The 576,716-nt window shown below is 35.2% G+C and overlaps 3 protein-coding genes and 2 long non-coding RNA genes across 7 annotated transcripts; 3 read left to right on the top strand and 2 right to left on the bottom strand.

Moving 5' to 3' along the window:
- Positions 1-30,669: 30,669 nt before the first annotated feature.
- LOC116421179 lies at positions 30,670-37,121 on the bottom strand. Its single transcript, XR_004231480.1, has 3 exons — positions 37,053-37,121; positions 36,567-36,683; positions 30,670-30,780 (listed from the first exon to the last, which is right to left on the bottom strand). It is a non-coding gene; the product is annotated as an uncharacterized LOC116421179 (long non-coding RNA).
- Positions 37,122-143,562: 106,441 nt separating this feature from the next.
- RASGRF1 (Ras protein specific guanine nucleotide releasing factor 1) lies at positions 143,563-352,088 on the top strand. Of its 3 annotated transcripts, XM_012542350.2 has the most exons (27): positions 143,566-144,263; positions 202,925-203,031; positions 224,299-224,446; positions 241,274-241,366; positions 244,149-244,402; positions 262,211-262,290; positions 266,339-266,532; positions 268,427-268,536; positions 277,683-277,801; positions 281,751-281,911; positions 285,718-285,781; positions 290,053-290,189; positions 297,134-297,216; positions 302,078-302,326; positions 307,508-307,878; positions 311,658-311,783; positions 313,811-313,981; positions 319,014-319,120; positions 319,772-319,884; positions 322,708-322,768; positions 328,752-328,855; positions 329,937-330,021; positions 333,382-333,579; positions 340,369-340,448; positions 345,911-346,028; positions 346,810-346,878; positions 350,700-352,088. In XM_012542350.2, exons 1-27 carry the CDS (start codon positions 143,988-143,990, stop codon positions 350,790-350,792), a joined length of 3,771 nt encoding a protein of 1,256 aa, XP_012397804.1. In that variant the 5' UTR covers positions 143,566-143,987; the 3' UTR covers positions 350,793-352,088. The 3 variants fall into 3 exon arrangements, 2 of the variants coding, with proteins under 2 accessions (XP_012397804.1, XP_031811495.1); XR_004232452.1 differs by lacking the exons at positions 340,369-340,448; positions 350,700-352,088 and having other exon boundaries at positions 143,563-144,263; positions 346,810-346,880; XM_031955635.1 differs by lacking the exons at positions 143,566-144,263; positions 202,925-203,031; positions 224,299-224,446; ... (8 more) ...; positions 290,053-290,189; positions 297,134-297,216 and adding an exon at positions 300,082-300,139.
- Positions 352,089-399,882: 47,794 nt separating this feature from the next.
- On the bottom strand, positions 399,883-431,209 carry LOC116421867. Its single transcript, XR_004232451.1, has 5 exons — positions 430,445-431,209; positions 427,301-427,352; positions 424,480-424,522; positions 416,949-417,030; positions 399,883-400,590 (listed from the first exon to the last, which is right to left on the bottom strand). It is a non-coding gene; the product is annotated as an uncharacterized LOC116421867 (long non-coding RNA).
- A 28,742-nt stretch (positions 431,210-459,951) lies between these two features.
- On the top strand, positions 459,952-505,007 carry CTSH (cathepsin H). The gene is made up of 12 exons (XM_003755532.4): positions 459,952-460,186; positions 462,276-462,307; positions 463,803-463,908; positions 467,997-468,067; positions 479,147-479,251; positions 486,210-486,296; positions 491,073-491,128; positions 497,806-497,887; positions 497,982-498,050; positions 501,131-501,237; positions 501,928-502,053; positions 504,007-505,007. The coding sequence occupies exons 1-12, from the start codon at positions 460,099-460,101 to the stop codon at positions 504,080-504,082; spliced, it is 1,005 nt and encodes a 334-aa protein (XP_003755580.1). The 5' UTR covers positions 459,952-460,098; the 3' UTR covers positions 504,083-505,007.
- Positions 505,008-513,788: 8,781 nt separating this feature from the next.
- On the top strand, positions 513,789-576,390 carry BLM (BLM RecQ like helicase). Its single transcript, XM_023496841.2, has 22 exons — positions 513,789-513,949; positions 526,714-526,815; positions 528,968-529,668; positions 533,475-533,628; positions 534,984-535,111; positions 537,454-537,586; positions 539,041-539,810; positions 544,749-544,940; positions 551,334-551,452; positions 552,666-552,779; positions 553,472-553,570; positions 553,762-553,910; positions 558,120-558,226; positions 558,953-559,113; positions 561,676-561,871; positions 563,161-563,351; positions 564,368-564,512; positions 565,537-565,736; positions 566,051-566,243; positions 566,976-567,098; positions 572,322-572,508; positions 575,942-576,390. The coding sequence occupies exons 2-22, from the start codon at positions 526,718-526,720 to the stop codon at positions 576,117-576,119; spliced, it is 4,338 nt and encodes a 1,445-aa protein (XP_023352609.1). The 5' UTR covers positions 513,789-513,949; positions 526,714-526,717; the 3' UTR covers positions 576,120-576,390.
- Positions 576,391-576,716: the final 326 nt, after the last annotated feature.

Here is a 576,716-nt window from a genome sequence, read left to right as displayed (position 1 = left end):
CATGCAAAGCCTCAAAGAAAAAATGTAAATTGGCCTCAGGCCTTAGAAGGGCTCAAAAATTATTTTTAAAATCAAATAAGATTGGTAGAGGAAAAATTAAAAAGGAAAATAAGAATGACACAAGAAAATCATGAAAAAAGGAATCAATAGCTTGGTAAAGAAGGCACAAAGCAAAATCTAAGTGGGAAAAAAAAACCTTAAAAAACAGAATAGATCAAATGATAAAAGAGGCACAAAAAATTGAATGCCTTGAAAAACAGAATTGACCAAATGGGAAAAGTTGTACAAAATTTCACTTAAGAGAAGAACTTCTTGAAAAATAGAACTGTGTAAATGGAAAAGGAGATACAAAAGTTTACTGAAGAAAATAATTCCTTAAAAACTATTACTGGGAGGCAGCAGTTGATAGATCAACAGCCCTGAATTCAGGAGGACCTGAGCTCAAATCTGGTCTCAGACACTTAACACTTCCTAGCTGTGTGAACCTTGGCACCCCAACTGCCTCAGCAAAAGAAAAAAGAAAAAGAAAAACTATTACTGGGTAACTGGAGACTAATGATTCTCTGAGATATCAAGAAATAATAAAAAAAAATTCAAAAGAATGAAAAAATAGAATAAAATGTGAAATCTCTCATTGGAAAAATTGAATTGGCAAAAAAAGATCAAAGAGATTTAATTTAAGAATTATTGGACAATTCTCCAATTGATAAATGGTCAAATTTTTATGAAAAAATTAAAACCATTTTAGTCATATGAAAAAATGTTCTAAATCACTATTGATCAGAGAAATGCTAATTAAGACAACTCTGAGGTACCACTGTACACTTCTCAGATTGGCTGAGATGACAGGAAAAGATAATGATAAATGTTGGAGGGGATATGGGAAAAAGGGACATTAATATATTGTCGATGGAGTTGTAGACTGATTCAATCATTCTGGAGAGCAATTTAGAACTATGCATAAAGAGCTATCAAATTGCGCATACCCTTTGATCCAGCACTATCTCTACTGGGTCTATCCCAAAGAGATCATAAAAAAGAGAAAAGGACCCACATGTGCAAAAACATTTGTAGCAGCCCTTTTTGTACTTGCAAGGAACTGAAAACTGAGTGGATGTCCATCATTTGGGGAATGACTGAATAAGTTATGGTATACGAACATTGTGGAATATTATTGTTCTATAACAAGCAAAAAGCAGGATAATTTCAGAAAGGTCTAGAGAGAGTTACATAAACTGATGCTAAGTGAAGTGAATAGAACCAAAAGAAGATTGTACACAGCAATAGCAAGATTATGTGATGATCAATTCTGATGGACTTGACTCTTCAAGTCCTTCAAGACTCTTCAAGAGTCAAGTCCAGGTGATTCAGGCCAGTTCCAATACATTTGTGATGGAGAGAGCCATCTGCTTCCAGAAAAAGAACTATTGGGACTGAATGTGGATCACAACCTAGTATTTTCACCTTTTTTGTTGTTGTTCACTTGCTTTTTTTTCTTTGTCATTTTTTGCCTTTTTTGATCTGATTTTTCTTATGCAGCATGATAAATGGGAAATATATATATATGTAGAATAATTGCACATATTTAATATATATTGGATTATTTGCTATCTAAGTGAGGGGTTGGGGGAAAGGTGAAGAGAAAAATTTGGAACACAAGGTTTTGCAAGAATGAACATTGAAAAGTATCTTTGTATATATTTTGAAAATAAAAAGCTATTTAAAAAATTATTGGACTACCTAAAAATCATAATAAAAAAGCCTAGATATCATATTCCAAGAAATTATCAAGAAAACCATCAATGCTATATTTCTTAAATGAGAAAAACAAGAAAAAAATACACTGAACAGAATTTGGAAAATGCAAGTAGTTCAGAAGTTTTAGATACACTTAGTCAGCAACAAATAGAAAAAGTCAAAAGGCTGAGGTGATACAAGGAGTAAAAGTTACACAAAGAACAAAATAAACAATTTAATATCAGTCAAAGCCTTTATTAAACAGCAAACAAGGATTCTTACCCTAGAATGCATAAATTTTTAAATAGTACTTTGACAACTGTATTTCTATATTACTGGTTTCCTTTATAATCCCATGAATGTAATTGTACACAATGAAAAACATTCTGAGAAGGGGGCCATAGCCTTCAGCAGACTGCCAGAGTGGTCCAATATGCAAAAATGGTTAAGAACTCCTGCTATACCTACTTGCAAAACAAAGAAATCAAAATTAAGAAGAAACCCTTATAGGGACAGCTAGGTGGCACAGTGGACAGAGCACCAGCCCTGAAGTCAGGAGGGCCTGAGTTCAAATTTGACTTCAGATACTTAACACTTCCTAACTGTGTGACCCTGGGTAGGTTATTTAACCCCAATTGCCTCAGCAAAAAGTACAAAAAGAAAAAAGAAACCCTTATAAAGGAAGATGTAGGAAATTATTTCTGGTCATCTATATAGTTATAAGAAATCAAACACAATGAAAACTTTTTGGATTAATTCACAACCAAACCACTTATACACTATTGTGAATGACAAAATAAAAGATTATGACACAGAAGAGACTGAAATACTAGCTTCTTTCAAAAAGTGAAATATAGCAAGCCTGGAAAAGATCCATAATTATTAGTTCAAATGTTTCTCACTGGTATATGAATTACTTGAAAAGCATTTTGTTAAATCCCTTTCAGATACAAGCTTGAATCCACCTTTTTTTTAAATACAGTGCATCATGTATCTACTACCAAAAGATGAGACCATCAATCAACCTTCCAAATATAGTCCAATTGCATCTTTACATGCTCTATGCAAACAATTTACATTTTATATCCTCCATTACTTTATAAACTCTTAGAAGAAAATGATATATTGACTGAGATACAAAAGAGAATAAATCAAAAAGTCCCCAAAGTCTGAAAGAACATCTAATTAATTCAATAAATATTGAACAAGCAACTTGAAAGTCTCTTGACATTTATAATGCCTTTATTAATTTGTTGTTGTTGTTTAGTCATTTTAGACATGTTTGACTCTTCATGACCCCATTTGGTATTTTCTTGGCAAAGATACAGGAGTAGTTTGCCATTTCCTTCTCCAGCTCATTTTACAGATGAGGAACTGAGGCAAACAGTTAAATGACTTGCCTGGGGTCACACAGCTAATAAGTGTTAGAGACTTAGTTTGAATTCATGGAGATGAGTTATAGCAATAAGTCAAAGGAAAGATGAAAATGGCTCTTCATAATTCCAAAGCCAGGGCTCTTTCCATTGCATCACATAGCTATCCCTTTATTGACTACTTCAAAACTTTTGGCTCAGTTCTGACCTCATGGCTTATTCATGTCTTATAAATATCTAAAATAGACCCAAATAAAATGAGAATATTTTCCTCATTCATTTCATATAAGCATAGAAAACTGTTTCAGTGGGGGGAAGAAAGAGTGAAAGTAAATCCTTATTAACTAAAAACAATTAAAAAGTGAAACATATCACTAACACAATGTCAAAAGTAATTTATATTAAACATGGTTTATTCAGGAAGACTATTACAATTCTTTCTAGCACTAAATTCATTATCATTACTCCTGAATAAAAATGAATATAAATATCTTCCAAGTCAAAGAAATTGACCTAAATAATGTCTTTATTGCTTATAATATATAGATGACCCCAAGTTCTATGACTCCACAAAGTAGAAAGACAGACAGATAGATAGATAGATAGATAGATAGATAGATAGATAGATATTAAAGAGTTCCTTCATTTCATGGAAATTTAAATTTTATTAATATGTCATTTAGGGGTAGCTAGGAGGATATTGCAGTACTCTAGGTGTGAGGTGATGAGAGCCTGTACTTGGTTTCTCTGATTCAAGTTTCTTTTTACTCTAATTTGTCTTCCTTCACTCGTCTGTCAAAATGATCGTCCTAAAATGCAGGTCATTCCTCCTATTCAATAAGTTTCAGTGATTCTCTATTTCTATTAGGTTTTCTATACAACCTTGCCTCTTGATTCTTCCTTCCCAGATATAGAATTTCCTCCTGCACTGATAGCTTTTCCCACTTTACACTTCATTTCTCTCTGTGTGTCTCTCCATCTCTGTCTCTCTGTCTCCCCACTTTTCTCCATCTATCTCAAAATCAAGAAGCAATCAAGATGCCCTTAAATGTGTAGATCTTTCTAATGAGTCTTTGGGGGACTGGGAAAAACTATACATAACCCTTTCTATTTACCTTTCATCTAACATTCACTGTCCCCACTCTGGTAAATAGTTTTAATCCATATAAATTAGCCTAAGTCTTTGAAAAGTCTCATGGAAGCACTAGAAAAATCAAAGAAGGCACATATATATAACAATCAGACTACTACCATAATATTACATGCATAAGCCTAAATAATGGATTGTCCCTATGGCTGCACTCATCATGAACTATGACCATTCAAATAGCCTTATGAATGCCAAAAAAAAAAAACACACAAAAAGGCCAGTTGCCACAATTTGAGAAATGCTTTTAACTAATCCTAATTTTCTTCTCAGCCTACACATAGTACATTGCTTGCCATTTCTAAATTACTTGTACTATACATTACAACAGGGTCCAATTACTGAGAACAAAATGTTTTGTGAAATAGTCACATTATTTGAATTTGTAACATATTTCTAGCTATTGTAGCTATTGTAGCATATTGGCTAGAACCAATTGCCATATTTTACATAATTATAATTTTGAATATTGTGAATTCAAATACACTTGACCACTTCACAAGATTAGTTACAATTGGGACCCAGATGAATAGTATTCTGTGTTTGTCATACCCTATGTGTTTAAAAACTTCTTTGAGGCTTATTTAAGCCTCAAAGTAATTTATTTGATTCAATGTTCTTCACTAGATTGGAGAAAAATAGGAATCGGAGAGGAGAATGGAAAGGGGCATGAGTATGTGTCTCAACCCCTAAAAGACAGAATGTAGACATCTAGACTTTGCATCTTCTTCTAGTACACAAGCAAATATTTCATCATTATTATCATCATTATCATCATAATCATCAACAACATTTATATTATGCCTTAAAATTGGCCAAATAATGTTTCTTATATAGGCCCATTGACATTGCCACTACCCTGCTACAAGCCCTTATCACCTAATGCCAGGACTGTCATATTCATCTGCTAGTTGATCTCCATGACTCAAATCTCTCCCCACTCCTATCCATCACCTGACAAATTATGATTCAGTTGCCAAATTTATCTTTTGAAAAAATGGTCTTACCATTTCACCCCTTTACTCAAAAAATCCCACTGGCTCCCTATCACTTCCAGGATCCAATCTAAGATTCCACTGGAATCCAAAGCCCTTCATAACCTCTTCCTTCCTCACCTTTCCAGTTTTTTTATACCTCACTCACAGCCATGGACTTGGAGATACAGTGACACTGTCCTGTATTCCTGTTCCTCATACAAAACACTCTTATTTAAATACTCCAGGGAGAAGTAGATGCTTCCCAGGCCAGAGTTGTTCCCCATTCTAATTCTGGCTCCTTGCCCCTTTCCCTAGCTTCTATCAAGTCCCAGCTACAATCCCATCTTGTACAGGAAGCCTTTCCATATTTCCTTCAATGCTTATGCTTTTCTTCTATAGATTATCTCAATTTATCCTATATCTATCTTGTTAGTACATAGTTCTTTATCTGTTGTCTCCCCTATTAGACTGTTTCTGCCATGAAAACAGGAATTATCATTTGTCTCTTTGTCTCCTGTAATACAGTAATTACAGTAATACTGTAATTATAGTGCCATAATACAGTAGGTGCTTAATAAATGCTTATTGACTGATTTACAAACATTATCTAATTTGAATTTTATTACTGTCCTATGTCACAGGTACTATAGACGTTATTATTCCCAATTTACAGATGGAAAAAATTAGGCAAAAAAAGCTAAGGTCAAATACTAATACTAGTCAGAGACATGATTCAAAACAATGTCTTTCAGACTTCAAATGCATCTCTGAATAAATTAAATTAAAAAGACTGAATTTTCATCTAATTTCACAAAGTGACACAACAGCCAGCAGACAACTATTTTCCATATTACAGTTCAAGTTTCTCAGGAACTGATTCCTATCCACTCCCCTCTTTTGAGTTCCCTCATAAGTATCTACCATATTGACCTGAGGACTTGAAGAGGTTTAATAAACATACATCAACTCATAGAACATTAGGGATCTTAGGGATGACCTAAAGCAACATGTTTCTTTTAAACATGAAGAAACTGAGGTCCTGGGAGGCAAAATGCCTTACCCAGATTCACATACCTCGTTGAGAAAAGAGACAGACTAGAACCTTGCCAAATCTAAGTGGTTTTTTTCCAACATTACTCTGTTTCTGTGCTTTCATCTTTGGCTCTCAAAATAACTCAAAATTACTCCATCAAGAGTGTACATTTGTGTGTGTGTGTGTGTGTGTGTGTGTGTGCCTATGTGTGTTCAATAGCTATTAATAGCTGACTAGAAAGATAAAAATTGTTAATGTTGTTATTGTTTTCAGGGGAGAGCAATACTTCCTGGAAAAGTTTTATACACACTTATCTATTTGAATGTCTTTTCTCTTGACTACACTGGACAGACACATGTATAAACATCTCATGAAATGTGGTGACGCCAGAAGGAGAGGGAAGAGGAGCTTGTCAAATTAGGCTGTGAGCTCCTCATGCTGTTTCCCCATTTTGTTGCTATGGTAGCTGAATCCAGCTGCAGGTGCACCTCAGGAAGTAGAGACTGATTCAGATGGGCCATCTGAATGTACCTGTCAGGAACACAAAGGCAAAGCTGAGCATGAAAAGACATATCTGTAGAGTAAAGAAATCATTGTCAGAAATTAGGAAACAGCAAATGGTTTCCAAATGTGTGATTTTCATTCACCTGTCATGGTGGTAACTGACTAGCTGCCCCAGTGACCAAAAGCTGCCTTTTTTTGGTAGAGATGGGGGGAGATTTGTTTTGATATAATGAGTTCTGGCACCCATCTCATTTGTATGTTGCCGTCAAATACAAGAATCGCAGGTTGAAGACGAAAACAAAGAAATTTCTAATGTGAATTTGCAAGTGTGTATCCTTATTAATATCATCCCTTAAAATTCAATCCCATTTTTAAGATACATACTTGACATTTTACTCCAAGAAGAAAAAAGTATTACACAGTAAGACAGAGCATTAGCTATTCACCTCAAAAATCTGCCAATTAAAGAGCAGGGTGTGGGACTCAGAAGCTATTGAGTTCTATTTTAGTTAATGCCCTGGCTTTCTGTGCCACTGTAGCTAAGTCACATGATCCCCTCTTTCACTCCTCACCCCAGTCTCACTTTCATATCTGTCTCCATGTGCAAGATGGAGATGTAATATAGTCTTACCTCACCGTTTTCAGAAAGGACTAGAATACTTCCATGGCAAAATATCAGGCTCAAGCTGCCAACTGTCACTGTCACCCTTTGTAGCTATCACCTAAGGACTTGGTGAACTCATTCCTGAGCTACCATAGAAAATTTAGGTTTCTCTTCTAAGCACTAAAATTGTCAACAGCTCACACCAGGAAAAGAGTGGAGTAAAATTAGTTCACTGCAGGAATGAGAATTCTCAGGATAATCCAATAGAAATTGATCAATAAGCATTTATTAAATATCAGTAGTTCTTCGTTCAATCATTTCAGTTGCATCTGATTCTTTGGGACCTCATTCTGAATTTTTTAACAAAGATACTGGAGAGGTTTGACATTTTCTTCTCCAAATTACCTTATAGATGAACCTTACAGAGAATTAAGTGACTTGCCCAGGTTCCCAGAGTTAGTAAATCTGAGGCTGGATTTGAACTCAAGACTTTCCTTTCTCCAGGCCCAGCACTCTATCCACTGTGTCACCTAGCTACAGTATTAATACAGTAATGCAGTATTAAGTAGCTACATCTACTATGTACTAGATGCTAGATATAAAGACAAAGAATGAAATAATCTTTACTCTCAAGGAACTTGCAAATGCAGGAAAAAAGGAAGGAGGATAACATGTACATATTGTATATAATATATATCTAAAGAGAAAATGAATATAGACATAGGGTAATTAAAGAGGGAGAGCATTGATTGTTGAGAGGCAATCAAAATAGATAGAAAATAAACTGGATATAATCAATAGCAGGAAGACACCACCAGCAGTAGGAGAATCAGGAAGGTTTCTTTGTAGAAGATGGGATTTTAGCTGGGACTTGAAGGATCCTCTGGAAGTCAGAAAGTAGAACTGATGAGGGAAAGTATTCCAAGGCTGGAAGACAACCAGTGAAAATGCCTGGAGTCTGGACATGGAGGGTATTGTTGTTGGGAGGGAGGATTGTAGGAAAAGCTTTATGTAGAGGGTGGTGTTTGAGCTGAATCTAAAAGAAAAGGTTTCAGAGTTCAAAAGAGGTCAAAGGTCATCTAATCCTTATTTTACAGATGAGAAAACTAAGGTCCAGAAGCATGGTTTGCCAACAGACACACCAGTAGAAAACAGAGGCTAAATTTGAAGTTAACTCTTTTTTTCTAGAAACTTGATACTCTTTGTACTATACCATATTCTATCCATATATAAGAGTACAAATAAAGTTACCGTATATAGAAATAAAATCATTGGGGCAGCTAGGTGATGTAGTGATAGAGCACCAGCCCTGAAGTCAGGAGGACCTGAGTCCAATTCTGGTCTCAGACACTTAACACTTTCTATCTCTGTGACCCTGGGCAAGTCACAACTCTGTCTCAGGAAAAAAAAAACTAAACTAAAATCATAGAAAATTGTGACTTTTTAAAAATTACAACAGATCTTTGAGATCATTGAGTCCAATTCATTTTTTATATGAGAAAACTTAAAGTTTATTCTTTTCTAGATTATTTTAAAAAAACAGTTCTAGCAAAGATTTCTCAATCCCAGATCCCTTTATTAAAATTATCAAATATATTCTTTTTGCCATATGAGGATTTTATCCTCAGCTCACCAAAATGATGTTATTCTCTTTAAAGAACTACCCTGTTTTAACTCTGGGCCTATCCCTTGGAAGCCATCCCTAAGTTAGTCAGTCAATTTGTAATCATTAAGCACCATGTAGCAGGCAATGTGCTAAGCACTGAGATTACAAAGAAAAGTAAAAGACAGCCTGTTTTCAAGAAGTTAATATTCTACTGTAGGAGACAACATATATAAAATTATATGCAATCAAAATAGATAGAAAATAAATTGGACATAATCAATAGCGGGAAGACACCACCAGTAGTAGGAGAATCAGGAAGGTTTCTTTGTAGAAGATGGGATTTTAGCTGGGACTTGAAGGATCCCCTGGAAGTCAGAAAGTAGAACTGATCAGGGAAAGTATTCCAAGGCTGGAAAATAACCAGTGAAAATGCCTGGAGTCTGGACATGGAGGGTATTGTTCAAGAAATAGAAAGGATCACTGAATTGAAGAGTATGTGGATGGAGTAGAGGAAGGAGAAGGAAGTAAAATGTAAGAGGACTGGAAAGTCAGTAAGATGGCATATCAAACATGATTTTGTATCTGATCCTGTAAGTGATAGCAAATCACTGGAGATTTTTGAGTGGAACATTGAGAACATAGTCATACTTATGCTTTCAGAAAATCATTTCAAAAGTCAAATGAAGAAGGATAAACTGGAATTTGGAGAGATTTGAAGCAGAGAGATCAATCAATAGACTATTACAGTAGTTTGGAAAGGACAAAATGAGGGGCTGCCTCAGCGTATTTGGGGCAGCTAGGTGACACAGTGGATTGAGCACCACACTTGGAATCAAGAAGACTTATTTTCTTGAGTTCAAAACTGACCTCAGACACTTATTAGCAGGGTGATCCTAGGCAAATTTGCTTCAGTTTCCTGATCTGCAAAATAAGTTGGAGTCAGAAGTAGTAAACTACTCCAATATCTTTACCAAGAAAACCCAAAATGGGATCACTGAAATGACCAAACAACAAATCAGCATGTTGGCAATGTCACAGGAGAAATGGGACGTATGTGGTAGATGTTAGGAACAGGACCAATCATCCAGAAGCCATTTCACTGTTATAAATGAACAGAATATGGATGGGAAGGGGAAGTTTCTCAAATGAAGTCAGATAGAAGAATTGGGGAGCAAAGGAGAAGAGATCAGATCCCCTGATTCAAATAATCACAGAATCCCAAGCACAATGTACTCAGAACATCTAATTCAATTCTTTTATGAAAAAGAAATTGTGGAATAGAATCCCCCTTAGAAATACACCAAACAAGTGGTCATTTACTGTCTAAAAGTTTCTGAAAAGAGAAAACCACTACCTCCTAAGTTGTCCTGTTTACCAAGAAACCTTTGAACAGTGATAAAAATCCTTCTTCCCTTAACTCTGTACAGGACATCATCTTCTGGCAAGTAGCTGCTTCCTTGTATTTTCCTTGACATTGATAGTCACAGGAATATTTAACCAAGGTATCACATTTAAACATGATATTACTTGCTATCACAAAAGACATCACTGTCTTTTGCCTCTTTTTGTATCCTCAGTGCTTAGCACAGTATCTGGCACAGCGTAGGCACTTAATAAATGTTTATTGATTGATCGGATTAATTTATTGGAATAGTAACTTAAGATATTTTGTGTGACATTAATAAAAATGATAAAATGGCTAAGATTTATAGATAACAGTTTATTAAGTTTATAAAACACTTAAAAATATACCTATATATTTCCAGGACAACTCTAAGAAGTAGGTGCCCATTTTACAAATGGGGAAACTAAAGCAGATAAAGATTAATTGATTTTTCCAGGTTCACACTAGTATGCAGCTGACACCAGATTTGACCTCAGATCTTCCTCATTCCACACAGGTCTAGCCACTACATCACCTAACTACCTACCTGCTTATTTTAACGTGTGATTGTTTGGTACCTTACTGGTAACTCCTTTAAAGGAGCATTTTGAAATAAATAAGCACAGTAGGATCTTATATTCTTTATACCTTTCACTTAATTGGGTCACTATAAAGCTATCACCTATTACAAAAAAGTATTTGCAAAAATGTGCCAAATCACATCTCATGTTTTCATCATGTATGCCATCAATGTATGTGTAAATTGTTCTCATAGATATTTTGTACATGTAAGAAAGATAAACATGTGGCTGGTAGTTATCTTTTATCTTTTTATTTATCTTTATATCTTTTTGTTACTTTTTTTGGTAGCAATAATTAACTTCATCATTTTGGTGATGTTATATATTGTCTTGAGTAGCCTACAAGCCTTTGCTCTCTTTCATGTCTTAATTCAGAACTATATTTCCCAATATATTGCTCACTTCTCCCTTCTTTTTGTATTTTCAAATTTAAATCAGCATTTGTCATTGGGGAAGCAACCTGGTACAGGGTGCCAGAATCCTAGGTTCTAACGTTGCATCAGTTACTTACTAGCTGCATGACCATCATAACTCAAAGAGATGACATGCTACTTAGAACAGAGGGTACCCTATTTCTAAACCCCTGGGCCTAGTCAAAACTCGGGTATCAATTTACACAGACTTCTGCCATTGCTTGAGGAATACCAAGAGCCTATTCCTATCTTTCCTTTCACTATCTTATCTCTAGGTTGCAATTGGCCATAGTTCCCCCTCAAGCCTCTCACAAGGCTCCACATCTGCCCTACTACTACCCACCTCACTACAAGTTTACCTAGCTTTATATTTTAGAAAAATTTTGCTCACCTCAAACTCTTCAAATTTTCAACTTGACATAGATTGTTATGGAGAAATAAAGGAATAAAAGGTGGATAAAGAGTGAAAAGACTACTTATGACTCTGATGAGTGTTGACTCACAGAATGTCTCAGTCTGAATTATCTCATCTGGAGGACATAGTGTGAGAAGGGATGCCCCAAAGTGTACACAGATGAGGAAACTGAGGCAGAAAGATTCCAAATGACCTAGCCAAGTCACACATTCAACAAGGACAGAAGTGAAACCCAAAAAGCATTGCCACTATGTGTGACATGTCTCATTGCTTCTTAACCTAATAGATAAACTATTGAACTTAGAATCAGGAAGAAAAATGTTTGATTCCTGTTTTAGAGATAGACCAGAAGTGGGGAACATCTGGCCAGGGGACCATATGAGGCCTATGAAATTATTTGCTAAGGCAACTGCAGGCAATCATGAGCTGAAAACAATATACAACAACCTCCCACTGTTTGAGTTTTATAAGCTGATAATTTTGTATGGTCTACAAATGATGTAACATCCAAATGGGCTTTGGCAGAAAAAAGGCTTCTCATCTCTGACATAAACTAACTGTGTGACATTGGTCAAATAACAGAATATCTCTGACCTTCAGTTCCCTTGACTTTTAAATGGGAATAATCATATCTTTCTCATGTTTTAGACTTAAAATAGCATATAATAAAGCATTTTCAAACTTTCCAAAAATATGTTGTTATCATTATTAACATTATTATTATTTTAACCTTTCTCATTCAAATCTTCTACCACCAGCAACAAGGACAGATTACTTCCTAAAACAAGTTGGGTAAATTTCCATGGAGCCAGAACATTTTGCCAAAGATAGTACTTTATGGCCACCCCTTTTCTTTTTTGTAAGGAAAGTGCAAAATATACTGGCTATCCCCTGAAAAAGCCATAACTATAAATTTTTGCTCCTGGGACATGTAAGATAAAGCATCCCTGGGGCAATTAGCATGAAATGCACCCTCAGATGGTGAAATGTGCCAAAAGTGTCTGCCAGGAGAGAATGTGTAGCCCAAAAGGGTCTGAGCTGGAGAAGATTCATCTGAAACATGCCATCTGGTAACTTCATGGATTAATTAACTATCATGCTAACTAGGTGCTAAACTTAATCGTTTCCATAGATGCTGAAGGTCTTTAAATGTTGGAAATAGCCTGAAAATTTTAGTCCATTGGAGAAAAGGCTTGATTGCCCTGGTCTTGTTGTAGCTATTATTCAGATTTTCTAAAAAACATCAATTTTTTGTTGGAATAATCTGAGCCTAAACTTAATCTTAGAGAATGGTGGGTTCCTCAACACCTTCCCTCTCCCTAAAAGCACACAGCAGCACATATTTATTATGATGTTCAACTATCATCTTTAAATTGCAAACATTAAGTCACAGTGGCCAATTATATACATAAGGCTAGTGTCCAAAAGTTGATTTGGACTAGGCATGTTAAGTTTTGTATTTTATATTTCTCTATTTGTTTACAAGTTATAATCACAGCATCTCCCAAAAAGATGTGAAATGATTTCTCAGTAAAACATAATACAAAATAAGATAACTAAGGAAGGTGAAAGTGTCACAGGGAACTATTTAAAGAAAAGACAAATACTATGGAACCAGATACCTGAGGTTTGTTAATGGCACTAGCTGGGTGCTAATTTGGCTCAACTACCTGGCAGTTAAGGCAAAAAGAGAAGCACATTATGACACATAGTTTTCATTGTCTGACAACAGAAAGCAGGCACATTTGTCTGTAGAGACAAATGTTTTCCTGGAATTAAGCACAAGTGGGAATTCACTGTGTGGGTCCTTGTATAAAAGATATTAAGTAACATGGGGAACAATACCTTCCACTATACTTTCATAAAAGCTACAGAAATGTTATTCAAATGGACTTATCAAGTACAGAATCCATTTTCAGAGCTCTATTAATAGCACATAATAATTAAACCCTTCACCACATTCATCCTCTTGACACAGCTTTTAAATACTAGTAGCATCAGTTGCTAGGAAGAAAATTCCTTTGCGACCCTCAAATGATAGGAATTCTATAATGTGGATCCTGACAAAAGAGAGAAGAGCACTTCATTCTTGCACTTAGAGGAGCAGAGGCCAGAGTTTTCAGCACTGAGCAAGGCTCCTAAAACTCAGGGTTCTGATTGATGAACAATGAAAGGAGCCATCTTTTCAAGACAAGATCTGACTCTCATTTCAACAATCTTTGACTCCAGAAAATTCATTCTCCCTGCCCGACCCCATATTTGCTTCATCCCTGGACCATCAAGCTATTGAACTAAACTTTGAATAAACAATCTATGTTGCTATGGGTCCACATTATCTTGAATCTATGCTGGCAGTAGGGATCTTGTGCCAGAAAAATAGGTCCCATGATTCTTGTGTATGTGTGTACAATATTTAGACATGATTAAATAACAATGTTCTTATGAATGTAGTGACTCACCTCACAGGTAAGGATTCCATTCATTTGTTCCTTTATATTCAGCATGATTCTTGTCTCTATTCTCTCATTAAATATTGCAGAGGATCTGTCTAATGTACTGAAAACTTTTGGCTGTTGTTTAGTTGTTTTTAGCTGTCTTCAATTCAGTGATCTATTTTGGGGTTTTCCTTGGCAAAGATCCTCGAGTTGTTTGCTATTTCCTTCTCAGATCATTTTACAGATGAAGAAACTGAGACAAATAGGTTTAAGTGACTTGCCCAGGATCACACAGCTAAAATGTATCTAAGGCCAGATTTGAAATATGGAAGATAAGTCTTTTTACTTCAGGGCCAGTATGCTATCCACTATACCACTTAGCTGTCCTATTGAAAACTTTCCTCTTCATCTTTCAATTTTTCATGGACTCAGTATAATATTCAAATTGTCTATGAGAGAGAATACTGAATTTGGGGGTAGAGACAATGGTTCAGATCTTGACTCTACTGCTTATAATTAATAAGTACTTATTTAATGCCTTCTATATGCTCAGCACAAGTCTAGGCAATAGGCAAGTCACTTAAACTCTCTCTACATCTCGGTTTCCTCTTCTGTTTTTACAGAGTGGGACTAAGTGGTCTCTTAAAGTACCTTCTAACTCTAAATCTATTATTCTGTCCAGAAGAGTCATGATGATGGGATGGTAGCAAGGAATATAGTAAGTTCTCTTCCATAAATTTCTTCAAACAAATCTAGAAAATGTATCAGACAGAATCCTTTGGAGAAATTCAGAAAAAGTCACAGTAATTCGTCTGCCCAGTCTATTTTGTCAAAGAGGCAGCAAGATAACATAGGACACCAGATTCTTCATGAGTTCTAAACTGGCCTCAGATATTTATTAGCTGTGTGACCCTGGGCAAATCACTTAACTCTGTTTGCCTCAGTCTTCTCATTTATAAAATATATTTGAGAAGGAAAAGTGGAACTACTGCAGTATCTTTGGCAATAAAACCCCAAATCGGGTCATGAGGAGTCAAAGAACTGAAAATGATTGGACAACAAAGTCTGTCATAAGGGGTCAGACATGGAAGTCTGTGGACACTAGGCATGGAGTCTGGTCAAGAGCACACGTGCTAGTATCCAGGGAAAGGCTGTACGTGAAAGCAAGGCATCTCAAATATACACCAGGGTACCATAAGACCCATATTGGGCCAAAGTGAGAATTATAAGCTCTCTACCTATTTCCATGTCACAGATCCAGTGTGGACCTATGGAAGTATTGGGCTAATATAAAGAAAAGAGGATTTTTAGAAGCCAATAGCAGCAGTGATGTGGCTCACACTCCAGGTACAGAATAGAGTCTAACTTCCAGAATCTAACTCAGCCAGTACAAAAACCAAATGGGAACCTACAATACTGCCACTCTGAACCATCAGAGTTTTCCACTTGGTTAATGAATGTTGAGAAAAACAGCAATCTACCCTTGTACAGAACCCAATCCAGGTTGGTAACTTGCAGAGTTAAGACAAGAAACACATCAATCAGACTTTGACCTAATTCAGACCACTTTGAGAGGACTGAAAGCCGGCACATCTATCAGGATTCTTCTAAGAACCTGGAATAATAAAACAATAATCCAAGAAAACATCTATATGCCCATTCTAAACCTTCCCTTCAGAAATGTGGCCAAGTCCAAATCTAATAGCAAGTCAGAAGTTAGGAAGTAAGCTGGAAGAATGGGCAAAAAAATAACCCCACTATAATGAGCTATCATGGTGACAGGGATACTTGACATAAATGCAGAAGAAGAGAATGACTCAAAAATATCTATAAACAATGCTTCATAGAAAAACACAACTTGGGCACAAATTCTATGATAATTTTTAGAAGACATGAAGCAAGTTTTTTTAAAGGGAGGTCAAATTGTTTTTATCCATGAAAAAAGAATACAAGGGGGGAATGGAAAAGAAATTATAGAAGAAAGAATTGGAAAGCAAATTAGTATTTTAGCACAAGAAGTATAAAGTCTTGCTCAAGGAACAAAACTCCCTGAAAATTATAATGGACTAAATATAAGCCAAGACTCAATGATTAAAACAAAGTCAAAATGCTGAAAATATAGGAGAAAATGTACAGTATCTTACTGCAAAACAAAACAAAAGTAGCCCAGAAAATAAATTGAGGAGAAATAGCTTTAAGAATAATTGTACTTTATAAATGCCATGCCCTTCCAAAAAGATATTAGACATCATATTTCAAAAAATCTTCAACAACAATAAAAAACTAACCACATCTCTTAGAACTGGAAAACTGAAATAGAAAAATCCACAAGTCACTTCCTGAAAGCAATCCCAAATGAAAAATCACAGGGGCATCATAGCCAAAATGCAGAATTTAAATGTCAAATATATAAGAATCCAGAAAGAAAAATTCAAGAACAAAGGACTGACAGTGAAGATCACCCAAAATTTAGTAGCCACTAGCCATTATAAAGTAGCATAAAACTTGGAATATGATATTCCAGAATGTAAATTATATGAGTTTACAGCCAAGAATAACTTTCCCAGCAAAACAAAGTATAATGATAAAATGGGGGAAAGGAGGAAGGATGGATTGAAATGAGGATTTCTAAGCATTTCTAATGAATAAACCAAAGTTGCAGAGAAACTTTTGAATTTCACATAGAGGAATGAAGAGAAACAGGAAAGATAAAACATGAATGAATAATGATAAAGGAATAACCAAGAATAGATTGCTTATATTCAGATATTGGGAGACAATACATATGTATCCTCTCAACTCTATCATCATCAATGTTCCTAGAGGGAATCCAATTAGATAAGGCCTGGGAATTTGTCTGTAATGTTTTAATGACTTGTAAAAGAATGTAAAGGAAGACAAAGAAATACATGGTGGAAATGGTGGGGGACTTAAAGGAGGAGGAAAGAGAGATTAAGGAAAATTATCTCTTATAACCAAGATGTACAAGTAAACATCTATACAAACAAGAAAGAAGGTGGGAAGAGCAGCTAACACTTGAACTTTTGTCTGAACTTCTCAAAAGAAGAATACACATACAAAGAGTTGAACACAGAAATATATTTTATTCAACAAGGGAAAAAGAGGAAAAAGGAAGAAGGGTAGGAGGGGAATTAGATCAGTCCTAAGTAAAAATTACTCCAAGGATATACAAAAATATTTATAGATCTTTTTGATGTCAGAAAAAAAATGGAAATTTTAATGGATCTCATAAACTATGGAATGAATGAGCAACTTATATATAAATGTGAAGTAACACATTTGTACTGAACTCTTATAGATGCAATAATCAAACAGGATTACAGAGGATTAAGGTCAAAACATATCCCCACCTGCTAGAGAAATGAAAGAGTTATGACCACCTACAATAGGAGATTCTCTCCTCTCTTGGTTTTGCTCTATTCTTTCTACATTCTTCCGTCTATATCTCATCTATTGTGATAGTTTCGATTCTTATCTATATATCTCTGATCTCTTTTCCATGTCTCAGTTCCATATTTAAAATCACCAACAAGACATTTCCAAATGGATGTTCTTGCATCAACCAAAACTCAAAGTTTTGTAGATCAACATGATATCCAAAAAAAAAAATTCATTGGAATCTATCAACTGGAGTAATAAGGGAGTATATTCTAGACAAAGGGGACAGGCTGTACAAAAAAACAGTTAGCAACTAGAGTATTCTATATAAAAATAATTAAATTAGTTTGGCTGGACATGGGAGTACTCTGAACCCTTTTTGAGAACGCTTTTGGATGCAGGTTTTGTCATCACTATAAGCCAAGAAAATAAGTGAGAATGGAATTGGAACTTAATGATGTGTGAATTCAGACTTTTTAGAAAGTGTTAAGGGATAGGAACAATTTTGCTCCTGACCTAAATAATTGTGATAGTGAAGAGGGTGGGAAGAACCTATCTTTCCAGGAAAAGCCCAGTTTCTTGCAGCATATTTAAGTGTACCATAGCCTAATTATGAAGAATAGCGTTTTACAAGGGAAATGACATTCTAAATACTCAGGACAGCTTTGCCAGGTGTCAGCAGTGGGGCTGTGCAAGCAGGGTTGAGACAAGGGATATCTAGAAACCTTAAAATATCTGGGATCTGGAATCTAGATGGGATAATGAAACAAGCTCTAGATCTGAACTCAGAAGACCTGAGAAAATCACATCACCTCTCTGGGCAGCCATTTCCTCACACTCAAAAAGAAGAGATTGCATAAGGTAATCACTAAGATCCTTTGCAACACTAAATCACATGATCCTACAACACACATGTCACTCAACTGCCAAATAGATCATGTTCTTCTTTGTAACATTTCTTCCATTGTGTTAAAATAATATTTAAGTTTTCAATCAACAACTATTTATTAAGTATTTACTATATGCCAGCAATTTTAAGGTGCTAGGAATAAAAATGAGAAAAGTAGAACTGTTCCGGTCCACAAGAAGCTTCTATTTTATTCCATTCTATCTGAAAAGAAATAGCATATGGATCAAAAAAAAAGCAAATACAAAATGTGTGCACATAAGGAGAGAGAGAGAGAGAGAGAGAGAGAGAGAGAGAGAGAGAGAGAGAGAGAGAGAGAGAGAAAGTCCTAAGGACTAATTAATGGAAACACAAAAAGGCAAAAAATTCTATTGAATTAGCGCATTAACAAAGGTGTAAAAAGATCCTAAGGATAGTGTCTTACACATTGTAAGCATTTAGTAAATACTTACTGTCTTTCTTTTTCACTCTTAGAGAGGAGTGAAGTGTTTTGATCTTTGAACAAAAGCACATGATACAACATAGGAAATATATTCTGATTGGTTGGAGATAATCAGCTCTGTAGAGCTATAGTTAAAACAGCAAACCAATTTGACTAATAGCTGCAGAAATTGCCCTTGGTGGGAGAATTAAACTGACTCTTCCCCTCCCTCCATTGACCAAGGTTTTATAACCTCCTGTACTTTTAAAGGTCAGAAGCTCCCAATTCCCACCAGTCTTGGTGTCTTCCTGGAACCAGTGATAGTATTCTCAGGAGAGAGAGAGAGAGAGAGAGAGAGAGAGAGAGAGAGAGAGATTTCTAGGAAATAGTACACTACCAATTTGGTGGGGGGGACAGAGCAAAAGGATATATTTTATGAGGCAGCACTAGAGCTGAACTTTGAAGGAAGCTAGGAATTTTATGAGACAGGTGAGTAGGAAAAATATTCCAGTCATGAAGGGCAGTCTCTGCAGTCATGAAAATGAGAGATCACCTGATGTATAAGGAAATAGCAAGAGAAAAGAGGAAGAAAGTACATGCAATAAGTTTAGGAAGAGGGATGAAGATAGATTATGAAGAGCCTTAAAAACTAGGATGTTTGTATTTTATCTTAGAGATAAGATTATGACATTGGAACTTCTTGCTGGGAAGGTCAGACAATATGATCACATCTGAACCCTTGGAATATCAATTTATTCACGTCTGTAAATTAGATTAGAAAGGGAAGGGCTTTAAGTCAGGGAAACTATTAAAAGGTTAGCAAAGTAGTCCAAGATAGAGATGATGGGAGGCTAGATCTTTAAGATGACTGCATTATTGTTTGACATCCTTCTTCTATATCTCTAATGTCTCTATTTCCTTAGGAACAAGAATTATGTCATATGTTTCTGTGACTCTCTCATAGTACCTTGTGCCTAGTAGGAGTTCAATATCAGAAGAAAAGTCATTACTTTACTCAAATTATAAACATGTTGTCAGAAATAACTGACTGTCACTGACTCTGAGGGAAACATACAAATAAAATAAAATGTGATGAAATTTTTAGCACATTTTCCAAGAAAATCAATATAATAATCTATAATAAAATTAGGCTAGGCAGCCAGAAGTGCTACTAAACTACCACTAATTCAAAATAAATTTGTTTTTTGAGCTGAAGAAGCATACATAGTGATGTGCTGATAAAAATTTAAGAACCAGTTCTATGGTGGGGATAAGGGTATATGCATGACACACTTTGAAAATTTAACTTACATCATTAACATGTTTCCATTACTTCTTTAAGTCTAGGCAATCAATAAAACAAAAATCAAGCTTTGTTCATTTCTAAAGTGTAAACGCTCATACTGAAAAGTTAGCAATTGGCTTCTGTGGACCATATCAAGCTGCCTCCAATACACTCCTAGCGCAACTAATGGTCAAATAGTTGGATAGAGATAATTTAACATCTCTTGGCTTGCCTTTTTTTCTTTCAACTAAGTAGTAATAATAATAGTTAGCTATTATGCATACAGTTATTTCAGGTCTGCTTACTTCATTCTGTATCAGTTCATGTAAATTTTCCCATGCTACTCTGTATTTATCACATTTATCACTTTATTCAGCACAATAATACTCTATTACATTTATATTCTCTGGTTTGTTTAGCCATTTTCCAATAAGTGGACATCTATTTTGTTTTCAATTCTTTGAACAAAAAGTACTGCTATAAATATTTTGATATATATAGGGATTATCTTCTTTTCATTTACTTTCTTAGAGTAGAAGCCCAGTAACAGAGTCTCAGGTTCAAAGAACATTTTAGTCATTTAATTTGTATTATTCCAAATTGCTTTCCAATATAATTATACCATTTCACAGTTTCATCAACAATATATTAATATACCTATTATTCCACAACCTCTTTAATATTGACTATTGTCATTTTTTTATCATCTTTACCAATTTATAGGGTATGAACTAAAACCTTAGAGTTGTTTTAGCTTGAATTCTCTTATTATTAGTGATTGGGAACATTATTGAATGTGATTGTGAATATTTTGCAATTCTGAGAACTGTTTGTCATGTCCTTTAACCATTTACCTACTGAGCAATGAGTGAATGGCTTACATATGCCACATATATATACATATATACACATATATATTATCAGATATATAGCATATTCACATAGATTCATATGCACACTTTTATAATGTTTGGGTTTCCTGTTTTATAGATGAGGAAACTGAATTAAGTGACTTACTGAGGGTTACATATTAGTAAATATAAGAAACCAGAGTTGAACTCAGTAAGATAAGTCTCTCAGACTCCAGGGCCAGCAAACTCTCCAATTCACCACTTAGTCACCCATTTAGAATTGGAAAATCAATCGTTTACTCAATTATAGAAAATTCCTAACTTAGAACAGAGTTCCTAAACTTTTTTTCATTTCATGGACCTCTTCTCAGAATCTTATTCTTAAATACATAAAACAAAACACAGAGGATTACAATTTTATTAATAAAGGACTGTCAAAATATTTTTTAAAAGACAAGTTCATGGATTCCAGTTAAGGAACTTTTGCTTTAGGATTTACTATGGATGCTAGAACACATATAATCCAAATCCTTCATTTTACAAACAAAGAAAATGAGAGACAGCAAGGGAAGTGACCTTGTTTCTTTGATTTTATCTTATTAAACAATTTTCTTAGGCTATGTTTCCCAATGACAATTTTGCTCTATAATGCATTCACATTTTTTTCTTTTTTACAAAAATTGCCATCTTTTGTTGTCATCTACACTTCCCAATATATCTTTCCTTCTCTTTCTCTCTCAAAGAGCTATTTCTTATTAGCAAAGTATATTTATAATAGCATATTAATAATAAGTGTTTAAGAAAACTAGTGAACATACCATCCAAGTCCAATTTTATATACAGTATTCCATACCCATAGCCCTCCAACTCTGAAAAGAAGGGTGAGAGATATAATCTCATATTTCTTCTCTGGGGCCAAGCTTCATCATTACAATTCATATTATTTTGTTCTGGTACTTTGATTATTGTTCATTGTATTTCCATTGTTATCATTGTGTGTATTGCTTTCCTGATTCTTCTTACTTAACTTTGCATCAGTTTAGAAATATTTTCATAATGAATTCACAACTTTTAAGATACATGAATATTTCCATAATTTTCTTTTTATTTCCTATCTAATTTTCCTCAGTAGAAATTGTCCTTCTTTACCTGCATTCCTTGAAATATACATTTTTATTGTTTAAAAAAAAATCTCTTCAATTTAGTAGAAGGTCAGTTTCAGAGAGTTTAAAAAGTCAAAATAAGGAATTTTTTTAATAAAAAGGGCAATTTTATTACTGATTATAATTACTTACAAGTCACTAATTCTTTGTCATCATTAAATGGATAAAACTAAGAAGGTAAAAATGGATCTGAAAAATTCTTAATAAATATATTTATAATTAAATTATAAATTATTCATATGTAAATTGAACTCCTAAGGAGACTAAGCTACCCTAAGTGGATAAGGTTAGAAAATGGTTTATATAATTGTATTTTCTAGCAAATTCTTTTAAAATGAGTAGTTAAAAAAATCTTTCCTGTCTAAATTATCATCAATTTGCCAATCAGTGGAGCTTTTTGTATTTTCATGTTTTTCTAAATTTTTTATTCTAATAATCATTTCCATTTTACAAACTTCTGAAACAGCAAGAGCACTGATTATTTTCCTCCAAAAGGCCATGGCACGGGTAATCAAGTGAATATACATTTGGTTCAGAGTAGTTCACTGACATTATTTTTAAACCACAAATCCTACAAGGAGGGAGAATTTTGAATTGCTTATGTAGCCTTTTTTCTGGAACCTAGCCTTCTGACAAGAGATTTCCTGTGTAATGCCTTCTGAACAGTCCCAAACTTGAGATTCCCAAATTCTGAGCTTTTAGCAATTGGATCTTCTAAAGGGAGAAGAGGATTTCCAGATGCAGCATGCTCTTTGGTAAAGAAAAGGGATCTTCACCATAGTCCTGCTTAGCATATTTGAAAAGCTAAGTCAATGAGCTGATCAGACAGTACAAGTCTTATGGGCGGATGATTGCTTGCTTACCAGTTCTCCTACCTGAATATTTCTTTTCTGAGAAAGTATAAGCCAAAAAGTGTTAATATGAATCTTGGTGGCAGTATATAGCATTTTGTAGGAAAAAAAGTGTTCATTAGATTGTCGAAGTTTCCTCAGTAATTCCAAACTCAATGCCCTTCTAGAGGAAGCTGATGAACTATTTGAGTGCTTTGTGTATTTGCACACAAGGCAAGCACTCATTTAGAGGGCAGAAGAAGTGATATAAGGGCACTCTCAGGATCTCTCTGAAGAACTTTGGAATCAGTTATGAGACATGAGAGACACTAGTACAGAACAGTTCAGCATGGCATACCAACTACAAAGAAAGAATATGTTCTATGAGTCAAGCAGAATTACAGTAACTCAAAAGAAATGTAAGATGCACAAATTTGGTGACATCACCATTCCAAATGTTCATATGGACTATTTGTTCCCAGTCTGTGATAGAACCTTTTGGGCTTATACTGGTCTGATCAGGCACAGGCAAACATAATGATGTCATTTTGATTCTCTACAACAATGAAGGAAAACTAACCAGCCATCCTTTGACTATCCTGTTGTGAATATGCTATATCTTTTGCATTTTCTCTGAGTTAAAAAAAAAAGAAAGAAAAGACTGTCCCATGCCCATTTTGCATTTGCTTATTTAAGAGCTTATAAAAGAGTTGGGGACATAAGGGGAATTGTAGACTTGAGCTATATCTTGAATAAAATTTTTTTGGGGAATGATTTCTGATGGCAGCATTGGGTCAAAGAGAGACCATTCATATCATGGAGAGACCATTCATATTCACATTGTATACCCTTTTGGGAGTCAGCTTCCAAGATCAGGCCAGATCTATGTGTGCACAGCTTCATAGGTGCAGTTATATTTATATGTGTATGTGTATATATATGTGTGTGTGTGTGTATATAAAAATACACACACACACACACACACACACACACACACACACATATATATTTCTTCTCACCCCCATTAGATACAAATCAAACTGAAGATACTATGTCATTTTTCATCATTGAATACACTGTGTGCTTCTTGAGATGGTGTTTAGACATTTTCACTCATATCTTACTCTTCATGACCACATCTGGGTGTTTCTTCTCAAAGATACAAAGTGGCTTACCATTTCCTTCTCCAGCTCATTTTCCAAATGAGGAAACTAAAGCAAAGAGGGTTAAGTGACTTTCTCAGATCTCATAGCTATTAAGTGTCTAAGGGCAGATTTGAACTCAGAAAAATGAGTCTTCCTGACTCTAGACCTGTTCCCTATCCATTGTGCCATCTAATCACCCAGGTGCTGGCAGTAGTCGTATGTAGTAGGTGCTTAATAAATGTTTACTAAATTGAATTAAATAATTTTCTCATAAGGAGTCATAGCAAACTACCAAACCCTAGAAGAGGAATATTTAGCATATTAAGATAGCAACTGTTAAGACCTTTTTATGCTAACTTTTTTCAGAGGTTACATAGAATTTAGAGCTATATAAGGAAATTTAGGGGGTGACCAAATCCAACTTACAATTCATCATTTTACAGATAAAACCCTTAGAAAAGGAGGTGAGATACCTAAGGTCATACAGTAAATAATTTGTTTTAATTTATGGAATAAAACAAGCATTTCTATAACAAATTATAATTTTTAAATGAATGCAGGTAAAACTAAAAATCTGTTATATACAACATGCTATTCCATTTACCATAAATATTTTATATGTAATAAAACTCTTTTATTCCTTTTTTTCTTCCCTCCTCTACCCTACAGATGGTACCGTTTATTAGACACAAATAGGTGTGTGTTTATATATATGTATGTATGCATGTATACATGCACATGTAAAATTATTCTAAATCTGTTATCAGTTCTTTCTCTCAGTATAATATTGTCTTTCTTCATATGTCCTTTATAGCTAATTTGGATATTTACAATATTCAAACTGCTTAATCACTCTAAATTTTTCTTAAAACAATATTGCTGTAACTATAAATAGTGTTCTCTTGGTTCTGTTCATTTTTCTCCATTACTTCAGGCAAGTCTTTCAAATCTTTCCAGTTTTCCTAAGATCATTCAGCAAATTATACCAAGTACCAATATATATTATGTCACTTCTTTCATAGGATACCTAAAAGAAAGAGCAAAGGGTATACACATGTAAGGAAATATGGATAATTTAGGGAAGCAATGTCTTTGCAAGAATCTATGGAAAGGAGAGTAAAGACATGCTTCTAAGAGAGCACCAGTGAGAGCCCTCCCCCATTAAGCCCCTATGAGCTTCAAATCTGTCTAAAGAATAATCTTTGTGGAATAGTGGCATGGGGGTAAATAAGGTATATAAATTGTCATTCCAGGCTTTTTATAATATGAATGGTGGTCTTTCCTGGCAATGTGGCCCCATTGCCTGGTAATATATGACCAGTGACCACTAAGACTTGTTTGCTCTTAGGAAACACAAATTACAAGACTTTGAAGCAAAGAAGCTCCAAGAAGGAATAGTTGCTTTTTATTTATTGAAAATATTTTTATTTCCCTGAAATTTGCTGCTGAGATCTGGCTTGACAATCCTTTCAGCCCACTTGGAAGGATGAGAATGAAGGAAATCAACTAGTTAAACTGTAATTAGTTGTGTGTTTCACTTGCCTTCTCCACCAATTCCCAGGTTCACAAACAAATGACTCATTTGTCTTTCAGGGAAATAAAAATTCATTCCAAGCCCAACATAGCAGTTTTTACACATAAAAATATAGTAATGATACATACGATTGGGCTTCTTCTTTTCTCCCTTCTCCTTTCTCTCTCTTTGTCTCCTGAAATTCAGCCTTTTACAATCTGATACCTTCCACCTTTTATCTGTATTGATATCCACTAGCTTCACCAAGCTGGTTTATTTGTGTCTAATGGTTATGCCATTGACTCTCTGGCCATCATTGCTTTGCTCACACTATTCCCTATGCCTGAAATGTGCCCCTAACTTTCTTCTTCTATTGAATTCCAGTCCTTCCTTTATATGGCAACTCAATTACTCCTTGAAGCTTTCCTAGAGGTGCTAATCAATAATGATCTTCCCTTTTAGATTCCTCGGTTGTATTTACCCTATAATGTTTTATATTATGCATTCTGTGTTTCCCTTTGACCAAACTACAGACTTCAAGAGGGTAGAATCCATGCTTTATATAAATGCTGTATATCCTCTCCCCTAGTATTTATTACGATGCTGGGTATTCTGCTACAACAGAGTCTATACAAAAGAAATACTGCACACCAGAGTTGGATTGGTATATTAGAGCTAGATTGGAGGGCCTTGAAATCCAGAATTTCACTTGAAATTCCAGGATAAAAAGTTTTCTTATCCTGGAAAAAAAAAACTAATGGGAGGAAAAGTAGTAAGGAAGGGGAGAAAAGATGCTAAAGTTTATTGAAGACAGTATTCATATTTTGATTTTGAAATTTCAATATATGTTTAAGTCTTGCCCTTGACGTGTCTTTTGGTGTTGACTATAAAGCCATGATTGAGAATTATTCTTGGCCCCTCAGTTTCTTCTTTGACTAAACTTCAAGCCCACTAAGAATTGCAGATTACAAATTTAGAATTGAACTCAGAAAAACTCTGAGGCTTTTGAGTCTCATTGCCTGTAGCAAAGACAAGTTCTGAGCTGCTCCCTATTTTAAATTTTATTCCTTCAGTTGTCTTCGAGTCATTTTAAGTAGGATTTTCTATTGTTTGCATGCCATAGGCTTCCCCTTCAAAAAGCATTTTCATGAGGCTGCCCCTAAAAATTATGGTGTGGAATGAAGAAAAGGTGGTTAAAAAAAACTCTGAAGATTTCTACCTTCAAATCCAGTCCTATGACATGATCCATAATCACCAACATATCTCTACATAATGGAAGATTTTTTCACCTCCATAGAACCATAGCCCGGTAGGTCTGGGGCTGTAAGGAAACTTCAAGGTCATTTAGATTAACATTTATTTTATAGATGAAGCAAATCAAAATCAGAGAGTGATAGGTCCTAGATCATGTAGGCAGCACAGCCCTGATTTGAATTGAGACTACATTTTACTCCAACTTTATAACCTCTCCTTCTGAAACTGAAAAATTCTGGTTCTTTTAGCCTCTCCTTACAGCTTATTCAATGAACATTCAATAAATACATAGAGAGCCTACTTTGTGCAACACACTACTGAGTTTTTTATTAAATTTTATCCATGTTTACTATCCTTTTTGACTTTCAGTACCAGAACTGGACATAGAGCTTTCATAAAGGTTACATTGGTGGGAGGAACAACTTCATTATAGCTTCTATCTACTTGACTTGAAGAGGCATAAATTCAAAATTTTGATGAGCTTTTCCAATTCTCCTTTCTATGTCTTCACCCTATAGGGCTGCAAAGTCCTTGAGGGCAAGGATTGAAAGCTTGTATTTGTATCTGAGTTCAAATGTGACTTCAGACACTACTAGCTATGTGAACCTGCACAAGTCACTTAACCTTAGTTGCCTCAATTTCCCCATCTGTAAAATGAGCTGGAGAAGGAAATGGCAGACCACTCTAGTACCTTTGTCAAGAAAACTCCAAATAAGGTCGTAAAGTTCAGACATGTTTGAAGCAACTGGATGAATTACTCCATTCCTTGGAAACAGTTTCCTTACCTCTAAATTAAAAGTATTGTATTGGATTCTCTTTACAATTCTATATCTATGATCCTCTAGAGTCAGAGACCTCTTACCTGCATGCTGCCACAGTATTGGAAGTGAAAATAAGATGTGTGATAAAACCTTCAACCAATTTCTTCATCTTCAAAATGGATACAATAATATCACTTCCAAATCATAGCTCTCTTGAGAAAGAAAAACACCATGAAAAGTCAAGATATTACAAGAACTAAACAAACTTTGCTGCCCTCTATAGGATCCAAGATCTATTTAATAAAATAGTGTCCTCTTGCTAATGTTTTCTTCATCCATTTCTGGTATATTGAGATCATTTTCCAAGTTTTTATTTACCTACATTTAACAATTTTCAGTTTTTTCTTTATTACACACAATTCTTCTCACTTTTTACTTCCTGGACCACAGATTTCCATCCAGTATTTAATGTGTACATTGGAATTATTGCATCTTCCCCATTGTAGATAATACAATCAAAAGAGTATATCCCACAATGAAGCAATGATTCTCAGTCACAAAGCTATTAAGTAGGAGTATAGATTATTAGGCAACTTGGTAGCTCAGTGGAAAGCACTGAGCCTGGAATCAGAAAAACCTAAATTCAACTCTGATAATGACTAGCTTTGTGACACTGAGCAAGTTACCCTCTGTTTGCCCTAATCTATCAAAGAAGGAAATAACAAACCACTCTAGGATCTTTGTAAGAAAAGTCCATCAACAGTATGGTGTATGAAGTCATAAAAAGTTAGACTTGACTCGACAACAACAGGTCAGGTAAAAGAGTAAAGGAAATCTCTTTATAATCTACTATATCATAAACTCCTTTGAGGCCCGGATTGTGTAATTTTTCATCTTAGTATGTACAGTGTCTTATACATAGTATTAACAAATGTTTATTGATTTAAATTTAATTCAAAAGCTTAATCAGCCAATCAATCAATGAGGATCATAAATTTAGAGCTAGAAGGAACCTCCAAGACCATTTAATTCAATCTCCTTTTTATGCAGATGAGGAAATTGAAGTTCATAAAGGGTAAAGGCCATACTTACACAGGTATAAATCTGTAAAGTCTGAATTTGTTTCCTTATATAGATTTTACATGGGTCTATGAGACTCATTCTATCCTAGAAGCATATATTGCTAGTAAAATTGCTTCTAATAACAAAGAAAAACCTGGACACATAGCTGAAAGAACACAAAGGAGAATAAAAAGATTTTTCCTCTCTGAACCAAGAAGGTTGAATTGATAAAAATGTCTTGACCTTGAAGGGAAGAATGGAATTTGATTACTTTAGTCTGGCATTTTCCTGTACCTTTGTTAAAAAAAAAAAAAAAAAAAAAAAAAAGACTCTCAGTCCACAAATATGAAAATTAAGACTGAATTGTTTATCAAAGACAACCTTTCCATTTCAGTGATAGAGGTATAATTTTAAAAGTTATTATCCTCTGCTAATCATTGGATTAATCATAAACAATATTTGATTAATGAAAAGAAATTAGGAAACTATTGCCACCTACTGTATCAACCAAGTATTGTTATTATCTCACCTAACCCTGCTTGACTTTTAAATATTTGTAATTAGATCAATAGATCAGACATAGAATCAATTGAATAGCTGCATGATGTAGCATGTAGCCATAAGGTCTCAAAATATGGCAGTAAATGAAATTTGATTGTAGACTTTGAAAATTTTAAAATAAATTTTTGTATTTCCACTTAATTAAATTTTCATGGAAATGTGTCTTTCAATGCACTCAGGTTAATATTATAAAATATTAAAATATAAGGAATCTTAAGAAATACTTAAATTTCACATGTCATGTATTTAAAGGCTTAGCAATATGTAAAGTTACCAAAAGAGGAAGAGAAGTCCTCATCTGGCCAGCCAGTTTTTCATCTTCATACAATAGCTCTAATTATAGATTATAAAAATTATACATACACAACTACACTGCATGACAGTCAGTGTGGAAAATGAGACAGACCCATGTTCCATTCTAGTCACTATCACAAACTATTTATGTAACCACAAGCAAATTAAGTCAACAGGCATCTATTAAACACCAGTTTTGTCATAGGCACTTTGCCAAGAACTGGAAATAATAATAGTAACAAAATATAACATTTATGTAGCAATTTAAGGTTTGTAAAACATCTTACAAATATGATCATAGTTCATCTGCACAATATTGGGAGATTGGCAAATTATTATCCCCATTTTACAGATGAATAAACTGAGATAGATTAAGCAACTTGCCCAGAGTCACATATCTAATAAATATCTGAGGCTGGATTTGAACTCAAATCTTCTTGATTCTTTGCACACCATTTAAATGCTATGATTCTATTTTCCTCTCTCCCTATCATCAATGTTAAAAAGTAACAAGGAGAATAAAAAAGGTTAGGTTCTTTAAACCTAACTAACCCCACCAAAAATCATATCTGGAATGATTTCAGCCCACTTGAATAACTTTAGTGGAAGAAATGAGAATTTCTTTTAAAGACCTCCATTTTAAGGATTGACACAACCCCTTAAATAATTCATTTCTAATCTTTAAAACAGAAATGTATCCATCTAAAATAAAAATAATGCATATCTTTTAAATATTCCAGAATTGTTAAATAGTAAATGCATTTCTGCTTTTTACTATCAAAGAATTTCATTTTAAAAATTATATTAGAAGCAGCCTCCTTACCAGTGATAATTTTATCTAAATGGATATGTTATTGAGACATAAGAAAGAGAAATGGCAGCATCCAAAGGCAAGAGATGAGGGCATCATTGACACTGATCATGGTTATTAAATCACATTTAAGACACAGGGTGTGTTTATACAAAGCTAGGATACCCAACACATTATTTTATTTAACTCAATATGTGGTTTATTGGAAAGAGACTTGTACATGAGTCAAGTGATTTGTGTTCTAGTTTAAGTTCTTCCATCTGTCCATGATGTGATATCAAAGTATTTTCTTTACTTCTCTGGGTCTCCATTACCTGTATATAAAAAGAACAGTTGCATTAGAAGATCTCTAATGACTCTCCCAGGTCCAAACTTTCTAACTCTGCACTGACCATGTACATATTTTATAATGAAATTGAATGAGATTATTTAAAGTTTATACAAGGAAGTAAAACAAACTTTAGTGATTCCTTAGGTAACCTTAGGCTTTAATCTATATGGGACTTGGTTTCCTCATTTATAAGAACATGGTTCAAAAATACATTTTGGATTTGGACAAGTATTTGAACTAGGAATAATAGCATAGCAGTTCTAAGATTTGAATATATAGCTCTAAAATTTGATTATAAAATAAAAGTTTTACTTAATAAAATCACTATTGAAATATTAATTATATTAAATAAATGGAAAGTTTATTCAATATAAACAAACCAGTGGACAGAACAAATATATCATCATTAAGCAAAGAAACTGGATCTGAATTTGTGCTATAGTTCCTGGAATGAGCTGGATGGTATTGATGAAAAGTTTCTCTCTCTTACATTTTCTCCATGATAAAGATTGCCATCTTCAACCTCTGTAGAAAAATTCTCATTACTTCATTCTTTTCTTTTATCCCTCAAAATCACCAGAAGGGCTTGAAAACAAGTCAAAATTGGTAGGAAAAGCAGAGATTTCTTCCAGCTAAAAGTCCCTGTTATTTCCTCCTTATAATAACTATATCTTACATGGCAAGTAGTAAATGCTATAAATTGGAACTCTCCTTCTTAAGGAGTAATATAATGGTTCAAAATGCTATTTTAGGCAATTTGGGTTCAAAACTCAGAGACACCTGATTTCTCTCTCCATAGGGTATCAACTTCATGTATCTATCTAAAGGTTTATTACAACCTAAGTAATCAGCATACAGAACTCCAGCTCATGTTTCTAATTTGACTCTCAATATCTTGGAATTTCAGAAATATAAGAGATATTGAAGATTGCTTGGTTCAATCTTCATATTTTACAAACTCTTTTTTGATCTAATCACCTAGATGTCTCATTGCCACCTCAAATTCAACATGTCAAAAGAAGCAGAATAATAAAGCTTTAATGGATAATATATAGAATATGCTTTTGATTTTACAAGGGATTTTAAACACATAGACTAACTAGAAAGCACAGAAAGATGGAGGAGTAATGAAAAAGCACTAGACTCAAAAGTGAAGCTTAATTTGAGTGACTGTACCTCTAAGAAGCTGTATGACCATGGGCAAGTCATTTAAAACCCTTTGAGCACCAATTCTTCATGTCTAAACTAATATCAGTAATATTTGTTCCATCTACCTCACATATGAAAGAAAGTTTCTTAGTTGTGATGAATGAACTATACAAATGTTCACTATCTTTTTCTCTCTTAACCAGTTTCCCTAGTTATGGCACAATTATCCTCCCAGACCTAAGATCAAAATTTTTAATTTATCTTTGAGCCACCCCTCTTTTCATCATTTTCAACATTCAGTAAGACACCAAGTTCTTGGAATGCCACTTATTATCTCTGTATCTGGATAAATTGCTTAACTCTAAGGGCCTCACTTTTTTAATCTGCAAAATGAAGAAATTGGACTAATTCTATTATCCTATTACATTAAAGAGACTTTAGATTAAAAACATAGTAGGGGTGTCTGTTAAGGAAAAGGAGAGAAGCCAAAGGGAACAGTCAGTGGATTTTCTATTAGCTTGATATTCTTTACTTCAGATAGCTAGGTGATGCAGTAGATAGAGAATTTGGCTTGGAGTCAAGAAGATACATCATTCTGAGTTCAAATATGACTTCAAACCTTATTAGCTATGTGACTCTGGATGAGTCATTTAACTTTGTTTACCTCAGTTTTCTTACCTATAAAATAACAGGAAATGGAAATGGTAAACCATTTCTGTCTCTTTGCCAAGAAATCCCAATGTGGTCACAAAAAGTCAGACATGATGGAAACATGACCAAACAACAAATTTTTTTCATATTGGCCAATTCTGTTCCTTTATGGCTGATTTCTTACAGACTGAAGTATTAGAGAATACTCTGGGCTTGGGGGGCTTTAGTCCTGATTCTCCTGAAGTGATTTCACAGTGTGACTTTGAATGAGTCATTCTACTTGTTATGAACTGATTTCTCATCTATAAAACTTGAAGAATAAATTAAATGATATTTAAAGGTCTTTTGAGGTTCAGCCTTCCACAAACACCCATTTTTTTAGTGATGTCACACAAATCTCAAAAACTTGTTCTCCAAATCTTGTTTAATTGAACTTTTAGATTCACTGGCTGTCAGCTGCATTTTGTCTTTGACACTTGTTCTCTTAATGTGAGTTAACTATGTCTCCACTGATTTTGTGTTAAGAATCATCCACCACCATCACTACCACATCATCAAACAGAATTTTTTTTCACTCTAATATTCCTAAATTAACAAATGCTAATTTAAATTAATCTAAAAACCAAAGGTCCAAGTCTAGCATGTTCTTTTAGTGATAACCCTCACTTAAGTTAATCAATAATAGCATTACCACATCTATAAGCTGCAACTTTTACTTAGCTGATTACTGGTCCCCTTCCACTAGATAAAGGAGAATTTCAGGGGTAGTCTTCAAATAAAACCATCAAGTCTTTACTATGGACAGGGAAAACAGGGCTCTTCTTTCAATCAGTGGCAAACACTATGGCTATATCTTCAACAAAGTCGCTTCAATTGACATTCATCTTATCCCATTCCTTTTGACCTCAGTCTTAGCTAAGACACTTAAGATATTTAGAACAGAGTAATAAAACCTCAGAACTGGAAGGGACCTCATTTGTACATGAGCAAGAATATCCGTTATTATAAATCCTAGATAAGGTACAATCCAAATTCTATTTGAAATTCTTGTGTTAGTTTACTTTATTAGTAGAATCAATTTAATATTAAATGTCTGGTGAAGATGAAGTTGTTATTCCAGTGATGGGATACTCACCATCATCTGAAGCAGCTCATTCTATTTGGGAATAGCAATAGCTCTCTACTGAATACAAACTTCTACAACTGCCACTTACTGTGTCTACTTCTGTCCTCTGCAGACAAGTGGGAAATATTTAACCCTTTTTTTCATATGACACCACTTCAAATATCTGAAGACAGTCACCATGTACTTCCCCTTTACTCTATTACCCTTCAACTAATAACAGTTCTTTCAGTAGGCAGACCCCTCCACTTTTGAGTACGTCTTGTTTGTAGGTTTTTTTCCCTAAAATCAAAATTAAATTTACAATTTATAACAGGTTCTACTAGTTCTACCTTCTGCAGTCGAACAGAATAATTAGTAAACCAACCAATCAATAAGTGGAGAGGGTAGATGGCACAGCAGATAGCATGCCAGGTACGGAGTCAGGAGGAATTGAGCTCAAATCCAGTCTCAGACATTTACTAGCTCTGTGATCCTGGGCATGTCACTTAATTCTTGTTGCCTCAGTTTTTTTCATCTGTAAAATGAACTGGAGAAGGAAATGTCAAACCACTGTAGTATCTTTGCTAAGAAAACCCAAATAGCATCATGAAGTCATGAAAAGTCCAACACTAATCTTACCCTAAATGAGCCTCCAACTCTAACCCTAATCCTAAATCAGACACAAGTGAAACAAGTGACCAACAAAAAGAAGCCAATGGCACTGGCCTCATACAAGATTCTACATCTCCCTACTCCATACATTTTCCCAGGTTTTTCTCCAGACCTGAAATGTTCTCCTTCCTCATCTTCATCTATTGGCTTTCCTGACTTCCTTCAATTTTCGGCTAAAATACCACCTCTTCCTCTAGTTCCTTTAATGCTATTGTCAGCCTTCTAAAATGATCTTCAATTCAATTTATTTTTATTTTTACTAGACTGTGAGCTTCCTGAGATCAGGAATGGTTTTTCATTTTTCTTTTTGTCCCCAGTGCTTAACACAGTACCTAGCACATAGTAAGTATAATGAATATTTGTTGATCTGAAATGATCAGTATTTATTAAGCACCTACTATGTATGCAATAGATAAAGCACTGGACCTGGAGTCAGGAAGATCTGACTTCAGATCTGGCACTAGATCTTTCCAAGTTATGTGATTCTAGACAAGTCGCTTAACCCTTATTTGCCTTAGTTCCTCATCTGTAAAATGAGGACACATTGGAGGAGGAAATGAAGTAAGCATACAAAAAAAAGAGACAGTGTAGTTGTTTCAGTCATACCCAACAACTTCATGACCCCTGTTAGGGTTTTCTTGGCAAAAATACTGGACTGGTTTTCCATTTCCTACTCCAACTCATTTTATAGGTGAAGAATTGAGGCAAACAGGATAAAGTGACTTGCCCAGGGTCATACAGCTAATAAACATCTGAGACTCAACTCATGAGTATGTCTTCCTGATTGCAAGCCCAATGTTCTATCCCTACACTGACAGTATGGGACAATATATGAGCCGTGTTCTGAAGTCAAAAAACCTGGGCTCCTATCCTGTCTTTGATGCTATCCAATGTGAGGTTAGGACATTTACTCTTCTAGGCCTCAACTTCCCCATCTGTAAAATAAGAGGTTGGACCTAGTGTCCTCTGAGTTCCTTCTAGATCTAAATCTATAATTGTATGATCCTAAGCAGAACAAAGAATGCAAAATACACAGTGACTATACCAACACCAGTCGTAAAAGCAACAAGCCCAAGAATGTTGCCTAATTATATGTACCAAGCTTAACTCCAAAGGAGGATTTTAAAATGTACTTTTCTTTTGGCTGAAGTAGGAGACTAGGAATGCCTCCCCTGCCAGATTTCATCAGTAGGTTAGATAGTCTTGCTTATTTCCTTCCCCTCTCCCTTCTCTTTTCTACTTTTTATTATAAGGGGTAGCTCTCTGGGTCAGAGAAATGAAGATGATAGAAAAATAATAAGTCATTTTTGATTGAGCAAGAAACATTTCTGGGGAAAGGACATAAATTTAATATGAAGGGCAGTTTTTTAACAATAGAATGGGGTAAGGTTCTGGAGGGCACCATAGAAAATTAGGTAATCAACATTATTTATGGAAGAGTTTTACATAACTTCACATGTGCCTTCTCAATGTGGGGAGAGGGAGGGAAGGAGAGAATCTAGAATTCGAAATTTTAAAAACAAATGTAAAAAAATGTTTTGCATATTATGGGAAAAATTTATATATATAAAACAAAATTAGGGTAATGATTCCCATTTCTATAGTGCTTTACATATTACAAAGCTTTTTATCTATAACCCACTATGAAGTAGATAACATAAGAATTATTATCCCCATTTTCCAGAGCAGGATACTGAGATTTAGGGAAGTTAAAGGATTTGGGAGGTCATAGATTTAATAAGTATCAGAACGCAGATCTGTACCCTTTATCTATCCCCTCCCGCTGTACCATATTATCTAAACAACAAAAAAAGGTACAAGATGCCACAAGATCAATAGGCTAGAAGGTATTAAAAACTAAAGACTACAGCTATAAATTAGCCTTCTCTCAACTATCCTGGAAATGTCAGGGGAAAAAGAGACCGCACCAGGGGCTTGCTAAGTGCTCAGTCTCCATCAATAATTAAAAAGTGAAAGATGCACTCTTATTTCCCTAGAAAATCTTCACTGAATTCCAAAACTTTATCTGTTAGCCTGAGCCAGAATCAGCTGTCATGATTCATTTGTTTTAAATTTATTTCTTTTTCTTCCACTGGTACCTTTTTCTCAAGGAATATAAACTAGACAAAGTTCTTTTACTCTGGAAACTTTCATGGTATCTCATTAATAAGTTGATTGCTAACTTTACCTACCTACAGTTTCATTTTCAGTGTATTCATCCATAGTTCCATGTATCTACTAAACATTTGGCAATCAGTGTGGCATCTGCCCTTGCAGTAGCTTTGTGAAATGAATCTGCCATGTTCCTCCTGTGTGAGAGACAAAAGGAATCCAGGAAATAGAATGACTTGCCCAGAGAAATAAGGGGAATAGGAAAGCTACATCTCTGACACTGAACCCTCCTGCCTTTGGCCAAATACATTCCTTCTTCATTCAACATTATGTTAAGCAAAAGAAACCATTTCAAAGACATGCTACAAGAAGATTCAAGCTATGAAATTCTCAAACCAACAGATGCTAACATGTTGGAGAGTTAAAGGAGGCATTGAAGATAAATCAAAAATAGATTGAAGTCTGAGAAATCACCATTTGAGGGAGTCACAACATAGCCTAGTGGAATGAACATCTGATTTTTGGAATCAGAGGGCATGGGTTCAAATCTCAGTTTTGCTACTTACAATTTATGATGTAAGATTCATGAAAGTCTCTTAGCTTCTCAAGGCCCCAGTTTCTTCATCTGTAAAACAAGTCAGTAAGACAAGATTGATCAATCATCAAGCATTTATTAAGCTCTTAGCATGTGCTAGGTACTGTGCGAAGCACTCATGGTTCAAAGGAAAGTAGAAACAGTTCCTTCCCACAAGAAACTTCAGTTCTAATAGGGGAACTTATATATGCATAAATCTGTGTTGTTGTTGCTTCAGTCATGTTCATGTTTTCATGATGCTATTTAGGGTGTTACTTGGCAAAGATACTGGAACAGTTTGCCATTTCCTTCTCTAGTCCATTTTACAGATGAGAAACTGAGACAAAGTGTTAAGTGACTTGCCAAAATCACATGGCTACTAAGTGTCTGAGGCCAGAAAATGAGTCTTCCTGGTTCTAAGCAACAGCTCTATCTTCTGTGTCACTTGGCTGCTCATGCATCAATCTATACATTCATCTTCTGGAAGATCTTGATGATACCTTCCAAGTCCAAATTTTATGAATTGTGATTTTCTTATTCCATTAGAAAGTCTCTAACACATCATCTTCAAAGAATCACATGACATAAAGCATGTAATACTTCAAACAAATATGGTTGTGGACTGCTGAAAAATGATCCCCCCCAAAAAAGTCAATTTAATATGACAAAAGCAAATCTCAGAAATGGGGAAGATTACCTGGAACAAAGGATGGTACAGGGGAAAGAGCACTGGGCTTGCAATCAGAAAGACTCTTCATCCTGAGTTCAAATTCAGCCTCAAACACTTCCTAGCTATGTAACCCTGGGCTAGCCATTAAACTCTGTTTGCTTCATGCATAAAATGAGCTGGAGAAGGAAATGACAAACCACTTCAGTATCTTTGTCAAGAAAACTTCAAATTGGAGTCACAAAAAGTTGGGTACAATATATCTTAACAACAGCAACAACCTGGAACAATCCCCATTGCCTCCTAAATTAAGTCTTATCTTTCAGCCTGGCATTCAGGGTCTTCTATGAAATAACACCAGCCTTCCATTCCAATCTTATCTCCCATTATCCTCCTGAATGTATTGCATAATTCCAGTCAAATTGCTCTATTTGCTATTGCCTGAATAAACCCCCTATTTTTTTATTTCTTGACCTTTCCCCGTGCAATTAAATGCCTGAGATTCATGCTTTGGAGTGCATTAAAGGACACAGGGAGGTAAATAAATGCTTTAGAATTCTAGAAAAGTACTTCCTAGGGAGCAGTGGGGGCACTGAAAAGTGGATGCTGACGTCTCAGAACTGACATCACTGTGCTTATGTCACTCCTATAATTATTCATCAAGCCTCCAGGACCCAAATAATTCTGTCACCACCCACCCTCTCCCAGTCCAAGGTTGGTTGCCCTGGGAGCTAAAAGTGGACAGTATGTCACTGGTGCCCAGCATGGAAAGGCACTGCTGCACACAGATAAGCAGACACACTATCAATTGAGTCATCCCCAAATACTACTGCAACCCTTGCTAATTAATAATGGGAAGATGAACTCTTGGGAAGGAATAATGTACTCCCTTTGTATACCAACTGGAATATGGCTAAACTGTGATCTACCTACTTAAGGCTTGAGAAAAAATATATATATATATATGTTGCAAAAACACATAATTTGGTTGTGTGTGCCAGTGAATAAAAGGGCATTCAAGAAAAAATAAGGAAATTTTCAAGCTTTGGGGGATTATTCTGTAAATAAGAGATGTGCTAAACTGCTAAAAAAAAAAAAAACCTAAAGTTAAGTGTATTATGACTGATGAAAGAGATCAAAGATAGTGACCTTTCTTCCCCATCCTTCTTTTCCCCATCATACACACAGGAATATATTCACAGGACATTAGGAGGAATTAATTCATCCAACATCTGAAAAAATATTTGTTGAGTACCAATTGTTATGTTTAATAGCATAGTATGGAGACTGCCATCTTGGTATTTCTGTTTCTTAAGCCACCTCCCCCATGAAGTCAGACCCCCCATACTCAGTAGTAATCTTCCTCCAAACTGTTATAAATCCTGGTTTAAACATTTAATGCAATTATAATGCACTACATTATGTTATAGTTATTTGTGTTCACTTAGTGGATATTTTGTCCAAATATCAGCCTTGCTAAGACATAGAGGCTCAAGGTCATTTGACTAGACAGCATATCAGACATTTTTGCATCCAGGTGACACACTAAGGCTGTCTATTAATATATGGAAGGGGTTATAAACTACATCAATGAAAACAAATCCTTTCAGTACTGAAGTTGAGGGTGGGGAGATGAGAAGAGGAAATAGGCATTTATATATGGTACCTTCTATGTGCTAGACTTGGTGCTATTTGTTTGTTTGTTTTTTTTACAAATCTTATCTAGTTTGATCTTCACAATAAACCTGAAAGGTAAGTGCTGTTATTTTCTTCATTTCGTATCTGAGATTACTAAGGCAAACAGAGGTCAAGTTACTTGTTTCAGAATAAATATCTGAGACCGACTTAGCACTCAGGTTGTTCTGAATCCACATGCAGCACTCTTGCCACTGTGCCAACTAGCTACATTTAGTCTATGTGCCTTATTCCAGACCCAGCACTCTGGTCCCTGTGCCAACAGCTGCCTCCAGAAGAATAGTTGTTTGGGTACTTATCATATTGCCTTGCTGGATTCCGAGTTCCATGAGGGTCAAGAAATGTGTCATAATCATTGTTGTATTCCCACCAGAACCTAAGACAGCATTCTTCTCATACACAGGAAGTACTTAATAAGTGTTTGTGAAAGTTGCCACTTTGGAGTTGCTGAAATAATTAGAAACATGGCCCCATTACCAAGCATAATGGCATTGTAACCAGGCAGGGGAGACTTAATGTGAGAATCTCCCTAGTCAGGCTGTGATATTTTGATGTATCAGAAAGGAAGCTACTGGGCCTTTCTTAAAATATTGCCAATATCCATCTCAAAACCTTTTGGGGCATCAGACAAAACTGGCATGTAAGGGTTAGCCTGGAAACTATGAACAGGTAGAGAATGTCAGTACCAGATCCCCCCAAGAATATAAAGTCTTCTTTTTGCTTAAGAGCCTCCTTTCTAGCACATTTTTAAGACTATGATTTTGAAATGAGGTATCTCCTTCTACTTTTCCTCTCTCTGATTTCTAGGTTTCTTTGCCTTGATCTAGCAAATATGGTTCTATTCTGTGTTCCTTAATTTAGCTTAGCATGCCAAGACTGAACTCAATTCCCACTTCTCCCCAAATCTGTATTTTGCTCCAGGCTAATAACCTGATACTGCTCTCTTCCATGCTCTCTTCAATGATTTGACTTGATGTTCTCCTTTTATAAATGTAAAATTTTATTGATGTCTTTTGCTTTTTACATCATCAAAATTTTCTTTATTATCTCTCTCCCCCATGCCTAAGAGATATTTCATGTTACAAATAATACATTTAAAGGAAAAGAAAAAGCAAGATGAAAAAGAAAAAGAAGACAATCAGTAAAATGGATCAATACATTCAAAAAAGCCTGAACATATGTAAAATGTTCCATATTTGAGAACTTTCCTTGGCATGGTAGTATTTTTTTGATCTTTCTTCTTTGGAGACAGGCCTTTCTTTTGTACTTTTGCAGCATTCATTTTCAGAGGATTTTGTGGTTTCTTTACAATTCTATTACTATAGTCATTTTGTACATTGTTCTCTTGACTCTGCTTACTTCTATTTATGTCAGTCCATGCAGATCTTTCCATATTTTGTGTATTCATTATATTTATTATTTCTTACATCACAGTAGTATTTCATTTTATCTATGTACCATAATTTGGTGGGTACCTACTTTCCCAATTGATGGGTATCTACTTTGTTTCCAATTCTTTGCTATCACAAAAAAAAAATGCTGTTCTAAATATTTTGATGTAGATGGGGACTTTGTATAAATGGCTTCCTTGGAGTATATGACTTGCCGTTCTTAACTCTGGCATTTGTCCTGATTTTTTCATAACCCTAGAAACATCTGTCCCTTTCCCTTTGGTACTAATAATCTTTTCAAAATCCAGTAGTTCCAGATTAATTTACTTTTTCATCTCATCCTATTATAGCCAATCCTCCAGTCATTTCCTAGAAGACACTTAGAGAAACTTTAGAAGGACCTTAATAATAAAAGTGCTAGTCCTGTAGTCAGACAATATAGATTGAGGTTCTGGATCTTATAGTAATGGCACCATAAGACAATTAATTAACCACATTGAGATTTGTTTGCCTCATCTTCAAAATGAACATAATAATGCTTATATATCTCTTTTATGGACTTATTCTGAGGGAAGCACTTGGTAAGCTATGAAGCACTTTATAAACATTATTATTTATTAATCCAGTCCATTCACACTAAGATGAAATGACTTGTTCAAGGTCATATAGCTAAACAGTGTTAGAGTGGAGACTACGATCTAGGTCTCTTGATTCTTAATCCAGTGTCTTTTCTTTTTTTACCACATTTTACATCTTCTTAGAGATTTCATAAGCATGGCCCAAATCAATCCTTTCACTTAACCGATTTGTCTGAACAACTGTGTTCTTCCTCCAACTTGCTTAACTTTACTTCTGATTCACACATCATGGTGATGCACACTGACTGCAATAACTAGGCCATGCCATTGGATCAGTAACTGTGATTGAAGGGCTTGGTGGAAATATAAGTGAACATGTTGATGTAAAGGTCATGTTGGGCATGTCTCTGATGAATCATACCAGCTTAATCACCAGAAAGGACAAAAATATAAAGGAACTGATTGTACCTCAGGAAAGGCTAGACCTCAGTAAATTCATAGAGAAAAACATTCGTGTTCAAAACCCATTGTTTTTAAATGCAACTGGGTCCCAAAAATTCCAATGAAGACCCTAGATCAATATGAAATAGGAAGAAAATAACATTTATTTACTATCTAGAATGAGAATGGGAAACATATAGAGACTTGGGAATGAATGATAACTCTCTCCCAGCACTGCTGATCACAATCAATTTGTAACTTATTGTTCTTGACAGGAGGCTACTCTGAACTTTGATTTTATGAGGCTCAGAGAAAAAGATCAAGTGACTTGGCCAGGAACACTCAGCTAGTAGATGTCAGGGTTGAGATTTGAACTCGGGTCTTCCTGATTCCAAATCTAGCGTGGCATTCACTGTCAAATTGTCTCTCATACAATATAAAATATATGATGAGCTAATAAAGTTTAGAGATACAAAATAAAGCAGCTGCAAACTAGTGAGAACCAAGACTAGGAAGGTCAAGAAAGAAATTTGCAGAGATCATATCCCATCTCAAGTTTAGAAGCCAGGAAACTTTCCACTGAGAAGTTCCCTTGAGTCACAGGTTCATAACCAGCCAATTACAAAAGATAAGACCATGATAGGGAACCTTAACAACTTTTATTTAGTAAGAAAGAGCAATTGAATTCCCACCAAGAAAAAGCAGTATGAACCTGGGACTATTCAAAAAGGTTTGCCCACTTCAGAAGCATTCTGTACTAGATGGCCTCCAAAATACCTTCCATCTCTTAATATTCTATGATTCAGTAATGAGTGTCTTCCTGAAATATCCCTGAACAATAATATGCTTACAGTTCCCTCTGCTGTCCAGTTCTGATATTAAATTACCACCCTACAGTTGCCATCATTTTCCTAAGCCACAAGGACCTGGGTTTCTAAGCCACAACTCAATATTGAATACAAGAGTAAGCAATCAACATTATTAGCAAGCTCTATAGTTACATTCAATTCACAATTGCTTTAGAATGGATATTATAAAATAATCACAAAAGGTGAGAATTTTCTCATTTTATCAATGGGAAACTGAGGCCCAAAGAAGTGACTTTCCCAAGTTCACAAAGCTAGTTCATATGGAGTAAAAAGGAGTGAAATAATATGTAAAATAAATCTCTGTATTCCCCTGCCATATTCTCATCAACTTTACAAATCCCTTTGTTCCATAGACACCAGCTCCTTAAACTGTGGTTCACGACCTCATATGGGGGTCTCATAATTGAATGTGGGGTTGCAAAATTATTGCTTATTATCAGCAAATTTTTTATTTGTATATTTATTTTACATACCCATATACCAGAGGTCACCATAAAAATTTCTCCAGTGAAAAGGGGTAGCAAGTGGAAAGGTTAAGGATCGCTGTCTAGTCCACAGACCACACTCTGCAAACTGTAACACTTCCTTCACTAGTACTTTCACCCTCAAGGCTAGATATCTGGAATGATGAACACTTCAACTGGATCATTACTGCAGATATACTCACTTCATTCTCTACTCATCCATCTTTTGAATGACCTCATCACCTGCTTAGATCAGTACACATACCTTCCCTCCCCAAATCTTTCCTACCTTACAGTTCTGGATTTATGGTCAACTCATCTCTGCCTTTGTTCCTGGGAGGGATGTATCACTGTAGTCATCATTTCTATACTAACCATCCCTGCAACTTTCCACATCAAGGTGCTCATCCTTGGACATTATTCCCCTACATATATTACCTTAGATTGTATATACTTTATTAGATTGTAAGCTGCTTAAAGGTTGCTTAATAAATGCTTTTTCATTATTTTGTGGAAATAATTTCACTACTTGGCTAGGCAAAAAGTTCTGGGTAAATCTTTAAACAGTAATCATTTTGTTTCATTCCATGCCAATGGATTCAAGTCCTGTGCAATTCAAATTGGAGTAAGGGGAAATGTCAACAGACTTCCCATTGTTGTGTTTTGTCATGGATCCTTTCTTTATTTCATCAATTCTACACTTTTTTATGTAAGAAAATATTAAAGGCTCAGTATGGGAGATGGGCTCCAAGAAGTTTCTCATTTTCAGAAATTTATGGTTCAAACTGCAGACCAAATTTTGCATATTCTTGTCTCTATTCTTCTATCGGCACCATTCGTTGTTTTCAGGAACTGTGTTCTTTCTGTAACCGAATGTGTCAGCTTCTCACTAGTGTATTCTCAGTTACCAGTGACACTTGAAATAATGCCCAAAATAACTCAAGCCAGCAGATAATATATAGCCAGTGAGGCTTAAAAAAAACTCTTAAAAAAAAAGTAAGCCAAAACACATGAATTTACAGAGATCTGTGAGCAGGCAAGTTTCAAAAGTATAATAACATATCTCTCTCATACCTTTCTCCAAGGATCTCAGGTTCCTCTCGCTTAAATGTATATTTGCATTTGTCCTCCTGGAATTACTATGAGGTGGGTACCTCAATTGCTACCCCCATTTTATAACTAGTGAAATTAGACATAGAAAAGCAATTTTCATACATTTGCCTTATCTTTAAAGGCTTTTCAAATAAGTGACTCAATCAATTTCCCTTATAAATAAAGCTGGCAGCAAAGGAGCTTTTCTGACCTCCAAAGGTGACTCAGCAAAGCTCCTTCAAGAAGGACAACAGATTTTACAGGGCTGGTTTAGAAAATGTGAAGTGGAAACACTCGCAGGCTCTCTCCTGCCTTGTCTCTTTACCATCTCTCCTTTGGGGCTTATACAGTCCAGTAAGTATCAAGGACCACAAAACCTTTGTGGGACTTAAGATGCAATAAAAGGAAAACATTCTGGACTTCCTCTCCCACTTCTCTAAAAGGGCAGAGCAAGGGCATTCTTCTGCAGAATGACTGCTGCTTTCTCCTTGTCCCTAACCATTTAATCCTCTCTTTTTTCCACATATACATATATACATGTATGCACAGTACAATATGCATGAGTACATTCTCAGACACATGAACCATACCATACCAGGAAAGTTAGAAAAAGAGTTCAGTTATGATCCTTTGCAGACTATTTTTTTTTTTTGCTGTTGTGTTCCCATCTATTTCAGGTGATGAAAGACATTGTGACTATTATAGAATGTCAAATAGCTCAGACAGGTACCATAAAGATCATCTGGTCCAAAATCCTTTGTTTTTCCTACTGAAGAAAGTGAAACACAGAGGAGTAAAGCAGTTTGCCCAAGGTCACAAAGAGGGATGAGTGATAGGCATTTTTTAAGTCATACATGAAACAGGACATTTGAAAGAAGGGATAAATTTGAAGTTTGGGGATTTGAATTCCAATTCTCCTTCTTATTGGACAGCTAAGTGGTGCAGAGGATAGAGCACTGGCCCTAGAGTCAAGAGGACCTGAGTTTAAATCTGACCTCAGATATTCACTGGCTCATTGGACAAGTCACTGTAACCCTGTTTACCTCAGTTTCCTTATCTGTCAAATGAACTAGAGAAGGAAATGACAAACGATTACAAAATCTTTGTCAAGAAAATCCCAAATGGGGTCATGAAGAGTCAGACAAAACTAAAATAACTAAACAACAAAATCAGCAGTAGAATCAACAATAAATTTTTAGAATGGAAGCTTCTTGAGGGCAGAGATAAATTGTTCATTAAATTGAATAGAATGTATTGAGTGCTTTAGAGCTCCTTGTCAGATGAAAAATGTGTAAAAAGCAGTCATTAAGACTGTCATTCTGAAGTGACCCCGTTTCTTAAACTTATTGACCATGATTGTGTGGAACCAATCTGCAGGAGAGAGGGGGCTCACTTGCTCATATACTAATCATATCTCTTTATCCTTGATTCCATCTCCTCATAATGAGCACAGTAGCAGTTACCTTCTGTGCATGCTCATTCACCCCTTCTTTTCACAAGAAACCTATCAAAATTCTTAAGGAGGTGCTAAGGCTGACAACGTGAACCCCATCTCTTCATTGAAATATGAACAAATTAGGATTTTGTTTTCCCTTATATGGGAATGATTTACTCCTATTAAAAGCAAGGATGCCCACCCAATCCTTTTCTGCCTTAGCCAGCTAAATAAAATTCTTTTAACTTTCTAAGTTTGGCTCTTCAATCAGGGCAAAGGCCCTATCAAGGATTTTTTTGGGAGGGAAGAAGGGAGACTAGGCAATTGGGGTTAGTCTCCCCCCAATTGCCTCCCCTCCCCTCCCCAATGCCCCCAAAGATTTCTTTTAACAGGAACATGCAAAGAAGGGACACTGCCCCTGCCCTTAAGGGGTTAATCACATAGCTAGGGCAATTTGATGGACACTTCATAACAAAAAGAAATAAACAGCAGTGGATAAATATAGAAAAAGTGATACAGAAAGTGAATGCCGACAGGAATTGAGGAAAGGAAGGGGTTTGTCCTAGATAAAGGATGTTTTACAACTCATCCTTCATTTGCTAAGGTATATATTCTTTTGTCACTTAAAGTATTTGCACTTTTGGATAATAGAGTACTGCATAGCGACAGATTCAGCAGGTTTCTATAACTTTCAAGAACATACTCCTCTCAATTCCCCCCCTACATAAAATTCCAAGTGAACTAATCTCTGGGTCTGCTTTTAAGACAGAGTGACATATGTGATCCAGGATAGATGGAGAAGGAATCTCTATTTTGGTTACAGACAATGTCAGATAAATATGTGAAACATTCTGTCAAACTCAAGTTGCACAGAAATGATAAGACAACCAATCTTACTAACCAAGGTTATACAACTTATAAGTAGGAATTATGTCCCTTCCTAAGGGATGGGGGGAAAAAACTGACATATATTGATTACTTCAGTGATTCCATAATCAGTGACTTAAGATATTGAAGAGTAGAGTAGAAAGAAGATTTCAAGTCAAAGAAATTCCTTCTCAGATATTTGCTAAATGATCAAGTCATTTTTTCATATATAAAATGAGGCTAATAATAGCACCCACTTTACAGACCTTTTAGGAGTAAGAAACAGCATTGTGATTGCATTGATATAGGAACTCAGAGATAAGGAAAATTCCTTTGACAATGCAGGTCAACACCTTCTCTCAAACGAACAGTCTTAGAGAGTCGTCTAGAACACTGAAAAAATGTCTAGTACATGATAGATGGGACATTGGTCAATAAGAACTAATTCTTGGGAGCAAGCATATGTGATGAATCTATCTCTAGAAGTTTGTGTTGATATGGATTGAAGGGAACCAGGGTTCTCACTACAAAGTTGTGTAGCTATCAAATTAGGTCGAGTTCACTCTCTCCAGGGACTGAGGCAGTAAAGGAGGAAATGCATCTGTAGTTTTGGGGAAAATGCTTTTTAACTTCTTTTCTTTCTGTATCTCCCTGACAAATAATCCCTTTGTACAGTCCAATTGATGCCAACTTTCAAAATCTATAGTAGGGTGCTATTTACACACACACACACACACATACATATATATACAGATACAGATACAGATAGATAGATATAGATGATTTAAAGTGCTTTTCAGCTTTTTACATTCTTTGATTTTTATACACACACACATATATAAACTATAGTAGAGTCAATACATGATATAGGAGAGAAATTAATTGGCACTGGCAAATGATATTGAGAACATAATTAAATGGAGGTTGGAGGTAGTATTAGAAAGATGTCCATGATACTTCATAAGCATCCATAGAATCCTGAGGAGAAGATACAGACTTACTGTAGGGATTTAACTTGCCAGAGTGATAATGTAGTTAAGAACTATTCATATTCTATAAAGGCTATATTTAGAGGTTATATTAAGCAGTGATGAGCTGAAAAATACTAACCCTCTCTACATACAGCAGAATTTTTCTGTTATTTTAAATTTTTTGATTAACAGAAACAAGAAAATCCTATTCCAGAGTTTAATTTGTACTTTTTGGCCTCGTTTTTCAATAAGAGGTAGAAAATATACCCACTGGAATTGATGCGTGTGGGAAAATTCATCCCCAGATCCTTACAGCACAGAATCACTGCAAACTTATTCCATCACTTCTATGGTTCCATAAAGGCAGAAAACAACAAAGAAAATAGCAAAGTGTAAAGACTGTTTGAAAACAAGATTAAACAACACTGATCAGTTTGTCTCAGTATAGAAAATCAGAGAATGTAAAAAGTTGAAAAGTACTTTAGATCATCAGTCCAATTTCTCCATTTCAGACATGAGGAAAATGAATTCCAGAGAGACAAAGCAATATGTCTGAGGACACACAGCTAATTAGTGTCAAGGACAGGATTTAAAACCCTGGCCTCTTTATTCCCAGTCAAAGAAACAATAACTAAAATTAAACTGAAGCTATGCCTCTTTTAAGCTGCTAACAATAAAGTACAAGTTTTGAGTTGGCTTGATTTTGGTTTGGTTTGGTCTAGTTTGGTTTTTCTAGGAGATGTATCTAGGAGATTAGTCACATATGTGACTAATGGCACATATTTACAAAATAAACATGATGGTCTGGGGCCATCCATACAATTGAAACTAACTGGACTATATAAAGATTGACTTGCAATTTGGATCCTATTAACATTGTGCCCTAAGCAACAGAAGCAACTGGCCATAGATGAATTGGAATTGACTTTCATTTGCAGTGATTAAAGTCTACTGAGAATCAAAGTTCTCAGTAAAATATTGATATCTCTGCAGTTACACAATGCCTTTTTCAATTCAATTAATTCAACAAGTATTAATTAAGTGCCTACTTAATAAATAATAAAAATAAATAAAGTTAGGTATTGAGCTAAGTGGGCTCAGAATACAGACTATATATATATATATACATATATATATGTATGTATGTATGTATGTATGTATATCAAAGTTATAAGGCACACACAAAAACCATTACCCAATTGATAAATGGTCAGGTCAAAGAATATGAATAGACAATTTTCAGATGAAAAATTAAAGCCATTACTAGTCATACTAATGAGGTGGAGCAAGGAATGAGTGAGGTTCCTTCTCTCAGAGATGCCAGTTCTAAGCTAAAGAATTTGCTAAACTCAGAGGCTATGGTAAAAAAGGCTTTATTGTTAAAGAAACGCCAAGAGGGATTCTCTTGATGGGTATATCATTCTCAAGGGAGAAATTGATCTGCAGAGAGTCATTTTTTTGAAGAACCATTTTATGTGTAAACCTAAGGAAGTTTGATAATTCTCAATTGAATGTGAAAGCTTTCCTGGAATTGTGATTTCCTGACAAAATCAATAGAACCTTGATTTGCTCTTGAATGATACAGCTTATCTCTGAGAAGACGTGAGACCATTTGGAGGTATAGATCAAAGGGGACATTTTTTTTGTGATTTTACATAATTTTATAGAACTCAAGTCATACAGAGTTCACTTGTGTCAATATGAAAAATGCTCTAAATAATTATTGATTAGAGAAATACAAATTAAGGCAACTCTGAGGTCCCACTTCATACCTCTCAGATTGGTGAAGATGACAGGAAAAAATAATGATGAATGTTGGTGGGAATGTGGGAAAACTGATATGCTAATGTATAATGTTGGTGGAGTTGTGAAATGTCTAACCATTCTGAAGAGCAATTTAAAACTATGCCTAAAGGGTTATAAAACTGTGCATACCTTTGATCTAGCACTATCTTTATTGGATCTGTATCTCAAAGAAATCATAAAAGAAAGGAAAGGACCTATATGTGCAAAAATGTTTATAGCAATCCTTTTTATAGTAGCATGTGGAAGTTGAGTGGATGCCCCTCAGTTGGGGAATGGCTAAATCTTATGGTATATAAATGTAACAGAACATTATTATTTTTTAAGAAATGATGAGCAGGTTGATTTCAGAAAAGTCTGGAAAGACTTACATGAACTGATACTAAGTGAAGTGAGCAGAACCAAGAGAACATTGCACATAGTAAGAACTAGATTATATGATGATCAATTGTAATGGACTTGACTATTTTCAAAAATGAGGTGATTCAAGGCACTTCCTATAGACTTGTGATGAAAATTCTATCTGCATCCAGAGAGAAAACTATGAAGACTGAATGTGGATCAAAACATAGTATTTTCATCTCTCTCTCTCTCTCTCTCTCTCTCTCTCTCTCTCTCATTTGTTTACTCTGGTTTTTTTCCTTTCTCATTTTTCCCTTTTGATCAGATTTTTTTCTCAGAATATAAATATGGAAATGTATTTACAAGAATTGCACATATTTAACCTATATCAGATTTCTTGAGGAGTCTTGGAGAGGGAAGAAAGGGAGGAGAGGGAAAAGGAGAAAAATCTGGAACACAATCAGCCCAGGGATTGTGACTAAGGTGTATTTATCCAATGAAGATTAATTGAGTTCTCCCCCCAAAAAAATTCTATTCCTTCCCAATATTGTTATACTTCATTGAACTAGAATGAGCCCCTTTCATGGGAACAATCAGAATATTTTTAACTAATTAATAAACATAAAAAATTAACCAACAACAGGAAAAAATAATATGTGGAATATGTTGAAATCTATCTTTGCATGTATATGGAAAAATAAAATACTTTACTTTTTACAAAAGACACAAAAATACATAAATATAAGAAGTATGTATGCACTTGGGAAGGAAAATTTATAAAAACAAGAACGTGGAACTTTAGGATATTAGTGATGTGGTAAAATAGGCATTAAGAGTTGTTTTGGACAATACTATATGATGATCAATTCTGATGGACATGGCTCTCTTCAACAATGAAAGAATCCAAATCAGTTCCAATTGATTTGTAATGAATAGAACCAGCTACACTCAAAGAAAGAACACTGGGAAGTGAGTATGGACAACAACATAACATTTCCACTCTTTCTGTTATTGTTTGCCTGCATTCTTGTTTTTTCTTCTCAGATTTTTTTTAACCCTCTTTCTAAATCCAAACTTTTTTTGTGCAACAAGTTAACTGTATAAATATGTATACATATATTGTATTTAGTATACACTTTAACATATTTAACATGAATGGGACTATCTGCCATTTAAGGGAAGGGGTGGAGGAAAGGAGGGGAAAAGTTGAAACAGAAGTTTTTGCAAGGGTTAGTGTTGAAAAATTACCCATGCATATGCTTTATTCATAAAAAGCTATAATAAATAAATAGATAGATAGATAGATAAAAATTTTTAAACAAGAGTTGTTTTGGGAGAGCAATAGATTTGGAAGAGCATAATTTTAAAAGAATATTATGTAAAAGTTCATGACATGAACCAACGCATAACAAGTTTACTAAGATTTTGCTGTTTTATTATGTGAATAGCACTCAGGAGTTTGCAAGGAAAGGGGTTTTAACATTTAACAAGAGGAAAGACAAGTTCCTTAGTGGAACTCACAATTAATCAGGAGAAAGAAGCTGTTAAGGGAAAGATGCCAAGAAGTGGGAGTATGCCATTGACTGATGGGCTAAATCCATAGAGAAGTTTAGCAGACTAATCCCAAAAGGGGTTTAGCAGGGGAAGGGGATTACACCATTGATTGGTGGGCTAACCCTAAAAGGAATTTAGCTATAACAAGGAAAAAGATGGCATGAAGCAGTAGTATTGTATAGCAGACTATTCTGCTCACAATTAGCCAGGAGGAAGGAAGCTTTTTTTTAAAGCTTTTTATTTAAAGATATATGCATGGGTAATTTTTCAGCACTGACAATTGCAAAACCTTTTGTTCTGATTCTTCCCCTCCTTCCCCCTACCCCTTCCCCCCTCCCCCAGCTGGCAGGTAGACCAATAGATGTTAAATATGTTAAATACAATATATGTATATATATCCATACAGTTATTTTGCTGCACAAGAAGAATTGGACTTTGAAATAATGTACAATTAATTTGTGAAGGAAATAAAAAATGCAAGCCGACAAAAACAGAGGGACTGGAAATGCTATGTAGTGGTTCACACTCATTTCCCATGGCTTTTTCGATGAGTATAGCTAGTTCTATTCATTCTTGAACAAATGGAACAGATTTGGTTCATCTCATTGTTGAAGAGGGCCAGGTTCATCAGAATTTATCATCATATAGTACTGTTGTTGAAGTATATAATAATCTCCTGGTCCTGCTCATTTCACTCAGCATCAGTTCATGTAAGTCTCTGCAGGCTTTTCTGAAATCATCCTGCTGGTCATTTCTTACAGAACAATAATATTCCATAACATTCATATACCACAATTTATTCAGCCATTCTCCAATTGATGGGCATCCACTCAGTTTCCAGTTTGGAAGGAACTTTTTAAAGGGAAGACAGAGGAGGGAGAGAGAGCCTCATAGCCATCTTAGTACTGGAACAGAATTTATGGAAGAGATCTACACCATAAGCAGTTCTTTTATTGTGGAAATATAACCTGAGGGTTGGGGAAAGAGGGTTAACATCATAACTTGGCTTTCTGATTGGATAAAGATGGAGTTTCTAGAGTTCACACACACACACACACACACACACACACACACACACACACACTTGGGTGGAACTGTAATCAAAAACCCACTTAAACCAAAGGCTCACTTAAAACTGAGGTGAACCTATTAGTGGCCTTTCCTGCTTGCTTCTGGGAGTTTTATAATCATGTCAGGACTTCAGGTTTTCTCTGCTAAAACCCACCTAGCTGCCCAGGACCTCGTCATTAGCTTTGAGAGGAGTTAGAGAATATACTGCTTATGTATCATGGGCCTTTCTATGTATGTCTTGGTCAGTTAATTCATAATAATGTAGCACAAAAAATGTTTGTGGCAGCCCTTTTCGTAGTGGCTAGAAACTGGAAATTGAATGGATGCCCATCAACTGGAGAATGGCTGAATAAGTTGTGGTATATGAATGTTATGGAATATTATTGTTCTATAAGAAATGACCAGCAGAATGAATACAGAGAGGGCTAGAGAGACTCACATGAATTAATGCTAAGTGAAATGAGCAGAACCAGGAGATCATTATACACTTCAACAACAATACTATATGAGGATCAATTCTGATGGAAGTGGCTCTCTTCAGCAATGAGAGGATCCCAATTCAGTTTCAATTGATCAGTGATGAACGAACCAGCTACACCCATTGAAAGAACACTGGGAAATGAGTGTGGACTGCTTGCATTTTTGTTTTTCTTCCCAGGTTATTTTTACCTTTCTAAATCTGATTTTTCTTGTGCAATAAGAGAACTGCATAAATATGTACACATATATTGTATTTAAGATATACTTTAACACGTTTAACTTATATGAGACTGCCTGCCATCTAGGGGAGGGGGTGGAGGGAAGGAGGGGAAAAGTTGGAACGGAAGTGTTTGCAAGGGTCAATGTTGAAAAATTACCCATGCATATGTTCTGTCAATAAAAAGTATAATAAAAATAATAATAATAATGTAGCACAATACTTTATAACACTGCAGTAAACAACAAGAATAGAGACTAACAGATAATGCTGTTACCCACAATCTTAGTCCTATGTAACAAGAAAGGTCAGACTCTTGAAAATCCTATATTCAAGAACTCTTTACATTGCTATAGATGATGTGGGTAGAGATGGGAGTTCTGAGGAAACACCAGCCTCTCTATACTCCCACCACTATCTTCTGAGTAATTTCACCATATCATCTAGTCCAGGGATTGAGGCTAATAGGGATATTTCCAATGAAGATTAAGGCCCTCTCCCCAAAAACATACTTCCTCTCTTCTTAATATTGCTATATTCATAATTAAGGTCCTCCCCCAAAAAACATACTTCCTCTCTTCCTAACTGCTATAATCACTGAACTGGAATGAGCCCTCTTCATGGGAAGACTCAGAATATGTTTAACTATAATGTTTTACTCTATATAAAATCAATAACAGGAGAAAAAAGCAATATGTGACTCCTCCACTAGGATTCTTAGCCAAGAATTCAGGACCTTTTTTAAAAAATATTTTATTAAATACATTTCAATATATTTCATTTTTTAAATGTATACATATGTACATAGGTACATGTATATATCAATATCAGCTTTTGTAATTGTATGTATTTTATTTTATGCATTTAAAATCATTATTATGAGAACTCCATAGGGATTGCCTAAGGGATCTAGAACACAAAATGTTTAAGAACCCTTGTCCCAGACCTAGTCTATTCCAACTAGTATGGAGAGTACTGCAAACCCTGAATGTCAGAGAAAGATAAAATTCAGATTATTTAACACTCCTGCAAGCTGGCAATGAGTGTCCGAAAGCATTCTGACACAGTGCCCAGCTAATGTTTAATTCATGAATCCAGTAGGACCACTAAATAAAGTTTCTGAAATACTAGATCCAGATCTTGGCTCCTTCTCATGGCACAGTGCACAGAGTAAAAATGACTTCTATGATGCCTAAAGATCTTATAAGCAGTGCTTTTTCATGCAGACAAGGACTTACGATTTTTTTAAAATAGTATTTTATTTTTCCAATGGCATGTAAAGATAGTTTTCAACATTCATTTTTAGAAGACTTTAAGTGCCAATTTTTTTCTCTCACCCTCCCTTAATTACCCCCTCCCTAAGAGAGCAAGCAATCTGATATAGATTATACATATACAATCATTTTAAACATATTTCTATGTTTGTCATGTTGTGAAAGAAAAGTCAGAACAAAAGGGGAAAAAAGACGAGAAAGAAAAAGCAAACAAAAAAAGATGAAAATAGTATCTTTCAAGCTGCATTCAATCTCCATAACTCTTCCTCTGGACATTTTCCATCCCAAGTCTGTTGGAATTGTCTTGCATCGCCATAATGCTGAGAAGAGCTAAGTCTATTGTAGTTGATCATCATCTGATCTTGCTGTTACTATGCACAGTGTCTTCCTGATTCTGCTCACTTCACAAGATTTTTCTGAAATATACCTCTTCATCATGTCTTATGGAATAGCGTTCCAGCACATTCATAGACCATAACTCATTCAGACATTTCCCAAATGGGGATCCATTTAACTGCCAATTCCAAAAAAAGCTGCTACAAACATTTTTGCACATACAGGTCCTTTCCCTCCCCCCTTTATGATCTCTTTGGGATACGGACCCTGTGGTGACATTGCTGGATCAAAAGCCAACCACTTTCCAATGTAGGCAGCTATTGCTCACAGAGCTAGGTAGGGTACTGCCAAGAGTAGCCACACATGGAGACATTTTTCTGAACATTGTTACAGTCTTTTTCTCACTATTCCTCTCTTATCTCTGGCCTTGGGACCTCCAGTTAAAGGTTCCAGTGGCCAAAAGATATTGTAAGTCACTCCTTCCCCTGTCCCTCATGACCATCCTCATCTTTTTAGCTTTATGGGAAAGGCTAATCCAAGGCACAGAATTACGGTCATTAGAGGGCCATAGACATGAAACATCCTTATGATGTGCATGATCCAGGAGTCATGTGTTTGGGAAATGGTGTTTTGCTAATTAGTCATGATAAAGTGTGCTCCTGCTTATAATCATATTTTTCAACAGGAATAACCAAAGCTTCTCCTATATTTCCCTCCCTGTGAAACCCAACAAACTGATTTTCTGAAATCAATATGCAGGTTTAAGAAAGATAATTTTGCCCCTTGCTGAAAGAGATCCCCTCCCATCATTGCCTGGTGGTTTCTCCTTACCAATTAGCGTTTTGTCAGGTTTCTCATGAATAAAATCTAAATAGCTATAATTGTAGCAAAATAATCTACTTGTATTTGTAGTATATATACTAAATAATGCTTTTTTCTACTATGTAAACCCAATAATTAATAGTGATTCCCAGGCAGCAAAGTGAATATAGGGCTGGATTTAGCACCAGGAAGACCTAAGTCTAACTCCTCCCTCAGTCACTTAGTAGCTAGGTGACTCTAGGGGAGTCACTTAAGTTTCTCTCAGCCCCAGGGTTCCTGCTTTAAAGACTGAAAATGTTTTAAAGAAAAAGGCACCTATTTTATAGAGTTACCATGAGTATTAAATGAAACAATATAATATGAACTGCTATAGAAATACTACAATAACAATAATTGAGATGCAAAGGCATGCAATTGTAGTGTTCTGGTTGGTTTTCTGGAGGTCTCTGGAGCAGCCTTCTTTTCAGTCAGAGTAATCATCAGGAGAATAGCAGAGATAAAGTGCAAATTCTTTATTGTTTCCTTGCCTAGAGCTCGGCTAGCTTTCTGGAGGCCCTTCAGACCAGCCTTGGTCTCAGTAGGGGAAGCAGGAGGACAGGCCAGCCACCACAGTGGTGTGAGATGGAATGAACATCTCTCCTTGACTCTGAGAGCTTGAGCTCCCACCTCCAGTCCTCTGTCTTCTCTGAGTCTGACCCTGGCTGAGTTTGTCCCAGCTTATATGCTCTATTATAATTAGATCATTTACAATATATTAAGTATAAACCATTGGGAAACCAGTATTTGTTGTAAGATTAAATCAATCATACTGAACTAGAGAACTATTAATCACCTTGTCAAACTAGATAACCATTGTCTCATCAATTCCACTGGCTTAACACCTTGTAAGAATCCTTGTTTCAAGCACAGAGTTCTGACCCATAACATGAAGTGGAAGGAGGACTCACCTTGAAATCAGAAAATCTAAATTTTGGTCCAGTTCTGACATTTACTGTCTAGATAATGACCAAATCATTGTACTTCTCAGCTTCATTTCTTCATCTGAACATCTGAAAATGAAGGCAGAAGGAGGGGGGAAATTAATTTCATGCTATCTTTTTCATAAGTTTATTATACGGAAAATATTTTATGAATGACAAATTCCTATATCAATGCTAATGTGAAATTCCAAAGCACTATGTAAATGTTGAATTCATAATAATAAGAAATGCCTATGACTCTCAAAACCCTTTCCCCCTATTTTCCACCACACTGCCAACATGATTGCAAAAATGGAAAGGTTGGCCAATGTGATCAAGAGTCAATTGTTATTTTTCTTTGTTTCATGATATGTCATGACTGAAGACTTCATTCTCTCAGGTTGTCAACCTGTATCTTTCCTTTCTTTCACAACAAAATCCTAGAACAGTATTTGTACTCACTGCCTCAATTTTCTCACCACTATTACTTCTCAGGCAGCTAGGTGGTGCCACAGTGCATGGAATGATGGACTTGAAATCAAGAAGATTCCTCTTCCTGAGTTCAAATCTGACCTCAGACACTTCCTAACTATCATCCTAATCAAGTCACTTAACCCTCTTTGCCTCAGTTTCCCAGTCTATAAAATGAGCTGGAGAAGAAAATGGCGAACCATTTCAATATCTTTGCCTAGAAAGCCCCAAATAAGATCATTAAGAGTCAGATACAACTGAAAAAATGACATAATAATAAAAGTTCACTTTGAAAGACCTTTTTACCTGGTTTCCAATGCCACAACTTTGTTGGAACTACTATCTCTTAACTTTTTGCATCTTTACACTATGAAGAACTACTTTCTCCTGAATTCTCCAACTCCTTTGCTACATCATCATCCATCTCACATTTACTAAGCATGGATATGCTCTAAGACTCTTACTGGCCCCCTTCTCCTTTCTTACATTTTCTCCTTTAGTGATTATATTTATTTCCATGGATTCTATTACCATTCTTATGCAGATCACTTCAAAATCTACATATAGAAAGACCAGATAAAGACCAGGCTGTGATTTATTGCCAATATATTTAATAAGTATAATTAAATAAATTAAATTATATATATGTATAATATATATTTTAAATATATATGTCTATTAATATTAATATTTCTATTATTAATATAATATTTGTCTTCTCCAATTATTCTAGTTCTTATAATTTAAATGGAATAGGGCAGCATTAAGGGAAATACTAAAAACAGTATCTTCACCACAATTTTGACCTGCTTTTACATGTGAGTAAATCAAGCTCTGAGAATGCTTGCTCCAACCAGGAATAATAATAAAAATTTAGAACAATGGATTTCTGACAATAAATCAGATTAGACTTCAGCTGAAGGAACCAAAGGAGACAGTGAGAAGAGAAAGCAGTTTAAAGAGCAGATGTGACTTTAGGTTAAGCTTCTGCATTCTGGACAGCCAACTGATGTAGTGGATAGAACATCCAGCTTGACATCAGGAAGATCTGAGTTCAAGTCCAGACTCAGACATTTGTTAGCTGTGTGACCCTGCATAAATCACCTAATCTCTTTTTAACTCAGTTCTTCATGTGGGGACACACTGAAGAAGGAAAAGGAAACCCATTTGAATATCTTTGCCAAGAAAACTCCATGGACAAAAAGTCTATGGGGTCATGTAGAATCAGAAAATCTTCTCAGTCAGTGAGAAAACTGACTGAAGAAAAATATGGTCCATAACTATCAACTGAAGGAGCTGACTGAAAATTATATCCTTCCCTTTATGCGCAGGAGTTTGCTAAACATAGCACCCCCTCAGTGGATGGTGGATAAAATCCATTCTTCCCACTGATTGTGTGTGTGTATTTGTGACAGAGTACATTCAAGTTTTATGCACAGAATGTTCCATTATTCTCTTATGTTATTTTTATATTGTGCTATTTCATTAAATGTCCTTGTTTTGAACTAAGTATTCTGGTTGCCAACAAATAAGAGTAAATGTACAGTGTCTCAGGGATTATGGTTTAGAGAGAACTCTAATCTAGAAAGTATGTAGAATCTTGGGTACCCTTTGAGGGTCCATAGGTGAGGAGGGCCCAGTTGTGGCATATATATCCACATCCTTAACTCTCTTTGTAACTCCCTTTTCACACCACCTATCTGTGGAACATTTCTATTTGATAATCATTGACATTAAAGCTCAACGTGAAGAAAATATAGCTCTTTTAAAAAAGCACTGAAACTGGAGTCCAAAGACCTAGGTTCAAATTCCAGTTCCTCTATTTATCCTATCCCTAATTCTGAATCTGCCATTCAGAAAAGACTAAATCAAAGGTAAGATGATGTTCAGTGTTCCCCTGCTTGAATCTTTGCTAGCTCCTTATTGGCCAAAATAGTCATTTCTCCTTGTCATCTTCCCTACTTCCCAACAGATGAATTTATTTAAAAGATAATGGAAGATTTCTTCAAATTCTCTGTTTTATAGCAGGAAAACCTAAAGAGTAGGCTTTTATAGTTTGTGGTATCCATCAGCAACTACTTTCTCCTAAACAGGAGGTCCATAAAGTAACCCTACCCTAATTTTACCACTATTTCTCTTTTCTTTATCTCACCAAATGCTTTCTACCATGCCTTCTTCCTCAGATTTATGGATTTTCACACAAGAATCTATTTTCTTGATACACATTACTACTTCACACATAAAATCCTGGTCAGCATGCAAAGAATTTCACCACCTGAACCTTTCCACCCTATCCTGTCTTCTTACCCTTAAAATTTCCCTTAACCCTTCATGTTCTACATTCCAGTGGCATTACCCTTCCTGCTATGCACCAAATATGCACACTCTCTCTAGACTTTAAGCATTTTCTTTGGCTGTCCCCATTCCTGAAATACTCTCTTCACATCCATCTTCTGGCTTCCCAGATAAAATCCCATCTTGTCTGAGAAGTCTTTCTTAATTCCTCCTTATTACTAGTGGTCATCTTTATTTATTTTCTCCAATTTACCCCATATGTTTTCATATTCTCTCTCCATTTAGACTGAGCTCATTTAGACTGAGACATAGCCATTTCTATGGTAAGTCCATTTAGACTGAGTCATAGGTCTGAGCTCATAAAAGTCACAAAAGAGGAAATAGAAAAAGAGAAGGAAAGAAAATAAGCAAGAAATAGAAAAGATCATGACCATGAAAATAAGGACTGTCTTGCCTTTTTTAATATCCCCAGAACTTAGCAAAGGGCCTGACCCATATTTAGTAGGTCCTTAATAAAGTATAATTGACTAAATGACTAGCTGCTTAAAGAACTTTGCTTTCACAGTCTCTGTGATTAGTGGCTCTGCCCAACTTTTGAAAGAAAACATCAATGAGGAAAATATCTAAGTTCCAGATAGTAAGTTCTAGGGTGTTTAGTTTTCCCTCCAGGCTTCTAGTCAATTCACAACTTATTTACTTTAACCTACTGTTCTTCAGCAGGAGAGAAAAGGTAAGTGCTTGAATCTTTGGGTATATCCTGCTTGTAGTAAGCATTTCTGACCAAAATATGTCACTGTCAGCAATATCATTCTTGATTATGAAGGATAGCTAAAACTATTACACCCTGACTTTTCAGGTGCTCTGCTAATTTTCCATGCCTCTAACAGTGTTCATATCCGAGTCAATTTAAATTCATTTTTCTTGTTTAAAAAAATTCATGAGTTGTTGTTTCTCAAGCTTTACTAGCATCCAGACACCTGCTCCAATTTTTTTTCTTTCTGCTAATTTTGATTTTCTATCATTTCAAGAAAAATAATGGAAATGATGAGCTGCAATTTGTGCCCTGCAAGTCAGTGCCTCTTACCCATTGATGAATTCAAGAATCACAATCAATTCTGTGACTATAGATATCATTCTTCCCTCAAGTAATTATTCTTTATGAAGTAAAGTGGAAACCCCTTTATATCAGAGCATACATATTTAAAATCAACCCCTCTACTTTTTTTTTTAATGTCAGCTTTCATTAGTGTCAAATCCCCTCTTGACTACCTTCTAAACTCTATGAACACAGGTTTGCCGGATAGGTACCTTGGGGACAAGACTGCTCCCTCATTCTCTGCTTTGGTACTACCTACAATTTGTCCTTTACACCCTTATTCAATTCCATTATCTCCAACCTTATCTCTTATGATCCAATCCTTATCTCTTATGATGAGGAACCATCAGCTTTTCAGAGGATCCCTTTGTCATAGTGCAGTAAACCCTTTCCTGAATCCAGATTAAACTCACCTATTGTCAGTGGATTCTATATATTACAAATACCTTAAACTACTTAATTTAATTGTCTAACTCCACCCTTTCCAATAAACATATATTCCAGCTTGGGCAAGACATTTTATCCCAAAATAATAAGGGTTTCATAGAAAAACATAAATAATCAAATAAATTAATTTTTTAAAACATTTTAAATGCACTGGAAGAGCTATTCTTCCATGCTACTGTAGGCCAGTGCTTTGTGATTCCCAGCTCATAAAAGTGATATTATTACTTCCTACACAGATTGGGGAAGCCTAGGTCAAGAGTCAGGCAAAGAGAAAACAAGCAAAGAGGATATTAAACTCAGAATCAGACAACTTAGGTTCTAGTTCTCGTGCATTCTTATTACTTTGTGACTGGGGAACTTCTTTCACCTCTCTGGACCAAAGTTCTTTCATGTGCAATAGGAAGACGTTAAAAGATTTCTACTGTTTATCTCATAGAGACCCTATGAGGATCAAATGAGATAAAGCACATTAAAAAATCTAATTTCGTAGGCAGAATACATGGCATTGTCATTCCATTCTTTTGACAGATTCAAAACAACTCTCATAAACACTAATTTCAGCACACTGCTTACCTAATAACAATAGCTACAAAGAATTGTAAAAACCATTGGGTTCAATCTCCTTCTTCATATATAAGGCCCAGTGAGGTTAAATTGCTTCCTTGAGATATATATATATACACACACAATTCTTTCTAGCTATTGTGATATATATACATAAGCTGTGATTAAAATATATTGACACACTAAATTAAAATTCATTATTAAGGAGGAGGGCATTTTTGCACAATGAGCCACACTATTCTTATATGCCTTTCTTTAGCAATAGAATTGAGTCCCTCTTTTCAGGTTTGAATCATATCTTTAACATTTGAGCTCATCAGAACTACCTATGTAGCCATGTTAGTTTATTAGCTAACTTTCTTTTGTTTCTACATTTGATTACCGCTGATTATATAATCAGAATTTGTCAGAACATCACATTCTCTACACAAGGCTTTGTGAATACAAAAACTATATTCCTCTTCAAGCTCTCTCAACATGACATTCCCATGTTCTTTCCATTAAAATGTGAACTCTTGGAGGACAGAAATTATTTCTTCTTTGGCATATCAATACTTCCATAGTGTCTGGTAAATAGTTTAATTAATAGATACTCTCTGATTGATTGGTTTTGGAGAAATCTAAAGTGTTTAGACCCATCTTCCCTGGATGTCATGAGTCTTGCTGTCAGCTTGTTAATACTATAGTTGTTCTTTCACATTATCCAAAAGAAAGTACTGCTAAGCTCACCATTGGTCCTCTGAAAAGCTGATGGTTCCTCATCATAAGAGAGAATTATGGAGACCAAATAAAGATTGAAGTATACTATTTTTACATTTTTTTGTTCATTTACTTTTGTTCTCATGGTTTTTCTCTTTTGTTCTGATTTTTCTTTCATAACAAGACAAACATGAAAATATATTTTAAATGATTGTACATGTTTAACTTATATTTGATTGCTTGCTATTTGGGGGAGAGGAGAGGTAAGATGAAGGAGGGAGAAAAAATATGCAACTCAAAATCTTACAAAAATGAATGTTGAAAACTATCTTCACACGTAATTAGAAAAATAAAATACTATTGAAAAAATTTTAAAAGGTGATGTTAGAGACACTACCAAGGGGAAAGGAGATGGTGAAAGAGTTAGGAGGCCAAGAATATTTTCACCTGCATTATCACACTTGTAGCAAATGAAATTACTAAAAGAAATTGTCAATAGAAGATGGTCAGAAGGACAATGTACTGCTAATCATGAAGCTGTGTTGCCCTGCCCTTGAATTCAGCTTTATTTTTCCAAGACAGTATGAAAAATTGACTTCAGAAATGAAAAAACTTTCCCTCTACTTTGAATGCCCTAATGTGAATTTCTTGCTTGTTAAGGATTAAAGAACTAATTTCCCTATTGAAGTACTCATTAAGAACAGTAACTCAGATGTCTATTGTGAAAATGTTAATTAAGTACAGAAGTAGTCAGTAGAAATGTTAGTTGAAATTAGGAAGTTTTTCCTACAGCACTTCACTCTGAACAGAGAAAGGAAAAAAATACTAGCAGGTGGGGGAGAAACAGATGCTACATGTCGGGAAGAAGCAACACTTGTGGATTCTTAAAGCTAAAAGACCTTAGATGCTATCTAATCCTGCTCTTTTATTTATCATGTGAAGTATCAAGGTACTGAGATAGAAAGTTGATTTGCCCAACCTTCCACAATTAATGGTGGAAGAAGCCAGTAGATGAGAAATCGAGTGTGAGACATTAGTCTGGAGAACTGAAATCTAACCCTGACAAACTGTGGGAAATCAAAATACTTGTCTGAGACACCATTTCCTCATCTGGAAATATGCAAGATTTCTGTGGTTCCTTCCTCCACTAAATGCTATATGCCAGACTGAGGTTATAAAAATAAATAAGACAGGCCCTTCAACTCAAGAAATTTACACTTTAAATCATTTCAGAGATCCCTTCTAGTTTGAAAATTCAGTGTCTGTGTACAAATTAGAGGGGAAAGTGATGACTGAAAAGTTGATTTTTTTTCCCTTTTTACTTAAACAGTGACAGATGCTACAACTCAGAAAGAATGAAGATGTTTATAGATTTTGCTATTTGTTGTTATTCAGTCCTTTCAGTCCTGTCTGACTCTTCATGACCCCATGTCTTTGCAGACTCAGAATAGTTTGCCATTTTCTTCTCTAGCTCATTTTACAGATGAGGAAACTGAGAAAAATGAGGTTTTTACTAATAAGTTAATTGAGGTCAGTCATGAAGATAAGTATTTCTGACTCCAGGTCCAGAGCCAAAAAGAACCTTAGATTATCCAGTGTAATTCTCCTGTTTTCCAAATTAGGAAACTAAAATGCAGAGAGATTAAGTGATTAATTAGTGTCAAAACCAGGAAAGTGACAGCCTACATTAGAGGGCAGATAGGCACAAAATCTTTAGTCTAGCAAATTCCCCATCCCTGACAATAAGAGCAACTCACGTGTTTATGGTGCCTCAAGATTTACAGAGCACTCTCCTCAAAATAACCCTGGGAGGTTTAGAGTTCAATGTTACTACTCCCATTTTATGGACGAAGAAATGGAACCAAAAGGTTAAACAATTTGGTCATGATCTCAGGGTTCATCAGTACCAGAGAAAAATTCAAAACTCAGTCTCCAGACTGGACATCGACTGCTCTTTCTACATGAAACATGTTATCACATATAAGAGAACCACAGAATGTTCAGAATAAGAAGAGCCCTTCGGGTCTTTTCATTAAACCCCCCTGATTTTAGATGTGAGGAAACTGAAGCAACCTGCAGTTTGTGAAAAAACCAGAAATGACACTCTATTGTCCTGTCTCCCAATCCAAACCATTTCTCATTTAAAATTTTATGAAAGTCTCTACTGAAACTCTTGCTAATGCTTGGGGGTACTTGTGGAAGACCCAAAGACTGAAAAAAAAATGAAACAGGTCTCCTCTTGCCTCCAGCTATCACCCAGTTCAATTTATTTCAAACATTGATTAAGCACCTATAGGCTCTGGGCAAGACTTTGGGATCTGAATATAAAAATGAAGAAATTTGAAATGAAGTTGGCAAACTGTATGAGTGTCTCCTTCTGGAGCTTGGGGGGTAAAGGGTGTACAGATAATGAAATATAAAATATGCATGTGTGTGTGTGTGTGTTCTGATCTTAAAGTCAAGTTTTAAATTCAAGTCCTGTCTTGGATACATTATCATAAAGGAGGGTACTGGAGTCAGATCAAACTAGCTCCAAAGTAGATTGTTAAATTTTCAGTGTCAGCATTTACACCTGAGAAAATAATAGAAACTACAAATCATGACTAGATGTGTTGTTTGTCAATTGTCTAAACTTAGGAAAGTGATGGAGAAAATGTTGGCCATGCAGATTTAATTTAAAAGTTAATCCAGTTATAACAACCCAGTATTTTTTTTCCTTTCAAGGAGCTTCTTGCTAAATATTTATCATCACACTACTATTACTGTATGGCCCTGAGTACATCATGTAACTTATTAGGGGTCTAAAGGACTCTCTTAGGCAATAAATTCCAGAGAAGAAACAGATCTTTACTGTTATAATGAGTTTGCTTACTTGGGAATCCCCTATGCCAAAGGAACCACAATCAAACTATAAGGTAAATATAAAATAATTTCATTAGAGGAGTAGAATATTAAGGGACTCATGAAAAGTTAATTGTAAGAGGCAGCACTTCCTGCTCTTTGAAAATCAGGAGTTCCTATGCCCAAAGGGCTATCACACTGTGCATACTCTTTGACCCAGCAGTGTTTCTACTGGGCTTATATCCCAAACAGATCTTAAAGAAGGAAAAGAAACCCACATGTGCAAAAATATTTGTGGCAACCCTTTTTGTAGTGACAAGAAACTGGAAACTGAGTGGAAGCCCATCAGTTGGAGAAGGGCTGGAATATTATATCGCTCTATAAAAAATGATCAGTAGGATGATTTTGGAGGACCCTAAAAAGACTTACATGAGCTGATGCTAAGTGAAATGAGCAAAACCAGGAGATCATTGTACATAGCAACAAGATTATATGATTATCAATTCTGATGGACATGGCTCTCTTCAACAATGAGATGATTCAGACCAGTTCCAATGATCTTGGGAGCCATCTATCCCTAGAGAGAAGACTGTAGGAACTGAGTGTGGATCACAACATAGCATTTTCACTCTTTTTGTTGCTGTTTGTTTGCGTTTTGTTTTATTTCTTTTTTTTTCTTTTTGATTTGATTTTTCTTGTGTAGCAAGATAATTGTACAAATATCTATACATATATTGGATTTAACATATTTTTACCATGTTTAACATATATTGGATTACTTGCTATCTAGAGCAGAGGTGGGCTGAAGCAGGGGTCATTGGAACACAAGGTTTTGCACAGGTTAATGTTGAAATTTTATCTATGCATATCTTTTGAAAATTAAAAAGTTTTAATAAAAAAATTAAAAACAAAAGAAAAGAAGGAGTTCCAAGAAGCAGATGAAAGGAGGGATGCAGCTGGTGGCACAGTGCATAGAGCTCCAGGCCTGGCATCTCAGGAAGAGCTGAGTTCAAAGGAAGTCTCAGAAACTATGTGACTCTGGGCAAGTAATTTAACCCTGTTTGCCTCAATTTCCTCATCTGTAAAATGAGCCAAGAAAACCCAAATGGTGTCATGAAAAGTCAGATCCAACTTAACAACAAAAATTTGTGTCTTCAGAGCTACCTGTAATTTCACTTTTGTGTGCCTGATCTTAATCTACCCAGCCTGCTTCTGGAGGACAAAAAACTCTATAAAGAACTATTTTATGGTCACATATCTTTCAGTAAAGTATATCTTTTCCTTCCTAATGAGTCCCAGATCCACTTATCTGTGATTTTCTTTGACAAAGTCAGAACAATCCAGCTATATTTCTTCTCTTCTTCATAGTTCAAACCACAGTAGTGTCAGGGAAGTAACAGGGAACAGCACCTTTTCACATTGTCTGAGGTTGTAAAGACTTATCTCTTTAAAAAGCAGTTTGAGAAGAGAGTGCTAGATGTCAGCAAGGAACTGCTAAACACCTACACGAAGTTTTCTAAAGCACAAAAGTCATTTTTGCCCACTTCTATTATTTTTCCTGTTTAACATTTGTGGGCCACATAAGTGATTAAAGGGCTGCTTTCCTAAATGTGACTTTTAAAGGGTGTTGGACTTTTATAAGCAGGCCTCAAGTGCTAGGATTTTGATATAGAATTATACAAATAGGATTAGAATGAATTGTAATATGACCAAAACTAATTATCACCTTTTCTTGTACATCACTTTTCCTTTTCCCTCCAAGCATCTCATCCTAGCTTTGCTTTTCCTTTTAATGCTCTTAAAACATAGGATCATATAATTATCATTATATTCTTTTGGTCAAAATTCTGCAATAGCTCCCCACTGCTTACAGAATGAAATATCACTTCTTTGGACCAGCATCCAAGGACCTCAATGATCTACGTTTAAAATACTGGCCTAGTTGTTTTTCAGAGGACCACGTCATGCTTTTGTCTTCATGCTTTATTATCTGTCCTTACTTCCACCTTATGTAAAAGAATTCTTTTTTGAGGTAATCAGGACTAAGTGATTTGCTGAGGGTCTCACAACTAGTAAGTGTCTGAGGTCACATTTGAACTCAGATCCTACTGACTCCAGGGCTAAGAACTCTATCCACTGTGTCACCTAGCTACCTCCAATCACCTTGGCCTTGCCAATGGCTCAAATGGCTCTGGAGGGGAAAGTGAGACAGGTGACTTTGTATACTCCTCCCTTACTTAAATCCAGTTTACTTGCATGTCATAGCATCACCTCCTTGATGTCATGGTTCTTTTTGAAAACAAAGGACAAACGAAAACTAGCTTAGAACTCCAAATACAATTCGAAGCAAAACATTTTTTCCCTTAATTTTTCTTTCCTTTTGGTATGTTTCTTCTTTCACAACTATAACTAATATAGATATATGTTTTATGTGATTTCACATATATAACATATGTCAAATTGCTTGCCATTTTAGAAAGAAGAGAAATGAGGGAGGTAGAAAAATTTGAAACTCAAAATCTTGTAAAAAAATGAATAATAAAAATTGGCTTTACATATAATTGGGGAAAATACTATTATATAAAAAATATTGGCCTAACATTGTTTCCAACTATTTCTTTTCACAAATTTATACATAATGTATAAAGTACATAGAAAGCACTTAATAAATGCTTCTTGATTTGATGACTTGATTTGGTCTGACAAATCCTGTGTTCCAACCAAACGACTACATGTTTTGGGTAGTGAACTACCAACTTCCAAAAAGAGTCAATGAGGTTTCAAGGTAATGTGTTATGCCCCTGGGAACTGAAGATTGATGGAAAACTAGTTGGCAAAAGGTCTAATTGATGGATCAAAAAGGTTTATCAGGTAACTTATACAAGTTTGTTTTTTATCAGGTATTGTCTGAACTACACAGATGCAAAAGATAATCCTATCTTTGGAGAGCTCTTGATATATTTGGGGAGGCAAGAAATATACATAAAAAGACAACTGAAAATACAAAACAATATTTGCCACATCAGTAGAATAAACCAGGACTTCTTAAACTTTTTCCCCTCATATGACCCCAGGTGTATTAGTATATGAAATCAGCATGCAAATCAAACATGTACTGATAACATATTGTAATTTCATGACTCTTATATTCAGTAGCAAGACTCCACATAGGGTTGTAACCTACAATTTAAGAAGCTGAAGAACCAGGGAAGCTAGGTGGTGCAGATAGAGCACCATCCCTGAAGTCAGGAGTATCTGAGTTCAAATCTAGCCTCAGACACTTAATACTTCCTAGCTGTGTGACTTAACCCCAATTGCCTCAGCAAAAAAAGAAGAATCTGAGGGACTGACCATAAGTACCACCAAAATTCAAGGAAGGGAAATAAAGTACATAGCATCAAAAGATAGATTTTGCATCTTGCTTGCCCAGATTTAGCTGCCTTTATTCTTCTCTTACCCTAAGGAGATTGAATTTAGAGTGAACCTGGCAAAAATGCAAATATCCAATTGAATGAATGAATGAATAGTTGGTAATGAATTTGGAGAATGGGAGCTCTCACTTCTCTGGTAATAACATTTCCTTGACTTTTAAGCCACAAACATGGGAAAAGTTCCAAAGCCACAACTAAGTGGCTTGAAGAAAAAGGCATTGCTGTGTTGTGAGGCTCAAATGAGATGAAATATGTAAAGAAATATAAGAATCTTCAATTATTAAGAAGGAAAAGGAAAAGAAAAAAAGACTCCACAGTAGACAAGTGGAAAGCTAAAAACAAGGACAATAAGCTAAAGCTACAGGCATCCTTATAGACCATTGAATAGTTCAGGAAGGCTTCTACCTTTTCAGGAGGAAAACAAATCTGTAATTTAAGTTTTACAACTGGAAAAACATAAAGAGGCATTATCATGAGGAAGATTTGATATAGGAAGCAGAACTTGAGGTAGGCCTTAAAATCTGGGGATAAAATTTAAGTAGACAAAGACATGGGAGCCTTTGTTCATTGGTGTGTGTATTGAACAGCAAGAGCAAGAGCTTGGAGACAAGAATGATTATATTGTGTCTACAAGATAATGAGCAGGAAGAGTTTAGGAGGTTGGGATACATAGAATGGAACCAGATTTTAGACACCTAAAGGGTGATGCCCATCTCTGACACAAGCACTTTTCTTCATATACAACCCTATTCTCCTATTTGTTTTATCCTTTTCATTCTAAGAATTAGGGCCTCAAACAATCTGGACATCCCCCTTTCTGATTAATTCACAGTTCATATACTCATATACATTTTGTTTGAAATTCATACACAATAAGTAAATTTCTAACACTCCCAAACTCATTCACTGTTCTTGCTCAACCCAGGTCAGGGTTAACCGCACCTACTTCCACCAGAGATATCAGAATAAGTTAAAGCTTGGTGGTATGGTAGATAGACCACTGGGGATGTAGAAAGGAAGGCCTTAGTTCATTGCTTCCTCAGGTACTGGTTAACTTTGAGACCCCAAGAAAGTTATTTATCTTTTCTAAAAGCTTCTCTCATCTACAAAAGACTAATCATTAAAGTCCTAATCTCACCAAGTTATCAAATAAGATATATAGCATATTAGATAAGTACTAGCTGTTAGTACTGTTATTATTTAATGTTGATGCTTCCTTATCTGAGGAAAGCCAGGTCTCAACCAGGGACATTTGTGGGACTATTTCATTTCTTTCCATAACTGATGATCCTTCAACTCTAACTATGTTTATCAGACCCATAACCATCCTTAAAGCCTTATTCAAATGTTACCTTCTCCATCAAGCCTTTTCTGGTTTCTCTGTCAGTAGTGGCTATTTTCTCATATTTCATATTATATTTTTGGATGCCTCACCAAAGCTTGTGTGTGTGTGTGTGTGTGTGTGTGTGCATACACAAAAAATACTTATATACACATAGATACATTTTTACATACATAGAGGGACTAGGTAGCATGGTAGATAGAAGGCTGGGCTGGGGTCTGGAAGACTCCTTCAGTTTAAATTCAAACTCAGGCCCTAAATTATAACCTTGGGAAAGTCACTTAATCCTGTTTGCCTCAGTTTTCTCATCTGTAAAATGGGCTAGAGAAGGAAATGGCAAAAGATCCAGTATCTTTACCAAGAAAACCCCAAATGGGGTCATGAAGAGTTGGACACAACTGAAATGACTGAACAACATTATACATCTGTATGTATGCATGTGTGTATGTATATGTATACATATATTCACACACATGTATGTGTATTTATATATAATTGTCTCATATTTGTACTATATATTTAGGTCTATCCACAACAGGCTTGTCACTAACAGAGACAACCCAGAATAATGGATAGAAGAGCGGATTAAAAGTCAAGCAAACCTAAATTCAAATCCCTTTCTTATGCATACACAGTCATTGCATTAATATTGACAAATCACTTAATCTCTCCCAGTTTTCACTGTTGTGAGGCTCAAATGAGATGAAATATGTAAAGAAATAATCTATATTTTTGGTAGAAATTTCATATCTTTCCTATACCACAAGTAATTGTGTGCTCGTTTCATTTTGGAAACTAGGGCACTGAGTTCAACCTGAAGAAGCAATATTTGGGATAATCATAGTTACATAAATATAGCACAAGGCCCCATTCAGTAAGTCTCAACCAACAGATCCATCAGTAACCATAAGTCAAACAGAAAAGCATTTCTTTCAAAAAATCAAATCAAAACACAAATGAACCAGTAGGCAACACATGAAGATGTACAGTTTCTCACAAATTTCAAGATCCGTGTAAGGAAACATTCTCTTTACAATTGTAATTATATTATGGCTAGAATCCCTTATAAGCTTCTCCCTAGACCTATAGTAATCTCAAATCTTCCCCCTCATTATTCCATTGTACTTCATAGCCTTCAATCCATTTGCCACTTCTCTAACAAGATCATGCTCCTCTGCTGAATTACCTTCTTCCTTGGGGGAAGATATGTAGAGAAGGTCATAACTCTTCAGGGATATTGCCCCAGGCCAACAAGTCTTAGAGCTAACCAACATAGTTCTAGTTCTTTTGCTAGAAAGGTGTCTCACACCCCAATGAGTTTCTCAGGCACTTTCCTTTTCGGTAAAGCTATTAAAACCTTTCTCTTGATTTTCCCTTCCCAAAATATGAAACATGAAACCTCCAAGTACTTACTTCCAAATGGGTTTTGGGTAAGTGAATTCCTTTCAACTCCTATCAAGTCTCTGTCAACCCCCTGTTCATTTGAAAAAGAAAAGAAATCTTGAAGTTTTTATAAGCCTTAGTGCTACAAAGGGAAAAGAAAAACTGGAGACCTGGACCCTACATTATTACATTACTACAGTTACAATTAATATCCCTGTTATTAATTGTAATAACAATTATACTTGCTAAATGTTTGTTGAATGAACAGCTAATGAATTAGCCAGAAATTTCAAACATAAGGAACACAGTACTTAATGCTGGCTGCAACATTAACAAAAGTAAGCTTTTTTGCAGAGTGGTAAAAAAAATCTGTCACATATGTGATCTAATCATGTTCTTTCAGTGGAGTGTTTAGTTGCCATATTAAAAGTAAATAGGGAACTGAAACTTGGAGAAACAAGCATACTTAAAATGCAAAATTCTAGATAAAAAAAATTTTGATGTACAAATACCAGAGAACAGAATAAGATGGGATACCTGAAGCCCATATAAATATTCAGCAACACAATGATCTACTGCAATTGCAGGAATAGAGGCAGGAAAAAGGTTACAGAGCAGCAAAAGATGGATCCTTCATCACATACCTGTTTACCCTGAATCAATTGCTTTTATATTCCTCTTAACCTGATAAGATCTAATTCAGAGTAAACTCGTCTTGAATGCTTGCTGGCAGTAATTACAAATAGATGGATGGCAACTAGATGGATGGATGAATGAATGAATGGGAAGTTGTCTGAAGGAGGGGAAGATAGCCAGGGTCTGAAAAAATCTCAGACCATATTGCTTTTAAATTTCTCTTTTAAAAATGGTGAACAAGAGAACTTTAGCAACTCCTACTTTCCATCTAAATACATTTTTTCCCCAGAATAATCTACCCAATAGCAGGGATAAATGTGACCAATTTTATTGTTAGAAATAAGTAATGCAACCCTCATAGTTAATAGAAATAAAGATCAATCCTTCAACATCCACAAAACTGTGTTATCTCCAACACTTTTATGGAGGCATTTCCTCCAGTGCCTTTTGTACTTCCTTACATAGCCTAAGATTTTAATATTTAAGTGCAAATATTAAGTGCAAATTAAAATTATAACAAAAAAATTTGTTATAAAAATGTTCACAGATATTTGTCACCTTATGTTTGCATGTTGTCCTCTATAGAGTTTTATTGTGAAATGCCCTAGGGAATGACTGTTTAGGGCTTTATTCCACTTCTCACTGCTTTATAATTAGGGAAGAATGAGAGAATAAAATAGTATTTAGAGACTGAACCTATGGTTTTATTAGCATTAGGAATACCAAGATGAGAATATTTCTTCTACTAGTGAAGGTCAGCACTTTCTCAGCAAATTTTAGCCCCAAAGAGCTAAAGGATAAGTAGTCTATCCAGGGTCATATAGGCAGTATGCATCAATGGTTATCTCTTTCATCCTACTTATGATTTCCTGCCATCCTTCACTGTTTTGATTACCCAAAAGTTTATCTTCTGAAACAACATTACAATTAATCATCATCTCTTCCCATTTGCCAAGGAAGTTTGTCTGCTAACGAAAGTGTTTTTTTAAGCTCATTTGGTCTCCTCATATTAGCAATTGATCAGTTAAACTATAATTATAATGTTATAATTAGTATGAATATCCTTTCCTCCATCCATTTGCTATTTTTAGCATAAATAACTTGGATAAATAAATCAAGTTGGGATAGTTTTCATCACATGCCATATTTTCTCAATCTTAAATCTTTTCTTTAATGTTATATTAATTTCATTTTTTGTTCTAGGAAGTTTGTGGTCTGTAAAGAGACAGTTGATTTAGGATTATTCCTCTATCAGTAATGTCATTTTCTATTTATTAAAATATAATTAATTTCTTTTTTGGTAATTTTGCTACTCACCGCACATATCTAATAACTTCTGATTCTTCTTTAGAAGAATATATTCATCATGAATAAGAATGAGATTTTTGTATAGTCTACATTCTTTAGTCTCTCTCATTCCTTACTACCTACTATATTTTCCATAGTTTTCATTATCTTCACCTTTACATTTAATTCACTGAACATCAAAGTAAATAGTGATTTCATTTAAAGGATCTTACTAAATTCTTCACATAATTTTTCTATCTATTCATCTTCTATAAGCAGTGTTAATTTGCAAGCAGCAATTGTTTTCATGATGATCTTTTTACAAATGTTTACCAGGAACACTGCAATATAAGATCACCAAATGTCCCATGAAATGATATTTTTTTTTTGCTGCCTTTGGATACATAATAAAGCCAACTCTATCAGCTCCTTTATTTGTCTCTCCAAGGAGAACTTATGAGTCATCATTCCATTTAGCTGCAACTTTCATTTATACTTAAAATGTCAAGATTGATGCAATTCAGTTTCTCCAGTAGCATAAACACTCACTGGTCATTGGACCAAGATCTCACATTTAAGGTACCCAAAAATAACATGATGTTTCTATATAGTTTATTTATTTAAACTTAAATACAAAATAGAAAGAGAAAAAATTGCAATGTACACAGTAAAACATGAGGGGATTCAAAATATGAGACAATAAATTTCCATTTCAAGAAAGCTGTATAACAAATCCTACATGTTATTTTCAGAGCTGTCCATCTTTTCTTTGCTTCCTTACCGGTTTTCTTTTGTTCTCTGCTGTGTACTTTTTACTTTACTTTCACTTTTTTCTCTCCCTACCCCCCAGAAGGTTACAATTAAGTGAAGATATATTTATAACACATATATATATACATAGATGTCTATAATTACATAAATATATAGACATATACATTCATATGCATCTATATAAGATGATTCTATGCTTGTTTGATGTTTGTTTTTTCTGAAGATGGATAACATCTTCTTTGGTAAGACCCAAGTCTTTCCATATTTTTCTAAATCCACCAATTCATCATTTTCTATAGCACAGCAACAGTCCAACCGTACACTGTCTAGTTATCTTAAATAGCTTAAAACAATATTGATTAATATGATGACATAGTATAATTTCTCTATTTTTCCTTTTAATTAAATTTATTTTACCTTTAACTTTATCTGAGATCAATTTTTACCGCCCTGGCTTTTCTTACCTAATAAATTCTCCTCCTCATCTTCATTATTATGCTTGTGTATTTCTCTTATTTCTTATTCCTCCTGAGTCCTTCGCTTTACTTCTACTCTACTACCTTATCCACTATTACCTAACCTAGCTCCTCTCCAAAGAACCCCTCTTAAACTCCTCCCCATCCTTTCTTTTTGACCTCTTATTTCTATCTGAATTTAGAAGATTTGTATTGCCTTTCAAATCTATATCTTTTAAAATATGTAACTATTCCTATTCCCCTTTTGTTTCTAGTATGCTCCTTTTATTACAGAACCAGAAAGAAGTTAAATAGCCCTGAAGATTATTCTAAATATTCATTACTTTTATAAGCTAAAAAAAAATTCATTGTAAAGTGGCCAATTCATTTGCTTAAATCAGGAGTTTATGAGCTTATCTGTACCTAGCTAAAGTGATTCTCAAAATAGTAAATTAAGGTTTTTTCACTGTTGTTATTCCTGTTTACCTCAGTTTCCTCATCTGCAAATTGATGTGGAGAATGACATGCAAAAAAAAGATACTTTTGTATCTTAGCCAAGAAAACCCCAAATGGAATCACAAAGTCAGACATGATTGAAACTGAAATAAGTGAACAATACACCAAGCATTTAGTGTTAAGTACTGGAATTATAAATACAGGCAAAAAGAAAGACAGTTCTTGCCCAAAAAGGAATTGAGAATGAGTGGGAAGAGGAAGAGAGGACCTCCTGGAGAACCAGGAGATAGAAAAAATTTCTGGAGAATCAAGAGCTGCACTAGAGTTTAAAGATGCTTAGTTGCTATGACAATACTTAAGGAATTTGGAGTAATGTAGAACTTTCAAGACTTACACACTTTTGGAATGGCTTTCAGAGAATCCAAGATTGTCTCCATGCCATGATAAACTATTGGAATAGAGTTTTTGGGGAAATAAAAACAATAAATTATAATAATTTTAGTAGGCATATTCTAATATACATTATAATAAATTATTATTATTATTTTATCTTCTACCTAAATTCCCAAAGTCAAGATACTGAATTATTCATTGTTATCTAATAGAAGTAATGCCATAAGTCATGTGTAATTATGCTAGAAGATTCTGTTTTGGCACAAGATTGGGATGGAAGACTCTTCCTTTAATAAGAGTAGATTAGAATCATTAATTAACTACACCTGGATTCCAGTTTTGGAAATTGTGATGCATTCTGAAGCAGATCACATTGCTCAGCGTTCCAAGAGCAGTTCTTAGCCTTTCCCTGTGAATTCCTGTAGTACCCTTATCACATGTAATTAAGTCACTTTTATAAAGCAACTTATGGGGATTTTGCTGTTCGCTTGATCATAAAACATTTATGCCATTCTTCAAATTATTAGTAAACATTTATCATGAAAAGGGATAGAAAATAGGAAGAAAGTTTATTGAGGTACAAATATCTTACCTAAAGCTATGAAACACTTTTGCAAGATATTAAATATTATAGCAATTCAGAAGGCAAAATGATAATTTCTGCAGTATTGCTATTTGTTATTTTGGCACAATGTGGAGATTGCTGGACTTCAATCAGAAAGATCTGAAATCAGATTTGTGTTGTGTAGTCATGTGACCCTGGGCAAAACACTTAACCTCTATCAGTCTCAATTTCCTTATCTTAAAATTGAAATAATAATAGCACTTCTGGGGTTACATGGAGAATTTAAAAGAGAAAAAATTATGAAGTACTTTGAAAACTTTAAAACAACATATAAATGGAAGCTATTATTATTCTCATTATTAATTCCTTTTTAAACTTCATAATCTCTGACAGATATGCCATTCCATGACAACCAAGCATACAATAAGCTTTCCCTCCTAGCAAGGGAAGTAAAATTAGTAAATACAGTGACCACTTAATAAAAACCATATGCAAAATTCTATACCCATAATCCACCTCTTTTCCAAGGAAAGGAGAGAGGTTCATTGACTAATCTCTCTTCTGGGCCAAGGTTATATATTATAATTGCACAGTATTTGGTGTTCTTTTCACATATATGTCATGGTATTATTCTATATATCTTATTTTCCCAATATTGCTCATTTCACTCAGCACCAATTCATACAAGTCTTCCTATACTTATTTAGAATTTGTATATTCATTGTTTCCTATGGTATGATAAAATCTTATTATATTTCCATGCCACAAAGTATTCAGTCACATTCTAATCAAGCTAGCAATTTGTTTCTATTTTCTTGCTGCCACAAAAAACTGCAGGATTCATTTAGTTGACAGTCACTGAAAAGACAGTGTGGTCAAATAAAAGCAACACTAAATTTGGCTTCAGAAGACTTGTATTCGAGTTCTACCTTTTCTTCTTGCTGACTGTGTGATCTTTGGTTAGACATCCTTTACATGTCTCAGTTTTCTCATTTATGAAATGTAGATTATCATTATCTCCCCTTTTATTTTCTTTATTCCATAGCTCAAAATGCATAGATTTTGCACATTTTCATTCTTATTAAATTTAATTTAATTCAATAAATATTGTCTGCTGTGTGCACTTTGCTAGTCAACACAAAATCAATCCCTATTTTCAAGGAACTTGTGTAATTCTTTCTTAAAGCAACTAAAACAATGTATCTAACAGAATAAACAACAGAAATGGTTTTCTATGTAAATAATGTATAAAAAGCTATATATGAACTCAATGGATATTAGTGGCATTTATCCAGTTTAAAAGACATAATATTTATGTACCTTAAGTTTTACACAAATATGCATATGAAATTGGAAATAAGGACTTTTAGATATAAAGGGGAAAATTATCAAAGGCGTTCTACCAAACTTAGGTGGCTATTTCTATGAATTCTTCCCTTTCACATCCATTAAAAGAACAATGTATAATTTAAAATTGATAAAAGTAGTTTTGTCAAATAGAAAACTAATAAATTCAATACAAAATGTCAATATTGTGTAAATCAAGTGTTAACTTTAAAAATAAAGACTAAGAAAGACCCTAGATTACATCAAAGTATTTAACTTTCTGAAAATCTCACTTCCTCTCTGTCTGTTCTCACCAGTTATATGTATAATATGTGTGTGAAATTAAAACCTCTTATTGATTGGGGTTTTTTTTTTTTTTTTGGTTTTTTGCAGTTTGCTCAGATTTTAGAAAAGGATATGCAATTGAATCAGAAATAGAAGAAACACTAAGAGTTTAGCTTATCTATTTATTTTTCATAAGGCATATGAATAAGTAAGTCAATTAGTTCAATTGTCTCTTCTCTCCCTGAATACATTTTTAAAAAACTTATGCCAGGCATGATTATATATGCCCATAATCTCTAAAACTGAGGAAGCTAAAGTTCATAGACCACAAGTTCTAGAGTTCTGAGCTAGAGTGTGCTGAGCCAAATGAAAATGTGACATTAATATGATTAGCCCCAGAAAATGAAGGGCCAGGAGGTTCTTTAAGAAGAACTAAACTGGCTCAAACTAAGAAAAATGAGGTCAAAATTTCTTCCAGCTAAATGAGACAAGGAGACCCAGTTGGAAAACAAAGATAATTATCATGTCTTTTTTGGGTTTTGTAGCATAGATATTTTTCAGATCTCCCTCCACAGAACCCTTCCTTATATCTCAAAAAAAAAAAAGTTAAGCATAAAATAACCAAACATACAGCTGCTATTTGTTATAATTTATGCAAAATTTTCCACTTACTGCCCCCTATCGTCAACTGTTCTCTAAAACTTATATTGGTCATTGATCTCAGATTTTAGAGTTATTTTCATTTACATTATTATACTTATATATTTTATTCTCTTGTTTCTACTTTTTTTAAACTTTCTACCAGGTCATACAAGTCTTCCCAAGATTTTCACAAATTTCTCATATTTGTTTATTGCTTACAGTTCAATCATATTCCACAAATTTATATGCCACAATATATTCCACCATTTTCCAATTGATGGGGTCACAATTCTTGTCTTAACTACCTCATTAGTTGTTGTGTTAAGGAATTATATCAGTCTTGTTTTTCTTGGTCTCATTGTCTTCCTCTTCAAAATGAAAAAGTTGAACTCAAAGTTTTCTTCCAATTATAATATCATGACATTACTATAGCATTATCTAGGCAACATGGTGTAGTAGATAGTCAGTCCCAGAGCAAAGAAGACCTATGGTTCATTGCCACAGCAAGACCTAAATTCAATAACTGACTGTTATCTTGTTAAATCACTTAACCTCTCAATGTTCTCAATTCAAGTCTGTAAGAATGTAAGTTCTAAGAAAACATTGATCTATATCATTAGAAAACAATTTCTAAGTTAGCAAAATGTACAAATAACATAAACTCCAATTCAATAATTTTTATTCATTCTTAATCCATTAAATTTATGTCTCATTCATCACTTTTATTTTTAATTCAATTCAAAAATAAGTGCTGTTTACGCACCAATTATATGCCAGGAACAGTGATGGCTGCTATTTATATAAAGAAAAAAGGGATTCTTCCTGTGCAACAAGAAAACTGTTTGGATCTGAACACATACATTGTATCTAGGATATACTAGGACATATTCAACATATATAGGACTGCTTGCCATCTAGGGGAGGGGGTGGAGGGTGGGAGGGGAAAATCGGAACAGAAGTGAGTGCAAGGGATAATGTTGTAAAAAAAAATTACCCAGGCATGGATTCTGTCAATAAAAAGTTACTATAATAAAAAAAAAAAGTGATATAGTCCCCTATCTTTAAAGAAATCATATTCTACTGAGATCAAAAATCATATTTATACAGATAAATAAGCACAAAATTAAAAATGAACTTATTTTGAAGAAAGGAGAAGTACTAACAACTTGAGAGGATCAGAAAAATTCCATTTGTTGGATATGGCACTGCTTCAACTGACCCTTATAAAGAAGTAGGGTTAGGTAAGGAAGAAAGATATTCCAAGAAGGATGCATGGCCTGTGCAAAAATCCAGAGAGAGAAAATAGGAGGAGGCAGGTGCATAGCATAGAAAAATGTGCTTTCAGCCTGCAAAGATGGGCCAAAAATCAGATTATAAATATCTTTAAATTTAAACATCTAAAAAACTAAAATTGGGCAAGAAAAAAGTAAACAGGAGAATTGTATTATAAAATTGGATCATAAAAAGAACACAGAGGAAACAGGTGGAACTAGAAGGCTTGTAATGTTGGGTTTTTATTCTCATTTGGATTGAACAGGAAATAACATATGCAACTAAAAGGTTGTAGAAGCCGAAAACATAGAGAGGTGAGAAAACAGAGGAACAACATGGGAAGGGACTTTTAGAGGGGCATGTAAATTTAAATTTGGGAGAAAATGGAGAGGGACTTCAAAAGGGTATGTGGATTGGGATTGATAGGATGAGCAAGAGGGTGGAGGAGGTCTCTTGGAGAAGTAAGTGAGATGGGGAATGGGATAGTAGAAGGAGAAGATAAGATAACAGAGATAAGGCAAAAAAGAAGATAAGAAAGTGGTGAATAAAAATAAAATGGAGAAAAATTAATACATTAATTATAACTTTGATTATGAATGGGATATTTATAGCACCTCTCTTTATGGTGGCAAAAAAACAGGGAATTGCAAGGATCCCCATCAATTGAGAAATGGTCACAGTGTATGGTTATAATGGAATATTACTGTATATAAGAAATGCTTGTTTTATTCCCTAAATTAAAAGAAAAAGAAAAAATATCAGTTAAATATTTGTAGTTCTAGGAATTGCCTTTCCTAACTGTAAATTAATAAGTGATTAGATCAGATGACCTTCCACAAATTCACAGAATATTAGATCCACACTTCCCAGATCTAGTCTGATCCACTTCATCATTAGAAAATATTGTATGCGCAAGATCCAGAAGATTCTACATTAAAGGAGAAGAGGTCTTTGAATATAATATTTTGAAAGGCAAGGGAGTTAAGATTACAGCCAAGAATCACCAACCCAGCAAAACGGAGTGTAATCCTTCAGGAGAAAAATTAGACTATTCAATGCAATAAAAAATTTTCAAACATTTTTCATGAAAAAGTCAGAACTAAATAAAAAAATCAACTTTCAAATAAAAGACAATAGGGAAGCATAAAAAACATAAACAAGAAAGGGACTTCCTTATTAAGGAACTTAACAAGGTTAAATTGTTCATATTCCTGCATGAGAAAATGATGCTTGTAATTCATTATTAGGGCAATTGGAAGGAGTATGTATAGACAGAGGGCACAGGTTTTAGTTGAATGTGAAGGGATGAGATCTAAAAAATAAAATTAAAGGATGAGAGAAGAATATACTGGGAGAAAGGAAAAGGGATGGGTAGAAAGGGGTAAATTGTTACACATAAAAAAGACAAGAACAAGCTTTTACAATGGAGGGGAAAAGGAAGGAAGTAAGGAAATAAGCAAACCTTGCTCTCATCATAATTGGCTCAAAAATGGAATAAAATACACAATCAATTTGGTGTAGAAATCTATCTTATCCTACAGAATAGCAGGAGGGAAAGGGGATAAAATGAGGTGGATGATAGAAGATTGAGAGAGGAGATAGTCAAAAGCAAAACACTTTTGAGGAGAGTCAGGGTGAAAGGAAAAAGAATATAACAAATAAGGAGGAAATACAGTTAGCAAGAGTAACTGTGAAAAAAAAAATTGAAACAAGTTTCTCTGATAAAGGCTTCATTTCTCAAATATGTAGAGAACTGAGTCAAATTTATTAAAATAAGTCATTTCCCAATTGTTAAATAATAAAAAGATATCAACAGTTTTTAGATGAAGTAATCCTAGCTATCTATAGCCATATTTAAAAAATACTCTAATTCACTTATTGTTTTTTGTTTGTTTGTTTTGTTTTGTTTTTTATTATAGTAACTTTTTATTGACAGAATCCATACCAGGGTAATTTTTTTTTTTACATTATCCCTTGCACTCACTTCTGTTCCGATTTTTCCCTCCCACCCTCCACTCCCTCCCCTAGATGGCAAGCAGTCTTATATATGTTGAATATGTCCTAGTATATCCTAGATACAATGTATGTGTGCAGATCCAAACAGTTTTCTTGTTGCACAGGGAGAATTGGATTCAGAAGGTAAAAATAACCCGGGAAGAAAGACAAAAATGCAAACAATTTACATTCATTTCCCAGTGTTTTGTCTTTGGGTGTAGCTGCTTCTGTCCATCATTGATCAATTGAAACTGAATTAGGTCTCTTTGTCAAAGAAATCCACTTCCATCAGATTACATCTTCATACAGTATTGTTGTTGACGTATATAATGATCTCTTGGTTCTGCTCATTTCACTTAGCATCAGTTCATGTAAGTCTCTCCAAGCCTCTCTGTATTCATCCTGCTGGTCGTTTCTTACAGAACAATAATATTCCATAACATTCATATACCACAATTTACCCAACCATTCTCCAATTGATGGGCATCCACTCAGTTTCCAGCTTCTAGCCACTACAAACAGGGCTGCCACAAACATTTTGGCACATACTGGTCCCTTTCCCTTCTTTAGTATCTCCTTGGGGTATAAGCCCAGTTGAAACACTGCTGGATCAAAGGGTATGAACAGTTTGATAACTTTTTGGGCATAATTCCAGATTGCTCTCCAAAATGGTTGGATTCATTCACAGCTCCACCAACAATGTATCAGTGTCTCAGTTTTCCCGCATCCCCTCCAACAATCATCATTATTTTTTCCTGTCATCTTAGCCAATCTGACAGGTGTGTAGTGGTATCTCAGAGTTGTCTTAATTTGCATTTCTCTGATTAATAATGATTTGGAACACTCTTTCATATGAGTGGTAATAATTTCAATTTCAACATCTGAAAATTGTCTGTTCATATCCTTTGACCATTTATCAATTGGAGAATGGCTTGGTTTCTTATAAATTAGAGTCAGTTCTCTATATATTTTGGAAATGAGGCCTTTATCAGAACCTTTAACTGTGAAGATGTTTTCCCAGTTTGTTGCTTCCCTTCTAATCTTGTTTACATTAGTTTTGTTTGTACAGAAGCTTTTTAATTTGATATAATCAAAATTTTCTATTTTGTGATCAATAATGGTCTCTAGTTCGTCTTTAGTCACAAATTTCTTCCTTGTCCACAAGTCTGAGAAATAAACTATCCTATGTTCCTCCAATTTGTTTATAATCTCGTTCTTTATGTCTAAATCATGGACCCATTTTGATCTTATCTTGGTATATGGTGTTAAGTGTGGGTCCATGCCTTAATTCACATTGTGTGAAGAAATGCAAATTAAAACAATTATGAAATACCACCACTCACCTAATAGAGTGGCTAATAAGACAGAAAAGGGAAATAACTAGTGTTAGAGGGGATGTGGAGAAAATGAGATATTAATTGGTGGAGTTGTGAATTGTTCAACCAAATTTTGAGGCCAAACATCTTCCTGTCTCCATGCCCTGAATTCTATCTACTGACCCACCTAACTGCCCTTGTATAATGGTAGGCAGGATTAGAAAAACCAAGATTCTAATAAATACTATCTCTGACACTAACTGTGTGCTCATGTACAAATTACTTTAGCTTGCTAAGGCTCAATAACTTTATTTGTAAAGTGATGATAATAACACTTGCACATCTAGTACACAGAGTTATTGTGATCATACATGTAATGTAATACATGTGAAAGATTTTGTAAACTTCAAATCACTATGTAAATGCCAGTTATTGTTGCTATTTATGTTTCAGCTAATTAATCTGAACTTTTTTTGGATCCACTTCAGATAGAATGTACTCTAGAATAAAATACTATTTTACTATTATTAATTTTAAACTTGATAACTTCAGACTATCAAGCAGGTAGATAAAATGACCATTTTTGGTAATTGAAAAAAGTACTGGTTTATAACCTTATTGTCTGTATGAATACTGCAAATGTCTCCCAGATAATTCTAGTAGCAGATAAGATGATAAGGATGATAATATCTCATCCTATTTTCACAGTTTGAATTTCTTTTACTGAGCCAGTATATGTTGAATTTTTTTTCATTCTATGTTCTATATAGTATAGAGTATGAATATTTAGCATGGTAATATTTATTAAAAACATCTTTCTTAAATTGTTAAAAATCAATGCACTCTCTGAGTGATTGTGGGCAAGAAATTATAGTGTAATAATTATCTGTTCCAGCACAATTTATTTTTTGAATTTTCAAGGAACTTTTTAATCTCTATTTGTATTACTGGGATTTGTGCTCTGTTGTTTATGAAAGATAGTGAATTTCTCAAATATAGTGCTGGTCTCCTGGTAACATGTTCCTAATTATTCAGTGGTTGCCAAATTTTTGGAATCCACAGTGATATGTTGCACTGTTTCTACAATTTCTTTGCAAAATTTACATTGATAAACAACTCTGAATTCCTTAAGGATAATCTTTTTGTAATGTCTGAAAACAATGACCTTGTCCTGAAATACCATCATGAGCTCTTTAATTTCTATTAATTTACATGACTCAGTAACATATTCTACAAATATTTATCAATATATCATTGGTTTATCTCATGTAGATGCTTTCTGTGGAACTTCATAGGCTCCACTTGTGATTACATTAAACAAATCCAGTAGTATATCCTAGTTATTAACCTTTATTATTGCCTTATGAAATGATGTCTCTATTCCAAAATTATTCTTACAAATTTCTAATGCATTTATTATGTGATTTAAGAACATCTATTAGTCTTCATTTTTTGAGAGGAAAATCTTCCTTTTATTTAACTGTCTTAAGATGATAGAACCTATGTTTATTAACATTGTAAGATTAATTTAGATATTTTCTCAGTCCTTTGCTATCCATTTTATCCTCCTTAAAGTATACATTGATTGATATTTTATAGGAATTAAATGTTTTAAGTATGTTCTTCTTATTGAGTTTTGACTTAAGGATGCCAGTGAGCCCCTTGACATAAAGAATCATAGCTTTCTCTTGAATATTTTTATATTTGATATATCTGTCCTAGAGAAAGGCAAAATATTTGTAAGTCATCTATTGGTTAAATTTGACCTCAATAAGAGCAGGGATTTTCTGAAACACAGACCATACTCTTACCACTGAATCTCACTGCTTAAATGAAGTAATATTACTAATAATTAATAAGAAAAATGAAAATTTTAAAGCTCATGGGGTTTTATCTATACCCATCAAGTTGTCAAATATAATAATAACAACTAACAACAACAACAATAATTTATATGGTTTTCAATATTACTAAGAGGTGAGATTTTGGGGGAAGTTTTACACAAAGTGAAAAAGCTTCTAATGTGGGGGTATGTTTTGTATAACCATGTAACTTGATATCATCCTTATATGCTGAGTGATTAATATGATATTTTCATAAGATATCATCTTTGATATAAAAGCCATACTCAATTCTATTCAGGAGTGTGATTAATGACTTTAAGGATAGATGTAACTTTTATGGACCTCAATTACTTCTCTTAAAGATACTGTGTTTTATACTAATTGATCTTTTTTGTGTTAGCATTATGTTTTAAATTAATTTTATGTGTGGATATCAAATTCTCTAGAATTTACATTCTACTTAGATTGATTTTCATATATTTGTAGTATATAAGTCCCAAGTTCTTAAGTGAATCCAAAGCACTATCATAATCAATGAAGACAGGATAAAAGTTATTGCTTTTGGAGAACTTTCTCAATAACCAAGAGATAAAAGTGTTGTTCTTTATACTATTAAGATTTGGGGATCAATTCTTTGTGTTCCTCAGTCAATATATTTTGTGTGCCAATCGACTTTTTGAATGATACAAGGATTAACAATTTTGTATGAAGATTATATGGCACCTGCACACAGATCAATTATCCATACTTGTAAAGCATTCCATACTTTAAATAATAATTTTTTCTTTCTATCTACACTGACATGCCCCAAGATAATGTGGGATTCAAGTTTTCAGAAGCAAGAAAATTCACAGATTTCATATATTTACATATTCTATTCCCCAGCTTCTTAAACTGACATTTGCAGCCCCTATATGGGATCTCATAAGTTAATGAGGGGTCACAAAATTATGATTCATTATCATTAAATATTTGATTTGTATACCTATTTTATATATCTATAAGCCCAAGATTACATAAAAATATCTCAGGTGAAAGGGAGTGGTGAGTGGGAAAAATATAAAAAGCCTTGCTCTATACTAGTAATTCACAAATTATACGTTGAAGAACCTACTCTGGACCTGAAAGTGAGGCCATTGACAATGAGTTACTACCTCTAGAGTGTCACTTCCATCATGTGAGTCTCTATATTGTTCCATAGTGGGGATGTTAGCACTGTTGTAAAAGTGATCAGCACTATAACTGGGGACATTCCTGTGGTCAGCACCACTGAAAGAGATAGAAACTCCTACTGTCAGCACCAAGGCTAGGGGAAAGCAAAAAAGCAAAAGGAAGTTTGTTACATTGTTCTGCCACTGAAGCAGTTATGGGTGCAACATTGCAAGGAATATTTAAGGTTGACTCAGGGTTGTTGTCAATTCTTCTGTATTAAAACAGAATGGCAATTTTTTTCAACTTTAGGAAACTTGGAGTTTTACTGTGATAAATTAAGATTCATTTGAGCCTATAGGCCATGATAAAGGCACTTTGAGTTTCCTGAGAAGAGAGAGTTCTTCCTGGTTATCTGGTCTGCTATAGCAACTCTTGAAACTTGCTCCATATGAGTTGGATGTTATAGTAAAAGTCAAGTCTATGGTAAAAAGTTATTTCAGAAAAATTCCAGCTTTCCATCCAGTGCTGCCCCATGTTCTCTCTCCATCCTGTTCAAAAAAGCCAGAGACTTAGATATTTCTCTCATGATACTGTTGCTCTTTTTCCTCTTCTAATGTTTTTGTCTGGGAGATAGAGACAAAACTTCAAAACAAAGCATGACTGGACACAAACTGATTTCTATATTGTAATTGTATCATTGCCAAAATAGTTTCTTGCTGATATCATTTAAAGAGCAATTAAATTCAAAGCCTTCAGAAAGGATCTTTGAATGAATAAACATTTTCAAAAAGAATATTTTGGGAATTTCACTTCGAGAAATTTTCCCTGGAAAAAACCAAATGTTTTGTTTTCTAATTCTGAAAGTTTCATGTTCAAATGGTAACAAAGCTTTGTCAGATTATGCTTTTGATTAACAAGTGACACTCTAGGTTTAACAAATGACATGGACCAAATAAGGAACTCTATTTCCAAATAGTCAGAATTATGACATTGAACTAAACTTCTTTTTTCTTCTTTTCGGGTAGACCATAATTTTTATTGTCAGAGTCCAATAGAAAGAATTTAATAGATTATTATTTTTGTGAACAAATCCAAACAATGTTTCCTCGTATTTTCCACCCTCATTTTGAAAACGTTTTTTGTTGTTGTTAGTATTGTCAAAATCTGCTGAATAAATCTTTAAACACAAAACTACAAATAATTAAAATATCTACATGGTAACATTAAAAATGAATATCTCCCACTAGTTGTTGACTGATTATAAACAGATGTGAGGATTGTAATAACTGCTCATACAAAACAAGCAATTCATTCCACCCAGGCATACCATAGCCCTGACATCCTACCCAAGAGATTTAAAGTTCACAATAACTACCTCAAAGGAGGATCATAAGACTTAGAAATGAAAAGAATCTTAGAGATCATGTTGCCCAATCTCCTTTTCTTACAGATGAAAAAAAATGAGGACCATAGAGATTTAAGTAATTGCCCAAGGTCACATAGGTAGTGTAATTCTCCTTTTCTATCAAGAATTGATGGACTGAGTATTCTGTTTGTTTCTTTATTTTTATTTTAGAGTAATGTTAATCAAAGTGGTAGTCCACATATTCCTGAGGGTCCCTCAGACCTTTTCAGGCCATTGAGAAGTCAAATCTGTTTTTCTAACAATACTAAGGAGTTGTATGCCAATTAAAATACCCTTCTCTTTTTCAACTGCATGTCTATGCGAGCCCAGATTTGCTTCTTTCAACCAAAATAACATATCACAACAGATTGAATGAAGAAGCATCTATAAGAATTTAGCTATCTTCTATGAGACCAAATATTAAGGAGATATGCAAGTATATAAAACAATGCCACTTTTCTCTTTAATTTTTTATTTTGTAAATTTTTTTTCATGAAAAATAAATTATTGGCATTTACATGGAATGGGATTATTCTGTTTAAGTGAATTAAAACTTTAAAATGAATTTGTTTTCATTTCTAACATAGTAAATATTAAAAGATAAAATGACCCACATGGAGCTTTCAAGATTTTTAAGACATAAAGGTATCCTAAGATCAAAAAAAGTCTTTACCACTATAGGTTTAGAGGTTTTAAAATTAGAACCTTTTGTTGTTGTTTTTGACTGGTAAAAATTAACAGAAATTGGCCCTGGTAGGTAATATTATATATGAATTTAGATCTAGAAGAGACCTTAGAACACATCTTGTCCAACCTCCTCATTTTAGAGATAAGAAAAGTGATTTCCAGAGAAATTAAGTGATTTATCCATAGTCATACATGTAACAAGAGAGGAAAAATTGGAACCACTAGTCCACTGATTCAAAATCCAGGGGTTTTTCCACTGTACAGTCACTTTGGTCCCTCTGTGGGTTGACCTATTTAATTCTCTTAAATATAACATTGTTTGAACAAAAAATTCAAAACATAGAATATTAAACTAAAAAAAAATAACAATCTTTTCACCCAGTTCCATCATAGTCATCCATTCTATTCTGAAGATGAAAAAGTTAATACTTGCAATACATGTCCACACAGCTAATTAACATCAGGATCAATATTCAAGTCCAGTTCTTCAATTTTCTAATTCATTCTTTTTCCCCTCATCTCATGCTGCCTCCTATTCATATGAAATAGAGAGGGGTTCTCTATTAGAAAAATAAGTGAATATATTTGGGGGAAAGAGGTTCCCACATACACAAAAAACCTCCTCTAATGTATTCTTTGGAAGTGGCCCTTAGATTTTCCAAAGCTATACCAGTGAAGGGCAAATCCTAATAGGTCTCAACAAATAGAAAAGGCCTGAATGTGGACTTTGGACAAGTCACTTAACTTTTGTTTGCTTCAGTTTCCTGGTCTGTAAAATGAGCTGGAAAAGGAAATGGAAAACCAGTCCAGTATCTTTGCCAAGAAAACCCCAAATGGGGCCATGAAAAGTTGGAAACAACTGAAATGACTGAACAAAAGATGGGCTCTGTGCTATATTGCTCTGGTGTATGAGCACACACATAGCTAAGTTTGATGAGGCTTATCAACAAATTTGTTGCAGCCCAATAAATGATTTGACCACAGGTATGAAGACCTGCTGCTAAAATAGTGTTGAGAATTGAACATACTTGAAGTTAAATCTATTATAAGGGTAGGAATAAGGAGCAGACTTCATTAGTATATAGAATTCCAGGTTCAGAAAATTCTTATACTATTAATGCAGGTTCTCTGCAAATTACATTTTTTGAATTGTCTAAGACACCAAGAGTTTAAGCCACTTGTCCTGGGTCATAAGATTTAAAGTCAGGTCTCCCTGATGTAAAGAACCAGCTCCTTATCCTCTTCCCTCATTGCCCCTCTGCAAATGAAGAATTGCTTTTTCTAATTCTCTCAAAAATGCTATTAAACCAGTTTTCATCCTTTCCTTGCTTCTCTAAAATGAGGGAAAGGGAAGGTGAGCAAGGAATTATGCCACAACTAAGCTTGTTTCTTTCTCTTTCAATACACATCTTAAATTCTAATCAAAATGCTCCCACAGAGACCCCAGGGGCTCTGATATGCAAATGAAGTCATTGGTCTCTTACAAACAATATAACTCTTTAATATGTAATCCTATCTCTGTAGGAGGCTTGAAAAAGGCTTCCGGTTACCAGTAGCAGTTTAATACACCCTTACAAGGATCAGAGAAAGGAAGACAGGTAAAAGATGATCAAAAACAATTTTTTTTCCCTTGTAAGATGCTTTTCCCTCTGATGTGCTGATGAGAAGAGTCCTAGTTCTGTGGTGTGTTCGGTTTTACTTTAAGCAAATTGAATCACCTCTTATTGCCCTACTCATCCCCACCCCCACTTAGAGAAAGTCCAGGCAGCTACACACCTGCTACTTCCCTCCACTTTGATATCATCTATCAATCCAGATACAATTTTAAGAAAAAATGGGGTAGCAAGTTATGGAGCTCATGGGATCAGAAAGAAGAAGTTCAACTCTAATTTTTGATGTTAAAAAGGGAAAAAATAAGCAATGAAAGTAATTATTGGCCAATGATACATTTTTTTACCAAATGAATCTCCTATTTAAGGTTACACCATTCTCATACCTAAAAACAAATATGGGTGATAGTGGTGACTATGAAGTTAATACTAAATACTAAAGATAAGAAAGGGTTAAGTTCAGAAAGGCTTGATCTTAGAAAATAATAAGAAAAAAAAAAAGAAAAGAAAGTAATAAGAAGTCACATAGGTTTAGTGAGTAGGTAAGGATAAGTTATTCAGACCTGTGGTTTAGAAAAGCATATTGACAGCTAAATGGAAGGTGTATTGGAGGAGAAAAAGACATGAGGCAAATAGTCCAAACAGAAGGCTATTAAAATAATCCAGAAATGAGGTGATGAAGGCCTGTATATGGGAAGTGTTATATCAGAGGAAAGAAAAATATATCATAGGGAGGTTGTGAAGATAGGAATAACAAGATTGTAAGTGAGGACTTAAAGATGATATCAAGGTTGCAAGCCTGGGTTAATGGGATAATGGTGTCCTTGACAGTAATGGGAAAGTTGAGAAGAAGACAGAGTTTGAGGGGGAAAGCAATATTTTGGACACATTGAATTTGAAGTGACTATAGGATATCCAATTCAATACATCCAAGAGTAAGATGGTAATGAGATAACAGAGTTCAAGAAAGAGATTAGTTATATAGATCTGGTAATCATCCACACAGTAATGACTCAGGAAAGCAGATGAGATCACTACAGGAAATAAAATATATGAAGAAGAAGGGGATTCAAGTTGCAACCTTCAGAGATACCCACAATTAGTGGTCATTACTTGCCTGGAAAAATAGCAAAGACATCAGCAGACAAGACTGGGGTTTATGAGGATGGGAATAAGGGATTAGGCAGTGGGAATTGGGGAATAGGATATATTTGTCAGTAGCAAGGGACTGGAAATGACTTAGATGGAGATAGAATGAAATGAAGGAGCATATTAACCATTGATGAATGAGTCCCAGCAGAATATCAATAGGTGGAGAGGTGTGCATTAGGAAGGCAGATGTTAAAAAATATATATAAGGCAATTATATTCCTTTGAGATGTAACCTTGGAAAAAGTAGTGACGTTGTATCCTCTGAGGTCAAGCAGGTTCTCATTGGATTGGAACAAGTGTAGGCACAATCTGAGTGAATCTGATCAGAAGTCAGGAGGCATCAATTTGATGTGGTAAAATGATCCCCATAGCACTAGAGAAGATCCTTCCCTGGGGCAAAGACAGATATTCAAAGGCAGGTGGTAGGGTCATTCAATAAGCATTTATTAAATACCTACCAAATGATAAGCACTGTGCTATGTGCTAGAGATCAAAAAAAAAAAAAAAAAAAGACAAAGACAGTTCCTATTCTCAATGGTCTCTCACATTGTAGTTGAAGAGACAATGTGCAAAAAACCTTCTACAACAAATTATATACAGAATAAAATAGGAATAATTATCAAAAGGAAGGCTTCCTGTAGACTGAAATTTTAGTTGAAACTTAGAGGGAGCCTTAAAATATGTGGAGCCAAGTAAAGTGGAAGAAAATTGGAAATATAGAGGGGAGCAGATTATGAAGAGCTTTGGAAGTGATAAAATTTTATATTTAATCTTGGAGTTGACAGGGAGCCACTAATTTACTAAGTAGGAAGTGACATGGTCAGATCTGCCCTGTAAGAAAATTATTTTGGTGCACAATACAGTGGAGTAGGGATAGACTTGAGGCAGGAAAACAATGCATAAGTTTTTATAACATTCCAGGAGTGAGGTGATGAGAACTTGTACTAGGATAGTCAGGGTATCAAAGGAGAGAAGGGAACACATTTGAGAGATGTTACAAAGGTGAAATCATCAAGTATTGGTTCCATATGGGGGAAGAAAATGATAAAAAAAGGATGACACTTAGGTTGTAAATCTGAGCCACCAGGTCTTAGACTGGGAAAATGGAAACACCCTTACAGCAATAGGAAGTTAGAAAGGATGATTTGAGAGAGAGAGAGAGAGAGAGAGAGAGGGAGGGAAGAAGGGAGGGAGGGAGAGGGAGGGAGGAAGAGATTACGTTTAATTTGAACATTTTGAGTTTTAGATCTCTAAGGGACATCCATTTTGCTATGTGTAAGAGGTAATTGGAGATTTGAGACTGGAGGTCAGCAAAGAGGTTAGAATTGGACAAGTAGATTTGAGAATAGCAGCATAGAGATGAAAATTGAATCCATGGGACCTGAGATCACTAAACTAAATAATATAGAGGGAGAAAAGAGAGAACCCAGGACAGAACCTTAACTTTAAGATACACATGATTAGTAGACATAACCTCGATGAAGCTCTAGGGAAGGAGACTGAAGAGTAGTCAATTAAGAGGAGAAACAGGAAAGAATAGTTTCACAAAATTCTAGTAAAAAGAGAAGATAAAGGAAAAGCAGGTGATCAACAGAGTCAGAGAATACAGAAAAATCAAGAATGATGAAAACTGATAAAAGATGAGTAGATTTGACTATTAAAATATTTTTAGTAACTTTGAAGAACAAAGTTTCAGTTGAATGATAAAGTCAGAAGTTAAATGTAGAGTTAAAAAAGAGAGTAAGAGAAAATGAATTGGAGATATCTCCTGGAGACAGTCTTCTCAAGGAGATTAGCTACAAATGAGAAGAGCTATGGAATGATAGCTAGAACGAATGGATAGATCAAGTGAGTTTATTGTTTTTTGGAGGGGTTAGGTTGGAGAATTCATATGTATGGTTCTAGGCAATAGAATAAATAGCCAGAACATAGGGAGAGACTGAAGATAAATGAGTGAGTGATAGAGAGGACAATCTGCTAGAGAAAATAAAATGGAACAGAATTACTTGTACATAAAGATGGTTTTACCTTGGCAAGGATATTTGCCACTTCATTATGTGAGGTAAGGGTGAAGAAGGAGATAGAACAGAAGGCATCTAGATGATAAGAGATGAGGAAATGGGAAGAAGGAGCTCTTGGTGAGTGGCCTCAATTTTTTTCAGGAAAATATGAAGCAAAATTTTCAATTGAGATAGTGAGGGGAAATATGGGCAATTTATATTTTTGTAAATATTCATCCATTTCATTTAGATTGTCAATTTACTGATATATAATTGTATAAAATAGCTCCTAATAACTGATTTAGTTTTCTTTTAATTTAATTTTCTTTCATTCTTTTCATTTATTTTTCATTTTAATAATAATAATTTGATTTCCTTTTTTATTCAAATAAACAAATGATTTATATATTCAAAAAAAAAGAGATAGTGAGGGAAGAAGAAACTATGAGACAGTTGAAGATTTGAAAACCCTGTTGTGGAGAATGGAACTTTAAGACAATTAATTATGGAAAAATAAAAGGACTACCTTAAAGCAGTGAGAGGATAGTTGAGGTCCACAGAGCTCAATAAATGTACATCATCCCTGCCCTTAAAGCACTTGAAATCTAATTGGAATGGCATCTTTTGCCTACATAATAAATCAAAGAAATAAACAGTATGTAGTTAACTGACAAAGATTGAAGGATTAAAAAAGGATTTTGCAACCCATAGATCAGAAACACTCCTGACATGAAGTCAGATAACCTTTCACCATGTCATATGTTTATGAATTTGAACTCCCTGACCCAGAAACTTGAGGAAATTCCTCCCTGTAAGAGACTACTTAACTAATATCAATTCTACTACTTAGTAATATGGTGGCCACCAGGGATTTTTAAAAAAAATTGTTTTAAAAGAAAATAAAACTACCAACAAGTTTTTGGGTTTTGTTGAATTGAATCAAATACTCGCAAAAACAACCCTTTATATTTGCAATTCCATTTGACAAATGAGGAAACTGAGGCACCAATACATTAAAGCAACTGTCTTGTGGTCACCCAGGAAGTGCTATATTCTTGACATTCAAGTACTGTTTTTTTAGAAGTCATATAATGTTAACTAAGTCACTTGGCTTCTCTGGGCTTCAGTTGCCTTTTCTGTAAAATAAAGAGTTTGGGTTATGGCTTCTGAGGTCTAGCTCTGACTTCATGATCTATGATACTACAAACTTAGGTCTAAAACGCCGCCCCATTTTGTTTCAACTACAATAAATTTAAACCAAAAGACTTACCTAAATTCATCCAATCAATCACATGTGTGTATATGCATACTCACACATAAATAATATTATACTGTACATATATTTATATATTGTACATATTATATATGTATGTGCATATATATATATATATATATATATATATTGTCTGTGTCTTAATAAGAAATGAATTCTAAATTAAATTACAGATAAGGTCTCTTTATCTAAGACTTCTCTGTGGCTTTTTAAGATTTTCACTGAAGGTAAAGGATTTTCCACATTTATTGAATTCACAGAGTTTCTCAGAAGTATGCTTTCACTATTATTCAATGATTGATTTTTAATGGAGACAAAGAAAAGCCAACAACTATTATGAAATATGTAGCACCTATCAGCCACTGCCTCCTAGTGGCCCAGTGAGAGCATTTCCAATGTCATGTCTGGATTCAGGATCTCTTCATACTAAATAAAGTTTCATATCTTACTGTAGTATCCTCCTTTAGCATGGTTGCTCTCGTGTTACTTCATGTTCTCTTCTTGCATAGGATTGATTTGCTCATTACTATAACCCTGATAGAAATGTAGTATGAGTATTATTATCTCCATTTAATGAATGAAAAAAACATAAGGAAGTTAGATAATTGGTTTAGATTAAATAGCTAGGAAACCTCTCTTCTAGTCTGTTCATTTCCCTTTATTGAAATGTCTTCTTCCTCAAAATTTGGCCATTGTCCCTTACTGGCCTGGTCATTACAATTTTTTTGATTGTCTTCTTCTCATAGAACTATTTGCCTTAGCAATATTCCTTCTCCAAGCTAACCAGATGTATTCATAGCTCTCTCCAAATGCTGTATAGGTTTTAAGACCTGGGAATTTCCTTACTGGTCTGACTAGATATTAAATGCTTTTGGAAGAGTGTCTAGCTAATACAAGATGCCAGACTGGTGATTTTCTTCTCTTGAGGTGGTCCCACATATCTCAGTCTTCCTCACTTTGGTATGCAATAAGGAATATTTACTGAATTTTAGGGAAATTGATGTAAGATTCACTCATATGGAATGATATCTTTCTCTTTCACACTTTGTTCCAATCTTGGAAACTTCTTTTAAAGAAGGAATGATACCCTTCCTTTTTACACAACAATCATCTGAAATATATAATGCAATATATATTCCCTCTGCTTTGTACATGAAGAGACAAGGATTCAGAATTGAATGACTTATTCTTTTTTGCACTTAATAGTATTTTCCCCAATTACATATAAAAATAGTTTTCAACATTAATTTTTGTAAGAGTTTTAGTTTCATATTTTTCTCCCTTTCTACCTTCCTCCCCTGTCCCCAAAACAGTAAGCAATTCAATATAGGCTATAAATATACAATCGTATTAAACATATTTCCATAGAGGTCATGTGTTGAAAGAAGAATCCAAACAAAAGTAAAAAAACACAAGAAAGAAAAAACTAATAAAGAAATTTAAAAAGCAAAAATAGTATGTGTCAATCTGTATTCAGACTTGATATTTCTCTGTATGTGAATAGCATTTTCCATCATGAATCTTTTAGAATTGTCTTAGATCATTGTGTTGCTGAGAAGAGAAAAGCCTGTCATAGTTGATCACTGGATAATGTTGCTGTTACTATGTACAATGTTTTCCTAATTCTATTTATTTCACTCGGCATCAGTTCATATAAGTTTTTCCAGTTTTTTTTCTGAAATTTGCCTGCTCATCATTTCTTATAGCACAATAGTATTCCATTACATTTATATATCACAACTTGTTCAGCCATTCCTCAATTGATGGTATTCCCTAGTTTCCAATTTTTTCCCACCATAAAAAGACCTGTTATAAATTTTTGTACATATAGGTTCTTTTCCCTTTTTGTGATGTCTTTGGGATACAGACCTAGTAGTAGTATTGCTGTATCAAAGCATATACTCAGTTTTATAGCCCTTTAGAGAAGTGACTTATTCTTGATCATATAGCTAATAAAGGAAATCAAATTGGCTGTATGATAACTTTAACAGAAGCAAAAAGTAAGTAGGTGATCTTAGCTGTATATTAAATTAGCCTGAGATTCACAGATAAGAAGGGAGAAATTAAGCAAACAATCAAGAAATGGGTTCAACTATGTTATAAAATTATTCAAACCCTTTGACCTAGCAGTACCACTATTGGGTCTGTATCCCAAGGAAATCATAAAGAAGGGAAAAGGATCCACATGTGCAAAAATGTTTGTAGCAGTTCTTTATGTGGTAGCAAAGAATTAGAAAGTAAGCAAATACTGGGCTTATATCCCAAAGAGATCATAAAGAAGGGAAAGGGACCTGTATGTGCACGAATGTTTGTGGCAGCCCTCTTTGTAGTGGCTAGAAACTGGAAACTGAGTGGATGCCCATCAGTTGGAGAATGGCTGAATAAATTGTGGTATTAGAATATTATGTAATATTATTGTTCTGTAAGAAATGACCAACAGGATGATTTCAGAAAGGCCTGGAGAGACTTACACGAACTGATGCTGAGTGAAATGAGCAGGACCAGGAGGAGATCATTATATACTTCAACAACAATACTATATGATGACCAGTTCTAATGGACCTGGCCATCCTCAGCAACGAGATCAACCAAATCATTTCCAATGGAGCAGTAATGAACTGAACCAGCTACACCCAGAGAAAGAACTCTGGGAGATGACTAAAAACCATTGCATTGAATTCCCAATCCCTATATTTATGCCCACCTGCATTTTTTATTTCCTTCACAAGCTAATTGTACAATATTTCAGAGTCTGATTCTATTTGTACAGCAAAATAACGGTTTGGCCATGTATACTTATTGTGCATCTAATTTATATTTTAATATATTTAACATCTACTGGTCATCCTGCCATCTGGGGGAGGGGGTGGGGGGGTAAGAGGTGAAAAATTGGAACAAGAGGTTTGGCAATTGTTAATGCTGTAAAGTTACCCATACATATAACCTGTAAATAAAAGGCTATTAAATAAAAAATAAAAAGAAAGTAAGCAAATGCCCATCAATTCGGGACTGACTGAATAAGTTGTAATAAATGAATGGAATATTATTGTTCTATAAAAGATGACCAAGCTGATTTTAGAAAGGCCTGGAAAAATTTACATGAACTGATGTTGAGCAAATCAAGTAGAACCAGCAATACATTGTACACAGTAACAGCAAGAATGTGCAATGATCATCTATGAAAGATTTGTTTCTTCCTGGTACTTCAGGAATCTAAAGCAATTCCAATAAACTTTGCATAGAAAACACCATCTTCATGCAGAAAGAGGACTATGGAGATTGAATGTAAATAGACACATGCTATGTTCACTTTTTTTCTGTATTTTTTCCCTGCCATGGCTTATTTTTTTGGTTATGATTTTTCTCTCCCAACATGATTGATAAAAAATATGTATTTAAAATTTTTTAAAGAAATGAGCTCAAATTCCATTCCTAACATCAATTACCTGAGTGACCATAGGCACAAAGCCTAAAATTTCTCTTTGAAATTTTGAACTCCAACCACAATTTCTCTTCCAATCCCTCTTAAACCTATCCTTCTTCCTTATGGTAACTTCAAAAGTTCTTCATGCCTCCGTGTTTTCCTTGTCAGCTATCCTGATCTGATTTCCTTATCCTCTTCTTTTAAATCATTATCAGTTTTTGAGAGGATGCCCATCAATTGGAAAATGGATAAATAAGTCATGGTATATGGATTCAATGGAATATTATTGTTCTATAAAAATGATAAGCTAAATGATTTCAGAAAAGCCTGGAAAGACTCCCAAGTCATACAGTTCCAATATTTGTCCTAAACTTAAGGCCCATATTACTGTCTGCTATAATTTATTTTCATCTGTGACTCATACAAATCTCAAATTTGACATGTAAAATGGAATTCATTATCTTTTCCAAAATAAAATTTCTATCCTTCCTTCCATTGCTGATATCACCATACTTCCAGTTATTTAGAACTAACCTGAGTCATCCTTGACTCTTCCATTTTCCCTCATCTTCCACCCCCTTGTTTTTCTTCTCTCTCTCTCTCTCTCTCTCTCTAGCTGTTCTTCTCCTTCTTTGTCTTCTCTTCTCTTTGTCTATCTCTCTATCTCTCTGTCTCTATTTCTCTCTCTTTTTCTCTATATGTATGTCTGTCTCTGCATCTTTGTCTCTTTGTCTCTGTCCCTTGTCTGTCTCTGCATCTCTGTCTCTACCTCTGTCTCTCTGTCTCTCTCTCTCTCTCTCTCTCTCTCTCTCTCTCCCCTTCTCTCTTTTTCTTTGTTTCTTCTCCCACCTTTGCCTCTCAATATCATTTTGTATGATGGCAGTGCAGTGGATAATGAACTGGCCTCAGAGGTATTAGGATCTGGTGGATTCCAATTCTACCTATGGCATACACTGGCAGCAAGATCCTAGGCAAATAAATCACTTAACTCCAGGCAATTCTCTGATATTTTTAAAGTTGTGATTGTTGGTCTGCATTGGCAAAGAGTGTTTCCTCTATAAGAATTCCTCACACCAATGAACCCACAGGTCCATTTCAAAAACTTTGCGTAGTCATTGTATTTACTTGTAAATGTTATATCTCCTTCATCCCCACATATCCCAAATTGTAAACTCTTAACACACATTTGTTGAAATGAATTAAATACTTCAAACTGAAGACAACAAAAACCATAAAATTTCTGGCATAGTTTTAAATATGTCTTTGGCATTAAAATATTATCATAAATCCATTTTTATAAGTACAATTGTGATAAAGAATGGGGGTGAGGAGCAGATAGGTGACATAGTGGATAGAGCACCAGCCTTGAATTCAGGAGAACCTGAGTTCAAATCTAACCTCCAACACATAACACTTCCTAGCTGTGTGACCATTGGCAAGTCACTTAACTCCAATTATCTAAAAAAAAAAATGGGGGTGAGAGTAGGGAAAAGTGTTCAGAAGGTTGGTCGTTATTTTAATTAATTTAAGCATTGCTATTTTGCATTATATAGTTAGACTTCATTTCTGAACCCACTTTGTTTACAGTTACGACTGAGGATTATTTTTCATCAAACTACAAGATAGTGTCTCCCATAATGAGATTTTGAAGCATAGCCACTCCCCAATCTTCAAAAGCAATTCTTCCTGCAAGGTAGTGGCACCCAGTGGGATATGAGGGCCAGAGAGCAATTGTAGTTTATTAACAAAACTATTGGATTCGAAGCGAAGGATTTACTTTAAAAAAAAATTTTAAAAGCTATATTTAAATCCTAGCTCTGCTCTTTCCTAACCATGGTACCTCCAGCGTTTTATTTTTCTTCCCTGACCCTCAGCTTTCTCTGTTAAAATAAAATGAGCAAACTTGATGATCTCTTGAGTCACTTCTACCTCTACATTTTGTCATTCTAGGGGATAACAATGGAATATCTTTCTGTCACAAACCATATGTCTACTGTCCAATAAACAGTCTAGTTAAATACAGAGAGACTCATTACTGGATAGGCCTTAGGTCATGTCATCTCCTAATGACTTTTTAATGAGTTGTATATAGATTGCCATTGGTACTGATGGCAAGAATAATCATATCAATGAAACCATGGATACTTGAAGCATTAAAAAAGCATTCTGTTATAGATGGAAGGAAATTGTACATGAAGTGACCAATGAAAAAATTTTGAAAATATCAAAAATTTAATTTATAAACATTCCATAAGTAGACAAGTCACACTAAGTGTAGGGCCATGGACAAATTGTTCTCAAGGAAAGACTTCTAGACTCATTTCATTCTTGCTCATCTAACTGAAACAGCAGGTCAACACAATAGGCAGCTGTGAGGTTGGCCATTTAGTAAGAGTTATGATGATTATGAGGCAGATAGCAGCAGAAGAAAGCAAAATTGGTTTGGACCATCAATAGGACTGAGACTTCAGTCATAGTTGGCACAGCAAAAGTCCAATCAGGGTGATATGTCAAGCATACACGGATTCAGGTGGCAAGCTTAGTCCTAATCAGGGTTGAGAAGTAAAACAGGGTCATGCAACAAAACAATTTGAAAGCCACTGTCTTAAGGTAAACAATAACTCTAAGAAAAGTTAATTGCTCTGATAAATAATAGAAGCGCACAATTCCTTTAAATGTAAGCTGAATAGGTTGGACCAGTTTTTTTTCCTGGAGGGTCTACTACCAGCCCAAACATGTTGAGATAGCTATGGTGGAGCAGAGTAGAGAAAGTACTGACTTTTGAATATATAGCTTATGCCTGAGTCCTTATTCCCTACCTCTGTCTCTCTGCCTACAAGTCTCTGTCTCTGCTTACCTTGAGCCTCAATTTTTTCACCTGTGAAATTGGGATAGTAATACTTTTAAGGGAAAACATAATGTAGATCTTAAAACACTCAATAATTATAATTTTTATTATGATGGATTTCAGCTTACCTAGTCAGCTCTGGTCCAGACATTGCCCCTTTTTGATTTTGTAAAGCCAAGGACCAATAAAAATAGGTCCAGTTATATTCCAGAGACAATGTCTTCATATATCCTGAACCCTTCAGAATATACATCTAGTTGATATCATATCTTCTGGTTCTCTCTTGAGGAAGTGGGTCCCTATAAACAGTTATATTTTCCTCCCTTGGAGGCAGCTCTAATATCTTGTATCCCCCTAACAATAGGATTGAGATGGTGGCAGGGAACTCTCTACCCCCTCAATACCTCCCTCAATACCCCCTACTCAGTTTGGCTTATATCTAAAAATTGATGAGAAATTAATCAGTTTCACCTCCCTCTCTGCTCTTATACTAACCTAAAAAGTAAGAAAAAATGATAAACCCGATATTTGGAGTCCTTGGGGTCAGAGCCTCTATCCACAAGTAGATCCCAGAAATTTTCTGGATCACAAAAGTCTTCTCTCAAAAGCCCCATTGGTATTATGAAACAGCCATGCTAGGAAAGCCTAGGTCTATTTTTATAAATATCCCGTAGCAATAAACCATATTTTTTTCCTGTTTACTCTTCCTGGAAAACTACAAAAATTTTTGGTTACTTCAGCATAGAAGCCAGCAATTCTAGAAAACAAGCAAACGGTCAGAAATAAGCCTAAGGAAAGTGGCAAGAAAGTACATTCCCATCAGCTTTTAAGACAAATTCAATGGGGAGAGGGAGAAGAAGAATCAGGAAGAGACCTGAGATCTTGGGGAAAAAAGAGGTAACCTTACCTCAGGATACTGTGACTTTTCTGGAGAGGAACATCTGGTAATTTCTGTTTTAATTACCTAATCTTAGTAACGAATTATTACATCCAGTTTTTCTATCCACTAAAAGAAAAAGGTCCTCCATCCCATGCCCAAATTACTTTATTTTATTTCTGTATATTTTTATGAATTTGTCTGTAAATTTGTTGTTCTGCCAGGTCAGTAGAAAGTAAGTGTCTGGAGGACAAGAATTATTTTTGTCTTTGTAATTAATCATGGTACTAAGGGCAATGTCTGATACATAGTGTTTGTTGAAAAACTGAAAAAATGAATGAATGATGAAAAGTTTTGTCAACACCCACTAAATTTTGCCCTTTGATGCAAAACTTCAATTACTCCACTCTATTTATAACTTTAGATTTCCTTATAGTCTAATATAATTGTACTCTGAAATGAGCTGTGCTGCCTTTCTGCCTATATGACTGCCTGCCTTCCTGCCTCAGTATTTACCTAGAGCATATAAAGAGAGAAAGAAGAAATGGATCTGTAAATAAGAATCCCTAAGGGACATCTGTGGTTCATAGGGCAAATTCCTATGTAGTATATTGATGGTCTTTTTAAACTTTATTTCTGTTCTCTCTTGGCTAGTTTATGGGCCATAAGAGAGGCCAAGTTTATAGATTGTATTCCAAATGTGCAAGATCACTTCATTTTCTAAATTTGATTGCACCCCTAGCTGTAGATATTTTACCATTGTGCATCATCAATTATAAAGAGTCTGGGAAAAGATATGAATAGTTCATCAAACATGCAACCCTCCTACAAGCAAAACAAGTCAAGGCATGAAGTTAAACAATAATACCTCTTACCAGTACAGAAGCCTCTATTTTTGTAATTACAAGCCACATAAGTATAACAAACCAAAAAACTTCGGAGCTGAAGAATTCTTAATAGTAAGAACAAAAAAATAATAAATAACAAGGAATTGATACACAAAGTAAAAAAAGAGATAGTAAGTCAGAATCTAGTACCTTGATGAATACAAGTCATCTACTACAGGTGGACTACATCCTTAGATACTGAAAGCAATTATAGAAGTGATTTCTGGGCCAATAACATAGATATTTGAAAGATCATGAAAAATGGGGGATAGACTGTAAAATTGAAGAGTAAATATCCCAAATTCCAAAAAAAAATCAAGTGAACAGATCTGAAAATTAAAGGTTAGTGAGCTAGACTTGATTCTGAAGAAAATTACAAAAATGGATCCTCAAAGATGAATTATATTGTTTTGATATGACCTATCCTTTATGAAGTCATTATGGTTCTTGGAAATCTCTTTCTAAATGTTTCCCAATCATCTCTTTCAAGATCACTAGACTTTAATTTGTAAACTGTCCTCTTCTACTTTTTGAAAATTCAGACATTTCACTTGTCTGATCTCACTCTTTTTTTCAGGTAGCCTGTTACATTGGGGTGTTCAGGAAGGACTAGCTTCTCTGACATGAGGTTTACTGAGCCCTTATGGAGTTGTTCATCCACTTTTGATGTCCACCTTCACCCAATTCTCAGTTGTGACTCCAAGAAGCTGTAGCATGGGCAGAGGGTACACCCCAGCAAATCATCTCATCAAATGGGTTAAACCAGGTACAAGGTACCTGATGAACTTCAAACTTCTCAGTGAGTTAAGGGGATGTCTACCGCAAGTATGTGAAGGCTTCTCCCAGTGACATGGGTAGAAATAATCAATTTGTTCCAAAGGACCATAAAGTTGGCTGAAACAAATACTCCAGAGTGCTTAGAACTTGGTCAGATATCAACGGTACCAAGGTTATGCACTGTCTCCTGGGCCATCCCCAGTTGTCCTGCTTTTTGTCCCACAACTGGACTTCAGTGACTCAGGAAAAAAGATGGCCCTAACAATTTTTTGGAACTCTGCCTCACTTCAATCCAATTCAGACACAAATCAAGAAATCAACAATAATGTAACTGTTCCTCTTCAAAATGAAGGACAAAAACAACAACAACAATAATAACACTGTTAAGCAGTTCTAATTGTAAGGAAGTTTCTCCTGACATCAAGCCTAAATTTGCCTCTTTATAATTTCAAGCCATTGTTCCTGATTCTGCCTTCTGGGAATAAACAGAAAAGTCTAGTCCCTCCTCCAAATGACAGACCTTCAAATACTTGAAGATAGCTATTATGTCTCCCCCTATTTCTTTGCTTTTCCAGGCTAAACATATCTAGTTTCTTCTACTGATCTACATATATTATAGACATAAAGCACTTCACCATCCTGGTTGTTCTCTTTTGGACACTTATTAACTTATTCTTGTCTTTACTAAACTGTGATGTTCAGAAATGAATATAATATTCTAGAAATGGTCTGGGGCTGCCATAACAATCTCCTGATTTATATTGCATTGGAAACCAGTAATGTCCACCAGATCTTTTTCTCAGACAATTACTATTTATCCATGCCTTTTCTGTCTTACACTTTTGAACTTGAACTTGATCTTTTTTGTATTCAAGTGTATAATGTTATTTGAATTAATTTCATCTTATTAGATTCAGCCCTACGTCCCACCTTGATAAGAATTTTTTTGTTTCACAGTGTTAGCTAACCCTTCTAGCTTTGGGTCATTTGCAAATATGATGAGCATACCATTTATGCTTTTATCCAAGTCACTAGTACAATTGCTAATCAGCATAAGGCAACATAGATCTCTGGGGTATAATTCCTGTCCCACTGACATTGAACCATTAGCAGCTACTCTTTGAGAATGACCATCTAGCCAATTGTGAAACCATCTGATTATATTACCAGCTCACTTACATCACTCCATCTTCTCCACAGCAATAGTATAGAATACTTTACCCTAAGTTTTGCTAAAATCTAGGTAAATATTCATAGCATTACTCCCCTCTTCTAGGTTAGTAATCCTGCAAAGAGGAATGATTGAAGTCTAGCATGATGACCAGTTCTTGATGAAAGCCTCCTGATTCTTTGTAATCACTGATGCCCTTTCTAGCCTGCCCTTCTGTTCTTTAATAGTGTATTCTAAAATTTTCCCAGGAATGAAAGTCAAGCTCATTGGTACAATGTTTACAGAGTCTGTTTTCTTCCTTTTTGTTTGAACATTTGGATATTTCCCTTTCTCCAATCTTGGAATATGTTTCTCATTTTCCAGGATCTTCTATATATTACTATCTATACCCCATTATTAGAGGTCTTCTAGCAGAAACAAGACAACAATTTGTTGGATATATTATAGTAAGTATTCCTTTTGTGTATGAATTGAACTAAATAGTTCTACTTTCCAACTCTAAAAAAAATGACTCTGTGATTCTGTGTTCACTTAATATTACATTATCATCTTACAGTTGAAGAAACTGATATCTCCCCAAATATTTATTTAATAGCATTGGATTAAAAAGTTTTAGTCAGTCAGCCAGAAGGCATTTATAAGCACCTACCATGTGTCAGGCACTGTGTTAAGTGCTGAAAATATAGAAATTGGAGGGAGTGTCTCTGCCACACAAGGTGCCTACAGTTTGGAGGAAACAATATGCAATGATTATGAAAAGACAGGGTATATACAAGATCAGTTGAAGTTAGTCAACAGAGGAAAGGTACTAACACTAAGAGGGATCAAGGAAGACTTCTATCAGAAAGTGGTTAGCTAAGCCAGAGAGGGCAGGAGTTGGAGATGAAAAGGATGGGAATTCTGGGCACAGAAGATAGTCAATGAAAATACCTAAAGCCCTCAGTATTATATTCATTTAAAAGTGCCATGTTTTAGGAAATATATTGTGGGGTAGAAAATAGAATTCCAGTCCTGGAGTCAGCTAAACCTGAATTCAAATGTGTCCTGAGACATTTGCTAGCACATGACATTGGGCAATTCACTTAATCCCTTTGTGGCTGTTTCCTTGGCTATAAAGTGGAGATAATTTGGTAATTTGTTGTTATATATTTTGAATCTTCCTTAATGTTCTGCTGGGCATATGATGATGTTCTCTTTTGTTTTGCTTTATTTTGTTTTATATTCTTTTGCTAACTTTTCCTTATTCTGTTTTTTCAAATAAAATAAGAAAAAATAAAAATGAAAATAGGATTTTGTTTTTTAAATGACAAAAAAATAACATTGCTGTTACTGTGCACAATGATCTCCTGGTTCTTCTCATTTAATTTTGTATTATTTCAAGCAGGCCTTCTGTTTTCTTCTGAAATCATTCCCTTCATTATTTCTTATAGTACACTAGTTCTCCATCAGAGTCATATACCACAACTTGTCCAGTTACTTCCCAATTTTGAATTATTTTCCATCACAAAAACAGTTGTCATGAATATCTTTGCACACATAAGTCCTTTTCCTTTTTCTTTAATTTCTTTGGGATACAGAACTAGTAGTGGCATTGGTGGTCAAAGAGTATGAATAGTTTTATAGACCATTTTAAGAGTTACAAATTATAACTGATTTGTTACTTGTCATCACCCAGGATGATTGGACTATGTTCACAACTTCAACAACTTTTTTTGTTGTTTTTACATTCCCTTTATTTTTTCTTTATCTTTCACCTCTCACTTTTTTTTATTTTTTTTTTACTATTTTATTTATTTATTTAATATTTGCTTGCCCTATACAAGAGCATTTAATATTTTTCCAATTGGTTAGATCAGACTTAACTTGTGTGGAAAGTATTTTGTAATTTTGCTCATAAAGTTTCTGATTTTCCCTTGGCAAATACATTCCTAAGTATTTTATATTATCAGTAGTTACTTTAAATGGAATTTCTCTTTGTAACTCTGACTGTTGGATTTTGTTAGTGATATATAAGAATGCTGATGACTTATGTGGGTTTATTTTGTATCCTGCAACTTTGCTAAAGGTGTGGATTATTTCTAATAACTTTTTAGTAGAATCTCTGGAGTTCTCTAAGTATATCATCATATCCTCAGCAAAGAGTGATAATTTGGTTTCCTCATTACTTACTATAATTCCTTTAATCTCTTTTTCAACTCTTATTGCTACAGCTAGCATTTCTAATACAATATTGAATAGTAACGGTGATAGTGGGCAACCTTGTTTCAATCCTGATCTTACTGGAAATGGTTGCAGTTTGTCCCCATTACATATGATGCTTACTAATAGTTTTAAATAGATGCTACTGATTATTTTAAGGAAAAGTCCATTTATTCCTATACTCTCAAGTGTTTTTAATAGGAATGGATGTTGGATTTTATCAAATGCTTTTTCTGCCTCTATTGAGATGATCATATGGTTTTTGTTAATTTGGTTATTAATATGGCCAATTATACCTATAGTTTTCCTAATATTGAACCAGCCCTGCATTCCTGGTATAAATCCAACTTGATCATGGTGTATTATCCTTACCCAGTCATTTCTTAAAGAATTTTTTGAAAAAGAAGAGAAAAGTAGCCAAAATAGTTTTAAAATCTCTCACACACAATAGTCATATGCATGCAGTTTTCATTGTTTCACTCTTCAAAGGGATAAAGAAGATATTATATCATATTTCTCCTTTAGGACAAACTTTGTTCTTGCTATATATAATTATTGAACATTCTTTTTTATTGCTATGTGTTTGTTATTTTTGCATTTTTATTTTTCTAGCCACTGTGTATATTTTTTGAATGCTAATTTGACATTCATTTGTATCATGTCTTTCCCATACTTCTATGCAGTCATCATTTTTTTAACTTTATAACACAAAGTAATACTCTATTATATCCATGAACTACAATTTGGTTTTTTTATTTCAATAGTATTTTATTTTTTCAATTATATGTAAATATAGTTTTCAACATTCACTTTTTGTATAATTTTTGAGTTCCATTTTTTTTACTCTCTCCTTGACCTTATTTCTTCCTAAGACAGCAAGCAATTTGATATAGGTTATACATTTACAATCATTTTAAACATATTTCCATATAAGTGGAATTGTGAAAGAAAATCAGAACAAAAGGGAGAACCACAAGAAAAAAAAAGCAAACAAAAAAAGATGAAAATAGTATGCCTTAATTCACATTCAGTTTCCATAGTTCTCTTTCTGGATGTAGATGGCATTTTCTATCCCATGTCTACTGGAATTGTCTTCAACCAACAATTTATTATTGAACCTATTTTTCCTCATCCCATTACCATTTGTCATTTTTGATAAGTGTGAGGTAGTACCTCAGAATTGTTTTAATGTGTACTTTTTTAATCAATAGTGATTGAGATAGCTTTGATTTCTTCTTTTGAAAACTGTTCACATTGTTTGACTATCAATTGGGAAATGGCTCTTTCTTTTACAAATTTGACTCAGTTCCTATATATTTGAGAAATAAGGCATTTTTCAGAGAAACCTGCTATAATTTTACTATTTATTAACATATTATTTCATTGTCTATGATATCTTTTTTAGCAAAATGTAGGTCCTGATTATCTCTTGTAATTATGTCAATTTTTGCTTTTTTGTTGTCTGAGATCATGATTACTATCCTTGCCTTTTTTATTTTAGCTGATGCATAATAAATTCTATTGCAGCCCTTTATTTTAACTCTCTGTGTCTTTCTGTTTGGATTTTGTTTTTTAATACATTTTGTTATCTGTCTTTTTTTTATGGGTGAGCTCATTCCATTTACATTCACAGTTATGATCATTAATTGTGCATTTCCCTCCATTATTGTATTTTCCTGTTTTCTTCTCTCTCTCTCTCTCTCTCTCTCTCTCTCTCTCTCTCTCTCTCTCAGAAAGTCCAAAAAGTAATATAGTTTTGAACATGAACAATTTGCATATTTGTTTTGCTTGACTATATTATTTGTTTTTAGGGAGGGCTTCTTGGGAGCAGGGAAGGAGAGAGTAGACAGATAGTGACAATGATACAAAAGAATTAGGGGAAAAATGTTTTAAGATTAAAATACACAGAAGAGAGTACAAGAAAGTTTGGAGGGGAAAACAAGCAAGGAAGATTTTTTATTATAATCCTGAATTTAATATGTACCCACAAAAACAAGCTACACATAGTAGAATTTTGCGACTTCATAAACAATCCACTTTTCTATATTTTGTATATTAAAATGTTCGTGCTTGTAGGAGCTTGACAATCAAAATGAAATAAAGAATAAAATGATGTAATACGTGAAAAAGAGGGTAACCAGGATGGCAAGAAGAATTTAAAATGATGTCTAATGGGAATCCTAAGGATTCTCCTAAGATTAATCCTAAGGATTAAGGAAGAAAATAAGTGTGTATCATCTAGATAAGAAAAATATTGAGGTAGAAAAAATATAATTGTCCTCAAATATTTTAGGGGTTATATCTAGAAGAGAAATTAAACTCCTCTTCATCCCTAAAAGGCTTAGGAGTAGAAGTTACCAAGGATCACTTTTCAATTCAATACAAGGAAGAAACCCCCTAACATTCAAAGTTATTCAGAAACATGATAAACTTCCAAAGGAGATAATGAGTTCTCCATAACTGGGAAGTTTCAAGAAAAGGAGAGATGGCCACTGTCCAGGAAAGCCGTAGCAGGGATCCCTTTCTAGATACAGATTGAATGAGATGGCCTCTGAGGTCCTTTCCATCTCTAAATCTCTAGAATTTTTATCTCACAAGGTTACAATCAATATCAGATGTGATAGCATATATCTCATGTAAGTGTTAGTGTTGTTACTTAGATGTGTTAGTAAGTTACATAAATGTAAGTGTTTTGCAGACTGTGCAAATATAGGAGATTTTAATTATAACATTCTACAAGTATTTTTTGAGGGCCTAGTATATCCAAGACTGTGTGCTAAGTAAAGTGACTATCCAAGATCCCATAACTATTTATAGAACAGGGACTAGAGCCAGGTCTCTTGATTCCCAGTTTATATTCATTTCCTTAATCCATCCTGCTTCGTAAAATCAGTCCAACATTACATTAAATCATTATTTTATATTAGTGGTTGGGAATAGAGGTGAGGAAGGAGCATCTGACTGAAATAGAACCTATAATACAGAATTAGAGCTTCCTGGCAAATCCATCGTCTAAATTAGATATATACCAGGGAAAGATATAAACCAGGGAAAGAATAGAAGTCCTTGCAAGCTTTAAACAGAAAAACTGACCTAGGATCATAATAAGGAATAAGAAATTGGAGCAAACCCATTATTTTTGCTGCAGTCATCCAAAACTGAATGAATGACATGAAAATTAGCATATTATGCCACAGAGTTCTACAATTCTGAGCAAGCAAGAGAACCAAGGGAAAGGGGGGCATTGCCACTTTTCCATTGTTCATACTATTGACAATCCTAAATCTTTTCACTTAACATGTCAACACAGATATGATTTTATCAAACCCAAAGATTCCCAGTGTCTACCCTCAGCCCCAGCAGATCCATTATTAAAGCTACCAAAGTGCCTTGTTACTTTAAGGGTAACATTAGTCAAAATCTTTTCCCTTTTCCTGCACCCTCTCTTCTCCCCATCCCTGTTCATTCAAGAACAACCCTTTCTCTCCTAGTGTTTCAGCACTACATTTTTTACTGTTCCATCTGCTCAGATGGAGAGCTGCCGGGGCTCATGGGTGGGAGAAGCCACCATGTTAAGCCAGGTCAGAATCATAGCAGACCCAAAAGGTGCTGGTGAAAATGGCCCGGTGAGCCATCACCACCACCACCTTAACGGTTCTCAGAATAGAGCCAGAGAATAAAAGCAACAGGAGCACCACATAACCTAGCACAAGCTGGGCAGGGGGAGTGCTGAGTAAACACCCACTGGGTGGCACAATTTCTTGTGAGCACTAGGTGGCAGGCGGTTTTAAATGCACTCTGCAGGCTGCTTACTGAATCTTTGCATAGATGCCATGAAATCTCAAGTGAAAATCAAAAAATGTCAGGGGTGAAAGGCATTTTAGATATCCTCTAACCCAACTCTCAAATTGTACAGCTGGGAGAGCTAAGCCCAGACAGGGACAGTCATTTCCCAATCACCTAGTTACTAAGGAAAAGAATTCAGGCTAGAGCTCTGGAATCCTCATTCTAATGCTTTTAATTCTATTCACTTTTTCCAATTTCTCTGTGGAAGGGAGTAGAGGGTAGTTTGGGTGCGATGTTGTTCCTGAGTGAAAAGGAAAGCAGGAAGTCTCAAAGAATAAAGGTAGAAATACAATGCAGGATGACTCTTGTAACCTGACAGAGTAGAGAGGGCAAATCCCAAGGATGGAGATACAACTAGGAATCCCTGTGCCCAGTCTATTTTTTCCCTTCACCCTTGCTCAGATTTATAGAATATAAGCTTGGGCTAAGGGCATCCTCTCTAAGTAGGAATTACAAATTTCGAGAGACCGAAAGCAAGGAGTTAGAGCCAGAGATGAAACAGACCTGATGTCCAGTTGCTCTCTAAAAAATGGACAGTGCCAACCATTCTGGAGAGTAATTTGAAACTGTGCCCAAAAGCCTATAAAACTGCATATATTTTTGATTCAACAGTGCCATTGCTGCATCTATATCCCAAAAAGGTCATAAAGGAGGTCATAAAAGTTTGTAGCAGCCCTTTTTGTAGTGGTAAGGAACTGGAAATTGAGCAGATATCCAATATTTGTGAAATGGCTGAAGAAGTTATGGTATATTAAAGTAACAATATTATTGTTCTATAAGAAATGATAATAAGCCAATTTTAGAAAAATCCATAAAGATTTACATGAACTGATCTGAATGAAGCAAGCAAGGAAAACATTGTAGAGAGCAACAACAAAATTTTGTGGTTAACTGTGATAGACTCTGTTCTCAGCAATTCTGTTATCCAAGACAATTCCAATAAACTTTGTATGAAAAGTGCCATCCATATCCAAGGAGAGGACTATGGAGACTGAATGCAGAGCAAAACATACTTTTTTCACCTTTTTTCTTGGTTTTTTTTCCTTTTTGCTTTGATTTTTCTCTCCCAATATGACTCATATAGAAATATGTAAAAAAAATGAATGTATATATATATATATATAAAATCTAAAAATAAATAAACAAGAAAAATAAAAATCAAACTTTAAACATATATATATTAATATATAAATAATTATATAATACATATAATTATAAATATTAAATAAATAAAAATACATTACATAAATATTATATAAATAAATAAAGTAAATAAATAAGTGAACTAAATGAATGAATGAATGAATAAACTTTAAATAAAATAGATAGTGAAAATAAATAAATAAGCTTTGACACATAATAAGGGGAGGAGGGAGACACTATCCACATCCCTTACTCCCATCCAAAGGTTCTTCCAGTTATATTTAACAGAGTGAGGTAACTATACTACTTAAATAATAGATTATGAAGACTGAGTAACTAAACTAGTTAAATGCAATTGGTCCTTCCTTTTTTTTTCAGAGAATGAAACTTTTCAACACTTACATAGTTCAATGTTTTATGAGAATATTGGGCTTATATTCAGGAAGACTTTCTTTCAAATCCTAGTTCAATCACCTATTATTTGTGAGGTTGTGATTAGCTCACTTCCCATCTTTGGGTCTCATTTTCCTCCTTTGTAAAATGAAGAGCTTGGACCTGGCAGTTAGAAAATTGAGGATAGATTGCTAAAAATATTGCCAATATGAACATTGAAATTACTGAAGATAATAGCAATTTGTTGGCTTGGAGAGGAAAATCATGAGTCAAAATATGAATTAATTGATTTCCTAGATTCTCACTCTTTTCCATCCCCCAAATCTAACCAGCTGCTTAGTTACTTTCATTAAAATCTCTCATTTACACCTCCTCCTCATTCCCCATCATTGTTATCACTCTAGTACAAATAATCATCACCTCGTTTATGAGCTAATGCCATAACCTTCTGGTTGGTCTTCCTGCCCTAAGTCTCTCTCCATTCTTGTCCATCTTCAACTCAGTTATCAAGTTGATCTTCCTAAAAAATAAAATTTCATCACGTCACCATCATTCAATAACTTTAAGTGGCTTTATATTATCTCCAGAATCAAATATAAAATCCTGTTTGATTTTTATAGTCCAGCATAACCTGATTCTTTCCAAACTTTCCAGTTTTCTTTTGCACTACACTTTTCCATTCACCCTGAAACCTAATGATACTGGCTTAGTTACTGTTTCTCACACAAGGCACTCCATCTCCCAAACTCTCTACATTTTCCCAGCTGTCTTCCATAGCCAGAATGTTCTCCCTTCTCAACTCTAGTCCTTTGCTTCCCTGGTTCCTTTAAGTCTAAGCTAAAATCCTATCTTTTACAAGAAACCTTTCATATTACTCCTAAATGCTAGAGCCTTCCTTTTCTTGATTATCTCTAATTTATTACATATATAGATATAGACAGATATATATAGACAGATATATGGATCCAGACATACGAAATAGCCCAGAGACAGGAAAGTCAAACCATAAATAGAAGTTTCATTCATTTCAGAATGAGAAATCCTACAGGCAGAAACCCATCTCCTAAGAGAAGAAGCTTAAGGTTGCTAAATCTGGGGCCACTTATATATGTGAAAGGGGTTGGCCCACAACACAATTGTACTTAGATCTCGAGATAGTTCTTCCAGCTAGTATTTTTGGGGACAATACCAGTGTTTTTCAGTCCCATGGGAAGTCATTTTTCAGGTTCTGGGGGGTCTGGTCACCCTGGGAGACACAGAACTAGAGCTCTGTGACAGGAACAGGAGTGCAATAACTGTCAATGACAAGGAACAGGGATTGTGAACATGTGATGGATGGCCTTGGGAAATAAGGGGAGCTAAATCCCTCGGTGAACAACTGGTACTGGTCCAAGCAATACACTTGCCAGAGAATAAGGTCATCCAGAGCACAAAGGATTATTATTATTATGCTAAGCTTAGAACACAGTCTACTTGCTAAGAATTAGCTCTGAGAAACAGGGTGTCTCCAAAATATTTTGACAAAATATATACATGAGCCAATAATGAGACTGGGTAAATAGGACTGGGAAGATAGTACACAAAAGATACATTAGAATATACCATGTTCCTCAGTAGAGCTTGAACATCATCACCCACAAACACAGAAACATACATTCATCAAAAGACAATAGGTACCCACATAAACCAAAATATTTATAGCAGTATCTTCGAACAAAAACTTGGAAACAAAGTAGATATCTATTGGCTGGAGAATGGCTAAAAAATTGTGGCACATGAATGTAATGAAATATTACTATGCCATAAGAAACTATGTGCATGATAAATACAGATAAAGCAGGGAAAAAATTTGCAGAGTGAAGTAAATATAAACAAGAAAACAATATACACGATGACTAAAATAATGTAAATAGAAAGAAAAACCACATGACAATAAATCCAAAGTGAAGGTAATAAAAGTAAAAAGATCAAGCAAGACTTGAATGAAGAGACATGAAAAAGCACCTTCAACCAACTCATTAATGGAGGTAGGAAGTTCATGAGGTAGTTTTCAGCCTTATTCAATGCACCAATCAGTAGTGCTAATTTTTCTCTTTAAAAAGTACTATTTGTTATATGGCTTGGCTCTCTCTAGGAAGAAAAAAGGTCAAGCTACTAGAGATAACTATGATAATGTAAGAAACAGAAGATATCAATAAAAATTTATTTTAAAACTAATAGTCAAACTTCCTTTTTCTAAGCATGATCAGAAGTAAGGTTCCCGTGCTTCTTCCAGCTCTCTCCTTTTCAATCTATTCTTTCCAAGTGGAATCCATGTATAGTATTCCAGATTTTCCTTTTGGGGGGAAAAACATTACATTCAATGTCTTCCTTTCTCCTCTTACTCTTTTAAATACTTTGTAGTATAGCTTCTGATCTCATTTCTCACCTAAAATTGCTCCAACCAAAATTGCCAAATATCTCTTAATTGTACATTTAATGGACTTTTCTCAGTCCTCATGCTTCTTGTCCTCTCTGCATCATTTGGCATTTTCAATTACCCTCTCCTTCCAGGTATTCTATGTTCTCTGGGGTTTTTTTTTCACACCACTGTCTTCTGGTTCTCCTGCCTAATTAACCACTCATTCTTAGTCTCAGTGATTCATCATCCATGTCATTCCCATTTATTCTGGGTTTACTCCAAGGTTTTGTCCTGATCCATCTTTTCTTTTCTCTCTGACCTCTCATTTGGTGTTCTCATCAGCATCCACAGATTCAATTATTATCTCTATAGAGATATTCTCAAATCTATACTTCTAGATCTAATCACTCTCCTTAACTCCAAGGCCACATCACAAACTATTTATTGAACATTCAAAATTAATGCCCTCTAGACATTTCAAATTTAATGTAACTAAAACAGAATTTCTTTCCTCTCAAATCCACCCTTCTTCCAAACTTCTCTATCACTTTCAAGGAACCATGCATCCAGCCATCATCCTACCAAAACTCCAAATTTATTCTTTCTATTTCATGCTCAAGTCCTCACTCTCATACCACATATCCAACCAGTTGTCATATCTTGTTATTTCTATCTCAAGAACATTCTCAAAGATATTCTCTTCTCTCTCATCACATCAGCCTAATTGAGTCCCTCATCCCCTGTTGTCTGGGCTATTTAAAAGCCTCCTATTCAACTTTCCTGCCAAAAGTCTCTCCACACTCCAGTCTACCTTACACATAGTTAGTTACCAAAGTGATTTTCCCAAAGTACAAGTCAAATCATATAATACTACCCACATGCATGCACACACACCACACACAACACTAGTGGATTCCTCCCATTCAGGATAAAAAAAATAAATAAATAACCTGTTTTGCATTTAAAGTTCTTCACCACCTGGTCACTTCCACTTTTTCAACAATCTTATAAATTCCTTCTCACAGAAACTAAAAGACTTAAGGTAAAGGCAGAAAAAGGGATTGGGAAAATAGAATAAATTTGTCAGATAAGAAAACATTTCCTCACCTGGAGAAGGCTCCCAATTGTAAAAGTGGAAAAGATTAATTAATTGATGTTTTACTAAATGCTTACCACATAATAACCCTCTGAAGTACAAATATCATTATCCCAATTTTATATATGAGGAAGCTGAGGCTCAGGGTAACACATACCTAATCAATGTGGTTAGGGATTCAAATCTGGATTTCTTAACTCCAGGTATAGTACTCTTCTTACTACTCATGACTGCTCTCCAAACATTCTATACTAGCTCCAATTATTTCCAGGAAAAGGACCCACCAGAGTACTAAGAAGTTCAGTTTTGGGTTTCAAATCAAATCTGTTCACATCAGGATGAAATCATGTAGGCAGAAATGAGACAGGGTTAGTTAAGCTGAGTCAAGACGATGAGTCCTGTTAAGCAGAAAGGCCCTGACAGTAACTCAAATGAGATAAGAAGGTCACATCCAAAATCGTCAATTAATAGAGGTAAGGTAGTAAGGTATAGAGGTAAGGTAATAAGGCTAACAATTGATATTCATGTAGAACTTTAAAGTTTGAAAAGGGCTTTAATAAAACATTTATTATCTTATTTGAGCCTCAAACCAACCCTACTTCACTGATAATAAAAGGGAGGCTCTGAGAGCCAGCTGGTACGTGTCATAGACAAAATTCAAAGGCAAAAAGGTATCTTGTTCAAGGTCACCTGGCAAATTAGTTACAAAGCTAAGACTGAAATACAGACTTTCCAGTTCTCAATTCAGAATTCTTTCCCCCCATAACATATTCATTCAATTATACCATAATGTTTCATGGGATAATTAACATGTCATGTCAGCTCCTGTGTCATTTGTATCATCTCTTTAATTAGTTCTACTTGACTGACTGATCTATCTCATCCTGGGACATGGCATCATGGATTTAGAGCTAGAAAGAACCTTAGAAAGCATATAGTACATACTCATGATTTGCAGATGAGGAAACTGAGGCACAAAGTTTGAGTGACAAAAGTAGTTAGTGACATAAGGGGATTTAAACCCTGTTTTTGACTCCAAATCTGTTCCACAGATAATAAATTGACATTCTGAGGGTATTTATTAATTCCTGAGCCTCTAATCTCTTCCCCAAAAATCCAGAAATTAGAATTCAGTGAGCTCTGAAACCCATAGAACCCTAAGACTAATCAGCATTTACTCCCACCTACAGTGGATTCTAGCAACACCCTCTGAATGAAACATGTCTGATCCCTCACACCTGGCATAAGCTTTCCGAGTCCTGCTGCTCATCCTGAATCCACCAGCTGCTGCTTCCCATATCTCAAAGAGACAGGTTAGATTCTGTTTTAGTAAGATTTAGTACCATAAAAATGTGTGGTCATTTTTACTGGCAAATTTATGGATCATTGGTCCAAAAACAAGATCCTTTTGAAAAGAAAATAATATATATTACACACCATACACATAATTATGCAGAGAGAATGAAAAGAGCAATAATAAGCTAACTCAAGTTTTATACTTTGAAAGCAGTTTTTGAAATGGGGGAAGGGATGGAATGAAGCCTATATTCAGACTGTTTTACTGACAGTCTTCTGGAATAATTCATTTTTTTACAGTCCTGGTTCCATACAATATGTCCTTGTTAGATACTTCTCTTCTGCCTTTTTTATCTGGTTATGATCATATTCAATGCAAATTTCAGCTGCTGCCTAGGATGGTTTTCCATTAACATTCTCATGTGAAGTAACAATAGCAGCTTATATTCACATAGTGCTGTATGGTTTCTAAGTTCTTTATGTATATTATATCATTTGATCTTCAAAATACCCATGAGAGATGGGCACTACTCAAATTACTATTTGTGTTTTGCAGATGAGGGAACTGAACCTCGGTTTAAGTGGCTTTCCAAGGTCAAAGCTGAGTCCCAAATCTTCTATCTCTGTTCCCTGATCCAGAGCATTTTCCATTGTACCAACATCCCTTACTTGGACCTTTTCTGTAAAACAAAAAGTTAGAACTGGTGGCAGAAATGTATTTATTGAAGTAAGTCCACTGACTGAATTGGAAAAAGTTCTTGGCATTTTCTTCAGAATTGAACTTAATGATTTTCTGTAATTACTGGATATTTAATCCTTCACACCTGTAGGAAGCTCATAGTTAGAAATTCTCACATTAGAACTTTAATAACTTGTTCTTCACTCTGGTTTATCTGTAACAGTAAGTTATACTTTCTTCATTCTGTCTTAAAATTCATAGAATGTCAGAGCTGAGGAAATTCAACTATCATCTAGTAAAATTTCTCCACACATTTACCACAGGATAAGCCTGGAGTCTGCATCAAAAACTAAGAAAAGGCTACATTATATATGCATGTTAACAAATGGAATACCAAGTTTCTGAAGAATTGAAGTTTATGATCATTGAACGGGCAACACAGAGACTGCAATACATTAAAAATGAAGAAATGTGAAATCATCAGAGAAATATGACCAGAAAAAAAAGGGTGGATCATGTAACAAAACAAAAGAATAACTAATGGATAACCCATGCACTACATTGGAATCCATACAATGTCTAGAAAAGTAGAAGATCCTGGAATTAGAGATTTAGAGTTAGAAGAGATCTCAGAAACAATAGACTCCAATCCCCTCATTTTACATGTGACAAATCTGAAGTTGGGAGATGCTAAGAAACTTTCAAAGGGCCACAGAAATCAGAAGTATTGAACTTAGATTTCTGTAATCCTAAATCCAGTATTCTCTCCACTGCATCATCTAGTCAATCCCAACAAAGAGAGTGAATTGCCTATTGCAGATTTACAGAAGGAGAATGGTCATGCAAGATGAGCTGGCATGGATAGGTTGTAATCTATGTTGTTGGTGGGAATAATCACATTATTGAAATCATAGGTCTGTTAAAATAATAGGATGACATTGGTGGCAGCACAGAAGGCATTAAGTAACCCATGTAGAACAATGGCTTTTAAATTTCCAAAGAACTTTAGATGCTGATCCAGATATTTTAACTTTGTGACCATGATTAGGGAGGTTATTTCATTTTCTGCTCTGTGGCTTAGTTACAAACTAAATTAAAGAGAATTTAGATTTCAAGAAATATTCCTCTTTTGATGCATTTGACCCTGTTTGACAAGCCACTCTCCCACTTAAAGCTATAAAGATACTCAGCATAGACCTCCAAAAATTAATAATTAAAGGGACTGTTTTATAAACACACAAAATCTCATAAATGGAAGTGGAAATTGAGCTTTTGGTCAGCATATTAATTTTGTTTTTTTTGTTTTTTTTGTTTTGTTTTGTTTTGTTTTTTTATTTAATAGCCTTTTATTTACAGGATATATACATGGGTAACTTTACAGCATTAACAATTGCCAAACCTCTTGTTCCAATTTTTCACCTCTTACCTCCCCACCCTCCCTAAATGGCAGGATGACCAGTAGATGTTAAATATATTAAAATATAACTTAGATACACAATAAGTATACACAGCATATTAATTTTGACTTGCATTTCCTTTTTTGATAGCTTGATTAACTGTCACCCAGTCTATAATTACTGAAGCCTTACAATGCTATGAGCATTTGGAACATCCTCTTCAGCCATAAGTAGCTTCTTCCCACAACATGTGCAAATCCCTTCCTTCAAAACGAATATCATTAAGCTGAAGGATTTGGGATATTGCTTTGTTATTGGGGAGCAGGAAATAAATCTATTTCCAGACATCAAAAAATCAGCTGCTTCTGTCTATTTCAACATTCTTAAGACATTTTGTGATTGATCTATATAGAGTATTAAGCTTGCTCTATTAGAAACTCTGCAGCAAGACAGTCACTGGGACTACGCAATTGGTTTCTTTTGAGACCAGTGGCTTAGTGGCAAAACCTCTGGGCTCCAGCTTAGAAATAGAAATTCCAATCCCAATTCTGTTACTGGATACTATATAACCTTTAGCATCATCTAATTCCTATAAAATAAGAGTTTGAACAAAATAATTTCAAAAGTTCCTTCTAATTTCTGCTTTAGGAAACTCCGTTCTGACCTCCAATATAAAAATGAGCAACTTTTACATAATTTATCTCATTGGAGTGCCCTTTCTGAACTCAGTCTCCTAATCCCAACTTGTATTAGGGGGCATAGTCTCCCAAGGGAGATTAATGACTACTTCCTTAGGAGTCCTAGGGTAACCTTAAAGTGTTGAAGATTTTTTTATAGTACTATAATGCATGAGTCCCAACTAGTGTGCTTCTTCATTGATTATCAATTAGCTAGACAAGCTTAATCAAATTTTGTTGAGGGTTGTTTACCAAACAAGAAAAAATAGGAAAAATTGGCATAAAATCAATCCTCCCAAGAAGCAGAGCCAAACTTTACAAAGGTCTGTACAAGAGTCTGACTTCCCAAAGTACTCCCAAAACTTAGTCCTGCACACAACCTGGTTGTATCCAACTCTTTCAACTATTCCCAATACATTTTCTTTGTATGTTTACCTGATTTTATCCAACTGTTCAAAGCACATCACTTCTCCCAAATTGGTTAAAGATTTATTTGTGTCAACACTTTTGACTGTTGACTGATTGATTTTGTCATGGAAAGATGGACTTTTACTTGATAAAGAAATCAGGTCTTGGGGTATCATATCAAGTGTAAAAAAATCTTGTTAATTACATTAATTATAGAATGGGAAGGGGAAACTCCTCTTTCATTTATAAATGTTGCTTTTGCAAAAAAAAAATTAAGATCCTACTATGAGTCAAAGGCAAAAAAAATTAATGTTCCATGTTCTTAAGCAGGTTACATTCGACTTGGGGCTTTCCTAAATGCTTTCCCAAGATTCTAACAACTTGGCCATTTACATGACATCCATCCTACCAAAAAATTAGCTATTTTTTGTTAGAGAAGAATTTCAGTGGCTTTTCTGAAAGCAGTAAATATTGCAGAAAGATTTAATGAAGAGGAGAAGAAAGAAGAAGAAGAGAAGGATAAATATTTGGCATTTGTTCATTACTTTTGATTTACAAAACAGTAAATTGTTGAGTTCACAACAACTTTAAGAGATAGGTAGTACAGTTGTTTTTACTATTATTTGACTGAGACAGATGAGAAAACTGAGACTCGGAAGGTGCTTGTGTTGACTGATATTTTTTTTCAGTGACAAATAAAGATGGCACATTGTCAAAATTGCACAAAAGGCACATTGACAAAAAGCAGAGAGGATAGCTGGCACACTCTATGACATAGTCAGAATCTCAAAAGATTTTGATAGTTTAGAATAATAGGACAAACTGAAAGAGAAAAAATTTAATAAATCAACTTCATTATTATAACATAGGAATTATATAGTTAGTCATTCATTTACAAGGCTATATGATTCAATTTGAATCCATAGTATAAAATGAAAGTTGAAAAAGTTAAATGCATCTTAAGTATATCAAGAAAAGTAGCATCCAGAAAAAAGGATTCTGGGAAGATGGTGGAGTAGAGAGAACTTCAAAAAGAATTTAAAAATCAAATGAGAGACATTGAGGAAAAACTAAAAAAATAAAAATAAAAATAAAAATCAACCAAGAAAAACAAGAAGAGTATAAAAAGAAAGTTAAGCAATTAGAAAAGGAGGTCCAGAGTCTTAAAGATGAAAATAAGTCTTTGAAAATTAGAATTGGGCAAGGGAAAGCCAGTGAAGCTACAAAACACCAAGAAATAGCAAAACAAAATATAGAGAATGAAAAAATAAAATAGACTGTGAAACTTCTTGTAAAAAAAACAACAAATCTGGAGAACAGATCAAGAAGAGAAAATATAAGAATAATTGGACAACCTGAAAGCTGTAACCCATCCAAAAAAACTTTGACACAATAATGCAAAAAATAATCCAAGAAAACTGTCCTAGAGTGATAGAATATGTGGGGAAAGTAGAAATAGAAAAAAAATACACATATATATGTATATATATATATATACATATTCTGATAATCACTTCAATGAGGTCCTTTGTGGAAACACATAGGAATATTATTGCCAAATTTTGAAACCCCCAAATCAAAGAAAACAATTAGCAAAGAACAAAAAAAAAATTCAAATACATTGGAGCCACAATTAGAATTGTACAGGACTTATCAGCACCACAATAAAAGACCACAGATCCTAGGAATAGGAACTAAGAATCAAAAGAACTAGGCCTGTGGCCAAAAATATCATATTCAGAAAAATTACCCACATTATTGAATGAAAGAAAAATAGGTATTCAACAAACCTGCAGATTTTCAGGACTTTCTTTCAACCAAAACTGAACTTAGCAGAAAATTTAACATATAAGAGCCAATATCAAAGATCAATTTTAAGGAACTTAACATGAACAAATTGTTTGGGTTTTTTACATAGAAATCTATACCATATGTTTAAGATTGACATCAGCAATTGGATAGCTCAAAAGAAAGATTGGAGAAGAGTTAAGATAAAAATAATAACTATGTTGTACAATAAGGTGCAGAGGAAGAATAGGCATAGAGGCATTAGAGGGAGGAAGACAGCTTGTAGAAAGGAAAACCTACTCACATCAGGAATGGGTTAAATAGGCAACAATACATCTATACCATGAAGAGTATGGCACCCTTCAAAATTTATAAAGAGTGTGTGTGTGTGTGTGTATATATATATATATGCATAATATATATATATGCATATATACTTAACTGTAATCTGCTTGAAGTAGGTAGGGAAATGAAAGGGAAAAAAAGAGAAAAGTAAAAAAGTGTCCAAGCAGAGAACAAAATGACAAGTAAAAAAATGGATACTCATGAATATGACTTCTTGTACTATTATATATCTTTTTTAAACCAGTAATTTATTAACATACTTTGAATGCTCCCTGATGTTCTGCTAGGCACATGACAATGTTCTGCTTTGTTTTCCTTTTCTGTTTTTTTAATAAAATAATTTTTTTAAAAAATTCAACCAGGATGGAAAAAGTTCTCAAAACAATACCATACTAAGATCAGTTGGAAAATTCAGGAATGATTATCCTAAAGAGAAAAGAAGTCTCAGGAAGGATATGATAGCTGTGTTAAAGTATCTGAAGAGCTGTCATGTACAAGAGACATTTGCATATGTTCTGCTTAGGATCACCAGATAAAACTAGGAGTCATGAGCAGAAGTTACAAAGATGGTTATTTAACTGTAATGTCAGGTAACTTTCCTAGCCATTAGAGCTATCCAAAAGTAAAGTAGACTGCTTTGTAGTTAATAAGGTAGTAAATTCTCTTAAGTAGCTTAAAACAAAGATTAATCAGGGTTGTAGAAGGAATTCTTATTAGGGAAAGTGGTGAACTAAATCACCTCAAAAAATCCCTTGCAATTCAAAGATCCTTTGATTATGTGATTTATTCAAAGTCAAATTACTAGCAAATGGCAAAACTAAAACTCAGACCAATATCTTCTACTGTTTTTCCACTGTTCTTCTTCCCTAAAGTTGATAACTCAAGTCAACTCTAAAATTGAGAGGCCTCTGTTCTATCAGCTGAGCTGTTATTGACACAGTGTTTCCTTTAACCCAAGCCCATTTCTGTAAAATATATACTTGATAAATGTAATGAATCTGATTCAGTAACCAATTGATTGAGAGTTCATTTTTAGTTCATTTAAGCCCTTAAAAAAACATCCTTTTCACATGTGTAAAAATGTTTGTAGCAGCCCTTTTTGTAATGATAAGGAACTGGAAATTGAGTGGATGCCCATCAGTTGGGGAATGGCTGAATAAGTGATGGTATATGAATGTAATGGAATATTATTGTTCTTAAGAAATGATGAGCAGGCTGATTTCAGCAATGGCTGGAAAGACTTACATGAACTGATGCTAAGTGAAATGAGTAGGACCAAGAGAATATTTTATTCAATAACAAGATTACATAAAGAACAAGTGTGATGGACTGAGCTGTTCTTAACAGTGTGATGATTCAACACAATTCCAATAGACTTGGGTGGGAAATGCCATACACATCCAGAAAGATAACTACAGACACTTTATATAGATGGAAGCATAGTATTTTCACCTTTTTGTTGTTATTGTTTGCTTATTTATTTGTTTTCTGTCTCATGATTTTTTCCCTTTTAGTCTGATTTTTCTTACACATATTTAACCTGTAACAGATTGCTTGCCATCTTGGGGAGGAGGGAGGTAAAGAGAGGGAAATGAAGGAGGTAGAGATATAGCAAGAAGAAATAAAATGAAGCTACCCCACCCCTCCCCAACTCCCCAAAAATCTCCAAACAGAATTGGGAAATTCAACAGACAAAATCCCAACCAAGAAATCCAAGAAAAAGCCGTAGTGAATCAATTTTTCAGCGCAAAAAAGCATAATGAGACAGGAAGTTCAATACATACTAGGGTCAGTCTAGTATGGAGAGGTTGTGCACTAGGATAAGAAATTCCAGATCTAGCTTCTAGCATTTAACAAAAGGGTCTAAACTTATATAGAATACACAATGACATGCCACCTGGTAGTTCTGCCATTCACTATGTAGTTCTGAAATATAGTCCCAAAGGCAAATTGAAGAAGGTGCATGCAAATAGGGGTTGCAATCTAGCCAAAGGCTTTGGCTAGGGAAACAAGGGATTGTGTAATTCTGACAGCAGGAGTGAACTAGGGACTTAGTTCCATTTCTTAACCCAGTCTCTAAACTAAATAACCAAGGCAGGAAAACAAAACCAAAAAGAAGTCTATAATAATTCTCTGCACCAAGAAAGCCTTACAGCTATCTGATACTGAGTCTTGCAGTATTCTAGTAAAGCTCTAAACAGGCAAACCCAAAAATGCATCGTTCATATATTAGGATATACAGGTAGAAGTCTTTGCAAACAAGGAGGAGGGAATAGAGACAGCAACGGACACTTGAACCTCAATCTCATCTGCACTGGTCAAAAAATAAAGAATATGGACAGATAGTTGGGCACAGAAATAGATTTCACTCAAAGGAAAAATAGAAAGCAAAGTAAAGAAAGAAGAAGGGAGAATAAAAGGGAGGCTTATTAAGGGAGGATGGAGCTCTAGATAAAATAAATTCTAACTAAAGATGTATATATAGATACATATACATATCTATCTATATTTAGATATCTAAGCAGATACTAAATTGAAGAACAGTTGAACAACTTATGATTATAAAGGTAATGGGATACTATTGTGTTGAAAGAAATGATAAAAAGATGGTTTCAGAGAAACATGGGAAGATTTGAATGAACTGTTGCAGAACAAAGTGAGTAGAACCAGGATAATAACTACAACAATATTTTAAAGATAAACAACTTTGTAAGATTTAGGAACTCTGATCAGCATAATGACTACCACAATTCCAGAAGACTAACCATAAAATATGCTAATCGTCTCCTGATAGGAAGGTGTAAAAGACACAGAGTACAGTACAAGACTAAATACATACATACATATGTTTTTATATATTCATATGTGTACAGATGAATATATGTATAGATTGTACATAATCATATGTGTACATATATAAACATACATTTGGCCTAATAGTGCGGAAATTTGTATTACTTAATTTTAAAAGTTGTTTAAAAAAGGTTTTCTTTTTGTTTCATTCACAATGCATGGGAGGAGGAGAAGGCAAAATTTTCTTGACTGAAAAAAAATAGAATTTAATCTTTTAAAAGCCTCAGCCTTGCTTCTTGCTAAGTGTATGACATCAGACAAGTCACTTGTTTCTTTGAACTTATTTTCTCATTTCTAAAAATTAATGTTTTGGGCTAAATGATCTCTAGGATCCATTCAACTCCAAATCCTATGATAAACCTGTGAAAAAAAAGTGGGGGAGGAGAAACCATATGCATGTGACATTTCAATTCTAAGAAGCAGCTCAACAAATCTTTTTATTTACAAAAGTAAAAAATAAAAGTAAGGAAAATAAATGTTCTGGGTTCATCAGTCTGTGTGAAGACCTTCTTATCAAAGAGAGGATTTAAGACATGAGATCCAAAGTTTAAGATACATGCTTGTACAATCAATCTGGGCCCAATTCTTAAACACCCAGTGACTAAATGAACTGAGCAGTATTATTTAGAACTTTTATCATACTTGAAATCATCTCCTAAATAGGTACTATTGTTTTTCCCCTATGTAATGGAAAGCATTTTCTTATATTGAACTCCAATATTCCTAGTTCTCCTACCTATATAAATGCTAATTACTATCATTCTCTTTTAGGATATTCATTTTGTCTTTATATAAATAGGGCCTAAAAGAGAAACCGTAAAGAAATCAGATGAGTGGTTCCTTTCTCTGAGAGAGTCCCTTGAAGTAGTACAGAAATGCTTAGTATATCATTTCCCAATTTCCAGGAGAAGTTGGACCCACAAAAATGGTTCCCACATAGAAACAACTAACTCTGCCCATTCTGTCACAACATTACTATTCCCTTCTTCACCAAGGCTTACTATGTTTCTGCATCTCATTAGCATTTCATGGGAAGAAAAGGCTTCTCTTCATGTCTTCCTAAGGCCCATAACCTGAGGCAGAATCACAAAGAGGTCACTGCTAATGAATTCAGAAAACAAATCTCAGCTGCACCAGATCACATGTGTACTCAGCAGAGACTGTGTAAAATCAATGTGTTTACAGCTCGAGCATATGTAATTAGAGACCTTGGGTTGTTTCTATCATCTCTATAAAAAGATGTTCTTGTCTCCAGATGACACTGTGCTAATTGTATCAAGGCCTGGAACACTGCAGGAAACGAATACTATCTCTCTGTGATATCAAAGGCCACTCAAAAGAGATCAACTTACATGTTCACACAGGAAAAACAAAGTGGATGAAGATTGGATGTTGCCAGGATTATGATGTGCACTTAGATGGTCAGCTCACTGAATTAAGTCCATCTATCTTGGATAAACAATGCAAATGGACAATGATCTGGGTCCAGAAATGAATAAGAGAAGGCAGTCTTAAGTGCATTTGGAAAATGGAATGCCATTTTCGATGATACAAAGCTGCTTCTTGCCTCCAAATACCATATTTAGTATTGTTTTAATAGCACAAATGCCTGTCATGTAGTAAGTGCTATATAATGCTGATTACTACCATTATTACTACTCATCTTCTTCCTACTACTACTACTATTATTGCTAGTGGCTATTGCTACCATTACTGCTACTGCTACTACTACTACTATGTTCATATGATGTAGCTTTTAATAATAGAACTCAAAGATTGTGGACAAATCACAATTACAACTAACCCAAGGGACAATGGAAAGATGCATGACAGATAAAAGTAGCATGAAGCATTTTATCAATGATAGCGTGTGCATGAGTAGTTGTTATGGGACAGAACTCTGAACTTGAAATAAAGGATTCATACAAGGTACTAAGTCAGTGGAATTGATGGAGACAATAGTTATCTGATAATTTAGCCTGGTTCAGTGTGATTGATTTAATCCTACAAGGAGATGTTATGGGCCAGAATTTGAAACAAGGTGCTAAGTGGAATTGAGGAGACAGTAGTTAAATCTAGTTTAGTATTGATTTCATCCTACAATAGAATGGTGTATACTCGGTGTGGAGCATATAAGCTAGAAGCTCTCAGGGCCAGAAAGGACAAGCCCACTAGAAGCTCTGGGAGGCTGAGACAGATTCATTCCATCTTCCACCTTTGTTATGCCTAGAGGCTGAAGCACAAACCCTTGGAATTCAGAGAGATTCAGAGGCCAGAGAAGAAGACAGGAGCTCAAGTTCTGGGAACAAAGACTACAGGAGGCCTTCAAGAAAGCTAACCGAAGCCCCAGGAAAAGAGGCAAGACTTTGAAAGAGATAATAAAGGATTTTAAAGGATTTGGACTTTAACTCCTGGCTACTAGTGTGGTGATTATTGAACTGAAACGAAGGCTGCCTCCAGAGACCCCAAGAAAACCTCAACAGAGAATATTACATTTTAGAGAGAATATTACAAGTAGTGACCTAAAATACATCACCAAGGACATGCACAGTTGCGAAAAGAAGCAGAGGTCATGTAACAAGAATGGAGAAGAACAGCAAGTTATGCCCTAGTATCAATAAAATATTGTTTTAAGATGAAGAAAATCTTCTATCTTGTGAGTTCATTTCTTTAAGAAGAATTTATACCAATATATGTACGAAAATTAAAATCTGAAAGAACAAGAAGGTTGCACAAGTAGTAAGCAAACAGTCCTGGAATACAAATCCAGATTTCATGACTCGGAACTTGATGCTCTTTTCATTGGATGGAAAATTGAATTAGATAACCTCCAGAGTGCTCTCTAATTCTAAGACATGGTCAATTCAGTTGGGTTTAAATTTCAAATATGCCACATATCTTCTATATGACCTTTAATAAGTCATTTCTATCTTTCTGTATCTCTACTATTCCTTTTAAAATGGATATAAATCTCCCAGGAGATCTGAGTACTCAAGAAAATTGATTAGAAGATAATTTCATCACCCTATTTCTTCCTAAATAGATGAGTTCAGTTTATATCAGTGAGTCAGAGAGGCATTGGGATCTAACTAGGTAAAAGAACTACATGACAAAAGTATTCTAATTCAGATCAGGTCAAGAAAAAAAATCACCATTCTCTTCTCATGACTGCTGAAAGTTGAACCGTAAGTACGGGGTGATCGATTGTTTGATCTTCACTTTGGATCTCTCTAAACCATCCTTTGCATCACTGACAGATTCATCTTCTTAAAGTAAAGTTCCAGTTATGTCTTTCCCCTACTCAAAAACCTTCAAAGTTCTGCATTACTTAATGGTATTCCTATCAGATTAAGCCCAAATATCTTTAACCAAATAAAATCCAATTTTCTTACCCTGGCATTTGAGTTCTCATTTGTCTCCAATTTAGTTTTACAGATGTCTCATACTACTCTTCATATGCTTTATATCCATGTATTACTCACTATTCCATACAGACATGCATTACTTTCATGCATCTGCATCCTTTTTAAACCATTTCTTTTGCCTAGTACCATGTCCCATACTTCAGTAATCTCAACTTACCAAAAGCTTACCTATTCTTCCTTCATATTGGGCTAAACTAATTCCTCATTTATGGCCCAGTTTCAGTGTTATTTCCTTCATAAAGCTTTCCCTGATCCACTAGCCTGAAATGATCTTTTCTTTTAAAATAACATAATACATTGTTCCACCTTTCATATATATAAATCACATACTACTTCGTAGAATATCACTCGATTCAACAAGTTTGTAATATATTCCTATAGTAAGTGGATGTGGTGTTTTGGCCCAAGTAAACTATGTATGTCCACATCGATATATCTACATATGACTTTTAGGGCGTATCTTTTCCTCTCTCCCCAAAACTTTCTCTATAAGAGACTTTTATTCCCACGGGAGGGAAAGCAGAAGGGTAGAACCAGAGAAAGGCCACTTTGCTCCCCAATGAATACATTTTGCCCATTAAGTCAAGGGTCAATCTTGAGTAAAATGAGATCAGGGATCATATATTTGTACTTATGGCCCAGAATTCCCTAGGTTCTAGACTTATACAGACCAAATCAAAACTTAGGGCCTGTTTCAAAAAAGTCATATTTTTTTTATCACATTATGCTCATCAACACAGTTTAATTTTTTTTAATTGGCTAACATGGGTTGTTTTGAGGTTTCCAAAAAAGATAAGATTCTTAGCACCAGATTTTGGACTAATGCTATAGAAGCAGATACCTAAAAGTTAGACAGCAAACTTCATTTTAACCCTTCATAAAATTCAGAAGATGAAAATGACTTATAGAAACCCATTAAACAGATAAAGTAGGCAAACTCTTCTCACTCCAAGAAGTGAGAATCACACTATTGAAAATTCTTCTTCTAAAAAGCCAAATCCCTGAACTCTTGAACTTGCAGTTACTCTCAAGATAATTCCTTAAAACTAATGCATGCAAATTTCCTTTCTATGGTTGTTAGATTCCAATATAATGCCTCCTAGAAAAAAAAATCAAAATTCCCCTTTGTCCACCAAGGAATTTAGGATTTTTAAAAGAATGACCATGAAATATGGACCACATGCAAGTACATATAGCTCCCATATGCAGGAAAGGGGGAAGGAGACTATGCATATGCATAGGTAATCCTTCCCTCCAGGATCCAAGTCCACTTTTAATTCAGATGATCCATTTGTATCTCAAAGACATTATTTTAAAAAAAGCAATGAGAACCAGCCACTGAGAATTAATAAAGCATTGTTTTCTATCCTCTTAATGTGTCTGTGATTATGCAAGAGATAAGATAATGCACAATTCCAAATAAATTTTCTTTTTCTTATAAATTCATTAAGTTGATTGGGAAACTTCCTTAATCCTTTTTTTTTTTTCATGGAATGACTATTCCATGAGATTTGGTATTGAAACAACTAGGCTTGAATCCCAGTTCTCCATTTATTAATCTATGTGATCTTGGGCAAATCATTTAAACTCTCTTGAGATATCTGTAAAATAGGGATCACAATGTTCATACTACCTACCTCACTATACTATTTTTAAGATCAAATGGGCTAATGCATAAAAAAGTTTAATGATAAAACATTATATAAATGTTAATTATTATTATTATTACTCTTTATATCTCCCACAATGCTAATCATAGTACCTTGGACATAGCAGTCATCCAATATTCTCTGAAAGAATGCCTAAATTCATGAATAGCATTGCATTCTCCAATTAGAAATGTCTTCCATTTTCCCATTCACCACCCCCAAAGAATTGACATAATTGCCTCCCACCTCAAGGAAGTATACAGCATCAATATTGTTCATGAAGGGATTTGAAAATGTTCTTTTTTAAAGATAAAATGAAGAGAAATTTCAATGATGATCTTCACTGCATCATTGTAAACAAAACTAGAGAAATGAAAAGGCAAAGTCCATTTTAAAGTGTTTTTGCTACCACTTGACTCTCTACACTAATGATTGGATCATTGCCAAAAAATAATCTACTCTGCACTCCAGTATCTTCTGTGTAAATTACAGTCAGAGTTTAAAAATAAAGTTTGATTTTATTCCCCAATCCCAATGCCTTGCATGTTTCTTGTCCTCAATACTGTGTAGTAATTAAATATTTGTATGGAAAAAATAGAAACTGTTGAAAAAATCAAAAGAACCCAATAGTGAAATAACTTATTGTCCCAGCAGTTGAGCAGGAAATGGACTCTTTCATCTCATTCTATTTCTTTCTTGAGCTCTTATTAATTAGCTAAAAAAATTTTTTAAAGAAAACCTATCTGTAATGAGTTAAAGCAGGGCAGGGGATTATCTTGATTTGCATTTCCTTTACCATTCCTTAGAGAAACAAAAATAATAAATTAGATAAATAACTGGATTTTTGGCTTGGCCAACTAGCAACAAATCATTTTGAAGGATAAAAATTACTAAGGAATCCAGCAATATATTGTTATTTAATATAGAAGACCCTTAAAATATTCTGCTCAATTCTCCCATGCATGTTGGGAAGCATCCATTTTTCCCAAAATAGAAGAAAAAGGAGACTTTCCTATTCTCCAGTTCACCATCCAATGCTATTCTCTCCTGGAGTGATATTTATCTTTGGCACTCTTCGTCTATTTAACAATTCATTCACTCAACAAACATTCATTTTTATCATCACTCTACTATGTATCTGCTAACCCGCCTGTTTTTTTTTTCAACTCCACAGAGCAGCATTCCCTTCCCAGGTTAAGCTCACCCCCTACCATCTCATTGTTATTTATTCATGTCAACTCTTCATGCCCAATGACCTTTCTGCCCATAGGATTTTCTTAGCAAAGACAGTGGAGTGATTTTCCATTTATTTCTTCAGTGGATCACCAATCTACAAGCAAACAACATTTCATTGCTAGGAAGTTTCTGAGGTTGAATTTTAACTCAAGTTTTTCCTACTCCAAGCCTAGTACTCTCCAAATTACTCTGACTATCATCAATTGGCCAATAATATCTTCCAGACCAAGCCCTAGTTGGTCATTATTTGGGCCTTGATTGATTCAGAGTGAATGTAAATAGCAATCATTTATGTTTTGGCTAGAAAACCACAGGGTTTTCTCCTCCCAGACTGGATTTTTTTTGACTAGGTAAAAGAAGCTGTTCTTTGCCTCAAATCCTATCTAGCCCTAATGACTGAATGGGCATTGCCTCAGTCAAACTGAAACCTATTAAAGAGTCTAGTTGTTCAAAAAAAAAAAAAAAAAAAAAAGGCCTCTCACTGCATCCAGGGCCATATCAAGTCATTCTGATCTTTATCTTGCCATTAGGCCAAGATGGCTCTGGAGGAAAGAGCAAGACTGATGACTAAGAGAGCCCACTCTCACATAAATCCCACTCATGTGAATGTCATGGTATCACCTCCCTTATTATTATTGTTATCACCATGGTCCTCTTCAAAAACCAAGAACAACAACAATCTACTGAGCCACATAGCTACTTCATTACCATATAGCTAACTCAAGCTTTGAATAACACCACCTCTCCCAGCCACTGCTTCCCTCTGAATGAAGGATAGAAGAGAGAGTATCAAACTTGTTCAGATGCCTCTCCTTATAGAAGTAAGAAATTGAACCCTGGAATTCACTCTACTCTGCATCTGTTGACCTGTCTGCTTTTTTCAATCCCACAGAAAAAGATGTCCCCATACTGGATAGCCCCTGATGTACCTTCATTTCCTGCCTCTTTTTCTGTGTTGTCTCTCCTTTTGCTTCCCCCCACTTAGACTGTTAGATTTTTGAGGGCAATGACTGTCTTTTTATTAATTATATCTCCAAAATTTATCACACTGCTGACACATAGCTGGTACTTAGTTATTGTTTATTGGATTAGATGGATAATCATTATCATCATAATTGATCATCATCTTCAACAACAAGAATTTTTTATTTTTTAAAAAATAGCTTTTTATTTTCAAAATATATGCAAGATAGTTTTTAACATTAAACCTTGCAAAATCTTGTTTCCAATTTTTTCTCCCTCCCTTCCCCCACCTCTCTTCTAGACAGAAAGTAATCCAATATATATTAAATATGTGAATCTTTCTATACGTAGTTCCACAATTATCATGTTTCACAAGAAAAATCATATCAAAAAAGGAAAAAATGAAAAAGAAAACAAAAAGTAAGAAAATAACAAAAAAAGTGAAAATATTATCATGATCCACATTCACTCCCCACAGTCCTCTTTCTAGATGCAAATGGCTCTCTTCATCACAAGTCTATTGGAATTGGCCTGAATCATCTCATTGTTGAAAAGAGCCACATCCATCAGAATTGATCAGTTGTTGTATACAATGTTCTCTTGGTTCTACTCACTTCACTCAGCACCAGTTCATGTAAATCTCTCCAGGTCTCTCTGAAATCATCCTGCTGATAATTTCTTATAGAACAATAAAATTCCATAACATACATATACCATAATTTATTCAGTCATTCTCCAACTCATGGGCATCCATTCAATTTCTACTTCTTTACCACTACAAAAAGGGCTACTAGAAACATTTTTGCACATGTGGGTCTTTTTTTCCTTTTTTATGATCTCTTTGGAATACAAACCCAGTAGAGACATTGCTAGATCAAAGGGTATGCACAGTTTGATAGCCCTTTAGGCATAGTTCTATATTGTTCTACAGATGGTTGGATCCATTTATAACTCCACCAACAATGTATTAGTGTCCCAATTTTCCCGTGTCCCCTCCAACATTATCTTTTCATGTTATCTTAGCCAATCTGAGAGGTGTGTGGTGATACCTCTAGAGTTGTCTTAATTTACATTTCTCTGATGTAGAGATTTAGATTAGATTAGTGATTCTCTCATAGTAATTTAGAGCATTTTTTCATATGAATAAAAATGATTTTAATCTCTTCATCTGAAAATTGTCTGTTCATATCCTTTGACCATTTATTGATTGGAGAGTGGCAACAACGAGCATTTTTAAGGGCTCACTGTGTATCTGGCACTGTGCTAAATGCTAATCATACAAGAAAAGGATAAAACAGTTTCTACCTTCAAGGAACTTACTTTCTAATAGAAGAGACAGCATGCAAACAATTATTTACATGTTTCTACATACAAGGCATTTTGTCAGGCCTTGTAGGGAAAAAAGAAACAAAGACATGGACCATGCCTTTGAGAAACTTAGAATTTATTTGAGAGGGATAAGACAAGTATACAGTTGACTCTAATATAGTGTGTGAGAATAGTAATATTTGAGGATTTTCATGAGAGTCACAAAGTAAATTGCATGGGAGTTCAGAAGAAATTACTTTTGGCAAGGGTAAAGGATAGATTCAAGAAAGGTTTTACATAAGAAATGTGATTTGAAGTGAGCTTTCTACAAAATGCCTAGTTGAATACCTAAGTGATTTCTATGCATACATACTTAAAGAATAAAAAAAATTTAATAGCCAAAGTTGAAGGGAAGAGTATTCCAGGTGAAGGGAGCAGCATGAACAGAAAAAAGAAAAAGAAAATGGAGGACACAGTTGTTAAAGATCCAAATGGTCCAGCTTGAAGGGGCACCATGAGAAATAAAGCTGGAGATGGTCTTGAAGAGCCTTAAGTGTTTAACCTTCACTTCATTGACAATGGGGAGGTTTTGGTAATTTTTCAGCATTTACAATCACCATCAGAGCTGAGTGTAAATGTGAATTTGATTATAATGTGAAAGATGATTTGAAACGGGAGAAAGTAGATGTGGGAATAACAGCAACAGCATAAGCAATATATAGTCTATGGTAGATGAAATTTTCAGAATAAAATAGCCAGAAGGGACAGCACTTAAAAATAACCCAACCCAACCCTTTTGTTTTACAAATGAAAAAAATTGGAGCTCAAAAATTATTTGTCTGAAGTTATATAGTGAGTAAGCAGCAGAACTAGACCTCAAATCTAGGTTTATTGATCCAAAGTTCAATGTTCTTTGCACAATACACAGCAATTTTCTCTTGATTTGATTTCTCACCTAAGGCTAAATTCAGACCCACCAGAGTGACAGCAAGGAATAAGTTTCTTGTTCTACCTGGTCTGGTAATAGACCAAATCCCAAGAATGAGAAATGAGAGAAATGAGTTCTGTCATTCCCAAAGCTTCCTTATCTGATTTAAATCAAAGACTGCTCACTTTATAAAAGTCTATCCATTATACACAATATTCTCTTGATGTTGCTATATGGTTACAAATCGTCAAATCCTAAGATCTCAGAACAACAACTCAAATTTTAAAGCTAACTCAAAATTTAAAGACATTGTAGTCATAAGTAAGCTGTAATATATCACTAAAGATCATTTTCAGGTGAGAAATGGCATAAAAGTCATCAAGAAACTCATGTGTCTAACAAAAGAGATGTTTAAATCATGTATTAAAAATAAGAGATGAGATAGAAAACCTGAGCATTGGGGCATAGAAAATATTAAAAGAACAAGGGGAAGGCCTCCAGTATATAAGTATAGATTCTCTATGAAGAACTCATGAAATGACATGAAAACAGTTACACAAGATGAGAAGACAAATAAGGGTTAAGATTTGCACCAATACATGTATACATATATTGTATTTAACTTATACTTTAACATATTTAACATGTATTGGTCAACCTGCTATCTGGGAGAAGGGGTAGGGGGAAGGAGGGAAAAAGTTGGAACAAAAGGATTTGAAATTGTCAATGCTGAAAAATTACTTATGCATATATCTTGTAAATAAAAAGCTATAATAAAAAAATTTTAAGAGGATAAGAAAAGAAATCAAAAATTCAAAAGGATATTTTTCATAATCACATGAACATGGCTGCATGTATTTGAAAGAATACTATATTAGTAGTTAGGATATCTTAATTTAGAAATTCAGTGACCACACAAAATCAAGAATAAAATAGTTCAGTCTACTAGCTTTAAATTATGGTTCAGCAACATTCTGTGTGGCATATACTAAATTACATTTCATTCTTAGCACTTTCTTACATATAAAGTGGGGGAAACTATTGTCAATATTTACCTCATAGTGATGTGAGGATGAAATGAAATGATCAATGTGAAGTACTTTGTGAACATTAATATTAAGTATAATGATTGTTGTTTTATAGAAAGCCTCAGTTTCTGAAAAAAAATCAGAAAGTAAATTGAAACATGATATTATGATTATATTTGCATTTCCAGTGGTTGGTATATAATAATTGCTTAATAAATGTTAAATTGTTCAAAAAAAAAAAAGATTTGCACCAATGAGGACAGTACACATATTGATGAGTTCCCAGATCCATCCAAATGAGTAATAATCTGCCTTTATTTCCTTTTTAGGCCTTCTATTATCTTTTCTGATTTACTTAGCTTTGGACCTTTTGACTATACTTGAAGTTCCTCATAGCTGGGTATGTTAAATCATAATTTGTAAAACTAAAAACATAATACATTTATCCTCTCCTCCTTTTTTAATCCATTTTCATAGATGATAACTATGGAAGAATCACGATTGGGGTAGAAATTGTTTGATCTATTTTTTTATACTCTTCCAAGTTTGATATCTTTGAATCCAAGAAGATTAAAAAACAGAAAAACTAGGTTTAATCAAAAAGATTAAAAATAAAATATCTAATATCCAAGAAAGAAGATATCTTATGAAAGAAACAAAGATATAAATTTAATACAGCCAAATAAATTATTTTGATCACATATGAATTCAGAAGAAAGAATATTAGTGATTCTTGATCTTCTCCAAAGAAAGAAGAAATTGGTGGAATTTGCTCCTGAGATAGTATGTGAATGAGAAATTTTCTTATAAAAGATAGAAATAAAAAGCATATAAGTGTTGCATTTTTGTGGATTTATTGTAAAAGTAATAAGAAATGCAGGTGATAGGATGCATCCCTGTGAATATAAATTTAAAATTAAAATTAAATTAAAATTAAGATCTTTGGTGGAGAATAGAGAAATTTCCATTATCAACCAACATTTATTGGACAGTTACTATTAATAAGAATATTTGAATAAGATAAGAAAGTTACTTGTGCTTCAGTGGTTGACATAGGTACTCTATCAATGTAGATCTCAACTCTTCCATGACTTCTCATCCTATAATATTTTTGATCATTTCTTTCTACAAACACTCCCTAAAGAATAAACTTAAAACAATGGAGGAAAGATAACTTGTAAGGCAGTGTATACTGTGAGTTTTGCCAAAATGAGAGAATATTTTGTTGCCTGTGTGTGGAACCCATCCATTGGCAAATATTCTGTTGAAATAACTCAATAGGCTGCCCATTTGCCTATGTGTCTTAACGTAGCATATAAATATGTTTTGTTCATCCACTGTGTTTCTCTAATATGAATAGTCAAACCAATCACTTTCAAAAGATCACAGCTATCACTGAGGGGAGTTCATATTGTTTCAGGGATTAATGAAATTAATGTAATATTTTTTAACAAAAGTATATGGAGAATTTCATTACTAATTAGGAATTATTCTATTTGAATATTATGCAGAATATTCCCCTGTTGTGGGTCAGAACTCTTGTACTTGAAACAAGGATTCTTACAAGGTACTAACTCAGTGGAATTGATAATACAATGGTTATCTAGTTTAGCATGGTGATTAATAGTTCTCTAGTTCAATACATGTACTTAGTACTTAATATAGTTCCACAAGATTCACACCTATGATAATGTAATTAAAATAGAGCATATAAGCTGGGACAAACTCAGCCAGACACATCCCATCTTCATCAGTCTTGTGGTGGCTTTCCTGGGGGACCAAGAGACTTGGAGACAAACTCGGAGAAGACGAGAGGACTGGAGGCAGAAGCTCAAGCTCTCAGAGCCATGGAGAGATATTCACTCCATCTCACACCACCACGGTGGCAAGCCTGTCCTCCTCCCCCCACTGAGACCAAGGCCCATCTAAATGGCCTCAAGAAAGCTAGCTGGGCCCCAGGCAAGGAGGCAATAAAGAATTTGGACTTTAACACCTGGCCATTCTTGTGGTGATTACTCTGCTGAAGCGAAGGCTGCTCCAGAGACCTCCAGAAAACCAACCGGAACACTATATCCCCCAATGGCATACATCTTAAGTAAACATATGTCTCCTTGTTTTATGCTTATTTGATATTGATATTCATTAAATCATTGAACAAAGTGGTTTCTGTGATGGCATCTGTCATAGAATCTTGTTTGATTTCAATATATGCTTAATAACTACCTTATTTGAGGAGATCTTTTAAGACTTAATTTTATTCTATCAAGTCAATTTTTTTTAAATAGACAGATAAGGATCTTATATTTACTTGTATGATATATTCTGCTGTAGAAAATAGTCATCAAAAGACCATCTATTCCTGTTAGTACTCAAACTGGTATTATATTTATGCGCTCTCTCTCTCTCTCTCTCTCTCTCTCTCTCTCTCTCTCTCTCTTTCTCTCTCTCTCTCTTTTCTCTCCATCTCTCTATTTCTATCCCTCTCTCTCCCTTTCTCTCTCCATCTCTCTTTCTCCCTCTCTCTCTCCCTCCTTTTCTTTCTCCATCTCTCTCTCTCCCTCTCTCTCTCTCTCTCTCTCTCTCTCCCTTTCTCTCTTCATCTCTCTCTCTTTCTCCATTTCTCTCTCCCTCTCTCTCCCTCTCTCTCTCCCTCTCTCTCTCTTTCTCTCTCCATCTTTCTCTCTCCATCTCTCTCTCTCTTTCTCTCTCTCTCTCTCTCTCTCTCTCTCTCTCTCTCTCTTTCTCTCTCTCTCTCTTCTGTCTCTCTCTTTCCAAATAGATAGGTAGATAAATAGATAGAAAGATAGAGATATACACATGTGTAATATATCAGAGTTAGGGTTGTATTTTAATTCAGAGACCAAAACTTAAATTGGATATCTCAGGAAGCTTCATTGTCTACGTTAGCTTGTCAAAGCTCAGGGAAGCAGGTTGCACTCAGAAAAACACTTCTCTAAACAAAGATTTAAGTCACATTTAAAATCATGCATGGTGTATGTGTTTTTTGTGAACTTGGTTTCTCCCATAGTGACCCAGTCTTTCCAGAAAGTTGTTCCTAATCCTATTCTCTAATAATCATTTGCACATGTGAACTATACTATAATTTCTTCAAAAAGGTATTACCCAGAGGATGCTCAGAGTGAATTTACACACTTCAATGCAACTTTGAGTTTTTGATAGCTAGTCCATATATATTTTATCTTGCGGTCAAGGTCATTTATCTCCCATCTTCCTGATTGAGACTAGTCTGGCACAAGAATAGATGCATGTCAGCAGTTTCACCACAATTCCTTCTCAATAAATACTAACATTAGCAGAACATAGCAACCCCCCTTAAGTCTTAAAACAAGCTATTCTATATCTAATGATTCTCTTCTCATGCTTTTGGCAAAGAAATTCTCAAGATAAAATAAAAATGCCTCTGTTGGATACAACCTACTTCAGATGACCTTTCCAGGCTTACTATAGGCCTTCTCCTTCTTGTACTCTATATTCTAGTTATAATGGTCTATTGCCTGTTTCTATGCATGCAATCCTCTATTTGATGTCTTTATTCTTTTACTCAGATAATTTTCCATGCCTAGAATCTAGAATGTCATCCTCTTCTTCTTCATCTGCAGTATCCCAATAGTTGGATCCAGTGCTGTCACTTACACAAGTCCAATAGATCCTAGCAGTTGCAAGTGCTCTCCCACAAAAAATCACCTGGTATTTGCTTTGTATATAATTATATATTCATTTATTTATGTTCATGTGTTTCCAAGCAATACAGTGCAAACTCCTTGAGCAGAGGGACTATTTCATTTCATTTCTTTGCATCCTCAGAACCTAGTGAAAAGTTGATATATTATAAGTATTTAACAAACATTTGTTGAATGAAATAAAAATGTAAATCCTCCATATAAAAATTTCATGGGAGAAAGAGTGGTATAGTGGATAAGAGAGCTGGCTTTTGAGGAAAGGTCTAAGTTCAAGTCCAGTCTCTTCCACAAACTGAGTGTCTAACCCTAGACAAGCCATTTAATCTTCAAGTGTTCACTTCCTCACATAGTACCATCTAATACAGTATTAAGGTAACAAGAGGACAAATATAGTCTTTTCACTAGAGCTAAGAAGATAGCAAGTCTGTTGTAATTTATGTCTATTTCTTATCCTCTTGTCCCTTCATCTTCAAATGTTCCTAGAATTATCTAGTTTAGGTAGTTCTCACAAGTTTTCTGCAGCATTATTTTGCCTTCAAATTACTTTTTTTGTTTTGACAGGCAATATCACTTATAATTTTCCATCATCCTTCTAAAAAATGTAGAAAATTGGCAAGTACTTCAAGCCAATGCTGTCCTTGTTTTTATGTCCATTCCCAGGGAGGAAATTTGGAACTAAAAATTTGTTTCCGTATGAATTTACATAGCCTTTGGCATTTTTTAAAATAAATTTTTCAGGATTGAGAGGTTAATACTCTGAATATCAATATTTTTATTTTAAAATTTTAAAATTACTTAGTCTAACTGGTTAACGGTTTGATTTCTCCTTGATTAATGATTTACTTTGTACCACTAAGATCTGGGAAGTCATAGAAAATATCTACCTTTGGATATTCTACCTCTCAAATCTTTGAATAAGGTAGGAATTTACAGCCAAAGAAGAACTAGAGAACATTGTGAAAAAACAAAATTGATAACTTTGATAACATTAAATTTAAAAGGTTTTACACAAACAAAACCAATGTAGCCAAGATTAGAAGAGAAGCAAACAGGAGGCAGGTGGGGGAGGGGAGGAAGGAAACACAGTCAATGTTTTTGATAAAGATCCCATTTCTAAAATATAGAGAATTGACTCCAATTTATAAGAATACAAGCCATTCCCCAGTTAATAAATGGCCAAAGGATATAAACAAACAATTTTCAGATGAAGAAATTAAAGCTATTTCTAATAATATGAAAAAATGCTCTAAATCATTATTGACTAGAGAAATGCAAATTAAGACAACTCTGAGGACCCATTTCACACTTCTCAGATTGGCTAAGATAATAGGAAAAGATAATGATAAGCATTGCAGGGGATGTGGAAAAACTGGGACCCAAACACATTTTTGGTGGACTTGTGAAATGATCCAACCATTTTGAAAAGCAGTTTGTAACTATGCTCAAAGGCCTATCAAACTATGCATACCCTTTGATTCAGCAGTGTCACTAATGATTCTGTATCCCAAAGAGTTTATAAAACAAGGAAAAGGGTTCATATGTGCAAAAATGTTTATAGCAGTTCTTTTTGTGGTGGCAAGGAATTGAAAATTGAGTGAATTCTCATCATTTGGGGAATGAATAAGTTATGGTATATGAACATAATGGAATATTATTGTTGTAGATCAGGAGATCATTGTACCAGATCATTGTACCCAGCAGTATCAATATTATAGGACAATCAGTTCTGATGAATGTGACTCTTTCCAACATTGAGATGATCCAGGCCAATTCCAATGATCTTGTGATTAAGAGAGCCATCTACACCCAGAGGGAGGACTGTGGGAACTGAATGTGGATCACAACATAACATTCTTACTCTTTTTGTTGTTGTTCACTTTCATTTTGTTTTTGTACTAATTTTCTTTCCTTTTTGATCTGATTTTTCTTGTGCAGCAAGAGAATTGTATAAATGTGTTTATACATATTGGATTTAACATCTATTTTAACATGTATAACATATATTGGGTTGCTTGCTATGTAGGGGAGGGAATTGGGGGGTGGGGAAGAAGGAGAAAAAAATCTGAAACACAAGGCTATGCAATGGTCAGTGTTGAAAAATTATCCAAGCATATGCTTTGAAAATAAAAAGCTTTAAAAATTAAAAAAAAGAAATTGATCAAAAATTCAAGCACTTGACTATTCTGTATAATACTAATGACAGCCATATTAGACTACTACTTAGCAATTCATATTTACTCAAATTAAAATATATCAAACCTGTATTTAACCAATACAGATGTTTGCAACAAGATTAAGGCAACTTGCAAAAACAATTTAATTCTATACCCTCTAGCTTTGAAAGGGACCAAATTAAAACAAAAAATTGTCATTACATTTTTCTGCAAATGGATTGTTTGAGATAAAATAATACATACTTTCTCCTACCTATAGATATTATAGAGACACCTATGAAAATTCAATGTTTTTGTCAAACCTTGCCCAAGATTAAACTGATAAGATTATTGTTTTCTTTTTTAAAAAAAATGTTAACCCTCTGGTTTATTGCAGGGGTCCTCAAACTACGGCTGCCGGCCAGATGCAGCAGCTGAGGATGATTATCCCCTTCACCCAGGGCTATGAAGTTTCTTTATTTAAAGGCCCACAAAACAAAGTTTTTGTTTTTACTATAGTCCAGCCCTCCAACAGTCTGAGGGACAGTGAACTGGCCTCCTATTTTAAAAGTTTGAGGATCCCTGAGGTCCTATTGCATTAGATTATTAACTGACTCTCCAGTTTGGGAAATGAATATTTTGGGAAAACATTCTGCACTTCATTTTCAAAAAAGAGAAAAACTCTAACTTTCTAGTCTAGAAAGCAGAATATTACATCTCATTTCAATTCTCCAAAGAATTTTTTAATGTCATGCTATTTACTCAAAGTTTTAAATTTTGTTTCTTACTGTTAATTTGAGTAGCATTGGATAAGTTGGTATACAGCCAAAAAGGAAATAGAAATGGATTTTAGATCTTATTTTGAAGCAGCACAAGGTTGGAAAATATGGATCAAATTTTGTCTGTCAACATTCCCATTCCAGCTGAAGAAAAGTACCTAATCCATAAAGAAAAAGAAATGTGAAGTAAGGTTCTCTGGCCTAATGCTTACTTAACCTAGGAAAAATGCATCATCTTGCTATCAACTTAATTGTGCCCCAAAATTATTATAGTTTCTGATCAGATTTTAGATCTTTCCTGAAATTTCCCTTCTACACCATATATACTCTGATAGAAAGACGGAAATATGATACAGTATTCTGAACATTAGATATGTAGTCAGGAGACCTCAGTCTAAACACTGACTCTGTCACTACTATAATTTGTGGAAGTTTTGGCAAGCCACATAACCTAGACCTCAGTTCATCTGAAAAATGAGAATTTCACAACATGCCTCACAGAGGTAGCATAAAAAAGTATCTTTTAAATATTAAAGTACTATAAATTTTATTTAAAGTCAAAAATCAGACTTCTAACTGGTCCTTCAGAATAAAAACATGAGAGGGGAAAAATCTGGTTCATAGTTAAAGGATAATTGCATTAAATTTAGAGTCAGAAAGAACATTAAGGATCAACTAGTCTAATCTCATTTTATAGATGAGGAAACTGAGTGCCAAAGAAGCTATTGCCTTGGCTGTGATCACACACAAAACAAGTAGAAAGATAGGATTTGAATTAGAGTCCTCTGTATTCAAAAATAATCTCCAAGAAACTATTGATTAAACTTTCTCCCCTATTCCCATCTTTTAACATCTACTTTAATAAAATATCTGAGGCATAGAATCAAGGGTTAGATCTGTGAATGGCCTTAGAAAGTATTATAGTAGTTATATTATAATGTGTTAAAATGGACAATGAACCAAAAAAATCATAAGTTATTTTATTACTTTTTCTTTTTAAAATTCCTTACGTCTCCTACCTTGAGGCTTTTTAGATCTGATTCTGGTATTACTTTACGAAGCAAAGCGATAGCCACAGCTAGTTGGTGCAGTGGATAGAACACCAGCCCTGAAGTCAGGAGGACCTGAGTTCAAATTTGGCCTCAGACACTAGCCAGCCATTTGACCCTGGAAAAGTCACAACGTCAATTGACTCAATAAAATAAAACACAAAGTAAAAGTGACTTCTATATCTCTTGTATATGCACCTTCATTAAAGATGTTAGATGAATTCTATGGATTCCTATAGATTCACCAATTATACCCCGGGGAGAATGAAGCTTCATCTCTTTGGGAGTGGAGGGGAGGAGGGAAAGGAAGGAGCAGGGAGGAGAGACAGGGCAGAGATCAATTTAATCCAGAAATACAATTTCCTTTGGATGGCAATGAGGCAGTCTCCCTTGACTGCAAATAAACCTTGGTCTTTTTGTAAACGATCTATGAAAATCTGCCTTTCTCGCCAAAGGGAGATCTGCTGCAGAACTACTGTCGCACGTTGTTATTTCTCTGTGTGTGCAGCATGCGGGAAATGTGACGTTCTCTGATAAATTCCTTGTAACTGTGTAGGCGAGGGGATCTAAAAATAAAGAGGGAATATCTATCATTAAGGTATCATTGCGCCATTCCTGCTATTTGAAGTCTAACATATTCCCTGAGCCTTCTGCTTTTTAAGCCTCCTTTCGGCATTTCGGGTGGGTATTTGCAGAAACTCACAGCAGTGGCTCCCAAGCCAGTCTTCAGTGTGATTGTAAGGATGAGCTAGCTAATTATGGCAACATTAAAAAAAGGAAAGCCAACCACTCTAGTGGGCTCCTTGCTTTTCTCAGGTCACCGATGGAGCTATGAATAGGAATTGTCTTTAATAACTGCTGTGACCACCGCCGCGCCACGCTGCTTCCCCCCCCCAGTAGATTAGGTGATAGATCTTTTCCTCACAAAATACTGAGGTCCAAAAGCTATTTGTCACACATACCCCTTCACCCTGAATTAGAAAAAAGTACTGGAGGAAAAATCTTTTGAAGGAGAGAATGAAAACCGAAACTTAAACCAAGTGCACTATGAGCATAGGTCAGGCACAAAAACATTAAAGTAAAAATTACTCCCAGGGCTAGTTATTGAATAAGATCCCATATAGTACAGTAGTTATGAATTTTAATTTCTTTTTAAATATGCTTTGTAAATTGGAGGTGGAGAATGGAGATTATAATACATATATTTGTATGTTGTACTTGTATATATACATTTATATGTACATATGCATATACATATAAAATATACATAGTTGCTTTAATGAACCTCGTTGCTGTACTTAGGGCTGCGTGCGTGTGTCTGTCCGTGGTGCTGAAACTGGCTCTTCGAGGGATCCGCATCACATGACTCTCCCCTTGGCTGGATCCAAAGCTCTAGAATCTATCAGATTTTCCAGCCGACTGGAAAGCCTAAGGCAAATTCTCCATTGAACGTGGCTCTGCGGAAGAAATGCTTTGGCTGGGAATATCACATCTGGATTCAGGAAACCGAGGCAACGCATTATAACGTGGATTGTAAATACTGGGTTAGGAAAGGAAAAGAAGAAAGAAAGGAGAGGAGAGGAGGAGGGAAAGAGAGAGAAAGAAGAGAAAGAGAGAGAGAGAGAGAGAGAGAGAGAGAGAGAGAGAGAGAGAGAGAGAGAGAGAGAGAGAGAGAGAGAGAGAAAGTGGATGGTTAGGCTCCTGCTTGTCAGGTAGTGAGTGTTTCCCTGGGTCTTAGTCTGAGAAAATGTAAGAATCCAGGATCTTGTTGGCTTCCAAACACAATGCAGAAAGGAATACGGTTGAATGATGGCCATGTAACCTACCTGGGGCTGTTGGCAAAGAAAGATGGCACAAGAAGAGGTTATCTGAGCAAGAGAAGCTCAGATAACACAAAATGGCAAACGAAGTGGTTCGCTTTGCTGCAAAACCTTCTTTTCTACTTTGAGAATGATTCCAGTTCCAGACCCTCGGGATTGTACCTGTTGGAGGGCTGCGTGTGTGACCGGGCACCGTCTCCCAAGCCGTCCCTCTCAGGAAAGGAACCGCTGGAGAAACAGGTATAGGAACTCAGGGGTGCAGAGGAGGGGGATGCGGAAAGAGTGGGGATGCGTACCTCTGTGAGGGACCTGAGGGGCTGGCAGGTCCCGAGCGCTTGAGCGATCCCATACCTGTACAAACACACGCGCGTCTAATATTTCAGGGGCAAGGGCTTCTTTTAGGCGGGGAGCAGCACCTAAAGCACTTTAACTTTAGCCCCTTCCCCAGTTTGTTGGCTGAAGAAGGCAAGAATCTTTTACTTTCACCCCACTCCTTCACTTCCTCCCCTCACCCTGCAGCGAGGGAGAAGACAGGTGTTGACTTCTCCACTGGTTGGAAAGGGAAAGAAGTGACACCAGGCAAGACTGCAGGGGACTTCCTCTCCTAGTCTCTGGGAGACAGGAAAACATTTCTATAACGACTTTTCTTCTCAACTCTCCCTTTTAAAATCGGTTTATTAGAGGTTAGAAATGATTTGAAGGATGAGAAAGGAGAAAAAGAAAAGAAAGATTAATTCTGGCCCCCCATCCCCCTTCCCATCTCCCGGAGCGCCGTAGAGCGGAAGCTGGAGACGCCGAATCTGGATTGTGCCTCTTGCGCAGAGGACTGAGCCTAGAATAGTGCTATTCCTCTCGCCTCCACTCTCCCACCCCCACCCCCTCACTGATACCGCAGCCCCGGTGCTGCCGGGTCAGCTGGGCTCCCTAGCCCTTCCAAGCACAATCCATGATGGAAGGAAGTGGGGGAGAAGGGAGAAGGAAGATGGGCTTGAAGACAGTTTTGTGTGTGTGTGTGTGAGACCCTTAATCAGTAGGACTGGGACAGTTGGCTTGGGAAGGTAGAGGTAGTGGGGGTGAAAATGGAGTGTTGGAGGAAAGAGAAGGCATTTGACCGCGATGAGGGACTCGGTGCATCCCGAATATTACCATGAAGGGAGCTTTCCCGCCCCGCAGTGAGCTAGTAGGAAATAAGACTGGGCTACAATTAGAGTCCAGTGCAAGGGGTTAGTCAGGAAGAGCCGTTGCCCAGAGGCCAGCTTCCAAAGCGCTAATACAGCTTACAAAGGCTTACGGGTTCCGCAAGGGGGTTGAGGCTTAGTTCTTTAGGTCCAAGGAAGTTGGGGTGGACAGTTGCTATACCCATTCCCCACCCCACCCCCACCTCTATTCTCTGTCTCTCTTCCTACTGAGATATCAGTGGGCTTTAATTAGTTAGCTCCTTGCTACCCGACAGTGCCCTCAGATGGACACCGCGCCAAAGAGGTTCTGCTGCAGCGGAGCCTGCCAGCCGCGGGCACCAACCCCTCCTCCTGCAATCGCTACCGCTGCCGCCGCTGCTACCCTCGCCTTCCCTGATCTGCATGGTTAATGGGCACAAGCAGGGCGGGGGCTAGGGCACGAGACCTCCAGAGGAGCGCGCCAGGCCAAGAGGAAAGAGTTGAATCCCACTCTCTCTCTCTGTGTCTGTGTGTGTCTCTGTCTGTCTCTCTGTGTCTCTGTACCTCTCGCTCGCTCTCTCGCTCTCTCTCTATGTGTGTGTGTGTGTGTGTGTGTGTGTGTGTGTGTGTGTGTGTGTGTGTCTGTCTGTCTCTCTATGTGTGTCTCTGTCTTTCCACCTATGTGTCTCTGTCTCTGTTTCTCTCGCGCTGTTTCTCTCTCTCTCTCTCTCCGTCTCTCTCTCTCTGTCTCTCTCTCTCTCTCTCTCTCTCTCTCTCTCTCTCTCTCTCTCTCTCTCCTTTCTCTGCTTCCCCTAGCTACCCTTACTTTTCCTCTGTCCTCAGCTATTTCTCTGCTAGTAACCCCGTCAAATTTCAGTTATAGGGGTCGATCCAGGTTCCATACAATTGATTGTAAATACACCTATCCTGAAAACCACATTTTACTTAATGGTAATTGCTCCTTTCATGGTCTCAGATTCACTGGATTTTACCTAAGTCTTCATCTTCGTTCTTTCCCTACTTCCATTTCTGGTATATTGACAGATTATAGGAGAATCAGTACTGAGTGTCTAGTTTCCTTGGGACCTCGAGTGTTATTTTTTTTCCCCTAAACCCTCTCACCTTTCATATACCATTAGTTGATATTTACTCCCAATTCTGACTTTGAGATAAGTTTGGAGGGAGAGTTGTGGGGTGGGGGAGAACTTGTTACTTTTATTTTGAGATGCTACATGGATCTCTAAAATCATTGGTGTTAGTATTAAATGGTGGGAGGGAAAATGCCAATGGATATTTTTACCCACTGAGTGTACTATAAGAATTCTCCCTCAAAATACACCAGTCCATGGTGTGAATTGATTTGCCTCAGAATTAGAAACTATAAAAACCCTTTAAAATGATGCTATCCTGCTCTTCTTCACAAGATGAGGCAATATTATGCCTTATTGGGAATAGTGAAGTTGCCCTCGTTCAGACCTAAACATGTCACCACATGTGTGGGTTTGGACAAGTCACTGAACTCTCTGAGCTGCATTTAGAAAGTGAATGTTGAATGAAAAGGCTTTTTCATTCTCTAAACTGAGTAAATCTTTTATTCTTCTGAATTTATAATCTGAGGTCCAGAAAAATGAAGTTACTTGGCCCATGTCATGAAATTAGAAACAGTAGTGGAATTAGTTCCTAACTGTTCTCTGTTGCAGCCCAGTGTTTTGTTTTGTTTTTCCCAGTAAACCCTACTGATTTGAACTTAGAAATGAGGTGATTCCAAAAAAAAGTCTCCTTCAAAAGCTTGGTGGTGTTTGTCTCATATAATGAATTATCAGGTGGTCTATAAGGATTTGCTCATTTGATAAAGCTATGGAAGAAACCAAAAATGAAAATCTTAAGAGATAACTTTAAAAGAGCACTACATTTGGAGCTAGTGGAACTGAGTTCAAATTCCTAATCTGCCATTGTGTGATAATGCTTTTGTACCTCAATTTCATCATCAGTAAAATGTTGTTGTATAATCTCTAAAATGTTTTCTTGTTCCGTACTCTATGATACTATATCCCAGCTATTGCATATATTTGGACTGTGGGTGTTAAGGTGTACCTGATTTTCCTCACTGAAACATTAGTAAGTGTTTCTGAAGACTTAGAAGGGCAAGGCTGGGATTAATCACAATTGGACACTGGAATCATTTGCTTGCAAGGGAGATTTATCAGACACCTGTTGATTGATCTAAATGTATGGATTCAGCCCAATAGCTTAGTCTTGCCCCAAAACTCCAGTCAGATGCAGATTTGGGGGTGGTAGTGGGGAATATATGCAGATTGCTTCAAGTTAACTAAAAACATGACGGTCAGATTCCAGAGAACTGAAAAGCTGAAATATATTTCCCACGTAGTTCTTTTCCCTAAAAACAAGCTTATTTTAGTCCTTGCCCCTCAACCTCTGTAGACTCTACTCCTTTGACTAACAGAATCTTAATTTGAATAACAATTATATAATCTACCTGGGGCTGTTAGCAAAGAAAGATGTTACAAGAAAAGGCCATCTGAACAAGAGAAGTGCAGACAACACAAAATAGAAAATAGAATGATTTGCTTTGCTACCCAAAAAAATGTATTCTCCTCTGGAAATGACCCTAACTATTTTAATCATATGCTTATGTTAATAACCAATTCAGATTGACTCTGAGAACCAATTCCATTCAGCAAGCATTTGTAAGCACTTACTATGTGTAAGACACTGTGTTAGAGACACAAAGACAAAGTTCCTGCCCTCAAGGATTTTATTACTGCAATCATCTCTTAAATGATAATTCATGAACACTTAATCAAGGTGATACTCAGTCCAGGATATTTAGACCTGGTTTTCCCCACAAAGATGGTCATCTTTGATAGTTTGAAATGTAAGACTACAAAAACCATGGCTTTTCAACAGATTATAAAATAATGTTAGTAGAAGAAAACTGTAAATCTGAATTGCCATAGGATTCTGAACAAAAAGAGATCAATCATAATGTGACAAAAATCAACTCAAATGAATACCAATGGAAGCTTTGAAAAAGAAAAAGTCACAATGGAAGGAAGTTCTACTCTTCTGCCTTGATGATTATTTATCATATGAGCCTCAGGTTTCTCAGTACCAATTAGCAATGCTTCTCTCCCCATTTCCCATCCCACTCCCACCAAATGTCTCTACCTTTATCATTGGGCCCTTGTCCCAAAGCATGGAACCCAAGGCAATCACTACATAGAGTCCCTAGGGATGGTTCAACTCTTTTTTAATATATTAAACAATAATTCTGAGATCCCAAAGGAAAAGTTAATTATTCAGTGAAATTAATAACTTGAGCCAGGCAGCTAGTATGAAATACTGATTTTATTGGTTTCATTCTTCATGTGGCTCTGAGGAGGGTGTGGACCAAAGTATAAGAAAATATGTGGCCTGGGAAATTTGAGAGAGTTATTTGTATGCCTATATTAGACCTGGTCATATCTTTGAAATAAAATTTTTGTGCAGTGCTTTATTTTTCTCACATGCAGCTACTTCATCTTGTTTCTATATTTCTTTCTTAAAAACATACATTTGCAGACTTTCCTCACCAGCCTACAGCATGAAGTGTCATAACCTGAAAAGTAAAGATACCAATTAAATATATTACAAATTGATCTTTAACACATAAGCTCCTGCTACATTGTGACTACCCACCATAGTATTTAAATAATTTATTTTAAGACAATATATAGAATTTGCTGTTTCTACCTTTAAAATATGAAAATAATAAAGAGGGAAAAACAATTAACATAGAGTCTTATGACTATTGAAGCAAAACAAATGCAGGTTGACCTCATTTTCATAAGAGATTCATGAAAAGTTACATGTAAATATTTTATAAATTTATTATTTTAAATACACATCAGGAACTTGCTATTGGAAGGAATCATATAATAAGAACTTTTGTAAAACAAAGAAGCCTTCTGTTAAGTGAATCACCACTGAAGGTAGTAGTGTTAGAGCTTAAACAACTATAACAACAAAAAATAGAGAATTTCACCTACTTTGTATTTTTCGTAGTATTTTGTTACTATCAAAGGGTGTGTGTGTGTGTGTGTGTGTGTGTGTGTGTGTGTGTGTTGGATGGAAAATGCCAAGCTATTTATCATCAAAGGAATTCAAGTTATGCTAAATATATTCTTATTATTCCGTCTTGTCTGACTCTTCATGACCACGTTTGGGGTTTTCTTGACAGAAATACTGGAGTGGTTTGTTTCCTTCTTTAGTTAATTTTACAAACAAGGAAACTGAGGCAAATAGGATTAAGTGACTTACTCAAGGTGACACAGTTAAGTGTCTGAGGCCATATTTGAACTCAAGAAAAGTCTTTCTGACTCCAGGCCCAACATACTTATTCACTATGCCATTTAGCTGCCTTTTGCTAAATATGTGTCTTCAAGTATGAATAAGGAGGTAATAAAGACCTTTGAAATATTAGTTCCAGCCAACAATATCAATCTAACTTTCTAAATAGTAAATACAAATACTACTAGATTTTTATCATTTTGGTAATAGCCTCCTAAGCATATATTCCTCCCTCCACTAACATCCTGATCTGAACCAGTCTTCACAATACTGCTGAAATAATCTTTTTCATGTATTGGTATGGTCACGTTAGTCCTCTGTTCAAAAACCTTCAATAGCTCTCCATTACTTACCAAATAATATTAAAATTTCACTACCTTTCTAGCTTCATTTCACAATAATGCTCTCCAAGGTATCAATACTTCATTTAAATTAAATTACTCTCTACCTTCTAACCATATGCTACACTCTCCCACTTCCATGCCTTTACTGATATTATTTCCCTTGAAGTTCCTGCCATCCATTCTTTGCCCACTTTATTCTTATTCATCTTTTAAAAACAAACTCAGATGCCACCTCCTCCATGAATCCTTCTATGATTGTCCTAATAAGCAATAAGCAATCCAAGTTTCCCTTGGATCTTGCATAGCAGCGTTTTTTTTGCAACTCTTGAGTGAACTTAATGCATAACATAGGATATTAAAATTATTTTGTGTTTGTGTTTTATTGCCTTCCCAGTCTGTAAGATTCACAAGGGCAGATATAACTCATATAAATTTTGAATCAATCCCAGAATCCAACACAGTGCTTTGCAGACAGTAGTACTTGTTTAAAAAAAAAAGAATGAATGCATATTATTTCTTCACTAGATGAAGAGGAACAGTAGATGAAATTATGGAGAAATTGTTCCTTTTAACCTTCATTTCTGGAAGTTCAGGAGCTTGTATATTTCAAATACTAAAAATCTTAGAAATAAGAGCACCCAATAGTGCATCCTACCTTCTATCTGATGCCACTTCTCCCCCTTCCCCCCTAGGTCTGTGGGAGTTTTGAGCTTCTGCCTAAACCAAGCTTCAGTCCTCTCTTTCATGCAAGTAGCCAAGAACAGAATCCAGCCCACTGATGTTTATTAAGTAACATTTGAAATACAGAGATGAAAGGCACTCTAAGTACATTGCCAATGTCAAAATGTTTTCTTGAAGGTTTCTGTCAGAATCAAGCAGTTACAATAGCAGAATTTTTAGAACTAAAAGAGTTATTAAAAATGACCAAGTCCCACTGCTGACTTTACAGATGAGGAAAATGAGAGCAGTAAGGTAAGGGTTATACATAGAGTGATAAATGTTAGTGCCAAAGCTGGGTCTAGAATTTGATTTTCTTGTCCAGAACCATTAAAAAGCTAGGAAAATCAAAACTTTCCCCTAGAGTCCTAAAAGCAGCTGAAGGCTTTTAGCAGTAGAAAAACAACAGAATTATCATGAAGAAAGCCAACAAGGCAGAACACCATGGTGAGCTAACCCCTTAAGAGGGATTGAGCAAAGATGGCATAGGTCATGGAAAAATTTTAGGGTAATTTAACTGAAGTTGGGGGATAAGGGGGTATTGACATTATAACTTGGCTTTCTGATTGGATACACTAAGGTGGGGTTTCCAAAGACCTCCAATAGGGGTGAAACTGTAAGTTTGAACTGATCCTATCAGTGTCCTTCCCCCCTTGCCTCAGAGAGTATTACACTTATATCTTCAGGATTTCCTATTTAGTTACCCAGGACCTCATCAATTAATACATAGGAAGCACATAGATTCTGTAAGCTTCTGTCCTTCCTCACCTTGATCCTATTCCTGCTGTAGAAAGAGTCTTGCACTAGTTTGTGAAGGTCTCTATTTCTCCTACCATGAAGTAGTTTCCACTCATCCACAAATGAGGGGACATTTTGTGCTATTTACTCCTAGTCTGAAAGATTTGGTATAAGTGGAAAAACTCGATATAGTCTGTTATCCTAAAAAAGACAGACATAGGAAAAGCATTGTATTAGCTCTGTGACCCTGGGCAAGTCACTTAACCCAGTTTGCCTCAGTCTCATTATCTATAAAATAAACTGGATAGAGAATTGGCAAATCATTCCAACCAGTATCTTTATCAAGAAAACTGTAAAAAATGGGGTCACAAAGAGTCAGTCACTACTGAAAAATGACTGAACAACAAAAATCAGTGAGAGACCCTGGTTAGAATCCTGGATCTGTCATTTATTTACTATGTGACTTTTAGTATGTGAGTCCTCTCCTCTAAACCTCATTTTCTATTTTTCTAAAATGGGAGGAGAAAGAATGAGGGGAAAAGATCTTGAACTATGTATTCTTGAGCTCTAAATAAGTTCAGTTTATGGAATCAATGTGAAACCAATAGCATTTTAAAGGTGTTTTCATAAACTTGATCCCTAGTTTTTTCAGCTCTTAGTATTATTTGGGGGACACTAGTGTACCACTGGTCAACAAAGATCACACAATTAGAGCCCTAGGTTGAAACTCAGTTTCAAAAATTCAGTTCCCAAAATCAGTAGAAATAAAAGTTGAAACAGATTTTAGGCAAGTTTCATATCACAACAGCTGGATATATTGGCTTTTGGCTGAATCATTTTTGTGCAACTTTATCAATTCATTTCTTCAGAACTGATTATATTACCATTCAATTGTTTAGAACTAGAAAACAACATCCTTCAATTCTGTTTGGTATACATTGATTGTGAGGACATTCCTAGATTACCAGTTTATATTAACATTATTGTCATCAACTTGATGATATTTTTCTCTAATAATTTTGTCTATGTTAAGGACTATGAGCATATCAAAATGGAATTAAGTTTTAAAAGTAAAAATTATTTCCAAGGCCAAATAGAACTTTAACACATTTTTAATATTCCAAGAGTATTTTAAAGAAAACAGAGAATCTACCAATTAGTTATCTAGGATCCAATATTCACAAGATTGTTAAATGAATGACTGAATTAACAAAAAAAAATTATTAAGGATTATTATGTTCTAGGCACTATGGTAAACACAAGGGTGCAAAATTAAAGACATCCTATACTAGTTGTTGGATATGCAGAAACAAAAAACATAATAGTCCCTATCCTCAAAGAGCTTACATTCAATGGGTATTCAGCTAAGTAGAAAGAAAGTTGAGGAAGAATAGCATTAATAGCTGAGGAAATCAGGGAAGGCTTTATAGAGGAGATGGCATCAGAGGGTCCTTGATGAACTTAAGGATTATGAGAATAATAAGTAAGCAGATTCTATATGTGGTAAGGTGACAAATGAATGAAGTAGAAGTTGGGAGGGATGAAATGTCAACATGGGGAATGGTTAGTCTAGTGTGGCTGAAATATATATAGAGGGGAGAAATGAGAAATGAAGCTGGAAAAAAGAGATTAGAATCAGACTGTAGCATCCTGATCTTAATTGTCAGTCTGAGTTGTTTGATTTTAGTTTAAACAGAGATTCTTAACCTGGAGTGTCTTATTTAAAAAAAAAAAAAAATATATATATATATATATATATATATATATATGTATGTGTATATATATAAAGAGAGAGACAAGAGGCAGAGACAGAGAGACCGAGAGAGTTGTATTTCAGTGTAATCATCATCATTAATAATCCTGTGTATTTTATTTTTAAAAGATTATTCTGAGCAAAGTTTCATAGGCTTCACCAAACTACCAAAGACATCCAGGACACACTTACAGAGAGAGAGAGAGAGAGAGATACAGAGACAGACAGAGACAGATGAGACAGAGACAAAGAGAAAGAATGAGAGGTAAGAACCCCTAGTCTTAAAGCAATTGGGAGTTACTGAAAAGTCGAGCAAGTGACATGGCATGGACCTCAGCAGGTGAGTGGAAGATGAATCAAAAAGGAAAAAAGAATAGAATCAAGAAAGAATGAAAAGATGCTGCAAAGTGTCATCAATGGACAGAAGATACAATAAAGAAAATGTAAAGTTGATGAAAAGAAAAACTTTCTGGTAATTGGTGTTATCTAAAAGTAGAATAGACTGCCAAAAGAGAGAGTGGGTTCCCATTACCGGAAGAATTCAAGCAAAAGTTGGGTAATTGCTAATTAGATGAATTGTGATTAAGATTCTTTATTTGGATATGGGTTGGACCAGGTCACTCCTAATATGTCTTCCAACTCTGAAATTCTGTGATTATTGACAAGGCTTAAAAACTTATTAGATGTGGAAAGGATTAAAGATTTGGGAAGAGACAAGGTGGAAGCTGAGGTTTTGAATCCCAGGAACTGATAGTGCCTTCAATAACTATTGTTGTTTATTAGTACTTGAAGGTTTGTAAAGTGCTTTACACATATTATCATTTAATCCTCCCAACAATCCTGTGATGCAGATGCACATTTTGCAGATGAGGAAACTAAGGTAGGCAATGATTAAGTGACTTGCTCAGGATCACACACAATCTGAGGCAGAATTTGAACTCAAAATTTCCTGACTTCAAGACCAGCATTCTAACCAATGTACCACCTAGCTTCCTATTTCCCAACAGAAGCAGAAACGTTTTAAGAGTTTGAAGGATGACCATCTTTTTTCGGACATGTTGAGTTTGATATGCCAACAAGACATCTAGATAATGATGTTCAGCAGATGGTTGGTGATGTGTGCCTAGAATTCAGAAGAGAAATTGGGGATATTTATAAATAAAATTTATTTTATTTATATTAAATAAAGAAAGAAAGCTTATAAATAAATAAAATTTGGTAACATTATGGACAGTTGCATGATTCAGTGGATAGAACACCAAGCTTTGAGTCAGAAAGTAGCTGCCCACTGGGGATCCAATTGGCCAGTTACAGTTGGGCAACACAACTCCTTCTTTTCTTCCTTCCTTCTTTCCCTCTGCTCCTTTGCTCCCTTCTCTCTCTCTGTCCACATAGGAAATATTCCCTCACCAGAGGCTTCTCAGCCCAAAAGAATATAAATTTTGGTCACTGAAACCTAGCAATCTATCTTGGATTTAGGGGCTAGGTTTCACCCAAATCACCCTGCATCTCTTTAGGAGCAGAGGCATTGCCTTAGACATACTGAGATCTGGGAAAGAATTTAGTTTAAAAAGACCAAGGTTTTCCCCTACATCTGGGACCATCTCCAGTTGTCCTGATCTTTATCTTGTCCTTGGACCCAAATGGCTCCTTAGAAAAGAGTGAGACTGATAACATATCCTTCCTGATATCATGGTACTCTTTGAGAAGAAAGACACACAATTGTCCTTAACAAATCCCCACCAATATTCTACCCCTTGATGATCATTCAGTAGCCTCAACTGATTTTTAGAAAAGTCAGGTATAGAAGAATAATTGCTCCAAAACATTCCCCTCCAACAGGGAGACAGAGCACTCTTTACACATATACAATCCCTCAGGAAATGGGTCGGAAACATAGTAAAATGATAATGAGACAACTGTTCAGAGAGATTCCATGTTGCAAAGGAATAGTTTATAGTTCCTGATTACTAGAAATCTTTTTCTTCCTTTGTTAAGTCCTAATGAGGTTCCATATCTCAGGATCCATAGTCAGGATTTCTCTTTATCACAAGTAGTCATGATTCCTAAAATTGTTATCATACTCAGTAATAACTTTCCATAATCGTATATAGGTACTGACAGCCTCTATCATTGTTTTTTACCCATTCAGAGCTACTTTTACCAGGTACAATGACTCCAGTAGCTGGTAGAACTTCTGACAAAATTTTAGGATTTCCTGACCTCACATGTTCATTTGGGAGCAGGGAAGATAGATAAACTTTTTTATCTCCCTGGGAAATTCCCTATCTTAGACTTAAAGCTTGAGAACATTTGCCACTAGACTGGTCTTTTGTTGGATTTTGTGCTTATAATTTTTTTTTTTGCTATTTTATATATAAGCTCAGGGTTATATATGATTCTTTCAACTAATAAAATATTTCTTTGTGGTCTCATCCATCTTTATTCAATGATGAGCATTTTCCCTCTCTCAAATAGATTAAGAACTTGTTCATACCTACCTTACACTTTTGACTGAACTATCTGGAACTTCTGTTGTTATTCAGTTGTTTTTCAGTTGTATTTGACTCTTGATGACCTCGTTTGGAGTTTTCTTGGCAAAGATACTGGAGTTGTTTACTATTTCCTTCTCTAGATCATTTTACTGATGAGAGAATTGAGATAAACAGGAGTAAGTGACTTCTTCAGGGTAACACAGTTAGTAAGCATCTGAAGCCAGATTTGAATTTAGGAAGAGGAGTCTTCCTGACTCCAGACCCAGTACTCTATTCACTGTGCCACCTACCTGCCCCATCTGGAACTTCTGGAGTTAGTTTAACTGGGATTGAAATCCTACACATATCCTTACAATGGTATGATCCTGTTCTGGAACCAGTTAAATTTTTAGTGCAAGCATTTTACCTCAGAATTTGATAAATACTACAAATCAAGGCTTGATTTATTATTATTTTGGTTGTCTAGACTGAGAGAGTGTCAGAATAAGTGTTAATGAAGCAGATTAACTAAAATTTGTCCACTAGAGAGCTGGTTGTCAATCATTTACCAGAACACTCATGGACATAAGCCAGACATAAAAGAAATCTTTTTAGTGACTCAGTTATGCTTCCATTCCCCACTCTTTCAAATTTTCGTTCATTTAGAGCTGAAAGGGACCCTCAGAGTTCATCTGGCTCAAATCATTCATTTTGTACCTAGGAAACCAAGACCCAGAGAAAGTAAATAATTTGCCCAAAGTTACACAAGTTATCACTTATCTATATATGCATATGTGTACATATGTATAAGCAGACAAAAGTCAATTCATTTACCCTATCTATCTAAATTCAAGCAGATCATTTAATCTTTCTGAAATTTCATTTCTTCAACTACAATGGAATCTGGATCCAGGTCTTCTTAGGTCATCTCTAGTGATCTTTCCACTAATACCCAGGCTACCTCTTTATAATAGTGAAATACATTGGTTCTATAGCATCACCATTATGACATTAAAATTATTCATCCAGAAAATTAAGGGAAAATAAACTTATTAAATTGGTAGCTAAATAATATGGTGACTCACATGACTACAATATGAGCACAGAAAAAATAAAAAAGCAGAAGCTTCTATTACACCTCCTTTTGCATAGTGATAAATTGTCAGGCAATCACATTGGCCTGGTTTTTTTTCCCAATTAGTTTCTGATTTGCATATGCCAAGTAAGTCTGCCCAATAGCACATGTATATAACTATAGCAGTAATAACTGCAGTAGCAAACTTCTTTCAGTGTTTGTATTATTTTTTAAAAAGAGTTGGTTTTCTGGTGATTAGATTTATCTGAATTTAGCTAATGGTGCAACCAAACCAAATTAAGGGGACTAATCATCCCTTAATATAACCTTTCAGGAGAATACTTCTGGGGCATTAATTAGGCTTTCTATCATGTCATCTGGAATACAGACAAACTAAGTAGAGAGTGAGTTATACTAGAGATAAAAAAGACCTCAGATTCGTTTTGGTTTTGAATCCCAGACTTCTTTAGACATCATCTTCTCCATTTGTAAAGAAAAGGGATTGATCTAAAGGATCGCTAAGAATCCCTTTAGATTTGACATTTAAGATTCTTTAACCTACTTCTAGTTTTGTCTCAAAATGTCTTGAGAAATTTGTATAACATTTCTTTTTCTGGATCTCCCCATTTGTCCAACAACTACACATTTCCTCTAGCTATTTCAAGGAATAATGTCAGGCTTAATGGCCTAACTTCTATAAAGTACTTGGAAATTATTAGGAAAAAAAAAAAAAGACATGAGGCTTTCTTGTACACTCATTTATCTCCCACACTCTCTGTTCCCAATTTACACATACACACATGAATCATAGAATTTCAGAGTTGTAATATAGAATCATAAAATATCTAAGCTGGAAGAGACACTTAAAGATCACAGAGTCCAATTCTGAGAGTTTCAAAGGATCGTCTACTTAGGTTTGGAAGGGAGCCTTGCTTTACAAATAAGGAAACAGACTCAGAGCGGGTAAAAGGTCCCCTCACAAAGTCACATGGCAAGCAGGCAGCAGAGCCAAGCCTAAAACCCAATTCTACTGACTCCTAATAAAGTGGCTATTGAACTGCAACAATCTTTCATTAAATTCACTTGATAAGCATTCATTAAATGCCTCCTTTAGGTCAGATGTTGTGCTAGGCATTGGAAGAGAATACAACAAAAATGAAATAGATTCTGCCCTCAAGAAGCTTACATTTCATTCGGGGAACAAAAATCATGAACACAAATAGGTACAGATAAGTCTCAATTAATGTGAATAATGAATTCTGCAAAGTGGTCACAAATATTTGAATTCTCCTTCTTTGAAGGTATAATTATGGAAAATATAATAATTGGTGCCAACCCAATGGGAATATGCAGTGCAAACTGGAAGTGCTTGGATATTATTTGGCCACTTGTTGGGATTTATTATTCACATTAATTGATACCTAGAAGTACTGTAAATGGATATACTTATAAATAGATATAGATATAACTAAATACAATTAACTCACAAAGTTACATATTTAAATGAAAAGAAGATCATTGAAAAGTATTTAAGATATCTGAGATAGAACAGAAATTTTTTTAACAGAAAAATGACAAAAATTTTAAGAAAAAATTTTAACAAAAAAAATCTTTTTTTGAGGAGTAATTTGGTACAGTAGAAGCAATGCCGGATTTGGAGTCAAAAGATTTGGATTCATATTCTGACCCTGCTATTTATTATCTATTTGATCTTGGCCTATCATTTGGCCTCCCTGGGCCTCAATTCTTTTATTCTGAAAAAATGAGGCCATTACCTTAGATGATAGTTCTAACTCTGTGACCATTTTTAAAGGAAATATAAAAACCAGTTCCCTACTTTCAAGGAATTTGAAATCTAGTTTGGGACATACAGTACTTATTGAATGATTTGAATTCTTACAAGGCTAAGTATAAATAAATATAAATAGTATAGGTTAAATAAAAATACCCAAGGGTCAGAAAGTGAAAAAGATGATTATAACGAAGAAAGATTTCTCAAGAAAGACAACTTGAAGGAAATGAGTATTGAATAAGGTTTTGAAGGAAGGAAATGGGCAGTGGTGACTTATTAAGTTTATCTCCAATTAGAGTTCAAGAACAATGAGGTCTTGGTATGTGTTTCCATCCCTTTTATTCTTCCTTCCTCTACTACCTTCTGCCATTAGTAAAAGTCATGACTACCTAGCTATAGACAATGTCAAAGTTGTAATACCAATCATGGCAGCCACAACTTTCTTCTCTGGCAGTAGCTGCTAAAAAAATAATAGCAAGCAGATTCAGTTCTGGATAAGACATGGTAGAGTGGAAAGAATATCTAGAGTCAGAGATTCAGTCTTTTTTTAGTTGCTTACAACTCTTTGTGACCCAAGCAAAGATACTGGAGTAGTTTGCCATTTCCTTCTCCTGCTCATTTTATAGATAAAGAAACTGAGGCAAACAATATTAGGTGACTTGCTTAGAGTCACACAGCTAGTAAGTATCTGAAACTGGATTTGAATTCAGAAAGAAGCATCTTTCTTACTGGGCCTGGCACTCTATCCAGGTCATCATCTAACCACCTGAGATTCAAAGTACTTGGATTCAAATCTTAGCTCTTTTTTTTTTGGTGAGACTTGGAAAAAATCACTTAAGTTCTTTAGACCTCAATTTCTTCACCTGTAAAATGAGTGGGTTGGAGTAGATAACCTCTGAGGTACATTCTAGCTCTAGATCTACTATTTTTTGAAGTTATTATAAATCAGTGATTAAATCCCAACAAAATATAAAGATAAATAACAATAAATGTTATTTATTTATATAACAGTTTCAAATTTGCAAAGCGTTTGACCTATCTTATTTGCTATGAGGCTTATAACTTTTCAAGAAATTATCTCTTTTTTTAATAAAGGAAGAAACTGAGGTTCAAGGAGGTTTAATGACTTGCCCATAGTCAGAATTATTAAGTAACAGAGTTAAGATTTGAATTTAGATTTTCCTAATGAAAAGTACAGCAACCTATAAACTAGTTATTCTATGCACAGACAATAAGTGTAAAGGATCAGCTACCTTTTCAGGCAGTCTGAGATGAAAAGGTGTCCAAATGCCAATAAAGCCATGAAAACTTTTCTGGCAAGGGGCTAAGAGCTGCTGGGTTTGAGTCTTTTATTTCAACCTGCAAAGTAAGTGAGGAGGAAGAGGAAGAAGACAATACAGGACAAGACAAAACGAGGAAAATCTGAAGGGCTTTCTATGAAAAAGTAGAAAGTAGCCTAGCAAAAGGCTACCCTTGGCTGAACTTGTTCTATTTACTTATTTGTTTCTCTACTTATTTTATTTATTTGTTTATATATAATTATATTTCATATTTAGAAAATATATTTAAACATATATATAATTATTAATGAATAATGGTATAGTTTATTATAAATGTATGTATATTAATTATGGTTATCTTTATGTATTGTAACTGTATTTCAATATAATTTGTTTCATTTGTAATTTTATATATTTTGTTTTATGCTTTTAAAACATTAATCTGTTCATTGGCTTTATTAGATTTCCAAAGGGGCCTATGACACAAACAAGGTTAAGAAAGCCTGACCTGACTCTCACCATCACACTTACTAACCATAGTTCTAAAGGGTTCATGATAGAACAGGGTACTCATCTTCAGATAGAGAAGTGTTGGTGAGTTCAGAATGAGTCATAATTTTTTTTTCTGGACCTGGTCAATGCTGGATTTTGTTTTGCTTAAATTTGGCTATACATGTTTGGAACAGGGATTTGGTTCTTATTGCTTTCTCAGTTGGTGGAGGAAGTAGGAGAAAAAGTGCATCTTTATTTGAAATTTTAAAAATTTAATTAAAATATTTATTTAAAATTTAATTTTAAAAATTTAAATCCTCTCTTCCAGAAGTTTATTAGGAGTAAGATAAATAGAATTTAGTAGTGAAAGAACTGGGAGAAAGGGTGAGGGGAAGGTAAGAAGAAGGAATACAATTGTGCCAAGGCCTCAAGAATCTTTAGTTCATCCTGCCTTAGTTCAGCCTATTACAACAATAAGGACCAGATGCTGAAAAAATATTGCAAGAGCCCCCTGGCTGTCCAGAGACTCAAGAAAAAGTTAAAACACTGCCTAAATCTGGAAAGTGCAACTTGTCCCTGGATTCTGAAATTTATCATGAGTAAAGGTTCCAAGACCACAAAATCCAAGAATGGCAGAACTTGAAAGGTTCTTAATGATGCTAGAATTTAGAGCTAAAAGAAAGATCATTTAGTCCAAGCCTACTTCATTTTACAAATGAGGGAACTGAGGCCCAGAAAAGTGAGTTGACTTCTTGCCCAAGGTCATATAGCTAGGAAGTAGTAAAGCCAGGATTCAAAATCAGAGGTTTTCTGACTTCCAGGGCAGGATTCTTTATACTACATTACATCATAAAACATCCTTTATGAGCATGAAAAGATTCTTGATCTCAAGAAGGCTCCCCAGGAAACAGCCTTGACCAGCTGAAGCAGATGTCTTTGCCCTAAAACAACTCACATTATTATACCTGAAAAAAAAAGAAAAGGGAAGGGGACTCTCAATTGGCACTGCTAGTAATGGTGCATGAAGCACCTATTGAGAGAGACTATATTTAGATTCAGTCCTTGTCAGGCTTCACCTCAGGCACTTCATACTTCAAAAGTGATATTTAGTAAATCGTCATTGAGAATGTGTAATGTGAAGCACCTGAGCCTCTGGAGTTTCCCTCAAATTAACAGGAAATATACTTCAAAGTCAAGAACACAATGGTAATGTGGAAGTGGAATCTGGTATGGCATACTATGTTCAGTAGTGTTCAGGTCCATTCAGATGCCATCATCATCACTAGGGTGAAGCGACAGGATCCTCTCCCTCCCACCAAGGAGTGCTCCAATCTCAATCTCCCCTCTTCTCTGACTCTGATTCATGACTCCTGTCCTTTTGTTCAATAGTCATTTATTAAGTAACATGACACATCAGATAGAGATCTAACTTTGGAACTAGGAAGATCTGAGTTCAAATCTCAATTCTGACACATTGTGCATAATCCAAAATTAAGTGATTACTCTATGAGATTATAAATTGCAGAGAAAGTACCTGTCTACATTAGTAAAGTGAGTTCCCTCATCCTGGAGTTCCCTATACCAATGAGACCATTGGTGCCCTCTATGTGCAAAACTGAAGAGGGTACACATCAAATGGAGAATGGCTGAATGTGCATTATAATACATCAAGATAATGGAATCTTACTGTGTTGTGTGAAATAATGAGGGAGATGGTTTCAGGAAAAACCTAGAAAAACTTATACAAACTGATGCAAAGTAAAGTGAGTAAAATCAAAAAAATAATTTATACAATTATAATAATATTCTTAAGACAAATAACTTTAAAAGACTTAAGAATTCTTATTAACACAATGATCTACCATAATTCCAAAGGACTCATTATGAAACATATTATCCATTTCTAGAGAAGCAATAGATTCAGAGTATAGAATGAAATATATTTTTTCTTCTTTATTTTTCTGTCTTTTGAGGGAATGGTGAGGAGAGAAATTTGGCTAATGCAGGAATTTTTTTTTCATAATTATACATATTTATGATGTACTTTGTTTTTCTTCTCTTCTTAATAAGCCAGGGAGGAAAGAGACAAAGGGAGAGAATTTGACACAGAAAATAAAATACTACTGATTTTTAAAAATAAACACTACAAAAGAATTCAAAAGAAAGACTCTCTTGGAAACAGAGTGGTATTGCAAACAAAACTATTGCCTGTAATTAATTGGTTAAAATAATGATCCACAGGAATTTCATAACATTTTTAATCGATGCCATACTACCAAATACTCATAATCTGTAAACTACATGTATTAAGCATTTTCAAAAAATAGAACTTAACAAAAGAAAACCTACTAGTAAGCAAAGAAAATCTGGATAACTCTGAATACAATGTGTAATATTTATTCTATATTTTTTTTGAAATGGAAATTTACTCTTTCATATTTTGAATCCTCTCATGTTCTGCTGTGAACATGGCAATTTTTTTTCTTTTTTTTCTGTTTAAGTTTTAATAATTCAATCAATCAAGAAAAAAGAAAGAAGGAAGGAAAAAAGAAAAAAATAGAGATTTAGCAGAAGTCAAAGTCATGCAGGAACAAGATGAGGCACATGTCATCCCCATTACAATGTCTCATATTGGAATTTTTCTGGAAAATGCTTTCAAGGACCCTTAAGCATATGAGCTTATATCCCAATATTTTTGTTCAATTACAAAACATGGTTATTTTTTCTATCTTTGCAATAATTGACAGAACATTAAATACTTTTAAAGGTGGTAGCAGCACTGCAATTTGCCCCAAGGCCATTTCTACCTGAATCCCATAGGGAAAAAAAAAAGATGAGAACAAAGTGACAATAAAAATAAGACATTTATACAGTGTTTTAAGTTCACAATTTCAGATCACAGATTTGAAGATGGAGGGCACATTGGAAGTTATCATATTTTAAAAACCACCTAACTCTATTTTACAAATAAGTAAATTGGGGCCCTAAAGATTTTGTGACATATCCATCCATAGTCACATAGAACCTTCAACTGCAAGCCTGTCACTTTTTCACTATCACACACTAAACTGGCTCACTTGCAGATATTCCTTAATTTGAGCCTCACAACAATTTTGTGCAATATATATTATTATTTTACAGATGAGGAAACTGAGATCCAGAGGTTAAGTTCTTTGCCCCTTGGTCATGCTTATCTTTAAGGAACATAAAATATAGTAGAGGGATAACAAGTTCATACAAATATGTATTTATAAGATAGGCTACAGTAAGGGAGAAAGAGAAAACACAAATCTTGCCCTCTAGGAAAATTTGAAAAGGGAGAAATCACTTTGTACTGGGAATACAAGGAAAGGACAATATTCTAGGAAAAGATGGAACCTGAGCCAGGCTTTGAAGGATGAGGAAAAAGTTCAGCAGGCAGAGATACAAAAAGAATGCTTTCCAGCATTTGGATGACCTCCATTAATTCATGGAAGCACAAAGGGGCAGGGACAACTAGGAGTTAAAGTCATAGGTCTGCAAAGGCCTCACAGATTTAGTCTACCTATCTGTATATGTATCTTCCCAAGAGCTATCTAGCCCCTACTTCAAGATCTCTAGTAGGGAAGTGACTTCATTCCCCCTCCCCACCCAAGCCCACTCTACTAAAGTTCTCATATGATAAACCAAAATCTCTCTCTTCAATGTTCTTAACTGGCTCCTCAGATGTCCCAACACACAGCCCCTAGTAATCCTTTTGCAAAAGCAACTTTCATCCATAAACCTCTAATTCATTTCAACTTGACTGTTTTAACTCTTAGGAAGCAGTTTGGTTCACTCTTTCTAGTACACTCTATCTGGTACAATCTCCATCCCATTCTTGCAGCACATAATCTGCCCCTTCCTGTTAATTATTGCAGCTTTTTCACCCTGCCAGGATGCTGTGGGCTGCCTTTATTTTGTTGCTACAATTAACCTCTTGAAACCCAGGTTCCTTGTAGATATTACAAAAACTAATTTGCTCCATTATGTATCCTTCTTTATACAACATTTCCTACTATATTTTCTCTCACAGGGTACAAATCTAAGCTCTAGTGATGTGTCATGAGTGCATTTATGCTGACTACTAAAAGTGAATGAGATTTCACAAGATTTTACCTCTACTGTCTTTCTCCTTCTTAAGCCTGGTGGACAAAGTGGAGAGGAACAGGAACATGAATAAAAAAGAACCAAACTGCCTTGGCCTGTTACCTTATAGGTCTTCTTCCTATGACAGCTCAGAGCTTCATTTTATACACTTTGCCATGAAATGAGGATTTTTGAAAACCAATCTGTCCATCTCTATTCTTGACCCATCTTTAAGGCAAATAGAAATTTGGGTAGTTGGATATAATTTTTGTTGCTTCATCAAGTAATTTTTAAGAACCTATTATTTACAGTGTACCATATTGATCTCTGGAGGAAATGTAAGGCTAAATGGCATGGTTTTGCCCCCATTCAAAGAGTTTACAAAATATCAGAATATAGAAGACATAAAAGATAGGTATAATACAAATTAAAATGTGACGCATAAGGAAAGGCTACAAATGTTGTCTCAAGGATAGAGGATCTGTCTTGAAACCTGAAAGATTGCAATTCTGTCCCTGACACATGATGGTTCTTGTGACAATAGGCTTCTTCTAAGCCCTGGCTTCTTTCCATCTTTGTTGAAGATATTTCTATCCTCCCAATCAACCAGCTTACAACCTTCTTATTCATGTACCACACTTCCAATGCATTGCTAAGTTTTGTTCTTCACATTTCTCCTATATATTCACTTCCCTCTATTTACACAGCCACTATCCTACTACAAACAAATACTCCCCACCTCTCTACCTACCTGCTGATTTCAATAACCTCCTAGTTGGTTTCCTTGACTTAAGTACATCCCCATCCTCTACTCATCCTCTACTCATCTGACAGTTTTCTAAAGCATTAAACTGACCAGGCCATTCTCTACTCAAGATATTTCAGTGGTTACCTAGTACATCCAGGATTAAATATGAAACCTTCTATTTGTTATTTAATCTAATTTAAAATTTGACTCATTCTCACCTTTTCAGTCTTTTTACATTTTACTCTCCTACATGCATTCAATGATCTCATTAAAATCCGAGTCATTGCAAGTAAGGAAAATTATATTCTTTGTACTTATATTCCTATCATTTAGCATGGGGTCTCTGGCACAAAGTAGGTGCTTAATAAATACTTGGTGATTGATTAATTGATCCATGTACACTGACCTATTTGCTGTTTTATACACACACACACACACACACACACACACACCATTCCATCTCTAGAATGTGCATTCACACACATGCAGACACACCACTACATCTCTAGACTGCATATTTCCACTGAATATCTCCTAAGCCTAGAATGCTAATTCTCTTTTCCTCAGCCTGTAAGCTTCCTTGACTTCTGTTGTTCACAAGAACAGATTCCAAAGTCTGACTTAGTTTCAGAAAGAATGTTGTTAGGTAATTTGGTAGAGGAGAGTGAGCCAGAAATGGAGTGACACTCTCACACATTCTCTGTCTTTCTCTCTGTCTCTCTGTCCCTTGTCTATCTGTCTCTGTCTCTGTCTCTGTCTCTGTCTCTCTCTCTCTCTCTCTCTCTCTCTCTCTCTCTCTCTCTCTCTCTTTCTCTATTCTAGAAGATTTATAGAATATAGGATTTTGACAAAGTTTTCCTATACAGTAATCCATCATATCCCATATATACAGTTAAATAATTTTCCAAAGAAGGCAGCCTGAAAGCAAGGTAGATTGAAATTGTTATGGGTGACTATAACTCAAAAAAGAAGCTTGAGGTTCACTCCTCAAGAGTTCCTGGGTGTGATAACCAAAAACAAGAATGCTTGTTCAAAAACAAGATGGCTAGAAAGTGCCATCTCTGGCTTTACTAGAGAGTTGCTGAGGTCAAGTGACATTCTAGGTGGAGAAAATCTTTAATCACAAAAAAGTTTAATTTAAACAGTATAACTGTTCCCAAATGGTATAATAAGTCATTTTTCCTATACTTCCTTCAACTGTCCAATAAAATCCCATTTTCTCCCATCCCTATCTCTCCCAGTCCTTTTCCTCTGAGATTGCTTTTGATTTATACTGTATACAACTTGTAAGAACAGTTACTTTCAGGTAGTCTCTCTCATTAAAATGTTAGCTCACTAAAGATGAAAATCTTGGTTTTTTCCTTTCTTTGTATTGCTAGTATTTAGCAGGGTACTTGGACTACTTTAAGAGTTTAATAAATACTTGTTTACGAATATTTGTTAATTGGCTCTTGGTGTCTTACGCAACTTTATAAAAAATACTTTACAAAGGTAATGTTACTCTACTGCAATGAAATCACAGGTCCAGAACCCCCAAATAAAAATACATGAAAAGAACATATAGATCATTTCACAGCCACATCTTATTATTCTTTCAAAACCAAATTTTTTGTTATTTTTTATTTTATATTTCCACCATATCCAAATGTTACTCATAAAAGGTAACCTTGTAACAAACAAAATGGTTGTAGAGAGACCAACTCTCTACAAGGAGAAGGTAATCTATTTTATCATTAGTCATCTGGAACCAAGACTGATAATTGAATTGACTTGAATTCTGATGTTTTTGTTTTTGTTTTTATGTTGTTAATCTAATATACTGGAACAACTTCTAGAATATTGGAAATATTTATAGAAATGTGAAATGACATTTTTCTGGTCATTTATTCACTATTTACTAAGTGTCTGTTTTATGCCTAAGTTTTTGAGATATCACACAAAATGAAACAATCTATGCCTTCAAAGAACTTACATTCCTTTTAAGGAAAATATATGTACATAGAAAAATAAATATAAAATACATGTAAAACAATTTCTGAGACAAAAAATACTAACAACTGTGGGAATTAGTAGAGCTTGTTGAATGCAACATCGCTTGACCTGAGTCTTAAAGTAATGTAGGGATTCCATGAGGTAGAAATGAAGAAAAAGTATATTTCAAGTATGAAGGCTATCACTTCCATAATGTCTTATAAAGAATAAAGCATAGCAAGTATAAAGAATAAAGAATAGCAAGTAGATCAATATGACTGGATCACAAAGTGTGAAAAGATTATACATTAAACTGGTAAATGGGCTAAAACCAAATCATAGGAGACTTTAAAAGCCAAAGTGAAATATTTGTATTTTATCCAAGTGGAGCCACTGGAGTTTATTGTGTTTATTGAGGAGGGAAGTGACACTCTCAGATCTGTGCTTTAGGAATATCACTTTGTGAAAGGAGAAATTGAATACTAATAGCACAGCAAAAGATTATAACACATGCCTGAGAAAGAGCAGTGACTGTGTGAATAGAAAGAAGGGTATAGATCTGAGTTGTATTGTGGAAATAGATCCAACTAGACTTGGAAACTAGTTACACTTTGATTTTCCAGTTAGAATAACTTAATTAATCTTCTTGATCCAAAGAAACAAAAGTTTTCATTCAGGAGAAAATTTTGGAGTATTTTTGGCCAGAAAAAAAAAAGTCTTCCCCCAAAGTCCTAGGGATCTGAGCCTGAAAAAAATAAGGTTTCACCCCTGCCTCGAAGGCTTTTTTGCATGGGACTCTAAATTGGAAATGCTCAACACCTGGTGAAGGATGAAATTGAAGGGAGCTTGGATTGTTCTTCTGGTTTTCAGCATCCATAAAGAGAACATGTTCTCCCTGACTCTTCTCAGGTCTCTGAAAAGAAAAAGAAACTCTACAAAGAAGCCAAAATCTAGAGAAGCTAGCACCTCATGTCTGATGGCTTCTTCCCAGCACCTTTCCCTTTCCTCAAGAATCTAAAAAGACTCAGAAAATTTGTGTTTTCTGTCTCTCTTGAAGTTGGAAGCTAGCAGAAAAAATTTCTCCTCTCCCAAGCTTATGCCAACTCTGTCCCTCATACATATATGGAGTATCAAATTTGGCTTACACAAGTGTGTACTGCTTATTTTGTATTTATGCATGATTATATGTAAATTTCTTTGGCTAAATAATGGGAAATAAAGCCGATGGCATAAATGCTAGTGCAAGAGCCAATTGAACATTCTGACTGTTGTAACATACACTTACTAGTTGTGTGACCCTGGGCAAATCATTTCACCCTATTTGCCTCAGTTCTTTCAGCTATGAAATGATCTGGAGAATGAAATGGCAAACCACTGCAGTTTCTTTGCCAGGAAAAATCTAAATGGAATCACAGAAAGTCAGACACAATGAAAAGACGACTGAACAGAACAGATTAAGTGAAAGAACTCTATACATTGCCAGATGGACCCTCCTCTCTTTCTATAATGGGGTTCTTAATATAGGCTCCCTGAACAAGTTTTTTTCAACATATATTTTGATAACGATTTCAATGTAATTATTTTCCTTTGTAGTTTTTAATGTGTTTTATTTTATTTTATATATTTAAAATTTTTCTTTTTATGGAATTAAAAAATAACTATAATATTTATTTTTAGATTATTTTTAAAGTGGAATGACCCTAAATGATTTCTAAAGTCTCTCTTGCTACTGAGAGAGACTTGTTTGGGGAAACAGCAGCTACTTTCCAGATCAATTTATCAAGGACAAAGAATTATTTCTTTTCTACAACCATCTCCCCCTACACACATCATGTCTAATTTTTCCTTAATAACATACCCTAGTTCAATCATCCCTGAATTTTTCTAATTGTTACTGTCTCACTAAATCTGTCAACCTTTTCCTTCCCAATTTAATCAGTCAGATGCCTGATGAGTGTTTCATGCCTAAGGGAGGGATTTAAGAGGAAATGCTTTAGTCCCTGATCTCCTCAAGCTCAGCAATTGAGACTGTTTGCTATAAGGTATCATAGCAACAACCAAAACAGCTGCAGCACAGGTGTGATGTTTTGCTGTCATTTCATAAATTTAATTTTACAGCTTCAACCTTTAAAAGGAAAGGTTTCATGTCTCCAAAGTAAAAAACAAATAAGACCACTAAACCTGTAATTTAGCAATATTGCCACCAGGTGGCAGGAAGATGCCATGATACAAACTACAAGGTCCTTGTTTTGCCTGATTTTTAAAGGATAGGTCTCTGTTTATAGCCATATTTATACCATAATCAGATTAACCCATAACCACATTTATAATCATAAATTTTCTACCCAATTGTCAAAATATAATTCTTTATTACAGTAGTTTGTCTTGAATGACATTAGGTAACTTAATATGCAGTGATTCCTTTTATATCACAACTTTCCTCATTGAGGTTTCAATGTATCCCATGTCAGGTAAAAAGGAATTTGAGGTGAGTGGGGGAGCCACAGATGATAGGTGAAGGCCAGCAGACAACACAGAGCCTATGACCAACTACTTAACTTGTATTTGCAATAAGGTATTGTAAATACCCCATAAATGAAAAAAATCAGACCTCTCATACATAGATTTTCTAGAGCTTGGGGGTACCATATGTCCCTAATCCCCATGATGTGAAAGAGATAACTATATTTTAAACTTTTTAAAGATATGAATGTTTACAAAGCAGGATGATGTATTGACAAGAGCACTGGGTTTAGGATGCAGACTTTTGCTCTCAACTTTCTCACAAACTCATTGTGTGACTAAATGCTTCTTCTCTCTGGGCTTCAGTTCTCTTCTCTAAATTCCTCGCTCATAATAAAATCTTAATTAGTGTTGACATGAACTGGAATCTGTAAAATGAGATCATTAGACCAGATCTTTGAGGCCCCTTCCAGCTCTGACATCCTATGATTTTTTCTTTCTTGTTAATATTCTTCTTTTTCTTTGGCAATTCAATCTAAATCTCGAGTTGTAATCTCCAGTTTCTCTCAAAGGTTTGATCTCACTAGCTGAGGTGCAAAGTCATCCTTCTATCAGTGTCACAGACTTGTCATCTATTCTTATTTTCTCTACCTAGATCATTTGTATTAGCCATAGGAAAGATCTTAATCTTCTCAATACTATTCTGCAGCTTTCAAGGTGAATCTTGGTTGATTTTACCCCCAGGGGTGTAGATTACTACTATCCCCATGTGGGAACTATAAATTCAAATATGAAAGATCTTTCTAAAGATAAAACACAAATGATAAATATAATAAAAATAAATTGTATAAATCAAATTGTGGTATAAAATATTTATTAAGTTACTGAGTAGTTTACAAAAAAAGAATGGCATAGACCTTGCCTTAAAAAAGCTTACATTTTATCAAATACTAGAAGACAACATCCATGGTAACAAACAAAAAGCAACAATCCAGAAGTTAAATAACAATATGAGACACCATTCTGTCTTGTGACCCAAGAAATATCAAAAGGCAATTCAAGATTAATTACCATGAGTGATACATATAATAAATACTATGCTATAAATTCAGAGAAGGCAAAAATTTCCATGTGGGTTGAAATGATCTAGGAGGGCTTTGTAGAAAAGAATACACTTGAACCAAACTGTAAAGAACAGGTAGGATTTCAGATTTTTCTCATATGGCAATTTCCAAACTTCAATTTTCCACCTCACTGGCTACCAAGCTAAAATCCATATCCTTCCAATTTGGGACACCTGAATGTTTGCCAAACCCTGAATTCTATAAGGTTTTACTATGACCTTGCCTCTATTCAAAATTCAAAGTAACTCTTTACTTGGATTATATTTCTACACCAAAATCACTTCTATTCTAGAACTCTTTTTTTGTAACATTCTTTTTTGTATTAGCTTTCCTGACCCATATATTATATTACTTTAAATAAGAGGAAATAGTCAACTTTGTCAAAAGAAGCAGAAAACTGAGTGAGGATGAGGACTTTTAATAGGCATTTGATTAGATAATTAAAAAGTAATAAAGAACTTTTGAGAGAGTAGATTGAATAGAGCTGTGGAAGAAAAAGCAAAGGATTAAGCAGAGAATGAATAGTCCAGAAGTAAAGCCATCAGTTGAGCTTTTTTTTTTTTTTTTTTTTTTTTTTTTTTTTTAACATGTTTAGCAGTTGGAGTATAGGATTATGGGGAGTTTGGATGAATGGGCCAGAAAGATCAAAGAAAAGCTAGGATGGGAGCAGCAGAGATTAGGGCAACATAAATATGTTCATAGACAAATGGGAAAGTAACAAAAGGGAGGAAAGTAGATGGCATATATATATATATATATATATATATATATACATAATTTACATATATTTATATATACATATATATATAATGGAAAAGGGGCAACTGTGAGAATTCATATTAGATGGTATCAGTCTATTAGTATAAGCTCCTTGAGGACAGTGATATCTCATTTTTAAATCTCTGTATCCCCAGCATCTAGCACAGTGCTTTCCACAAAGTGGGAGTTTAATAAATGCTGAGTTAAATTGAATTTCCTCGATGAAATGGGAGATTACATAAATGCTATTGTATCAGAAGGGGTTGAGAACCAGAATAGCAATTGAATAAGATTAAGGATGGGGGTGGGGATGGAGGAGAGAAGAAAACAGATTTGGAACATGCTATAGTAAATGAGTTAGGAAATCAATTAAGAATTGGGTAGCAGTTTTGTGCATTTTCAGAAAGGGCCCAATTGAGATTATACAACATAAATTTATGGGTGAAATCATCCCAGTTTCATTATTTTCTGCATCAACTCAACAGCACTGAAGCAGCAATAGAAACTGAATGGGTAGAGAAGGGGGGAGGGGATATTCAAAGATAAGGATGGAGGAAATAGTAGATAAGTTGGAAATAGTAGAAATTCAGAGGGTCAAAAAATTTTAGAAGAGTCCTCCTGAATGACACATTAAAGAAGTAAACCATGGGGACCAAGGCTGAATTCTGAGGCAAGTGAATCCAGAGTGGAGAAAGACCTGTGGATCAGAAGAACAGAGGTAATAAGGATTAGAAATTTTTTGTTTCTTTTATTAGTTTATAAGCCCCACAGCGGAAGAGTTGATATATTCTGCTTTCTTGTACTTGGTATACAATGAGCACTCAATAAACACTCATCAGTTTAATTACCAGAAATAATCCATATGGAAATGCTTAATAAATCACTTTTACTCTAATGATGATGACATTGATGTTAATGACATGATTGTCCTGTTCTTCTCAATGTACCCGAACATACCTTTTTTTTTCTCATTAAGCTGAGAGGGGAAGTGGAAGGGACAGAGTCAATGAATCCTAAACATGTGTCTAACATTAGGAGATTGTGCTCTCTACAAATCTAATAGGCAAGGTCATTAAATGAGTAAATAAACCAGTGAGGAATAAGGCAGAGAAATCCAGGCTTTCAAGTAATGCTAAACCCTGACCTGTGCCAAAATGAAAAGTTAGGAAGAATAAATAGGACCACATGGTAAATACAGGAGAAGTAAAGAGAAACTGTTAGAAATCACAAGACATGAGTCAAAAATCTAGAATAGGAATAAAAAGAACCCAGGATGTCTCTCAGAGGACAACTGCAAGCAGTATCCTTGCATGTTTAAAACCAATGCATGCTAGTTGGTCGCACCTTCCAATCTCCCTTCTGTCCCTAGAGCCTCAACTCAAAATATTATGTCAAGATCATCTCTGCATGGTATAGTGGAAAGAACCTCAGGATGTGAAGTCCATGCAAATCCTACTTCTACGTCTTATCCATTTTTTCAACTATAAAATGAAGGTGACAGCAAGGCAGATGCTCTCTGAATCTCCTTGAGTTTTAATTTCTCTAATCTGTATTTCTCTCGGACCCACCATACCCACAATCCCATAGTCCCTAAACCTTTGAAATTATTCATCAAGGCCAGTAATACCCACTTCCCTCATTCCTGCTTATAGTCAATCAGAAATAAGCTTGTGGAATTAGCCACTTTCATCTAGCCTTATAGATTGGCACAGGCCTACAGGCCCAAGACTCCAGAGAAAATAGGTCAAGGCTAAAAATGATTAAGCTCTGAGAAAGCAATAAGTATTCATAGGAATTCTACCTATGATACCCATAGCCTTCTAATTTTTTTAATTCTTTAAAAATTCATCTAATTCTTTAAGGCTGAAAATCAACATTGGGACATCAGTACATGTGAGAAGGCCAAGGGAACATTTTGTGCTTTGTTGACTCCAGCTGCTGCCTGAAAAAATATATTTAGAGACTTATTTCAAGGGTGGTTAGTCCCAAATCTTCCCTTTGAGTCTGGAAGAATTAGTGCATTTGTTTTTTTTGGACACTTGCTTATTGTGATGTATCTTCAAAAGTATCAAGTCTTCCTATAAAGGTCAATCAAATATAGTCTACCTCAGATGTCTACATGGATATTGACTATTATTAGGATCAGGGAGGAGGAGAGAAGAGAAAACCCTCTACTTTCAATCTGAGATTAGTACAAAGTGGTAGAAACAGTACTGCCTAACAGAGAACTGGAAACTGAGTGGATGCCCATCAGTTGGAGAGTAACTCAATAAGTTATGGTATATGAATGCTATGGAATATTATTGTTCTATAAGAAACAATCAGCAGGATGATTTTAGAGGACCCTAGAGAGACTTACATTAACTGATATTAAATGAAGTGAGTAGAACCAGGAGATCATTGTATATGGCAACAGCAAGATTATGCAATGATCAATTCTGATGGACATGGCTCTTTTCAACAATGAGATGATTCAAGACAGTTCCAATGGTTTTGTGATAAAGAGTCATCTGCATCCAGAGAGAGTACTGTGGGGACTGAGTGTGGATCATAGCATAGCATTTTTACTTTTTTTGTTGTTGTTTGCTTGCATTTTGTTTTTTTTTCTCATTTTTTTTGATTTGATTTTTCTTGTGCAACATGATAATTGTGGAAATATGTATAGAAAAACTGCACATGTTAAATATATATTGGATGATTTGATGTCTAGGGGAAAAGGTGGGAAGGAAGGGAGAAAAAGTTTGGAACACAAGGTTTTGCAAGGATGAGTGTTGAAAATTAAGCATATGTTTTGAAAATTAAAAAATTAATACAAAAAGATAAAAGAAAAAAATAGTATTGCTTAAAACATAGGAGATCTAAGGTTGAAGCCCAGCTCTGACACTTATAGACATGATTTGGTGCGGATCACATGGGAACTCTCTGGGTCATTCTCTGAAGTTTCTCACTTTAAAAAAAATGGCAACAGTAATGCTTAACTCTCTTACAAGATTGTTATGGCAAGAGTGAGTGTAAGAAAAGAAAGCTGTCCATAATCAATGGCTGAAGTTTCATGTACAATCTTCATTTTCTGTTCTAGATGGCAGATTACAAAATCCATTTGGGGGTATTTGTTATGTTCTGGATATAACTACATTGTTAAAAAGGAAAGTTAAGCTTCAAAGAGAACTGTTATCTTTACTTCCAGTCTCCACATCTTATATCCTTGATATAGCAAACAATACAACAATAATATTGATGATGATGGTGATATTGGTCAGCCCCTTCCCCTTTTCTACCACTCCAGCCTTTAATATGTTCCACAGTAAGAATTAACAGTCCCCCTACTTACTTTAGCTGGGATTTGGCAGAATACCACATTCCAAATCTATATTATTTCATAAATAATGCTATTAAAATAATAATATTTTCTGTGGCACATTATAGTTTACAAAAGCTTCTTGGAGTAGGTGACAAGAGTTGATCCATGAAAGCATTTTAAGAAGCAAAGGTAACATGGTACAAATTAAAATATGATATATACATGAGCAGATTATAAAATGCTATGAAATTAAGTGAGGGAAAGATCACTGTGGTTATTAGAGCTGGCTTTATGGATGAAGGTAGCCTTTGAGCCTGTACTTTGCAGCTTACCTCCTCAGATAAAAATATAGTGTACTTTTTTTTTTGAATAAAACATAGCCTTCCAGAACTATGATCCAGTCATGTGTTTCATTCTCCTAATTTGTAGAGATATTTTGACGTAAAAACCTGTCTCCTTCTGTTACAATTCTAGCTCTCCTTGTTGCCTATACTGTGGGCATTTTTATATATGCTCAAGGTTTAGGCATTTTAATATAGGTTGTTGTTGTTGTTTTTTTACTCTCCTATGAACTTCTGGGAATCTTAATTGCTATTCTTCCTTTTTTAAAGTTACTCTCTTTTGTATCTAATTTGTATCTAATTTGGGAGATATCCATGTTCTTTTATCTCTTCCTTTTTAGTTTAAAATCTTTTCAATTAGATTTTCATGATATCTACAACCATATTGGTTAGATATACCATCTCTAGCCAGGAATCCATTATCCCTATATTTTCAGCGACAGTCCAGAAATCCAAATCTCTATCTCAGTCATCACCTTCTTAGCTAGATTGTTCATTTCCAAATTAATTTTTGTCTTCTGCAACCCTTGACTCAATAAGCAACAATGAAGAAAATACAAATTATGTCTCTGTGCTCTTTAATTTCTTGCCAAGGCTTCGTGATCTTTAACAATAATTCAGATTCCTTCTAGCAGTGTCATTTGTTGTCATGTGTATCACCTGAAATTGGTAGTTATTTTCCACTGTATTGATAATTCTTTTCAGTTTCCCTACAAACTTTGTAATATAAGTAGTAAAAGTGTGTTTTGGTTACATGCTCCAGGAAGATAACAAAATTCTCTATGATTCTTATCAGGTAACTGGACAGCTACTTCATTCAGTGCTGATAAATATCTAACTGGTTCTCTGGGGGTAAAAATACATATTTGTGCTTTCCCCTTAAATCTTCATTATTAACTTTTTCTCTATCACTTTCTGAAACCTAGACAAGCAATAAAACAATAAATCAATCCCTGAATTGTAACACTTGCTGATTTCTAAGGCCTAAATGCTCACACTAAAAATTTAATAATCAGCTCTTTATAAAAATTCATTCTAACATCCCCTTGGTCTTAGTGTACTGTACTTAACTATTACACTACACTTTTCTTCTCCCTCTGATATTTACTCAAAAATCTATTACCTGATAAAGAATGTGTTCTGCAATATAATTTTTTCAAGGATAAGAATAATTTTCCTCCTTAGAGAATCCATGTCTCTTCAAAAAGAACTTCAAATCTGTTTTAAAGCCTTAATTGTGCAGCTGTTCTTTTCTTTCCCCTTCTCCTCTGTGTGATACTTTTTCAGTCTCCAATATTCTGACAAGACTCAGATCTCCCTTTCTCCACCTCAGATCCCATTTTTTCTGCTTAAAACCTCACTTCTGTTTCCTTAAGGAACACTGTATTTGTCCCTAATAACATGGAATATGAATAAACATTCTTCAAGTCCCTTTGTTTTCTCTTTCCAGGAGGGAGATGCTTACACAACTATGTAAGAAATAGAAATATCACACAGGATAGAAGTTACTGTATAATTTCCCCTACTCTCTATAATAGTCAAAATTTTCAGCATTGTTGACATGTTTTTTTTAACTTCTTTAGGTATTTATAACTCAGTTGGTATTTACAAAATTTGATTTTTATAATCAATTATCATTCCTTTTCATAGACTCAACAATTTTACAGCCATTTCCCTTCCCACTTCAGCCTTGCATCAACCTCCTTTTTTTTTAACCACTCCATCTATTAATTTACTTTCTAATGACTTCACTTACCTTTTCTCACTTAACTCTATTTTATCTTGCCAACTACCTTCTTCTTCTGGCTCTATTCCCTAGTCCTCCTTGATTCTCATTAATCTTTTTAAATGCTCCTTAATTATCCTTGATCCTGCTCTTCCTTCAATCTAGAAGTAAAATTTGAACTAGTATCTAGGCCTGAAAATTGTTCTCCTTTGAAATTTTCTCTATTATTTCCAATCTTTGCCAAATTCCCACCTCTCAACTTTAAGCTATGATCTACTTTATAGATCCAAACCTCTTCAAGCCATCTATGTGCTTTCCTCTGTATTTTATCCAAGTCTTTTCTATTCTACTCCTCCCATCTCCAAAAGCAAATAGAATTAGAATTTAAAAGATAGGGAATTTAAAAGGAGGCAGCCTCAGAATATCTCCTCCTTACTGAGTGATGGCTCATATAAGTAATCTTTGCATAAACAATCTGCCTAAGGGAGCAATGTAATAGAGAAGGAAAAGTGTTAACTCCAGAAGTAGAGGACTTGGGTACAAATCCTGCCTCTGATATTGTGCTGTGGCCTTAAACAAATCACTTGCTCTCCCAAGAATTCAATTTCCTCATCTGTAAAATGAGGAGAATAGAATTCTGGTCCTAGAATCAGAAAGACCTGAGTTCAAATATGTCTCAGACACTTGCTAACTGTATGACCTTGGTCAAGTCACTTAATCCCATTTGCCTCAGTTCTTCATTTGTAAAATGAGCTGGATAAGGAAATGGAAAACCATTCTAGTATCTTTGCCAAGAAAACTTCAAATGGGATCATGAAGACTCTAATATGACTAATCTACTAAACAACAAAAGAAATTATATTAGTTGAGGCACCATCGTAGGGGGTATATCAGCAATTTTAACAAGCTAGTGCTCAAGAAAAGGATAATTAGGAATGCAATTTCTCACCCCAATGAAGTCATAATATGTCTTTCAAAAACATCTAGAAATTATTTGCAGATTACCTTCTATTTTGAATTCTCTGCACCACTGCTCTATTCTTTTCTTGGGAATAATCAAGAAACATACATTAAGTAAACCAAGTATAGACGAATGCAATAAAATGCCCCCAGTGGTTTCCTCTCAGACTATCGACAGATCTCAAAAAACTCACTTTGCTTGCAATATCAAAATCCATTAAGCATCCAATGATCCAAAATTCAGAAGAGACTCTTAAAAATGCTGGAACAAAAGATAGGAAACCCAACAGTTTAGCTAATAAGAAAGACTTACTAAGAAAAATGTCCATGACTATATTTCAGAAAGATGAAGGCATATCTCCACATATGTGTCTGAGCTATACAATGTCTAACAGATATTTTACTCTATTTATAAAGAAAATAAGAGTTATATGTAACCATATAAGTGGAGGAATTGTCATCTTATTTTTCATACAATTCTAGAAAGCACAATGGAAGAAGGTTAAGCTGAAATTTGTTTCTGACTTCACAATAAATCAATTCTTCCTGACCTGATCTTATGCTTACAGTTGGCAGGCAGAGAAGAGATATGTGGAAGCTGTAGTTTCCACAAATGATTCTTAATTGAAGGAAGAAAAAAAAGAAGGAAAAGTAGTCTTTTTGCCCTTCTATGACTAGAAGAGCATCTTGAAATTCTCCAATCCCTATCCCAAGTGAAAAATTGAAGTATTTCCCTTTAAGACTTTGGAAAAGAACCACAGCATCTCAATTCTTCATCACTGAGAAAATCTCTCCTGTCCCCATCATTCTGAGTCTCAGAGTAAAGTTATACTATTGCCTTTCCAACTCATTTCATTATCATTATCAATGATTCTCAGATGGGAGAGCAAGACTCCTGATTGCAATGTTGTGAATAAAAGCTTTACTGCTAAAGATAAATATTTGTTGAGTAGAGAAGGAAGGAGATGTGAGTCTTCAGAAGATCACAGTGAATAGTCATCAAGTCTTATCATTTTGGTTTGGTGACAAAAACATTGAACTATGAGCTGTGTGAATGGAATGAGCTAATCTTAACTTTCCTAAAACCCTCCTCCGATAAGTCCTCCTTCCCAAACCTGAGTCTTTAAGATCTACTGATTAAATCAAAACCAAAGACTAAATTCTCAGATTATATTGTGAACTCTGTTGACTAGGCAATCTGGTCCTCAAAAACTCAATCTATAAGTGACATCCAAAAACAAAGAACAAGGACATAGGTAGAATATTTTCTTTTTACATTATAACTTTTGGTATTAAACCTTAGTTTTTGGTCTGGACCTATAACTTAATAAGTAAAAGAGATTTCTTCTACCAATACAGATCCACAATTGATAATCTCATAAAACTGCCTGGAAATACTGGAAAAGTTCACAATTTATCTGAGATCATACAACTAGTATGTGCTAGAGGCAAGATTTGAATAAACATATGCCTGATTCTTAAGGCCAGCTTTTCACCCACACCATCAAACCACTTCCATAAAGCAATAGGAATTATTTTTCAATTATTTTTGCCATCACTGAATATGAAGCTGATTTTTGTTGAAACTCTTTTAACAACAAATCTGATATAGTAGTTAAAAAGTATCAACTAACATTGAAAATAGGTGAAAATTAATTAAAAATTATATACTCTCAATATTTGGAGATTGATATTTTTTATTTTGCTTTATTAGATACTAATAAAAATAAATATCATGTTATTCACAATCTATCAGCATTCAAAATCAACAAGAAATATAATTTCATGGAACAATTAGTCATCTTGCCTTTCAGTGTTTAAAATGAGCTTAAGCAAAAAAGACCACATGAAGACATTTGCAGCTTATGCACGACTGTTATAGAGAAATTCTATAAAGATCTCAGTAAAACCCTCAAAATTAAATAAACATGTCCTTTAATAATTAGTGAGTCTACAGTAAAAGTAGGCATAAGATAGCCAAATAAAAAGTATGTTGGAAGATAACATAATGTTGGATTTTGTTTTTTAATCCATTTGCTATCTGCCTTTGTTTTATGGGTGAGCTCATTCCATTTACATTCACAGTTATGATCATTAATTGTGTATTTCCCTCTATCCCATTTTCCTATTTTCTTCTGTTTATCCTACTCTCCCTCTCTCTCTCTCCTTGTCCCTCTCTTTACCTTCATCTCTCTCCCTCTCTTTTCCCTCTTCCCCTTTCCTCCCTCTTTTCTCTCCCTCACATACACAATAAACTGATTCATTCATCTTACTATTTTTCTCCTCCTCACACTTACAATCCCATTCTCCATTGTTAATTCAGTTTCTCAGTAAAACCTGTTTTCACATACACCTTTCGGTAATTCACACACCCAAGGGTTTATGTCTACCACTCCTGCCTTTTCTAACATCAGTTTCAAATATATGTCTTGATAGTTCCAAAAGGAAGAAAGGAAGGAAAGAAGGAAGGGAGAGAGGGAGGGAGGAAAGGAGGGAGGGAGGAAGGAAAGGAAGGAAGGAAGGAAGGAAGGAAGGAAGGAAGGAAGGAAAGAAGGAAGGAAGGAAAGGAAGGAGAGAGGGAGGGAGGGAGAGAAGGAAGTTGAAAGAGAGGGAGGGAGGGAGAGAAGGAAGTTGAAAGAGAGGGAAGGAGGGATGGAGGGAGAGAGAGAAAAAAAAAACTGTTGGAAGAGGAAGGGAATTGGCTGTTGAGGCATCTGTGTACCTTTTTAGCCTGTTGAGGCATCTTTTAGCCTTGAGCCCACAACTGATCTACCCATCAAATTTTATCAGATATGAATAGGAAAACCAGGTAAAGGAAAAGAGATTCCAAGTAGGAGGGTGGAACCTAATCAGGAGATTAAATGTAACAGAGGTATAATTAACCACTTCTCTGTCTTTACTTGTCATGATAATGTAACAGCATGGTGAGAAACAGGGTCTGTCATGCCCCTTCCTGGCTCAACAGTACTACTCAGACTGTAGGCTACATAATTTCTCAAACCAGGATGTTCCTCCATGGCAACAGCAGGAAACAATCCATTTCTATTCAGGGATGAAGTATAAGAAAGTTTTTTTTTTTTTTTTTAATGATATAGGTGTATATAGGCATCATGGTATTCTTTGACAGACTAGTGATCATAATAGCTAATATTTATAAAACTGTGCCATATAAATTGCACTTAAAGTTTTACAAAGCACTTTATAAATATTATCTCATTTATTTTTCGTGATAACTCCAGGAGAGTAGATATTATTATCCCCATTTTATTGATAAAGAAATTGAAACAGAAGTGAAGAAATTTGCCTAGTATCACATAGCTAGTAAGTGTCTGAAGTCAAAGTTGAACTGATGATGATGATGATGATGATGATGATGATGATGATAAGTAGGAAGGTGAAGGATGGTAAAGTATAAAGGTATCCCTGCTTCTAGGTCTAGTGCTTTATCCACTGTGCTACTTAGCTACAGTTATATAGGAATAAATAAATGTCTACATTTGTTTTCTAATTAGAATATTTCACTAGAGGTAGCCAGAGAAACTCCAACTACTCTCTCCAGTTTGCAGAAACAAATGGTGGGGCAGAGAAGAGAATAATCTATGCATCTATAGCAGTTGGGAGGTACAGGGAACAAGTAGTTCTTGACAAGTTCTTTCTTGACAAGTAGTCAAGAAAGGCTTTATGCAAAAGATCAATCCTATATGTTTTGTGTGCCCTGCCTATGAATTGACACAATGGACAGGAAACTTGTAATGCATCTATGTCCCTCCATTCTTCCCTACTCCTAGACGGGCTCAGGTATTATAGCTGTGCTTGGTACCCACCCTGGAGAAGACAATGCTACTCTAAATAAGCCCAACTATTTTGGAATGAATAGGGAAGAACAAAAAAAAAGAAACTAACTTCTCTTCAAGACATATATGACCTATGGATAGAATAGAAATGGAGGACCATTTAAGGGCAGAATTCCTCTCTTATGTTTTCAGTCACCTGTTAATTGGTTTATGGACCTCACCATTGGCATGTCTTATTTCTTTAATTATTTTTAGGCAGGGCCACATATGATCAAGAAATTGATGATAATGATGATGATGATGATGATGATGATGATAATGATGATGATGATGATGATGGATGAGAAGGAGAAGAGGGAAGATGATAAATGTCCCCCTTCCATCCTTTTCTAATTTGTCCCCCATTACTACAGGTAGTTAGTTTACACAACAGATAAAGTGCTGGAATCAAGATCTGAATCCAAATCTAAAATCAAATAGCAAGTCACTTAACTCTGTTTGCCTCAATTTCTTCATCTATAAAATGGGGATAATAATACTACTTATCTCCCAGGGTTGTTTCAAGAATCAAATGAGAGAATATTTGTAAAGCACTTTGCAAACCTTGAAGTGCTACATAAATGCAAACTGCTATAATTATTATTATTATCTTGATCATTATTATTACCACACAGACTTATCCTGCCTGACTAAGCTTGTTGATTTCAGAAAGAGATGCACTAACATTAAGGCAGATGTTATATTAAACCAAAAAGCAGCTGCAAAGTATAAAGGCTGATAACAAAGAGCAAGGAACTATTACAAATAGAACCTTTTTCTCTATTTTTTTTTCAAATATATTGTTTAAGCAATTTCATATCACCAGACTTCTTTTTTTCCTCATCATATTTCCACAGTATAGAAGAATTACAATGTGATATTCTAAAGAGAAAAAATTTATCTTTTAACTTCCCCCCCCAAAAAAAAGCCCATGAATTTTGACATGCAATTTTTAAATGAGCATCAACTTCAATATTTGTTAGGTACCTAAATGCCCAAGATACTTTACTATATCCAAGAAACACAAAGACAAAAATAATAGATCCTGCTCTGAAAGATGTTATTCCTCTATTAAAGGTACATTTTAAGGGGCACTTTATTGGCTTTTAAAAGGCACTTGAATGACTTTCTCAATTCTCTTGAATCTTAGTCCTTCCCTCTAAAATTACTCCCTTATTTACTCAGTCTATATCTTCCATATAGGTGTTGGAATGTTGTCTCTCCCATTAGACCTAGGTCCTGGAGAGCAGGGGCTATTCCTTACCTCACACATAGAGGGTGCTTAATAAATTCTAGTTGACAATTTGAGTGACAATGAATGCTCTAAGAGAGAATTTGTTAAGTGTCAAATAAGAAGTTCAATATTAAATTATCCTGGAGGTGGGGATAATATCCAATAACAGACCTGGAAAAGAATTTCATTTGGTCCAACTCACTCATGATGAAATTAGAACACTAAGAGGCAAAATTATTTCTCAGATCACAGTGATTCAAGGGACAGAGCAGAGTTTCGGATTCAGGTCTACCAAATTCAAGTCCAGGCTCTTTCCATCACATTAGTACTTTTGTCCACTTCTCTTTATATTAGGCCCATTTTGCATTTGCATCCCTCTTCCATAGCGTTGCTCCTGGCACTTTTATTTTCACCTCCCCAAACTCCTCAACCATTTTGCACTTGTCAAGCTGTGTCAAGAAGCAACTCAATATAGTGTAGGACTTTTTAATTTTTGTGTAATGGAAGCTTTTGAGGTCTGATGAAGCTTATAAACCCCCTCCTCAGAAAAAAAATGTTTTTAAATGATTGAAGGAAATGTTAAATTTCAGTTAAATATCAATGAAGATAAAGATTTAATTTTTCCCATTCAAACTCATAAACCCCATGAAATCTATCCATCCTGTGATCCCAAAAGGTTAAGATTCCCTTTCTACTCCATTTCTTGATTCTGGATATTTTCTCTGGCAGTCCCATATATCTGAAGTACCCCTCTTTCTTATCTTTGCTTCCTGACTTCCAGGTACAAATCAAAAGCCCATCTTCTATATAAAGCTTTCCCAAATCCTTCTTAATTCTAGTGCTTTCCCTATGTTAATTATTTCCTATTTATCCTATTTATATATTTTATTATATATTTATTTTTGTTTATTATATATTATTATTTTATTACATATTATATTGCTATTTTAGTTATTATTATTATTATTACATAAATTCTGTTTCTATATATTTGTGGGCTTATTGTCTTCACGTTAATAGGGTACTAACTATCTTTTGCCTTTCTTTGTATCCTGTGCTTAGTACAAGTGCCTAGCACATAGTAGTGGGTGCTAAATAAATGTTTATTAACTGAACTTTACAGACAGATTGGCCATGGATGCCATTGCTTTAAAATGACTGAACTGATTTCAGGAATTATTATTTCTTACAGATGAGGAACTATGATGATATTAATAAAGGAAGTGGGCAAATAATGGCTTACATTATATTATATGGTTTTTTACCTATCTCATTGGAGTATCACAAGTTTAAGATATAAGTAGCCTCAATATTCCCATGTTACAGAGAAGGAAACAGACTTAGAAAGGTAAAATAAACAGCAGAGTCAAAAATCAAACTGAAGTTTTACTCCAATAAATAATAATAATGGCATACATAGAATACCTTAAAACTTACAAAGCCTTATTTGCAAATGTCTCGTTGATCTTTCTAACAACCCAAGGAAGGACGTGTTATTATTTATATTTTACAAATGAAAAAACTTAGACATATGGATTTAGTGACTTGCCTACCATTACACTAGTATCAAAGGCTGAATTTGAACTGAGGTTTTCCCTGACTTCAAAATTGAATATTCTGCCCATTATTCTGCTTTTTCATGTCACCTCTCAGTAGGGCTGAAAAGCCTCCTTAGTAATCTCATAACCAATTACTGCTTCTATTCTCCTCTCTTCAGAGCTTGCTGAAACTTCATTAAAGTAGACATCAAATTCATATAAATGGATCATTCCTTACTCCACTCAGTGACATTTTATTTCCTTTAAGACTGGGTCTAGGCTGAAAGGGCAGTGACTGTTAGTGAAGTGAACCCCATTGCTGATCAGTAGGGAATCTTTGATTACTCTGTTTCCATTCTGAGTTAGTTTGTCCCTCCATGGACTATCTTCATGAAGATCCCCAGTTTCTAAGGGCTTTCACCTTTTTGGTGCTGGACCAAATGCAGATAACTGACCTATTTCAGCTCTATTGTAACTCAGAAATGTCAAATTCGAGTGACTCTAATCTTGTCATTGTTCATAGTTTGTAGTTTCATGGTTTATAGCAGGGATCCTCAAACTATAGCCCGTGGGCCAGATGCCACAGCTGAGGACATTTATCCCCCTCACCCAGAGCTATGAAGTTTCTTTATTTAAAGGCCCACAAAACAAAGTTTTTGTTTCTACTATAGTCCGGCCCTCCAACAGACTGAGGGACAGTGAACTGGCCCCCTATTTAAAAAGTTTGAGGACCCCTGGTTTATAGTATCAAAATATCAGCTTGGATTTGTATGTCCTTTTGATATTACAAAATGGTGTGTGTGTGTGTGTGTGTGTGTGTGTGTGTGTGTGTGTATAAATAAAGAGACAGAGGGAGGCAGGATAGAGATAAGGACATATGCATATATATATGAAACAATAACTATACTACCTGCCACTGTCTGGCAGCCAGGTTTGTCATACTTCACCCCTCTTCCACGGTTCTCCAGTAGCTTTATAGAGGGTATCTAATAAAGGATATCTAGTTTCTGCCATTGGGTTATCTTCGCTAATTATGTTTCCCTAAATTTAGGGATTCCGGTTCCATTTAACCACTTAACAGTCAAATTAACATTTACAAAGGAATATTTAAAGATATAGCAAGAAGAAAGAAACAATCCCCTTCCAATACCTTGGGGGCCTAATACCTACCATATTCCTTCAATCTCTGAGGAAGGGAAGGAGTTTAGGTTCTCAGTTAACTTTACTCTTTTCAGGATAGTCTCACCAAGTTCCTAGTCCAAGGCCCCAATCACGATAGTTTCCCAACCTGACTTCTCAGGGTTTTCATAAGGGGTTGGCAGCAACATCTGCCCTTAAATCCTTTCTCCAAAGTCCCCACTAACTCAAGGTCACAGATCCAGGGTTTCCACTTCCCGAACCTAGAACTGAAAATGAAAATGAAATACATGAAAATACCAAACCTATTTCTTGGAAACATAAGGCTTAAAGTGGTGAGGTGGAGGAAAAGATGGACATTCTACTCACATCCAGTTTATTGCATAGTATCTGTGCTTTGGATGAACAAGTCTCCACTCCTAGAACCTTTGGAAAAGAGAGAGACTATTCTAGGTTGGTAATTTTAAAGACATAATTTGTTGCAACCAATACAAATAGGCTGTTCTCATTCATGTGGTAGAGAAATATAGAACATCTTCTCCCAAAAGTAGATCCCTATCATCTCCTAGATGAATGCCTGTATTTTAGGTGATCTGGACAGGAATAAATCCCAAAGTAGATAGTTAGATGGATAGAGAGATAATAAATAGAAAGATAAACTAAAGATGAATATATATATATGTGTGTGTGTGTGTGTGTGTTAGTTATTATTATTGACATAGATCAATAGATAGATGAAAAAGTTGATAATATTTATATAGCACTTATGTGATAGGGTACCACGCTAAGCATTTTACAATTATTATCTCATTTGATCCTCACAACAACCTTGGGAGATAGGTGCTGTTATTGTCCCCACTTTTCATTTGGGGAAACTGAGGCAAACAGAGTTAAGTGAATTGCCCAGGGTGACACAGCTAGGAAATGTTTGAGGCTGAATTTGAATTCAGGTCTGCCTGACTTCAGACTTAGCCCTCTATCCACTGTACTTGGCAGCATTGGGTTGCCAAGAGGCATAGGTCCAGGGAACTCAGTTGAGTGATGTGCCCAGCATAAACACTGAACCCAGTGGCATAAGCAGGAGTTTACTACCAAGGAAAAAGGAAAAGGACATTGGGTACAGCAATACCAGAAATGAAGAGGTTTATATTTTCTATATTTTTTACATCTACTTTCCCTATTAGTGTACATTTATGTGTATACTCATTTCTCATTGATATTCTATGTAATTGTGGGAGAGTGCACCCCAAGTTTATGGGCAGCGTCCTTATAATATCATCTCAGGAAATGTCTTTGCTTTGAGCTACTTGTATGTATTGGCTGGCAATTAAAGATAACCACATTGGAGAAGGCTGATAAACTATAGTTTTCTGAGTATAGACTCAGGGAGTATCTTAAATGTGAGGTAGCTATCAACTGGGGAACCTTACATAAGAGTACAAATTGGGTCAAGTTGTCCTGGGGGAAGATGCTGCACATTACTATGTATATGTTGGCTCACTTAATCAAATCTAAGTTTTTTGAGAGCAGAGACTGTTTTTGTCTATTAATAAAATGTCTGGCATACAGTAGGTGTTTTGTAAATTCTTGTTGACTGATTGATTATGTCACAGACCTTTAGGGAATTCTATTGAAAGGAGTTTTGGGGGGCAGTTAGGTGGCATAGTAGATAGAGCATCCCTGAAGCTGGGAGGATCTTAATTCAAATCTGATCTCAGACACTTAACGCTTCCTAGCTGTGTGACCCTGGATAAGTCACAACCCCAATTGCCTCAAAAAAAAAAAAAAGAAAAGAGTCTTTGAATCCATATAAGTGCCAAGTATATTATAATAATAATCCTTAATTCTAACAAAATAAGCAACATGAATTCACTGGTGGACCTTCATAGAGAGAGGGAAAGAGAAACAATTTTTGAATTTTTTTTCCTTAAAATGAGGTCCTTACCCTCAAAGACTGGGAAATGCAGCATTATCATTACTCTCATTCCAAAAAGACCTATGACAATGTATGTGTTTCCTTTGCAAAAACAGTCTAAAATCTCTGTGTGGCTTGGTATAGTTTTATGAGAATTTTATATAGTGTCATAAGTCTTTCTCTAGCAGCCAGGTTTCTGGCTTTAAGCATACCCTAACTCAGTTAGGTTGCTCCTCTGACATTCTAATGCCAGATCTATGGTCTAAACCAGTGGAGTCAAACTCAAGGAATTAGGAGTCACCAAATGGCAAAGGATCTTTACAAGCCATTCATGACTTGGGAAACCACACATTTTTATGCATTTCTTTTTTATTAATAAATCAACATGTTAAAGATCAGATAGGGACTACATTTTCATCTTGCTTGGACATCTCTCTGGAGTATTGTGGGTCACATATTTGGCACTTCTGCTCTAATCTTTTCCAGCCTGGTAGGATTTGCCCAAGCTGACATTCCTCTGGGCAGCTCTGGATCATCTCAGTATCTTCATTAGGCATCAGAGAAAGACTTAACTGGAGAGGACATGCCATTCTTTCAAGGAATAGGGTTATGAAGCAGAACTGTTGATTTAGTGAGTATATGAAAATTATAGGTAAGGAAATTCCCTCTACCAATGCAGAATATTTTCTCTGCTAATTAGAATCCTAGAGAAAGTCATTGAAAAGTTAAGTGACTTACCCAGCATCAAGTTTCCAATATGCATTAGAGTTGGGACTTGAACTCAAGTCTTCCTAGCACTAAGATGGGCTTCTGGTCCCCTTGCCATGCTGTCTCTCCTATGTGTCTCAAAATCACTAAAATGTGTGTTGTGATTGAGACTTTAGAGAATAGAATGTCATTTACATTTGCTTATCTGCATTTTAACTAATCCTAAGCAAACATTTTAAAGATATTCTTTCCCATTCTTTCCTGGAGCCATTTCTCCATCATTTTCCCTACTCAGGCACTTTGCTTGCTTTGTTTAGCATATCTCTCTTTTCTCCTGGCCCTTTAACAGATGAGGAATGGTTTCTGTTGCCCCCATTACATCTGCCAAATTCTCCAACTCCCCCTCCTGTGTTCCTTTGGCTAGAAGAGTTTCTATGGTTTCCACCCGGAATGGGTGGATTTTAGAATTGAGAGGGACCTCAGCCATCAACTAGCCTAAATCCCACATTTCCAAATGATGAAATTGTCAATCAAAGAAAAAAAGGGAAGTAGCCCAAAATTATGTAGTTTATGAGCAGAACTATGATTATAACCTAGGACTCTACTGAATCCTACACTTGTGTTCATTAAAATTATTGTTGCTTCCTCTCTCCAAACAAATTATATATCACTTTCTTGACAAAGTCCAATCCAAATTTGTTGAGCTAAAATTCAAAGTCTACAATCTGACTCTGATCTTCTTTCCAAGCTTCACTTGTCCCATTATTTTTTCACTATATTCTACACTCCAGCCATCTAGGACCATCACACCCTGATAGTGCCTCCTTCTTCAATACAGTATTTTCACAGAGAACGACTTCTTTCATACTCTGAAGAAACTGTAATATCATAAATGTGTGTATTTTTTCTAGAGATGCAGGTCACACTTCATACATGAATCCACGGTGAAAAGGGTCTTTCTCTAACTTTCAAGACATGATAAGATACCTTGGTTTTCGTGATTGTCGAATGAATGAATGGAAGTGAAAGTCATCTTTAGGGTCCCTTTGAACTTTCCATTTCTGATTCTATAATCACAAAACCTGGTGTTAAAGTTATAATGTAGTGAAAGGACTGCCCAAGAAAGATTGACAGTTACAAAGCTAGAGGTAATTTTTTTTTTAATGTTCAAGTGCAATCAGCAGTCCTACTAGGCTCAAAGTAGTATTCCCAATATTCTGGCTGGCTAGTCCATACCTTTGCTTTCTCTTTTATGAAGTATGTACAGAGCTCATAAATATCAACCATTTCTCAGGATTCTGTCCCAGGCAACCTGGTTCTTATAATTGACAACCCCTCTCATAGCCCAAACTCTCTTTGAGCTGTACAAAGGTTCCTAATCAGAAATAGGTTGGACTAGATACCCTCAGAAGTACCCCTTTCTAACTCTGGGATTCTGGAAAGTGGAAAAATGCCTTTAAACATTCAGGATAGTTATGGTCCTGAAGTAATTTCTTATTCCTTTCACACCGTTCCACAATATTTTCTTCTTTTTCCCTCTTTCTTGCCTTGATTTCCTATCTGTGGTTGTGATAAAGCCAGTTAATTTGCTTGTTCTTTTATAAAGAATATGGTTAATTTAAACTCTGTATCTAAAGCAATTTCTAAAGAAGCCAGTTGCTAAGTGGTTGCTAGGGCAAACTGGCAGGGGCTATTCATTCATTCAATCCTATATAGATTAAGGGAAACAGAGGAGGAAGAAAGTTGTTTATTTCACTTCTAGAGAGATGAAATAAGATTTTATAGAGGACAAGCCATATATGGTTGGGGAACCCTAGTCCAAGAATTTGTAATGCTAACCTATACCAGCTGGATTTAGGCAGTGTTTATCAGAATACCTCAGAAGAGTCATAGTAGAAGTGGAAAAGGGCAAACCCACAACATAGGTAAAGGAAAAGTGAGGAAAGGGAGAGGCAGAGAGAAGAAGCAGAGATATTTTACTGACTCAGAAAGAAGGAAAGAAAGCTCCTTTCTCATCATTAGCTTGGGTAACTTGTAAAACTGTTGCATTCCACTAGGAACTAACATAGTGATCAGAAGGGTTTTGACCACAAAGTAAGAAAAGGATAAATATGCAAGGAATCACAAGACCATTGAATGTCTGAGATGAAACCCAAAGAATACCAAAGTTCTTTGCCCAAAGTCCCATAGTAACTAAAGAGCAAGACCTAAAGTCAAACCCAGTTTCTCTAATTCTGAATGTCACATTTAAAAGGACATATTTCAGGGTCTTCATAAAAAGGTCCTCTTTTTGTTCAAAGGCAAGATATAAGAAAACATGGTAACTTGCTAACCTTCCCATGGACTCAAACTGCCAGGTATTTGAAAAATACCTGGTGAGAGCATACCTAAGTTTCAGGAAAAGTGCCTAAATAACCCCACACATCTATGGATTTATCATATAATATCCTGTTTTATTTCTGTATGTAGCATAGCCAGGGATATGCTGATAAATGTTTAATACCAACCTCTCTCAGTAGGGGGAGGGGGGGAAACTGCATTAAAGTCAAACTTTTTAAATTTAATCTGAATTATTAACATTTTTCCATCACTTTCTTAAGTCTAGACATTCAACAACAAAATCAAACAATGACATGTAAAATATGCTAATTTCTAAGATATAAATACTTGAAATGAAAATTTTATAATCAACTAGCTCTTCTGGCTCCAGCAGAGTCCTAAAAATGACCTTCTTAGGCTATAAGCTTCATGAGGACAGTTATTTAAACTTTAACTATTACCCAGAAATCAGTATGGTTTTCTGCATTAAAAAGATAATTATAACTAGCTTTTGATAGTGCTTTAGGGTTTACAAAGTGCTATAGAACTTGCAAATTATCTCGGCAAAAATAATTAGTTTAATTGAATTGAATTTAATAGATAATACTTTTCCTTGCTCTTCCAAAATGCGAATGATCTCTTTTAATTTTTTCCTAAAAACCTATTTACTTGTTAAAGTTATATCCCTATTTGCATTCATATGTTTTAAAATACAAATAATCATTAAATTTAAATTACATAAAGGAAAAGGAACAGCATTTATTAAGTACCTACTATATTCTAGGCATTGTCCTAAATAGTTATAAATATTCTCTCATTTGATCTTCACAGCAATCCTGGAAGGTAGGTGCTATACAGTTAACTAAACTGAAACAAAGGTTAAGTGACTTGCCCAGAGCCATATAGCCAGTAATTATTTGAAGCCAGATTTCACCCTGGGACTTCCTGATCTCAGGTTTGGTGTTCTGTCTATTATATCACTAATCTTTTTCTAAGACAGAGGATTTGAAGGGGGAAGACATTTTGTTTCCTTCATATCAAATTGAATTTTTGTAGTCATAGGAAAATCTATCTAGAAACCATATGAAGTGATTATCTAACAGTGTGGTGACTGAGTCACTTCAGTTGTGATCAACACTTCATGACCCCACTTAGAGTTTTCTTGGCAAAGTTACTGAAGTGGTCTGCCATTTCCTGTTTCAGCTCATTTTACAGATGAGACTACTAAGGCAGTAAGTGGCTTACCTAAGGCCAGATGGAGAGATGATATAATATCTATAGGAATAGCACACTGGAGTTGAAATCAAGAAGACCTAGGTTCAACTGTCATACAAATACTAGCCATGTTAACCTAAGCAAATCACTAACTTTAAGCCTCAATTTTGTCATCTGTACAATTATGCAGCCCCTACCTCCCAGGATTGTTGCTAAGATAAAATGAAATAATGTATGCAAAACATTTTGCAAATTATAAAGGGCAGCATAAATGTATGTTATTATCCTTATTATAAGTAGCATTAATCAGTTATAGAGAGTTCTAGGAAACACATACCATCATGTATTTCTAAAAGAAAATAATCTATGTCTTTTTAATTTTCTTTTGGTAATTGGTTTCTTATCAGGATGAAAACCCAAGCCTTTTATATCCATAGATGTCTAGGGGAAGGGAAATCATAAAGACTTCCTTTCCTTCTTCCCATCGGTCCTTACCCTCAAGCTCGATGTACTGTTGTGACCTCAGAGAGCTGTTTGCCAAATATTGCTATCTTGCTGAGTCATGTCTCTAACTGAACCTCCTCCTCCTCCTCTCTGTGTATCTTCAAAGGAATTTTTTTTCTCCCTCTGCTAAATCTGTTCTATATCTTTCTTTTGAATCTCATTTGTTAATGAGCAATCTGGACCCCACACACGCATACACTTTCTCTCTCCTCCGGCACTCTTGCTCTCTCTTGTTTTCTCTCACTCTCTTTCTCCTCACTCCCCCATATCAATCAGTACCACCCTTCCCTTTCCTCTTTTCCAGTACTTTCTTCTTGGATTTTACCCTCATTTCTAATTGTCACTGGGAAGGTAGGTGCAGTAGACAGAGTACCAGGTCTGAAGACAGGAAAACCTAAATTCAAATCCAATCCTGATAGTTCCTAGCTGTGTGATCCTGGACAAGTCACTTAACCCTGTTTGCCTCAGTTTTCTTTCCTGTAAAATGAGCTGGAGAAGGAAATGACAAACCATTCCAGTATCTTTGCCAAGAAAACCCCAAAGAGGGTCATGAAGAGTTGGACATGACTGAAATGACTGAACAACAACAATTACTAGTTGTCACTATCGGTGTAATTATGCTCATTGGCCTTAGGGGGGAAATACAGTAATTGATCTGGAGTCCTCAGATAATATCTCTGGTACCTACTGCCATTATAACCTTGAAGAAATTATTACATTTTCTTTGGGCTAAGTTTCTTCAGCAGTAAAATGAGGGGGGTTGTATTAGATGACCTCAGAAGTTTCCTTCTAATTCCAGAGCTTTGGTCCCACCAAGTGATAAGAGTTCTTAAAAAGAGGTCAATAATAACTCTACTTAAGGGTTTAGAGAACCTTCCATGGATGATGTAGTAGCATCTAGGCAAAGGTGAGTCCAGGTTTCAAATTTATGCTACTGGTTTTTGTAACTTGAAGAATATAAAAACTTCACACAGATACCATTAGGCTTTATCAGCTTTGTTTCATTTAAATATACTTATAACAAAGATGGTGAGACTAAAAGCAGAGACAGAGACACACATAAAGACAGAAAAGACAAAGAAGAAAGAAGAGTGAAAGAAAGAATAAGAAGGAGAAAGAATAGAAAATAAAGAGAGAAGAAAGGAGTTGGGAGAAGAGAGAGAAGAGAAAAGAAAGGAACAAAGAAGGAAGAGAGAGGAGAAAAGGAAAACACAATAGAAGTAGAGAGAAGAGATAGAGCACACCTCATAGATGAAGAAAGGAAAGATACAGAATATTCAGTGACTTTCAAAGGGCCAAAGAATCGATAAAGTAGGGTTTAATCTAATTTTTCAATCTATAACTAAATTCAATCATCGTCTGCTCCCAAAACTTTGGAGTTAGTGGGAAATGGAGAGTGCTTTCCCCATCCTCAGAACTCCTGAATATTATTGCTCAACAGCTGATGGCTTCAGATCAGAACAGATTTGTTCCGCCACTTCATAGTTGGCATCCTCTCCAAAAGGGTGGGTGAAATGATGTATGTAATTCTCAGAGAACTTAGGGTCTTTTTGTTTTTCAGGACAGAAACATTCAGTGTCTTTTGGAGCTGATAAAAATATCTTTCACCTCTAACAAAGCTGTGCTCTTCTCACTATTCCTTGGATTTGTCTGAGACCTGGGTCTTAATGAATTATTAATAAATAGAGATACCATCTGAAAAGTAAGAAAGGAGTGGTAAGGAGAAAGTCATAGTATAGTGGAAAGAAAACTAACCTGAATGTCAGGAAACCCAAATTATAGTCCTAGCTGTACTTTGTGACCATAGGCAATTTTCAACTATAAAAAACAAGGATGTTGGATTGGATAACATCTTTATTTAGGCCAGATTTTTTATTTATTTATTATTTTTTTTTTTTTTTGGTATCAAGAGCTCCCTGTAAAGAAATTCTTCCCAATGGAGACAAATACCTACTCTGTCATTTATAGGACTGCCTAGGGCATAGAGAGGGTAGAGCATCTATCTTCAGTCACACAACATATGATACTGACTTAAAATAACTGAACCCAGGTCTTCCCGATACCAAGGTCAATTCTCTATTGACTATGCCATCCTGACTCATAGATAAAATAAAAGTCCTTTTAACTTCAAAATTTTCCAGAGATTTTAATATTTAAAGTTTAAATTCTTCTTATAGTATTTTTGAGTGAACTATTTTAAGAACGCAAATTAGGAAATCTCATGAAAAGCCAATTTGGACCTAATTAAAAGCTCATTGATTTGGAACTAGAGAGGACCTTAAAAATCAATTTGTCTAACCCCTTTATTTTACAAGTGAGGAAAGTAAATCTAGAGTAGAGCCTAAATGACTTACCTAAATTCACATACTATGACAGTCAAAACTCAAAGCCAGCATACCATATTTAGTGCCCTTTATTCTACAACATGCTGCCTCTCTAAAGTGAAGAATGCCAAAATATCACCATCCATAGCATGGAAGGCTCCTCTGTCCTCCACTATCTCTTGAAGTCTGTCCAAGTTCATGATTATTGTTTCCATGATTCTATCTATCCATCTCATCTTCTTCCATCCTATTTTCCCTTTGCCTTCTATTCTCCCTGTTGTGATATGGAAACCACCTGCCAGTGGCTGCTGGAGGTCTAACTTAGACCTGTAGAATGGATCTCTTCATGTGAGAGGATTGATGATGATGATTGATGACGATGATGATGATACAAGGAGACTGAGAGGCAGTTGCTGTTCTCTGACCTTTCCACTGAGGGCCCATTGTGTTGTCTGCTCTTTCTCCTCCTCCTTCTGCCTCCAATTTATTTCATTCCCAGTCCACAAGCAACACCTGTGTCAGCAAAGGCTGCTTTGCAACTCCTTCAGACATTATAATCCATAACTGTGGAGGCTCTCAGAGAATTGACCTGCCCATTCACCTAGACATGGTCCATAAAATTTCCCCAACATTAAGGTCTTTTCCAATGAGTCCCATCTTCTCATTATGGAACCAAAGTATTTAAGCTTAAGCTTCAGTATTTGCCCTTCCAATAAATATCATGAAGTAATTTCTTTAGCTCTTGACTGATTTAATCTCCTTGCTTTCTTCTCCATCACAATTTGAAAGCATTGATTCTGTAGTATTCAGTCTTCCTAATACTCCAATTCTCACAGCCATAAACTATTACTGAAAAAAACATAGCCTGGACTACATGGATCTTTATTGGCAAGGTGATGTATCTGTTTTTTAGTGTACTGCCCAGATTTTCAACAGTCTTCCTTCCAAGGAGCAAGTCTTCTAGTTTCTTGGCTACAATTGCAGTGTGCAATGATCTTTGAGCCCAAGAATATAAAATCTGACACTGCTTCCATTCTTTCCCTCTCTATTTGCCAGGAAGTGATGAGAGCAATGCCAAAATCTTAGGGTTTTTGATGTTAAGCTTCAAGATTTTGTTGTTTCATGTTAAGCTTCAAGCCAGCTCCTCCCCTCCTTTACTTCATCAAAAAGGTTCTTTACTTTTTGCCATCAAAGTGATATCATCTGCATATCTGAGTTAACCTGACACTCTTAATTCCAACTTGTGATTCTTCCAACCTGCAGGATACACACTCTGCATATAAATTAAACAAATAAATAATATTTACATATCATATATGTTATATATGATATGTATAATATATAATAAATAAATGACAACTAAGATGGTCTCTTATTCTCATATCTCTGAGGACTTACTACATTTTGTTGTGATCCACACAGTCAAAAGCTTTGGTATATTCAATGAAGCAGAAGTAGCTATTTTTTCTGAAACTCCCTTGCTTTCTCCATAACCCAGTGAATGTGGCAATTTGGTCTCTAGTTCTTCTGTCTCTTTGAAAACCAGCCTGTTCTCCTGGTAGTTCTCAATCCATATATTGCTGAAGTATAACTTGAAGGACCTTAAGCATAATCTTGCTAGCATGTGAAATGAGCTCAGTTGTTTAGTAATTTGAACATTCTTTGATGTTGCTCTTCTTTAGGAATGGAATGTAAACTTATCTTTTCCAATCTATATTTCCAAGATTCCTTCCAGCTCTAAATCCTAAGAGTAAGTAGATCTAAAAAGCAGGACTTAAAGGAGAAGGAAATAGGGTTCTGAATTGACAAGAACAAAGGAGCACAACTCTGGGAAAATGGAAAACAGCCTAAATTTAGCAGTTACCTAGTTTAGAATGCCTATTGATATGACTAGAAGAATGGAGGAAACTAAATACAACTTCTGACTCATAGGTTTTGTCTAGGGGAAGTCTAAATTGCAGAATCTTACTAACTTACTTCTCTGATATGTATAATAAGCTCCTAAGAGAAAAATTTGGAGATGCACATATTTGTCAGTTTACCACTTCTCCCCATCCTTGCCATTTTCTTTTCTTTGTTCCCCAGGATAATATGAGGGCAATGCGGTGGGAGCTGGATTCATGATGAAGTTGATGTATAGTGAAATTTCTCAGGAAATGGAAAATATTGACATTTTTCTCCCTATTCCAAAGATTATGCAGAGGGTATGGTTTTTACCCTGGACTTTGCAGTTTTTGGAAGTCTCCTTTCAAATTAGGGAACATAATCAATTTAACAGCCATGATGAGGATCTGGAAAGTGAGGAAGGTTGAAGACGAGAATGTCATGTGATGGATATGTTTAGATTTCATGGAATTCCCCTATTTCTTCACTTTGTTCTGCTTAATGAGGGAATATCTCCTAGAGAGAGTATGCATGAATGAAAGTGTTTCAGCAAATAGAAGGAGGTCTTTCTTCAAAGAGAGAACATGCAAGAGAAAAAGTCATAAAGTCACAAAAATTATCACAGTCTTATAGATCATCTAGTCTATCTCATTTTGAACATTAGCACAATGAGGATTCAAGATCATATGACTAAGAAGTGACAAAGAACAGAATGAATTGAAATAAGAATATCAATAACTAGCATTTACATAATGATTTAAAGTTGAGAAAGTTTTTTTATAAATGTTATATCATCAAAACAGCCTTGGAAAGTAAGTTCAATTATTATGCCCATTTTATAGAGGGGAGGAAACTGAGATACAGCTGTTCAGTAATTTCCTCAAGTGTTACCCAGCTAATGTCTGAGGTTAAATTTGAACTCTGATGTTCCTAATTGCAAGTCTAGTACTCTATCCACTATACCACACATTTTGCTAGATACTAGGGGGCAACCCTGCATTTTCCTAATGACTTTTGGGAGAATCAGTACTTTTTAGGCATTGCGGGAAGGGGGGCAACTGTTGCCATAGAAACTGACTAGTGGTCAAACCACAAGAGAATTTATCCAGTCTGCATCAGAGTTCATCCAACTTCATTTGTAGTGAAATTTTGGTTTGCATGGGGGCATAGTAACTAACCATAGCCTAGATACACAAACAGCACCCAATTAAATACCAGCAGCCATTCTATTACCTTGAGGCCTTTCAAAGATGAGGACAAGCAGAAATTAGCCAGACACCTGTAAACTGTTGGAGTTTGCAAAGACAGGGGTTTTTTTTATGTTGCTTCTTTGTCAAGCAGAGGAGCTAATAGTCAACTTGAATGCTCCTATTGTTTCCTTATTAGTTCAGTTATTCTGTGTTGTATTTGACATTTCATTACACAGTCCCAGTTATCTGTTTCCTAGGAAACGAATGGTAGAAAAACAACCTGAACTCACACACTGGCTTCCACTGTGACTGACAATTAACATGAATACAGTAAATGTCAACGAGAGCTAAATATAGTTTACACACAGAGTCCTGGGTTGCTATTTATTGGTGCCTGGTGCTGAGCCATCATGATACAGGGAAAAATTTCTCTGGGCCTTACAATGTAACTCCAAGCTCAAGATTCATTGCATTTTGATAAGAATGCATTTTACTAGATCAGAAGTTCCCTAAGGGCAGGAACCAGTGTCTTAATTGAACTTTTCATCTTACCTAGCATCTAGACCATTGCTCTGCACACAAGCATTTCAGACATGCTTATTAAGTGGCAAAATGAAAGAAAAAAAAAAGTCACCAAATGGATAAGTTTATAGAACTAAATCATGCGCCTGCTTCTTGTTTTCCTCTCTCAGCTTCACTCATCATAAGCCCCCTGCCTTCATTGACTACAAAAGTGAAGAAAATTACATCATTGATCCATGGATCTATCATTGAAGCACCATTCAAATCCATAATAAACCAAAGAATCACAGGAGATAAGAACTGGGAGGAACCTTACAAATCATTTATTTCAAACTCCATTTTACAGGTTAAAACAAAAACCCTTAAGTCCAGAAAGAAGTTTCAAGTTCATTAGAATTTTTAAGTGCTTTTACAATGTGTTAAGCGCTGCATTAGTAACTGGGGATATAAAGGCAAAATGCATAATAATTATGCTTACATTATGGATGGAGAAAGGAAGAGATAGGATACTTATAAAAATTGGTCCACAAAGGATGACTTGATGGGGAAAAGTAAACAAAAAAAATGAGTATCTAGGAAAAAATGTTTTCTCATAAGAGTTGATATCTGAATTGAGTCTAAAGGAATCTAAAGAGAAGAGGTGAGAAGGCTTCTAGATATCCAGTATAGCCTGTCCAGAGCAAAGAATTTGGAGATGGAATGATAAATTTAGGGGACTGCAAGCAAGCCAGTAGGAAACAACAAGGGTAAATTGGCTGGAATATAGGCTGCATGAAAGGAAGCAATTGGTAACAATGCTGAGCAGGGTGGAATCAGATTGTGAAGTGTCTAAAGCCAGGTTGAAGAGGTTGTATTTTGTCCTGGAAGCAAAGGAGAGTCATTGAAGATTCTAGAGCAAGGGTGTGACATGATTAGACCTAAGAAAAAAATTAAGAAAACTTTAAGAAAAAAATTTTGGCAGCTATGTGGAGACTAGATCCAATAGAAAAGAGACCAGAAGTAGAAAAGCCAATTAGAATTCTATTGCAATAATTCAAGCAAAAAGTGATGGGGACTGAATTATGGTGGGTGCTATTTTAATTAGGTTCAATTCAATAAATATTTATTAAAGACCAACTATATACCAAGCATTGTGCTAAGTGCAGTGGAAAGGAATGAGATACAAATGGCATTGTAGAAGTAGATTGGACAAAGCTTGCCAATTGCCCAAGTTTACACAAACAGTTCATTGGATTTGAGGGGAGAAGGAAAGATGAGGTAAGTCCATATCTATGATCACATCTGGTGTGGTGAACTCCTGGTGTGGAAGTTCCCTCTATCAAAACAGATCAATACAATGCCTTTGTAACTAACCCATCATTTTAGAGATTTGCCTGAGACATTGAGAGCTTAAGTGACTTGCCTAGTCACAAAACTAGTATGTATCAGAAACAGGACTTGTACTCAGTTCTTCCTGACTCCTCTATTCACTATATTCACTATTCAGTCTATTCATTATACCAAGCTAGGTTACTTCCCTCCATAAACTCATAGGAATATAGATTTCAATGTGGAAAGATCAGAATCTAAATCTCCCAACTCCCACTGCTCCACACTGTTTCCATGGACATTAAATATCCCAATAATTAAAAGCAGCAAGTTACATATGAAACATTTTCCTTTTTACATGGTATACCTATAAAATAAAGACATTAACTGCTAATAACTGCAAATTCTAAAGCTTTGCTCTAGCTACAGGCATAGTATAATTAAAGGGGGGAAGCATTTAACCAGAAATGAAGTCTCAGGTTCTAGTCCAATGTAACTTAATTTCCATAATAATGTTTGCTTCTCCCTACTTTACTGAGAAGAGGTAACATTATTGAATATGCTTCTTCAAACTCCTTTTCAATTCATGGTAATATAATGAAATCTCAGTTAACTGGCACTCAATTAACAGGAGCCCTCTGCTAACTGGATATTTTGCTCTGCATCAGAATTTTAGGAGAATAATAATAATGGTAACAACTGAGATTTATGAAGCATACTGAAAGCCTCACAACAATCCTCTGAGGTAGATAGTATAAGGATTGTCATTTCCATCCTATAGATGAGGACACTGACTCTGAGATATGTTAAGTGACTTCTCCATAGTCACAGAATTAGAAAGATTTGAACCTAGGAGTTCCTAATTCCAGGCCTGATCTCAAGCACCCATTCTGTCTCAAGGCAAAAGATAAGAAATCAAGTTTATTCCAAAAATTAGTTTAGAAAAACAGCCAGGATATAGCAGGATCTTTTCTACCAAATCTCTTCTACTTTCTACAGCATTTGGAAACTTCCAAGTAATGTAGATTTCTATCTTGCTTATTTTAACCCTTCTATTGTCATTCATTTCCAAGCATTACAACTTCAGCCATAAGCAAACTATGAAGAAGATTTATAGGTGTTGACTGCGGATGATTAAGACTGGACATTTACTCCTAAATCTCAGGGATGGAAGCACAAGATTGGCCCATGAGTCAAAAGTGGGTGACTAAAAAACAGTCACCATCACTGGAGCAACAGATTAACCAAAAGGGTTGGCAAGGCAACATGGAGGAATGGAAGGAATACCCCACAGGCCCTAATTAGTAAGTGACCTTGAACAAGTCACTAGAACAGGTAGATATGGTAATTTCAAATTGCTACCTTGTCTTAATACCTCACTTGCTATCCTGCCTTGATCACTAAATGGGTGTCAACTAATTCAAACTGAGACCTGTTGAAGGCCTTAGTTTAAAAAGGCCAAGATCTCTCACTGTATCCAGGGCCATCTCCACCATCCTGATCTATATCCAGCCATTGGACCCAAATGGCTCTGGAGGAGAAAGTGAGGCAGGTGACTTTGCTCAGCCTTCTCTCACTTAAATCCAGTTCACTTGTATCACCTCCCTAATGTCAGGATCCTCTTCAAAAAAAACAAACAGCAACATTATCTTGGGGAAAAGGAGAAAGGAGCTGACAAATTATTTTTAATGTCCTTCCAGTGTTGACATTCTATTATTGTCATCTCAGTATTGTTCTTTTTCCAATTCGATCCAACAAATATTTATTAAATGCCTGGTATAGGCAAGGTGCTGGACTTACAAAGACAAAATGAAAAACATTCCATTTCCTTCTCCAGCTCATTTTACAGATAAGGAAGCTGAGCCAAACAAGTGATTTGTCCAAGGTCATATAGCTAGTAAGTGTCAGAAGTCAGGTTCAAACTCATGAAGATTTCTTCCTGACTCCAGGCTTAGCATTCTATCAGTGCACCACCTAATTACCCTATTTTGTGTTTATATATATATGTGTGTGTGTGTGTTTAATATGTACGTGTGGATACCTGCATGATAATTTGAGGAGAAGGGAAAGAAAATTGAGGAAGGAAGAATAAAGAAATATACATATATCAAGTGCATACTTGGTACAAGGCAATGTGTCAAGCACTTTAGGAATACTATGTCCTTTAGTTCGCACAATTAAAAGAAAGGTAGTTGTTTTTATAATCTGCCCTTTGCAACTGAAGAAATTGAGGCAGACAGAGGTGAAGTAACTTACCCAGGGACAACTAGTATAGCGTATGAGTTCATGTTTGAACTCAGAATTTTCTAACTATAGGCCCAATGTTCCATCTACTTCATCTCTTACCCATAAACCACTAAGGATATCAGAAGTGATACAAAAGTTGAGCCTTTAAGAAACTTAGAGATTCTAACAGATTTAGATGAGGAGGGAATCTATCCCAATTCAATCAATATTTTAAATGCCTACTATGTATCAATTGTTGTGCTAAATTCTGGGCATAAAGTTAAAAAGAAAGAAGTTCTTGCCTTCAAAGTGCTTACAATCTACAGGGGAATATAACACATAAAAAGAGAGAAGAAAGCATTGGGGAATGGAGGAAATGGGGATACTTGGGGCAGGGCATCTTGTTCCATGGAGTTTAAACCAGGAATAGCAGCAGATGAAAACTGGGGTGAACTAAGAGTCCAATTTCTGCCTTCTATAAAGGAAGACATTTGGTACTTCTCCCTCCAATCAAAAAAGTAGGGAAACTGAGAATGTGATGTCAATCAAGGCTTGGGTAGTGAGTTCAGAAGTAATGAGTTTACCCTGGAATAGATAACTTGTTCCTTAAGGTTGAAAAAAAATTAGAGCAGCATATGCAAAATGAGTGCCTTCCAAACATGCAGAGGGCTTTCCAGGCATGTGAAATGCCACTGTAGCATTGCTACCTGTGCAAAAGCATGGAGGTAGTAAATGAATGCCAAGCTTGGTGAATGCTATGTAAGCCATTATGGCAGGAAAGCAGAATCCACAAAGCTTGTGTGGAGCCAGACTGTGGAGAGTCTTAAATGCCAGGTGGAGGAGGATGGATTTTAACTTACAGACAAGAGAACTCCTGGGATGGAGGAGTAATGGCCTTTCTGTTCCTCTGCAAAGTGCCTAGCACAGCAAGGCAAGGGAATGAACAAACACTCTCTGATGAAGATGCAGACAATGAGAAGCAGCTAGTTTATAATTAACTCAAATTTCCAAAATGAAACCCTCCCCACTCTAGCTCCCTCCTTTGTTTCCACCATTATGCTCCTTTTGAAACATTTGACAGCATTCCCAACCTGCTTGTTTGCAATTTGTTGGTAAGTGTGGCTTTCTGGGTTCTGTTTCCCTCTCACAATGTGTCCTAAGCATCAGTTCCATTACGTTTTACAAAACAAGCCCCAAGCAAGAGCTTTAAACTGATAAATAAAACAGAATTCAGATGATCATACATAATGGATGGGGCTTAGCTAATGTGGCAGTGAGCTCTTTAGAAATAGCTAAATTGATAAATAAATAGAAATGCTACTCGTGAGAGTAACCAGGTAATCATAAGATTTTTTTTATTTCATTTTAACAGCATTATTTCACGGTTAACTTCAATCATGAGAATCAGAAAACCCTAGAATTGAGAACAGAAGATGCTAAAGATTGTGACGAATGGGTGGCCGCAATAACTCACGCAAGGTAAGCTAAGGAGAATGGAACACTTTTTCCTTTCTAGGGATACTCAAACTGTCACTGTTCTTCAATATGCAACTGATTTCTTATTTTATTGCACTCTTTGAAGTAGGAGTTTGGTATAGTGGGCAGCAGGTATGCTTGTAGTTAGAAAAAAATTAGGGTCAAGCTCTATCTCTGACCACATTCTAGCATATAACCACAGACAAATTAGAACTTCAGTGACTCAGAATAATTATCAAAGACTCAGAAATTAAAGAGGAGCTCTGCATCAGAGAGAAGTTTCCATATTGAGAATTTCTCAGAAGAATATTTAGACATACCCATCCTATACCCCACCCCCCAAAAAATGAGTTGTTCAGTGAAGGCTACCTTGACAATGAGTTTGGGATCTCTAAGACATGGAGAGAAGTAAAGTGAGATGACTGCTTATTAAGATGGTGTCAAGGAAAGGTCTTGCTCTAGAATTTCGGGAGACTTAAGTTACAGTCCCAGATCTTCCATTAACAACTGTATTTGCTCTGGGTCTCACTTAATTCATCTCTAAACAAAGTGGTTGGCCAAGATCATGGGTTCTTAATCTATTTTTGTTTGTGGTACAACTCTAGAGCAAATTAATGAAGCTTTTGACCCCTTACATGTTTTTAAATTAAATTCATGTTTTTAAATGAATAAAATAAAATAAAACAAAAACTCCACAGGATGAAACACAGAAACAGTATGTTGAAGTACAATTGGGGGGGGGGGATTTTTTTAATTTGTCAATGGCAATTTAAGAACCCCTGGCCTAGATAGCCACCAAAATGGCTTCCAATGATTCTAAGTAAAAAAGGGATATGTTGGATCCTTAGGAGATGGGAATGACTGTGAGATCCCAAAGCCTACAAACCATCTACACATGAAGATGCATTGAATTCTTTTTGGAACAGTAAACGAATTTGCCAACAATTATTCCACAAAGTTTTGAAATGACTGACCATCTTTGGATACATTTCTTTTTTAGAATATTAGATGATCTAAAAGGTTTCTTTTAGTGCTAGCCTATTCTAGAACTTCCCCTTAGTTTCCAGCATATACTCAGGCTCCATAATTTTAGAGCCACAGCTATCATCAGGGGTAGACAAGGAAGTAATCTACCTTTGGGATTTCACTATAACATTTCTGAATTATCTCAAGATAAATACCTGCTTAACCTGGGAAGTGAGATTAACGATGTTAAAAAACCATATGCACTTACAAATAAAACTTAAAATATCCTCTGTTGCATCCTTCCTTCCCTCCCTATCCTAATCCTACTCTTTATACATAATAAAATGAATATCAGGAAGATTGAGTTTCAAACTAAATAAAGGTACTTATAAGACTTAGCAGTTATGTGACACTGGGCAAGTCAATTAGCATTCAATTTCCTCACTGTAGAATGGGAATCTTTAATAGCACTTACCTTACAGGTTAGCTGCAAGGATTAAATGAGATAACATATGTTTGCTGTCTCTGAAGAAAAATTCCAATGCATTCTAACTTTTTTGCATTTGCTAATGGTTTCCTAATGACTTTCTGGGTAAATGAGCTTTCTGGGTATTTTATGTAAATGAGTCCTTTGATATGTAAACTAGAAAGGATATACAAGGATTCACTTACATAACAGATGAAGGGAAAGAAATAGTTGGTCAATCAATAAACATTTATTAAGCATCTACTATGTACCAGCTTCCAATGCTAAATCCTAAGGATACAAAGAAAGGCCAAAAACAATGTCTGCTCTCAAAGAACTCAGTCTAATTTTGAAGGGTGGGAGGAGGGGGAGAGATAACATAAAAACAATTATATTTAAACAAGATATATACAATATAAATTGAAATAATCAACAGTGTAAATACACCAGAATTAAGAGGGATTAAGAAAGACTACTGATGGAAGGAGGAATTTTAGCTGGGATTTGAAGGAAGCCAGAGAAGTGAAGAGGAAGAGACAAGGATAAAGTATTCCGAGCATGGGGGACAGAAAATGAAATAATCTAGAGGGAACAGCAAAGAAATTAGTGTCGTTGAATGGCTGAGGTATGAAAAAAGCAAATCAAGTAGAAAAGAACCAGTTTGTGAAAGATTTTGGATACCCAAAAGAGGAGTTTTATATTTGATCCTAGAAATAATAGAGAGCCCCTGGAAGTATTAAATAGGGGAGTGACATTATATAGAACTGTACTTTAGGAAGACTAATTTGACAGCTGAATGGAGAATGGACTGGAATGGGAACAGATTTAAGGGAAAAAAGACCAACAAATGGGCTATTGCAATAATCCAGGCTTAAGGTTATGAAGCCTTTGAAATTTTGGATCTGAAATCAGAAGATCTGGGTTCAAATCTTAGTTCTGAAACATGGTACTTATGTTACATTGGGTCTGACCTATGGAATCAGAGAAGATAAGTTGCAACCCCACTCCTGAAAAAGACCACAAGAACTGATAAGTCACCATTGGACTTCAATTTTTCCATTTTAAAATGTCAATTTAGATTAGATAATTTCTAAGATATCTTCCAAATGAGAGTTTACTGAAAAATAGGTTGTTTAAAAGTAAAAACTAACATTTAGATAATTCTTTTTATGGCTTACAGAGACTTCTATAACATTATTCTCATTTGACCCTTGTGGCAAAGTGGTTGGCACATTGTAGGTGTTTAATGAGTATGGATTGATTGTTTTATTGATTGATTATAAGGATTTTATCCCCATTTTATTGATTAAGAAAGACTCAAAGACTCTAAGTGACTTGTCCAAGGTAATAAATGCAACCAGTTAAATAGTGGAAGAATGGAAATACAGGTCTTCTAGAATTCCAGTGAATTGATCAGGCTGAAGACCCCACCAGAAATTTCAGGGGAACACTACTGTGCTACAAGAAATGCTGAGCTCAGTGATCTTAGAAAAACATAGACAGAGTTGCACAAAATACTGAACAGTAAAATGAACAAAACTAAGAGAACATGATATAGAGTAATAGCAATATTGTTTTAAGAACAAAGTCATTTTAACGATTATAAATACCCAAATTACCTACAAAAGACACATGAAGGAAGACATCTGCATCCAGATCATAACTAATAAGTAGACTTATGTATAGAATGATTTTACATATATACGTACCTATATACATATTTATGTCTAATGGTAGCCATTTATAGGGTTGGGGAGATGGGAAAAAGAACTTATAAAGCAATTATATATTTAAAAGAAATAGCATGTTACACATAGTAAATCTGCAATTTCATGTGTAATCATATCTTTATTATACTGTGTTATGGAAATGCTTGTTTTATTCTATAAATTAAAAATAAAATAATTAAAATAAATTTAAAATAATGTTTTTTCAAAAATATAAAACTCATGGGAATAAGATTTTGGTGATTTTTGCTCAGATGATGGTAAGGCTTGAAGAAACTAGAAATAAGGAGCCTCATTTTTCAATGGCTTATATTGCTTATAGAAAATCTAGGGAAAAAAGTCACAAAGAGGGGTAATGAGAGAAGAGACTAGAGCCTTCTTAGAAAGTCAGAAAGAAAGGACCTAGCTAGAGAACATGAGTGTTCAATACTGAGGGATCCTAAGTGAGACAACTCCTGAGTAGAACAAAATTTTCTGTGTCTGTGATTAATTGCCTGCCCACAGAATCTTTTCCTTCATAAATACTCATACATTTAGCAAAGGATTGTGTGACACTCAAGACTGATGATCTAATGAGTATGCTATAAATGGTGACTTACTACTGAGGAGGATGGAACAAAAAGTTCAAATTTAATATTTAGAATAATAATTCTCAGCCTTTGGGGAGTAGAATATTTTGTGATCTCCTTGCTCTATTGTCCTTAAAGATGTCATAAATCAGTAAAAATTTTATTATGATTCCATTATAAAGAAATCATGCTCTTCTTTTCTGATTGTAACTAATTCTCTAACATAAAGAATCTTGAAAAATAAATGCTTTCTTTGATGCTTTGCCTTGAAAGACCTTACTTTAAAGTGGGGAAAAGGTACATTTTTAAAAATTAAATAGTAAGGAAAATTAGAGTTCTTTTGTCCTGCTGCCAAATGCCATTAACCCTTCAATTCCCTTCCTTACCTCAAACATACCAACCACCTAACAAGACTTATTTGAATTCCTGAGCTCTCTACCAAATTGCCCCCTTAAAAGATCAAGGAACTAGGAATTAGAATTGACTGGGAGGATTGTCAGAAGGTAAAAGAAGTACTAAAGCTTTCTCTCCTAGATTCAGAATTCTTCTTTTCACTTGCCAGTTTTCTAGGGAAATTTTCAATGAATCAGTCACCAAAGAGTTATTAAGCACCCAGTTTATGCCAGGCACTGGTCTGGGCACAATGAGACACAAATATGATTAGTGTCCCGGAAGAATTTACATTCTTCTAGAGGAATAGAAAGGGCTGGGAGAGTGATGACCAAGGAAGGCAATTTTGGCTTAAGCAGTCCTAGAAATTTTAAGTAGATCAAGACAGATCAACAGATTGTCCTGGCCTTTCTATGTTGGTGATGATGATGATGATGATGACAACGACTGTGACTGCAATGATGACTAGTATTTACATAGGACTCTAAAATTTGTAAAATTATTATGTTATCTAATCTTCACAACAACCTTGGAAGGTAGATTCCATTATTCTTCCCATTTTACAGAGGAAGAAATTTAGGCATTTGGAGGTTGTAACTTGCCCTAGATCACATAGCTAATAAAATCCTGAGGTAGAATTGATTTCTAATCTGTGTTAACTCCATGTGCAATGCTCTTTCTACTTCACCATATAGTTGCTTCTAGTGGTTTTATTGATTTGATTATTAAGAAGAAGAAAAAAGGGTGTAAGGAGGAGGAATGGTTTCTGTGCAGGTGATGATAGAGCCCAGCACCAACCAGATAGACCCTGGAGTATTGCTAGTTGGTTAAATGATCTGGAGGAGTTGCACCAGACAAATGTAAAGGGTAAAGTTTGGCTCATCTCTCAAATTCCATGCAGGGAATTCTTTCCAAAGGGGAAAAAAAAACAAACTGAATGGATTAATTGGTGAGGAGGAAGAAGGATAGGAAGCAAAGTCTCTAGAGTTCTAGATGAGGGGGCAAGACATCACTGATCATGATGAGGGAGGTAGACAAGATTGATGACAATCTGTGCTGGCTAAGCTGTGGCATTCTAGTAGATGCCCTAGAAGCCCACCTCTGCTTTTCTGGTCAGTATCTGCCATCTGGGAATTTGGATGAAAATTGTTTGGATGTCCCATGGAGTTTATGACATAGTCTCTGGACCTTTTTGCCTGAAAAAAGAATAAAAATTAATTCTGTTTGCTAAGTGATAAAATTGTCAGTATTTTTATATCTCCTTGAAGATCACTGAAGATGGGAATGGGTTAGAATCATTTACCAAAAGACTAGAAGAGTAAATTATTTCACACACACACTTAAATGTTAGCTAGATAAGGAAACAATCCCTATCCTTTAGGACTTTACATTCAAATAGGGAAGCTCCCACATATAGTTATATACAAAACATATTCAAAGCAGGTTTAAGAGATCTGGAGAGAAGAGAAAGGGAATGGCAAATAGCTGAGGATACTATGCAAAAGTTTGTGCTTAAACTGAATCTCAAAGAATATAAAGTATTTCAATAGAAGAGAGAGGAGGGAAAGAATTATAGGTAAAGATAGGAGATGAAGTTTTATATGTGATTATTGAATAAACAAATGAATAATATATGATGTCTTGTATCATAGAGCAAGTTAGTCCCCCTCCTCATTGCCTTCCCCCATCTCCCACCCCCCACCCTGGTCCTCAGTTTCTTCATCTCTAAAGTGAGGGATTTTCAGTTCTATGATTCTTTGTTACAACCATAAAGAACCTTATTGTAAGGGTTAAAAAGCTTCTAGAAGCAAGGAATGCAGTTCAAGGCATGTGGGAGGACCTGAAGGATGAGAGGTTTCAAGGCGCAGGCAAGTCCTACGTGGACGTGGGGCATAGCTCCAGGAGGCGGTGTCTGACCCCGGGTGCCACATCTCCCTCCTTAGTGCTCTCAAAGCTTAGCACGCCTCCCTCCTCCTTCTTGGGCCAATCCCATTATGCCAAGTTCCTAGAGGACCTCCCCTTCCCCCAGACCCTCAAGGGGGTATAAATATGTGCTATCTAAGAATAAAGTTCTCTTTCGCTTCACCCCTACCTCCTGGTGGTCTGTCTCTATGGGATCCGGGTTGGTGCCCGAAGGCAGGTAAGCATGGCCTAGCCGTGCCGTTGATGAACGGGCATTAAGAGTAGTTCAAAGAGGAGCTACCGGGTTAGAGTAATCCATAGGGGCATAACAAGTGGCGCCCAACGGGGACAATTTTTGGCTAGGACCTCACCTTGTAGTAGGCCTACAGGTGGGAAGAAAGACAGAACTCTGCTCTAGAAAGAGTAGAAAGTTAGGAAAATGGGACCGTTTGTTGTGAGGGTCCCAGACCAGGAGGTACCAGGGAAAGAAGCTTATAGAATAGTAAAGCAAGCAGAATTGGAAATGACTTTAAAAATGTGGGAGGTAGTAGGTAGTCAGTGGCTTCCTATGATAAGGAAACTCCGGGAGCCATCCTGGAATGACATCAAGTGATTGGGGGTACTTTAAGAGGTGCAAGCCTCAATCCATTAAAAGTAGATAATGAAGTGCAAACCGAGAGTCATAAAACAAATGAGGGTCGTAAACCGGCACTCGTGCCCATAAAATGGAGCCGGCGGAAGTTAGCTGTGGGAAAGAACCAGGAAATAAACAGGAAAATGAAGGAGGTGGATATGACGTGAAAGAAGGAAGAAGTAGTGAGGAAGAAGCAGGAAGTGGATATAATGGAACAGGAGGGGGCAGGGATAAGATGAGTAATGAGAAAGTAAAGAGAGAGACACATGACCTTGAAGTAAAGGAAGGTGATAAGACGAGGGAGGAGAAAGTGAACAGAGGGAAGGTCGCCTCTGTCTCCGAGGCATGGCCTTCTCCCTTCTCCCCCGCCCACCCTGAGGAGATATGTCTCCCATCCGCTCCCTCTGTGCCCACTTGTGAAGGCTTTGGAGATTCCCAGACAAGTTTAGGACAAATAATACAGAAAGCTGGAAAATACAAAAGAAATGAGGCTCAAATGCAATATGATGCAGCAGTATATGCAGCTGTGTCCCAGTATGTCCAAAGAGCATTTAGCAAAATTCAAGCTTCTGGAAAGCAGAGGCCCTCAATGACTAGAATTAAACAGGACCCATATGAATCTTTTTCTGATTTTGTGGCTAGCCTACAGGTGGCTGTTGAGAGGTCAGTGCGCAGAGGAGAAGCCTCCAGCCTCCTTGTACAGAAATTAGCAGGGGAGAATGTTAATAGTAACTACCAGAAAGCCATGCTTTCTTTAGATGGGGAGCCTGGCCTGGAAGAGATGATAAAGAGATGTGAGAATATCGGCTCCAGTGCCTTTCAAATGGATGCCGTTGTGGCTGCTATATCTATAGGGATTGAAGCAGAAGACCTGCCCTGGCAGTTTGCAGACAAACAGGGGATATTCCAACCCCTGGTGGTTGCAGGTCTCAGGTACAATCTATGGGGCAGGGATGTATTGAAGGCCTGTGGGGTCTCAGTTTATATACCCTCTCCACAGGATTTTTAATTGGGGTCATTGGGAGTTTGGGCACCACCTTTCATATCAAGCCCAAACCATTAACATCCCGGTTTGGGTGCCCCAATGGCCTTTCTCAGTTTATAAAGCCCAAACCTTACATGGAATTATGCAACAACAGTTGAAGGCCAGACATATAGAACCAATGTCCAGGCCATGGAATAACTTTGTATTTATCATAAAGAAAAAATCTGGAAAATTCAGAATGCGAGTGGACCTTAGGGCCATTGATGCTACTATTGAACCTATAGGAGCCCTACAGTCTGGCATGCCAGCTCCTAACCTAGTACCCACCAGCTGGCCAGTTACAGTAATAGACATACAAGATAGTTTCTTCTCTATCCCTCTGGCCCCAGAAGATAAGAAAAGGTTTGGTTTTACCATTCCCTCTGTAAACAATGCAGGGCCTGATCTGCGCTACCAATGGAAAGTTCTCCCCCAAGGCATGTGTTGTAGTCCCACTTTGTGTCAGGTGTATATAGCACCAGTACTAGAACCAATTAGGAAGGCGTGGCTTCATGCTATGATACTGCATTATATGAATGATATACTGTTATCAAGGAGCAGTGGGAAAAATCTCTCTGCCCTGCTCAAAGAGACCATGAGCGTTCTTGTTCCACATGACTGGTGGTAGTCCCCAAAAAGATCCAATATAACTATCCCATCATTTACCTGGGAATCTGCATGGGGATTTCTACAGTGACTAATCAGATACCTAACTTACACTTAGACAAGGTGAATACTCTGAACCTATTTCAGAAACTGGTTGGACAAATTCAGTGGTTAAGGGTTCATGCCCTTATTCCTATTTCTTTGATGCAACCTTTATATGACATCTTAAAGGATATAAGAGATACCCAGAGCCCATTAACATCATATCAGATGGCTTACATGCTGTCCAAGTGCTCAGAGGCATTGAGGATGCTGTCCTACAGCCTCAGAATCCTTCAATTGCTGACCTTCTTGCTGATTTGCAGCTGATTTTACAGACTAGAAAACATCCTATTTACATCTTGCATGTATACTCTTACCAGTGCTGTGCAAGAGACATATTTGGGGGCAATGAGGTGGTGGATCATGCTTTACAATGCTCCCTTCTCATAGGCACCACACCCCCTGAATGTGTCCATGATTTTCTCCACTTACCCAGTAATTCTCTACATCGCCTTTATGGCCTCACCTGGGAACAAGCCCAACAGATAGGGAAGCAGTGTGTTCAGTTTCTCCTTCCTCCAACCAGTAAAGGAGTTAATCCCCAGAGTTTATTCTCCAATGATTTGTGGCAAATGGATGTGACACATGTGGGCCATGTGGCCATCCACATCTGTATTGAAACCTTTTCTAGATTCCTTTTGGCCACAGTGACCTCCCATGAGAACATTCCTTCAGTCATTAAACATTTGTATAGTTACTTCTTTCATGGAGTTCCTAATATTATAAAGACCAACAATGGGCCAGCTTATACCTCTAAGCAGATGGCCACCTTCTTCACCGCATTTACCATTAAACATGTCACAAGGATTCTCTATAATCCGCAGGGTCAGGCCCTAGTGGAATGGGCCCATCATACTCTGAAGGCCACCCCTCTTAAACAGAAAGGGGGAGAAAGTAGACAGAATCCCCAAAGGCCCACACAGGTAGATATGGATAAGACTTTATATATTTACAGTGTTTTGTGCCTGGATAGGGATACCAGCCTCTCTCCAGGAATGATATATTTGGCACAATTTATAGACAAGACAGAAAACTAAGCTCCATGGAAACTGCGCTTCAAGCGCTAGAGAACATTCAAAAGGCCTTTGGAAGGATGAGGAAGGACATTGGCAAGGTCCATCCTTAGTACTTTGGGGAGGGTCGGGATATTCATGTCTTGCAGATCCTGATAGGGAAGGCTGCTGGATTCCAGAAAGAAGGACAAGGAAAGTTGCCCCTATTAAAACAAGGGCTGAAGAAGAAGAGAAGGAAATGACCCAAGAAACGCCCGAAACAGTGCCATAGCAGAGAGATGACTACCCTTGCTGGACTGGCTTGTGATTGGATCCAACATACATCCTTTCCCAACCCCTTCTACTGTATCCCATGGGCTCTATGTAGCCATTTTGTATTGTTGCTTCTTTTGCTTTTGCCTACTTTGCTAGGATGCTTTAGATGTATTCTTAAAAAATTCTTTAGAGGTGCTTAAGGAAGAGCTTCTCATTCATCAACATGAGAACATTTGGTCTTATTAATAAAAGAGGGGGAGATGTAAGGGTTAAAAAGCCTCTAGAAGCAAGGAATGCAGTTCAAGGCATGTGGGAGGACCTGAGGGATGAGAGGTTCCGAGGCACAGGAGAGTCCTACTTGGACGTGGGGCATAGCTCCAGGAGGCAGTGTCTGACCCCAGGTGCCACATCTCCCTCCTTAGTGCTCTCAAAGCCTAGCACGCCTCCCTCCTCCTTCTTGGGCCAATCCCATTATGCCAAGTTCCTAGAGGACCTCCCCTTCCCCCAGATCCTCAAGGGGGTATAAATATGTGCTATCTAAGAATAAAGAATAAGAGTAGTTCAAAGAGGAGCTACCGGGTTAGAGTAGTCCATAGGGGCGTAACACTTATAAGTAATATAGGACTTCAGGATTTAGAGCTGGAATTCAATTATAAGTTTATTAAACACCTACTATGTATAAAACCCTAAAAAAGGACATTAAAATTTGGTAAAGTTTGACATCTCCTTTTATACAGGAAGAAATAAAGGCCCAGTTATTTTGCTTAAGTAATTAAGTTGGGGCTAGAATCCAGGCCTCCTAGTTCCTGGTCAAATGTAACATTCACTAGGTCAAAGGCCAGCCCCTGTGACTGTAGGAGAAGTGCTAGAAGGAAGAGAAATGGAAGACACCCCACACACAAACCCCATAGGACAGTCTGGAGCAAAGACAATCATTATGGCATGTAAAAGGACAGAAAGTAGGAGTTGTTTGTACTGTAAAAGCAGCTCCCAAGTGTAATGAAAAACTCAAATCCCAAATCAATACAGAAGCCATAAAACCACTGTCTGTAGCTCATGTGTCCTGGAGCCATGAGCGACACATTTGCAAACTGACTCTCTTGGGTCCCCTTAATTTATGGCTATGAATACATGCCCAGGAATAGCTCTCTACACATTATTCAGCTTTAGAATTCCTTGTTTTTAAATTTTACTGATGCTTCTTTTTCTACCACATAGTCATTTCCCAATAAAATTGCTCATTTAGAACTTACTCCTGAAACAAAACAAAAGAAGATTAAAGACAATTAATTGCACCTGATTGTCTATGCCATATTCCATAACTTTAGACCCCTACTTCTTTACTTAAAGGAAATACAGTCTTAGAGTTCAAATGTTTTTCCCTTTGAATTCCCAGGGACCAAAAAAACAAAACAAAACCATAATTAAGTTATATTGATAAATAATATCTTATCCAAATAAAACAAGTATATAGAATTAATAAGTTCTGATTGATGCCTTCAAACTAATAACAGTAGGCTTAAATGCAAAATGAAGTGCAAAATTCATTAGCAACCTACTCTGTCTTGCTGAGCCTTCAGCAGCTAAGTGGTCTCTCAAGCACCACAGTAGGTAACAAGGGAAGGCTATAGCATTTCTAAGTGCCAAAGTTATAGAAAAATAAATGATTGGTGCTGGAAGGGCCTCAGAAATAATTCATTTGATCCAGCTCCATCATTTTACAGGCAAGGAAATTGAACCCCAGAGAAGTACTATAAGTGACCTTGCTCAAGCTAGTCATTAGTAGAACCTGGACTTGAATCCACTTCTTCAGACCCCACTTTCCTCATTCCATATTTTCTCCCTTCTACTCACTTCAGGATGTAACCCCAATGAACCCACGCAGATCACATTTACTTTTTCAAGAGCCCACAAGATGAGGAACAATAAAGAGGATCTTGCTTAATTACAACTGGGCTAGAAAAGTATGAGAAACAGCCAAGAACAATTAACCAATCATTAAATGGTAGGGATAGCATGTGTAAGTCTATTTCTGTGACAATAGTAAAAGTAGTAACAATAGTAAAGACAGAGCACTCAGGGTTTGCCTGGACACTGAAAAGAATACAAAAATCTGGTACCAGAGTGGATGGATGGTTCTTCAACAAGCATTTCAGTACTTATTGGGAAGACTAATCTCTACATGAAAATGCCTCTAAGGTCAACTATGAGATTCACAACATTATTCATGTGTGGGCAGCGCATTTTAAGAAGAGCATTAACAAGTAGCACTTTCAAAGGAAGAAGATTAAGACAATAAGAGTGCCTGAAACCTTGTTATAGAAGAAATGGTTAAAGAAACTGGGTATATTTAGCTTTGAGAAGAAAATGTTTGGAGATTTTGTAAGTGTCTTTCCAGCATTTAATATGAAAGAATGATTACATTCATTCTGTGTAGCCTAAAAGAAAAGAAAGAAGCAGAGCCATTATGTGGAAATCATAAGGAAAAATATATTACACACACACACACACACACACAAGGAATGGCTTCTTAAAAACTGGAGCTGAAAATGCAATCGATCAACAAGTATTTTTTAAGTACCTAGAGAAGAAGTTGAAGAAATACCAGGTGAGAACCAGGTGATGGAAGAGTAGTTTGGAATTCACACAAATATTTGTCACAGTCACAAAAGTTATCTTTTATTGACATGAAAGGGATTCATAGGCTAAATCAAAAAAATGATTAAGCAGCATATTTTAAGTGAAATGGCTTTTAAAGGTTTAAGAGGGAAGAGAGGTAGGGAATAAGGGCAGGTTCTAAGGAGTAGGGAGGAGAAAGTGAGGAGTTAGGATAGTTCCTAGTCAAGGACCAGCTTTCCCTCCATTTACAGACCAGCTACACAATGAGTGAGCAGTTGCTGCGAGATGGTTGAGTCTGTTTTAGATATGCTAATCAATATAATCTGAGGAGTTGGACTACTTTTGGGTATGACAACGAGAACTGGATGAATGATTAAAGTTCCTGCTCCACATCATCTAAGATCTTAGCTCCAGGGCCAGAAGGAATTTCAGAGGCCATCTCAATCCAAAACCTCATTTTACAGATGAAGAAACTGAGTCCCAAGAAAGCTAAGTGTTTTGCCTACAGGTTACATAAGGAGATAATATCAATTGATATGAACCCTAGTCCTCTGACTCCATAGCTAAAGTTCTTTCTATTACATTTTCCTGTGCGCTCCTCACTAAAAGTAAAACAAACCCTGAGCTGATGCAGTTTACATTGTATCGAGAGTTACAGTTTCCTATAACTGGGGCTATGTAAGCAGAGGTTAGGTGGTTTCTATGTCACTAAATGTTGTTAGTTAGTTGCTGTTTTTCTTTTCCAAAGACAACCAAAAGGATATTATAGGATATTATAGAAAATCCTTAAATGTTTTAATAAGCTTTTATAAAACTAGATAGGTATACCATCTTTCAAACCAAAATCTTGGTTCATCTATTTTATAAGTTTTGAAAAAAAAACTAAAAAAAAATGCAAAACTTTTAATACTGGCATAGTATACAAACTCGAATTTTATCAAAAATTTATTTATTGTTTGCGTTGCTTAACCCAAAGCAAAGCATTGAAAATGCTTAGATGGGCTTTAGTCAGTCCCACAAGCACAAAGGTTTGGTCCTAGCCTTACTGTTAATTTTTATTAGACCTACACATGCAAGTTTCTGCAACCTATGTTAGAATCTAAATATGATGAGGTGAAGTCTAGTTTTGGGGGTTTCCTTTCAGGGAACCAAAAATATGATGAGGTTTAGATTTTGGAGTTCCCTTTCATAGGGAACCAAATGCTAAGGTCTAGATTTAGGGAGCCAAAATGAGATTAGGGTTTCTAGTGGTCAGGCAGTTAAATGGTAAGGTTTAGTGGCAGGTTTGGGGTTCAGGGGACCAGATGGAGAGGTTTGGCTCCCCTGCACCCCCCTTGGTTTTTGGCGCAAGGATAGGGAGGGGAACTCCTTCTGGCGGCACAGAGATTCTCAATAAAGGAATTTACAAACCTGAAAACCTAGATTGATAAAAGAGGTTTATTATAGGGATTGGGAAGTAAGGTTAGAAATCCCAACAGAGAGGCATAGTTAGGGAAATAGATGAGGGGAAAGAGAGGGTAGCACTGGAAAAGAATATTATTCCAGAGGGCAGAGGTCTCCTTGGCATAGCATGGCATGTTTAGAACCTCTGCAAAGAGAGGATTTTAGGTTGGCTCTTTTATAATAGGAGTTTGGCTACTAGCTGGATTTCAGCTTGAGCTGAATTTGAATAGAATTGAATGAGTTTCTTTAATTGAATAGGGCTGGAATTCTTTTGCTCAGGACTGAACCAAGCCCATCTAGATAACAGAATGACGCTGTTTATCTTCTTTCCCTCTGCTGGGGTCCCTCACTGAGGCAGAGTCCAAGAAGAATTTCTCCTTCGAGGAGTTTTAGTGTTTTAGGGTCCCTTTTTCAGTTACAGTGTGTCTGACTATGGCTGATCAGACCAATATGAACACAGAATGCTCTGCCACAGGTCAGACATAAATAGTCCATATGAATATTTGGGGCAAATTCTCTAATTCTGTGTATTTCACATTTCCTTTGGGCTAATTTCCTTTGGACTTTGCTCATGGAGCACAGCATCTTCTCTGATGAGGGCACGCCATGCTGGGATGTCCTATGCCAGTGTCTCCCATGCCACATGTTGTAGAAGGCATCTATGCTTTGGGCAGGGATTGTTCTCAATGATCTTAAGGTGATTTATCACTCTAGGATTTTGTGACCAAAAAAACAGAATTTGGTGATTGTTTTTCTTTCGTAGTGACAGCTCTTTAGTAGTGAAATACACTTCTGTCTGAATAGCAAAAAAGAACAATGATCAAGTTAATTCAGGTTACAATTCAAGTTAATTGTTTATTTGTTTAGCTAATAGGCTGTGCCTTCATTATACCCCATTAGTAGTCATTAATAACTGAAATAAAACTACATTTAAATCTCACACTAGGAAGCCAAGCCCAGACTGTAGTTTCTCATATATTACACCTTTGGTCAAAACTTAAAACATTATTTAAAGCAATTAACTGTTAACAATGGAAATTAAGAATAGATAGAAAGAAAAGACATGAATTTCCCAATTGTTATTTCCTGTTCTGAGCAGATGCTGTTTGCCTTTTAAAGTCTATTTGCAGCAGGAAATAATTTATCCACATATATACGTAGTCAAACAGAATTTTTTCACTAGGAAAAAATATATATGCTTTTAGAAAAAATAGTCATTTTAAAATTTTCAAACAATTGCCATATGTGCCATTAGGTTAATAAAACTTCAGAGCTGGAAAGGGCCTTAGAGATGAGTTAATCCAGTTCTCTGATGAGGAAAGTGACATCCAAAGTATTTAGATCACATTCTTAAAGTTACAAAAATTAGTTAATGGAGGAGCTGGGCTGGTGAGCTTTCCCCTATATTGTTATTCCTTTACAAGTAAAAATGTATAATCTAAATATCCCAGCATCTCAAGTTTAGGTGTACATGAGCTGAGCCCAAATTTGGTGACAGCCTCCCAAAACAACTCTTTCCTCATATTATTCCCACCCATAATTGCCATTGAGGAAGGCAAAAAAAAAAAAAAAAGCTTTGACTATTATCTTTTTATTATTATTATTATTATAGCTTTTTATTTACAAGATATATGCATGGGTAATTTTTCAGCATTGACAATTGCAAAACCTTTTGTTCCAATTTTTCCTCTCCTTCCCCCCACCCCCTCCCTCAGATGGCAGGTAGACCAATACATGTTAAATATGTTAAAGTATATGTTAAATACAATATATGTATACATGTCCATACAGTTATTTTGCTGTACAAAAAGAATCGGATTTTGTAATAATGTACAATTAACCTGTGAAGGAAATCAAAAATGCAGGCAGACAAAAATAAGCTTTGACTATTGTTAATCCACAGCTGTGGCTAAAATGATCCCTAGCTCCTGTGAAACATTTAAGGTAATAATATATTGATTGAACAGATAATAAACTTTAGTTCTCAGCACAGAAAAAGTAAAAATCACAAAAAGGACTCATAGTCACCAAAGAACAATTAATACAGTTTTCCTCCTTTTCTAGGGAAGGGAATAAACATTAAAGTAGCACTTGCTGTGTGTCGTGCACTATACTAAGCACTCTTACAAATATGATCTCATTTGATCCTAATAGGATCATTGCCCAATGGCTACCCCAGGAGAATTCCTTCTTTCTCCAGATTTCTAGAATACCCCAGATTCATACGCTACCCTGTGATTGAAAATTTCCTGAGAGGGGAAATGAACCTGCGGTTGCTTTAATATTCCAATGATATTCCACTTTCATCTCTAGATAACCATAAAAGCATCCAGCTTTGGTTCTATCTTAAAAGATTTGGACTCTCCTATTCCCAACTGGAAGGAAAATGATTTGGGAACTGCTACAAAATAAATCCCTTCCCTATCAGATCTACAACATCTAATTAACTCCTAGAAATAATGAAATGCAAAGTTGAGATATTTTACTCCTCTATGTAAAGGTTTTAGTCCCTTGCTGTTCTTTCCAGGTCTAGAGGACAAATGCATGATAACCTTTTTTCAACTGTCCAAGAATTCCCCTTTGCTTTCAAGAAGCCTGTATTCTAGAACCCTTGAACTCTACAGGAGTTGTTATCAAAGAATTCTCAAGGTTATATACTTACCTGGGAATTCCTCTTTCTCTTGTTAGAAGGTTAGATTCTGGATTAATATATATGTATAATACACACACACACACACACACACACACATCTTATATAATATATATTACTCTTGCCCACTTTAGCCCAAGAAGAGAGTTCTTGAATTTAAAATTTCCTGAGAGATATTCCTGAACTACAACTTTCTGGAGAGAAGGGAATAGTCTTTTTTTTCAGAAATGTTAATCATTTTAAGTGGCCCCAAGATTCAGTTCTACTTCTACTTAGATCTGCTACTTGTTCAGGATATCTCCAGAGAAAAGAGGAAAAAAGAAAAAGGGGGAAAGAGGGGAATTCAAGTGGACAAAAAAGCAAAAGATACAGCAAATCTGTTGATTTCTTTTTATAGGCCCCAACAAAGAAGCTCTTCTTAGAACAGTTTATACAATAAATCACTATCAAAACATGAGGAACTTCATGGGAAGCCAAGTAGTATGTCCACATACTCCATAGGAAGATGCCATCAGAATCCTTGAGGAAACTCATTATCTGATAATCTATTTCATCATGTTAACATGAACTTCCCTGATCAATCACCAATATTTGGCATAGTCATCACAAATCTGCATGGATGGGAGTTGGAGTGAAATGATGGGTTTATCTCGAAAGTAAAGTTTGTCTTACATTCAGCAGCATTTCTCTTGCAAATAAAGAAAAGGAACTTTGGTAGAAAACTGAGGAAGGACTGAGGGAAAGGACTCTTAGTTAGCTTAATTTTCAGTAACACAGTTAAAGGTTTCTTATTAATCAAATAATATTTTATAATAAGAATACTAGTATTTGTTGAACTACTTTTTAAAAAAAAACATATCAAACTTTGGATTTTCTTTCTGGATCAAGTTTTGTTGTTGTTTTAATCAGTGTCATGCTCAGTCTTACTTCAACCTTTACTCATGCTGTTGCCTTACAGAATAAACTCTCCTGTTCTCTCTGCTTTACTCATTCTTTATGGTTCAGTTTATTATGCCTCCTCCAAGAAGCCTTCCCTGTCAACCATATTTCATTCTTGAGGCCCATCTCTCTAACAGATTTTGGATTTATTGCCTTATTTTCATAAATCTGTAAATCAGAGTTTTATTATCTAGCTGTTCATACTGAACAATGTAATGCTTTATTCTATCTTATTATTATAATTATTAATTATAATATTTTATATTATATTTATATATAATATTATAATATTATTAATTATTGTTATAATTATTTAATAAAAGATAAAATGTATTTTATTAAATGCATTAATTCTCCAGTTAATGCATAAGGTCCTTGTAATTAGGGTCTGTGTATTAAATTTCTTCTAGTTTCACACTTCAACTTAACACAGTGCTGCAAGGACAAGTTGAATTCAGTAAATACTGCCACATTAATTGACAATATATTCTCCTGATAAAATCAAATTGGTTAACTCCTCTAGATCAGAAGTTCTTCATTATTTTTGTGTGCCCCCTTGTCAGCCTTGTATGGGCCCCTTCTCAGAACAATATTTTTAAATGCAAAACACAAAATACATAGAATTAAAAAGGAAACTAACTGCATTTATCAAAATATTTTATATATAAATTGGTAGATCTTAGGATAATAATCTCTAATTGAGATGGTCTAATTATAAACTCTTTGAAGCCAAGAATAGTGTTTTATTCATCGTTTTATGCCTGTCAGTACCAAGTAGAAGGTTTCATAGCAGATACTCTAAAAATGGTTGTTTAATTGAATTTTATATTTATTATAAAATGGGATGTGGGTATGTTTAGCTTGTAGTTCCAACAGGACATCAACTTATTTACTGAGTTCAGTCTGTATTCAGCAGTATATTAGAAATGTAACATTATAAAAAATTCAAGACACAGAAATCAGATGGAGAGACACATGCCTCAAGGAACAGTAGACTGCCTCTGAGAGTAAAGTATTCCCTATCTTTGCTGGTTTTCAAATTCAAGCTAAATGATCATTTTTTCAGGGATATGATAGAGTAAAAGTGTCAATACTCCTGGGTACAGCCCAAATCAGAAATTAATGTAATTGGGAAATAATTAACAAATTAAATAAAAATGCAATAAGATATAGATCATATCACATTTAAAGCAAAGTCAACTGATGGCCTTCATGGAACTTTATACATAGTTTATAGAGCATGTTTCTATGTGAATTTAACATCACTGTTGTAAAGAAGAATGAGAATAAATGATTAATAAAGAAGAATTTGAAAAAATAAGAATTCAGTTACAGGTTAAACTAGATAATGTCTGAATTCCTCTTGAATTATAGAAGTCCTTGATATGTTATCTTTGACCCAAATGGTCATCAGATCTGTAGATTCTCCCTTCAAAATCTTTGTTTTCCACCTCATTCCCATTATCATCACCCTAGTCCCATTAACATCACCCCAGTCCAAACCTTGTCACTTCACACTGAAATCAGATTACTCTAGCAACCTTCTAGCTATCCTCCTTTATTATAATCTCTCTCTATCTAGTCTGTCCTCTACATGGCTATTAAACTAAGCTTCCTTAAATGCCATTTTCACCATGTCACTCCTCTGCTCACAAATCTTCAATGTTTATTTCAACCAGCATTATTTAACGTAATGGAAAGAGTGCTTAGATTGGGAGTCAAGAGATCTGGATTCTAGTCCTGAATCTACCAATAACTAGCAGTATGATCTTTTAGACAAGTCATTTTACTTTTTTAGTCTTCAATTTCCTCAAATGCAAAGAGAAGAATTTCAATCTAGTCCCAACCAATTTCATGAATTCTAGTTGCCAACTGTCTTCTGGACATCCCACCTTAGATGTCCATTGGCATCTCAACCTTAACATGTCCAAAATGAAGTTCATCATCTTTTCCCCTGATCTCACCCTCCTCCAAATTTCCTTTTACTGTCTTGGCCCTCACCAGCATCCTAGTTGCTCAGGTTCATAATTTGATATTAACATTTGACTCTTCTCTCTCCATCATCAACCTGCTCCCCCAACCAAAAAATTACCAAGTCTTGTTAATTCTGCCTCCATGATATCTCTCAAAGCTGTCCCTTCCAGTCCATTTACAAAGCACCACCTTAGTTCAGGTCCTCATCACTTCTCTGAATCTATTGCAATACTCTCCTTATTTCACAAGAAGCAGGATTTTGTGCAGAATCTGGGTTCAGATCCCAGCTTTGCTATTTATTGTCCATGTGACCTTGAATGTGACTCTTAATTTACTGAGCCCCAGTCTCATCATATGTTAGAAGAAAGGGCTTAATTAAAATGACTTCTAAGGATTCCTCCAGCCCTACTTCTAGTTCTTTTCCTCTACCATCTATCCTCCAAAATAATCTTTTTTTCTCCTTTAGAAAGGGGAAACAATATGAGCAAAGATGTGTAGAAGGGAATGTATGATCATGGTTTAGTACAAAATCTAGTAATGAGACTATCCTGAATGAAAGATCCATATTAGGAGGCAATTGTGAATAAGATTAGGCAGGCAAAAAGGAACTAGATTGTTGAAAGTCTTGAATACCTGACTGATGAATTTAGACATAAAATAATTAGAAAAAGAATGGATCTTTGAATTAATTTAGTTTGAATGTCTCACCAATTAAACAAACATTTGTTAAGATCATATTGTATGCAAGGCACTGTACTTGGTACAAGGCCTAAACTTGTCCCTCAAAACTCTTCAGTAGATCCTTACCACCTCTAGAATGAAATATAAACTTCTTAGTCTTATATCACAAACCTTCTACAATATAACTGTAACCAATCTTTCCAGCCTTATTTCACATTGCCCCCCCTTCATACATAGTATGTACCAATCAAAATGAACTACTAACTACTTTCTGAATTCAACATTCTATCTCCCACCTAGGTGCATTTGCCCAAGTCATCCTCCATGATTAGAATATGTTTCTTCCTCATCTCTAACTCTCAGATTTCTCTTTTCTTTTAAAGCTCAACTCAAAGGCCTTCTCCTCCCGTGATTCTACAATTGTTAATGCTATATTTTTCCTTCAATTACCTTTTATTAGTATGTTTGTATATATATTATCTATTGCACTCACACCCGATTCCAGGAGAATGTAACTCCTTACAGGTAAGAATTGTTCCATTTTTTTAAATCTTCATACCTCAGTATCAGATAATAGTGCCTTATACTCAGGACAAGCTTAACAAATGTGTATTTAATTAAAATGAGATATTTAACTAGATTATCTCAAAGGTCTATTCTTTCTCTAATAATTTTATGTCTAATTTCATCTGTCACACATTCAACAATCTCAAGAATCTAGCTCCTTCTTACCTATCCAACTTTATCCAACTTTATTCACAACTTCTCCCCAACTTGGATCCTTCATTTCCTTTCATATTGGAATTTCATATTTATCCTTTCATATTGGATTTTGAACATACCATTTTCATACATCTCCTCTTACATATCATTTCTTATACTTTTTCCCTTGCCTAAAATATCCTATCTCTTAATCACTTGAACAACTTCTACCCATCTATCATGGTGCAGCCAAAGTTCTACTTCTTCTGTGAAGCCTTCCTTGACTACTTCAGTTCTCATCTCCTACCTCCCAGATCTCCTAAATTTGTAGTTTATACCACAAAATTTGCTTTTAATTATATGCTGTCTTGATCTCTTAATTTTGTGTGGGAGTGGGTATGTTACTCTAATCTCTTCAATTTGTTTGTCTACTACTGTGCATAAAACAGTGCTGGACATAAAAGAAAGTGTTCAAAAAGTCTTGGCTGCTGATTGATTGGTTGTTCTGTTAAGGAAAAAGATAGAGGATTATGGGAAGTGGAGGCAGGTTTGTTTTATGGAGGTTTTTTGAGTGGATACATATTTAAAATGCTCCTGTTTCTGCACAGTTACAGGAACTTGGCCACAGAACATGAAGCTTTAATGCAGAAGTATCTCCATTTGCTTCAAATTGTGGAAACAGAGAAAACAGTTGCCAAACAGCTGCGACAACAGATCGAAGATGGGGAGATTGAGATTGAACGGCTGAAATCAGAGGTAACTACATTCAGCATGCCATGCTAATCATGAGCAGATCAAAGAATGATCTGACTTTATTTCATCCTTAACTTCTTTATTTTCATGGTCATACAAATCATTGAACTGTATAAGTAATCTCCAATTCATCTTTTCCAGCCTCTTTCTAGCAAAACCTTCACCAGAGTTTCTGATAATCTAATAAATTTTGGTTTGGAATTTCAGATCCTTTTATTCCCATTCTTTTCCTGAACTAAATTTCTGGTGAACATGAGAAGGAAAAGCTAAATGCCTAGAACACAAGAAGCAGGAAAAGGGAAGGAAAACCAAGAGCCCTATATAAGCCTCAAACTGGATGGTTAAGTAATAAATAATATTAAAAGGACTCTTTGGGCAGGGATGGGTAGGGGTAACAAGTCTAACTATAAAAAGTAAAAGAGAGTTATCCAAAATTCTCAACAACAATAAAAGAAAGAAAACTGATAAAGCTACCAAATATTAATGATACCTGCTAGGAATGAGAGACAGAGAGAGAGAGAAAAAGAGAGAGAGAGGGAGGGATGGAGAGAGAGAGAGAGAGAGAGAGAGAGAGAGAGAGAGAGAGAGAGAGAGAGAGAGAGAGAGAAACAGAGAGACAGAGAGAGAGACAGAGAGAGGAAGAGTTGGATTGAGAGTAGAGTGAACTTAAAGAAACGAAGTGTATGACCCGCTAGGAGAATAAACATATGGAAAATCAATATGCCAGATGACCAATCACAAAAAGATATGGTTAGCTGAATATATTTGATATTGTTGTTGTTGCTGATCAGTCATTTTTATCATGTCTGACTCTTTGTAACCCCATTTGGGATTTTCTTGGCAAAGATATTAGAGTGATTTGCCATTTTCTACTCCAGTTCATTTTACAGATGAGGAAACATTTTATGTTATCAAGCCTTTATGAGGAATAATATTTGCTTATAATTGCACAGTACTCTATGGTTGCAAAGCACTTTACATACTTTTTCGTCATATCAAACCTCAACAAAATGTTTAATGTTATAGCTGAAAGGCAGTGAAATAGAGTAGATAAAGAATCTGCCTCGGAAAAAGGAAAATCTGGGCTCAATTCCTACTTATACCACATATTGACTATATGATCCTGGGCAAGTCACATAATTCTCCTTATCCTATAAATTGCAAGAAGGTATATTGGCAAAAAAAAAAAAAGTCTCTTCATTGGTGAACCTTTTTCCTATTTCCTAATGAAATCACAATATTTCACAAATGAAATCCAATATTATAATACTCAATTTTACAACCAGATAATTTCATATAATATGGTGGAAAGAGAAAATTGGACTTCATTTCAAATCCTGCCTCAAAAACTTGACCTTGGGAAAATCTTTCAACCTTTTTCCATTCCTCAGTTTTCCCATATATGAAATGATTCAATGGCTTCTAAGTTCATTTATAGCTCAAAATCTTATGATTTATAATCCTATGAAGGCCTGGGTTTGGCTACTGGCTACCCTCGGACTTGGTGAGTATTTTTACCTCACAGTTTCCTGATAACAGAGATTGTATTTGTACCTCCCAGACTTAGTATAGTTCTTAATACATAATATTAATGCTTTTTGATTCATTAATTCACTGTAAAATGATTTTAGTGCCTAATTCTTGGCTTTCTTTTGAAGATAAATAAAAGGTATGCTAAAGTTCCTCGTACTTGTAAAGTACTATAAGTTGTGAGCTACTGTTTGCCCATGGAATTTTAATTTTTTTCTTGGTTTCTAAAGACTGTTTTTTTTTCCTTTAATGATTTGACCATTCATTTCCCACCATTATAATCCTTGTTTCAATACTCAAAGCCTTGTTTTCTCAAACACAAGAAGAACAAATTGGAGAAAATGTCCAAAGGAGTATCTTCTCCTAATTGATAGACTTCTTTTTTATCTCCAGAAATGTGATCTACCCAAGGTCACACACAAATGTGGCAGAATCAAGCCTTACATATTAGGTTTTCTAACTCCATATCCAGTGTTGTTCCCCCACAATGCATTGATTCTGGTGATAGACTTAAGCAATGCTTTAAATGGCTAATTACATCCTCAAGCATGAAGAAGAAAATCTTGAGATCAGTTTCTCACTAGGATATTTATCTCCAGCCAGTGTAGCTAAGCTTCAAGCAACACAGGAGAGTGGGGGCAACTGCTTACTTCCATCAGTCTTCAGAGTGGCGCTACTGGAAGCTGAAAATTGCTAAACCAAATGGAAAGAGACAAATGAGCAGATGCCATTCAGAATCCATACACTTTGTGTAGTATTCAGGGTTGAATATAGCCTGCTTAAAAATAGGAGATTGTTTAATAAAGAGCAGTCTTCCAGCTGTGTGGGCTCAGCATGCTATACATAGCTCCCTTTATTTTAAGGATCTTCTCAGCAGCCTGTATCTCCAATAGCTTAGCCCTTCCTCTTTTAAGAAAAAAAAAAAAAAACCAGACCAAATTTGGTAGATGTGGGAAATGGCATTAGATTCAATGATATGGAGATCAGTTTGATCAGGAAAATAACAAGGGCAGAAGATTAACACTAATCAAGCTTTTAAAATGAAAAAAAATGTAGAAATACATGGAACTATGGAAGGAATTGTAAAAGGGATCACTGAGAAAAATGAGGCCCACCCAGAGCCAAAAGCATATGCTCATTATCCAAATAATGGTAGAGTTAAGATTAGAACCCATTTTCCCATCTCTGCATTCAATCATCTTTGCCCTATGTGTACCTTAGTTTCAGTTTTATAATCGATGTCTCTGCCTCTAAAAAGAGAAAGCATATACCCCTGAGTCCTAATTGGTTTAGCCATTTGTGCTATATACCTTCATCTCAAAGTATTCCTTCTCAAAAATGACCACATTATAATAAATAATATTTATATCATGCTTTAATGTTTACAAAGAACTTTATATATCTAACCTAATTTGATTCCCCACAACCTCATTGTGAAGTAGAGACTATTATTATCCCCATTTCACAGAGAAGGAAACTTAAGATGTAGAGAATTAAATGAATTACCCGGGCCACATAGCTAATGTCTGAGATAGGCTATGAATTCAGAGCTCCTTCCAATTCTAACTCTAATACTCTACTAAGTTAAAAGGATGCCTCATCAGTGGTCATTGTTCTCCCTCTGTTCTTCTTACTGCTAACTGAGTTAAAGATTGCTAAATAGCATCGAGATTGGTTAGGAATAGGACCAAAATAAACACAGTTCAACTGAACAAGTTAAATTTGATTTGGCAAACAAGTATTAAGTGCCTACGATGTGCAATTCATTACACTGGTCACTGAGGGTGCAAAAATAGAGATGAAGTCATACCTAAAAGAGTTTACAACAATTTTGTGGTAATGATAAACTCATGGATCATATGACCATAGATTGAGAGCTGGAAAGAACTTTAAAGAACATCTCACTTCACTTTTATCAATATGGAAACTGAGACCTAATGGTGTTAAATGACTTTCCTAAGGTCCTACAAGCAATAAAAGCATGGTAAAGTAAAGAAGATACAGACAAAGATAACAATACAAGTTAATGGTCAAATAAAGCGGTCTGACAAATTCAAATAAAGGATAATTTCTAATTGGGGACAGGAAGGAAAGACCAGGGAAAGCTGAATGGAGAAAGCAGACCCTGATCCAAACTTTGAAAGGATAAGTGTAGATAGGTAAATATTTAGGGGAATAAGAATTATTTCTACACTCATGGGATTATATGGGCAAAAATATGGGGTTAAAAAGGTAAGATGATATCAAATAATGCTTGTCTAGTTGTCTAGTTTAGCTGTAGTTCAAAGAGAAATTGTTTTCCAGGAGAAAAGAAAATTTTAAAACATAAATGACCAACACTATGGAAAAATTTAGAAAATATGGGAACAAGAGCAGCTAGTTGACATAATGGATAGAGCACCAGCCCTGAAGTCAGGAGGGTTTAAGTTCAAATCCAGACCTCATACACTTAGTACTTTCTAACTGTATGATCCTGAACGAGTCATTTAACCCCAATTGCCTCAGGAAAAAAGAAAAAGAAAGAAAGTATGGGAGCAAGAATACTTATGATGCCATTTGAGATTTCTAATGACTTACTATTATAAATGGCAGAATTAAAAGTCATCTTGGAAAGAACTAGGTAAGAGGATGCAGTGGAGAAAACAAAGAAAGAAGTCTATGTGCCATACTCCAAAACTGAGAAAGACAAAGGTTAAATGACCTCTCAGTGACACACAACTATTAAGTATATTATGTAGAATTATGAGCAGTAGTGTGTGATGTTTAACAACCAGCTTTGGGAGGGAGAGGGGAAAGGAAGATATATGCATGACATACTTTTAAGTTAATCTGCATTTTTTAGGTTTTCTCCTTCACTACCTTAAGTCTCAACAGTCAACAAAACAGTAAATCAAGTCCACATACATAGTATTTGCCAGTTTTTGAGTTATAAAGGCTCACAATGACAATTTAAAAATCAGCTCCCACAAGCCAGTTAGAACTGACTTCAGCACACACCTGATTATAAACTCAACTCTTCCTGATTCCAACTCTAATGTTCTATTCCAGGGCTTCTTAAATTTTTTTCTACTTGCAACTCCTTTTCACTCAAAAAATTCTTACATGACCCCGGATATGTAGGTATATAAAACAGGTATACAAATCAAACGTTTACTGATAATACATCATAATTTCATGACCCCCCATATTCAGTTACAAGACCCCATATTGGGTCACATAGCACAGTTTAAGAAGCTGAATATTCAGTACATCACCTAGCTACAAGCCTAATAAAGGTTCTTTTTATGGTTGGAGGAATTCTCTGTCCATACATTCATACCAGGTTTCTCAAATCATTCCTTGTTATGTTAGAAGTCAATGAGTTCTTTGACCCTCTCATATATATCTTCATTTCCAAGTCAGCAAAGAACATTCTGAGCTCCATTTCCATATCAAGATCTCAGGATCAACTTCTAGTTCAAAACCAGAGAGGGAGGATTATAGCATGGTGCCATATATCCTTCTGATAATCCTTTTTAGTATTGCAAGGCAGAAATAACAACTGAATACAGGCACTATCCTTTTTAGGGAAGCTGGAGTCTAAAACAGATATTTATGGTTGGATTAAATTCAGATAGGATTGAAAGAAAATGATGAGAGAGGATTTTAAAGTGAAGAATAGTATTAACCACATGATAGATGAAAGGATCAAGAAGGTAAATGAGAAACTGGCAATATGGTTGGCTCAAATAATGAAAGAAAAGATAACAGGAAGTTAAATGCTTTCTCATGGAATAGATTGTCTGCAGAAACAAAGTGAAATGGGGTGCTAACTTTTTAAGCAAGAGAATTTCAGAGAATCCAGGTAAAAAACAAACTCTCTAAAGGTTATTCAGAGTCTCTAGGGTAGACTTAATTCATAGCCTAACATTTTCTCAAGACAAAGTATCCTCCAATGTACCTATCCTAATGGGGAAACACTTTCATATTAATCACTTGCATTAAGAAATCCATATTAATTTGGAAGATGCACTTCTAGCAAAAAGCAATTCTACAACTCATTTTCAAAGGCTTATGAAACTTTCAAGACTGACTTTAAATTAGATCTGACAGAATATAACAAGTGGCAAGGGATGAATCAAAGATGACCAGAAACTGGGAAGCAGAAAATAAGAAGCTAAATTAAATCAGACACTGGCAACCTGTGATTGCCTTGGGTGAAGGTGCTGACTTTCCATGAAATATTGAAGTAACTCCTCTCTGTCTCTCTGTCTCTCTGTCTCTATCTCTCTGTCTCTGTCTCTCTCTCTCTCTCTCTCTCTCTCTCTCTCTCTCTCTCTCTCTCTGTCTGTCTCTCTCTCTCTCTGTCTCTCTCTCTCTACACACACACACACACTTTTTCCTATCTGATATTCACTGCTAACCACCACTGTCTCTTTGTAAAAGTCAGCAGCCTTGTAGAAAACAATTAGAAAAAGTAGTCAGGAAGGGAAAGAAGAATAGGGAAAGATAAAGAATCTTTAAAGAAGTTGTACCTGGTGAGAAAATGATAGAGAAGGAAGCGATGGCTGAAAAAGTTCAATGGGTAAAGGATAACTTTGATCTGTAGCTATTTAAGAGCTCAATGAATAAAGAATTACATGGAGAATTGTGCTATTACCACAAATGTCTTTTTTGTGCTCCACTGTAACAGCAGTGTATATAGCTATCCACATTATCTAGGGAGCTCAACATATCTCACCTGGGTGTGTAGGTACACTCTTGGTTGGTTCATTCATTCCAATCTGCTTCAGGTCTAAATTCCCAGAGAAAGACCACCACCAAATAACTACACTAAAATTCTCTCAGGGTCCTGGGACTAATCCTATTGAAAAGAAATATACTCACCTATTTATTATTCTAGCCCTTGAATTCCTACTGATGCATTTTTATTTATACAACTAGCCAGTCATAATACAATACAGTCACACTGTGTGTGAAATTTACACAGCTATCCATTCACAATTACAATTTTAGAGCTTAAAAATAGCAATTTACTTAGCAATAAAGCAAGAAATACTAATAACATTATGTGTTGTCATTCACTAAAATGAATAGATAAATAATAACATTCATCACAATCAGTAATCATAAATCATTTAATCATAAAAGTTAAATACAAATGAGTGAAAAACTGTAACACCTGCACCTTTAAAGTCTTATACATGGTCCTACCACCTAATTTTGTGCTTCTATGTTTCTTTGATTTATATTGGGGGTTTTTTTATTTTTTAATAAATAAAAAAGGTTTTTTTTTTCTTTTTCCTCTATAGACCATCAGATTATTCACATACAAGCAGGGCATCATTCTATACTATTCGCAAGATTATTTGTCTTGATATTTAGACTTTGGTTGATTTTCCATCAAACTCCATCTGAAAGCTATGTTTCTTCAAATATCTTTTAATAGGTTCTATTAAAATGCTTTTTTTATTCCTTTTAGGTATTGAAATGTTCATCTGTAACAATAATAATATCCCAAATTCATTAATAATTGATATAATTCTTTTCATTTACATAAAAATACTTTTCTCCCTAAACTTAACTGCTCTGTTTGAATGGAGTAATAGCTAAATGCTATAGTAAATTGCATCATGTTCAAGTTCAAGTTATTTGAGGTTATTACCACCTCCTATAATAATAATTTTAAAATAATGCTGGACTAGATTTCAGGTGAATTGTAATCTTATTGTGATTGTTTCACTTACTTGCTTTCTGAATCTGGATCAGAAAAATGGGCATCCAGGTAGGTAGCACATTAGATAGAGTGTGAACCTGGAATCAAGAGGACCTCAGACAACTTACTAGCTATTTGACCTTGGAAAAGCTACTTAACCCTATCTGCTTCAGTTTCTCATCTGTAAAATGAGCTGGAGAAGGAAATGGAAAACCTCCCATGTTTCTTTGCCAAGAAAACCTCAATAGGATCACATATAATCAGGCATGACTAAACAACAATTCAAATAATCTCAACAAGCATTTATTAAGCAGTGTCTTTTCCCCAGTTGTTAAATTAAGAGGTCAAACTATGGGTTCTGAGGTCCTTTTTAGCTCTTACATTTTACTACATTTTTATTCAATTTAATAAGCATTTATAACATTCCTTCTGTATGCTAGGCACTGTGGTAAAACCTAATATAAAGGCAAAAATGAAGCAATCTTTGTCTTCAAGGAGCTAGCCATCTACGGAGAGAAAAAACATGGATAAAAATAAGTAAATATAAAAGATATACCATGTAATGAGAGGTGAAAAGAGAATATTCCAGGCATGGGATACAGCTTGTACAAAATCACAGAGTCAGAAAACAGATTGCCATGCAAGTAGGTCAGTTTGGCTAGAACATTGTAATGTGAAATCTGTATAAAAATATATGTTGGAATCAGGTTGCAAAGGGCTATAAATGCCAAACAACCAAACAAAGAAGTTAGCATTTTATCCAAGGAACAAGTTGAAGTTTTTGGCAAGGGGCATGACATGAGCAAATCCATGCTATAGGAATGCAATTGGATACCTAGGGGGAAAACGGACTGGAGAAAGCTGAGAACAAAGAAGACAGAATAGAGAAGACTATTTAGGAGACTAATACAATATATACCATGTTGGAAGTGATAAGGAACAATAAGATGGAGACCTAGTATCTTTTCCAATTCTCTCAAACTCACAAAACTCCTAAAAATAAGAATTATTCAGGAAAGAAAGCAAATGTTGTTGTCTCCATAAGACTAAGATGTCAATAAATTGACCAAGATGACAACCTGATCAATTAACAACAGAGAACAGTAATCCCTTATCCCCAACATGCTCCCACAGAATTTATTTCCCCCAAGCCCCTATTTTCTAAAAGGGCAGCACAACCCAAACCCTATCTGCTGTTTGTTCAGCAGATTTCTGCTCTGGGATCCACTCACACTACTACTGCAGTTTCTGTCAACAAATACTGACCCTACCCTCATTCAACTGTTCTATAGCAGGGCTTCTTAAACTTTTCCCATTCTTGACCCTTTTTCATGTGAGAAATTTTTAAGTGACCCCAGGTATATAGGTCTATAAAATAAGTATACAAATTAAATATTTACTGATAATAAATCATAATTTTGCAACCCTCTACATTGTTACATGACCCCATATGGGATCAGGAACCACTGTTTAAGAAACTTTGTCCTATAGCAACAAGTAGCAAAATTCAACTAAGTCCATTTACTTCTTCAGCACTCTTATTGAGGCAGGTAGTATAGGAAAGCAGGAAGTGTGATCTATCTGGGACAGCAGCACCTTCAATAGTTTTTAGCCAAACTACTGGGCTTATAACCCAAGGAGATACTAAAAAAGGGAAAGGGACCTGTATGTGCCAAAATGTTTGTGGCAGCCCTGTTTGTAGTGGCCAGAAGCTGGAAAATGAATGGATGCCCATCAATTGGAGAATGGTTGGGTAAATTGTGGTATATGAATGTTGTGGAATATTATTGTTCTGTAAGAAATGACCAGCAGGATGAATACAAAGAGGCTTGGAGAGATTTACATGAACTGATGCTAAGTGAAATGAGCAGAACCAAGAGATCATTATATACGTCAACAACGATACTGTATGAAGATGTATTCTGATGGAAGTGGATTTCTTTGACAAAGAGACCTAATTCAGTTTCAATTGATCAATGATAGACAGAAGCAGCTACACCCAAAGAAAAAACACTGGGAAATGAATGTAAACTGTTTGCATTTTTGTTTTTCTTCCCAGGTTATTTTTACCTTCTGAATCCAATTCTCCCTGTGCAACAAGAGAACTGTTTGGTTCTGCACACATATCTAGGATATACTGCGACATATTCAACATATATAGGACTGCTTGCCATCTAGGGGAGGGGGTGAGGGAGGGAGGGGAAAAATCGGAACAGAAGTGAGTGCAAGGGATAATGTTGTAAAAAAATTACCCTGGCATGGGTTCTGTCAATAAAAAGTTATTATAATAAAAGAAAATTGGGAAAAAATCATTTTTAGCCAAAAGCCTAATAATTAGAAACAACTAGAAGGATGCCAAAGGATGCAAGCTACACCATGCCTGAAGTAAAAGAGATTGACATCTGACCAGACTCATTTCTATCCTCTTAAAAAGTTCCTTGGGCAGAGACTGAGTCCAGTCAAAAGTTAATTCCAAGAATGAGTTAGCTTTTAGGTATAGCTTTTGGGGACCTGTCATCAAAGAAGGAGTCAGAAAATGAGAAATAGGGGATTGTAAGAAAATAAAGACTGAAATTACCAAAGTTCTCAAAAGGAATAAAACAACCTGAAAGCCTCAAGCATGAAGAGCAAGTCAACAAAAAGATACTAGTCTTGACCTACAACCCTTGGTCATATTCATAACAATTTACATTTATAGAATACTTTTCAAATAAATTTCTATATGTTGAGGGATAAGGCACCCCAACAACATTTGGGGGAACCCAGGTCGATGTCACAGGTATAGTGAAAGAATTTGCTGACCCAATCTCCAAGTTAAATGGGCAAAGAGTTTATAACACCGACAACAGTGGGCTAGATTCCATAAGGGATTTTAGCAAGGGATCAAGGGATAGGAGATAGATTTATATAAAATTGATCAGAGCTTCATGTTACTTATTTTCTAACTTTATGGCTTGCAAGTAGGTTTAAGGGGTGATCTATTCACTATTATCTCAGGAACTTGATCATTACTGACCAACAAATTATTTATCTAACAGTCAGTAATGTTTGTAGGACTATTCTAAGGCCACAAATCATTAACAGACAGGTTGTTAGAACAGGAGCGCTCTTAAATCAAAGGGCTTCAGGATTACTAATATATCTAAGAGAAGAAATATTATTACATTTCTAGGCCAGAGGACTTTTACAATTACTGGCAAACAGATTGTTAGAGCAAGAGCACTCTTGGGTCAGAGGGCTTCAGAGTCTCTGCTGTCTCCCCTACATCATATACACATCTCATTTAAACCTCAAAAACAACGTTGTGGAACACAGGGTAGATATTATCACCCCCATTTTACAGACAAAGAAGAGTTCAAATAATTTGCCCAAAGCCACTAATAAAGGGCAACATTAGAACTCAGGTCTTCCAACATCAGGTCTAGAGCTCTTTCCATTACATCACACTGGCTCATACCAATGGGGTTTAACAGTACCTGTTATGCACTAACATATATTCCTGTATATTATGCACTAACATACAATCTAATCTTTAAACAAATAATATGATTCTAACTGCTTTGCTTGTCCTGTAATGCCAGAGAAATTGAGGCAAAATAGAGATTGGTTTATAATTTTTTAATGTGAAGAGTTTTAGGCTAGCCTACTGAATGGAACTTGGCCCCGAGGAATTGAGGTAGGGAACTTTTATAGGGTTTTAGCTAAACAGGATACATAACGTGAATATACAATCTTATAGGGGAAAAGAAGGCAGATTGGGGGGAGTAAGGACACTGGGTGGGCAGACAAGCCATAATTCCAGGAAAGTATCATAACTTAATCCTGACAGAATAAGGGACAAGATAAGAAGGTTAAGGGCAGGAGACAGTGAGGCAAGGGGCAATACTCAAATAGAGGGGGAATTATACTAGCAAGGATGGCGATAATGCACCTGGATTTTATGATACAATAGTACGTAAAGTGACCAGAGCTTCAAGGTCTTTCTTGATTCAATTCTCCCAGTCTTAATGGCAAGGAAGGGGGGTGGCCATAATAATTTTATTCAGGGCATAACAATTCCAGGCATAACAGTTCATTTATCAAAAAAAAAAAAAAAAAAAAAAAAAAAAAAAAAAAAAAAAAAAAAAACTCTCCTCATTACATTTTTTGCCACTAGTCCCAACTGAGTACATATCCTAACATGCCAATCTCCAAGGAGAGAGACTAGTGTTAAATAAATCATGTGCTTCTTTCTCCTTTTCCTCCCTTCTCTATCATCCCAACCCTTCCTTTTGAACAAAAGTGAAAATGAAGCAGCCTGGAGTTTTCAAAAATTGTTAAGAAAAAGGAGAAAAGCAGGAGTTACAACCAACAATTATCAAGTAAAAGGTAGAAGAATGAGTTTGGGAAATTAACATAGGACTAGAGCCAAGTGATATTTCCAATCTATAGAATTGTAGAGTTGGAAAATATATCAAAGATCATTTAGTTCAATCTCATTTTGATTGGTGGTTCCCTACAAATGATCATCCAACCTCAATGATGAGAAACTCATTTACTCCTTTTGGGGCCCCAAAGTTCTTCCTTTATATTGACCCATTATCTGCCTCACTGTAAATCTCACCCATTGCACTTAATCCCATCTCACCCATTGCACTTAATCCCATCTCACCCATTGCACTTAATCCCATCTTCTGGAGTAAGCAGAATAAACCTACCTCTTCTTACTAACACTCTTTCATACTATTAAAAATAGCTATCAAGTGCCTCGAACTACCACCACATCCTCAAGTCTTTTCTTCTTCAACTAATGCTCAGATGGCGTGTTTTCAAGTCCACACCATCCTGGTTGTTCTCGAATTATTGTCATTCTCCTCTTTGTTGTTGTTGCTGTTTTCATTTTTTTTCAGTCATGACTGACTCCTCATGACCCCATTAGGGGTTTCCTAGAAAGATACTGGGAGTTGGTCATTTCCTTCTCCAACTTATTTTTTAGATGAGAACACTAAGGCAAACAGGTTAAGTGACTTCCCAAAGGTCACACAGCTATTAAGTATCTGAGGCCATATTTGAATTCAGGTTTTCCTAACTCCAAGCTGGCACTTTATCCACTGTGCCACTAGCCATTTCTCTCTTCTTTATAGTAGAGATCAAATATTTCATTTCAATGTTTAAATTTCTCAGGGCATTAAAAAAACAAGCACTTCCCCTACAGTTAATATTTCTCAGTTTGATCCATTTTACCTTCTACTCAGAACTGAGGAGTCATTTTAGATCATTAGTTGAGGGTGCCAGGAAACAGAGTCAGTTTAGCTTTTAAAGTGCTCCATTTGATCAACTAAGGTATTCATTCATATGCCATTTTGTGAGTGGACTTAAAGAAACAGAACTGGGATTTCCTAAGGGAGAGGTCTCCTGGTTTCATGGGTCATGTCTTCAGATACCAATTAACTGTCTAAATTTAGAAACAAAGAACCCTGTATTGCAGTAGTATCAGCAGGCATTTCATTGGATTTTTCCCCCTCCTGGTCCCTAACTTGAAGACAGATCTACCCAATGAGCCTCTATGAAAGTGACACATCTAGAATCCAGCATGAATCATGCAGCCCAGAACAGAGACAGGGTTTTGTGGCTGCTGTTCCTGACAGGAAGAAATTGCTGAGATATCAGAGGAAGAGCATGGTAGTATAGGTCAGTTTACTGGTGGGTGCCACCTAACCTTGTTATTGAAAGTCTGGTGGTTTTGGAAACAAAGAACCCAGGTTCTCATGCCTCCTGTTTTTTAGTAATGTGACCTTGGCCACATCTATTCAATTCATTGCCCAATCTCAGTTTTCTTATGTGTAAAATGGGGATAATGATATCTGCAAGACCTATGTCACAGAGTTATCATTAATTTCAGATGAGTTAACAGTGTTGAAGTGTTTCATATAAATAAAAGCTATTATTATTGAGTGACCGTATAGTGTAATTGATTAAGAACTAGTCTTGAAGTCTAAGGGGGGGGGGGGGGAAACTGGGTTCAAATTCTACCTCTGCCATTGAGCCTGACCCCCAAGCAACTCTCTAAAACTTTCTAAGTTGCAAAGGAATGCTCACCTGCATTGACAGTTTCCTCACTGGCAATTTTATTTGAAAAATGAAGCTCAGGGTCTGAATTTTTTTAATCAATATTATTATTGAGGGGAAAATGGCATGCTACCACATCTCTTCATATTTCATAACTTTCCTATCTCTTTTCCGCTCTTCTCCTTGATTATTTCTTTCATTCCTTTATCATCTCCTGTAGCTAAGATACCAGCAGTGCATTCAATGGCATCTTCAAATATTCAAAACTGGCCAAAAATGACCAAGAATACACTATTTGCCCAATGAAAAAAATATATATATGCACTTCCTTCTTCCACCCCAGAATTAATGTGTTTAAGGCAAGAGTCCTTAGGGTTTGTAACACTGGCACTATTCTGGCACTTGGTTAAGACTAGAACTTTTATTTTTAACTATTTCGTATATTTTTCCTTGTCTTCCTAACAAGATTATAACTTGAGCTCCATGAAAGCAAGTACTTATGATTATCTTGCATTCTGCGTACTATGAGGTACTCTTTCTGTTCCCATACTGTTGGCTTTAAAATGAAGACTATAAGTTTTTTGAGGGTAGGAATATAAAAGTTATTTTTAAAATTTTGTTCATTTGAATTGAATTATTCATATCTTTCCTTAAATCTACGCAGTCCTCCTTCTACTTTTGTCTCCATTTTTGCCTATTAAAATCTTAAATACTACTTCTACCATGAAGACTTCTTTGATTCTACCACATTTCCAGTTGTGGTTCTATATTCCTATAGAAGTTATTTTTTAAATTTTGTTCATTTGAATAAAATTATTCATATCTTTCCTTAAATGTATGCAGTCCTCCTTCTACTTTTTGTCTCCATTTTTGCCTATTAAAATCTTAAATACTACTTTCACCATGAAGACTTCTTTGATTCTACCACAACTGGAAATGATACCTCCCTTCTCAAAATTCTCATCTTATCTTCTTTGGTTGGTATAATGAACTTATCATTTTCTGTTTCACATAATAATAGTGACTACCATGGCATAAAGAGAGAAGATAGAGGATTAATATTGAAATAGTGATGGGCTGATGAATGTTTACTAACAGATTTAGGGAGGTGGGGGGATATTATTATCTCCACTATTTTCCTAAGTGTGGCCTTAAAAATAAACAAAACATTAATTCAATCCTGGATTTGTAGTGTTTCTTGATTTCCAAAGTTAAATCTGTATGAACTAAGTCCAGCTCAAGCTTTCTTTGAAGCTAGAAACAGCTAGCTTCAAACATCATAGCCGACATACAGACTGTGAGAAGTTGGCCAAGTCACTTCTCAGTATTCTAGAATTATTCTCAAAGACTCTAAATTGCAGAAAAGATATCAAGCTGCATCAATAGAAGTCCCTAATCTATAAATCTCCTGTGTCAATGAAACCCTGTCTAGTCCCTATTCCTATTATGTGATATAGTTATTCATACACAGTTCTTTTGTCCCCTACAGATATTTGAAAGTTCCTTGAGGACAAGACCAGAGTTTACTTATCTTTGTATCGCCTACCACCTAGCACACATACTTTTAATATGTTTCTTGAATTGAATGAAGTGTATCAGCACTAACTACTTATTGAATTGAATTTCCCTAAAGTGTTTGAATAGAGAGAAGTGCCTCAGTCCTCCTTGATTTAATATAGCATATCAATCACCAAATTGGAGAGAGCTCCTCCCCAAAAATCCTTCACCTGAATGCAAAACTAATGGATTTGCTCTCTGGCATTTGTGTTCTTTGAATACTCTTTACCCAGAATTCTGAAAATCCAAAAATAGCTATGGTTCTCAGTTTGACATAAACCTGGATGTGGTTGCTTTATTTTGTCTTCCAGATGTTTACTTGACTGGCTGTGGTAAGCCAATTGACTCAGGGCCAAAGAAAATTCAGGGAATTAAACACTTTATTAATGGTTCAAACTCTGGTTCCCTGTGCTTGCACTGTTTTTTTTAGAATTATGATATCATGGGCAAAGCAGCACAATAAATTCCTAATGAAGTACTTTCCTTCTAGTCCTGAATATGTTACTTGGCTTTATGACCTTGGTCAAGATTAAAGCATTAGTTTCCTAAAATGAAAGGAGTTAGGAATAGTTAGGTGAAGCAGTAGATGGTGTAATGCTGGAGAAACTAAGCCAAGATGGAGGTTAGAGAGTCATAATAATTAAATTTATTGGAGAGTAAATCAATTGACTGGATTGGATTCTCCTCTCCAAGGAACCAGTATCGAATGTGGGATATAGAGATTCTTTATAGGGTGACAGAATAATGGGGAATGGATACGGAAGACATAATGGGGAGGCACCGGAGATGGGAAAGTCATCTGATATTTTAATGGAGTAAAAGTATCTGATATTCTAATAGATTGGGATGGGGAACAGCATCTGATATTCTAAAATATAAAATCTTTTATCTTTATCAATTATTCTGATGATCAAGAGGGAAGGGTGGTATGATAACCTGAAGTTTGGGGCAGATGAACTGAGGTAGGGCAATTTAAGGAGACTGTGGCATTACAATGGAATACTAGCCAGGAGGACCTGAGTTCAAGTGTGACCACTTACTAATTGTGTAACTTTGATGGGAGGGAGGGAGTAAAATAAAATGAAGGAATTTAGGCTTCATCAGGTTCTTTACCTTTTGTGTATAGTGGACCTGGACCCCTTCTCACAACAACATTTTTAAATGTTTAAAATAAAACACACAGGATTATAAAGAAAACAAAATGCTAATGAAAAGATAAAACTTTTTTCCCCATCCAGTTCATGGACTCCCAAAAATATATTCACAAATCCTTAGGGAGTTTATGAACCCCAGGTTAAATTCCTCTTTGGAAGAAATGGTCACGAAGATCCTTTCCACTCCTAAATCCATAATCCTAAAAGTAAATTTATCTATATCCAACATGCACATTTTAAAAGATTTGGAAATTAAGAGATAATATTATTAGTAGTAATAATAAATAATATCTACCATCTATATAATTCTTTAAGGATTGTAAAGCACTTTATATATGTTATCTCATTGAGAATCATAACTCTTTGAAGTAGGTACTTTTATTATCCCCATTTTACAGATAAAGAAACTGAGCTAGACAGAGGCTGATTTGCCCAGGGGCATCCAGTTTATGGTTTCTAAGACCAAATTAGAAGTCAAGTCTTCCAAACTACATGCCTAGCTCTTTTATCAGCTGCCCCATGTGCCTGCCTCTGTGTGCCTTAAATGACTTATGAAAATTCATCTTCTGAGGCTTCTTACCATCCCATGATCAATTACACCTTTCCATCACATCATTATATAATTGTGGACTTTCTTGGACCACTAACAAACAACATTATCAGATATGTCATTACAGTGACACATAGAAAATGCTAGGAAGAGCAGCTAAAAATGTAGGAGACTGGAAATAAAATTTTTACAAGCCAGAAAATCTGGGGTATTGATCCAGGCAGCTTTTCTGAATACTATACTTATACCTTTATTCATCACTGATTGTTTTGTTTTGTTTTGTTTTGTTTTTGTAGATTGCCTCCTTGCTCAAGGACAATGACCGAATTCAATCAATCCAAACTGTCACACCCAATGATGAAGACAGTGACATCAAGAAAATTAAGAAGGTTTGTGCAGTTTTTCTTTATTTTTAACATGTTTTGACATCTTTCTGTCCCTAAATAAACCAGCTACTATTTCTAGTAATCTCTAGAATCCTCTCATCCATACATTTCCAAAGACCCATCTCTCCCCACCAAAAAAAAAAAAAAAAACAGAAAAAAGAAAAAAATCCATTTACTCTCTACTCTTTCAATGCTCTCTTTTAACCCCAACAGTTGAATAAGTTTTCAAAAACTATAAAATCACAGAAATCCAGTCATGTCTTATATTTCTTTTTTTAATTAATCCAATTATTTTTTTATACTCCTATTCACCTCCATCCTTAAAAAAAAAATACAACTTTCATGGCAAATAAGTACCTCAAATAAAATAAATGGTTTTCCTCATAAGTAAGTAGTACAAATATTAATGGCCTCATTTTACAGATCAAGAACCCCATTTAACTGATTTATCCAGGATCCAACAACTAGCTTCTTAAATACAAAGACATTTCTTTTGGATTAAGTTAGAGCAACACTGATATATGATAAATTCAGAAAAGAATAGTCCAGAAATCCTCAAAATAATAGTGTATTTATTTACCCAATGATTGATGGAATTTTTCCAACTGTCTTCTGGCATTTTTTCTGCTTTATAATGGGTGTAGTAAAGAAGAACACCAATGAAGAGCCCATAACTATTTAGAATAAAGACAATGACATAGAACTGTGGAAAGAACCATAGATCTAGAATCAGAGAAACTTTGTTCAGATCTCAACTCTGACAATTATACCACTGTCTTATGGTAAACAAATCATTAAACTTCTCTGGGCCTCAAGTTTCCTTACCTATAAAATGAAAGGGTTAGACTATGGTCTCTGAACCCATTTCTGGCTCTAAATTTGTGATCTTAAGATTCTAGGAATTTTCCTGAACTGCTTTATGTATGTCCTTCCCATACTGAGAAAAATATACTCCTTTGGGAAAGAGTCATAGTGATGCTATGTGGGAAGGGGGAGAGATCCCCTCTGCTCTGATACACAGGTCCAAATGTGAAAGAATTCATGAATCCCAAAGTCTGTGGCAAAAAGGAAGTTTTATTTTTCACTAAGAAGCTCTCTCTTAGTGGACAAATCTCTTAATGAGGAAATTTGCAAAGAATGAATTAACAGAAACTTATTTTATGAGCAGATCTTGCTGGGCTGGGGGCAGTTTGAGCTGATTGTCAGACCAAGATCTTCCAATTGAATGAAAATCACTTCGTAGGCTTTTTTCAGACTTTAGAGTTTCCTGAGTGGGGATCCGGCTATCCAAAAGATCAGTTGGGGGGTGGGGGTGGGGGGTTGATTTGCCTGAGATTTCCAATTGAATGATGCTATTTATCTTAGGGAAAGGTTTGTCTGGAAAATATGCCTTCTCCCAGACTCTCTGGAGTTTGGGAGAACCCAATTTCCCTTCTTTTATAGATCAAAGGGGGCACAATTTCAGAGTGATTATTTTACAGATTAAAGGGGACACAATTTCAGAGTCCACCCAAGTCAATAGTACATATTAGTCTATATAACAGAACTAAGAAGAACCCTAGTAACATCTTTACAATGCTTTTATTTTACGATGAGAGAAATTTAAATCCAGAGAAAGGTGAAGCATCTCCCCTGAGGTTGCTCAATGACTTGTCATTTTTCAGTCATTCTGATTTTTTATGATCCCATTTGGGGTTTTCTAGGCAGAGATGCTACAATGGTTTGCCATTTTCTTCACCAACTCATTTTACAGATGAGGAAACTGAAGCAAACAGGGCAAAATGACTTGCCCAGGATCACACAGCTAGTAAGTATCTGAGGCCAGATTTGAACTCAGGAAGAGGAGTCTTCCTGACTCTGGGCCTAGAGCTGAGCAGCAAAGCTAAGGCTAAAATCAAGTCTCTTAGTTTAGGTATCTTTCTGCTATATCACTGAAATATATGAAAACAAGAGCTGGTGAGTGGCAGGGAGAAACATTCTTCAAATGTTCCTGTATATGAATTAATTTTTCCCTGGTTCTTGCTAAAATTAGCCAGCAAGAAGGAATCAGACGACAGACATCAGAGTTAAATATTCCTGCTCATTTCCCTGTAGAATCAGTAGGCAGAAGTTCAAGATATGCATGTACTCAATTTCATCTGAGGAGTCCCAAGGATGAGATTAAGGCAATCTGCCTTATCTATTCTAATTGGATAACTTCTCATCATCATGATGAATATTAATTACAACCTTCTGGGTCTTTGAGACTCTCACCCTATTTTTCATTACTCCCCTTCAAACACTTCTTGTTGCAGCCAGAATAAGCTATCCCCAACTACATTCTGTATTTCCATGTCTAGTGCATATTCCCTTCTCAACTTTGTCTATTGAAACCCTTTCTTATTAAGGAAGGCTTACCCCTGGTGTCCTCTTCCCCAAAAACATCTCTGATTTCCTTGTCTGAAAGTGGTGTCTTTTACCTCAAATATTTCCCAGCCTAGATCTTTCTTTTACTATAGCACAATCTATCATATTTATCATACTTGTCACAATTTATCATATTCATCTGTATGTATATATATATATATATATATATATATATATATATATATATATAATATCTCCATTATTAAATTGTAAGTTCCTTAAGAGAAGAAACTATCATTTTTTCCATCCTTTCTTTTTAAATTCTCAGCACCTAGCAGCATGTATTTGGCACTGAGTGTTTGTTGAGTGAACAAAATATGGTGCCATCTTTCCATATACATAATGGAGGAGGAAAAAAATAAAATTCTTTTTTTCACAGGTGCAAAGCTTTTTGCGGGGCTGGCTCTGCCGGAGAAAATGGAAGACAATTATTCAGGACTATATCCGGTCACCTCATGCTGACAGCATGCGGAAAAGAAACCAAGTGGTATTTAGCATGCTTGAGGCAGAAGCTGAATATGTCCAGCAACTGCACATCTTAGTCAATAACTTCCTCCGTCCCTTGAGGATGGCTGCCAGCTCAAAAAAGCCTCCTATTACACATGATGATGTCAGCAGCATCTTCCTAAATAGGTGAGTGTTCTTTTTGGAGGGAGAAGCTTTCAGCAAGGAGCTCCTGGGTTTTTTCCAATCAGCAACTGCAGTAAAATAGTGGGCATTCAGAGGACCTTGCTGAAATTTGATTTTCCACTACAGAGATAAAAAAAAGCAGACTGATCATATAAACAGTTACCCATAAGAGGGAGGAGTGTTTAAATTAATTAGAAAAATAAATTATTTTAACATTCCTTCAATTAGCTAACAAATTATTGAATATAAGCAATTCATGTTGAATATAAACAATTAGAGATGATTTCTATCTATTCATGAAAGCATAACACTATACTCTATGTGTATTTAGAAATAATAAATTCAAGCTTTTCAATTCAAACTTGCCCTTTCCAAAGTTGTTACAAATTATTGTTCTATAATACTACATACTCAGAGTTCTCTTGTACATTTATGTTTCCTCTCTGTGTCCTTCCATCACTGCTGTGCTTTCTCTCACTTAATATGAGAGCACTTCAAGATCTACCCTCAATCCTCTTCTCTTCTCTCTCCACTCTCTCTCAATTGGTGATTCCAACCACTCTGATGGCTTCAATTATTACCTCTATATAGATCACTTTAAAATTTTTATCCCCAGCCTAACCTTCAGTGCCACATTTCAACTGTTTTGTTATATATCTCTACCTGAACAGTACAATCTAAAACTAACCAACTCATCTCCTTCCCTTTACTTAATACATCTATTTTATTTCTATTTAATGGCACTTGTCATCTACTGACTTGTATTATACATATTCTGTGCATGGCTTATGTTTCATACTAAATGATAATAAGCCCTCTGAGGACAGAGAGTGTCTTGTATTTCTATACATGTCACAGTACTTTTTATATATAACAGTCAGTGAATGTGTTGGGGAATGAATGAACAAATCTATCCTAAGACTATAGATAGAATTTCAATACTGTGGGATCTTAGAAAGTTCTCATCTAGTGTTTTTGGTGTTGGCACAAAGCAAGGGAAAATAGGAGAAAGAAGAAAAATATTTCATTCTTCCATGAGTACGGCTATGTAGAATAATGCCTTGGAAAGATGTAATTCTTTTCTTCCAACACAATGTCATAAAGTTCCATGAGTGATGACACAAACTCTGAAAGGTATTGGCAAAATCATATTTGGTGGAACGCCTTACCAATGGCAAAACATTCAAGTGATCACCACAAGGTTTAACCCATGGGAAAGACGCAGAAGGCACAATATAGGGTATTGGACCCAGTCAATATCAGAGCACAGGCCAAGGTGATTAGCGATTGTTATCCAAGTAACTAGAATGTCCCCACCAGTTATGAGGCACTCCTGTCCTTGGTAAAGGGAGATACTTTAGCACCAGGAAAATCTGAGATATGAACATATTATTTATATCTCTACTAACCTGGCTCTTTTCTGTCCTGTCTCCATCAGCATGAGCCTGAATGTGCTTCAGTTAATCAACGTAATTCATATATCAGTCTGTAGGATAAATTGATGAGGAAATTAAGGAAATGAGTGCTCTTTATAATACAATAATGGAATTTAATGCTACAAATATTAATTGTGTATACTGTGGGCAGAAGCAGAGGATAGTACTAAATTTGGATAAGATGTAGTTCCAAGGAGGTTGCTATCAAATGGGGGAAGAAGGGAAGGAAGAATATGACATCAGCATAGATAACTAAAATAAACATTACAAGATACATATTTCAGAGCATTACAAAATAAAATGATATGTGCAATCCAAAAGGGAAGACCATGACTAAACAGGGCAATAGGATAAAGAATTCTGGAGAATTGTTTGAGTTGAACTTTATAGGATGGATAGGAATGCCAACAAATTAAAGAAGGTGGAAAAGGATATCCCATGTATAAGAAGACAGACCAAAATTTTGCTGGAAGACAGGAGAGACTTGGGCCCATTCAAGAGAGAATTATCTAGTTTGTTTGGGAAATTAAATGCATAGAGAGAAATCATATGAGATAGGACTGGAAAGGTATAGTGGTACCAGATTAGGAGAAACTATGAATGTCAGGCTGAGTTGAAGTTTTAGTTGGTAGTTTGCTCTTTAGAGTTCCATCTTCATGTGATTATTTTGCCCAAACCTGAGTTGAGTGAATAAGATTTTAAAATATCTGGTTGCTGAAGGAGAAACTGCAAAAGGCAGATAAATAGAAGGTAAGAAAGAAAAGGACTATGAAATTGGAAACCCCTTAGTATTTTTTTCCTTTAGATTATTGCTCTGCCTGCCCAAAAATGAAATTCCTCTGCTGCTCAGGAAGAACAAAGGGTAAACTAATTTAAGTGAACATATGGTAAATGGTTTTAACCTTTACTCAGAGAACACTTCTTTTAGGAAATCCAGATGGACTTAACAAGCAATATACATATATATATTTATATATACACATATATGTATATCTGTATGTAGAGATTAATATATATATATATATATACATATACATACATACCTATATACACATGGATGTGCACATATATACACACATACACATGCATGTGTGTATGTGGTTTTGTGTGTGTGTGTTTGTGTGTGTGTGTGTGTGTATATATATATATATATATATATATATATATATATATATTCCATCCTAAAGATAAATAAAAATACCCTTGGCTCTGTCAAGGATGATTATCTTCTTTAGTGTTTGCTCCAATCCTAAGACATATTCTCTGTCTTTGTAAGCCTAAAGAAATTAAGAGAGTGATATGGATTGTGTCTAGCTGACCTCATAGACAGGTTCACAGTGTGTTCAGAATGGAATTTCCCATGGAAATCAAGGATTTTCCCAATATGGTATTATTCCTGAAAGCTTCCTCTACTATAATCAAAATTCTCAATCTGGATAAGATCTGATAAGCCTTTATTAAGCATCCATTATATGCCAGACACACAGAATGAATGAATATCTATTAAGTATAGTAATATACTTATATAATAATATAATATATATTATATAATATAATAAGAATAAAAACATTATAAGCAAAGCATTCTGATGTGAGAGTCAACCCATATGGTAAGCTTTAGCTGCAAATCATATGGAAAAGTCTCATGGTCAATGAGAAAAGCAATTGTTAATGCCTCTTGTTCACTATTATTTTGACTGATAAAATGACTTTTTTTGTTTTTCAACCTACTAACAATGCCAAAGATTTTTGTGGCAAGAACTTTTTTTTCCTGAGTCACCAATAAATATGACTGTAGCACCTGTAGGAGCAATTGCCAGGTTTTCTCTCCCCAGGATGTCTGAGAATACTGAGTTGGAAGCTCTGAGATTCTGAAGCTTCTTGGGTACAGAGTTATATCCATCAGGACCTGAGGGGAGATGGTAATCATGCTGGCCGTAGTGGTGGTTTATCTTGTCTGGCACATGCAGCCCCTTGACTCTCTTTCAGACGGCCTTGCTGCCTCCGCGAGGCTGGCTTACCTGTCCTATGAGGAAACTGGTTGGTAGTTGGTGAGAAGGGTTGGTCCTTTTTTCACAGGAGTCATTTCCCCATTTGGCGGCTGTTAGGGCTGAGCTACAAGCAGGACTCTGGTCACTCCCAGGGGCTCCTATGACTCTCTACCTATTGATGGCACCACCACGGGTGAAGATATAAAGCCAAAAAGGAAACAGCCTCTGCCCTCAAGCAGCTTGCACATGGGGACAGCAGGAGACAAGAGGGGGAAAAAAAAAAAAAAAAAAAAAAAAAAAACATGAACATAGGGAAGTATAAGCGAAGTACAAAACAAATGCAAAATAACTTTGGAGTGCGAAGTCAGAGAGCTCTTCCAACTATCATGATAAAAAAAAAAAACCTTGTATAAGAAGCAACATATGAACTGAGCCTCTCAGGATTCCAGGAATTCTAAGAAGTGGAGGTGATAAAGGAGAGCATTCTAGGCAGGAGGAAGTCAAGTCAAAGCCAAGGAGGGAAAAAAGAAAATGCCATATACAGGGATCAGCATTGGCTAGTATGGCTGGAGCATGAGTATAATATGAGTAGGAAGTAATATAAAATCAACCTAGAAAGCTAGGTTGGAGCCAGGTTGTGAAGGATTTAAAATATCAAACAAAGGAGCATATATTTTATTCTAAAATAGAGAGTCATGGAAGCTTCTTGAGGAAAAGAATGACACTTTTAATTGTTAAGAAGTTTTTCTTAACTACCTCAAGACAAAATTTAACTCTTTACAACTACTCACCTTTAAGCACTGGCCCTTCCAAAATCATAGCCTCACAGACAACCAGTCCTGCAAAAGGCCCCCAAACTGCAAGGGATTGTTCCCCCCCTTGCCATGATAAGGGTCACCCCACCCCTGCACCCTCCCCCCCCCCGCCCCCCGCCCAGCATGGGATCCGATGCAGACCACAAAATCTAAGGAGACTGCTAAATCTCCTGCTCCTGGCTGCTTTCCTTTAGTTACTTCTCCTTTCATCCAGAGAGTGCTGTTTCTGTTGCTATGGTTACAGATCTCTTCTCTAATACTGAAGTTGCCAGGCCTGGCTTTAATTTATGGACAAACAGACTTCCTACAGGGCATTGCAGGCTAATAGAGAGAACCCTGGACTAGGAATTAGCAGACATGATTTCTATTTCTAGTCCTACTGCCTATTTGCTATGTGACCTTCCTTGGTTAAAAGAGTTCAGCTTTCTGGGTCTGTTTCCCCATCTCTAGAATGGGAATAAGAATTCCAATTCCTGTGCCTGCATGGTATGTTGAAAGATGAATGTTATAATATCTATGATCTCTTTGATCTCTGTAGGAAAAGATATTAACCTAATTTAATGCTATTGGTCTCAGTGAATATAAGCTGGCTTTCACAATCCCTACCCAAACCTTCTAGATTGGTTAGCCCAACTTACAAAGATGTAAACGGTAAGCCAAAGAAAATTATAAGGGAAGTTCAAAAACTAATGAAAACGCAAAATTACCTTTTAATCTCCTTTTCTTGATACCATCGCTTGTAGCTAAGACTATAAAATTGCACCCCAATTCATGGGTAGAAATGTTTTGTTTCTCTCAATGTGTGATACCCGAAGTATGTTTATCGCTTTAGTAATTGGGCCCTGGACCAAATTACAAATATTGATCACACCTCCTATTCCTCAAGAAAACAAATTCATAAGGAGCCCCGGTGGCATCTACAGAATGGATCTGTGACTAAATCAAAGAAAAAGGAGTGTGCCATAAAGCTTATAGGAGTAGTTAGGATGTTCTCCTAGTAATCAATGAAATGGGTTTGCTTAGGAAACCAATCCCTGAGATCTTTGTGATGGTTTGTGTTGAGGGCAGAGTTTGAGGGTGGAATGGTAGTGTTTTTGTCTATGAGAGAGAATATGGTCTATTATGTGTGAGTATTATTATGTTCAGGGGGGATTCCTGGACAATTGAAAGGGGTATAAGGGTATAATCTCTAAGAATTTTCTGAGTGACACTAGATGAAAAGTACTAGATGGAATCATTTTGAAAAGAGCCCATGATTTGTGGGAATATGGAGACACTGGTGAATGAGGGCAGTTTGTGAAGGCAGAGACCCCTAGTTTTTTGCATCCAGTCAACAAGAGGGAACACACACTGAATCCTTACCCCTTCCCACAAAGCAATAGCAAGTGTCTTGGGACAATGATAAAAGAGTTCAGACAGATGGTACATCTAATCCCCTAATAGTCTTCACATAGAAAAATAGATCCCCGGGTAGATCAGTATTAGAGGGAAGGGTGCTAGTGAACCTAGAGCCAGAGCATTAAGTGAATAGGAACTTCAAATTGCTCAAGTCAGAGTTGCATTGATCCTTACCAGAAGGCTAACCGCCAATATATATGTGGACCCACGTGGGAATAAACTTCCTGGGGTGGGAGTTTTTGCATCTGGGATAATCTATGGGGGAAGCAAATTTATAGGGAAATGAAGGCAAAACATAGTGATTAGTACTGCTCTTTCCTTCCCTTTTTTTGTCTTTGAAAAATATGAACAGACACACAGGCCCATGGCAATTCTCTGATTACCCCCAAAACCAGCCTATACTCATATCGAAAGTTATCAGGGATATTGTCCTCATGGCTTTTTGGAGGATGCCTTCATGGGAGACTGTACTATACCACAGATGTCTGTCAGGTATCCTCTATACAGGAGGATAGACTGCTGGGATTATACTTCAGAAGCTAATATTTAACTGACTTCTGCTATTGGAGGTATAAAATGGTTTACAACCCACTTTCATATTTTCACTCCAAGTTCACTCTCAATTAACCATGTTCAGAAACCTTTACCTCTCCTTTCTAGCAGAGTTATTTCATACAGATACATAAATGATGTTCAGAGGGGAAGAGAACCTCAAAAGCCACCTAGTGCAACTCATGTTAGAGCAAGAATTCTCTCTATAATATACCTGGAAGGCAGCTATTGAACTTCTGCTTGAAGAAATCGAGTGAGAGAGAGCCTTTTCTCAAAGCAGTTTATTCCAATTTTTGGAGAGTTCTCATCATTAGGAAATTCTGTCCATGTTGACTATTATTCAGACATTTTCAGTCATGTTCCATTGGGAGTTTTCTTGGCAGAGATACCAGAATTATTTGTCATTGTCTTCTGTGACTCATTTTACTAATGAAGAAACTGAGGCACATAGGGTTAAGGGATTTGGCCAAGATCACAGGGCTAAGTGTCTGAGATCAGATTTGAACTCAGAAATCTTCCTAACTCCACACCTGTTACTATGCCATCTAGTAGTTTATTTTGTCCTTACACAGAATTTAGACCCACCTTTCTGTAACTTTTTCCCCATTGTTCTCCATTCTTTCTTGGGTTCAAATCTAATCCTTTGTCTAAGTGACAGGCTTTCAGATATTTAAAGACATTTATCATGTAAGCCCAAAGTCTATCATGTAGACAGTGCCAGGCCTGGAATCAGGAAGACTTATTTTCCTAAGTTTAAATCTGGCCTCAGACACTTAATATTAGTATGACCCTAGACAGGTTACTTAATCCTGTTTGCCTCAGTGGCAACTGAGAAAGTGGGATGGAAAAGAATATGGCAAACCACTCCAATATCTTTGTCAAGAAAACTCCAAATGGAGGCATGAAGACTCGGACAAGGCTGAACAATGAGAAGCTATTCAACATTCTGGTTGGAGCCCATCAGTTTATTTGTGTCTTCTCTAAAATGTGGTACCCAGAACTAAAGAAAATATTTCTCAAGTAGTCTCAATTCTCAAGATTAGGGCAGATTACAGTGTAATTATTATCTCCTTCTTTCAAAGTATTACAGCTAAATCCCAATTAGTATGAATAACAATGCCCTGAAGTAGAAATACTATTTAAATTGCATTCTATATTTCCACTGAACTAAAGCCAGTTGTCATCTTTTACATTTATATTTATTATAACTTGACATAGTGAAAATTTGAATACATTGGCCATTTCAGGAAATTCATTATCTGTACTAATGGAGATCTAATTGTATTCTTCTCTTAATTCAGCATAAGATTGCATTGACTTTTCCAATTGCTATATTGCCCTATTCACTCAACTTTGCAGTTCATTAAAGCCTACCAGATATTTTTTCAGATAATCTGAAGTCTGATGAACTGGCCATGCCTTCTTTCCTTTGCTATTTTGTGCTTATGAAGTTGACTCTTTACCCTAAGTATAATTAATATACAGTTTCCATATTTATTCTTATTATGCTTTATCCTATTAAAGACGGGTTAGGTCTTCTATCCTGGCTCTTTAAATCAGCACATTTATTAGCTTTCTTCTCCCTTTCAGCCTTCTGTCCCCCTACAAATTTAATAGAGATTTTCATCTATGCCTTCCTTAAAATCTTTGATATAAAGTATTAAATAATTTAGGACCAAGAACCCACCTAGAGCATACTATTAGTAACCTCCTAATTTTGACATGGAGCCATTTGTATTATCTTCTAGTCTATACTTCTCCATCTTATTCATAAACACAACATGAGAGATCACGTCAAAAGACAGTTAAAATCTAAACAGACTATATTTAAGCATTTCCTTGATCTAACAATCTAGTGACTGTATCTTGAAAAAGTCATACTGACACTAAAGCATCTTTGTGTCCTTTTTCATCCTTCACTGTTCATTAACCTTCTTTTAGGTAATATAGTCTAGAATTGACAACAAATTGTAGTTAAGCTTACTGAGATATAATTTGCAAACTCTGCTCTCTTTCCAAGATGGAATGCTGGACCTAGAGTTAAGAAAACCAACATGTAAATATGACTTCAGATATTTAGTAGCTGTGTGACATTAGGCAAGTCAGTTAAATCCTGTCTGCCTTAGTCTTCTCATCTGTTCTACATGATTACATATGTATAACCTATATCAAATTAGGATAATAACACCTACTTCCCAAAGTTGTTGTGAAGATTAAAAAAAATAAAGTGCTTTGCAAATCTTTTTTTTTCTCTTGAGGCAATTGAGGTTAAGTGACCTGTCCAGTACTTATTAAGTGTCTGAGCCTAGATTTGAACTCAGGTCCTCCTGACTTAAGGGTAGTGCTCTATCCACTACATCACCTAGCTGCCCCGTGCTTTGCAAATCTTAAATAAATGTAAAGTCTCTCTATCATTTTCATTTTTCAAATTGGTACTTTTGCCCTTCCTCAGTCCTAAAGCATTCCATTCCCTAAGATCTATCAATCAACAAGCATTTATAAGGGATTTTACCATGTGACCAGATACTGTACTAAGATTTGAAAATATGAAAAGAACAGTCCCTGTCCTGAAGGAGCATATGTTCTAACTGGGAGACAATAAACATCTATATTCACAGAATGTAATAATATAATATAATACAATATGCATATGCATAATATAATACATATATACACAATATACATGTTTTCCCATTAGACTGTCTCTCCATATGTATGTATATGTGTATACATATATATGTATGTATACGTGTATATAAAATTTTTATTGATATGTATATATACGTATATACATTATATACATATATGTATACACACATATGCAATATGAATTCAAGACAGATGGACTAGCCTTAGCAAGAAAGAAATTACAATTAGGGAGATGAGGGATGGCCTCAAGCATGAGGGAGTATAATCCAAGTCTTAAGGAAGGCAAGAATCCTTTCAAATATCACTGAAAGTGGTTCAGTCCAATATATCTGGCAGTTCTTTCAAATTCCCAAGATAGAGTTTATCAGGACCTAGAAATCTAAAATCATCCAGGTGCCCTCTTACCAACTCCCTATGTACTTGGTATTTCAATTTCTTATTAGCCGTTTTTGTCCTATTCTTTTAAATTCACAAATGTTTCTACTTGATAGGAAAAAAAAGCACAAATTTGTACAATCAAAACTCAGCTAAGTTCTAGCCAATTGTATTCTAGATCACAAATAATTCACATTAGCTATGTAAATTTAATCACCTTGAAATCTAAAAAGCAAGTTGTGGTCAATCTCTAATTATAGTGATAGTTAATACTTTGGACAGTAGAATTAGAACAGCCTAGAAAGCAGTTTAACAGTGATGAATTCCTACACTTAGGTTTAAAAATTCAATTATACAAATGAAGAATCGAAGAAATTTGACTTAGCATTTGTATTTTTTTTTTAAAGATCTAGGTAATAAACACAATACATAGTACATTAGTACTATGTGGCTGCCCCTAAATACTGCATAGTAGTAGATTTAAGCTTTATTTACAAGAAACAAAGTTTCCAGAAAATGTGAGGTGATAACTTACTTCACACTGGACAGCCCTCATCTGGAGAATTGTGTTCTGTTCTACATATCATATTTTGAAAGGAATATTGACAAACTAGATCATAATCAAGAAGGTTAGGAAACTGAGAACCATGTTTTTTTTTTTCTTGGAAACTCCTGAGGATAGATGCAGGATCAATGAGTGAAATTTATGAGAATTGATATTGCAATTAGAACTTTCTAACAACCTAAGCTGCCCCAAATGAAATAAACTATAAAGTGAGGTTATGAAGGCCCCATCATTGGAAAGGTTAAGTAAAAGATATATAATGTTGAATTAACTATATTATTTAAACATGGAAAAGCTTAAACAAATTGATGCAAAGTGAAGTTAGCAGAACCAAGAGAACATTACATACAATATAAGCAATACTGTGTGATGATCAACTATGAACAACTTAGATCTCAGAAATACAATAAACTAAGACAGTTTCAAAGGACTCATAATGAAAAGTACTATCCAATGAAAGAACTGATGGAGTCTAAATGCAGATCAAAGCATATTATTTTCATTTTCTTTATTTTTTTTTTCATGGTTCTTTTCTTTTGGCCTGTTCTTCTTTTACCATATGACTAGTTTGAATGTTCTCTATGATTACATATGCATAACCTCTATCAAATTGCTTATTATCTTAGGGATGCAGTGGTGAGAAGAAGAGAGATGATTTGAAACTCAAATATTTTTTTAATGAATGTTAAAAATGGTCTTTATATGTAATTGAAAGAGATCCCTGTATGTAGTAACAGATTAAACTTGAAAACTTAAAAGTTCCATCCAACTTTACAATTCAAATTTTCTTATCTGAGTCACCAGTAAAAAAAAAAAAATTCAATTCCATAACTTGAATCCAAACAAATATAGCATAATATAGAGATAGAGAGCCAATCTCTAAGTATGACCTAGGTTCAAGTCTCTGATGGCAGTGTGACCTTGCACAAAACACATTTCCAAGAATCAGGACTAAGCTGCATTGATAGTTTCCTCAGAGAATTCCTTCTTTTGATGAAATCAGAGGTCTGGTTTCAAAATGAAAAGTACAAGGAACTGGAGATCCAAAAATAAAACTAAAAAATAGTCTCTGCCCTCAAGTAACTTATCAACCTATTGGAGATAAATCCATTTTACTCAGCCAGACTGGTTCTTCTACAGCACACAATGTCTGTGGACAGCACTATAACTCAAAGTCTTTTGAGATTTGTAGAACTTGCCAGAGTTTGTATCCTACTGCTATCTCCTTTGAAATTCAGGGTAATTTCCAAGCTCCAATGTACTATCAGAGTAAGACCTTCAGGAAGCTTTAGCCTTGGTGAAATTATAGCTATCTCTATCTTCATAAGTTCATAGCATCATAATATTTAGCCCCAGAAGGGGCTTTAAAGATCATATAACCCAGAGATGTCAAACACATAGCCCAGAACATGCCTGAGGCCTCTCTGAACCTGATTAAAATTTAATTGGGAAATATTTTTAAATGAATAAAATTAAAATGGAATACAAATACCATTAATATATGATTTTTCTAAGTCAATATACAGCCAGCAATGATCTTTACATGCAATTTAGTGACTACCATTTTTATTTCAGTTTGACATCACTAATCTAATTCAATCCCATTTTACAGATGAAAAAACTGAGTTTTATAGAGATAACCTATATGCACACAGTCATAGGCTCCTAATTTTTTTCTAAATATATTTTCAAAATGTATTTTACCACAAATAGAAGTTAAGGTAAATTCTCCGAATTTGGTAACTTTTAAAATGTTTAAATTTTTTAATTAAATATATTAATTTCCTTTTCTTTCTCTCCTTCCTTCCTCTCCCTCTCCCCCTAAAATACTTTTTATTTCCTCATCCTTGAAGATTACCAAAGAAATTGGATGCCTAGCAGAGGTGTGGTCAGCCTAGACTTTTTTGGAGAAGCAGGGCAAATCACTCATGACTAAAACTAGCATGAAAATGCACAGGCTTTAGAAGTCCTTGGTAGTGACCCATGGTTGTACATGCTGGACTGCATCAGCTATCGATAGAATCAACTTAATAACCTGTTTGACCTTAGACAAGCAGCTTAACCTCTCTATGCCTCACTATTCCCATCTGCCAAATAGAAATAAAAATATCTGTCCTACCTATCTCATAACAATAAGATGAGGAGATGGAACTCAATGTTCTTTGAAAGAAAAAATGCTATGTAAATAAAAGAGGGGAAAGGGAAGAAAGTCAGGAAACCTGGGAGAAAAGAGTATTAAGAAGGAGGAGGTGATCAGTGGTATCATATTTTGGAAAGACTTCTCTCCCTGTTTCCCTTAGTAATTAATTATTGGTTCTGACACTTACTAGTTCTGTGATCTTATGCAAGTCATATCATTTCTCTAGACCTCAGCTAGCTTATCTGTGAAATGCAGGGATGGGGACTGAGGGACCTTTCATAAAAGTCCCTTCTAGCATTGATATACTTACTGTAAAGTGTTATCACTAATAATGTGACCGGGAATAACTTTCCAAAGTGAGCTCACATAGAATGGACTCTAGTGATCCTAGGAGAACAAATGCAGCTTCTTCCCTACAAATGATAATTATTAAAGAGGGGAATTAGAGACTCTGATGATGTCTCTAAGGCCAACAGCAAAAAGTAGTAAAGACACAATCACCTGTTCTCAGCAGAGGATGCAAAAGAGTAGTTCTTGTGTTCTAGGCATTTCTATAACAAGGGTGAATTCAAAACCCCAGAGGCCTACATCTCTTAATAAAAATAACAGCATGCTATTAAGTAAAAATGTGTTAGCTAATTACTAGTACCCTGACACAAGCCACAGTAGTCATATGGGCATTTAGAATTAAGTAGGCTGACAAGTCTTATTAAAAACAAATTGCTAAGATGGTCTATAAGCGAAGGCCAAGCAAAATAATTAAATACCAAATTGTTTCTTTTTCTTGCTATAAATAGAAGAACATTTTGAATTTTTGTTTCATTTTGCCCGAAGTGTGAAAGAAGTAGATTAGCTTTCTGCCAGCAATCCTTATTTCCAATATTTGTAACTACAACAGGTAAAGAATCAACAGACCAAGGTTCAAATCTTTAATAACCATGACCTTGAAAAAGAATTCATTTCTCTGAGGCTCACTTTTGACATCTGGGCATCCTGGGCTATTGCCAGTGGTCTTGGTTTTTGTCTTGCCACTGAACTTCTATGACTCTGGAAGAGCAAGTGAGGCTAACAACTTTATGTAACTTTCTGCCTCACTTAAATCCAATTCACAGGCAAATCAAGACATCATTGATGATGTCATTGGCCCTCCTCAAAAATGAAGGATGAACAATAACAATAAGATGAGAATAACACATATTATCTAATTCATAGGAGCATTATAAAGAAAATGTGTAATACTTTGCAAAGCATTTTATAAGCATAATTATTATGAGATAGATGTGAATTAGTAACCAAAATATTAATAACTTTAAGAACCAATAGTATAGTAGATAGAGCACCAGACCTAGAATCCAAAAGATCTAGGTTTGAATCCTGTTGAAGATACTTACAAGCTGTATAATTTTAGGTGAGTCATTAAGTGTCTCCCGGCCTGTTTCTTTATCTGTGAAATTAAAGAGCTAGACCTGTCAAGTCTCTTGAGTTCTATACTTATGATCCTATCACAAAAGGCTAAATCAGGCAATTAGGCAATAAGCATTTAGTAAGTTCCTAAGTCCAGGAAAATCAAATACAAGCAAAAATATAGTTCCTATCCTCAAGGAGTTTATATTCTAATGGGAGAAGACAACACTTTAAAAGAGAACTGAAATATGGGGGGAAAAGTTAACCTTTATAGAAAATCTCATGGTTAAGTTTGAATTGTCAAAGAAGACTAGTTTAAAACCCTTCTCCAGACTGAAAGTTCCAGGAAGGAGAAGGAGGCCACAGGAGCAGTCAGGAGACAGCTGAGGTATCATGGCCAAATGGGGACAGCTGATATAGGGCTTTTCTCTAAAACAAAGATTCTTAGAATTCACCAATAGGAAGAGTCACTATGTACAGAGTCAGGAGGCAGTGGAATTGTAGTAGATAAATCCAAATAAAATGTAACATTATTAACAGCTAACCCCTATATAAAAATAATGCTGATCCATTTTTATGAAAAGCTTACTGTTTAGTACTTAATAAATGCTTGTGGATTGATCAACTCTGTGCCAGGATAGTTCATGTACTATCACTACTGTGTAATTGTATTGTATTAATAATGTGTGTTTTAATGTTTTTTACCTGAACTTGTGATTTCATTAGAGAAATTCTGATATGAAAAGTCCCCCCTCCAACAAAAATTAGCAGCTCATGTACATCATCTTAGTTACATGAAAAAGGTTGTCATTTACCCAACACATTTTGGGTAATAGGTAGGAATTAAAGCCAGTCTTTCCTAACTCCAAAACCATCTCTCTATCTACTATGCCATACTATTTCTCAATAATATAAATAATTTATATCTGTAATGGTTCTCAATAATATCAATATCATTATGTACCAATAATACTGATTCACATTTATATGAGTAGTTGACCATATGAACAGCAAAGATTTTGCTTCTTCCCTCACAGGATACCAATCTTCTCTCATCTACCAAACTCAAAAGAATTGAGTCTTGGCTTATAATAATAGTAATAATAATAATAATAATAATAATTCCTAAAATATATATAGCAAAGCAGAATCAGATCTGGTCAAGAATTCATTTTGACAGTCTACTTGAGAAGACTAAATAAAATGCATCTATGTAACTTATAGGTCCTAGGGTCAAAGATCAGTCTAAAGTACTTCAATAACAATGCATTGGAATAAGGTCCTAATTGGCCAGTCTCTTGGCATCTTTTTCTAGTCTTAACCAGCTACCGGATTGATATACTAAAACACAGGTTTTTAGTTTATCAGGAGAAGAGGAATATCACTCCCCCATTCAAGAAGCTTCTATGACTCCCTATTACTTCTTCTTCTTGAAAACCTTAATGTTAGTTTTTATTAGACAAATCAATTAAATTCATTGGACCTCACATCTCTCAATGGATTAAATGAAGAAAATGAAGGAAATGGAGTAATTGATCATTTTTAGCCATTAACAGGTAGTCATATGACCTTTGCTTGGAAATCTCCACTGATAGGAAACTCACTATTTCCATTTACTTTTTTTATTAAAGCTTTTTATTTACAAAACATATGTATGGGTAATTTTTCAACATTGACCCTTGAAAAACTTTCTGTTCCAAATTTTTCCCTCCTTCCCCCCCCTTCCCTAGATGACAGGTAATCCAATACATGTTAAATATGTTAAAATATATGTTAAATCTAATATATGTATGTATATTTATAAAGTTATCTTGCTGCACAAGAAAAATCAGATCTAGAAAGAAAAAAAACCTGAGAAGGAAAAGAAAGTGCAAGCAAACATCAATAGAAAGTGTGAAAATGCTATGTTGTGGTCCACACTCAGTTCTCTGTGGGTATAGATGGCTTTCTTCATCACTGAACAATCGGAACTGGTTTCAGTCATCTCATTGTTGAAAAGAGCCATGTCCATCAGAATTGATCATCATATAGTCTTGTTGTTGCTGTGTGTAATGAACTCCTGGTCCTGCTCATTTCACTTAGATCAGTTCATGTAAGTCTCTCCAAGCCTCTCTGAAATCATCCTGTTGGTCGTTTCTTACAGAACAATAATATTATTTAACATTCATATATCACAATTTATTCAGCCATTCTCCAACTGATGGGCATCCACTCAGTTTCCAGTTTCTAGCTACTACCAAAAGGGCTGCCAGGAATATTTTTGCACATGTGGGTCCCTTTCCTTCCTTTAAGATCCCTTTGGGATATAAACTCAGTAGAGACACTGCTGGACTCCCTATTACTTCTATGAAAAAATTCAAATGCCTCTCTGGCATTTAAAGTTGTTTATAATTTAACTGCTCTCTTGGCTACTTTGTTTCACACACTCTACACTTCAGCCAATCTGACCTACCTGCTCATCCCAGAATGTGACAAGCTATCTATATAGACTGTCCTGTTTTCTGTTGCTGAGAATATTCTCCCTCTTTTACCTCTGTCATTTGGAATCCCTAAATCGCTTCAATAGTCACTCAAAAGTTATCTCCTTTAAAAGGTCTTTTCTGGCTGATTCATTAATTCATTGATTGGAAAAACAGCTTTATATGAATAAACAGATGATTCAATCCTCAGCTAGTCAGTAGGTTAGAGTAACAATTGCCACAGAAATAGCCATCATAATCTTCAGCAGCCATATCCAAAAGCAGCCTAAAATACAACTAAAATAATGCCTTCTTCTTTATACCTTCTCTTTTGAGGTTGTGTCCTCAAATGATCATGTGGTCAAAACCCTAAGTACTCTGACATTAGAAACACACTGTGGCTTCACTATCATCATCATCAACAAACAATGAAAAAGCACCCACTATGTGCAAGATGCTGCACTAAGAACTTGAAGGGATATATCGACATTACCAGCACTATTATCATCACTAGCATCATCATCAATCATTATCATCAGAGCTTCCATTAACATTGAACTTTGAGGTTTGCAAAATGCTTTACATATGCTACCTGCCCAGGAAATAGGTACTTTATTATCCCCATCTTACACTTGAAAAAACTAAAAGCCAAAGATGTTGTCACTTGCCCATTGGATCTAAACTCAGGATTTCCCGATTCAAAGTCCAAATTCTATCGTCTATGTCACCTGGAAATATTAAATACAACTCTTTCTCTCAAATTGCTTACAGCTTCACAAATAGATGGTCTTTGAGGGTTTTGTGATTAGTCATGCATGTGACTGTGATGTAATGGGGTGAGACCCCATGATTACTCATTCCAAAGGTGAATGTCTGTAGGTGTGGTGTCTGTAGTTTGTTTTTCAGGACTTTTGTACCCTCAAAATGTTTTTTTTTTTAAGAGGGGAAGTCCAAATTCACCTAAATTCTATGCTATAAAAAAAGACACTAATCATGAGGTTCTAGAGACTTCTTAGTGTCTCATTCACCTTAAGTATCACTTTAAGTATCAGAAGATCTCTGGGGTCAGTGAGGTATGATAAAAAAAAAAAATTGGGAGGGAGAATTGAGTTTAAATCCCCATTGTGACACCATTCCTCTGTTTAAAACCAGCCAGATCTCTCTTAGCTTCAGTTTTGTCATCTATAAATTGGGGGAGGGAAGTACTTGCCCTGCCTGTCTCAGGGTTGTTGTGAAGAAGGTGCTTTGTAAGCCATCAAATTCTAGAATGTGAATGACTGATAGTCTTCTCCCTTTTTATAGATGAGATTGAGCAAATACTGGTTCTGAGCATGTATAAATCATTCATATAAATTAAGACATTCTCAGATTTAAAGAAATTAGATGAGATCCAAAAGATATTAGGCAGCAGCCTCCCAAAAAGGCCAATAAACTCTAGTGTCCCTTTCTAATTCCTTCCTGTTTTTTTTTTCAAAGCGGCTTGTGTTTAGGGAAGGCACACTAGGTGCATGTACAGCAAGCAGAGGTTTATGTTCTCACTACCAGCTGATAATGCATGGGGCATAGAAAAATAGAGTGGGAGTACAAAGAAAGAGTGGGGGAGTTTCCAAGGAGGAGGAAGGGCAGTACAAATAGGGGCATCTGGTGACCATGTTCTCCAGTTCAGAGATTTATGAACATCCCCCAATAAGCACTGTAGTATCAAGCATTTGGGTAACTGAAAATGAAAATATCTGTTCCACTAGAGGAGTTTAGGAGAGAAGAAATAAGTTGGTTTAGACATGAGAATAATCACAGAGTGTGTTTACCATTCTGTCTCTGCTTCTCAGAAGAAAAAAAAATCCATTATCAGAAAGAGCCCTTCCCCAACTAACTTTTCCCTAGAGATTCCCTTGAAAGACAGGGGGAAATTTATTATTATTTTTTTTTTTTTGCTACGCTCCAGGGATCACATCAAAAAAACAGAAAATATTTTTTTGCTGTGCTCTACTTCAAGTGGAAATCTAACTATGTGCTTTATTTTTCAGTGAAACAATCATGTTTTTGCATCAGATTTTTTACCAAGGCCTCAAAGCCCGGATATCCAGCTGGCCAACATTAGTGCTTGGTAAGTAATGATGAACACTTGGAAATTAGATATTTGACTAATTTAACAGCATTTTTCATTAAAGACCACATTTCAGAGGACCTATTGACCTATCTTTGAGGAGCAGACTGGCTGTTACCTCACATGATTACACCACCACCAAGAAGAAATCCCTCTACTAACTGTTCTGAAGTGTCATCTGGACTCATGACTGAGATGAATTAATTTTTAATTCCAGGCAAATTATCCCAGTGAGGTTTGGGAGGTTTTATCATTGTTCTTAATTCAAAGACTACTTTGAAGTGATTCAATTTTTTTATATATGAAAACTACTTCAAACCTAAAACCCTTTTTCCAGTTAAATACTTGGTGTTTCTTTAAAAAGAAAATAAAATTCCAAAATTGGGAACGAATAGATGAGTGGTCACAATGTACATAATATCCCTCTGCTGGGAGGTCGGAGTATATGTTAAAGAACAGATGTTTGTACCTTCACGAATTCACAAGCAGATTTAACCAGGACTGGATGGGATCACAAAACCTAAAGAAATTTCAGAAATTATCCCAGACCACCTCTCTCTCGCTCATTTTTTAGATAAGAAAACTGAAAACAGGTAAAATAAAGCAACTTTTAAGGTCATGCAGATAATAAGCAAATAGCAAAACTGGGATTTTTAAACCGAGTTCTATTTATTCTAAATCCAATATTCTTTTCACAAAACCATACTTCCCTCCTGTACAGTAATATATATACTGGGTTCAGTAAGCTAGAACCTTTTTGACTTCCCCAAAGAGGCAGACTTATCAGTACATGCAGCCAAAACAGCTGGATGTGAATCAAAGTCCATAGATGTTCGGATGGAAAAGTGTCATAGAACAATGAGCTCAATCACAAGGCAGCAAGCATCTGCGAAGTCATATATTCTCCCAAATTGATTATGCAGAATCTAGGAACAAAGACTAGGACTGCTGAGTGTCAGCAGTCATGGAAATCTTTTCAATTCATTTTGGTAACATGCTGCTATCATTTTCAGCAAGAAAACATATCACTAAGCCACACTACCCCCATACATTTAATTAGCCACATTAGTGCTATGGAGGGAGGAAGGGTGTAGGAGTGTTGGCAGGCAAATAGTTCTGGAATATCAGGCCATTTTCAGACTAAACTCCCTTGTATCTTCTCAAAGCTGTAGAATTCTTGGGAATCTGACTACTTTGGACCCTCTTATTCAACTTGTATTTTCTTAGTATTCTAGCTACTTAACTTTCCAGTCTTTCCCTCTCTCAATTTGCTTGAAGGAGAGCAGATTAGTGATAGGAAAAAGAGAAGTAGAAAGATGATACAGGGATAAGCTTTGGTGCAGTGGTTAGAGCACCATTCCTGGAGTCAGGAGTACCTGAGTTTAAATCCAGTCTCAGACACTTATTAGCTGCATGTCTGAGGAAGTCATTAATCCTATTGAGCTCAGTTTCCTCATCTGTTAAATGGGGAGAAAATGGCAAATCACTCCAGCATCTTTGCAAAGAAAACCCTAAATGGGGCCAATGAGATTTGGATAACTGAACAAAAACAAAACAGGGGAAAGAGCATTTGCTGTGAAGCCAGAGGAACTAAGTTCAAATTCTATTTTTGTCACCTACTATCTGTTGGTTATTAGTTGATTCATCTTACCTGTCTAGGTCTTAGTTTCCTAATCCGTAAAATGAGAAGGATGGAACTGATCAGCCTCTAAGACCCTTGTCAGTTCTAAATTTATAACGTTACCTTGTTGTGTCAGACTATTTTCTTTCCTCCTTTCCACCAACAAGGAAGACTATAAAACTTTATACTAGGAAAACTTGGAAATACAGAGATTTTTTTTTACCCAAACAGGATAATCTTTCTAAAAGAAAAAAAACTTCTCCAGAAGAACCAGAGGCTAGGTGCTAGCCAGATGTTGCTAGAATATTACAGACGATAGCACTTCTTTGAGAAGTTGAAGTTGTCCTTGGCAACCACTACTTTGACAACCTCCAATATAAGTTGCCTTCTTTGTCGGAGCTTCAAGTTGCAGGTTCAAACTCATGCTAGAATAAAACTGCCCCATCCCACCTCCCTAACAAAACTTTTGAAAAAGAACTATTAGAATTTAAGGCAGAGATTCAAATCAGCTTCACAAAAATCTTAGAATGGCAGATGATATAGCATTTCAGGCCCACTAAAGCTACAAAAAGATGAGGTGAAGACAAGGCATGGTTGTCTTAGTTAAACTTGTTTGCCTAAAAAGATCTGGGGGATTTAGTGGATTGCAAGGTCAATAAGAATTAATAATGTGATGTGGCAGTCAAAACAGCTAATGTGACTTGGGGCTGCATTAGAAGGTATAAGTGCCAGATGACAATGTCTCTGTATAATGCCCTTGTCAGACTTCATTTGAAGTATTGTTTTGTATTCTGGAACCATATGTTAAGAAGGTTAGTGATAAAATGGACTACTTTCAAAGAAGAAAAACCAGGATGCTAAAGGGCCTTAATAAGAATTGATTGAAGAAACTGAGAATTTTTGGCCTGGAGAAGAAAAGACTCAGGGGCTCATGAAAGCTGTCTTCTGTTTATATAAAAGGAGGGTCATGAGGAAGAATGATTAGACATGATCTGTTTGGTTCCAGCAGGAACAACCAGGATCAACTGTTGTAAGGAGGGACAATTTAGGCTTGATGTCAAGAAAACTTCCTAACAACTAGAGATATCCAACTATTGGACAGACTGCCTTGAGAATCAGTGAGCTCCTCATTCTTTGCAATAGTCAGACAGTGGCAGAAGAGCCTGATTGTCAGGTATATGGGAGCAGAGATTCCTGTTGGAGATGGATTTAATACAATGTTCCCCAAGGCCTCTTCTGACTTCAATTCCTCAGTTCTGTGAGATTGCAATAGGGGATCAGATCTCTCAGATTGTTTTGGGGAGAGGGAAGGTCAGTAAGATTTGAAGTGGAATCAGAATAAAAGATGTTACTTTCAAGAGAAATTGAGAGATATGTACTATGAGATCATCTCAAACACAGAATAAAAACCAACAGTGTAAATGCTATTTGCATCTAGAAAAAGAACCGATAAATAGAAGTATTTATAGAATAATTTTACATAGATAGATACACCTATTTGTATCTAATAGTAGCCATATCAGAAGTGGGTTGAGGGGACAAAAGAAAAAATAAAGAAAAAAAAGGAAATTTCCATGATAACTGTGGTATAGTTAAAAGGAAAAGCAGTTTCATGTGATATCATCTTTTATATTGGTTATGGAAATGCTTGATTTATTCCATAAACTAAAAAACAAATAAATAGATTTTTTAAATGTAGGTACATACCTAAATGAAATAGGTCAAAAGATGTTTAGCTTGATTGTCTACATATAAAATTTTCAAAATGTATAAACTGAGGTAGATGTATAAAAGGCAGCATCACACAGTAGACAGAGTCCTGCAGTAGAAATAAGAAATCTGAACCTTAATCTTGGCCCTTTCACCAACTATCTAAGTGGTCATGGACAAATCATTTTATCTCTCTGGACCTGTAAAATATGGAGATTCTACTAGATCAGTATTTTTCAAATTTTTTAGTCTTAGCACCTTTTTATACTGTTAAAAATTATTGAGGATCCCAAAAGTTTTTGTTTGTGTGGGTTATATCTATTGATATTTACCATATTAGAAATTAAAACATCTTAGTATTTTATGAAAATAGTTCTGATCTCACAGATTCTCCCCTCCTTGAAAGGGTTTCAAGGATCCCTGGATCATACATTGAGAACTACACCACTAGCTGATGAACAAGGTCCCTTCTTACTTTTAAATACTGTGATTATAACATGCTTTTTAACTTGAAGATCATGAGGAAGGATGTGATTTATTTGGAAGAGAAAAATTGTTTTAGAACTAATGTTTAAAGTTTTAGTCCCACAAGGAGCCCCAATACAAAATAAATGGGTAATGCTGACAAGTCCCAGAATCAGAAAAGGATAAATACTTGGAATTGAAAAGAGAACAACTGAACCAAATCCTGAGTTTCATTCTACCTATTTCTTCCAGCTGACCTATTTGACATACTGCTGCCTATGCTGAATATTTACCAGGAGTTTGTGAGAAACCATCAATACAGTTTGCAGATCCTAGCTCACTGCAAACAGAACAGGGATTTTGACAAACTCCTGAAGCATTATGAAGCAAAGCCTGACTGTGAAGAGAGAACTCTGGAGACCTTTCTCACTTATCCTATGTTTCAGGTAATATGGTCTTTTAGGATGCATAATAAGGGATTGTATTTAAAGGGGGAAAAGTTTCAGTAGAGATCTCATTCTTAAGTAATATAGGGCTGGTTTATCTTTGTATCCCTTCTGCCCAGAATTTAAAGAGTATTGAATGAATGAATGTTTATAGAGAAGAGATCAGTAACAAACCTAATTAAATATTAATAAATCTAATTATGATACAATAGGAACTCCCTGAATTATGAACACAAGACCTATCCTTGAAACATCCATACAAACAGCTAGCTGCATGCTATCCCCTGCTCCAGTTACCCATCCTAAGGCTTATCTTACCCAAATTCACTCCAGATAGAAACCAGGCAGTCTTGCTGCAATTGTACCGTCTGATAGTGCTTTTTCCATTGCATGTCAATTCTGTCGGTCTATCTGTCTGTCTGTGTGTCTGTCTGCCTCTCTCTTTTTCTCTCTGTCTCTGTCTCTCTGTTTCTCTCTATATATATTTATGCATATATATGTGTGTGTGTGCGTGTATATATATGTATATACACGCACACACACACATATATATACATATATATATATATATATATATATATTTCTCTCTTTCTCTCTTCTCTCTTCCCTCCCTCTCCCCTCTCTCTCATGTTCTCTGTCTCCCCTTCTCTCTTATATTCTCTGTTTCTCTCACTTTCTCTCCTCTCCTTTTTCTTCCCTTCTTTTGTTTTCTCTCACTCCCAAAAGGAAATCCACAGATTTTCAAGTCACATTAGACACAATGCCAAGCAGATACCATGAATCTCTTTTTAAAAAACCATTGAAAGCACCTGGAAGCTTGCTACAGATCAATGTTTCTCAAAGGATATGCCTCAGTATATTAATACGTCATGAATGTGCTGCAAAATTTTGAATGTTATGTTATTGCAGATTGTTTACATTGTCATTGCCTTTAAAATACATTTTATTTAACCAGCAACAAATTTTGTTTAAATAAACTTTACTTACTCAGCATATACAGTATGGTGTTATAGTATTCACAAAACAAACAAAACTTGACTGTTACATATATGTGCAAATCTCAAAACACAACACAGAACTTGAACTGGCAAACAACTCAACAAAAACAGCTGCACTTATTGAATAGAAATGCCACAAATCTCCCGACTCTTCCATAGAATTGCCACATTAAACATTCAGTGTGCTGTGATCTCTCACAGCAGAGAATACTTTGCCATGAACAAAAATAATTTTGAAAACCTTTGCTCAAGAGACTTCAAAAAGGTCTTCATCTACCTACTCCTCTTCTTCTATTTAAATCTGCTTTTCCTCATGTCCTATTCAGTTTTTATCATTTTCCTGCTTTAATTACCAGAATTGTTTTCTGCTCATTTTCATTACAAAAGTATAATATTTACACAAATGATAATATTGTTTCTATGGGTAAATATTCCCTGAGTTCCAAATAAAGAAAACAACTTGAGTAACACAAACCATTTGTAAACTGGGGACTGCTGATAGAACAGTCTCTGTTTTCCAGTCCCTTCTCTTGGTAGCATGTTTTATTTTGGTTTTAAAACAGTACCCCAAACAGAGAATTGCTCTTGGGAGAAAACTTGGTGCCAATTTCATACTAACAGTTAGAACCGTGTAACAATGAGACAATCTGACTTGATAGACAGTGAATTTCCAGGTCACTTTAAGTATCCAAGATAGACAACTGCCTCTCAAGGATGCTGTAGAAGAGATTGCTGCAATTGGTGGGAAGTTATGCTTCAATCCCTTTTCTGGCTCTAAAAAATCTTTATGGTTACTCCCTATAATATTCCCTTCCAAATCCTTTCAGAGCCTCAGCTAACATGTCCATGATTATCCTCTGACCAGCTGCCCTTCTTTGATTGTCTATTCTCTGTAGATTCCCAGATATATTCTAACATTACATGAACTCCTGGCACACACTCCCCATGAGCACGTGGAGCGCAACAGTTTGGATTATGCAAAATCAAAACTAGAGGAATTGTCCAGGTAAGAAGCCTTTCCCCCTGTTTTACCATATTCCCAAATAGTAGTAGGCCTATGGATTTATTTGGTTTAATATTTTGACCACTGCATTTTTTTTATCATCCTGTATTTTTATTTTATGCATTTAAAAAACATTCTGATAAGAGAGAATTTGCCAGGTTGCCAAAAGGGTCCAGAACACATACAAAAAAAGATTAAGAATCTCTGGTCTAAAGGATACTGATTCTATGACTCAATCTTTATTTGTTGAATGCTTTTAGATATATAACCTTATATTCTGTACACAGAAGAAATTGAGCAACCAACTGGAGTTGCTATGATCTATGCTCACAAAATTCAGAAAATCACTTCTGGCAATTTGCTGAAAAATTGACCAGAATCATTTATATAACAGTTTCAATTAATTAAATAATAGTAGTGGATTCCATTCAATTCAATAAATATCCATTAAGCTCCTACTATGTACCAGGAGTGGTACTGTGTATCACTACACAAAGCAAAGAGAATATAGAAACAAACAAAAAAATGAAAATGGTCCCCACTGTCAAAGAACTTATATTGCACCGAAAGATAACAACTGATACCAGTAAATACAAATCAGTAAATAAAATACAAAATAAACACAACATTTTGATGAGGGATGGCTATGGAGAATGCTCATAACCGGGGTGATCAAGAAAGATCTCATGTAGAAATTGGCACATAAACTTAATCTTGAAGGGGATTAAGTATTCTACAAATTGGAGATGAGGGGGAACACTTTAAGCAAGGAGAATTGCAGGTATAAAGGTCCAGAGATGGGAAATGGAATATCCTAACTGGGGGAGACGAGGAAGAAAGAAAAACAGATCAGCTTGGCTAGAAATAAAAGAAAATAACCAGGCTACTAGATGGTACCATGGATAGAGCACCAGGCATGGAGTCAGAAAGGCTCCTCTTGAGTTCAAATCTGGCTTCACACTATGTGATGCTAGGAAGTCACTTAACCCTATTGCCCTCAGTTTCCTCAACTGTAAAATGAGGTGGAGGAAGATTGGCAAATCACTTCAATATCTTTGTCATAACAAGTCCAAGTGGATCACAAAAAGTCAGACATAACTGAAAAACAACTGAACAGTAACAAAAAGGTATATAACAGGGCACAGTGTGATGATGTGTGAGGGAAAAATTCCTTTTCTATCATCAAAATATTTGGGTCTGCTATTAAGGATACCCCCTTTATTAAATTAATTTACAAGGGAAACTGAATTGGGAATAGAAAATTGTTTGGTGAATGTTGACTCGAAGCAAGGGAGCTGGATAGTTGAGAAGGAAATTTCATCTGGTCTTGTGGAAGCTCAAGAATTACCCATGTTTCATTATGGAGAGCTCTTCCCCAATGACAAGATATCCTTCTACATGAAGAGCCAGTAAAAAATTATTATTTCTTGGCTTTCTTTTTGTCAGTGCTCATGCAGATTGCCAGCTTACTGGTGTGACAAAATTCCTTCAGCAATAATAAAATTACTATTAGATTGCAGAGCTCCCAACCATAGTCTCTAACCCTGACTCATTTTAGACAAGTAATATAAATTTATACAGTGTCTGTTCAGGTTGAGGGACTTTAAACAGAGACAAGTGAATTGATCCAACCAAGAATCAAATTGTCTACATTGACCTCGTTGGATACAGCTCTTTGATGAAGTCACAGTTTTTTCATTATTTTAACTTCATGACCTTGGTACCTCACTACTTAGAAGTACAAGATAAGAATATTAGAACTGGGAAGAACCTTAGAGGTGATCTCACTCAACCTCTTATTTCAAAGATGTGAAAATTGAAGCCCATGGAGTAAAGTTAGCTTACCCAAAGTGACAACTAGACTGGTGAGTTGGCTAGTGACAAAGCCTAGAATAGTAAACAGGTCTCCTGATTGTCAGTCCACAGCTATGTTAATTTCCTATATTACTGTCAGAGGAAGGTAGTAATAACTATTACATCCATTCCTCCCTCCTTCTCAGTAATAATATAAGGCATGAGGAGCCATTAGGTAAGTGGAAAAAAAAAAAAAACAACTATCCAAATTATTGTTTTGTTGCTATTTCTTCAAACCTTTGGAAGAGTTGTGATTTCATCCATGCGAATACTTTCCTCCTTTACTGTAGATCACAACTCCTCTATGTCACAGAAGACAATCTTTGGTCTTTGGGAAGGGACTGTGGCTAAAATAGCTAATCATTTGATAACCCACCTTCTGATGCTGAGCCTCTCTTAATTTGACTGGACTGGTTTTAGGCAATAGGCTCATAACCTTTCACAAGGTCCTTCGAACTTGGAGGACCCATCTTAAGATTATGTTCAACCAACATAGTATTCCAGGATTATGCTACAAAACCTTTAGATTACAAAGAAGCACCAAAGGAGGAATTTGGTAAAGGATTATCATTATCATCATCATTATACAACAATAATAATAAATTAATATATAGGCTTTCAAAGTATGTTTTATGCATGTTTATAAATCATGTTTATAAAGCATTTAGCTAAGTTCCTGGCATATAACAGATTCTTAACAAATGCTTGTTAAAAAACTATCTCATTTTATATTATTAATAACCCAAGAGAAACTAGATGCCATAGTGGATAGAGTCTTGAAGTCAGAGGACCTGAGTTCAAATCCAACCTCAGACACTTAATACTTACTAGCTTAGGGTCATAGTCATTTAACCCCAATTGTCTTGCAAAAATAATAATAATAATAATAATAATAATAATAATAATAATAACCCAGTAAAGCAAGCAAGCCCATTTTATAGATGGAAGAATAAAGTTAAACTTAGTAGAGAAAATGACTTGAACAGAATCACATAACACAGAAGGACCTGAGGAGGGAAATGAATTTCAAAATAGTTTCAGTTCTTTAAAAGAAAGGGGTAAATCCAAACAAAACTCATTTTTTTTCTGAAAACAATCTTACCATTAAGGTCTCAGTCTGATAGAGGAAAAGGTGGGTTTGAGCTATGTGGTGTTGTTCAGTTGTTTCCTTCACGACTAACTATGACCCCGTTTGTGATCTTGGCAAAGATACTGGAGTGGTTTGCCATTTCCTTCTCCAGCTCATTTTACAGATGAAGAAACTGAGGCAAACTGGATTAAGTGACTTACCTAGAGTCACACAATTTACTAAATGTCTGAGGATAGATTTTAACTCAAGATCAATCATATTGACTCCAGATCTGGCTTTCTATCCACTGTACAACTACCCTGCCCCTCCCCATAACTGCCTGATGAAGTTTTATACAGATAACACAGACTTCATGAATATCCCTAGCATTGGGATGTTTATTGAAAGAGCGTGGGATCAAATTGAGCAGTGAAAAGAGGAGACTGGAATAACAGTTGTTACCAAAAAAAGTAGAAAACAAATAGACCTCTACCTATGGTATTATTCCCAAATTACCATTTATCTTCCCTTTTGGCATGGAGAGAATAAGGTATATATATTATTTTGTCATGCAACTTGGAGAATTTTTCAGGGAATAGCAATAACTTGCATTTATATCATTCTTTTGAGTTTGCAAAGCATTCTTTTCACAATTCTGTAAGCTAAATAGCATATTATTGGCAGCACTTTACAGATAAGGAAACTAAGGCTCAGGAATATTGGTGTTTTAGGTGCGATTTTAACCAGTCTCCTAACTCCATATCTAACACCTCATTTTTCCATTTTATTACACACATATCAATAACACACTTGATACATACCAATAAGCCACTAAAATCATTATATCACTGAGAAAGTAGGACAAATTACTTCATTTCTCCTGACCTCCATTTCTTCAGTTTGAAAATCTTACACATCCAAATGAATGTTGTCCTCCAAAAATTGTTTCTGTGGGAGTCCAGATACTCATTCCAATAGTGACACTGTTATTTTAATCATTTCCAGAACTCTTATTTGGAAAATGTCTTCAGAGCTACTTTTGATAGAACATTTAAAAAAAAAAAAGATTTTTATTAGGAAGGAATTTTAGAAAGGAGCATCGGAATTATATAAACTAATCCCATTTTACAGATAAGGACGTTAAGGCCCACAAAAAAGGACAATATGACCTCATGGAAAGAACAAAGAATTTAAGGCATCTATATGGTTTAGTATATAGAGCACTAGCCCAAAAGTCAGGAAGACTTGAGTTCAAATTCTACTTCAGACAATTAACACTTTCTAGCTGGTATGACCCCGAGCAAGTCATTTAACCCCAATCAACTTGCCAAAAGAAAAAAAAAAAAAGTAACTTGTAAATTATGGCTAAGCCATGGACTATTTCTTTTTTTCCCCTGAGGCAATCGGGGTTAAGTGACTTGCCCATCACATAGCTAGGAAGTGTTAAGTGTCTGAGGTCACATTTGAACTCAGGTCCTCATGGATTATTTCTGTAAGCATGGACCAGTCATTTCACTTCTGTGGGCCCTAATCTCATCTATAAAGTGATAGAATTGCATACAAGATGACTTCTTAGGTTCCTCCCAGCACTAGATCCTATCAAATGCCTTGTTCAAGGTCTACAAGTTAATAGCAAGAATGTTTGCAAGTGAATGAGAAAACTGGTAATGAAATCCATATTCTGAGTCTTGGATTCTTTCCATTATCCAGAAGTTCATTATCTTATAAGTACTCATCATTAGGGATAGGAACAAAGACAGAGTTTAGCATTCTAACTACTACACCACACAGCCATAATTATTGATTCAAAATGACATTTCCCAACTTTTATCAGTGGTTTCAAAATCAAATAGAAACTCATAGGTAAGCCCAAGGCCTGCAGATTGACTTAGTTTTAAAATGTAGCATTATCTATGTTTTATTTTTATTTATTTTGTAAAATGTTATCCAATTGCATTTTATTCTGGTTGGGGCCACACTGATGAGTGATGCCAGCTGGCCCGCAGGTACATGTTTGAACAATCCAACTTAAGTCATTCATCAGATGTAACACAAAATGACTTTTAGCTATTTGCAAAAATCAAATCCACCCTCAAAAAATAAGTGTGCTGTGGAACCAGAATACCATGTTTTGTTCTTACCATGTTAAGAAAGACCTTGACAAACTAAAGCATATATGGAGCAATGCAAGCAGGATAGAGAAAAGATTCTAGATTGCCACTTTAGGACCAATTTCAAAGAATGGGGGTGTTTACCCCGCAGAAGAGTAGATATAGCTTCGAGTATTTGAAGTCCTGCCATGTGGACAAGATATTAGATGTGCTCTGCTTAGCCCAAGCAGGCAAAGCCAGAACAAATTGGTGGGAGTTACAGAAAAGCAGATTTAGGTTTGTTGAAAGGCAGCATTTCCTAATAATTAGAGCTGACCGAAAACAAAGCAGGCTGCCTGTGGAGGTAATAGGTTTCTCTTCCCTGGAGGTTTTCACACAGAGTTTGGAGGATCAATTGTCAGAATAGCTATAGGAAGATTTTCTATACAGGCACCCTTCCCTTCCTGAGATTCTATGATGCTATCCTCAAGATTTGCCCCTATTAAAGATAATCAATGAAATATAGTGCCAGCTCAGAAGAAGTTTCCAAAAGCAAAAATGTTTTGGATATTGTCAGTATCTTTGGAATAAAGATATAACTTCTCAAAATGGTTATTTTGATTAGTTCTTCACACACTTTGAATAAAAAAGCATTCTGGCAGGTTTAAAAATTACACAAATCATATGATTGTGCACAAATCAAAATGAATTTATAATTATATATATGGATGTTTCTGCATGGTGAAATGTGTAAGTTGACTAACAATTTTTCACTGTTAGTCACCATGCCCAACCTCAAATATTATAGCAGCCTAAGATGGTCATGTGGGCTAAAAATTCAAGAAAAACAATAAATTGAAGAGCTCCTCAAGCTATATGCTTTTAGCTATCTGTCAAAAAGATACTCCTTCTTAAGCTCAGTGGCAAAAATTCAGAACTTTCTTGCTGGACTTGTCATGGAATCTGAGTTCAAATCCCAATTTGTTACTTCCTTCCTGAGTAACTTTGATCAAGTAATTTAATCTCTCTAGTCTTGTTTGGTCATCTGAAAAAAAAGATGGAGCTGGATTAGATAATCTCTGAGATTTCTTCTAACTCAAGAGCTATGATACTATATTATGGGAGATGTCATTTTGGGGAAAGTTACTAGAGAAAAGGGGTTGCAGTTTTTCATGCAAACAAAAAACAATGACATATTGCATATATAGTTTATGTCAAGCATAGTACAATAACTTACAGAGTTGGCCCAAGGTCAAATCATAAAGTGAACACGATCTTCCAGAGCCTTGAGATTCCCCCATGGCAATATTCTTCCTATTTCCATGGTAAATCCCACCGTTGTCAGATGGCCTCCCCTATCAAAACCTATAATCAAGAAAGGATTTGTTAGCTCTGTGACCTTCTCCTGGGTCTCATTTTCCTCATATATCAAATGAGAGGGTTGAATTAATTGGTCTCTAAGGTATTTCCAACTCTAAAGATTCCATGCAAAACTCATTTACACTTAAGTGTAAGTGGTTGATAAGGTTTAATGTACATTTCCAAGCATCATTAAGCAGGTGGGAGAGGCTTGGGGACTTGGAGAGGGTGAATATTCTCATACCCTGAAACCACCCATTTCCCAAGATTCTGCAGGCCACCTAGAATAACAAGCATGGGGCTCTTGAAAGTATGTTACTTGTCTTTATTGTTGCCCCTAGCAGCTGTAAAAAGCAGCTGGAGGAAGCCACCTCATGGAGCAAAGGAGAAATTGCAGCTGTCAATGGAGGGGTGCTAATGCACCTATTTTCAGCTGCAGCATCTGTCTCTGTGACTGGCGTTTGTGACTAGCTCCCCAGGCTGTGCAGCTGTCAGCTCCAGGAAATCTAAATCAGTCTGCTCCAGAGCCGGCTGCCTTGTCAGGAGCTCCAGAAAGAAATGGGGTCGAAAGTGAGACTCTTGCCACAGGATTTCTGATGCAATCGCTCTGTCTCTCTGCAGCAGAGACTGCACCAAATTATCTGCCTCCCCTTAGGGAATCCTTTAGACTTCTGAATCCATAATTTGTCACCACAGTCCATTAAATTTGGCAGATAAACTAACCCAAATGTCTACCAGATCGAGGGGGATTTTTGCTTCTGAAAATGGATCTCTCATCATGCATCTCCTTTGACAAGATCTTGTATAGAGCTAACTATAACATCCCAGAATAGACCTACCCTCTGAGAGCAATCAAGCATTTTTCCCACTAACTGTAGGAGCAACTGGGGCCTTTTGCTAATTTAACTTGAATCCTTTCAATATTCTGGATTTGGGGGAGGGAGGGAGAAGTAGTTGAAGAAGGAATAAGCTTTTAGAGGCAAGAAAAGAAGAAATGATCCATGCAAAATTGTGAAGCAGACCAAGTTGTGGGAGAAATAGTGGTGGTGACCTTTGGACAAAATATTTCACCACAGTTTCCCCATGTGTGAAATGGGAACTGGATTAGATTTTTTTTTAATTACTTATTTGTTTCTTTATTTAATTAATTATTTATTTGCTGAGGCAGTTGGGATTAAGTGACTTGCCAGAGTCATATAACTAGGTAGTGTTGAGTGTCTAAGGCCAAATTTGAACTCAGGTCTTCCTGATTTCAGGACTAGTGCTCTATCCACTGCACCACATATCTGTCCCAATTAGAAAATTTTAAAAGTCCTTTCTAGCTTTCACATTCTCTGACTTCTATTGCCTTTAATTAAGTACCTCATTCCTCCCTTCTTATTGCCCCCTCCCACCTCAAATATTAGATGTATCCCTGCTGCCCTGACCATCTTTTTCTAGAACAAAATTGCCTTAACAAAAGCAAAAATATGTTCACATTATTTGGGACTTAATACAATACCCTTTCCAAAAACAATTGCATTTCTTTAAAAGGATATACAGGAAAGACATGGTAGAATGTCTAGCATTGTAGTATCATGGATTCAGAAGATGGACTTTAAAGGTCATCTAACCCAACTCCCATATCAGTGAGGGAAAGAATATCAGCCAAAAGTAAAGATCATATTCCACAAGAAAATATGAGCAATTGAAAACTTTTGATTGACGGGTAATACAGTTTTTAAAAACATCTCTGAACAATTCAACTGACAGTCTTGTTTAGGGTTTAAGATTAAGAAAAGGATTGTATAGGGAAGAAAGTGGTGATGGAGAAATCAAGTAAATTATTACAGTAGATAATGAAAATCTAAACTAGGTAGTTACAGTGGGAATCGAGATAAAATTGATTGGATATATAGTATTTGCAAAGCAGTACAAGATTAATTCCTTTTTTTAAAAAAAATCATTTATTTATTTAAAATTTAGATACAGAATTGAAAAAAAAAATACCAGCTGAGAGGATTCAAACTATTAAGTAATAAATTTACATATCAAAAAGCCCATACAATGAATACTACACATTGGTTCAGAACTGCCCATCTTTTCTTTGATTCCTTGTAAATTTTCTTTTTTCTCTTCTATGTACTTCTTACTTTGTTCTTTCCCCCCATTCCTCTCACTCAGAAGGCTACAATTAAACACATATATATTTACATATACATACACATATATAGATAGATATCTCTAATCATACACATATACATTCATTCACATCTATGTAATATCATTCAAAGTTAGTTCTTAACATCTCTTTGATGTTTATGTCTCTTTGTCTCAAACTTCCCTTTGAAGGTTATTGCAACATCTTCAGGGAAGAGGATCAGCTTAGCATCCCACCACTAGTACCACAAAGACAGTCCTGAAATATAATACCAACTTTGACAAAAACCACTCGCACACTTAAAAACTATGTATTTCTCTCCCTATCACTATATATTATTTCTTATTCCCAAGATTTCTTTAGGATCATGGCTTTAAAAGTTTAAAGCAATATGAGAGATCATCTAGCCCAACTACCCATTTTAAAGATGAAGAAACTGAATTCCAAGGTAATAGCTACCAAGTGGTAGAGCTATAATTTGAACCCAGGTCTGCTACATTCTTTCTACCACATTAGGATGCCTCTTTCAACATTCATGGTTGATTGCATTTTTCATCTGGTCAAACACATAATGTTATGTTCTCCTAAGAAAATGAGGACACCCTTTGGTTAACTGCTCTCTCTTCTTTTTCTAAAGAATAATGCACGACGAAGTGAGTGAAACTGAGAACATTCGGAAAAATCTGGCAATTGAAAGAATGATCATAGAAGGGTGCGAAATTCTCCTGGACACCAGCCAAACTTTTGTGAGACAAGGTATAGCACACACACACATACACACACAAATATATATGACATGGTCCTATCACATGGATAAACTGCCAGTTTGTTTTGCCATAAAACGTCAAAACCTCTTCTCATGTTTTTCTATCATTATGGGATGCTATAAGGCATAAAATTGTAGATATATATATATATATAGATATAGATATATACCATTTCACAGTTTTCTTTTCTCCAGATGTAAACTTAATTATATACAGATGGCCTCAGTTACTCTATTGTGTACTATAGTTAACACTGGTGCTTTCATATTTGTTTGATTTTTTTTAACATAAAGGATATCAATTTCATGTAATATCCTAGATACTGGAGACAGAAAATAGCTATTAGACCATTTCTTCTGACATTTGCTTTAAAAATATCTCCTAATGACCACACCAATGTTAGTCCACACACTTTATTCTCATTGGGGGAGAAGCTTTTCTAACCACTCAAATCTTCAAGATCTCTTGAAGAGAAAAAGAAGAGACAAAGGAGGGCAGTGTCAAAGATGTGTCTCTAGAAAGCAGACAGACAGAGATCATTTTCCCCTATATCTGAGATGACTGAAGATCACACTGAAGAAGTGTAACATATTTAAATATCAGAACTATACATAGAATCCCACCATCCATAAACAGCAAGTTGATGACCTGGCCAAAATAGTTTTAATTCATGACCATGTCCCAAAAAGATTACGTGTGGAAACAATTATTTTACAAGTGGTCAAGAATCCGTGTCTTTTAAGGCATGTGCCAAGAGATTACAACAATTTTTTTATAACAATTTCAGGCAGCAGATCTTTTTATGGACTGCCCTCTATTATACCTGCTGCTACTATTTCTCACTTAAATTTTTCTGCCCATTGTTTTCTCAGTCAAATAGGAAATAATCTATGCAAAGATATAGCCAGCCTGCCCTTTTTCCCTAGGGAAACTGGCCCCCAGTGGCTTATCTCTGAAGTGATAGCATGGGGTGGATATTTGTGGGGGTGGGAAAGCACTCCCACCACATGCTCTAGAATATTGTGTGTAGGCACAGCAGGGACTTCCCAGGGAGAGGCACCTGCCAACCTGGAGAGCTTGCTCCATGACAGCAGGCACTCTCTAGCGTCAGAAGCTGAATTTATCAATGTTTCCTCATCCCTAGCCACTCATTTGGTTCTATCCAAAGATAGATGATACATGCATGGATGCATAAATATGAATGTATGTACATAAATAGATGGTACATATATATGTATATACATTGATATTATATATACATAGATACAAGGTACATAAACAAATATGATAGCTACATATATATACCCATAGTTATGTAATGCCACAATTATGATAAACATGATAAAAATGATAAATATATGTGTTGAGGTGTCAACCAAATGTTGAGGTCTAGATTTGGGGGACCTAAATGAAATTAGGATTTAGTTAAGGTCTAGTGGCAGGTTTGGGGTACAGGGAGTCAAACAGAGTTCCCCTGCAATCCCTTGGATTCGGCGCAAGGATACAGCGGTATACAAGGTCTAGTAGCGGCGTGAATTCCCAATAAAAGCATTTATTGGCCCAGAGAGCTAGATTAATAAAAGAGGTTTATTTTTGAGTTTAGAAGTAGGAGATAGGTGAAGGTAGAGATAAGGAGGGCACTGGACAGAGGGTCCAATGGACAGAGAGTCCTCACGTGGCGACCATGTTTGGAATCTCTGCAAAGAGGGGTTCCCAGCATGGCCCTTTTGTAATAGGAGACTAAGCTCGAGGGGCTTTTGGGTATAGCCCCAGAGTTGGCTCAGATCCGGGTGGGGCTGGGACAGATCCGGATCTTCTATTGGAATTCAAAGGGACCAGGATTTGTGAGTCAAAGGGTAATTTACATTAACTAGGGGGGGGTTAGGAATCAAAGATTGGAATCTTTCCCACATCACATGGATACATGATACATTGAAGGATACATTAACAGATAAAAAGATAGAACATTAATAAATGCTTACTATGTATCACACTGTAGGTAAGTGCTACAGTGAGGCCCAAGTATCCTACATTAGGCTCAGTTTTCTAGATGGCATTGAAGTCCAAAGACCCCTGCTCTACACTGGAGAAACCCAGATCTCCAGAGCATCCATACAACTGCTAGGGGTCCAAGTTGGGGGAACGAGTTAGGAGTCTCTGATGAGAATGTTTTAGACTTGTTTGGGAATCCATTCCCTGTCTTTATCTCAGAATCAAGTCAGATCTAATGTTAAGGGGATAAAATGTCCAACACCTGAGAGCCTAATTTCCTTGAGCTGTCTTCACATAGGACAATTCTCTTTGATGATTAATGCATGGAATGGGAAGAGAGGAAGTCTCTGTTGCTATACCCAGTTGACATTTTCCTATTAAAGAAGTGTTTCTACCATCCTCGTCCTGCCATATACATGACTTCAAATTTGTGCATAACTCCCAATTGCATATAGTTCAATTCACCAAACATTTTTCAAGTACATATTATAAGTGGGTCAACATGATAGGCACTAAGGAAGCAAAGATATCTGGGGGCCAAGAGAACTACAATATATAGCAGAACATAAAAAGCACACAGAAGACGTGCAAAATGCTATAGAAATTATAGAAGGGAGAAAGTGCTTTCCACTAGAGTGATCAAAGAAGATCTCGTGGAAAAGATAGCATCTCAGAGGAGCCTGAAGGTTAGATAGGAAAAAAGAAGGGAAGGGAATAAGCATTAATACAATGCCTACTATGTACCAGACACTGTGCTAAGTGCTTTTAATAAAATTATTTCATTCAGGTAGATGTTGAGTGGGGACAGGGGAAAGCCATTTCAGGCAAAAGAAGCATCACATGTAGGGGATCAAAAGCAAAAAAGCACAGAACATCATCTGAGAATAGCAAATAATCTCAGTTGATTCTATCAGTCAGAAAATACGCATTTATTAAGTGCTTATTATATACCAGAAACTACTATGCTAAGTACTACTATATACAAAGAAAGGGAAAAATAGTACCTACCTTCAAGGAGTTTCCATCCTAATGGGAGAAGCAATATGTAAATAACTAGGTACATCAAGAGAGCTACAGAATTTAATCTGAGAGGAGAAAGTATTGGCAGCTAGGGAAATCAGAAAAAAAGCCTTCAGCAGAAGGCAGAAAATACTTTGAGTTTTGAAGGGAATCAGGCAAACCAAGAGGCAGTGATAAGGGAAGAGAGACTATTCCAGGCCTGGGGAACAGCAGCACAAAGTTAGAGACAGGAGTATTTGAGGAGCTGCAAAATCAGCATAGGTAAATCAGAGAGTGTGTGGAGGGGTGCCAAATATAAGACTGGAAAGGTAGGAAAGGTCCAAGTTTAAAAGAGCATTAAATGCCAAACAGAGGAATTTAGATTTGAGCCTAGAGGGTAATAGAGAGCCCGAATATTTCGGTGACCAGGTATCACATGGTCAGATCCACACTTCTCCCTTGTACATGATTAGCCTATACCTCAGAGTAAGGTGTTACATCCAAGCTATGTCCTTTCAGAAGGGATGAGAAGCTTTCTTGGAATCAAAAGTTTCCAAGGTTTCTCTGTGTGTAAGAGGACCATTCCAACAATTCTTCTGCCTTTGGGGTTTTATGCTCATCCTTTTTCCTTCTTACACTTTCTTTAAAGGTTATAAATTGATCAGTTAAGAAACTGGTAACCCCCTTCTAATAGTCAGAACTTTGGGATTAAAAGGCATTCTAAATATACAATACTCTCCTGGGGAGATCTGTAGGAAGAATAGGGAGATTCTCAGCTTTCTGCAGGAGATATTATAAGAGTGGAATTTCTTCTGCTCAAAGACAGAACTATTTTTCCCATGGCCACTCTTTCAGAACCTAATCCCATATGTTTGCTGTAAAAAATAGTCTCAGAGTAGGCAGGATGATACTGAAGGAATCAAAATGTATTTCTCTTCTCTTAATAGGTTCCCTCATCCAGGTGCCTATGTCTGAAAAAGGAAAAATAACAAGAGGACGCCTGGGGTCATTGTCCTTAAAGAAAGAGGGAGAGAGACAATGCTTTCTGTTTTCTAAACATTTAATTATCTGCACTAGAGGCTCTGGTGGAAAGCTACACTTGACAAAGGTAACACTAAATAAAATGGGAGCTGGAAAGGAGGAACTGGGATCTATCTGGCCTGAAAGAGTCAACATCAAAGATAATTCAAGCAGGGATATCCCTGATAACAGTGATACCATAACATCACAGAGATTAGATAAAATGAGTCCCACACAGGAAGCCTACCCTGTTCTCATCTTCCTGAATAGCTGGCCTTCTGACTTGAGTTTCTATTAAGGAGGATAAGAGAAATGATGGGAACAATCATTTGGCAAACTGTTGTAGCTAGCTTTAGAATAAGGACACAGGCTGTGTGTCATGAATCATTGTTGTGTGCATACAGAGCCAGAATAAGTTAGTGATGGAACCTGAATCTATCTACATATTATGAAGAAATAGAACCCTCTTCTGGATTATTTTTTCATGCCTTAAAATCCCAAACACTGATATACTATTAGAATAGACCCATATTACCCATATCTTACTTCCAAGAGATCCCTAAACTGTTTAATCCCTGCTCACTGAAGGAATTTTACTCTAATGGGACTCCAGAGAAAAGGTGGGATTTAATGGTGCTGCCCACCCTTCCTTCTCATATGTTGGGCCACCCGTTTCCACAACCACTCTCTCTTTCTACCAATGTAGCTGGATATCTGAACTTTCCATCAGCCTCAGGCTATCCAATAATGATTTTGGCTGGTCCAATGCTTTTGTTGGCTAGTTTGGGGCTGAATGACAACTCCAACAGCCAGTGAAGTATGCAAAAGATGCATACCTACTAGAGGACAAGCATGGGGGATGGAGCAGGAGTCTAACTAGACCAGGGTGTCAGGAATGAAGAACAAGAATAAATAGGAGGTGTCAGGAGAGGCCTGTATTGTGACTCTACACACTATTGTGCTCCATTTAATTTAAACTGTTCTTTTTTCTACTTTTACAAGCCTGGGTTTTACTGGTGAATAAATAGCTATACAAAAAAAATATGTTTTGGCTTGAAAGAAAATTCTCTCATCTCTCTTTCTTTCTCTCTTGCTCTCTCTCTGTCTCTCTATCTTTCTCTGTGTGTGTGTGTGTGTGTGTCTGTCTGTGTCTGTGTCTGTTTCTGTATGTGTGTCTCTGTGTATGCCTCTGTCTTTCTGCCTTTCTGTGTAAATGTGTATATTGTCTGTGTGTCTCTCTCTTTCTCTGTGTGTATGTCTCTGTATGTGTCTTTCTGTCTTTCTTTCTCTCTGTGTCGCTCTCTTTCTCTGCTTATGTGTGTGCCTCTGTTTCTATCGCTGTCTCTCTGCCAGTCTCTCTGTCTCTCTACCTCTGTGTGTGTGTCTCTGTGTTTCTGTCTTTGCCTCTCTGTTTCTGTCTCTCTGTCTTTTTCTGTCTCTCTCTCTCTCTCTCTCTCTCTCTCTCTCTCTCTCTCTCTGTCTCTCTCATTTGACAGTGAAATGACAAATTTTCACTGACACACACACCTTGGTCAAAGGTATTATTAGAAGCACAGAAAGCTGTTTAATTGGATTTCATTTTTAAGCACAACACATTCTCTAGCCTCTTCCTAGGACTTCCACTTGGGGAAAGAAGGTTGCCTTAATTGAGCCAGAATCTCAGTGGAGCAGCTCATTACTGTCACTAAATTACTGGTCTGAAATATCATGCATTATATGGCAGAGAGCCGTTGATTTGAGCAATTGACTACAGGGATTTTGCTGCTTATATTAATTCATCAACAAATTAGCTTATTAGTTGCATGAGGGAAATTAACAATTTCCAAATATCAAATTATCCATTTTCAACAAATCTGAGCATGAAATGCACATCAAGGAAATCTTTCATGGTTTATTGGTTTTGGAATTTTAATTACTAAAAGGTCTGTCATGGATGTTACACATAAGTTTCCTCCATTGGATAGAAGGTTGTATTAGGTGAACTTTAAGGTTCCTCACTACTTGAAGTCTATAATTCTGTAATTTTTCTTGATTATTTCTTAAAATACAATAGAACCTCTATTGTATATTATAAGACTCATTATTACTTGACTTTCTACCTAATAAGAGTCAGTTTCCAGCTTCCTAAATTTAATAGCTTATTAACATAAGCTTTTTCCAAAGTGGGAATAAAAACTTTAAAATGTGCAAAGATGAAAACATAATAATAATATATAATCATAATAGCTGACATTCATATGGCACTTTAAGGTTTAAAAAGCACTTCACATACATTAAACCATTTGAGCCTTGCAACACACCTGTGAAATAAATATTACTGGCATAATCTACATTTTACAAATAGAAGACAAAAGAATGAAATGGAAAAGGATCCATTAAGTGCTTATTATGGTCCAAAGATTGTGCCAAGTGCTAGGAATACAAAATTAAAAATGTCAGGCCCTAGTCTCAAAGAATTCATATTTTAATTAGAGAAAACAACACATATGAGAGTTCAGTTATATGATTGATAGAAATGCTTGGTGGACCTTAGGAAATTGGACTAGGGATGTCATGGGAAGGATTCTGTCTTCTTTGATCTGGTTTCAGGTGAGAAAACTGCGATTCAGAGAGTTTGTGACTTATCCAAGATCATACAACTAATAAGTGTCTGAGGTAGGATTTAAACTCAGGTCTTCTCATTTTACAAGCAGAGTGCTATTCATAATAGCACCTTCTGTCTCTCTCCATATATGTGCACACATATATGTACAAACACATGTATATATGTATGTGTTATTACATGTACTCTGTTATTACATGGAAAGCCTGTGATACAAGTGCTAGTGAGATGTTTTTTACATATGAATTAATAAGGAGTTGTTAGCTGCAAAAATTTTGCTCTATGACATGAAGAGGTAATGATACTGGTTCTTCAAAGGTTGTACCAGCAGAATCTACTCTCTGCCAGATATTAACAAGCTAAAAAAGCTTAATGTTCAGGACTAGCAACAGATTGACCACAATTTGATTCTGATTATTGTGAATAATCCCCTGAGCTAGTCATATATATTTGAATTCACACTATTTGATTAACTACATAAACTATGAACATTGCTTTCAAGCCAATACAAACATACAATTCAAAATCAAATTATAAAGCCACTTAAGAGGAATTCACTATTTAGACTAACTAGAACATAGCTGTACCTGCCATTCAACAATCAACTTAGCTAAATTCAGAGAGGCTCATGACCAAAAGATTGACCATCAAGTAGTTATTCTGGAAAAAGAAAACACAGGAACTCATGAACTGGTTTAGTAGCTACAGCATGGCAGTGTTTCCATTGAAATACATATAAGGCATATTCACATTGATGAAAACATGGGTGTTCTGAAGCATAAGGAGGAGTTTAGCCATACAAAGAGTTATAAGGGACTTAAAAACCTATAATCAGCAGGCTCAACTTCTAAATGTAAACACAACATGGGACTTTCTTAACTTGTTTTCAGGGTAGATCACGTTTCTATTTTAGTTATGTGTAGAAATTAATTCTATTTGTTCAAATCTATTAAATAGTAAATCTATAAAGATATGTCACTAGGATAATATCATAAGATAAAGAACTAAAAGTAAACTGGGAGATTATCAAGTTCAACAACTTATTTCAGGCATAAGAAAACCAACTTTCATGAGAATTAAAGTGATTTTCCTAACATCACAAAACTAATTTGGGTATATTCGTGGTTTGAACCCAGATCTCTAGAATCCTCATTCAGCATTAGTTTTATATCATACTACTCCTAATACAGGAAATAAAAGACATTTCTCCAGATATTCAAAAAAATTGAAAACTAGAAAATAACATTTTGAAACTCAAGATTCAAATTGATCCACATGCTGCTATTTTTCAGAATGGAGTGATCTCACTCATTGACTGTACCTTGATGGAAGAGCAAGAAAGTACAGATGAAGAAAGTAAGTATTTCACTTTTTTTCAAAAATAATTAATCCCAGAGTTCAAAGTCCTAGGTAAGAGGTTTCTCAGTTTGAAGCAGGTAGTGATTTTAGTGGCTATAGAGAAAAAATAGTAGAAAAGCCCATCTCTCCCTTGCAAGAGAAGTCTAGATTTAGAGCTGGAAATGAGGTGAGGGACCATCCATTTAAACCTCCTCATTTTACAGGTGTAGAAAATGAACCTTAAAGAGATTGAATGACTTGCCAAAGTTCACAAAGGTCATAAAGTGCCAGAGTTAAGATTGTAACTCAGATTCTGATTCCTTTGTGCACAGTGACAGCATATAGAGACAAGCATCTAATTTGTTTAAAAAGTGATCTACGTTGTAAAAAATTACCCTGGCATGGGTTCTGTCAATAAAAAGTTATTTAAAAACAATAAATAAATAAACAAACCATTTCTCATTAAAAAAAAAAAAGTGATCTACGCGTTCTATCATAGGGATCAAAGGATTTGACACTATTATCTATTCTAGCTAAAAAGTAATAGGCATAAACTCTTTTTTTCATTGCCTAAAATATAGGAGATATCTAATAAATGCTTGTGAAATTGAATTGAATTAGAAGGGACAGAAAGAATAAATAATCTTACCTCTCCTCCCCTCCTTTTTACAGATTAGGTAATGGAGGTATAGTATCTGAGTCCCAAGTTTGGCTCTCTACATCCTAAATTAGTTTTAGAGGATATAGAGAAGGGAGTGAATGTTGGACCTGATAGCTATGGTGAAGAGCTTTCCAGGAAACTTCTATTCTCCCTTTTCCATCTGATAAAGCCCTACCTAAAAAACTCCATCAAAAGGAAACAAAGCTAATACAGGACCTCCCCTAGATAGGAACAGTGCAGCTGGAGAAATAGAGCTAAGGCAAGAGAATTGGGACTTAAAAGACTGTACCTTATATCTATCAAGTGCCTTCATCTTATTACTAGTATGTTCACATGGCACTTTAATTTCTGTGGCTCCTTCCTCAAAGTGAGTCCTATTGGAATTCACTCTATCCTTTCATTTATTTTAATAGCCAAGATGTTCACAGAGATTTCTAGATTCATAAACCTGCAACAGATTTTAAATTACCTAGCTTCTGTGTCTATCACTTCATATGAGCCAGGTATCTTTCTAGACAGCTAGACACCTTTTAATGAAGAGTGTGGATGTATCAAAGAGAATGCATTTAAAATTTGTAGAAATTGTGGCATCAAAATGGGGCCTTTAGTTTTCCTAAATGTTCTGATCTTTTAGAGAAAATGGAATAAAATGGCAATGAAAGAAAGTTTATACTTCTTGTAAAACCAAAGGATCCTGAGTACCAACCATTGTCATCTTGCCGGGGCATGTGACCACAGATTATTACACAGTTTATTACCATATTTTAGACTTCTTGTTTTTGGACTCAAAGGATGGAACTAAGAACCATGGAAAGAAGTTACAAATACGTTTGATGTCAACAAAAAAATTCCTAATAAGTAAAGCTATTCAAAAATGGAATAAGCTACCTTGACAAGTAGTGAGTCCACTGTCACTGGAGGTCTTCAAGAAGAGAGTGGATAACTGTTTTTAAAGATTATTATAGTAAAGACTTTCAGAGGCAGCTAGGTGGTGCAGTGGATGAAGCACTGGCTCTGAAGTCAGGAGTTCAAATGTAGCCTCAAACACTTAAAACTTCCTAGCTATGTGACCCTGAGCAGGTTTCACTTAACCCCAATTGCCTCAGAAGAAAAAAAAAACAAAAAAACCTTTCAGATAGGGGTTAAACTAGATGATGATTGAGGCTAATTCCCATTGTCAATCCTGTAATTCTGTGACTTCATTAAATGAAGTGTTTGTGTTTTAGAGACAAAAGTTAGGCCTGTAATTTAAGGAAGTATAGATAGTAAGGCATAGGAAGTATAGTATAGGTATAGGAAGTAAGGTAAGGATACTCCTTCTATCAAGACAAATTAGGTGTTCTCTAAAACTGACAATCATACATAGTTGGCTAAAACACTGAGAGATTAGCACAGAGTTCTGTGCCCAGGGTCACAAAGCCAGGAAATGTCGAGGGCCATATTTGAATCCAGGTTTTTCTGGCTTTGAGATCAGTTCTCTATGCAGTACACCACTCTGCCTCCTGTTTGTGGTATGAACACTGTTTCTCTTTGCTCTGGGACATAGTTATTATATTTATGTACTTCTATAAAAAATAGTCTCTCGATCCATAGCCTCTCCGCAATCTTTAACCTTCCTGCCAATTTGATGTGGAACAAGTCACTTTATTTCTCAAATGGTTGGGAGAAGACATGTTGCACTAGAATGGCAGCTAGGGAATGCAGAGGACAGAACCCTGAGTCTAGAATCAGAAAAACTTAATTTCAAATCCAATCTCAGATACTTACTAGCTGGGTGATCCTGAGCAGATCATTTAACACTGTTTGTCTCAGTTTCCTCATTTGTAAAATGAATTGGAGAAGGATATGGCAAACCACTCTAGCATCTTTGCCAAGAAAATCCAAATGACAAAAGGTCAAACATGATTGAAAAATGAGTAAGCAATATTGTTGTGTATTGGTGACAGGAGTTCCCAAACTAGGAGTTCCATGTACTGATGGAATCTTGGGGTCCAAATGAAAACAAAAACCTAGAAAAGTTCCCCCTTTTTAAATGCAAGAATTGAAAGGGATTTACATGAAATCTTCTGCTCTGACCTCTGCATTTCATAAAGAAGGAAATTGAAGCCTAGAGAGATAAAATGGCTGACCCAGGTCACCAGCTAATGAATGATGGAGCCATTACTAGAACCCAGGTCTCATGCCTCCATTATCTACTAGGCAAAATGATAATTTTGTGATGCTCTGATCTCATGAAACTAGGTATTCAAGAATGTAAGAATAGTCTCAGGTATTTATAATAAGATAAAAATGCTATGGATTTAGTATTCCTTCAAAGACTTTAAAATTTTACAGTATTCCAGACAAAACCACAAAAAAGCAGACATTCCAACATCCATCAAACTTTCCTTTGGTTTGAGAGAAAGCATTTAGGAGTAGAGGAGGGAGGGACAGATAAGGCAAAGGGAGAAGTGAGTGTTTGTGTGTGTGTGTGTGTGAGAGAGAGAGAGAGAGAGAGAGAGAGAGAGAGAGAGACAGAGACAGAGAGAGAGACAGAGAGAGAGAGAGAGAGAGACAGAGAGAGACAGAGAGACAGAGAGAGAGAGAGAGAGAGAGAGAGAGAGAGAGAGAGAGAGAGAGAGAGAGAGAGAGAGAGAGAGAGAGAGAGAGAGAGAAGCAGAGATGGATATGAAAAGAGAGATGAAGGAGGGAAAGGTAAGACCAGAGAGGAGAGAAGGGAGAAAGAAAATATACAGAACTGAGAGAAGAGAAGGGGAAGGATGAAAGAGAGAAAGAAGACAAGAAAAGGAGGAGGGAGAGAGAAAGGGAGAGAAAAGGGAAAGAGAAAAAATGAAGGAGAAAGATAAAAGACAGAAAAAGATAGAAAGAGAAGGGAAAAGAAATGGAGGACAAAGAAAGACAAAGAAAGAGGGAAATAGAAGGAAAGAGAAAGAAACAGAGGGTCAGAAATAGAACCATACATAAAATGAACAAATAGAAAATGAATCTTTCTGGTTAGCTTTTACATAAACATACAGGCTAAGATATTCAGCCTGGCCTACTAAACCTTTTCAGGATACAGTTCACTTTCTCAGATTACATGCCTTTTCAGAGGTGGACCCTCTTGCCCAGAATGTACTTTACCTCTGCCTCACAGACATCTTGCCTTCCTTCAAAGCCCAATTCAGGCATCTTCCACCCCATAGTGGTTCTTTTCCAGTCTCTCCCAATTGTTAGCTCTACCTCCCTTTTGAAATTGCATTATATGTATTACTTTGTTTATATCTTCTATTTACTTACATATATATTGTATGTGTCGATAAAATATAAACTATAAGGTAGGTTTTCCCTTTGTATCTTAGCACTTAATATAATGACTTCCACAGAACAGATATCTAATACATGTTGAGCTAAGTAGATTTTATTTTATTGATTTTATTTGCCCCTTTCTCATCTGCAAAATAAATGATTCCCCAACTTAGAGATGACTCAAGAAAGTGGTCAAACTTTCTATTAAAATGTTATTCACAATGTTTAAGCTAATGTATCTAAAATTGCAGTGGCTATGTTATCATTAAAAAGCATTCTAGCAAAGAGGGGAGAAAAAGAAAACTTGGTCTGTGAACATGATTTCTTTTGAATTCTAAAGATAAAACCTCTGGACAAGATATAGATCACTTGGATTTTAAGATTGTGGTGGAGCCAAAAGACTGTCCGTCTTTCACTGTCATCCTTGTGGCCTCCTCCAGACAAGAGAAAGCTGCCTGGACAAGTGACATTAGTCAGGTAAGAAGAAATCTGCACAGAAAGTGAAACTCCCTCTGTAGAACTGAAGAGTTTGATTTTCTGAATGTAGATAATGTGGGTGTTTTCCATTTCACTCTTTAGCTAATTGCAAAAAGTCAGGGAGCAAACATTGTATAACAGAACAGATACTGATGGAAATATTGACCAACTTTGTGGATCCTGATGATTAGATAAGTTCTACCCCTTATGTATACATGAAATATTAAACATGGAAATGCATCCTAAGAGAGACACAATAAAGCAAAATAACTAAAAAAATATAAATGTATCCAATAATGAAGGAAAATTAGTCTGAACAAATTACTATGAAAACTCAAAAAGTCTGTACTGAAACTCAAGCAACCCATAATGTCAATTGCTTAAACCTGTGATTTAGCCTAGGTGGCAGGTAGGTGGCTCAGTGGATAGAGCACTGAGCCTGGAGTCAAGAAAATCTGAGTATAAATCAGGTCTCAGAGACTTGCTAGCTGTGTGATCCTAAGCAAGTTAGTTAACCTCCATTTGCCATAATTCAGTGGAGAAGAAAATAGCAAATCACTCGTATCTTTGGAAGAAAAATCCATGAACAACATTGGTTATACTTTAGTCCACAGGACCATCAAGAATCAGATATGACTACTGGATAATAAAAAGGATTAGCCTTGGATTTAAGAATTTACCAGATTAAAGTTCAATTTACAAGAATTAAGACTTCTAAATCATACAAATTTCCTGATAAAAGAGTACATCATTCATTAATCAGAATGAATTAACATTTCCAAATAGACTCTAAGCCAACTAGAGCTATGTGGAACAGGTGTAACAACTACCTGAGAAGCTTTTCCAAATTTGGTTCACAAAAGGACCAATTAACTTTGCTTATAGTTCAATGCCACAGAAGGCTCCTTCTAATCCTTAACAAATTCATGCTTTCAACAGAGACCAGGTGGGGAAGGATGGATTGATGGATCTCATCATTACTACTCTTAAAAACAACCCAAAGCATATGCCTTTTGGGTCAGTATCACTAAGCAATTGAGAAACAGTAAGCCCTGACAGCACATTGTCAGATTTGCCTCAGAAGATAAAGAGTTAATTACTGGCAGAATCACATGTTCCTGAAAGACTAGAGAAAAAAATGAATGACCATGTTAAGCAAGGTAGGCTATTATTAAAGCATCCTATTCAAATTTGTACCTGGCTGCCTGCCTGGCTGCCTATCTGCCATTAAGTGTTACAGACATCTGATGGAGTTTATCCAGTTAGTGTTAATATAGATGATGACACACTTGTAGCTTCATAGCAACATATTTAAAAGAAGCCAAATTCCCACCGAGAAAAAACAGAGTTCAAAAAAAAAAGTCTATGTGATTGCCAGTCCTATACTTATAACATATTGTATTTAGTAATTGCTTAAGCAAATAAATGTTTGTTAAACTCAATTATCAATTTCCTCTTTATGGACTTATCTTAGAAGTTGGGAACAGATTAAGGAATATGGAAAGGTATATTTGAAAGAGAGAGAATCATTTGAAGTATTTGACTGGCTTGACTATAGTTATAGTATTCCTTTATAAAGTGCTATATATCTATATCTGTATAGAGACTTATACAGACAAATTTATACATATATTATGTATATTATGGCACATATATATTTTTATAGATAATATATTCACACTCTTTATGTAAATTGTAAGCTCTTTGAGGATGGAGAGAAGGTTTTTGTCTTTCTGTCCCCTAGTACAGTATTATACACATAGTAATGCTTAATAAATGTTTATTGAATTCAAATTTTCATTACTGTGAACTTTGCTGGAAATTCTATAGACTGTCAGCCTCACAAGTATTCAAGCCTTTAGCAGTAATAGTTGACTTTGCAGTGATCCTCACAGAATAACCAAAAACTATCTTTTCCATTTTGACACCTGATTTTAGAGACCTAAATTCTAGTAACTTTTTTCCTCAATCATATGTAACTGAGAACCAAGGATTCAAAGTTCTACATTATAGTCACTGTAAAAACGGAGCTTAGAAATGCAATCAATATTAATATTTGTCCAAATTTTTTTGTTCCCATTTTATAAAGAAGCATTCCTGGCCATTATTATTGAACCACTTCCTCCTAGTATCTAAGCATGACTCTCTACCTGTGGTTATATTTCCCCAGGAAGCTATAGATTCAGTCTTTCAAGCCTGCATAGTAATTTTGTTAGACCTTTTAATTTAGATCATTAGATATTAATGAGTCAGAAGTCAAAGAATCAATCCCCATAAAAGGAAAAATCTTTCCTTCAGGACAGGAATATAAATACTATTCAAAAAAAAAGGTTATTTTTCCTTAGGATTTATTTTAATCTTATCATTGTTATTGATTTTAAATACTGATACTTTGATGAATCCTTTATCATATTCTTTAAGTATACTTCCCCTACCAACACAGATGAGAATTCATTTACACCTCTACCATGTTCATATTACTCCTAGAAACGAGTCTATAGAACTATAAAATTCTTAATGACCTGCTAAATGCCATCTAGAGTGTCAATCCCATTAGCATAGTTCTTATATAACACTATGGTACATAGAGTAGTACATTAAAACCTGGAGCACTTAACAGGATGATTGAATAGGCACATCCCCTTCACCTAAGTTCTACATTTTCCAAACAACTCCTCAAGGTCCATGTTTTGTGGCAAGTTAGTCCAGGCCTTGAGTTCATCCTCCTATAAGAGTTCATCTTCTCTAGGTCTTTCTGACTCCAGGGTCACTACTCTACCCACTATACCACTTAGCTGCCTAATATCATTATACTAATAATAAAATTAACATCATTAATGTAATGCTTTAAGATTTGTAAAAAGTTCTATGTATGCTAATCCATTTAAGTATTCTCTTTACCAAAGCCCAGTATCCATGGGATATATATATATACATATATATATATACATACATATATATATATATATATATATATATATATATATATATATATATAAAAGAGCAATGGATATGGAATCAAAAGTCCTGAATTTGCATCTTGGTTCTTAATTCCTACATATATTTGGGCAACTCATTTAATCTTTCTAAGCCTCAGTTCCTCATTGGTAAAATGAAGAAGCTGATCCTGATGCTGTCTAAGGTCTCTTCCCTCTCTAAATCCTAAACATTTAGGGAATGTCCAGATAAGCTATCAGTCTGGATTGTCTAGCATCACTTATCTCTTCTCAGCCTTAGATTGTTCTGTATACAAATAGTATCCAGAATGTTACTACAACACGTTACCTTTCCCAAATTAGCAAGCACATTGAGTTATAGCCTAGCTGACCAATATACTTTTCCTGACTAGTTTATTAATCATTTCAAATCATTGTTCCACCAATTCAACTGTCATGCACCCAAATAGATCAAAGTGATGGCCAATAAAGGTGATTGACCATATTGACCAAATATATACTATTATATTTAATATCAATGTATTCTAAATCTTCTAGTACTGCTGCAATAGAAATATATATGTATATGTATGTATATATGTAGGTATGGCCTAGAGTCTTCCATCTACACAGGGAATTTGCCATTTCCTGCTGCTGCTTCATAGTCAACCTCCTCAGGAAGACCTGCTATCCTTAGTGTATCCAGGATAGTCCATCTTCTAATTATAAAAGCATGTTTCCTGAGGAAAGTCTACTTGGGGCAAAGTCAGACATCTTTCATCTGTCCCACAGTAACCACTCTCATCTGTACCAACACAAAACATTTTTCATCTCCTGCTGTCAGTCCATTATCTCAACCAACATGGGACAAATCTCTATTGCAAAGAACAGCCCTCCCTCCCTTCAACTTAAAACCTTCTATCTTTCAATAGGCCTATCTTTGGGGGGTAGGACACCTTCTGCTCAGTAATGAACATTCTCACACCTAATCAAACTCTTCATTCATATCACAGTGACTCTGAACATCGAAACCCGCCTCTAGGCACCCTCCTATCTGATTCCTCATTCCAATCCTCCCAGACCTCCCACCCCAAAATTTCATTCTAACTTCACTCAGGTCATCCACTGTGCCCTCTAGAATGCCTGTTCCATAGGCAACAAACTTTCCTTCATCTTAAACTTTTCCTCTCCCTATTCCTTCCATCTATCAATTTTTACTGAAACACAGCTTTCCCTTAATAACACAATTTCCCTGGCTACTCTTTCCAGTGTTCATTCTCCCTCAACTCATTCTCTTCTCTGCCACCATTCTAAGGCAGGTTCTCATCACCTCATTCATATTGATTACTTCAATCTGCCTGCCTCAAGTCTCTCCTCACTCCAATCCATTTTCCATTGAGCCACTAAAATAATTTTCCTAAAACAAATATCTGATCATGTCACCCTCCTACTCAACAAACTCCAGTGGCTTCCTCCTGCCCCAGGATCAAATAATAAATTCTGTTTGCATCTAAGACCTTCATAACCTACCCCATTCTACCTTTCCAGTCTTTTTATATCTTACTCCCCTATACTAACTCTTCAATCCGGTGACAGAGGCCTCCTTACTGTTCCATGAGAAAAGCACTCCATCTTTTGTTTCTGGATATTTTCCCTGTCTGTTTCCCATCCCTTCTCCACTCCAACTACCGACTTCCTTTTACTGATCCAACTACTGACTTTCCTTTAAGTTCCAACTAAAATCCTATCTTCTATACAAAGTCTTAATTACTATTCTTTCCTTCTCATTTTGTTCTTTCTTTTAATTATTTCCTATTTATTCTGTGTATAGTTTTAAATTGATATGACTATTATTAGCCTTATATATATTTACACATACACACACACATAAAAATATATATATATATATGTATATATATATATATATATATATACATATATATATATAAAATTTGTTTGTGTCTTGTATTCCCATGAGATTATAAGCTCCTTGAGAGCAAAAACTGGATTTTTTGCCTTTTTATAGCCCTGGCACTTAGCACAGTGTCTGGCACATAGAAGAGCTTAATAATATTTATTGAAAAATTGTTAGCTCTCAAAGAGACTCTTTTACATCTGGTGAAAGGTTAGAGGTGAGAGAGATTCTCAAATATGGTTCAGTTTCCCAAAGTAATTTAGATGACTGAGGGGATGAAGAATCTAAGGACCAAAAAAGTGGAGGTAGTAGCAGAGAAACAGGAACATACAATTTCCATTTTGTTCTATTGATTTTAAGCACTGAGCCTTTAAAACCTAGCTAATTAGATTCTGTTTTTCATTTACTCATGAGCAAGTAAGCACCAAGGTAAGTCAAGTACAGAGCTGGGGAGAGCCTAAGATACTGAATTCCCAGTTCAGGGTTCTTTCTGCTATCCTGAGCTGATTCCATGTTGATTATTCTTGTCACTGCTGATTCAAGCTTTGGAGCTAGCTAAGGAAACTTATTTGGTCTCATTCTTTTGTCTTTTAACTTTGTAAGACCATAACATCTTTTTTAACCATGAGAGAACCTGAAAAGTCTTGATTCTGTAGTTGTCTAGATTTTGTAGTCAATTCTTGATTTTCAAAAATTGTTTAAAATAAGTAAATCAACAGATAAGGCTTGCAAGTCTTCCATCTAAAGACCTTCTTTGCCATGTATCTGATTGTTATCTTTTGTCTATATCCATTGAATTATGACAAATATGAATAAAGTTTAACTTGGCTCATTCCAATAACTATAATCTTCAATTAATTAAATTAAATTTAAATTTAAATTTTTTTAATATTACAAGAATTTCTTCTCATTGCCTTTTCTTTCACAATTTAAAAATAACCTGCATCTGTATAATTTGCAATCTTTTCCATCTTTTTCAGTCTTTTCAATCCTTTTACTTTTCTCTGGTTGATTCGCTTTCACATTTCCCACCTTTTCTTTTCTCCAAACCTTTTCTTTTGTCCTCAAATTGCTTCTCCTTATCCCACTAATTCAGAGTTTCTTAACCTTTTTTACATGGATTCCTTTGTCAATATAGTGAAATATATAGGTTCCTACATCTTATTGTTAACATTCATAATTGAAGTAAATATTAAATTTAAGCTAAAGACCAATGAAAATGAAGATAAAATTTCTCAAACATTTTTAGAAGAGAATTCATTATGTTGGCCCCTAAACATACCTCTCTTTCTCCCTTCTCTATATCTGTCAATAATATCGCAATTCTTCTAGTTATTACCCAGATTTGCAGATTTGGAGTCATTCTTCACTCTTCACTCTTACTTATTATCCTCTGTATTCAGTTAATTGTAAAGTCTTATAAATTCTATCTCCATGATATCTCTCACATCAGTCCCTTTCTCTCCATTCTCACAGCCATAGTTCTAGTTTTGGTTCTCATCATCTCTTGAATGGATAATACAAAAGCCCCCTGATTTGCATGATTCCATTCTGTCCTTTTCTAATCCAAATAGCTAGCAAATTGATATTCCTGATCATGCCATTCCCTTGACCAAGATATTTCAATATTTCCCTTTCAGCTCTAGGATAAAATACAAACTCCTCTTTTTGGCATTTAAAGGTCTTTGATTTGGCTTCTTACTTCCTAAACAGACTAATTTCACATTAGTCCCCTAATTTCTCTGTGTTCCAATCAAACTAATCTATTTGCTTTTCCCTATATACAGAATTTTACCACGCAAGATGCCTGCTGGGCACTATAATGCAGTCATTCTTCACTTTTTCTTCTCAGAATTCTTCCACCCTTTCAATACTCCCTACTCATCTACTACACAAAATTCTTCCTGATACATCCAATGGTTTGCATTCTTCCCTCCTTCCCCTGAAATTTTCTTCATTCATTCAATAAGTAGTTGTGTTCATGTTGTATCTCCTTAGTACTCCTTAAAAGCAGGATATAATGTTTAATAAATACTTGTTGAATTTACCTGATCATTTAGTTAGATATGTGATATTTTATTCTCTGTTTCTAGTGTGTAGATAATATTAGATGCAATGGCCTCATGATGAATGCTTTTGAAGAAAACTCCAAAGTCACCGTTCCTCAAATGATCAAGTAAGTAATTTTTGAATTACCATAATTTTCTAAGACAGCATTTAAAAAAGTGGTTGAGAATCTAACCACATACACAAAAAACCAAGCTATTTCTTAGTAAGGGTGAATCTTATGGAACTCAGAAATTCTATTGGATTTCAACATCTATACTTTGCTTCAGTTCATCATAAGTAAACATAAGAACTTTAATTAGAAAATTTTCTATTTTTCAGTTTCTGAGGACATGATAATTTCTGAAGGTATACCATTTGAAATACAGGCTATATTTTCCTGACCCCATGAAAACCTATAGAAAGTTCAAGAATAAATAAATAAATAACAGTGTCTATTCAGTACCAAATATCCATAGGAAAAGTTGAAAAACGTGAAATGTGCCACTCTTCCCAAAAACTCTGAAATTTTTTTGTCATGGTGAAAACAAAACTGCAAGAACTTCCCTATGATCCTAATTTTTGCTATCATGTCTCAGGAAAAATGTGGACTTCCTTACATAATTCTCATTTTCTGTAATCACTTTCTATACCCACAAGTGGTCTTAAGCCACCCATGACAAGCAAAAATTATAAAAGAGGCACCAGGGATTCACAAAAGGAAAAAAAGTCCCTGGACTGGTGCTTTTGTCTTGAATTAACTAATGTGGATTCTTGACCTATGTTTTTCTTGACTTTTTAATGATTTTTGTTCTGCCTTGACAATCTTCTGACTCCCAGAATTTCCATTTTCTCCTCACCAAATTAGCTAGCAATTTATTGATTAGGCTAGTTCCCAGATTCAAGATTTGCTTTATATCCCCAGCCCATTAACCTTAGATCCTGTTACTTGTCCAGGTCATTTTCAGGGTTGTCACCCATATGAATAACTATAACCTGCAATTTTCCATATTAAACAACTAGTTCTTTTGCTTTTTTTCACATGGATCATCTGACATCATATGAACACAAACTTAGTTGAAACAAATATGGATAAAAATGAACCTGTCCCCCTCCCCACCTTCCAATCTGAGGAAAAATCAAGATCAAATGCCATCTGAAGACTCAAATCAATTTATATTTTTAATCAATTAAGTCCTTCCTTGTATGGAACTTCTTTCTAGCCAAGATACATTATGTTATGGTTATTTTTTTAATTCATTTTAATGGTATGTTATTTTTCCAAATTCAAGTAAAGATGATTTTCAACATTCATTTTTGTAAGATTTTGAGTTCCAATTTTTTTCCTTCTTTTCCCCCTTTCCCAAAACAGCATGTACAAGCTATGCATGTATAATCAATTTTTAACATATTTCCATATGAGTCATGTCGGTAAAGAAAAATTAGAACAAAAGGGAAAAACCATGAAAAAACAACAACTACTACTACAACAAAGATGAAAAAAGTATGTTTTGATCCACAACCAGTCTCCATAATTTTTTTCTCTGGAAGCAGATAGCATTTTCCATTCAAAATCCATTGGAATTGTCTTAGTCCATTGTATTGCTGAGAAGATCTAAGTTTATTATAGTTGATCATGACACAACTTTGTTGTTACTATGTACAATGTTTTCCCAATTCTGCTCACTTCACTCAGCATCAATTCATGCAAGTCTTTCCAGACTTTTCTGAAACTAGTCTGCTCATTATTTCTTATAGAAAAAGAATATTCTGTTAATTCCATATATCATAACTCAATTAACCATTTCCCAATTGATGAGTATCCTCTCAATTTCCAATTTCTTGTCACCACAAAAAGAGCTCCTACAAATAGTTTGCACATATGGGTCTTTTTCCCTCTTTTAAATCTCTTTGGGAGACAGACTCAGTAAAGACACTGCTGAATCAAAAGGTATGCATAGTTTTATAGCCCTTTGAGCATAGTTCCAAATTGCTCTCCAAAATGGTTGGATCATTTCACAACTCTACCAACAAAGCATTAGTATCCCAGTTTTCCCACATCTCCTCCAACACATTTCATTATCTTTTCCTGTCATCTTAGCCAAACTAATAACTGTGAGGTAGTATCTCAGATTGGCTTTAATTTGTTCTGTAATCAATAATGATTTAGAGCATTTTTCAGATAGATGGCTTTAATTTCTTCATCTGAAAAGTGTCTATTCATAATATGGTTCTTCTATTGTCTTATACAGTTCAATACAACATAAACCTGAGGAGAGATCCATAAGTTTCATCAGACTGCCACAGGATTGCATGACTCCCAAAAAAAGTTTAAGAACTTCTGATCTAGTCAAACTCTATTACATTACAGAGGAGTAAACTCAAGTCTAGAAAAATGAAGCAATCTGTCTAAGGTCACAGAACCCAAACTAGAACCCTTGTCTTCTGACTCCCACTCTAGCACATAGAAGTTTAGGAAAGGTGAATCTTCCTCTGAACTTCAATGTTTTAAGTACTTCTCATAACGTTTCTAAAGCAAAAGTAAATCCCCTTTCTTGAATAGCAAGCACTTGTAAAGAAGCCCACAGAGTCTGCAGCACTGAATTATAAAATATGTAATGGGACAAAGATGAGAAATACAAATGCTCATTTGTAATTATGAATTTCTTGCATAATCATCATCTAACCTCCCAAATTTCCAAACTCCACATTAAGAGCAACATTAAATAATGTAATAAAATCTTTGGGCCTGATTACAGAATTTGGGAAGAGTCCTTCTTATCCAATTCTGCTCTCCCAAATGACTGTGTAATCCCAATAGTTCTACAAATTCCCTAAGCTGTAGTTTATTCCTTAGGAATTAAAAAAAAAAAAAAAAAAAAAACAGGGGAGAGGAAGGGGAAGAGGAAGGGAGAAAGGGCAGATTCAGTGTACTAAGTATTCTGTAAAGTTCTTTCCAGCTTCAACATTCTATGTGCTGAGCACTAATGTGATGTAATACTCAGCTTCTAAAACTATGGATCATGACCCTATCTGGAATGTCATAACTGAATGTGAGTCACAAAATAGTGATTTGTTATCAGTAAATGTTTTATTTGTACATCTGTTTTATATACCTATCTAACCAGAATCATGTAAAAATTTCTCTGATAAAAAGGGGTGGGGAGTGGAAAACTTTTAAGAAGTCCTAGTCTAATGAATAGAGAGCCAAAGTTCTGAGTTAGAAAAAGCTGACTTAACTCTTGTCTCTTTACCACATACTAACTATATGACTGCAGACATTTAAATCTCTCAAGGTCCCTATGATTGCCTAAAATTATAATCTGCCTAGAAGATACTAATCTGAAATGGTAAAGAAAGCTCTTCGCCACAAGCTTCTAAACCCTCAAAAAAATTATAAATCTAATTTCTTTAAAAAGATAATTGCTGTATTTGACCTCAGGGAAATTTGAAACTCTTCCAACCTATTCCTCTCACACTCTAACCAAAATATCAGCCTGATTCAAACAAGAAATACATAAGAAAGGATTTTCTTGTTAATTCTTTTGCTACTCTTGTCCATTCATGGGCATAATTATGTTTCCTAATTTGTGAGACCTCAAGGTAATCCCAACTTCTGCACACAGAGTCCCTTACTCCTTTCTCTTCTTCCCAAACCCTGTTTTGGGAATGGAAGGGAACAAAGGAATGGGAAACCAATCCTGTATTTTGCTAATGAGAGTATAATGTCCATTCAGGCTGCAATCTACCTTAGTCAAACCTACAACATCCAGACCATATTGTTCTCTTGTAAGCACTAAAATTTAAGAAAGGTGTTGCCGCAAATTACAGTGTTAGCAATGGTAGAAAAAACAGGATGATAAGATGGGCAAAGAGGAAATGTATATCTAGGGCACAAACACACACATATTTAATTACCCCTCAGAACAGCCATTTTAGATTAAAGGTATTCATTGTCTCTTTATACTTTGAGAGAACATGATCACTCTCTTATTAGTATTCTATTTGGTCAGCAACCATTTTCTTTTATTGGCCAAACTCTGTACTAGATGCTGGGAATAAAAAGACAAAGTGAAACTGTTTCCACTCTCAATTTGAACAAAAATAAGTAAATATAAAATATAGGAATGAGGTAGAGATTATATATGTTGATATGTATATATACATATTTATACACATAAATGTGAATGAGTATGTATATATATGAATACATATATCTTGGGCAGCCAAATGGCCTGGTAAATAGAGCTCTGAGCCTAGAGTCAAGAAGACCTAAGTTCAAAGCCAGCTTCAGCCACTATGTGATATTGGGCTATGTGATCTTGGGCAAGTTACTTGACCTTTGTTTATCTTAAATGACTGGAAAAGGAAATGATAAATTATTCCAGTATCTTTGCCAAGAAATCCCATTAAACAGTATGGTCCAAGTGGTCACAAAGAATCAGCTATGACTAAACAACTGAACAACAATACATATACACATATTTACAAATGTATTTAGAGATATGTATAGATTATCTTTTCATTTTCCTCAGCTAAAGTAAGGGCAAAGTCTAGGTCTTATGTTTCTCTGTATCCTCATAGCACCCAGTATATCCTTGGTATTCAATATTTTTGATGAAAATCAAAGTAAATAACAAAACCAACTTGACCATTAGCAGCTCTCCAAAAGAATGAGGTGGTTCCCCATAGCTTCCTTTAAGTGAACCACTCACCTACTTTAACTGAATGAATTCTTCAAATGAGGAAAAATAAATTCTAATATATTTCCTTTTACTACCTGTACCACTTAAGGGAGGAATAGTTAGGATGAAAGAAAAAGTGGGCGGGCTACTTTGTGTTTAGTGTTTTGCTCTTTTATAAGATTATTTATAATTCACAAGAAATCTTGACTCATAAGACTCTTCCTTTTAGTACTTCATCTTTCTAAAACTGTCCGTGTTGTCTAAGTGATGCTTGAAGTCATATTTTCATTCTGTCTTTCCCTACAGGTCAGATGCCTCCCTATACTGTGATGACGTTGACATACGATTCAGCAAAACCATGAACTCCTGTAAAGTCCTGCAGATTCGTTATGCCAGTGTAGGGCGACTTCTAGAAAGACTCACAGACCTACGGTTCCTGAGCATAGATTTTCTGAACACATTCTTGCATTCCTATAGGGTGTTCACAACAGCTGTGGTGGTCCTGGACAAACTCATCACGATTTATAAGAAACCTATCAGTGCAATACCTGCAAGGTAAAGTTAGAGAGGTCAATGTTTGCATCATTGGAACCATGGCCATTGTTACCACCTACACGGATCCAAACATATGCCATACTTCTGAACTTGGGTGATGAGGATAAACTAATATCTTTCATTGGTGGCTTAATTTATGTTTTGATTCATGGGTCATCCTGTCAATTTAAATGCCAGTATATTTGAGCTATATATTAAGTATTAAAAAAAATCAAGAGATTCTATTAACATTTGCTACACAGATTTCAAAATCAGGCACCACTAAAAGATGAATAATACCCATTTTTCTCTTTGTGATTATAAGATTGTAGGTTTGGGTAGAAAATTCACTTAAAAACCATCTAGTCTAAACCCTTCATTCTACAAGTAATATGTAAGAGAGAAGGATTTAAATCCAATTCTTCTGAATCCAAATCCATTGGATCTACTTTTTAGATCTAAATTAGTAATTTTGTGGGAATCAGAATCCTTTCTTCTCATAAATCATAGACTTAAAGTTAGAAGGAATCACTGATTTAGAGCAAGAACAGACTTCAAAAGTCATATGGTCAAAACTCCTCTTTTTACACATGAGAAATTTGAGGTCCAGGAAAGTTAAATGACTTATAGAAGCTAACATAGAGAATAAGTAGAAGAAGGATTTGAACCCCAGTCCAAGAACCTTGGTTTTCCTTCAATGTACTATATTTCTCACAGAGGTCATTATTCCCAAAAATTGGTCCTTTTAGGACCAATAAGAAAATCAATAATCTAGCTTTTCAGATTTTTCTTTACTCATTAGTCTGAAAAATTTTTCTTTATGGGTTTCAGCAGTATCAATCAATAAATAAACATTTATTAAGTACCTACTTAATTAGTACCTACCTATGCCAGGCTCTGTGGCCCACTGAACATGCAGCTTGCCCATAGTCAGAAAGCCAAGATCATAGTGAAGTCAGACTCTATACTGGAACCCTGATTACTCCAAGTCCAGTGTTCTTGGACCCAAACCAATGTGTAAAAAGCAAGATGGATTTAATCATGTGTTGATTTTTCTGACATTCAACAATTGAAGCCAAGTAAGTGGAAACATCACTAAAAGAAAGTTTAAACTTAAAGAAATTAAAAACTAGTAAAATTCCAGAAGACAGATAATGAAACAAACCTCCTCATCCATGAGAGAAAGGCTGGGGCCTAGTATTTCAGAATATTGTATGCACTGTCAGAAACTGTCACTGTATCTGATTTTTTTTTTTTTTACCTAATTGGTTTTCTTTTGTCACAAGGAAGGGTTCTGGAAGGGCGGGGTAGAGTGAAATACCAATAGGGACTGGACCTGTGATTTCACAGGGAACTTTCAGGTAAGGAAACTCCTTCTATCAATTCAGATCATCACATTCTCTGAAATTTATCATCTTAGAGAGTTTCCTAAAGCCCCAAGAGGTTAAATGATTTGCCTGGAGTCATCAGACATTACTTGAATTAGTCTTCCTGGCTTTCAGGCTGGTTCTTTTTCCCCTATGCCATGCTGCCTTTCACAGAGTAAAATAACTATGACATAAAGATAAAAGAAATCAACAAAAAAAATTTTTAATTCCTATAGCCAGATTGCTTTTAGCCTTGTATTCTTTGGACTGGGTTTATCAACAGAGCTATTCTAAACAAACAAACAAATACACACACACACACACACACACACACACACACACACTAAGGTCTTGCTAGAATACAAATGAATAGAGTATGAAATTTAGTATGAGTCCTACATAAGGACCTACTGGAAGGACCATGTTAAAATTTAATCTTAACCGTAACATCTGCTACTTTAAATCCATTGCTACTTAGGATGGCTGAGGTTGGGAAGATTTCTTGAAATTGGGAATTATAAGCTTCAGTGAGCTATGGCTAAGTTTATCAAGTGTCCAACCAGGTTCAATATTAATATAGTGAGCCTCTTGGAGTAGGAGTATTAGAGTTACTACATTTCATCAGAAGGGAGAAATCTGCCAAGGTCAGAAACAGAGCAGGTCAAAGCTCCCCAGATTACTATACTCTCAGGCCAGTGAGAAGCAACTATACTACTAACTTGGATAAAGCAGGGAGACCTACCCTAGTCTTATTTTTTTTTCCATTAAAAAAATTAAAGAATGGAGCTTACAGCTTCATAGCACAGACTGACTCCAAAAATTGTTGCCCTATTACAATTGGGATGTCCAGGAAATTAGCCTGCAGTCAGATTTCTAGCTATATGTTATCTTCTTAGCTAACCTAGTACTTAACCATATAACGGTAAAGAATGTGCTTACCCATTAGAAGTAAAAAAAAAAAAATAGTGAAAAAGAGGAAGAAAGATAGAAATTTCTATCTGCCTCTTTTTACCTCCATGATCATGCCCACTATATTCATACCTCTCACTATCACCACTTTATGAACTACATAGTTAGTCCCCAGCTCCCTCTTCTATTTCCCTATCAAATGAACTGTACTCAATATAAAAATACTGACCTCAATACTTTTATTGCATCTCTGACCGAATGTCTGGAAAATAATCATTTCTCAGGTAAAGCATATTTTCAACTTGAGATTTCACTTGGCAGAAGTTGGGTCAGACAAGGAAGAAAAGACTCAAGTGCTTTCTTTTAATGCTAGATTGCACCTCCATAGGGCAGCTAATACATTATCTTGTGGAGCTCCACTCCATCTGACAAATGTCATGAATTGAAATTCCAGCCACCCAAGCAAAACTTGACAAAAAAAAGCATTCCTTCCACCTCAGCAACCTCTAGAAACACCCTTATTGTTTACTCTAAAAGGAAGGGAAGGGCTTCTTCCCTCAAGCTTCAAAAAAGCAGAAGCTGTTGGAATGACAACCACTAAGTCCAAAGTGGTCATGAATCCCTCTTCTGCTATAGATTTACATTGTGTGACTCTGGAAGTATGGGCCATTTAGAGAACAAAGATGAGACTTTTTAACCTCTTCTTTTTCTCTTTCTTATCCTTAAATACTGCCCTCTCCACAAAACCTCTTGGTGAAAGGCCCAAGATCCAAAAGAGGACATGGGAAAGATATTAAGGGGACACATGATAAGGTTTGGAAGATATAATAAACAGAGACTAATGGGTACATGGTCCACTTTCAATGATTAAAGAGAGCAATTAGTTACAGCAATGTTCAAGATGACATCTTGCAAAAAGATAGCAACATTATTTGGAAGATGCTAGAGAACTGCTTTCAGGTGAAATGTGATATTCTGTAAGGAAAGTGAAGAGTCTAGAGGAGGCATGGACATTCTATAAGTGTTTCTAGTTTGCTAAACACATTTTGAAGTGGAGCCTTTTTGATTGGCTGCAGAAGCTTTCAAAAAGGCTTATATGGTGCATTTGCAGATTTCCATTATATAGATAAATTTCACCAAACAGTTCCATCCAAGCCTCATTGCTGTACTATGGCTCCAAAACCTGATTTCTCAATCCTTCAGTGTCAATTTATCCAAAGATAATCAGGGTCTGATAAAATAGACGACTCACACTAACAATACTAACACAATATCAGACTAGCTGAACTGGAAAGCTGTTTTAATAATTTGTATTAAGTAGAGTGACAATATTTTATAATGAAAATTATAGCACTGATTGATCAATATTTGTATTGGTCAGTCACTGCTTTCTATTTCTGCTAAGTAAACTACTTTTGAACTCAAAATTAGATCAAAAGATTGCTGACTAAATAATGTAATTTTCTCAACTGTAAAATGAAGACATTTGGATAAATATCATTCAACAAATACTTATTTATGAAATATCCATTATGTGCCAGGCAGAGATGCTGGAAATATAATTACAAAAATTAAATAATCCCAACTCTCAAGAAGCTTCCATTCTGTCAAGGAAGCAACAAGTACATATATGAGCATAAGCAGAAAAAAGGCAAAGCAGTTAAACATAAGAAAATTAGGGAGAAAGAAGAAAGGCGATAGGGAAAATCTATGTGTAGAAAGTAAGGGGATTTACAAAGTAGAGGTAAGCAGAAAGGCATGTGGGCAAACCAATGTTAAGGTACAGAGATAAATTAAAAAAAACGTTAAATGTGAGGAACACAGTGAAAGCCAGTATAACTAGACTATAGAATATTGAAGAGGAGATGAGAAAGATAGTTTGGGATCAGGTTTTAAAGGGTTTAAATACCAGACATAGGAGTTTACATTTTATACTAGAGGCAATTGGATACCACTGGAACTTACTGAGAGAACTATGTTTGTAAAAAAAATAATAATAATAATTTTAACAGCTATGGAGGATGGACTGGAATGGGAAAAGATAAGGCAAGGAGACCAATTAGCAGACAATCACAACAGGCCTGAATTAAGACGGTGGCTATGTGAATAGAGAGAAGGAACATGTATGAGAAATACTGTGACAATAGAAACATGATATAATAACAGATTATTATATGTGATGAGTGTGAGAGAAGAATTGAGAATGACACTGATGTTGTGAGTCTGTCTTAAAGGCTGGTAATAACCCTGATAATAATTTTAAATAAAGGAAAATTTGAGGGGAAAGATAAGGAATTCTGTTTCAGACATGCTGAGTTTGTGATGCATGTGGACACCCAGTTTGTGATATCCAAATGCAATTGGTGATGTGAGATTCAAGCACCTGAGAGAATAAGATGGGATACATAGATCTGGGAATCATCTGAACAAAGGTGATAATTAAATCTGCTGGAGTTGAGGAGATCACTGAAAGGTAGTTGACATAGAAATGGGGCCAAGGGTGATACAGAGAGTGAAGAAGTGCCTTTGGGGTCCATTCACAGTGAAGGAGTATGATATGGATCATAAGTCAGCACAAAAGACTTAATAAGGAGGGAGGTATCAGGTAGGCACAAGGAGAACCAGGAAAGAGTAATGTTATGATCAGAGAAGAAAGAATATTCTGGAGAAGAGGGTGATCAACAATGTCATGGGTCGCAATCTCTGAACTTCTCAGTTTCAATTTCTTCATCTTTAAAGTTATTATATTAGTGCTCACCCTAACTGCCTTGCTGAGGCATATGCTTTGTAAACTATAATGGAACATATGGATAAGAGCTATTGGAGAGGAACATGAGGTTCCTGGGATTTGACCAACACAAAAAATATAAAAATAGAATCTGACATTCTTTATGGCAAAAAGAGAATAAATTTTGTTTCCCAACAGATCACTGGAGCTCTTATTTGCCAGCGGCCAAAACAACAAACTTCTGTATGGAGAACCTCCCAAGTCCCCAAGAGCTAATCGCAAGTTCTCCTCCCCACCACCTTTGTCCATCACCAAGTCATCTTCACCAAGTAGAAGACGAAAGCTTTCCTTAAACATCCCTATCATCACTGGAGGGAAGGCTTTGGATCTAGCTGCTTTAAGCTGCTCTTCAAATGGCTATGCAAGCATGTATTCTTCTATGTCACCCTTTAGTAAGACCACGCTGGATATCAGCAAATCATATGTTTTCAGTAACTTTCCTAATAAGATACCTGATGAGGGTGAAAATACAACTGAAAAAATCGAAGACTCAAGTCCCAACAAACTAAGTAAGTTGATTTTTTTAAGAGACTGGGTCTTACTTTCCCATCCAGGTTATAAATGCAGAAGCTATTGAAAGCCCCAATCCCACCACTGTTTAACTTGTCTATTTCCTACCTAGGAAAGTTCACCCATCCTTGAGAACCCATCTTATTAATTCTAAACATAGTGTAGACACACTTGTCATAGCCCAAGTTCAGGAGTCTAGGAGAACCACCAGCCTCCCTAGTAGCAAGGATTTCAGGCACATACTGCCATAATCAACTGTAAGTTGATATTCTTACAAAGAGAGTCTCATAACCTGAATGAATCATATACAAAACCATGATCTGAGCAGAGACCAAGAACAAATAGAGTTGTGAGTCTCAGAAGAACTATGTAAAATTCCTCTTAACACTAGAAAAGTACAAAATATTCAATCAGTTCAGTTTACAATAGCCAAGTCACAAGTAGGAAAGACTTAAATTTGGAAGAATTCTGCCATTCTCAGGGCAGTTTTCATGAGTCAAATCTGATCTAAGCACAGACAAATCTTTTGGTTCCAATCCAATTTTCCCTCATTCTTGTAGATTTAGTGTCATTTCACTTCAGCAATCTATTAATTTCAACCACATTGGACTTCCCAAGCAGAATCCTAAAGCCAGCAAACAAAAAACAATTTGTGGGTGAAGAAGAAAGATGTAGGTGAGAGGCGTGGGTAAGGCAAAGCGCATGTATTATGTAAAGAATCAGGGGGAAGCCACCAACAGCAGTGGCACTGAGAACCATGAGTGACGAGGGAAAGCAGATGAATCACAGTACAGAGTTTTGCGGAGGCCAGAAGGCAGAGCTACACCCACAGGATTGGGATTATACAACATGACCAAATAAGGAATTGAAGGAAATTGACCACAAATAGGTATCTGGAAAATAGAAAGCCAAACATCACTATCTATATGAAGTGAACCCTAGTTTTCCCCACTATGGCTAAATGGGTACATGATTTTAAATCAAAGTAAAAATAAATATATATATATATATACATACGGTTCATTGTCAGAAATTTGCTTAGGTACTGAGAGATTCCTACAAACCAACCTAGAATCCATTTAGTGGCATCTAAGTTCTATATTCTTAGAACCTCTTTTGCTTGTCCATATGACTTGGTATTCAAATTCAAAGACCACTACCCAGTTCAAGCAAAAATAACTGTTACTTTATTATTCTACACCCTCATCCTCCCAAACTGAGTCATAGCATAAATCATGATACTGGAAATAATTAGTTTTTTTAATACATTTCTTATTTAGGGATCTAATAGACATTCCCTTTTGTTTCTGATATCTGAGTGTATGATTCTGAGATAGATAAAGATTTTGAAGTGTGGTACCAGTTATCTGTTTTATATGATATTTCTCTTAAGATAATGTCATTTAGAGAAATTATCTTCTAGATCAGTCCTATAAATCAAAAAAAGAAAAGCCATTAGAAATGTTGTAGGAAAGGAGTCATATGGGGTTAAGGTCATCTTGAAAAATTATTTTAATTTAATTTAACAAATATTTATTATTTGTTATGCATAACCATGCAAAACCATGGTCTGAGCATAAGTCATTACACTAGACTTCATAGATATAAGGACAAAAAATGAATAATAGTCCCTGTTCTCAAGGAGCTTACATTCTACTGAGGAATAAAACAGGTTAATTAACACTAGTCAATTTGCCTATGGACTTGAAAAAAGTCTAATAAAAGTCAAAAAAATTCTTTAAAAGATTAAAACATTATGAATCTCTTCTCTCTATTATCTTTGTTCTCTTTATGGATAGTCTTTCATTCATTCATTCAATATCCTATTAATATCAAAAAATTCTTGAATATACAAATAGCTCTATAGAGCTTACTGAGTTAAGAATGTCAGTGATTAACATGAAAAAAAATTAGAGAGATAAATTTGTCTTTCCCTTTTAAAAATGATTTATAATGATTTAGGAAATTCTAACAATTATATGTAGTAGCATTCAATTCAGTATAAATGCAGTGTAAGTAAGGCACTGTTCTAGATCCTGGGGAATACAGTGACACAAACTAAACAATTCCTGCCATCAAGGAGCTGGAATTCTACTAGGGGGATACTGCATATGCCAGGCAAATATGGTATAAGGGAGGCATGACAAGAGTAAATGAAAAGGCCAGATTTGCAGTGTTCTAGAAATATTTATAGCAAAGAACACTTTCAGTTGGAGGAATATGAGAGGGCTACACATAGGAGATAGCACCTAAGCTAAGACAAGGATTCTGAAAGATTGAGATGAGGAACAGATGAATTCCAGACATGGAAAAAAGACCATACTATGCAAATTCACAGAGAAAGTGATGGTCTGTTGAACTCAGGAAACATCTGGTGATCTAGTTCTGAGAAGACAGGGAAAATTTTGATAGCAATGGAAAATCTGAATATGGATTCCAAGAAAACCATTTGTTTTAATGACAAGTCACAACAGAAGTTTAATAATAATGTAAATTCTAAGAGCAGCATATTGTTTGCACTTTTTTGCAGGGTTCTTATCTGGATCTGCCTGGATTGTTTTCTAGCACCATAACTGATCTGCTTCATGTTTCTCAAGAAAGAGTGTTCCTGTTCCATAGGATAGATAGATAGATAGATGATATTTCAGTTATTAAGTATTTACTATGCAAAGCACTATGTTAAATTCTGAAGATATAAATATAAGAAAAGAAGCAAGTCAGTCCCTGCCTTCAAGATACTCTCTAATAAGGGAAGGAAACATGTAAAAGAGCTAGAGTATAGAAGGGAGGTGAGGCAACTGGTAAAGAGGACAAAAAGAAATCCAGAGAGTGGAGTTAAAGGTGAGAGACTAAAGTCAGATGAATTATGAGTTAACCATTCAAAACATTTTTAGACCAATAACCAATTAATGGCCATTTGATCTAGATTGTCTAAGTTTTGCCTGGTCTTTGTATATAGGAAATCATTTCTTATAAATAGCTATTGAAATTATATTTTAAAAAGGAAAAGAGGTTCTCAGGATATTTTGCTCAGGAGAACAAGGGATTAAAATTTGTCATTGTTTAACACAATTCAGTCATTTAACAACCAAAACAACCATACCCTGATAATGCTAACTAAAGGAATCAATTCCACAATCAGTGACACTAAATCAGAGTGCCTAGATTAAGTAGTTCCTAAAAAGACTTTTGGACAAATAGTATAAATAATTATAATTTTATAATAGCTATTAAAGTAGCCCATAAATTAGACCAGATATTTTTTAAAAAATCAATGTAGCAAGAAAATTGTTTTAATTCTTGGTATACTTTCAGCTACATATCTTCAGGACACTGATATCCTTTTATAATACCACATGATTCTAGGCTTTTTCTAATACATCTTAGTTCACCAGATCAAAGATTCCCCTACTTTCTTGGATCATACTATCCTATTCTGAATTCCACATCCTGGTTGAAAACCCTAGTCAGTCACCTCACCCTAATTTTGGTTCTTACACCTACTATAATGAATGAACCACAAATTTATTAGATGATGTGTGGTGGGTTTTTCTTAAAAGTCAGTAACCACAGTAACTATCCACAAAATTATGCCTACTGATTTCCAGATACAATATACAGAATCACTAAAGGGGAGCCCAGAATTTCATTTGATAATATTCTCTTTTAATGATTATCAGTTACAGAAATTTAAATTGTTCAACTTTTCAAGCTAGAAAAATGAATTTCCATCTCTAAATGGAACAGGAAAATTAAACCATTTCTTGTTTTCTTCTAGGCACAGAAGTTTCTGTAAGAGAAGAGTCAGATAATGATCAAAATCAAAGTGATGATGCAGACACAGAAACTTCACCAACTAAGTCTCCAACTACTCCAAAATCAATCAAAAGCAAAAATGCTTCAGGTATTATTATTTATTACAAGTCAAAAATGCAAATACATTCAAAAGGTTCAATTAAATTAATAAATGATGAAATTTTATTAGCAATAAAGTTAGGACTATTTTATTCACTGTTTATCTGAAAATGAAGTTAAATTAGTTTGTCTCTTTCACACCTTTCACTCCAAATATATAATCCTATGTTCATTGATGTTTTAAGACTGTACTTATATCAGGCCAGCTAGATGGCACAGTGGATATACCACTGACCCAGAAGTCAGAAGGACCTGAGTTCAAATGTGGCCTCAACTAACTTACTGACTGTATGACCCTGGGCAAGTCATTTAACCCTGATTGCCTCAAAAAAATAAAAAGACTGAATTCACAAAGGCAATTGCCATCCCGTAGTACCACTTTGAAAGACAATCTTTGGTCAGCCTACCATGATATTTCTTGAATTTTTATATCGTAAGTATGAAATCATAAATCTAATTTATCCCAAGCAAATGAACAAGTTTGCCCAATGTTAAAGATCCCCAATAATATTAGTCAATGTTATAGACTGAAAAGAATTTTGAGAAGTCCTTTAGTCTATTAAAAAAAGTCATAATATTTTGTGAGCCATGCAGATGACCTGAGTACATTGCAAAAGACTGAATTTTTTGATCCTGCAAACTATGTACCTGTCACATTCCTGGCTATCACAATCTGGGTATCCAGTTTCTAGTCTGTACCCTGAAGGTCAAAATCATCATATCACATGTACTTTTGAAAAAAGTAAAAATGAACAGAAGCATTAAGATTAGAAGGGGCAGGGTAGAGATTAAAAAAAAAAAAAAAACAGTTGCAAGTTGCAGTATGAATTTCCTAAATACAAAATCATTCTCAAGAGAAAAAAAAGATAGTATAAATGGAAATTCATAAATAAACCATATAAAATTCATGTTAAAGTTGCTGGTATTTTGGACAAAATGAGTTGATTTACAGAGTCTAGGGCTGTTTATTTTCCAAGTGTAACAGTGAAGGGGTTACATTTTAAAATGTGCTAGGGTTAGCCTACAGCTTCCCAAAGTAAGATTTAGAACTAGATTCCAGATTTAGAACTAAAAGAGATTGTTTTACAGATCTTATCTAGTTTAACTCCTTCACTTTATATATGAAGAAACTAAAGTCAAGTTTCCTTTCTAGGCCAAGAGAGGCTATCACTTGAATAAGTTCATATAATCAGTAACTGACAAAAATAGGATTCAAAGCCCTGTGAGGGACTTCAAAACCTCCCTTCTTTCCACTAAACCACTTTGAACAATCAAATCACCACAAAATGTTTCTGGAAAACTGATTCTGCAATAATTCTAGCTCTCTGAGGTCTTTCCACGCCCTGCCTCTACCCCTTCTGCATCCCCTAAATATTGCCATACATTTAAAGGTATAGCACTCAACAGAAAATTTTGAAAAACAGTATTATATCTTCTCCTGCCTTCAAATAAGGTTCTATCAGAACCACACCTGAGACATATTAAGCCTAAAACAAAGGAAAGACAGATAAATGATTTAAAAGTTATCTTCATAACTATGTCTTTCTGTTGCATGAGAATGACAACACAGTCATTTTACATCTCTTCTAGTATAAGAACAAAAGTGGATAAATTTATTTTGCTATGGTAGCAACTGAATCTATACCTTTAAAATTCCCAATTAAAGACTATTATTCCCTGTAAAGACTGTATTAGGAAAATTTTAATGCCTTTCCCAATTGTAAGTCTTTAAGCTTAAGAGAAGCACCCAGATAACCATAATGACTTGAAACACATACTACACTAGATTGATTTTTGAAGCTGTTCCCAGGCTTACATAGTTTTCTCAAGGCTGAAGAGGAAGGGGGCCTACTTTTGGTCCTTTTCAGTGGAATGGCCAGATCACAGAATGTTAAAGCTGGTGGGGACCTTAAAGATGATATATCCAACCCATTCATTTTACAGATGTGGAAACTAAACCAAAGTGTCAAAGGGTGAAGTGAATTAATGGTTTACTTTATTCTTTCTCACCACCAGAATTTTCACTATTTTCTTATAATAATGGAGTTGTGATGACTTCTTGTCGAGAACTGGACAATAACCGGAGTGCCCTTTCAGCCGCCTCAGCTTTTGCCATAGCAACTGCTGGAGCCAATGAGGGCACACCTAACAAAGAGAAGTACAGAAGGATGTCATTAGCAAGTGCAGGTATGTAGGATAATTTTTAGAATTCTCTGGTATATCAATCTCTCCATGATCAACTGACCAAAGATCCCCAAACCATGTGATGATCCTGTGATAGAGGTTTGGTCCCTTTTTTAGCATCATCTTCAAGTCCTACCAAAGACTGAGTCTCAAAGGCAAGAAAGTCTCTAAGAAGATAGGGTCAAAGGGTGGCCAATGGGGAAGAGTCCATTTGGGAGCATTACCTTAAAAGTTCTTAGAGAGCAGCCTTATCAGGCCATCATCTTCAACAAAAGTTAGCTCATCAAGAAAAGGGAAGTTTCCTTCCTTTCATAGGCAGAAACTATATTCAGATCTCAGAACAGTTTACCCATTGTATGATCCTTAAATCTGGAAACCCATTGTCTTTTTTCTGTCAACTGGGAGTTTCCTTTAAAAAGGTGGGGTAAGGGTCTCAGCATGTATCAGAAGCTCATGAGCCCTAGCTCATGTATAATAGGTACTTAAAATTGCCTGTTGAGTTGACTCAAAACTAACTTTCTAAAAAGGCCGGCATTATAGGAAGTCTTTCAGCAAAAGGCCCAGCATAAACCTAAAGCAACTTTACCCACAACCCAAGCCATTGTGTGGCTGACAGGCTTGTCTAACAGAAATAGTTTGCACTTCCAAGTTCAAACCACAATGTGGCAATCATGGCACAGCTGGGTTGGATTTGGAGACCATATTCTATTACACCAGCTCTTATCTCAGCATTATAGGGAGCACTGATTTCATCAGAATAATTACCGTCTACACTAATGTATCATACTGGATTGGTTTTTGAAGCTGTTCCCAGGTCTTACATAGTTTTCTCAAAGATGAAAACTTAAGTGACAAATAGTCTTTGTGAGCTGCTGTGTCTGGGGGGGAGGGAAAAAGCATTCTATAGTGGCCAATTTTCTTGTAATGATTTTCTCCAAACTTAGGTTCTTGGTCCTCTGATGATAGATGTCACTGTCTTGAACTCAAACTAGCAAGGATCTGTCAGAGTTTGCCCTCTTTCTGGCATGGCCTTCGAAACCTGAAGTCATCTCTTGACCTAAATGGAGATGAATCTCCATAGCAGAGTGAGGTATCAGATTAGTATTTTAGTGGGAAAAGGCACAGAAATAACTAATTAAAATTTTGTGAAATAATATTAATCAGTTTTCTTTATTTTGTTGAGTAGTTGTTTTCAGTCATGTCTGACTCTTAGTGACCTTTTGGGGGTGGATTTTGGAAAAGATACTGGAATGGTTTACCATTTCCTTCTCCAGTTCATTTTAAAGTGAGGAAACAGAGGCAAAGAGGGTTAAGTGATTTACCCAGGTCACACAGCTAGTGAGTGTCTGAGCCTGGATTTGAATTTAGGTTTTCCTGACTCCAGGCCTGGCACTCTATTCACTGGGCCACCTAGCTGCCACCATGTCAGATAAACTATTTGAATAGCCAAGTGTTTGTTTGAAATAACTGATAAGTGCTAGGGTTTTCTTTGGAGTATGGGTGGGAAAGAAGTAGCAAGAGGAAGAATGAAGCTGGGTAGAAAGCCCAGGTGGTTTCCATGGAGAAAATCTTCACAATACATTTATGCATGGAGAAGATGGAAGAAATGCAAGAGTTCAGAGAGAAAAAAGTGAAAGCTCTATCTCTGTGTTAGGTTTCACAAAATGAACTTGTTTTTCTACTGTTTCCATGCCTCAGCTGTTTCTCTCTCCAGACCATTTCATTTCTTCCTTCTGCCTCAGTTGCATAATAGAAAGTGAAATCGTAAAGTGCAGCTGGAGTGCAGCAATATGAATAGAACCAGAGGGAAAAAGGAGAAGAATATGTAGTTTATGGTCTAGGAGATGATTGCTCATGTAGTAAGAAGAAGATGAAATAAAAGATTAAAATCCAGGCAAGTTTTACACTAGTATCTACAAACTATTAAAAGATCCAAAGTATATTCTTCCTAATACATTAGAAATGCATTGGGCAGAATATGGAAGATTTGGATAAGAATCATACAGAACTGAGAAGGTATGCCTCAAGCCATTCCTGTCTGCATTAACATATTAAAATGTATGCATACAACACTGTATATCTGTTGGAAATTTAAGCGTTTTAGAAAACATTCCAACTAGAGCTGTAGCAGAGAGAAGCTATCCATCCTGAGAGGATGTCTATGTATAGGAAGATGCTATTTATGGATCTTTTTGAGGATGCTTTTGGTTTTCCCAGTACCTTTACCCTCTGTTACAGTTAATACTTTGATCTCATTTGTAAACGTACGGGTAATAAATACAATTGAATTTACAGCCAAGTCTTTTACCTCCAAATCCAGTGTTCTTCTCAAAACACCATGCTGCTCCTTCATTTCCTTTACTTTTCCTATTAGAATTATTAAGTCCATTTCTTTTGTCATTGATCTCATTGAAAGATAATTATATTTCAGCCCCTGAACCAGTCAGAACAATGTTATCCACAAACAAGAACATATGGAAAAATTCATCATGTAGGGAATATGTGTTCATTTGGAAAATGCATCAGGCATTCCCAAAAGCAGAGGTAGACAACTTTGTCTATAAATATCCATATTTTATAACTACATTATAGCAGTGAATAATCTTTGAAGAGGATTTTTTCCTCTATGTTTTATATTTAAATAAGATTCTTTGATAGATACCATAGAGATAACACTATTCCACTGACCTCTAGAGGTCTTAAAGGACTTAATGGCAGGCATCTTGTTGGAGAAAAGTCACTGTTAGCATTTTGTTTTACAAATGGTGTTTTGTTTCTATTTTGTTTTAGTCATCAAAAAACAAGAAGCACAGCAGCATTTTGCATTTTCCACACCTCTCAGTAAATTGTGTCACTGTGAAGAGAAACTGTGCTGTTATCTAAGAAATCATCTAGGAAAATCTTTCATTCTTTTCTCATGTTGTCATCAAGGAAAATTTTGATATGTATGTTATAGAGATGAAGAGATAATACTGATGTCTACTTTGTCACACTTTTTAGTACTCATAGGGTCTAAGATTTTTCCATTGTTTTCCATTCTTCCACATCCCTTCTATATGCCATGTACCTAATCATTATTTGTTGAGTTATGAGTTTGAAATAAGGATTTTTTTAGTTATTTTGAAAATTGATCTGTCATTTTCAAATTGTGCCTCATTTTTATATATTTAGTGGGTTAATCCACTTTTCCCCACTTCATTTTTTTGAATTCAACTTCTGCTTTATAGTATAATATAGAGGTACAATGGTGGTTAAGAGTACAAATCAGGACATTCCATTCTCATTGGTAAGATTAGATCACCATAACAGTGCCAGCATATTTCCTTCATTTTTCCTTCATTTATTATATTTCCAATTTTGCCTAGAAATGCTGAGAGAATGAGCTAATTTGGTTTTTGATTAGCTGACCTCTAAGAAATGATGATTATCAGAGTAAATTCTTTACTTTCATTCATTTTCTATTTTTCATAGTTAGCCCCTTATTTTAAATAGGTCAAGTTGAAATTGTCATATTTGAAGGCAATATTGTCTCATCCTTAGCTCTTTCACTAATTTTGTATTAATTTTGCCTTTACTTTGACAAGCTGATGATTTGATTACAGTCAGCTGATTCTGAAGTGCTCTCAAGTCAGTCATCTATCATTGATGGCTATTAAGATATAATTAATTTTAATTTTTTTCTATGATTTTGTTCAGTGATCACTATGTCCACTAGCAATCTTTTAGACTGTATCTAAAGATACAGAGAGTATTCATGACATACAGTCGTGCAAAATCTGAATAATGTGTCATCTTTTGGCCTCCTTCATATTTTTCCATCTTTCCCTGTGTCTGCCTTCTCACTGAAGTCATCAAGTGTCTAGATATGTGTTGACCTTATTTGGAGAATTTTATCAAGTTCTTTGTAAATTTTCTCTATTCTTCATTCTCTGTGACAGCTACTGGCACATAAATTGCAATTGTCGTCATGGGTCTCCTTGCTTTCATGAGTGCAAGGTGAGAAGAACAGATGTTCCATGAAATAATGTTACTTCTTTACCCTTCTATGCACAAAATAAAACCAATTCTATAAATTTCTTTGTTCCTGTCTCCAAGAAGAAACTTGGAACTATCCTTCCATTTAAAAGCAATTCTTTATGTGTTTTGATTGCATTTATAAGAAAAGGTAGTTTAGCATATTTAGGAATACACCATCTCAATGGTCATTAGATAAGGTTCTTTCAAAGTTCTAATACTTTTTTGTGAGAATACCAATAAAATAAATATTTGTAAGTAACCTAAAAACTATGATTCTTAGAACTCTTTGCCTAGTTTTCTGCATAAGTTAAAGGATTCTACAAAACATTAAGAATTATTTTTTTATGTTTTATGTTGTTGTGGCCAGATAGTTACAGTCAATCCTATGATAACAGGTGTAGTCTTTTGTCATTATGCTCAAGGATTTGCTAGTTTCACAGGACCTATCAAAGTTTTCGTTCCATTGACACGTATTTTAAGAGAAGAGGTTTATCTCGAAATCATAATGAGGTGCTGAAGTAGTACCTTGTTGAGGAGGAAAATATTTTTTACCTTAACACCAGAACCTGAGTCCAGTAGAGCATGTTGACTACTCCTCGGCTTCTTAAACTGTGGGTTATAACACTATATGTCTCATAACTAAATGTGGGTTCCAAAATTATGATTTATCATCAGGAAATGTTTGATTTGATTCCCTATTTTATATAACTATATATCCAGGGTCATGTAAAATTTTCTCAGGCAAAAAGGGCTCACAAGTGAAAAAGTTTAAGGAGCCTTTGACCACTCTAATTGTTCAGAGCTCTCAAAACACCAATTTGATCTTTAAAAAAAACCAAATAGGATATACTTAGAAAGCCAGCAGAAGTGATAGGAACAGACATAAAGTATCATCTAAATCTAAGCACCAGGATATGATGGTAGATTCAACTTGTGGACTAAGTTGTTTTTCTAGACTATATTTTTGCTGCCTCCATCCCCCAACCTTTCTCTGCTCTATTGATCACCAACATTTTAGGCTTCCCCCCTGACCAAAGGAATGGAGATAAAGAATTTGTGATAAGGAGAGCTGCAACCAACCGAGTATTGAATGTCCTTCGACACTGGGTCTCAAAGCATTCTCAGGTAAGCTTTTTTCTTCCATAAAGCCAAAATGTTTGATGATGTGTTAAGGCCAGGTTGGAGCTGAGAAGAATTAGGAATCACCCTCAAGTAATCAGACATTATTTGAAATATTTGTCAACAGATGTACATGAAACAACCTACTACTATTTGTATGAAAGAAAGGAAAATGAGAATTTTATGTTTTTATTTTTGTTTATGAAAATAGTGTATAACTAAAAAAAAATAAGCAATTACAATTACAGAAAATAACAAGGCCAGGTCTTGTTTCTACTACCCCACACCTGCAGCAGTGGTAAAGAGAGGGTTTTCTCCCAGAGAGTGGCGCTAAAAGGCAAGTGATATATAAAGCAGGAATTATTTGGTATTTATGGGACATCTTTCACCCAGATATCTTTAAGTAATTAATAATTCATTTATCCTGTGCACCTCTTATGTGGCATTGGAAAATAATATCTATGTGTTATTCACCATTAATCCAGTGGCATCAGTGATAGTTCTACAGAGAGAAGTCGGGAGTCTTCCATTCCTGTCCTGTGCCAGAGTCATTAGATGACATTCCCATTTTTCATTCATGCTATACTTTTTTTAATATCAAATAAGGCCATTTAAAATAAACAGTTTTAAATTTTTCACTATAAATATTCTTGGCAGGATTTTGAAACCAACGATGAGCTAAAATTTAAAGTTATTAGTTTTCTGGAAGAAGTCATTCATGACCCTGAACTTTTGACCCAAGAAAGAAAAGCAGCTGCCAATATTATAAGGTAACATTTTATAAACCCACTTTAACAGGTCCCAGAACACTTTTGTGTTCAAGATTCTGAATTCCCGTTTTGGGTAAAATAGGTGAAAGGCTCTTTTTCTGGAACTAAGAATGTTTCTGTGATTGTTATACATACTGTGGCTAGCATGGAAATGGATGTACATTGGATTGAAGTTGGTGGAAGTGGGATGTGAATTGTACTTGGGTGAGTAGCCATCAATTAGCATCTTCCTATCCTTATGAGAGAAGACACACTGCACTTCTGCCCTAAGAGGGTTACTGTACCTTTTCTTTATTCCTTTACATTTATCAATTCTCACTTGTAATCACAGAATCTCAAGGTTGGAATGCACATCCGAGGCTATCTAGTCCAACCCACACCTGAACAAGAATCCTTCTTTAAAATGCCCAACAAGCTATCATCAATTCTTTTTGCCTTCAGATCTCTAATGAACCTCCTAATTGAACAACTCCAATTGTTCCTTAAAATGAAGTGAGATTTTCTCTAGAAAGAAATGTTTGTTTAAACAGAGTCTTTGAAGCCAATATCTGGGTGACTTACTAGGAGATATCAGTCTAATTTCATCATTGTTTACGTGTCTCTATACTTATAATTAAAAGAAATACTAAGGATTACTTAAACTGTCACAAGTGCAAGTTTCAAAATTACAATGAAAGAAAATCACTTAAATTTTCTTAAAGAAAGAGCTTTCTGAAACCTTGGTTAGAGCAGACCTTTAAGAGACAAAAGTAAAGTCATAATTAACTGTGTGAGTGGAGTGTTCATTTTCTTTTCCTTTCCTTTCTCCTATATTCAACCTTGAATCAGTTTCATGTAGTAGTAGCTCATGAGACTCTTTCCCCAGGTACAAACATCATCCATATCTTTCCAATAAATAATTTTTAACCTACCAAAGAAACTATTGCAGCTCAAATTGTCAACTGAAGCTAAAGAAACAGCTGCATTTCCTCAGTATTGGTTTAAAAGACATAAATGTTGAGAAACAGATGGAGGGAAAGAGGGAGAAAGAAAAAAAAGAAAAGAAAGCAGGTGAAGAGGAAGGGAGGGAAAGAAGAGGAAAAGAGGAAAACAAAGGAAGAAAAGAGGATGCAAGGGCTCCTTAAGTACTATTACTTTTTTTCATGGCTACTTTTCTTAAATAACTGGTCTTTGTCAACAGAGACCATTTCCTCACCACTTATTCTCTATGGCCTTTGTCTACAAGATTGTATTGAAACTACTCTTTCCAAAGTCACTAAGAGTCTTCTAAACTCCTGATCCAAAAGTCACTTTTCAGTACCCATGCTCTGTGACTGCTCCACAGTTTTATAGTATTAAATGCCTCCTTTTTCCCAAACCTTTAAACTCTCTTAGTTTCCATTACACGCAATAATTCTGGTTCTTCTCCTACCTCTCTGACCCATCTCCTCTCTCTTACTATTCCACTTTCTCCTCTTTATCCCTAACTGTGAGTTTAGTTATATGTTTAATCTTTAGCTCTCTATTCTTATCTACCCACTTCACAGTATCATTGTGAGGTAATTACTTCAACAACTAAGTCACTATATGAATATGAGCTACTATAATTAACATACCTGCTTACCTCCTCTATGCTGATAATTCCTAAACCTATAGTTACACTTTTTCAATCATGTTAAACTTATTGTGTTTGAAACCTAATTCATCATTATCCCTGCCCCTGTACATTCATTCTCAAGTTCTCCAATTCTATCAATAGTCACATAATTCTTCAAAACCAGAAACCTTCATAACCCCAGCCAATCATTTAATTCTGTACTAAGTGTAGACAAGAAACCCTGAGATAAAAAACAGTGTCAGATACTAGCTGTGTGGCCCTGGGCAAGCCATTTAACTTTTCTGTGCCTCACTTTCCTCATTTGTAAAACAGAGATGATCAGTATCACCTGCTTCACAGGGTTGTTTCAAAAATCAAATAAAACAATATTTATAAAGTGTTTAGCACAATACCTGACACAAAACAAGTTTATTCTCTTCTCCCCTTCTCTTTTAATTCTCTCACTGTCTTTTGAATGTTTCTCTGCCTCTTCATTTCCACTGTAAATATCCTAGTCCAAATTTTCATCACCTTATACCTAAATTATTATGCCCATCTCCTAACCATGTTCCTTACCTCCAGTCTCCCTTTCTTCCTCCTCCAACACATGTATATTGCACATTTCTACCTGGCTAAACTTGATAAAACACCATTTTAATCATGTCACTATCCTACTCTAAAGCATATATATATTGACTCCTTTTGGCCAGCTATATGAAATTTCAAGTCTTCTTCCTAAATTTTCCAAGTCTCTCTCTAATTTGATGTCATCGTTATCTTATGAGTTTTCACTTTTCACACACTTTTCACACACACATAATCCAGCCCCCAATTTGTCTTTAATAATGATTTTTTCCTCTGTCTGAAATATTCTCCTAAGTCTTCTCAGCCTATTCTAATCTTAACCATTCTTTAAAACCCACCTCTTCCATAAAAATTCCAGCAATCATAGACATTCCCTTTTTCTAATTCACTTGTGCCATCTTTATAGCACAATTTCTTGCTTTTTGAAGACTATATTACTTCATTAATTCTTTTAAATATATTTGTTTATTCTGTTTATGTATATTATAAACTCTGTAGACAGAAGTTATATTTTAGACTTATTTTGTACCTGGTACAATACTAAACTCATCGTTAAGTACTTAATAAATATTTCTTTGTTTGATTGATTGATTAGAAGCAAATATCTTTTTTAACAGTACCTCATAATCATCTGGTTTAATTTTTACTTTTTCATACCATAGGACTTTGACACAGGAAGACCCAGGAGACAACCAGATCACACTGGAAGAGATTGTACAGATGGTAAATCCTGTTTTCATAATAAATTAATAATTAATACTGCTCAGAAATTTCTCTTCACTTACTCTACTGCTTCATTTGCTCACCCCACGTTCCCTAAAATAATTTTGGAGTTGGACCTTAGACAGACCCAAGCATATGCAGGATTACAAAATAAAAAAATTTGTCCTCCATGAACTTACCTTCACCACCTCCCCTTTCAGCAACCCTTTCCTACTAGGAAAACTAGTGCTCTCAATGTTGTTCCAGTCTGATCTATCAAGAAGAAAGGAAATGGAGCTGGACTAGGGAAAGGGTAATACTTAACCAAGAGGAATGTATTACTAAAGAAAGGATTTTACATCTCAATAGGAGAGATTATTCTGAGAAAATTCTGTTTTCTGCCTCCTCTATGATCTACTCCTGCCCCAGATTATATGCCTAAACCTAATTATTATATGCCTAACCTAATTCAATCATGTCCAATTCTTCATGTCCCTATTTGGAATTTTCTTGGCAAAAATACTGGAGTCATTTGCCACTTCTCCAGCTCATTTTACAGATGAGGAAACTGAAGCAAACAAGATTAAGTGACTTTCCCAGTGTCATACTACAAGTATCTGAGTTCAGTTTTGAACTCAAAAAGAGAAATGGTCTTGACTCTAAGTTCAGCATCCCATCTACTGCACTGTTCCTTAGACAACCTAGTGACCTTCCTTTTCCCCAGGACTTGCAATGCCCAATAATTCTTCTTATTGTAGCAAGAAAACTTTGATATATCTAGGGTCAAGGTTGAGAAAATCAAAACATTCTGTTCTCTCTGAGCTTAGGAAGAGCTGCAAAGTTTGCTCCCCATCTTGTAGCCAAAAGGCCAATTTTTAGGACATTACCACATGAGAATTTGATCTGAGACTCTGCTTTCAACTCTGAGATGAAATATTCATTGATTTTGCAGCCAAGCATCCTTATAACAAAAGACTCACCCTGAATGCATTACCCCTTGAGTTTTAAAAAGCCTCTTATTCCTGTTGATCTGATAGAATGGAATGTTTGCCATGGGTCATGCTTCCTCCTCCTTTATGCTTCAATAGTCACTAAAGCAGGGTTCACTCAAGAAAGTAACATAAAAATGTTCCATAATTTCAGTCTATAAACAATGTGTTTGGATAGAATCTAATTTTGAGATGACCTTTTAAATTCTATTTTTTCCTCACTGATTTGCAGAAATTAACTCTCAATGAGGCTTAAAATCATCTCTCTTTATAACTATCATAAATACATTAGAAATTTTCATTGTAGGCAATAGAATTATTTAAAGAGAGCACATATTCTTCCTAATTGAGGAAGAGAAGTTTCTTGCCTCTTTTCAAAGATCATCTCCTTCCATCAGCACACTTACAAATAAGATTTCCTTTATTTGTGAGTTACAAGACCCCTGTTTATACTCTTGTTCACATCTCAGTGCCCTAAAGGCAGAGCAGAGTCAACTCTTTCACAATGTTTACAACTGAACAGAGCATTTGTTTTGCATCTCTGCTTCTCCTCCCTTCTTCCCTACCTGGTGACCGACTCCAGATGACTTAAAGGTACAAAGGACCCTGTGAAGTCTATGTATCTCTCTCCTATGTATCTCCTCTCCTTTTATGGCTTCTTTTGCCTCAATCTTAAATATTCTTTTCTTTTGAATAGGGTCATTACCTCTTCAGTTTTGTCTTTTGGTAATTTCCAAGGCCGCCTGTCTGAGGAGGTGGGTTTTAGTATGTAGCATGTGAGGAATACAATGAGCTGTTTCTTCTTCAGCAGCTCTGGTGTTAAGCCAAAGATGCAGCTTGAGTAATGACAGAAGAGGGTTCCAATAATCCAGACTTGACATTTGAGTTGTTACTCCATACACACAGTCATCAATCATTACATTACTAACTAATTTTACACGACTTTTAGAAAAATTGGACAGAACTGAATGATAATCATGGATGACAGTGTACTTGGGACACTCAAAAGAATGTTAAGTACAAGAAATAGCAATCTGATTTCAACGCTATTATTAACTGGCCTTTTCAAAATATGACATCACATATCCTGAACACATTACCTCTTTGTAACCCAGTAATCCCATGTTAAGGGACATTCATTGTCCATTTGTATGATTGTTACTATCTGTCTATAAATAAATATAAAGGCAGTAGCTATAATGAGTGGATAGATAGGGAACTGAATTTACAGTCAAACTAGTTTGAGTTCAAGTCTCCTCCTCTATAAATGATGTGGGTGGAGGGGAGAGGCAATGAACACTGTAACTGTGTTCATAAACTAAATATCTTTAATCTTGAAAAAGCTTCTTATTCCTGTTGATCTGATAAAATGGAATGTTTTCTATACCTGTGTTGACTGTGATGAATGAAAAGCCCAAGAGACAGTTTCTGGGTAATTAATAATCAATTTATTAATCTAGTTAATCAATAAATTAATGATCACTGGTTTCTCTCCATAATAAAAGATACCTAGTTAAGACACTGAATGTATTAAATATTTTTTTTGAAAAACGGTGCCCCTGACAGGAGAAGTCAGCCCTGATTGGTGGACATTAAATGAGATAGTGGGTTAAAAGTCTTCAGCTCCTCTTGCTGATAATGTGGTTTGATCATGGGCTTCAGCCATCTCTAGCAATCTGGACAGAAAGTCCATCTACATCCAAAACACTCTGGTTGATTTTTTCCTTCATGAATTGGGTCACCTTAAACCTCAATGGAGGGGTGTAATGACATGGGCTTATTTTCTAAGGTAAATTCGCCTAGATTAGATTCTATTTACACTCGAAGTAAGAAGCAAGTTCTCCTAATTTGTGGGGTTCTGCCCAAGATCCAAGAGCATATACTCCAAAAATTAGGGCAATCTCCTTTGCCAGTATGTTCTTCAGAGACTGGCTGATTGACCTATAGGGGATAACCCCCGGAATGAGGAAAAAGAGGAAATAAAATTTTCCATTCTAATTTAATATTGGTTGTTAATAATAATAATAAAAATAATAAATTTAAAATAACAATTTGTCTAACTACCCAATGATAACAATTTTTTTAGCATAAACAAGCACAGTCACACTAGTTGCTGTCAACTAGATCAAAAAGCAGTTTGACTACATTTTTCATTCTTAATAAGTATAGGTATAATGTGATGTTAAAATAATGAATACAAAATAAAAGTACCATATAATGCCTGTGTCTTAAAGCAAATCAAATAGTCAATACCAAACAGAAAGTATCAATAGCTGTGAAACTTCTCAGTTTATGAATAAACAAGTTTTTCCCCCAAGTCGGGTGGAATTAACAATATGTTCCTTCACAACTATTGTGTAGGAGAGTAAGGAGCACTGGACTGGGATGTCAGAAGACATGTTCTAATCCTGATTCTACCATGATTTCATTATCAAGTCATCTCATTATTGTGACTCCCAGTTTTCTCCTCTGTAAAATAATAGATGGAACTTGGTAATGTCTAAGGCCTCTCTCTTACAGTTCAAATTTGTTGATGATGCATCCAGATAGTGGTATAAATTGAGAGAGAATGCAGAAGAATACAATAAAGTTCTTGGGTCCTTCATCATGCATATAATTTTAGATAATTTATTTAATAACAACATAATTTGAAATCATAGGTTAGTTTTCATTCCTAAAACTATTTCTGTGTTGTTTAGACATCTGAAAGGAATTGCTGAAACAAGGTTCACTTTTCTATGGAAGAGTATGCCCTCTGAGGGCACGAGAGAGGCATATGATGAAAGAAAGCTGATTGCAATGTATAATCAATGAGAAATTGAAGAAGAATCAGAGAAAGGGTGTCATTAGAGAATCATGTTAGGAAGAGAAAACAGATTAGTCACATGGCAAGAGTCACAAGAGATGACAGGTAAACAGCCAGAGTCTTCCACTGATTTCTTCACCCTGTTGGCAGAAAGTGAAGAAGGCTTTTAGGATGTTGGATGGACCCTATGTAGCAAACCTTCAGGAAATTATCATCAATAAGATTCCCACAGAATAAATGGACAGTCATAGTTGGATTGCAATATTCATTCTTGGATAGAAATTTCAAAAAGATAAGATCATAGATCCATTTGAGTATAGGTTTTATTGCAGACATACCTAAAATAATATTGCTTTACTAATGTGATTTCATAATTAGATAGCATTATAGCTAAATTCCATCAATCTCACTATTTGACCATAAGTCCGTTCATAACAGTTATAACGTGTTTTCTGTGATTTTAACTGTCTCTCATAACATCATTTTTCCTAATTTATTTTCAAATAACTAATTAACAACATGATTTATATATATGTATATACATATATAATCAAAATTATAAAAAACCACATATTACATGGGGTTATTTTAAAGGAACTAACAAAATTTTACAGACATTATCTCATTTTATTAATTTACAAAGTGATCTATTGTACAAAGTTAGAAATATTATCATTGTCTTCTAATTGCTATTTTTCTTTTAAAATACATTTTCCCCCATACAATATATAGTCAAATCAATCTTTTAATTTCAGCTTCTAGGAAGCAAAATACAATTCCTATTATGAAATCTGTCAGGCATAGTGGCAATGCTTATAATCCCAGTTACTAAGAAATGAGGTTAATGAATCCCTCAAGCTTAGAATTTCTAAATTTTAATGGGCTAAATTGATCAACTGTCCATACTAAGTCCTGCACCAATTCAATGAGCCTTCAGGAATGACGAATCATTAGGTCAACTTAGCAGAGGTGATATAGCCAGCAAAGAAAGGCCAGATCAAAACTCTCCCGCCTACGAAGAGTAGTATCAGACTTATGAATAACCCTTTAACTTCTAGCCAGGAAAAATTAGGGAAATCTAATCACCCAAATCCTTTCCCCATTCACCCAACAAAGAAAAGTAATGTGCCTAAAATCCTGTGGTTCCATCTGACTTAATGTCCTCACTTATCTTAGAAAATAGAAAATTAAGATTGGAAAAAAAAAAGGACTGTTGCTAAACTCAAGATCATAATAATCACTAATAGCAAACTTTATATGCACTTTAAAGTTTGCAAATTACATGTGTCATCTCATTTGATCTTTCCAACAACTCTGTGAGATAGGTATTATTTTCATCCCCATTTTATAGAAAAGAAAACTGAGACACAGCTTGTCTCCTTTCCTCAAATGATTACTCCCCTTCTCAGAATTATACATTTTTTTCTAGAACTCCTAGACTCTAGGTGTTGAATGGAATTATTTGAGAGTATTCCTACCCCCACAATTTTCCATTAGCAGGAAATGGAAGATAATAGCAAGTGGTCAGCCCAGAAATAGTACTTGTTCAAAGTTTGTAGTTAATAAGTATCGTAGGCTAGATTTGAACAAAGGTCTGCCTGACTTCAAGTCCAATGTTTATACCTCATTGCCTTATCTATAGTATTCAGAGTTCGGGAATTGAAAGGGACCTCAGAAGCTATCTAGTCCAGCCAGAAAAGAATAAGATCCCCTCTAAAACATACTCTTCAAGCAGCCACCCAAACTCTTTGGGACTATAGTATAATCAGCTATGAAGGCAGCCTCTTCTGCTTTTGAGCAACTCCAATTGTTAGGAAGTTTTTCCTGATGTAAAGCTTAAATTTGCTCTTTCTGATACTTCTACTCATTCCTCTTAGTTTTGTCTTCTAAAGGCAGACAAAACAAATTAAATCCTCCTTCTTTATTTGAATCCTGCAAATGCTCAAGGACAGCTATAATTCTTCCTTTAAGTCTCTTCTTCAGGCTGAATGTTCTCAGTTACTTCAGCCAAATTCTCATAGGGCATGAATTTCAGGCTCTTAATCACTGGGTTTACCTCCTCAAGATACTCTCTAGCTATCAATGAATGGTTTTTGTTTAAAAAAAAGAAAAAGAAAAAAACAGCATCCGAACTGAACACAATATGCCCTATGTGTCAAAATGCCTTAATGTCATTGCATTAAATTGGCTGTTGACCCTTTTCATTTAGGCTGAAGGAGTGAAAGCAGAACCTTTTGAAAACCACTCTGCTTTGGAAATAGCTGAACAGCTGACTCTACTGGACCACCTGGTCTTTAAGAAGATTCCATATGAGTAAGTAGCTATAATTTTGCCTTGGGGTTTTCACATGCTGGTTCTGGAAGTTTGCCAGTGAATAAGAAGAAATACAAGATAAATTTTCTAAAGCAGTATAAAGAAATTCCATTGTTATACAAAATTATACTCCCTATAACTTAGAAATAGTGGGAGGCTCTGACTTTTTTTTTTTTACCAATTCAACTAAAGTTCACACACACACACACACACACACACATACACACACACACACACACACACACATTTACTGCTTATCTTCTTTCCCCAAATGATTACTCCCCCTTCTCACATTTATACAGTTTTTTAAGACTCCTAGGCTCTAGATGTTGAGTAGAACAATTTGAAGGTATTCCTAACCCCACAATTTGAAGTAGTTTTCCACTAGTAAAAAATAAAAGGTAATAGCAAGTGGCCAGTCCAAAAACAATCCAGAGTCATCCTCCATGATCCAAGTATTTGATGCCAATTGTTACAAAAAGTATTTTTCTCAACACCTCCACTTTTCAGTGTTTTCTTAGGGGCTAAAACTCTAAATCTGAGCCAGATTCCACTGCTACAATAACTGCTAAGGTCAGAAAAGTAGAGAAAAGTTTAACTGTTGTCAGATATAGGCTTCACATCTCTCAGGTGACAGATAAACCTCATATTACAATCCAAGAATCAAAGAAAGTTTCTACTTTACACCAGGGATGTCAAATTCAAATAGAAATGGGGCCACTAAACCACTAAACCCTGAGGACAGCATAATGAGTATCAACTTGTCCTCTTTATAAAGAAAAAATACTTTTCGTCCAACTCTCATTTGTGATGGTCTTTCCTACATTATCTATGTCAAATGTATACTTTGAAAATGTATACAAAAAAACACCAAATAGGGGGTCTGAAATAGAACAGGCATTTCTGCACAGTAAAACAAGGATTTCAAGGAAGTCCCAAGGAGCCACATTTAATTGCAAGCAGTTTTATTATGAGCACTTATATTTCCCTCTACATGTGTCTAGGTCATCTATGTGTACATCATCAAATTCACTTAAAAGCAAATGTCATTTATCCTTACCTTTATCTTTGTCATTCCCAGAGAGTTTTTTGGACAAGGCTGGATGAAGGTTGAAAAGAATGAAAGAACTCCTTACATCATGAAAACTACCAAGCATTTTAATGATGTAAGTATAAGATTAGTGGCAGCTTTCTACTCTGTGCTCCCCTTTGTTATCAACCTATGTTTTTGTTAGAAATTTGATTTTGAAATTCCTCCCAGATCCTTATAAGTTTTATAAGAGGAGCAGAAACATATCTTCTTTGCCTATTTACATTGACTGCAGAGAGAGAGTATGGACCTATTAGCTTTATTACATCATTTAAAATGGTTAGCTGAACATGAAGAAATGGAAGTCTCATAATCTATTGTATCATTAAACCTATTTGTTATAAACCTATTATGTCATTTAAAAGGTCATATTCTTTTCTTCCTATATATATGCTTTTAAGAAGTCAGATCTCTAGGTAAACATTTTAAAACATCAATAAATTTCTTTAACAATTTGGAAGGAAGAAAACAAATATTTCTTAAGCATCTACGATCCAGATACAGTGCTAAACACTTTACAAAATTTTCTCATTTAATCTTCACAACAACTCTGGGAAGTAGATGCTATTAATATCTCTGTTTTAGAGTTAAGGAAACTGAGGCAAACAGAGGTTAAATGATTTGCCCAGGGTAATATTTGAACTCAAATCTCCTGATTCTGGGTCTGGTGTTTTATCTACTAAGTGACCTAGTAAGCTAGATCAAGTCATTTCACTGGATAACATCAGGAAAGCCTAGGGTCAATTCCTTGACAGTTAGGTGGTAAAAATGGATACTTCTTTGACGTGACAAAGAGTTAAAAATGTTAATTCTAGTCAGAATTGCTAGTTTAAGTCCTGGAAGGATGCCATGTTCCCCTGGGATCTCAGTTAATCCAGTTTCTCTCTGTAGGCTTCAATTTCTTTCTATGCCAAAGCAGACAGTGAGAAAGAGTGAATTTTAAAAAAAAAAAAGGATATTGAATTTAGAGGCCCAGGACCTGGGTTTCAGTCCTGGTTCTGACATTTTTCTTGATAATAAAATAAGAGGGTTGATCTAAGATTCCTTCCAACTCTATCTTTTTGTTATTAAATCCTTTCCATCTTTTACTAATTCATTCAACAAAGCTTCCAGAACTTAATATATACAGAGTTTAGTGCTGGAAGGAAAAAAAAAGAAGAAAAGAATTGTATATAAAAGTATTCTACATTTTTCCCACTCTGCTTGCTTGACATTGCTTAAATGAATAATTGAATAGTTGGATGAATCAGATATTTATTAAGTGCTTGTTATGTACAAAGCACTGTGCTAAGTGCTGGAGATGGCAGAAATAATACAATCTTTGCTCTCCAAGAGATCACATTCTAATCTCAGAGACAACACATTTGGAAAGATTCAGTGCAAGTCACATGGGAAAATATCTTAGTCCTTAAGATGCAGCAGCAAAGTAGATATTAGCACCTTCCTCTTTAATGTCACTAAGCCCAGAATCCTTGAGTTCATCATCCTGGGCTAAATCCAACAGAGTCTGAGGGAGATGGCAATTGAGGTTGTAGTGATTGTTTGACTTGCCTAGCAGATGCTGCCTCCTCTCTTTCACTCAGGATATCCTGCTGCTTCAGCTAACTTCCTTGCCTATCCTGTGTATGACACCTGGCTGCCATTTAGTAGGGATGGCTGGCCCTTTCTCCATAAGAGTTGCTTTCCCCTACATCATGTCTATGACAATTAATCCAGAAGCAGGTTGGTCTGAGGGTACTGCTACTCCAGGACTCCTTTGTCTTTCTATCTACTTGTTGTTATTACTTGATCAATAATTGTTACTGATGGTGATTAGAAAAATGGGCCCACTCTCCACAATGACTTGTCTCCTCAATGATGGTTATAAGGGCTGGGCTACTACCAGAGGATCTGGTGACTTAAGAGGTGCTACAATTCCAAAAGCTATTGAATTCAGGGTCTTGGGCTGAATCAAACAAGGTTTGAAGAAAGATATTGTCAAGGTGGTGATGATAGTTTGACTTGACATTTTTCCTCAGGGTTCCTTGCTGTTTCAACCCGATTGATTCTTCTGTGCATAAAGCAAATAAGGACTTATTATAAAGACTTTTCAACCCTTCATACCTGTCCATAATTCAATTTTTTTTAATGTCTATGAAACCAAAAGCAGAGAATGGGTGTGACTTACTTGATAGCAATGCACTATAAAAATCTCTTCTCCAGAAACACAAAATATGCAAAAACTTGAATTCAGAGATGCCAGATTTCAGAAGTCACAGTGATTCTATTGTCTTGTGTTTTTATTTTACAGGGGAAAAAAAGAATACCTCCAAAAAAGAAGTTTTAGGAATAAATGTCAGTGATAATGAGAACCAAGAGCTAATATCAACACTATTCTTGTTATATAGATATATAAATATCAGTAATAGAAAGACACTGATTATTGGAGTGACCATTCCTTGACCTCTGAGATAAAAGATGATTTCTTTTTTAACCCTTCCCCAATGAGCTATGTTTAATTATAAGCAATGTTGTACTTTCCCTTTACTTTGTGTATATTTGTGTATGTTTTTAGGTTATGTATGCAACCCCCAAATTCGAGTAGTACCAGTATTGTCACCAGCCACAACATAGAATCTCATATTTAGAAGAGGAAATTGTCTAGTCTAATTCATGCCTGAAAATGAATCCCTTTTATAAATAATCTAATCATTGCTCAGTCACTTCTTTTTGAAGTCCTCTAGTGAGAGGTGGGCTCAGATTCTTAAAGCAGCCCATTCCACTTTGAGACAGTTATAATTGTTTGGAATTTTTTCCTTATCAAATCAAAATCTGCTTCTCTGTAATTTCCACCTAGTGTTTCACTTTTGAAGCCAAGCAGAAAAGTCTATTACTGGTCCCATACATCTGCTTTTCACATAGCCGTCACATTCCCACATTTTACCATGTGTTTTTTTTAAGGATAAATTATGATGATTATCTGCATCCCAAAACAATGGCTCATTTTTTCAAATTTTCTTTTTTAGGAACTACCTTGGTATTTTTAAGTACTTGTTTACAAACTAACTAAAAGTAGGAAAATTTAAAGCAAAAATGTTGAAAGCCAAATTAAAACACTGGAAAGACATTTTGACATATCATTGACATAATTTTAAAAATTTAAATTATAGACAACTGCTACAGTGGAAAGAATATTGGACTGAATAAGTCAAAAGACGTGGAATCCAATCTCAGGTCTGCCATTCATTAGCTGGGGAAATTCAGGGAAGTCACCTAACTTTTCTAGGCCACAGTTTTTTCAACTGTCAAGAGAGGGAAATGGACTAGATAACTTTTAAAAGTTCCTTCCACTTCCCAAATATTACAATTATAAGAAATTTTTGCTTATTAAAACAAGTTTCCAATCTCTTTTACTTTATTGAAATGTTTGCAATCTTGTTTTGTTTTTTCCCCAAAGATCAGTAACCTGATAGCTTCAGAAATCCTCCGAAGTGAGGATGTTAATGCCCGAGTTAGTGCCATTGAAAAGTGGGTGGCTGTGGCTGACATCTGCCGATGCTTACACAATTACAATGCTGTGCTAGAAATCACCTCCTCCATGAACCGTAGTGCCATCTTCAGATTGAAGAAAACATGGCTGAAAGTCTCCAAACAGGTATGATGAGGTTGTTCCATTATCTTTTCAGTGTTGGATTTAGTGGTGATGACAGAAGACTGAAGCTCTGTATATTATTTACTGTGTAATTTTGATATATACCTACTCTCAAAATAAGCTACAGACCAAAAATTAGATCTACATTAAAGGAAAAATAGCATACAAGTTTACACTGAAAAATATCATAGGCTGTCATAGACTATCCCCAGGTCAGATTTGGACAATATTGGAAGACAAATGATAGCTATGGAAAAGGAATAACATTAGCTCCATATAAACTAAGATGAAAGAGGCAATTTTGAAGCAGAAAACAATTCATTCATATGAAATGAAATATCTTTTCCCAGATATCAGGTGATAACTCCCTGGAGTAGGTGCTATCTAGGATAAATAATACAGCTCATACAGATGAGCACTTGACTTCCCCTGATATTTTATTTCCCTCTGATTGATTATAGGTCTATCCATTCTAATAAGTAGTACTACAATATTTACATAGTGCCACTAAATAATTATTTTCCCAACATACTTTTGAAGTTATAGTATGACAGTTTTTACACTGCATAAGATGATGCATCTCAATGCATTCATTGAGAATGGAAGAAATTTCTGGGGAGTAACACATGATCAGCAAGAGCTAGAGCTAGATTCTAGATATCATTTATTCTAGGTCTTTTGTTTCCCTTAAGTCATCCTTGCAACTAAGAACATTGCCCTAGACCTGGAGCGAACTTTTCTAGGAGTTACAATGGAGACCAATTCCAGGGTCCCTTTCAGATTCCAAACTTTCATAAAACATTAACCAATTCCCATCAATGGTAAGATTTCTTTGATGACTTAAATTCAGGGAAGATTTTTATTCATTCAGGGAATAGATGTTAAATCTATTTCAATATAAAGAATTTGAACCAAAATTTCCTATGGAAAAAAGGGATTGAAAAAGAACTATTCTTAGGGTCTGGAAGACTCTAACCCTGCCTCTGTTACACAAGTTAGGTTTTTAGTGTCCCCAGGCAACTTTAAAGCTCTAAGTTGCTAGTCTGTATCAGTAGGATATGTCTTAGTAGGTTCTCCCTTACACCATTGAAATCACAAATCTGGTCTTTAAAAAATGTGTCTGTCTATATACATGTATTACATAGATAAGATATAGATATATCCATACACATATACATACATATGTAATCTATATGCATATCTATGTATATATAAGAAAGGAATACCTGAGACCCTACTAAGAAAGAAAACTGCATAATATAAAGGTGTTATTTGGATCTTTGAGCTCATTCATATCCTTTAATAAATGATTACTTTCAGCACATGGAAGTGACTTGTATGACCAAATGTGTATTTCCAAAATGAGAAGTTTAATACCATACATATGGGAAGATCAGTCCCATTAACAACTACAATTCTATTATATATTTGTCTATATTGTTTCTTTGGTCAGAAGGACGAACAATGCATTTTCCCTACAGGATGCTGTATTAAGGTCATTTGGTTAAAAAAAAAAAAAACTACATCATTTCTAAGACTTTTTCTTTATGTCTACCAGGTATGAAAGGTTGGTAGTGTTCCTCATCACTGTACAGGTGAGGATGCTGAAAAACATAAAGCAAGTTGCATTCTATAAGTGGCAAAACTTAAAGTAGAACTCATAGTCCCTTAGTTTCTGACCTATTGTTCTATTTTCACAATATACACTGTGCCATACATTACTAAAACATTATAACAGTCACAATAACTCACCTTAACAAAGTATTTTAATGTGAACAGAAGCACTTTCTTCAAAACAATGAGTTAGGTAGTACAAAAATCACTCTCTTCATTTTATAAATAAGGAAACCGAGGTTCTTACAGAAGTAACTTGCCCATAATCACACAGTCAGTAAGTGTCAAGTGGAATTTGAACCCAGGTCTCCTAACTACTATCTTACTAACCTAACCCAGGTCCCCTTTGTCAAACTCATGGTGTTATAATTCCATTACCTACCATATATTAACATTTGACTTTGCATCACAGTAAGACAAATGTTATTATTGCCTTTAGAAAAAAATGGGAAATTATGGTGTAGAAATATTGTATTTGAAGATGTTGGTTGAGTATCTCTAAAAAATATGGCTAGATCAAGTATTATAAAGCTTGATACTTCTCCCAAAGTTCTGATTCCTTTTAATCAATGACAGAAAGTTTTATCTATAGGATCGGTCATTGTTCTCAGCTTGACTCTTAACCCATGCCATCGGAATATTATTCTTAAAATTAGCCACATTGACTCAGTTGATGATATGGATTGGTCAAATGATGTCATTTCTAGCACTACTTGAAGTGGAGTTTCAAGGACCTTTCAAGGAATTTCTTTAGACTTTGTTACAAAGAACTAAAAACCTCATCAACTCAACATTTTACTTATTCTAGTAGCTTGATGTCTTCAATTCTCCTTGAATATTGCAATTCTATGGAAATTAAACAAATTTTAGTGATCATAGCTGCTACATTTGTGGAGGAAGAATACTCTGGGGCTTCATTACTAGAAACTTTCTTGGACTTAGGGCCTCTATCTTACAACCCAGTCTACGACTTAAAGGTAGAATTGATCAGTTTATGACCTTAAAGTCCTTTAGTTTAACTTGCTACTTGTGCTTCCAGAACATCAGATATCAGTATATCTTCATTCTGGGTCTCTAGATATAACAACATGCTGCCCAAGTAGCAGAATAGCCTGCTACCCCATCACTAAGGTTTGCCTAAAACTTTTGCTTGTGTATAGGATCTTGTCTCTTTCTAGCTAAGTCTTCTTCAAATATAACATAATTCATAGATATTTGCTAAATCTGAAAAAAAAAAAAAAACAATCATCTGTAATTGGCTTCATATCTTTTGGGGAATCCTCTTTCGAAGACAAACCAATTATATGTAATTTTTCTAAATTGTTCTCTCTGGAATTTTACAGGGGTAAATTTGATGGCAACCTATCAAAATAAATAAATTCCATAGAAGATCAGAAAAGTGAATACTAATAATAGCATATCTATATTTCATTCTTTAGCATATAGGTGCATAAAAAAGATAAAGCCTAGATCTGTACTAGGCTAGATCCTAGGCAAATTGGAGGTAAGTCAAATTTATCTTAGGAAGAACATTCTCCTTTTCTCCTATTTCTTCCCCCAAATCCCCCTTGGTGTCTCTTATAGTTTACTCTTTCTCCTAAAAAACCTGATCTGAAGAAGGCACTATAAAATTCATTAATACTAAGGAATTAACACAGGTTAAATATCTTATGTGTCCTTAAAAGGGAAGGAGAGAAGTTACCCCTTCTAATAGTGAACAAATCTGAATAAACCAAAACCAAAACCAAATGAAGAAATTCTAATTGTGGAGTTTCAGATATCAGATAAGTAGAGCAGATGGGGAGAAGAAAGTATTGAGGAAGATTAAGTCTTTTATTTCCTGAAATCATGCCATGAAGCTGGTTGGTTCCATCTTACTTACTCTTGATTCCCCACATTTCCTGAATCCTTCCCTATATACTCTGATGCCTACAAGCTAGCATGATGACTAAGAGATTAATGGATAAAACTCTATTGGATTAGCTAAAAGGGATAAAGATTGAAGCACTTCTGCCATGTGTCTTCAAGTCCTTCAGGTTACCTTGAAGAAGCTAAGTGCAATCAATACCCTTCATTTACAAAAATAGGTCCATTTGTTAGGTGCTATATAAATGCACATGAATGTTAGGATAAAAATTTGTGGGTCATTTGCAGAATTGTATCAACATGTCTATGTCTAACTAGACCAATTATGGATTAAGAATAATAATAATAATAACTAGCATTTATGTAGCATCTACTATGTATCAGGCACTATGTTAAGTACTTTTTTATTTTTTACAAATATTTTCTCATTTGATACTCCAAACAACCCTTGGAGGGAGGTGCTATTGATAGCCCTATTGACATTTGAAGAAATTGAGGCAGAGGTTAAACTTAAAGTCACACAGCTATTAAGTATCTGAGGCCATACTTGAACTTAGGTCTTCCTGATTCCAGGCCTACTATTCTAACCACTAATCCAGCAGTAGTTGCCTGCTGCTTAGTTTCTTCACCTGACTAGAAGAAATGAAGAAAGCAAAATGATACCAGTACCAATTAATATAACTAACTGCTCTAGTTTTTAATAATAACTAGCATATATATATATATATATATAAAACAAAAATCTGCAAAGCACTTTGCAATTATTAGCCATTTTAATCTCTCAACAACCCTTCAAAGTAGATGCTATTATTATCTCTATTTTACAGATGAGAAAACTGAAGCAAATAGAGATTAAGTGATTTATCCAGTTCATAAATGGCTAAGGCTAGATTTGTACTGAAGACTTCCTGATTCCAAGTGTGGCACTCTATCTATCACACCACCTAACTAATCTCTGGGAAGCAGATATGTGAAATTATTGTGAATCCAGAGAATACTGCCAGGGTCTCCCCCAATGCAAATTGTGGTAATGATATTGTCCCTATCCGATTAGTAGAGTGGCTGGGGAAGAGAAAGTGTTAAGGAAGATTAAGTCTCTTATTTCCTGAAATCTTGTCATGAAGCTGGTTCTACAAACAAGAGATTAAATTGAGTCTAAGAAAGCAGATCCCTATCTAGATTCCAGCCATAGGAGATAGCTAACTACCCTAAAATTACCACAATTCTTGTGAAATCCTAAATTTGTATCTTATCCAGGTCAAAGAAGACAGAACTAGACAGACAATAAATATTCAGGAAAAAAAAAAGTTTTGGTTTATTCATTGACCACTTTTCCTGGAAGGAACTAGAATATTGATTTTTATTAAAACATAAATTGACATCCACATTAGAAGTCTTCCTCCAAAACATGAAAAAAATAAGACCAATGATATAGCTAGAAATCAAAAATTCAGAGTAAACATTCACAGCCCTTCTTTTCATTCCTTTTAATACAAAGGGGGGGGAAGGACAGCAGCAAGCAGGAAGCATTTCCATTGTGCTGATTTTAGTTTATTTTCCATTGCTTTCTTCACTTTCTCTGTGCAGGCCAGAACCATAGCAGTAATAATATATTTTTTCAGAAAGGCACATAATGGATCTTTATACTCCATCTATATCTCCAACTAAATTACACTATTGACATTCCTTACTGGATTAGGACTATGCCTTATCATAGGATATTAAAGTTGGAAGGGAAAATAAATCTGTTCAGGTTTGAGTCCTAATGTGCTTAAAAATTTTCCCTCATCTTTGGGAAACAGCTAAATGATATGATCTCCTAATTCCTTTACCACTGAAGAACTATCATGAAACCGCATTGATTTCTACTTCAATTAAATCTTGAAATTATATTGCAATTTCCTATGGGAAGATTTTTCCAATAAAGACTTGGGTTAAATCTCAGTGTGCCGCCAACTGGAGCCAATGTCCTTGTGAAACACATAAGACCACACTGAAATTTCCTAAGCTGAAGAATGTTGCTGAATTATTATTTTTGTCATCACTTAACATACAACTTTACTGTCCTGGGGACTGGAAGGGATCTTAGACATTATCTTGGAGTTGCACCCCTCATTTTTCAGGTGAGGCGGTGAGGTTCCAAAAAGTTCAGTGATTTTTTAAAGCTGGCCAGCTAGAAGGGAAGCTTAAGATCCATGTACTTCAATTCCCTTATTTAAGGAAATGGGAAATTGATAAGGAAATGAAGATCCAGAGAGATTAATTTACCAGCCAAACTTACATAGCTAGCATAACTGCGATCCAAAACCCATACTCTCTAAACACCAAATCCAGTCCTCCTTCTACCATAATATGCTAAAATCACAGAGATAGTAGCAGTAAAGAAAGAACTATATTGAATGTTTCCTTTTCATTGAACTACATACATTTGAAAGAATGACAGAATCATGGAATGTGAAAAGATTAAAGGTTCTCAAGAGAATATTAAACCAAATCTCTCATTTTATAGCTGAGAAAACTTTATTCCAAAAAGGAAAGTGATTTGTCTACTATGACAAAACTGAGACATGGTAGAATTGGGACTCAAGTCCAGGTCTTCTAATTCTCATCAGGCCTTCTGGTTTCTGTTTGAAGAGCCAGACACTTGTCATTTCTTTATACCCTAATCTGTGAGGTTGATCAGATTTTACTATTTGGCATATCACAGAAAGCATTGAATTAAAATTTAGTTTTCTTTTAAAATCTCCTTCAAAAATTTTTATTCTTAGGTAAATATATTCAAATATAACCCTGTTCTTAAAGTAACAATATTTGTATATTTAAAGAATTTAAAAGATAGAACTGTGTGTAAATTTTATCTTTTAGGAGTAGTTGAGGGAAAGACTATATGAAGAGAAAAGCAATATGTGGTGATAGAATGTAGAAACATGAACATCAGTAGTTCTCTACACATCTATTTAACTTAACCTCCAATTTAAAAAATCAAGTTTATCAAAAAATCATCTGAACCGTAGTATTATACAGTCTATTATTAAGAGCCAAATTTCAACCCCATTCATATATATTCAATGCAAAATTTTTAGGGAGATATATATATGTGTGTGCACATGTAAAAGAAGATAGAGTTTGACAAGTTCTAAATATCTAAAAAATTCAAAGACAAGGTCATAGTCTACCATGCAAATACACACAACAAAATGTTTTTTTTTTCTCTACTTTAGCAAGGACATGAAATTGGAGGAAATGCAAAGCAACTTGTTTCCGACATTTTAAATGTGTTGTTTGCTAGTAAATGCTTCTAATTCCTTCTAGACAAAAGCTTTGATTGATAAACTCCAAAAACTTGTGTCATCAGAGGGCAGATTTAAGAATCTGAGAGAAGCTCTGAAAAAGTAAGTGTGTCATTTTGTGATTCTTACTTTTCTTAAAAAAAAAAAAAAAAAAGGCCATTGCAGACTAAACTTTTCCAAAAATTAAAAAAAAAGAAAGAAAAGAAGTCTGCTTGCCATTATTTATGTTACAAGTATATTAAAAGCAAATTAATAACATTTGATTAAGAACACAACATCAAATCACAATAATTTTGGCCTAGGAGTTGCTAAGGCATATTTTTATTGTTCATTAAGGACACAATGGTCAGTTTGCAATTATCATCACTTCTTTCCAGAAGAGAAGAAGGGGAACAAAAAAGGAAAGAATTTACATGAAGTTGCACAATAAGCAAATGTAAGAGCTAGGACTAGAGCTCAGAAACACTGATATATTAAATTCACTAAGCAACTTGTCTTAATTTGGTAACTCAATTGACTAAAAGGGAAAATAAGTTAAGTCTGTTATGTTTCTAAAATTGGGTTTCTAGGTATCTAAGTTGGTGCAAATGACTTTGGCTTCACCTTAACTATCATTATGCCAAATGACAGACAGCGGGCAATCTACAGGTAGCATTTTGTATATTTGCCATGTTTGGTGGTTTACAATAAAACCAAGAAAGCACAGCCAATGGTCACTGTGAAGAGGAGAAACAGAAACTTTCCATCAAATTCTTTTAGAACTCCTAAAAAGACAGTCTGGTCATTGACTGTGCATTCTTATTGTGATTACATTAAACTATACCCCAAATCAATAATGTGTTATTTCCAATAAATGTTGCCTCCTCCACTCATCAATCAAGTGTTTTCTTTGGGTAATCCATTTGGTCTCTGTACTGACTTCCATTTTCCATACAGTCATACTGTGTTACATAATCACCTGTTGATTTAGAACTGTGAATTAGAACGTAGACATCTTTGAGGGAATCCTGTACTCGCTGTCCCATCAAAGCACATTTGTGCTGCCTATCCTGCCCTTCTATCTGACAGCTTATTGCCCAAACATTTGTTACATTGTCCCCAGAAACATTTTTGTTTGCTCACCCTCAAGACCAAGCATGGAGACCAGTCAATGCCTTTGGCCCTTAGGGTAGGGAAGTCAAATGGAAGAAGCGCTATTGAATTTCTTTTCCTGACTCCAAGAGCCTCCTCCTGTTCTTCTTGTGTCTTCCTGCTGTCCTTCAGTCCATCTTTCACCAGCTCAATGTATCATTGGCTTGATCATCCCCACTTTATGTCCTTTAGCAGATGTTCTATCCATCTGTACTGTTAAATCTTCTCTTCAGTCATGGTCCCTGAGAGACATCACAATATTTTTTTTTTCTTCTCCATGGGTCAGTGCTTTGTCTTAGACTCTCACATTATTCATTCACAAACTTGTCTGTCTTGCAGAGAAGCCTCTTCACTGCAGCTTCATCAACCTTTTATCTCCTTTCTTTTTTTACTATCCTTCCCTATTTGCCTCCTTGGTTTCTCCTTTTGTACCACAGTGCCTATCCTATCCTTGCTGGTTTTCCCCTTTCTGGTTAAATTAGCAAGTATCTCTTTCCTGTTTTCTTCACCTCATTAAGGCATAGATTATGACTTTTTTTTCCTCTTCAGGAAAAGAATATTTGGTTCTGGGCTTTTAATTTTCTGAAAAATGAAATTCCAGAAGTCAAGTTTATTATAAAATCATAGTCTTAACCTCATGATATGGGTCTAATTATGAAAAATGAAAATAAAATAATAACAAAGGAACATTATATTAACAGTACTTTTCCCTCAAGAATTTGTGTTTTAATACATATTTTATCCTCTGCATGCATAAATAGAAGGTAGACCTGGGGAAAGGGGTAGAGGATATGAAGCACAGAGAGATTAACTGACTTCACTAATATTATTCTATAATTGAAGACTAGAATCCAGGCCTCCTCAATTTTAATAGACGATTCTATCTAAACTGTGCAGCCTAAACTTCTGTTATGATTTTTTTCTGTCTACAGTGGAAAAGCACTATTTTTATAAGCAAAATAATAAAAAATCTGCCATTAATGGAATGACTGAGAATGAAATTTTTATAACAAGAAGAATAAATTCCCAGACCCATATTAAAACCTAAAATTCAGTGAGGATTTTTTTCCCAAATTTCTCCTTATTTTTACCTATCCTAGAATATTTAATATGCCAGACAAATTTACTTTCTTTTAAATTCTTATGTTCTTTCAGAGTATAAATTCTAAGAGTCTATTTTAGAGCTTATACAGATTTTTTTTAATTTATAATTTCCAAGAAATTCACCCTTTGCCTGATAGAAGGAGCTTTTCATGATCATTCTCTTCAGTGACTAAATTCTTTCTAGAATATATCATAATTGTTCATTTAATTCAATATCAATTCATGTATTTCATAGCATATTTTCAAGACACCAATTTTGTTACTGATTTATTTACCTCCAATTACTCCCAAGCACTTTAGCAACCCCTCAGCACTCACCTATGTGTTTCGGCATTTTTAATTGATTATGTATCTATTTTGTATGTTATTTATAATTATGTGTGTCCTTGTATATGTTTTTTCCTGTTTCCCTAGTTATAATGTAACCTGCTAAAGACTGTTCTTCATTGTTTTATAATACCTCACAGTCTCCAGCAGAGGGTTTGGCATACAACTGGACCTCAAAATAGGTTGATGGTGTAAGAGACCTGGCAAATTCCTATATCCATCTTAATATCTCATCTGGATATTATCCCCAAAATAGAACAAACTGGCTCTCCCAAACATAACCCCAGCTGTTATCTTGCTCCTGGTATACATGACCACATCATGCCCTTGGTTCTGTTTCATGATTTTCAAACACTTAAGTGGATACAGGACCCCCGTGTGACCTTCAGAGAGATTCTACAATTTCCAATCATTCATATTCAGTCTGGACTCGTTTTACCTTCTGATCTTTCTTCTGTCTGAAAGTTGTGGGCAGCAAAAGAAAAGAAAGACTCTACTGAAATTTCAGAATTTATTATGACTGAAAAATGGGAGGTAGGGGTTGGCAGTATAACATCTTCTAGATAGCACTTACAAACATATCTTTCGTGCTACTCTTCAAAACCTCCCAGTAAGTATTATTGGGACAAAATTCTTCTCCGAGCACTTTTGAGTTTTGTTTATTTCTGTTTTGGAGACACAAGCAGAGATAGAGTGCTAATAAAATAAGTGAGAGCACCTTATGTTTATTTAGCACTTGGTTTAGATTGTGATTTATCTATAATGATTATAGAATTTTAGAGCTAAGAAAGATCTTAGAAATCATTTAGTCAGCCCTTGTTTTTAACTGCATGATGTAGTGGAAAGAGCACTGATGTGAAATCGGAGAATCTAGGTTAAAATCCTACTACTTACAAACATGTGTGATTTTGGGCAAATCACTTAATTTTGGGGGGTCTCAGTTTCCTTATCTGTAAGATGGGAAGAATCAAATTAAATTATTTCCAAAGTCCTATCCAGTTGGAAATTCTATAATTTTCCTACCAAATAAAGAAACTGAGAACTAAAGAAATGAAAGAACTTGCCCAAGATTATACAGACAGAACTGGGACTGGAAGCCAAATCTCTTGGCTTCTCATCCAGTGAGCTTTCCACTCAATTACTACCTCCACTATGCCTGCCTCTCTCTCATGATGAGCCAGGAAATTTAGTTCTGAGTGGCCTTTAGCAAGCTACACAATTGACAGGAAAATGGTTTTAATGAAAGGGTAAAGTTAGCAGGGGTAAGCTGGTAACGAGTCTAGACTGTATTATATGTAATTGTATGTGTGATGTTTCCATTGTACTTTGCTTCTTTTCAGTTTCTTTCCACAAGTGCTCCACACTGTGCTGAATGAATAGGATTCAAATCACTTTTTAAAACTGGAAAAGTGCCTCCTTCTTCCCATTAGCCTGTGTGTTTGCCTCGTTACTATCCCCCGGGGATCTTATTGTACATCCTAATTATTATTTTCTCTCCAATTGTCTGTGTCATGTTGTGCTTTGGCTGCCATTATGCTAAGCCTTGGTTTGTACGCTAAGTTGACAAGAAGGATGCAGGGTGCTTGCAGGAGTTCTATTGAATAAACATTTAATGATATACTGAAAATCTAAAAATAAACAAAGTTTCCATCATCATAATTCACCCAAGATGAACAGATATATATACAGATGATAAACAGATGATACAGAAACTACTGGTTAATAGTTAGATATAGATGATTAATAAATATTTGATACATAGATTATTGATAGATATAGATGATAAATAGAAGATACAGTGATAGAGTATTTGTTATAGCCTACAATGTGTTGTGACCATCAAAAAAACTCAAAAGTATTTGGTAGTCCTCCAAACACTTCCTCTTACTAAAAGAAACAAAAATAGTACCCATTTTACAAAGGAAAGGGACAAAGAAGATAAAAAATACTATGTGACATGCATTTTAGTAATCTGGCAAATGCATGCATTAAACCCTAATCAATTAGCTTTTTGGCCAAGTGATAACAAGAGGATCCCAAAGAGCAAGCAGTTCCTAGTATGAATTCTCTGAAGAGTTCAAAAGACAGCAAAAAAAAAAAAAAAGTATTATACACATCCTTAGGTGAAAAGCATGGAGCTCTTTGGGTATGGAGAGATACAAAAGACACCATTCTTACCACCAGTGATGGAGTAGACACAAAATAAAAATATGTATTCTATCAATATAAGTAACAAAACTGCACATGACAGTTACTTAATCACATGTAAATAAATAGGAATGGAAGATTCCAAAGGGATGTGGGGAATGAAGAACAGTTAATCAAGTGAGACTGGTCCAGAAAGATTTGGTTGAGTTTTGTTTTTTTTTTTTAAATAAGCTTTTGGTGGAGTTTTGATGGAGGAAAGGAAATCTGAAAAAGTGAGCTAGTTAATGATTAAGAAGCAAGAGGCAAAGAAGAAAAAGGTAAAGAGGAAACAGAGAAGTTTTGCTTATTAGACTAATAAAAGCAGGTCTAGATAAAGTGGGAAACAATTTGATATAAAAGAAATTTCTAGAATGGTTTATAGGTAATTGAAATTGACAAATCCTAAAAAGGACCTTACTAACATCATCTTATTCTTATCATGACTAAAGCAAATTATACAAGGAAGTTTATTCCTATTTTATTGGTGGGAAAACTGAGATCTCTATGATGAAAGAGATTTGTCTGAGGTTACTTATCAGGCAAAAAAAAGATGGCAAACCCTAAATTTGAAGCCTGTGAATACTTCCTTCTATATACCAGAGTTAATATACAAATTATCTTTGATTCCTAAAAAAAAAAAAAAAAAAAAAAAAAACATACAGAAGACTAAACCTAATGATATTATTTTAAAAGAGAGGACACAAAAGTGCATGCAAAGTAGACAGAGCCCTGAGAGGGTTGTGTTTGTTTGCTTGTGTGTGTCTGTGTGTGTGTGTGTTAATAGAAAAACCTTTTTTATATCATTTGCTTTGAAGTTGTGACCCACCTTGTGTTCCATATCTTGGAATGTACCTCACTGATTTGGCATTCATAGAAGAAGGAACACCCAATTATACAGAGGATGGCTTGGTAAACTTCTCCAAAATGAGGATGGTGAGTTTTCAATGCTTATCTCTAAGGGAAGTAAAAAGTTGGGGCAGGGTTGGCGGTTTGTTGTATAATTACTATTTTTTAAACTTAAAAAAATATTCTAGTCAATTCAACAAATATTTATTCAACAATTTACTATGTGCAAAGCACTATAGCCTTGGCATAAGTCAAAGACAAAATAAAAGTTTCTGCCCTCAAAGAGTTTACTTTCTATTTGGAGAAAACAATATATGAGCAGCCAAGTATATGTAAACATAAACAAAATAAATACAAAGCAATTTGGACCAAGGGAGAAATACTTCTAAAATAGGGAAGATCAGGAAATTCTTTTTCACACCCTATCACATCCCTAACTGTTATTTGAAAATGTAATATACTATTAATGTTCTATGAATATATACTTTATGCAAATAAATTTTTAAATGAATAGCTGACACCTAGTATCTCCAAAATACATTGTAGCCATAGGATTTCATTTCAGTAATACCTGAATATATATATTAGTTTAATATAATGTTCTATCAAGCTCATTAAATAAAAGATTTTGCCTCTACATAGAATATTAGCACACATATAGATTTAACAAATAACACATTTCACTCAAGAGCAAACGTCAAATCTAAATAACACCATGACCTGATATAATTTTCAAAGAAGAAATGAATTTCAAATACTTGGATTTACATAGACTGGCATTCAACTCAGCTGTTGTATTCCATTTTAATTTTTCTACAATAACATAACAAAGTGTCTTTTTCAAAAATTATTTTTTATTGTTATACAGATATCCCATATTATCAGAGAGATCCGTCAATTTCAACAAACAGCCTACAAAATAGAACACCAAGCAAAGGTATGTTTTAGTGACTTGCAATTGGGAGTGAGGGGGAAATGAGAGTTTGGTAACATGACATGATAACTAGAAGGACATTCTGAGAATCAAAAGAATTTGAATTCAAATCTTTCCTCTGACAAGTACAAAATCATGAACCCCTCGGTATCCCAAACAACTAAGACTGGAAATTACAAGTGAGAATCTCATCTAGATCATCCCTATACTACATTGCTGTCGCTATACTGATGAAATCACAGGTGGGTCACACACACACACACACACACACACACACACACACACACACACCTTATTCAACAACTTCAAAGATCAGTTGCCAAAAAGAATATTAAACTGTAACTTCAATAAAAATAAGCTATGAAAGTAAGCCTGGCTCAAGTTCAAACAGTTTCAGCCTAAAAGAAATGAAAACCTTACCTAATAGGAAACTAATATCTTCTATTATTATGACAAATGAACAGTGACACAAAAAACATCTAGTAGGTTTTACTAAAAAGTACAATTTCTGTGATCAATGCTCACTTAACTCTTTCCCACAGAATGATATCCTAAAAATTCCATTTAATTCACTTCCACAAGCAAGTATTAACGACCTATTGTGTACCAGGCACACCCTACTATAACTGGAAATACAAATATGAAAAGAAATGGGTCCTAACTTTGATTTATATTGTGGTAAGAGGATGCAACCTGCATGGATATATAAATTAACTACAAAATAATCTTGGGCCAAGGGAGGGATGAGTGGTGATTCATATGTAAGGCAGTGAGGAAAGGCTTCTTATTAGAAGTGGCATTTGAGCATAGTCTTGCCTCAAAAGTCCTACAAGATGCTTAATTACCTAAAATTAAATTAACCTCCATATACTTTCTTTATTAACTAGAAAATGCATTAAGAAATATTTGAAAGGTTTTGAATAAGAATTGAAACAAAAAAGATTTTTCAATTCAGTCTTAGTTCAAAAGTTCAATGAACAAATGATTCCAACTTATTCAAGTTATACCATATCTTTTTTTTTTTTTGTTGTTTGGCTTTCCTATTCATCTGGCTTTTTCATATGAATCTGTGTTCATGGGTGAATTCTGAGTATAGTTTTTGCTCTGGGTGGGTGTCTATGCAATTAGAGCATTGTCTACTTTATGACTAATGTCTCCATTAGGGAAGAATGATTAACAAATTCATTCATTAAGTTCATATTTATACTTTAAAATAAATCATGAACATTTATTAGCTTAAATAATCAGATCAAATTAAAAATCAACAAATCATTTTTGAGTTATATGTAAAGCAGTATGCTAAACACTAAGAACTTGTATTAGATGAGTAGATATTCGTGCACAACAGCATGAGCTGACCCTAAGCCCTTGCTTAGGGAATTTCAACATATTTGTGGAATTTCAACACATTGTCCTCTATTCATGGCCAATAATGGATTTAATAAAAATAGAAAAGGCTAATAAAGCCAATGCTTAAATCTGATCATTGCAATCACTAAATGCTTCTAATCTGGTTATATAGCTCTCTAATTTCTGAAGTGTTTGAGATTTCAATAATTTATTCAGTAGAAAATAAGCATAATTCTGATCTAACATCCCATAATAAAAAGGGTTATTTTCTCAGTGCTAATAAAAGGTTCACCTGTATTTCTGTGAGATTTTGATTCTCTTAAGAACTTTTTGTATAAATACTTTAATTGCATAAATGTTTTGATGTAGTAAATAATTGGATGAATTTAAATTGTCATGGTTTGATGACATCTCAGCATGTCTAAAATGTAGCAAATGCCCTGAGGTTATTCTCCCAAATCCCTATTTCCAGGTATGCATTGGAAGGATGAGCCTGTCAAAGTGTTTCCTCTGAAGGATTATTAGTCAATATAAATCACTCAACATGTTTAATTAGCCTTTAGAAAAAGATATTTACTAAAGTGTTATAGTAATAACGTTGGTACAAAACATCTACCTAAAGTCTATACCACACTCAACAACTAGGAAATAGAGTTCCAGGGTGAAGTGAGCACGACACATGTGGCAAAGGGGTTACCCACAACTGGAAGTCCATTTCTTCCATTGGTAGGATATTCATGAATTTTCTCTTAATCACGCTGTAGCTCTGTCCAAAACTTGCAAAGTTTTGAAGCTACCCTTCTTCAATGTGTCTAGTTTGTCCTTGGTTCCTGATAGTTTGTCTTTGGATTATTGCCACCAGTCACTGCCATCTCTGAAATACTCCCAGGATGACAATGAGAATTTTAGATCTTACCACCCTGTGAAATCAAAAAAGTTATCTCCTAGTCAAGTACTTCTCTCTCAAGGTGTTGACTGGACTGTTCTTTATTCTAGCCTGACAGATGCTTAAATACATATGAAGTGACTCACTATTTTAAAAAAAATTCACAGAATATAACCAAATTTCCTTAACATTACCCCATTTTGTACAATGGACTTCTTTAACTTAGTCTGATGCCTTTGATTATTTGATTTATTGATTGAATCAAGAAAGTGATTATCATCTGTTTCAAGTGACTACTTTTGGAAGTGTTTGACAATTAATTGATTTAATCAAGAAATTTGGGTGATCCCACACTTACATTAGAAATTGGTTTTAAAAAATTCTTGCTCTCACTAGCTAATGTTTCTAAGAATCCATGGACAGTAAAAGTCCCTGCAAACTGAAAAGAGGCAAATATAAAACCAATCTTTTTAAAAGATAAAAATGGAAAAGACTAATGACCATACACCTAGCTATTATTTTACTTGAATTAATGGAAAATTTTTGTCTCCAAAACAGTAATGACTAAAAAATTTGGTGGGTCCCATTTTTTATTCCTTCTTGTCTTTACTTTGCCTATATTCCATCCACTCAAGGACTGGTACTTCAAAATTTCCTATCTCCCAAAGCTCTGTGAACAGCAAGTCACATCCTAAACCTTTCATCACATCATAACATTTTAGAACTATAAGAGACCTTAGGAATCATTTTGTCAAAAAGCCCTCATTTTAGAGGTAAGGGCAAGATAAGGTGGGGGGGTTTTTTAAGTCGAAAAGTTGTGCACAATCTTACAATCAGTTAAAGGCAGAACTAGGACTAAAACCAAGGAGGGAATGAGGGAGGGAGGGAAAGAGGAAAAGGAAGGAGGGAGGGAGGGAGGGAGAGAAGAGAAGGAAGGAGGGGAGAAGGGAGGGAAGGAACAAAGAAAATATGAGGCCTATAAGATGACTGAAGAGCTCTTGGAATTGTTTCTGGATCAAGAGCTCCATTCCTATCTCTAGAGCTAATCCATTGTGTCACAGAGAAATTTATTTCAAGAAAAGTCAACTTTTCAGACTACTCTAGAAACATTTTTTTAAGAAAAATGACATGAAGAAACTAAGACCTTCTTCCCCTTCTAAATTAAAATAGATTTTAGGGGCAGCTAGGTGGCTCAATGGCTAGAGCACTGGATCTGAATCCAAATTCAACCTCCGATTCTTGACACTCATTATCTGTGTGACCCTAGGCAAACCACCTAACCCCAATTTCCTTGCAAAAATAAATAAATGAAGCATACAATTTCAAAAGTGCCAACAAAATGTCCCTTTATATCTTCATTCTCCTATAATTAAGTTTACTTTTCCCAAAGATCAGCATTTAAACTCTAAATTGTAAGATCTTTATAGATAGTTTTTTCAAAATCTGTATCTTAAGTATTGCCTTCTACTGAGATTTTTCATAGAAAATATGTAGTATTTCTGTCATATTGCGGGTTTTAATAGATTTTTGTGGGCTGGCTTGTGATCCTAACCACCCATTTAGAGGATTGCCATTTCATTTTTTTCAGGTAACACAATATTTACTGGACCAATCTTTTGTAATGGATGAAGAAAGCCTTTATGAATCCTCTCTACGAATAGAACCCAAATTACCAACCTGAAGAGCAAACCAGGGAACAGCAGCTAAAGTGTATACATTCTATATGATAATGTACATACTTGTTTTGTTTCTCTTGGACACCCTAGATTTTCTTCTCAGTATGTGCTTCTCTAATGAAATAAAATCATCATTGTTCTTAGATTATTACAGTAGGACTGAAATACAAATGTCAGCATTGTTTAAAATTTCACAACTCAACACTGTTTCCTGCAGTGCCTATTTCTTTTGAACACCTGTATTATTCTATTCTTTTGTTCTCATGCTTCCTCCTCAACAGAGGAAAAATGAACAAAAATATAAGAAGCCCTACACACCAATAATTGCTTCCTTTTTTCCCCAGCCCAGATCCCTGTGGCTCTGATGGGTTAGCAATTCAGGCGCTTACCAGCATATTTTACATTGTTGTTATAAATGGGGAAAACACACATGTACACACACACATATATATATATATATGCCTTTTGAAGTCAAGCCACTTTAAAAAATATGTTCCTGCTGGCAGTGATGTAATTTCAAAGGCAAACTTCTTCAGAAAGAAAGAAAAGAAAAGGAAAAAAAAAAGAAAAAACCCACTGTTTTTAAATTCCCATAACTAAATAATCCTGATGGAATGGAATAGTATAAGCTAGAATTCGTCACACTTTAAGAAGACCGCTATCTCATCTGATGTCATATCACTCATTGTTCTATTAATATAAGATAGCATGAATTACAGTTTAAATAAACTGAATGAGGTTCTATACCTTTGTGAGGAAAACTACCATTGGTGTAACTTATACAATCCATGACTTTTGTAGATTGCTGCCCAGAGTTCATTAATAGTAGGGAACACACACCACAAAAAGTAACTTTTAATATTTCAGCTACATAACAATCATTACAGGCTTATGTTGAGATGCTATAAATCTGTATACCTTGTGATAATCAGTATCATAATGTAGAATTAGAGAAACAATTACCAAGTGTTTTTATTACATATACTGTAATCCTGTCTAAATATCTTCTAGCAGGAATATAGTAATGTAGTGCTTATTCTGTGAATACTACCATGTATTTTTTACATTGTACAGTATATAATACACAATTTAACTTCAAAGTGGCAGGCATGTTCCACTAAAATAAACAGAAGACTTTTGCTGTAAGCAATACCTAGTGGTATGAGAATTCTATTTCAAGTCCTAAAATATTTCAACTTACAGCTTGTTTGGAAAAAAAAAAAAAGCAAAATTTTCATTTTTGTAAAAATATATGTTTCCTGATTACCTCTTGCTAATAAATCTATTCTATCTCAGGGTGAGCAATGAGTTTAGATGTGTTTATCCTGGACTTTTTCTTTCCCATTCAGTTAAAATCAATCTTTCTTTAACACCTTCGATGAACCTGGAGATGTGCAAGGTATTGTGAGGTATGCCAAGGATAGGACATGGACCTTTCCTTGAAAGACTTCTCTGTCTTGCTGGGGAAATGAGACATACACCAATAATAAATAAAAACAAAAGGTGACAGTAGAGATGTGTGCCTGCTGTGAGCAGAGTAGTTGACAGCTTATTTTGCTAAGTGTTAGCTGCCCTCCTAACAAAATGAGCAGATACTAGCAGAGAAGAGGGATCAGGTCACTTTATAAGTCTTCATCCTTAGTACTCAGACAAATGAAAACAAAAAACAAATAATCTGGTAACCAAATTGGGATCCCAAAGTACTATTAGTCTACCAAGAGCCCAGGAAATATGGACACCAAGAGAACTGTTGCAATGACCTGTTAAGTTATTTTCTTCATTCATTCAACAAAGATTTGTTGAAAGCATACTACGAGCAAGGTGCTGCCCCAGGTGCCCAAGGGGTCAAAAGAGATACAAAGAACACATTCCATATCCTCATTGAACCCCCAAAACATCAGAAGATAGGACATTTATACAAATTTAATAAAAGGAAGTCTGTTATAAGATCCAGCTATATGATAGTCATCAACAAACATTTTTAGGTGCTTACTATGTAGCAGCTACTGTGCTGAGCACTGGTAATATGAAGACACACACACGAAAGGAAAAGAAAAATCAGTCCCTGCCTTCAGGAAGTATATATTCTATTGGAAGGGACAATATGTAAATAATTAGTATATAGAAGATATATACACAGTAGACAAAGGCATACCAAGCTTTTCTGACTAAGATGATAAGCAATTATATCTGATACAAGCTGATCTTTCTGCTAAAGAAGATAAAAGGACTTTTTTTTCAATTCTCTTTGCTATAGCTTCTTAGAGAGTATTAATGGCCTTGAAATGAATTAGAAGGAATCATACAGGAAGGAAGCCAGAAAGGGATTCAAAGGTAGTAAAAGGAAATTAGTGTCAAGAACAAAAATAATGTATTCAGGCCAAAGGATGAGATAATTTAGCAGTATTCTTCCCTGGTCAGAGCACATCTAAAGTATTGTGCCTAATTCTGACTACTATACTTTAAAAGAAACATTGACTGACCAGTGGATATCCAGAAAGCAGTAACCAAAATAATGTGGGCTCTAGAAACCAGAAAATAAAAGGAATAATTGAAGAAAATGGCTTAGACTACAAAAGAGAAATGCAAGGAAAGACATGATGCTATCTTCAAATAATAAAAGAGATATCCACATGGAAGATGTGCTCTCTTCTATGTTGCCCCAAATATATAGTAATAATGGCAGGAAATTATATAAAGGCAGATTTCACTTCACTATAAATATCCTTTGATTAAGAGCCAATCCCTCATAGATAAGTGTTCAAATGATATGAACTAAGAGTTTTCAAAAGAATTGCAAATATCAATAACCATATAAAATTGCTCTAAAATTAATAAGAGAAATGAAAACTAAAACAATTCTAATGTTTCACCTGTACCCATCAAATTGGCATTTGGTTAAAAAGAAAGAAAGAAAGAAAAATAGTCAATGAAGGAGGGGAAATGGAAAGAGGCACACAACCTACCTGTTGGTGGAGTTGTAAAATGGTACAACAGGTCTGGAAAACAATTTGGAATACTGCAAGAAAAGTTACTAAACTGTTCATACCTTTTTGATCCAGCAGTACCACTCAAGAAGTCATTGAAAAAATGGTTCCATCAATATATTTTTGTTTTGTATTAGCAAAAAAATAAATAAATAAAACTAGAAACAATGTGGATAACCATCGCTCTGAGAATGGTTGAAGAAATTGTACTATTCTAATATATATGGGAATGTGGGGATATAATGTAAAATATTGTTGTGTCACAAGAAATGACAAATATAAAGGAATTCAGAAAAATATGAAATTTGTTAGAAGTGATACAAAGCAAAAAAAAATTGGAAGTAGGAGAACAATTTACCCAATAATGTAAATGAAAACAATAGATGGCTGGACTCAGATTGAATTCAGTTACCATTATTGGATCCAGAGAACAGATAATGTAACATGCCTTCCTCCTTTTGGTAGAGTATGAGGAGACTATGAATGTCTTATGTTGCAAACCCTGATGGAGTGGTCACTATGTCAGTGTTTTTTCTTAACATTTTCTTTGTTACAAGGGATCATTTCATTGTGTGTATATGTGAAGGGAGGGTTGTACTGGAAAATGATTGTGTTGTAAAAAAAAGATATCAATAAAACTTTTAAAAAAAAAAAAAGAATGTTCTACTAATTAGAGCTGACAACATAAATCAAGTTACCTCATGAGTGAGCCCTCTAGTCACTAAGAAAAAGCAGAGGTTAGTTGGCCATCTGTCAGAGGTCCTATACAAGGAATTCCTACACTAAATAATTAAACTAGATAATTTTTTGGGTCCCTAAAAAAATGTTCAGCAGAATAATTTTTTTTGTTAAATAAATCATATCTAAACATATTTTACATGCTAAACATGTTTTAATCATTACAATGTTTTACCATTAGAATGTTCACCTGTACACAAATCTAGGGTGGGCTAAGAGGTCCAGGATACCAGTGTTGTATTAGAGTTTTGGAGGGGAAATATCTAAAGCACCTATTCTGGGAATGTGGGAGCAATCTTTTGTCAACGAAACCCAGAAGTAAGAGAATACCAAAAATCTTTCTCTCCAAGTATACAGTAATAGTAAGGTAGTACAAGATTTCTCCTCTATCTCTGTATTTCAGAAAATAATCTTTGGTAATTTGAATAATCCTGCACTACTACCCTTGGTAGTTGTAAACTGAGAGTGACAGAGATGCCAGAATGCATTTCCAAACTCTGATGTTATAAGAATCACTAATATAAACAAGAGATGTACCATCCAAGTGAAAGGATGAGAACATCAGACTGAAAAATTATTAAATCAATATGAGATTAGAGAGAGATCTACTTATAAGATATAAGGAGATATGTTCCTGACTCCTGAAAAGTTCTTATTGTGAGGTTTAGGACTATAAGAACCATATTACAAAAAAAAAGACTTTTTAAAAAAGAAATAAGTTCAAAACTGTATTTTTAAGCTGTGATACAAATGGGCAGGGATTTTGGAGTTTGAAAACTAACTCCCTGGGGAAAGGAATAATTCCTGGGAGCTAAGAAAAACTTCAAGAAGTATAAATTGCAAGCTTAATGAAGCAGGATGATGGAAAATACCACAGATCTGAAATTATAACAAAGAATAGCAATCAGAAATATATGCTAAGAAATAACCTGATGTATGAGGTTCATGGAAAGCAACATTATACAACCAAAGAACATCAATGCAGATAAGAAATTTTTGACTTCCTGCTAGAACTATACCAGGACATTATTGTTCATACAATGTTGTTCATACTTTGAGCCTTGTGAACCTCTTCGCTTATAAGGAGTAATAATGAATATACCTCCAGGAAAAAGAGGAATGGGGCAAAAGAAACATGAGATACTGAAGTTCTCAAATTATCTGGAAGAGCACAAAGAATTGGTAATATAAGAAGGCCTCTCAGGTATAATTGAATTTTTTGAATCAGGAGGAAGCCTATGAGATAAGGATTACAGACATGCTCAAAGAATACCTACCCTTGGATGACACTTGAGACTCAAAATCACTAAACCCAAATTTATATCTTTTCCCAAAAACTGCTTCCTTTTTTATTTCTTTATTTTAATAAGTAGTATAGCCCAGTGTTTGAAAACTGTTTCATCTATGTTTGAAACCTGGCTATTATCTATCTATATTTTTATTTTAAAAATATAGCTTTCCCCATGTTCATTTTATTTCTATCTCATTAATATATCTCATCCCTATCTACATCTTTCAATTTTCACTTCCATGATCCTGTTCCAGATGCTTATTATAATTCAGCTTTCAGGCTATTGCAAAAGTCTATAGCTGGGATACTCAGCTTTACTCTCACTCCAATCTTTCACTAATGCTACAGATTAATATTTTTAAAATATATTTTATTTGCAGATCTATATTCTCTACCTCACTAAACACAACCCTCTTAGTGATAAAGCAAGAAAAACTAAGACCTATTAACATGTGTATAATCACAATAAAGCAAATACACATACTGACTATGTTCAAAAAATATTATATCTTAGTCTATATTCAGAGTATATCACATCTTAAGCAGGAGATAGGTGATCTAGTTCATCGAAGCCTCTAGAATTACGATGGGTCATTGTGTTGATCAGTTCCCAACTCTTTCAAAGCTATCTGTTTCTATAATATTATTGTTATTATATAATTTGTTCTCCTGGTTTTGCTCACATTACTCTGCATCAGTTCATTCAAGTCTTTCAAGGTCTCTCTGAAATTACTTCATAAACTCTATTACCACAATAGTGTTCCATCATGTTCATGAATCATAACTTATTCATCCATTCCCTAATTGGAGAGTACCCCCTAAGTTTCCAATTCTTCTGCAGATTGCTCTTTCTTATGTGGGATTTCTATGAAAATTGCAGAGTGATATTGAAAAGGAGCCAGGCTTTTCATGAACCACACCCAAAATGACAAAAGTGACATTTAAAAATTGATTTAAAATGTTATTAAAAAATTTGAAGTCACCAAAAATCCCATAAAATAACTGATATTTCAACATATCTATGATATCATCAATATAGACCATTGTTCTAATAGTGCAGACAAGTAGTATCAAACTCAAATAAAAACAGGGACCACAAAATCATACAGAAGGATCTCTGGATGTCAATACTGATTTACTTTAAAATGTAATCTTATCTATATTATATTTTTATTTATTTTGTTAAATATCCCCCAATTCCATTGTAATGTGATTTACTTGGGAGAGAAGTCAGTGAACTGTATGTTTCTACATCTCTGGGGTAAATCTAATCCCATATGACTCTTGTTCATGTTCTCCCATAAACTTTCCACTAGGAATTCATTAAACACACTGAGAAACTTATATGAGTATCAGTGCATCACATAAGTTATACCCCCTATTATCCCTGCTTCTTATTATTCTACACAACATGTCCACCTCATTTTCTGGTCATATATCTCTTTGAGAACAACTTTTGTGCTGAATCTTATGTGCAGTTCTTTGTTGGTAATCTGATATAGCACATACATATTCATGATGTAACTTTTCATTGCCCTTTTAATAAGTCATAATTTGATTCTTTTGGTACAGTTTTTTAAGTAACAGTCTAAGAGAAACATTAGCAAGGTGCCAGAAAATATATATACCAAATATGAGCAGAAATATATCTAAAGCCACAATTTACGATTTTTCCACCTGATAAAATAATATCAAATAGTCCCTTAACTCAGTTTTATAAGAAAATTTGAGTGGACACAGGATATCTTGTAACAACATGAAGATGCTTCTGGGAAAACTGTAGCAGAAAGGGTGAAGGAAACAGGGAAGTGATGTCACCCAGGAATAGGATAAAATGGAAAGGAACATGCCACCTGTTTTTACTTTGTGCTAAGTTCAGTTTTAACTATAATACCTGAAGGACTGCAAGTACTATGTCACCCTTTATATTTCAGCATTCTAGGGCAAAGTCCTTTTTGTCTTATCCTGCATACAATTATGATTGTATCAGAAACAATGCAAGAGTCCTGATCTATGGTCTCAAATGGATAATAATAACACTCAAAGAATTAAAAAATGAATTTCTGCAGAGATTTTTTTTTAATGACAAAAGATATTAAACTAAGAGCTGAATGCACCTGCAAAATTCCAGAAAGAATTAAAGGAAGAAATTAAATCCAGGAAGGAGACAATGGGGAAAATACATAGAAAAATACAATAGGCACAACCAAAAATAGGATAATGCAATGCAGGAGAGAATGGCAGTTAATGTTCAGATAATAAGTCAACTTGAAAAAGACTTGTAAGCAATGAAGATGACTGTAACAGATTTGGAGGTCAAATCAAAGAGAGAAAACATTAGAAATATTAAACTTCCAAAAAAATTTAAAGAATAAGAATTTTTTAATTTCAAGAAGATTTCCAATAATTTTGAAGGAAAAAAAAAGACAGTATGCAAACAAAAATATTCTGCCACACTCCAACAATAAGGAAGTTAAAGTCAAGTACTTTGCCAGCGTACTTTAAACCCACCATTTCCTCCAAGAAAATTGCCTCCTTTCTTTTCAATTACTAATGATCCTTATCCCCATAGGCCTCAGTTAGCACATGATGTATATCTTTCTTAAGCTCTTCTCATGTATTTGTAGCAAATGCTAGGATATTTGCCCCTTTCAGTACATTTATGCTCTATATAATTGGCAAAAATATAGCCTGTTTTAGAAACTGGAAAATGAATGGATGCCCATCAATTGGAGAATGGTTGGGTAAATTGTGGTATATGAATGTTATGGAATATTATTGTTCTGTAAAAAATGGCCAGCAGGATGAATACAGAGAGGTTTGGAGAGACTTACATGAACTTATGCTGAGTGAAATGAGCAGAACCAGGAGATCATTATACACTTCAACAACAATACTGCATGAGGATGTATTCAGATGGAAATGGATGTCTTCGACAAAAAGATCTAATTCAGTTCCAATTGATCAATGATGGACAGAATCAGCTTCACCCAGAGAAGAACCACTGGGAAATGAGTGTAAACTGTTTGCATTTTTGTTTTTCTTCCCAGGTTATTTTTACCTTCTGAATCCAATTCTTCTTGTGCAACAAGAGAACTCTTCGGTTCTGCACACATATATTGTATATAGGATATACTATAATATATTTAATATGTATAAGCCTGCTTGCCATCTAGGGGAGGGAGTGGAGGGAGGGAAGAGAAAAATCAGAACAGAAGTAAGTGCAAGGGATAATGTTGTAAAAAAAAATTGCCCGCCCTTTTTGTAGTGGCTAAAAACTGGAAACTGAATGGATGTCCATCAGTTGGAGAATGGCTGAATAAATTGTGGTATATGAATATTATGGAATATTATTGTTCTGTAAGAAATGACCAACAGGATGATTTCAGAAAGGCCTGGAGAGACTTACACGAACTGATGCTGAGTGAAATGAGCAGGACCAGGAGATCATTATATACTTCAACAACAATACTATATGATGACCAGTTCTGATGGACCTGGCCATCCTCAGCAACGAGATCAACCAAATCATTTCTAATGGAGCAGTAATGAACTGAACTAGCTATGCCCAGAAAAAGAACTCTGGGAGATGACTAAAAACCATTACATTGAATTCCCAATCCCTATAGTTATGCACACCTGCATTTTTTATTTCCTTCACAAGCTAATTGTACAATATTTCAGAGTCTGATTCTTTTTGTACAGCAAAATAACGTTTTGGTCAGGTATACTTATTGTGTATCTAATTTATATTTTAATATATTTAACATCTACTGGTCATCCTGCCATCTAGGGGAGGAGGTGGGGGGGTAAGAGGCAAAAAATTGGAACAAGAGGTTTGGCAATTGTTAATGCTGTAAAGTTACCCATGTATATATCCTGTAAATAAAAGCTATTAAATTAAAAAAAAAATAAAGAAAAAAAAATTGCCCATGCATATGTACTGTCAATAAAAAGTTATAATTTTTAAAAAAAGAAAAGAGAGCATAGCCTGTTGGAAAGAGGAAAAGGAGATGAGGAAAGAATGAGAAGAGAAGGAGAAAGGAAGATAGAGCAGAAAAGACAGAGAGAGTGAAAGAGAAAAAGACATTCTAAACTCAAAAGACAGAAATGGAATTAGAGAAAATGAGATTGAAAAATATAAGAGAAGAAAGATTCCTTCCACTGTTTCCCACACTCAACATTTAAGCAACAAAAAAAAATAGAGTACTGAATAAGACAGGACTTATCTGTATATCTGTTCTATAACAATCTTCAAACTCAGAACTCTATTTCTGGAGATTTAGAGAATCAAACAACAAGAGAGTTTGAAGGAACCTTAGAAATCATCCAATTTAATCCATACCTGAATTCCTTCTCTATTGCTTACACACACACACACACACACACACACACACACACAAATGGTCATCCATCCTGAGATTGAATATTTTTCCATTGAGAGGGAGCCCATACCCTCACAAGGTATCCCAAAAAGTTAATCTTTGGATAATTCAGATTGTTAGGAAGTTTGGATATATCTTTGGGACTAATGGTTGCTCATTCAATCTTGTTTTCTTCCTTTTAATAAAAGTTTCTCTGTAAAGTTGTGAACTGCATGTTTGCAAGAAAGGAGTTGGTCTCAGTATACTAAGGACAAAATGTGTACATGTTCCCAGGTTTCCTGGGTATTATAGGTTATGAATCAAGAAACTGGGAAAAGCCCCCAAAGTGTACCTGGGTCTTTTATGTCATATTTTTATATGTTAGTTATTTGTGGGTGTTATATTCCATATTAGATTGTAAACTCCATAAGAACTGACACTATGCCTTAGTTAATCTTTGTATATCCTCCAGAATTTAACGCACTATTCTGAACATAATAGATGATAATAAATGTTTGTTCGAGTTGGTTCTTGAGTTTATTGTTCCTTTTCAAATTTCCACACTTCCATGCTAGTTATTAATTGAATCAACACATGAAGAGTGGCTTTAAATATAATATAAAATATAGTCAGTATTAACTTCTATTATAGTACTTAAAAAAAACTTCAAAATTAGAAGTAATGGACTTTTATGCTTATGATGCAAAACTTTCCTACTCAATTCTACAAAACTACATTCACTTAAGGTTGTTCCTTTTGGATTCATGACAGTATCATAATTGAGAAATGGACTAGGATTTTGCCAGAAATCAATATAAAATAATTTGCATTGTACATGGTATCAATTACATTAAGATATGTAATGGGTACAGTTTTTATATAAAATAAATGCATTTAACAAGAGAAAAAAAAAGATATAGTCACACCAAAAAAACAAGGGTAGTCCATTAGCACTATAAGTATTAGAGACCTAGAAATTCTAATCCTATTCCTGCTCTCATGAAACCATCTTAGTAAAGCACTACTAAATCAGAACCAACATAAGTAACAGAACTAAGATTAGCTGCTTCATATTTTGAAAAGAATATAGGTTCTAATTCATAGGGTTGCTCAATGTAAAGTGCCATAGACAACATACTATGATATTTGAAACAAACGTGTATTAACTTGAACTTGGATGAGAAAATTGAGTTAAACATTTTATTGACACAACAAATCTAAAGTCCAAGTAATGAGTTGTGAGTAAAAATAAAAAAACGTAGATGCCAGAACAAAATTGCTCAATTATTTATAATTTAAAGTGCAATAAAAACCTGATTTCTTCCCTCTAATTTCTATAACTTAACTTATATATCATTTAAATATGTCAGGAAATATTATTTAAAATAATTTTGAATACATTATGCTTAATGTATCTTTTTCTTGCACTTTTAAAATAATGAGGTGCTTCCATTTTGTACTGTGTAACTTAAAGGAGTGAATTTTATCCTTGGTTTATTGTAATATCTAAGTATAATTTTCAAAATTATGATAGATTTCATTATAAAAAATAAGTAAATTACATACAAATAAAAGGAACTTCGCCAAAGTATGGCTTCATTACCTTCACGCAGATCAATCATTTTACCACAACCCAAAACTTAAAGAGTTAGATATCCTCTTTACTTTCTAGTCTTAAAACTCACAATCCCTCTTTTTTTCTGTATCTTTTCTTCAATCATTTATAAAGGTAGTGCTTTAGAGTAGGAAAAGCATTGGAATTAAGGCAGGAAAATTTAGATTTATCTCTTATCTATAACATTCATTAGCTTTATGACCAGGGACAATTTACCTCTCTGAAACTCAGTTTCTTAATCCGTGAAAAAAGAATAATAATATGTAAACTGGTTAAAGAGAGGACAATTGGAGGTTCAAATTACAGACTCCACAAGTATGACTTCCCCAGTTCCCCTAATTATAGAGCAGAATATAAAGCAAGATGTAGAAGAGATCATAGAGTTAGAACTGAGAGGAATCTGATGGCCATTAAGTTCAATCTCTATATTTTACAGATAAAAAAACCAACGCACAGATTCTTGGAACTGACAGATTTCTCTCTTTATAAAGACAAAGCAGATAAGGGTCTTTCCCAGATCTGACAAAGAGAGTGTGACATTCCTGTCTCATGAAAAAGGATAAAGCTTAAGATTCTGAGTCTTAAGCCAAAACAGACAGAAGAGAGACTACTTCTCCTCTTATTGAGGAGAAGCATCAAACAAGCTGAGAATTCCAACTAATGCCAAAAACTGGAAGCAGAAAACTCCATGAGAAACTCCATAACATGTGCCCCATGGAGCAACACCTGCAGAGACAGTAAAACCAATGGAGCAATTCCTAGAATAACAACATGTGCACCAAAGAATGAATTATATATGATACCAGTAGGGAGCAGGCCCAGCAGAAGCAGAATGACAAACCAGAAGGCACCAGCAGCTTTGAAGTAATGTAGGACTCCAAGAAAATCTTCATTAGATTTAAAGTTTTCTGTGAGTCATTCAAAACCATACCTAATAAGTCTTCACTGATATGTTTGCTTTTAGTAGCCAGATAAAGACTCAATTAGACCAAAATTCTATACAGACATTAATCAAAATATCACAATAAGAAAAATAGCAATATAACATCTCCTTCACAATCCAGATCATGAATATACTCGCTATCATTGAGAAGAGTTAATGTACCTAGGAAATAAATGGCGAGCACACACCTGTGGGTAACGTATATGACCCAGGGCATACATATCAAGGGAAAGTCATGTCCCTACTACTCCACCACTACTAGTATCTCCAATGATATCATTGTGCTGCTGAGCTTGCTCCCCACCGGTCCTTTGTTGCCTACCATCTCTTCCAGTTTTGTGGTCTCACATCTGGTCCTTTTCCAGGTGTCTCATAGTTGGTTACTAGACCTTACACCAGTAGCTACATGATCATCCAAAAAATGTTTATCAAGCAGTACCTGCTCTTTCCAAGGCATTATGTTAGTCAGTGGGGGTACAAAGGCAAAAACAGAATAGCCTTTGTGCTCAAGAAGCTTATCATTCTTCTGTAAAGAATATAACAGATAATCAAAAGAGGAAAATACAAAGAAAAATTGAAGAGGCAGAGAGCAATCACCAGCAAAGGGATCAGGGAAGAATTCACAGATGAATCTGAAAGACAGAAAACAGAAGGAAATTTTTTTAGGCATGGCCAATAAATGTACAATAACAAGGACCATTTGTTGGATTTTTTTTTTAAATAAACTATCTGTAATGGAGTTTGGTTGGAAAGGAGAGCTCATGAAAGTGGGTAAAATTAAATAAGAATGGAAGGATATGTGGAAGTTGGAAAAGCAAGAGTCTTCAGTGCCTAACTAGGGAGTGAATATTTCATCGTTTAGGTCAATGGTGCCAAACTCAAATAGATTTGGGGGCCACTAAACAATATATACAGATCCCTGCAGGTCACATATTGATTTAGAAAATCATATATTGATATAATATGTTTTGTTGCATTTTTATTCACTTTCATATTTCTCAATTTCATTTTAATTTGATTCAGGTCCCTCTTGAGAGTATTGTGGGCCATATGTAACCTACAAGGGCTACATATTTGACAACTCTGCTTTAAGTAATGGGAAGTCACTGAAGGTTTTTGAAGAGGGGAGTAATATAATAAGATCTTTACTTTAGGAAGTTGAAGCTGTGAGAATAATATATATTGGAGAGGTAAAAAGGTGAAAGCAGGAAGAAACCAACTAAGAAGTTATCATTCTTTAAATTTTTAAAGTAATGTAAGCCTGAGAAAGTGAAGTGAAGTGAGTGAAAAAAAGTTAATATATAAAAAACAATGAAGGCAGGATTGATAACATTTGGCAATTGATTAAATATGGGAGTTGAGAGAGAGAAATTTCATGGATGTCTCTGAGATTACCAAGTTTAGATGAGTGAAAGTAAAGTGATATCCTCCACATAAAATGAAAAGTTTGGAGGAGGAGAAAGCTTTTGGGGAATCAACAAATTACATTACCTACATGAGTGTGAGGTGCTTATGGAACTAATCCAGGAGATTACAATAGTCAGTTAATGATTCATTACTGGATAAAAGAAAAAATGAAATGATATTTACTAAACACCAGGTACCAGACAATGTGCTAAATTCTGGTATATAAATTTTTAAAATTAAGACAATTTTTGCTCTCAAGGGCTTTATATTCTAAGCTGACTACAATTCAACTTTGTACCTCTGTCTACTACCCACTTCCAACCCAAAGTAATAATGCACACATTAGTTACTTAATAAAAACTTGAGATATATTGAATCTTGTTGCATATTTTAAGGAATGCTTTGTTACCTTATGATTTCTTAAGTTACTTTTAATAAAAATGTTGTTTCCTTGAATAGGAGAAGCAATGATTTGCAACCGTAGGAATGTTCAGTTCAATCTTGCCCCTAGTTGAGAAGAAAGAGGGGCTGGCGAGAAGAGAAGAGTAAAAGAATCTTAAGAAGTACAAAAGACAGTTTGACCTGAGAGACTATCTTTGGGCTGCCTGATTAAGTTCCTCACAATGGAACTAAAAGTCCCTGAGACTTAGAACTCTCCTAAGAGTTGTTATCAACCGCTCTGAAAAGAAATTGAATAGCAGCTGCAATTCAGCAAAAACCCCAGAAGATGGCAGTACAGTAAAAAAGCAATCCAAGCGATGACTTCATCAGTTGTGTGGTTGAAGCAGGAGAAGGCAGCTCCAAAAGCATACAGATGTTCCTTCCAGTGGGGATAGAGCCCTAGGACTGTAGATTGTCTGGGCTACACATGTTCATTCTCTCATCAATGGAGTGAGAATAATGTGTGCTATGTACATAGAGAGATCTTCCTTATTATTTAATAATAATTCTGTTTAAATGGCTTTGATCTTGAGTTAATGTGTTCTCTGGTTTATTCTAATTTTTTTTTTGAGCACCAGAGTGAGTGGTGCTGTTTTATCCTTGGTTTGTTTAGTTTTGGCGTGTTTTTTTTAAATAGATGCTGAGCATGGCTTAAAACTGGATTTAGCTTTCATATTTGAGGGGTACCAAGATTATATGTCAAAGAAAAGAAGGAAATAAAAAGGCATTGAAAAACAATTAAACTTATTTTTCCAACCTTGTCTTTGAATGAAGTTTAGTTAAAACATGAATTTATTATTTGCAAGAATGAAATCTCTATCTGATATTCACTCACTCCTTCATTTGCTCCTATCTTCTTTAATTTCCTAACTTTTCATCTTTTCCTGTTCTCACCTATTCTTTTTATTCCTTTTTTCTTTATTCACCTGTTTTTCTAACTCCTACTACATATTGCTTCCTTTTCTTTGAAGTCATATACATGCACATATATTAAAGCTTTGTTCTGAAACAATGTTTTTGTTTAGTTTTAACTTGCCCATCTCAATATAAATTAATAATCCACTTGGCTTAAAAATGAGCAATGTCTTATAAGTGCTGAGTATTAAATCTTTGGAAAGCTAAGTCCAGCAATGCAATAGGACCACTAAGTTTCCGGGAAAAGAAAGGAAATTTTTCCCTGAACAAGGTTTCAGAGCAACTTCCAGGGTTCAATTGCTACCTACATGCTGATAATGCCTAAATCTACATATCTGTTCCTAATATAAGTCCTAAATTTTGGTCTAGCCTTTTTTGAAATATCCACATAAATAACCCACAGACATCTCAAATTTACTTTGTTCAAAATAAAATTCATCATATTTCCTCTAAATCCATCTCTTTCCCAAACTTCCTCATTTTAGTCAATCATTCAACACTTATAAAGTAACTAAGTGGACAGAGGGAGGGAAGAAGAGAAACAAGGAGAGAGGGAGAGAGAGAGGAAGGGGAGAAGGGAAAAAGGAAAGGGAAGTTGCTCTCAAAAAGTTTTCTTTTTCTCTTTTGCACCTCTGAACCCTCCCAAGATATATTGGAGTGTACTAGCTAGATTTGTTTCTTAAGGACTAGGCCTTAAACCAAAACCAATCTGATTTTCATTGGCCATCAATAGGTCCTAGGCCACTCCCCATTTGGTCATTTTTTTGGGTCCTGATTGACTCAGATTGAATATAAATAACAATTGTTTCTGCTTTGGCCAGAAACCCTGATGATCTTCACCTCTCAGATTAATTCATGAATTTATTTATTTAGATTTTTTTTTTTTTGGAGAAGGTGAAAGAGGAGATTCTTTGCCTCAATTCCCACCTAGCCTTAGCTTAAAAGGCATAGGTCTCCCATTTCACCCAAGGCCATCTCCAGTCATCCTGATCTGTACCTGACCACTGGAACCAGGTGGCTCTGGAAGAGAAAGTGACTTTGCCCAGCCCTCCCTCCCTCAAATCTAATTTACTTGCATATCATGGCATCACTTCCCTGATGTTATGGTCCTCTTCCAGAATGAAGAACAAACAGCAATAAAGTAACCATTATATGCCACACACAAGGCAGCTAAGCACCATAAGACTGTACAGAGCGCCAGGTCTGGAGTCGGGAAGCCTCATCTTCCTGAGCTCAAATCTAGCTTCACTTACTAGTTGTACAATTTTGTGCAAGTCACTTGCCCCTGTTTGCCTCAGTTTCCTTATCTGTAAAAATGAATTGGAGAAAATGTTAAACTATTGCAACACTTTGCCAAGAAAACCTCAGATGGGATCATGAAGAATCAAACATTTGACTGAAACAAATAACAAATAACATGTACCAAGTTGACCTGTGCTAAATACTACAGATTAAAAAAAAAAAAAAAAAAAGGTAAAAGACAATCCTTACCCTAAATTAGCTTCCATTTCTATAATGGGGAAACATAATACAAAAGAAAGCTGAAAAGCAAGTGGTATGGGAGTGTCCCATTGAGACAAACACATAGAGAGGTTCAGAAGAGTATAGCCAGATGAGAAATGAATGACTGTTCAAGAAGTCCCCTCTCAAATGAAGGTTCTGGGAGGGACTCTCACTCTCCACCCTCCAATCAGAGGGAAGGAAGGGAAGGGAAAAGGGAATAAGAAGGAGTATTTATACAGGACCTCCTATGTGCCAGGACTAGGTTAAGCAGGGCTCTATGGTAGAGGGAACTAATGAGATATATGTGACTTCTAGGGCTTGAATGATCTTCCAAGATGAAGAGTTTCCTGGGATATGACAAAAGAATCCAGAGGACCACAACCAGCTGATAAATGACTATTAACAATATCACCATCCTTCTAATCAAACAGGTTTTTAGAATTGGGTATAGAATTGGGTTTTTAGAATTGGCATAAAGATTTTTGGGAATCCTGTCTAATAACATGATAGAAGAAGAAAAAAAACTTTGAAAGACTTTAGAACTTTCAAAATAGTGACAAACTTCAAGTCCAAAAGAATGAAGATGAAACCTACTACTCACCTCATAACAGAGAGTTGATAAATTTAACATTCAAAGGCATTTTCAGATATACATGGCTAATTTGTAGGACTTTATTCTGCTACACTATATAGCTATGTTCTGAGAGCTTTTTTAAAACTGTGCAGTGGGAGAAGTAGGACAGACAGATTAATTTTTAATGCATGTTAATTGAAAAATGGAATGGAAATTTGCAATCTTGTATGTATTATAATTTTCTCTTCTTTGTATATAGAAGTGTTTGTGGTTTTGAGAGTTTATCAAGTTCAGAATCCAAAAGAAAAAGTATTATTTTTTTAAGAATATAAATTCCAAGAGAGCAGGGATTAGCTTTCTTTTTATATTTGTATACTCAGCATCTAGCACAGTGCCCACTATATAAGTATTTTATGAAAACTTTTTCATTCATTGAGCAAGATACCATCAGGTAAACATAAGAATGAGGAAAGAATTCATTTGTCATTTCTTGAGGGAGGAGTTGTAGGTGGGACAATCCCAGGGCTCCACCGACATCCTCATCATGTCAAAGAATTCCAGAAGACCACCAACATATAGGTTGGATCCTTTACAGAGAACTTATGGGAAAACATGGACAAGAGTCAAACAGAATGGGCAGACATGAATATGTTGTGGCCTGCATGCTTGGAAAGAACAACCAAATCATCGCCATCACAGATTCATTGGGGTATATGAGTGTCTGGGCTATACAAAGGCAAAAGGAAGAAAGGAAGAAAACAAGCATGTATTAGGAACCTATTATATGCCAAGCACTGTACAAAATGCTTTATAAATTTTATCTTGTTTGATTCTCACAAAAGTCGTAGGAGATAAATGCTATTGTCATCTCCATTTTACAGTTGAAGAAACTGAAGCAAATTGAGATTAAGTGATTTGCTCAGGTTCACATAGCTAATAAGTATCTAAGACTGGATTTGAACTTTGGTCTTTCCTGACTCCAGGCCCAGGTTCTATTCACTATGCAATACAAATACAAAAACTAATTATTCTGTTCCTATAATCACATAGCAATTTTAATTTGTAATAAATTATATTGTTCTCCGATTTTCAGCAAGGATTCCTGGTGGATAGTCAAGTGATCTCATTGCTCAGGGAAAAGAGGCAGAAAAAATCTAGAAGCATCCCTGCTGTCTCATTGAGACACCTAAAAAATATATTAATGAGGAGGGAGCAATGAACTAGAGACCTAAAGGAAATACAAACTCTGAAGGAGCATCTGTGTCACTCAAAAAGAAACTTAGGGAATGTGAAAATGAACAAAAAAATTTTAATAAGCTTTTGAAAACTATTTTACTATCCTAACAATCTTTAGGTAATTCTAAGTCTTTGTAGCAGCCATCTAAATTCACAGAAACAAAAGAGCTCTAATGTTATTTTTCTTCTCCTTTTTGCAATTTCCTACATGGTTAATCAATCAATTGAATAATGTTTTTCCTCACAGAAGTTTCCCATACATTTTGTTTTGTAGTACTAATCATTTAAAATGTTCCAATAAAAAACCACAGAGAAATATTGGTCTCAGAAACAACTACTTTATAGATATGTATGTAAAATAAATAATAAGAAGGTTATTTTGCATTTACATAATCTGTGAAGTTGTAGTTCATTAAAAACAAGTGAGAGTGGGAGAAAAGAAGAAGAATAGCCAGAAATGACTGTCATTTAAAAACAAAAGTTGTCAATAAAACTTTGAAAAGAAAAAAGAGAGGAGGAAAAAAAATATATGTAAGGATAATGAAAAAGGTTTAATTTTCTCAAGGTTTACTAAGAAAAGAAAATTATCCCATTCCTGAAATTCTAAAGCAATCTTAGTTATTTGTGTAACCCTAGGAAGAAAAAAAGAATTTATTAATACCCTGATTCTTGACAGAAAAAATATGTCATTTTTTTCTATCAGGAAAAGGTTCAAGAAAAGTTCAAAATTGGTCCCTCCTGGACATCTTACTTTCAAGCAGCTTATTTTTTTTAAAAAGGCATTGAGATTCATGACCAAGATATATTCTGCTTCTCAGGACAACAGAGGTTATAAAGAAAGGAGCTAAAGTATCAAAGAAACTAAGAAAAATTAGTAATATGAAGACTTAATAGTAATAACTGACATTTATAAAACGCATTAAAGTTTACAATGAAATATTTATTATTAAAACCCATGAAGAACACCCTCAACAATGCAGCTCAGCACCTTCTCTACAAGTTCAAGTTTTAGAGAGTTGACGGAGTCATTGAAAGATTAATTGACTTGTCCAATATGCATTAAAGATCCCACATGAATCCAGATAGTCCTGATTCAAAAAAAAAAAACAAAAACATGTCAATCAATCAGTGCTTAATATTTATTAAGCATTTACTATATGCCAAGTGCTGTGCTAAGTATCTCTTTCAATACACAACTCTTTAAAAATACATTATTTCTGTAACCTATTCCCACACATTGACCCCTTACCTATTTGAATTATTATTTTCCCTGCCTCAAAGAGAGAAGAGCTGACAGAACATTTATGATGGTCCTTCTCTTTCTTCTCTTCTTTCTGTCCCTTCCCCTTTCCTATAACTCTTGGGGAAATTCACACTTTAAACAGGCAAACATCATTTGAAAGGTCAGATAAGTTACAAAACTTAGATGCAGAGGCAGAGGTCTAGAATTCATCTTTCGGTCCATTTCTCTTTGTGCCAGTCACTTAATATCAATTTATTAAATGTTTCCGAAACAGTCCAAAGAAACTTTGGATAGAAAATGCCACCTGCATCCAGAAAAAGAATTATGGAGATTGAATATAAATCAACACATCCTGTGTTCAGTTCTTTTTTTCTGGGGGGTTTTTCCCTCTCCCATAATTTTTCCCTTTTGTTCTGATTTTTCTCATAAAGTAATATGTATTAAAATTAAGTTAAATTTTTTAAAAACATATTAAGTGCTAACTATATGTGAGGTTGGGATGGGGTAGAGTCAAAATAGTGGAGCAAAAGGTCACAACTGCCAAACTTACACCAAAACTTCTCCTATAAAATGACCAAACAAAATGCCAAATCAAATTCTGAGAGGTAAAGCCAACAATGTCACATGAGTTATTTTTCTAGCCTAGAGCAGCTTAGGAAGACCAAAAAAAAAAAAAAAAAAAAAAAAAAAAGAGTTGTGGACACTGAAGTGGAAACTAAACAGACCAGAATGCAACAACAACTATGGGCCTTAGGAACAGCAGTTGCAGTAGTAGATGTACAAGAATGAGGAGGAGATTAAAACCTACTCAGAAAAAAATTCCAGGAGACTGCTGTTCTTCTATTAGATATAGTAGTAGGTGCCATTTGGTAGTCCTGTAGCCTTTTACTCAGTTCTAGGTCATAGTTTCAGAACAGAAAGGAGAAATTGCAGCTTTCAGGGAATAGGGGCCCTAGTTGACTTAGGACCAGAATACAGATCAAGAGAGCAATAACCAGACCTTTCCCTGGATCACACCATTTTAAAAACACTGAAAACTTATAGGCCTCAGATCAAGCTACAGAAGCTCACACAAGTTATCCTTTACCCCAAATCCCAAATGTGAGCAGAGTCTAACTCTAACATAAAGTTAAAATCAAGAAATAGGCTGGACCAATAGTCAATGACTATAGTAATCTAGTGTTTAATAAACCCAAAGACTCCAGCTTCTGGGATAAGAACTCATTATTTGGCAAAAATTGCTGAGAAAACTGGAAAATAGTATGGGAGAAACAACGCATTAACCAACACCTAACACTCTATACCAAGATAAGGTCAAAATAGGTTCATGATTTAGATATAAAGTGTGATACTATAAGCAAATTAAGAGAACGAGGAATAGTCTGCCTCTCAGATCTGTGGAGAAGGAAGGAATTTATGACCAAAGAAGAACTAGAGAAAATTATGAAATGCAAAGTGGATAATTTTGTTAAGTGAAGTGAGTAGAACCAGAAGAACATTGTACACAGCAACAAGATTATGTAACGATCAACTGTAATGAGCTTGGTTGTTTTCAACAATAAGGTGATTCAAGACAATTCTAATAGATAGATTAGATTGTGATAGAAAGTGCCAACCACATCCAGAGAGAGAACTATGGAGACTGAGCATGGATCAAAGTATATAGTATTTTCACCTTTTTTTGTTGTTGTTGCTCATTTGTTTGCTTGGGGTTTTTTTTTCTTTCTAATTTTTCCCTTTTGATCTGATTTTTCTTGTGCAACATTATAAATATAGAAATATATTTAGAAGAATTGTGTGTTTAACCTATATTGGATTACAAGCTGTCTAGAGGAGGGGGGAAGAAGGGAGGGAGAGGGAAAAACTTGGAACACAAGATTTTGCAAGGACAAATGTTGAAAACTATCTTTTATTTTGAAAATAAAAAGCTACTATTATTTTTTTAAAAAAGAAAGAAATAGGCTGAAAAACAGACAAAAAAAAGACCTTGACTATAAAAAGCTTCTATGGTGATGGGAAAACTCAAAACACAAACTCAAAAGAAAACAATGACTTCAAAACATTTACAAGCAAAACCTCAAAGAAAATGTAGGTTGAACCCAATAAGCCCAATAAGAAATGCTAGAAGAAATGTATATGCTAAATGCTAAAGAAAGAGATTTTTTTTTAGCAAGCCAAAATATAGCTTAAAGAACAAATAAAAGTGATAGAAGAAAAACTGAGAAAAAAATAAGTGAGAGCTATGAAAGAAAATTATGGAAAAGGAAATAATAGGTTGGTAAAGAGGCACAAAAATTACTGAAGAAAATAATTGCTGAAAAATCAAAATTGGCTAAAATGTTAAAAGAGGTACAAAATCTCACTTAGAAAAATCTTAAAAATTAGAATTGACCAAATGGAAATTAATGATTCCATAAGGCATCATGAAAGAATAAAACACTGAAAAATATAAGGTTAAGGTATAAAAAGTATAAGATATAAAAAAGAGGCAAAGGTATGGTCCTGCTGTCAAGGAACTCACATTCTAATCCAAACATTTATGTACATACAAGATTGTGTATGTACAGTGTAAATTGGAAATAATCTCACAGGAAAAGCTTCTTAGTTGCTAAGAACATGTTGGGAACAGGGATGAATAGCTGGCTTTAGGATTAAAGACTTGTGTAGTGGTAACCACACCTTGGCTAGAGCCAAAGCTCTATCTGTGTTGACTAAACCAAAGGAGACTGAGTTGAAGCTATCATTGCTCCTCTCCTCACCTACTTGCTTGTTATGACAAAGAGTCAAGTTTTCTGGGTACCTGTCCCTCATTTCTTACTGGGTAACTAAGAATTTCCCTTATTTAAGTCATCTAGACTAATCCTAATGTCTTGCCACATATGGCAGGATAGCCTCCTAATGCCACATCAGTTCATCGTCTAAAATTCTATATGTTTGAGACCTGAGTGTCTTTGGAACTTGTATTAGAGTGTAAGGTTTTTGCTCATCAAAGCCATTAACCACTAGCTGGGCTCAGTGGTAGAGAGCACTCTGCCACCCTCCAATGGGCTGCCACACTTGTTTAGCAATGCCATTTTTCAGCAAAAGTTCCTTTTTCTTTCACCCTGCATAAAGATAAAAGACAAGAGCTCTGTCAATAAGGACAACAGGGAATGAATCCCAGTAAGCCTAGAAATGATAACTTTGAAAGTGAGATAAGCCAACAAGGACATTTTTAGGTCAAAAGTTAACCTGGTTTATTCTCAGTGGGAGTATGTGAAACTATTGGAATACAGTCAGTTCTATGATTGATGAAACACACAGTTTATGCACACAAACTGACACAATTTAGCACAGCATAGTGGCATTTTTTTAAATTTTAGAAGGAGAGGGAGGGAACTAGGGATATAATTCTTGTCTGTGAGGAGTAAAAAAGAGAAACTCTAGAACTTAATCTGACATGATATTTCATGAAAGCCTCCTGAGGAGATTCAATATGGTATTACCACGAATAATAAAAGGAAAAGAAACCCCGGAGAGAGACTTGAGAAATCTAAGGAGAAAAACACATACAGATGGAAGATGAAGATGAAAAATTGGCAACCGCCTAGCAATAAAAAATAAGTACCTGAAGTTCCATTTATCATTAGAAGAGATTGTGCAGCTTTGCTGAACTAACAACTCATATTTTTAAATCTATTTTGAGCAGTTTATTCTGTATTCTGACCCAGAAATATCTTCCTTTGTTTTATACCAAGGAGAAAAAGCCTATTTTTCTCATTAGAGTTTCTCTAAATCCATATTCCCTAGAAGAGACTATAAAGCAATGATCACAGAAGTATAAAGGAAAACAATATCAAAAGAAAACAGGACCCTGAGCAGTAGCATTGACCAAGTGAGACTTCAGAGGACTTATGATGAATTATATTTTTATTCTCTCAGCAGATAAGTGCACCATACATGTAGAATGAGGCATATGTTGTCAAAATGACTAATGTGTCATTTGGTTGATTTAATTAGACATCTAGATGGCAGCTAATTCAATCAAGCTCAAAGTCTTCCTTCTAATTACTTCAATTGATCTTTGCCATCTATAATGGCACAAGTGAGGAACCAATTAGAAGCATTAAGTGAAAACCCACCCCTATCTACCAAACACAGTATTTCACATAGTACTACTGGCCATTATAGTGTGGGGCTAACTTATGACCTCTACTGATGAATGAGAATGAATGAGAAGGTGATTTTGAAGAACTTGGTGGTCTAAGATCAAGTCAATATGGCAGTTTTTTCACCTGGATCATCAATCCCATTCTTCCTCTTGCTAAACTCATAGATTATTATATTTAAATCCAAGATGCCATGTAAGCCACAACTTTGTGTTGTTCTCTCCAGATGACCATGATTCTAGATGTAACCCTAATCATCTTTTCCTTTTATTCCTACTCTTCTCCTATCCTATTATGTCTCAATTTAAAGCACAAGGCCTTCCCCACCATGTGAATTTTATGGCTAAGTAAGAGGATTGTAGCTTTTAGCATTATTGGTCATATCCAAATTTCCACCAAAATAATGATAACAAACTAGAATCTTAAAGTCTTATCCCTGATAATTTACATAAAGGGGAACAGAGAGCTTTTTTAAAGACATGAACCAGATTCCATTGTTCTCAGGAAAATCCTGAATAGGGGTAAAGTGAGTCACAAAGGTTAGTGTTTAAGAGAGGTACCCAAGATTGAACTCAATCTATCAGATGTCAAACTTTGGTAAATATGCAGCATAATGATAAAATACTTGGGCAATTACTTAATAAATTAGTTCTGTAGGCCAGCAAACCACTAGGGAAAGGCAACTAGTGGTTTGGAATACAAATAAGTCAGGTTTCTCATCACTGTGAAGTAGTTATATTAGTAAATCTATGAATTCGATACCTTATAGTTATAATTTACATTTAAAACACATTCCTAGCAAAAGGAATTTCATAAATGTTTTATGGCCATATATTGTTGCCCTCCTGAAAGCATGATAAAATGATTGTGTACATAGATTATTTAAGTCCATAATTTCATGATGTCAGTATCTCATCATCTACACAGCCAAGTGCTTTCTGAGTCTTCATCTCTTGGTTTAAGGTGCTAGATCATAAGTTTAAAAAAGAAAGGATCTTAGAGGTCTTCTAATTGAAACCCCTCAAAGGGCAAATGAGGATAAAAGTTTTCTGGGTACTTGTCCCTCATTTCTTACCAGGTAACTAAGAATTTCCTTTATTTAAGTCATCTAGAGTAATCCTACTGTCTTGCCACATATGACAGGATAGCCTCTTACTGCCACATCAATTCATTGTCTAAAATTCTATGTTTGAGACATTATTCTTTCCACTTCACATACTGCTTCCCCGGTGTCTCCAGATGAGAATGTCTGAGTCTTTTATTAAAATAGTCAAGGACAAGTTGTACAAACATAGTCAGAGTCTAATCAATGGTTTTTAAACTGAACCAGTGAGAGAGAAGACAGCAAGAACTCTAGGTCAAGACAGGTAATGGAGCAGAAGCTGGGAAATTGAGAAGAAAAGAAACTGAGGAATAGAGGAAGTTTTTATGAATATTGACACTAAAAAAAACACATTTTTATAGCTATGTATTTTCTAAATTAAAGTTATTTATGTTGTTTTAAGCATCAGGGTCTTTTGTTGTGGTTGCTTTTCTTTTTCTTTTTCTTTTTTTCTTTTTTTTTTTTTTTTTTTTTGGTTTTGTTTTTTGATAAGGCATTTGGGGTTAAGTAACTTATCTAATATCACACAACTAGTAAATATCAAGTGTCTGAAGCCATATTTGAACTCACATCCTCTTGACTAAAGGACTGTTCCTTTATCCATTGTACCACCCAGTTGCCCTTCAACAGAGCCTTTTAAATGTACACTTGGGATGCCTAGTGTGAAATTTAAATGTATTGGTCACTCTCCAAACCTTACTTTGCAAATCACTGAAGTCACTGGCAGAAGTTAAAATCATCTCTTTCAGTATGATCAGGGAATTGCAACCTTCTTCATGTGTAAGCAAAGAAGAGATTGAGAAAACATCTCCTCATCCTTCTATTCCCTATTCTTTTCCTTCCTGAGTTTGAACTTCGATGCAAGTGCTTAACAGTGTGACTCTGGACAAGTCACTTAGGTTTTTGAATTTCAGTTTCCTCAACTAGATATTGGGGGATTTGGGTTATATGACCACTAAGGTCCTTTCTTGGGCTTTTTGCCACCAGCCCTCACCCCATTTTCCCATCTCCTCATCCTTTTTGTTCTAAGGAGGTCCCTGAATCATTCCAATTTCCTGCCAGTTATATTATATATTATTCTTATACCCATCTGGCATTTCATAGTCCCTTTTCCAGCTGCCCTTAATCCCCAGTAAAATCATATACAAATAACTCTAGTCCCTATAAACAGTTAAAAGATACTCCTCCCAGGAAGGTAACCAGTACTTATAGAGCTGAGTGTTCATGTCTATACTGCATCCTCTTCTATCTTTTACTGTTACCACATCTCAAAGGATATTTGAGTATGTCTACTTCAATAGGGAAGGATTGGTCATAGAGTAATAAAAACTCAAAGAGAAGTCTAAAGAGATGTAAGCATGAAAATAATCATGATCAGGAAGAATAAAAGAAATAATATCTTTGTGCCTATTTAATAATAACAAATAAATATAATACTTTTTGGGTGTTCATAATACATTTACCATCTTGTAAGATAGTTCAAGTATTATTATCCTTATTTTAGATATGAGGAAATAAAAGATAAAAAAAAGCACCAAATATGTCACAGCTGATAAACATGAGCTAGAAATGAAATCTAGGTTTTCTAACTTCAAATCCATTGCTCTTTCCACCAACTCAAGATGTGAATAAATTTGACCATCTTAATCTTTTATACTTTGATGCATGTTCTTTCTGTCTTTACTATGTAAAAGCACCTTTCAGGAGTATGACAAGATGATCTAATTCCTATTGCATTCAGGCACCAGAGAGTACTTTTTGGCTCATTTTGCCCCCTACCCTGGACAGCTCTTTATTCTTATTTTAAAACATATCTGTTGCTAACAAATCAATTAGACCTCTCATGCCTGAAAAAGCTAAGTCATTAGACTCATCTTTCCTTGGGATTGTTGGGGTACAGTGGTGCAGTCAGATTCTCCCTATACCAGGCCGCCAAAATGTTGGGATTTTACCAATAAATGTTGGGGAGAGAGAGTTTTACTCCAAAAGTATATTAGGATCATGGGGTAGTGTCCTAGGTTGTCTCAAAAGAATTTATTGGCTTAGACCTTAGGGGCAAAGATCTTATAACCCTATTAACAGTGGATTAAATCCATAAGAGTTTTTAGCAAAGAAAAGGGGTTTTAGCAAAGACAAGTTTTCTAGTTGAAATCACAATTAACCAAGGGGAAGATGTCATTAAGGAGGAAGAAGCCATTAAGGCAGGGCAAGTTCCTAATGAACCCTCAGCTCTATAAGATGGGGTAACCCTAAAAAGAATTTATGGAGTTAGCCTTTGTGATGCTTAGCAAGTGGACAACACTAAAAATGAATTAGCTATAATATGGAGAAAGATATCATAAAATGAGATTTCACCAATGGCAGTGTTATGCCACAGTTCTCTTTTATTGTCCTGACTTAGTTTCCCTAATTATCCTGACCCAGTCCTGACTCAGTTTCTCTATAAGTTTCTGCCTCAGTTTATAATTGTTCTGCAATACTTTCCCTCCCTCTTTATCAGAATATTTGATAAGAATGAAAGATCTTATGTTTTAGAATATTAGAATGCCTCTCCCCATTTCCAGGGTGCCTCCCCCCATTATGTCATCCCTCTCTCCAGAGGCTCACCCCACCCTATCAGAACTGGATTGATAGTCCCATTCCCGCTCTCAGCACCCTGACTCGGCCCCTGCCTCAGTCTACCCCCTGAGTCTGAGCTATGTGTATATATGTCATTGAGAACTCACATTGCTTGCTGGATTCTTGGAAACTAGTCTCATTCAGCCCTGGAGCTAACAACTTCCCTCAGGGCTATTATAAAATTTCCAGATAGCCCCTGGTCTGTGTGTTACATGTTTTTGACTGCACAGTCTTTTGTCTGTGTTTTCTGTGTGACTTGTTTGTCTGTATCACTTGTTTGTGACTTGTTTGATTCAGAGCTCTGCTAAATTAAGAAATTTGGGAATTAGTATAAAATTTGCTTGTGATTTTAAACTTTTAAAAACTGACACTCCAGTAATTTAAATTCAGGCATGGCTTGGGTTGACCTAGCCTAGACAAGGCCTCTGAAGAACAAAAGGAGTTTATGCTAATTGCTTTGAACTCTGGCTAGAGAAACATCTGATTCAGAATTTTAGGATGGTTTTAAATTTGTGGGAAATAATTTTACTGTTGCCTTTGCATGCCAGATTTGTTCTGAGTATTCTTTTGGGCAGTTTTAAATTGTGGGAAATAATTTTGCTGTTGCCCTATGCAGGCTAGATTTGGTTATCTTTGAATGTAAGATCTTAATAACTTGTTGGAGTGAAGTTCTGTTAACTTGCCTGAAAGGACTCATGTGCCTCTAATTAGATAAAGAAAGATCTGACTTTTCTAATGACTCCAACTCTGGCCAAAGTTGGAACTTAGGAAAAGTCCATTGGGAATAATGGCTACATGGAATCCTCCCCATCCCCACCCCACTACTTTCTGCTACTTTAAAGGTTGGGATTCTGGAGAGTAGTTTGGAACTATGCTCAAAAAGTTATCAAACTGTGCATACCCTTTGATCCAGCAGTGTTACTACTGGGCTTATACCCCAAGGAGATACTAAAGAAGGGAAAGGGACCTGTATGTGCACCAATGTTTGTGGCAGCCCTCTTTGTAGTGGCTAGAAACTGGAAACTGAATGGATGCCCATCAGTTGGAGAATGGCTGAATAAATTGTGGTATATGAATATTATGGAATATTATTGTTCTGTAAGAAATGAAACAGGATGATTTAGAAAGGCCTGGAGAGACTTACGAACGATGCTGGGAGGAAATAGGGACAGGAATCATTATATACTTGAACAACAATACTATATGAGCCAGTTCTGTGGACCTGGCCATCCTCAGCAAGGATCAACCAAATCATTTCTAATGGGAAGTAATGAACGAAACACTACCCCAGGAAAGAACTCTGGGGAGATGACTAAAACCATTACATTGAATTCCCAATCCCTATATTTATGCCCACCTGCATTTTTGTTTCCTTCAAAGCTAATTGTACAATATTTCAGTGTCTGATTCTTTTTTGTACAACAAAATAACATTTGGTCACTTACTTTTGTGTATCTAATTTATATTTTAATGTATTTAACATCTACTGGTCATCCTGCCATCAGGGAGGGAAGGGTGAAAAAAATTGGAACAAGAGGTTTGGCAATTGTTTCTGTAAAATTATCATCTATAACCTGTAAATAAAGGCTATTAAATAAAAAAAAAATAGAAAAAAAAAAAAAAAAGGAGGGAAAAGGACCTCTATGTCACGAATTTTGGGGTTTTTGTGGGCAAAGGGCCCTTTTGTAAAGTGGGGGGCCTTAAGAAAACCCTGGAAACCTGGAATTGGATTTGGGTTCCCAAATCAAAAAAAAAGTTGGAGAATTTGGCCCCTAAAAAATAAAAATTTTTTGGGAATAATGAAAATACATGAAAAAAACTCTGGGAGATGACAAAAATTCAGAACCCAACCCATATTTATGCAACCGATTTTATTTCCTTCACAACAATTTACAATAATTTAAGTCTGATTTTTTGAAAGCAAAATAATTTTTGTCAATATTTATTAATTTTACAATTATATTTTAAAAAACTCAGGTAAAAAAAAACGCTTTGTCAATATTTAAAGTCGTTCTTTTTTCAAAAATAAAATTTGTCATGTTATTATTTTTATCAATTTATAATTTAATGTATTTAACATCTCGTCATCCTATTGGGGGAGGGGGGAAAGATGGTGGAACAAGGGTTTGGAATTTTAATTGAAAATTCTTATAACCTGTAAATAAAAGGCTATTAAATAAAATAAAATAAAAATAAAGGTTGGGTAGGATAGGGATCTTTTGTCTTCAAAGAGCACCTAGTTAGCCTGGGGTGAAGTTGGGGGTCAGGAAGCATGGTGGAATGGGGGAAGAGCGACCATGTGGAAAAGGGACAATCTAATCCCCCCACCCCCATTGAGATAGTGTTTTGGTTTTTTTTTTAAACAAACTGCAGTTCCTTGCTGATTCAAATATTAATTACTTCTACTGTTTAATTGATATTTTTAAGACTCTTTCAGATTCTTTTATGTGGAATTGGTATTCTGTATTAGTTTAATTGATTGTATCCTGAGGTTATGCCCATCATTTAAAGAGCTTCTGAAAATAATAGTTTTTCCTTGTCTTTTTGAAAATATTTCTGTTAAATATGAAAGATAATTTTGAACACTGAAACAAATTTATTACTTTATCAATATAAGGTTTTGTTTTCTAAAAAGTTTAATAGTTTTAAGAACCTCTTGGTTCTTTTAAATTTCAGGATATTCGTATGGGGATATCTGATTGTTGGTCAGCCTGAGGTCATTTAAAGAGCCTCTGAAAATAATATTTTTTGTCCTTTTGAAAATGTTTCTGTTATGTACAATATGTAATTTGGAATGTTTGTCTATATATTAGGTATTTTTAAAAGCAAACTGATTTGTATGTATAATGTTCACTTATGGAAACATCTACTTAGATATGAAAGAAGTGAACATACTGAGACAAATTCTTACTGTCATAAATATAAGGTTATGGTAAATATCTGTTTAGGATTTGTCTAAAACTTGGTTAATAGAATTTGTTATTAGAAATAAAATTCAACAGGCAATTAAACAACTCCCTAAGAAAAAATCCCCAGGACCAGATGGATTTACATGTGAATTTTACCAAACATTTAAAGAACAATTGGCCCCAATGCTATATAAATTATTTGATAAAATAGGGAATGAAGGAGTCCTACCAAATTCCTTCTATGGCTAGACATGGTACTGATACCTAAACCAGGTAGGCTGAAAACAGAGAAAGAAAAATTATAGACCAATCTCCCTAATGAATATTGATGCTAAAATCTTAAATAAGATATTAGCAAAAAGACTACAGAAAATCATCTCCAAGATAATACACTATGATCAAGTAGGATTTATACCAGGAATGCAGGGCTGGTTCAATATTAGGAAAACTATCAATATAATTGGCCATGTTAATAACCAAATTAACAAAAACCATATGATCATCTCAATAGATGCAGAAAAAGCATTTGATAAAATCCAACATCCATTCCTATTAAAAACACTTGAGAGTATAGGAATAAATGGACTTTTCCTTAAAATAATCAGCAATCTATTTAAAACCATCAGTAAGCATCATATGTAATGGAGACAAACTGCAACCATTCCCAATAAGATCTGGAGGAAACAAAGGTTGCCCACTATCACCAGTACTATTTAATATTGTATTAGAAACGCTAGCTATAGAATAAGAGCTGAGAAAGAGATTAAAGGAATAAGAATAGGCAACGAGGAAAGCCAAATTATCACTCTTTGCCGATGACATGATGGTATACTTAGAGAACCCCAGAGATTCTGCTAAAAAGTTATTAGAAATAATCCACAACTTTAGCAAAGTTGCTGGTTATAAAATAAACCCACATAAGTCATCAGCATTCTTATATATCACTAACAAAATCCAACAGTCAGAGTTACAAAGAGAAATTCCATTTAAAGTAACTACTGATAATATAAAATATTTAGGAATCTATCTGCCAAGGGAAAATCAGAAACTTTATGAGCAAAATTACAGACCACTTTTCACACAAATTAAGTCTGATCTAACCAATTGGAAAAATATTAAATGCTCTTGGATAGGGCGAGTAAATATAATAAAGATGACAATATTACCTAAACTAATCTATTTATTTAGTGCTATACCAACCAGAGTCCCAAAAAACCATTTTAATGACCTAGAAAAAATAACAACAAAGTTCATATGGAAAAACAAAAGGTCAAGAATTTCAAGGGAATTAATGAAAAAAAAATCAAATGAAGGTGGCTTAGCTGTACCAGATCTAAAATTATATTATAGAGCAGCAGTTACCAAAACTATTTGGTATTGGCTAAGGAATAGATTAGTTGATCAGTGGAATAGATTAGGTTCAAGGGATAAAACTTAGTCAACAAATATAGCAACCTAATCTTTGACAAACCCAAAGATCCCAGCTTTTGGGATAAGAACTTACTGTTTGATAAAATTGCTGGGAAAATTGGAAACTAATATGGCAGAAACTAGGCATTGATCCATACTTAACGCCGTACACCAAGATAAGGTCAAAATGGGTTCATGACCTAGGCATAAAGAATGAAATTATTAATAAATTAGAGGAACATAGGATAGTTTACCTCTCAGACCTGTGGAAGGGGAAGGTCTTTATGACCAAAGCAGAACTAGAGATCATTACTGATCACAAAATAGAAAATTTCAATTATACCAAACTGAAAAGGTTTTGTACAAACAAAACTAATGCAGACAAGATTAGAAGGGAAGCAATAAATTGGGAAAATATTTTTACAGTCAAAGGTTCTGATAAAGGCCTCATTTCCAAAATATATAGAGAATTAACTCTAATTTATAAAAAATCAAGCCATTCTCCAATTGAAAAATGGTCAAAGGATATGAACAGACAATTCTCAGATGAAGAAATTGAAACTATTTCTAGTCATATGAAAAGATGCTCCAAGTCATTATTAATCAGAGAAATGCAAATTAAGACAACTCTAAGATACTACTACACACCTGTCAGATTGGCTAAGATGACAGGAAAAAATAATGATGATTGTTGGAGGGGATGGGGAAAACTGGGACATTGATGCATTGTTGGTGGAGTTGTGAACGAATCCAACCATTTTGGAGAGTAGTTTGGAACTATGCTCAAAAAGTTATCAAACTGTGTATACCCTTTGATCCAGCAGTGTTACTACTGGGCTTATATCCCAAAGAGATTATAAAGAAGGAAAGGGACCTGTATTGACGAATAGTTTGTGGCAGCCCTTTTGTAGTGGCTAAAACTGGAAACTGAATGGATATCCATCAGTTGGAGAATGGTTGAATAAATTGTGGTATATGAAAATTATGGAATATTACTGTTCTGTAAGAAATGACCAACAGGATGATTTCAGAAAGGCCTGGAGAGACTTACACGAACTGATGCTGAGTGAAATGAGCAGGACCAGGAGATCATTATATACTTCAACAACAATACTAGATGATGACCAGTTCTGATGGATCAGGCCATCCTCAGCAACGGAGATCAACCAAATCATTTCTAATGGAGCAGTAATGAACTGAACTAGCTATGCCCAGAAAAAGAACTCTGGGAGATGACTAAAAACCATTACATTGAATTCCCAATCCCTATATTTATGCACACCTGCATTTTTTATTTCCTTCACAAGCTAATTGTACAATATTTCAGAATCTGATTCTTTTTCTACAGCAAAATAACGTTTTGGTCAGGTATACTTATTGTGTATCTAATTTATATTTTAATATATTTAACATCTACTGGTCATCCTGCCATTTAGGGGAGGGGGTGGGGGGGGGGTAAGAGGTGAAAAATTGGAACAAGAGGTTTGGCAATTGTTAATGCTGTAAAGTTACCCATGTATATATCCTGTAAATAAAAGGCTATTAAATTAAAAAAAAATTAAAAAAAAAGAAATAAAATTCTTTGGGCTAATAGTTAATACTATTTAGGAGTTTTAAAGCTCCACAGTTAGTGGGACAATAAACTGGAGTAAAAATGAATTAAAGCTTGCTGAAAGTTAAGTTTTAAATGTTTATGTTATGGTTGTTTCCCCACATTTTTTCCTCCTATAACTAATTTCTATGATCAGAGCAATGGTCACTAAGACCATCTTCAGCACGAAGCAGTTTTTCAGAGACTACTGCTTCTGATGTAATTTAAACTAATATTGGGGAGTGGGAAAGTGGTTGAATTATTGTTAAAAATTTAACTGTATTACTGTATTTAAAATTTGGGATGGATTTGTTAAAACTGTGTAACTATTACTGTATGTTTGAAGGATTTTTAGGAAACTTACTGTACTAGTCTGTTATATATAGGAATTATGATTCACTCTTGGGATTTATATATGGAATGGTCATTTAATAATTCCTTTCCATGAGAAAAAAAGGGAAGAGGAAACTGGTTGAAACTGGTTAAGAAATTGGGGGAAACTGATGTATTTTTCTTAGGCACTTCCACCTTGTCCCCTATCTCATTCGTTCAGATTGAGTTGGAAATTATTTAAACAGTCCTTTAAGTTTTTATGTTTTAACTTTGAAATCCCTTATTCTGCTAAAATTGTCCTGGCAGACTCAGTTTTGTGGATTATTTTTTAGAAACAATTAGAAATCAGATACCTGTCTGGGGACTGGCAGTCTCTCTGATCTGTTTCTCTATTCCTGTTACCGCAGTTCCTTAATTACTATTTCAGCATTTTGATATCAGACCTCTAATAGTTCAGGGTTGCCTGCTTTGGTCTAACTGCATAATCTGCTCAGAAATCTGTTTCCTAGTAGCAGCTCCTGTTCTACCAGAGAGGACAGGTGGAGCTACTCCAGGCCCCACTTTTCCGCCCCCTTTGGAGATTCTGATAGACTTGGGGTGCCCTCTTAGGGCAGCAGGACTGTCCTGAGCAGTGCTACTCTCTGTATAAGCAGAGGTTGAGTTAAATGCACAAATGACCATAGATTTAACTCACAGTGAACTGTCCATCTCAAACTGGATTCTCTGGCTGAGATGCTCCCCAACTGCAGAGGACCTGCTATTTCTACAACAGGGAGACCTGTGTGTCTCCTAAATGAGGAATGCAGTTTTTATGCTAATAACTCTGGGGTCATCAGGGAGAGACTTGTCCTTGCCATAAGTTCTTGCATTTTTCTAGTTTTATTTTAGTTTATTTGCTTTACATAGGGTTGGTCAAAATTATTGTGCTAAGACCTTCTAGAGGAAGGTAATTCAATGATTTGCATAGTCAGAAGAGAGAGTGTGGAATGTTATGCCACAGTTCTCTTTTATTGTCCTGACTCAGTTTCCCCAATTATCCTGACCCAGTCCTGACTCAGCTTCTCTAAGTGTTCTGCCTCAGTTTATAATTGTCCTGCAAAACCTCCCCTTCCTCTTTATCAGAATATTGGATAAGGATAAAAGATCTTATGTTTTAGAATATCAGAATGTCTCTCCCCATCCCAAGCTATCATATCAGATACTGTCTTATCAAGATGCCTCTCCCCATCTCTGAGGTGCCTCTCCCTTTTATATCATCTCCCTCTCCAGAGGCTCACCCCATCCTGTCAGAGTCCCATTGACCCACTCTCAGCACCCTGCCTCCACCCCTGCCTCCATCTCTCCCCTGTGTTTGAACCACATGTATATATGTCATTGAGAACTCTCAATGATTCTTGGAGATGATAGACAAATTCAGCCCTGGGATTTGGTCCCAGTAAATCTCTCCCTTTTAAATAAATTATTAAATATTCTCTAATCTCTATTTTGCCTCAATTTCTCCAGCATTACAGCAAGATAATACTAAAAAAGATTTAAGATTCTAATAGGCATTAGCAAGATAGGTACACATAGGTTCTTTTATAGGGGAAATATAACCTCAGAGGATTGATATCATAACTTGGCCTTCTGATTTGATACAGTAAACTGAAGTTATAATGATTTTGTTACTGCAAGGAACAAAAGGCCAACTTCAGAAGAAAAGGTCTATGTAAGGCCCAAATGATCCTATCAGTTTTCCTCCCTGCTTGCCTCATAAAGTAGCTAGACTTCAGATTGTTTACAGTAACTCAGGCTCTCTTTTTCCTATCAAAAATCTGAAATTCCAGCCTCATCAGGACCAAGCCTCCTTTTCCTTGCCCAGATCATTTTGAATCCTCTCCACTGCCCCTGTTTTCCATCTGAGAACAAGAATCAAATCTTGAAAGAGCATGTTAATTGACTAATTGATGTCAAAGATAATGATCTTTGTGACTTTGCAAATCATAACTCCCTCCCCCAGTGACCAGTCCCCTGTATCTATTCAAAATTATGTTCCATGAGGTAGTGATAAGGAATGGGGGTACAGATGAAGAGGTTAGGCAGGAATAAGTGGGGTTCCTTCTTTCCAAAGCATGAGTACTGAGCAAAAGTTCTGAGCCTCATACCAGAGGCTACGGTAAAAAAGCTTTATTGTTAAAGAAACACCAAGAGGGATTCTCTTGGCCATCATTCTCAAAGAAGAAGTAATCTGCAAAAAGTCATTTTTTGAAGACCCATTTTATGTATGAGTCTAAGGGAAGTCTTAAGTAAATGTGAAATCTTGCCTGTGGTTGTGACTTTCCCCAAGAAAGCTTATCTTGCTCTTAGAGGATATAAGAACATTTGGGTTTGTAGATCAAAGGAGACAGTTTTTTGTGATTTTACATAATTTTACAGGGCTCACTCAGGTCATGTAGAGTTCACTCTCATCAGTAGGAACTGTCTTGCTTGCTTGTATTGGCATCCTCAGCACTTAGCAGAGTGCTTTGCAAAAAAGTAATCACTTAATAAATGTTCTCATTCATTCATAACACAATCAAAATGAAAAGTTTAATTAAAAAAGAAATGATTAAGCAATTATCCACTGTCTGTAGAACAGGAGGAAAATACTACAAAATTAGTGCAAATGAAAGAAATTGTATTAAAAGTATTTATTAAGTGCTTACTATGTAGTGAGGTGATTTAAGTGTTGGATATCAATACAAGTTAGCAAAATAGTCCCTATCCTCAAAGAGTTTATATTCTAATGAGAGAAGTCCACATTTAAAAGGAATTCTTATTGTTCACCCTTCATTATTTTTTTCATCTTTTTAAATAATAATAGCTTTTTATTTTTCAAAATACATGCAAAGATAGTTTTCAACACTCCCCCTTGCACATTCTTGTGTTCCACATTTTTCTCCTGCCCTCTCCCTGTAATGCCAGAGAAACTGAGGCAAGATAGAGATTAGAGAGTTTTTTAATATTTTATTAATTGGAGAGTTTGATTGACTGGACAGGACTCTCATCTCAAAGTATCCAGTGGTGAATGTGAGAATCCCAGGTTTTATAGGACTCTTGAAACAAAGGAAGAAAAGAGCAGGAAGTTTCTGGACCATAAATTTGGTTCTAGAAAGCTAGAGTCAGTATGTCTGAATAAACAGAAGTAAAGATGTCAAAGAGGTATCCAAGATAGTCTTATCTTTTGGAATATTTAGAGGGGGTAGTGCCATAAATTCTTTAGGACAGAAGGAGTTAGGAGCCAGGAAGTCTGAACTCCCCCTTATCTTGAGTTTTACATTAACAATTTATAACCTTAGAGCAGTGGCTCTCAGTCTTAATGAACCAGAGAGGGGTTTTGCAACCAAGGGGACTGAGGCAGAACAGTTAAGGAAACTGAGGCAGAACAATTTAGGGAAACTCAGTCAGGACAATTAGGGGAAACTAATACAAGGAAACTGAGGTAGAACAGTTCAAGGAGACTGTGGCATAACATCCCTTGACAACACATAATCCAATATAGGTTAAACATGTGCAGTTTTACTAAATATATTTCCACATTTGTCATGCTATGCAAGAAAAATCAGATCAAATCACTTTTAGTTTTTGAAGAAGACCAAAGATATCAGGACAATGATATCTTGACTTGCATATGAATTAGATTTAAGTGAGGCAGAGCTACCAAAGTCATCAGCCTCAGTCTCTTCTCCAAAGTCTTCAAAATCCAGTGACAAGAAAAATGTCAGGATGATTGGTGATGGCCCAGGATGCAATGAGTGACACTGGCCTTTCAAATTAAGGTCTTTCCCAGGCTTCAATTTGTCTAAAGGCTAGGTAACAAAAGAGATTTTTTTAAATGGCCTACTTTACCATCACAAAGATATCTATTTAGGAAGGGAACATTGTCAGAGTTTCTGGCCAGAACAGAAAACAATTGCTATTTACTCTCATTCTCAGTCATCAAAAACCTAAACAATAAGTCACAGCCTTGGAATGGGGGCTATTATTGGTCATAAATGAAAGGCAGAGTGATTTAGATTTAAAAGCATAGTTAAGTAGTTATACTTGAAATACAATGGACTTTTTTAAAGCTATTTTTTCAGAGATACATTGCAAGAATTCATAAATGAAAACTATACAGGGTAAAAAGTAAATTGTTCCAGCTTTTTAAAAATATTGATTAATTAATTAATTGTAAATATAACCCTCAAACTATAAAATATCTTACAAAAATACATGCAACCAAAAATTATATTCCTATCAACAGAGCACTCAAATGTATATGGCACTCCAAGGACAAAGCAGGACTGCATGTAATGATGAAAGAGGAAAGGAGGAAGAAGAGGAGAGGGGAGCAGAAGGACAGGAGGAGGGAGGGAGAAGGAGAAAGAAGAAAAAGCAGGAAGAAGAAGAGAGGGACAAAAAGGAAGATGAAGAGAAAGAGTAGAAGAAAAAAGAGAAGGAGGAGAAGGAAGAGAACATGGTAAAGATGTAGTTCTCCTAAAAGCCTGGTCCCACAAATACACACAGCATCCATGGGAGATATAAGCTTAAACTTAAACCATAATAGTAGTGAGGCACACAGGCAAATATGTATGACAAAAGTTTAATTCATAACAACTACTCTGGAAGCACTTCTTGCTGTGTAAAGATCTTATGCAGAACTTGTTGTTGCTATTGATCCACTTAAAAAGATATTGGAAACAGAGAGGAGTGGTAAATGTGTCTCAGCATGACTTGGAAATAGGAAATGGCACAGTAGCAGGTTTCCAGGCAAGATAAAGCAAATGCTCATTCATAAAAGTCCAGGGTCCCAGAGAATAAGATTTAGAAAAAAAGGGTATTATGAAAATGAACACAGCACTAGAAGCCTAGTGAGAAAATAGGAAGAACAATAGGTATTTTGGCAAATATCTCTAGAATGGGTTCTTTTTGCCTATGAAATAATCATTGTCCTTTATGCTCAAAGAGGTCCAAAATGTTCATCAGTATAATACACCAGTTTCATGATAGTTCTCACAGATTCTGGATAATAGACAGTGCTCTCACACTTTCCTGGTCACCAATGGAGTGAAGCAGGGCATTCTAGTCATGGGGAATGAGCAGGGAAAAGATTTGGAGTTGGAAAATTAAGTGTGCAGTATGAGGAGCAACGGTGTGAGTCATCCTTATTAAGTGGCAGAGTTTGTGAAAGAAAGCAAAGTATTAGACTGGAAAAGAAGGATTATAGAGGGCTCTGATAGATACAGATATATATGGTATGAATATCAATTTGAATGAAAGATTATAATAGTCCAAGTGTGAAATGATAAGGAACCATGACAGAGTGTTGATAGCATTAGAAAGAGAAAAGAGAGTTTATATAAAAGATATTACAAAAGTAACCTTTCTGGGAATCTAAGGGAAAAAATTTATGTCACCCAAACCAAACTGTTTTTCCTTAACAGTTTTTATAAGACAACGTGGGTAATTTCTCTTGATTCAACCACTAGTCAACTTTTATACCACATACACACCTACATACATACACACACATAGAGTCAAGAGGAGCAATATAGCACTTCTACACTAATTCAACAAGAAGCATGTCTTTAAAAAGGGGATATATCCCACAAAAAGAGGTCAGAGGAGATGTCTAGTTTTAGGAAAGCTAGTGTTGTACCACAGTTCCCTTTCATTGTCCTGACTCTAATTTCCCTAATTGTCCTGCCTCATTTTCACTAAATTGTTCCACTCAGTTTTCCCCAATTGTTCTGCCTGTTTCCCTGATTTGTTCTGCCTCAGTCCTCTTAGTTGCACACTTCCTCCTCCGATTCATTAAGACTGATATAACTCAGAGTTATTTACTCTAAAGTTATAAATTGTCAATGTGTAAACTCAAGATAAGGGAGAGTACAGACTTTTTGGCCCTAAGCTAGACACCTCCTTAACTCCCAGTTTGTTAGAATTTATGGTCCTACCCTCCCAAACTGTCAGAACTGAATTAATGGTTCTAGCATCTATCTAGCATCTATGAAAAGTCATAAATAAATTTGTTAAATGAATGCATAAGTGAATAAATACTCTCCTATCATGGAAATTCACCCTTGAAATACATAACAGAAAACCTTGATGAGATTTAGATTTAGGGAACCAAAATGAAATTAGGGTTTCTGGTGGTCAGGGAGTTAAATAAGGTCTAATGGCAGGTTCAGGGTTCAGGTAATCAAATGGAGAGGTTTGGCTCCCCTGCAATCCCTTGGGGTTCAGCGCAAAGGTAGGGAGTTTTGGGGAACCCCCTTCTGGCAGCGCAGAGATTCTCAGTAAAGGAATTTACAGACTCAAAAACCTAGATTGATAAGAGGTTTATTATAGGAATTGGAAGTAAGGTCCTGGTTAGGGAAATAAGTGAGGATAAGGAGAGGATAACACTGGAAAACATGGGCAGATCTATGGAAAATGGAGTTTTGCACTAAGAATGCAGTTCTCAGTGGGCAGAAAGTCCTGGTAGTTGACTAAACCACCAAGGTCCATCTGCAAAGACCTTAGTTGATGGAAGCTCATTATATTGCTTGTTTTGGTGGGGGTTGGGAAACCCAAGCAAATCAGAACCAGTGGGGGAAGGGAGACTGGGCAATCCAAGCAAGTCAGAATGGGGGCTGGGACAACTGGAGCAGATAAGAACCAATGGGGGCTGGGAGAGCCCAAGTTGGCTCAGATCCAATGGGGGCTGGGACAAGTCCGGATCTCCTATTGGAATTCAAAGGGATGCTTTTGACAAGGATTTGTGAATCAAAGACCCTGGCATCCTGGACTGATATGCCTTAGCCAGGAGGAGCTGGGAATCTGAAAAGAATCACAAATCAATAGGAAATACAGTTTCTTAAAGGGCCCACAACCTGCTTCAACCTGGGCTAACGGAACAAAGCACATAGGTGATTGAAAAAAGCAGATTGAGAAAAGCAGACTATACACTGAACTTGTGGGACCTGAAGCCTCCATCTTCTCATATGGGAAATGGAAGAACTAAAGTTGCTAATATTTCATGTAGGTTATGAGTATCAATTCAGCTAGTGAAGACAGGAGAATGGAAAGTTGCTGAATGCCTAGGCAAATGTGGAACTAGTGAGCCCAAGATTTGTATTGATTCCTGGTCAAAGAAACTATATTCAGGAATCAGGAGGTAACGTAGGTTCTATTCTCCTCCACCTTCCTAAGTAGTATACCATTCCTTATATTTAAACATATTAGAAAAAAAAAGTATTGATGAGTCTATGATCCAATTTTGTCTTATATATCTGATGGGTATTTTCTAAAATCCCCCTAGTTAATGACCAACATCAGCATTAATTACCATCACTTCTCTCTTCTCCTGCCTCTCTGAAAGGAGTGGTAAAAAACTTAAGAGGAAAACTTTGAGGAGCTCTGAGTACTTGTTACCACTGAGCTCAGAGCAACAGAGCTGTCCAGTGCAGAAATCAAAGATATTTTCCTCCCCTATTTTACAAAAAAATCTGGAAGAGATTTGAATATCTAAAATATAATGTCAATTTGTATATATGAGGTATAGCTATGTCTGCTTGTCACCAAAACATGCTCAATAGCTTAAGTGATAATCAAGTTGAGTCAATTATTGGTCAGACTTTCAAAGAGTATATAACCATTGCTTGGGATTTAGCAATGTTTTCAAGAATTATATGAGAAAATAGGATCATAAATATAGATAAGGAAAATAAAGTCCAGAAAGGTTAAGTGACTAATTCACAGGTACTAAGTAGCAGAATTAGGATTTGAATCCAGATCAAGTGACTCAAAGTCTAGTGCTTGATGTTTGAATATACTCACAAGATAGCTTCAGTATAAAACATTCAAGGGGAAGGGGAGGTCCTACTTCAGTCCATGGCTTATTTAGTCATTTAATGGTAATGGGAGGCAGGGGGGATTATGGATAATAAAGGTAATTCTTGGTAGAGATTTTTAAATATAAACTCTAGAAAAAAAACTTTGAAAAAATGAATATATGATCCAAAGTGGGGGGAAGGATAGATAATCAAACCAGTATTGGTAATAAAGAACAATAGGGCAAAGCCATGGCTTTTCATCCAATTTAATAGTGCTTCAGATCCTGGACTCAAGATGGGAAAGAAGGTCCTGTAGGAAAGCATCAGAATAAACAGCCACAAGGCATATGACAGAAGTGGAAAGTCTTAGGACAGCCATTCTGAAATAGCCTAGAATCATAATTTTATAACGGCACCTAGGGAACAAGAGCAATGGATGGAGATAGTACAATCCCTAAGGTGAAAGAAGATCTGAGCAATGTCCTTTTCCCAGTCAAGATTCAAAGTACACTCTATTATTATGCCTCTGTCATAACATGAGCCAGAATCCAAGGTTACTAGGGAGAAGAGGCTGTTAGTAGACAAAATGAAATGTGGGAATGGACAAGAGAAAGATACCACCTGTCCCAAGGAGGAGTTTTCATATCTTGGAGTAAAGAGGACTTACCAATAAATAAATAAACATTTAGTGAGCACCTCCTATGTGCTGGACACTGTGCTAAACACTAGGAATACCAAAAAAAAAAAAAAAAAAAAAGAGGCAAAAGATAGTCCTTGCCCTCAGTGATCTTATAATCTAATAAATCTAAATAGACCATGATAAAAAGAGAAGACCACAAAGAAGAACTAGAGAACATTATGTAAGGCAAAATGAACAACTTTTGAATGATTAAATTAAAAAGGTTTTGCACCAACAAAACCAACAGAAACAAAATTAAAAGAGAAGTACAAAGCTGGGGGAGGGGGGAATTACAGTCACTGTTTCTTATAAAAGTCTCATTTCTAAAAAATATAAAGACTATGTCAAATTTTTAAGAATACAAGCCATTCCCCAATTGATAAATGGCTAAAGGATATGAACAGACAAATTCAGATGACAAAATTAAAGTCATCTATAGTCATATGAAAAAATTCTCAAATCACTATTGATTAGAGAAATGCAAATTAAAATTACTCTGAGGTACCACCTCACACCTCTTAGAGTGGCTAAGATGACAGGAAAAGATAATGGTAAGTGTTGAAGAGGATGTGAGAAAACTGGGACATGAATGCATTGTGGGTGGAGTTGTGAAATGATCCAACCATTCTGGAGAGCAATTTGGAACTATACCCAAAAGGCTATAAAGCTATGCATATCCTTTGATCCAGCAGTGCCATTACTGGGTCAGTATCCCAAGGAAACATAAAGAAGGGAAAAGGATCCACATGTGAAAAAATGTTTGTAGCAGTTCTTTTTGTGATAGCAAAGAATTGGAAAATGAATAGATATGGCTAAACAAGTCGTGGTGTATGAAGGTAATAGAATACTATTGTTCTATAAAAAATAATGAATAAGCTGATTTTAGAAAGGCCCGGAAAGATTTTCACAAACTGATGCTGAGCTAAACAAGCAGAACCAAGGATACATTGTACAATAACAGCAAGAATGTGCAATGAAAAATTATAAAAAAAACTTGGTTCTTTTCAGCAGTTCAGTTATCCAAGGCAATCCCAATAGACTTTGGATAGAAAATGCCATCTGCATCCAGAAAAATAACTAGGGAGATTGAATGTAAATCAACACATGCTATGTTCATTTCTTTTTTCTGTTTTGTTTTTCTCTCCTATGGTTTTTCCCTTTTTTCTCCCAACATGATTCATAAAGCAATATATATTAAATGTGTATTAAAATTAATATTTTTTAAAAGAGAAGACCAAGAGTAAGAACATAAGTGGTTCTTCATGGAAAATAGCCCTCTGTGAGAGAGTCAAATAAAAGTGCAAAATGTGGAGAAGGCTACCTCAAGAAGCTTTTTAAAATGCTGTGGTATCTTTCCTACTCAGCCCAACAGTAATTGGACAGTTCTCTCTCTGAGACCATGAAGGCAAATTTGCTATATTCGAAAAAGAATAATAGTAGAAGTTAGTGCTGTGGTGCTGAGGAATAGGGGAGGGTGATGGGAGAATTCTGGAGAGAAATAACTATGTACAAGGATGTGGGGAGGAAAGTAGGTATTTCCTATTCTTTGGACCTATTTTAGAGTATCAGAACATCGTTTTAAGGCTGCTGTTTGTTCATAGAATGGAGTAAGACTGACCTTGAAATGGTGAAAAGAACATGAGTAGAGAGTTTTTGTACTCAGAGTGACAGAGCCAGTATATGGAGAAAGAATAATAATGGGAGTAGAAAGTTGTTTTGGCATGAGAACAATGCAGAGTATTTACAGGACAGAATGATGGAGCAGCAATTCAAGGAAAGTGGAAAGAGAATAAATAAGGCCAGTATGAGAGTATATCCTGTGAGTATGTATAGGAGAAAGTGTATATATATAAAATGAAGTGAAGTGTCCTAATCTCCCCTTTCTCCTCTCATCAGTGATATATATTAAAAAGATAGAAATAATGATAACGTTGAAGAATCAGACTTAATTGCATATAATATAACTGAATTACATAGAACAGAACAAACAGAAAACTGAAGGTTTTCTGAAATGGGGTAGGAAGTTATCAGAGAGCTCACATGTGCATGACATTGACAACTGAATAGCAAGGAAGAAAAGGGAAGGAAATGTCATCATATCAGAAGTGATGTCCTTGATTTACATGATGAAGCAATACTTAATAACCATATTTCTCTAACTTCTCTTGGCAATTGCCCTAGGCACAAATAGACAACAGTGAACTCAAAAAAGAAAGAGGGAAAGATGAGGATGGTTAATGTAGTTGTGTCTACAGTTTGTACCAAATATGATGAACTTGCTCTGTAAAGATAGCCTTACTTTTATGCATATTTCTTCAAATATATCATATATTGCTATAAATAGATAAATAGATAAATGGATGGATGGATATATATACACACACATACTTATGTGTGTATGTGTTTATATCATAATTATGATATCATAAATATCATATTTAATAAATATCATTTTTTTAACAAATAAAACGTTTATATCATAGTTTTCTGATTAAATATATTCTTAATCCTTCTCACTAGATTGCAATCTCCTCGTGGGTATGGACAATGATATTTTGATTCCAAATCTCCCTCTAACATCCATTTCAACACAGTATATCCAAATAGTATGTATTCATAAAATACAAATCATTGAGCAAACAGTAGGAACAAAAATCCAGAAAAGGCAATATTATAGAAGGCCACTCAGGTTAACAATTACATTAGTTTTCTGCATTGTAAATGGTGAAAACAAAAATACAGTCTAGTTATTCTTCATATATGGGTGATTGTCTATTTCTTCCTCAGAACTCATTTTACTCAAAAATTCACTTCTACAATGACAACAGAAATTGTTTCTAGCTATATTTGAATGGAAAAAGACAAGTTCTTCCAATACCACTGTTACTGCCTCATATCTTCATGGAAAATTTTATAGCTATCCTATCCTATTCTACAAGCATCTGCCCAACCCTTCCAAGATTCTCCTTTGATCATAAAATCAGAGTTAGAGGTGAAATGGATCTCAGAGTCTACTTGTCCAACCTTTTCATTTTATATTTTCCTCTTTTAAAAATTTTTCAATTAACAAGTATTTATTGTCTTTCCCCACCTCTTCCCACCACTGGAAAAAAAAGAAAATTCTTGTAAAAAATATGCATAGTTGAGCAAAACAAATTCCTGGTTTGGCTATGTAAAAATGTATATTTCATTTTGAATTGATTATATCATCTCTCTGTCAGGAGATGGGTAGCATTCTTCATTTTATCAGTACTCTATAATCCTAATTTACCATTTCATGGATGAATTAAGCTTTTCATAATTGTTTTTTTTAATATTTCAATTATTGTATAAATTGTTCTCCTAGGGGAAGCTAGGTGGCGCAAAGGATAGAGCACCAGCCCTGAAGTCAGGAGGACCCGAGTTCAAATTTGATCTCAGATACTTAACACTTCCTAGCTGTGTGATCCTGGGCAAGTCACTTAATCCCAATTGCCTCAGTAATAAATAAATAAATGAATAAGTAAATGAGTGAATGAATGAATAGATAAATAGATAAATAAATAAATAAATTGCTCTCCTGGTTCTACTCATTTCACTGTTATCAGTTCATACAAGTCTCAGATTTCTCCAGAACCATGTCTTTCATCATTTCTTATGGCCCAAAGATATTTCTTTAGATTTATAGATGGTATTTGCTTTGCAGAATGTTTATACTAATTCATAGCTGTATCGTAATGTTACTGTTTTCCCATATTCCTTCCAATATTTTTGGTTTTCTTTTTCTGTCACCTTTTCCAATATAAGGGGTCTGAAGTAGAACTTCAGAATTGCTCTAATTTGCATTTCTTTAATTATTGATGATTTGAAGTATTTTTAATTTAATTTAATAATTTAATTTTTTAAATTTAATTTTAATTGTTAGTTTGAATTTCTTCCTTTGAACACTGTCTTTTTATATATTTTAATCACTTAGCAACTGGGAAAACTAGCATTATACATTTGAATCAGTTCTTTACCTATCTTGAAAATGAGATTTAGAAAAACTTGATACAAACATTTGTTCAATTAACTATTTTCCTTCTGATACTATGTTCAAACTTTACCTTTTTTAAGTATTAATTTTATATTTTTCAGGTGATGAAATTTACCTTTTCTCCCTTCCTCTCCACTTTAACTGAAAAAAAATGGGGGAGGGAAGAAAGCTCTTACAATAAATATGTATATCTGAATCCAGGAAAAGAATTAAGGAGACTGAATGTAAAACAACACATGCTATGTTCACTTCTTTTTTCTGTTTTTTTTTTTTTTGTGTGTGTGTCCCATAGTTTTTCCCTTTTGCTCTAATTTTTCTCTTCCAACATGCTTCATAAAGTAATGTGTATTAAAAATAAATAAACTTACTGGAGAAAAACAATAAATATGTATACTCATCAACCAAAACAAATTCTCACATTGGCCACGTGTCTATATATATATGAGTATATATGCTTGCATGTATATATGTGTATATGTGCATATATACACATATATGAAAACATATATGCAAATTCTCTGCCAGGAGGTAAGTAGCCTGTTTGATATAATCTACTTTTGCCAATCTATTCATCTTTTTGCTTTCCCTAGAGCCCAAGAACAGGTTTCTCTCCTTTCTTTCTTTCCTTTTAAACCCGTCTTGGAGATCTATTCTCTAACGTTAGAATTTAATTTGTTTTTCTTAGGGTGAATCCTTTCCTTAATCTGTCTTTTCTCTCATTTCCCCAATTCCTTCCTCCTCTTTCCTTCCTGTTTTCCTGATATGTGAATTATATTTCTATGACTAACTCTGTATGTGTCCATTCTTTTCTCCTTTGACCAGTTCACATGAAAATGAAGTTCATGTGTTGTCTGCTCCTCCTTTTTTGTATAAATTTCTCCTTATACAACAAAATTATATAAAATAATTCTCCCACCTTTCTCTCTCTTCCGGACGTCCCCCAACCCATTCCTTTCCTTTCTTCTTTTAAGATCATCAAAACATTTTTTTTAAGTCCCCCAGCCTCTCTATTTTATTGGACTCATGCTATGACCCCTGATAATAAGGTACTCAGGGACAGTGAGAGAATACATATCATGTCCATTTGAATTTTCCCTTGCCATGTGGAGGGTGGTAAGAAGATCTGTCCTTGATTTGGAAAATCTGAGTAAAGCTGTTTGGTCCTCCCTTTGTATAAGAGAAGTATGAATTTTTTTCTTCTATAGGGTGTCCACAGTACCTTATTGTAAAATGTGGATATATTTATGGTATTAAAAGATACAATATTTTGATATTATGATATTTGATATGTGTACCATATTTTATATATTTCTGGGTTTCTAAATATTTCTATGTTATTTATTGGACTTCATGTGTCATCAGCAGCTTTTGCAAACTAAATTTTGCAAATTATTTTTTGCAAAATTTGCAAAAATTCCAATTTAAATTTTTATACCAACCCACACTAAATTGAAACTGCTATGAGGAAAATCACAGTGTGGAATAATTCTATTTTTTCAAGTTTCTTTTGCTTCCTATGTTTATATATCAAACTTTTTTATGAAACTCTGGATTTTTTATCAGGAAAGTTTGGAAGTCTTCTGTGTTGTTAAAGATTCCTTTTTTTTTTTCTTTCTAGGATTATACTCAATTGTGATGGATAAATTATTCTCGGTTGCAAGCCTATATATTTTACTTTGTGGAATAGCATATGCCAAGCTCTCTATCACTTCATGATAGCAGTTGCTAAATTTTGTGTGGTCCTAAACAGAATTCCTTAATAGTTTAATAATTCTTTCTTTCTGGATGCTTGAAATACTTTTTATTTGACCTGAAAGCTCTAACTTTGACTATAATGTTTCTAGGAGATTTTGATTTGAGATTTTTTTTCAGATGACTAGTGGATTCTTCCTATTTTCACTTTGCTCATTTTACATATGAGAAACTGAGGCTCAGAACAATAATAATAATAATAATATTTATGTACTACTATGTTCCAAGCACTGCGCTAATTCCTTTACAATTATTATTTTACTTAATCTTTACAGCAATTATGAGATGTGGGTGCTATTATTATAATGGATATTATTATCCATTTTACAAATGAGGAAACTGAGGCAAATAGAAGTTAAGGGATATGTTCAATGTCATATAGCTAGTAAGTATTTGAGACTATATTTGAACTCAGGTCTCCCCATCTCCAGGCTCCTATCCTCTTTACCATTAGCTTCCTTAAAAGAATTCATCTTCTTCAGAATCCTAGTTAATTATTTGAGAACAACCACAATCCCTAAAACCCAATCAGGAATTGTCCCCTATTATACCAACAGGGCATAAATGACATGTTGATGTCATTCCTTCTTGTTTACATAATCTTCTACTTGTTCACTCAGATTATATAAAAAATTTTTTGCACCTTTCCTCTCTTTTTCCCACCCAAAGATGCCTTGAAGGCTCACTATCCATTTCTTGACAGCTCTTAGCTGACACATACCTTCTGCAAGCAAAACAAAAATTCTCCCATACCAAACTTGAAATACCAATGTTAAAAAGTGATTTGTTCTTTTCCACCCTCACCCCCCCCCAACCATTCTTTCCCTTAAAAATTTCTGCAACCTTTATATACACTATTACTGCTCCTCAAAGATGTCTTACTTACTTTTATTTTGATACATTTGTGGAAGGCAAAATATTAATACTTTATCTTTGTTTTAGATAGAAGTCTGTCAGAAGCAATTATTTATCATTATTCTAATTCAAACAGTTTTTCCTAGTTTAAGGAGAAAAATGTCCAAATTGGCAGAGTTCCTTCATGCCTTCGGATATCTCTTTAAATAAGACATTTTAAAGTAGCATTTATAGAATTCTCAAAAAAGAAATTTCACAGTATGATAAAACATTGTTACATAATTCAGGGAAAGGTAAAATTTAACACTTTCCTTCATCAATCCAAAATAAGTCATTTAGTCTTAGGGAATCATTTTCCTAAAACCAGTTAATTCTTCTATTTACTACTAATTCAAGGGCTCTTCCTCTGCCTTTAGCTGGTTACTCTTGATCCTTACAGAGATTGGCATAAATAAAGGCATTTATTACTTTCTTAAGTATTCTTGGTCAAGTTGATAGTTAGGAATCTGCAGTAGAGAACTGGAAACAAGTAAAATGAATGAATAAGAGAAGATAGAAAAGCAAACCCTGGAATCATTGTATGGTTAGATCTGATCCACAAAATTTTCTTTAATTGTTTTTCTATGTGAAGAGGAATTGGTTCTATGGAGTGGAGCATGTCAGGAAGGGGTGGTGAGGTGATAAACAAAAGGTATCAACAAAACTTTATTCTAAGGTAGCAAACTCCTCAGGTGTCCCCTCCCAACTGTGTTTCTGACACTCCAGACTTCACCACACATCAGAAGCTTCTGACTCTGTAATGTCCCTCCACCATGCCAGATCTTTGCAAGCCCATAAGTTCTTTCAATCCCCATTTTCAATAAATTGTGAAGTCCTATTGTTTCCATCTTTACAACATCTTTCACATACTTCTCCCTTCTCCTCTCTAACACTGATACCACTTAATCCAGACCGTTATTGTTAAAAGTTTGTTGCAAAGATAAAAAAGACTCAGAAATATATGAAGTAAATTTTTTTTTTACAATTCTTGCAATATGCACCTAATTGCAGTCCCTGGATAGATGCACACTATTAGATGCTGGACTAAGCCTTTTATTTCCTATCCTGAAGCAGAAGGTCCTTCCCTCATCCTCCTAATTGGCTGGGGATGATGAAATTAACAGCAGCTTTCTTGGTCCTCCCATTGCATGCTCCTGCTTCCACTTCCCTCTTCATACTGATGAGGTATGGAACGTGGCAGGAATATGGGTTGGTCTCCTAGTTCTCCAAAACACCAAGTTAGGGCGGGTTCGCATCGAGAAACGCTACACAAAAGGCTGTGTGATAAGAAAAGGCACTTTATTAAAGAGAGAAAGACACTAAGATATTCTCTTAGTGGGCAATGTCAAAGAATTGCAAAGAGACATTTTCTCAGGGCTTACTTATATACAGAAACAAAACAATTTGGGCTTTGCATCCGAAAGGAACATACTTGAGATAGGGTATGGGAAAAGAGTCTTTCCCAGGGAATGTAGATTTAGCATCCAAAAGGTGCATAATGTGTGGGAAGAGAGTCTTTCCCAGGGAAGGTGTATATGGGAAGAGAGTCTTTCCCAGGGAATGCAGATGCTCTTCTGGATGAGGCTGTATTGTCCTCATCAATACAACCCATGTTCAAAAATGATAAAAACGTCTCCTTTGGTGAGAAGTTAATATTAATCAACTCATGAAGCATGCACACAGTGCTTGCAGTTATTTTTAACTCACTTCTTGTTTGCAAGTAATTTTTATCAGTTTATCAGTCCAGTGACTCAATATCTTATTTTGTACAACTAACTCAATCAGCTGACATGAACTTTTTCTAAGTTCTTGTCCCTATGTGGAAATACAACTCCATAGGTTGCTCACATTATTATTCCAACTAGTTCAAAGGCCTTAAATCTTTCCCTAAAGCAGTACATCTTTCCACTCAGCTGTCAAAATGTTCTTCCTAAAAAGCAATTTTGACCAAATCACTTCCTCTTGTCAGTCAACTCCAATGTCTCCCTTGTCTCCAAGATTAAATATAAAATCTTTTGTTTGACTTGTAAAGCCCTCTATAACATGCTTCTTTTTTGCCTTTCCAATCTTTTTACCCTCTTTATACATATACATATATACACAAACACCTACACACACATACACACACAGAACCACCATACATAAAATAATCCTGTCTCTGGCTTCCTTGCTGTTCTTTGAAGTAGGATCCCAATTACAGGCACTTTCACTTCTTATATCCAAATCCTTGAACTCTCTCCTCCTCACCTCTGATTCCTAACTTCTTTTAATTTCCTCAAGTCTCAGCTAAAACCTCATTTTCTGCAAGAAATCTTTCCTAATCTCTTTTAATTCTAGTGCCTTCTCTTTGTTAATTTTCTACAATTTTTTTTTTTACATCTCTGTAATTGTTTGCATGTTGTCCCTCCATTAGACTGCAAACTTCTTGAAAGCAAGATTTTTTTCATTTCTTTGTACTTTCAGCATTTAGCACCGCACTTGGCACAAAATAAACAAATGGGTGTGAAATATGTATTGGGAAATTTCCTCAATTTCTAGGTCCTAAGATTCTCCTGAAGGATAATTCTTCCCATCTTGGTTCATTTAACTAGAGGCCAAAAAATCAGGAAGCAAGGCTAGGAACTTAAAAGTTTACTTGGCATTAGCTGACAAAGTAACACTGAAGCAAAGGAAGATACCCATATACAGGGTTTTACACAGTCTTGAGTTACATGTGGCAAAAAGGAGCCTGTCAAGTGAAGCTGCTCAGTTACTTTTCTTATCTGGGAGATAATTGAATAATAAGGTGAGATGTTAAGTGTTTTAGGGGATAATGTGTTAACTTTGGATCTCAGAATTTCAATGAACAGATTTATTCTAGTGGTGTGATGACCCGCGTTTAGCACCCAGGGTATTTTAAAATCATCCAGAGTCAGGATAAGCAAAAGTCCTTGATCTTTATTTTTTGTGGAGGTGAACAGGAATGGCAATACGAAGTGAGAGCAATCCCAACAGGAATACGCCAGGAGTACCTCTGGCTTTCTCACTCCACCCACCAAATCCCCTACCCAATCTCCTATGCAATAAATCAAACTTGCACAGAGAGTGGGCGGGGCCATTCTTTCTCCTAGCATATACTAATAGAGTATTGTCCAAATGGTAATTAGCCACAAGTGCTCCGACCTCAGTGCATCTGCTCAGCTTCAGCCCATTACATAGTGGAATATCTTTTCTGTAGTTAATCTTATCAGATTGTCCTGGTCATACTGAAAATTTCTAAGAAAGTAGAATCAATCAGGTTTATCGCTTTGTTGCCAATATGGAAAAAAAATTGAATGCAGTCTGATGGTCTGTCTCTATTTACAGGACACTGTAGTTCTGTTTCCTTGGTCTCAAAAATGATTTCTGGTTAATAGATGTTTTTATCCCAAACTAATAATACACAGTTTATCCACCTCTATAATTATATTTTTCTTAACAACCTATTATAACAAATGATATATTATTTTCATACTTGGCATTTTCACTTATTTTTAAGACATCTTTTTTTTGTTTTATTGGATCTCTGATTTCATAGGTATAATTAGTTCCAGGTAAGAAACTTTTGCTCCCAAGGCAAATTCATACCTGCTGTATAACTTATAGTTTTAGAGAGTTACTTGGAGTGCTGGGAGTTAAATATCTTGCCCAGAATCATAAAGCTAATATGTGACAAAAAGTGTGTGGTTCAGACAGCATTTAATAAAAAAGCTGGAGAAATATCTAGAAGCAAAGCAAAGTTTATTATACGTTCTCGAGAATCGGGCGTCCCACCCATCGAGCAGACAATCGAAGGGAGGAGGCGCCGTAGGGGGCAGGGTCAACACTTTTTATCCTTAACGCAAATACCCCCTCCCACTACTGACCCTCATCCTTATCGGCTGAGGATCCTACATTCTAAACGCGGGAACTACCCAAGAAATTGAACTTGACCAATAAGTACATAGTTACCCATATTTGACATAAACAGAAAGACACTGATGTCATAGGAGGATAACAAGAGGACATACTTAAGTATGCCCTTAGGGGATAGCAGAGAAGGAACTTAAGTATACCCTTGACTTGATGCTTAAAGTCCTTCAGGCCTACTCAAACTTTGAAATAGATGAAGCCTTACTCAATTTTCACAACTGTCTTGAAAGATCTCACCTCATCTCATTCAAAAGTGATACTTAAATCCAGGTTTTCCTGACTCTAAGGCCAGTTCTCTGTCCATTATGCCACACTGCCTCCTACTTAAACTAGTTGAAATTAATTTATTTCAATGCAATCTAATTTCTATTTTAATAAGCTCTTACTAAGGAAACTCTTCAACTGAGAAAAAAGTGTGGAAAAAATCCAAAATAAGGAATCAGGAGAGCTAGCTTTAGTCCTGACTCCATTGCTTACTGGTGTTTTAATAAGAGATAATATGTAATCTAACAGTTGGAAATTAACTGTAGAAAAATACAAAAACAAACCACAGATTCAATGAAAAACAGTTTTTTCACAAGAGAAAAAAATGATTGAAATAATAGGGGAAACAAAAACAAGTCTGCAAAATTATACAACTAAATTGGAATTTATGCAAATAAAGGCAACAGATCTGGAACTGTACAAGGAGAAAATGATGTATTAAGATTTCCCAGAAATTGTCAAAAAGAAAAAAATTGTGATACAATATTTCAGAAAATCATACAAGGAAATTTACCAGAAATACTGAAATCAACAGAGTTCAAATGAAAATGAAATGAAGATGAACCATGAATTCAACTCAGCTAAGGTACTTCCTTGTCAAGCTTCAAGCCCAAAATGACAAGGAAATGATTTTACAACCATGTCAAAAAGAAAAACATGATATATCAAAAGACATGAATTCAAATGGTTGAAAATGTTTCTTTCAAAATGAGAAACGCCAAAAAGAACTGCATTATAATATAAAAAATTAACCATTTCAAGGCCTCCAAATCAATTTCCCCACAAACATAAGCATTCCTTTTGAACACAAAAGTTGTTCATTTAAAAAGCTAAATAAATTTCATGGATTCATGGAAGAAAAAGCCAAGTTTAAAGCAGCTTTTGATATGCCTTTTTTTTAAAAATATACCAACAAAAACAAAAAGATGCATCATCAAGATAATTGTAAAAAGGAATAGCAAATTTACAACTATGATTAAGTACTCACTATCCCAATGTAATCACTACCAAGGGATAGCAAAATAAAAGTTGTTTTGATTAACTGCTGACACAAATGGGTTTGGAGGAGGGAAATAAAAGAGAAGAATAAGTTTATTCTGAGTGTCACAGATAAAAAGAATATAGCACAGAAGATAGAATTGGGGGGGGGGTGGCAATCTTGGACAAAAAGAGAAAGGTGAGCAAAATTCTGGCTTAATTTTATAGGACCTAGAATGTAATATTTTGTGTATGTTAAAATGTTGAGATAAAATTAATACTAACTAAATAAGAAAAATTGTATTCTTTTCTGATAAAATGAGTAATTAACAACATATGATAAATGACAATTCACTTTCAAGTTCCTCTAAAAGAACACATTAGTTTGCACCCAACATATTGCAAGGATAAGGGAAAGAAGAAAAGCAGTGGGATGGTCAGGAAACTCCTCTTTTTTTTTTTCATGGAATGCCATTTTCTTGAGGCTCAGAGTGGGAGAAAGAATCAAAGGACTACCTGAGTTTGCTCAGGTTTGAGTTTGCTCTCAAAATACCCAGGTCATTAAACCCCTGAAGAATGCCACATATTGTCAATCAAAAGCAGGCAGTACAATTCAGTAAATGCTCTGGTGAATGGCTCCCATAGGCCCAACCACATGGATACTCCAAGGAGTTTATTTCAATCCAACCCCTGCTGCAATTAGAGAATCATGTTTCTTCTACCAACTGTGGATATGCCCCCGAAGCTCTGCCCTAAGTTCTCTCATCTTTTCTTTTTACACTCTACCATTTGGTAAACTCAATTATCATCTCCAAATGAATCTCAAATCCATGTCTTCAGCTCTTATTTCTCTACTGAGCTCCAGTCTTGTATCACTACCTATTGGACATTGCAAATCTGTCCTGAAGAATTTCTAAATTCAGCATGTCCAAAACAATTCATTATCTTTCCCTAAAAGCCTTCTCTCAATCTTCCCTATTACTTTTGAGAATAACACCATCCTTTCAATGTCCATGTTCATTAATTGAGTTTTAAACATTACTTTTTACTCCCTCTCATTTTACAGTCATTTCTTTCTCCATAATACCTCTCAGACAGATCCCCTTCTTTTCCCGCATGTCCACCACCCTAGTTCAAGCCTTTATCTCTCACCTAGACTATTAAATTAGCCTACTAATTAATCTCCCTGTCTCATCTCTCTCTCCCTTGACCCTTCAATCCATCCTCCACAGAGATGTTAAGACACATGTCCCTCTCCTATTCTTTCTATCAAATAAATCCCATTGACTTCCTTATTGCCTCTAGGATGATATATACACTCCTTTTTGAGGTATTTAAATCTCTTCACAACCCAGGCCACTTTCTATCTTTCCAGTTTTCTTACACATTACTCCCCTCCATATATTTTTACATATTATTCTCTTCCAAGTGGTCAGATATTTGGAAGGCCCCTCCTATAGTTTTGGCCCACATTCTAGTCTATTTGTTCTTCCTTATACGTGGTGAACTAACTCTCTGGATCTTTACACTGACTTTTCCTCATGACTGGAACTCTTTCTCTTCTCATAGGTGGATACCTTTTAGAATTTCTGACTTTCTCCAAAGCTCAGTTCTAACAACACCTTCTGCAAGGGACCTTTTCTATCTTGCTACCCTCCTCTCCCCACATCCCCAGATGCTAATGCCTCCTCTCTAAAGGTTCTTTCTATCTACTCTTTATGTATCTTCTGTCCACCAATTTATATATTGTCTCCATTATTAGACTGTTAAAGACAAGGACTGCATTGGGTTTTTTTTTCTTTGTATCCTCAGCACCTAGCACAGTGTCTGACACATATTATGTATTTAATAAATGCTTGTTGATTGATGAAAATACCTCTGCCCAGTCTAGCTTAAAAAGTTACAAATGTTGAAGAACCAAAAACTATAAGTATCTTTTCATCCTAGTAGGAGCACAGACTTACAAAAACAGTTCATTATAGATTTATTCAGTTCCTGGAAGATAACCAATCGAACAAACTAATATCATTTTGTCTTTATTAGTCAGAAATGGCATCTACTCCAAAACCTTCTGAGAGCTGCCATCTAAAGTGCAACATCGATATTATACATTCTTTAATCTAGCATGTGATTAGAAGTAGGTAGATAATAAAGAACTCAAGATTCATGGGGATAAGCCATGTTGTGCAAATTTCATGCTTGCTCAGACACATTAATCATTGATATAAACCAGTAAGATTTTTGTTTTTGTTTTTTTACTGGTTTATATTTTCTTTTGTTTTTCAAATTACCTCTCCAGTATTTGACTTAATATAGGATACAGTTAGAATCTTCTTACAATGAACAGTTCTAAAACTAATACAAACAAAATTAGAAGGGAAGCAATAAAGTGGGAAAAACTTTTTACAGTTAAAGGTTCTGATGAAAAGGGAGAACTTTCCACCAATGAAGAGGAAATTAGAGAAATAATAAGGAGTTATTTTGCTCAACTTTATGCCAATAAATTTGTTAACCTAAGTGAAATGGATGACTACCTCCAAAAATACAGACTTCCCAGACTAACAGAGGAGGAAGTAAATTGCTGGAATAGTCCCATTTCAGAAAAAGAAATAGAACAGGCAATTAAACAACTCCCTAAGAAAAAATCCCCAGGACCAGATGGATTTACATGTGAATTTTACCAAACATTTAAAGAACAATTGGCCCCAATGCTATATAAATTATTTGATAAAATAGGGAATGAAGGAGTCCTACCAAATTCCTTCTATGACACAGACATGGTACTGATACCTAAACCAGGTAGGCTGAAAACAGAGAAAGAAAATTATAGACCAATCTCCCTAATGAATATTGATGCTAAAATCTTAAATAAGATATTAGCAAAAAGACTACAGAGAATCATCTCCAAGATAATACACTATGATCAAGTAGGATTTATACCAGGAATGCAGGGCTGGTTCAATATTAGGAAAACTATCAATATAATTGGCCATGTTAATAACCAAATTAACAAAAACCATATGATCATCTCAATAGATGCAGAAAAAGCATTTGATAAAATCCAACATCCATTCCTATTAAAAACACTTGAGAGTATAGGAATAAATGGACTTTTCCTTAAAATAATCAGCAGCATCTATTTAAAACCATCAGTAAGCATCATATGTAATGGAGACAAACTGCAACCATTCCCAATAAGATCTGGAGTGAAACAAGGTTGCCCACTATCACCGTTACTATTTAATATTGTATTAGAAACGCTAGCTATAGCAATAAGAGCTGAGAAAGAGATTAAAGGAATAAGAATAGGCAACGAGGAAGCCAAATTATCACTCTTTGCCGATGACATGATGGTATACTTAGAGAACCCCAGAGATTCTGCTAAAAAGTTATTAGAAATAATCCACAACTTTAGCAAAGTTGCTGGTTATAAAATAAACCCACATAAGTCATCAGCATTCTTATATATCACTAACAAAATCCAACAGTCAGAGTTACAAAGAAAATTCCATTTAAAGTAACTACTGATAATATAAAATATTTAGGAATCTATCTGCCAAGGAAAATCAGAAACTTTATAGCAAAATTACAGACCACTTTTCACACAAATTAAGTCTCATCTAACCAATTGGAAAAATATTAAATGCTCTTGGATAGAGCGAGCAAATATAATAAAGATGACAATATTACCTAAACTAATCTATTTATTTAGCTATAACAATCAGAGTCCCAAAAACTATTTTAATGACCTAGAAAAAATAACAACAAAGTTCATATGGAAAAACAAAAGGTCAAGAATTTCAAGGAATTAATGAAAAAAAATCAAATGATGGTGGCTTAGCTGTACCAGATCTAAAATTATATTATAGAGCAGCAGTTACCAAAACTATTTGGTATTGGCTAAGGAATAGATTAGTTGATCAGTGGAATAGATTAGGTTCAAGGGATAAAACAGTCAACAAATATAGCAACCTAGTCATTGACAAACCCAAAGATCCCAGCTTTTGGGATAAGAACTTACTGTTTGATAAAAATTGCTGGGAAAATTGGAAACTAATATGGCAGAAACTAGGCATTGATCCATACTTAACGCCGTACACCAAGATAAGGTCAAAATGGGTTCATGACCTAGGCATAAAGAATAAAGTTATTAATAAATTAGAGGAACACAGGATAGTTTACCTCTCAGACCTGTGGAAAGGAAGGTCTTTATGACCAAAGCAGAACTAGAGATCATTACTTATCACAAAATAGAAAATTTCGATTATACCAAACTGAAAAGTTTTGTACAAACAAAACTAATGCAGACAAGATTAGAAGGAAGCAATAAACTGGGAAAATATTTTTACAGTCAAAGGTCCTGATAAAGGCCTCATTTCCAAAATATATAGAAATTAACTCTAATTTATAAAAATCAAGCCATTCTCCAATTGAAAAATGGTCAAAGGATATGAACAGACAATTCTCAGATGAAGAAATTGAAACTATTTCTAGTCATATGAAAAGATGCTCCAAGTCATTATTAATCAGAAATGCAAATTAAGACAACTCTAAGATACCACTACACACCTGTCAGATTGGCTAAGATGACAGGAAAAATAATGATGATTGTTGGAGGGATGCGGAAAACTGGGACATTGATGCATTGTTGGTGGAGTTGTGAACGAATCCAACCATTTTGGAGAAGTAGTTTGGAACTATGCTCAAAAAGTTATCAAACTGTGCATACCCTTTGATCCAGCAGTGTTACTACTGGGCTTATATCCCAAAGAGATTATAAAGAAGGAAAGGACCTGTATGTGCACGAATGTTTGTGGCAGCCCTTTTTGTAGTGGCTAAAAACTGGAAACTGAATGGATGTCCATCAGTTGGAGAATGGTTGAATAAATTGTGGTATATGAAAATTATGGAATATTACTGTTCTGTAAGAAATGAGCAACAGGATAATTTCAGAAAGGCTTGGAGAGACTTACATGAACTGATGCTGAGTGAAATGAGCAGGACCAGGAGATCATTATATACTTCAACAACAATACTATATGATGACCAGTTCTGATGGATCAGGCCCTTCTCAGCAACAAGATCAACCAAATCATTTCTAATGGAGCAGTAATGAACTGAACTAGCTATGCCCAGAAAAAGAACTCTGGGAGATGACTAAAAACCATTACATTGAATTCCCAATCCCTATATTTATGCACACCTGCATTTTGATTTCCTTCACAAGCTAATTGTACAATATTTCAGAGTCTGATTCTTTTTCTACAGCAAAATAACGTTTTGGTCAGGTATACTTATTGTGTATCTAATTTATATTTTAATATATTTAACATCTACTGGTCATCCTGCCATCTAGGGAGGGTAAGAGGTGAAAAATTGGAACAAGAGGTTTGGCAATTGTTAATGCTGTAAAGTTACCCATGTATATATCCTGTAAATAAAAGGCTATTTAAAAAAAAAAAAAAAAAAAAAAAAAAAGCAATTTAGACAATAAAATAAAATAAAATAAAATATTCAAAATAAAAAAAAAATAAAAAAAATAAAGGTTCTGATAAAGGCCTCATTTCCAAAATATATAGAGAATTGACTCTAATTTATAAGAAATCAAGCCATTCTCCAATTGATAAATGGTCAAAGGATATGAACAGATAATTTTCAGATGATGAAATTGAAACTATTTCTACCCATATGAAAAAGTGCTCTAAATCACTATTGATCAGAGAAATGAAAATTAAGACAACTCTGAGATACCACTACACACCTGTCAGATTGGCTAAGATGACAGGAAAAGATAATGACGAATGTTGGAAGGGATGTGGGGAAACTGGGACACTGATACATTGTTAGTGGAGTTGTGAATGGATCCAGCAATTCTGGAGAGCAATTTGGAACTATGCTCAAAAAGCTATCAAACTATACATACCCTTTGATCCAGCAGTGTTACTACAGGGCTTATATCCCAAAGAGATCTTAAAGAAGGGAAAGGGACCCACATGTGCAAAAATGTTTGTGGCAGCCCTCTTTGTAGTGGCTAGAAACTGGAAATTCAATGGATGTCCATCAATTGGAGAATGGCTGAGTAAATTGTGGTATATGAATGTTATGGAATATTATTGTTCTGTAAGAAACAACCAGCAGGATGAATACAGAGAAGCTTGAAGAGACTTATATGAACTGATGCTAAGTAAAATGAGCAGAACCAGGAGATCATTATACACTGCAACAAGAAGATTATATGATGATCAATTCTGATGGAAGTGGCTCTGGTCAACAATGAGAGTATCCAAATCAGTTCCAATTGATCAGTTATAAACAGAACCATCTACACACAGTGAAAGAACACTAGGAAATGAGTGTGGACCATAACATAGCATTTCCACTCTTTCTGTTATTGTTTGCTTTCATTTTTGTTTTTCTTCCCAGATTATTTTTACCTTCTTTCTAAATGTGATTTTTCTCATACAGCAAGATAACTATATAAACATATACATATATTGTATTTAACATATACTTTAACATATTTAACATTATGAGACTTTGTGCCATCTAGGGGAGGGGGTGGAGGGAAGGTGGGGGTAGAGGAAAGGAAGGGAAAAACAGAAGTTTTTGCGAGGGTCAATGTTGAAAAATTACCCATGCATATGTTTTGTCAATAAAATGTTATAAATAATTTTTTTAAAAAAATGAACAGTTCTACATTCCAAAAACTTACAAATGATTAATGGTCCATTTGTCATTGATCATAAAAGAATTTTAGTAAATACAAGAATGTGGGTACTTCTTTAAGTTATGGTAACATTAACTGACCTACAATTTAAATTATCAAAGATAATTAATTGAAATTCTAATACAAAAAAGATTAAGTGCTCTTAGAAATTTTTAGACTGATTTTATGACTTCATGAAAGTTTATTTCAAAGATGTCGAGCTTCAATTTGTTTCCTCTTTCTTCTTTTGGCTTCAATAGTCACCAAAACCAAACTGTACTGATTTTCTGAAGCTAATTGGCATTTTTGTTGCTTTCTTTTCCTCCATATTACATTCAGTTTTACTGTACTAACTTTTCTAAAATGCATTCCACAAAGTTCCATATGCTGAAACTTAGGCTATTATCAGTTCACCAAAAACATACTCCTCCCTGGAAATAATAGAGCATTCAAAGTAAAATCAATTATGATAAAAGTGCCTGCACTATCCAATTACTACATCAGCAAATATTAAGTTCCTACTGTGTACTGGCATAGTGCTAGACACTAGGAATACAAAAACAAAGAATTAAACAATCTCTAATGTAAAATGTCCTCAGTGTATGACCTATATAGCATGGCTTCACCTACTAGCACACAAAAGTACTCTTCATTCTAAGAAAAACAGCACAGTTGTGAAAGTATATGTAAAGATTCACTGTGAATGAATTTCCTGTTTATTTTAACAGGAGTGATGGAGCTAAGCACATCCGTTAACTTCTTGCTGAATGGCATACTTATATGTTATTTCATTTGATCTTCACAACAACCTTATGAAGTCGGTTTTCCTGGTGTAATTACCCCTATTTTGCAGATGGGAGCTCAGAGAGTTATATAGCTTATTCATGATTGTGAAACTAGTAAAGATCAAAGACGGGATCTACTCCCAGGTCTTTCCTATCTCCAAGGCCAGCACTTGCCCTCTTCAGCCATGATATTTTTCTCAATTATGCAAGAGTCAACAATGCATGTTATTAACCATGTTCTGTAAGTGAATGTAATTTCATTAACATTTCATATGGTATGAATGCATGAATATTAAAGGTATTTATTAAATGCTTACTATGTACTACACACTGGGGAAAACATGGGGATTACAATTGCCAATCTGCAAGAAAAATCACTAAAACATCTCTGAACAAAAGGCACTTTATTAAAGAATCCATGATCCCCTCTAATAAAGTAGACTTCAGATCTTCTTCATAATCTGAAATGCCCTTGCTCCCCAAGATCTTGTCTTTTTAGGGTTTTATACTCAAATATGCAAAAGAGGCATGATAAAATACAGAATCTTATTGGCTGATAGACCTTGCTCTTAAAAACTAAAATGACATATCAGTAAGGTAGGGGTGGAAGATGGGGAGTTATGTGTGTATTAAAGTTTGGGTGAAGTATGAGGCATGTCCACTAAGTAATCATAAGATGTTCAACTGCTCATGTTGGACAAGGGAATGGTCTAGAGGTACAAAATAAGTTGGGGGACTTTCCAAAGAATCAAGGCATTTTACCTATGCTGGGTTTTGAAATGGAATCTGAGTGAAACAGGATGGAGATATCTTTGTCATCATTCTTGTGGTTGCTAGTGGGTTTCGGAACTGCTAAATAAGTAGTAAATATTATATTAAAGTTTGGGGCCCATTATAAAGACCTACTGTAACATCCTATTTTATCTAATTATCCCTATATGATTTAAGTAAAGTATCAAACTGATTAATACTAATTAGAATAGAGTAAGGGTTCAAATTAATCATTTATCACAATATAAATATAAAGAAAAAAGCAATAATTCCCCTCAAGGAGCTTATATTCCAATGAGATAAACACAGAGGAAAATAGAGAAGCAAATTGACACACTCCTTTCAGAAAAAAAAAAAAAAATGATGTTAAGAAGTTTTAAGTTCAAATCCTTCCTCAGTTGAGTGTCAGTCAATAAGCATATATAAAGTGCCTACTATGTGTTGGGTACACATTTAGAATACAAATAAAAACAGGAAAGAGTTCCTGTCCTCATAGAAGGACAAAACATGTGGCAAAATAACATATAAAGGGGAGTTGAAAAAGAGAGGGAGGGGAAATGAGGTATGGGGAGGAAGGTAAAGACTTTCCCAGCCTTATTGAGATGAGTTAGCAAAGAAGCCTAGAGAGAGATGAAAACTTTGGCCTGAGCCTAATCCTTAAATGGATGTTCTGGGAGGAATCAACCAATCAGAAGGTAAGCCCACAAGATTGGAGGATATTTTTCCTATGGGGTGGAGTGAGCTTCCAGGATAAAGAGGCATGGTAGAGAAAGTTCTATGGAAATGAATCAGCAGTGTAGTCTAGAGAGAGATGAAAATCATTTCTTTATGAGTCTGGGCAAATCACTTAATCCCTCTTAATTTGCTGGTGGATCTGCCTGCCTCAAGTCTTTCCCTACTTTAATCCACTTTCCATTTAGCCACTAAAGGGACCACAGGTCTAATCATGTCACACATACACTCTCAATAAACTCCAATGGCTTCCTAGAACCTCCAGGAGCAATTATAAATTGATCTATTGGCATTCAAAATACTTTATAATCTAGCCCCCCACCTACTTCTTCAGTCTTCTTACACCCCATTCCCCAACTCATATTCTTTTATCCAGCCACATTGATCTCCTGGCTGTTCCTCAAACACAATACTCCATTTTGCAGTTCTGGACACTTTTGCTGGCTGTCTCCCATGTCTAGAATACTCTCCTTCCTCAGCTCCCATTACTGATCTCTCTGGTTCCTTTAAGTCCCAACTCCTAAAATTCCACTTTATTAATTCAGGCCAGTTCCAATGGACTTGTGATGAAAACAGCTTATGAAAACCCAGAGAGAGAACTGTGAAGACTGAGAGTAACATAGAATTTCCACCTTTTTTGTTGTTGTTTGCTTGCTTTTTGTTTTCTTTCTTTTTTTTTTTCTTTTTGCATTTTTCTCATACAGCATGGTAATAGTGAAAATATGTATAGAAGAATTGCACATGTTTAACATACATTGGATTACTTCTGTCTAAGAAGAGGGAAGGGAAAAAAATAATTTGGAACACAAGATTTTACAAGGGTTAATGTTGAAAACTATGCATATGTTTTGAAAATAAAAAGCTTTACAAATATAAAAATAAATAAATAAAATTCCACATTATATAGATAGCCTTCCTTAGCCCATTTAGTTTCAATGCTTTCCCTCTTAATTATTTCCTATTTACAATGTAAATAGCTTGTTTATATATATTTGGCTATACCTTGTCTCCCCTATTGGATTTAAAGCTTCTTGAAGGCAAAGATTGTCTTTTGACTCTTTTTTTTTTTTTTAAATAATCCTAGCACTTAACACAGTGCCTGACACATAATTGGAACTTAAAAACTGTTTGCTGAATTGAGTAGAATTCATCTGTAAAACTAGGGTAATAATAACACCAACCTCATGTATAACATATGTAAAGTGCTTTGCAAACCTGAAAGCACCATAGCTACATAGAGAAAGGAAGAAGAAACAGGAAGGATGGCTGGGACTTTCCTGAAATCAGATTCCAAGAAAGGCAGGCACCAATCAGAAAGGGGAAAGGGCCAAAAAGGAAGTTCTTCAGTGAGGTTTGATCTCTGATGTACTCAGTTATTAAGAAACTTTGCTCTTTGCGGTCAGAGAAAAGAAAGTAGAATGAAGAATGACTGGGAGTTTCCTAAAATATTATTTCAGTAGAAACATAAATTTCAGATTAAGAAATGCTTTCTTTGCTTGGATAGAAAATTAGCTGCAGGCAAAAAAATATTTGATGTTAATATGCCTACTTCCAAGATTACAGTGCCTTGAGATCTAGTTACAGTTTTCCTACCCTCACCCACCTCCTTATCTTACTTGTGGTTTCCAATAGCCTTTCAGTGATTTTAATCATTACAGAGGCCTCTGCCTCCTTAGGACTTGAGAGGTAACTAGGGAGAAATCAGAATGCTTTGTTATGCTCTGGACTGGGAATTTTGTTGTGTTACTCTCCTTAATCCCATTTAGGGTTTTTTTTTAGCAAAGATACTGGTTTGCTATTTCCTTCTTAAGCTCATTTTATAAATGTGAGAAATGCTGAAAAGTTGGGTTTCCACAGAGTGTTGTAAGCTTTGAGATAGTGTGGGATAGTAGGTATCACTGACCAAGAGGTTTTCAGAATGTAAGAAGTTAAGGAAGGTTAAGATTCCATAGAACAATTAAGTGATCAATAGAAACCTTGAGCAAATAAGGAATTGGGGAACTAGGAAAGCACAGGTGGATTTGGCCAATCAGAAAAAGTTTTATGGTTTTGAGAAAACCACAAACTTAAGATAATAGCTGATCTAGCCCAAACTAGTCGGGCATCTGTTTTGACCAAATCACTCCTGCACCTACTTAATAGGCTAATTGAATATTAAACAACACACCCCATAGGAGTTTTCTGCCATTTTTGGACATGGAATGTATGAAGAAGGAAGAGGAACATGTTTATATATATTTAGGGGAAAACAGAGTGGCCGTATCAGAAAGATTGTAACCCGGAAGGAACAGACCAATCTGTTCTCTGAAGGGAGGGGCTGCACCACACTAACAAGTATAAAGTTTCTCCTTCTTCTATACTCAGTGCTCCCTCTCCCCAAAGAGACGTGGGACCGGCTTCTGGACAGATTCCTTAAGCTTCTTCTTTAATGAATTTTCCTCAATATCTGATTTTCAGTGTCAAGAATGTATTTCTAACATAGATGAGAAAACTGATGGCAAACAGGACTAAATAATTTACAATTAGTAAGTGTCTGAGGCCAAATTAGAACTCAGCAAAATAGATTCCTTCCTTCAGGCCAGGCACTCTATCCATTTTGCCACCTCGCTACCCCAACTAAGAAGAGTCTAGACCATTCTCTAGGTCGGGGCAGTGGAGGAAAGAACATCAAGAACATAACCCAATCTGGTGTTGGTAACCTGCATAAGCTTTTGTAAGGCTAGAGATCAGCAAAAATGGTAGCAAAAGGGAACTTCTCGGGAAAGAAGGTCCTTATCTTCCATCTTCCTTAAGAATGAACTATATGTCTCTTCTCAGACATGAGTATACTGAAAGTCTTCCCTTCTGCCATGGAGGAAAGGGAAAAGGGAAGAAGCGGGGTAAATAGAGACTAATAAGATGACTGGCCAAGCAGAACAGAGATCTGTGAACAACATTCATAGATTTGATCAAGACTTTTGATACTATCAGTCACAAGGGCTTATGAGAAATTATATCAAAAGTTAGTTGCCTGAAATTCATCAGTGGTAAGTTTGCCCAGGTTCTGGATAATAAATGATGTTCTCCTACTTTCCCAGTAAACAATGGAGTGAAACAATGCTGTGGTCCTGTGCGTGCTTCCATGCTTTTTAACATGATGTTTCCAACTACCTTGTCAGATACCTTCAATGAGGATGATTGGTATCAAGGTCAGGTATCACACTGATGATAAATCATTTAACTTTAAAAGTTTACAAGCTAAGATTAAAGTGGAAAGAGAGTTGATGCATTATGTTTGGTCACAGATGACTGCACTCAATGCAACTTCTGAGGCAGAGACGCAATAAAGTATGGATCTATTTTTTGTTTCTTTTGGTCTAAGTAATAAGAAAACGAGATTCACCACCATCCACACCAGAGCATCCATACATGGAACCCACTGGTTACAGCAAATGGAAAAGTTTTGAATATTGTGAATAAGTTCACTGACCTTGGTAGTATATTTTCCACAGATGTACATATATATGACGAAGTTGATATGTTGTCAGAGCTAGTTCAGTGTCTGAAAGGCTCTAAAGGAAAGTATGGAAAAGAAAAGATATTAGACTGCCTACCAAACTGGAGGTAAAGAGTCATTGTGCTAACTTTATTATTAGTATGCCTATGAAATCTAGACAGAATCAGCACCATGCCAGGAAAATGAATTGCTCCCATTTGAACTATCTGAGAAAGATTCTAATGATCACCAGTCAGAATAAGGTACTAGACACTGCGGTCTTTTGTGAAACTAAACTGCCAAGGATTCAAACTTTACTTCAGTGAGTGCAATTCCAATATGCAACCTGTGTTGTTTAACTGCCAAAAAGATTTTTTTAAATGGAGAACTCATGCAAACAGGTCAGAAGTTATACAAGAATACTTTGGGATCCATTATGAGACAAGGGAGAGTCTGGCAAAGGACCACCCAGCATGGCATGCCCACAGCAAAGAAGGCTCTGTGCTTTAATAAATAAAATAATTTAATAAATTTTAATAAATAAAATTTTTATTTTAAAATATATTTTAAAAAATATTTTAAAAATAAAATTTTAATAAATAAAATCTTTAATAAATAAAACAGAACTTGAGTAGTTCAAAAGAAAGAAGAGATGCACAAATTGAGAGACACCTCTATTCCAAATGTTCTTAGTGGATTATTTTATGCTCCACCTGTGGTAGACTTATCCAAGTTCATATTGGTCTGATCATGCAATCAGACATATTGTACTTTGACCTCAATATAGTGATGTCATTTTAGTCTGCTTCAAAAGTGAAGGACAACTACTAACCATGCATTGTCTTCCTCTGTATTCTAATTAGAATGTAAGATCCCTGAGAACAAGTACCCTCTCATGAGATATATTCATTCACTTTTCCCTTTATATATTGTAATGTTTTCCTATCTTTCTGCTTATACTTATATTTCCAGTATTTATCAAAGCATATGCCACATACTAAATACTTCATAAATGTTTTCTTGTTATTGTTATTTTTATTATCATTGTTATTAGTTATATAAATGTCATATGTTGTAGATACATAGCTGGTATAGTAGATTAAAAAAAACTGCATGGAGTTCAAGAATTAGAGTGGTAAGTACAAAAAAATGATAGTTCCCCTCACTGGGGCCACTGCTAGCAACCTGAGAAAGCTTGAACGTAACTGTACAAATTGAAGTAAGAATGTTGATCCACTCCTTATGTGAAGGATGAAGTGTATGCATGTGTGTGTTGTGTATATGGGAGAAAAAAGAAAAAAGAGAAAGAGGAGAAAGATATAAAGCCAACGAAGTCTTTACTGTCTCCAAAGCTAATTTTAGTTCTATTTAACTATGCTATTTTTCTCAAAATTGCATATTATTTACCAATATATTTTCATTAACATTTTGTATGATGTGAGTATATGAATATAATAAACATTTATTAAGTGCTTACAATGTGTTACATACTGGGGATAAAAATATAAATGTGAGTAAATTAACTGCCTTCATAAGCTTACATACTAATGTGAAAAATAACCCCCAGGACAACGGTATCTAAGGAGGAGCACTTTGGACTTCAAGATACAGGGATAATAAAAGGCAACAGAAAGGAGCAAATTGACATACATACTACCCATTCAGGAGACAGTGTTATCAAAAAAACCCGAGTTTAAATTCTGCCTCAGATACTGATTGATTATATGTCAGCCAACAAATTCTTATCAAGCTCTTATTATGTACTAGGCACTGAACTAAATACTGGGAATGTAACTACAAATAAAAAGAAAGAAAATAACTAAACTATAGAAGGGAAAAATAAAGTAGATTGCCAGGCTCTTAATCAGGACTTAATACAGACTTGGGAAGGTTCAGAAAACCAAAATTTTAGTACAAGGAAATGTAGAATTCATAATAAGACACTAAATAAAGCAGCTTTATTGAGAGGAAAATACAAATATGGAAGGGTTGTCAAGGAAGGTGGATAAAGGGAAATACACTGGGATTCTAGACAGTATGGCTATCATGGCTCCCATAGGAGCCATGTAGGGAATAAGTACCTTATTATACTTAAAGATAAGGAAGAAAAGGGACAGAGAAACAGAATCTTTTATCCAACTCTAGCAGGACCCAGACACTGGAAAAAGAACAAAAAGTCTGACCCTTCGAGACTGGTGCTGAAGGAATAGGAGATGGCTTAGAAATTGCAGCTAACTGATATTCTAATTCCCAAGTAATGGTAAAAGGAGATTTAGGTCATTACTATGGGTCTTACTCTGGGTGGCTCAAAGATTTTGAGAATTTTGAGAATTCCATGTTCTCAAAATGAGCAGGCTCCTAGTATCATTACAGAGAAAAAATAATTTAAAATTCATTAAGATATTTTATACAGTGAAATAAATTAATTAAATGTAAGTGCTTACTAAAGCAAATTTAATTAGGTGTAATGGTTTTCATTAATTTTTAACAAATAATATTATTTTTTAGAAATAGAAGATATGTGTTAAATTAATTATTCATCTTGAATGCTCATTTTTCTTCTCTCTTTATGGTCTTGCAATGAACACTTTAATAATATAAAAAATGAAAGTTTCTTTATCGTAACCGACAGGAAATAACTGGTCACTGATATACAGATAATTTTGCTTTAACCTGTTAGAACAAAGATCAAACAAATCAAATGAGAAACTCTAACATGCAATAAAAACAGTTCTAATTTGACTTCCTAAAACAAGCTATTGATGCAGAAAAATGAGAAATGGATAAAGAAATACATATCAACATAGATTATCACCATGTCTAAAAGAAGCAAAATTTATGTATAAAACAGTTGCCACAACCAGTCCAGAAAAGGCCAGAAACTTTGTCTCAGCCAACAAAAATCTCTCCAGATTGCATTCCAGAAAACTTTTCATTCCAAAAGCTCATTCCAGTTCTGAATTTGCACATTGGAAATACCCACTTCCCCCTTTGCCCTGTCACTGAATGAATGATTCCTCCCAGAACCTCCATTTAAAGGTGTCCAGGCTAGCTATATCTCATTTCTCTCTCAGCTACACTTGAGACTTTCTTTACCATGTCACCACATCCATTAGAATACGTGCTCCTCGAGGTGTAGCAATTTGCTTTCTTTCTATTTGTACTTGTATCCCTAGTGCTTAGCAGAGGGTCTGGCATATAATAAGTGCTTAATAAATATTTGTTGACTGATTGACTTGATACTCTTGCCAAGTACAGTGATGTGGCAGCCAAAAACAATAAAAATTTAAAATAAAAATTCATTTGCAAAATCTTATAGAAGAGGATAATGAAAGATTATGAGCAAGCCTTTTCATAAGCAGAAATAAAGGATGAAGAAAATAGGAGTTTATAGAAAGCTTAGTGAGAGATTCAGCTGAGCAAGATCATCCTGAGAGCATTTAAGGATAAAACTAAGAGAAAAACAAACAGATTAAAAATGCAAAAAAAAAAAAAAAAAACCTGTAAAGATTTATATAACAAAACATTTTCTCTGGCAATGACAACATAACCATAACATCTGTAATTTACATTATAGTCAACAATACTTTCTATATGTCAGGCATTGTGATAAGCACTGAAAATATAAAGAAAGGCAGACAGTGCCTGTCTTCAAGGTCTTATAATCTAATGGAGGTAGACAACATGCAGCAAATGAACAAATACAAACAAAATAAATTAGATAATAGATATATACACATATGTGTATATGTGATATAGATGGATACGTGTATATATGTACATATAAATATATGTGTATGTGTTCATGTAAACATATATATGTGTATGAAAGAAGTAATTAGCACTAAAGGTAATCTTGAAAAAGATGAAATTTACCTGAGACCTAAAAGATGAAAGGGAAAATAACAGGCAGAGATGGGGAGGTAGAAAAATTTAAGCATAAGGGATAGCCAATGAAATGCAGTCTGGAGATGAAAGGTCAAATGCAAGGAACAGCAAGATCAACTGTCACCAGATCATAAAGTTCATGGAAGAGAATAAAGTGTACAAAGATTGTAAAAGTAGGAGGTTTTAAGTAATGAAGGGCTTTAGAAGCCAACAAAAGCATTTTGCATTTTGTCCTGAAGATATTTTATTGAATTAGAAGGTGACTAGGTAAGATCTCTGCTTTAGAACAATGACTTTGACAGGGGCATATAATTTCACCAATATGTACATGTCCTTGAATAACACAGTGAAGTGGATTAGGGAGAAACAAAGTAAGGCAAGCAATCAAATTCATTTGCGATTCAGTCATTTTTCACTAGTGTCTAACTCTCCATGAGCCCATTTGGGGTTTCTTGGCAAAGACACGAAAGTGACTTGCCATTTCCATCTCCAGCTCATTTTTACACATGAGGAAACTGAGCCAAACAGTGTTAAGTGACTTACCCAAGTTCAAACAGCTATTAAGTGTATAAAGAAGTACATAACTCCTGAGTTCTATCCACTGTGCCAACTAGCTAGGTTGAGTGATAAATTTTGTCTATCTTATCCTTGAAGCATCTCCAAATTGGTAAGACTTAACAGAATTCATATTCTACCTAGCTTTTGAAATCACAGGGTTACTTTCACATCACATCATAGTAGGATTTTCTGGATGCATATATTGTAATTCTATCTATATATTGTCTAAGAGGCATATAGCAGTGCAGTGCCTAATGCTCTCCTCAGATTCCCACTAAAACAACCTTGGTGGCTTCCACATAAACTCTACAATGACACTTGAGGCTCACTATAATCTGGCTCCAGCCTATTTTTGCAGCCTTGTCTTATATCTCTTCATGAATAAGTGTTCCATCTAAATTAATTTGTTCCAAATCCCTCTCTCATAGGCTGTTCTTTCCAGTCATCATGCTCATCTCATCCCCCACTCCTGGAATGGACTTTCTTTCCTTTTGTCACCTGTATATAACCATGCCCTGTTATAATCATTCCTCTCCTTTAAGTCCAAATTCAGGTGTCACTTCCCCCACGAAACTTCCTTTCCAACAAACTGGAAGTGATTTCTCTACCATACTATTCATGCAGCGTTTTCTCTGTAATCTCTTATACACTTGTTTCCCAATTTATATTACAGTGACATGTATACATATCATTCTACCAACTTTTAAGCTCCTTAGGGATTGTGGTTATGTTTTACTTCATCTTTGACTCCCCAGCCCATACCCCAGCATAGTGTCTTGCACAAAGGTGTGTTGAATTGAATTGAATCCAAATTGATTCCATAAAATAAGAGAATCTAAGAGTTAGATGATTTTGGAGTCTAACTCCTATATGTAGGAATTCTTGGGATTGTTTATTCTGTGAAAAAAAATGTAATTCACATTATATACATAACATAATTTTAGTTTAAAATGTCAAATGTATTTTACAAGATAGACAATTTTTCCTATATAGAATAATTAATAATAATCAGTATTGTGCCTGATATTTAAACCCTTAGCTCCTTTGGGAAGAAGCATTTTTTTCATTTTCAGGGTCAAAGTTTTAGGAATCAATTATATAGAGGTGATGGTTAAAGTTCATGAAGAGGAACAAACATTCCAAGAAAGAAAATGTAGAGAGAAAAGAAAAGAAAATCTTAGCAAAAATCCTTATGGAGAATGCTATCTATATGACTCTGGACAAGTCACTTAACCTCTGTCTGCTTCAGTTTCCTCATCTTTAAAAATAGGGATGATAATAATAGCACCTAGTACCCAGGGAAGTTGTAAGGATTAAACACTGATAAAGAGCTTTACAAATTGTACCTATACAATTTGGCTTGCACAAAAGACTCAGTGAAATTTCTACAGTCTCACAAGAGCCTCTAGATTAATTTTTATCTCAATATCTTCAGGATGCAAAGTGATCTATGTTTCCTAACAAGTTAGATCTTAGAGCCTGAGTTTTTTTTTTTTTTCTTTTCTTTTCTTTTTTTTTTTTTTTTATTATAGCTTTTTATTTACAAGTTATATGCCTGGGTAATTTTACAGCATTGACAATTGCCAAACCTTTTGTTCCAATTTTCCCCCTCCTTCCGCTCACCCCCTCCCCCAGATGGCAGGTTGACATGTTAAATATGTTAAAGTATAAGTTAAATACAATATATGTATACATGTCCAAACAGTTATTTTGCTGTAAAAAGAATCAGACTTTGAAATAGTGTACAATTAGCCTGTGAAGGAAATCAAAAATGCAGGTGGACAAAAATACAGGGATTGGTTCTATGTAGTGGTTCATAGTCATCTCCCAGAGTTCTTTCACTGGCTGTAGCTGATTCAGTTCATTACTGCTCTATTGGAACTGATTTGGTTCATCTCATTGCTGAAGAGGGCCACATCCATCAGAATTGATCATCATATAGTATTGTTATTGAAGTATATAATGATCTCTTCATTTCACTCGGCATCAATTCATGTAAGTCTCTCCAGGCCTTTCTGAAATCATCCTGTTGGTCATTTCTTAGAGAACAATAATATTCCATAATATTCATATACCACAATTTACTCAGTCATTCTCCAATTGATGGGCATCCACTCAGTTTCCAGTTTCTGGCCACTAAAAAGAGACCTGCCACAAACATGGGTCCCTTTCCCTTCTTTAAGATCTCTTTGGGATATAAGCTCAGTAGTAACACTGCTGGATCAAAGGATATGCACAGTTTGATAACTTTTTGAACATAGTTCCAAATTGCTCTTCAGAATGGCTGGATGTATTCACAATTCCACCAAAAATGTATTAGTGTCCCTGTTTTCCCATATCCTCTCCCACATTGCGCATTATCTTTCCCTGTTATTCTAGCCAATCTGACAGGTGTGTAGTGGTATCTCAGAGTTGTCTTAATTTGCATTTCTCTGATTAATAATGACTTGGAGCATCTTTTCATATGGCTAGAAATGGTTTCAATTTCTTCGTCTGAGAATTTTCTATTCATATCCTTTGACCATTTATCAACTGGAGAATGGTAGAGCCTGAGTTTTTAAAACAAATGTCTATGCACAAAGCTTGAGGTAGGTCTGGTAAATTGTCTCAAATCTTATTCTATGTGCCAGTCATTAAGCATTTGCTATGTACCTACTGTGTACTGTTCCTACAAATACTTATAATCTACCTCTTTCATGCTACTTCTGCTCATTTGAAAATCAATGTTAGGACACTGGTTACATGACAGTCATGATTATTTAGACTTGATGATGTTGTGGGGATGACCAAAGAAATGGTAAGTATGGTTCCAACCTTTCAGAGACTTTCAGGGACATGTGATTTCACCACTGTGTATATGCCCTTGAATAATACAAATTGTAGCCCATCCTATACATCTCTTGTTCACATGCTCCCATAAATCCTTGACAATACATGATTATCAATGAAGCACATGGACTGCCCAGTCTTTGTCCCTGGTTTATCTACTTTTCTGATCATACATTATTCTGTTAACATACTTTATGAAACTTCTAGAAAATTCTTTATTTGTAATGTGTATTAACCTGTTCATACTCACAATGTGTCTCTTTAACCAATGCTGGGCTTCAATTCTTTGGAGACTGTGGTATTCCATGATTCACCAGAAAAAGAACATTCATGTTAAAAATAAATAAAACAAACAGAGGTGAGCTTGGAATCATTAAATAGATTGACAACTTTCTCAAATTGTAATCCAGGCTATATATCTTGCTCAATTCTAGACTCAGCTCATAATCCATTTGCAGGTTTTTTTCCAGATATATGAACTGAAAGAAAAGAGCTCTATAGATTGTCCAAGTGCATATTATATTCTAGACAATAGCTATTCTTTTTAATCATTTGGCTTTTCTTGTATGGATAGTGGAAGGATAGGTCAAATTTTTAAATGGGATTATGCTTATAATTCATGAGGCTCTGCTATGTTCCAAGGCTTGCTATAATCAGCACAATACTATTGAAAACAAGAATACTTCACTATTTAAATTTCTCTTTCTAGGACTCAGTGCTAGACATACTCCATGTTAGTAGCAAATGCCCTTTTTGTGAGCTTGTGTTTTTCTGTTGCTTTCCTTGTTTGATATTCATATCAGAGTGCCACTAAACAATGTTATCTCTGGTTTTTGTTGTTGCTATTTTGCTGAGGCAACTGGAGTTAAGTGAGTTGCCCAGGGTAACACAGCTAGAAAGTGTTAAGTGTCTGAAGTCAAATTTGAGCTCAGTTCTTCCTGACTTTAGGGCTGTTGCTCTATCCACTGCATCACCTAGCAGCCCTCTGTTGTTATTTTTCAAGAATCTTAACTGATTATAACTTTTGATTCGGACACCTTGCTGAGTAAGAGCTTTAAATGAGCATTTCCCTCTGCTGAATCAAATGTTTTAGAATTTTATTGTGTTTCTGAATCTAACAAATATAACAAAAAGAGATATTTCTACAAGAAAATTGTGGGGGGAGGGGAAAGGATTATATGTGAGACTATTTTGTGCAATTTTTCTTTTAAAAGTTAAATTCAATGTTATTTTCAAAGTTGTCCTGCTTCTGTTTTCTTCTCTTTTATACATTTTAAAATATGTCAATGACCATCTTTTATTTTTTTCACTTTTATAATGCTTTTTAAATAGTCAGGAAATAAGCACAATGGGATTTTTGTAATCCCTACATTTTCCAGCTAATTGTCTGATTTTTTGTCTAAAAGACATAAAAATATCTGTTAGAATATGATATTTGTGAAAGCTTTATATTTCCACGATCAAGGATACTCTTGATGTGTATGTAGACTACCCTCATAAAATTGGAAAAAGTTAGGAAATTTTTATTACAAGTCAATAGTTAATTGATAGTCTCATACAAAACAGACAATTTAAAGAACTACCTCCTTTTTAAATCTTATTGGACATTTTATGGAAGTCCCCTTTTTTTACAAAAAAATAAAATATAAAACTAGACTTTGAAAATCTTATATGGGTGTATCTGGGAAATCAGGGACAGAGCGGATGAGCAAATAACAGCTATTAAGAAAAAGAATCACAAAGGATAATGATTTAATTCATGTTTTTTTTGTTGTTTAGTTGTTCAGATTCCTTGTGATCCCATTTGAGATTTTCTTGGCAAAGATGCTGGAGTTGGTTTGCCATGTTCTTTTTTGAGGCTAAATTTGAACTCAGGATAATGAGTCTTCCTGGCTTGATTCTGTCACTCTATCCACTTTTCCCAACTGACAGGAGTAATAAGCAAGCAATGAGGATAATAATCTGTCCTTTCTGAATTCTAAGGAATGATAGGCTTTGCTATCTATCCACTCTGCAACAGCTAGACATTTCTATTCACCCTACAGTGGAACTCTGTTCTAAGTGTTGTTTTCTCTAATTACAATATGAAGTCTTTGAAAGAAAGAACTGTTTTTTATTTTCTATTTTTATTCCCAGCACTTAGCTTAGCACAAAGGAAGCACTCAATACAGGGTTTTCCATTCTAAGGCTGCCAGGTTACAAGCCTGGGTGATTAGGAAGACGGGGGTATCACCAACAGAAATATAAAAGTTTGAGGAGGGACAGATTTGGAAAAGTTAATAAATTTAATTTGTGTGATTAAGAAATTCACCCCAAATTGATATATGGTGAGAGTTCAAAAATTGAGCAAGAATTAGAAATGCTTTTTAAAAATTATAAAAATCAATTTAAAAAAAAGATCTTGAAGAAAAATGAAATGAGGATTATTAGAATCAGCGAGGGGCCTGTGCCATGCCTGGTGTCAGGAAGACCTAAATGTAAATCTGGCCTCAGAAATTTCCTAGCATATCACCCTGAGCAAGTCACTTCCAGTCTCTCTTGAGTTTCCTCAATTGTAAAATGGAGATGATAATATCATCTTGACAGGATTGTTGTGATCTTCACAACATAAGAAAGCACTTAGAACACTTAGCCTGGTAAATGGTGGGTGCTTAATAAATGCTTCTTTTCTTGATGAAGCAAAGTCAACAAGAGAGATTGTGGAAGAAGTGAGAGGATTGAAAATATAGCTGGAGGGTTTACTTTAGCAGTGAAAACCACTTCAGACTGGAGGGAGGAATAGAACATGAATACCAGCATTAACAGAGTAAGAAAAGTAAAAGAAGTTAAGTTCTTTTAGATGACCATAATTTCACTAGTAAAGGAGAGTAGTCATCTATGGGAGACAGGAACAGAGAGAATGGATTCGGAGTTCCAAGGAGAATATAGCTTGAAGCAGACATCACTTAAACAGAAGTCCATTTGAAGAGAGAAAAAAGTGGAATGTAGATGAGAAGAGACAGACCACATTGTAAAATAATTCAAATGGTTTGCATTTTTAACATCCCAATTCAGTTAGAATGAACACTTACTTGAGGTATTCTCATAAGTATTTCTGAATTCATCTAAGGTCATATCTGAAAACTGGTTCCATCCAACAGAAAGAAAATTTTTAAAAAAGGTCAGTAAACAAATAGTAGAAAACAACAATAAAACCCTTTATTCACATGACCTTTATATATTCTTCTCACAATTTTTAGTCTTTTCCTAAATTTTTGGACCTTTTCAATTTTCTGTGTTACTCACATACTGAATTCCTTTAATTTAAATAAGAGTAAACTGGATTTACATCCCCCTTATATATTTGGCATCTCTTCTCCTGGTTCCAAGCCATAGAGATTCAGGTATAAAGCCTCTGGAACACTTTGGGGCTTGCAGTTAAAACAGTTTAGGCCTCAAGAGAATCTAGGCCTTTACTCTACAGAATTCATTCCAATAATCTGGACAAGAACAAGTTGATGTCCTCTCACTAGACTACTAACTCCCATGATCTATACTTTCTTCCTTCTCAGTCACACATGGTTATGATGATATATACACTTGATTTTACCATCATCCATTTAGATGTTCATTCTTCATTACCCAGAATTCTGAATTTCCTTTCCCTGACCACAAGGTCTTTCTTTCCCTCTACTGCATTCCTCCTACACCTGTTTTTATTATTCCTGATCTTTAGCCTTTCAAGCACTTTGTCATGTGCTTCTTTCTGGAGATTAGTAGAAGTCATACAACTTTATTAAGTGAACCAACTGCAAATATATGTTATCTAAATTAAGGTCCTCACTGCTCTTGGGTAAACCTTATTCTTCTCTCATTCACTCCATAACATTCCCCACAGATATTCTGCAAATCTTCTCCTCTTAACTCTCCTATCCCACATGTTCCAGTCCCTTTCATCACAGGACCTCTTGTTCACATTTTACTGACACAATAAATGCCTTTGATCAGGAATTCCTTCTCCTTCCTTATGCTACATCTCAAAAAATCTGGATCACCCACCATTCTTCCTTTGCTCTAGTCTCAGGTCTTTTTACTGAAATCAAACCTTCTCATTGTGCCCCTGATTACATCTCTCTCTTCTTCAGTCCCTCCTTAGCTACTGGCTCTTTCCCTGCAGCTGAGAGGCATGCTAAGGTTTCTCCAGAGGTACATAGTCTCAAATCAATCTGTCATTTTATAGCCAAATTCCCCCTAAGAGCTGCCCATATCTGCTGCCTCCACTTCTTTTAAGTTTCCTTTAGGAGACACCACTGGGAAACTCTTCTGTGCAGGGCTATCCATGGTCTCAGTGATTCAATTGAATTGCATTTTCCCATTCCTCAACATTCTAAATCTCTTTTTTTGTTTGTTTGTTTTTAATTTTGTTGACTCCTCACTTAGCTTTGCTGATATTATTCTCCCTTGATTCTCCTTTTCAGTCTCCTTTGATGGATTCACCACTTATGCCCTGTTTCCATAACTGGGGCTTTCTCACAAGACTTTGTATGTATTATCATCAGTTTCTCTTGGCTCTATTATCATTTCTATATGGATTATTCTCTTATCTATATGTTCAGTACTAGTCTCTCTTGAACTCTATGTCTCTATCATTAACTCTCTGATGGACATTTTTCTTCACCTGAATGTCCCACTATAACTGAAAATGTCTGAAATGGAATTCATTATCTGCCCCACATAAACATGATTTTCCTCCAAATTACTCTTTCTAGACAACCAAGTTTTCTGTTCTTAGAATCACTCTTGACTCTTCACTCTCCCTTCTATCCCATCAGTCATCAAGTTCTGTCAACTAATAATAATAATGGCTAACATTTATATAGTGCTTACTATGTGCCAGGCACTGTCCTAAGTACTTTTTTGATTATTAAGCAATTATTGACATCCCATTTGATCCTCACAACAACCCTGGGAGATTGGTGTGATTATTATCCCCATCTTTAAAAATGAGGGTAAGGGACTTGCTCAGGATCACCCTGCTAGTAAATCCCTGACAACAGATTTGAATTCAGCTCTTCTTGCCTACAAGGCCCAGTGCTCTATCCACTATACCAACTAGCTACACACTCTATACCATTTCTCACATTTGTTTCCTTTCCACATACAAAGTCCTCACCACCTCTTTCCTAGGCTTTTAAAATAGCCTCCTATGTACATTTATGGCTTCTGATTTTTCCTTCTCAGTTCAGCCTCCACAATAACAAAATTATCTTCCTAAAGCATAGGTCTGATCCTGTCCTGATCACTTGCTCAGGACTTTTCACTGGCATCCTGTTGTCCCTAGAATGAAATACAAAATTCTCACTTTGGCAGCTCAGGCCCCTCAGCTTACTTTTACAACTTGGGTCCCTTTCACTTAATCAACATATCAGTTTTCCCTATTACCACCAAATTGTCCCATTTCCTGTTTTCTGAAGTCAGCATTCCATCTCCTCCTTTTATACCTTTTTAAAGGTTATTACTCATGCCTGAAATGTACCCAATCCTTTCTCAGAATCTTTAGATTGCTATAAAACTCAAATCAAATTAGCTCCTCCAAAAGTATTTGTTGTTCCCCCTGGTTGCTAGTAAATATGTTATATTATCTCCACTAAAATATATGCTTCCTGAAGGCAAGGATTGTGTTTCCATTTGTCTTTGTACCACTGGCATTGTGCAAAAGAAGCATTTACTACATCTGCTGACCCCTTATCCTACTTCACCTCCCACACTATGGCCTATTGGGCTACTGCCCACAAAACAACATTCCTCTTGCCCCCAAGGGACTTAACTTCCTCCCATTCATACTTTCTAGGGGAAGGGCCAGTCCCTATCTTGGAAGCATCAATCCACTTTAACTGGTTCAGCTAACTCTGCAAACCTCTGAAAGAGAATTTGCTTCATGCATAAAAATTTCTAGTTATATCTCATTTCATATCATGGTAACACACTATCATTTTACACACACACACACACACACACACACATATACATTTTATTTTATTACCTATATCTGGCACATAGTAAGTATTTAATAAAATACTTGTTGACTCACTAGTTGAAGATTCATATGAAAGCACAAGAAACATTTCCTGGTTATTGATTAACATCCTTCACCTTATACTCTTTTGCTACTTTTTTTTTTTATTTTACCACTCCCAGTTCCCAGAGAGGTATTGAGAATAATTTTACTGCAGTACCTGTGAATAAGTGGTTCCCAGCATTGTGTCTATCTATAAATCTCTTATTTTCAAGAAAAATGTGTAGTCTATGATGATATCCTGAGAAATCATATTTCTTCTTGTACTAAAAAAAGAAAAGAAAGATGAAAAACGCAGCATAAGAAATCTAAAATAAGAAAACAGCAATAGGTTAACAAAATAAAGACCTTTTTGGAGGAAAAAGAAAAAACCTTTCTTAACTTAGCCGAACAAACTTAGGCCATCTCAATACTAGGGTTGCGGGGAATATTTTTAAATGAATGTGTCCAATGCCAGTCTTTCCTACTCCCAAAATCTTTTTTGTTTGATATCTGGCTTTGCTGATCTTTGTACCACAAACTAGCCTAAACTGCCTTTTCTGTCAATTTTTCCTGCAAAATATCTTGCTTCTGTACCCCAGCTGTTCATGGGAAAGACTGTCCATTTTTAAATCTAATTCTTCCCTGAATTTTCTTTTTGTAATTTTCAAGTATAAATTGCCACTGCCTCTCCAAAGCTCTGGGTCCCTTTGTACTTTGTACTAGGTTGCCTCAGCATTAATGTCAATTTCCCTTCAAATAAAACTTTTAAAATTTCAACTCAGCTTGGACTCCACTGAATTTTGAGTGGTGGGCTTCCCTGGGTTGACACTCTTAAAGAGAAAGGATGGTGAAGTTTTGTCATCAACATAATAGAGGGATGATAGAGTGAATATTAAGTGCATCAGATTCTATGCCCATAATAACTACTATAAGTAATTATAATTAAGATATATATCATGTATTATAATTATGATTATTTACATAATTTACACTAACACAGTTATTTGAAAATTATTACTGTAGAAAGACTTTGGTGATGAGTTGGAAAAACTTCTTTTCTTTACATCTATAATCAATTTTGACTTCATTTCTTAATAGGAAATTTGATTTTGAAAATTCAAAAAAGAAGTTATCACGGAGGCAGCTGAGTGGAGGGAACATCAGTCCTGTTTTCAGAAGGTCTTGCTTGAATCATATCCCACCTCAAACACTTGACATTTACTGGCTATGTGACCTTGGGCTAATCACTTAACCCCAATTTCCTGGCCAAAAAAAGAAGAAAAAAAAAAAGGATGGATTACTCATCTGTTTCATCCATGACTGAAATAGAAGTTCATCTGTCAAGGGAAAAGCACATTTTAGAATCTGGTATAAACAAGACATGTTGGGTCTACATTCATGTAAACAAGCTAATAAATTCATTTTTATTTTTAAAGGCCAATCACTGCTTTAGTTACCTAGCAAAATAAAAACTTTAATCTATCTGTAAGCAAACGATAGAGTTGTATTTTGATGTAGGGACAAGGACTTGGAATTGGTAAATTGATTTAAAATACCCAAAAATAAGAAATAGGTGAAAGGTAATTACAAGTATTGAGTGTACATTCTTAATGAGTTAATTAATATTAACTTTTCCCCAAAGGAGAAATTTCTGATATGCTCTGATGGAAATTTCTAGGTTAACTCCAAATGTAGGAATAGTTAAATTAAGTGCTATGACTTGCAATTAGATCAGTGGGAAGCTGTAATCTATACATTAATTAAGCAGCTAGAAGGCTTTCTGTCCACAGTGTCCCTTTTGGGACACAAAGGTAAAATTTTAAGAAACTAAGTAGCTTAAAATGCACTAAAATTTTTGGGACACAAAAATTTGAGGGTCTTAGAATTGTACTAAGACTTTTGGGATAGCTTATATACAACCTTTTCTCTCCTCTTGTGTACTAGAATGAGAATCAGACCTTTCTCTGAATTTTTCTTCACAAAATGAATCATCACTTTGTATTGGTTCCACTGTAAAATTGTTTCTAGAATGTTTCTAGATTTTATGTGACTTAAAGGTAACCAGGAGACAGCTCATCAAGGAGAGCTGATCATTACATTTTCAGCATCATTGTTTCCACCTCCAAAATTGTCAAACATTAAAAATCAGGTTTTGGGTGGGAAGAAAAGGATATTTAGAGGGAGACAATTCTGATTTGTGCTTCAAGCTTATAACCCAATCTTTGGCTATGTAAATGTAGACAGATTAAAAATTTCTGAATTCCCTTTTTCTAACCTATAAAATGGCAAATATTAAAATCTGTCCTTGTGAGAAAAGTAGATTATAGAGTTTTCAAAGCTTTGTATTCTCAAATCTATTCACTCCTCTTATCCTCATTTCACCAGATGGAATGGAGTTGTCCAGCCCTCAAATCTGTGTTAGCAGCAAGATATTCTAGTACTTTTTTTTTTTTTTTTTTGCTGAGTTAATTGGGGTTAAGTGATTTGCCTAGAGTCACACAGCTAGGAAGTGTTAAGTATCTGAGGTCTGATTTGAACTCAGGTCCTCTTGACTTTGGAGCTGGTGCTCTAATCACTGCATCACCTGTAGCTACCCCTTTTTGAACTTTTTTACATTATTTAACATTTTTTTAATTAAAGAATTTTCCTTTAGTCTATTTCAGGGAGAGGAAAAAAATCAAAAGAAATATTCCTTTATCTGAAAGTAAGGAGATTTTTTTCTTTCTATGTCTAACTTCTACAATTTAAGGATTTTCCCAAATCATATCTCTTGGAGCTTATTAACTGTGGGGTCATGAACATTACATATATATATATATATATATATATATATATATATCTGCACAAATATATACATATACACATACTATATTTATATACATACATATATATGTGTAAAGATATAGATATATTACAATATATCTATATCTTTGTTTTAAGGGGTGTGTATATCTATCTATAGATATACACACCCCTTAAAACAATCTCTCTGTGCCTCCGTTTCCTTATCTGGCAAAATGGGGATAATAATACCTCCTGAATCTACCTCACAGGGTTGTTGCAAAGGTCAAAGAAAGGGATGTATATTAAGTGCTAAATAAATCCCAAGTATTATTAAAGACTCATTTCCAAAAACAAGTAAGACTTCTACAATTGACTTGCTGCTGTCATCCCCATCCCTCAACAGGGGAATAAGACAGAGAAACAGCCTTCAGTGTTTTACAGGGCCAAAGAACACCAGACTTCCCCCATGCACAAAATAAAAGGAAAAGTGTGAGGTGACTAGAGAGATATAAATTTGGATTAATGGAGAAAGAAAAGGAATCCAAAATTTAAAGTATTAGGCTAACTATAGAAGTTAAGCTTCTTGCAGATAGGAAGTGTTTTGTTTTTGTGTTTTTTATTAGGATTTTGGAAAATATTTAATGGTTTGGATTAGCAAGTGGAAATAGTTTGGAAAATCATTGTATTTGGAGATGAAGAGAACTTTTGAAATCATCTGGTCAATTTATAAGTTTACAGGTAAAGGATATAACTAAGCAAACCTGATTAACTGTCTCCCCTTGATAAGATAGTCTCAGAGACTTACTACCCTATAAGCTCACCAAGTTGATCAGAAAATAAACCATTATCCCTTACTTCTCTTCCTCTGTCCCCTATTAACCTTCCATATAAAGTAGGCATGTAGAAACAGAGGAAAGACCACTGATGCTGGAATCAAAGGATATGTTGAAATCTTCTCTCTGACAGTTTAATCAAGTTGCTTAAAAGCCATTGGCCTCAGTTTCCTCAGCTGTAGAGTGAGAACCAGACAATTGTAGATTATTAGAACTTCTTAAACTTTTTTTTAATATTCTGGACTCCTTTGGCAATCAGGTGAAGTCTATAAACCCTTGTCAGAATAGTGTTTTTAAAAACATGAAATAAAATACATATTATTACAAAGGAAACCAATTACATTAAAATATATTTCTTCAAAATATTTTTTAAAAACAAGTTGGGAGAGTGAAGTTCTATTTTTTCCTTTCACAACAAGACTTTTATGGAAATGTTTTGCATAACTTCACATGTGCCTTCTCAGTGGGGAGAGTATGATGAAAAGGAGAAAATCTGGAACTCAAAGATTTAAAAACAAATGTAAAAATGTTTTACATAAAACAGGGGAAGATAAAAATATTAAAACATGAAAAAAGTGTAGAGAAAAAAGGAGAAGAAAACAAAACCGTAGGAAATATCCACCTTAAAGAATGTAGGAGAGAAATGGGAGCTTTCAAAGGAAAGAACTATCAAAGACATAGGAAGAAAATCAGGAGTATATGATGTAATGGATGCTAAGGAAGGACAGGATACTAAAAAGGAGAGGGTATTCAACAATGTCAAAGGTTGCAAAGGGGACCCACCTCTTTCTAACAATAGGTATCTCCAAATGCCAATCATTATTAGTAGATAGATTTGAATGTTCACAGAAAAAAATTCAGAATCAAGAAGAGCTAAATTAGCCAATTATAAATAAAATTGAGAGTGAGAAACAGCAGTGTCACTAGACTAACAATATCATTCACCCAAAAGTATGAAATGGATATATCAGGTCAGGGTCAACAAGCACAGTCAAGGTCTAGTACTTCTGTTTGGAAATCCTAGAGCCTGAGCTGGAAAGCATAATAAATAATATTTGGATGAAGATCAATAGAGGGAAAACAGGAGCAATATTGTAGTTATCACAGTTTTCCAGGACAAATGGAAAAAATGACTTTTTGATACAGTTTACCAATCAAGCATGGAAGCAAGATATAATTATGATAGGAATATCATTTATCTAGACATCTGCTAGAGTAGTGGTTCTTGTCTTGACCTAGGTTCCATAGATCTTGAATATGTTCATGAATAGATTTCAGGGGATCTGTGAACCTGAATGAGGGGAAAAAATAAATCTTTATTTTCACTAATTTCAGACTAAAATTTAACCTTTCTTTCAATTATAAATGTAGTCAAGAAGCCATAGAATTATTAGCAAAACCTGTCAATCACATATGGAAATATTTTTATATCATGTTACAGTTGTGGTAAATATTATTTATGCTCATAATGCCTTCAAAATGATTGCAGTTATTAACTAGACTAATAGATTATAGATGATAACAATTGCCCTGTTAATGGATACTCTGTATTGTATGTGGCCTACCATGAGGCAATTCATTCAGCCAAATGGAGAAGTCATGTATTCCTACATTGGTTAATATCAATATCTAAGGGGCAGCTAGGTGGTGCAGTAGATAGAATGCTGACCCTGAAGTCAGGAGGATGTGAGTTCAAATCCAACCTCAGATACTTTATACTTCCTAGCTGTGTGACCCTGGGCAAGTCACTTAATCCCAATTACCTCAGCAAAAAAAAAAAAAAAATTACCTCAGGAAAAATAAATATAAAAAAATATATATAAATAGGGATAGATTCCCTATTTACAATCATTTGGTGTTGGGAGGAAGGGTTTTGTCAGCGTGCGAGAATAAAGTGAGTTATTTTCATTATTTTGTTAAAATTTTGCAAAACTGGACCATTTATATAAAATTATATAAATTATATAATTATATAAATTATAAAATGGTGTAGCCTTTTGTAACATGGATAAGATTATACGCTACAAGAATGTCTTTGAAAAATAAAATTGAACTTTAACCTGCCTATATTTTAAATGTATTATCTTATCACAATGTTATTTTTTTAAACTGCATCACAAATTTCTGAAAAGATTGTCATAGCTGTATTTCAATCAATTGGCTTTCTTTGTAAACCTATGTAATTTATGTATTTAAAATATAATTCTTAGAAGAGGTTTATAGGTTTCATATCAAAGGATTTCATGGTACAAAAAGATTAAGATTCTCTGTATTAAGGGGGGATTGTGAATAGATCCAAACATTCTGGAGACTAATTTGGAACTATGCCCAAAGAGTTATCAAACTGTGCATATCCTTTGACCCAGCAATGTTACTACTGGACTTATACCCCAAAGAGATCTTAAAGGAGGGAAAGGGATCCACATGTGCAAAAATGTTTGTAGCAGCCCTTTTCATAGTGGCAAGAAACTGGAAACTGAGTAGATGCCCATCAGTTGGAGAATGGCTGAATAAATTGTGGTATGTGAATGTAATGGAATATTATTGTTCTGTGAGAAATGACCAGCAGGATGATTTCAGAGGCCTGGAGAGACTTACATGAACTGATGCTAAGTAAAATGAGCAGAATTAGGAAATCATTGTACATGACAACAAGATTATACGATGATCACTTCTGATGGTCATGTCTCTTTAACAATTAAATGGTTCAGACCAGTTCCAATGATCATGTCATGAAAAGAGTCATCTACACCCAGAAAAAGGAGTGTGGTAACTGAATGTGGTTCACAACATAGCATTTTCACTCTTTTTGTTGCTGTTTGCTTGCATTTTGTTTTCTTTTTCATTTTTTCTTGTTTGATTTGATTTGATTTTTTTGTGCAGCAAGACAATTGTATAAATATGTATATATTGGATTTAACATATATTTCTACCATGTTTAACAAATATTGGATTTTTGCCCAGAAAACCCTCAATGGGGTCACAAAGAATCAGACACAACTGAAATGTAAATAACAATCTGGCTAATATGACATCAAAACTAGTTGTTGGAAGCAATGGTGGAAATCTAGCGGTCAATGACAATTCTAACTTGAGATAAATGAAGAAGGAAGAGATTGCTGAGCATAATTTGATGTATACTTACTACATCAGATCCAAAAATAGGATCAGTAGGATTTCATGGGCTGAGACTATAAAGGAAGTTGTCTTAGAATAGTTAGGAACTCATAAGAAAAATAAAACAAAACTGGTGACAAGGTCATAGTTGATTTAGATGGAGAAGAAAAAGGTGTGGTATCTAAAAGACGTTTCTAGCTATTTAAGGAGCTCATCAATGAGCTCATTTTTTTTTTTTTATTAAAGCTTTTTACTTACAAGTTATATGCATGGGTAATTTTACAGCACTGACAATTGCCAAATCTTTTGTTCCAATTTTTCCCCTTCTTCCCCTCACTCCCTCCCCCAGATGGCAGGTTGACCAATACATGTTAAATATGTTAAAGTATAAATTAAATACAAAATAAGTGTACATGTCCAAACAGTTATTTTGCTGTACAAAAAGAATAGGACTTTGAAATAGTGTACAATTAGCCGGTGAAGGAAATCAAAAATGCAGGCGGACAAAAATATAGGGATTGGAAATTCTATGTAATGGTTCTTAGTCATCTCCTAGTTCTTTCGCTGGGTGTAGCTGGTTCAGTTCATTACTGAATGAGCTCATATTTTAAAAGGACATGTATAAATAATGGAAATGTTCTCATACAGAAAACAATCATGGCTCTTTAAGACTTGGATCTGGAAGGTTAAGGTTTGACATGTGTCAGAAAGCAGCTCTTGTGAAAACTATCTAGAAGTTACAGCAAAGAGAAAGTTCAATATAAGTCCACAAATCAGAAACTAAAGTGAAGTAATTGAACCTTTGCTCAGGGTAGAAAATTTTGAGACCATGGACAGTATCCTCTTAAGGTATATTTCCTCTCTTGCTTGTTTCACTTTATCCTTGAGTATGTTTCTTTTCTCTTAATAATTTAGAAATACTGTGCCAGTATTTCTTCTCATGAGTAGCTGCAACCTAAATGAGCCTATGTTCTCTGTTCTGTTCTCCTTAATTTGTCACAGACACAAAAAATGATTAATGATAACTATGTGAGTCAGTGATGTGTTATAGAAGTCAAGATTTAATGAGATCTTAGAGTCTAAAATGAGGAAAATGTTATTTCTTCTGTCTTCTACTCTGTGTTCAATTCTGGGCACCACATTTTATTTATTTTTATAGTATTTTATTTTCTAAAATACATGCAAAGATAGTTTTCAACATTCACCTTTGTAAAACCTTGTGTTCCAAATTTTTCTCCCTCTTTCCTCTCTCCTCCCCTTTTGCCCCTCCCCAAGACAGCAATCAACCCAAAACAGGTTAAACATGTGCAATTCTTCTAACCATATTTCTATATTTGTCATGCTGTACAAGAAAAATCAGATCAAAAGAGAACAAAGCATAAGAAAGAAAAAACAAGCAAACACCAACAACAAAAGTGAAAATAGTTTGCTTTTTATTCAGTCTCCATAGTTCTCTAGATATGGATGGCTCTTTCCATCACAAGTATATCGGAATTACTTTGAGTCACCTAATTGTTGAAAAGAGCCAAGTCCATCGTAGTTGATCATCATATAATTTTGTTGTTACTGTGTACAATGTTCTCTTGGTTCTGCTCACTTCACTTAGCATCAGTTCATATAAGTTTTTTCAGGCTTTTCTAAATAAGCCTGCTCATAATTTCTTATAAAACAGTACTATTCCCTTATAGTATATACAATAACTTATTCAGCCATTCCCCAGCTGATAGCCTCAATTTCCAGTTCCTTGACACTATAAAAGAGCTGCTACAAACATTTGCACATGTGGGTTCTTTTCCCTCCTTTATGATCTCTTTGGGATACAGACCCAGAAGAGACAGTGCTGTATTAAAGGATATGCACAGTTTTATATGGACACCACATTTTAGAAAGGGCATTTTGAAAATTATATTTAGAGGAAGGCAATAGGATAATGAAAGAATTTGAAACCATCTCATTTGAGAATTGGCTCAATGAATTGGGGATGGTGAATCTAGAGAAGGGAAGACTTTGTGGGGTAAGGATGGGGAATGGTTTTCTTCAAATATCTGAAGACATGGTCTTGGGAAGAGTTAAGAAAATGGATTAAGAGGAAAGAGCAAGGAAGAATCAATGGCATTCAGTTCAATATGTGTTAAGTGTCTACTTTGTACATAATACTATACTAGGATTTGGCGATTAAAAAAAAAAAAAAAAACCCAAGATCTACATTTTAAGGAACTTGGAAAATTATTTGAAATAATTATAATGAGGATTGCAAAGAATGATTCTATAATCCAATTAATGTTGAAAAAACTTTAGAAAAAAATGTATGCTATTTTGTGTACGGCAAAGAGCTGGCAAAAAAAATAGATGCCCCTCGACTGAATGAATAAACAAATTGTGTTACATGAATACAATGGAGAATTATTGGGTTATGAGACACAGTGAATATGAAGAATTCAGAGATGCATGGGAAAGTAAAGTTAATAGGAATAGGAAAACAATTCACAAAAGCAGCATAAAAAAAGCAAATAGAAAGAACAAAAAAAAGAGTAATTATATAATTACCAAACTTGATCCTAGTATAATACCAAAAAAACTGAGGCAGACCGAGATTGGTTTTTAATCTTTAATGTGGAGAGTTTAGGCTAGCCAACGAAAATGGAACTCTTGTCCAAAGCATTTGGCCCAGATAAACCGAGGCAGGGTGTTATGGGCCAGAACTCTGAACTTGGGAAAAAAAGGATTCTTACAAGGTACTAAGTCAGTGGAATTGATGGAGACAATAGTTATCTAATTTAGCATGGTTCAGTGTGATTGATTTAATCCTACAAGGAGATGTTAGGGGCCAGAACTTGAAACAAGGTACTAAGTGGAACTGGGGAGACAATGGTTAAATCTAGTTTAGCATTGATTTCATCCTACAACAAATAATAGTTTCCAAGTGATATAATGACTAGTTTGTACTCAGTGTACATATAAGCAAGAAGCTCTCAGAGCCAGAAAAGACAAGCACACTAGAAGCTCTTGGAGGCTGAGACAGATTCATTCCATCTTCCACCTTTGTGGTAGCTGGAGGCTGAAGCTAAAACCCTTGGATTCGGAGAGAAGCTGACAGAGGCAGAGAAAGCAAAGGACTGGCGGGAGGAATTCAAGCTTAAGGAACCAAGGAGAGAGATAAGCCTCTAAGAAAACTAACCGAGCCCCAAGTGAAGGAGATAAGACTTTGAAAGAGACAATAAAGGATTTGGACTTTGGACTTTAACCCCTGGCTACTCCTGTAGTATTACTGAAGTGAAACAAAGGCTGCCTCCAGAGACCCCAAGAAAACCTCAACAGAGAATATTATACTTTAGAGAGAACATAATAGCAGGGAACTTATATAGGGTTTTAGCTTACTAGGGTTTGCAAGCAGGATACAGAAGCTGAGAATGCAATTAAGTCTAACATTTTGCAGCTGTTGTTATCTTTACTTCAGAGAGAAAGCAGGGAGAGAGGAGTTAACTTGGTATTTACAATTTTGGGGATTGTGTAATTGGGGATTACAATTTTCAGACCCTGTCAGACAAGGGAGGAGGACCATTCTTGAATAGATAGGGGCTATAACAAGGACATAACTTAGATTTGAGACAAGATAACATAATTCTATTCCCAGGGTAGTCTTAGACAAGGATGGAGTCAAGAGTGGTGGGCACCTAGATATTGTTTTTCTTTTCTATCTTTCAATGTGTCACAATGGTATGTAAAACTTGCCTAATGGCAAGGAAGGAGGGGCTATGACTCCAACATACCCAGTGCACGAGGGAAGTTAAGAAAATGGACATCCCTCACCTTTTATTCCATGCTTCTCTACACAAGCAAAACATTGCATACACTGGTGAACTCAGTTAATGTCTTTTCTTTTGCCTTTATCAAAGATTCTCTCAATATATGTGTAAAATTTTTCCATAATTATTTTATAGAGATGAGAATGTAAGTATATAGCTTAGTAGTTGATATCTTGTAATGAGGGCTATGATTTTTCTTAATTAGTCATTTTGTATTTCTCTCCTCTTTTCAGTAGCTTAGGAATTGATCCTTTTTTGTTCTCAAGACTGTGTTACCACCAGCATGGGCCTTCTTTGTGTATAATTGGTATGGGTCAGCTGCTCTTCATTTGTTTCAATAAGTGCCATTTCTAGTTGTGACTGATCATTTCTCTTGATATGTACAAGTATACTCAACCAGGAGCCAAAAGCTTTTAAGAATTGGTGTGTTATTGAGGAAGTTGCATTTCTCTGTGCTTCTCTTCCAGGATCTATTATGACTAAGGTAACATATTTGAATGTAAACCCCTTAAGGAAGTGTTGGCTTCAGAGTAAATAGAAAAGTTTGGAACTACACTTTAAAACCATTAAAGAAATGGACAGCCTGAACATTTTAACAACATATCATCAAACACTCCAAGGTCTCTGAATCAAAAGATTAGCAGAACCCACATGTGGCAATACTAATGCATGTACATAATGCTTCCAAAAATAATGGCACAGACCGATTCAATTTGCTGGAGCAACATTTAGTATTGTTAGGTAGTTAGGTAAGTTAGTGCTTTGGCACTATGCCTGGTGCTAGATTTGCAAAATCAAAGATAACCAGTCCTTGTCCTCAAGGAGTATTCTCCTGTATGTTCAATAGATCATCCTACTGAGAGAAATCAAGCCATGTATGCAAAATGCAGGATTTTCCAAAAGTCTTAGTGTGGATTTCTGCCTTTAAAAGCTTAAAACTTTCTAAGACTTTTGGGGACACAGTGTGTACAGGAAATAAAAACAAAGTAATCTCTGCAGGATAGGAAGCAAGTAGGAAAATTTGGCAAGGACTCTTATTAAAAAAAATGTTACTTACCTGAGCTTTAAGAGGAGATAAGGCTTCTGAGAGTCAGAGGTAAAAAGAGAAAGCATTTCAGGAAGGGGACAGACGTGCAAAGACAAGGAGATGAGAGATAAAATCTTCATACATGGCATGAAGAGGCCTTTTTAGCTGGAATATAAAGTGCATGAAAGAGAGCAAAGTGTCAACCACTTGGGAAGATAAGATTAAGTTATACTGAGAAGCACTTTAAATGCCTCACAGAGAAGCTTGAGGCATTTAGGTTTTCTGAGCAAAGATAATGAAGTGATTGCCTTTTTCTTGTCCAAATCTTTTTACAGATAAGGAAACTGAAGCAAACAGTTATACAGGAAATAAGTGTCTGAGGCCCAATTTAAACTTAGGGAGATATGTCTTCTTGACCCCAGCTGAACCCTCAATCCACTAAATTATCTCCCTGCCCCATCTGGCATATAATAAGCATTTAATTAGTGCTTGATTTATTAGACATAATTAATTGCAAGCAGAAAAATTGGGCATTATTTTTCAAAACAGAATTGTGTACACAATGAACTTTTTTACAAAAGTATAAGCAACCAAATGATATATACTTTTTAATAAGTTTTCTAAGTTACTTAAACCCATTGTGATAACAGAAGTTTTTTAGAGTTTAATGATCAAAGCTCTTATCTAAAAAGAATGTAAAACATTTACTATCAAGCAAAACTTTTTAAATGTTGGAAACAAGTTGCTTTGCTCTCCCTCCAACATATTATATTTTTCGGTCCTTGTTATGCTAGGAAAAAAAAATTTGTTGACTTATATGTTTACATGGAGAAGTATGGTTGATGCTCAGAACTTAAGAATCCTGTCCCACCTGATCCAATCAGAGACACATCTAGGAGCAGAGATGGCAGAGTTTACTCTGGTGTTTGAAGTTTAAAATGGAGAGCAGTCTCAGGGTAGTACTCCTGAGTTTTTACTCCAGGTTCCAACATGGAGGGGGGAGGAGGCATACTTTGTTCAGGCACTCTACCCCTCAGAATTATGAAGACCAGTGTCTACATGCCTTGAACATCATGGTTCTTTAATGGCTATATCCTTTTATATTAGGAAGCCACACCTTGGAAGAAAACAGTCACAGATCGACAGAGGGAAAATTAAAGTGGGGGAGGCTTCCCCCTCTCCTAGTACAACTGCCTAGTACAACAGAAGCAAGTGACGACACAGTTGCCTGAGATTCTATTCCTCCTGGTCAGTTGAAGTTTCCCTGGCTTCTCAGGATCAATGAGTACCTCATTCCCTGGAGTTCTCAGGTACCTAAAAAAATAGTATCCTTGGTCAAAAAGAGAAGTAATTCCTCCTTCCTGGGGAAGTATGACTTCTGATGCTAAAATTGTCTGGTAATCTTTTCAGGAACTTCTTAGTAAGGATAATGTCAACAAAAGCATACTCAATCCCAAAGAATCCCAGGAGAATCCCTATTCCCTGAAGGCCTGAACCTGAAAGTATAGTCCCTCTGAGGGAAGCTTTGGAAGCACTACAGCTTACTTTCAATGGGCCTACTCCCAATAGCAGGCCCTTTCCTTCTCCAGCTCAGTAGTGGGTACAGTACACACAGACTGTCTAGGTCTATGAAATTACTTCCACCTCATCTGCTGCTACCATCTTCCCCACCTCAACTATTCTCTCTGGCTCCACCTGGGATGGGGATTGAGATGAAATTGAAGATACTTTCTCCTATTTTTGCTCCAGATGAAAACATTCCTGACATGCTGGTAAAGCCTAATTATGTGGATCCTTTAGCCTCATGCTGCTCATGTATAAGCCAAGGTTTTGCCTCAGCCAGAGACATAGAAGCTTTGAAGTTAATGATAGCATTCTAGAATTTCCTGTGAGCTTTACCTTGACTTGAACAGATTTCATGGGGGTCCATACTAAGCTGAAGGAGCATTAGAGCTAAAGATGAAGAACAATTGATAGAGAACATGACAGACACTAGCTCTCTTACCCTCCTTTTGTGCCTCCAGAAAGGTGACAAGTTTCCTGTTTCAAGCAATCTCTTCACTTTCAGTTTTGCCGTTTTCTTTTCCTTGATTCTGTAGTCAGTTCTGAAAATTTTGATTTCCCTGTTTAATTAAATGCTTCTTCTATTTAATCAGTCATTGTTTAAAAAAAAATACCACACACACATATTGGCCCACTGAACTACTTGAACTGGTTGTTGAATTGAGATGAAAAGGACTCCTGTTTGTTTAAAGAATGGAGGAGGAGGTTTTCCCTCATTGCAAATGGGGGGCTATAACAAATCAAAAAGACAGTGAATCTGATATTTACATAATCTATAGATTGGACAAATCCTAATTTGGAGTCTAACATTATTTTTTTATCTTTTTGTAAAAAAAAAAAAAAAAAAAAAAAAAAATTCTACAAAAGAGAAAATTGCTGTTGCAGAGCCCAGCAAGCTTCCAATGTGGCTACTTTAAAGAAAATAACACTTCTACTAAGGCTACTTCCCCAGCTTCCACTAGCTTGGTCAGATAGCACTTGATTACCTATCCTCTTAGAATTCTAGGGATAACCCTGAAAAGATCAGATATTGTGAATCTATGCTCCCTGATATAAATTGATGAATTAGCATCAATTAGCTTTTACAACAAGGTATTTAAACAATTGCATTGTAAAGACAACTTTGAAAATCTTAAGAATTCTATTAAATATAATAATCAACCAAGATTTCAAAGAACTCAATAAAATAAGTTACCCACTTCCTACCTGACAGCTGATGGTCTCAGAATAGATAATGAAAGATAACTTTTTCTGATACAATCAATGCAGAAATAGATTTTGCTTGCTTATGCATATTTCTTGTCAAAAATTCTGTTTGGAGGCAGCTAGATGGTGCAGTGGCTTGAGCAATGATCCTAAAGTCAGTAGGACCTGAGTTCAAATTCTACCTCAGTCACCTAAAACTTACTAGTTGGGTGACTTTGGGCTAGTCACAACCTCAATTACCTCCCAAGAAAGAAGAAAAGATTCTGTGTTACTTTCTTTTTTAATGAGAAGAAGAAGGTAGGAGGAACAGAGAAACAAATTTTAATCTTAATAGAGTACATCTTAATAGAGTATTGAATAGTTAACAATAGAAGTTATAAAACTATCCCCTCAAAGCTGGTAGGGGAAAAAGGGGAAATGCACTTCTCATTATACACATAAAGTCCCTGGGAAGTGTAAATTCAAACTTAGCTTACAAAGGTAGTGAGGTACACATTTGGGGCTGAGAGGTATATTGAGAATCTTCATCTTAGGTATCCTTCTTCCTTTCATAGAGTTCCACCCACCCAAAGATGCTTCTACTGTTTGGCCAGTTTACTTCTTTGGAGATCATTTGGCTGCTATACTTTTTCTTTACAGGATTTGACTGTGCTGTCACCCAGTTCTAACTGTTGGTAAGACTTCTCTAAGGACTTTGATTGATCTTCCTGTCTCCCTAGTCCTTTGAATATTCACTGCCACATACTTTTCTTTTCAAGTGACAGTCACCCCTTGCTGTTCCTCAAACAAGATACTCCATCTCTAAAATATAAGCCCTTACTTGAGCTGTCCTCCCATGCCTGGAATTTTATCCTTTCTCACTTCTACCTTGTCCAAAAGTGTAAATCACAGTCTGCCTCAGAAATGTGGAATGGGGTTTTCTAGGTCCCAGATCTTATCAATTTAAATATATCCTTGTAATGACGGTTCCAGAATCTCTGCATCCTTGTTTTTAAAAAACCCAGTGTCACAACAAGCCTCTATCTATGTTACAATTCTATTATTTCAAGTGAGAGAATTGTAGACTAGAGCATCTTAATAATAAACCAGAATTGAAAGCTGATGGTACATTTGAAATGTATTAATGTTTAAAAACATTATATTATTCAGGGTAATATTAAAATCATGGGTTTTTCCAAACTCATGAAACCAATTATTATGTATTGACTAGAGAATTTAGGATAGGATTTTTCTAGTTGACTACTTCCATGATTTTTTTTACCATGTTAACTTTTCTCTAAAACAATATTTGTCCACAAATCAAATACCATTTTTGTCTGCTAAACTACTCTCTGTCACATGCTTAAAACTGTGTTAGTTCAAAACAATCAGATTGTCTACTGTTCACCTGCAGTCCTGATGAAAAATAACTAAAAATATTTCCAGGTGAGAGAAAAAGAGTAAATGTTTATAGCGTATGCCCTGATGTTCTCATTTTATTCAGAAATTTTTCAATGAAATATGTCCTAAGTAGTATTCCCAACTATTCTCCAACTTATTTGCTTAAAGAGTTGAGAATATGTGTTATTGGCCCAGGATCATTTAGCCATTTGTGGCCAGAGGTGATAATTGAACCCATGATATACATATATATACATATATGTATATATACGCATACATATATATGTATATCATACGTGGGTGTGAAAGACAGAGACAGGGAGGAAGGGATGAAAGACACACAGACAAAGGCAGAGACAGGGAGACAGAGAGGCAGATACTTTAGATTGCAAAAAACTAGTCTAACTTGTCTTCATGCTCAGAGTGCTCACAAGGCTCTTTGCTATAATATACAGCGATGTACAGATTTGCCACATAAAGTTTCTGAAGACATCTTTGTTGCTTCACTTTACAGTCCTAGTGATGAGTTTCTTTTCCACCATGGTGCAACAAGACATTTGTCAAAGGAATTGTCTACACCTAGATCCTAAATTGACCTTAATCATATGTTGGGGTCATAATTATATGGTTGATACTGATCTATTTGACAATTGACTGGATCAGCTCAAGCAACTGAATAGTTTGATGGGCAGTGCCCCCTCCAGTTGACCTAGTTAATTTGCTCAGAAGTAAATACTTCCTCCCCTAGTAGGCATCAACACTGTCAGCAAAATGACATCTTCCCTGCTGAAAACACCATAGTCATGGTGGTATGGGAATTGCCCAAGGAGAATTTTTAAATCATAATATTTGAAGCTGGAAGAAACCTCCGAGATTATCTACTCCACCCTCCTTCATTTTACAAATGAGCAAACATCCCAGAGTTGGACAGACTTTCCCAGCCACCCAAGTTGACAAGTAAAAAGGCCAGGACTTGACTATAGGATCTTGAATGTCAATTTCAGGGCTCTTTTCCTTGAACACGCTGCATTTCCCTGTGTTTGGAAAGTTAAACAATACCTTTCCAGCTTCAATTAGGATTTAATACTTAGATTTATTCCTTGTTTCCTCAATCTTTTATAAAAATAATTATTTGAAATCTTTTCCAATTGGAAATGTATCATTTCACTAGCGTTCAGATTTTCAGTAGTACATCATTGAAATGAATGAAAAATTCCAAAAGACAGAGTTTCTAGGTAATTAATACTCAATTGATTAACTGGGTGAGTCAGCAGTCAACAAATTGATGGTCAGTAGTTTCTCAAGGCAACCAAAAATGACCAATGGAGAACCTGAAAGACTTAAATACTTTTTGAAAGGGAACGTGCCTATTGAAAATCAACCCTGATTGGTGAACATTTTATGAGAAAGTAGGCTAGAAATCTTCAGCTCCCTCTTCTAAAACAATGGCTTCATCCTAAGAATTAGTCACCTCCAGCAATCTGGACATGGGACCCTATCTCCATCCACATCACACTGGCTGGTTTTCTTCTTCATGAGTTGGGTCATTCTAAACTATAATGGAGAAGCACAAGGAGAGGGGCTTCTTTTTCCAAGAATCCAAGAATGGATTCTATTCATACTCTCAACAGATATTAGGTCTCCTAGTTAAGTGGGGTCTTGTCCAAAATTGAAGAGCATGTTCCTTGAGGGTAGGGGTAATTTCTTTAATCAGTCATGTTCTTTAGAAACAAGAGCTCAATGAGCAAAATGAAGAAAAAACTTGGTCCCAGTTTAGTAATTGGTCATTAATATAAGCAAAGTAATTATTTCTCATCATAAATCATGAGCTCTTAATCTGGGACAATCAAACTTGCTTTTTAAAAAAATTTTGAAGAAATATATATATATATATATATATATATATATATATATATATATATATTTTTTTTTTTTTTTTTTTTAATGTAATTAGTTCCCTTTCATTCAGAAATCAGTTTAACTAAAAGCAGGTCTGAGTCATGGGCAGGGTTTCCCTCATTCAGGAGCTGCTAATGTCTGACAATCTTGAATATAAAGTAGACAGAATTTTCATGTTCTCAGAATTAGAAAAGATTTCTTCATCTCAGTTTTATAGGTAGTGACATAATCACTCAATCTAAGAGAGAAATGCTGTAAAAAGGGAAATTTCTTGAACAAGGAGAACAAGTTCCTGAACGCCACTTTCAGAGGGAGATTTTCTGAGCAATATCAGCCTTGAGGTTACCTTTCAACCAATCCTATTGCAAAATTCTTTACTCTAGCCTTTTAGCAAAAGAAGGGGAATTACTGGGCAGAGTCATCGTCATGTGATTTGACTTGTCTATCAAGTTGACTGTCTTCAGGGATTTATTCAGTATTACTTATGCAGTAGTGATAGATTTAAAATTTAAACACAAGAGGCAGCTAGGTAGGGTAGTGGATAGAACACCAGCCCTGAAATCAGGAGCACCTGAGTTCAAATCTGTTCTCAGACACTTAACATTTTGTAGTTGTGTGACCCTGGGCAAGTCACTCAACCCCAATTGCCCCCACCAAAAAAAAAAAAAAAAAAAAAATGGATTTAAACAGAAGATTCCAAGATTGCAAATCCAGGTATCCTTCTCATATATCATTTTGCTGCATCCCAAGTCCTTAGGAATACTTTAGGTTCTCAAACATACTATAAATAGCATAAGGAATATTAATGATATGTGGTGAAAGAATTAGAAAATGGAGTTAATCCATATTCTCTTACCTCAGTATTCTTCACCCAGGGCAGGAAACTTCAATAACCTGTTCCTACATATAGAAACAAGCTCCTTTGCAATCATAAAACCATAAAAAATCCCAGAAGTAGAAACAAAACATAGTTTTGGTGATTCATATAATATATAGTTGATGTTGTTTGGCCCTTGTTCTCAAAGAAGACAATGATATTGATGTAATATAGCTTCTAGGGAAGGCAGCAATAATTTTAAAGTTCCCTGACCTTACAGGGCTTCTTTTCTGACAATAAGTCAATGATTCTAAATCTCCTGGCTTTGAAATATATGATCTTGAGGTCCTCTGATTTAAGAATGTTATTATTCTGTCAATAATTATAAAAGTCCTCTGGCCTAGGATAATCAATTTGTCAATGACAGCCAAATTCTAGAGACCACTCCTAGGTTCTACATCTGGGTCATAAAATTAGCATATTTATAACATGAAGAACTAGATAAATGTATCTCCTTGCTTCTGTTTCTTTGCCAAATTCTTTTGGGATCTAGACCCCAATTGGTGTTACAATTACAATATACTTTGTCCCCTTGACTTGGAAGTGGATTCAAGTCTGCAAATTCTTTTGACACCTCACAACAATGGTCTGTGACCCCCAACCTTTTGTGGTCCCTTCCTAATCTCAACATTTGGTGTCCCTTACAGGAAGAGTCCTCAGCTTGATTTCCTCCTTGTCAAGGTAAGGCCCTCAATATTTTTCTCCCTCAATCCTGTAGCTGGGATACCCCAAGCCACTGGGAGAAGGTTTGTCTGGGTCTTTGTGAGCTCCATGCTCATCAAGTTTTCCTTGACTGGGATGCCCAGACTGGGAAATTCTTGCAATTTTGGGCAAAGTTAACCTTTGCCATCCTTTTACCTTCTCTGGGATGCCAGAGAAGATGAAATGCAGAGGATAGCTTTTGGCAAAAATGGGACAGTCCTCTTTCATGTCATTTTGTCTGTATGCATCTCTATGCAGAATGTCTACATCATGTTTTTTTCTGAAAAACCCTCTATTTATAGTTAGAATGCTGGAAAATTTTCTTAAAAAGCTTCACCTTTTCCTGTGGGCTTCAGCTTTGGCCAAGCTGGGGGCTATACAAAAAAGTTAATTAATTAAAATTAAAATAACATTTTAGTAGATTCTCAAAGTTTTAAGAGCAATGATTAAGAAGTTTGACAATTAGTCATTTTAAGGTTGCAAGAAAAATTCTGCCTGTAGAAATAGGGGAAGCAGCAGAATCATGGAGACCCCAAACAACCTTGTCTAAACAACCCCAAATTGGGGGAATGGGGTTGGAGTAGGAAACAGGTTCCATGGTCAGCATTCCCTGAGCCCTGTCACCTGAAATTACCATCAAAGGGATATCCTGGCACCAGTCACCCCAGCTTTCAACAAGTTCTGTCCAGGAACTGCCTGGGAAAAATTAGGGTACCCCTGGCACCACCCAGCATGGCAGTATGAAGTGAGAAAGCTAGTCAGCCTCTGCATTTGGTAAGACCACCATTCTCTGGTTTAATTATGAATATATATTAGCTATATAATTTATGGGAAATTATTTTATCTCTGCCCAGTTTTCTAATTTGTGAAAAGAAATATTGTTGTGAAAATCACATGATTGCAAAAGTGCTTAGCATAAAACATGCTGTATGAATGTTAACTGCTTTATTGGATATAATTGCTTCATTTCTGTAAACTTTATGGATTTTTTAGATGTTAACAACAAATAAATGATTTCTATGTGTGTGTAAGATAATTTGTAACTTTTTCTGAGATATGATAGTAAAAGCAATTTTAAAGAAGCTCTAATTAAAGCCCACTAAAGGGATATGAAATTGTACTCTATTTGCACTGATTTAATACTTGGATCTATTTGCACTATTTGCATTGAAGATTTTGGAAACTGTAGGAAAACAGAAAAACAATTTGCTACTACTTTAAAAACTCTAGTTTATCCAGAGTCAGATTTCTGAGGGTCCTAAAAGTAAAAACTGGCACTTTAACCCTTCTCCTGACTCACAAAAAGAGAAATGATTTGTGTAAATTAGAAAATAATCAAAAAGCAATTCAGTTTGTCTAGAATATTTAATCAGAATCTAGGGAATCTCATTAACTAAAGTTAAGTCAATTTTAAAATCTGTTCTGTCTGACTCTTAAGAATTGTTTTGTTTTCTCCCTAAAACAAAAGGGAGACTTATTTAAGGGAATAGAAATTATAGCTAAGACTATTTGGGTATTAGGAAAATTCTAAAATTAACTAAATTATTTGGAGTTATTGTCATCATGCTAAACCTAAAATTGGTAATTACTGTGTGTGGAACAAGAAGGATAAGGTGAAAACCTTCTCAGTTCACCTCCAAGTATGAGGTGTGCAATACCTTTTTCCCCTTCACAAAATGGGGGGAAGATATCAAACAGTACAGGACATGAAAACACTAAATAGCAAGCTCAGTCCCTTCCCTGGAGTCTCTGTCAACTCCCCTTAATTTGTTTTCTTGTCCGTTTTTTTGAAACCATCAGGGTAAGCAAGGTCATCAGCCCTGAGAAATGAGCCTGTTTAGGATTTATAGTTTACTAACAATTTATAAGTCTGTATAATGATTGATCCTTTGCATCAGAATAAGTTTAAACATACAAAACACGTGTGTAAGTCCTGGTAAACTTTTAAAATAATGTATGTAGCCCTAAACTGAGATTGGTAGAATTTGCTATTAGAGATAAAATCTCTTGGGACTGTAACTGATAATCTTTTGAGTTTAGAATTTGATTGCCTGATCATTAAATCAGTAGCCCACCATTCCAGAGAAAAGCCTTAAATTATTCAAAGGAATGCCTTCCCAGATGTCTTATTTGGGCAAGAGTTGGCCTCAGTTTAAGGTGGGAACCTTATGACTCAGTTTCCCAGTTCTGTTTCTTTATTTCCTACCTGATTATTCCTGACTCTGACTACGAGGTGGAATTTTTACTGCAAGATCAGTAAAGATCCTGTGTGTGTTCTCTCAGGCTGAGGCCTGAAAACCCTCTTCTGATGCTATTATATTCATGTCCCTGCTTTTTCCTCTTGTAGCAATTTCTATAATCAGAGTAAATGATCAATAGAAACCAATCCAAGTGTCTCAAGGAACACAATGATTTTCTACCTTAGATCTTACAGATGCTTTCTTTTGCATACAATTGTATAAAGATTCACAATTTCTTTTTGCCTTTGAAGGGCAAATCCAAGGAAATATAACACCAAGGAAATATAATAATAACCATCCCCAGGTTCAGAGCATTTTGGAAGCCAAAGATCATCAGTGGCTTGTTTGTGGGAGGTTTACCAGATATCAGATGCTCCTGCTGGATATTCCCAATTTGACTATTCTAGTGTGCCATACCCTTAACCCTGCCACTCTGTTCCTTGACAATACTCAGTCAGGTGACATTATTCATAATTGTGAGGAAGCTTTAGATTCTGTCTACTTCAGGCGACCTGACTTGAGGGACATTCCTCTTGACAACTTGGATGATGAATGGCTTACAGATGGGTCAAATTTTCTTGGAAGTGGAAAAAGGAGGGCAGGTTATTCTGTGGTGACCTTCAATAGCACCTTAGAGTCTAAGCCACTCCCTCTTGAGCCTTCTGCCCCAGAAAGCTGAACCCATTGCTCTTACAAGGGCTTTGGAACTGGAGAAAGGAATGAGAATGAATATCTATACGAACTCCAAATATGCTTTTCATATTTTGCACACTCGTGGAGCTATATGGAAAGAAAGGGAACTTTTGACAACAATAAATTTTCCTATTAAATATGCAAGGAAATTCTACAGCTAATGCAGTGTCCACAAACCTAGAGAGGCTTCAGTTATGTTTTATAAAGGACACAAGAAGGGAACTTCAGGCCAAGGGAAACAGGTTTGCAGATTCAGCTGCCCATGCTGCTGGCCTTTTGCCCCAGACTATGACACCTTTAATTCCCCAGCTCCCTGACACTTATACACCTTCATATAGCTCAGAAAGGGGTACATGCTTTCCTTCTCTAGGGGGTTTCTCCTCCAGCTCCTAATCCCAGAGGCTAATCAATGGGAACTTCTTTTTGGCCTGCCCAGCTCTTTGCAGAGCAACAGTGACCCAGCCTTCACTTCTTAAATAACTCAAAGCATACTTATCAACTCCACCCTGCCTCATGCCTCAGTCTTCTGGTAAGGTGGAGGAAATGAATCACACCCTCAATCGAGTCCTTACTAAACTGTGCCTGGAGACTGGAGACAATTGAGTGCACACTCAAAGGTTCCTCCAGCTGGACTCATGTTTCTAGAATTAAAAGCACTACTCCTGTTACTTCTTCAGACATTCCTGAATATTCCTGTGAACAAATGGAGGACTTGAAACTACTGGAAACACACTGGATAGAGAAGGGTGAAATTGTTTGTATCCTTCTCTCCCTCACTCTAGTTTTCTTTCTTTCTTGTTATCTTCCACTTTTTCCAGGTGTATCTTTAACAGCACTCTAAGGATGAGAGCTTTGTTGTCAGTATTTTCTCTCCAGCTCTCTTGGTGTCACTCTGTGGGCCGCCACAAGTGGGGAGATAACTCCTTAATCTTTAGTCAGGCTAGGGAACTCCCTGGGCAGTGGGGGCATTCAGGATTGTTGGGTGTGCCATCAGCATCTTCAAAGCAACCCACATATGTGACCTGATGCATTATTTGCAAAGGCTCCAATCCCAAATGTCACCAAATCCACCCTGAATGTCACCCTATTTGTATTTGTACTAGCTACCCCCCCCCCCCCCCCCCAGGGAATACCTTTAACATTTTTATGCCCTCTTTCCTTGTCAGAAAGGATCTCTTACCCACATAATAATTGTAGGATATCCATTCCAAAATTATTCTGGCAAACTCATTCATAATGTTTCTACACCACCTTCTTTGAAGATTATGAAGTTTATGAAGAAGCATAACCTCCAGAGAACTAACATTCCTATTGGTAGATTTGTTTCTTCCAGACTCCAAGCTATGAAATTCCAACTGTTTGTTCATCCTGAATACCATCTGCTAACTGATTCTGACACTCAGCCCCCTCTTAATGATGCTGCCGCCATCCTCAAGTTGCATGCATTCCCTTTTCAGTCTGGACCCTACTAGGCAAGAACAGCTCTATACCTCTTATGGGCATGAAGCAACTCCAGAAGATGAGATCTCCGTTCCTTTGTCCCAAATGAATTTGAGGTACAATTGTTTGAGGGGAGAAATGATGTGATATAGCTTCTAGGGGAGACAGCAATAATTTTAAGGCCCCCTGACCTTAGGGGGTTTCTTTTCTAACAATAAGTCAGTGATTCTAAATCTTCTGACTTTGGAATCTATGATCCTGAGGCCCTTTGATCTATGAATGCTATTGTTCCGCCAATGATTATAAAAGTCCTCTGGACTAGGATAATCTGTTGACCAGTGATAGCCAAATTCCAGAACCCACTCCTTAGTTCTATCTCTGTGTAATATTCCTCTCTAAAATGTAATATTCTCTTATTGGGGTTCTTATGGGGTCTCTGGAAACAGCCTTCCTTTCAGTTCAGTAATCACCACGAATGTAGCCAGGTATTAAAGGCCAAATCCTTTATTGTCTCTTTCCAAGTCTTGTCTCCTTTCCTGTGGCCAGGTTAGTTTTCTTAGAGGCCTTCTGTAGTCTTGGTTCCGGGAGCTTGAGCTCCCGCCTGCCTTTTCTGGCTTCTAAATCTCCCTGACTGAATCCTGGCTGAGGCTCCTAGCTTATATATGCTCTCTTAAAAATGTGAATCTTGTAGAACTATAGTAAGTACTAAGTACATGTACTGAACTAGAGAACTATTAAGCACCATGCTAAATCAGGTAACTATTGTCTCTATCAATTCAATTCAAGTTCTGGCCCATAACACCTCTGGGCTATAAAATTAGCATATCTATAACATGAAGAACTAAATAAATGTATCTCCTTGCTTTTGTTTCTTTGCTAAATTCTCTTGGAATTTAGATCATTCCAATTGGTGTTACAATTACAAAATACTTTGCCCCTTGACTTGGAAATAGGTTCAAGCCTGCAAATTCTTTTGAGGACATCAGTTTGTGCATGTTTAGGGTCCCTTCCCAACCTCAACAACATCAGGGAGATGATACCATGACATGCAGATAAATTGGAACTAAATGAGGAGGACTGTGCAGAGCCACCAGTCTCATTTTCTCCTCCAGTGGCATCTGGGTCCAGTCTATATCCAGCAAGATATAGAACAGGACAACTAGAGATGGGTGTTTAACAGATCTGTTAGACTGAAGCAATACCCATCAGTGGTCAAAGGTATGAAATGATGCAGAAAATGGCCTCTTTTACCTAGTCAAAATATATGTAAATCTAGGAAGGGAAAACCATCAGAGTTCTGGGCCAAAACAGAAACAATTGTTATTTACATTCACTCTGAGTCAATCAGGACCCAAACAATGACCAAGTAGGGCTTGGTCTGGTACCTATTGTTGAAAAGTAACTGTTCCATTGAGAACCAACAATATGTAGCAGAACAAGCTCCAATATGAGAGTCAAAAATTTTGGATTTCATTTCTAGTCTACCACCAGATAGTGATATATATCCCTCTTTAAATCACTTACCTTCCCCAAGGTAGACACCAGATGATGGTAGACACCAAAAACTGGGGTTCAGTCGTGTGAAGAATTCACAATGGCCATTCTAGTTAGCAAATGGTAGATTTATTTAGGGGAAGAGATTACAGACAAAATGAAGGAATAAAACAAATACCAGGAATGGTAAATAGGAAATAAAGTGGGAGACATATGAAAGACAAGTTCTTCAGTGGAATTCACGATTACCCAGGAGAAAAGGAGTACCTCATGAGATTGGGGCATGTCTTTAGCTAGCAGGCTAAATCCCAAAAAGAACTTAGCATCCTAAAAGAATTAGCTATAAGGAGAAGTGGAATTTGGAAGTGAATGGAATTGATGGGATGAAGTATTTGTCAGTATTGAGACTGTCACATGATCCCTCTACCCATAGTGGAAAGATGAGACCTTGGGCCTCAGGTTTCAGGAAGTCACATGATCCCTATTCCCAGCCTTGATCCTTATTCCCAGCCTTGAACCCTGGGATGCAGGATGTTAGTGAAGTTATAGGAAGTGACTTGACCCATAGGAAGTAGACAACCTTGGTGACCATTGGTCAAGAATGGTTATATCCTTTTAGTCTATCCAATAAAAAGGCTCAGGTCTTTTGCCTTTTAAGTCCCAGACAAACCAGAAGCTGGGGCAGGTTCCAGCAGCACATGGTGGAGTTGGGATGGTTCTCAGGTGTGTGTCTGGGCCTCTCCCCACAGGGATTAAGTAAATGCTTTCTCTTTGTACCTGAAAATGTCTCTGATTGGTTAATTTGGGAAAGGGGTCTAGCATCCGGCCCACATAGAAGCATAGTGGAGTTAAGAGAAATACTACATGGCATGGGGGAAGAGGAAGACACCAAGAGACAGAGTGACTAGCAGACTGACCCAAAGGAAGGCAGCAGTTGTGGGATGGCCCATAAGACCCAGCAGTCTCAGGAGTGTGATATAACTTGTATCCTCCCCCAGAGGATGGAACCACATAGCTAAACTGATCTCTATCCTGCCTTCTCCCTGCTTGTCTCAGGGATTAAATTTTTATCAATTCCTCTGCAAATCATACCTAACATTAAAGACTTCATTATCCCTCTGCTTCAATATTATCATCTATCTATCTATCTATCTATCTATAATGATATATATGTATGTCATCTATATATACAAGATGAAGAGCTGGCTTTGGGCATTTTTTGATCCATTTGTCCCTCATGGGGGTTGATTGATTTTAGAGATAATATAACAGTACAATTGTTGAGGGTAAGAGGTACAGTCAGACTCTTCCCATATCATGTAACCAGAATGATGGGATTAGCCACCAAAATGATAGGATACAGGATGAGTTCCAAAAAGCATATTGAGGTTAGGGGCTGGTGTTGCAAATCATCCTAAAAGATTTTGTAGGCATAGATCTCCAAATCAAAGGGCAAATATTTTCTTATGTTGCTACGTCTTTAATCAAGGAAAAAGGGTTTTAGAAATGAACAAAGGGAAAGACAAGTTGTCAAGTGGAACACACACTTAATCCCAAAGAAGACACCATTAAAGGGAAGATACCATGAGGTGGAAATATGCCATTGACTGTTGGATTGAACTCATAGAGAAGTTAGCAGATTAAGCTCAAAAATGGGTTTAGTGGGGGAAGGGTATTATACCATGGTAAATCAGGCTAATCCTAAAAGGGATTCAGCATCCTAAAAAGAGTTAGCAAACATTTATAGTATGAGCAGATTTTTTTTTTAATTATAATAACTTTTTATTAACAGAACCCATGCCAGGGTAATTTTTTTTTACAACATTATCCCTTGTACTCACTTCTGTTCTGATTTTTCCCTCCCACCCTTCATCCCCTCCCCTAGATGGCAAGCAGTCCTATATATGTTGAATATGTCCTAGTATATCCTAGATAAAATATATGTGTGCAGAACCAAACAGTTCTCTTGTTGCTCAGGGAGAACTGGATTCAGAGGGTAAAAATAACCCGGGAAGAAAAACAAAAATGCAAGCAGTTCACGTTCATTTCCCAGTGTTTTTTCTTTGGGTGTAGCTGCTTCTGTCCATCACTGATCAATTAAAACTGAATTAGGTCTCTTTGTTAAAGAAATCCACTTCCATCAGAGTACATCTTCATACAGTATCGTTGCTGATGTATATAATGATCTCTTGGTTCTGCTCATTTCACTTAGCATCAGTTCATGTAAGTCTCTCCAAGCCTCTCTGTATTCATCCTGCTGGTCATTTCTTACAGAACAATAATATTCCATAACATTCATATACCACAATTTATCCAACCATTCTCCAATTGATGGGCATCCATTCATTTTCCAGTTTCTAGCCACTACAAACAGGGCATGAGCAGATGTTTTATAAGAAAAATAAAACTTCAAAGATTTGACATCATAACTTGGCTTTCTTATTTACCTTTCTAAGGAAAGGTAAAGTTACTAGTGACCTATGGGATTGTAGATAGGATGGTAATCAAAAGTCCATTTGAATCAAAGGCCTATTTAAGAAAAAAAAAAAAAGGTCCACTTAAGGCTAACCAGATCCCTACAGTGCCCTTCTTAGTTTGCAACTAGAGTGTAATACTATCAGGGCTTCGGGCTATTTTTTTCATAATGCTTTGAGAATCCCTTCACACCCAGGATGTGTTGGTTTAGGCTATTGTGGAAGAGATTTTCTTAAAAAAAACAATCTGTTTTTAATGAGTGCTGCTTTACCTTCCATGGGGTGGTAATCAAACCTCAATCAAAATCTTAATCAAAAACCCAATCTATTAATAGATTTGCTTAGTTATAAATCTCTACCTGTAAAATTAGAAAGTTAGAAGAAATAACCAAAGGTTCTCTTCATCTCCAAATACAATGATCTTCAATATTGGCTCCTATTTCTGCTTGCTAATCCAATTCAATAAATATTTCTAAAAATCCTAATAAAAATGCAAAAACAAATCAGTGCCTATCTGCAAGCTTAACTTCTACAGTTGGCTTAGCCTTCAAGTCTTGTATTCTTGGCCCCTGGTTTAATTGCTAAGACCTTCAGAGTTTCCTGGCACCAAATTATTTGATTAATATCTCTCTAATAACCTCACACTCTGCTTCTTACTTTGTGCACAGCAGAAGCCTGGTATGCTCTGGCTCTAGGTATGTATATATACAAAACGCTGCAGGTTGCTTCTCTGTCTATTCCCCTGTTGGGGGAAGAGATAGGCAGCAGCAGCAAGGCAACTGTAGAATTCTTACTTGTTCCTCCCAGTGCTTTTAAGTCTCTGGGTCAACGAGCTGCTGGGAGGAACACACATGTATACTCATAACTTTATAATTAATAAGTACCAAGAGACAAAATTAGGAATATTCTTAAATTGTAGAAGTTAGACATGGAAAGTATGAATCTCCTTTCAGTGAATATTTTTCTTGATTTTTTTCTCTTCCTGAAAAAAAATAGAATATTTCTTAATTTAAAAAATGTAATAGGTTATCCTGCTGCCAACCCAAATTTGAGGGCTAAACAACTTCATTCCATCTGGTAAAATGAGAGTAAGAGGAAAGAATAGATTTAAGAATACAAAACTTTGAAAACTATATAATCTACTTTTCTCACAAGTACGAGTTTTAATGATATTTGCCATTTTATAGATTTGAAAAAGGGAATTCAGAAATTTTTAACATGTCTACATTTATATAGCCAAGGATTGGGTTACAGGATAGGAGCACAAAGCAGAATTGTCTCCCTCCAAACATCCTTTTCTTTCCATCCAAAATCTGATTTGTAGTATTTAACAATTTTGGAGGTGGAAATACTGATGCTGAAAATGTAATGATCAGCTCTCCTTGATAAACTGACTCCTGCTTACCTTTAAGTCATAAAGTCTAGAAAAATTCTAGAAAAATCTTACAATGGAACCAATAAAGTGATGATTTATTTTGCCAAGAAAAATTCAAAGAAGGGTCTGATTCTCATTCTAGGACACAGGAGGAGAGAAACGGTTGTATATAAGGTACCCCAAAAGTCTTAGTGCAGTTCTGTCATTCAAGTTTTTGTGTCCTAAAAGTCTTAGTGCATCTTAAGCTATTAGTTTCTTAAAATGTTACTTTTGTGTCCCAAAAGATAAAAGCTTTAGTAGCTCCTTGTGTCTCCAAAATCCTAATAAATAAGAGTTTTAAGTTATTTAAGTTTCAAATTTTAGTAGTTTAAAATTTCAACAAGACTCTTTGGGACAGCCTTTACAGTATGTAGTGCCATGACCTCATGCTAATCATATGTCTTTTGATCCACTCACGTCCAGAATTTGACCTTTTCTTTCCCCACCAACCCAAATTCAAGTGCAGGCAGCTTTATACATAGTAAAGTTTTAATAACGGTTTTTGCATTCATTAGCCCCACAGAGCCATCCATTTCGTTCCCAACTTGGATGCCAAGAAAAAGTAGCCTCCGGGTAAATGTTTGCACCCAGCCAGGTCCCGCGCCCATCCCAAGACAACTTCAATCTGGTGTTGTTTCCTCATTCACCCAGAAATCACTGCAAGAGAAGCTGGCCTTTTAGACCCACCTAAGGTAGAGTTGTGAAATCTGCAGAGGCTCCGCACCAATCAGATGCCCCTCCTCCCAGCAGCTCGTTGACCTAGAGACTTAAAAGCACTGGCCAAGCAACCGAAGCCGCAAAAGCAGCTGCGGCCGCCTCGTCGCCATTGCCAGGGCACAGGGCAAGATAGTGTCTAGTTTCCGGGGCCCCCGTATCCGTGAAGATGCGCTGTGAGCTGCTGCTGCTTCTCGCAGCGGGGGCTTTTTTTCTCGCCCCCCGGGTTTCCAGCGTGCCCGCTGTTTCTGCAGAAGGTAAGGCAGATGGGATGGAAAATTCTTGGAAAGGAAACCTAGATCCGCTTTTTGACTACTCCAAGTAGCGACAACTCCGAGCGGCGGAGCTTAGTCCAGGGGCCAGTAGACCTTGACGGTCCCCTCCAAGTAGAGTCCCACATGCTGAGAGAGAGAGAGAAAGAGAGACAGAGAGATACAGAGACAGAGACAGAGAAACAGAGACCGAAATAGAGAGACAGAGAGAGACAGAAACAGAGACAGAGACACAGAGGGAGAGACAGAGCGGGGGGCGGAGGGGGGAGAGGGAGAGAGAAGGAGGTAGGGAAGGAGGCGCGCCCACACACACACACACACACACACACACACACACACACACACTTACTGACATCTAGTTCCTTTCTGGGAAAAGTGGAAAATGAAAGTTGATTCTGAAACTAATTCACCCACATAACTCTTGATAGGGGAGAGGGGAACGAAGTATGCAGAAGAGAACGTCCCAGGACGTTGTTCTCCAGAACCGAGACAATCCTTGCGCTGTGATGATAATCTCATTTCCCTTGTTCCACCCGGTAATGCTCAAAGTGTTTTATATTTACCCCTTAAAGCTAACAGTGTTTTCTCTCGCCATCTGTAATGTGGGTCGATCACTTAAGTCCTGCCTCTAACCCCTCCACCCAGAAGGAATTATTATCAAATACCGAGCAGTTCGAAAATTTTTAAGGAAGTTGTGGAAATCCCTTAGGGGATGAAATTAAATCCCTGCAGACACCTAGACTGTCTGCAATTTGATGCCTGGTTCTAAAATTAGCCAGCTCTGTTGTGTGCATGCAATAAGTAAAATAAAATTAGGTAAACATTAAAACCATATAACTCCTGGGTGTTTTGAGCTGGAAGGCACCCCTGGAAAGGAAAATCTTTTCCTTTTACAAAACGGAAGGCAGTTGAGATCAGAAAAGTGAAATGTATTGCCCATAGTCAAAGAAGCAGTCTAGCAGTCAGAGCCAGGCAGGTCTAGACCTCAACTCTTCTGGCTATCTCTAGACAGAAACATGGGATCTGAGATTTAAAACTCAACCGGCTCTCGGTTTAGAGGATCCAAACTCTCATGAACGGATGCAAAAATTGAGAGAAGAGAGAGTAAATCTGTGACTTTGCCAAAGGCAATGTAAACCCAAGCCCTCTGGCTTCCCAAACTAAAACTCCTTTATACTACACCAGAATTGCCAAGACTTTTGCAGGGCTTTTAAAACCAAAAAAAAAAAAAAAAAAAAAAAATCATACTAAAGGTAATTTGGCTATAGATAGTCAAGAATTTTGAAACTGCAAATGTAACCCAGAGAACTGATACATTTTTTCCAAGAGATAAATATGACCTAAATATCTACCTCCTACCTTTAACTGACTTCAAGTAGAGAGCCTTGGCCCCACATTTTGGAAGCTAAGAATGAGTCTGATGTTAGAGTTTTTTTCCCTTCATTCCTTCTAAATAGCTAAGAATTAATTCATGTTGCCTCTCTTCTCTCTTTTTAATCTGGAACCCTACCTTTTCTAGATTTTATCTCCAGACCATTAAATGAATTCAATAGATAATTAATGTTTGGTTTTATTTAGTGGTAATCACGGACTATAACAAGCCAATACTGTCCATGGGGTTTTCCTGGCAAAGATACTCCAGTGATTTGCTATTTGTTTCTCCAGTGGATCAAGGCAGACAGTTTTGCCCAGGATCATACAGCCTGAAAATGTCTGAAGTCAAATTTGAACTCAATTCTTCCCAATTCCATGTCCAATCCCATCCCCTGAACTGCTTAATTAATATACAAATTACAGCTTGCCACTTATCCTATTGCAAGTCACAGCATTCAATTCAGCAATTCTTACATCTTAAGTTTTGGAAAATTTGAAATTTGAAATTTCTAGACAGTATCAGAAATTCTAGTTCTTAAAAATTTCCATTTTGTAAAGTGCCATAAAGTTTACTAAATAACTAAAGCAGTGATTGGCCCTGAGAAATTAAAAAAATAATAATTTATTAACTAATTTACTTGAATGTATGTCAAATATGTATGAATGTAGCAAATTCTAAAATGTGCTTTTGCCTTCACAGAGAAGTTTCTTTTTAAGTCATGGATGAAACAGGTCAGTGATTACTTCTTCTTTTTTGAGCTTTTTAAATCTCACAAGTTTCCTGCTAATAAATTACATCCGTTGTGGTAACAGATGGAATTTTTCAACTAATCCCAGAGTCTTTCTACAATATTTATCAAGTAAAATGTCAATTAATGAAAACTAAGCAACTAATTGTTATTGTAAGAGTATATGGGTCTATGGTCTGCTTTGAATGCTTAAATCACTATCACTCTTATAGACTAAACACCCTTTCTTTTTAAGAGATTCCCCATTATATATTAGTGAATATTCTGCCTGTTAAGTTTCAGAGTATGTTTAAATAGAACAAAGTTATAAAACCGTTTTAAATGTATCACTAGTTTCTGCAAATTCAGCTTTTTTTTTGAAAGAAGTCTTTTAGAACTTCATTTTCCCCCAATTACATGTAAAAATAATTTTAACATCTTTTTAATACTTGAAATTCCAAATACTCTCACTTCTTCCCTCCCCATCATTGAGAAAGCAATCAGTTCAATATAGGTTATACATATACAGTCACGCAAAACATTTCCATATTAGTCATGTTGTGAAAGAAAACAGACTAAAAAAAAAAAAGAACCTTCAAGAAAACAATATGTTCATCTAAGTCCTTTAGAATTGTCTTGAGTTGTATTGATTGCTAAGAATAGCTAAATCACTCACAGTTGATCATTTCACAATATTCACATTACGCTTTGCTTTATTTTTTTTAATGATTTTTTGATCCACTTTTGACTTGGAACGAACTATTATAAGTCTGTTTGGACCATCCTATAGACCAAGTTTACAAGTAGGCTTATTCTAACAACCAAAACAAATTTATTGATAAAATCCATCAGTTTTGAGAATTAAATACTCATTTTCAGAGACTTTTAAATAACCAAATATACTCCTCAACTCTATCATAGTCCAAATGTTATCAGAATCTCAAATCTGTGATCAAAATCCCATCTGAACTACAGATAGGGTGACATAATCAAAAATCCCAAATAATTTCCTTGTCCTTGACCTTGACCAGACTCTTCTGATCAACCATATGGACATTTATCAAAGAGGACAATGCACCGTTTTCTAATAGCTGGCATCTACATAAGGAATGAAAAATTAGCATGTTTATTAAGGTCCTTTTGGGCTTATTATTTGCTTGCTCTGAATAAAATATTCTATCTTCCAGGTCTGCCAGTAGTGCCCATAAGCAAAAGAAAATGTGAATATGGCAAAAAGTTTATTTTCACTTATCTTGCATTTAGATCTGAGCTCTCAAGTCATCCCTCACATTCCTATGTGAACATCTCTATATAAGGCATTAGACATTCATTTAAAAAAAAAAAATCTCAGTATTCAGTTTGCTTATGTTTGTTAGCTCAATAAAATAAGTTAGTAGGAAAGGTTTTCCCTTTTTATCTTACAAAAATATAGTCTTTATTTTGTTAATTTATTACTTTTTTATTAATTTAATGCTTTTTGTGCTGCTTTTTTTTTTTAGAACAACAAGAAATATCATCTATCAGAGTATCATCACAGACTACACACTTTTCTTGAAAATAAGAGAAGAATTGATAAGCACAATGCTGGGAACCACTCATTCACAAGTACTGCAGTAAAATTATCCTTAATATTTCTTTGGGAACTGGGGTCGGTAAAATAATGTTAGGAAATAGCAAAAAAAAAAAAAAAAAAAAAAAAAGCTGAAGGATATTAATCAGTTAACCAGGAAATTGTTTCTTCTATCTTTACATGAATCACCCAATCAATCAACCAGTATTTATTAAGTTACTACTTAACTATGTATGGGACACAGGGAATATAATACAATGTGTGGGAGAGTGAGGAAGACAGAAGGGAGGGTATATAGGTATGTGAAATGACAGTGTGTTACCATAGAATGGAAGTGAGCTACAACTAGGAATTTTTATGCATGAAGCAAATTCACTTTTCAGAGGTTTGCAGAGTTAGGTGAACCAGTTAAAGAGGATTGATGCCTCCAAGATAGGGACTGGCTTTTCCCCTAGAAAGTATGAATTAAATTCTGAAAAAAGGTATCACAGTGAGAGGCCCTTTGGGGACAAGAGAAATATTGGTTTGTGGGCAGTTGTTACATTGGCAACCCAATAAAGTCAGAGGCTAGATGGTGAAGTAGGTTTAGGGGTCAACAGACATAATAAGTGATAGTAAGTACTCATTTGTGTACCAGCATTGTTTTCATTGCTTGTCATATAAAGACAAGAGGAAACTTCCTGCCTTCAGGAAGTTTGTATTATAGTGGAAGTATATAACATTTACTAGCAACCAGAGGGAACAAATGCTTCTAAAGAAGCTAATTTAATTTGGTTTTGTAGCAATCTAAAGATGCTAAGAAAGGACTAGGTGCATTTCTGGCATGATTAATATCCTATGAAAAGGTACAGAAGGAAGAGATAGAATTCTGAATTCAGAAAACAGGAAATGGGACAATTTGGCTGGTGGTAGGAAAAACTGGAATGTTGACTCAGTGAAAGGGATCCAATTAAAAAGACTCAAACTGGAAGAGTAAGCTGAAGGGCCTGAGATGCCAAGGTGTGAATTTTGTATTTCATCGTAGAGACAATAGGATGCCACTGAAAAGTCCTGAGTGACAGGATCAGATCTGTGTTTTAGGAAAATTATTTTGGTGACTGTGTGGAAGCTGAACTGAGAAGGGAAAAAAACGAACCAGAAGTCAGAAATGTAAATTAAAGGCTATTTTAAAAGTCCAGGAAAGAGGTGATGAGGACTTTGTATGTGGAAAGGAAACAAATATAAGAAATGGTATAGGCTGTAGCTAGTTGGTATAGTGGATAGAGCACTGGGTCTTGGAGGCAAGAAGAGCTGAGTTCAAATCTGTCCTCAGGGACTTACTAGCAAGGTGATCCTGAGCAAGTCCCTCAATCTCATTTTTAAAGTTGGGGATAATAATCACACCAATCTCCCAGGGTTGCTGTGAGGATCAAATGGGATATTAATAATTGCTTAATAATCAAAAAGCACTTAGGACAGTTCCTGGCACATGGTAAGCACTATTATTAGTTGACAGAACTTGATGACTGATTGGATAGAAGGGAGAGCGAAGAGTCAAGAGTGATTCTGAGAACAGAAAACTTGGTTGTCTAGAAAGAGTAACTTGGAGGAAAATCATGTTTATGTGGGGCAGATAATGAATTCCATTTCAGACATTTTCAATTATAGTGGGACATTCAGGTGAAGAAAAATGTCCATCAGAGAGTTAATGATAGAGACATAGAGTTCAAGAGAGACTAGTACTGAACATATAGATAAGAGAATAATCCATATAGAAATGATAATAGAGCCAAGAGAAACTGATGACAATACACACAAAGTCTTGTGAGAAAGCCCCAGTTATGGAAGCAGGGCATAAGTGGCGAATCTCCTTGAAAAGGAGAATCAAGGGAGAATAATATCAGCAAAGCTAAGTGAGGAGTCAACAAAATTAAAAACAAACAAACAAAAAAAAAGAGATTCAGAATGTTGAGGAATTCAATTGAATCACCAAGACCATGGATAGCCATGGACAGAAGAGTTTCCCAGTGGTGACTCCTAAAGGAAACTTAAAAGAAGGAAATGAAAAGTTAAGAAGTAGAGGCAGCAGATATGGGCAGCTCTTGGGGGGAATTTGGCTGTAAAATGACAGATTGATTTGAGACTATGTACCTCTGGAGAAACCTTAGCATTCCTCTCAGCTGCAGGGAAAGAGCCAGTAGGTAAGGAGGGACTGAAGAAAAGAGAAATGTAATCAGGGGCACAATGAGAAGGTTTGATTTAAGTAAAAAGACCTGAGACTAGAGCAAAGGAAGAATGGTGGGTGATCGAGATTTTTTGAGATGTAGCATAAGGAAGGAGAAGGAATTCCTGATCAAAGGCATTTATTGTGTCAGTAAAGTGTGAACTAGAGGTCCTGTGATGAAAGGGACTGGAGCAGGTGGGATAGGAGGGTTAAGAGGAGAAGATTTGCAGAATATCTGTGGGGAATGTTATCAAGTCAATGAGAGAAGAATAAGGTTTAGCCAATAGCAGTGAGGAGCCAGTCAGGTTTATATACTTGTAATAGATTCAGTTGGTAAAGTTATATGACTTCGTCCAGTAATGCGCAGAAGCATATAACAAAGAGCACAGAAACCAGGTGATGGAAGAAATCCAGTGGGGAAAGGGTGAGGAGGGAGAGAAAATTGGCAAAGCATGAGAAATGATAGGAGAAAGGGACAAGGGAGTCAAGACAGAGGGAAATGCATAGTTGACTCGCCCTTTGTGTCCCCATTTTTCAGCAAGACACATAGTAATGTACTTAATGAATGTTTATTGACTGACTAGCTCTGTGGACAACACTATAAAAGGATGGAAATGAAATCAGAACAAGTAGATTTTGAAAGTTTGAAGACTGGGATGAGGAATAAAAATAAGTTTAGGAGGAATAAAGTAGAGACAAAGATGTATTAGGAGCTTGTGGTCAAAGGAGTGGAAATTCAGAATTCTGGGTAATGTAGGATGAACACATAAATGTATATTAGTGAAATCAACTAAATAAAAAAAGTATGATCATAATGATATGTGACTCAGAAGGAATGAATTTATATATGGTATCTCTTTATATGCATCTACATTGTTTCTCCTTTTAGTAGGAACTAACATTCTATTCCTACTGTAATTCTTACAATTTATAAACTAGGCATTTTTTTCTCTAAAAAGTCAGAGTAATCATCCTTGGGATTTAGTTGCCCAGTTGGCTTTTGAATTATTAATTGCCTTCATTGGCCCCTACAGCATAAAAGACCTAGCCTATGGGAAATTAGTGCCTTGGGAGTTATAGCAAAATTATGCCTTCCTGACTAATCCTTGCTAACTGATGTGGCTAATAATGGAAGTGAGGTGTTTTATTTGAATTTAATTAGGAATTTTTAAAATGAAAAAAATAGGAATTGTATCTTTTTTAATCTTATTTTATCTATTAAAGATTTTTATTATTATTCTATCATCCACAAATTCATTATTGCATTCTAATCCCAAACCTAAATCACTGGACTGGTCTAAACTATACCTGGCCCCAAATATTTGGTATTAGTTGGAGAAGGGAGTATTTTGTAATGATATCTGAGGTTAAATTCATTGTTGAAACAAAGAGTAATATACAAAAGGAGGGGACTTGGGTGATCAGATAGCCAGATACAGGATCCTGATGTGACCAGCCTAGAGGAGTTGTTGTAATTGTGTATTGGGACATCTGGAATTGGAGTAATAAATAAAGGGCCTTTTAATCAAATTTAAGATGTCCCTAAAAGCCCATAAACTATCTGGTCATTTGCAACAATCAGTCCAAGTCTTTTGGTATGAATTCCCCTAGGGTCAGGGCCATGATTCTCTCCAGGTTTAGGCCCAAAGGGATATCAGAAGCCATATACCTGAGTCACTATAGCTTGGAACCAGGGGAGTTAGGGGATATTAGCAAGACCTGCAGCAAAGTTATTCTTATGCTACTCTTATGCTAATTAAAAGAATTCAGTGCATGAGTAACACAGAAAATGTTAAGGATTCAAAAGTTCAGAAAAAGAATAAAAAATTGTGAGAGAAATAAACAAAGGTCATTTGAATAAAATATTTCTTGTCCCTTTTTTACTTAGTTGATTTTTTTTTTTTTGAAACTTTCTTTCAGTGAGATTGAATCAGTTTTCAGATATGTCCTTTGATGAATTCAAAAAGACTTATCTTATGAGACTACCTCAGGTAAGTGTTGTTCATTTTGACTAAATCAGGATTTTTAAAATATAAACCATTTGAATTATTTTACAATGTGATCTGTCTTCTTTTATTTACCTTTCATTTTCTCTCTCTTCAAATGGACTTCTGTTCGGAATCATTCTTAGGAGCCAGAAAAGTTGGAACCCATCCTTATCTCAAGGGAATTTGGCTGATAACTGGAAATCTAGAACCTTGTGTTTTAAATTTCTAGCTCACATGACACCAAAGGTGTTTTGTTATTTCATAGCTTGAGAGAAATGTGAAACTCTAGGAAAGAAAAGACTAGCACCAGAAAGAAAAGACTAGCACCAAAATTGATAGTTGGGAAATAGAAATGTAGAAATAGGGGTGGATTAGATCAGTTCTCACCTCATTTAAAATGAGAAGAAACTATGCCCTAATGCTTTTGTCAGTGAGAGTAATTAATACAGTAGGTTGGTTCAAGGTCAAGATATCTCTGAATCTAAGTATGCTTTAGACTACATTCATGATCAATTTAGAAGTCCTTGAAAGCTATTGAATGAAAGAGTGGAGTGTTACACAGGAAAATATGTACATTGACTGAGGAAACTTGTTCACATACAGTGGGACATCAATAAAATAGCAAGCAAATTTGGAACCTGGGCATTTAAATATTTGGCAATTCAATGGTAGAAGACAAATCTTTAGCCAAACTTCTGAAAAAGAATTACTTTGAAGACAGGAGAGCACTTTGGCTTCTCCCACCCTTTGATCAGAGGAGGACCTTGTGAGGGCAGAGGATTTTGGACTTCCCATTAGATCCCTCTTCTTAGCATTATGGTCAGAAAGTTGATTCAGTGTTGGTATCAGATACTAAGGAAACCAGTTTCAAACCTTTACAAAGGAGCACAGCACAGAAGCTGTGCTAGGCCCACAAATATTGTGAGCACTGTAAGAAAGCTGTGCTACTCCTTTGCAACATGTACTCTTTAAATTGGAGCCCACTTTTCTTTGGACTGCATGTGTACTAGTAGGAGAAGGTGTCACAAACTTTTTGGGAGATATTTATACCTCAATAGTGCAGTGTAATGAGATGTAGAGCGTGTTCAGGGAAGACTAGTACCTCTGGCGTGAAGGTTGCTTTCTATCTTTGATGTCCACCTCTCACCTATGGATTCAAAACTTATGGATTTGAGTAATGGCCACACTCCAATAAATCATTTTTGTAGATGGAATAAATCAGGTTAAGAGTAATCAAAAAGTCTCACCTCTTTTGGTGAGTTGGGAAAAGAAGCATCTTTTCCAAGCATATAAAGATTTTACCTGGAAAAATGGATGGATGAGGCCAATTTGTTCCAAATGCTATGAAGGCAGCTTAAACAGGCACTGTGGAGCATTTAAGAGCTTGTTAGACATTAAAGACAACAATGTCATCCACTCCAACTCTAGTCATTATCAGTCATCTTGATTGTCTTACCACTGCAAAAGACATTACCCATCCCATTTTATCATTTTTACCTATCTCGAAGTCCTGTGGTGACTGACAAATGATATAACAATAGGTAGGGATATACTGGGAATTTTAATCACAACCCTGCACAAAATGGCCTAGGTCACAAGGGTGTCTTCTTACTGTAAGCAGCAGTGGAATTCAGCAGCCTCCTGAGAATCTGAATAGTGTTTTAAGGACTGCACTGCTCATCTCCTGGTGAGAAGAAAGGGCTAGAAAAGGCACCCTAAAAATTGTCCATTACCCAATCCTGGCCTGTTTACCATGGCAGGTAGGGACCCCAACCTTCAGTTGAAACAAAAAATGTACAAAAACTTCTACAAAGATGATTCTACTCACCATCAAGTACATGGAATATGCACATACTTATGGACAACACAAAATCCAGCAGAACTGAAAGATGAACAATTCTTATCACAAGAAAATCCAGCAGCTGTCACATCCCAATAGCAGCCCTATATGAAATAAGCCTGGCAAATGAAGGCCTACAAGAGCTGAAAATGCATTTTTCAATGAAGAAGAGTACCATGAAGCTAACACCAGTTTTATAGTCAAAATTAATTTAATCAACAACCTAGTATGCCTCCTAAAAGGAGTGAATGGGAGGCTCATGATAATGCGATTGCCATTTTCAGCAAAGTACCACATCACTTTCATTAGTGCCTATGCTTCTACTATGATGAACCCTACCCAATAAGACAAAGAAAAATTTTATGAAGACCTAGAGACCCTCATCATCAATGAATAAGTTTATAATTCTGGTGACTTGAATGCTAGAGTAGGTACAGACTATCAGACATGGAGTCATAGACAACTGGACTAGTCCTTAGGAAGAATGGAGTTGTAAACAGCAACAGCAATGTACTTACTACTGAAGACTTGTGCATCTCATGACCTTCTTATCTCCACCACCATCTTCCATTTACCTAAATGCAATAAATAAATAAAACTTCATGGGTGCACCCTCACAGTAAACATTTGGCATCTCATAAGACTATTTCACTGTTAGAAAAGACAGGATGTGAATATTATAGAGATGTGTGGCACAGAATACTGCAATAATAATAGACATCTTCTCCAACCTAAGTATTTGCATTCAACAAAAGTGGCAAGATGACCATTAGAAGATTTAATGTCAATGGATTAGAGTGCTGCTCTGAGCTGGAACAATTCATAGTTAACTTGGAAGAAAAGTTGAACCAACACAGTTGGCAACAAACAGTGGAGCAGAAAAGAAGTGGGCAGCTTTCAGAGATTTGGTGCATAACACTGTATTTATTGTTCTAGGTCAGAAAATTCACAAATATCAAGACTGGTTTAGCAGAATTGATGGAAAAATTGAAAAGCTGCCAAATGAAAAAACAAGAACAGGGTTTACCAGCAAGATAGTTCATCTGTCTCTAATAACTGCATCACAAATAAAGTACAAGCAAAACTTGGGAGAGATGCAGGATTCTTGGCTCAATAAGAAGGCAAATGAAATTCAGTTTTGTAGTTAGTAACTACCTAAAGTGCTTTTATGATACTGTGAAGGCTATTTATAGGCCAAAGACCTTTGATGTATCTCAGCTATGAAGCATTGATTAATGAGATGGATATGATCCTGAAGAGATGGACTGAACATTTTCATCCTCCTCAACAGATTGCCATCAATCAATGCTGAAGCCATTGACCTTTTCCCTCAGGTTGAAGTCAATTCCTCTCTAGCCAAATTTCCAACTGAAAATTTTTGAAAGCCATTAGACTCCTCTTCTGTGGCAAAGTACCTGGTGCTGATCCATTTTAGTTAAGGTTTATAAAATAAGGGGGTCCACTGCTCATACAAAAGCTGACTAAAAATTTTCAGGTTATATGGCAAAAGGAGTTTATCTCCCAGGAGTTCAAGGATACCTCCATTATGCAGATCTGTAAAGGAAAAGGAAATAAATTGTCCTGTGACAATCACAGGGCAGGAGTCTCTCTCATAGTCATTGCTGCAAGATTCTTGCTAGAGTTCTCCTTAATAGGCTTTCCCTGAAAATAATCATCTATCTGAGAGCCAATATGGCTTCAGAAAGGGCCCAGAAATGATCAGTATGGTGTTTGCTACCTGAGAACAGAAGAAATGCCAGGAGCAGAACAGAGGTCTGCACATTGTGAACCTGACCAAGGCCTTTGATACTGTCAGTTGTAAAGGATTATGGAAAATTATGCCAAAAACATGTCAAAATTTGGTTGCCTGGAGTTCATCAGAATTGTACAACAGTTTCATGATGTCGTTTTCCTGTGTTCTAGTCAATGGATGATGCTCTTGCACTTTCCAGTCACCAATAAAATGAAGCAGAACTGTGTGCTTGCTCCCATACTTTTTAGCATGGTACTTTCAGCAATGTTGTCAGGCCTTTTCAATGAGGCAACAGTGGTATGAAGGTCAGCTACCATACTGATGGTAAATTATTCAACTTGAAAGGCTACAAGCTAACTAAAGTGGAGGGAGAATAGGTACATGATTTTTTTGTTTGCAGATGAATATGTACCCATTGCAACTTCTGAAACTGACATGCAACAATGTATGGATTGATTCTCTGCTGCTTATGCTAATTTTGACTTAACAATTAACACCAAGAAAACACAGTAGCTAAGGTAACTAAGAAGAAACATAAGATGTACAGATTTAGAAAATCCAAACCAAATGTTCACTTGGCCTATTTGTGCCCAACTTGTGTTAAAGCATTCCAAATCTGTATTGGTCTGGTCAGCCAGTCAGACACACTGGAACTTGAATGTAAGATAGTGATGTCATTCTGGTCCTCTTCAAGAGTGAAGGCCAATACTTAGCAGTCAGTATATTATATTATTTTATATTATATACATTATATACATATTATATAATATATAGTATATTATAAAGCAGCAGTCATCAAAACCATTTGGTACTAAGAAATAGAGTGGTGGATCAGTGAAATAAATTAGATACACACAACACAATAAGCAAGGCATATAAAAATCTAGTATTTGATAATTCCCCAAACTCCAATTTCTGAAATAAAAACTCATGGTTTGACAAAAATTTCTGGGAAAACTAAAAATAATATGTAAGAAACTTGGCATAGACCTACATCTCATACCCCATACAAAAATAAGGTTAAAATGGATACATGATTTGGGCATAAAGGATGATACCATAAACAAATTAGGAGAACAAGGGATAAATTACCTATCAGATCCTTGGAGAAGGGAGGAATTTGTGACCAAAGAAGAATCAGAGAGCCATTATGAAAGGCAAAATGGACAAATCTGATTACATTAAATTAAAAAGGGGTTGCACAAATAAAACCAACAGAAACAAGATTAAAAAGGAAAGTACAAGGCTGGGAAAAAATCTTTATAGCCAGTATTTCTGATAAAAGTCTCATTTCTAAAATATGTAGAACTGTGTCAGATTTATAAGAATACACATAATTCCCCAACTGATAAATGGTCAAAGGATATGAACAGACAATGGTTGATGAAATTAAAGCCATTTACAGTTATATGAAAAAATGCTCTAAATCACTATTGATTTGAGAATTGCAAATTAAAACAGCTCTGAGGTACTACCCCATACCTCTCAAATTGGCTAAGATGACAGGAAAGGATAATAATAAATGTTGGAGGGGATGTGGGAAAACCGGGGTGCTAATTAATGCACTGCTGGTAGAGTTGTGAACTGATCTAACCATTGTGGAGAGCAAGCTGGAACTATGCCTGAAGGATTAGCAAATTGTGCATACCCTTTGATCCAGCAGTGCCACTACTGGATCTGTATCCCAAAGAAATCATAAAGAAGGGAAAAGGACCCACATGTAAAAAAAAAATTTGTAGCAGCTCTTTTTGTGGTAACAAAGAATTGGAAAAGAAGTGGAAGCCCATCAATTGGGGAATGCTGAATAAGTTGTGGTACATGAAGGTAATGGAATATTATTGTTCTATAAAAAATTATGAACAAGCTGATTATCGAAAGGTTTGGAAAGAATTCCACGAACTGATACTGAGCAAAACGAGAAGAATAAGGAATATATTGTATACAATAACAGCAAGAATGTGCAATGATCAACTATGAAAAGCTTGGTTCTTCTCAGTAGTTCGTTTATTCAAAGCAATCTCAATAGACTTTGGACAGAAAATGCCATCTGCATCCAGAAAAAGAACTAAAGAGACAATGTAAATCAACACAAGCTATGTTCACTTCTTTTTTCTTTTTTTTTTTCTCTTTCCCATGGTTGGGAGAAAAGAAAAAAATCATTTGCTCTGATTTTTCTCTCCCAATATAATTCATAAAACAATGTATATTAAAAATAAACTCAAAAAAGGGCAACAATCAACCAGTAAATGCCTTTTCCAAAAGCTAATTAGGTCTAATTGTTGTCAACTAGTAATCACATAGATGAGAGCTTATGAACTATAAATAACATTAAAGAATAATTTCCAACCCCTATAGATCCCTGAGGAGAGATGGAGCAGCCTCTCTCTGGAAATCTGACTTCCCAGTTTAAGTGCAAGTGTGAGAGTATGTCCAAAGCATGTGCTACAGGAACAGTGAGAGAGTCTTAAAAGCTGAAGTGAATTCATGAATCATCCAATATAAAATGTATTTACTCAGTTTTAGTGGGTCTATGATCTTAATTCTGTAGGGCTTGCTTCCATTGGTATAAGTTGTAACCTACCTGTGTCCTCTCATTCTTTTTGCATATTCTTCCACAGATATTCCACAAGGGATTTCCAACAAACATATCTGAAACTTTCCTTTAGATCTTTTTATATTTAGCAGTTACTAGTGAAGCAATCTAGCAATATGATCACTTCAACTTGTTTCCATTCATATTACCTCAGTGGTATACTTCAAGAGGATTATTACCTATAAGGTCTCCAAAATGAAGTATTTTGGGAGCAATACTAGAATAGGGGTAAGAAGTCTTGGATTCTAATCCTGATACTTTTGTGTGAATTTGGGCAAGTCATTTAATCTCAGTTTGTTCATCTATAAAATAGAAGTGAACAGGAAAAATCTTGTTTCATAGTGGTATGGAGATCAAATAAGGGGAATGTATATGAAAGAACTTTATAAACTATAAAATGTTTAGTATTATTACTATTATTCTGAGATATTTTTATTTGAGTATTAGAGCAGAGTAGCATGAGGCTGACCTGTCCTTTATGATAAGAGAGCAGGACGAGGTATGGCATTCCACTGGCAGAGGAAATCTTTTCAGGATCTGACAAGACAGGCTTTAGATATAAGTAACTACCTTGGAAGTTTTTTTTTTTTTCCTGATCTTGACTTTCTAGTCAAATACTTTACCTTGTTATAAGGAAAAGAAGTTTCCTAGAAGCATAGAAGCTCAGAGTTGGGAAGGACTGTCAGAGGTCATCTGATTGAAACTATTAGTAATACTAATAATGCTAAGATTTAAATAAGGGCAACTAGGTGACAAAGTGTATAGAGTGCAAAACCTGGAGTCAGGACTGTTCCAAGGGTACTTCAGACACATATTGGCTGTGTGAGCCTAGGTGAGTTTTCTTAACACATTCAAATTAAATTCATTAACTTCTCCAAAGCTACCCTGCACCACCACCACCACCAACACCTTCTATATTTCTGTTGGTTTCATCTTCAACTGATTCTTCCACCTTTGTCTCATACTCTCCACCCTTAATTGTTATTGCAGTAAAATTTGAATTCACTGGTTTAGTTCTACCCTTTCACATCCTCCATGGCATCTATCAGTGGCCTTTTCTTAAGTTGCAGTGAATTTCCTCTTTTCAAATTTCTTAAAACCCAGTCTGCTTCCTATGTCATATTTATTTGTATCTTCCCTCATTCCTTGAAAGGAGGAATTGTATATCTTCAGCACGTAGCACATTGCATACAGTAAGAGCTTAATAAACATTGCAGTTCAAGCTGGAAAGGACCTCAAAGCTTATCTGGTCCAACTTCCCTCCTTTAAAAATCAGAAAACAAATCTCAAGAGATGCTGTAACTAGTCTGAGAGCTAGTGAATGGTGGAGCTGGAATTTGAACTAAAATTGGCCTCTAAAAGCTAGTGGTACCATACTACAGTGATTTACTATATCCTATGAATCAATGATACCAACAAGGTTATGTGATTTAGCTGAGATTACACATATAGAACTAGGGCTCGAACCTAGTTCTTCTTGATCCTAGTGGCAAATCCAGTGCTAATTCTACTTTGAGTTTTCCTCATCACATCAAATCCTTGATACAATTCTGAAGTAGAAAGGATGGATATTATTATCCCCATTATTTATTCTCTAACAAATATATAGCAAAATGAATAGAGTGGTGGATCCAAGCCAAGAAGATTCATCATTCTGAATTCAAATCCAGCCTCAGACACACACTATGTGATCCTGAGCAAGTCATTTAACCCTATTTGCCTCCATTTCCTTATCTATAAAATGAGCTGGAGAAGAAAATGGTAACCCACTTCAGTATCTTTTCCAAGAAAATTTCAAATGGGGTCACAAAGAGTCTAGAATGATTGAACAATAATCAAAACATGAATGAAATAATTACCCTTTGATTCTTTTTCCTAACAGCTGTTATTTCCTAATCAGCTCTGTTCTTAATTTCTCACTCCCTAGTTTTACAATTTATTTTTGTTGAAAAAGGGGGAACTTCTATAAAATACCCAATATGATTTAAAGAGGAGATATTTCTTCAAAGTGTCTATTTTGTTTGAGAATATCAATTAAAGGAGCAGGTAGGTGGTGCAGTGGATAGAGCACCAGCCCTGAAGTCAGGAGGTCCTGGGTTGAAATCTAGTCTCAGGCACTTAACACTTCCTAGCTATGTGACCCTGGGCAAGTCACTTAATCCCAATTGCCCCAGCAAAAAAAAAAAAAAAGAAAAGAAAAGAAAAGAAAAGAAAAAAAAAGAGAGAATATCAATTAAATATTTACTTATATCCTAAATTTCCTACTTCTCATTTTTAGAAGAATAATCAACACGTCAAAAATATCTTTGACCACAATATGAGAAGAAGACACAATATGTAATAGACATTGTTACAGTCAAGCAACTAACTAGAAAGTATAGAGATTACAAGATCCCACTGTACTTATTGCTGATCATTTAAAAAGCAAAAGGGAAAAGAAAGCAAAGAAGACCATTGACATATTTTAAAATGTACAAAAGAGAAAGAAGCCTCATGAATTATATTCATCTACTATCCAAACAAACGGAAGCAAGATAGCTGTTAATATAACACTGAATTTAATATTTTTAAAGTTGCACAAAATAGGCGCCATTTCATATATAATCCTCTCTTTTTCCATTCTAATATGGATATGCAAATGTTCTGTCATATTTGTTAAATTCAAAAATAAAATTTTTTTAAAACATTGGCTTCAATAAAGGGCGTGTCTCATTTATAACTCAGATCTAAGATTTTTGAACAATAATAACAGATAACATTGTTCAAAGGCATTCTGGTTATTAATATCAAGCAAGGAAAACAACAGAAACATAAGCTCACAAAAGGGGAATTTTGCATCATCATGGAAGATGACTATCACTGAGACCAAACAAGAGTAAAATATTCCTGTTTTCAATGGTATTGTTTTAAACAGAGCAAGCTCTGGAAGATTATAAAGCCTCATGAATAATAGCATAATTCCATATTAAGAATTTAGCCTACCCATCCACTATTCATACAAGAAAAATTCGATGATTAAAGAATGTCTTGTCCAGAATATGATATGCACATGAAAAATCTATAGAGCTCTCTCATCTTTTAATTCATCTATTTGAAATAAAACTGAAAGTGGACTATCAGGTGAGTCTAGAATTGAGCAGGAGTAGTATAAGCTGGATTGCCTTTGAGACTTCATCACTCTAAATGATTTCAAGATCATTCCTGAAACAAATATTTTTGACAAGAATATTTTGATGAATGATAGAAAACCACAGTCTCCAAAGAATTGAATCTAAACATCACCTAAAGAACAATGAAGAGGCACTTTGTGGGTATGAGCAGACTAATACACATTACAAATGAGGAATTTCTTAGAAGCTTTTCTTTAATGTCAGCAGAGTCATGTATGATCAGAAAAGCTGATAAGCCAGGGACAAAGAATGGGTAGTCCATGTGCTTCTTTGGTAATCATGCATTGTTATGGATATTTAAGAGCATGTGAACAAGAGATACATGATGGGCTGCAATCTGCATCATTCAGCAGCATATGCAAATTGGTGAAATCATATATTCCTGAAAATCTATGATTGTAGGTTGGAACCATGTTTACCATCTTTTTGGTCATCTCCACAACATCAACTCTAAATAATCATGACAGTCATTTACCAGAGTGCCATAACACTGTTGAATTTTCAAATCAGCTGGAGTAGCATGAAAGAAGTGAATTATAACTATTTTTAGGCACAGTGCGCAATAGGTACACAGCAGATACTTAATGACTATCAGAGGGAGATTTGACACAACTTACCAGACCTAATCTCGAGTTTTGTACCTTAACATTTGTTTTAAAAACTCAGTCTCTAAGCTTTAACTTGTAAGAAACATAGATCACTCTGTATCATGAAAAAGAAATTGAGATAAAGATTAATCTAGAAGCTCTTGTAAGATGTAGAAATTTCACTGAGTCTTTTGTGCAAGCAATAGTTTAGGTAGAATTTGGAAAGCACTTTATCAGTGTTTAATCCTGGTGGTACTATTGGTAGGTACTATTATTATCATCCTTATTTTTAAAGATAAGGAAATTGAGACAGACAGAGGTTAAATGACTTGCTCAAAATCACACAGATAGTAAATGTCTGAGACAAAATTTGAATTCAGGTCTTCCCTACTCCAGGTCCAGTATTGTATACATTGTGCCAATTAACTATCTATTTCTGTATTCTTAACTACTAATACTAAAGATAAATGGAAGTAGGGATAAGACCAGACTGGAAGATGTTTTAAATATAGTTAACTCTAAAGAGGAAAATTGTGTAAGAGAATATCATCCTGGATTCAGATCTGTGTAAGAGAGCTTTAAGATCATCCAGACTAACATCATTTTAGTTAAGTAAAACTAGAAAGTAAGTGGCAGGACTGGGATTTTGGCCCAAATCATCTAATTATAGGACTAGTAGTCTTTTTAGTATACTATATTGGGAACTAATAACTCTATGTTTGGCCCTAAATAACTGTATTAACATTCCACTGATAACTATAACTCTTTAAGACTTTTAAAATTGCTTCTCACTTGCCTGTATATGTTCATTTTCATTTGTTATATTCCCTTTTGATTGCTAGCAATAAAAATCCTCCAAATACTTCAAAAAAGGCTATATGTTTTGCTCAGAAAAGGGGTAGAGGGGGAGAGCACATAGCTGAAGTTCTTAAAGCCTGAAAGATATAGATTCAGTTGCTAGTTGACCCCAATTTCATCTTGGAAGTATCTGTTTTTTATGCTGAATTTTATTACAGAGGCAGAGGGAAAACATTTTCCACTTATGTAATCTCTGTACTATATATTCTAGTTTAACTGTTTCCTTTTTTTTAAAAAAAAATTAAGTATTTTTTTCTAACAAAGGTATTTTGTAATTTCAGAATTGTTCAGCTACTAAAGGCAGCCATGTTCGACGGCTTGGTCCATACCCAGAATCTGTGGACTGGAGAAAGAAAGGAAATTTTGTCTCACCAGTGAAAAACCAGGTAAGGACAATTATTTGATGAATTTCCCAATAATTTCTGTGAAATAGTTTCATCCATAAGCAGTTTACCAGTCTTAAATAACAGAAAAATAAATATAAGACTTGTAGGAAGAAAATCCATAAAGTCTTTTACCCTCCTCTACTTCAGCTCATAATTCTACACTCTTCCCCTAACTAGTCACAATTACGATTTTTTCTTCCCTAACCAAATTCATAGAATCTTCAAATTTTAGAGTTGAAATTGTCTTCCAAGTCTTTTGGGATCCTGCATTTCATTCCAGTTGTTAACTGTCCCTCTTAGATCATATGTAAATTTGATAAAGCATTTCATCTATCTAGGTCATTGGTAAAAATGTTAAATAGAAAAGAACAAGCCAGATTTGTGGAGACTCTGAAAGACTTCCCTATGAGTTAAAACGCAAATGATAGAGCTCTTTGGTTTCAGCCACTCACAATAAGTTCTAAACGCTCCTGACTGAAAGGTCTAATCACATCTCCCTCTTGTTCATAAGGACAAAAGGAGCAGCATGTTATAATATAGGGAGTCTGAGACCTGCCTCAGATACTTACTAGCTGTGTGATACCAGGAAGTCACTGAACCATTTTGGACCTTAGTTTATGCATCTGTAAAATGAGAGGGATAGATTTCATACCTTCTAGGACTTACCAGTACTAAATATATGATCATTAAAAAATAACATGAATGACTTATTAAAAATAACATTCTTTCCTGATACCTTTTGATATCTGATGAAACAATATATGGGGAGAGATAAAAGAGAAGAGATATTTCAAGGTTCTGGTCAAGCTAATCTATGAATGGTAGTTTAAGCTTTGGACCAAGAGGAAAAGCCTATCTTAAACTAAATTAATATGATGATCTAAAATTTGTCTAATAACTGTATGTACTATATAAAAGATAGTCTCTAATTATCTTGCATTTGATAACTGTTTTGACTCTTTCTTACAATATCAAAAATAGGAGCTTAATGGATCAAACAGTATATTTGAAATAGAGTCAAAGTCTGAAAAACCTGGATTTTTCAAACCTCAATTCTGTTACTTAACTTTAACTACTTACCTATGTAGCCTTGGGCTAGTAGTAGCCTAAACTTTATGGGTTTCAGTTTCCTCTTGTAAAATGCTGGCACATGTGGTCTCTAAGGCCCCTTCCAAATGTAAATATCTTACCCCGTAGGAGTATGTTCTTCATGTCTATCTTTTTTTTTTTTTTAATAATAACTTTTTATTTTCAAAATACATGCAAAGATAGTTTTCAACATTAATCCTTGCAAAACCATGTGTTCTAAATTTTTCTCCCTTCCTTCCTTCCATCCCCCTCCTCTAGAAGCAAGTAATCCAATATAGGTTAAAAATGTGTAGTTCTTCTGAACATATTTTTACATATATTATGCTGCACAAGAAAAATCTTATCAAAAAAGAAAAAGAGAAAGGAGAAAAAAAAAAACAAGCAAACAAGAAGAAAGGTGAAAATACTATGTTATGATCCATATTCAGTCCTCATAGTCCTCTTTCTGGATGCAGATGGCTCTCTCCATTACAAATCCATTGGAATTGGCCTGATATACCTCATTGTTGAAAAGAGTCACATCCATCAGATTTGATCATCACATAATCTTGTTGTTGCTATGTATAATGTTCTCTTGTTTCTACTCACTTTACTTAACATTAGTTCATGTAAGTCTTTCCAGGCTTTTCTGAAATCATCCTGCTGGTCATTTCTTATAGAACAATAATATTCCATTACATTCACATACCATAACTTATTCAGCCATTCCCCAGCTGATGGGCATCCACTCAGTTTCCAGTTCCTTGCCACCACAAAAAGGGCTACTACAAACATTTTTGCAGATGTGGGTCCTTTTTTCTTTCTCTTTTTTATGATGATCTGTGGGATACAAACCCAGTAGAGACACTGCTGGATAAAAGGGTATGCATAGTTTGGTAGCTCTTTGGGAATAGTTCCAAATTGCTCTCCAGAATGATTGGATCACTTTACAACTCCACCAACAATGTATTAGTATCTCAGTTTTCCCACATCCTCTCCAACATTTATCTTCATCTTCTCCTGTCATCTTAGTTAATCAATCTGAGAGACGTAGAAGTGTACCTCGGAGTTGTCTTAATTTCTATTTCTCTAATTAATAGTGATTTAGAACATTTTTCACATTGATAAATCTGCCTTATGAAAGATTTCACCCATGACTTCCAATCCTTGAATCTTTCTCTTTCTTACCTGCATCTATATAATCTCTTCCTTACCATGAGATTACAGCTATGTCCTTCTGACCTATTGGTATACATCAGTAGGAATGGAAAGCTCATTCATCTAAAAGTTAAGAGACTTGAGTTCAAGTTTCTAGTCCTGTCTCTAATTAGCTATCTAACCCTAACAAATTACTTCTCTCATTGAGCCTTAATTTCCTCATCTGTAAAATGAAACAGACAGTCCCTAATGCCCTTTTCATTACTGTTCCATGATTCAATGTCCAAGTCACCTGATCTAGGTTATAGATGGGAATTCTACTTATGAATGTTTGTCAACATCCTTAGATGTCCATGACTTCAAAGGATTAAAAATATCACTCACACACATAGTTTATTCTGGACCCATTTGTGGAAAACCCCACTGTGGAAAACAAGCTCCAGTGGCTAGCTCATTTTTTTAAATAAATTAGAAATGGAAAAAGTAGAAAAAGCAGTTTCTCAGATTAGATAGGAATATGATAAGGGAGAGTACCAAGTGGAAAGGACATCTGCCCTCCATTTCTTTATCCAGTCTTTATGCTCATCCAGTCCACCCAAGTTTCTGTGGCAGAAACTCTTTCCAAATAATTTGAAAATACATTTTTTGAACAGTGATTATAAAAATCCAAGATTTGATGGGATCTTGTCTTTTTACATGTTAGAATATAAATTTGAAAGCAAATAATTCCTTCCATATATATAGTTTATAATTTACAAAGTTCTCATTTGATCTCTTCAATCAGTTTACAAGCATTTATTAAGTGCTTTCAAAGACAGAAGTAAAACAGTCTCTGCCCTCAAGGAGCTAACAGTATAACTAGGGAAGAAATACATACACACATAGGTGTGTTCATGTATATATTTGTGTGTGTTCATGTGTGTGTTTTTGTTTATTATGTGTAAGTCAGAATATACTTTATCCCTAGTTTAAAAGGAAAACTGAGACTTAGAAAGTTTTGAGTTATTTCTTCAATGAATCATAGCCAATTAGTGGCAGATTTCCTGACTTTTATTCTATGCTTTTTTTTTCTCTTATACTATATATACTGGACTCTAGGTACCAAGCCAATCGCAAACAGTTGAAAACAGGCCATCTAAAATAACTATTCATCCCATCTTCAATTTCCCTCCACCTCTTCCCCATGTCCTCTTCTATCTCCTATCCCACCTTTCTTTCCTACTCACAGATATACAATAACCCAAAGTTGATTTCCCAATGTCCCACTATGGTAGTCATTCCTTCCCCTTTCTTCATGTCCAAAATTGTTCCTCTCTTCACTGGTTCTCACCTATATCAAAACTCCTTTAATTAATCCTCTTTTTCCACCTTCCATGTCTTTGGGAAGTTGGGAAGAAAGCAAGGTTGTAAAATTGTTTACACTAAAGAATAAATGACTAAAATCTATCCCATACATGCTTAATCCTCCTACAGGTATTTTCATTTGAAACTGGTTAGCCCAAAAGAATCTCAACATTTTTAACTCTGCCTTCACCTCTGACATCCCCCAAAACTAACTCCAAAGATTTTTCTAATATCAACTATATTAATTCCCCTTCTATCTTTCCCCCCACTGCTTCTTTATTCTTCTGAATTAATCAATAAGAGATCTATTAGCCTTTCAGATAAATATAATCCCACAAGTTTTGTCTCTCTGAAAGCTATCTAAGATAAGAACTGGGCTATTAGTGTAATTGATTTCTCCTGAGCTTGGAGCCTAAACTTCCTATTGAGTCATTTCTTGCTCACATAGCATGGTCACTTACTCATAACTTAAAATTAAGGGAGCATTCCAATCAAAGGAGGTGCTTGTTCTATTATTTGTTACAATCTGCCTACTCAGTGTAGGGGAACACTGAGTCTCCTTAAGAAACAGTACAAGAAATAATAGAACATGAATACATAAAGCCATTTACATAAGGATGTATGGATGAGTCGATAAAAATTATTTATTGAGCAACTTTTATGGGCCAAGGAGGATATAAGTGGAAAGTATTAGAGGTGGAATCTTGTTATGGAGATAAGACATAGGTATGTCAAAGTATTACTACCAATAACAAGTACAAGGTGGAAGAGGGAGGGAAGTAGAAAGAGAATCAACTGGACTTGGGGACTTGATTGAATTGAGTTACTATAGGATAACCATGCAAAATGATGGAAATTTAAAAACTCAAAATAATGAGAGGAAAATGTGATGGGGGAGGGGATCAATTCACAAAGAAGTTCCATTTTAGACATTTTTTAAAAATTATAATAGGACTTCCAAGTGGAAAATTCTAGCCAGGTACTAGAGCTATAAGACTGGAACATATATGGTGCTGAAAATGTTAGATGTGGAAGTTACCAGCACTGGAGATCATAGTTGAAAAGATGAGAGTGGCTGAAGAGAAGCAGAAATATTATATAGTCTGCCTTTGAAAATTTTCCACATCTCAAGAGTAGGAAGAGGAAGTCAAACAAGAGAAAATAGAAGGAGCAACCGGAGTTGCAGGAGAACCAGTGTAGCAGTGTAGTGCAAGATTTCTTAATTTTTTTCCATTCATAACTCATTTTTGCCTGAGAAATTTTTATTTGACTCCAGATATATAAAATAGTTATACAAATTAAACATTTTCTGGTAATAAAATCATAATTTTATGATATATAATCCATATAAGATCACAATCCACAGTTTAAGAAGCTTGTAGTATATTAGTTTTTCTAATACTTGAGTCTAAATTACAAGATGAAAGAGAAAATTTCAAGCTAGAGCTATTTACTGGAAGATACAGAGTCAGATGGAAATGAGTAGCCCCAAAATTCATTCCTTGTATCTGAAGTAGCCCCTAACCTCAGCTTCCTGCTCCCTGAACTATGCTAAGGGCTCCATTCATCAAAAGTGCATAACATTAATCCAACACTAAAACAACCTACAATGTCCTCCCTAACAAAAGATGTTTTTACATATTATATGATTAGATGAAGCAAAACTGGCAATATAGTATCTTCCTGTCTTGTATCTTGTATAGGATAAAATGTAGACAAATTCAAGGAGAGGAGATCAAGACTAAGGGAAACAAGATAGCGGAGACTGCCCCATCTTCTCTCTAGGAGAAGGGTGTTGGAATTGAAAATCACTCATTCCCATGGGAATTAGGAGTTAAAAAAAGGAAAACTCAAGAAATGAATACCTGACTATTTTTGAGAAGCAGTGTGGTCCTATTGGAAAGAGTGATAAAGTTGTGGTCTAGAGAATAAAGATACTGAGTTACATCCAGATAACAATATAGTTAGCAAGACATACAGTTGCTGAAACAAATCAGGAGCAAGGCTCTCTGCCAAAGCAAGCACCACAAAGCTTTTGGCTTTGGGGCTTTTATATAATTTTTACATAGCACTGAAGGAGAATAAGATTGTGATTGGATAGGGCGGGAGCTGATCTATTGCATCAAGGGATGAGCTGGTTCTTCATGAGCGAGGGATTTTACAGAAAACATTTAAAGGATACAAAACTCAAAGCCTAATGAAATTTAAAATCACAAAATGGAGGCCTAGTTACAAAGGAGTCACTTTGGCCCAACAGATCCACCTCTAGAATTTACTATACTTATATTCACATGAGCAAATTAATATAACTTCTCTGAACTTTAGCTTTGTTGGCTGAAATAATAAGGATAACAATGCCTATGACAGCTAACTCATAGTGATGCTATGATAAACTCATGAAATAATTTATGTAAAGCATTTTTACTTTTATTTACACAAGGCTATTTATTTATTTATTTGTGGTTAATATAACATATATAAAGAGTTAATAAAATTAGTAACTAAATTAGTAACAACTAACTAAAATTTGTAACTTCTTTAAGTCCTAGCAAAGGGAGCTAGAGCATTTTACAGTGGTGTTAATAGAGAACAAGAAAATCCCAGTGACCTTTGAATATACTATTGTAAGCAAGCAAATTCAATTTCTTTCTGATCACCTCTAATCTTCTCTATTTCATCATATCTTCTATCTAGCCACCAAAATGGTTTTCTTAAAGCACAGATGACTTGTTCAGTAAACCAGTGGTTCTTTAATATTTCATGATTACATATAAAATCCTTCTTGGCATTTAAAGCCCTTCAAAATCTGGCCCCTCTTATTTTCTAGGCTTTTCTTATACTTGACCTCTCTCTTACATCCACTGCATGATCCAGCTTCACTAGGCTGCTTGGCTTTCTCCATAACATGCTCCTCCATCTCTCATCTCTAGGCCTGGAATGTGCTGCCTTCTAGTTTTCTTGGCTCCCTTCAAGACAAGGTCCAACTCCCATATTTTACAAGAGGCTTTTCCTGGTTTTCTCAGCTACTTCTCCTATGAAACTGTTTTTCATCCACTCTGTATCTCTTATGTACCTAGGTATTTACATTAACTCTCTTCTCCATTAGGCTGTGATCTCCTTGATCACAGGGACTCTTTTTGATTCTCTTTGTATTCTCATGCTTAGCACAATGTCTGGCAAATTGTCAGCTCTTGAGAAATGAGTTTTTTGTTTGTTTGTTTGTTTGTTTAACAACTTATTATCACTGTCAGCAGTATATTAGGTTTTAGGAGCCATACTAGAGGAGATTTAAGAGTGGTATTTGTGTGTGTGTGTGTGTGTGTGTGTGTGTGTGTGTGTGTGTGTTAAGTTTAGAAAAACTGACAAACTATTTTCCTTTCTTCTTTAGGGTGGATGTGGCAGTTGCTGGACTTTTTCTACTACTGGGGGACTAGAGTCTGCTGTTGCCATAGCAACTGGAAAACTACTCTCTTTGGTAAGAGATATGACTTTAGGAATGCTGGAAGAAAAACCATCCATATGCTAACATCATTTTTATTTCCTAGAATGTACTATGTAATTTGTTTATTTCATATTACCTTCTACACACTCTGCATTTGAGCCAAACTAAACTACTAGTTATTCCCCAGAATTCTTCCTCCACAAGTTCACTCAGCTTTAAATCTATGCTCATCTCCCACCCATCATGTCTGCCCCCTCAATGATCTACTTCCTCATCACCCCCTCCAATAATCCTCATCATCTTCCAAGGTGCTGTTTCCTCTGTGAAATCTTGGTGCTTTTTCCCTTCTCACATTACAGTGAATTATTATATCCATTAAGTAGAATATAAGGATCCTGTGGGCAGTGACTAATTTGTGATTCTAGAAATAACCTAGTATATAGCAAGCATTTAATGTTAATTGAATTATTCTATTTATATGAAATTGTATGACTGAGTGTAGTTACTGACTTTATGACTTCATTAATTCAATTCAATAAAAATTTATTAAGTGCCTACTGTATACCAGACACTGTGCTAAGTGTTGGGGACATAAAAAGAAGCAAAAGACAGGACCTGCCTCAAGGAGTTTACAAGGAGATAACATGCAAACATATATACAAAAGCAAGTCTTATACAAAATATATAGGAAATAATTAAAAGAGAGAAGGCACTGGAATTAGGAGGGATACGGAAGATTTCCTATAAAAAAGGATTTTATTTAGGACTTAATGGAAGCCTTTTAGTACAAACATTATGATCATCCTTCTCTGAAATCTATTCTTGGGAATTGGATGCAAAACGCCCTTTTAGGAGAAAGAGTTTTTTCATCTTTTTGGCACTAATATATTCTTAGACAAGAAGAATAAAACTATGTTCCAGTTCTGTGAACATTGAAAATTTGTCCCAAGGTTGATTTCTTTTCCAAACTGGATAACTAAAGAATGTTATTGACAAGGAAGAAAAAAACTTTATTACTAGCAAAATTATTTGTAATAACAAAAAAAAAAAAAACCCTGCCAACCACCAGCAAAATGGGGAATACCTATACAAAATTGTAGTATGTGAATATATTGGAATATTATTACACCATAAGAAGTAACAAATATGAAGGATACAAAGAACTGGGGGGAAATGTATGAGAAGTGATACATAATCAAGAAAGCTGAACAAAAATAACGGTTTATTCCTGGGTAGATAATATTGGAGAGGAAACAAGACTAGTAGAAATTCATGGTCAAAATCTGGGCTCAGGTCTTCATAAGACTTACCATTTAGGTGACAAGATGGTGCAATGAATAGAATTCTGAGCTTGGAGTCAAGAAGTCCTGAATTCACATCCAGCCTCAGACACTGGTGACCTAGGGCAAGTTATTTAACTGCTGAAAGTTTGGCTCAGTTTCCTCATCTGTACAATGGGGATAACAATAGCATTTACCTCCTAGAATTGTTTTTAGGGTGATACAGTTATAAAATTTTAACATAGTGCTTGGCACAAAGTAAATTCTATATAAATATTAGGTATATATTATTCATTTATTCATTCACTCATTCATTTACTATAAAATTCTAGACTTGGAGTCAAGAAGATCTGAATTTATTTTTTAAATATTTTTTTTTATTTTTCCAAACACATGCAAAGATAGTTTTCCACATTTACTTGTACAAAACCTTGTGTTCCAAACTTTTCTCCCACCTTTCTCTTCCCCCTCTCTCTTAGACTGCAAGTAGTTTTAAAAGTTAAATATGTATAATTCTTCTCAACATATTTCCATATTTATCATGTTGCACAAGAAAAATCAGATAAAAGGGGAAAAAATATGAGAAAGAAAAAAAAACAAGCAAACAAACAACATAGTATAATATACTCTTTGGGCATAGTTCCAAATTGCTGTCCAGAATGACTGATCATCATACAACTCCACCAAAAATGCATCAATATTCCAGTTTGCCCACATTCCCTCCAATATTTATCATTATTTGTTCCTGTCATCTTAGCCAATCTGAGAGGTGTGAAGTGGTACCTTGGAGTTGTCTTAATTTGCATTTCTTTAATCAATAGTGATTTAGAGCATTTTTCATCTGATTGGAAATGACTTTAATTTTAGAAGATCTGAATTTAAATATGGTCTTAGACACTAACTGTGTAACCCTAAGTCACTTAGCCTCTCCTCTATCTGTCTCAATCTTTTCATTTATAAAATGAAGATAATGATAATACCTATTTCCCAGGGTTGTTGTGAGGATAAAATGAGATATTTGTAAACACTTTGCAAATATTAAAACATTCTATAAATGCTACCTAATTATTATGTTGTTGTTGTCTGCTTGACCCTGGGCAAGACATTTAACTGCTTGGTATACCAGACAACTCTCTAAAACTAGAAGTTGCAGAATAGCTATCCATCTTCCCTGGTAGCCCACTCTCCAGATTAATGACTGCTTCTCTAAGAAGTCGCCATTATATTTATTCCATACTTCTCCCCTCTTCACCAACCACCTAGCCCCACCTAATCAATAGATATTTCCTTCTTTTTTTCAGAATTTTTTTAAAATTTTATTTAATAGCCTTTTATTTACAGGTTATATGTATGGGTAACTTTACAGCATTAACAATTGCCAAACCTCTTGTTCCAATTTTTCCCTTCTTACCCCCCCATCCCCTCCCCCAGATGGCAGGATGACCACTAGATGTCAAATATATTAAAATATAAATTAGATACACAACAAGTATACATGACCAAACCGTTATTTTGCTGTACAAATAGAATCAGACTCTGAAATATTGGACAATTAGCTTATGAAGGAAATCAAAAATGCAGGTGGGCAAAAATATAGGGATTGGGAATTCAATGTAATGGTTTTTAGTCATCTCCCAGAGTTCTTTTGCTGGGCGTAGCTGGTTCAGTTCATTACTGCTCCATTGGAAATGATTTGGTTGATCTCATTGCTGAGGATGGCCAGGTCCATAGATATTTCCTTCAACTTTTCTCACCCCTCTAGTTCTAGAGCAATGATTCATGATCTTAATTAACTTTGCTTGCTTTGTTCTTGGTGTTCTTAAATAAGCTTTCTCAATCTACTCTCACTTTGGTCTCAATCTTCATTCTTTTAACTTTCTGGGCCAAAGTGCTTCTGCCTGGCCACTACTTTTTGAATATTGTTCTCCCCTTTAAAACATAAGCTCCTTAAGGTCAGAGACTTTCTTTGTTTTTATCTTATATCCACTGTGCTTAGCAAATAGTTAAAGTTTAATAAATTCATTTATTGGCCAAAGGAGTTTGAAAAATTAGTAAATTCGCTATATTTTAGGAGTTTCCTGTACCAAAGAAATGATAGATTTTATGGATTTTGATACCATCACCACCTTAATGTTTCAACAATTCAGTAATCAGTATGGATATCCACATCAATTAGTTCAGCACCTACTAGTGCCAGGCCTAGGGCAATACAAGAACAAAAACAACAAAATAGCCCTGGCTCTCTAGGAACCTAACACACTTTCTTAATATCAACTAACTTACTACAACATGTAAATTCTATATCTATACAATTAATAATTTTGTGGTAGGGAAGAAGAGGCATTGGTAGCTATTGTAGCAGTTGGTATTTATGTTGAGCTTTAAAGGAAGCAGAGAGTTTTAAGCTTAAGCTTCTGTGTATGTCATTTTATTATTGTTTGAGCATTTTATAATTTTGCTTTTTGATGGTTTAATTTGTTTAAACAACAAACAAAAAAAATAGCACAATGACATATTGACTTGGGACTGAAGTAAACTCAACCCAATTTGGAAGGTGACAATAAGTTATATGCTGAAGGACTGAGGCCACTAAACTTCTGATTATATTTTGGAAAGAATCTAAAAACAAAGGTGGGGGGAGGAAGGAAGAAAGAAAAAAACACCCTGTATTTAACACCACAATGATAAAAAGTAGAAAAGTAAATAGATTTCACCTTTTAAAAAAGGGATATATAAAAATTAATTAAATTAATGTGGTATGATTTGCCTTTTTAAAGATTCCAAATTCAAAGGCCCTTCATGTAATAAGATTCTTGTATTTCATCATTTATGTAGAGAAACTAGGGATTCACCAACTTATTTTGCCCTTATCTAAACCTATGTGTAAGATATTCCATTTATAAATGAAACTTACTTAATTATATGTTTAAGTCTATGTAAATATTTGAGATGTTTCCATCAGTTTACCTGCTATTCATTTGGCTGTGCAGTAGACAGTTAAGTGACATAATGGTGATTATGTCCAATTCAAATAGAACTGGATCCCTGCCTGCATATTGACTTAGGAAATCACAAATTAACATTATCTCTCTTGTATTTTTATTTATTTAGTTAAACATTTTCCAATTAGATATTAATCTGATTTGGCCCTACTCATTTTGCCTGCCAACAATATGAACCTGTGGGTACTGGAGTAGAGCTTTGGATAAAGAGTTAAAAAGATCTGAGATCAAATCTTGTAGTAGACATTTAACTATATTTGGGATCCTGAGCAATTCACCCTCACACTCATCTTAAAAATGTGGATTAAAATAGCATCTACTTCCCAAAGTTGTTGTAAGGATTAAATGAGATGACATATAAGGTACTTTCCAAACTTTAATATATTGGATAAATGCTAGCTACAATTATTTTATTATTATCATATATCTGATCAGCATGCCTAATATATGTAAGTATAGTATATATTTGATTCTAAATTATTCTGAGTCTGAATCAAATTCACTGGGATTCATTTTTATTTTATTAGGCAGAACAACAACTAGTGGATTGTGCTCAAGATTTTAACAATCATGGATGCAATGGGTAAGTCACTGCTGATTCAAATAGATAAGACTTCTTAAATTATTTTAGTGTATAGCAGGTAAAAGATGAAGTGACTGAGGAAACAAAGGTTCAAGCTTCTGCATATATCAATTTATTAAACAGGGCCTGGAAATTCCCCAAATGCAAGAGGAAAAAGACTTTTATACATTTAAAAATAATTCATCGAATAAGACCAACTAACTAAAAGGAAATAATACAAAATTAGATAATCTGATTTCTAGTTGGAAGAAAGATTAGGAACTTTACAAGTTAGGAAGGGAGAGCAAACAGGTGCAATTCCTTAAAATTAAAAAAAAGAGGTGTCCTACTCCCCCCAACTGTCTGTAAACAATCAAAGGAACATGAAAAAAAAAACTTATTGATTAGTACTGCATCAATTTTAATATAAAATACGTGGGTTGCTTGAGATATATAATTATGAGAAAACTCTTTGCATCAATCTTTGGATCTGACCAGGTTTCTGATCACCATAACCTAGATTTTCAGTTAAGAGTATCTAAACTACGAATAGAGATAGTCCCTTCCCAGTCATTCAGGGCTATGTTCAAACAGCACAGTAAAATTTTCTCTCAATTCCTACAATTGAAAGTTTTCTCACAAGACAGAAATTGAACTAGACCCATAATTTATTAGAATGGAAACTGGGCTAATTCAAGTCTCAATATGTAGTTAGTGTGGCTCACTCAATTCCTACAATTAACTACTTGCCCTAAGCCCTTCGATTCCCTTAAGCCTTCTGATACACCACTCATGTGGTATAGAATGAAATGGACTCTATTTTAAACTGAACAAACGCAAAAGCCTGGACTACACATCAATCTCAACTGTTTTTGAATTCAACATTTCTCATTTTGGATTTAGTTGTACTTATCCTCCATAACCCTGAGTTATGAATGTTTTGCTGGAAACCAGTCTGTAGCAGCAGCAGCTAGACAATGACCCAGCCTAAGAAATCTATAATAAATTGTCTTCTAAGTATATGTTGGTTTCCATTGCTGTTATAAAGGTAAATACTAGCATTGATTTTATCAGCACCAAGTTAAAGTCTTGTAATATATTTTTTATAAGCCTAAAAGCATTCATACAAACTAACATTAAATTACAATAGTGAAATCTTTCTTCCTATGCTATGCCCAGAAGCAGGTAAGAAAGAATATAAAATATATTTTTGTTCACGGCCTATACGGAGATTTGTTTTGCTTGATAATGAACATTTGTTATAAGAGTCTTATGTTCCTTTTCTAGAAAGGGAAGAAAGAAAATAAACTTTTATTAACTGAAAAAAAGTAAAAGCACAGTAGTGGAAACTAAGCCTTGTTTCTCACCTCTGACAAGGCCATATGTGTGACTTGGATTTTTTTTAACAGGTTGTTATGATTATTTGATAAGATTAAGATATGTGAAATCATTTTACAGAGCATACAAAGGGGTTTGGGTTTTATTTGAGTTTTTATAGGTTTTTTTAAAAAAATTTCTTTGTTTTGGATACTGATTTATAATTTCACTGACCAGTCCATCAATTAGAATTTTTAAGTGTTTACTATGTGCCAAAATCACTGGAAAAAAACAAAACAAGACCTGATGATGGTAAAGATAGAAGGCAGAAGGAAAGGAAGACAGCAAAGGTAGATAGGTAGTGTCATGGAAACAATGAACATGAACTTCAGTAGACTTTGACAGATAGTGGAGGATAGAAAAACCTATAATCCTATAGGATGGATGAGTCAGACACAATTGAACAACAATAAATGTACCAAGCAATGTGTTGAACTTTGAAAATACAACTTAAGTATAAAGAAAGGCAGACTCTGCCTGCCCTAAAGGATCTTTCATTCTAACAGGACAAGATTAGACCTAAAAGAAAGTGGAAGAAGAAAATAGAGGGTAAAGGAAGTTTGATGGGCTGAAGAGGAATGGGACCTGGCTGATCCAGGTCCCCTTCTTAAATAGTGTGTCTGAGAATAGTCATCCATGCAGAGGGAATGGCCCAGGGGAACAAGGTACTGTCAATGTGGGAATTCCAAGACTGGACCTCTTCAGGAAACCCTCAGTACATTCTTGGGGGGAATGAAGTATAGAAACTTACCCCATAGATTGCAAGTTGACATCTTATCTGATATTTATAATCTTAAATGGTACCTAGGAGGCTGAGCAATTTGCTTACAAGCAGTTAAATATAAGAGGCAAGACCTTAATCTATGTCTTTCTGACTCTAAAGGTGGTACTCTATCCATTATCCTTAGATATTTTTTTAAATAAACATACAAAAATAATAATTTGCAGAGGTTTTCACAATGTATTTCTAGCCCTGACCTCTCGAGTTTTGATCACCAGGTTATTTATAGATGCCTACAGGAAATTTCCACTTTGATTATCCTACTGCTTTCTATAATACTCAAACAATCCCTCCCCCCCCCCAAAAAAAAGCTCTGTAACATGCTTATTTTTACATCATTCAAGCAATGTCATAAAACTCATAATCTTTTTTTTAATTAATTCTTCTCTTTCCTTTTATACATATCCAATCAGTTACCAGGTCCTGAAAATCCTTCTTTCAAAATGTCTCTCTCTATATTCCTACATGGCAAAATAATTTTTGTAACTTAAGAAATTAAAAGGAAAATACATACAAGGTATAGGTGTGAGATGACTATCATGAGATGGTATCCAAAAAACAAAACTATGAAGTGAGAAAGAAGATTGCAGTGGAAGAAGAAAGAAGAGGGAGATAAAATGGGATAAATTATCTCACATAAAAGAAGTGTGAAAGAGCTAATACAGTTTAGGGAAGGATGGGGGGAGGGGAATGGCAGGCAATAGTTGAAATTGGCAAAAAGAGGGAATAACATACGTACTCATAAAAATCTTAATAGGGAAATAAAAAGGACCGAAATAGAAAAAGGCAGGGGGTGGGGAGAGACCTGATTAAAGGAAGGTTGGTTTGGGGAAGGTGGTGATCAGAAGTAAAACACTTATAAAGAGGAATAGGGTAAAAGGTAACAGAGAGAAAAAGATAAACAAGGGGAAAATGGTTTGGAGGGAAATACATAGTTGTCATAATGTTGAGATTGGGTAGGGACCCCAAAAGGTTGGAATCACAGACTGGTGTCATGAAGTGTCTCAAAAGAATTTGCGGCTTGAATCCATTTCCAAGTCAAGGGGCAAAGTTTATTGTACTTGTAATGCCAATTGAAGCAGTCTAAATTCCAAGAGAATTTAGCAAAGAAACAGAAGCAAGAAGACACATTTATCTAGTTGTTCATGTCATTGATATGCCAGTTTTATGGCCTAGAAGTAGAACCAAAGAGTGGTCTCAAGAATTTGGTTATCACTGAATAGCAGACAATAATATCTATAGCACTATTTTAAGGTCAGAAGACTTGAAATCATTGACAGACATATTGTTAGAATAATAAAAAATTGAATGAGAATAGAAAAGAATATATCTCAGCAGTCCAGGATACCTACACAAAAATTGACCATATAGTCAGGCATAAAAACCTCAACACTAAATACAGAAAAGCAAAAGTACTAAATGCATTTTTTTTTTCAGGACAATGGAAAGAGATTAAAAATTAATTGGTAACTAAATAATTTAATTCTAAAGAAAAATTGCAACTCATACAATAATTACATTAAAAAGAATGAAGGCAATGACATAACATACCAAAATTTATGAGATACAGCCACAGCAGTACTTAGGGGAGAAGTTATATTTCTAAACACTTCTATTATCAAACTAAAGGGCAAATTAATGAAAGGGGTTGGAAGTAGAACAAATTTTAAATATCCAATTAAACAGCATATTGGAAATCCTGAAAATGGAAAGAGAAATTACCTTTTGAAAGCAAGAAAACCAACCACTGAATTGGTTTTGAAGGGTGAAGAAGACAATAAAATAGATAAGCCATTGATTAAATTTTTTTAAAAGGGGATTTCTAGTGCCAGGATAGTAGAGTGAGGAAGAAGCTGGACAGAACTCTGAAAGGGTGTACTTGAATCTAAGACAGCAGGGTGCTTGTAGTTAAGTACCTACTCAATGTGAGATGGTGGTTCTCTAAGTACATATTCCATGTAATGTAAGGATGTGATCAATCTAATTGGCATATACTTAGGGTAATGTGTTGATATGATATTCTACAGCTGTGCATGCCCAGTATGGTATGGTAATGTAGTCCTGCTGGGGTATTTAAGGGAGTCTCAGAGACAGACGGCTCTCTTGGCTGTGACAATCTCAGCCACAGAGAAGACTTCAGATTCCAGATTCCATCTTTGACCAACCATGTGGCTGCTCTCCTGCCTCCTTCACTTCACTCCCCCACTAAGCCCAAGGCCATGGACTGATCCGGAGGCTCACCAGAGAGCTAGCCCAGACATTACAAGAGAGGAACCCTCTGAAGCCTGCCCCAAATTCCCCTCCAAGCAATTTTTGAACTACCTCAAAATTAGTCTAGGGGCAGGAAAGTAGTTTATTAGCACTACAGGAAAGATCTGCCTCACTGGATAGGAGGGGAGAGATCCAGAAGCTGCAGCATCAGCTGCCAACTTCACAGGAAGGGGTCTGCAGCAAGGCTCCAAGCCTGGGACAGTCCAACCTTGAAACAGTATAGGTATAGACCAAAATCTCATACCATATACATTTTGACCACATAAAGTCAAAATGGATACATGATTCAAACGTAAAGGGTGATACTACAAGCAAAAAAGCAAGGAATTTGGATTTATAGATAAGAGAAAAATTTAGGATCAAAAATAAAGTAGATCTTTTTTTGTTGTTTATTTTTGCACAAACAAAACCAATGCAACCAAAATTATAAAGCAAGCAGAAAACTGGGGCTGGCAAGGGAAAAGGGAATTTTGCAACAAATATCTATGGTAAAAGTGTTATTTATCAGATATATAGAGAACTGAGTCAAATTTATTAGAACTCTGAGTCATTCCCCCAACTGATAGCTAGAAGACATGAACAAGCAGTTTTAAGACAAAGAAATCAAAGCTATCTATAATCATATGAAAAAATGTTCAAAATCACTATTGATTAGAGAAATGTAATTTAAAATAATTCTGAGGTACTAACACATCTATCAGATTGGCTAATATAAAAAAAAAAGGAAAATGATAAATATTGGAGCAGAAAAGGGAAAATTGAGGCACTAATACACTGTTGATAGTGTTGTAAACTGATTCAACCATTATGTAAAACAATTTGAAACTATGCCCAAATGGCTGTAAAACTTTTTACCATCTGATCCACAAATACCACTGTGACTTCTGTATCCCAGAGAGATTTTCTTTAAAAGGGGAGCTATTTGTACAAATATATATATATATATATATATATATATATATATATATATATATATTTATAGCAGTTTTATGTGATGGCCAAGATTTGGAAATTATGGGGATGGTCAATTGAGGAATGGTTAAACAAGTTGTGGCATATGATTGTAAAGGGATGATTTCAGGAAAACCTGGAAATACATGAACTGATACAAAGTGAAGTGAGCAGAACTGGGAAAACATTGCATGTAATAAAAACAATATTATACAATGAAGAACTGTGAATAACTTAGTAATTCTCAGCAATACAATGATCCAAGACAATTCCAAACGACTCATGATGATTTTCTTCCTTTCTTTTTTTTTCTTCTTTCCTTCCTTTCTTTTCTCATTTTCGTTTTCTTGCACGAAATGACTAATACAGAAAAGTTCTACATGATTGCATGTATATAACCTTTATTAGATTGTTTACTATGTCAGGGAGGAGGAAGGAGAGGAAGGAAGGCATAAAATTTGGAACTCAAAATTTTTTTTAAAAAAAGTTAAAAATTGTTTTTACATGTAATTGGGGGAAAAATGAAATATTTTTTAAGGTCTCTCCAGCTTGCCTTTTGCTTTCTTTCTATTCCCTCAGCCATCAGAGGCTCCTGCCTAGATCATTGAAGATTTTCTGCATAATAAGAGCTCAATTTAGTTTGCTGACTTGTTGAATTACTGAATAAGATGAGCTGTGTAACTGGTCTGTTCACTCTGCTTTGTTTCTTCACCTCCCATCTTCAGTGTCACTGAAGATTTAATTCTAAAAAAATACACTGATTTTTCCATGTCCTTCCTCAGTTTAAACATCAGCAGTATTCCTTGGTTGCCTACAGAATTGTCTAAACTTGGCTAGCCAAAGTTCAAGTCTCATCACCTTGAATTTAGTCATTCAGTAAAAACCCAATTTCAGGAAAGTTCCAGCCATGCTTCACTTGTCTCCTCTATATACCTAACATTTATGTAGTGCTTTATTTTTCTAGTTACATGTAAAGATAGTTTTTCATATTCATTTTTTTAGTTCAAGTTGGTTCCATTAAGTTTACTGAGTTGTCAAGAAAATAAAGGCAAATATCCTTACATTTATATTAATATGCAGCAGCAAAGCAGTCAACTTAAAAGTTAGGAGGCAAAGGGCTTCACAATCCCCAAATGCTGTTATTGGATATATTATTGCAAATGTGAAAAGTTAGCTTAAATATATTATAACTTTCATTTAAGGGAAAATCAATTGTTATATGAATTCCTACATGTGTGATTACCAATTTATCCAAACTACCAATTATCCAAAATTTGTTTTGTGGTTATAATAAGCTTGTCATTGAATTGTTTTACAGGGGTCTCCCAAGCCAAGCTTTTGAATATATAATGTATAATAAAGGAATTATGGGAGAAGACACATATCCTTATGAAGGAAAGGTATTCTTGCTATCTAATCTAAAACAATATTGTTTAAAAAAAAAAAGTTGTACTATATATAATTGATTCTCAATTTTTTTGTTATTTTAAATAGGATGGCACCTGCAAATTCCAACCAAACAAAGCTATTGCTTTTGTCAAAGATGTGGCCAACATAACAGCTGTGAGTACAAAAGGGTAACAGTACCATGGGAGTGATGTTCAAAGAGGTTTCTGTGATCAAATCTCCTTTCAACAAAACAGTTATGCCAGTTTATTTTATTGTATAGGAATTCACAATAGAGGCAAGTAGGTGATAAAGTGCTACAATACTAACCCGGAAGAGGCAGGAAGACCTGAGTTCAAATGTGGCCTCAGATACTCAATGTCTGAGACTAAATAAGTCATTTAAATTCTGCCTCAGTTTCCTCACCTATAAAATAGACATAGTAATAACTTCTGCTTTCCAGGGTTATCATAAGAAACAAGTGAGATTTATATTATATATCATACTAATACTTATATTTATAATACTATGTTATAAATATTAAAATGCTATATAAATGTTAGCTATTATTATTATTAATTTGCTCTATTGAGGATGTAATAGTTCTTGAATACTTTTGTTATGAAAACGTTTTGTGACAGTGGTATTTCTTATAATGACATATCAACTGACATCTTTGTAATATGGTATAACTCCATATTTCCTTATTGGTTCAACCTCTGTCTGGCATAAATATTAATTACTCAGCTGGTATGGATAAATCCAAAAAGTCCATTTTGGAGATGAAATTAATTCTGATTGGCTATTTATAATGTCCATTTTACCTGGAAACTTTGATGATACAAACTAAATTCTGAATACTATATTATAGTGGTATAAAAAGTCATCTGCTTAGGGAAAATCAGTGCTCTCCTGGGCAAATCTGAGATATCATTTGCCAGGTGTAAGTAGACAATAGAATAATAAAAAACATTGTTACATGTGGATAAATACTATATTTAATAAAAGCTTTGTTGATTGGTAAAAATGGAATGCATTAATTGCAGTTTTCAGTTAATTTTGCTTTCTATTGCTTTTTTGGGATTTGGTGGCAAATGATCTGCATGAAAATCGTTTTTCAACTCTTGTTTGCTACCCATGTAACCTCAAAGAATTCATTTAATCTCTCTGCTCCTCAGTTTCCTTATCTATAAATGAAGGGATTGGAATAGTATGGGGTCCATAACATGTCAGAGTGTCTGTGAATTTTTAAAAAAAAATCAGTATTTTTTAAAATTTCCTTTAATTAATGAGTTTATTTCTTTTGTAATCCTATGTATTTTCTTTTATGCATTTAAAAACAATATTCTGAGAAACAGTGCATAGACTTGATCACATTGTCAAAAAGATCCATACTACAAAAAAGTTAAGAACCTATGGAGTAGGTAATATCTAATGTCAGAAATGTTATGTCTAAGCCTATGAACCTCATAAGAGCTTTAAAGAAACAGGAAGACAGAGCTCTTCAAATAAAAGAAATAGTAAGCAGCATCTTTATTCTAATTCCGTCACACCTCTTTTCTGGTTAGCTTCAACATGGCTACAAGTTACAATGATCAATTAGTATGTTTTTTTATTTAATAGCTTTTTATTTACAGGTTATATGTATGGGTAACTTTACAGCATTAACAATTGCCAAACCTCTTGTTCCAATTTTTCACCTCTTACCCCCTACCCCCTCCCCCAGATGGCAGGATGACCAGTAGATGTTAAATATATTAATATATAAATTAGATACACAATAAGTATACATGACCAAACTGTTATTTTGCTGTACAAAAAGAACCAGACTCTGAAATATTGTACAATTAGCTTGTGAAGGAAATCAAAAATGCAAGTGGGCATGACTATAGGGATTGGGAATTCAATGTAATGGTTTTTAGTCATCTCCCAGAGTTCTTTCTCTGGGCGTAGCTGGTTCAGTTCATTACTGCTCCATTGGAAATGATTTGGTTGATCTCCTTGCTGAGGATGGCCAGGTCCATCAGAACTGGTCATCATATAATATTGCTGTTGAAGTATATAATGATCTCCTGGTTCTGCTCGTTTCACTCAGCATCAGTCCGTGTAAGTCTCTCCAGGCCTTTCTGAAATCATCCTGTTGGTCATTTCTTACAGAACAGTAATATTCCATAATTTTCATATACCACAATTTATTCAGCCATTATCCAACTGATGAGCATCCACTCAGTTTCCAGTTTCTAGCCACTACAAAAAGGGCTGCCACAAACATTCGTGCACATACAGGTCCCTTTCCCTTCTTTATGATCTCTTTGGGATATAAGCCCAGTAGTAACACTGCTGGATCAAAGGGTATGCACAGTTTGATAACTTTTTGAGCATAGTTCCAAACTACTCTCCAGAATGGTTGGATTCGTTCACAACTCCACCAACAATGCATCAATGTCCCAGTTTTCCCGCATCCCCTCCAACAATCATCATTATTTTTTCCTGTCATCTTAGCCAATCTGACAGGTGTGTAGTGGTATCTTAGAGTTGTCTTAATTTGCATTTCTCTGATTAATAATGACTTGGAGCATCTTTTCATATGACTAGAAATAGTTTCAATTTCTTCATCTGAGAATTGTCTGTTCATATCCTTTGACCATTTTTCAATTGGAGAATGGCTTGATTTTTTATAAATTAGAGTTAATTCTATATATATATTGGAAATGAGGCCTTTATCAGAACCTTTGACTGTAAAAATATTTTCCCAGTTTATTGCTTCCCTTCTAATCTTGTCTGCATTAGTTTTGTTGATCAATTAGTATTAGAGAAAATCCAAAATATCATTTCTCAAATGATGACTCCATCTTTTATGGTCACACTCTTTAGACTGAGCTATGACATTCAGTAGTCTAAAGACAGATTTTGTATAAGAGTCACACTTCTATTGAATGACATTTTCCCATCATTGGGGGAAAAAAGTATATCATTAACTAAAGCAGCTACATTTTTAGCTTATATAACTCAACTACTAGTACTTGGAACCAAAGCAAAAAGACACATGCCCTCTAGTGTCTAGTGTGTTTCTTTTCTCTTGTTTTAAGATGAGGGAGAGGCTAGCCTTTTACTTTGGGAGTTTTCATTTTCAGTTGTGTTTTTACCAGGGATGTACAACTAATAATGGTCTATTATTTTTAAGCAAAAAACAAAGGGGAAAAGGAATGAGAAAGCCCAAAATAAAATGTATAATTCAGAATATTTTTTCCTTTCAGTATGATGAAGAAGCTATGACTGAAGCCGTGGCCCATCATAACCCTGTCAGTTTTGCTTTTGAAGTGACTGATGACTTTCTGAGCTACCATAAAGGCATATATTCCAAGTGAGTTTTTCATCACATAAAAGAACAAGGAAAAAAATTACCTAATAGTAGTTTTCAGTAATCATTTTCAAGTCATATTTTGTTATGAATCCCTAAGAGTAGGCTAAACATACTACCTTTTTTTTTTTTTTTTTTTTTTTTTTTTTTTTTTTTTTTTTGCAGGACCTGAGGCAGAAATAATACTTAGAACTCCAAAAATACAAAATAGCAATGAGAATTCTGTGACCACATTACCAGTTCACTTGACAAACTCTATACTCTCATAAAAGGAACCTAAGGATAGGAAAGGAAACCAGTGAACAAGTTCTAAATTCTAGGAATTCCACTATACTTGTAATCATCTTTAAGAATAAAGATGACTTCATAAGCTGGGTAATTAAGTAAACATGAATCCCATAAGCAGGATTCTTGATGGCAGAATATAAGTTCCTTGAGGACAAGCATTATTTTTTTTCTTTATGTCCCCAATGCTTAAAAGTGTATATTCATATATTAAGTATATGTATACTTAACAGTGTATGAATATGGAAATCACTAAATGAAAGTTCATTGCATTGAATTCACTTCAACCCAAGGTTCCTTTTGAATAGCGAACTCCCAAAGATTCTTGAAGACTTTTAATATGATAGTAATAGTAAAAATGAGTAGCTCTAACTTTTATGTACTTTTTATCTTTGATTTATTTTTCAGCCCCAAGTGTTCTAAAAGTCCAGATAAAGTCAATCATGCAGTGCTTGCAGTTGGATATGGAAAAGAAAATGGAATACCTTACTGGATTGTAAAAAATTCTTGGGGCACATCCTGGGGAAACAATGGGTAAGGAACTCCAGATCATTTAACTAAATTATAATTAATTAAAAATGTTCAGGCTCCTACCAGTTCCTGGTGCCTATATACAATTAGCTCCTTTAGTACTTAGGACAAGAAAGGCCATCATCACAGATTCAATCCCCAAATAAACCATTTGTTTTTTGCCTGTTACACTGCCAAACACCATAAATAACTTTGAATCAGATGTCCTAAATACTTTCCATAGGGGTGGAGAGATAGGAGTTGCAAATCCATCCCATCAATGTCTGTTATTGATGAATAAAGATGAATTATCTTTGAATCAATAAGGAAAGAGTCATTTTTTAAAAGTGCATTATTTTGGAAAATAAAATAAAAACACTAAAAGCAGGAAGGGAAAAAGGAAAAAAGTGTATATCATAAAGGTTCTCAGTTACAGGTCTCAAACAAACAAAAAAATGAGTTTATTATTGGTGATGCGCATATAATACCTTTAATTTTTCACAGAGGTTTCCCATCTGTCATTTTATAATAACATTTGGGAGATAAGCAAAGTGAATAGTACTATGGCTGTTTTATGGCTGTGGAAATGAAACTCAAAAACATTTTCTGAATCCTAATCCTTTTTTCACTGAGAACTGCCTCCTGTAGCACTGCTAATTTAGCTAATTATTTATTAGGATCATAATAGAAAGCTTTTTCCTTTTTTATTAAACTGCTATAAATTTATAGTTTTCCAAATATACATAGGGAAGTATGTGATTTTGTTTCCTAGTCAAGGATTGAATTTCATTTGTAACTTTCTGGTACTTTGGGGGAGTTTTTTTTTGTTTGTTTTTTTTGCCAGGCAGTCAGATTACCCATGATCACACAGCTAATAAGTGTCAAGTGAGATCACATTTGAACTCAGGTGCTGGTGATGCCATGGCAAATGCTTTGTCCACTGTGTCGCTCACTTTCTGAAAGATTTTTCTTGAATAACTTTCCATTTCAGAACTAAATTTAAATTTATTTTTATAAGGAACTCAAAGCCTTTTTCAGACACCTATTCACCAAAGTTAGCTATATTCTTCTAAAGAAGGGCAGCATAGATGATATATATTTCAACTATAGATAGTTTCCCTGTTTTGACATCCCCTCCCCTTCTTGCCTACCTCCTCCACCACAGTTTTAAGATGCCATAATCTTCCCTTGTGCAGCATTTGTACATTTGATTCTGTGTGTTTATGAACTCTTGCAAATTCCTTCCCCTGGCATGAGCATTCAGCCTATCTGTACATATAACTGTATTCTAACTCTGAAAGAGACTGTCATTTATCTACCCAAGTGACTTTGGTTAAAGAATATTTATTTAAAGAACTTTCCTAAAACCAAAGATCTGTGATTTGCAGTCAAAGAGTTCCTCATTTTAAAAAAACAGAAAGATTTAAACTAAGCTCTCTGATAGATAGGCCACACTAGAACTTAGGGCTCAATAGTTTTCTAGTCATATAGGAAATCAAAATAAATTTTACATACATATGAATATTGGAGCCTGAAAATATATAGACTTGTGACATTCTATACTTTGATTTTAGGATATCTCCCATTTTTCTTAACTTTTACATGATTTAGTAGAGAGCAGGAGGAAGGTCTGTTAAAATATATTTTGTTCTGAAAATTTTGTGATCCTTTTTTTTAAGAAAAGTAAGAATTTCCACAAAGATTAGGAATTCTTAACCTAGCACTACATCCCAGGGACCCAGTACTTTATGGTCCCCTCTGCTTTTCATTAGTCATCACCAGTATCTACAGGAATCATTGCTTGTTCCAAACAGATGTTTTATGCTGTTATCTCTTTTTCCATGATTTTTTTTCCTTTTTTAAGACACATCCCTCTTTTGAGAATCAAATGATTGCTTTTAATACAATTTAGTCTTTTGATCTCCTAGTAATATGAAGCTTCCTCTCTAATTCTCAATTCTCTTCTGATTGTTCCAGGTACTTCCTTATTGAGCGTGGAAAGAACATGTGTGGTCTTGCTGACTGTGCATCTTATCCTATCCCACAAATGTGACCTAGAAATACATAGGAATGGACAAAGATGGAAAAAAAGAGTGTGTTCTGAAATACAACATATCTTTAAAATGAATGAACATATCCTAAGTGAATGAACCCTGAGTTTTAAGTTGACTGAAGACCTATTTAGTTGGTAGCTATGAAGTCTCTTAACCTTCTGAGAAAAGGCTCTTAGGGAAGTCAACTTTGTGGAATAGGAAGTTTTCAAATCATTTCTATCCATGTAATGTCTATGTAAGCACTGCAGTCAAGGAGTAATTCATCCTTTTTCTTGCCTTGCCTATTAAAGTTTTCAATAAAACAGTCACTGGGTAGCAAACTACCCCCAAGGATTTTGACACAAGCATTTAAGTGTGTCAAGAGGTAATAAAAGCACCACTTTTTTTTTTACATGGAAAACCACACAAAACTGTGGTGACCATTTCAATCTCAGGTAATTTTTATTCTTTCGACAGCAAGTTTCTCTTTTTTAAAAATCAAATGTATTTTAAAGCAATATATGATTTTTTAAATCTATTTTTGCCATATACTAGTTGCTATTTTTTAAAAATATATTTTGATATAAGTCCATTTGATCAACAGATACTCATTAAATTTAAAATCGTTTTGGTTTAGAGTCAAATTGAGTCAAAGGTAAAATTTGACTCAGATGAAATTGAGGAAACCTGACCACTGATTCATCTTGCCTTTGAGCAGGCCTTAGAACCTCTTGCTGCTTACTTCCTCATTTATAAATAAGGGTGATGCATGTGATAAAATGAAACATTATAAGGAGTTCTTCAGAATTCTTCCCACATAATTTTCATTTGCCTTACTAAGCATCACAGCAATGGCACCAGGGAATTCATAGCCAAAATGTCATTTTATTGAGACTGAGATTCTATTGCATATAAATAAACTGAATAAAGATACTTGTTTCACAATTTGTTTCATTCATTCTGGTCTTTTTCTATAAGTTGTATTTGTTAAAGACATTTTATATACCAGCATTTGAAATAACTATCATCAAAAACTCTTATGTAATTCAGAACAGATGTTTTGTGCCCTGAAAGACTTCTAAACATTACTGAAATGAATCATGAGGTTACAGTTTGGATAAAAACAGTCTTAATGAGATAGTAACTTGGATTTTTGGTCTACATTTATATAAGACTAAGCACAGTACTTACTAAGAAGCTACAGCAAGAAGAGTTTGGGTAGAAAGCATTAGAAATCCCCTACCCATTATGTACTGCCAATTTCCATTATGTACTGCCAATTTCCATTATGTACCAGCATCCAGATCTTGGCAACATCTTCTGTAATATCACTAATGATGGGGTTTAGGAATGGAGAAGAGAGGGTTTTGATTATTACCATTCCTAGCTCTGATTTCAGTTACTATTGCTTCCATTTCTCCCCCAAAATTCAAAATGTTCTGTAAATCACTAGGCAAAGGCCTAATCCCAAACCAATCCTAGAACATTACAGAGACCCTACCACTCTATTTTCTTGGAACTCTGACAGTTCTGGACTATGTAACATCAGAGATGAAAGGGGAAAATTTTTAAAGAACCCAAACATGAATACAACTTAACTGTATTACTTTATTTTTTAATCTGTTAGAATCTCCCTCTCCTGTATGCTGATAAAGCACTAAGCTGGATGTGGGTTCCATGGGTATTGAGCAAAGAAGGAAGCTGCAAGAATGTACTTCCTGCTTTTTTCCTTTAGCCTCCTAGTTTGATTTTCAGTCATGGATATACCCAGTTTTTCTCTTCTCCTCAACTCCTATTATCATTCTAGGGTTCTTAAATATGTCAATGTTTCCTCAAACACTAACCTCGTAGTTCTTCCACTTGCTGATTTGACATGACCTACTCCTCTATCATACTTTAGTCACACACAAAGATGGTCATATTCTTGATCTTTCCATCACCCACAAATGGACCACTTCCATGTTCATGAACTATGAAATTTCCTTGACTAATCACAATTTCTTGTCATTCCATCTCTCCCTCTTTCTTGAAGATTCAAACCCTGTTCTTCATCTACACATTGACTTCCAATTCTTCAACATTTCAGTTCTTTCCCAGGCTATTACCCCTGTAATAGCTAAATTCCCCCTCTTTTTCCCATTTTAACCCTTGGTGAACCAATTCAACACAACACTTTCCTTTTCTCAAGCTCCTTGGTCCCTTGTCCTTAATCATTCCCTGCCAAACATTAGTTTTAGGTGAGTCCCGCCATTATTATGTCTCTTGAACAATTTTTGTTGAGTTATTTCAGTTGTGTCCAACTCAGGACCCCATTTAGAGTTTTCCTGGCAAAGATACTAGGTTAGTTTGCCATTTCTTTCTCTATAGCTCATATTGTAGATGAAGAAATTAAGGCAAACATGATTAAGTGACTTGCCCAAGTTCACACAGCTAATAAATATCTGAGGCCAGATTTGAACTCAGATCTTCCTGGGCCTGGTGTTCTATCCACTGTACCTCCTCTCTTCTTGCACACTTAGTGCTGAACAAAGCTGGAGAAAATAATGTAATCATGCTGACTAGCCACTATAAATTTAAGTTACATTATATCACTTGGGTCCTCCTGAAAGGCAACCTTTTTACACTTCCCTAATTAATTTAGTATCCCACTTGCTATAACCAGCTCTTCCAAGCCTTTTCATTCTTCAAGCCTCCTATGACTTCCCTTCCACCCCATGTTCTCAGCTGAGAACACTGCTTCCATTGTTTCCTGAAAAAAAAAAAAAAATACATGCACTGAAAGTTTCTCTCCTCTTTTTTTTATCTTTTATCATTCAGATATGCTACTACATCTTCCTTCATTCTCAGTCTCAGATGATGAGGTGTTCTTTCATATTAAGGCAAACTCCTTTACAGGCCTAAGTGATCCCATTCCATCCTATTTTCTCCAGTAGCTCCTTCTATTATCCTTACTTTTAATAATCATAGATTTTTATGTGTCTACTGAATAATGCCCTACTGCCTACAAAATATTCAAATATCTACATCTTTAAAAAACTCAGTTGATCCCTGCTAACAAGCATTCCATATCTCTCTTCTTTTTTGTGTCAAAACTCCTAAGGTCAAATATAATAGTTTTTTCCATTTCTTTTCTTCTCACTTTCTTAACTCTCTTACTTCATCATTCTTCCAAAGCTTCTCTCTCCAAAATATGTCTCCATTATCAAATCCAAGGTCTTCTCAAACCTCATTTTTCTTGACCTTTCTGCACCTTTGACACTGATTTTCCTTGATTCACTCTAGGTTTGCATGATTCTCTCCTATTTCTCTATCTGATCACTCCTCCTTAATCTCTGCTAGATCATATTCACTAAACTGTTCCAGAGGGCTCTGTCCTGGGCCTACTTTTCTTCTGCTTTTATATGATAATATCAATAGCTCCCAAGGATTCAGTTATCACCTCTATGCTGACGATTCTAAAATATACTTATTCAACCCTAACCTCTGTCTCCAACTTATCCATTGAGCTTTAGACATCTGAAACTCAACATGTTCAAAATGGAACTTATTTTTCTCACTTCTCTCTACCCCATCCTTTCACTGCCTCCTAAAATTTGCTTCCTCCTATCTTTCCTATTGTTGATGGCACCACATCCAGTCACTCAAGTTCACAACCCAAGTGTCATCCTGCATCTCCCTTCACTCTAACTCCACCCCCACCCAATGTGTCAGCAGTTTGTTCATTTTATCTTTGCAGTATTTTTCATATATCTTCTTCTTCTTGTCTTCTGACACTATCACTACCCCCTTCACTTCACAACTAGACTATTGCAATAAGCTGATGATTGGTCTCTATTTTCTAAATCTTCATCCTCCAATCAGCTATAAAGTGATCTTACTACAGCTCAGGTCTGACCACGTCATTTCTCCAGGAGTTCCCTAATTCCTAAAGTATCAAGTATAAAATTCTCTGACATTCAAAGTACTTTATAATTTATATGTCATCCTCCACCAAGTCCGCTTAATATACCTTTCCAATTTTCTTTCACTTTACTAACACACATACACATACCAAATACTCAGCTATTTAGTAACACTAGCTTCTTTGTAGTTCCTTAAACAAAAATCTCATCTTTAAACTCTGGGCATTTTCATTGGCTGTCCCCCATGTTTAGAATATTCTCTTTCCCTATCTCTGCCTCCTGACTTCCTTGGTTTCCTTCAAGTCCCAGTTAAAATTCCACTTTCTGCAAGAATCTTTTCCAAATCTTCCTTAATAATATTAATGCCATCCCTCTGTTGATTATTTCCTGTTTATCCTAGATATAAATTGTGGAAGGTTGCTTATATGACTCTGAGACTCCTTCAGAGTAGGGACTGCCTTTTAACCTTTCTCTGTATCCCCAGCATTTAGCACAGTTCCTGACACAGAGGAAGTGATTAATAAATGTTTATTAATTGACTAGGTATCATCTACAAAGATTGTTTCAAGTTTTGCCTTTTAAAACATTAAGAAAAACATGTAATTGTTAAACTGTGAAGTTTCCCTAAAAAAGGAAGGTTCTCAATTCTGGAATATATATATTAAATGCATAGTATCTGCCTAGTCACTTGACTAAACACAATGATAATAACAAAAATAAATTGCAAATAAATGCAAGTCACTTGCAATCAGTTGGGCAGAAACTATATTAATAGCATAATACAACTGAAAATAAACTAAACTTATCATCTTAAGTAGGTAAGTGACAGGATTCACTCTGAATCAGTTCATACAAGTCTTTCCAGGTTTGTATAAAGCTGTCCTTTCCATCCTTATGTCCTGTCCATTCCTTATGGAACATAGCAATTCATTATATTTCTATGCTATAATTCATTCAGTCCTTCCCCAATCGATAGGTACCGTCTTCATTAAATAAAGAGGCACTATAAATATTTTCTTACATATGGGTCATTTTCTTCTTTTTGAATTTTTTTAGGAACATAGGCCTAATTATACCATAATAATTTTTCTCAAAAGCTCTTAACACATCACTCTACTCCTTAAAAATAATCTTCACTGACTCTCCCTTGTTTGCTTGTTTTCTTTTCAAACTAGATTTATATTTCCTTCAGTATAGAAAGTTCCCAGCAACAGAACTACAATGTAGATCAGCATCTGTTCTACAACTTCTAGTTTTAATTGTCTGGGCAATGAAAAAACAATTGATTTTGGCTAAGATCACATAGCTAATATGTAACAGAAACAGGACTTTGCTTTGCTCCAAAACCAACTTCCTATTTTTCCTGCCAGCGGCTTTTCTAAATTCACTCTTATAAGAAATTTTCATTAATGTGGAATAAAGTTCAAACTCCCAGCCTGTGAAACTCTTACCCTTAAACAGATATCACTTCTTAAGCAGCAAGGTGGTAAAGTGGACAGTGCCCCAGCCCAGGAGGCAGAATGACCTGAGTTCAAATTTTATTTCAGATACTTAATATCTGCTAGACCCTGGCAATCACTTAATCTTTATGTGCCTTAGTTTTTTCAATAGTAAGATGAAGATAATAATCACATCTATCTCACAGGTTTACTATAAGAATCAAGTATTTGTAAAGTGCATAACACAATACCTGGCATATAGCAGATGCTTCATAAATGCTTATTCTCTTCTTTGAGAACATTTTTCTTATGTCTGTGCCATATAATTATATTCTATTTGGTATCCTATTTGTAATCTATGTGTCAATTAAGCACTGGATTCTTATATGACCTGGCATAATTTGGAGGGAAAGTTGAGCCTTCCAAATTGCTCAGCTACAGAAACCCAAAGGACATCAATCAATATCTGTTTTATGTCTCTCTCAAAACCTTGAGAAACTCTGAGAATATCAGTCTTGGGCTCATTTTGCTCTCCCAAAATAGAATCTCCGCTCTTACATAAGCATTCAGGTTAATCAATTATAAAGCAAGTTTTCTTTAAAACAAAGAAAAAAAAAACTACTCATACCTAAGTTATTCAACTATCAGGAAAACATTTTCTCTTTCCCAAGTGTCAAGCAACACTCCCCTCTGCTAAGTTCCAATCTTGAACCTACATATTTCTCAAACCTCACAGTTGAAGAGAAGGAAAGGTCATGCTACTCTTCCATGCATAAGGTTCTCTGCTACAAGAGTCTCTTGAGTCTTTTCTTCATAATCATCACCCTTTCAATATTTCTGTTTGGTATTGGATCCTCAGTGCTCATGGTTCTGCTTAGACTTCTTCTTCTCCATCTCCTCTTATATCTTGGTCTATATGATTCTTTCTTTATATTAGAAGCAGATCCTTTCTTTTTTCCTAACTTTTTTTTCCCAACTAACAAGCATTAATTTTCTTTCCTTCTTACTTTAAAAAAAAAAAGCACTTTGAACAAATAAGCACTTCAAACAAATAAGCAAATTGTTATTGATCAGAGAAATACAAATTAAGACAATTCTGAAGTACCACAACACACCTCTCAGATTGGCTAAGATGACAGGAAAAGGGGGCAGGTAGGTGGCACAGTGAATAAAGCACCAGCCCTGAAATGAGGAAGACCTGAATTCAAATCTGATCTCAGATACTTAATACTTTCTAAGTGTGGGATCCTGGGTCACTTAACCCCAATTGCCTCAGCAAAAAAAAAAAAAAAATAGGAAAAAATGACAAATATTGGAGGGGATATGGGAAAAGTGGGACGCTAATGCATTGTTGGTAGAGTTGTGAAATGATCCAAACATTCGGAAGAACAATTTGGAACTATGCCCAAAGATCTATCAAACTGTGTATACCCTTGGATCCAACAGTGTCTCTACTGGGCCTGTATCCCAAAAAGATCATTAAAAAAAGAAAAAGAAAAAGATCTACATGTGCAAAAATGTTTGTGGCAGCCCTTTTTGTAATGGCAAGAAACTGAAAAGTGAGTGGATGCCCATCAATTGGAGAATGGCTGAATAAGCTATGATACATGAATATTATGGAATATTACTCATCAGCGGGATGATTTCAGAGAAGCCTAGAGAGACTTATATGAACTGATGCTAAGTAAAGTGAGCAGAACCAAAAGATCATTGTACACAGCAACAACAAGATTATATAATGATCAATTCTGATGGCTCTTTTCAATGAAATGATTCAGACCAGTTCCAATAGTCTTGTCATGAAAAGAGCCATCTGCACCCAGAGAACTGTGAACAACAGCTGTTTGAATGCGTTGTATTTTCTTTCTCAATTTTTTCCTTTTTGATCTGATTTTTCTTGCATAGCATGATAATTCTGGAAATATGTATTGAAGAATTGCACATGTTTAATATATATAAGATTACTTACCATCTAGAGAAAAGGCTGGGGGGAAGAGAGTAGGGGAAAAAATTGGACCACAAAGTTTTGCAAGGGTGAATGTTGAAAGTTATCTCTGCATATGTTTTGAAAATAAAAAGCTTTAATAATTAAAAAAAAATAAGCACTTGGAAACTAAAGGGGTTTATTCCTATTGAAAAATGGCTAAACAAAATGTGGCATGGAATTGTAATAGAATATTAATATTCTATGAGAAATTATAAAATAGACAACTTTATAAGAAACTGTGAAGATCCATATGAAGAGATGCATAGCAAAATGAACAAGAAAGAACAATTTATCCAATGACATTTTAGAGAAAAATAACTTTTAAAAACTTTAGAACTCTGTCAATGTACTAATAAAGCATGAGTATAGCAGACTCAAAAAGAAACATACTATATACCTTCTGCCCTAGAGAAGAAATTAAAATGCAGAAGACATACAATTTTCAGATGTGGTCAGTGTAAGAATTTGTTTTTCTGAACTAGTCATGGTTATAAGAGTTTTATTTTTCACTCTATTTTTTTGAGTTTTGGCTTAATGGAATAGGATAGTGGGAAAAATAGATTATTTTTGTATGACAAAACATACTTTTTTAAAAGTTCATAATCAAACAAAATAAATTTCTTCATTGTCCATGTCTCTTTCACTATCAGCAGCCCATCATTTATCTCTCTATCAGGAGTTGAGGAGCATGCTTCATTATCAACCCACTGGAATTGCGGTTGGTCTTTGCACTGTTAAGCCTTAAATCTTTCAAATTTGGGTTTATGATGTTCTTGTATTGTATTGTATTTGTTCTCCAGGCAATATTTCTTTTTGCACAACCCCCTCTGGAGCTTCCCATTTTCTCTTTGAACAAGTTTAACAAAGGAGAGAATACAAAATTTATTTAAGTGATAAAGAGAGGGCTGTGGGAACTAAGTGTGGACCACAATATAGCATTTTCTTTTATTATTATTATTATAGCTTTTTACTGATAAAACATACACATGGGTAAAAGCAGTAGTAAAAACAACCAGAGATTTGAACCTTTGTCTTATTATTCCAATTCTAGTATATTTTAGTATATTTTCTACTGTCTGATTATGTATTTATCTACATACATGTTTTATATCTCCCAATAAAGGTCAGCATTTTAAAAGAAGGAATGCTTTCTTATTTATCTTTGTATCCAAACAATTTGCTTTCTACATGGTAGACATTTAATGTTTGTCTAATTTGTATTAAACTAAACAATCATACTAATTGTAATTGGAGTTCAGAGAAGGGAAAGACAGTTGGCAAAATCTTTTAAAGATTGTAGACGAAGATATGATCTGAAATTCCTTATTTCACTTTTTTTCTTTCTGCAAAGAATATTCTGTAAATAGATGTCAACATTTTTTGTAGGAAGAAACTCCTGAAATTCTGGCTGCGTCCCTTATAATCAAGTCTCATGAAACTTTAACCCTGAGTTAATGGTGAATCAGACAGCTAGTGGTGCTTTAGGTAAACTGCCCTAGACTTTAAAAGTCAGGATTATGTATATTCAAATACAGCTCTCAAAACCTGTGAGTGCTCCCTCCTCGAATCTGGGCAAATCACTAGTGTCTGCCTCAACTTTTTCAACGATTAGATAAGCGAGTATAATAGCACCAGCCTTCAGGCGTTGTTTTAGGGATCAAAAGATAAAGTATGCAAGGGGTTTTGCACATCTTAAAAAGTTTCAGATAAATGTTATTATCTTTGCAATTCAAGAATGACCTCAATTTTCTTTTTTTTTTTTCAAGCTGTGAAATAGGTTTATTTTTTTTTTTCAAACCTATTTTCTTGGAAGGAAAATTAAACCCCTAACTTGCAAACTTCATAATGGCGAGATTTTGCCCAATTTCTGAATTGCGGTTACAATCAACTCACTAATATAAACTAGGAAAGGCGCTGCCCCAGTAGTCTGGAGGGTCCTTTAAAATCCATAATATCCTGGTTATGTCATTTCAATTTCCTGCGGACACAAAATGACATCAGTTCTTTGCAAACTACAAAAGACAAGAGCGAGATTACCTCATTTCGGAGGCCAAAAGCCAGAATCCAGAGGTGACAACTACAAAGGGATAAAATAGAGATGTAAGTACGACCCCTTTTTTCTTAATCCTAAAGTTTGTTTTCAGGTGTTTCAGGAAAATGTGGGCCCTCCAAAATAAGGAAAAGCCAACTAAATTCCCCAAATTAGACAGGGTAAGAAAAGGGGAGGGACTTAGAACCGTAGGTCTCGCTACGCTCCTTGGCGCGATAATACGCAATTTCCGGCGTCCCTAGGTCGTCCCCATCCACCCGTTGGTCAGTTCTGAGTCACATGGTTCACAGACCTCCTCTTCGCTCTTTCTAGTGGCTTCCCAATTGCTTCCGCCCCGGAGAAGGCGTGGCCAAACCCCATGGAGTAATACTATTGGTCGGTTTCCGTGCGAGGGTAAGCCAATTGGGATACGACCTCTCGACGCGCGAAACTGCGTGCATTTACCCGGGGAGCCATTCTGGATGTTGTTTTCGTCCTGAAGCTCTGGTTTGGGGGAACCCCCTCCCCAGGTGAGTACGGGGATGCAATGTAAGGGGAGGGGAGTGAGTTTACCCCGCTCGGGCCGGCACCTCTGCTGGGACCATTTGCAGCGGCGTCGGGGCTGTTGCCTACCTTGGAGCGGGGTCGGGGAGTGGAGCTGAAGAGGGCCTGGTGTCATCCAAGTCGAGCTAGGATACTTGGAGGCCAACTAGGCCTTCTCAAAGGGGACAACGAGACTCCAGGATAACGTGTTGCTTCGCCCTTTGAAAGTACGGCCTTTGACGCCCTCCCCCACCCCCTCCCCCACCCTAGGCTGGTGCGACTCTGCCTTATTCCGCTACCTTTGCAGCCCTCAGCAAAAGATGGGGAAAAAAAGAACCTGGCTTGTCTCAGTTCCTTCGTGTGGTGTTTCTAAGATATCTTCCGGGTTCATTAGCGCCGATGTTAATGAAGAACCACCGGTAGGGTTAAGGAACATTATTACAAATCTGATGGGTAAACGGAGGAAAAAATTTTTTTTAATTATTTTAAGAAGTTTTATTACAGCAAATGATGTTCTTTTACTTTGACATGTGCAAATTTGAAGTTTCAACTTTAAACTGGGAGTCGGCAGTGTTCCTATTCCAGGGTTGCTTGTAGGAATGGGGATTGGACTCCTCATTTCCACTGGTAGCGAGAACTTCCTCCATCCGTGCATCGTCATCTTCTCTACAACTTCATTGCCCAGAGTAGGGAGAGATGAAGTAACTTACCTATGATCACACAGCCAACAAGTATCAGACAGGATGTGAAGCCAGGTCTACCTGGCACCGAGGCTGACTCTCATGAATGTAGCCTGATATTCATAGAAAAATGGATTGTACACTAGGAATCTGTTCCCATTATACAGGAGATGTTGTTGTTGTTGTTGTTTTTTAGTCATTTTCAACTCCTTCTGACCTCTTTTTTGGGATTTTCTTGGCAAAGGTGCTAGAGTGGTTTGTCATTTTTTTTTGTCACGCTTATTTTACAAAGGAGGAAACTGAGGCAAACAGGATTAAGTGACTTCCTCAGGTCACATGGCTAGCAAATGTCTAAGGCCTCATTTAAATTTAATTCTTCCTAATTCGAAGCATGGCACTCTTTACAATGCCACCTTGCTGCCCAGTGGATGAAACCTGTAGACCTTCAACATCACCATTGGGATCTTTTCCCTATGAAGTTTTTTCAGTCTTGGTAGATTCTATCAGACATTAGTAGGGCCTGTGTCCTACTGGCACAAGCTTCAAGAACTTGTGTACACTCAAAGAGGAATCAAGAATAGGACTTGAATGGAGAAAAATTTCACCGCTTACCCTCTTTCCCCCCTAAGATGCTCATCTCTGCTGGTCATAAGGACCTCTCTTCCATGGAAATCACTTGACTAATATTTGAAAATCACCTAGTCTGAATTTTTTATTTTGTGGATAAAAACAAATTACAGAATCCAGAAATGAAGTGAATTGCCTAGTCACACAGATAGCTTTTGTGGAGAACTAGGATTTGAGTGTAAAGCTTTGCTCTATGAATACATCATATTGTCCTAATGGTGAGGTTGAAGGTCTATATGTTTCATCCATGGACCTTTCTAACAGTTTAGAGAGACTCATGTTCACTTGGTTGGCCATAAAGTTTTCCTAAACAGCAATTCATGAAAACCATTTAGTGAAGTATAAAAGGATCTTTGTGAATAATGTAGAAGTGTCTACATGGATGAAATCACAGATCCTTGAAAGCAGAAGTTCACCAGCAGTTGTCAAATTGATAATAGTCCTTTCTGAGAAGGACAAGTAGCATTCCTTAAAATAGGAAAAGACAACGCAGTCTAAAGTTGAACATCCACTAATATGAGCAATATTACTGTAGGGTTGAGAAGGTTTTACTGTGTTGGGTTTTTTTTTTTTTTAATTCTAAATTTAAGCACAAATGAATATTACTAATGATTTCTTAATTGCCGAATCTAATGGCTTTTTCTCAATCTTCATCTTTTATTATCTCTGCAGCCTTTGATACTTTCAATAACCTTTTCTTTTGACATCTTATCTAGGTTTTTGTGACATTGGTCTACCCTGCTTCTCTTCCATGTCACCTCTGCCAACCAAGGAGTACCCCTACATTTCTCCTGGACCCTCTTCCCCCAGGATTCTTTTTCACTTGGTGATCTTATCAGCTCCAGTGGTTTCAGTTATCATCTCTAAGCAGATGACTCGCATCTTACTTACCTAGCCCTAACTTCTTTCAGGAGCTAATCTCCTATCTCTAGCTAGCTGTTGGATTTTTGAAACTGGATGTCCTATAGGGATCAGTGAGTCAATGTGCCAGACTGTGTGCTAAATTCTGGGGATATACAAAGAAAAATAAAAGAGAGACCCTGCCTTTTTTTTTTTTTTCTTTTTTTTGGGGGGGAGGAAGGGCTGAGGCAACTGGGATTAGGTGACTTGCCCAGGGTCACACAGCTAGGAAGTGTTGAGTGTCTGAGGCCAGATTTGAACTCTGGTCCTCTTGACTTCAAGGCCACTACTCTATTTACTGTATCATCTAGCTGCCCCTGAGATCCTGCCTTTGAGGAGTCCATAATTTAATTGTAAAGAAAACGTGCAAACAAGTATGTGTGAGTACATTTTACACAGGATAGGTAGGAATTAATCAACAGAGGAAAGGGATTCAAGTTGAGGGATTGGAAAAGGCTTCACTGTAGAACGTGGGATTTTAATTCGCAACTTCAAGAAAGCCAGGGAAACCAGAAGGTAGAAATAAGGTGAAAGAGCCTTCCAGTCATGAGGGACAGCCAGGAAAAGTACCCAAAATTCAAAAATGTAATGTCTTGTTTGAAGAACAGTAAAGAGGCCTTTGTCACTGGGTCTAGGAGTATATGAGAAAGACATAGGTTAAGGTGTAAAAAGCCTAGGAATGGACAGGAAAAAAAGGAGGTCAATGTTGTGAAGGGCTTTGAATCTGATTCTGGACATCGCAAGATGCCTCTGGAGTTAAAGAGCATGCAGGTGTTGTGGTACAACCTGCTTTTTAGGTAAATCACTTTGGTGGCTTAATGGAAGATGGACTAGAATGGGGAAAGACTTGTTTTAGGCAAATAATATAAGTGACTTTGGCAATCTTTCCTTTTCCAGTTCAGATAAAAATGAGATTCCTGGAATGCCTGTTCCTTCCACCACTTCCTTCATGTTTAAACAGTTTTTAATCTCATGCACCCTTTTATATAAGGTCATAATTTCCTTCCCATTCTTTTTCTTCCCAGTTTATTCCCCTATCCCTTAAATTTTCTTCTCTTAAAGACTACTAAAGCAGAAAAGAAGCACCCCAGGCCCTCTGCCTTTCCTAACTTTCTTTGTGATTCTTAAAGAATTAGGTTTCCAAGAAGATATTTTTCCTATCCCTGATTAAAATATAAACAATTCATGATTCAGTCATCTCTATCAAACTATTATGTTTGCTTTTCTGTTTCTCTTGATTCCCAAGTTTACATTCAATTTCAAAGATTCTGCTCACTTTTGGCAGGGAAATTTCATTGGGAATGCTTGGAAGCTCCATATGTTATTAAGTCTTAAAAAAAAAAAAACTCTTTAGAAGTATGCTCAGTTTTGTCTTGCAGATTTTTTTGGTTGTAAGTACTGTTGCTTTTAAGAAAACTAATCCAATTCCAATCTCTCCTCTTCTTTATAGGGACAATTGCCAACTTTGTACAATCTTGATTATGACTTCTTAGAAATTGAACTCTTTTTAGTTCCTTGCCATATTTTTTGTTTGGAAACTCTGAATTTTGGTCATGATATTCCTGGGAGTTTTCATTTTCGAGGTTCATTCTGGAAGTGACTAATACATTTTTTTCCATATTCATTTTACTCTTTAATGCTAATAGATCTAAAAGATGTTTTTTATGAGGTGTTTTTTTGTTTGTTTTGTTTTGGTGAAGCAATTGGAGTTAAATGACTTGTTATGGGTCATACAGCTAGTAAATATTAAATGTCTGAGGCTGCATTTGAACTTAGATCCTCCTGACTTCAAGGCTGGTGTTCCATCTAACTGTTCTGTTGTTTTTTTTTTTTTTTTTTTAATATTTAAAAAAAACCTTTTTTCCTTTATAATAATTGAAAATCAGTCAGATTTTTCTGATATTTCTCCTTGACCTGTTTTCTGGGTCATTATTATTATTATTAAAGCTTTTTATTTACAAAACATATGCATGAGTAATTTTTCAACATTGATCCTTGCAAAACTTTGTGTTCCAAATTTTTCCCTTTTTCCCCCCACTCCCTCCCCTAAATGGCAGGTAGTCCAATACATGTTAAATATGTTAAATCCAATATAGGTATACATATTTATACGGTTATCTTGCTGCACAAGAAAAATTGGATCTAGAAAGAAGAATAACTCGAGAGGGAAAACAAAATGCAAGCAAACATCAACAGAAAGTGTGAAAATGCTGTTGTGGTCCAACACTCAGTTCCCACAGGCCTTTCTCTGGGTATATATGACATTCTTCAACACTGAACAATTGGAACTGGTTTGAGTCATCTCATTGTTGAAGAGAGCAATATCCATCTGAATTGATCATCTTATAGTCTTGTTGCTACTGTGTACAATGATCTCTTGGTTTTGCTCATTTCACTTGGCATCAGTTCAAGTAAGCCTCTCCAGGCCTCTCTGAAATCATCCTGCTAATCGTTTCTTACAGAACAATAATATTGCATATGTAACATTTATATACCATAATTTATTCAGCCATTCTCCAATTGATAGACATCCATTCAGTTTCCAGTTTCAAGCCACTACAAAAAGGGGTATCACAAACATTTTTGTACATGTGGGTTCCTTTCCCTCATTTAAGATCTCTTTGGGATATAAGCCCAGTAGAAACACTTGCTGGATCAAAGGATATGCACGATTTGATAACTTTTTTTTTAGATGTTAAATATATTAAGGTATAAATTAGATACACCATAAGTATACATGACCAAGCCGTTATTTTGCTGTACAAAAAGAATCGGACTCTGTAATATTGTACAATTAGCCTGTGAAGGAAATCCAAAATGCAGGCAGGCAAAAATATAGGGATTGGGAATTCAATGTAATGCTTCTTAGTCATCTCCCAGAGTTCTTTTGCTGGGCGTAGCTGGTTCAGTTCATTACTGCTCCATTGGAACTGATTTGGTTCATCTCATTGCTGAGGATGGCCAGGTCCATCAGAATTGATCATCATATAGTATTGTTTTTGAAGTATATAATGATCTCCTGGCCCTGCTCGTTTCACTCAGCATCAGTTCATGTAAATCTCTCTAGGCCTTTCTGAAATCCTCCTGTTGGTCATTTCTTACCGAACAGTAATGTTCCATATTATTCATATGCCACAATTTATTTAGCCATTCTCCAATTGATGGGCATCTACTCAGTTTCCAGTTTCTGGCCACTACAATTTGATAACTTTTTGAGCATAGTTCCAAATTGCTCTCCAGAATGGTTGGATCCATTCACAGTTCCACTAACAATGTATTAGTGTCCCAGTTTTCCCACATCCCCTCCAATATTCGGCATTATCTTTTCCTGTCATCTTACCCAATCTGAGAGGTGTGGTATCTCAGAGTTATCTTAATTTGCATTTCTCTTATTGGTAGTAATTTGGAGCACCTTTTCATAAAACTAGAAATAGTTTCAATTTCTTCATCTATAAATTGTCTGTTCATATCCTTTGATCATTTATCAATTGGAAAATGTCTTGAACTCATAAATTTGAGTTAATTCTCTATATAGAAAATATATAGAAATGAGGCCTTTAATATCAGAACCTTTGAATGTAAAAATGTTTTCCCAGTTTATTGTTTCCCTTCTGATCTTGTCTGCATTAGTTTTGTTTGTACAAAAAACTTTTTAACTTAATATAATCAAAATAATCTATTTTGTGTTCAATAATGATCTCTAATACTTTGGTCACTTCCTTCCTCCTCCACAGATCTAAGAGGTACACGATCCTATGGTCTTCTAATTTGTTTACAATATCATTCTTTATGTTTAAATCATGAACCCATTTCAAACTTATCTTGGTGTACAGGGTTAGGTGTGGGTCAATGCCTAGTTTTTGCCGTACTGGTTTCCATTTTTTCCAACAGTTGTCAAATAGTAAGTTCTTACCTATAATTTCTGGGCTAGCTCCCTGGAAGGCCTCAGGATCAGTCAGAGTCAGGATAAATCAAAGTCTTCTTTAGGGGAAGAAGTGAAGGGGCCAAAGATGTATCCTGGATTCTGGAGTCCGGAGTCTCCAGCCTTGTCCTCCTCATCCTGCCACCAAGCGACTCTGATTTCTCTCCCCAGTTCTCCTATTCTTGCCTATGATTATCTCACTACTGAACATTCAGCAAGCACCAATGGTGAAGAGAACCATTGCATCACCATCTCATCTAAATATATGTATATAGAGCCATTATCTCACATCAAATAGGTAATTAGCCTTAAGTGTTCTACTATCTGATTCAAGCATACCTTTTCAGAGTTTCAGCCCTCTACACATATCCCAAAAGCTGGAGTCTTTAGGTTTATCAAACATTAGATTACTATAGTCATTGACTGTTTTGCCCTGTGAACCTAACCTATTTCATTGATCAACTACTCTGTTTTTTAGCCAGTACCAAATAGTTTTGGTGACCACTGCTTTATGATATAGTTTTAGATCTGGTATAGTTAGACCATTTTCATTTGTTTTGTTTTGTTTTTCATTAATTCCCTTGAAATTCTTGGTCTTTTGTTCTTCCAGATGAATTTTGTTGTTATTTTTTCTAGGTCAGTAAAATAGTTTCTTGAGAGTTTGATTGGTATAGCACTAAATAAATAAATTAGTTTAGGTAGTATTGTCATCTTTATTATATTTGCTCGACCTATCCAGAAGCACTTGATATTTTTCAAGTTGTTTATATCTGACTTTATTTGTGTGGAAAGTATTTTGTAGTTTTGCTTATATAGTTCCTCACTTTCCCTTTGGAGATAGATTCCCAAATATTTTATACTATCAACAGTTATTTTAAATAGAATTTCTCTTTGTATCTCTTGCTGTTGGATTTTGTTAGTGATGGATAAAAATGCTGATGACATGGATTTATTTTGTATCCTGCAACTTTGCTAAAGTTGTGGATTATTTCTAATTTTTTTTAGTTGATTCTCTAGGGAGGTCATTTGTTTTTGATTGAATGTATCTTACATATTTCTTTAGTCTTTGATTTTGCTTTAATATTTTTTATTTTCTTTTGGCGTCATTGCTTTCTGATTGAAAGAACTATTTCTGAATTTAAGAGAGTTCAGTTCTTTGGTAAGGCTTTCCATCACCACCTGTTTTAAATTATTAATTCTCCTTGTATTCTTTCCTCAGTTTCTGTCATTTCCTTCAACATTGTATTTTGTGTTCATTGTTTCACTTCTTCTAGAATTGCTTGAAGTTCTTGTGGCCAAAGCATTCTTTTCTCTGAGACCTTGTTTATAATTGTGGAATTACACTTTTTTCTGGTTTACTTCTTGGGATACTTTGAGTCCAAAATATTTCTTATTGCATTCAATATTTTCTTCTATTACTCACATCTTAGTTCTCAGGTTCTAGATCAGGGCTATGTGTTGGGCAATGTGAGGAGGTGTTTACTATAATGTTTGGTCTTAATAAATGCTTTTTGATCGACTCTGCTTGGTCCTGGATGAGGCTAAAGTAGGACTTGCCTTCTATAGAAATTATTGGTATTTGACTCAGTTTCTTTATGATATGACTTAAATTTTGCCTTAGCTGTCTCTTCTTTCTTGCACAATTGCAAACTCAGATTTGGCTTTGACCCTTCATAGAACTTGTTATGGTTCCATCTTGAAATTGTCACTGGTGCTAGTGGCAAGATTCTGGGCAGATCTTAGGATCTGTGCTTCCCAAATACTGCCCTACTTCTGTCTCCTGCTATGGCTTAGACATGGGCTGCCTGAGTCTAAATACTGAAGACACTTAGGAGGTGACCTATCTCTATTCCCTATTGTACCTTATGTGAGGCTACTTGGGCACTGGTCTTTTTTGTATATCTTAAGTGAAGTTTCCTGGAGTCTAAAATCCTGCTGTACCTCAGGCATGGCTGCATTGCTTGCTGTGGTCTTGTCTTGTGACCTAGGAAAATACACGCTTTGGCTTCTACCTGCCTGGTTTCTTTTTTGCTCCACAGGATTCTGGTGCTCATTTTGTGCAGTCCTGGATAGGATGAAAGAGCTTAAAATTAGAGCTGTTTCTCTTTGCTTTTCTATATCAATGTTCCTATTGTGTTTTTAAGCTTTTCTGGATCACTTTTGAGAGATTGGGTTCATCTAAGTCTTGCCTAATTTGCCACTGTCTTCATTGCAGCTCAGAAAGAATGTTAACAAGTAACTTTTAGAATTTTATTTATAGATTCTGGTTTAAAGTAACATTTGATCACATCATCATTTGGTTTTAGTTGCTTCATTATTAAGATTATCAAAGGCCTTTAACTCTTAATGGAGCAATCAAAATATGTAGAGTTTAGAAGAGAACAATAAAAGTTATTAAAATTTGGAAAATGAAATAATTACTGTCATAGGTCACCTTGCTCCATTTTTTTCCCCCTTATGACTAAAGGTCTGTTACTTCTGTCCCAAGTTTCAGTAGCAATATCCTCAAGCATCTTATTAAATTCCTTTTTTTGTGCCAGATACTGTGTTAGACACTAGAAATATAAATATACAGTATAAAATAATACTCTCAAGGAGCTACAGAAGTCTGATTTAATGTGAGAGATGGTCAATGGTATAGTTTTCTCAGGTGTAGGTTTCATTTCTACCAGAAGGAAGATTGTGAAAACCGAATTAACACCCTGGATACCTTGAATCAGCCGGAGTCAGGTTAAGCAAAAGTCCTCGTTCTTTAGGGATAGAAGTGAATTTGATGGAGGCAGGATCTCCAGAACCTCCTTTTTCCTTGTCTACCACCAAAGTGACTGGCTTTTCTTACTCCATCCCCCAATCCTTCCCACAATTCTCTGTTTACACCAAAAGATTGAACCAGCACAGAATAGTGGGAAGGGCCATTGTCAAGCATATGCTAATAGCGTATTGTCCAATTGATAATTAGCCTTAAGTGCTGGGGTGTTGGACCTCAGTGCATCAACTCAGAGTTTCAGCCCTTTATAGAAGATCTCCGTGTTGAGGTTTCCATTTCCCTGATAAGTTTCTATTTCTCCAAGTCCACAACAACTTAGAAAGACATGCATACTTTATACTTCTCACTGGATATTTCTAAATATGGTATGTGGATATGCAAAATGAGGGATTGAGAATTCTCCACCTCATTATTGGCCTGGGGGCATTATAAATAATTATGATAATGAAGGATTGGGATTGCTTTGCTCCAGTTAGCTTCTCACAGAAGATTATGAATAGATCTGGTCAACAAGTAATAAGATGGACAGGAGATTGGGAACTGAGTTAGGAAATAAGATAAAAAGAGAGATAAGCAAGCCAAGGTTATACTACAAACCTTGAAAGAACAGGAAGAGCAGACAAAGATTATGTTATAAACTGTGCAGCTGTAATTCAGTCATGGACCCAGAAGGGAAGGGAAGAGGGTGCAATTCCCGAAGCAGAGGGAATTTCCAGGTGAAAGGGGGAGTTTGCCCCAAGTCCCATTAACTTGCTTTATCTATGGCTAACAGGGCATGTGAAGAGAAATTGTCCCCAAAGAAAAAAGGGACCAGAAAATGTTCTCCCTCATAGTACTATAGACTAGAGATGTTGGGTTTATAGAGCAAACCCATCCAGAGCCCTTGATAAATCAGGGTGGCAAGCAGGAAGGAAGAATATCTATTTTTGATTGACACCAGAGCTACTCAGTCTTCTAACACAACTACTTATTGGAGCTAAAGTAAGGAGAAAAACCCTCATGATTTCAGGGGTAAAGGGGGAGAATTGTCTAGTTCCCATCACTGAAGTCCTAGAATTGGAATACTTGAGTTCAAACTTCTAGAGGAGATTCTTGTTTGTGCCTGAGGTAGACATGAATTTGTTGGGGAGGGATATGATTACCCAGATGGTCCTTCTGGCTCCTAAATAGTTCCCAAAGAATACCATTATTGAGAGAAGAGAAAAATCAGATAACCACAGGTTTAGGTGGGACCTCATAATCAAGGAAAAGTGAACATTGCCTCCATCAAGGTTAAGTTAAAGGTACCTGGAATTCTGATCAGAATAGGGCATATTCCATTTCTTTAGCAGGGAAACAGGGACTTAAACCAATTATTCAAGGCTTACTGGAGAATAGGTTACTAGAATTCTTTAAGTCACCTTATAATTCTCCTATCCTTCCAGTGAAAAAGGGAGATAAATCTTACTAGTTAGTTCAGGACCTTAAGGAGATTAATAAGATTGTCTTTCTGTCCCACCTTATAGTCCCTGATCCTTACACTATTATGGGAAAGATCCCTGCTGAAAGTAAATATAGACTTGATGCTTTCTGGGCATGTCTTCTAGACATAGAAAGCAGCCAGTTGTTTGCTTTTGAATGGGAAGATCTGATTACTGGAAGGAAGTAACAGTTGAGGTGATATATCCTTTTCTAGGGATTCATCAAACCCCTAAACCTGTTTGGTCAAATCCTAGAAACTATTTTTGAGAACTTCCAGCCACCCTCTAGGACTATAATCTTATGTTATGTTGCTAATTTGCTAATAGCCAGCCCCCAACGGGAAGTTTAAGTGAAACTACAATTAGACTCTTGGACTTAAGTAAAATTTTGGGGCCCTATCATTAGTGAAGGGAGTAAGAAATTAGACCCAGTTTGATTATCAGGAATTCTGCAAATCAAGGGAATTGCCAAAGTTCCTGGGATTAGTAGCCTACTGTTGGTTATGGATAGATTCCTATGCAACCCTGATTAAACCTCTGTATAAATATTTGCTGGAAGAAGACCCAGACACCATTTACTGGAACAAGGAAGGTGAAGAACTTTGAGTATTGGCCTTGCCCTCATTAGAAAAACCATTTAATCTGTTTGTCAGTGTGGACAAGCTCCAGGGGTCCTGGCTCAGCTTACCTCTGGTAAGGACAGAAAAGACCAGTAGCATTTGTCTTCAAAATTTTAGACCCAGCGGCTTGAGGCTGGCCAACATTTGTCCAGGCAGTAGCTGGGTGCTGGTTAACCAATTCTAGAATACTTAAATATGAAGACATCTTAGTGGAAAAGGATGATTTGATCTTAACCATGACATCAATCAGAATCCCACAACCTTCCTATCGGGGAAATAAAATCCAAAATTAAACAAGGAAGGACCTGGAACTAATAGACTTTCAGACAAAAACCCACAAGGATTTACAAAAGTCACTCGTCACTGGGAGAGTAAATCGGTTCACACAAGGAAAAAGGAGGCATGGTTATACAATCATTTGTGGGGACAAGACTGCTGTAGTGGAACTGGGGAGACTTCCAAATAACTGGTCTGTGCAGACTTGTGAGTTTCATGTGCTAAACCAGGGCTTGAAGTTATTGGAGAATCAAGAAGAGAATATCCATACAGATTCAAAGCATGCCTGGGGAATGATCCATGTGTTTGGAAAAATATGGGGGGAGAGGAAAGGGTATGGTGAATAGTAAAGGCAAAGAGCTGGCTCACAACTATTAATATAGGTAATGGAAAACTTGCGTCTGCCTAAGTCTATGGCTTTGGTATATATTAATGGGCATCAGAAGGGGAATTTTTCTGGGGCCCAAGGCAATAGACTAGCCAATAAGGAGACCAAGAGAGCTGGAGAACTAGAGCAGCAAATGACTGAAACAATATTGATCCTAATTCCCATTTTCCCCCCTGATCGGAAGCCCTCCCCTCTGATGGAAAAGGAAGTAAAGAAGATGTGACCTCAGGCACTTAACACTTCCTAGCTGTGTGACCCTGGGCAAGTCGTTTAGCCCCAAATGCCTCAGCAGAAAAGAAAAGGAAGTAAAAAGGGTTTGGGAACTGGGAAGCCAGCAGGACTATTGAGGGAGATGATCTCCCAGATAAGAGGGAGTTCTTAAACAAGGGCATTACAAGACAGATCCTACAGTACGTACATCAGGGTAATTATTGCAATACCCAGAATCTGTGTGACACAGTTTTAGCCAAGTATATATCTCCTGGCAGGTGACTGATGGCTGTATTATTTGTCTAAGGCTGAATAAAAGCAGCTGGAGACACTATCCCAAGGGAGGCTGACCCGGAGTATACAGTTAGATTTCACTGAGGTGCCACCAGTAGGGAGACTGAAGTATCTGGTGGTGATGCTCTATCTCCTCACCACTTGGGTGGAAGCCTTTTCCCTGGCACAGAAGACTGTGTCCATGGTGAGCAAAATCTTGCTAGAACAGATAGTTCCCCAAAACAGATTGATTGAATGGTTTGATTCTTTCAAGGCACTCATTTCTCAGGTGAAAAGGTTTAAGAAGCTCTGTTCCAGAGCATAGAGTGCCATTCTGTTGGCATAAACTAGAACCCAGGTTCTAATCTTGCTGTATACCATAATGATATATCAGAGTAGGACATTAGTGAATGAGTAATGTTATGCATTACAGTGTATTTTTTCTGCAAACATTACCATATTTTAATTCCATAACTAAAAAAAAAAAAAAAAGCATATATCCTGGACACTTTCTGAAACATTGGATTGGGGGGGGGAGGTCAATAGTTCTTATGTGTGTTCTTTCCCTTCTTATAAATATTGTGATAAAAGTCGAATAACCAGATATCACTTTTTTCTCTCCACATAGAATTATGGCTATTATTCCTCAGAATAATCTTCAACAGCAGCTAGAGCGTCATTCAGCCAAAGAAATTCAAAATAAATTAAATGTTCTGAAACACAAATCTACGTAAGTATTTTGATCCTGTTATACCATTGCAATGAGAGACATGCAGTAAAGTAAACAGGTCTAAAACTAGCCGTGGAGCCAAAAGGGTCTATATGACACTGGGCTGATCACTTAAATTTTCAATGCTGTAGACAACTCCCTAAAACTGTAAATTGCAGAGAAGGTGCTAACCTGTTTTGATAGGAGAGCTTTGCTCATCTGGGCATCGCTTTTACGAGTGAGATTACAAGTCTAATCCCTATTCTTATATGAGATACAAAATGATACAAATGTGTAAAAACATAGAATTTAAGAACTCATTTACTATAACCCCACATTTTGTTCATGAGGAAATGAAAGTCCAGAGAAGTCATGTGATTTGCCCAATATCATCACTTGCTTGGTTTAGATCCAGAAGTCTGTTATTCTTTATGCTACATCTCAGTCTTCTTTGGTCTTCATCATTTTGTCATTATCCATATCACCCTTCTATGTGAGTAAAGAGCCAGAATTGTGACCCTGACAATGGCTTTAGCTGATCAGCACAGAACTATTTGCATCAAGTTAAACAATACTGAGACTTGTAAGGACTAGCTTGGGATCATTCTCAATATATTCTGAGACTCTTCATCATGTTTGGGAACCTTTCCCCCAAATTCAACAATGTTCCTTCCTTAATCCTCCAGTTTTTCCCTAATTTCTATTCATTTGAAGGAGAGTCAGATTATGCTAATAACTCAAATGCAGAGGCTTTATGAACTCATCCAACCTCTGAAGTATTGGCAAACCAAACTTATAATTGGCTAGCAAATGTTTTGCCCCTACATATTTTCATCTGTCAATTCAGATTTAGAACACTGAATATTTGAAAAGATTAAACCAAAGATTTTTTTTTTCATATTTTGACATTTCATACTGTGGCCATTGAAAAGACAAATTATTTGTTGACTTATTACTCTTTATTCTTCAGTGATATAATGAAAACAACCCTAATTTTGGAATCAGAAGATCTTACTACCTAATACTCCATCACCTTCAACACATTTGACTTTTCTGCACCTCAATTTTCTTCTCTAAAAAAGTTTAAAAGATTGGACTAGTTGATCTTGAAGAACTCTTTTAGATCTAAGATATAGATATTTAACTTTGCAGTTTTTTCATTTTCATTTTTCATTTCTTTGGTAGTTAAGTATGACTTCATGATAATGTCTATTCCCTAGAATTCTTGCATAAAACAAGTCTAGAGTATTTTAGTGGAATTTATTTTTAATTACTGAAATTTTGTAAATATAACAGAGTAAAAGTAGACTATTAGAATAGCACTGTTAATTGAAATCCAAGGATAATCCAACAGTTTCATTTTAGCCAGTAGTTTCAGACTCCTCTACAAACCCAAGGAGGGCTGCTTACAACTAGAAAAAAATGGCTTATTTGAGGGTTTGTTATTTTTTTTAGTTTGTCCTGCCCACCTTCCAAAGGTGTTAATGAATACAAAATAACCAAGACAGACAATTTGAGATAGAAAAGTAGAGTCAAAAGATTTGGATAATTAAATTATCAGCTCCTTAACAGTCACAGAGGCAGTATGACATAGTGGATAAAACAAAATTTCTTAAACTGTGGGATGTGACCATCATATGAGGTTGCCTAACTGAAAGTGGGGGTCTAAAAATTTTGATTTATTATCAGTAAATGTTTGATTTATATTACCTGTTTTATATACCTGGAGTATTATAAACATTTCTCAAGTGAAAAGGGGATGCAAGTGGAAAAAATTTAAGAAGCCTTGGGATAGAAAAACCTGCTAGTTTTATGATCTTGAGCAAAATAGTTTTTCAGTATCCTGGGTAGCTAGTTCCTCTAAGACCCTAAGTTAAAGATTAGTTGTTTGGGTTGTATTTCCTGCCCAGATACCAGAGATTCACTACAGATGTGGAATCAAACCCAGAATTTAGGTATCTGATATATTCTCTAAGTCATTAAACAAATCTTAAAGAAAATACAAATCAGAGAAAATGAAAGTAAATTGGTTTAAAAAAAATTATAATACACAAAAGCTTAACTTAAAAATAAATTAGCCTAAGAAAGAAAGTCTTATTTTTTCTTTTAAAAATGAAATGTATTGTTTTTTATGGAGATTTTAAAATAATATGTCAGTCTCATATCTTTTCAGAGGCTTCACTTTTAAAAAGAAAATACCTTCTAGTAGCAGTGTAACTCAAGCTTTTGTGTTAAGTGATAAAGATGTTAATATTACTGAGAACGTTCCTCTCAGTAAGCCTCTCCCCAATACCAAGAACCAGCAGGCAAGTATCACTGCCTCGTCAGAGAAGACTTCAAAAGGACAACAAATCCACAAATTTTGTTCTAATCAGATATTGTCGGATTCTTCAAAGAACACCCATGAAACTTCGTGTTATTTACAACCTTCTACAAATGAAAACTCTGTCAAAAAGGTGTTGTGTAAAGATTCTAAGAAATTAGAATTAAATTCTTCATTTGATTCTACCAGCCTTGTCAGTGATTGGGACGACATAGATGACTTTGATACTTCTGGGAATTCAAAAACTTTTACTACACCCTCTAGAAGTAATTTTGCAAAATTAAATAGTACTCAGAGATCAAAAGGGGATAAAAATAACTTATCTAAAACACGGGCACGTAAAGCAAATGGGAAAAAGGTTGATCCAGAGCTTTTGAATTTTCCATCTGGTAAAAACAAGCAAGCAGAATTAATTAAAAAAGAGTTACCTGAATCAGAAGAGCTAAGCAGTCCTATGATTTGCCTTGATGATGATCCCATTTCTGAAGAGTTTAAAAATGAAGATATTCAAGAAAAACAGGCTTTGAAAACTCAATTGGATGATGAAAGAGGTAATGATTGTTATAGAACTCTCTTTGTTTCAGTATATTAAATTTTAGAATTATAGAATGTTAAAACTGGAAGGAACCCTAATAGATCTAGGTCAACTCGAAATTAATTCTCAGAGCTCTACTTTTGTCTTAGCTATTGTTTCCATTAATTTTTGAATAGTCTTTTGAAAGTCTAGTAGATAGCTGTATAATCTGTGTGTGTGTTTGTTTGTTTTTGGCTGAGACAATTGGGGTTAAGTGACTTGTCCAGGGTCACACAGCCAGGAAGTGTTAAGTGTCTGGGATTTGAACTCAGGCCCTCCTGAATTTAGGGCTGGTGTTCTACCCAGTGCGCCACCTAGCTGCCCCAATAGCTGTATAATCAACAAGCATATATATTAAAATACAAAGAATATATTTAAGGCACTTACAGGTGAGTTTGAGGGAAGAGTACATGTGAAACATGATCCCAGCATTTGAGGAACCATCAGCAAGTAGAAAATGTTATAAATTACTACAATATACAATATTACATTCTACAAGTTACAAAATAAAATATGTGAGGCCTGAGGGAAAAAGGTAATTAGAGGGAGAGGCTTCCTAGAGGAAGATTCATTTGTGTTACATCTTTGAATTTGGAGAATGAAAAAAATTCCAGGACTGTAGCATGGACAACATTGGGAGAATCTATTGATCTAAGTTCCTAAGTCTTTCAAACTTGTTTTAATTTACAGTGTTGCTAACCTTGTAAAAATTGACCTGATTCTGCTCATTCTGTGCTGTGTCAGTTAACACCACCTAGTATTCTCTGAATTTATCTCCCTTTCTTTTCTTATGGTAGAGAGATTCTATTATACTGGTATGACATGGCTTTTTTGGCCAGTCCTCAATTGTCTAATAAGTAATATAAGGTACCCTTTTAGTTTCTAGTTTTGTTTTTCCTCTCTTTTACTGTTCTCTTCAGGATTAGAAAATTTGTTTTGATTTTAACTGTTACCTTATTCTTAATCTGCCCTCTCTTCAATCGTCATTCCCACTTATTTCTCTGTAGAGAAATTGTGTGTACACAACAAATTGTTGTGTACATGTTGTCAACACTTTTGTCCATAGATACCCCTTCATCCATTTTCTATACTTTCTTTCTCATATACCTCACTTATGAGAAATGGCAAGTTCCTTTGATTTTGTTGTGCAAAAACTTTAATTTTACATAATGAAAACTGAACCTCTCTCTCTCTCACTTTACTTCAACAGTAGATTTAATTTGTTTGTCTTTTCAGAGCCCTTCTAGCATTATTTCCTCCTTTTCCTCCTCTTCCTTCTTCCCCTCTTCCCCATCTTCTCCTTTTCCCCCTTCACTTCTCCTCCTCCCCCTCCCTCTTTTCCTTTCCTTTTTCCCCTTCTCTCTCCCTCTCTTCCTTCTCCACTGATTTGAAATAAAATCTCAGAGCTGTTATTAATGATAACACTTTTTCTTACGGTTGTTAATAAATTACAGTTTTTTAGAAAACCATTCATATTCTTTTGACTACTTATCTCTTGAATGGTTCGTGGTTCTACAACTCAGTAGATTTTGTGACTATCATATATTTGATACAAACTTTTTCCTTAATTGATGCTTTCCTTATATGTTACATTGATTTTATTTGTGTAAAAACTTTTCAGATTCATATATGGTAGTCAAAAGTCCAATATCTTTTTAACTATTAGATCCAATAGCCTTTTTTTCAAGCCTATTTCTCCTTGACTTTTCTTTTGACATTTGTACTAACTTCTAGATCTCTCTTCCCTGGGCATCTTTGATACCATTCTGTCCCCTGCTTTCTCCTCATGATTGAATGTTCCTTTTCAATGCCCTTGGCTAGATCATCATTCATATCCAATCTACCAATTATGAGTGTTCCCTAATACTCTACTCTTTCTCTCAGGTAGAGAGCATCTTCTATTGTCCCAAAAACTTCAACTAATTATCTCAGAATTATCCTAAATATTTTCTCTCCTTTATGCCCACCTCATATACACTCGGATGCCAAGTCTTATGAATGCTACCTCTATGATATTTCTCACTTCTATCCCCAACGCTTCATTTACACTGACCCTAGTTAGAGCTTCACTGTGCCTCACCTGGACTAATAACTGCCTAATAGGTTTCCTTGCTTCCCATTTCTCCCCAGTTATCCAGTTTCCAAAAAAGATCTTCCTAAGGTAAAAGTTTTATAATGCCATTTCTCTACTCGGAAATCTTTAGTGGACCTTATAGGATAAAATACCAGCTCATTAACCTGGCATTCAGCCTGATTCCAGCCTACCTTTTCAACTTTATTTCATAAGACTTCCTTTAATGCAGTATACATTCCAGGGAAACTAGACTATTAACTATTTCCCAGAGTCAACTTCTCTGTTTCCATTCATTTACACAAGCTGCCCCTTATACCTACAAGGCACTTAATCATTATGGCCTTTCAAAACTCCTACATGACTTAGCTCTAATTTTATTTCGATGAAACCTTCCCAGAACCTCATAATTATTGGTATTCTCTTCTTCACATTACCTTGTACTTCCCTACTTGTAGGAAAGCTTTAGCTCTCTATTAAAAACCAATAAGGTATAGCTCTATTTATGCCTACAGTTGTAAAAACACACCTTGAATTTGAGAATCTTAAGTGTCATTATCCTAAAAAGCCACAGGATGGGGATATTATTCCATGAAAGTCTGTAGCTCTGATAATTTGGGGTGGGGAAAAAAGGGGAGTGTAAGAGAGATGGGAGTATGTGCACATGCTTATCTTATTTGTTGTTCAACAACACATTCTATGTAGATTTCTATCTAGCTTTTCTTTATCTGTATTTGTCTATTTTGCACCTTTAGATTTTCCCTTTCTTACTCCTTTAGAGATACATGAGGTGAAGCTGCTTAAAAAAAAAAAAAAAAAAAAAATCATTTTTTTGGTCATACATTATGCATTATAATTGGTTATATTTTATAAATATGTTAGAAATTATATCTACACAAATATCCTCTTCAAACCAGTCACTTTAGGAAGCTGTGTATGTTTTACAATACCACCGTTGTTCAAATTGCCTTTAGAATTACCCTCACAATTTCTTGAGTAAAAAATAAGGGATATTCTCTTAAATATCTTAGGCAATGCAAGTCCTAATGCTTTAAAGGTGAATTTGACTTAATTGGGAGGCAGGGAGTGTGGGGAACAAAAATTATTTGGAACTAGTAAAGTGGGTGGGCCCACTGGGTAATATGTTCTTGGTCAAAGAACAGAGTGTGACTATAAAGTAAAGAAACCAGTGTTCTTTTATAGCTTGTTAACTGTCTCTGAATGTAAAAACAGAAATGTTTTTAGTCATGGCAGCATTGTTATAATAAGCTTGCCAAAAATGATTGCTTTGAAGGACATTGATTTGGTCATTTAAATTCTGGTATGTTTGTTTTTTAGATCAGTTCAATTATATTTTTTTACACATTTTTTATTAGTTATTGAGTATAGTTTTATGTTCTCTTTCTTAAGTTAAAAAAGCAGACAGGAAGGTAGAAATTTTTTTAAAAACTAAATTGTTTTTCAAATTATATGACCTTCTATTCCTCTATCCCAGGAGGGTTAGTAGCCTTTAATAGAAAAAGAATACCCTGCTCTTTAGTTTAAAGGATATTATGAGAACTAAATGGGTTCTATTTTTTTAATAAGCAAAGCATCTGTACATATGTGTTATTTGTGGTTTTTTCTTTTTAAAGATTCTTTTAAGCACTTACTATTGTGTTTCTTCTATTAATGATGGAAATGATTTATGTTCATTAACTGTTTTATTTTAGATTACAGTGAAAAGAAGAAATCTCCTGAAAGAGTTGAACAACATACAATAGATGAATCATTAGGTGCTAACTGTGAGGAATTTAATGAAGATGATTTTGATATAGATTTTATTCCACCTTCTCCAGAAGAAGGAGTGTTTTCTTCCTCCTTGAGGTATCTTTGGTAAAAATAGCCACCTGATAAACAAATGTTTCTATTTATTATTCAGGTGTCTTAAATAATTTGACTTGGTTAAGTCGTGTTACTTTTCCTAATCTTGTACATTAGTGTGTTTTGCTTTCTTGTTTGATCATTCTACAAATAAAAAAAAAAAAACAAATTACTACTCAACTTATGCATTTTAAATCTTCACCGGTCTCATGATTAGATTTATAATAAGGAATATATAATAAAAAATCATTTCTGGGTTTCTGAGCCTAGATGAAGCATTCCTCTCTAATGAGTAGTAAAAAAAGAAGTGCTTTGGACCCAGCAAAGTAGTGTTGCCCCTTGTTCTTTTAAACATGACACATCACTTATGTAATTGAAGTGAGTTGATATTTCAGAGAGAAATGTATAAAGTTCTTCTGATGTCTGAAGTTGCTAGTCCTTGTCATCCTTATTCTCCAAACCAGAGCATCACCAGCTAAGTGGTCTTTCCTTTTCCAATCTGACATCCTCCCTTGAGTGATGGTGAATATACTGTGCTCTTTCCTCAAAATTCAGAGATAGTAAAATCTCATTATGTTCCATAGCAAGAAAAGCAAGATGTTATGTATATGTTACACCATTCCTCTTCTATTCATGCATTTTTTTAGAAAATGGTTGATTAGAATTTAAAGGTTATAAGCAATCAAGCCATAATTGTTATTTGGTAGGACAAGGGAGCTATAAAAAGTTCCTCCCTCTGCCACTCCTTAGCTCCCTTCCCAAAGCACTTGGAACCTTACATAATTAAAGTTTCAGTTATAGATTATTTATTGATAATTTTTTTGGTTTTTCATTATCACCAGATATCTTCCTCCCTCCTCCTAGAGTTATCCCATATAAAAGATAATAAAAAAATGTTCAACAAAATTAATCATTTCAATCATGAAAGTAGCTGCAGTGCTCCACATGCAGCCTCCCCTTCTGCAAAGGAGGTAGAAAGAGGCTCATTTTTATACTAAAGAGAAACTCCTATGTAACCAGCTACAGCTTTGTCATATAGGGAAATTTTTTATAATGGTATGCCTATGTATGGGATTGCTTGCCATCTGGGGGAGGGGGTGGAGGGAGGGAGGGGAAAAGTTGGAGCAGAGGTGAGTGCAAGGGATAATGTTGTAAAAGATTGCCCTGGCATGGGTTCTGTCAATAAAAAATTTTTTAAAAATAATAATAATAATGGTATGCCTATAATTGAATTTTATCTATACATTATTGTAAAACCTGTCATAAAGGAAAATCAAAGACAAAAATGAAGTGTCATAGATAGAAATATATTTTTGGTTAGTCCATGTTATAATTATTTTCTATTTTGTTATCTGCAGTACTCTAAAGGAGCCTTCCATTTGTGATGAGGGAAAAAATGCTACTAAGTTATCAAATTACTTTTCATCAGAATCTGAGAAAACAACTAGCCCACAACTTTTACAGGAGACCAGTACAAAATATGATGGTATGAAAAAACGTTTTAAGATACAGAGAATATTTGTTGTTCCTATTTGAGGAAGAGGAAGCAACTGAATTTATACAGAAGTTTATTATCCATTTTTGGTCATGCTGTATAAAGTAAGATGCATTTTCCATTTCTTTTATCATTATCTTTCCTAGTTTTTTCACTGGCTGCCATCTCCTCCTCCATCTTCACTTTCTTCCCTTCGCAGTCTCAACCCTTTAGTTAATTAGTTCAACTCAGTGTTATCCTCTGTTCTTAAGTTCCTTGTACTATTGTTGTAAAGGTCTTGGCAGTCCCCAACCTTGGATTGCTACTACCATCCTTTACCTTGACTGTAGTAACTGAAGAAAGTCATGTAATCATACTGACTAATCCACTATAAATTTGTTATCCTGTCTCAATTAGGCCCTCATTTTGGCAAGGTAATCCTTTGTTTTTCCCTGATTCTATTCCAGTTCCTTCACTGGTTATTCTTTCTTCTTTCCTTTCTTTAAAACTCCCCCACCTGGAGCCAGAAATATTGGGATATGTAGTCAAGAAGACCTGACTTCAAATCCAGCCTCTAATACTTCCTAGCTATGTGACCCTGTCACTTAACCTCCTTTTGCCATAATTTTCTTAGCTGTAAAATGGAGATAATAGCACCTGCCTCCTGGGATTGTTGCAAGAATTAAATAATATTTGTAAAGTGCTCAGCACAGTGCCTGTCACAGAGTAGGCACTTAATAAATGCTTGTTCTTTCCTCTTCCCCCAGTTTTACAGCTAAAGGAAGACTTACTTGCTTCTCTCTCAGGTGCTTTCCACCATATTTCCATTCTCTAATGTTCAGTCTGTTCCTTTCCTGCTACCCAAGACAAATTCAAACCTTTCCTAGACCTTGCGATCTCCTCAGAAGATTATCATCCATTAGCACTCTTCTTTCTTTCCTAATTCCTATTTTTAAATATTCTCTTTTGTCTGAGCCAAATAAGTACCTTCTCTCACCATGGCTAGCAATTGGTTCTGTCCTCCCAAAAAATAGTATCCTAATTTTCCTGCTCTATTTGGATCCTGTAACAATATATAAATCAGAGACAGGGCTGACATGGAACCAACACATTTCCTTACATTGTGTCCCCCAGTAGGAGTGACTGTAACACATAAGTAGAATATTTTTACCCTTTGATTACGCTCTCTAAGCATAGGGAGAATAGAGCACTATTAATAAATTAATTTTTTAAATCCTTTGTAAGGAAAAAAAATTTCATGGCATTTGTAACTTCTGTCACTTTGAACACCCCTTTAAGACAAACAGTAAAATGGCATGAAGTCAAACAATAATAGCTCACGTTTATTGTGTGCATAGCTTTTTTCTCACAGAAACTTTGTAAGGTAGGTAGTGCCAGGATTTTGTCTCCATTTTATTTTTCACTATTGGCTTGTAAGGTAAAGGTGGTAAGTTAGCATCTAGTAAGTAATGTAACTGGAATTTCATTCAATATCTCCTCACTATGAATCCAGGATTCCTTCTACAATATAACTCAATGTTTCACTTGAGAACAATTTTTTTTTTTTTTTTTTTTTGTAGAATACATTTTTTTTTAATAATAGCTTTTTACATTTTCCAAATATATGCAAAAATAATTTTCAGCATTTACCTTTGCAAAACCTAAACACAAAGGTTTCTCAGAGAATATTGTATTATAGTTATTGTTTTGTTTAATTGGTTCTCCTGATAATTTGTGTTTCCAGAATGTACCATGACCTTTAGCTTTCTTGATCTTTCTGGGCCTTTGAGCATTTGTAAAATGAGAAAGTTGAGATGATCCCAAAGTCACTTCAAGCTCTGGCCTATCATTCTTTCTTACTCTTTTTTATTTTGCCAAAAAGGTGGGCCAATATAAGCTAAGAAATGAGAACAAATTTAAAAGATCCCATCAGTTGTTCATTTATTTAGGTTATGAAAATAACATATATAATAGCATATACCAGGTACCTGATTTCATTAGTGTGGCTACCCTTTACCAATGTCGATTGTGTAGTCCCTTTCAGCTTTTTAGATCAACATCTCTGGGGAGAAACCAATTATGAGCCTTTCCAGACTTAGCTTGGCTGGGTCATCAAACCACAGAATCCATACCCTTTGTAGCTGGAGAGCATCTCTAAGACTTTCTTGACAGAGAGAGCCTTTAAGATCATCATCACAGGTATCATCAGAATAGAGCTTTAGTGTAATATGATAATAATATTCCCAATTTTTAAAAAAGTTATTGTTCCTAATCACCTAAAGAAAAAGAATGATTCTTTGTTTTATCTCAAAATGTTGCTTATTAAGAAATCTAAATATAGTATTATTTTGCAGGTAAACTGTTAACTTTACAACAACAACTTTTTCATGTGATGGAGGACATATGTTCGTTAGTTGATACTATTCCTACTTATCAACTTGAAGGCTTGGATTGTGGAAAGAAACTTCTCCAGCATCGAGATCTTAGGTGTCTGAGTTTTTCTTATTTGGTATATATATATTCTATGTACAATATATTTGTGAGATGCTGTAGCTACTTGAGATTTTTTAGTCTTTCGAAATACTTAATAACAGGATAAATATACACATGCACATATATATATATGTGTGTGTGTGTGTGTGTGTGTGTGTGTGTGTGTGTACATGTGCTAGACATCCCTGTGAATGTACTGTTCTGATAATAGATTTTTAGGGGCAAGAGGCTTGGGGAGCATTAGTCATTGGAAATTACAGGAAATTATTTTAATAGCTATAAAAGAGAATAACAGACAACTTAAGATTAGTTTATATGAGGTGGGGAAATGGAAAAGGGCTATGCAGTTTGAGATTCTTCTATGCTTTTAATCTCTTCAAGGAGCAGAACTGGGAGAGAAGTTTGGGGTAGTGAAAAAAGAGAATAGGACAGAACAGATCATTGTCCTAAACCCCTCCCCCATGCTCTTTTTTTTTTTAAGACTATTGAGACAGTAATAATAAGGTTTCCACCTCTGATCAACCAAGAGTAAGAGAAAAATTATGATTTTTCAGTCCTTTTTAATGCTGCAAAACTGCTTAGAACAAGTAGCCGAAGTTAAGGATATAAAAGCAGCAGTAATTTGAGTACAGTATAATAAACAATGTAATAATGCAATAATAGTATATTGTAATATAAAATTATTTAAAAACTAAAATAACAAACTATCCTTGTCTTCATGGAAAGAGAGCAATTTATCAGAAATAATTGAAATTATATTAACTCTACAGTTGCCAAAAATACATTTCACCTCATATAAACTTTTTTACCTTATGTAAAAGGGAGCGATTTTAATTTATAAAGTTGAAATATTGTTGTCTAAGTAAAGTTTTATTTAATTGAAAAATCTAAAAAGTTGAAGTTTTATCACCCTACCTCTGGACCAGTGATCGTCAACAATTTATTATTTTACCTATGAACATGCTTTTAACTAAATGTATAATCCTAATTGAATTGAATTGCCCAAATAAGAACTCCCAGCATCCAGATATCTACCAATTTTACCCTTTTCTGTCATCCCCAAACCCAGTCATATGAGTATTTAGATGTTTATGAGTTTATGAAACACTTTCTGTCTACTATGATAAGGTGGACCCACCTTCCCATCAAAATTTGCTTCACTTCTACCTTCCTGAAAATAAGCAAAATTAATTGCATACCCTCATACCAAAATGTTCAGAGACACTGACTGGCTAGGAATTGTGTCTGGATGATTTTTTAAAAGCCAAAGCCTATAGGCTATAGTTACTACTTTAAATCATTGCCTTTTTAAAAATATCCCTTTAGTTCAAATTTTTGAAAAAATAATTATTTCTTAAAACACTTTGAGAAGTGAGGTGAATAAGAACAGAAAGTATATTATTGTAGCCATTAGACTTTGACCTGATATTATTTTTTTCTTTCTTTAGAAGAAAACTTTTAGCTGATGCAGATCTCAACAAAAATGGTGCGAGTTCTTCTCCCTTGAATTGGACATACCAGCCTAATTCACATGATCAGTCTGTAAATGGCAAGACAGTTTTTTCTTCTCTGCATTCACTTCAAACGAGTAAATCTTTCTTCACAGGAAATTTAGTAAAAGAATTTAAATCTCTACATCTTCCTTCTAATCCTGTCTCTACTATTGATTGTCAAGGAAATTTTTTTGATAAAACTTCAAGGACATTTCCAAATCTGGATGTTTCAACAGGGATGCATGACATACAAAGAACTACTCCAGAAAAGTCAAAGCTGTCATCTGCCAAGAGGAATATTTCTGAAAGTATATTACTCAGCTCCCAATCACCAGAACCTTTTATTAGTAGCAATTCTGCAGAAATATCAAGGACAGGAGAAAAATGTAAAAGGTCTCATCTCCTAGGCAATTTTCTTACAAGCACTACTATAAAAGACCAGAATAAGCACATTAATTCAGTTAATGACCTAAAAAGAAACAATTTTTCGGAAACCCAAGATATTGATACTTTTGATATAGATGATTTTGATGATTTTGATGATTATGACTGGGAAAACCCAAGTTATAATTCAGTAGAGGAAAAATCCAAAAATATGTATCTGCCTATTCGGGAAGGTCAGCCACTTAAATCATCTTCAGAAAGAACTCCTTTATCAAAGACCAGTTGTCTTTCAGTGGTACCTGCTAACCAGAATAGCAGTCTCTCAATCCAGAATTTCTCAGGTAAGTTAAAATGTTGAATATCTGTTTACTGAGCTCCAAGATTGCTCTAAGCACAGGGCTTTATGATTCTAAGACACAATTGTCTGGAACAAGAATTTCATGAGGTAAAATCACACCATACTTTCAAGTTTCACACAAGTTATATGCAAGTTTGTAAATAATAAATCCATCCCCCCCCCCCCCCCCCAAAAAAAACCTTATTTTGTGGCATATAATCACTGTAATTTTACAAAATATGAAATTACAATTAAGTCTTTTCTGTTAAGAAAATTCTAAATTCATTGTGTTTTACATTTACATGATTTTTTTTATTGTCCCCCTAAAACAATTAGGCTAATTATTCTTTGGGATAGGGAGAATGCAAAAAAAAATTAATTGTGCATATTTCTTGATTACTAAATTGAAGTTGAAATTTTACATTTAAGGAATTCAGCATACATTGTACCCCCAATGAGTTTTATAAACATAAATAAAATTATTTATTAGAGTATTAGAATCCTTTTACAAAAAACTTTGAAATATTAAATTAGCCACTGAAAAGAGGAGTTACTTTTAAAAAGTAGCAAATGAAAGCCAAAACATAATGAAACCTTACATCAGCTCCATAAAAGTTTACAAGAAATTTTTTTAGCTGAAATAACTTTGTGTGCAAAATTTCATAAAAATATAATCCTGTTTTTAATGCATCAGTATCATGAAAATTCTGGTTTGTTTTTTTAACCTTTAAAATTGCACATTAATTGATTTATTTTTGTAATATGATGAAATAATGTGTCATAATTGATGTACAAAATATCTTTATAAGACAGTTGAGTGTTGCAGTTAGAATGAGTGCCAGAACTAAGATTAATGTATTTTTGTTCTCTATACTGAACTAGATTGGTGGCAGTAGGAATCAGAAAAGTCATTGTGAAGGAAGAATCAACAGGACTTAGTGACTAATTCGGTGTGGGAGGTGAGGAAAAGGAAGGATGAGATGGCTGCAGTTGGTCATTGAAGGAATGGTTTTGCCTTTAACAGAAATGGGGAAATCAGCAGGTGGGAACCCTGTAGGTGGATCTGGCTTTGGGAGGAGAAAAATTCTATTCTCAACATCTTGAGTTTAACGTAATAAGATACTAATACAAATGAGTATGGGAGAGAAGGCTTTTATCAGTTACATGGGTTGCACATTTCCTCCCAGTCTGTTGCTTTCCTTTGGCAATTTTATTATTGCATTTAATCATTCAAAAGGTTTTTGCACTTTTGTGTATCACACATCTACTTCATTTCTAAAGACCCTCTGCTGCTTCCCTAGCCACAAATTTGTCTTCTTTCCACGGCTAGGATAAGTATATTATATTTTATCATAATATGTGTTGTGAAGTATGAGTTAAACTTAATATTTCTTTTTTAAATACCTACTGTCCTAATCACCTTTTGTGAAAAGTGATTCTTTTTACTAATAGTATTATTCCACAGTTATCTGTTACTAAGCCCTATTGTGATACATAATCATGTTATGTAGATAATCTTAGGTTCTTAGTTCTGCTAGTAGTAGCTGCTAGGAGCACAAGTTCTAGTAGTTTCTTCTATGCTAGAAGGATGCTTAAAACTTCCCAATACTTTTAGGGCCATCCTATATTTGCAAAAGACCACTGTGGAAAGAATCATGATTTGTGCATCAGAATCTGTCATAGATTAAATCAATTTATCTTGATATGTAGTGACAAATATGAAGATGGTCATAGATCAAAATAATGAAAAATTGGAAAGTAGTTCACAATTAAGAAATTAGAGGCCAAAGGTTTGTACATGATATGGAAGCCTGATGTTTACATATCTGAAAGCTTAGGTAATATAATTGGAAGAGACTAGACATGACAAGCAGAATCAAAAATGAAGCTGAATCTATAATATGTAGAAAACAATTCATATTGATGGGGAAGTTTTGAAATCAGTTTGCCAGCCACCAACTTGATATAATCAAAATTAAAAGTTAAGAGAAAGAATAAAAATGAGACTATATAGCATGCAATTGAGCCAACTCTAACTTGACAAATGTAAGTATGTTGTAGACATCAAAAAAAAAAGTATAAACTATTATAATCTCTAAGGAATTTTAACTTCTATAAATTAGTTGTCATAATGAGAAAACTATTAAAACTATTAAATTCTAGCCACTACCTCAACTGGTAAACATCTGTTCTCCTTGCCAGGCAGAAAGAGATAATATGACATATAATATGACATAAAAAATGACATAAAGAGATAATATGACAAAATGTAGGATATAACTCATTTGATAAAAATCCTTTTTAGGAGGATAGCAAAAGATTGTAAGTGGTGCTTCAAAACAAGAAGTAGGAGAGAAAGACAAATTTAAATAACATTTTATAAGGAATTCAATTAAACACCGGAAAAAACAAGATCAACCTGTAAACATTTTTACAATAAGCTTTACTATTAAAGATGGTAGAGCTACCACAGTTAGTTTCTAACAGTGCCTCTCCAAACATGGGAAAGAGAAATGACTGAAATAAAAGATGGGGAAAAAAAAACACCTAGATCAGATCAAGTATGTACTTTGTACTTTATACCGTAGACAGACAATAAAAATAAAAAGGCATTAGGGGATAAATTCCCAGCATATGTGAAAGGAATGGTACCAAAGGTACAAGAAAATCTTAGACATTGTTATCAAAAGAGGAGAGGAAGAATGAGAAAGCTATGGGCATACTCATAGATTTAGAACTGAAACAGACTTTGTGGCAATATATAAATTATGAGATAAGTCCCTATCTCTCGAGATCAGTCTTGATGAAGGTATAAGAATGGAATAGATATGATTTATTGTGGAATATTGTTTACAAAAACCTATCCTTACTGTCACACGGTTTACTAAAAGTATAAAGACAATCCCACTGTATTTGTTTCTTGACAATTAAAAAATTAGTCGATACAGTAAAGCAAAACACTACCCTAAAAGTTGTTCTCCAACAAGCTATCTTCTGTAAGTGTTAAGAATATTGAAAGAATTATTAACAGCAGAGATAACCATGTTTAACCTCTAATTATTAATTTCAAAAAAAAATACAAAACAGGTATATTCTTACAAAAGGTGTTTGCCAAAATTACAATGTCCTACATAGAGTTCATTTAGAAAACAGATTTCCTTTAAATGGTGAAGTCTTCCAGATGTTTCTATTTGTTAATGACATTATGTTGATTACATAAAGCCCTAGAATATCATATCCTCATAATTGAAATCTACAATCACTCAAGAGTCTGGCTTAACTCTTCACTTGAGAAAACCTGAATGGATGAAGAATACCTGTTGTCCAAACCAGTGAACTAAAGGTGGATGCACAAGGTGATCCAGGAAGTGTATTTAAAAAAAAAAAAATTAGTTTTTCCATATGTAAGCAGCTGTTGCCTGATTCTTCCATTTTCTTTCCCCTTGCTTGTACCTACTGTGGGTTTCAGTGGTTAGTCAGCCAAACAAATGCATTTCTTAGGCAAGTATTAATTTCCCAGCTGGCTACAATCTATTTCTTTTGACCCCTACATCCCTCTGTTCTCTCTCCTCTGCCTCCACTATAGACCCAACATATACCTTTTATGTCTCCTGGCCCAAACTGTAATGAGGACAGATATACCCCTCATTTCCCAGATGCAAGGAGTCTTCAGGACCTCAAGGGAAGATGGATGGAATGTGTGCTTTCTGAGCACTTTGCTTCATTGCTAAGCATATAATTGTCCCACCATTCAAAATCCCCTTTAAGCTAAGGTCCCAATCAGGTATAAGTAGACCCTGCTTCCCAGGACTCAGAATCTTTCCAAAATCTCCGACTGGATGGAAGTGGGTGCTGCCTGTGTACTACCTTGACCCCAGTACACTGCTTAGGCCCTTAGCAGTTTTAGCCTGCAATCATAACCTAACAGACCCTGATAATCTGCAAAAAGCCTCATCTTCCAGGGAAATGGGATGGAACATATACTCTACAAGAGAGACCAGGGCACACTAAATTAAATGGTGTCTCAGATTGAAAGGAAGTTAAGGCAGACATCTATGTTGATTAAGCATGGAGAAGATTCATCCTGAAAATGGACTTCTTATCTTTTCCCTTTTTCATAAGGGAAAAGAACCCAGTAGTTCTACAGCAAGGACAACACAGAGGAGAAGTCCTAGTAGTGGCAGATAGAAGCAGCAATAAGAGCAGCATGACGACATATCTCTGTGGTTTTTTCCCCAAAACCTTTCCAAACACAAGGGATAGTTGGGAAGAAAATCAAAGCCAATCATCACCAGGAAAACAGTCTAAGTTGACATTTTTCTGTCTGTCTTGATCTGCCTCTCTTGTCTGTACACCTGGGACCTGATCTCTGGAGACTATGATCCACAAGGAATGGTGGAAATTTACTAGACAGATTTCAACAATAAAAATGAAATTTACATAATTGGTGGATGAGAGTGAAAAAATTAGTATCATTATTTAATAAACACAACCAACAATGACTTCTTTCATCTATAACTACATAGCTTTTTGTAAGGTATCTTTTTCATCTGTGGCTGTCATTAAAACCAAATATCACTAAAAGGGGAGGGGAGTCAAAGTAATTGAAGGAGAACAAAAGGACTATCAAGAAAAGCAAAAGGAGAATCACATTCTTCAGAGAAATCCAAGCAAATTAGGGTTGGATTTCTTGATAAGGAGGCCATTGATAGCTTTTTTGAGAAAACAGGTCTCCTGTGGGACCAAAAACTAGATTGTAGGGAGCTTACAAGCATTAAGTAGTTTTGAGGAAATGGAGGCAGAAAAGTATAGTTCATTCTGTAGTCTTCATTACTAAACACTTATATAATTTAGGACTTAGTGTATAGCAAGTGAATAAAAATTACATCTTTTTACTGCAGATGTTCACTAATTTTCATAATATTGATTCTTTTCTTACAAGACAAATTGGTACAAAATAAACCATCCAGAAATCCAGAACAGGAACGTTTCAAAAGTCTTGATTTTCCACATTCAAAAGAAATGATGAAGATTTTTCACAAAAAATTTGGCCTGCATCATTTTCGTACAAATCAGCTAGAGGCAATCAATGCTGTTCTGCTTGGTGAAGACTGTTTCGTCCTAATGCCCACTGGTATGTATTTATAGATATGAATTGGAGAGAGTACATTGGCAGATGTTAAATGAAAACACATCTAAAGTGTTTAGCAAAAAATAAAAAGTATATCTAGATAGTCTCAATAACTGGAGACCTATAAAACTTTTCTACTGTGCTGGTTTTTACATTAGATTTGTCCCCAAATATTCTATTCTTGTTTTTAATGTGGAAAAGCTGCCCTCCCACCCTAAATTAACTTGGTGTATTGACAATGAATTGTTGTTTCTTATGAAATCTTTCCCTTTTTTTTAAACAGTCTAGATACAGAGACTTGAAATTGCCTCAGATTCAGTACCTTTTTCTACTGTGTTAACTTTGGTTTTTAAAAGTTTCACAACTTATAGGGAGATTGTGGTGAATAAATTTACTATAATGTGCAGTCATTCATTTTTAACTATTACCTACATTTCAGTTTTGGAAATATTTAAAATTGCCCAAATAAGAATTCATCAGTTAAGCATCTAGCTAATAGTTTTCTTCAAGCCATTCATACTGTTCAATATAAAATTAATATTGAATAAATATTGAATATTGGCAAAGCTGAAAAGTTTTGCAAGCTGATCTTATAGTTCATATTGTATTTTAATCATTAGCATTTCGAAAGCTTGCTAGTCATTTTCTGCCTTGCACTTAGTTGTGTAGCATAAAGCATTTCTTATTTAAAAATACAATAAAGATATACATTATAATATATAATAAATATATATAAACATTAATAAAAATAGTGGTAAAAATGTAATTTCTATTATAGAAAAACCTTTAGGCCCTAAAACTCCCCAGCATTGACTCCCAGTTCACTAGTGATCATATTAAACTTGAAAACCTGAAAATAAGCAAGGGTCAGTTTGTCCTCAGGCAGTCCTTGTGATTTTTCTCTAGTCACTTTCAGTGAAACATTTATTAGATTTAGAAACATGTATTACTGCTTTCCTTTCACTGCTTGCCCAATACAGAAAATACTTCTATTCTCCTTACTTCTAGAGGACATTGGAAATATGACATTAATACACACGGTCCTTTCCTCTGTCAGTATAGTAATTTTTATTATCTCCATTCTATTAAGTGGAACTCTTAATTAGCATTTCTATATTCATTACATATGTTGCAATGGTAATTGAGGCAGGTGTGTATTGGACAAATGCAGGCCAGGTCAGGGATCAGAAACCTTAAGTTCAAAAACCATCTGAGAAATATATTGGCTTTGGGGCTCTGGGAAACTCAAAGCCTGTTTCCCTATCTTTAAAATGACCTCTAAGATCCCTTCCAACTCTAAATTTATGAACCTATGATGTTCTGAATGATAGCACTAAGACACTGCACAAAGGTTTTAACAGTTACCTTAAATTTTTTTTCCATTGTCAAAAATTATGAGAATTAAAACCTTTGTGATGAATATGCATAGTCAAGCAAAACAATTACCCACGTTGACCATGTCCTAAAAAAATATATGTTTCATTCTGCATACTTAACAATCTCTTAACTTCCTCTGAGGTGGTGGATAGCATTCTTCACCATACTTTTTGAATTCATCATTGATTATTGCACTGATCAGAATTCTTCAGTCTTTCAAAATTGTTCATTTTTAGAAGTGTTGTTGTATATATTGTTATTCTAATCCTACTCATTTCACTCTACATTAGCCCATGCAGTTCTTCTTAAGTTTTTCTGCTCTTGGTTTTTTATAATAGCCCATTAATATTTTATTATCTTTCTATCAGTCCCCAATTGTTGGATATGCCCTTCATTTTCAGTTCTTTAGGGGCTTCTAGGTAGCGCAGTGGATAGAGCACCAGTCCTGAAGTCAGGAATACCTGAGTTCAAATCTGACACTTAACACTTCCTAACTGTGTGACTCTAGGCAAGTCACTTAACTCCAATTGCCTCAGCAAAAGAGAAAAAAAAAAAGAAATCAATCATTTTCAGTTCTTTACATGACAAAAGGGTCTGCAAAAAAAACTTTTTTATACATAAATGACTTCCTTTCTTTGATTTCTTTAGGCTATAAGCATAGTACTGGATACTTTTTTTTTTTTTTAAGAAAAATAGTTTATTAACGTTCTTTTTTCCCCAATTAATAGTATTTTATTTTTTCCAATTACATATAAAGATTGTTTGCAACGCTCATTTTTGTAAGATTTTGAGTTCCAAATTTTTCTCCCTACTTTCTTCTTTCCACCAAGCTAGCAAGCTATTTGATACAGGTTATGTTAAACATGTTTCCACATTAGTTATGTTGTGAAAGAAGAATCAAAACAAAAGGAGAAAACTAATAAAAAAGAAAAAAACAAAAAAGATGAAAATGGTATGCTTAAATCTGCATTCAAACTCAATACATAGTTCTTTTTCTTAATATAGATAGCATTTTCAATCATGAGTCTTTGGGAATTGTCTTGGATCATTGAATTGCTGAGAAGAGCTAAATTTCTCATAGTTGAACATCACACAAAGTTGTTACTTTGTATAATGTTCTAATTCTGCTTCCTTCACTCAGCATCAGTTCATATATGGCTTTCCAAGTTTTTCTGAAATTTATCTGCTCATCATTTCTTACAGCACAATAGCATTCCATCACATTCATATACAGCTTGTTCAGCCATTCCCAGTTGATGGACATCCTCTCATTATCCAATTCCTTGCCATTACAAAAAAAGCTGCTATAAATACTTTTGTATTTCCCCTTTTTATAATCTCTTTGGAATATAGACCTAATAGTGGTATGCTGGATCAAAGGATATGCATTTTTCTAGCCCTTTGGGCATAGTTCTAAATTGCTCTCCAAAATGGTTGAATCAGTTCATAATTCTACCAACAATGTTTTAATATTTTAGTTTTCCCACATCATCTCCAACATTTATCATTTTTCTTTTCTGTCATAGCTAATTAACCTGAGTTGTTTTAATTTGTATTTTTCTAACCAGTAGTGATTTAGAGCATTTTTTCATATGACTAGAGATAGTTTTAATTTCTTCATCTGAAAACTGCCTGTTCATATCCTTTGACCATTTATTAACTGGTGAATGATTTGTATTATAAATTTGAGAAATGATACCTTTATCAGAAATACTGGCTGTAAAGGTATTTGCCAGCTTTCTGCTCTTCTAATTTTGGTTGCATTAATTTTGTTTTGTAAAATCTTTTTAATTTAATGTAATCAAAATTATCTATTTTGCTTTTCATAATATACTCTATTATGAGAATAATAAATTCTTTGCCTGTCCATAGATTTGAAAAGTAAACTATTCCTTGCTCTCCTTATTTGCTCATGGGTTCACCCTTTACATGTAAATCATATATCCATTTTGAGCTTATCTTGATATGTGATGTGAGATGCTGGTCTATGCCTAGTTTCTGCCATACTATTTTCCAGTAATTTTTGTCAGATAGTGAGTTCTAGTTGCAAAAGCTGGAATCTTTGAGCATATCAAATAATAGATTATTTATAGTCATTTACTTCTATGTTTTGTGTAACTAACTTATTTCACTGATACACCTCTATATTTCTTAGTACCAAAATAGTTTTGATGAGTGCTACTATATAGCATAGTGACTAAATCGCCCTTCTTTGCATTGTTTTTTCTTTGTTAATTTCCTGATCTTTTCTTCTTCTAGGTGAATATTACTATTTTTTCTAGCTCTAAAAATAGTTTTTGATCATTTGATTGGTATGGCACTGAGTAAGTAAATGAATTTAGATAGAATTGTTATTTCTGACTTTATGTGAAAAATGTTTTTGTAATTGTGTTCACATAGTTGCTGGGTTTACATTGGCAAGTAGACTCCCAAGTATTTTGCATTTTCTAGTTATTTTAAATGGAATTGTTCATTCTCTCTCTTGCTGCTGGGCTTAGTTGGTAATATATAGAAATGCCTATGATTTATGTGGGTTTATTTTATATCCTACAATTTTGCTAATGTTGTTAATTGTTTCAGCAAGTGTTTTAGTTGATTCTGTAGGAGTCTCTAAGTATAGCATCATGTCATCTGCAAAGAGTCATAGTTTTGTTTCCTCATTGCCTATTCTAATTCCTTCAATTCCTTTTTCTTATTGCTAAAGCTAACATTTCTAGTACAATCTTGGATAATAGTGGGGGCAACTAGATGATGCAGTAGTAAGAGTACAGGCCTTGAAGTCAGGAAGACCTGAATTCAAATCAACATACTTAACATTCATTTCCTAGCAATGTTATCCTGAGCAAGTCACTCCCAATTGCCTCACACACAAAAAAAGAAAGAAAAAAGATATTGAGCAATAGTGGCAATAATAGACATCCTTGTTTTCACTCTTGATTTTACTGGAAATGCTCTAGCCCTCTATTCCCTTACAAAAGTAGATAGGTACTGCTTTTCATTTAAAGGATAACTTTTGTTTAATATTACTGTATTCCTTAATGTTTTTCTTCTACCTCTCTTATTTGATTTTTAGAATTCTTTTTTGAGCTCTTACAAGGTTTTTTGGATTTGAGACCAATTCATATTCCCCTTTGAAGCTTTGCATGTAGGCATTTTGACCATATTGTCCTCTTCTGAGTTTGGATTTCATCTCACCACAGTAGCTTTCTATGGTCAGAGTTCTTTTCTGGTTTTTTTTGTTCATTTTTAGTCTATTTAATGACTTTTAAAGTTGTGTTCTCCTGGTGCACAAAGGACTTGTTTTGATGGGAGCCAAGGGGCATGGTCACTGGTCTTCTGCTCTGGACCCTTCAAGGTTCTCCCCTTGCCCACTGTCCTGGGCCCTGCCTACTCATGTCTGTTGTCACGGGATTCTGGGACTGGCAGTTTGCCTTCTGTGCTGGAGTTGGAGGCCTCACAGCTGGATTCTGTGCCACTTGCCTGCCAAGGCAGGACCAAGGGGCTTCAATTGTTGATCTATGCTATATTAAGAGCTTCCTGCTGGCTTGTCTGGACACCTTCTGGGCTGGGCTGCACGCTCCCATTGTACCCAAGTGAATCAGATATTTCCTGAAATTCTTCTGAAGTTATCTTATATTGGAAAATTTTTGGAAAAAAATGTTTCATAGTTGTTTAATCTGTGTGTGTGTGAGTTCTGTCATTCTAGAATCCATTAGAGGCTTGATTTAATGTTCTTTATGAGGGAAACTGGGAAGAGCTCAAGCAACTTCCTGGCTTCTCTTCACCTCCAACTACCATCATCTTGAACCCTACCTGTGCAAAAATGTTGTTGCAGCCCTTTTTGTAGTGGCAAGGAACTAGAAACTGAATGGATGTCCATCAATTAAGAGAATGGCTGAATAAGTTATGTTATATGACTGTTATAGAATATTATTGTTCCATTAGAAATGATCAGCAGAATGATTTCAGAAAGGCCTAGAGAGATTTACATGAACTGATGCTAAGTGAAGTGAGTAGAACTAGGAATAGCAAGATTATACAGTAGTTCAGTTCTGATGGATGTGGCACTTTTCAACAATGAAATGATTCAGACCAGTTCTAATAGTCTTGTGATGAAGAGACCATTTGCACCCAGAGTGAGGATTGTGGGGATTGATTGTGGATCACAATATGTATTTTTATTTTTTTGTTGTTTGCTTGCATTTTGTTTTCCTCATTTTTTCCTTTTTGATCTGATTTTTCTTGTGTAACATGGTAAATGTGGAAATATGTTTAGAAGAATTGTACATGTTTAACTTACATTGAATTACTTGCTTATTAGGGGCAGGAGGTAAGGGAAAGAGAGAGAGAAATTTGGGACACAAGATTTTGCAAGGATGGGTGTTGAAAACTATCTTTGCTTGTATTTTGAAAATAAAAAGCCCTTTCTCACCACAACAACCATTAAAATCTCCCTTGAAGCAAATAAGTATAATAAAGCAAAAAAAAAAAAGCACCTCTCCAGATCCCTACTTCACTGTCACCCTACTGATATAATTGGGACACTGCTTTGATCAAAATCCTGAAGTCTTTTGATGTTGTTTCCCTTTACTTTTTTTTTTTTTTTTTTTTTTTTTTTTTTTTTTTTTTTTTTTTGTGGTCATCATGTAAATTGCTCTCTTGGTCCTGATAATTCACTATATCAATTCATACAAGTCATATAGTTTCTCTGAATTCTTTTATATTTGATATTTCTTACAACACAATATTACATTATATTCATAATTCAACAATTTGTTCAGCCATTCTACAAACATATATGACCTTTCCCACTTTTGCTTTTTTGGAATATATACCTTGTAGTGATATTACTGGGGTCACAAGGTATATACAATTTAGCCACTTGTGTGGTATAATTCCAAAATCCTGGCACTGTTGGAAAATAACTGACTATATTGTTAGGTCACTATATTGTCACTTTCAGATGTTGATTTATATGTTCCATAGTTTGATAGGCTTTTCATTTAATTTTTTTTTTAGGAGGGGGTAAAAGTCTATGTTACCAGCTACCAGCTTGTGTTTCTCCTGGAGTTACTATTGTGATCTCTCCACTGAGATCACTAATAATAGACCAAGTGCAAAAGCTAACTTCATTGGATGTAAGTACAAATTCAAACCATTAAAACTGTTTAAGAGAATAATAGCAAAATGATGTTATTAAAGAAATAAAATAATCTGGTAATTTGTTATTCAGTATTATTGTTGAAATGTAAAACAAAATGTTATGTATATATAAAGCAAAAAGGTTGTTTTGGCTTGCGGAGTTAAACAAATATTTTGTATCTATTTGCTGCATTTCATAAGATTATCAATCTAACTTTATTTGAACAAAAATTATTATAGAAAAATAACTTTCTTGCTAATCTAAATTTTTTATTTAGATTAGGGTTATTATTTAGAAAGAGTTTTTATATGCTGCCAAGCCAGTGTGAGTCTCATTTACTTTAAATATTTGAAAGGAATGTCTATTTTTATTTTCTCATCCTGAATGTGGACTCAAATTATGCATATTTTGGGTCACCATCAGTATCACCACCAGCTATCTCATAGAAAATTCACTATTGCAGTTTTTCTTCCAGAGAAAATGAGAGGGGGGAGTATGACCTAATGTTAGAACACTAATGTAAAGATGGTTATAGTAGATCACTCCAGACATCATAATGGCAGCAGTTTTCATTGTATTTCTCCAGAATCCTCCATAGGGTCATAAGACATATGGTTTAAAGGATATAAAATACCTTACTGATCATTTGATCCAGCCCTCTCATTTTGCAGATGGCAAAGCTTTCAGAAAGGTTATGGGACTGTAAGGAAAATGCACTCTTCTCCCAGTGGTTAAATCTACTGGCAGTATTTTTCGTCTGATCTACTTGTTCCTCCTACATTCTGTTTCCTTTTCCCAGCTTTTTCCTCTTCAGGCTCCTTTGCTAGAAATGTACTTTTTCTGGTGGTCTATTTTCTTTTTTCCTTCTCAAAAGTTCAGAATACCTATTCTTCATAAATGTATTTGAGATCTTCTATCTTGTAAGAGAGATTTGGGTTTCTTGTTAGTCTCCCAAGTATCAATTCTCCCAGGAGAAAAAAGGGTTTATAAAATATCTTCATTTCTTTTAGATGTATAATTTTATCCAGAGTATCTTCCTTAGCTACCTAGCACCATTTATTTGACCTTCAAAATCTCTCTCTCTTTTGATAGCTAAATAGCTAACTCTCTAGTGTCCTAGAATGTATCAATTGTACAAATTGAACTTAATGTAAATAAATATGTTTTAAAATATTTTTAAAATCTGCTATTAAATATTTTTTCCCTAGATTCCAGCTACTTATCTGACAGGTGATAAGACAGATTCTGAAGCTGCAAATATTTATCTCCAATTGTCAAAAAAAGATCCAATCATAAAACTTCTGTATGTTACTCCAGAAAAGGTTTGTATTATATTGTCATTTTAAATCATGGTATTAAAATATGCTTTTTGAAAGCTTATTATATCTGTTTTTCTAGATGTCATATTGTCTCACATATATTAATTTTAGAAGATCTTCCTCAGCATTTATTTACCTAAATGCCAAATGTCATATTTGCCAGTATTGAAACAGCTCCCTAAAAGAAAAATTCCAGAAATACTCAGTTTAAAGTAACTTTGTTTCTTATAGCATTATTGCCTGAGCAAGAAACTATTTTAAGTTTATAAAGTACCTTTTTATTGATAGCTTTTATTTTTATATCACTTTACATATCTCATTTTAGCCTTTTTCCACTCTGTCCCCCAGAGAGTCATCCTTCATTACAAAGAATAAAAAAGTTTTAAAAATTAGTTTTAAAAAACTTAGCAGCACATTGAAAAAAAAAGTCTGCCATCTAGACTCTACAACCATAATCTCTCCCTATCTCCATCCTTTTAAGAGGAAGAGAAGAGCTACTCCTCTCTCTCTTTTTTGGGCCAAGTTTAATCATTAAAATTTCATAGCATTTAGCTTTAAGTTGTTTTGTTTCTGTTCTTTGTATTTGTTTTAGTTGTTATGTATGTTACTTTCCTGGTTCTGCTTACTTTGGATCAGAAATAGTGTGTTTTTATCTTTTTTAGAAGAACTTTTATCATGCTAAATTTTTGGTTTAGGTCTGTGCAAGTAACAGGCTGATTTCTACTCTGGAAAATCTGTATGAGAGAAAATTATTAGCACGTTTTGTCATTGATGAAGCACACTGTGTCAGTCAGGTAAATGTTACCTTTTTATGTTTGAAATATTTAAAAAATGCACTTTGAAAAGAAAATTTATTCTTTAGTAAATCACCAATGAAAATCATATTGAGTGAAATATTGGCTGAATTTTGTTTTATGACTGTCTTTTTCAAGTGAAAAGATAAATGATTAGGGGAAAAAAACACTATTCTTTATTTTTCAACTAGTGGGGACATGATTTTCGTCAAGACTACAAAAGATTGAATATGCTTCGACACAAATTTCCTTCTGTTTCAATGATGGCTCTCACAGCCACTGCTAACCCCAGGGTGCAGAAGGATATCCTAACTCAATTGAAGATTCTCAACCCTCAAGTGTAAGTTGTTTGAAAAATTGATATTAACATTCCCTAAAACTATTCTTCTCTTAATGAAATACATGACAGTGTCCCATCATTTTTTAAAAGGAGAATTAAATTATATGTTGTATTTTATGGACATATAACTTTTAACATTTATTTAGCTTTTTAAAGATAAGGAAAAATACAGACTATTTTTACCTACTGTTTTCTCATTTGATCCTTAAAACAATCCTGTAAAATAAATACTACAGGTATTATTCCCACTTATAGATGAGAAAACTAAAGCCAGTGGGGTAACCCAAAGCCACAGAGCTGATAAGGTTGAGTCCTAAATTCATATCCTAGAATGTAGCTTACTAACTAACTCCAAATTACTTCACATTTTAATATTCTGTTGCTTCAGTATTTTTGATCATGGAAATTTTGATCTCAGGACACATAAAACATTTTTTAGCTTGTTCACATCATGACAGTAAACTCTTCCTTAGTTTTACCTGTACAATGGTCATCCAGAAATTAAAAAGATGATAATATCTCTACATAAATTGGTTTTAATCGACTCTAATTCCACACTTAACTTTGTAAAATAAATACATATTATTTAACATGTATTTGAAATAAAATCTAATTTATTTTTAAATTTTTGACCCATTCATTTTCTAAATTTCTAATAAAATCAATGAATTAAAATGTAAGGGAAATAATTAGTTAAGGCATGTCCATCAAAAATATCAGAGAGGAAACTCAGTACAGATTCCTAGTTGAAGACAGGACTCTATATATGATGAGGTTACCTGTGTTCTATTCCTGTTCACAAATGACATTTCATTATTCTTGAATAATAAATTCTTGTATAAATTGTTCTTCTGGTCCTGTTTACTTTATTCTGCATCATTTCTTGTAAGTTTTCTTAGGTATCTCTAAAACTATTCCTTTAGTCATTTCTTAAGGCATTATAATATTCCATTACCTTCATATATGACATCCCTGCCCCCATGCATACCATATTTTATTCAGTCATTTCCCAATTGAGGAACATTCCTTTACTTTCCAGTTCTTTGTTCTTTTTAAGGAACAAGTTTAGTATAGTATCTTAGAGTCAGAGGTTATGCATAGCTAGCTACTTTCTACATACTATAAATAGTTATAGATTCCTTTTTAGAATGGTTGGGCCAGTTCATATCTCCCCCAGCAATACATCAGTTTTCCTGTTTTTCCATAGCCCTTTTAATATTTTTCATTTTCTCTTTTTGTCAATTTGACAAATAGATGTGAGGTGGAATCTTGGAGTTACTTAAAACTTTCATGTCTCCAATTATTAGTGACTTGGAACATTTTTTCATGTGGCTATAGATTTCTCAGATTTTTTTTTTTCCTTTGAGAACTGCCTATTCATATTCTTTGACCATTTTTCAATTAGGGAATAGCTCTTATAAATATGGACAGTATATGGATGAATGCCTTCATCAAGACAGCATTCTATAAGAGAGCCAAAACCACTTAAAATAGATTAGCCTCTCCATCGAAAAACCAAGTGAGTGAAGGCAGGCTATTTTTTAGATTATTTAGATAAATAAACTACTTTTGATCTTATTCATCATCATATATAACCAGTGAATTGGGTCCAGAATTAAACAAGACAAAGAGGAAAGGTCAGACTGCTCATGAGAAACTAAAGCTCCTTTATTGAGCTTTGTATTCTGTATTTGATATTATTATCCTATCCAAAATTCTCCCAGAAATAAAGGCCTATCTTTTTAATACTTATATTCTGTCATTTAATTTTATAATTTTTAATCATGAAACATTTCAGCCTCCAAAGAAAGTATTAGTCTGTGAAGCGATTTCATAGCAGATGTGAGCAGGCTGCAACACAAAAGCAAATAAGGAACCACAGAAGGCCAAAGTGAAAGATGTCATTTTAAGATGTAGGTTCAAAATATAAGACGGACTGACCATGGGCAAGATTGAGGGATGACCAGTAGAGAGTTTATATGATCCCATACCCATAGGATCAGAAAAAAATCAAAGAAGGCCTCATCATGTTAGGTGCATCTCCTTGTGGCAAACTTGTCAGAGAACATGAACAAGAATTACTCAGGATAGACAGGCGTGGGTGAGTTGAAAATAACATCATTTAAGAGCAATTCCACATAAAGAGACCACAACTCACTTGAACATTTAAAAATTTATTTTTAAGACCATGAAACAATGTATAAATCTGAGAGGGAAATAAAACTTAGGCTAAAGATGAAAGTCTAGAAAAGAAATGCTGGAATAAGTAAAAATAGCAACTTATAGGGGCATTTGAAGAAAAAGGAAAAATGAACTAGTCTGATTACATGGGGTTTGGGTTTTTTTTTAATCTGAGAGAAAGTTCTATATAAGAATAAAAATGGACATTCAAGTTAGATAGCAATCAAGACCCTATAAAATATATTGACAACTGTTAAATTATTCAATGTAAAATAGGAAGTTTAAGTAATTTAAGGTTTCTTCCAGTCTTAATGTTAATAATATTTTTCTCTTTTTTTAAATAATAGATTTTAATGTTTAAAATACATGCAAAGATAATTTTCAGCATTCACTCTTACAAAACCTTGTGTTCCAAATTTTTCTCTTTCCCTTTCCCTCATCCCCTGCCTCTAGAAAGTAAACAATCCAATATAGTTTAAACATGTGCAGTTCTTCTAAACCTATTTCCACATTTATCATGCTGCACAAGGAGAAAAAAAAAAAAACAGATCAAAAGGGGGAAAAAGGCAAGCAAACAACAATAAAAAAGGTGAAATTGGCCTGAATAGGTTACCTCATTGTTGAAAAGAGCCAAGTCTATCACAGTTGATCATCATATAATCTTGCTGTTGCTATGTACAGTGTTTCCTGGTTCTGCTTATTTCACTTAGTATCAGTTTATATGTCTTTCCAGGCTTTTCTGAAATTATACTTATCCTGCTGATAATTTCTTACAGACCAATAATATTCCATTACATTCATATATCATAACTTATTCAGCCATTCCCTAACTGATGGGCATGCACTCAGTTTCCAATTCTTTTCCACCGCAAACAGGGCTGCTATGGATAATATTTTCCATAGAATTAAGCCATGGTACTTTAATACAAAAATTTTATGAGTTTTAGAATTTCATCAATGCAATATTCAGAATACCAAATTAAATATTTTAGTACACTATATGAATAAATATGTGCTACCTACATCAAGTTATAATAATATTTTTCTGGAGCTTTTGCCTTTATGTTTAACAAAATTAATGTTCTTTATGAGATGTATAAAATATTATACTTCAGATTCTCGTATGTATGCCATACACAAAAGTCATTTCTAAAGGCTTTGCATTAATATGTGAAAGCTTAAGCGAAAAAATAGAAATAATTTTCAGCATGTTTCTCCATCAACCTTATGTTATAGTGACTGCCAGTTGGCATACTCTTACATCATCTTTGCTAATTGTCATATACCCTGAGTTGAGGAGAGGGAGTTCTAAATTCTCTGAGAGGAAGGAGATCGGAATTCTCTGAATAATCTGTGTGAAATTTTTTAAGGAAAATTAGTGTTAGTGAATACTGCTATAGCCAGACACCTGTGTTTTCTTATAATAATGTATCTTGTCATAATGTATGTTATTACTGGATTTACATATGAAAGCATCTTTAAAGATTATTTAGTGCAATCCTTTGCTTTTAAAGATAAAGAAACCAAGGCCTAGGAAGGCCAACTGTATGATGTTATATGTAGGTAACAACAGTCAAGATGGTTAACATTTGGCATTTTGGAGACAGTGAAGCTACCTTTGTGGCTTCCTTTGTAGATTCTGTGATCTTAAAGGGGGTTTTTTGTTTTGCTTTGTATTTATTTTTGCTATCTTTGATTTTAATAAAAGTTTTTTCTTCTGATATGGCATACTTTCTGAAATTTTCACTTTGGCTATCTCTCTGCTTTTTCTATTCTGTATTTTTTTTTTAATCTAAATCTGTTTTTCTCATTATCTTTTACTCCCTTCCTATCGCCACTTCCTTCCCTTCTTCATCCTTAGCTTGCTTCCATTTCATTATTGCGTGTCATTCCAAAACCTCCAACCAGCTTATTAAGACAAGTCAGTATTTGTGTTCCCTGTTTGGATGTTCACTGTTTTGAACTTTTAGAGATCATGAAAGTCAGGTTGCCTATGAAGACTAAATTTTGTGTTCTGATCTTTTCTAGGTTTAGCATGAGTTTTAACAGACATAACCTGAAATATAGTGTATTGCCCAAAAAACCGAAAAAGGTGGCTTTTGATTGCTTAGAGTGGATCAGAAAACATCATCCACGTGAGTAGAGACTTGTGAATTATATTTGAGAATGTTAAATAAATGTCTCTTTAATACCACATGGAATATAGAAAACTGCATATTAAATAATTCTTTTCTCATTATGAGAGCTCTAAGCAGTTATTTATAGTACAAACTCTTTCAATTCTGATTCCTGGAGTTGGTAAAATCCCATTTGGCTTGACAACAGTAATCAGTAACACAAAATATATGCCACCTGCATCTGTATTGTTGTTAACTCTCGATAGTGATTTTTTCCCTTTTGAGTTGATAATTACTTTCTCCAACTTAGAGTCAGTGTTTACATTTTCCAGATTTTTTTTGTTTCTATGTCCTTTCCTACCCATTTCCTGCCTTTTTAATTGATTATATGAAAATGAGACCTGAGGTTAATTTCATTTATCTATATAACTCTGTTCTTCCATCACAATGGAAAATTGATACTAACTATATATTGTTTATGCAAGAAACAAAAAGAACATCAATTGTTCCATTTTATTAATAAGAACCTACAAGTGGAAAAATAATTTATTCAAAGTCATCTAGCCTGTTAATTGCAGAACCAGGATTAGTGCTAAGTATCCTGACTTCTGGTTCATTGAGTTTACCTAGCTGAACTATATTTTCAACATGAACTTTCTCCATCTTTTTTTTTTTTTTTTTTTAAATATATTGAGTTAAAATTGACCATTTTTCTCAGTATAAACTATTTTGGTTTGTTTGCAGATGACTCAGGGATAATTTACTGCCTTTCTAGGCGTGAATGTGACACAATGGCTGACACCTTGCAGAAAGATGGTCTTGCTGCCCTTGCTTATCATGCTGGTCTCAGTGATTCAGCTAGAGATGAAGTACAGCACAAGTGGATTAATCAAGATGGCTGCCAGGTAACATGAAAGCATTAGGCAAGAAGGCTTACAGGAGATGAGTAAGAGTTTATATAACAAATAGAAATATTTAGCAAGATAAAGGTAATTAACATCAGAACAAGATTGTAATTTAGATGGAAAATGAATAAACCTAGAATATTGTAAAAACTTGATAATTCTGAATTGAGCCAAATATAATATTAACATAATATCTAACTTTGACCTGCTAGCTTTCTTAATGTCATATCACATTTGAAGAAAAAAAAGTAAAAACTATTCACATGAAATGGTCATTTTTGGTGCTACTCAATTAGATGTTCCATACAATCAAGGTGAATTCTTATCCTGTACTTGTTAGGAAGTCTTGAGCTTGCTAGACTCACAACATAGATTCAAACTTATCTCTCTCCTCTCCACCTTTTACTCCCACATAGAATATACTTTTTTCTCTCCTACAAATTAAAATGACAACCCTGATTTTGTGCCATTTTATAAACTGCCTATTTTTCCTGTCAGTCCTCACCTTAAGCAAGGAAATTATCTGAATTTGTAGTAAGTGTATTTTAAACACAAATATATTTTGAAGAAAAATTTTAAAAGGCACTGGTAACTAAGCAAGATCTTCCAGTTGAAAAATGTCAGATCTTTTAGCTCTTTAGATATTTCTGATTTTGTAGAGTATCTTATAATCATGTGCTCAGAAATGTCCTTTTTAAAATGCAATTACCTTTAAATACAACTCTCACTTACTAGTCCTTATTCCATTGATGTGTATAGATGGTCACTCTCTGGATACCTCCTTTACCTGCTGTCTGCTACAAGAGGTTGCATTCTACTTTTCCTTTCTAAAAACACTTTCCCTTGATGATATTGCCATGTATTTTTGGAAGGACAGCTAACCTGGAGGGCAGCAGTTGCCCTCTACTTTAATAAAGGTACATATTTGGTTGGTAAACTTTAGGTAACCTGCAGCTCCCTCTTCTGATATTAGTCACAGATATAGAATAAACCACAGCCCCTCCTCCTTCATTCTCAGTTGCTTCTGAAATTCCCTTTTTGCAGAGCAGCCCATTTTTTGGAAAAAGGTATGAGTAAAAACAATTTATTTGTTTATAAATATGAGATTAATTTGTTGAACTTCATCTGAACAATTTGGGTTTTTTTGTATGATGTAGTACAGCCAGAATCTTTGTAGCTTTATTTTTTTTTTCTAACCAAATTAATAATTTTTAAATGGTGTTGATATATCTTCTCACAAATCATTTTCAGTCATGATAGATACTGCATTCATTAAGTACATACTTTGTATCAGACATCATGCTAATTCTAATTTGTAAAAATAGCACATAAAGCAGAAGTGGGAAGAAGGAGGAGGGAGGAGATTCACGATGGGTCAAAACAGTGTAGCTTTGGAGCAGACCAGAAAGCAAACCAATACAGAAGTGAGACTTCAAATGAATTGGTAGCTTCAGGCAAACTCACCAGTCATCAATTGGTAATTAATTCTTCTTGATTTTAAATCATCTTGTGCTTTCTGAAGAAAATCTTTTTTCAGTGTGATCTACTTTAAATTTTTACACAAGGTTGATTCTTCCAGTCAACAGTATAGTATATTTAGCATGAACTTTAAGGCATTATGCTGTTAGAATTTCCCTTAAACTTTGCTATGTCTTGAATTTGAAAATTGGCCTATCATTAATGCAAATCTGGGTTGGTATATGGCACGATAGTTCAACTATGAAAGGGAAGCTTGTAAGCGGGTAATGAAAAGAGCAGTTGATAGCAAAATTCATGATTGAGTTTTGGAAGATGATCGTTATTATTTGATTAAATCTAAAAGTGTACAATAATTGGAAAAACTTCTGCTCATAACATCTGTACTGTTCCCCCTATAACATTAAAACATTAAAAAAAGAACAATATGTCATAGGGCTTCAAGATTGACTGTCATTAATGATGATCTTAGCTATCTCATAGTACTTGGGGATATTCAGTAAAATGATACCTTACTGAAATGTTGAGCTTCTTTTTGCTTTGGATATGCTTCTGGAGAATAACTACCAATGTGATAGTTACTCATGTTAATTGAGGTGACTAAACTGAAATATTAACTTAATATGAATAGTTCATTAGAACATTTGAAAGTAAAATACTACAACTCCTAGAAGTATATTATTCAATTTTTTTTAACTGCTTTAAACTTTTAGGATATATTATATATATAATTTTTTGAGTCAGAGAGTTTAATTATTTTTTTCTCAATAGTATTTTATTTTCCCAAGCAAGCAATCCAAGATAGGCTATACATGTACTATCATTTTGAACAAATTTCCACATTTGTCATGTTGGGGACACCTTATATTTTGAATAAAATGCAATCCTAACTTTGCCTTCATATAGGAAAACATTTTTGAGAGGTTTTTAATTTTGCATTAAAAATTCTTTAACAAAAACAGAAAGCTATTGAAATTTTTATAACCTTATTTTCCTTAAAAATTTAATTATGCTTAAATATTATTATTCACTGCTGTAAACTTGAGATTTTGTGAATTTTCTGGATGTTTTCTGATTTTATTTCAGGTTATCTGTGCAACAATTGCTTTTGGCATGGGGATTGACAAACCAGATGTACGCTATGTTATCCATTCATCTCTCCCTAAATCAGTAGAAGGATATTACCAGGAATCTGGCAGAGCTGGAAGAGATGGTGAAATGTCTCACTGTCTGCTTTTCTACAACTACCATGATGTAACCAGACTTAAGAGACTTATTCTTAGTAAGCTGAAATTTTCTATGGAATGTTAGGAAGTCTTTAGTCTGTATTCCCCTTGGTCATATTACCCTTAGATGAACACATAGTCATAGAACAACCAAAATATTTATACAGGGCATCCCAAAAGCCTTAGTTACAGATTTAAGCTTTATTAGCTTGAATTTGTTAACTAAGACTTTTAGAACACTCTATTAGATAGGAAGTGATTTAGAAATAACTTTAAAAAATTGTTTAAGAGGTACTAAAATGTAATGAAGAGTACATTTAAAATTATATTTTTAAATACTCATAATAACTTTAGTGTCAAACTTTGAAGGGTGAGATGGTATAGTTAATATTGCAACTATATGATATGTTGATTTATTTAATAAAGGTATTAGATAAGTTTGGGGCAAGTATTAACAGTATAAAGACAAGGTAGGGCAGTATCAGTAAGAGGTGGGGATTCAAGTCCTTGACCTGATACTTTCTAGCTCTATTTTTATGGACATATTGGATAGGAAAATAATTACATCAACGATGTCTACAGAAACCTAGCATTCCTTTCGATTATAAATGCAGACAAAAAATATACTAAGAAGGGATTCATAGCTTCATCAGTTGCCAGAGGTTTCCTTAACACAAAGAAGGTTAAGACCTATAACTTGCCTTAATTCAAAGGTAAAATAGGAATTAATTGCCACACCAAAATTACATATTGAATGTTGTGAGGAAGGTACTTTATAAGATGCAAAATGTCATATAAATTTGAATTGCCATTATTTTATTAGCCTTGGATTTTCCACTGGATAAATGAAATGATCCAAGCTTACTAGAAATTATAACGCAATCCAAATTTAACCATTTTTAAAGCTCAGTATTTTGGGGAACTGCAAGATTTCTACTCCATGTATAAAAAGGAAGTTTGCTAAATACTTTGTTGAAGCACTTGAAGGCAGGAACTTTTGGTTTGTATCTATACAATGCCTGACACATAATAAATCCTTATTAATTGATTCTATAATAGTTAATAGGTCAACTCCTATTATTGAAAAGTCTCTAACAAAAATGATTTCCAAGACCTATCTTATCAATTACTTATCCCAAGAAAAGCTCAAATCATTGACATTTACACAAAATATAAGATTATAGCTCACTCTATTCAATTCTTTGTAACAGGATTTCACTTGTAATAATGTCAGTAATTTTCTGATTTCATTAAATTATCTTGCTTTCACTATGTTTAGTGATATATATTCATCTGTTTTTGTTCTAATAATTGTATTTTTCTATGATATGCCATAATTTTTCAGTGGAGAAAGATGGAAATAGTCATACACGACAGACTCACTTCAATAATCTATATAGCATGGTACATTACTGTGAAAACATAATAGAATGCCGAAGAATTCAGCTTTTGTCATACTTTGGAGAAAGTGGATTTAATCCTAATTTTTGTAAAGAATACCCGGATGTGACTTGTGATAACTGTTGTAAAAAGAAGGTAAAATGAGGGGAGTTTATTTTGCGGCTGGTTTTTTGTTTGTTTGTTTGTTTGATGTCAGAATAGGGATGGTAATTAGTTGATTTTGAAATGAAGTATAAGTTAGATTTTAAAGATGAACTGTCAAGGATGAACAAAAAGAAAAAACATCGATTCTATAAAATTAAGTATTACTAAAAATATGTTGGCAAGTGATTTTTATATTATTTTCTTTCCTAAAGTTTGCAAAAAGATATTGGATACCTAACCTCCCAAAATAGTTCAGTCTTTTGTGTATTTATTAGTTATTAAGATGAATTTTTAGACTTTTCCAGTGGCAGGAGAGAAGAGGGAGGAATTAAAAGCACTCAAGTATATGAAGCATTCAAAATGATACAAAATGTATTTATGGCATAGGGCAAAAGCTATTGTTTTCAGTGGAGTTAGGTTAATGATTATCCTCAACTAGAAAAATACATAGATTTGCAATTCTGTGTGTATATTAGGCCAACCATGTTATTTTGCAAAATTAGTAAAAATTTATAGAATGCCAGCAAATGCTTTTATCCAGTTTACATCTTGGCAATAGTTTGCTAGTCTCATAGGATCTAACCTTTTTGTGTTATTATGTTTACCTAATTATTCTTTTTGTATTTAGGAAGTTTGGTTAATTCAAACATATTCCATCAAACTCCTGCTGTATGACTTTCATTGTGCTAGGTGCTCTGGAGTCTCACATAAAGAAAGTAGAAGCTACAATTTATCCACACATATTTTATAATCTAGTTAAGGAAATAAGACAAACATTTGTCAGACAATTAGAGAACAAGACAGTATGATTTCTAGGGAAGACTAACAAATTCATCCAAAAGTAGAGAGGAAAGAGAATCTGGAATTCCTATAATTTGTTATCTTGTATAAATGGTCTCTTATGGGCAATATAAAGTATAATCTGAAGGAAGTAACATTTTAAATCCTAGCAGTTTGGAAACCAGTTGCCATCTTAGTTTTAATAAACAATTATTTACTGCTGATAGGAGTATAAGACAAGGGATGTGACAGAAGATGTGAAAAACATCATAAAGTTTGTTCAAGAGCACGATTCATTGAATGGAGAAAGAAATAAAAATATGGGCTCTTGTGGAAGATTTACTATGAACATGTTGACTGATATTTTCCTGGGTAAGTTGTTTCATTGTTAGAGTTGATTCTTATGTTAAACAAAATTCAGGGAATTTGTTATAGATACAGAGAAGAAAGCAGATCTGTATTCTTGTAGTATGACACTTTTATAACAGTGCAATATTAGCTTTTAAAAATAATTTTTATTGTTTAACCACTTTTACAATTTTATGTGAAAAGTATGGCAGTATTAATTTTTTAGAGGAAAGCTATATTAAAAGGCTATTATCCAATTTCATCATAGGTTCTCACCTATAAAATTTTTAGAGCATCAAAATATATCCTTCCCAAGAAGTTGTATTCATCGCAAGGACATTGTTAGGAATCCCTTTGAAATGAATGTGAAGTCTGCTAGGAAATAATAAACAAATACTAAAAGCACATTGCTTTTTCTTGCATATTGCTTTGGATATATTTAGATATTAATTCTTTGGTACATAAGTTAGAAATTACCTGTTTTTTGTTTTGGGGTTTTTTTAATGGTATTTCTTTAGCATATGTTGATATAGTTAGAGTCTATGTTCCCTTATTGCTTAATGATAAATCAAAACTCTTACTGAATAAAAAGAATAGAATGGTATATAATTCACACAAGTCAATTTTGTTTTTAATTTAAAGAAATAATTTATGTGGACAACAATCAGCAAAACACTATTGCTAAGGTTATGGAAATAATTTTGTTACACAGAACATTTCTTTGAACACTTATATGCTTTAACAAAATTTTATCTCCAGAAATATATTTATAAGATGTCACATTTTTTTTCTTTATTTTAAAAGGGGAATGGCAGGTATTTTTACACAGATGATTTAAAAGAAAACAGATCTAAAGATGTAAAAGACATCTATTCATCCATCCATATCTCTCCATGGATTTTCTTTGAAATAGTATGTTCAAACTTAACCCATGTTTTGTTTAGTTAAGACTTAACTGTCAATTAGTTAACCTATGGAAATCAGTAGGGAGTGTGATATTTATAGGCATTATTTACAAATGCTAAAGAAATTTCTTATACTTTCTCAGGGAGTAAATGTGCTAAAATTCAGACAGGCATATTTGGGAAGGGAGCTGCTTATTCACGTCATAATGCTGAAAGACTTTTGAAAAAGCTGATACTTGACAAAATTTTGGATGAAGATTTGTATATCAATGCTAATGACCAAGCAATTGCCTATGTGATGCTGGGTGAGAAAGCCCAGGCGGTCCTGAATGGGTATTTACAGGTAAATCATTTGAAGTCTACATTTATCTTTACCTTCTATCTGCATCTTTCAAGTAAGGAGAAATAGTTTTATGTTAGGAAGATCATAAACATTTGTATGTTTGAACATGTAAGTGTGTGGGTGTATGTTTATTGAAATACGTATTTTATAAAAGGTAGTCCTATAAATTTGTGTTCATGAATTATGAATTTCTAATCATTTTTCTAGAAATTTGAATAAAAATTGAATTAAATAGTCATACTGAGAACATCAAAATTTAATAGAATTTTTTTGTCATATCAGTGACACCTAAGTTATTTTTCTTTTCCCAAAAGGTGGACTTTCTGGAAACTGAGAATTTAAGTGGTATAAGAAAGCAAAAGGCATTAGTAAAAAATATATCCCAGAGAGAAGAATTGGTTAAGAAATGCCTGGGAGAACTTACAGAGGTCTGCAAAGGTCTCGGGAAGGTTTTTGGTGTCCATTATTTCAACATATTTAATACTGTTACTCTAAAAAAGCTTGCAGGTATGTATGGACCTTCAGTTACTTGAATCATAAGAATGTAGATTGAATAATTAATTTTACTAATGAATTCTCTTTATCATAAATATGCCTTTAATTGCCTAAAATCCATGATCTCTCAAACTGAAAGTTTAAAAACTATAGTTTCATTTCAGTCAGGATAAAACAGCGCTTTTGGTAAGAATATATCCTGTATTACATTGTTTTCATATTGTTTTCTAATGGTGTGTCTTAATGGGAAGGGTTTCCATGATCTTATCAGCTTCAACATTAAAATATGTAAAAGAGTTAAACACTCATAATTAAATTGAGAATATTTGTTTTCCACAAGTCTTTTCATTGTGTTCCTAGTTAAATCATGTTCATTCTCACTTGTATGCTTTTATTTACATTGTCCCTTTTGCCATAAATGTTGGCTTTTCAAGCCTACTGCCTCAAAGCCTAGTTTTAATATCTTTTTACTCACAAAACCTCCAACCATCTCGGCTTTTCATGATTATTCCCTCTTCTGATTTATCATTCATTTGGCCCTTAACAAGTACCAGGAGTGTTGGTATTGATTTCTGCTTTTCATGTTCTGTGCCTCTAACTAGATTGTAAACTCCCCAATAGCAAAAACTCTTTTGTATATATGTATTTTTAAGTCTCCATTGCTTATTTGTACTGTTTATTTTATAACTGTTTGATAAGAATGATATTTATAACTTGTAATTTCTGTTTTATGCCTATGCATAGAATCTTTATCTTCTGATCCTGAGGTTTTACTTCAGATCGATGGTGTTACAGAAGACAAACTGGAAAAATACGGTGCTGAAGTGATTTCAGTACTTCAGAAATATTCTGAGTGGACATTGCCAGGTTCAGTATCTCTTTGATACAACAATATTTCATTTTGTTTATTACTTTCTGTTAAATGTTTATGCTTTGACATAGAAAGCCAAACCCAACAATATCAAAAGTATATTACTCAGTAGGATAGGCACCTTTGAAAGTTACATTCATTCTTAAAGGCCATCAGCTTACCTGGTGTACCAGAATATAACTTAATTATCACCTTAGAGAACTGAAGATAGAACTATGGAATAGTATGATCTTGTTAAAAAAAAAAAAAAAAAAAAAACTACAAAAGTTAATTGACCTCTTTAAGCTCTTACACTGTGCTGGGTGACTATAAAAAGCCCTCCTCCCAGTGAGCCTACATTCTAATCAGAAGGACAAGTGTGCGTGTGTATGTGTGTGTGCAGAATAAATATGAAGTGAGTAAATAAAAGTGTATTCAAGATCATTTGGAAAGGAGAATATAAGTAGCTAGGAAAATCAGTGAAGACCATGAAAAAGGTTGTGTTTGAATTGTTTCTTTGAAGGAAGGGAGACATTGTTTGAGACATAGCTGAGGAGAGAATGTATTCCAGAAACATGGACAGGCCATTGAAATGACCCAGATGGAAGGAGATGGCATTGTCTTGTGAGGGGGAAAGAAGGCCATTTTGGCTGGATCAGTAAGTATCAGAGGGAGAATAATGTCCAATGGCACTGAAAACTAGGTTGGACCAGAACCAGATTGTGAACGTCTTATACATTATTGTAGAGGCAGCAGGAACTATTAGAGCTGATTGAGTAGGACAGTAACTTGGACAGATCTGTGCTTAATGGAAATTACTTGGGCAGCAGTATATAAGAAGGACAGGAGTGGCAAGAGACAAGGCAGGACATCAAGTAAAAAGCTATTGTAATACTTTTGGCAAGAGGGCCTTAACTAGGTAATAGTTCTGTGAGCAAAAAGGAGTCAGATGTAAAAGATGTTGCAGAGATAAAAGCAGTAAGATTTGTCTGTTAATTAGGTATGCAAGGAAAGGAAGAGTGAAGAATATAAAATAATGCCAAGATTAGTAACCAGGGAGACTAGAAAGATGATCATAACTTCTATCCAAGAAGAGGAAGGAGTTTAGGGAGAAGGATAATGAGTTTAGTCTTGGCCGTGTTGAGTTCGGTATGTCTCTGAGTTGTCTGATTTGAAATATCCAATAGGCAATTGGTGATAGGAAACTGAAGCTCAGGGAAGAAACTGGGACTGGATAAATAGACTCGAGGGCTCAACCAAGAGAAAATAAAGAGGGAAAAGAGAGGCAAGCAGTCTAGAATAGAACTTGGAGGAACCCCAGTGAGGGTGTGATGTGGGTGTGATTGATAAGTTGTAGTCAGACAAGTAGGAGGAGAAGCAGAGGAGAATTGGGTCATGAAAACCCCAAGGAGAAGAAATAGTGGCCAGTACTGTTGATTGTGGCTAATAGATAAAGAAAGATGAAGACTGAGAAAAGACTATAAGATTTGGAAAATAAGAGACAGTTGGTAACTTTAGAAAGAGCCATTGCAGTTAAGTGAAGCTAGGAATTAAGTTTGAGGAGTGAATGAGAGAGGAAGTAAGAATAAACAGTTTCTTCCAAAAGTCTGGCTAAAAAAGGTAGGAGAGTTGTAGAACAATAGCTTGAAGCTATGAAACTTGGGCATGTCTGAATCATGTAAGGAACCAGTAAGAAAAGGTTGAAAATTTCGAGGAGGGGGCCAGAGTTGGGAAGATAATCTGTTCTAAAGATGATGATGTATCATCAAGTCATCAGAAAGAGCCAAGTCTCAGGACTAGTAGGTAGGAGGAGTGTAAGAGTTACAGGTCCAAAACTGTTCATTATGAAATAGGAATCCCATAAAACTCAGAGGAAGGATTCAGTGGATTTGGAGTGAAGCATGAGGAGGGTAAGGCCAAGAAGAGTAGGAATGAAAGAGCAGAAGGTAAAAATTGAGAGTAGTTTGCTCTGACATGACTGATGATTTATACAGGGAGAGGAATCGTTACAGATACAAATTCAAATTTAGCTATTGACTAGCTATGTGATTTTAGGAAAGCTACCTATAACTTCTCTGTGCCAGTTTCACTATCTACAAGATGGAATAAGGCCAGATTAAGTAAAAAACTAGATTAGAATTTTTTGTCTGAACAAAACATACAATATAAAGTGCGTATTCTTCTCTGTCCATAAAAATACCTGTTATGAAAATTCCTGAAAAATATAACTATTTCTAAGTATTCAATTAAGCTTTATCAGAAGGCTTATAACTACTGTCCTTTGATAGTCTTATTATTAAGCTTTAATAAGGGAATGTTTGGAATGAAAAATATTTTAGCATATGCCAAAAGAGTGGTCTTTTTAAAGCTATGTTCCCAGAAGTAGCTTAAAGATAGGGACTTGATCCTTTATTGGTGCAGGTCAGTACCTACTTTATAACTTATAGTATAAAAGAGCTGAATTGCTGAAGGTCACACAACAAGCATGTAATAGAGGCAAAACTTAAATCCAGGTTTTCCTAACTTCCCACCATCCTTCTCATAATTCAGACTCACAGTGTAGGTGTCTTTTTGTCCCATATCCAAACTGTGTCAGGTCTTGTCATTTTCATCTTCAAAATCTCTCATAGACTTCTTTCTCTTCTCTGACACAACTACCATCCTGCTACAAAGTAATAAGTAGCCTCTCGTTGCTCTTCCTGCCTCAAGTTTCTCTTTGTTTCAGTCCATTCTCCAGTCAGCCTTTTCTAGTCAATAAATTCCAGTGGCTCCCTGTTGCCACCAGGATCAAATATAAAATTTCTTGGGCTTTTAAAGCCTTCATAACTGGTCCCTTCCTACCTTTCAGTTTTCTTACATCTTACTCCCCTCCATGGACTCTATGAGCCAGTGATAATAGTTTCCTTGCTATTCCTTCCATAAGTCATTCCATCTCCAGATTCATGCATTTTCACTGACCGTTCCTGGTGTATGAAATTCTTTTCTCCTCATATTAGCACCTCTCTCTGAGGTACTCTCCAATTTCCTTGTGTATATCTTGTTTGTATGTAATTGTTTTCCTATTGTCTTACCTGCCCTTCCTCACCACCACCTCCCACATCCATTGACTGAGAGCAGGAACTGTTTTGGCTTTCTTTGTATCCCTAGCATTTAGCTCAGTGCATGGCACCATTGAATAGGTGCCTAATAAATGTTTGTTGAATGACTTCTTGACTTAAGCCTACAGCCCATCTATGCCCAAGAACTTTTTTGGGTTTGATTTTCCAAAACTCTTTGTCTTTATTGGTGTTGATGTATCATTTCACTATCACTCCCCTAACGATTCCTTTGATTAAACCTCTTTTAATGAAGAATTTCCATTAAGCAACACATACCAACATCTGATAATATATGCTTTGTTTCATAGCTATTGTCCATTATTTGCCAAAAAGAGGGAGGCTTGGTTTACTTTGAGACTGCTGAAGTTATGATTGGTCACAATGTTGATTAGAATTCTTCATCATCATTTTTAAATTTTCTGATAAATGTCTTTGAGAAGTAGAGCTAGCATAATACTTTTAATCTTTTATTTGTGATAGTTATTCAAAAATGAGCTTTACTTTAAACAAAGAAAATAAATTAGACATTCTCTAGTTACAAACTAGAATCATCAAATGTTAATGCTAAAAAAAAAAAAAAACAAACAAACACTTTAAAGATAATCTAATCCATCCCCTTCATTTTAGAAATAAAAATACTGAGATCCAAAGGCATTTATTAACATGCTCAAAGACATACCACTGGGATGACAGAATTAGCTTTAGAACTCTGATTTCCTGACTCTCAGTTAAGATTTTTTTTCATTACACCAAACTATCTCTCTGGCCCAATTGAAGAGGAATCATCTTTAATATGACAAATATTTGAAAGCTGCTCAGGTGTAGGTGAAATAGAACTATAATGGATAATGGAACCCTGCTGTCTATCCTAGTGATAATATGAAGATTCATCCATATAAGTAGAATAGACAGGAACCCAAATCTTCCTCGAGACTCCTTTCCTACCCCCTGCCCTGGCTTGCCAACCAATCGGCAAATGATTTTCCTTTTAAAATAGAAATGAAGTCCAGTTGTGTTCTGAAACAAATTCTATGACTGCAAAATACTCTGAAATGCAAATCATTATGTAAATTATCATTGTTGCAGGAGTATACATTCATAGACACCATTTGACAACATAATTAGTAAAATGTTCACAGCTGCTATTTAAGATGTGTTTGTACATATAAAAAGAAAAGTTGGTCTTGAATTTTTTTGTTGCTTAATTGTTAAATAAGCTTTTATATTGTACTAAAGTACTTGTCTCTATTAGATATAGTCACAGTTAGTTATAGTACCATGAAATGCTAAAAACTGAGGAGAACTTTAGAAATTGTTTAGTTTTTATAGATAAGGAAACTGAGACCCAGTGATGAAGTTATGGCAGCACCAGGAATTGATCCCCCTCCTGACTCATTGCAGTGTGCCATGTGACATGCCATGCTGACTAGTCAAATACAGACCTAGTTTAAGATAGTTCCAATCCAATGGGCCTTTTTTCCTATTATAATTAAATTAATGCTAGCTTTAATAGCTTAAAGTTGTACTAATACTTCTGGGACACTATTTACATAGAACAAGTACTTTCATATTTGAATATTATTGTCAAGCCTATTAAAATCCAATTTCTCATTCTGCCCTAAATGTTATTGAAAAATTTGTCAAGTACCATAAGTGTTCTGCAGATACTATGTAATATGAATTGTTAAGAAAATGGTTCACAGTACTGGTTTTACAACCTCCCAGATTGTATCTAGTTATCTCATCAATAGTTAAATATAATACAACTGCTATTGCTTTTATATATATTTCATTACTTGTATGTGTATTGCTACTGAATATTTGGGATATGAGTGGGAAAAGGACATTATGAAAATGAATAAATCACCAAGTGTCATAACACCCAAAATGCTGAAAGATGTTTCTGAGGTGGTTTACGTTATCAGTGAATTACTTTTTATAAGACTCAGTAAAAAAAAATTTTAATTCCAAAATTGAAATCCAATAATTCCTCTCTTGTTATAACTAAATTCCCAAACTCGTAAGATTACCAAGATACCAAGAAGTAGTGTATCCAAAAGTTTTATTTCCCTCAATTATAAAAATATTGGTTTGATACCAAAACAACATTGCCTAAGAATATGTATTATTGTCCATTTGTAGATAATGGTAATGATTCCCAAAGGCTAAATTCTCATAATGATGAAAGTAATGAAGAAGAAACACAAGTGTCTTCTCACTATTTTTCAAATAAAAATAAAAATGAGAGGAAGAGGAGAAGGTTGCCAACCTTTCAAAGGTCCAAAAGAAAAAAAACTAGTCATGGGAGCCAGCAATCAAGTTCAAGGAGGTATGTTTCTTTTGCTTTGGTTTATATTCATAGTAGCAGGAAGGAAAAAGCATGTATCAATCAATTATAATTATATGTTTATATATTTATAATATCTTATTATATTTTAATATTTATATATATATATATATATATAATTAGTTCATTTGATCCTGACAATACTCCAGACAGGTATTATTATCCTGTTTTACAAACAGGAAGAAACCAGGACTTAGAGTGATAAAGTAAATAATGGTTACCTTTCCCATTAACAAACTGCTAGCTCAGATTTGAGCAAAAAAAAAATTCTATTTCAGAATCTTAAATTAACTGTTCTGGACTACAGTGATTCACATTAGATTATTTTCAAAATAGCTGATTTTCTTGAGTTCATATACTAGTTTCATAATACCTCTACATAAATACCAAATAATTAACTCATCACTATAGAATCATCTATCTAATATTTGCTGTTTCTTATATTAAAATTCTTCAAAATCATGATTTTGAATTTCTGCAAGTTGGCGGATGTTAGAAATGTGATAGGGGGAGGGGAGGAAGAAAGCAACTCTGCTTGTTTTTATGGAAGAATAAGATTTCATCTTCTACCCTTGCAGCAGAATCCAAGAGAGGGCTTTAACCTGTAATATTCAGAAGAGGACTACATATGTAACCTGTTCAGCAGTTAATTGTAAATCTTAATTTAAAATTACTATGACTCCAAGTTCCATTATAACATCATCAACCTTTGATTTTAGGAGTTAATCAAAAACTTGAAATAGGGTTATTTGGTGAATTCAGCATGAAAGAAAATGTAGATTATGTTTGTTTGTAGGGAAAGAAAAAGCATCTTGTGTTTGATTTGTTTTGTCTGTACAGAGTAGTATGAATCAAAGCTCTTCATTTCTTTATACCCTTGTTGCCTTTCTGTAAACCTTCCTGTTATAGCCATAAAAGAGAGTTCTGGATTGTTGGCTGTTTAGTTAAGGGATGGGTAGGGTTGTGGCTGTTACTTAAATCTAAAGAATGTGAAACTAAAAATAACAACATTTTCACAGAGATGTTTTTAGATAATGGGAAAAATCTGTAGTAAGCTTTGCAAATTGTTGTACTCTCTTATTTCCTCCTAGAAAGTAAAATTGAAAATTAGGTTGGGATTAGGATGGAGGTCATGTTTTTCTTAGTTATCAGTTTTTAGGTAGAATCACTACATTTTGAATGCTCGTTTTTCTGCCAGTCCCCAGAAATTTAAGCTCGTTATTAAGAATATGTTTTTAATTTTATGGTGTTCAGTACACCAGAGACCTAGCAATTATTCCATTGGGATTTTAATGTTCTTATTTTTCTTCTTTTGCTCTGTTGCTTTGGGAAATGTTTTATTTCCTTAATAGACTATGCACAAAACATAATTGTTTCCTAAACAGGTGAATGATCTTTCAAATAATTTCAATTTTGGTTTAATCTTAAACCAGGGGCTTTTTTGTTTACTTATGAAAGAGAAACATTTCCTCTCTATAATCTGGCCTCAAATATTGTCAGTCTAACTGAAACTCAGCTTTATCCAAACAGCTTCACAGATTTTGATGACAACTTTTAATGTTTTCTAGCATAATTATTATTCCATTCATTCCAGGCATCTTGTTTTTCCAATATACACTTCTATTTGGTATTGATTTTTTTTTTCACACCCCACCCTCTCAGAAATGAAAAGCCAGTTTATGATTATCATTGCATTTTCATTCATTAAGCTGCTGTAGAAAAGAATTTCTTCATTACATTGTGCCTGCTCACTTAGATGACTGTCTTTCAGAATCCTTAACCTGGGACCTTTTGTCTCCATGGTTGCCTTTTCCTGACAGTGAACAATGAGCCAATTGTGCATTTGATACCCTGACTGGATAAAAAAAATTGCCCAGGTGAAGTGGAAGTGGCTGTTTGCAAATTTAATATTCAGCAAATCTAGGGAAAATAGCAGGTATTCATTTAAGATTTTATTTCTGAGCAAGAAGTTAGTTTATGGAAACTGGAAAAAAAACATTTTCCTTCCAGTTGAGAACAACCAAGACCTACCAATTCATCATCCAGCCCCTTGTCATGTTCTACATTAAATTACTTAAGAAAAGAAAAGGTTAATTTAACAAAAGTCTTAACAATCTAAAGCACTAAAAGAAGAGCAGAATTGACCAACAGAAGACTATAATCCTAACAACATGCCTCAAAGAAATGTAGAAACACTAATGGCATGTCAAAATCCCATGGAATTAATGCTGGGAATAAATTCAGCACAGTTACAATACAGCAGGAAATAGTTCTGTGGCAAAAAGCTTCTATAGATAACATTGCCATTATCTTTGCAAGCAGTCTGGCAGTATGGGGGTTTTTTGTTTTTGTTTTGGAAAAAGCCATTATCTTTAGGTCAGCAGGGGAAGTGACGTTGCTGGGGGGACTTGGGAATAAACCATTTTGGGGAAGTGTGCCATTCTACTCCCACTTTCCTTTCTGAGTTAAAAGGTAATTGAACATAGAGTTGGAAGCAGCAGTGGGATAAATGTCAGGGAAGCAGCTCGTGTTACCTTTGCCCATTAAGCCCACCCAGAAACCAACTCCACTTTCTCTCTTCTCTACTGTCATTTTAAAAGGGATCAGCAGGGTTTCACCTATCTACTCTAGCAATTTCATCCATGTCATGAATAGATTGTTTTAGAGGTGAGAAAATGGCCCTTTCACCACTTCTTCCCAGAGATACATTTTCCTGGAATGTGATTGTGATTACACGGTACACATGGGCCAAGACTTTGGGGGCTTTAAGGTGTTTTCATTTATTTAATTTGTCTGAAACAGCCTCAGTGGTGGGTGAGTATAACAAACTAGGACAAGGGGATATGAAATCAAAATCTATAAAATTGCAAAAGGAAAATTTATTATGGATTAATAGAATAAACTTGTTTAAATCCCTGATCTAGGGGATAAAAGTATGCTTAGAATAAATGATAAAGATTGGTTTGTAGGTCAAAAAATAAATTCAAGAAACTTATTACCACCAAGAAGTTATACAGACTGAAAATAAAGATAGACAAAAAAGGAAATTAGAAAACTCCATAATGAATTATTAAGCAAAACAAGAATATCTTCAGCATATCCCCACTTTTTTTGAGATTCACATTGAGGAGGGCAATCATACCTACTCGAAACAATATTGGGCTGACCATGTATATGACTCAATATGGCAATTCTTATATTAATCTAGGAAATAGTACTGGTGACAGCACTGGACATGCAGATTATTTTACTTCATGTTACTATTACATTTCAAGGGTATTTTTTATTGTCTTTGGTTTAGTAGAGTTTTATTTAGACATTTGCTTAAAATAAGTCATGATAAGTGTAATTTTATTTTACTAGTCAAAATGAAATCAACATGGACTAATTTGGATTTCTTTGGTCATATTTCTAGGGTTTCTAATACAAGCAGAAAGAGATCTTCTAAAAGTAAATCCTCAACTGCATTTGGATCCAATTCAAAATCGTATAATTCTCAAGTATCTTCAGGAACCAGTAGAAAATTAGGGATTATGGCTCCACCAATACCTAAAAATAGACCATTCCTTCAACCATCATACTCATTTTTGTAACAATCAAATACAAATGTGCATAGTTAATATTTTTATATCTGTCATCATCTGACCTGCACTGACTATAATTGTGCTATACTTCAGCTTGTGAATTTTATTTTTGATAAAGTATATGTTATTTAAACTTTAGAGATCTTTTCAGTTATTTGGATGTGATATGTCTTTTGTGGGGTAAAAAACACTTCTTTCAGATACTCATCGTTTACTGTTATTATATGTACCATGGCCATTGTTCAAAATAATCTGTAGCAAATAAAGTTTTCTAAAATCCTGTGGTTGCTCTGGTTTCCTTTTTCAGGAGTACTGCAAATGCATGGGTTTCCCCAACAAGTTTCTAGCCCTGATCCTTCTCTGAAGCTCTAGTCCCACTGATATTTATTGGGTGCCATCATTTCATCTTTTTAAATTTATAAAATAAAATCTTTATATATTAAATAAAAAATTAAATAAATTTAAATTTATTCTAGAAATTCTAAAATTCTAAAAATTAACATTCCCTGCTTCCCCAAATACAAAATATCTTTTCTCTTACCTATTTGAATTGATTCTTATTTTTCCTGCATTTTTGTCTGTAAAAGACATGTTTAATATATTTGC

This window comes from Sarcophilus harrisii, chromosome 2, assembly GCF_902635505.1.
Source record: "Sarcophilus harrisii chromosome 2, mSarHar1.11, whole genome shotgun sequence".
NCBI classification, from domain to species: domain Eukaryota; kingdom Metazoa; phylum Chordata; class Mammalia; order Dasyuromorphia; family Dasyuridae; genus Sarcophilus; species Sarcophilus harrisii.
This window is presented reverse-complemented; position numbering and strand designations above follow the sequence as displayed.

Excerpts from the sequence above, each read along its gene's own strand:
- CTSH (XM_003755532.4), top strand. The coding sequence starts at position 460,099 with ATGCGCTGTGAGCTGCTGCTGCTTCTCGCAGCGGGGGCTTTTTTTCTC. Across the intron at positions 463,909-467,996 it reads TGGGAACCACTCATTCACAA|TGAGATTGAATCAGTTTTCA; the intron begins GTACTGCAGTAA and ends ACTTTCTTTCAG. Across the intron at positions 501,238-501,927 it reads CATAAAGGCATATATTCCAA|CCCCAAGTGTTCTAAAAGTC; the intron begins GTGAGTTTTTCA and ends TTTATTTTTCAG.
- RASGRF1 (XM_012542350.2), top strand. The coding sequence starts at position 143,988 with ATGCAGAAAGGAATACGGTTGAATGATGGCCATGTAACCTACCTGGGG. Across the intron at positions 241,367-244,148 it reads ACATCAAGAAAATTAAGAAG|GTGCAAAGCTTTTTGCGGGG; the intron begins GTTTGTGCAGTT and ends TTTTTTTCACAG. Across the intron at positions 322,769-328,751 it reads TGGAAGAGATTGTACAGATG|GCTGAAGGAGTGAAAGCAGA; the intron begins GTAAATCCTGTT and ends CTTTTCATTTAG.
- BLM (XM_023496841.2), top strand. The coding sequence starts at position 526,718 with ATGGCTATTATTCCTCAGAATAATCTTCAACAGCAGCTAGAGCGTCAT. Across the intron at positions 529,669-533,474 it reads TCAATTGGATGATGAAAGAG|ATTACAGTGAAAAGAAGAAA; the intron begins GTAATGATTGTT and ends GTTTTATTTTAG. Across the intron at positions 553,571-553,761 it reads AAGCACACTGTGTCAGTCAG|TGGGGACATGATTTTCGTCA; the intron begins GTAAATGTTACC and ends TTTTTCAACTAG.